The sequence below is a fragment of the Eretmochelys imbricata genome, chromosome 16 (assembly GCF_965152235.1).
Source record: "Eretmochelys imbricata isolate rEreImb1 chromosome 16, rEreImb1.hap1, whole genome shotgun sequence".
Lineage (NCBI taxonomy): Eukaryota > Metazoa > Chordata > Testudines > Cheloniidae > Eretmochelys > Eretmochelys imbricata.
This window is the reverse complement of record NC_135587.1, coordinates 13,772,068-14,269,917: the sequence shown is the minus strand read 5'-3', so window position 1 is coordinate 14,269,917 and position 497,850 is coordinate 13,772,068. Positions and strand designations below refer to the sequence as shown.

General features: G+C 51.5%; 18 protein-coding genes, 1 long non-coding RNA gene and 2 other non-coding genes across 38 annotated transcripts in view; 8 read left to right on the top strand and 13 right to left on the bottom strand.

The window, feature by feature from the left end:
* Positions 1–15,972: 15,972 nt before the first annotated feature.
* Positions 15,973–27,047, top strand: CERCAM (cerebral endothelial cell adhesion molecule). The gene is made up of 12 exons (XM_077835976.1): positions 15,973–16,001; positions 16,799–16,909; positions 17,978–18,095; positions 18,679–18,813; positions 19,610–19,814; positions 20,218–20,337; positions 20,946–21,022; positions 22,555–22,661; positions 23,455–23,587; positions 24,029–24,156; positions 24,515–24,718; positions 26,810–27,047. The coding sequence occupies exons 1-12, from the start codon at positions 15,973–15,975 to the stop codon at positions 27,045–27,047; spliced, it is 1,605 nt and encodes a 534-aa protein (XP_077692102.1).
* Positions 27,048–38,038: 10,991 nt separating this feature from the next.
* Positions 38,039–51,629, top strand: CFAP157 (cilia and flagella associated protein 157). Its single transcript, XM_077835553.1, has 9 exons — positions 38,039–38,184; positions 43,689–43,960; positions 45,015–45,168; positions 45,450–45,717; positions 46,044–46,174; positions 48,139–48,289; positions 50,166–50,353; positions 51,056–51,221; positions 51,522–51,629. The coding sequence occupies exons 1-9, from the start codon at positions 38,039–38,041 to the stop codon at positions 51,627–51,629; spliced, it is 1,584 nt and encodes a 527-aa protein (XP_077691679.1).
* Positions 51,630–51,864: 235 nt separating this feature from the next.
* On the bottom strand, positions 51,865–61,005 carry PTRH1 (peptidyl-tRNA hydrolase 1 homolog). Its single transcript, XM_077835956.1, has 5 exons — positions 60,847–61,005; positions 55,706–55,925; positions 54,628–54,727; positions 53,281–53,326; positions 51,865–52,601 (listed from the first exon to the last, which is right to left on the bottom strand). The coding sequence occupies exons 1-5, from the start codon at positions 60,940–60,942 to the stop codon at positions 52,389–52,391; spliced, it is 675 nt and encodes a 224-aa protein (XP_077692082.1). The 5' UTR covers positions 60,943–61,005; the 3' UTR covers positions 51,865–52,388.
* A 2,364-nt stretch (positions 61,006–63,369) lies between these two features.
* Positions 63,370–71,910, top strand: TTC16 (tetratricopeptide repeat domain 16). Its single transcript, XM_077836250.1, has 12 exons — positions 63,370–63,574; positions 64,230–64,408; positions 65,542–65,632; positions 65,937–66,080; positions 66,617–66,717; positions 66,810–66,939; positions 67,988–68,202; positions 68,375–68,616; positions 69,730–69,871; positions 69,994–70,159; positions 70,990–71,213; positions 71,600–71,910. Exons 1-12 carry the CDS (start codon positions 63,452–63,454, stop codon positions 71,787–71,789), a joined length of 1,947 nt encoding a protein of 648 aa, XP_077692376.1. The 5' UTR covers positions 63,370–63,451; the 3' UTR covers positions 71,790–71,910.
* A 1,174-nt stretch (positions 71,911–73,084) lies between these two features.
* On the bottom strand, positions 73,085–79,437 carry TOR2A (torsin family 2 member A). Its single transcript, XM_077836088.1, has 5 exons — positions 79,208–79,437; positions 77,600–77,865; positions 76,288–76,463; positions 75,822–75,949; positions 73,085–74,972 (listed from the first exon to the last, which is right to left on the bottom strand). Exons 1-5 carry the CDS (start codon positions 79,341–79,343, stop codon positions 74,728–74,730), a joined length of 951 nt encoding a protein of 316 aa, XP_077692214.1. The 5' UTR covers positions 79,344–79,437; the 3' UTR covers positions 73,085–74,727.
* A 3,426-nt stretch (positions 79,438–82,863) lies between these two features.
* Positions 82,864–136,991, bottom strand: SH2D3C (SH2 domain containing 3C). Of its 2 annotated transcripts, XM_077836095.1 has the most exons (12): positions 136,931–136,991; positions 131,402–132,068; positions 119,361–119,400; positions 97,125–97,253; positions 94,266–94,714; positions 92,955–93,079; positions 90,882–91,447; positions 89,484–89,599; positions 88,633–88,804; positions 87,551–87,662; positions 85,935–86,141; positions 82,864–84,099 (listed from the first exon to the last, which is right to left on the bottom strand). In XM_077836095.1, exons 1-12 carry the CDS (start codon positions 136,968–136,970, stop codon positions 83,924–83,926), a joined length of 2,799 nt encoding a protein of 932 aa, XP_077692221.1. In that variant the 5' UTR covers positions 136,971–136,991; the 3' UTR covers positions 82,864–83,923. The 2 variants fall into 2 exon arrangements, with proteins under 2 accessions (XP_077692221.1, XP_077692222.1); XM_077836096.1 differs by lacking the exons at positions 119,361–119,400; positions 131,402–132,068; positions 136,931–136,991 and adding an exon at positions 111,622–111,702.
* A 9,378-nt stretch (positions 136,992–146,369) lies between these two features.
* LOC144276320 (U5 spliceosomal RNA) lies at positions 146,370–146,485 on the top strand. Its single transcript, XR_013348224.1, has one exon. It is a non-coding gene; the product is annotated as a U5 spliceosomal RNA (small nuclear RNA).
* A 3,722-nt stretch (positions 146,486–150,207) lies between these two features.
* Positions 150,208–160,635, top strand: CDK9 (cyclin dependent kinase 9). The gene is made up of 7 exons (XM_077835973.1): positions 150,208–150,364; positions 152,240–152,321; positions 153,157–153,247; positions 155,087–155,253; positions 156,137–156,308; positions 156,692–156,840; positions 159,408–160,635. The coding sequence occupies exons 1-7, from the start codon at positions 150,273–150,275 to the stop codon at positions 159,771–159,773; spliced, it is 1,119 nt and encodes a 372-aa protein (XP_077692099.1). The 5' UTR covers positions 150,208–150,272; the 3' UTR covers positions 159,774–160,635.
* A 2,601-nt stretch (positions 160,636–163,236) lies between these two features.
* FPGS (folylpolyglutamate synthase) lies at positions 163,237–181,590 on the top strand. Of its 2 annotated transcripts, XM_077835981.1 has the most exons (16): positions 163,344–163,367; positions 164,575–164,871; positions 167,451–167,579; positions 167,814–167,867; positions 168,187–168,251; positions 168,367–168,481; positions 169,056–169,133; positions 169,878–169,939; positions 170,392–170,494; positions 170,842–170,919; positions 171,445–171,592; positions 173,106–173,207; positions 174,667–174,817; positions 175,300–175,375; positions 176,333–176,399; positions 177,013–181,590. In XM_077835981.1, the coding sequence occupies exons 2-16, from the start codon at positions 164,866–164,868 to the stop codon at positions 177,447–177,449; spliced, it is 1,671 nt and encodes a 556-aa protein (XP_077692107.1). In that variant the 5' UTR covers positions 163,344–163,367; positions 164,575–164,865; the 3' UTR covers positions 177,450–181,590. The 2 variants fall into 2 exon arrangements, with proteins under 2 accessions (XP_077692106.1, XP_077692107.1); XM_077835980.1 differs by lacking the exon at positions 164,575–164,871 and having other exon boundaries at positions 163,237–163,367.
* Positions 181,591–183,825: 2,235 nt separating this feature from the next.
* On the bottom strand, positions 183,826–238,638 carry ENG (endoglin). Of its 2 annotated transcripts, none has more exons than XM_077836111.1 (15): positions 238,099–238,638; positions 221,017–221,165; positions 210,543–210,680; positions 205,239–205,395; positions 204,266–204,431; positions 203,109–203,247; positions 201,956–202,130; positions 200,938–201,080; positions 200,494–200,634; positions 197,070–197,108; positions 194,879–194,992; positions 191,194–191,448; positions 190,359–190,419; positions 186,751–186,846; positions 183,826–185,993 (listed from the first exon to the last, which is right to left on the bottom strand). In XM_077836111.1, the coding sequence occupies exons 1-15, from the start codon at positions 238,154–238,156 to the stop codon at positions 185,875–185,877; spliced, it is 1,950 nt and encodes a 649-aa protein (XP_077692237.1). In that variant the 5' UTR covers positions 238,157–238,638; the 3' UTR covers positions 183,826–185,874. The 2 variants fall into 2 exon arrangements, with proteins under 2 accessions (XP_077692237.1, XP_077692238.1); XM_077836112.1 differs by lacking the exon at positions 183,826–185,993 and adding an exon at positions 186,021–186,172.
* TRNAR-UCU (transfer RNA arginine (anticodon UCU)) lies at positions 223,027–223,119 on the bottom strand. The gene is made up of 2 exons: positions 223,083–223,119; positions 223,027–223,062 (listed from the first exon to the last, which is right to left on the bottom strand). It is a non-coding gene; the product is annotated as a tRNA-Arg (tRNA).
* A 12,117-nt stretch (positions 238,639–250,755) lies between the features above and the next one.
* On the bottom strand, positions 250,756–292,227 carry AK1 (adenylate kinase 1). 4 transcript variants are annotated; one of them, XM_077835965.1, is made up of 15 exons: positions 292,144–292,227; positions 287,549–287,836; positions 286,703–286,889; positions 286,187–286,348; positions 285,046–285,218; positions 283,073–283,186; positions 281,936–282,127; positions 281,426–281,516; positions 278,809–278,888; positions 264,762–264,804; positions 259,862–259,897; positions 258,506–258,669; positions 257,768–257,884; positions 251,629–251,820; positions 250,756–251,053 (listed from the first exon to the last, which is right to left on the bottom strand). In XM_077835965.1, exons 3-15 carry the CDS (start codon positions 286,884–286,886, stop codon positions 250,985–250,987), a joined length of 1,617 nt encoding a protein of 538 aa, XP_077692091.1. In that variant the 5' UTR covers positions 286,887–286,889; positions 287,549–287,836; positions 292,144–292,227; the 3' UTR covers positions 250,756–250,984. The 4 variants fall into 4 exon arrangements, with proteins under 4 accessions (XP_077692091.1, XP_077692090.1, XP_077692092.1 ...); XM_077835964.1 differs by lacking the exon at positions 287,549–287,836 and having other exon boundaries at positions 292,144–292,226; XM_077835966.1 differs by lacking the exons at positions 281,426–281,516; positions 281,936–282,127; positions 283,073–283,186; ... (3 more) ...; positions 287,549–287,836; positions 292,144–292,227 and adding an exon at positions 279,122–279,396 and having other exon boundaries at positions 278,809–278,877.
* Positions 292,228–298,947: 6,720 nt separating this feature from the next.
* On the bottom strand, positions 298,948–315,556 carry ST6GALNAC6 (ST6 N-acetylgalactosaminide alpha-2,6-sialyltransferase 6). Its single transcript, XM_077835907.1, has 6 exons — positions 315,426–315,556; positions 309,621–309,685; positions 302,808–302,987; positions 301,361–301,758; positions 300,071–300,178; positions 298,948–299,968 (listed from the first exon to the last, which is right to left on the bottom strand). Exons 2-6 carry the CDS (start codon positions 309,633–309,635, stop codon positions 299,779–299,781), a joined length of 891 nt encoding a protein of 296 aa, XP_077692033.1. The 5' UTR covers positions 309,636–309,685; positions 315,426–315,556; the 3' UTR covers positions 298,948–299,778.
* A 7,477-nt stretch (positions 315,557–323,033) lies between these two features.
* ST6GALNAC4 (ST6 N-acetylgalactosaminide alpha-2,6-sialyltransferase 4) lies at positions 323,034–334,210 on the bottom strand. 3 transcript variants are annotated; one of them, XM_077836289.1, is made up of 8 exons: positions 334,017–334,210; positions 333,573–333,678; positions 332,693–332,755; positions 329,455–329,628; positions 328,203–328,615; positions 326,796–326,903; positions 325,691–325,876; positions 323,034–325,088 (listed from the first exon to the last, which is right to left on the bottom strand). In XM_077836289.1, exons 2-8 carry the CDS (start codon positions 333,600–333,602, stop codon positions 325,046–325,048), a joined length of 1,017 nt encoding a protein of 338 aa, XP_077692415.1. In that variant the 5' UTR covers positions 333,603–333,678; positions 334,017–334,210; the 3' UTR covers positions 323,034–325,045. The 3 variants fall into 3 exon arrangements, with proteins under 3 accessions (XP_077692415.1, XP_077692414.1, XP_077692416.1); XM_077836288.1 differs by having other exon boundaries at positions 333,573–333,647; XM_077836290.1 differs by lacking the exons at positions 333,573–333,678; positions 334,017–334,210 and adding an exon at positions 332,944–333,030.
* Positions 334,211–336,161: 1,951 nt separating this feature from the next.
* On the top strand, positions 336,162–340,897 carry LOC144276176 (uncharacterized). The gene is made up of 3 exons (XR_013348193.1): positions 336,162–336,289; positions 339,012–339,140; positions 339,514–340,897. It is a non-coding gene; the product is annotated as an uncharacterized LOC144276176 (long non-coding RNA).
* A 98-nt stretch (positions 340,898–340,995) lies between these two features.
* PIP5KL1 (phosphatidylinositol-4-phosphate 5-kinase like 1) lies at positions 340,996–356,736 on the bottom strand. 4 transcript variants are annotated; one of them, XM_077836091.1, is made up of 11 exons: positions 356,723–356,736; positions 352,918–353,054; positions 350,859–351,053; positions 349,513–349,563; positions 348,940–349,094; positions 347,284–347,408; positions 346,699–346,733; positions 346,528–346,583; positions 345,755–345,867; positions 343,313–343,475; positions 340,996–342,551 (listed from the first exon to the last, which is right to left on the bottom strand). In XM_077836091.1, exons 2-11 carry the CDS (start codon positions 353,032–353,034, stop codon positions 342,131–342,133), a joined length of 1,431 nt encoding a protein of 476 aa, XP_077692217.1. In that variant the 5' UTR covers positions 353,035–353,054; positions 356,723–356,736; the 3' UTR covers positions 340,996–342,130. The 4 variants fall into 4 exon arrangements, with proteins under 4 accessions (XP_077692217.1, XP_077692216.1, XP_077692215.1 ...); XM_077836090.1 differs by lacking the exon at positions 356,723–356,736 and adding an exon at positions 354,319–354,349; XM_077836089.1 differs by lacking the exon at positions 356,723–356,736 and having other exon boundaries at positions 352,918–353,401.
* Positions 356,737–360,877: 4,141 nt separating this feature from the next.
* Positions 360,878–367,139, bottom strand: DPM2 (dolichyl-phosphate mannosyltransferase subunit 2, regulatory). Of its 3 annotated transcripts, none has more exons than XM_077836050.1 (4): positions 367,044–367,139; positions 363,995–364,084; positions 362,469–362,571; positions 360,878–362,173 (listed from the first exon to the last, which is right to left on the bottom strand). In XM_077836050.1, exons 1-4 carry the CDS (start codon positions 367,044–367,046, stop codon positions 362,115–362,117), a joined length of 255 nt encoding a protein of 84 aa, XP_077692176.1. In that variant the 5' UTR covers positions 367,047–367,139; the 3' UTR covers positions 360,878–362,114. The 3 variants fall into 3 exon arrangements, with proteins under 3 accessions (XP_077692176.1, XP_077692177.1, XP_077692178.1); XM_077836051.1 differs by lacking the exon at positions 367,044–367,139 and adding an exon at positions 366,034–366,218; XM_077836052.1 differs by lacking the exon at positions 367,044–367,139 and adding an exon at positions 365,359–365,375.
* Positions 367,140–379,780: 12,641 nt separating this feature from the next.
* EEIG1 (estrogen-induced osteoclastogenesis regulator 1) lies at positions 379,781–425,369 on the bottom strand. 2 transcript variants are annotated; one of them, XM_077835827.1, is made up of 12 exons: positions 425,224–425,369; positions 423,633–424,323; positions 398,041–398,161; positions 397,650–397,679; positions 392,817–392,933; positions 392,202–392,248; positions 389,819–389,973; positions 388,176–388,280; positions 387,658–387,847; positions 387,338–387,459; positions 386,019–386,088; positions 379,781–384,879 (listed from the first exon to the last, which is right to left on the bottom strand). In XM_077835827.1, exons 2-12 carry the CDS (start codon positions 423,776–423,778, stop codon positions 384,834–384,836), a joined length of 1,149 nt encoding a protein of 382 aa, XP_077691953.1. In that variant the 5' UTR covers positions 423,779–424,323; positions 425,224–425,369; the 3' UTR covers positions 379,781–384,833. The 2 variants fall into 2 exon arrangements, with proteins under 2 accessions (XP_077691953.1, XP_077691954.1); XM_077835828.1 differs by having other exon boundaries at positions 423,633–424,390; positions 425,224–425,266.
* Positions 425,370–430,615: 5,246 nt separating this feature from the next.
* On the bottom strand, positions 430,616–439,525 carry NAIF1 (nuclear apoptosis inducing factor 1). Of its 3 annotated transcripts, none has more exons than XR_013348203.1 (3): positions 438,496–439,525; positions 435,658–436,199; positions 430,616–430,698 (listed from the first exon to the last, which is right to left on the bottom strand). XR_013348203.1 is itself a non-coding variant. In XM_077836146.1 (2 exons), the coding sequence occupies exons 1-2, from the start codon at positions 439,004–439,006 to the stop codon at positions 435,727–435,729; spliced, it is 984 nt and encodes a 327-aa protein (XP_077692272.1). In that variant the 5' UTR covers positions 439,007–439,525; the 3' UTR covers positions 433,819–435,726. The 3 variants fall into 3 exon arrangements, 1 of the variants encoding a protein (XP_077692272.1); XR_013348202.1 differs by lacking the exon at positions 430,616–430,698 and adding an exon at positions 433,819–434,459; XM_077836146.1 differs by lacking the exon at positions 430,616–430,698 and having other exon boundaries at positions 433,819–436,199.
* A 658-nt stretch (positions 439,526–440,183) lies between these two features.
* SLC25A25 (solute carrier family 25 member 25) lies at positions 440,184–475,269 on the top strand. 2 transcript variants are annotated; one of them, XM_077835991.1, is made up of 10 exons: positions 440,184–440,435; positions 466,716–466,842; positions 466,949–467,036; positions 468,150–468,261; positions 469,522–469,680; positions 470,480–470,632; positions 471,090–471,197; positions 471,476–471,643; positions 472,092–472,242; positions 472,714–475,269. In XM_077835991.1, exons 1-10 carry the CDS (start codon positions 440,190–440,192, stop codon positions 472,896–472,898), a joined length of 1,497 nt encoding a protein of 498 aa, XP_077692117.1. In that variant the 5' UTR covers positions 440,184–440,189; the 3' UTR covers positions 472,899–475,269. The 2 variants fall into 2 exon arrangements, with proteins under 2 accessions (XP_077692117.1, XP_077692119.1); XM_077835993.1 differs by lacking the exon at positions 440,184–440,435 and adding an exon at positions 455,280–455,492.
* A 17,657-nt stretch (positions 475,270–492,926) lies between these two features.
* LOC144276066 (alpha-1-acid glycoprotein 1-like) overlaps positions 492,927–497,850 on the bottom strand; it is a 6,613-nt gene continuing 1,689 nt past the window's right edge. The window contains exons 2-6 of the mRNA XM_077835905.1: positions 497,271–497,413; positions 496,542–496,615; positions 495,843–495,944; positions 494,954–495,054; positions 492,927–492,956 (exon numbers count right to left, since the gene is read on the bottom strand). Coding sequence (XP_077692031.1) covers positions 492,927–492,956; positions 494,954–495,054; positions 495,843–495,944; positions 496,542–496,615; positions 497,271–497,413 — 450 coding nt within the window. The remainder of the gene's footprint in view (positions 492,957–494,953; positions 495,055–495,842; positions 495,945–496,541; positions 496,616–497,270; positions 497,414–497,850) is intronic.

The window sequence follows — 497,850 nt, the reverse complement described above, 5'->3', positions numbered from 1 at the left end:
CTACAGCATTGTTTGCATGTGCATGTCTGCCGTGGAACATCGACATACGGCTGGGGGCATTGGGCGTGGCTGTGGAAATGTGTCTGGCAACTGAGTACAAATGTCTCAGGTGACTTTCAATGAGGGCTCACAATGGCACAATCCTCCTAGCTAACTACAGCTGCAGTCGGCATAGTTCCTCCCTCCCCTGTCAGACAGAACACTACTTACTGTCCTTCTAGAGCATCAGTCAGTCAATCTCAGTCATGCAGATCTCTGGGGAGATGGTGGAAAATGCAGGTTATGGGGACCCTAAGGATTTAATTGCACTTGTAATTGGGGCCTTTCCATCAGGCCCTAGTGGAGGGAAGCGGAATACACCTAAAAATATCCTGATTACAGCGTGGCACCATTATTCTTTCATGCCCAGGAGAATAGGCTAATGAAGGACAGAACAAAATAAATGCACAAGGCAACAACTCCCGGCGAAAGGGGATGGATTTAGCAGAAAACTGGAACGAAAACCCAGTTCTGGGACTCCTAGCTGGCGCTAGGTTTTTTAATCTGTGAAACAGCTGGGTATGGGAGAAAACAGCTGGAATGGACACAGATTTCTCAGGAGTTATTAGATGGAGTCACAGTGGAGCTTGTGTGTGCCCTTCTCCGCACACTGCCTTTGGAGAGAGAGGCCTTTGTGCGACCCTCTTTTCTGTCCATATCACCACCCTCCATTAGGAATGGTGAAGAGTGGTCCAGATCAGAATGATGTCCTTGGCTGATTGAGGTTCTTGGCTGATTGATCCAGCCCCATAGCTGAGCTGAGCCCCCTCTTCATGGTCTGGTGAAGAAGGTCCAGTGTGCGGATGCCTTTGGAGCTTACCCAGGGTGCTTTTCCTGCATTACAGATGGCTGCATGGACAGGGATGGTGGGGAGGGCTGTGTTTCCCTTTCCAATGGTCTAGCTTTGTGGCTCTCCCATGTAATGGATTTAATTGTCTTCTTACCAAGGACACGTAGCCAAGCCGTTGTTACGTCACAACGAGGTGGGCCGGATGAAGAGTATTGCACATTGGTGGTTCAAATCTAGCCCGGGTGACTCTGACAATCTGGTGGCCTGCTGGATGCAATGTGTTTGGTGGGTCTCAGCCCAATCTCCAGCTTCTCACATCACACAATCTCCCCACCGTCGTTGGCCACTAATTGGCAACATTCTGTTGTCAGCCCTCCTGGCAGCAGGCATATGCGACTGTATGGGTAGGTCTGGACTGCAAGTGAAGGTGTGATGGCCGCACATGTGCTAGCTAAGCTGGCTAGGAGAGTAACGACAGCAGCGAAGACATGGTGGCGTGGGCTTCCGAGTCAGCTAGCAATCTGAGTGCATACCCAAGCTCCCTGGTCAGCTTGCGCTGGGGCAGGTAGCCGAGTACAAGCCCATGCCACCGTGTCTTCACTACTCTTGTCACTCTGAGTATCAGGGTGGCCTGCCCCTTTAAGGGCCAGGAGGCCTTGGGCCAGCCCACCTGTTCAATTAACCCCACCTGTGCTGTAATTTGCTGCCTCCCAGCCAGAGGGGGTGGTCTAGTGGGGTCAGGTGATAGGCCGAGGAACACCTGGGCCTCATAAATAGGGCTGAGGGTGCAGTCAGAGAGAGAGAGGTGCTATAGGAAGCAGGTTGGGGTCATGCAGGAAGCAGCGTCTGCAGGCAGGTTTCGGGGGGAAGCTGCTAGAGTCCTGTGGGAGAGGAGGCCGCGGGAACCTGCTTGGAAAAAGGGCTTCCAGGCAGAGCACGCTCTGGGAGGCAGTGCTCTGCTGAAAGAGCAGCGAACTTGGCAGGGCTTGGCAGTAGGGGTGAAAAGCCGTGGACTCCGGGGAGTGATCAAGTGTGAGAGGGACTGCCGAGAAAGCAGACTGGGAGCCAGTGCTCCATAGCCAAGCAAAGAAAGGCCGGAGCTGGTAAGGCAGACAGATGAGGAGCCCAAGAGGAGACAAATCTTCTGTTTGTTGTGGCTCTTAACTGGACAGTTGCTCCCTGGGTTGGGGATATATTTGCTCAGTGATGAGGCTGGAGTGTCCAGCTACATTTCCTAACATTGATCTTGTGCAGGGGAGGTGGGGACCCACCTCAGAAGAAACTGAGGTAGGAAGCACCTGCAGTGCCATCTTTGACCAGAAGAGGGTGTGATGGGGCAGCCCAGTCCAGTGGCACTGTGCTAGCTAGATTAAAGCTTAGTGGTGCTACAATCCTATGCTTCTTGTGTAGCTATAACCTTTGTTTGTAAGGATCAGTGTAAACTTCCAGCCCTGCCTGCATAAGGATAACCTTGTTGGCAGAAAAGCCGAGGAATGGATCCATAGATGAGGCACGCTGGCAGGACAGTGTGTGGGTGGGGCAACTTGCACCAGTGCAGAAAAAGACCATCAGGCTCCAGGGGCTAGAACTCAAGGCCCTGTCATCAGCACCACAGTCAGGATAAATAGTGGTAGAATCAAGAGGAGAGTCCTACAGAGTGACTCCCAGCCGTGTTCATGCCTGGGCTTGTAGTCACGGCACTACCAGGATCTAGCCCATTGCCCCGTAAAGAATCTTAGGGTTCCTTGGGGTAAAAGATGCCATGTGCTGTCAATTCTATTCCGTTCTAACAGAACAATCTCCTCCTCCTGATCTCATAGACTACCTCTGAGAATAGCTGGATTTCCTGTGATGTCTGGGCACCAGGCCAGATGAAATGGTGAGTCAGCGAGAGGTTCAGAGAAGAAGGGATGTTAGTTTCAGAAGGTTGTGTGATCCTCGGCTCTCTGGTCTTGTACCCTAGATCTTCTGCCAGCAAACTGACCCTTGTCCTGAAACTTTGTTTCCAGTGGCTTTAAGTGCAGGAGCTTTTAGCTGTGTTCTTCGACATCACCCAATATAAGAACCTGTGACTTCTTATCTGGAGAGAAACACGGCAAAAGTCCTCCAATGACAAAGTGTGTTCTGGGGGAGGAGATGTAGTATGTGTAGAGTGTGCAAGTAGACTGTGTGATACAGATGAATGATGGGCTATTTTTATGGCCAATGTGTGTACATGAACAGGGATGGATTTAGGGGCAGGTGACCACCTGGAGTGCTGGGCTTGGGGGGGCACTGGGCTCGGGGTGCTGTTTTTGTTGCTAGCGACAAAAGGGAAAATAGAATGTTTGAAGTAAAATGTTTCAGGTACCCCATATGTGGATTCAGTTTTCACTAACCTCCTAGAATGTTCCGGACCTTTGTAGAATTTTGTGGAACCTTCCAGACTTTCTGAGAACGGCATTTTCCTCAAACCTCCTAGAATGTTGTCAGCCATGCCCTCGCAGGTATGGAAGGGGTGGGGTGTTGCCAGTCAGTCAGTGAGAGATAAGAATGAACTGAAGTGAAGTGAGAGCCCAGCTGCGATGCTGTGAAGTTTATATATATTGTGTGATATTCAAAAGTGTGTGTGTGTGGGGGTGGGGTGGGGGGCTGAAGATGCTCCTCACCTGGGGTGCCATTTGGTCTTGGGCCCGCCCTGTACATGGGTGGTCTGTATGGTGTGAGTGAGCTCTGTATGCACAGGTGGTTATTTGCATATGTATGTCTATGCATGGGGGACGTATGCAGAAGCTATGAATGGGTATGTCCAGTTTAAGGTGACCAGATGTCCCGATTTTGTAGGGACAGTCCTGATTTTTTGGGTCTTTTTCTCATATAGGCTCCTATTTACCCCCCCAACCCCCCCCCACGTCCCGATTTTTCACATTTGCTGTCTGGTCACCCTAGCTCCGGTTGCACCGGGGAGGTGTGTGATATAACTCTGTATATGGAGGAAGTTTACATACCTGTACATATGAGGTATGGGTGTGATATGTCTGTGTGGAGGGGGGAGACGTCAGTCTGTACGCATGACAAACCTGCTTCACAATCTGGCATGCTAGGCCCCGTCTTCTGCTGACAAGTTGAAGACTAGAATAGCAGAATTATTGCAGGGTTCTAGGGCTAGAGTTCGAGGGGCAATTTTGGTCTGCATTAAAGTGCTTTAGCACAGTGTACGGGAATAACAAGCATGCTGCCTGTCCGGATGGAGGTGCTTTGGCTGTTGTGTGGGGAAGCTGAGATGGTGCCTTCCGCTCTACAGCTGTCTGACACCAGTGCTTTGACTGCAGGACTCTCCTGCATGAAAATGCACTCCCCCATCTGGAAAGAAACCCAGTGGTTTGCCTGCTGCTGCCCTGTGATGGGAACTGAGAAGGCTCTGATGATATGAAGAAAAGAAACCGCGATTAGGAGCTGATTTTTGTCTGAGAAGTAGAAGCTTGTGTGTGTGCGTGTGTGTACACGTGTTCAGTGAGTATAGCTCACATTGTAATGCTCCTTTCTGCTCTGGATCAGATGGGTAGAAGAAAGCACCTGACCAATCTGCATTAAAAGGCGATAAATGTGTCTTTCGGAGCAGGTAACAGACTAAGACACAATCAGCCCCAGCTGCCTGCTTTTCTCTAGGTAATAGGGTGATGTATTTCTGTCTGGGGGGGGGGGAAGGGGGGAATGCTTTGACCTTCAAAAGCAGCTTGAATTTTTTTCTCTCTCCATCCTTAACTCCCTTCTCAGGCCAGATGTCCTACTAGACAAAGAGGGCTGGGGGCTGCTCCCTCTGGTGCCTGTCAATACTATTCCTGTGTCAGCCACCAGAGCGGCTAGAGAGCCTGGGCATGAGGACACTGAGGGACGGGAATGACTCTGCTGCACTGCCAGGCCCCACTGGCCGAGGATTGAAGACCTGGCTTGAGTCCTGGATTCTGGCTCCCCTACCCTGCGGGACTGTGCTGTGCCGCCTTCCAGAGGCTGTGACCCTGGTTCTCCACTGCTTTGCTCCTTGTGTTGTCACTTATGCCTGTCAAAGTGAGTGTGATATGCTACCAGCTCAGAATCTTCCACTTGCTTTGCCTGGGTTTAAGTGATCGCACAAGGTTCAGGGCCAAGGAGAACCCGCTCAGTAGGCTTAGATCAAGGTAACAGAATGCCAATTGCAAAGGTACAAACACAGCTGGGGAGGGGTCTAGCGGTGATGGCACAAAATCAACTCCTGGGTTCTATTTTCAGCTCTGCAAACCTTGTTGTGTGACCTTGGCTAAGTCACAGCACCGCTCTGTGCCTCGGTTTTCCCCGTCTGTAAAATGGGGATGATGCGCGCTTTCCTCAGGTGTGGTTGCGAGGCTTATAAAGGTTGTTTAGAGGCTACAATGGAAAGTGCAATAGAAGGGCAAAAAGTGTTTATTAATTGATGATTAGAATGATGCCAATCAAAGCAAACCCTCTGGCGTATCTAGTGGCATGCAGATCATCTCTGCAATAAAAATAACCCCTAGATTTCCATGAAGGACCCAGTTCTGAGTTCCTTGAATGCCCCGAATCCCCATTGGAGCCAAAACAATGCAGGATCTGGCTCAAAAGGCTGCAGATTAGAGCTACTGAGGAAAAGATACTTTTCCTGGTGAATATTTTTAGGGTGTTTTTTTGGACGGGGGGAGGTTAAGGGAGGAACCCCCAACCCAATTTTTTTGTTTTCAGCAACCAAATATAGAAAATTTTCAAGCTTTCCAAACCAAACAAGTTTTGCTTTTCAGTGTTTCAACAAAAGCCTGAAAAATGGAAATCTGGAAATGGCCAAAATTTCCATTTAATCAAAATGCCGTTTTGTGTAAATTTTTTTTTTTTAAAAGTTGTGATGGACAATTTCTGGCCAGCCCTGCTGCAGCACAAGGGCTGATGAAACCTTTTCAACTTGCCTTGTAGGGTTCATTTCCCAAATACAGCGCTCAGTGCCCACCAGCCATATGTGAGATGCACATCTTGAGTACCACTCACTCTTCGTGGGTCCGCAATCCTGGATCCAATCCCATGGGCACTATGAATTCCTTGCCACCAATCTGCTGATGCCAGTGCCCAGGGCGAGAATCAGCCAAAGCTGTTTCAGTAACAAGGATTAGTTTTCAGGACTGTTTAGTCACTGGAGCTGATTCCATGTGGGTCCTGGCAGAGGGCAGTTTCTGCCAGTTTGGTGCTGCTGTGAGAGAAATTGACAACTTGGCTGGGCCTCGGCTGGTGTGGGCAGGCGGTTTGGGAGACATGTTAGGGCTGATCTTGTGTGTGACCTTGAAATGTCCTAATCAAGTGATGGATGAAGTGGGAACTTGGCCTATGGAAATAGAGCGAGATGCAGAGAGGAGATGGGAAGGAGGCCAGTGACGGCAGAGAGGGATGATGGAGGAACTGGGGTACTGATGTGAGGGCAGGTATATGGGATCTGTAAGTGTAAAACCTTGAGCGCCTTTCAACAGACGCTCTCAGCTCTGCTCTGCGGTCCCTGGTGGGACATGGGGATGGGAAGAGATGGAGTGACTGGCTCCTGGGATTGATCGTATGACTGGCTCTCTATCATGTCCCGGATGTGTCACATCCACACATATCCCTAGCGCCTCAAACTCTAAACCTGGGGCACTGTCGCCATCTACAGGCTGCAACTGGTAGTGCGCATACGTGATTGTACACTTGGAGAAAGGCCAGGTGGGTCAGTGCACTACCAATTAAGTTTGTCTAACACTTCCCATTGCAAGATTTGATTGCTTATAACGTTGCCAAAATTTAACTGTCCAGGTGTCTGCATCAGGCTTTTTTAAATGGCTCAGCTATTTCCAAGGATGAGGTTGGAGAAAAATACGGTGGTTGCCCACGTTAAAAATTCTGGCAACTTATTATTTGAACAGCTCTAGTACTGCAATGCTTTGGAGCAGGGACTTGACATTTGGCAGAGTGGTGGTGTCGGGGAGGTGCCTCTGCCATCCACATGGAAATCTGCCAGAACTTGGCCAAGTTTTAAGCCTTTGAAAAACTGCAGTTCAGACATTCAGTAGAGATTTAAATCTTAGCAGCAAAAATCACTGAAGATTTCATCCTCACTGAACACGCTCAGTCTCTCTCAGCTCCTAGGGCTGCCCAGGCTTCACACATGTGATCCCGGCAGAGCACCTGAGCATTCACGCATGGAGACTGAATTAAGGCTGCCCAGACAACCTTATTTCTGACGTTTCCTGACTTCTGAGTGCTTGACTTTGCAGCCTTCATAATGTTCTTTTACCAGTGTTTTGTGTATGTGTGTTACATAGAATCAAGACAAATCTGACCCAAAATGTAGATTAAATTTTTTTAAATGGAGACTTTACAGAACCTGAGATCAATAGAAAAAAGTGTCTATTTAAATAAAATGGGATATGAAAAATAATAATAAATGAAAAATAACAATCGTGCTCCTATAGTGCATAATGTGTTAAAAGTTCTGTACAGGCATTAACTGATTAGACCCCTTCCCCTACTCTCTGTGTTTGGCTTGTCTATTTAGATAGTAAGCTCATCGGGGAAGGAACATCTACTGTGTTTACATAAAAAAAAGAAAAGGAGTACTTGTGGCACCTTAGAGACGAACCAATTTATTTGAGCATGAGCTTTCGTGAGCTACAGCTCACTGCTTCAGATGCATTCGATGAAGTGAGCTGTAGCTCACGAAAGCTCATGCTCAAATAAATTGGTTCGTCTCTAAGGTGCCACAGGTCCTCCTTTTTCTTTTTGCGAATACAGACTAACACGGCTGCTACTCTGAAACCTGTGTTTACATAGTGCCTAGTGCATCGGGGCCCACTCTTGGTTGGCCCTTAGGCTCTACTGTAATAAATATGTGTAGTAATCCTCACAGCAGCTGTGCCAGATACCTCTGGTAAGTGTTATGGTCTCTTCTGTGCAGATAAAAATTTAAAGCATGGGAGGTCACAGGGCGAGCTAGTAGCAGACACTATTAGGAGTTGGGAATTCCTGATGCCTAGCCCTGTGCTCCCATTTCACCATACGCTGGTCCCTTGTACTAGTGCCTGGGGCAGGGGCGGGAGCAGAAAGTGGGGCAGACTGGCAGTGAAAGTAAAACTGACCAATAGGTGCAAGCAGCAGGCTCAGTGACAGCTGACTTCGATTTGGACAATTCTTTCCATAGGAGGCATCTCTTGTTTTGTTGGTCATAACCCCTGTTTTTAGTGTATATTGTTATCTCAACAATGTCCCCTTCAGGGAATTTCAAGATGGCTTCTATTACCTTGCATGAAGATAGAATCAGAGTCCTAAGGTGCCTTTCGGCATGGAAAAGGTTTTTTTGTTACCTGATAGGCTGTCTTCCTGCTATAGGCAGTCTGGGCTAGAACAGAACGTAATACAGTAGTCACTGGAAGTGTGTGCGTCTGTCCAAATTTCATCCACTGTGTTTGCTTTCAACAAAAAATTTGGAATGTTTTCAATAAGAATCATGGGGTCAAACATTGTACCGGTGCCCTGGGCTGCTGGACAAGGTGCGGGAGTGGGAGTCCTGTGTTCTTTCCAAGCCCTGCCCATTGCTGTGTGACCTTGCCGTAGTTTCCTTATCTGTAAAATGGGGTACTGATCCTTCCTTTGTAAAAGAGTTTGGCATCTCTGCTGAAAAGCTAATAGCTAGTGTCAGTGCTGGGCAGAGAGAGGGCTGGGGTTTCTCGAGGGCTGCCTCAAGTGGACAGTTATAGCGCTCAAAAAGTGTGCTGATGTCAGACAAGGAGAGGACCCCGCTAGTTAGGGACTGCACTATGGCTGTTTCTGGTGACTTTATTGCTGATGAAGTCTGCACTGTTAGGCAGGGTGAAGATTCTCTCACCCTTGCCCTGTACACCTTAATGCCATCCTGTCGGATTTCCCAGGCAGGTGGTTCTATGGCACATCATTGTTCTTGATTAGCTGCCAAATTGATTATTCCATCCTTTCTCTCTGCATGCCCCCCACTTTCTGCAAGAAAACCCAAACTTCTTTGGAGAATTCTGTGGGCAGTAGTGACACCTGCTGGTGGAAGAGGGAAAAGGGCAGAGACCGTGTCCTTTTGCTAAGGAAGTGACTGTAATTCTGCTTGGCAGATGGGACATTAGGTGGGGAGGGCTCTGAGGCAATAGAGCAAGTGGGGGAGGCAGTGTGTTTAAAGATTAGATTGGCCAGTTATTTTGCTGTGAGAATTTGTGTGTGTGTGTGTGTAGGTATATTCTCACAGCAAAATGACTGACCAAGTATTTTATCAACTTCATTTGATTAATAACAGAACAAATACATCCAGATTGGTTAATAACTTAGACTGATTAATAATTAAATCCCACAGTATTTTAATATCATGTGCTGCAAAGAGCCGCAGGAGACACATTCAAGAGCCACTTGTGGCTCACGAGCTGCAGTCTGAGTATCTCTGACCTAGGCCCTTCAAACCTCTGACTACTCTCTGGTTTAAAGCAGACTCATTGCTTTCTATGCAGAGGGCTCTTGGCTGTACCCAACAGCTGCCTTATCCTGGCATGACATGAGACCCCACCTGCTCCAAATGACCTAAGAAAACCTGCAGGCGAGGAGAGCTTCTTGGCTTAACTCAACAATTATGCCCTGAACCATTTCATAATCTCTGCCATGCCTGAGGCCCCTGCTGACCTGAATTGTAGAGAACAGGCCAAGTTCACCCCATGCTTGACCCAGTCAGTGGAGTTGCCCCAGGGATGAATTTGGTATCTGCCTGTCAACTGAATTGTCTCCTTAGACTGACCTCACACTTGGTAAGGCAACTCATATGTTTTCATGTATTTATACCTGCACCTGTATTTTCCACTCCATGCATCTGAGGAAGTGGGTTCTAGCCCATGAAAGCTTATGCCCAAATAAATTTGTTAGTCTTTAAGGTGCCACAAGGACTCCTCGTTTTTGCTGATACAGGCTACCACGGCTACCACTCTGAAATGTCTACTGTGTGCCTCTTGAATGAGAGCTAAACTCATTTACCACTAGATGGCAGCAGATTGCTGATGGAAAAAGAAATGGTCCCCGGGAAGGATTTCATGGGTGTAAATACACCACGAAACTGCTGCTGATCAAGGTGCAGAGCATCAGGCTTAGAGAACGACTCGGCAGTTCAGAAACTGGTGTGCTCAAAGCCTTCTGTGCTAGATCATCAAGGAGATGGATCCCTTGGACACAGCCCTCTGTCTTCTCTCATTTCCCCAGATCACTCCAAACTAGACGTGTCCGCGACAGGTGCGTCTCTATGAGATTGGAGATGAGCTGGGGTGTTTTGTGCTGAAGTCTGGCAATGGTCCCATGGTCACCAGGAGGCATAAATTGGCAGTGGTCCTAAAAGTCACTCTGAGCACAGCACAGATGTTGTAATTCTCCCCTCATGTACCACTAGACCCTCTTCAGTCCCACACCTGCCAACATTTGCAAGATAGAAAGAGGAGGCAGAACCCATCCACCTCCAAACTCCAATGATAGACACTGAACTAGGGGACAATTAATAATAACGTAATAATTAATACTTAATTTGCCTATAGCATCTTCCACATGTGGCCCTTAAAGGGCTCTGCAAACATTGTGAACTCAGACTCTCAATCCTCCTGTGAGGCCTGTAATTATTAATCTCCAGTTACAGACAGGGAAACTGAGGCACAAAGCTGAATTAATTTGTCCAAGTTTATACTGTGCATCAGTGGGGATAGAGCTCAGGTTAACTGATTTGGAGTCCTGTCATTTCACTAACCCAAGGAGTGGCTCAGCCTGTTATACTGTGGGGCCAGATTTTTGAAGAACCTTATTCCAGAAAAAAAGGATAGGGAATCTAACTCCTTGTTTAAAAACCAACCAACCAAACAAAAAAACCAACTAGCGATTGTATTTGCCTCCATGGAGCAGTGAACTTAGCAGGCTGATTTCATGCTGTCAAGCTGTACTTTCTGTTTGTTCCAAATGTATTGTGCGTTCATTTCATGCTCCCAGATTATAGAACTTCCTTTGGGTCTCTGAGTTGCTGGCTGGGGTCTGGAACTTCCAGAATACTCTCTCTTGCTACAGAGAGTTTGGTTATTTATCAGAGTTCTTGATCCTCCTGTTCCTAGGGAGGACTGGGGTAGGTTTGTAGGAGGAACAGCGCTCTCTACTCTGGTGCTCTCTGAATAAACTATCCAGCCCTTCTCTAAATGCTCACCAGTCCAACACACATCAGCCAGGATATAGAATTGAAGCCTGCTGTGTAGAGAAGAGAGAGGCAGAGGCTGTTTCTATGTGTGACTGACTGGAAGAGTGTGTGGTATGTCCCTCTGTTGTGGCTGATGCACTAGAAGATAACAGTTTACTACTGCTACCAGCCAACTGAATTGCTTCTTTAGCTTAAGTGGTAGAGGTTGGTGGGGCAGTGCTGAAAGTCCCACGTGCAGACATTATGGTGACCAGATAGCAAGTGTGAAAAATCGGGACACCTTTTCCGCCCTGGGGTTGGGGTATAGCTTTGTATATAAGACAAAGTCCCTAATATCGGGCCATCCGGTCACCCTCGCAGACACTGCTGATGACCCATGCTGGGGGTGGAGGTTTTATATGCTGTCTTTCATACTCCGAGGTAATACTTAGCCTTGATGTAAATGTGGTTTTCTTTAATGCTTGAGGAATGTCAGGATTTCCTGAAAGGCACAAATGTTATTTCCTCACACCCCTTCTCTGTTTTTTCTTCCAGGTTCTGTGTCTTGCTGGCTTGACTGTTTGTCATGAGATTTTCCTCCCCTTCCCCATTGGTTTCTGTTTATCCCCCTTCAGATGTCCCAGAAGGTCAAACACAGCTGTCTGGGCAGGTTTTGCAGCAGCTGTGATGAGCAAGGATGGAAGGCATCCGCCTAATCTTTCTGGATAGCTGGTTCCCTCAAACCCCACGTGATCAGTAGGGCAGGTATGGTAGAGGTAACTACTTTTGGGCTGCAGTATGACACTGGGGATGGTCTCTAGGTAGAACTAACTGAATTGTTAGGAAAAGTTATTTATTTGGCAGATTTAGCTCCTTTTCCAGCTTGCAAATGGTCTGGGGGCAGACCACGTTACTTATAGATCTGTTTGTCATATAAAAGTGTTTGCCACATACATTAAAGCCAGTGGATCATTGGCCAAGTATGCACCACAAACATCCCTTTGAGTTGTGTGATTGGGCATCAGAGTCATGTGGGGTAATTTCTGTTCTATGATTGGATGAACCGTTTGGCCCCCAAACGAATTTTGTTTTTGTCATGAATTGAAGTCAATATTATTTTGCAATTAATCGGCTCTTGGCAATGGGCCTGGAATTTGCTCTCTGCAAACGCTGGTTCTGTGAATGAAGTGTGGCTTGCATGGATGCTTGAGGGAAAAGGGGACACTTGATTCAGTCGCATTCACACAGTGTGGTTCTGGATTCTCAGAAGCAGATGTGACTCATTGCTCCTGCTACTTGCCCAGCTCTCAGGAGGCAAGAGGGGTGTTTGCGTTGGCCGCTGTTGCTAGAGAAAGATGCAAGTCTGCTGCATCTGCAACACCAGACTAAAGGGAAGAAAAGGCACATTCCACCGCCCCAGCTTTCTGTGAAATCTGGGCTTTCTTGCAGGCAAAACTTCTGGAGTCACAAGAGTCATAGCTGTGAGAGAAGAAAAGTCAGATGCCAGCCAGCCCACCCTCAGCTAACCAAGTATTGTGCCCTAAGGGGCATTTTCAAAATGTCTTGACTGGTCTAGTTTTTAAAATGCCAAGGTCATAATTTTCCTACTAAAGCTGCCCCTGCTCCCAGGGGGTGAAGCCTGGTACTCGAGGGGTCAAAGCCTGGTGCTCCATGGGCCCCTTTATGCCGATTTGCAGGACTAAAGGGACTGTGAGGGCCCTACCCTGGGGATCCACCCAAGGCAGGGGAGTCCCCAGCAGGGAAAGGGTCGGGGAGCCAGCCCTCGCTCACATCCCAGCACAGGGGGCATAGTGGGGTGCTCTTGGGAAGAGAGCGGGGTGGTCTGTGCATTGGAGTCGTGCTCCCTGGCTACGACTCGGGGGCCCTATGTCAGTATCAACACAGTCAGCCAGCCCTTGCTGGAGATCTGAACTGATACAGGAGGCCCAGCTGGAGGCCCAGCTGGAGCACGAAGCGCCAGCACACGGGTGCACGCCCAGAGCAAGGGGGGTGGGGTGGAGCACGCCCAGAGCAAGGGGGGGGGCAATTCTGGAGATGAGCTGGGTGGCACCAGGATTTGATCTGCAGGGCAGAGCCCCAGAGCTACCAGGCACCGTCCCTTCCCCACTGTGGGCATCCCCCTCTCCCCTCCCCGCCCTCCCGTCGCTGATTCCCAGCCCGGCCCCTCTCTCCCCCCGCCCCCTTCTCCGCCCCGCTCCCAGCCCCGCTCCCCTGCCGCTCCCCACTGTTGCAGCCGCTGCCTCCGGACATGCGCCCCCACGCTGCTCTGCTGCGCTGCGCCCTGCTCCTGCTGCTGAGGGGCTGCCCCGGGCTGGAGGGGGAAGGGGGGAGCCCAGCCGGGCAGCAGCAGGAGCTGCCCACCGTGGTGATCGCCATCCTGGCCCGCAACTCGGAGCACTCGCTGCCCCATTACCTGGGGGCCTTGGAGCGCCTGGACTACCCCAAGGAGCGCATCTCTATCTGGTAAGGGCTGCTCGGCTCAGGGGGCGCCGGGCCTCCCCGGGGAGGGCAAGATTCCGGGGGTGCCCCCCCAGACCCTAAAGGGGTTAGTGCCAGGGCGAGGAAGGGCAGCCTGGTGCTGCAGGGGGCAGCCGGGACAGGGGGTGGAGGGGGATATGCCTGTGCAGGATGGGTGCCATCTCGTGGCTGTCCCCTTAGTCAAGGGCACTGCCAGACGGGGGAACCCCTCCCTCCCCGACGTAAAGGGACGCTGGGCAGTGGGGCAGGACACTCTTCCATACTACCCGAGGGGGATGTTCTCCCCCTGCGCTTGGAGGTTAAAAGCCCCCTCACCCTCCTGTGCATACTGTGAGATACGGGTGTCTGGAGCTGGGCACCGCATCCCATCTGCTCGCACTGCCCCTCGCAGCCCCGCAGACGTGTCTGACAGCCTCTCACATGAGCTTGTCGGAACTATTAGCTCCGGAGTCTAATCATGGTAAAGAGCATCTTTACCATATGTGCACGTCTGTTGGCAGCGGACATGCCCTGCTAGAGATCCAGATGAGGAGTCTGCTAGCCAGCAATCCAGGCTGCAGCGGGAGCTGGGCGAGACGTCTCTCCTTACCTTTTTCCATCTCCGAGACTTACGGTTTTCCCTGTGGTTTGACTCCGTGTGTTTGGAATTCCCAGCACAGAATAACAGAGGGGGTGAGAGGAGACTCCAGTCCCGGCCTCTCCCAGTAGGAGGAGCTGCAAAGTGGGTGCAAGCACATTGGTCCTGGGGGAGCTGAGGTCACCCTTTACAAGTCACTGCCTTGTGCTCGGATCTCGATGAATGGGGTCTCCGTCCTTGTGCAGTGTCAGACACTGGGTGGGGGTGGAGGGGAGTGTTGTCCTTTAGCTGTGATCGGGACCATGGGGGCAAAGACTCCTCTCTGCCTGGCGTTGCTGGCAGGGCCTGAGGCTGGCATTTCCAAAAAGCTTTTTTTTTTTTTTTTTAAATTTCTCACTGTTTCACTTGCACCAGAAAGTATGTGAGAGGAAAGGCTAGAGGAGAGCAGCATGGGTGAGAAGAGCGGGACGGGGATGATGAGTAATTGGCTGGTCTGCTCCGCTCTGCCCTGCCCTGCTGACTTACATTACGTCTATGCCCTGCCTGTCCAGCCCCAACCTGTGCTAGGCCGCGATACATGACATTCGTCGCTTTCCCCCATCTCGGTTGGAACAGGCCTCCCCACTGAATCCAGGCCACGTCCTAGGGGTGTTGTCGTGAGCATGGCACTAAGGCGGGGCTGAAAACAAAGCTGGGAAAGGCGGCCGTAGGCAGTGTGTGCATCCCCCAGCCCTGCACAGAGCAACGGGAAAAAGTAAAGGAGGAGAACGGCTAATTACAAGTTGGGAAGAGCCTGGTCTGAAGACAGATGAGCCTTTGTGTTTGGTGGCTGCCCTGGCCCAGGCAGGGCAGTGTGTGTGCCTCTTTAGTGCTAGTCAGGGAGTCTGCAGTTTGGAAGGAATTATCCCTTCACGTTCCCTTTCCCAATAGCAGAGTGCTTAAAATTACATGTTAATTCTCCAGAAGATTCCCGCTTGCCGTCTTGGCTGGTGCCAGCATACCCGGGAGGTATTTATAGCGCAGCAGCCAGTGTTTGTGCCAGGGTTGCTCGTGTGTCTCCTTTTAAAGGGATCACCGTGGCTCCAGGGTGAAAGCAGAGTTCACAAGGGGGTTTAAGCTCGTCTATGCCTGGCCTGGGCTAAATTTATTCCTGAGGCCCATACAGTTACACCGGTGATGAATTTGACCCATCTGGTCCATATTAGAAAACTGGTAAATCAATCTATTGCCTTGCGCTTACAGAGGTGGCAAAATTCCCGTTTGACAGGTGGGGAGACTGAGGCACGCAGAGAGTAAATGACTTGTCTGCAGAGCTGGGATTAGAACCCAGGAGTTCTGATCCTTACCTCCCTGCACTAGCCATTAGACAACACTCCATGCAGAAACAGGGTGTTTTTGGACAAGTGGCTCTGGTATATTTATGACAAAGGAAAGCAGGAAACCAGTTTCACATTCAAAATTCCTTTGCAGAGCATTGTTGGCATGCTGTTAGGCGGAGCCCTGCCCCTTAATATTCCGCAGTCCCAGTCAGTCTCATGTTGCCGCTGCCCATGAATACAGGTGGTGATCCTAGCCAGTTCCATGGAATTCTCCCACTCAGCTGAGAGCCCTTTGGGAAGAACCTGCTTTTCTATGGATAAGAACATCCAAGCTGGGAATGGGTGATGGGATGGACCACTTGATGATTCCCTGTTCTGTTCATTCCCTTTGGGGCACCTGACATTGGCCACTGTCAGCAGACAGGATAATGAGCTAGATGGACCTTTGATCTGACCCAGTCTGGCCGTTCTTATGTTCTTATCCACGTATATCAGATGAAATTTAAAAATTGGATTTAAACCCTCATGCTGCAGGGCATGAATCAACTACACTCTGATGGGGTTAGGAAGAAACTTCCCCTGCAGGTAGGTTATTCCATAATTGTCCACCATGGGCTTTCCTGCACCTTCTCCTGAAGCATCTAGCACTTGCCACTGTTGGAAACAGGACTTTGGATTGCATAGACCAATGGTTCTCAGCCTTTCTAGACTACTGTACCCCTGAAGCTCAAGCCCCGCTGCCTGGGGCTGAAGCCTGAGCCCCCCTGTCCAGGGCTGAAGCATGTAACTTCACTTCACAGGGCCCCCTGTGGCATGGGGCCCCAAGAAATTGCCATGCTTGCCACCCCCTAATACCGGCCCTGCACTTGTGACTCCCCCTGAGGCTCATGACCCCCAGGTTGAGAACACCAATCTAGATGAGTTGACATCCCCCCTGAAAGACCTCTGCATACCCACAAGGGTGCATATACCCCTGATTGAGAACCACTGAGATAGACCATTGGTCTGATCCAGTCTGGTAGCTCCTATGCACTGTCAGAGGCTTCTTCCCCAGTTCTGCCTGTGAGGCCAGCCCTGTGCTTGAGACCCTCAACTTCTTCATTCATGCACCCTGTGCCCCTCTGGGGTCATGAGTCTTCTCAACTCCCTGGCATCCTTGTTTGTACAGTAGCTCTCCGCTGATGTCCAGATATGTGGGCTTTGGAGGTCGGGAGGCATTTGGGGAGCGGGATCTCCCTGAGAGCTGCTACTGTGGTTTCCATTTCAGTTTCATAGGATTGTGTTGCTGGGTTTGGGGCTGGAGACTGGAAGGCACGTGCTGAAGGAAACGGGGCTGGGAGAAGGGGGAGAGCTAATGTCTCCTCTGCGTTCTGATTTTTCAGGTGTGCAACGGACCACAATATCGACAACACGACCAAGATCCTGTGGGAATGGCTTACGGCCATGGAAAAACACTATCACTACATTGAGTGGAAGTCAGTGGAGGAGCCCAGGTAAGGTGTATGATCACCTGAGGCCTTGCTGTAGCAATGCGTCCTACCAGAGAGTGTTTTGTCCATTTCATGTATAGGGAAACCTAGGCACAAAGGGGCTGAGTGATTTGCCCAAGGCTACAAGAGAGTTAGTTGGAGATGGAACAGAACCAGAAGTTTCTGGCTCCTGTCCCTGCACTCAGCCTGCCAGACCTCACCATTGCATTTTTCTTACATGCAGCTTTGTGGTTTGCCGCTCTGAATTTGGGGCATAAAAGTATTTGCGTGGAAGTGGGTCTAGCATCCTCTTCTAACCTGTGGTGATTCTGATCCAGTTTAGGACAGGATGCCTGGATATTCTCCTCCAGGTGGAATGGGGATGGCTTTCTCCCAGCATCTTCACTGCTGTCAGCCCTTTGGTGGCACCCTGAAGAAGGCGTCTGAGGTTACCTACCCATTTTCATTGTGGTGGTCTGCCTACTGTGTGGCAGGTCGGCTGCTGTCTGTGCCCATCCTGTTCTGATCCACCCAAACCTGCCATGCCCAGTTCAGTTCTCTCCAGTCTTGTCCTGCTCTTGCCTGTCTGGAGCTGACTGCACAGAGAGATCCTCCAGGAGCGAGAGGCCCCCATGCACAGATGGAGCGAGAGGCCCTGCGCACAGATGGGAGACAGGGAGAGTCTGTTTCCATACAGTCTCCTCGCTGGGAATGTGTGTGCCGGGGTAGCTGACTGTGGCCTGACCCAATCCTGAGCCTGCGTTAGTGAATCAGTTTCATGTTTCTTCCCTCCCAGCATGGGGCTGTTCAGGCATTACTGATCCGCACCACACGTGCTTGGGCTGCTTGTGGGATGAACAGGCTGGACAGACATAGGGCGGTGCAAGCTGAATGGCTCCTCACTGAGGGATCCCTCCCCCTGCTGTCCCAGTGGGACTCCATGCTAAGCAAACCCAGTCAAGATGAGCCCTTAGTCAGGACTGAGCTGATCCTGCCCTGTCCAAGCTACTCAGCTGTCAGGCATGCAGGACCAGTGAGTTTGTAAGTTCACAGCCAAGGGCAGGTTATTAACTCTTTGTTTGCCTGATGCAGCTCTTACCCCGATGAACTTGGCCCCAAGCACTGGACAGACGAACGCTATGAACATGTCATGAAGCTCAAGCAGGAAGCTCTGAGCTTTGCGCGGGCCGAGGGGGCTGATTATCTCCTGGTAAGAGAACTCTAACTGGGCCTGCTTCCCTCCTTTAGCACAGGAAGGGTTTCAGCCCTCCCGCAAGGCCCAACCTCGGGGAACATGACCAGCTTTCAGATGCACTGAAAGCGGAGACGGGAAAGTTCCGTTGCGTCACTCTGCCCACCCACAGGGGCCCAGAGCAGGATAGTTCCTTGTGGCAGATTCTCCGGGGGTGTATGCAGCCTACTCTGAAATGACCCCACTGTGGAAACCTGTCATCTTCCTAATTTAAGCTTTATGGCCCTGGTTCCTCTCTGTTTTGTGGTGGATGCTCCAGGGCCATCGCCCACAGGTAACGTCCAGGGCTGTCTGAGAGAGCTCCCTGCTAGGAAAGTATCCTCCAAGGGTTTCTCGCCCTGGCTGAGTGGCTGGAGATTGAGAGGGCAGGAGAACCCTGGCGCTTCCCAGAGTGGCATGGAGCCGTGCCTGCCCCGGGCTGGCCGTTGCTGGGCAGGCGTTCTCCCTACTAGCTCACCTACTTAGACGTGTTGTGATGAGCAGCGGCAGCCTCGCATCAAGCGTGTTGCTCCCGCTGAGCGGGCTGTGTTTCCACCACTAGCTCACCGATACAGACAGCATCCTGACCAACAATCAGACCCTGACGTTCCTGATCTCGCAGAACAAGTCGGTGATCGCCCCCATGCTGGACTCCCAGACATATTACTCCAACTTCTGGTGTGGGATAACCCCTCAGGTAAGCTGCCTGGGGTGGGCAGGGGGAATCCCCTGTGCTGGAGGATGTCCTGTTTGCTGTCACTCAGCCTGGGTGCTGCTGCCAAGCAGTGGGATGTGTTACCCTTGTTCTGCAGTTCCTGATGGACCTGGGGTGGGTATGGGAAAACTCCCTTAATCACAGCCAGAAAACATCTCCAGCCCAGGGGCCTAACTGTAAGGTTCCTGTATGAGGAACCTTCCTTGAAGCATGACCTCTTCCCTTCTGTGCACCCCTGCAAACCCAGAGTCGCTCCTAAGGTCTCGTAGCTAAGTCACCCAGTCAGTTTGGGCTGCAGCTTCCTCCGAGAAATTCCACTGGTGCCTTCCCGGCCGTGTGCCAACCTGCCCATCACCCTTCCTTCATGTGAGCTCTGCTGTCTCCTAAAACCCGAGTGGGCTCTAATGTCGCCCCCTCTCTGCTGTATGCGGACTGGGCTCTGCTGCAAGCCCCGTTTAAGACTTGGGAGGAAACCTAGAAGCCCCACCTGTCTGCGTTCAGCCGGACATGTGTGATCTGCTGGGTGCTGGGATTCGCCAGGGAGGAAAATATCCCCCCCACTGTCTCTCCTTGGGGCAGAGGCTGGATGATGAGGATGGAGGGAAACTCTGAAGTGTCTGAGAGTGGCATGGAGCCCGGCCGGCTGCTGTCAGGGCATGGCTGTGAGGGAGCTCTCCATGCTGGAGCCCTGCCTGCTCGTGGTGGGTGGGGGAGATGCGCTGCTTTGGCTCCTCCTGGTTCCGGTCAGTGGGAATTACCTCACCCCTGTATTTCCCAGGGTTACTACCGCAGGACGGCAGACTATTTCCCCACCAAGAACCGCCAGCTCATGGGCTGCTTCGCCGTCCCCATGGTGTACGCCACCTTCCTGCTTGATCTGCGAAGAGAGGGGACCTCCGAGCTCGCCTTCCACCCGCCCCACCCCAACTACACCTGGCCCTTTGACGACATCATCGTCTTCGCCTACTCCTGCCAAGCCGCGGGTGAGGGCCAGAGGGAAGGGGCAGAGTGGGAGAGGGACGCATGGAGTGAGCTGTACTCAGTCCCCCAGAAAGGAGCTCCTCAAGGCATCCCGTGTCTGGGGATCGAGGCCAGAGGACTGTGAAATCTGAATCCATCCCCACGTAGATGTGGAACTGAAGGACGTAAAAGAGCAATGCATTTCCTGAGGAGCTGTCTCTTGCCCCGTGCTGGCCCTAAACAGCCCCTTTGCCCAAGGCAGGGTGGCAGGTGGAGGGGGGAGCTGGTTGGCACATTAGGAAGAGCTGAGGGCTTGTGCTTTGGGATGGAACAACACGGGGAAGGCTGGTGTGCAGAGCTCTCAGCGAAGGGGTTGGGAGCAGGGGCTGGCAGCCTGGGGTTACTCTGGCTGCCGCTGCCTTGCAGGAGTCCAGATCTACGTATGTAACCAGGAGCGCTTTGGTTACATCAATGTCCCGGTGAAGTCCCATCAGACGCTAGAGGACGAACACATCAACTTCGTGCACCTCATCCTGGAAGCCATGGGTAAGGGCTCAGCCCCAGCCGCCGGCAGTGGGGGAATGACAGGGAGCTTCAGGCTGGGGTCCTAGCCCTGGGGTGCAGATCAGCAGATGCAGCTCCCCTGAAGTCAGTGGAGTTTCACCCGCTGACACTATTTGTCTGAGGAGTTGACAGACAAAGCGTAAGCGTTTCCGGTCCCTCTTTGGCAAATGCCCTTAGCTGACGTGAGGGAAGTATGCTGGGTCTCGGGTCGGGGTCCGCGCCATAAGGGGGCTCGCTGGCTTTCTTGCTGGGAGTCACAGCAGCAAAGCCTAAGGATTGAACGGGCCATGGAAAGGGGAAGACCCCAGCTCAGCCATGAGGTGCTGTGGCAGGGTGTGTGTGGGGAGGCAGCCTGTACCATTCTGGCGGGCTCAGAGCACTTGAGCCTTCTGAGCTGTCAGTGTGGGCTGGGGCTGGCCTATCATCCTGAAGCAAATCCTGGGGATGGGGAGGAAGCTCCCAGCCCACACGCCCAGCTGTATTCGGTGAGGCAGTGACGCAGCTGAGGGTGTTTGCTTCTGTCTAGGCCCTTGGAGTGAGGGCTGTGGGCACAGTGACTCCATCTTAGCCAAGTGCTCTGTCTCTTGCAGTGGACGGCCCCCCGATGTACCCCTCTGAGCACGTTTCCCTCAGCCCCAAGCACCTCGGTAAAATGGGCTTTGATGAGGTGAGCACCTGGCCGGAAGTGAGAGCATGTTTCCCCTCCCTGCCCAACACAGCTTCCTCATGGCACCTATTGTCCCTCCACCTCCCCACCCTCTGGAGCCTGCTCCTGCTGGGCTGGCCAGCGGAGACGCTGCAGAGTGAGGTGAAATCCCCCCACTTGGCTAAGCAGGCTGCCTGCATAACCCCTGCTGCGTGAAGGACACTCTTCAACCTATATCCCTTGTCTGGTAGCCTGTGGCTGCACCATTTAAACCCCCATGCTGGGACACCAGGGAACAGCACTTTGGGGCCCAGTGCAGAGCTGGCTCATGGGAGAGGATGGCTGGCTGGAGAGGGAGGTCTGGCAGGAGCCGTGTCTCATGAGCAGAGACTCCCCTGAGCTCCCATCTTGGGGAAAGATTCTGCTATTGCTTCGAAGAGGAGAGAGCTGCTAGGGCCCTTCCTTCATCACACTCATTGCCATGGAGCAGAGCTTGTTCCCCTCCGTGTGCCCAGCTGGGATAGAGCTTTGTCAGTCCTCTGTGTCCCAGGGTATCCCATTCCCTTCAGGCACAATGGCCTGCCCACTGCTGGATGGAGGAACCCCATATAGACTGTGTCCCCTTCTCTTGGCAGCTCTCCTTGGTGAGCGTGAGACCCTGCCCCTTTCCTGAGTCTCTAGCCCGATCTTTCCCAGGCTGGAATCATAAGACTGGAAGGGAACTCGAGAGGTCATCTAGTCTAGTCCCCTGCACTCATGGCAGGACTAAGTATTGTCTAGACCATCCCTGACAGGTGTGTGTCTAACCTGCTCTTAAAAGTCTCCAGTGATGGAGGTTCCACAACCTCCCTACGCAATTTATTCCAGTGCTTAACCACCCTGACAGTTAGGAAGTTTTTCCCTAATGTCCAACCTAACCCACCCTTGTTGCAATTTAAATCCATTGATTCTTATCCTATACTCAGAGGTTAAGGAGAACGATTTTTCTCCCTTCTTCTTGTAACAACCTTTTATGTACTTGAAAACTGTTACCATGTCCCCTCTGTCTTCTCTTCTCCAGACTAAACAAACCCAATTTTTTTCAATCTTCCCTCATAGCTCATGTTTTCTAGACCTTTAATCATTTTTGTTGCTCTTCTCTGGACTTTCTCTGCTTTGTCCACATCTTTCCTGAAATGTGGCACCCAGAACTGGACACAATACTCTAGCTGGGGCCTAATCAGCGCAGAGTAGGTGGAAGAATTACTTCTCATGTCTTGCTTTCAACACTCCTGCTAATACATTGCAGAAGGATGTTTGCTTTTTTTGCAACAGCGTTACACTGACTCATATTTAGCTTGTCTACTATGATCCCCAGATCCCTTTCTGCAGTACTCCTTCCTAAGCAGTCATTTCCCATTTTGTATGTGTGCAACTGGTTTTTCTTGCTGAGTGGAGTACTTTGAATTTGTTCTTATTGAATTTCATCCCATTGACTTCAGACCATTTCTCCAGTTTGTCCAAATCATTCTGAATTTTAATCCTGTCCCCTTTAATATTTGATTCTTCTTTAGATTTTCCTGATTAACCTGATGCGGAGGCCAGACCGGCGCCAGCGGATGCTGAGTTCTCTGTATGAGCTGGAGATAGACCCCCTGGTGGTGGATGCTGTGGATGGGAGGTGAGTGCTCTGTGCTCTTTACCGTGCTTTGCAACAGCTCAGGTGGGATGCCAGTACCTCATGGGGGATGGCGGGGGAATGGGTTTTGGATGCTGGGCGCAGGCAGGTTTCTTGCTGCTGAAGCTCAGTGCTCTTGCTGCTGCTTTGGGTTGGGGTCGGGGATGCGTTATGACACCGCACATCGAACGGGGAGGGGAAATTCTGCTTGTTGGTGGTGGAGAGACGGAACCACACTGTGTATTCTCAGCTGGATTGTCTCCTGAGCAAGGGAATCAAAAGGCAGATGTCAGGCATGGTAAGAAGAGTCAGCAGCCAAAGTTACACATGAGCCCCTGGCTGTCAGTGTCACACAAGCTCAGCCTGCCATCTTCTCACAGCTCAGCCCACCAAATCCTCTGCATCCTCCGCACCTTGCCAGAGGTAGCCGGGCTGGAGAGCCCCACCTCCACCAGGTGTAGCCAGGCCCCTCCTATGAGGTGCTTATGGGGTGGGGAGGGCTCACCTTCACTGTTGGGACTAGGGACTCCCCTGTTGGAGGAAGTGTCAGTGGCCCAAGGCAGGGAATAACCTGCCCCAGATTGGAACTAGCCCATCTTGGTGGGAGAGCTCCCGTCAGGGGGGTGGTGCTGGGAAGTGGAAGTGACTAGATCTGACTGGTGCAGAATAGTGGGAGTTAGAGATGGGGAGGATCTATCATGCCCACCTCATCTATCCCCCTGGCTAGTGCAGGATTGTTCCCTACAGCCTGTTCTCCAGTGCAGCACTTCTCTAACCACAGCCTCTCACCCTCCAGTGCCCTGAACAGCAGTGACATTAAGATCCTGGGTGTGGATCTGCTCCCAGGATATTATGACCCGTTCTCTGGCAGGACGCTCACCAAGGGGGAGGTTGGTTGCTTCCTCAGCCATTATTACATCTGGAAAGAGGTAAAGACCTGAGGCAAAGGAAGAAAATAAACGGGAAGGGGGAGATTACACTAACACCGAGGGGGCCCGTGGCACTGGGCATTGTTCAGAGTGAGAGACAGACCCTGCCCCAAAGAGCTTACAGTCTAAACGGACAAAGCAGGGAAGGGAAACAACTTGCCCAAGGTCACCATTGTTGGAGCTGGGACTCTCCTGAGTCCCTGTCCAGTGCCCTACCTGCTGGAGCACGTCGAGCAACCTTCCTGGCTGGCACGGTGCCCTTGGCAGCAGCCCCTGGATGGGGGTGTCTCCCCTGCCCCACTCCTCTGTTCTGTGAGGCCGTTCTTCACAACAAACCCCGGTCCAGACTTAGTTTCCAGACTGGTGCCGCTATCCTGGGGAAGGGGGTCCAGGAGGGAGCAGTAGGGCCTCTAACAACAGCCACTCGGACTCTCCCCGCAGATCGTGGCACGGGGGCTGGAGAAGTCGGTGGTGTTTGAGGATGACGTGCGCTTCGAGGCCTATTTCAAGGTGCGGCTGACGCGGCTGATGGAGGAGCTGGAGTGGGCACAGCTGGACTGGGACCTGATGTACGTTGGACTAGCCCACAGTGAGGGGCAGGGGAGGGGGAAGGGACGGGGCTGGCCCCATCCCGAGCTTGCCTTCCGGTGCTGTCACTGGTTGAATCCTGCCTTGGTCTGGGGGCCCCTCCCCTGCTTCCCCATGGGTTAGTGCCCTCTGACGCTGGCTACTGTTTTCAGATAGCGAAAGCCCCGAGCACCGTTGTTTTCCGCCCCAATGGCTGATTGGAGCCAGTCGCCTGGAGACAAGTCTCTATCCCATTCCCAGCCCCTCGAGCCATCCAGTCCCCTGCAGCGTGTCTGCTGCCTGGGATTGCTGCGGGCCTGGCTCCTTCCCTTAGCTGATGGGCTGCTTTTGCCTTCGCAGCTACCTGGGCAGGAAGCAGGTGAACTCGGAGGACGAGGAGCCGGTGGAGGACGTGCGGAACCTGGTGGTGGCTGAATATTCCTACTGGACCCTGGCCTACATCATCTCCCAGCGCGGGGCCCAGAAGCTGATCGCGGCCGAACCCCTGTCCAAAATGCTGCCGGTGGATGAGTTCCTGCCCATCATGTATGACAGGCACCCAAAGTAAGGATAGGCTCCGGCTGCTGCTCCATCCCGGGGTGGGACTGGCACAGTGCTGGCTGAGAAGGGGCAGAGCCCAGTGCTGGGGGTCTCCAGTCCATGCACAACCCCTCTCCCTCCCCCCTGCCCCCAGGAAGGGGTTTTGGTTCTGTTTTCCTACCCAGTCAGGTGTGACACCCGTTTGCTAGTCTGGCTTGCAGCCCAGACTCCGTTAGCAGCTTGGCCGTGTAAGTGAAGAAACAAGCGTGTGTGTCTCCACCCCCGCCCCCCCAGCGTTATTTGTGTGCTGAAATAAAACATCTTGTTACCATGAGCTCATTCCCCTCAGCCGTCCCTGCGCTCTGGTCTGTGGAAAACGGTCGTCAGTGAGCTGTGGGGGAGGGGAGTGCAGCGCTGAGAGAACAGAGTCGTTGCTGGCCGAGCAAGGGCTGGTGTGAAATGCGTTTGGAGGATTTCAGCTCCATTTCTAGTGGATCAGCCACATCCCCATGTCTGACCATCATGGCTGAGCTCCTCCCCCCCACTGCCCCTTCCTGACTGACTGGGCCATGGAGACTCAGCTCCCCCTGACATCCATGGATCATCCCCCGCAGGTCAGGGCTGAGGCCAGCCTAGGGGCCACTTGCTCTACCGCTGCCCGTGTTCCATGGTAGGCAGAGGGCTCCAGGGCTCTTGACCCGACGCTGTTCAGCAGCAGTGAAATCCCACATGGAGTGTGAGGCGGGAGAACAAAGATCACTGAAAACCCTGAGAGTGCAGTTTTCACAGCCAAGGAGTCTGTTCATGCATGTCTGAGGGCGTACGTGGATGCTCATCTGGGGATCACAGAGCCCCTTTGCACAGACACCAGGCTCTAAATACAGCATGTGGACAAGGTCACTGACTCCCCGCTCTGCACTGTGTCCCCCGTTCATCCCCACGTAACGTGCAGCCCCACGGATACTCGGCCATAACCCCCCCGCCCTCCCAGACGTCTCCCAGCCACTCCAGGATGGCCATGTGGCTTGCATCCTCTGCAGCTGTCTTAGGTGCTCTCAGATTCCAGGCAGACTGTTGCAATGGCTGGGAATCCTGGTTTCCCAATGCTGACTTCCTGCCCCTCCTGCAGACCTCTGGTGGGGGGCTGGGGGAAGAAGTGTGGGGGGATGGAAAGGGTTGAGAGAGAGATGGAAAAACAGAGGGATTAAAAGAGTAAAGGAAGGGGTGGAGGAGGAAGGTGGACAGACTAAAGCCCTGGGTGTGAACCAGGAACCATTCCAAGACCCAGGCTAGCTAGAATAACATCAGCACAGGCTGGCTGGCTCTGGGCCAGCCCGTGGCCTAACTGGGACCGGTGGAGCGCCCTGCTCTGCCGGAGACCCCAGTTCGATCTGAGTGGCACAAGGCAGGGCTTGGGCGAGCAGTGAAGGTGGATGTGACAGGAATTGTCCCCGGGTGTAGCGGGGGGCACCATGGATCAGTTCAGAGTGACCCTAAGGGCTGTCAGGAACCGTGTGCTGGGATTCAGGATGTTGAGCGGGGGGGGGGGTGGGGAGGTGCTGGGAGCCTCCCAAGTAGAGAGGAGGTATCAGCCCTACAAGGAGGCTGCTGGCTGCCGTGGCCCAGTGTCCCATTCCTGCCCCTCTTGGAGTCCTGCAGACCTGGCAGCCTGCAGGGTGAGCTCATCGCGGGATTCCTTGTTTGCTGTAGTTCAACGAGGAGCCTGGGAACAGCCTAGCTCTGCCATGGATGTTGAGGAACATGTTTCTAGGCAGCCGGCCCAAGCCAAACAAAGTGCGTTGGCTGCCGTTTGAGTTGCTCCAGCAGGGCCGGGGGATGGGTGGCCGCCTCTCACCTGCAGACTCTCGCTGAACTAGGAGCCTGCCTGGAGTTCTTGGCTCCCATGGCCTGCAGGAAATGCTCTGGATGATCCATCCAGGTGCTGTGTCCCACCTCTTTGGTGTCCGAGGCCCAGGAACACAGCGTTAGAGGGGATGGGGCTCCAGGCTGCGGGCACACCCTGGCATCCCCCTAGGGGTGCAGATTTTGTTCTCCACCCCCATTTGCGTTCCTTCCTACCCAGCGTCACTGATTTTTCCACTCTCCCTTTTCTAGCAAGGATTACAAGCAGCATTTTGCTAACCGGGACCTGCTGGTGTATTCGGTGCACCCCCTGCTGGTTTACCCCACTCACTACACTGGGGACTCCAAGTGGCTCAGCGACACGGAGACGTCCACCATCTGGGATGACGACTCCAAGAAGACGGACTGGAGCGGCTCTCAGAAAACACTGAAGGGTTCCCGAAGCAACGCTGGCCATTCCTTCCGCTCGACCTCCCGGGATGAGCTCTAGCATCGGGCTGGTAAGCCAGGCCCGGGAACAGCTGCAGAACACGTGTGTAAACCTCCAGATTCACGTGTTTGTGCAGATGGAAGTTGGCTGCCAGGAAATGCTGCCCTGCAAACACGTCTGAAATCTCCCTTTCAGCTTCAGTGTCCAATAGCAACTTTCCCCTTCCCTACCTTCTTTCCCTGCTGATCTCAAAGCACCTGGTGGACACCCGGGAATTAGTGTCCCAATCCCCTTCCTCTGGGATAGGTCAGTATCATCTTACAAATGAGGAAACCAAAGCACTGAACTGGATTTGCCCACAACTGGGCAGTAAGTCAGTGGCAGGTGAACAGAACCCAGCATTCCTGACTCCCAGGCTGTGCTTTGATTACAAGACTTCAGCTTGTTTGAGCTGTCATTGGGGGAGTAGCTGTGATGTCCCACTGCTCCCCTCAGTACCAGGTGCTCTCCTGAGATGGTATGCAGGAGTATCCAGGAGGCTAATGCCCATCCTTCCCCAGGGTTCTGATATGTGACCAGCTGCGATGTTGGGTATGAATTAGCAAGACGCTGCCTATTCTACATCCCAAGGGTTGAGGACTTGGGATGGGAGATACAAAGCTGAACCGTGGAAGGTCATGTCAGAACAAGCTGTGTCCATTTGGGAGGCAGTGTTGTCTACTGGCTAGCAGAGGGGACTGTGGGTCTGGATTCCTGGGTTCTATTCCTGACTGCCACTGATTTTCTGCGTGACTGTGGGCAAGTCACTTTACCGCTATGTGTAAGATGGGGGTGAAGTTCCTCTACTTCCCAGAGTGGGGGAGAGGCCACGTTTAGCTATTGTTTGTAAAGTGCTTTGAACTCCTCGGGCGGAGGTGGCAGGGGGAGAATATATTGCTCCTGTCACCCCAAAGGTTCCCTTCACATTCACTGCTCAATCTGCTTCCTGCTAGCTAGGGAGGCTGGGTGCGTGGTTTATTTCACAGGGCTTGCACTGTAATTGGAAAATGAGACAGTGCATGATGCCAGACAGCAGAGCAGCCCTATGCTTTGTCTGCCCCAAACCTAGCCCAGCAATTGTTAATCCTCATCAGCATTTCCATGACAAAGTCCCACTGTCTGGCATTTTTAGTGCTAGCAGGAAAATGATCTCTGGGCAGGAGTCTAGAATTGAAGGCCTCAGGCTGGGAGCAAATGAACTGGGCAAGGTTTGAAAACAAAAATAACTGTGCCTTATTTCCGTGGTAAGCCCTTGGTGGGTCAGGCGGACGGTCTGGGATTTAGCGTGCCAGCATGTATCCTCTTCTCCCCCTGCTCTGCTCTGAGCCAACTGGCACCCTCCTCCCCAGAGGTGGCTGCACAGAGTTGGGGCTGGCAGGCGCCACAGAAATGGAAGAGATTATTTTTCACACTGACTTGTTAGGTGACCCTGGCTGAATCTTAAATCAGCCAAACAGAGCAGGAACTTCAGAGTAACTGCTGAGACTCCAGCCTGAATGTGCTGCGTTGGGCTGCTACATCTGGGGAGGGTTGGGTCCCAAAGAGCGGGCAACTTTCCTCCTTTGCTCTCTGGTTCTCATGTTGGTTTAAGCTGGCTGGAGACGGTGAGTGTGTGTTGGGGATTCTGAGCTGGATCCAGCCCCGCACACTGAAGTCCCCTCTCCATCCTCAGACCACATGCTGCAGGCGTAACAACAGGGCAAACTTCCCTGATGCAGATCCCCACCACTGAACCTCAGTCCCGACCACGAGGGACCCTTTTTGGGGGCAGAGTAGAACCTGGCGGTCTGCATGGCCCATTCGCACCTTGTCCCTTTTGTTGGCTGTCTCCACTGAGATGCACAGCAATACAGCCAGGCCCTCTTGCAAACAATAGTGGGACAATCTTCCAGTGGGACACAGGGAAACTCAGTGCCCAGGAGGGGGGCATTTGGGGCAGCAAACAGTTTAGTTTTGCAGGCTGGCATCACATCCGCACAGGGAGCCTAGCTCCTCACAGTGGCACAGCAACCAACCCCTGCTTGCACCAGTAACACTGGCCTCTCACTTCCTTTTCCAGGGGTGCTTCCCATTCCTCAAGTGTGACAAAGGAGGAACACCGTGGGCTGCTCTGCCCACCTGCAGATTTGACTGGTTCCTGACTGAGAGATGCAGCTGTGTTTGCTTGACCAAAGGGGGGTGTTTAACCTGGGCCTGTAATCTTCGCTCACTGAAATAGACTGTATGCAGGGGTTGCACCAAGGACCATGCTTGACTATCTGGACACCTCTGCTAGGTGGTGGAGCTTTTGGTCTAGTCCTTTGCAACCTACTACTTCTCCTTCCCCACCTCTGGTGGTGCCTCTCCCTGAAAGGACAGAAGCGTTTGGAAATGTACAAGACTCGGTAACCTTCCAGAGAGTTTCTTGCTCAGTATTTTCAGGCTGAGCTCATTCCTGTAGGGATGCAGGAGCCCACTCAGCTGAGATCTGCCAGGCCATAGGGCCCAGGGTGTGTGTTGATTCTTTTGTAATACTTGTTTGGATTATTTGATCAGCTCATCCTTCTAATCCAATGGAATCAAAATTCTTTCTCTTCTTCACCCAAAGTTGGAGCCGATGACCACCCTGTGTGCCTTGGTGAAAAGGGGATGGGATCTAGACATGAGGTGACGGGTGCCTAAGAAATGCCCCAGACAGACTTCCAGAGCTGTAGGGGGAGAATCCAGTACAGGGCAGAAGTAATGCAAAAATCCCCCCCAGCTGCCTGCAGATTAGGGTTCTCTCTGCATTATGCCAGGCTGTCTGCTGGGTTTTCCCTCCCATGTAGTATGGTTTAACTGAAATAAGCAAGCCATCAGGAGGATTAAACTGGACTCTATTTAAGACAACTCACCCATATTTTGTCACTATCTTCTTGTTCTCTATAGCCCCCTCTAGTGTTCTCGAGTATGTGTTGCATTTGTTTGCTCCTGCTCTGGGCCACTAGCATGTGTACAATAGTCTGCAATGCCCAGATCGCCTCCTTTCCTCCATGTGCAATGCACTGACAGTGCCCAGAGATCACCTCTGAATGCCACATGGGAAGGGGAATAAGCTACACCAGTATAGGACACCTTTACCCGTTATATTGGTACCTGGCATAGAAAAATCACACCCTTAACTGACTAGTTATAGTGGCCCCAAATCCATGTGTGAACTGGGCCGCAGTGGGAGCACCCTCTGCGGGGTGGACTCAGTGTGGGATCCAGGATCTATGAGATACGGTCTGGGATGTCACTGTATGAGAAACCTGTAGCACACACAACACTAAAGCTCAAGATTTGAGTGGAAGAGCACCCTGGGTGTGGGCTCTCCGTGTCTGGAGGAAGGGTGCTGCCTGCCTTCCGCTCTGTGAATCTACCCCGTGCGTTGGAGCGTCCATCGCTGATTATTGCTAGAAAATGAAGCCTGGCTTTGTGTCTCAAACAGGTGCCTGAAAGGCAGGCACTGCCTAGCTCTGCCACTGGCCAGGTGACCTTGGGCAGATCACTCACAGGACATGAGCACAAACAGCACAAATAAATGAATGGAAGCCAAAGAAGTCCGATTACCACTGATCACACACACTTCCAATCCATAATGACAACTGATTACTAGGGTAGGAGTCCTTGGTGCTATCAATGCAACACATGTGACAGGTGTTGCCATTAGTGATGAAGCTTGAAATGAAGCTGTGCTACAAACCACCTTTCTTCAAAGAGGGGGACATGAGCAAACCACTGCAGTGTGGTCAGGATATAGCCTCTCTGTGGAGCTCCAAGGAAAGACATTTCACTATAAGAGGATTTTAACACTGGCTGCAATAAGATTGGGCCTTACATACCATCTGACTGCTACAGTGACCACTACGGAAAGGATAGTTCAGGCCAGTACCTGTCAAGGAATCTAAAGACTCTGGAGTGACCAGTTTGCCACAGGGCAAGTATGGAGATTTCACACTAAGCCTCCTTCCATTGCTTGGTGAATTAGAGGCTGCTTAGAAGTTTCTTTGCCACTTCTGTGGAGGAAGAGACATGAAGGTGCATGTTGACTGTTCCCCATGAATGTGTATAAATCTAGGCTAAGAAAAATATTAAGTCTTACCAGAGCACAGGAGGAATGTTTAAGATTAAATTCTTCCTTAGTCCGCCTCAATGCCTGCAAGCATGAATCTGATGTTGAGAAATAAAGATTCTACATAAGAGGGACTGTCCACGTCCCTTTCTCTAACTGCTACATCCCCTCCACACATACCTCTTACAAGATACCTCTAGAACTCCCAAACGAAGCCCTAGAGACAAAATGTCACATCAACTGTAGTTCCATTTGTGCTCCCCACCGAAAGCAGCAGAATGGTGTCACCATCCAAAGATCTGAGAAGAAAATGAAGGGTTTAGTTCAAGCCACACTAGCTCTGGGCCCACTGGAAAATGAAACCCTTTGATAGCAGAAGTAAAGGTTTCCCCCCTGCCACCAAGCACCAGTACAGAACTGCACAACAGAATTTAACACTAAGGGCCGATCTTTAGAATGGTCACTGTTCATGGACCAATTACCCTTTAAACAAAGAAACCCCAAAAGAAATAAACACTAGATGTGGAACTACTATAAGATGACATTGTGCAATATGTTGCACTTGTCTGTGCCTCACTGTCCTCAGCTGTTGAATGAGGGACGTGAGCCTTCCCTCCTCCAGCACTGGGCGGAGTAATTAGTTTAATGTCTGTCAAGGGCTTTGAAGATACCCAGGGAGGAGGGAGTTCTGCCTGCCCCAGTGATGTGTACCCTAGAACTTATTCTGTGCCTTCCGGATGGTTGAATCTTAGTTTTAGCTGCACAGGGAGGGATTCTCACATGTTGGCTTGTGAAGACCTTGTGGAATGTGCATGTTGGCTTGTGAAGATCTGTGTGGAATGTCCTTCTCCGTGCATCACTGTCAGGGAGTGGAGACCATGCTGGCCTGCCCCATGCTGACCATGCTGTTACAGAGCCGGGGCCTGGCTCATCCCCGCCTTCCCCTGTGTAGTCACTGAAATGGGAGCAGATTGGGTGTAAAACTCCCCTTCTAACTAGAAAAGGAGTACTTGTGGCACCTTAGAGACTAAATTTATTTGAGCATAAGCTTTCGTGAGCTACAGCTCACTTCATCGGAAGTGAGCTGTAGCTCACGAAAGCTTATGCTCAAATAAATTGGTTAGTCTCTAAGATGCCACAAGTCCTCCTTTTCTTTTTGCGAATACAGACTAACATGGCTGCTAGTCTAAAACCTTCTAACTAGGTGACATTTCACAGCTGCTTTGCACAGGTGTGAATGACCCCGGGTGCAAGATGCAGAGGGTAAGACTCTTGGCTTCAGAAGAGCTGTTCTAAGTGACCCTGCAGCCTGAGCATTCCTGTACAGAAACCAATCTCTCCCCCGGTAACTGGGGAAGATCTGCTTCTAGCCATTAGAAATGAGCCCAGACTTACCTCCGTTTATAGAAGCCTAGAACCTGCCTTCTCGGTAGACTGGCAAAGCAGGTCAGTGGAGTAAGAAAATGCACCCCCTGCCCAAATGGAGTGTCTCTGTCAAATCATCTCCTTCCTTCCCAGTTAGATCTTTGAAGTGATATTCCTACCCCTCCACTCTCATTATATACTTGGCACCAGAGTTCCTCTAGTCACTTTAATCTACCACCTGCTGACCCTGCCACATTTGACTAGCACCCGCTTTGTTGCCCAGAAAACGAGAGAAGAATTTAATGCCAGGCCTTTGGGTTACATCAAATGGCCCATAAAGTTTCTTGTTCAGTGATGCAAAACTATTTGTTCTTACTCACTTTGGACTGTGCCAGGGCCCAGAGCAATCACAGGGTGCAACCTAACTGGTCTCCATGTGGCCTTCAGTAAGGGCACAAGAAGTTATGGACCAAACGCACCATGCCTAGAACTGTCACTCTGCTTGTATCAAGTCAGATGCGTTTAATTGTAGGTGTCAAAGTCCTTTACGAAGGTGAATTAGTATCATTGTACCCATCTCACAGATGGGAAGATCAAGGCATAGCCCAGGTGCCCCTGAGCCACTGGCAGACTTGGTGTCCTGCTGCCCAGTTCCATACACAAGGGCACAAGGTTCTGAAGATTCAGAGCAGGCTGCACACCGGGGACAGGAGGATGGTGAAGAAATTTGGCATCATGTGACCTCCTGAAGAAAAAAGGGGAACATCCATGTACCAGCAACGCAGATACAGGTAAGTAACCGTTTTCATGTTCTCTCCACAGGTACTAATGCAGAGAGTGGACCAGATACGTCTGAAGGAAGGGAGCAGAACGAGACTCCGCCGATTGGAAGGCATGAGATGCACTCTCCTAGGGTTGGGGGTTCCATGACCACCGCTCCCAAGAGAAGGAGGTGGGTGGTGGTGGTCGGGGACTCTCTCCTCAGGGGGACTGAGTCATCTATCTGCCGCCCTGACTGGGAAAACCGAGAAGTCTGCTGCTTGCCAGGAGCTAAGATTTGTGATGTGATGGAGAAACTGCCAAGACTCATCAAGCCCTCGGATCGCTACCCTTTCCTGCTTCTCCATGTGGGCACCAATGATACTGCCAAGAATGACCTTGAGCGGATCACTGCAGACTACGTTGCTCTGGGAAGAAGGATAAAGGAGTTTGAGGTGCAAGTGGTGTTGTCGTCCATCCTCCCCGTGGAAGGAAAAGGCCTGGGTAGAGACCATCGAATCATGGACGTCAACGAATGGCTACGCAGGTGGTGTCGGAGAGAAGGCTTTGGATTCTTTGACCATGGGATGGTGTTCCAAGAAGGAGGAGTGCTAGGCAGAGATGGGCTCCACCTAACGAAGAGAGGGAAGAGCATCTTCGCAAGCAGGCTGGCTAACCTAGTGAGGAGGGCTTTAAACTAGGTTCACTGGGGGAAGGAGACCAAAGCCCTGAGGTAAGTGGGAAGTGGGATACCGGGAGGAAGCACGAACAGGAGCACATAAGAGGGGAGGGCTCCTGCCTCATACTGAGAAAGAGGGGTGATCAGCGGGTTATCTCAAGTGCCTATACACAAATGCACGAAGCCTGGGAAACAAGCAGGGAGAACTGGAAGTCCTGGCACAGTCAAGGAATTATGATGTGATTGGAATAACAGAGACTTGGTGGGATAACTCACATGACTGGAATACTATCATGGATGGATATAAGCTGTTCAGGAAGGACAGGCAGGGCAGAAAAGGTTGGGGAGTAGCACTGTATGTAAGAAAGCAGTTTGACTGCTCAGAGCCCAAGTATGAAACTGCAGAAAAACCTGAGAGTCTCTGGATTAAGTTTAGAAGTGTGAGCAACAAGGGTGATGTCGTGGTGGGAGTCTACTATAGACCACTGGACCAGGGGGATGAGGTGGCCGAGGCTTTCTTCCGGCAACTCGCAGAAGTTACTAGATCACATGCCCTGGTTCTCATGGGAGACTTCAATCACCCTGATATCTGCTGGGAGAGCAATACAGCGGTGCACAGACGATCCAGGAAGTTTTTGGAAAGTGTAGGGGACAATTTCCTGGTGCAAGTGCTGGAGGAACCAACTAGGGGCAGAGCTCTTCTTGACCTGCTTCTCATAAACCAGGAAGAATTAGTAGGGGAAGAAAAGTGGATGGGAACCTGGGAGGCAGTGACCATGAGATGGTCGAGTTCAGGATCCTGACACAAGGAAGAAAGGAAAGCAGCAGAATACAGACCCTGGACTTCAGAAAAGCAGACTTTGACTCTCTCAGGGAATTGATGGGCAAGATCCCCTGGGAGAACAACATGAGGGGGAAAGGAGTCCAGGAGAGCTGGCTGTATTTTAAAGAATCCTTATTGAGGTTACAGGGACAAACCATCCCGATGTGTAGAAAGAATAATAAATATGGCAGGCGACCAGCTTGGCTTAACAGTGAAATCTTTGCTGATCTTAAACACAAAAAAGAAGCTTACAAGAAGTGGAAGATTGGACAAATGCCAGGGATGAGTATAAAAATATTGCTCGGGTATGCAGGAGTGAAATCAGGAAGGCCAAATTACACCTGGAGTTGCAGCTAGCAAGAGATGTTAAGAGTAACAAGAAGGGTTTCTTCAGGTATGTTAGCAACAAGAAGAAAGTCAAGGAAAGTGTGGGCCCCTTACTGAATGAGGGAGGCAACCTAGTGACAGAGGATGTGGAAAAAGCTAATGTACGCAATGCTTTTTTTGCCTCTGTCTTCACGAACAAGGTCAGCTCCCAGACTACTGCACTGGGCAGCACAGCATGGGGAGGAGGGGACCAGCCCTCTGTGGAGAAAGAAGCGGTTCGGGACTATTTAGAAAAGCTGGACGTGCACAAGTTCATGGGGCCGGATGCGTTGCATCCGAGAGTGCTAAAGGAGTTGGCGGATGTGATTGCAGAGCCATGGCCATTATCTTTGAAAACTCATGGCGATTGGGGGAAGTCCCGGACGACTGGAAAAAAGCTAATGTAGTGCCCATCTTTAAAAAAGGGAAGAAGGAGGATCCTGGGAACTACAGGCCAGTCAGCCTCACCTCAGTCCCTGGAAAAATCATGGAGCAGGTCCTCAAGGAATCCATTCTGAAGCACTTAGAGGAGAGGAAAGTGATCAGGAACAGTCATCATGGATTCACCAAGGGCAAGTCAGGCTTGACTAATCTACTTGCCTTCTATGACGAGATAACTGGCTCTGTGGATGAAGGGAAAGCAGTGGATGTGTTGTTCCTTGACTTTAGCAAAGCTTTTGACACGGTCTCCCACAGTATTCTTGCCAGCAAGTTAAAGAAGTATGGGCTGGATGAACGGACTATAAGGTGGATAGAAAGTTGGCTAGATTGTCGGGCTCAACGGGTAGTGATCAATGGCTCCATGTCTAGTTGGCATCCGGTATCAAGTGGAGTGCCCCAAGGGTCGGTCCTGGGGCCAGTTTTGTTCAATATCTTCATAAATGATCTGGAGGATGGTGTGGATTGCACCCTCAGCAAGTTTGCAGATGACACTAAACTGGGAGGAGAGGTAGATACGCTGGAGGGTAGGGATAGGATACAGAGGGACCTAGACAAATTGGAGGATTGGGCCAAAAGAAATCTGATGAGGTTCAACAAGGACAAGTGCAGAGTCCTGCACGTAGGATGGAAGAATCCCATGCACCGCTACAGACTAGGGACCGAATGGCTCGGCAGCAGTTCTGCAGAAAAGGACCTAGGGGTTACAGTGGACGAGAAGCTGGATATGAGTCAACAGTGTGCCCTTGTTGCCAAGAAGGCCAATGGCATTTGGGATGTATAAGTAGGGCCATTGCCAGCAGATCGAGGGACGTGATCGTTCCCCTCTATTCAACACTGGTGAGGCCTCATTTGGAGTACTGTGTCCAGTTTTGGGCCCCATACTACAAGAAGGATGTGGAAAAATTGGAAAGAGCCCAGTGGAGGCAACAAAAATGATTAGGGGACTGGAACACATGACTTATGAGGAGAGGCTGAGGGAACTGGGGATGTTTAGTCTGCGGAAGAGAAGAATGAGGGGGGATTTGATAGCTGCTTTCAACTACCTGAAAGGGGGTTCCAAAGAGGATGGACCTAGACTGTTCTCAGTGGTAGCTGATGACAGAACAAGGAGTGATGGTCTCAAGTTGCAGTGGGGGAGGTTTAGGTTGGATATTAGGAAAAACTTTTTCACTAGGAGGGTGGTGAAATACTGGAATGCGTTACCTAGGGAGGTGGTGGAATCTCCTTCCTTAGAAGTTTTTAAGGTCAGGCTTGACAAAGCCCTGGCTGGGATGATTTAATTGGGGATCAGTCCTGCTTTGAGCAGGGGGTTGGATTAGATGACCTCCTGAGGTCCCTTCCAACCCTGATATTCTATGATTCTATGATACTTTAGTGGCCAAATCATGCTAGATTTTGTATAGGGAACAAATCCTTGGCTATATCCCAAGGCATCCATGCCTGTGTGACTTCTCTAAGCAGCCCCTGTCTATCTTAGCTATTTATATGAAGCTGGAACATCTGAGCACCTCCTAGTCCTTTTAATGTATTTATCTTCATGTGCCCCCTGTGAAGTAGGGCAGGGCTATTATCCCTCAATTGCAGGGAGGGAACTGAGGCCAAGAGACACTAAGTGCCTTGCCCATGGTCACATGGGGAACGTGTGGCAGAGCAGGGATTTAAACCCACATCATCTAAGACTTTGACTGGAGCCTTAACCACTGCACCAGCCTTCCTCTGTCCCACCTTTTTACATCCATAGCAGTGGTATTTCCCTTGGCGTGTATAACCAAAGTCCCAGCTGCTGCTTTAAACCAAGCTGAGCAGGGGACGGTGTCTTCACTGCAGCTCCGCACTATTCTAATCTAGCGCAAAGGGTAACATTCATGATGGGGGTGGGGGGCTTTTGCATGCTCATTCCCATGTTAAAGGGGTTTCACCAGGGGGGAAGATGTTGGAGGGGGGAATGTCAGAGACTGGGGGATCCAGGGAGCAACCCACAGGGGGCACTTTAAGAGCTCTTTGATTTTTAAGGAGGGTCAGAGGGTGCACAGTACAGGGAACGCCCTTGCGGGGGGAATGGAGGGCAGCAAAGTCTGGGAGCGCAGACCAGGGGTCCCCAGTTTGGGGGGGGGCCCAGCCCAGGAATCCCCAGTTTGGGGGTGGCCCAGGCCAGGGGACCCCGCTGGATGGAGGGCCCAGGCCAGGGGTCCCCAGTTTGGGGGTGGCCCAGCTCAGGGGACTCCGCTGGATGGAGGGCCCAGGCCAGGAATCCCCAGTTTGGGGGTGCCCCAGCCCAGGGGACCCCGCCGGGCGAAGGGCACAGCCCAGGGATCCCCAGGCGGGCGGCCCTGCGGGGTCCCGCGGGGGGGGGGGGGGCTAGAGGCTGTCCCCCCCCTCCCTCGCGGGCGCCTGGCCCTTTAAGCCCCGCGCCCCCGTTGCTATGTACAGCGCGTTGCCCCGGCGACGCGGGGTCCCGCGAGGCTCTTCCAGCGGCCGCCGGGCTCCCCCCGCTGCCCGCCGCGGCCATGGCCCCCAAGAAGAAGGGCGGCGGCAAGAAGGAAGACGCGGGCAAGGAGCCGAGGCCGGAGGGGAAGGCGGAGCAGCCCCTGGCCGAGCACAGCCGGGAGTTCTACCTGCTCCAGATCCGGGACCTGGAGGAGCGCCTGGCCCGGTGCGGGGTCCCCTCCCGCGGGGGGCTGGGCTGGGCTCCAGAGGGGCTCACGTGGGCAGCCGGGCCCGGGCGAGCTGCGGGGTCCCCGCCCCGGGGTCTGCGCCCACCGGCGGGGCCAAATGCCGCTGCCCGCGGGGCGGCCCCCCGGCCGGCAGCCCCTCCTCGCAGCCTCCTCAAGTGATCGTCGGTGCCCTTTCAGGGCGGGGCCCCTGTTCCTCGCCGCATACCCCGGGGGGGACCCGGTCGGCAGCCCCAGCAAAGCCCAGCTCTGTTCCGGTTGAACAGCTGCCCGTGGCCCTCCCCGGAGACGGCCGCGTTTCCGTGCGGGGTGGAGGGTGCCCGTATACAGAGCTGCCCCTGTCCCTCCCCGGAGACGGCCGCGTTTCCGTGCGGGGTGGAGGGTGCCCGTATAGGGAGCTGCCCCTGTCCCTCCCCAGAGACGGCCGCGTTTCCGTGCGGGGTGAAGGGTGCCCGTATACGGAGCTGCCCCTGTCCCTCCCCGGAGACGGCCGCGTTTCCGTGCGGGGTGGAGGGTGCCCGTATAGGGAGCTGCCCCTGTCCCTCCCCAGAGACGGCCGCGTTTCCGTGCGGGGTGAAGGGTGCCCGTATACGGAGCTGCCCCGTCCCTCCCCGGAGACGGCCGCGTTTCCGTGCGGGGTGGAGGGTGCCCATATACGGAGCTGCCCCTGTCCCTCCCCGGAGACGGCCGCGTTTCCGTGCGGGGTGAAGGGTGCCTGTATACGGAGCTGCCCATGTCCCTCCCCGGAGACGGCCGCGTTTCCGTGCGGGGTGAAGGGTGCCCGTATACGGAGCTGCCCGTGTCCCTCCCCGGAGACGGCCACGTTTCCGTGTGGGGTGAAGGGTGCCCGTATACGGAGCTGCCCCTGTCCCTCCCCGGAGACGGCCGCGTTTCCGTGCGGGGTGAAGGGTGCCCATATACGGAGCTGCCCCTGTCCCTCCCCGGAGACGGCCGCGTTTCCGTGCGGGGTGAAGGGTGCCCGTATACGGAGCTGCCCGTGTCCCTCCCCGGAGACGGCCGCGTTTCCGTGCGGGGTGGAGGGTGCCCATATACGGAGCTGCCCCTGTCCCTCCCCGGAGACGGCCGCGTTTCCGTGCGGGGTGAAGGGTGCCCGTATACGGAGCTGCCCCTGTCCCTCCCCAGAGACGGCCGCGTTTCCGTGCGGGGTGAAGGGTGCCCGTATACGGAGCTGCCCCTGTCCCTCCCCGGAGACGGCCGCGTTTCCGTGCGGGGTGGAGGGTGCCCGTATACGGAGCTGCCCCTCTCCCTCCCCAGAGACGGCCGCGTTTCAGTGCGGGGTGAAGGGTGCCCGTATACGGAGCTGCCCGTGTCCCTCCCCGGAGACGGCCGCGTTTCCGTGCGGGGTGGAGGGTGCCCATATACGGAGCTGCCCCTGTCCCTCCCCGGAGACGGCCGCGTTTCCGTGCGGGGTGAAGGGTGCCCGTATACGGAGCTGCCCCTGTCCCTCCCCAGAGACGGCCGCGTTTCCGTGCGGGGTGAAGGGTGCCCGTATACGGAGCTGCCCCTGTCCCTCCCCGGAGACGGCCGCGTTTCCGTGCGGGGTGGAGGGTGCCCGTATACGGAGCTGCCCCTCTCCCTCCCCAGAGACGGCCGCGTTTCAGTGCGGGGTGAAGGGTGCCCGTATACGGAGCTGCCCCTCTCCCTCCCCGGAGACGGCCGCGTTTCTGTGCGGGGTGAAGGGTGCCCGTATAGGGAGCTGCCCCTGTCCCTCCCCAGAGACGGCCGCGTTTCCGTGCGGGGTGGAGGGTGCCCGTATACGGAGCTGCCCCTCTCCCTCCCCGGAGACGGCCGCGTTTCCGTGCGGGGTGAAGGGTGCCCATATACGGAGCTGCCCCTGTCCCTCCCCAGAGACGGCCGCGTTTCCGTGCGGGGTGAAGGGTGCCCATATACGGAGCTGCCCCTGTCCCTCCCCGGAGACGGCCGCGTTTCCGTGCGGGGTGGAGGGTGCCCGTATACGGAGCTGCCCCTGTCCCTCCCCGGAGACGGCCGCGTTTCCGTGCGGGGTGAAGGGTGCCCGTATAGGGAGCTGCCCCTGTCCCTCCCCAGAGACGGCCGCGTTTCCGTGTGGGGTGAAGGGTGCCCGTACACGGAGCTGCCCCTGTCCCTCCCCGGAGACGGCCGCGTTTCCGTGCGGGGTGAAGGGTGCCCATATACGGAGCTGCCCCTCTCCCTCCCCGGAGACGGCCGCGTTTCCGTGTGGGGTGAAGGGTGCCCGTATACGGAGCTGCCCGTGTCCCTCCCCGGAGACGGCCGCGTTTCCGTGTGGGGTGAAGGGTGCCCGTATACGGAGCTGCCCGTGTCCCTCCCCGGAGACGGCCGCGTTTCCGTGTGGGGTGAAGGGTGCCCGTATACGGAGCTGCCCCTGTCCCTCCCCGGAGACGGCCGCGTTTCCGTGCGGGGTGGAGGGTGCCCGTATACGGAGCTGCCCGTGTCCCTCCCCGGAGACGGCCGCGTTTCCGTGCGGGGTGGAGGGTGCCCGTATACGGAGCTGCCCCTGTCCCTCCCCGGAGACGGACGCGTTTCCATGCGGGGTGAAGGGTGCCCGTATACGGAGCTGCCCGTGTCCCTCCCCGGAGACGGCCGCGTTTCCGTGCGGGGTGGAGGGTGCCCGTATACGGAGCTGCCCCTGTCCCTCCCCGGAGACGGACGCGTTTCCATGCGGGGTGAAGGGTGCCCGTATACGGAGCTGCCCGTGTCCCTCCCCGGAGACGGCCGCGTTTCCGTGCGGGGTGAAGGATGCCCGTATACGGAGCTGCCCGTGTCCCTCCCCGGAGACGGCCGCGTTTCCGTGTGGGGTGAAGGGTGCCCGTATAGGGAGCTGCCCCTGTCCCTCCCCGGAGACGGCCGTGTTTCCGTGTGGGGTGAAGGGTGCCCGTATACGGAGCTGCCCCTGTCCCTCCCCGGAGACGGCCGCGTTTCCGTGTGGGGTGAAGGGTGCCCATATAGGGAGCTGCCCCTGTCCCTCCCCGGAGACGGCCGTGTTTCCGTGCGGGGTGAAGGGTGCCCGTATAGGGAGCTGCCCCTCTCCCTCCCCAGAGACGGCCGCGTTTCCGTGCGGGGTGGAGGGTGCCCGTATACGGAGCTGCCCGTGCCCCTCCCCAGAGACGGCCGCGTTTCCGTGTGGGGTGAAGGGTGCCCGTATACGGAGCTGCCCGTGTCCCTCCCCAGAGACGGCCGCGTTTCCATGTGGGGTGAAGGGTGCCCGTATACGGAGCTGCCCGTGCCCCTCCCCGGAGACGGCCGCGTTTCCGTGCGGGGTGAAGGGTGCCCGTAGACGGAGCTGCCCCTGTCCCTCCCCGGAGACGGCCGCGTTTCCGTGCGGGGTGGAGGGTGCCCGTATACGGAGCTGCCCCTGTCCCTCCCCGGAGACGGCCGCGTTTCCGTGCGGGGTGAAGGGTGCCCGTACACGGAGCTGCCCCTCTCCCTCCCTGGAGACGGCCGCGTTTCCGTGCGGGGTGGAGGGTGCCCGTATACGGAGCTGCCCCTCTCCCTCCCCGGAGACGGCCGCGTTTCCGTGTGGGGTGAAGGGTGCCCGTATACGGAGCTGCCCGTGTCCCTCCCCGGAGACGGCCGCGTTTCCGTGTGGGGTGAAGGGTGCCCGTATACGGAGCTGCCCCTGTCCCTCCCCGGAGACGGCCGCGTTTCCATGCGGGGTGAAGGGTGCCCGTATACGGAGCTGCCCGTGTCCCTCCCCGGAGACGGCCGCGTTTCCGTGTGGGGTGAAGGGTGCCCGTATAGGGAGCTGCCCCTGTCCCTCCCCGGAGACGGCCGCGTTTCCGTGCGGGGTGAAGGGTGCCCATATACGGAGCTGCCCCTGTCCCTCCCCGGAGACGGCCGCGTTTCCGTGCGGGGTGAAGGGTGCCCATATACGGAGCTGCCCCTGTCCCTCCCCGGAGACGGCCGCGTTTCAGTGCGGGGTGAAGGGTGCCTGTATACGGAGCTGCCCCTGTCCCTCCCCGGAGACGGCCGCGTTTCAGTGCGGGGTGAAGGGTGCCTGTATACGGAGCTGCCCGTGCCCCTCCCTGGAGATGGCCGCGTTTCCATGCGGGGTGAAACGATTCTTGTAAATACGGCTTGCAACATGCTCTGGGGCCAGGTGTTTCAGGAGTGTAGGTTTTACGATGATTGCTATCGAGGTTCATGATAGCTCTTTACCACAGATGCTGCAGAAGCCAGTTATAGTGAGGGTGAGGTGAAGCCCTGGGTCAAAGGTGCAGCTTCTCTTTCTTCTGCTCCCAGACACTTTGGATTGAGCCCATGGGCCAAATTCAGTCCTTGTGTAAGCAGGTGCAGCTCCCACAGAAATCAAGGCACCTTACCTGGTTGCAGCAGGACTCACTTTGGCCACCTGTGTTGGAATTAGAATGGCAGGGCTGGGCAGAGAGATCTGTCCACTTCCATTCTGGTGTCCACCTCTCATCTCCTTCCCATCCTGGGACAGGGCTGGGGGGTCCCCAGCTGCTGGATGGGAGTGCAGGGGAATGGACCATGAGTAGGGCCCTACCAAATTCATGACCATGAAAAATGCATCTCGGACCGTGGAATATGGTCTCTCCCGCATGAAATCTGGTCTTTTGTGTGCTTTTACCCTATACTATACAGATTTCACAGGGGAGACCAGCGTTTCTCAAATTGGGGGTCCTGATCCAAAAGGGAATTGCAGGGTGGTCACAAGGTTATTTTGCGGGGGGGTCACAGTATTGCTACCCTTACGTCTGCACTGCCTTCAGATCTGGGTGGCTGGATAGCGGTGACTGTTGGCCAGCCACCCAGCGCTGAAGGCAGTGCCCTGCCAGCAGCAGCATAGAAGGAAGGGTGGCGATACGAGACCAGACCACCCTTCCTTCTGCGCTGCTGCCTTCGGAGCTGGGCAGCTGGAGAGCGGCGGCTGCTGACTGAGGGCCCAGCTCTGCAGGCAGCAGCACAGAAGGAAGGGTGGCAACACCAGACCAGGCCACGCTTACATCTGCGCTGCTGCTGGCGGCTGCTCTGCGTTCACAGCTGGGCTCCCAGCCAGCAGCCACCGCTCTCCAGCTGCCCAGCTCTGAAGGCAGGGCCGCCGCCAGGAGCAGCGCAGAAGTAAGGGTAGCAGTACCGCAACCCCCCCTACAATCACTTTGTGACCCCTCCCCACAACTCCTTTTCGGTCAGGGCCCCTACAATTACAACACCGTGAAATTTCAGATTTAAATACCTGAAAACATGAAATTTCTGATTTTTAAAATCCTGTGACCATGAAAGTGACCAAAATGGACCGTGAATTTGGTAGGGCCATAGCCATGAATAGTCCCCCTCTCCAGTCTCACTGCAATCAGCTGTGAGCTGTGCTCCCGTGCATGCCCTGGGCCTGTGCCCAGGCAATGGGAGAGACTGGACCAACTTATAAATAGGTGAGGGGCAGGGAATCAGCCCATCCTGGAGACTGCTGTCTGACTGTCTGTTCGGCGCTGCTTCCCCCTGGCAGGTACCAGCGGAAATGGGACGAGCTGCAGGTGAACGAGACCCTCTTCAGGGTGGAGTACGATCAGATGGCCAATGACAACAAAGAGATCGTGGCCTTTCTCAAGAAGACCCTGAACCAGCGGGTTGATGAGATCGCTGAAGTCAATGACCAGCTGCTCAGCCTGCAGCAGGCCAAAGAATCCGAGAAGGACGCCTTCGAGGCCCAGCTGGCCCAGGTTCGACACGAGTTTCAGGAGACCAAGGACCAGCTCACTTCGGAGAACATGCTGCTAAGTAATGTGCCCTGGCTCAGACTGGACCCTTCCTTTTCCCCCTTGCCCCATGGTCCCTTTTCCTGGGGCAGGGGGCTGCTGGTGCCGCCATGCAGGGACAGAGCCTGGAATTCTGAGGGTTGAACAGTTCCTGCCTGGGGCTGTGGCCACGGGCTGGTGGGAGAACGGTCAGTGGAAATATTCTGGCTGGAGTGGGTGGGAATTTGTACCTCCACCCCCAGACATTTTTTTTGATGAAAAGTTTTTTTTGTTTTCAACAGAACACTCTATTATTACACTTCTAGTAATAATAAAAAGGGTTTGCAAAATGGTTTTTTGGCCCAAAGCTGCTGAAAACCAAAACAGTGTTGGGCCTTTGGCAGAAGGTTTTTGAGTTTTCTGATGAAAAATCTTAAATTTTCATTTAGTCAAATACCTGATTTTCCGCAGAAGAGTTTCAGTAGAAAATTTCTGACCAGCCCTAATTCCAGCTGCGTGTGGGGGAGGACACATGGGGGTGTGGAGACAGAGGTGGTATATACATAGGGTGACCAGATGTCCCGTTTTTAAAGGGACAGTCCTGGTTTTTGGGACTTTTTCTTATATAGGCACCTATTACCCCCCACCCCCATCCCGTTTTTTCACAGTTGCTATCTGGTAACTATGTGTACACATTTGAGCCTCCCTCTCTTTCCACCACAATGTGGGTTGTGGAAGGCTCCTTTCTAGTGCTGGAGGCTGCTGTCTATTGCTGGTCCCCATAGCAGGTACAGCCTGGGCAGCCTCAGGGCAAGCTTTCCCCATATGCTGGCCCTGTATTATTGATATTACAGCAGCACCATTGTGCTAGGTGCTGTACAAATGTACTAAAGAAACAGTCTTGGCCGCATAGAGTTTGTGATCAGGGTGGTTAAGAAGATGCAGAACAGGTGTGTGGTGTGAAGAGCAGTTGGGGAGAATCTCACAGTGGGGTTTGCCAGCTTGTCGAAGCACTTTGCCCTCCTCCCGACCCCCCATGGCTAAGCATGGAAGCCCCCAATGGTCCTTCTGGGGTCCTAAGTGATCTGTTTTGGCAGGTGGGAAGCTGGCTGCGCTGGAGGAGTTCAGGATCCAGAAGGAGGATCTCATGGGCAAGTTTGCAGCCCTAGAGGAGCAGCTGAAGAAACAAGAGGAAAATCACAAGGAGTATATCTATAACCTGGAGAGGAAAGCTGTGCTGGACAAAGACAGGTCAGTGCCAGACAGAGACTGACTGTGTGTCATTCCCCACTGGAGTCTGAAGGTGGGAGTGTGGTCTCATGGTTAGTGCCAAGTGTGGGACTTGGAAGCCTTGGTTTCACTTCCTGGCTTTGCCACTGACTTGCTGTGGGACCTTGGACAGGAGCTAATCCTTTGGACTGGGGTCCGATTTGCCGGGGCTAAGGCGTTTGCAGCTGCAGTGGGCCCTGCCCCAGGAGTGATGACCTTCTCTGTGTGTCCTGTGTGCGTACGCACACGCCCAACTCCTGCAGGCTGAAGAAGGAGATGATGCAGCGTGTTAATGTGGTGGCAGCCGAGTTCCGCAAGGTCTCCAACAGCCAGATGGCCGAGACCACCAAGCGCACCATCCGCGAGAATGTCGCCATCAACGTCCAGCTGGCCAAGATGTCTGATCGCAGCTATGACCTCATCCAGGAGAATGACATGCTGAAGGAGGCCCAGGCTGAGATGCAGAAGCAGCTGGGGATGCTGGAGCACAATGAGAAGCAGATGACCAAGAAAAGCCTCAGCAACCAGAAGGTCAGAGCTCAACCAATGCACAGAGGGATGCGGGGTGCTGAAGCCAGGCTCTGGTCCTGTTACTGCTCCAGCTTGTCTGCCCCTAGGGACCATGTGGTGGCTTTCAGGGGCCTGGTCTCCCCATTCCCTGACAGCACTATTGCCCTAGAGTTTGCTCAGACCCCATGTAAGTGCATGTGGCTCATCATCTTGGCAGTGGGCGTGAGCAACTTGCAGCCTGAGTGTGGGTGGCAGTGAGGGGGATAGGGAGCCTGGGCTGAGGCTGGTGCCTGAGACATCCCTCTTGTCTCCTGATCCCGAAGCTGTGTCCCTGCTGCTCATTTCAGATGATTTGGATGCTCACAAATAAATGCAAAGAGCAGCAGGTGCTGGTGGATGAGTACAGGCAGCAGAAGGAGGCCATGCAGCAGCTGAAGGCAGCCCATGAGATGCTGCAGAAGGAGAACCAGGCACTAAGGTACGTAGAGCAGAGTGGAGGCGACAGCAAGCCGTCACGGTCCCAGCGGCAGATCTCATTCCCGTGCTGCAGCCGGGTCTTGTTGCAAGGCCATGTAGAGGCAAAGGAGAGTCCTTGTGCTGTGATCCCATCACATTTCCCAGGCTAAGTGTGGCCAGGCCAGGTTGAATGGGAGACCTTCAAGGAAAACCCAGGTATTACAGGAACTGGGGTCAGTGGTTCAGAAAATGGCGCACTGCCTCTGGAACGGCAAGCTCAGTGTGGTGCTGTACTGCTAACTCTTCCATGAGACGCACAATGCAGAGCCTGACTCCAGCGGGCGGGGGCTGGAAGTTCAGTTCCACCGGAAAATCCAACATTTCAAAACCCCTTTTTGTTCTGAAAAAAAAATTTGAAATTTGTAACAAAGCAAAAATTCCAATCGGTGTCTACTTGGCGCTGTGAACATATTTCATTCTGATAATGTTGAATCATTTTGCTTCAATAAGGTCAAACATTTCAGTTTTGACTTTCTCATTTTGATTCACTGAATTTAAACTTTAATATTATGTTAAAATATTAGTGTTTAGTATTAGGCATTTAACACAGTATAGAATTGAGTAGATAGTTAACATTTTAGTATGTCTAAATGAAATGAATCAAAATGAGGAAGCCAAAAGGAAACGTTTTGCTTTTTCAAAATGAAATAGGAAAGTCAATGGGATTCATCTGGACTTTTTCCCATTGAAAATGTTGAAATCGACACATTTTGATTTTGACGAAAGTGCTTTTTTCCATGGAGAATTGTGCTGTGGGAAATGTTTTGACCAGGTCTAGTCCTGACCCCTTGTGCCCATTAACCCCACAGAGTGGGAACTTGGAAGAGTTGCGGTGTTAACCCAGGTGTCCTGACTCAATGCCCTCTGCGATTGCAATTTGACCTGGGAGTCTTCACTTCTTGACTTAAACTGCCATGCAGTGTTGTGCTGTGTTTTTAAATAATTGCCACTTTCCACCCTAGAGGTGGCTGCATTTAAGAGCTGAGGGAAGTGGTCCCTGTGTAGCCATTCACTGGCTTCACAGGGCCCTTGTGACATTTCACTAAGCAGTGTCTAACAGCACTTGGAGCTCTTTGGGTGGGAGGGACTAGGAAAGGACCGAGTATTATTGGATTATGCGTCCCCTGACTGTGTCTGTGTCACCTCAACCTGCTCAACCCTCTGACAGACTCAGCAAGGCTCTGTCACGGCCCCCCACGAGAGCTGCTGCGCCTGGTGCTACATACCGGTTCCCCAAAGGCCTGACCCGGAGCCATGTTGACTGATGCTCTGTCAGTGCCTGGTCTCTGAGCGCATCCTGCCCAACAAGGGCCACTCTGCTCAGCCAGCTGCTGCCTGGTGCTTGTCCAGGACATTCAGGAACCCCACATGGGGTGGGAGTTACCATGGGGAAGGGGAGGCTGGTGTTCCCAGGCACCTTCTGTGGGTGTAACTCTTGGAAAGTAAACTCTCTAGGAGACCTCACTTCCACAGATGTGCAGAGGGGGCTTAGCCCACCTCAGCCCCCCTGCGGACCTGACTTAGACACACAACTCCATGGAGACCAGATTTAGACCCACCTCCTGTGCTCACATATCTCCCTGGTCGGCTGACTTAGACAGGCAGGCAGGCGGACAGAGACATATACATACTTCTCCCTGGGATCTTGGCTTGGATGAATAGACAGACACATGCACACATCTCCCTGTGGACCTGACTTGGACAGACAGACAAACGACACATATATGCCTGGGGACCTGACTTGGATGAACAGACAGACAGACCTCCCTGGGGAACCTGATTTAGACAAGTGCATGCGAACACACACCCAGTTGTCTGGGGCCTGCTGGAGGTGATGCACGCTTCCCTGCACTCCAAGCACCCTGAGGTGAAGTGGCTGTTTGCTACCTCACCCCTGGCTGTTCTTGTCTGGCTCCCTCCCTGCAGACAAGAGCTGAAGGAGCTGAAGGAGGAGGTGAGGAGGAAGATGGATGAAGGGCAGAGTCAGGCCAAGCTCCTAAAGGAAGAGCAGAAGCTCAGGAGGAATGCAGAGAGGATCCTGAACCAGGCTGTCCAAGCCCTTAAGGACCTGCTGCAGGTGAGACTCACACAATTTCGGGGATTGGGGTGGACGTGTTCTGGTGGCTGCTTGGCATTAAACAGGCCAGAGCCCAGCATGTTTCTGAGATGGCGACATTTCCTTGGTTTGCTCCCAAAAGCTAGAACAGAACAGACGCATCAGTGGACATAAGCCACCACCAGGATCACAGAGGTCAAAGGTTAGGAAAGACTTGAGAACTAGAAAGGGAGCAATATTGTCTGCAGGAGCCTGGGAACCAAAACTCCTGGATTCTATTCCCACCTCTACCACAATGTTGCTGTGGGACACTGTGCAAGGCACATCGCTGCACCCTGCCTCAGTTTCCCCATGTGTGAAATGGAGATGATTATACTGACCTACCCCATGGGCAGCTGTGAGGCTTGGTCTGTTAGTGTGTAGAGGATCTCTGAGCTCTTTCCAAGGAGAGGCTGTGGAGAGCAAAGCGGTTCCATTAAGAACAGGGTAACACAGGTGCAGGCTGTGGGGCAGCAAACTGTTGGGAAACTCATGAGCTCTTGTAACATAAAAGAGGTTGCCCAAAATCCTGCTAAGAGTTAGAGGTCCCTGACTGAGAGCTCTTGAGCTGTATCCATTTATCTTGAGTACTTATGTATGGCCCCCATTAGTAGGATCTGGGTAGTATCCCCTCACAACACAGTGGAGCTGGGAATTGAACCCAGGCCTCTGGAGACCTAGGCTGGCCCCCTAACCACTGGACCATCTACTGCCCTTGTCCTTGGCTCTGTCCCTATCTTAAGAGGCTGGCTCCTGGGACAATGCCAGAGTCCTGCACTATCTGGGGTTTCACATCATAGTGCTGTGTTGACTTACCTGGAACTGATTTTGCATCAGGCAATGAGGATGTTGTGTCAATTAGAGAAGATTTGAAATTAATAGGAATGGATTTTGCATCCAATCCCGGGGATGCTGTGTCACTTAAGGTGGATGCTGTGATAGTTTGGGAGGGCACAATGGCCTCATGTTGGTGGTGTACCTCCAAGCAAACATTGTGCTGAGATGTCCTGGCACATGTGCCGTGCCTTGTAAGGGGTCTGCCCTGGCCTCACCCAGAGCCCTGGACTCTTTCAGATCAGAGCCACCAGCATCTTGCTCTGTACAAACACCCACCTTGGACCTTGGCACTATATCTTCTGTGGCAGCTGTTTCCGGCTCTTTATTTTGCACCAAACCAGAATGTGTCAGGGCTACATTGGCTTGACTCGCTGTAATTTCCCTTGTCTCCTATAGGGGGTGCTAGACGGTAGAGTCCAGTTGTTGGAGGGTAGTCATGGGGGAGGTTGGGTCCATGCTGCAGGCTGCTGGGGCAGACGCCCTAATCCAGCACATACATGGTGTTTATTGCATGTGGTACTAGAAATCCTCCCATCACGCCAAGTGCGGAGTCTCTTACTGAACCCCTGGCTGCATCTGAGTGAGGATCCGACGACATGTCCTGTGCTGGGGACGGGAAGCCTCCAGCTGTGGGGAGGTGGAGTCGGTGGGGAAGAGCCAAGAGATGCTGGGGTGCTGTTCCAGGGAACCCCACTAAAGTCTGGCTTCGAACTACAAGCAGCCCAACCCCCAGCAGCTCCAGCTCCCGACTGGCTGTCCCAGCAGAGTTCTGAACGGCCATGGGGCCTGAGCCTTTGTTAGATAGGCACCTCCCTCGCCTACGGGAGCTGCCGGGTTCTGGGTGCCCTCAGAATGCAGGAGCCAGGGCGATGGTAGTGGAGACTGAGCTGTGGGGCTTCCTCTGCCTACAGTGGGGGTCCAACCCCTGTGCTTTGAAGTCATGGGGGGAGGGGGGAGAGCAGGAGCTGCAGTGCCGGCTCCTCTCCCCTCGGTTCACCTCCCCCGCCTCATCGCCCTGCAGGACAGGCCGTCTGATGAGGAGGATGGCGACTTCGACATAATGTTCCAGCTGCGTCACCAGGAGATGCTGCGGAGCCTGCTGGGGCTGCTGAGGCGGGCGAGCACGGCTGGGCCCGCGCCTCAGGAGCAGGTCTTTGGGCCCCAGAAAATGGCCAAAAGGGAACATGGACTGGAGTCCACAGCAGAGAGGTGAGTAGGAAATGCAGGGAATAGCCCCACTCCCCATACAGCCCCTGCCCCAGCATCTCTTTGCACCCAAGAGAGGCAGGTCCCAGTTGGAGGCCAGGCCAGACACCCAGGGGCAAAGGGGAGAGAAATGGGGTTGTACCTATTATCTCTATAGCCCTGTGTGACATGTGGTTGCGTTTCTGCCTTCCAACTCTGTGCTGTCATAAAACCCTGCCTCCCTGCTCCTGTGATGTCACAACTCCCATCTCCCCCAACTTCTCCTAGAGCCCTCCAGGGGAAGCACGGCAGATGAGACCTTCATAGGTCACCTTTAGCTCATTCCCCACAGGCCTCCCACCAGCAAGCTGATGGCAGCGACCTCCCACCCACACCGACCTGCACTGGCTCCATCTTGCTCCCCTCGCTGATCCCTTGAGCGTGCAGTTCTCCACTCTGGTCTCTGATTGTCTGCTTGCTCCCCTGCACCTCCAAAGCTGGCTGATCCTCTCCAGTGACTGCTGTTCACAGTTGCCTCCAGAGCCTGTCCTGGCTAAGCCTGAGCTGGGGAGGCTCACCCTAAGAGGCACCCTACCCTTACTGTACTTCCCACCTTGAAGAGCCTGCAGTATCTTCCTGCCAATGCCATTCTAGTCTCTTCCTTCAGTGACCCCTGCCTCTCCCATGTCACGTGGTCTAACCCATCTCCTTTCTCCTCTGCTCCAGCCAGCTGCACCCAGCCCCGTGCCTCAAGATCTCTCCCATCATCTCGCACCACTTGCTGGCTCACCAGGGGCAGGGGGTGCCGCTCTTCCACAGCATGAGCAAGATGGGTCTGCTGTCCAAGACCACCCGCATCGGGACCGTCCGCACCTACACCAGTGCCACAGAGGTGAGGGGGGCTTGGGCCAACTGGGCATAGATGGCTGCAGGGCAGGGGTATCCTGGGAGGTTAAAAAGGGAGTCACACAGGGAGGGCTGGGCAGGCTCAGCAGAGAGGCTGAGGATTGAGGTGAGCACCAAGACTGACTCCCAGCCCCTTGTCCCTGCTCCTAATGGTTCCCTCCACGGACCCACAGGGTCAGGAAAGCTTAACCAAGCGCCATTGGCATTGGCCTGCCCTGCCCCGCCCCCATAGAGGGATGTAGTGACCGGTGTGGCAGTGTTTGAATCACTGCCAATTTCCCAACAGCCACGGATGACTTCCTGGTCGGAGGAGAAACCGGTGAAGCAGCAGCCGATTCTGCCCCTGCCAGAGATAGCGGCCAGACGCTCCTTGCAGGGCCTGCTGACCAAATAGGGAAATGGTGGGGGGGGAGTGAGTGAGCACCCCTTTCTGCCAGCCGATTGCTCCCTCCCCTGCCACCAGGACACCTGCACAAAGGAGAGGGACTGAACATAGATGGCAAAGTGTGTGCAGACTGGGTGTCTGGGTGTATTGTACAGTCTATGCAGAACTGCCCTATAAAACGTCTGGAGTTACTGAGATGTCTGGCTGGGAACCAAGGACAAACAAGGCAAAGCTGAGACTGGGCACAACCACCAAGTCCCAGACCTGTTCTGCAGGGGCAGGGACAAGGTGCTGCTGGGACTGAGTGGTCCCACGCTGGGCAAGGAGGCAGGAGCCCCTGAACATGACAAGCCTAGATGGGGTCTAGGGTGGAGCCTGGCTGGGGCTTGGAGTCTCTCTCGGGGTCCTCCTTACTCTCCACATTGCAGGGTGCTGAAGTGCCAGGCACGGGCACTTGGCCATGCGGAGCCAGGCCATCTACCGGGCTGCCTTTGCCAGCGCTAATGGGGTTGGGAGGAGAAGCCTGTCACCTGACATGGGGGGTGCAGGAATAGCACCTGCCTGGCAGTCCGCCACCTCCCCTACCAGTTTCATTGCCAGGAGCTTCCCTTGGCACCTACCCCCACACAGCACAACTTGTGGGGTCAGTGCTCTTTGCTTAGCTCCCCCAGCCCACCCTGGCAGCTGTGCCCAGAGGACCATGAAGGAGTCCAGGACCACTGCTTTCCGTCGGCACCATATTCATAAAAACTCCCCCAGCTCAAAGGGTTAATGAGGGGTCCTGTCCCCCTTGTTGCCAGAGGGCGTGCGGTCCTTGCCACTGCTCCTCTGCAGGATGTGTTCCAGCAGCAGGTCGGCCGCCTGCTCCAGGACGCGCTGCAGGACCTCGTGCTCAGCGCTGGTGAACCGGCCCAGCACGTAGTGATCCACCATGGCTTCCCCCACTGGCCGGCCGATGCCAACCCTGAGCCGCACCATGCACTGCAGGGAGAAAAGGGGATGCAGCATGTGCTGTGTGTCCTCTTCCCATCGCCACCTGTTCCTGGGGCCTGCATTCACCCGAGCTGGGATCTCGGTACAACATGGCAGTTGCTACAAAGTGCTAAACATGCTTGGCACGGCCTGGAGCCAAAGCAGATACTGGGGGCTCTGAGGTGGAGCTGGAGGGCAGGGGAGCCTTGAGACCCTGGTTAGCCAGGGACCAGTCAAAGGGGGAGCCTGTGGAGTGAAAGGGAATCCTAAGTGCCTCACTTGAGCCCCACACGGCAAGCTGAGCTTGTGTCCTGCTCTGTTCCTTTGTCTCCCTCTGCTGTAGCTGGGTTCGGGCTGGGCTCCAGCAAACATGAGCTTGGAAAGAGTTTCGTCCAACCAACGCAGTTAAGTTGGTGGGCTGAGCTCCCAGCCAGGCCATGTGGTTCCACTTTAGCTAATTGCTTCCACATCCTGGCTCATGGACGAGTCAGAAACAACTCACGTGTGAGAAGGGCTGGGCTGGGAGCAGGGGATGAAGGTCCAAGTCTGCTAACACAAACACAAGGGGAGGCTAAGGCCTTGGGGGTGGCTCATAGGGGGCTCTGGGGCTGGGGAGAGATGGTGCTTTACATATGCACTGCTAAGATGTGTGCAGGATAGAGCTCTTTACCCTGCAAGGCCGACTTACATCTGAGTGCAGGGAGCTGATACAGGAACGGACCCCGTTATGCCCCCTAAAGAAAGCAAGAGAAACCAGCTGTCAGAGAGTAGATGAGAACCTCAGAGGGATCATCCATGGGATTCACACTAAACTCTTCCCTCCTCTTTGCTCTGTACAAACAGGCCCCGTTATCCCCCTTTACAGAAGACCGAGGCACTGGGCTTGTTTACACAGAGAGTTCTACTGATTTAACGAGAGGTGTGACATTACCCCAATTTAGTTAAGCTGGCGCAAAGTCCATGCGGACACTTGGATTTCAGTGTAAGAGCAGCCTAGGACGGTTAAGCTTATTCAGGCTTAGACTAAAGCACAAGTCACTCAAAGCAACATCTGAGTATCCACACTGGGAAACTGATGCAAAGTTGTGCAGAGGAAGCCCCAGGCAGGCTTGCCTTGTCTTGCAGACTGCACCTGGAGTTCTGGGTGCTCAGCGCTTCTGAAAAATCAGACCCTAAGTGGCACGCCCATGGCCCGAGGGGCAATCCGCGTCAGAGAGGAGCTCATGATTCCCAGTTCTATACTCAGAGCAGGTCTCACTTACATGCAGCAGCCTCTGAGCTGGGCTAAACCCCCTGGGTGACCCACTGCCACGGGGTATTGCCAAAGAGGGTACTTGGCTAGGGATATGGCTGTGCAGATCCAGAATGTCCCGTGCCCTGCACTGAACTCCCCAGCCGGAGCTCTGGCACCCAGTGCTTTCAACTGCTGGAGAAGGGAGTACACACTGCACACGCTGCCTGCATTGGGCAGGCCTGAACACAGCCAGGTATGGACCATGTGGTAATAAGAGGAGAGACCCCAGGGAACAGTGTGTGGCTAATGTAACTGATTCAGAAAGGTCACTCTTCAGTCAAACGTCACTGTCACCACAAGCACAGGTCTAGGTTCTGTTCGGTCTCAAGTGTCGATCAAGCTAGGATACGTGTGATTCGGGGAGGTTGCCTAACAGGGCTCTGGGCAGTCACTGCTGTATTTTATTGCAGCAGCCTTGGCACCAGTTGTTTCCTGCACACCTAGTGCCAGAGCCCATTATTTGAGGCCATCCCAATTTATTGAAATATCTCTGGTTTAGCTGGTGCTTTGAACTGGAACCTGCAGGAGGTTGGGCAGACAGCAGAGTAAACCACTGTCAGGTAAAGCTTGTAAAGCGCTGCAGAAAGATTCTGCCACCAATCTGCTGCCATCTCTGCAGTCCTGGGGGTGGGGGAGATGGGAAAGTCACAGCCCCAAAGGCCCATTTTAAAAAGCACACAGTAAGATGCAGCTCAAGCAAATCTTTCAAGGTCATTTTCCACAGGGGCTTTCCCTTCGTACCTTGCGCTGCCTCCCAACTTTATCGCCATCTTCCCCAGCGGCTTCTCCAGGTCGTCGTGAACGAGGTAAATGTCTTCTACCCCGAGGTTGTAAGTTTCAGCTTGAGAAAGAAACAACGCACAAGAAGTGAGGAAAAATTAAATCCATCTCTCACCATCCCACAGCCTCGGGGACTTAAAGAAGGACACTGCAGGCAACAGTGATAAAAAATGACAGGGGACGTGGAGGGCAGGAAGTGCATAGCAGGGCGAAGAGAACTTCTAACCTCAGGAATGCACTATCAGCCATGCTGGCAAACTAGCTGCACACGCTGTCACTGGAGCTGCCTGATGTCTGCACCACGTGATACTGCTCTGCACCGCTACTGTCTTTTGGCCAAAAGTACTTTACAGTCCACACCCCTGAAACACAGCGGGCTGGACGGTCGTAGCCAACTAGCTTGCTGCAGGCTATGCAACAGTGTGAGGAGCGGAACTCATAGCCCAGCATGCCAGGGAAAAGCCTGACTGTTCTGAAAACTGCCCTGGGATTTCTGATGTCTGTGCAGAGCCCTCAGGACCTTGGTTCCGAACCTTGCCATCTGTTTTTTCCTAGAGATGCCAAAATGGCAAACTGCATGGAACTCAGTTAATCTTCTCCATCTCCCAAGGGTGGTGTGAAAAATTAGTAATGGGTTTAGGAGATTGTGTGTGTGTGTGCACCGCCCTCTACTGGACAGAACTGGCTATGGTTAACTGTGTGTCATAAGCCCTATACTGGAAATGGATATTCTCCTTTAGCTCAAGTGATAGGTTCTTGAGCTTGGTCTACTTTTACTGTCTTTCTGCCTGAATGGCCATGGAACAACCAGGAAGTCCTAAGAGTTGTTACATCGTTGGCTCCATAGAAAAGAAAAAGGAGACTGACCCTGGCAGGAGTGGGCCCTGTAGTTCCAGGGCAGGTATTTCAGACTTGTTGCTTACAGCCCTGAGTGGTCCCCTCTGGCTAAGAAGATGAAAGGTGAAGCACAAGGGTCCCTGGAAGGCTATAGTTGTGTGCATTCCTCAGCTGGCTATTGGAGGTGTTCGGAGTCACTCACCAGCGCTTGCTACACTGAGTCCATTGATGTTCATGAGCCGCCGAGGTTTCATCAGCACCAGCTCTGCTTCCTCCACATTGGTGATGGTCACATCTGCGCAGCAGCGTCTGTCTGCTTTCCACTGGTCAGCGATGTTCAACTTCTGGGCCAGCTGATTGAGCACCGCCATGCCCACGTTATGACGGGTTCCTCGCAGCCCATAATTCCCTAGCCCTGCCACCTGCAAAGAGGACCAGCAACAGGTGTTACCAGGACACTCTCTATATCAGCATCCAACCAAACGGAGTCACTAGAGTCAGCCCTTGTGGTGTAGTGAGGATCAAATTTTCCCTCCCTGCAGCCGGGCTCCTTTCACCACCCCGGCAAGAAATTCACCCAGCAAAACCAGCTGCTTCCCTTCAGAAGCAGCAAGACAATCACCATGTCCATTGTTGATTACTGTAGGGCCAGACTCTGTAGCTACAAGGGCCTGTCCCTCTCTTGTTAAACAGAATTGAGATGGGCTGAGATTGAGTAAGATGCTCAAATGAGCTTAGCAACCTAGGTGATCCCTGTCCCCCCACTCATTCCAGCTGTACCTCCCATCTCCAGGAATGAGAAGCCATAGGGTGACTAAGAGCCGTATCTGTCCTGCGATTTCTTATCCCTACGTGAGCAAAGAGCATAATCCAAAGACGGTGAGTTCCATCTGTGAAATCACAGTACACTGACATGGCATCATAAGGTCATTTACAAGGAGAAATGGGAACATTTATTGTATGACTCTAGTGCCTAGGGGCCCTAGGGAAGGACCAAGATCCCATTGTGCTAGGTGCTGTGCAAACATAAAACAAAAAGTCCCTATCCCAAAGAGTTCACAATCTAAGTATAAAACAAACAGATGAGGGTCGAATACAAGAAAACAATGAGATGATATCAAGTATTTTTTAGGCATCAAGGAAAAGGAAAGATTTAAGGATGGATTTGAATGTGGATAATGAGGTAGCTTTGTGGATGTTTATGGGGAGTGTCTCCTAAACATGTGGCACAGCACAGGAGAAAGCGGGAAATAGGCTGGCACCAGGGGCTGATCAGAGGTGGGAGTCAATGTCTCCACAGTGAAAGAGAGAGGGTAGGTAGGGTGGGGATAGGCCATGAAGGGCCTTGAAAGTGAAGAGAAGCAGCTTATGTTTGAAGAGAGAGAGAGAACGGGAAGTTTCAAAGAAAGAGGTGATGTAGTCAAAGTGACAGACTAAGAAAATGATCTTTGCAGCAGCATTCTGAACAGTTATGAGTGGGGCAAGACTGCATTTGTCAAAGCCAGACAGAAGGATATTGCAGTAATTGAAATGCAATGATGAAAGCCTGGACAACAGTTTTATGTGTGTGGATGGATAGGAAAGGCTATGCCTGAGAGATGTTATGCAGAAAGAATTGGCAAGACTTAGACAGCCTGGATGTGAGGACTGAGAGGTCAGAGTCAAAGATGGCACCAGAGTTATGGACCTAAGTGACGGTCAGGATGGTGGTGGTGTCCACAGTGATCAAGAAAGGAGGTAGCGGGGAGGGCTTGTGGGGAAAGATTCAGAACTCTGTTTAGCCGTGTTGAGCTTGAGCTAGATATCCACCAGATGTCAGGGTCAGGCTGAGATTTTAGTTTGGACAGAAGAAGACGGGTCTGGAGTAGAAAAGTAGATATGGGAGTCCTCAGCATAGAGATGTAGCTGAATTTGTGTTCACAGATGAGATTACGCAGAGATGAGAAGCGGACCAAGGACACCCACAGAAAGAGTGATCGTTGAGGAAGATCCTCCAAAGGACATGCTGAAGGAGTAATTATAGATCTAGAGGAGAACCAGGAGAGGATGGAGTCAGACAAGCCAAGGGAGGAGAAGATTCCAACATCCTGGCTGACAGGCAGATGACAGGTCAATGAGGTTGTAGTACTGGTTCTGAGCTTTGGCTTTTGACACGGTCTCCCACAGTATTCTTGCCAGCAAGTTAAAGAAGTATGGGCTGGATGAATGGACTATAAGGTGGATAGAAAGTTAGCTAGATTGTCGGGCTCAATGGGTAGTGATCAATGGCTCCATGTCTAGTTGGCTGCCGGTATCAAGTGGAGTGCCCCAAGGGTCAGTCCTGGGGCTGGTTTTGTTCAATATCTTCGTAAATGATCTGGAGGATGGTATGGATTGCACCCTCAGCAAGTTTGCAGATGACACTAAACTGGGAGGAGAGGTAGATACGCTGGAGGGTAGGGATAGGATACAGAGGGACCTAGACAAATTAGAGGATTGGGCCAAAAGAAATCTGATGAGGTTCAACAAGGACAAGTGCGGAGTCCTGCACTTAGGACGGAAGAATCCCATGCACCGCTACAGACTAGGGACCGAATGGCTCGGCAGCAGTTCTGCAGAAAAGGACCTAGACGTTACAGTGGACGAGAAGGTGGATATGAGTCAACAGTGTGCTGTTGCTGCCAAGAAGACCAATGGCATTTTGGGCTATATAAGTAGGGGCATTGCCAGCAGATCGAGGGACGTGATCGTTCCCCTCTATTCGACATTGGTGAGGCCTCATCTGGAGTACTGTGTCCAGTTTTGGGCCCCACACTACAAAAAGGATGTGAAAAATTGGAAAACGTCCAGTGGAGGGCAACAAAAATTATTAGGGGACTGGAACACATGACTTATGAGGAGAGGCTGAGGGAACTGGGATTGTTTAGTCTGCGGAAGAGAAGAATGAAGGGGGATTTGATAGCTGCTTTCAACTACCTGAAAGGGGGTTCCAAAGAGGATGGACCTAGACTGTTCTCAGCGGTACCAGATGACAGAACAAGGAGTAATGGTCTCAATTGCAGTGGGGGAGGTCTAGGTTGGATATTAGGAAAAACTTTTTCACTAGGAGGGTGGTGAAACACTGGAATGTGTTACCTAGGGAGGTGGTGGAATCTCCTTCCTTAGAAGTTTTTAAGGTCAGGCTTGACAAAGCCCTGGTTGGGATGATTTAGTCGGGTATTGGTCCTGCTTTGAGGAGGGGGTTGGACTAGATGACCTCCTGAGGTCCCTTCTAACCCTGATATTCTATGATTCTATGATTAAAGACTTTGGTGAGAGTAGTTGCAGTGGAGTGCAAGGTACAGAAGCTGGATCGGAGAGGGTCTGGGATGGGAGGAACTCCAGACAGTGATTGTAAACAGCACATTCAATGCGCTGAGAGATGAAAGAAGGGGTGGTAGTTGGAGGAACAAGTATGGTGCACTTCCATACAATATGACATTGGATAGTGACACTATCACATTTGACTATGAAACATTTGCAAAGGTTAATGCAGTTGTGAAAGGGAGAGGTATAAAGATTACCAGGAGATATAGATGGAAGTGTGGGGTAGCAGGCCTGAGTCTTGTTTGTTTTCTGTTCATTATTAGTTTATTAGAACACTGGTTGTGAATCTATCATCCATGGAACGCTTTGTGGTGGGCAGCAAAATGAATTATTTTGGGAACCAAGTAGCGTGTGTGTTGTGGGATAGCTGGGAGGGAACATAAAAATTGACAAAGCAGATCAGACCTGTGGTCCCTCTTGATCAGTATAGTGCTGCTTATACGGCTCATACCCCATACTTCATAATACGACATCAAGGTCTTTGTAATAGTGAGCAACTAGAAAATAACCCCATCATGGGGGAAATCTCTTCTTAACCTGTCAAACATTGGCTTTGGCCTTGAATTGTCACTCCCCTTGCATATTTTATCTTATCCACTGTCACTGTGAATGTTCTCATTAGCCACGTAAGCGTCAAAGGGAGGAAGGTTCAAGAGATGGGATTGCTCCTATGAAGCATGTAGTCTACAGCAGGGGTAGGCAACCTATGGCACATGTGCCAAAGGCAGCACGCGAGCTGATTTTCAGTGGCACTCACACTGTCCGGGTCGTGACCACTGGTCCGGGGGACTCTGTATTTTAATTTAATTTTAAATGAAGCTTCTTAAACATTTTAAAAACCTTAATTACTTTACATACAACAATAGTTTAGTTATATATTATAGACTTATAGAAAGAGACCTTCTAAAAACGTTAAAATGTATTACTGGCCCGCGGAACCTTAAATTAGAGTGAATGAATGAAGACTTGGCACACCACTTCTGAAAGGTTGCTGACCCCTGGTCTACAAAGTCACAAAGAGGCTGGAGAACTTATGACTGGATTATGCTATTTGTTAACTTCTATTTTGTTCCACTCAAATACAGTTCTGAATCATGGTTTTAAAATTAAAGGTGTGTGTCTATATGCAAACAGATGCAGTGAGTTGGCACATGGGGTCACACATCTAGCATGCATGTGAAACTGCTGTCTGCAAATCGGTACAATCTTGGGACCTGTGAACTGACGCTTTTCCCCTCTTCCTCCCCCCAAGCACAGACCCTACTGGGTGCTTTGCGACACTTCAGATCTGAGTGTACTTTCTCCATTTCAACACGGAACAGTATGTGGAACAGAAAACCAGCCTTCCAGCAAGCAGCCAGCATGCCCATGGGCTAGTGATGCCCAGAGCTATTGCTCCTGCAGGTTGGGGAACTTAAGGGGCTGGTCTGATCCATGGGTCGTGCTGACATCCTCCACACAGTAGCTCCCAAGCAGGGATCTGGGGCCCCTTGGGGGGCTGCGAGCTGGTTTCAGGGGGTCCGCCGAGCATGGCTGGCATTAGACTCGCTAGGGCACAGGGCAGAAAGCTGAATCCCCACCATGCAGAACTGCAGCCTGAGGCCTGACAACTTCATTTCACGGTGCCCTTTGTGGCGTGGGCCCCCGGGCAACTGCCCTGCTTCCTACCCCTTAATGCCAGGCATAGATTTTACATGGAGAAAAGCAATCGTCCTGGCACGGGTGGGCTGTGGCGTGTTTATAGCGGGGGTCTCAGAAAGAAGGCGGCTGCGGACCCCGGCTCCAGCAGAGCCAGGACAGCGCTGAGCCCAGGCAGGGTGGTACCCAAGGGCTCAGCTCCCAGGGGGCCTACGTCTCGTCGCCCTGGCGCCCCCAGCTCCCCCACTGGCCCTGCCGCCTTCTCTCGACCCCATCGCCCCGTGACCGGGAAGTGATTCCCTCCTCCCGCGCCGTCTCTCCCCCTGTGCCCCGGAAGTGTTCCCTCCGCCCACTCTCTACCAGGACCCGCTTCCCGACGGCGCGCGGATCGGCCTCGCAGTGGCTCATGGTGCGGCTCAGTAACCTCCCGAGGCGCTTGGGTGACGGCCGCAGCATCCCCCTCTTTCCCCAGCTGAGCGGCCGCCGCCTCGGCGCCGCCGAGACCTCAGGGCACAAGAACCCCTGAGGAGCAGCCGCTCTGCTTCTTAAGCGTCACGCCCACGGCGACCAATCACAAAGGCCGCACCCTACCACGTGGCAGTGCCATCTTGTTTGCGGGCAGAAGGGATTCACACCACGTGGTTTGGTGGGTGAGACCATTTTGATTATGGTGCAGGAAGGGCATAGGCCACGTGGTCTGCAGACGTGGCCATCTTTCTTGTGGGCGGAAGTGTTCAGCCACTGTAAGCCGGCTGCCCTTGGTTTCCTTTATGAGGGACCCTTTCGTTTAATCTTTGTTGGTCCCTTTATCCGAGTGGAAGAGCTGGTGACTTATGTAACGCAACAAGGGTCTTCAACTGCTTGCTTGTTGGCAGAGCTACCAGGCACAGGATTCATGCCTGCAGGCTGCATCAAAGCTGGCAGGTCAGACCAACCCTCCTCGACCTGTCTGTCACATGATGTAATCAGCTTTAATACATTTATAGCGGATGAAGGCCCTGTATCATAATATCAATCACTCTGCATGGCACTAGTACTGGACAAGGATGCTTCAGAAAAGTCTCCCTCAGTTGACATTTGGGCAAGAAAAAAAGTTCCATCACTACTATGGGATGAACATCACGTTGTAATGATCCACAGGATGGGATTCCCCGTCTCAAATTATTTTACCCATTTGGATCATAGATGTAAATGGCAGCTTTAAACCCAGGTCCACACAGCTGTTGAACATACAGAGGTAGTATGGAGCTGGAATCTAGGCGTCAGGACTGCTGGGTTCTATTGTTTTGGTAACATTCCTTTGTGTTTTGGTTTCTGTAACATGGGGTTAATCCAGATGTAAAGGAGTAAAATGAGGCTTAATTCCCATTACTATTTTTTTTTAATTGAACCTCCCTTCTTTTCAACCAAGCATCTCAAAATACTCCACATACATTTAAGAAATTAACTCCCAAACCTACTGTTGTAGGAAATTATTCTCCTGCTTCAGCTGGTAAAATGAGGCACAGAGAGATTAAATGACTTGTCCAAGGTCACACCAAAAGTCTGTAGCAAAACCAGGACTAGAACCTAGGAATCTCAGTTGTATGCCATAACCACATCTGCAACCCATTTTGAGATCCTTGGATGGAAGGTGCTAGAGAAACACAAAGTATTATTAGAGGATAAAAATCCTTGAACTCTGATCAGTATGTTACTAACAAAGCTACCCTGGAAATCCCTTATTGCTATGTACTATTACCACTGGTAACAGCTGCTCTGGTGATAGCAATGGAGGAAAATGATAGTGATAACAGGTTTCTGTAGACATAGAACTAGTCTAAATGGCCCATCAGCTGCCATCTATTTATCTAAGGTACTTATACAGCCACCATTACAATAGTTCCACAGTTGGTGGAAGCATTAGTGTAGACAAGATTCAGAGTTGGCAACTCTTGTGATTTTATTGTGCTATGATTTGTGGTGTTTATCTTAAAGCCCCAAGTGCCAGACTCAGGTTATTACCTGAAAAAAGAAAAGGAGTACTTGTGGCACCTTAGAGACTAACCAATTTATTTGAGCATAAGCTTTCGTGAGCTACATCCGGTTGCATCCGATGAAGTGAGCTGTAGCTCACGAAAGCTTATGCTCAAATAAATTGGTTAGTCTCTAAGGTGCCACAAGTACTCCTTTTCTTTTTGCGAATACAGACTAACACGGCTGTTACTCTGAAACCTGTTATTACTTGAGAATTTCATTGAAAAAGGAGTAACTTTATAGCCCTCAGGGTTGGGGAGAAAAGCTTGAAAACTCGACCTCTAAATGTCCCCAAACCAGAAGGCAAGTGCAAAGAATCCCAAATATATTAGTGTTAAAATCTCCTAATTTTTAAACCAGTTTCATAATTTGGGGCCTGTCTTGTGATTTTTCAATGTTTGCATTGGCAATGGAACCAGACTCCTGACGGCGATCAGTATGTTTAACACCATGTCCTCTAGTCCGGCTCAGAATCCCACGGGGTAGAGTAGGGTGACCAGACAGTAGGTGTGAAAAATCAGGACACTTTTTTCTGGGGGGGTGGGGATGTTTACAATTCCATATCTAAGACAAAGCCCCTAATAATGGGATGACTGGTCACCCTAGGGTAGAGAACATGGGTGACTGCAAAAGTCTGGCCTGCTCCAGACACCAGTGGAGCAGCTCTGGTGGAAAACCAGTGCCCTGCCCACACGCCCATGGCGAGTCAGCGGCAGACCTGGGAATGGAACCCAGGCGTCCTGACCCCGATCAGACAAGCCCACCTGCTCAGGGGTAGGTTCGTGCCCCTTCCTACCTAGCTGGCTGCAGTTCGATGGGACACCAGGATTTTGCCCATCACCCAGGTTAATGACCTCGGCATGGGAGGGGCTGTTGCGAGCCCTGCCCCTCCCTCCCAGGCCGGGCTCACAGGGGCCCATGCGAGCGCAGCTGGGATCCTGCCCTGGCCATGGAACCTTCTCACTCCGGTCCCGCCCCCAGCTGCCTGGATACCGCCTGCCTAGCAACGAGGGACGCAGCCGCTGGGATGGCGAGGGCGGTGGCACCGCAGGAGGAGCCGGGGCAGAGCAAAGTGAGCACCGCTGCCTGCGCAGGGGGGCAGAGGGCACAGAGCTGGGGGGGCAGAGGGCGCTGAGAGGGGTGGGGGCACAGGGCACAGAGCTGGGGGGCAGAGGGAGCTGAGGGGGACACAGGGCTCAGAGCTGGGGGGGTAGAGGGAGCTGAGGGGGTGGGGGCACAGGGCACAGAGCTGGGGGGGCAGAGGGAGCTGGGAAGGGTGGGGACACAGGGCTCAGAGCTGGGGGGGCAGAGGGAGCTGAGGGGGTGGGGGCACAGGGCACAGAGCTGGGGGGGCAGAGGGAGCTGAGTGGGTGGGGGCACAGGGCACAGAGCTGGGGGGGCAGAGGGAGCTGGGAGGGGTGGGGGCAGAGGGCACAGAGCTGGGATGGCAGAGGGAACAGAGGGGTGGGGGCAGAGGGGGAAGAGGGCGACTGACACAGAGCGGGTGGGCAGAGAGCACAGAGCAGTGGGGGCAGAGGGAGCTGGGAGAGGGGGTGTGGAGAGTGCCAGGTGCAGAGCTGGGGTGGGATCAGAGAGAGCTGAGACAGGTCAGATGTAACCAGGGGTCAGAGGTCACCGGGGACTAGAGCTGTGGGGTGGTGGCCAAGGGCAGAGACCCCAGGAGGGGGGCGGGGAGGAAGAGTGACCATCAGCCTCTCTCCCTGCAGGTGCGACTGGAGATGAAGACAGAGACTAAAGGGCTGTTCCTGACTGCTGTGTCCAAAGAGGATCTCCGGGAGAGATCCCTGCGACAGATCTTTGGGTCCAGCCAGACTCTGCGAGACATCAAGGACCCCAGCGGAGTGAAGTCCCCGACAGCGATTGTGCAGAAAAAGATACAGGAGCAGTGAGTGCCCAGCAAACACTTCATACATTTTCACTGTTACAAACACCTGGTTTCTTGTCCACGTCCTGCAAGGAGGCTGGGAACCAAACTTTTAAAAAACCTTACTTAGTACTGGTTCGAGGAATGACAGTCCTGGGGTACTGGTGTCTGATTTATCCACAGAACAGGTACAGCATGGGCTGCAGTTTCCCCTGCCCAGCCACTGTGCCCTAAGCCTGCTCTGGTGGGTTCCCTTCTATGGGCAAGAGGGAGGTCAGGCTGCACAGCCTGCTTGGTCCTTGATCTCTCTGTTGAGATTGCCAGCCAGGACCCAATAAGAGCATACTGTGATGGTGTAACCTGTCCTCTAGGAACTGAACTGAGACCTAGTAACTTAAGCTGGGAATTTTCACCAGAAATGGCTGCCATGCTAGGTAATTTTCTAAAAGTGAGGGCAGATTATCTGCAGTTGAACTGCCATCTGGAAGACTGTCTGATGTTTCACTGTGCTGACTGCCCCTTGATTTCCTCACATCAGAACAGGCAGAACAGAGACACTCACCCATAGCCCATTTTAGGATAAAACCTAGGAAAATCATAGGTCCTCTAACCTCCATGACAGACTCTATAAATATGGTGAGGCCACCAAACAACTGTCAGGTGGCTTCAGTGACTACCAAGCTGAGGAGCATATGACCGAGTGACCTAGAGATGATAGCATCTTTATCCCATTACTAGTGTCTACTGGTAGTCCCCAGTTCCTGCATTTCAGAATCTGTTCTCCCTAAGCATATGAGCAGTGGGGTCACCAGAGTCTGCTGCAGAATCAATAGGTGGGCAGTGCTGGTCAATTAGCAGAGCTGTGGTCCTGCAAGTTCCCCTTTTTGATCTTGAGAAGGCTCAGAACACTGGCTAGTGTGCTTGTAGAGACAGTTGTCCTCTTTTCTACTACCTTCCACCCAAAGCTCTCCATATGCTTAACGAATAATGAATTAAGCCTCGTAACACCCTTGCAGATACAATTATTATCTCCAGTTTACAGGTAGGGAAACTGAGTCAGCGCTCCCATGGGTCTGTGACTGTCACAAAGGCTGTGCTGCAGGGAGGGGAAATGTACTTCTGCATTAGCTCATAATGCTGTCTTCTCATCACAGCTGTCAGAGAGGGAAGGTGTTCTTCTCCCAAGGCGAGTGGGAGAAAGCTGTCATTTGTTATTCCAAAGCCATTAACCTGAACCCCCAACAGGTAAGAGGAACGTGATTAGGCAAGGGGGAATGCAGAACAGGCATAGTTAGGTGAAGTTACAAGCCCACCTTGCATGGCATGGGGATATGGAGTCCTTCAGCGGGAAGGACAAAGCCTGTAATGTTCTTGCGTTTCCAAGATTATCAAATGAAGAATGTCATTGGCATATATTAAAATCTGTCTGGGCGGGATTGCAGTGATGAGTCTCAAAGGGTTAGTTTCAATGTGTCCAGATAAAGGATAAACAGGATAAGGAAGAAAGTTATCCTCCAGGACTGAGGAATGTCTGTGGGTGCATTTGCAGGTGGAGTTCTATGTACAGAAGGCAGAAGCCTTTCTCAAGCTCTGTGATTTCCAGTCTGCTGTGCTGAACCTCAGAAAGGCGTATTCCTTGTCCTCTGCAAAGGAAGAATATGTAGAGCGCATGGCCTTCATTCTTTACCTGCAGGTGAAGGGTACAGAATAGCCCCTACCAGCTGGCACCAGCCTTCCCTATCCCCGCCACGTGCCTTTCCTTGATCTTTCACTATCAGCATTAGCATACTGGGTCTAGTGTCTGACCTCTGATCTTGAGGGAAACCTGAAGATGCTACTTGAAGTGGAAGTCAACATGATCTTGGATTTCCAAGAGAGAGTCCTTTGTGCATACTTATATTTGGGGATAGGGGATTCTCTCCAATCCTTCCTCTCTGAAAGGTTTCATGTTTCTACTGTTCATATTCATGCCTAGTCTGCTGGGGCCTCCTCTCCACATGCTAATTTATTTGCAGCACAGGAAGAGCCAAAAGTCCCATTTGGGGTTCATGCATGCTCAGTGCTTTCCAGCTAGGAGGGAATGGTATTTAGTGCAGCTGCATCTCCTCTTCCGTTCCTGGATTAGTTGGAGAGAGAGAGAGAGGATGCTCTGTCTCTCTCGTTAACCTGGAGCAATGGGCAGGTGGCCTGAGTCTGACTGATTCTGTGCTGTGGGATTTGAATCCGCAGGGCCAGTCTCTGTTTGACCAAGAGGTCTATGGGGATGCTTTAGAGTCCTTCACTCGAGCCTCAGAACTGCAGCCTGACAACTCAGTCTATCGCAGGAGGAGGTAAACTGGGATAGGGAATGTCTTTATCCTAGCCTTTCTAACAACTGTATTCTCCATTGGTACTTTATGATGCCCTTTCTTTTTCTTTCTAGCATTTCCTGTCTTGCTGCCCTGAACAGATACCATGACTGTTTTCGGCTCGTCAATGAAGAGCTAGATCAGGACTCAAAGAACCCAGATCTGTACATCCTGAGAGCCAAGCTGAATGAGCACTTCAGTCGGGTAGGGGCACCTACTCTGCCCAGGGTGTGCTGGCTGCAGGGAATTTTCACAGAACAGTCATTCCTGTCCCAATGTGGCCTATAGCTACCGTTCTCAATCTGCCGGACAATGGGTCAAAACTTCCAGCTCCAGGATTAACCCTTTGCTGGGTGAATTGATAGTTACCTAAGTAATGGGAAGCAACAGCATACGTGCAAGGCTGGATATGGAATTGCTTCCTAAGGACAGAGAAGAGCTAAGTTGCTCTGTGGTTAATCAGTTAGCATAAAGCATCAAATTGGTTTCAAGAGACATGATTCTAAACCTTTCCAGCTGCTCTCACTCCTTTTGAGAAACTGATGGTTTCTATCGCTTCTAGGTAACAGCCTCCTGGGCTGTGGGATTCCGCACCTCTGGGGCAGGGCTCTTACCTTCCCCTCCTGTTTGGCCATGGAATCCTACACCATTTCAGAGCCTTCTCCCTCCTTGGTCTATAGAAAGCAGGCAGAGAGATGGAAGCAGAGCCTCACTCTGTGGGTAGTGTACTTTTCTTTGATGGGAGATCACACGTTTCTTGGCTCAGCAGAAGTGTGGTGCCCTCAACCCTGAGGAGATCAGAGATAGTAACTGGAGATCTTATTTCTGTTTTGTATTTCCTGTTAGAAACGGGACTCCTCTTGCCCTGCACCTGCAGGAACAACTGGTGCCCTTGGTTAGAAATCAGGGTCTGAATGACAGGATTCTGGAGAATCCATTGAGCCACCTGTTTTCCTGTTTTATCAGCTGCTCAAAGCGGTGTGGCAAATGCATAGACAGAATGAGACAGATCAGAGAAACTGCCTCTTGCCCAGTGTGACCTAGTGGACAAGCACCAGATTGGGAGCCAGGAGATTTGGGTTTCTAGTGTTGGCTCTGCCATTGATGCAGTGTGTGGCCTTGGGCAAATCTGTGTCTCAAATTCCCTGTCTGCAAAATGGGGATAATGATCCTGAGTTCCCCTTTGTAAAGTGTTCGGTAACAGAGGGAGGAGAGTGCAAGTTCTTAGTATTCTCCTAACCTCTGTTCCCAGGCTATCTTGTGTTACCAGGACATCCAGGAGGCCATTGCGCTGGAGCCGCAGCACAAAGAAGCTCAGGTTCAAATGCGGAGGCTGCTGAAACGAGCACAGAAAGCCAAGAACCAGGCTATGAATAAGGCCTTGAAGGGAAACTTGAAGGATGCCCTGCTCAAAATCACCTTTGCCATAGAGAACAGCCCCTTTGATGCAGGATACTTAATCTTCAGGTAGAGACCCCATTGTATCCAGTCCTTACTGAGGTGGCTCTCTGTGACCCACTAAGGGGAGTGGGAGTCCGCACTAGTGAGTGCGTGCTGGCTCCAGGGTCTGAACGCCCCTATCATTTTAATTGCTCCTTAACCAGTGGGCTCTAATCCTGTCTCCCTCCCTTCATGGCAGAGGGACTCTACACAGAAGGCTCAAAGACTTCAACTCAGCCATTGATGATTACATCAAGGCCACAGAGCTCTGTGAAGAAAAGGGAGCTGTGGCCATGGAGGCACAACGGCAGCTCCTGCTCACGTACAACGACTTTGCAGTGCACTGCTATACTCAGGGCTTCTTCGAAGAGGCGCTGCTGCTCCTCAACAAAGCCCTGAAAGGGGAGAAGAACGAGAAGGGACTCTATGTCAACAGAGGAGGTAGCAAGGCTCTTCCTGGGTGGTGATGGAGTTTGCGTGAGAGTATCCCATTGGGTAGCCTCTCTCTCTGACACAGCTTAGCTGTTTAACTCTTACATATGTTTAGAAACAACCAGAAATGTTCCTTGGGATAAGGGAGTGCATGAGTGAGTGTGCTGACAGTGGTGGAACCATGTGGTTGTGTATGTACGGGTGCACACGTGAGGGGGGAGATACAATGCCTAGAGCTACCCTGCCCAGGATGCAATCATGTTGGATTTCATAAGTAAAGCATAGTCAGTGCTCAAATGGGAGACCTTGAAGGGTGCTGCAGGTGGCATTCTTTCCTCCCATTCTCCGTACCAGGGAGGCAGTGGAGTCTGAGTAAGGGACTGGAAGCTAGATCTCTGGGCTTCTATCTCTAATTCTGTAACTGATTCATTCCGGGATGCACAGTCAGTTGCTTAACTTCTCTGCACCCTGGTTTCCTCCTCTTTTAAACGTAACTAATACCTATTGCATGGGGGGTTGTGAAGATTAATTAGTCAATGCTTGCAAAGCCCTTTGAAAATGGAAAGTGCTGCATAACTACTAACTGTTAATGATTATTACGGACTCATTCCCCATCTGTGCTACTGGAAGCACCTTCTTTGGTTGCGCCCTCACATTCCCATCTCATCCAATTTATCACCAGGAAAGATCCCACGGAACTTTTTGCAACAGTCGAGGTTGTCACCTTGTTAATTCCAAACTGGAAACTACATTCTGCCTCCCTAAAATCCCACTATAGTGTGCTGATTGCTACATGGTGTTTCTAAGCACTGTTGAACTGCTGTTGCATTCCACCCTACAGGTGGCTGCATTTCAGTGAATAATATCTAGCTCTCCTACAGCACTGTTCCTCCAGTTGCTTCCGTGTGTCTACGCTTTGTACAGAGCTTTTGGAGCCTTTGGGATGGGAGGCACTGTAGAGACATGTTATTGTTGCATTTTATATATGCTTGGAGATATCTAGAGAGAGTAAACAGGCTGCGCATCAATTACTGGACTTTGAGTGTCTTGGGATGTTATAGCTGCTACAAATACTGACCTCAGCTTGCTGTTTGCTAAAGTAATCTGTGTACTCCACTTCAGACTGCCTCTTCCGGCTGGGAGAGCTCACCTTTGCCTTGGCGGATTATCAGCAGGCGCTGGAATTGAGTCCGATGGACTTTAGTTTGCGAAGACGCGTTGGTATGTTGCTGGATGAACTAGGATTGCAGGAGCACAAGCAGGGGTATGTTGGAATGGCTCACTGCCACCTTACATCCAGTTGACAGAGTTCTTATCCCCCTAGCTCATGCTGCCTAGAGAGTCTGCACACCTGACTCTTCTGTTTCCCTGTATCTTTTTTCCCAGAAAGTACCAGCAGGCAGTATACTGTTTCTCTGGTGCTATCGAGAGCAACCCTCGCCTGCCGCACTATTACCTGCACCGGGCCAAGAGCCGCCTGTTCCTGCAGGATGTGATGAGTGCTAAGGAGGATGTGATCATAACTCTGTTGCTGGACCCTGAAAATGAGGCGGTACCTCACTGACACCACTCCCTGTGCCAGACACTGACCAAGTAGTGAAAATCTGTGACACCCTATTCATCTGGGCCCGTAGTCCTTGTGCCGTATCCTGGACACACACACTTAGACTGCAAGCTCCTTAGAGCAGAGAGAGTCTTTGTTCTGTGTCTGAATAGTGCCTTGCCCAGTGGGGTCCTGGTCCAGGACCAAGGTTCCCCCTCACACTACGGTAATACAGATAATAATGATTAGGGCTTGGGGGTTGCAGCATTTATTTGCTAAAATTAAAAACCTAAGGAGGCTTTTTTTCTGCTGCCTATAAACCAAGAACTTGTTTCTTGTGTTTTCAAGCTGCTCATGATGCATCTGGCTTCAGAGCATGCAACCCCCTGTGACTAGGAGCGATCAGGAGACGAGACCAGGGCTTGAGTGGAAAAATAAAACCCCACATCCACCTACCATGCTAGCTAAACAAAGTACTACGTGCCCTTGAGTATAAACTAGTCCTTCATTTCCCAGGAATTGCATTCTCCCCCACCCTCTCTGAAAGGTTTTGATGGATTAAATATTTCTTTAAATTTAAAACCAGAATCCCTACACTAGCAAGATTTCATTTGGATTAAAAAAAAATTAACGCTGAGGCTTATGCCTCAAGGCTGTAATACGCTGGTCTAATTCTGGTGGTTGGATTTGGGGTAGGGTGGCTATTGGCCTGGGCAATGTAGGTTAAACTAGATGATCTGATTGTCCCTTCTGGCCATAAATGCTAGAATATATTTTTAATGTAACTTATGCAAGTGTTTGGCTGCTCTAATGGGAACTGCACAGCTTAATCCTTGCAACCCTATCTGATGATGGAAGGAGGAAGAACTCTTTCCTTCAGCACACATCTGGCCATTCAACTGATCTCATTCCCTCAGCAGGTCCTACCTGTTGTAACCAGCCTCTTTCCAGGACAGCCCATCCAGGATATTATAAGCAGCAAGATTGCGGAGGTTGCCAAAACAATCTTGGAAAGAAAGCTTCAAGCCTGCCCCTACTCCAACAGCCCAGCTAAACTCCAATGGTACGGAGTAGGCACTGGGGACAGGTCTGCTAAAGTTGTTTTGAAGATCTAATAATTGCTGATTACAAAATACAAATCTTTTAAGCCTGATCACTTCCTGGATCTAGAAGTACTGTATCGTTATTCTTGGGTTATGTAGGACAACCGGAACCCAAGTCAACCACAAAATCTGCAAGGATTTCAATGGGAGCAGGAGTGACAGATTTATTCCAGATAGTTTTTTGTCCTTTTGTGATCCTAAAAGGACAGTAGCTTGCCATCTTTCTATAGACTGTGAATCTTGTCACAAGGACTAGATCACATGCTCTCTGAGGGGATCTGTTCATGCATCACTTTGCAGAGCAGCTGCAGAAAGTAAGGTCTCTGCCTTTCATGTGCCCCTACAGGCCACCCGGAGCTATAGAGGATGAACCAAAGAAACCAGGTGCTCAGAGGGAAGAGCCCGAGAGAGCCCTGAAGGATTCAGAGAGCATCATCAGCCCTTGTGCCACGGAACAAGAACTGTACAAGCAGATAGCTATCTCCAGAAGGAGAGTGAATAAAGTAAGTGAAGCTGTCGTGGAGGAGAAAAAGTGAGAAGGCAGGAAAAGTCAGAGTACAAAAACCGTTCCAGCTTCATGTTAGAGACAGCACCTGAGCTGCCTGGGTTACAGACACCAAGCTGTTTTTCAATGGAAAGTAGGTGCATTTAGACTCCTGTCCTGCTATCTCAGCTCTAATAAATATATTGCTTCTCTCACTTCACTTCCTCTGTAGCCCCCTCCTGTTTCTCATCTTTATTTTTTTTTTGGTATCTGCACAGACCTCCTTTCCTCCTGCAAGGTGTGGACCCAGCCATTGTCCAGGTAGCCTAGGAGCTGTCTTCCCAAAGCAGGAAAGCCAGCTCTGCCAAGAATTTTAGGCTATTTTCCAGGAAGTCACTATATTTACAGGCTTTGCTGTACTGCAAGCTACTGCCACAGAAGGGTGCTGAATTAACAAGAAACTTGTAATACTGCTGCTTTAGAGGTGAACGTCTAAGGGGGCTAGTGTTAAGTTACCTACATAGTGATAAGATTTGGACAGGAAAGCAGACTAGCTGTGAACCATCTCTGTGCACTGCATTAATCTGCATGCAGGCTGAGCAGGAACAATGCTTTGATTAGGATAAACTCTTAAACCAGGTGTGTTAATCTAATGCTAGTCACGCTGGGTGGCTGACATACATATGCCATGTATTGAAAGTTTTGTGAAGTTATACCTGTCCCGTCTACCCCAAACTCTCACCTCAATTGCTCTGACTTGGGTGGAAAGGAGAGTGCTAAACCTGGTTTCCAAAACAACAAAAAGGTTTCAGTTTCAATTAGTGTTAAAACAAGTGAGGAAGTTGACCATGAGAACTTGAGGGAAAAAAACAACCATAGCAACTGGGTCTCCCCCTTCAGATGAAAATGTCACTGCTAACTCTCTGGTTGTAGGATGAAGTGGAAGATAACATTTGTTCTGCTCTAATATCTCTGTTGCAGTTTTAATGGTCTCCTGAGCAACTCCTTGGGTTTTTAAACAAAGGGACATACATGGCAGAGAAAACAGATGCCAGTGCTCTCTTGGTGTTTAACTTTGACAGAGAGCAGCTGAGACGTCACCATTCCCTACTCCAGCTACCCCCACTGAGGATGCATGGTACTTCTTATAGTTGAGTATGGCCCTTTCACTGGTCTTTTACACCAGAGGAAGACCACTGCTTTTGTTTTCCATCATTAGACAGTAGATATTTCTCCATGTCACTACTTGAGTTCGTTTTGTCAGGTCAGGCAGCTGTTCCAATGCATTATGCAGGCTCATAGATAACTGGGAGTTTAGAAAGGAGGTAAGTGACTGCTTCTCATGCATGTTTTTTCAACAGATTTATTTTAAATTAAAAACAATGAACATTTTGGAAAAGGCAGAATGTTTGACTGTAAATCTGTATCTTGGTCCAGCTGTATCCTGGGCAGGATCTGAACAGAGTGTAATAGCGCCGGCTCCTTCTCAACCAGAGTGCAGGTTGCTCTAGTGCTGTACTGAAGAGACCTTCTTGCGGCAACTGGCATGAGAGTTCCTGGAGCACTTTCTGCCTAGCCCCAAATCTGTTTGCTCAGATAGAGCTTACACGGTTTCCTCTTACTGTATGCTGGGTAGCCAGCTGCTACGTGGTGAAAGGGCAGAGTGCTGTGCTGGTCTGTGATAGCAGAGCTTGGGGAAGTAGATTCCTATAAATTATTTCCTACCCCCAGCAGCATTTAATTGTGATACAGTAAGCTGCATCTGAGGCACTGAATTGGAATGGAAACTGGCTCTGCCAGGGACAACAGGTTCCCAGCAGTGTCCTATCAGAACGACAACCTCTAATATATAATATGCAAGAGGTTCAGCAGTTCAACACAACTCAGATGAGACACACTCATCCCAGCAATGTAATACAGCACAAGACTAATACCTGGTACTTAAAACCATTAGTTAATGTCTAGTCTCCCTGCGAGGTAGGAATCGCTATTTTTGTATCTGGAAAGACTGATATGGGTGGCTCCCAATTCTTCCCTGGCAAGATGCAAATAATTGCCACTGACTCAAAGGGAGCGACCTGGTATTCTGTGATGGAAGAAATGTCCAGGAAGGTTAAGGGCCTGGCTCAAGGTCACACCCCAAGTCGTGGGGAGAGCTGGTAACAGAAATCACACATCCTTTTCTCCCTTATGCTAATGCACTCAGGGATACTGCAGTTGGAATCTTACCTACTAGCTCCTATTCACAGTGAAAGAAAACCTGAGAAAAGTTTGGCTCTTAACATTTACCCCAGAGATTTAAGAGGAGACTCTGGTCCATCTGTTTAGAATGTTCACAGGGCAGTATGGCAGGCTCTAGGACATCGGGGCCTTCATACTGAGATTCACATTAAAATACATGTTTAAAAATGCCATTAAAAAAGCACTAGAGGGTGAGACTCCCTTGTCAGCAGCCCAGGGAAGATCATTTATTGGAGCTAGGCCAGAGAATCTTGACTGCTCAGTTCTTGACAGCTGCCCAGAGAGTAACAGGGAAGATCTGCTCAGCTCCAGCGATCAAAGGGAGGTGGCAGTAGCCAAGAACCCTTCCCAGCCACTGGGATACATCCCAGCCTCTTCCCCTTCGAACTCCACTTACACATCACAGTAGTATTCTTGGCTGTTCTGTGTTCACCCTCCCCCAGGGCAAAGAACAGACTGATAAAGTGCTTAGAATCAGGTCAGTTTGCCCTTTGTTCCCAGGATTGCATCTGGCAGTCTTAGGGCTGAAGGGCAGTGGGACTAGCATGGAGGCAGCACTTGTTCTATCAGAGTTCCACACTCTCTTGCTCTTGATGGTCATCCCTGTTTTAATGGGCACAGCAGCTTTAAGAACGCTTAAATTCTGCTCCTCTGAATCTGAGCAAGTACATGGGTAAACTTATCCTCCAAGGGCTGCTTACCAGCTCCTCAACCGTGCACTGCTTTGGAGAAAGATTCCTCCTCTCAGGTTAGGAGAAGAAGGTGACGCGAGAGGCTACCGTTTTGCAGCCTGTCGACGAGAACGCTCTCTCCTCCTCTGGGAAGTAGGGGATGCTGTCAGCAACTGCCTGAATGATGTCCTGTCGTACCGTTAAGCCTTGCTGGATGAGTTCATTCACCACACACTGCTTCACGTGGTGTTGCTTCAGTGGGAGAAAGGGCACAAGGAGATCAATGAGGTGCTCCTCGATGATTCCAGACTTCCAAAACCCATCTGCAGGAGAAAAAGGGGAGGCAAAGAGTTTTACCTTCAGAGTCTCTCTCAATTCTTTGGAATTCAACCCTGTTAGCATAGGAGATGCCCCCACCCTCTAGGAGGAATCAGATGTCAAAGCCAGCACCACCAGAGCTGGTTTCCAAGAAGTCATAGTCAGAGCCCTGTGTGGATACAAACATTTGGATTTGCATCCAATCCAGGAGCCACAAAGATAGTCAACAATACAACCGCAGTTGGAAATGCAGATATCTGTGGATATAAAGTGGATATCCACAGATTTGCCGGGCTCTAGTCATAGCACCTAGAAGAGACAACAGATCTGCTTCTGCTCCAGATTCAACTGAGGGAGCTGGGTCCATCTGTTGTCCACTAAGTAATCAAATCCAGTGGTCTCCAAGCACATGGTTCCTAACAGCTGTACTGATACTTCAGACCCACCAACGTATGTTAGGCCCAATCCCAAGAATTGCTGAGCATGGAAATAAAGGAAATCTCTACATACTCAGTACCTCTCAGGATCAGGCCCTTAATAATTAGCTTCTTACTGGGCCCCACTACCCTATCTGCCTACTATTCAGTCGTGGGTGCCCCTTCTCCCAATGGAGCTCTTTTAAGCATGGTAATGTTTCTGTAGGCTTGAACAGCAGAACCCTCCTATCATCTGCCGAAGCAATTCATCCAGGTCCTAACTCCACCTCAGGCTTCTCCCTGAAAACTGGTAATAGCTTGACACATATCTGTAAAACACTGTATAAATATCATTGGCTTATGTGAAATAGGGTATGGCTCCCACGGCTGGTGAACATGCTCGCTGAAAAGCATTTCCCAGTTGATGGAAAGACTTACTATTGGGATTTTCAAACACAGCTTCTGAAACTGCAGATTCCAGATCTTGCAGGCTGATCTCTTCCCGGTCCTTGCGGGCATACCAGAGGTCCAGCGTCATTTGATTAATTTGCTCACCTCCTCCGTTGCTGAGCAAGACCAAGACAAGAAATTACCAGAAAGTTATCCCATGACATCAGTACTGTACTGCAGGGGCAGTGCCTCATTCTGCAGTGAGTATGGAAGCAGTCTTAGTTGGCCTATGAAGACTGCTACAGAGGTTGCCAGATAGCGGAAAAGGCAAAGCACTATGAGACCACGTACCTTTGCAGACTAAAATGAATTCAGATCTCATGGATCTGACAGAAAATACCTGCTCTGGGTGATTAAAATAGGGAGGAACTTACTAACATTTGCCCAAATTAGTAGCATTGCATTAGAATTATCCCCAACCCAGTTATACTTGCCGCAGAGGGAGCTCTCTTACCTTATGAAAATGAAGATAGCTTTTCTGTAGTTGGTTCCATACACAACCCAGGAGGGTCCAAGGAATGGTATAATCACATCGATCAGACCTGGGTGCATCTTATCCATTTCATCAAAGAGAAACACTGATCGGCCACAGTTTGTCAAATTCCCCTGGATCCAACTCTTCAGATTTTCCTGGAAAACCAAACCAAACCAGTTAGGACCACAAACTTGTTCGAAGAGCTTGAGCTACCAAAGAGCTAAGCTTACATGAAAACTCAGCCTGGGCTAATAATGCCAGAAATAGCAACCTCCAAAAGCTGTTGTTCCTTAGAACAGCACTTGTGATGCTCTGTCTGGAAAGAAGGATTAACTTTGTACAGTGCAAGACTGACTTCCATTTGTGAAGGTTCCCTGGTAAACTGTTTTGCTCTTAATTCAACATGGTGAATTTTGCCTAATTTAATATAGTCTTACTAATACAAATCCATATAAAGAAGAATATGGAGTGGATCAAAGGGAAATTCAAGAGCTCCACAAGTTTAATAGTCAGACCCCAGAAATTATTGAACATGTACTCTCTCTCCCTTCACTCTGTGCTGAGACCAGCCATTAGTATGGACGCTTAGGAAGATATACTTTACCCAAATTGAGTTCTCGTGTAAGCATGTGAGACTCTTCTGGTGGCAGTTGCACATGCTTACACCACAAAGGCTACAGCTGGTCCAATATTTATACCATTCCATATTTTAATGTACAAACTTTCTGGTGAAATGTGTTAGTCTTCACTGAAGCGCTTTTTCCAACAGAGGATTTTAACTCAAGTTTCTTTCTTCTGAGGAAGCAAGAGAGCTATGCATTTTTCTCCAAATACAGTGTAATGAAAACCCAAAATGCCATTAGTTCTCCTGCTCCATTCAGTATTTGTCAGCTAACCTTCTTGCATAATTCCTTTTGATTCTGGGCAATGCCTAGGTTAATGGGAGTACAATCAAGTAGTTAGAGCAGAGGGCTGGTAATCAGGAGACTGGGTTGTATGGCCACTTCTTCCACTGACTTGCTGTGTAACCTTGGGCAAGTCACTTGCCCTAGCTATATCTTAGTTTTCCCATCTGCATAGCTGAGATAATATCCCATAGGCTTAATTAGTGTTTGGAAAGCACCAGAACAGTTTCAGATAAGAGGTGCTATAACAAGTGCTTCTATTGCACTTTCCAGTATGTGCTGGAAGGTGGGAGAAGAGTTTCAATACTTATCCAATGGCTGACTAGATAATCATAAGAGGAAATCAGTCTTGTAGTTTAGCTTTCAGAGGCAGCCTCCATTCTTACCTTGTACTGCTTGATCTGTTCAGCGTGGGGAAAGTGCACTATTGGGGAGAACTGATGGACATATGGACTGCGCAGCCCATCTCGGAACAAGTAGCGGACCAGCATGGAGCTCACGAAGGTTTTCCCTGTGCCAGTCCAACCATGGAAGGACATCACCAGAGGTTTGACAGGATCATGATTTTGTAAAAACTCCCTCACTCCTTTCACCACCAGTTGCCTCACCAGGTGCTGCCCAACCAGGTTCAGGGCCAAGTCACACTCCAGACCTGGAATGAATCCAAACCAAGATTTAGAATGTGTTGGGGTTAAGAGATGGATGTTATTTGGGCTGTTGTTTGAAGCCATCTCTGCCCTCTCCCCTCAGACGCTGGGTTGGGGGATATTTCTTCCTTTGGGATAACTTCAGTTGGCTCAGGGCCTGTCTATGCTTAAAAGTATACTTCTTTTACTTTACCAGTATAGTAAAAATAGCGTGGATGCATTTTTATCGGCATAAAAGTGCTCAGGGAACTGAAAAGCTATACTGGCATTAAGGCACTTTAATAGCAGTGTAATTGCATTCACACTACAGCTTTTACTGGTATAACTAGTTTAAGCAAAAAGTTACATACATACTGATAAAAGTTTTAAGTGTAGGTAGGTCAGGCCTCACAATGGGAGTAATGGGATGCAGTTAAGAAGGAAATACTATGATGAATTTCAGGGGATATGGGGTGGAGGAAAGGTCCGTTTCCAGAGGGAAGCTCCATTACTTTAGACATTTGAACTAAGAGTGAACAGAAACACTGAACAGACGGGAAGGGACTGTCCAGGGAGCAGGGTCGCTATTCAATGCCTGGTGCAGAAAACGGGCTTCGGATCAGGCTCTAGTCAACACAAAACGGTAACTCTTCCTGAACATCCTATGGCGGCAGCCCTGAAGGAACTGGTTTTAGTGTTTCAGAGTAACAGCCGTGTTAGTCTGTATTCGCAAAAAGAAAAGGAGTACTTGTGGCACCTTAGAGACTAACCAATTTATTTGAGCATGAGCTTTCGTGAGCTACAGCTCACTTCATCAGATGCATCTGATGAAGTGAGCTGTAGCTCACGAAAGCTCATGCTCAAATAAATTGGTTAGTCTCTAAGGTGCCACAAGTACTCCTTTTCTTTTTGGTTTCAGTGTGGGACTCAGAGAAGGGGCATCCTTCCACCTCCTCTCCAAGGATGCTCTCAAAAGGCGCAGCCCTTCCCAACCATCCACTAGCCACATCTGGCCCCCCCTCGCCCCTGAGATCTCGCCCTCTGCACCTGTGCTGGGGGCCGGCGGACCTGGTGTCTCCCCAGGGTGCGAGTCACCCCGTAACGGGGGCGCACGGGGCAGCAACCAAATGCACGTTACTCTTCGTACCCGCTCCTTAAATAGACAGCACCGGGGGGCGGCGGGGGGGGCACCCCAGGGGAGCCAACACCCCGCCCCGGGAGGAACCATCCTCCCCTGGCCCCTCCAAGGGTGGCCCCTCAGTCCGGGATGACCCGCTCCACAGCTCCCCCGGTCCACCCCCTTCCCTAGCTGCTCAGGAGCCCCCCCAGAGACCCCCCCGCCGCCCGAGTCCCGGCCCCCCCGCTCACCGCGCACGTCGGGCCGGAAGTCGCACTCGCAGGCGCCCGAGAAGCTGCAGCGCAGGGAGCGCAGGTCCCAGGGGGTGGCCGAGCCCGCGGCCCCCAGCAGCAGCAGGAACCGCAGCGGCCCGGAGCCGCCCCCCATCCCCGCCGCGCGCCGCCTCGCGGCCCGGACCACAGCTCCCAGGCTGCCCCGCGCGGGGCCCGGCTCCCGGCAGGGCGGGAAGCAACGGCCAGAGCCGCGGCTGCCTCAGCGCTCGGGGGCGGAGGAGCCAAAGCGGGCGGGGGAGGAGCCAAAGCGGGCGGGGTGGGGCCTAAATGCGGGGGGCGGGGCTGTGCCCGGGGTCCTCGGGGTATAGGGCCCAGGGGGGAGATTCCTCCTGTGGGGCTGCGCGGTGCGCAGCCGGTTTTAGTGCAGTGGGTCTCAAACTTCGTATTGGCGAGCCGTGTCCCGCAGCAAGTGTGACCCCCCCCCCTTATCAGTTGCAAACAGGGGGAGGGTTAACTGAACAGGGGCTCGGGCTGACAGACAGCTCGTGACACCCACCTAGTAACCTTGCGATCCCCGGAGGGGTCGTGACGCCCAGTTTGGGAGCCCCTGGTTTCGCGTCTGTCATCCACGCTGCATCCCAAAGGCTCTGCACAGCTACTGCCTCAGCCTGAGCATCTTCAATTCCCACTGGCTTCCCGGGGGGGGGGTCACAGGTGCGTCTAAAGTGGAAACAGCAACCGAGGGAGAGCATTGCAGCAGGGCGGGTTGGTACCAGATCTGGGCATTTCTGGGATCATCCTGATTTTGGAGTCGTCCAAATGTCTCAGGCCTGGATCATGGGGTCTCAAAATAACTAGGAGCCCAGGTTACCTTGTTGTCCCCTTTAGTCAGTGTTGGGATGCATGTGTTTGCCCCACCAGACAAACTTGCATTTGTGGGAATCCTAAGCCAAGGGTGAGGAGAGAGGTTTTCATCTGAGATTTGAAATGAGATGGAGCACCGATGAGGGGGCGAGCTAGAGGGAAGCTTCTCCACATGGTAGGAGCGGGACAGGGGGAACCAGCAGCTGCTGCACTCATGGATGGGTGCAGCTAACAGCGTCTTCCAAGGCATGCATTCTGCATGGCTCAATCGAGGATCTCACTTCAACGCTTGACTGGTGATTAGTACACAGGTACGTTTTCTATTTTGGGATATGGGAGTGCTTCTGGGCACTTTCACACCCTCATTTTGCCCTGTACAGCTGGGGGCCTTGGCATTGCAAACAGGCTCCTTTTAACAAAAAAGCATTTGAAGCAGCACCCTCTGGGGCCTGTCCATCCCCCTGCCTCCCAGCACTGAAGAGAGGAGATTGCTGGAAAGGATCGCTGAGCATGCCCCTCTTGACTTAGGACCGAGCACAGTAACTCCTCAGCGTGTGCAAGCCTGTTGGTTTGGGGCATGAGAGCGCTCTAGGGACCTGAGCTCAGGCGGATGGCTGGCAGTGTCAGGCTGTTGCCTTTTTAGCAGCCAGCTTTTACTGGTAAATTACCCCCTTGCCCTGCTTCCCCCTCCCCCCCCAAGATACTTTGACAGTTGTTTGCAGTGTTGTTGTAGCCATGTTGGTCCCAGGGTATGTCTACACTAGAGACCTTACAGCGGCTCAGCAGTACTTGTTCACACCCCTGAGCGATATCAGTTTTGCCGACATAAGTGGTAATGTGGACATGAGAGAGACAAGGTAGGTGATGTAAAAGATCCTATTACCTCACCTGAGCGCTGTGCACACAAGCATGTATGTTGGTTTAACTTATGTTGCTCAGGGTGGTAGTTTATTCACATCGCTGAGTGACATAAATTATACCAACATAGGTTGTAGTGGTAAGTTATGCAACTCTAAAAGCACCACCAGGTGGCGCCTTCTCACTAAATCCAACACCAATTTTTTCCAGAAGGTGCAGCACATATTGTTACTTGGCTTCCTCCTCTCCCTGCACAGCCTCATGGATCTTCTTCTATTCCTTTCGCAATCACAGCAGCAGCATTCCAGCAGCAGCCACAGCAATTCCAATGGGATCAACAGAATTCCCCAAACCCTAGGTTTTGAGTGGTTTATTTTTAAGTTGGCTTTGGAGCCCATAATCCAACCATCTGCCAGAACACGCTGTTCTGGTCACCAGAATTACAGCAAAGCAAAAAAATGTACAATCCAATCAGGAGTTCTAATGACCAAGAGAAATTCTGGAGAGGTTTTTACCCTGCAGTGGGCTGAAAATGCCAGACCCAGAGGATAGCTGAGTGATAACCAGCAATCATCATTTATGAATGGATGGGTAGATGGCTTGTTCTGGTGTAAAGCAAAGAAGATGAAAAGGTGGAGAGATTTTTAGAGCTAGGTGCTGATGACACCCTCTCTCTATTTCACCAGACACCCTCAGGTGTCTGTTACATACTACATGTTGCATTCAAGACTGAGTGGGTTAGTCCTAGCCCTACAGACTGGGCTACTGTTTGATAATGTTGTGAAGAGCCCTTAGTGGACCTCAGACTCTGGGGACCATCTGATTTTGAACATAAGCGATGAGTCGTCCCCACTAGGCAACAAACACATTATCAGAAGAAGCCCGCTGATCTTTTGAAGGTATGTGAATGCACTGTCCTCAGAAGGACCTCTGCTGTGCCTAGGGTACATCGCAGATCATTTCCCCCATGGTCTTTGAAAGGCATGTGAAAGGCTTCCCAAACAGCTCTGCAGCCTTTAAGGATGCTCAAGGAGTAGCACTTCACAGTCATCCAATAGCCAGGTATGGCCATGAGTACAGAAAGCCCCTAGTCTGAACTGTGGTAGTACCAGCTTTAGGAGGCAATCAGACAAGAGTACCTGACAGCAGGCTTGAAACAAGACCTGAATTAATTTGATGAAATTTGAGACTATCTTTGTAGAAGTACAGAAGCACTGCTCCACTGGTATAGAGCATGGCAGAGAGAGGGAGAGGGAGCACATGTGGGACTTTTGCAAGTCTGGCCTGAAACATCTAACCCTTGATCTTGGTGCTCCTCCTGCTGGGAAAGGATTAAGTGGGCTCTGCTGACTCAGTGTTGCAGGTGGCTCATTGCCCCATTTGGATAAGGGAGGTGGGAGTGACCCTTTGGGGAGAAAGGATCAAGGGAGTGGGCTGAACAGTTCTGAAGGAGGAACCCTAGGAGCAGCTAAGTGCAGTGAGAAGGCTTAACGTGAACTCTGTTTCGCATTGGGGTGAGGTTTTGACTCTACATAGTATGTAGACATTTTAGGTTGCAAGCAGACTCTTTACAACCAGGGCTTAAGAACTGGTTTATCATTTTCCCTCTATAGTTGGCTTGTCTGTTAGGACTGCATTAACCAAATTAGGACTTAATGGATCAACTTAACTCCACTGAGTCAACTGGAGTTACACCAGGAGGGAACAGCAGGAACAAGGTCAGCTTCACTACGTTCCTGCCTCCAGCAGGTGAGATTACTATTACTTGATATGTCCTCAAGCTATTCCCACTGCAACTGTTCTATTTGTATGCCGCAGGTGCATTAAATTTCTAAAGTAATGCCAACAAAAGAAGAAACACCATCATTGTTTGGGGCACAATAGACACCACTGACACTTGGGCATCAGTACAAATGCACCTTGAATGGTAAGAGCTTGTGTCACTATAGAAAAGTATTTTAAAATGTCCTCCAAAGACATGAGTCCATTGAGGAAGAGCATAAAAGTTTATTGTATGTAAGAACCAAAAACAACAACAAAGCCCCCCCACCTGATATATGTACATTTATTTACAAGACAAAATGACGTGAGCATAATTATTTACAAGAACGCCCTCACAAGTCTGTACATCAAGAAGTAAATGTGAAATTTATTTACAGTCAGAATTAAGAGGCCTCAGACAAGACAGAGAAAAGATAAAATATCTGAGGCCAACAGGCTGTACGAGTGGGGGCGGCATTGGGTGATCATAGCAACTGGACCCCACGTGGCTGAGAACCAGCAAAGCTGAATGAAGAACACAACGGTAATGAGATACCTTGTGCAAGGCCAGAGGAGGTGGATTTCTGGCTTCACAGGCATCTTTGTGTAGATCAGCTGGGATGCACATACTGGCCTAAACTACAGCTTAGAATCAGCAGGAGGTCCTATGGCTGGGAGTGATCAGCGCTCTCCTTCCTCCACAAACGTGCAGCTCAAAACATTTGCATCAGGACTGCCCACGGAATTTCGATAGGATGTTAGTGGGGAGGGTCCGTTAGTGAGATTCCACTATTGATTTGTATTGGTGGTCGAGGAGGGGAGGTCACTGCTTTGGGTGGAAATTAAAATGCAGCCTCCTGTCGTTTGCATGTGTGGAGCATGGATGGACCTATATCATAATAGCTGTTCTGGGACCCCTCCCTCTTCCCCACCAGTCTGGGCATGCTGAAACTTTTCAGGAGGTTTCTCTTCTCCAGAGAGCTACAGCTGTACCCATCCCAATGCCGCGATTTCAATCCTGGTTAGTTCTTTCCTTTGCAGATGTTAAATGCCAACTTTCTTCCTCACGCCCTCCATCCATGCCTGGCTGGCTCCCCTTCTGGGTCTGTGGTACCCACAGCTGCCTAGCCCCCATGGCTGCATGAGGAGGAGTGGGCTGGCTTGCAGACTGGGGACCTGGTTACTTGGCCTCTTGAAGGACTGATTGGTGCCACCCTCCCCCTGTGAGTTTAACTCCGAGTCCCACGTTGGTTACAGTTCACTGAACCGCACAGAGGGCTCCAGCTTGTGGGACAGTGCAGTGAGGACCTTGTCGAATTTCTCATAGCGTTCCCGCTGGCTGCTCTCAGCACCGCGGCTGCCCCAAAGGAGACGCATCTGGAACTCAGTGCTGAAGATCTCAAGGAGCTCAGCCTTGCCCTGGAATCCTGCAAAGGATACAAGACCCAAGAGCGTCAGAGAGAAGCCAGCCCACCAGGGGACAAGCTCATCACATGCATGCTCTGAACCACCCTAGCCTAAATGGAGCAGCAGGAAGCAGCAGGGATTCCTCTGCCCTTCCAGCTGTCCTGGAGAAGCAAACTGGCCTGGGGCCATGAGATCAAGAGAGCACATGGTAAAACAGGTTATTCCAGGAGCAGGGTTGGGAGGCTCATGGTTCAGCCACACAATGCCTGTCTCTAGCCTGGAGAGAGATTGGCCGAAACATGGACCTTCTTACTAATAGTCCTGCAATAAAGTACAAGTTACCCCACATCCAGTCCAAGGCCTTAATGATGCTCTGTTCAAAGTCCCTTCAAACACAATGGGCCAGATTCTGCCCTGACTTGGAACTAGGGTGACCAGATATGCCGATTTTATAGGGACAGTACTGATATTGGGGGCTTTTTCTTATGCAGGTGCCTATTGCCCCCTACCCTGATTTTTCACACTTTCTATCTGGTCACCCTACTTGCAACTCATGATTGCTGGGAACTGCTATGTAACCCAGCTTTGGAGAATCTAGAGGGAAGCAGTGGGGGTGTGATGGGTGTGTACCCCATGGAGGCAATTAAAAAAGTTAATGTGGCTTGGAGAGGCCAATTATGCTATCTGGTTGCACCTGGAGGGTGGGCCAGGCGTATCTGATGATGAAGCCCAGCTGGGCGGTACAACAAAGACAGGAAGTCTGCAGCAGAAGGTACTGTAGGAAGAGAGAGTGAAGAACTCTACAGTCACTCTCTGGGACCAGAAAGTGTGGGAGAGTCAAGGAGGAACCCAGGGGCAGAGTTGGCCCTGGGATCTTTTCCTGAGTAGAGAAGTCTAGCAGGAAGCCAGGAGTTACACAGAACGGCCACTGGGGATGGAGCAGGCTCTGGTGGTGAGTAGCCCTGAAGATAGGGCAGAATATGGACTTCTAAGGAGAGAGCCCAGGGAGGTGTTATACTGAGGTGCAGAGAAGGATGAAATGTCAAGCCCAGGGACAGCAGAAGTGGGTTTCCATTTGTCCTTCGTTTGAGATTTTGTTAGGGGATTCCAGTGGGAGTCCTGTATGGTCTGGCCCTGAGAGAAGGGTAAACCTGGAGAGGCTGTGGGAAAGGCCAGCTGATAGGATACAGTAGGAAAGGAGGCAGCAGCTAGGAGTCTGACAGAACAGACCTTGGCTGCTGGTTATAGAGTCTCTTGGACTGGAACCCAGACTAGAGGGAGGGCCTGGATTCCCTACCAGCCTCTGGGGAAGGTGGTGTGAGGCCCATTAGATGGGGATAAGGACAATGGAGAGCCCTAAGAGAAGGGCATGGGACTGAAGAGCTTTTGTCAGGATGCTGGACTGTTGTTGAACTTTCTGTTATGCTGGATGGGGAGAAACTGTCCAGAGCTCTAAGTTGGGAGAAGAGGTGGATCACTGCAGGTGGTGCTGATGAGAACTTTCTATGCCAGACCCAGCCACGTGCTCCAGTGGGGAGTCCCCTTTTCCACAGGGGTAAATGCTGCACAAGACCATCCAGCTGGCTGCCGAGCTGAAAAGCACCCTGGGGTGCTTATTTACTGCCAGTGGCATGGTATCCCCTGATTCCATCCCCCCTTCCGTACAGGAGAACGGCCCCAGTTCTGACAGCGGGGCACCCTCTGTGGTGTGGAACCAGCTCCACGGGGATGGGAAGAGGAAGATCTAGTGTTGTATGGACCTTCCCCTTGCCAGTGGGGTATCTAGTGCAGCCTGGAGGGGCTTTTTAGCCCAAAGTGAGTTGGATATCACAGATCAGACTCAGTGCTTCCTTACCCTGAAGCTTCACCTCTGCGTTGGTATGGTACAGTCCCCCATGATGCGCCACCATCCGCGCTGCTTCCAGATGGGCCATGACAACCTCCACACCATTGTCTGTGTTTTCCCAGGGCTCAGGGCTGTCCAGGAGTGCGGCATCCCGCTCCAGGAGTGTAATAAGGGGCACGATATGAGGGAAGGTGGTGTTGGTCAGTGGAGGGCCTTCTGTGAAAGAGCAAGAACACACCCACACCCTGAATTCCCTGGCTACTGCCTGATGTTTCAAGAGCCAAAGGGACCACTTCATACGCTCACCCTCAAAGTTTGTCATGGTGAGAGGTGCAAGACTGAGAGCCATGTGGACCGATGCCCTCTAGATAGCTACAGAACAGGTACAGTCTGGGCAAGATTCCCCCAAACAGGCACTTCCCAACATGCCCCAGTCCTTACCCCACAGAGGAGGGAGACCCTCCCGGGAGCAAGAGGGCACTCCAGTCCTTGGCCTCTCACTACCAACAAGGGGGTCAGTTAGTACCAATGTGGACACCTCTCCTCTACAGACAGGTCTGGGCCAGTCAACTCATTTCACCTAGGTCACTAAATAGCCATCAGATGATCAGTCCACTACAAGCCCTGCCCTGGACATGAACTAGGGACCTAGAGGGGAACGCTCCAATCCCATCTGGTCCAGATTGTCAGGAGGGTAGAGTCAGATTCCCAAGCACTCAGCACTTGGGATCAGATTTTCCAAGAGAGCTCAGTATCCAACGCTGCTCTGAGCCCTTCGGAAAATTTGTCACTGTTTCCTTCTTAATGTCACCCTGTCTCCTTATGGTGGAACACACAGCTGCTTACTCAAGTCACCTGGGACTGGCTCTAGGAAGCAATGTTTATGCCCAGCCACTGCTTTTGTTTGTTTTGAATGGGGCTATTTGGAAAGCGAAGAGGCAGGACTGGTTGGAAGGGGGTGGCAGGCATTCCAGAGCACACGGGCTGTGGACAACTGAACAGCTGGACTCCATTAGCTTGGGGTTGCAGCTTCTGCAGGGTCTTGCACCTTCTGCATCCCAGCAGCAGTGTACAAACGCTGACCGTAACGCCCTTGGCGTTGCTAGGAGTGGGGAAGCTCATGGGGGAGGAAGGATGGACAGATCATAGGCAGCAATCCCACCCCAGCAGCCCCAGTGCGGTTTGGTGGCCCATAACTTCAGAGGCCTTGGGAGGAGCTGCTGCTGCCATAGGGTGCAGTTAGGCTCCGAGGGGAGGGGTAGAGCCACCAGGGACTGGAATGGGGAAGAGGGGGCAAGGGGAGGGTTGAGTGGGGTAGGAGTGACGTTTTGGGTGACTGGCAGAGAGGCCATGATTTTGGAGGCTGCCCCTTTCCAGGGGGCTCTCGCTATGGAAATACCCATCACGATGATGAAGAGTCTGGCAGGAAGCCAGGGGGAGGTAACTGGACACGTCCGTTTCCCCTCACTCATTCAGTGGGATGATATGGGAAAATGGGACGGGGCCAGCCCATCCACAGTTCCATGGATGGAGGGGGAGAATCGTATGGACCTTTGCAAGGGAGCTGCAGAGCAGAGCAAAGGGGAAAGAGAAATGCCAGGCGAACGACTCTTCCTCCCCGTTACCTTTTCCTTCATTCAGGCCCTTCAGGAAGGGCTTTAGCTTCTTCTCATAGAGGATGGCCCCCTCGGTGTGTCGCTGGCGCAGTGCCATCCAGGTCTGCTCTAGCCGCGAGATCTGGAAGCAGCAGAAAGGAGGGGTCTGATCATGGGACCGTCAGCAGCAGGCTCTCAGCTCTACAGGGACTGTCCCACCAACGCACTGGGATTCTGGCGCTCATGAGGGACCAGCAGCATCAGCTAGAGCTGGGGACAGGCTAATCGTGGGTGGATATGCCAAAGCACCTCAGACCTGATCTGCAGCCCCCCTGCTGTTCCAATCCAAGGACACCTCGCTCCTAACCTGCAACACTTCCTGCTGTGCCAATCTAGGATCCCCCGCAGCTTTGCCTATAAACCTCAGCCCCAACTTGCAGCCTCCCCTGCCGGTCCCCTCTGCGGGCTCCCTTGGTTGCGCCAGCTCTCTGGGCATCTCTAAGCTTGACCGTGCTGCAGTGGTGAGAAACTTGAGAGCTCATCAAAAGAATTTTTGCTTTGCTGGTATTTTTTTCCTTCCTGCGTGGCTGGTGATGGACAGCGAGAGATGGGGAGGGCAGGGAGCAGCTCCAGCTCCTTTGTACTAGGGGAAAGTGAGTTCCCAGCTGGGCTTGATTTAAAGTTGAATTCTAATCTCCTTTCATCTTCTGAAGGGAGCAGCTTGGACTGTGAGATGCTGGGGCCTTAAAGCAGTGACTGTATCCTATTGGCCGGCGACTTCATTTCCTCCAAATAATACAGCCCAGCAAAGAATACCAAATCATGGCCGTATGGGACCGGGCCATTTTTTGGGGGTGGGGATGTTCCCATCCTCGCCATTTCCCTATAGCTCTTTTCTGCTCTGCTTCGAGCATTGTTCTGAGTTACACCCAGGTTGAACTGGACCCCGTGACCCCACAATATTCTCTCTCCGCTCTCCCCCCCACCCCAACGTGCTGGCGTTTGGGGCTCCAAGAGCCTGAAGGATGCAGTGTGGTGTGTGTGATTTGAGGAGAGGGGTGGGAGAAGGGGCCCCGCTGAGCCGAGCACTCGCCAGAGAGGGGTTTTGGTACCTGGGTCATTTCCAGCGCATTCATCACAGCGGCAAAACTGAACATGTTCCCCAGGGTGCTTTTCAGCTCGGCAGCCAGCTGGATGGTCTTGTGCAGCAGGGCTGCCCGCTCTTCCATGCTGCCTGTGCAGCCCAGGATGTCCACCGCGATCATTACGGACATGGTGTGGAACCTGACGTGGGAGGAGACAGAGAGGCTGAGATGTCAGATGAGGAAGTCAGCAAGGACCATGCAGGAAGCACAGGCAAGGGAGTTAGGAGGTGGTGAGGGGGTATGGAGCCTCTTGGCCACTGGTTCAAATCTGACCCAAGTGAAGAGTGCCCAGAAGATGTCCCCATCATGATGGCTCTGTGATTCCCCATGTGCAATGCCCTGGCTGCCTCGGTCCAGGGGGACACAACTGGAGGCCTCATCGGCCGGCTCAGCAGAGAGGCTGAGGACTGAATGGTGCCATGGAGCCTGGGCTCCCCCTAGAGGTGGCCCATCAAGGTCAGTTTTGAGGCCCAGCGGGAGGCCAGCACTGGGTGTGGTGCTTGCTCTGCCGCCGCCTGGAGTGCGGGGCTAAACTGAGGATTTCAGTTTCCGGGGCTATTGCTCTGGGGCCTGTCGCTGTCGTTTCAATAACCCCCCAAAAGCAGATTCGGGGCAGAGCAGTGTACGGCGAGGGAAGCTGCATTCGGAACCACAGGCCAAACTTTCCAAATCTGGCGCCAACAGCTAGTCTCCAAGATCCAGAGCGAGACACCTAACCGAGTGGGGCTGAGCCCCACGGCTCTTCTGGAGTCAGGCTGGGCTGCCTGGGACAGGAGCCAAGCCCCACAGGCCCCCTGCCCCCTTGCTTCCCAGCCTACCGTTCCAGGAGGTCGAGCCGAAGTTGATGGCCGTGGGGCAGGGTGAGCAGCTCCATGCCCGAGCTCACTCCCATGAGCCTCTGCATCTCCTTGGTAACACCCAGTATCCTAGCAACCTGCAACGAAGAGGGGAAAGCAGCTGAAGCTCCTCTAATTGAGGGGAGGGGGCTTGGCTAGGTGCAGCGAAAGTTTTTGCTCTGGACAGGCTCCATTGTGTGGCAGCCACAAGCTTAGGTCTTCCCCCTGCCTCACCACACACCAGCCTCAGCGTGGGCGGGGCTGGCATAGCTCAGCCAAAGAAGCACCGATGCTGGGGACTCCCTAAGCTGCTGCCAGCGCGGGGTTGACACACACAGGGCACACCAAGAGATGGACGGTACTGGATGTGTGTGTGAAGGTACTAAACACTGTGAGCAAATGGAGATGCACCCATTTATCCCAAGGGATGAGTTTGGCCCTAAAGCCCAAGATCCCCTGGTGTCAAGAACCAGCGTCCAGACCCTAGATGGAAACAAACTCTGAAAGGCAAATGGCATGGACGGGGCAGGCAGGTGGCAGGTGTTTGAGGACACAGCCTCAGCAGTGTCCTTGGCAGGGGATGGCTAGTATGGAGCCTCTTGAGGCACTGGTCTGAGAGTCAGGAGATCTGGCTTCTAGTCTTGGCTCTGCCAATGACCGCCTGGCTTTGGGCAAGACACTTCTCCTCCCTGGTCCCCCGATAATCCTGCCCTACCTTGTGCACAGGGTCCCGTGAGGAATGTAATGGCTTTGAGAATGGACAGTGCTCTTTGATTACAACCCAGCCCTAGGAAGCTGGCTCCCATCCAGCCCAGGGGTGCTGGTGACCAGGGTGGGCCCAGCTGATCCCCAGTACGTGCCCTGTATGAAATGAGGTGGATTGTCTCAGTCCAATTCCGGGTGCACAAGTCCTCACCTCGCAATAAGCTCTCACATAATTGGCATTGATTGTCCCCTTGTCAGCTGTCTCAGAGAGGCCGAGGACTGAGTGGGACCAGGAGAGACTCAACTCCCCTCATGCCTCTAGAGCACTGGTAATACTAATTTGCCCTCACAATACCCTGTGAGGTCAGCCATACACCTGCATTTTTCATATTGGGGAAACTGAGGCAAGGAGCACTGAAGTGACTTGCCTCAGGTTACACAGAGTCACTGGTGGATCTGGGATTAAAACTCAAAGCTGGTCACTCCCAGCTCTGTGCTCAGTCCACCAGACCCCACTCATCTGCTCAGCTGCCACAAGATCGGTCCCTTTGAGATGCTAAATTCTTTAGTTAAATGTCAGCTCTTCCAACAAGCCCAGCAAGGGTGGGGTTAGTTCAAAGCAGCAGGTCATGGGAATGACATCGCCCTCCCCACCCTCCAAATCTCCAGTCATACCAGGCAGTCCACTTTGGTGATGTGTCTGGCAAGAGCCTTGGCATCCACCTCTGCCAGGAGCTCCTTCACCTTCTTAAGCACGGCCATTTCCAGAGGCTTGTTTTCCAGAGGGATCAGCAGGGACTGGAATGCCACGGGGTTGAAAGACGAGCCCATCTCCACAGTGGGTGAGACAAAGCCCACAATGTCCTGCTCCCCTTTCATCCTCTGCCCTGCCTCACTGGAGCTGTTCTCTGCAGTCACCCTCTGAGCCCCCTCCACCTTCAACCTCTCCACATAGCTCTTAGTGGGGAGCAGCTTGGTGTCAGGAGTTGGCCTCTCCTGGCCGACAGGGGAGGTGGGGTGGAGCTGGCAGTAATGCCCTGTGTCCGGGTCACTATAGCTGTTAACGGAGGGGGAAGGAGAGGCCCTGGAGTACCCATAGCAGGGAGTGGAGTGGGTGCTATCAGCCAGGTCTGTCAGGGGTTTGTTTCCTGGACACAGCTGTGGCTCGCTGGATCTTCTTATGACTGGAGAGGCTGGGGGTATGCCACCAGCTTGACCCCCTTGGGGCTTTAGCCGTGTCACTGCAGAGGGAAGAGGAGACCCAGTTACTGTAGATCAGAGGAGAGACATGCATCCCAGGCACACCCATAAACACGCATGCTGCATGCCAAACCGAGAGATGCAAGAGACCCAGCTCTCAGATAGAACACACAATCTGGATCGGGACCTATGAAGTTACAATATCTTTGCCATGATCATAAGAACTTCTAGCCAGTCAGAGGGCAGGACTTTGAGCCCATGTTATATTTGAGGTTGCCAAGGACTGGCAGAAATTAGAGTAGTTTCTAACAGTTGTACAACTCTAGGGTTTAGTCCCCCACTCTCATTCCAGACTAGCTGATTCTTTTTAAATGGTGGTGTGTGTGTGTGGGGGGGGGGTTAGGAAAGATTGAGGCCCTTGTTTTCTGTGTACTATTCCTTTAAGTTTCTAAGATCTGCCTCTGTGCAAAGACAGCAGCCATTGTGTTCGAGTGGCTGCAGCCTGTTACATAGGAGATTCTTACACTATGTTCTCTCTGACTGGACTTTCATTCTCTCTCAATGTTTTCCCTTAATCTGAAGAGGGGTTATTATAGATAGTTGGTGTTTCATTAGCAATATGTGATGCAGCAGGCAGTAGAGTTGTAGGAAAGAGATCTGTCGTGGGGTGACAGGCCTTTTGGAGGGAATTGGGGGCAGTTTACCTGGGACTAAAGCTGGTGAGCCAGCCTTAGGGCTAATTGTTGCCCAGGGGCTAACTGATCATCCAGCTGGCTGGTTAGTGCTTATCTGATAGGTAAGTACCTGACTTTAATAAAAAGGTCAGCAGAACTCAGCTGGAGAGGAATCAGTATGGTGATCAGTTGGGGACAGAGAGCTTTTGGAGAGAGGAGATCCCAACAATGCACAAGGGGAGTGCTTCCTAGACCAGTTATGGGAAGGACTGTTGAGAACTGAACCCCAGTGCCAGGTAGGAGAGATGGGAAAAAGTCCTGATGATAGCAGTACCCTGAGCTCCAGAGTGGAGGACTGAGGGTTATTTATGTAAAGAGAACTTGAAGGACTGGTGAGAACAGTACCCCAGCTTCCAGGAAACATTTTTATCTAGGGAAGATCCAGAGACTGCAAGAAAGGGCACCCCAACAACAGAGCTAGGAGTGGCATCTGAGACCCAAATTGGAAGTTTATTTGGGACATGTTTTCTGTTGATTAGTCATTCTTTGATACAAGATTGTTTTGGACTTATTGCCTCAGTTTCCACACCTTGAGTTTGTATCTGTAGTGTGGCACCTGGCCACTAGGGCTGAGGAAGGGGTGAATCCTGACTCATTGACAAGATCCGTACTAAGCATGTAGAGGCCAGCGTTATGTGCCACAGGGCCAGTGTCTGTCTAGCAGCAGCCCGGCCCAGTTGGCATACCTGAGCCTCTGGTGTCACCCCATGCTAAATCCCTGCCCTCTTTCCCCAATTCCTCTCTCCATACTATGGATAATGCACATCTGAGTCTCTGTGTATGACTGCTTTCCAGGGGGCTGAGGGATTCCTACCAGTGCTGTAGGCCGGAGACAGTGGGCTCTCGGAGATGGGAGACATTGGGGAATGGAGATCTTGGATTTGGTCCACGCTGACTGCGCAATTCCGGATGACGTCTCGGTGATGCGGTAAGGATACGCTGGGGGTGGGGTAAAAATAGGTCAAGTCACTGATTCCTCTAAAACACACGGCTCCTGTAGATGCTCCAGGGTAGATGCCAAGGGACAAATTCACAGTGTAAATGCGTGCAACTGTATGAAAGTCAGTGAACTTGTGTCCGTTTGCGCCGGCAGTGAATTTGGTCCCCAGGCTTCAAGGGTGGCTGGAGTAGTATACCCACACCCCAGGAGAGGGCACCTATGACTTGATTTTCAGGAGAGCTCAGCTCCCATTTACACACCAGCACAAGTAGCCAGACTTTCAGAAGTATGTGGGTGGGGAAGCTCTGCTGAAAAGTCCAGTCTGTGGGGATGGGTTTTTCAAGAGTGCTGAGCACATGCGGCTCTAGCTGAAGTCAATGGGAGCTGCAGCTGTTCAGCACCTCTGGAAACCAGGCCTTGATTCTCTAGGAAATGCTCAGGACACTTCAGTATTTGAAGGATCGTAGTCAGCTAATTCAGGCCTAGCGCTTAGGTTTTGTAGGCCCAAAGTAAGAAGAGAAATGTTTGCGCAATTGGTGTATTAACTGTCTGTGACAGCAGTTTGTTTGGATTTAAACATTCTCCTCTCCCTAGCCTGTCCCCACCCTCCCCATAGAGGGCTGGTAACCCAAACCCCATACCATGGGGACAGTGCAGGAGAAATTGACTCGTTTTGGTGTCAGTGCCTAAGCTGAACAGATGGCAGAAATGGGCAGTGAAGAGTAAGTGAGAGTTTGACAATTCTTTCCATTTCCCATCTCTGGCATGCTCGGCAAGGCCGGGGTATTTTTTTTTTTTTAAGATCCAATAAAATGAAATTGGAGGAATGTATAACCCTATCAAGCTGATCGGGTGTCTTGTACATGCTTGCTGCAGCTTTAACTGATCTGACTCACTGGTGACGCCAAGGGGTGTTATTGCAAAGTGCTCTGTGGCTCTTAGTGAGGAATGCAGCTGGTTGCTGATTGTTGCTGGTGTGTTGTCCAGTGAGTTGCGGGCTGGGGACTAAGAGTCGAGATTCCTGGGTTCTAGTCTGAGCTCTGCCATTGATTTGCTGTGTGATCGGTGGCTAGTCATTTCCCCTCTTGGTGCCAGTCTCCACAAATGGAGATAATCCCAGGGATGTGGTGAGATGCCAAGGCCCTCTGAGACCCTTACTGTTCTGCCTTTCACTTATCTCATTACCTGGTTGGGCACCCCTCGCCCCTGGTGATCTTGTCGGCCGTTAATCCGTCTGTCATGGTAATGCTCCGCCTCTTTATGTGCCCCCCTTTCTGGCTGGCAGGGCTGTGGGGCCCGCTGTGCTTCCCATTGGCTAGTCCGTAGCTGGCTTCCAGGTAGCGCAGCGGAAAGGTGCGGTTGATGGGGCAGTAGATGATAGCGCCGCTCTGCTCGGAGACCGCTTTGCGGTTCCCCACGTAGAAGCGCACCAGGGCGGGCACGTTGTCGAAGCTCTCCTGCTCGAACAGGTACTGGATGTGTGTGCGGCCGTTGCTGGACTTCACCATCACCTTGTTGATCTTGAAGTGCAGCGGCTCATTCCTCCAGCGGCACGTCAGCACGTAGTCCCCAAGGCTGGTGAGCGAGTCACGGATCAGGAAGTCCCCGTTCCTCTGGACCAGGCTCTCCGACACCTGGGGGCGTAAGGTGGAGACTATCAGACCTCCCCTGCTCTGGGTGGGGCCAGCCCTGGGGTCAGCAGGGCCTTGTACCAAGTGAGATATTGGGTAGGCACCACCACAAGCAACTTTCCAGAACTTGGGTGGGGGACCGGTGTCAGCCAGGGAGAGGGATCCAGGGACTTGGGGAGGAGGGCGGGGCGGGGGGAGTGGCAGGTGGTGTTTGGATCATGAAATAAATTCATCCTGGAGGGAATGGAGAAGACTTAGGTGCATGGTGAGAAAGAGGGAGATGGCACTAGCCTAGGCCCAACCCTGGGTCCCAATTCTCCCCTGCCCTGCACCTTATACAGTTATTTACACCAGTGCAGAGTTGGTGTGAAGTGCTGTAGCTCCGACTGGGTCGCGTTTTGCACCATGTTGCACTGGGGTAGGTGATTCCACCAGGTGTACGGCAGTGGTGAATTAGGCCCCTGATCCAGGCCTCTCACATGGCTGCACGGAGCTTGGGGAGCTCTGCTAACTTCCTTCTCAAAATGTTCCTTGTCACATGAGCTGGAATCTCTGTCCCATCCCCTGAAACTTTGGGGTGGGAAGAGACCCTCCAGGACACAGAAATGGGGCCAGATTCGTGGTGGGTCCTAAGATGGGACCTACGCCCCAGTTTTAGGCTCCGCTGAGATCCACAAAACTCACTGAAACCTGTAGGAGCCTAAACTCCCTCAGTGCCTACGTTTTCAGGGTAAAAGTTCCCTTGGCACCTGGTTTCTGCCTCTGGACATGTGCACTGCTGCCTCCCTCTAGACCTCTAGACACCCATCTGCCCCCTAAGTCCAGAGGGAATCCCAAACCAGTGGAAGACAGGCATCTGTCTGCCTAAGTTGTGTGCAGGGCCCGATCCAGTAGGTGGCCTCTCGGCATGCCTACTGAATCAGGTTCCATTCAAAATCTGTCCAGATGAGGGGATGGGGGTGGTGCCTACCTTCTAATTTTTAGTCCAGTGGTTCGATCACTCACCTGAGTGGTTCAATTTCTCCCCTGCCACCTAGGTGAGAGGGAGGCAGGTTCTGAACAGGGGTCTCCCCCCTCTCAGGCAATCACTCTAACAGTGAGCTAGTGGATATTCTGATGTGGGGCACTCTCAGTATCTCCTGTTGAAGCTGTTCCATGGGGGATAAATAATGAAGAGTGATCAGAGCAGGGGGGCTGGACCCCATCACCCTAACCACTGGGCTGCAGAGTCACTCACTCTCTCTCTCGCCTAATGACCGTTCTACTGTGGATAATGACTGAAACAGTCTTTGGGCCAGAGAGAGGCTGCCTATAGCCCAGGCACGGACCTGGGAGGTGGGAGACCCAAGGGCTAATCTCCCTGCTCCAATCACTCTTTGCTCTAGGCTAAAAGTTATAAGGTGGGTGGTGGCTCCTCCTCCTCCAGCCATTTGCGTGTGGAGCAAGGAAGGCACCTAATTCATTCCTGCAAGAAACCACTTAGGTGCTGAAGCCATCCGGCTCCAGGCGATGGGTTCCCATTCGTGGATCACCAGCATGGATAGGTGCTCCCTGCAGTCCCGATCTCCGACAGAGGGGCGGGGCTTAGCACACAGCCCTCTGGTTGGGATCTCCCATTGGCAAGCTCAGATGACTCCCTGCCTAGCATGCTGGCTTTTATGGATGGCCTCGTAAGGTGTCCCTCCCCTTGTTACTGCATAGGGAGCCTAGGCGCCAAACTTGTGGATCACAGGGTCTTTTCTGTAATTTTTTTTTCTAGGCGCCTAAAAGTTATGCCAATGCTGAGTGTTGCAACACCCACATCCCTTTGTGCCCACCCCAGAACAGAGCAGGATTGTCTTGTAGGGCACCTGTGCGGTTGTTCTAACTTGAGTTCCTCCTCCAAGCATTTATCTCCCCGCCTGCCCCAAGCTGGATCTAAAGACTATAGGGGAGGGGCAGGGAAAGGGAAAGAGGCTGGTTCCATGTCCGCTCGAGTGAGTAGAGAGACAGGAGCTGAGGGGACACTTAAAGGGGGTGGGGGTATTTGTATCATCCGGGTTCAAGGGAACTGCTTGTGCCCCCCAAGTGCTGCTCAGAATGGTCCCATGACCACATGGCCAGGCAGTGTTCCCTGCAGCACAGATCCACAGAGGCAATGCAGACTGGCCAGTGACCCTTTCCCAGTGGAGTGGGAAGGCTGCCTGAAGGGGAAATCAAGCCATGAGGTGTCCCAGTGCAGGGGGCAAGAGTGTCCTGCCCTCTCCTTCCAGTCCTGCTAGCAGAGTGGCAGACTGGGCACGGTGTTGAATTCAAAGCCCCCCTGCAAAGATGGGCCTTAGGGTGTCTCTTGCTGCACTTGAGGCCAGCCTGGATTCTCCAGGGCAGGCAGCCAAGGCTAGGGGCTTCCAGCAGCAGCTCAGTTCCCCCTCACCTCTCGGGGGATGCGCCCATGGTACCACACATGGCTGCGCAGGTCCGTGCTGCTCAGTTTCAGCTCCTCCTCCAGCTCCTTATGAAGCTTCTCCGGCGAAGAGTCAAGGATGTACTTCTCCTTGGAGAACTGGAAAGAGCACAAGTGCACATCAGCCACCACTCTGTTCCTTTAGACATGCCAGGAGCCCAGAGAACACAACCAGCACCCAAGGAGTTGCCCTTGGCCTGAGGAGAGGGCCTATCCTAGACACACAAGACACCCCAAGGAGATACAAGCCCCACCAGCTGTAGAAGGATCCCCTCAAATACAGAGCTGCCACCACACAGCAGAGATCCACCAACACCGAGTTACAGATAGCAGCAGCGTAAGGATGGTTTGGATGGCCTGTCACCAACAGAGGATCGGGGCTTGTGGTAGGGGAAGAGGGATGATGCGTAAAGAGAACTGTCAGCTAACATGAGCTGCAAAATGATCCCGTCACCGGGTGCACAGGGAGGTGCATGGATGTGCTGTCTGTAGTGGATCCCAAGATGACAGCTGGTTTCACGAGAAGGCTCTTGTGAGGAGCCCTTCAATCTGCACATCCCCTGGGGCCGGCTGTGCTGCTTCGCTGCTTTTCTTCCTGGATTGATTGCATGTGTGTTTTGTTCACACGCGCTTTGGGGAGGAGAGATGTATTGATGCCCCCGTTCCTCCACTCTGGCAGCATATGCTTCTCTGAATCAAAGCACCTGCAACTCCCCTGCAGTGAATGAGCGATCCCACTGGACACAGCCTCCTCTCTGCCCTCCCTACTCTGCCACCAAACTGTATGACATCACTGGGTTATTTCTGTCTGTCAGAGTCCCAGCAGGCCAGGAGCTAATGACACCAGTGCAACTGAAGGCAGAGCTGCTGGAGGAAGAAAAGTCAGAGCTAGCAATCCTGCCTGCAGCAAGCTGCAGGTGACTACGGCACAGTCCTCAATGCCTGTTGAATCAGGCTGTGTGTACAGTGCGCTCCCTCTGTTTCCAGTGCATCATCACTGCAGGATCCCCTCACAATGCAATTCTATACCCTACGCCTGAACTGGGCTACTGCACTCACTCCTACAATATTTGCCAGCTCAGTCATGGCTGATCGGGTGAATGAGCCTTTATTTCTAAGGGGGGGGCTGGGAATTTGATCCGCCAGAAGGTTTTGGACCGGGTCAAACCCTTACTCTTCTGGCTTGTTCAGTACTAATTTTTCTGGGCTGCACACATGGGAGACGTGCACACTTACTATCTCCGCACCCCTGGCACTCGCATGTTGCCATGAACAATATGGAGATGGCTACGTAAGACAGCTGTCGAGAGGCAAGAGGGATGGCTTTGATTTTTTTCTCGTCCGTGGGATAACAACCAAAATGGTACAAAGCTTCCCCCTGTTTCTAACAGGGTGACATCTCCTCGCAATATGTCGGTCATGCTTACAGTTAATGTGGCTGCACAGGGCTATTGTGCCCTGAGATATTTATGTAGCAGAATTCACTTCCCATTCTTCATAGTGCTCTGTCTATCTGTATTGCTGTTGCAGAAGTAAGTATTCAGTGTTATCTATCTGGCCGTCTTCACCATAGTATCTGAGCTCTTCACACATTAATGGATGTTGTCCCTGGGAAATAAAGCGGCTGTCGCAGGGTGACACTGGTCCTTTCAGAAGGGAGAGGCCAGCTCACCTGTGACTGATAAGCCAATCCCCAACTGGGCTTAAGAGGATGTCTGGCTGGGACCTAGAGGGGAGGAGAGAGATCTGGAGAGTCCCCCAGCTGCCTGTGAGCACAAAGTGAAAGGGGCAGGTGAGATCTACCTAAGCATGTCAGGAAAGGGGCTAGCCTGCCGACCTTCCTGAGCTGGAGAGCCAATGAGGGGTGGCTGAAAAGGGCTGATTTGCTGGCTGGTGTTTGGGTCAAAGTCAAGAGACGGTGATTTTCATGTGGATGGGCTAGAGAGTGGAGCTCTGGAACAAGGGCAGAAAGGGACTGGGAGGGAACCAAGTGCTGCTGGGTGACCTGGAAGTGAGATCCCTAGGAATGGAAAAATCTCACTACCTTTGTATGTTTTACTGTGGGAAGTGAGAGAACAGTTTTACCATAGCAGTTCTGTGGACTATTGTACATCTACATCAATTATGCCCAAAGATGGGACTTTGTATTGGACAGCGGGAGACTGTGCTCCTTTTTATGGTTGGACCATGGGGAAACTGAGGCAGGCGCATGACTTTGGAGGGTGCCCTGGGGTGGGGTTGCCTTGTCACAGAGGTATTATCCCCATGTATAGATGGGGAATCAAGGCACAGAGCAGCTGTGTAAGGCCCTTGGCTTTTTGTTTTGATTTTGTAAAATACTTCCTGGAGCTTTCTCAGTGTTTATTCCAAAACTTAAATTGAGTGAAAATTGATTTTAAAAAAAAAAAGGGGGGGGGGGCGCATGCCTCGTGCTCACGAGTTAGCAGGAGAGTGCTCCCTTTTGCTGCAGCAGTTGGGAGGTCTGGGCTGCTGGGAGCTGGCTCTTTGCCCATCTAGCTCCCCCCCCCCCCCTTCACAGCAGCTGTGGGAACTTTGCAAGGGGGAAGCTTGGTCCTGGCTTACCCAAAATTCAGGTGAAAATTGGTAAATCCCCAATACTGATTTTCCCACCTCCACCAAAAGCTGGGAACTTTTCAGAGAAAAATGGGTAAATACTAAAAATGCAGGGCCTCACAGATGTGTGGCTTGGGCCAAGTCACTTCAAGTGTCTGGGTCGGAACCAGGACTTCAAGGCAGGTCTTTGGCGGACCATCCTTCTTCCCTGGTTGGAGCAGCTTATCTTGTAATTTATACTGGAAAGTAGTTTGACTGCCACCAAGATGCTAGGTTGCAACCAGCTTTCCATTATAAAAGCACTGCCTGTTACTGGGTCGAGTCTGCCCTGTTCCCCCAGCCATCCCCCTACTCCCCACGCTGTGTGTAGATTGTAGTTTCTGCAGGCTCATGTGTAGGATAGTATTAGAACCTTTCTCTAGATGTAAACAGATGCTTTTTCCTTGCAAAGCTATTCAGCATTTCAGCTGTCCCCCACCCCCCATGCACACAACTGCGAGGTTGGAATAATCAGCATATTTGGATGATACCTCCCAGCGGGAGGCCAGAGAAGTGAGCGGCATTGTGGTCAGGATTTGAAATGCAGGCAGGGGTTGAGTCTGGACCAGGGCAACTAAAATTTAAAAAAGCCACTTTGTCTGATTTGTAATCAGTGCACTGTTGGGGAAAGCTCACCCTGTGGTTAAGGATGGATCATGTAGGAGTAACACAAGAGACCCATCCACCAAAGGGTTAACTCCACTCTGTTAGCCTGCTAGTATCATGAATAATAATGACAGATTTAAAGGAAATCTTTTGCATAAAAATGAGCTTTTTACTAACACTCATGCACCTGAGCCTAAAACATCCAATCCTCCCCTCCCCCGCCCCCTAGAGAGACAAGGGAATGATGTAATGTCTCAGATCAGCTGAAGCTGGGACTCAGGCCCAAGACCACCCTCCTCAGACTCCGCGTCCCGGAGAGATGACAGGATTCCCAGAGGATGCCCAGTCACAAACGCACAGTGGAGCTCCACAGCCGGACATGCACTCACGTACAAAAGCCCAGACCTCGGAGCCTGTTTCCTGCAAGGGACAGGCTAGGCTCTCCAATAAACCAGCGCAGCATCTCAAAGGAGCCACTCTGGATTTACACCTGTGCAGCTGCAGTGCCACGGGGCCCTCCCATTGCATTATTTCGCACAACACACACTCATGCAGGCTTCTCTTGGATAGAAAGAATCCTGGAGCACCACTTAATACAGGCATGACCCACAGTCCTGCAGCTTCGTGTTAGTCCCACGTTCTGGGCCAGTGCTGAACTATTGGTGCCAAAGGCTTTGGCAGTAACACACGTTAGCACTGCCTTCCAAAGAAGGGTGCTGATCTAGTGCAGTGGGGCCTGGGCGTTACAACTCCTGGGTTCCATTCTCATATTACCGCGTCAGGCAAATCATGCCTCCTCAGTTTCCTCATCTGTAATGCAGATACAAGCATCTCACTATTAAAGTTTCCTTTGCTTAATTTCCACCTTTTCCTCCTCTTTATTATACCTACTGGCCCATATTCCCAGGTACAATGATGCAAGTGCACTGCAATCCAGGGTGTAACTGACAGCAAAGTTTGGCTCACTCCATCGGTTAGAGGTTTGAAGCCCCTTGTCACCCGTTTTGATTATGTGATGCTAATTGCTAATACACCGAATAACTGTGATCGCCACATCCATTTATGGCTAGGCTCGCGCGTTCCTACTCTGCCAGAATTCCCATTAAAACTAATAGGGATTTGGAATAATTGTGGTTCTATTCCCCCCCATGTCTCTGATCTGGATACAAGGTAGAAGGGCTGCCCTGCCCCAGCACCGGCAGAGTTCACTGAGGCCTTTAGTGGCTGAAGTTGGAAGTAAACCACTAGCCATGGTCCAGCTGGCAGGATATTAAAGGGTCACACACGCACATCCACAGGCAAGTGCTTCAGACATGCACTTGCATGACAGCTGGCCTTGGATCGTTAGAACGTTGCCTCCATGCCCAACACCTTCCTGTCTGCTCCCCTTCCACTCTTCCTGTTGCCACAGGTCTATGTGCTCTCCAGACCTTCTCTGCGGTTAGCTCCTTTATCCGTTTCTGCCCCTGTTCTTTTACATCTGTCACCACCTACCCTCTCCTTTCTTAGCAGGACGCTAGAGAGCGTGGCTCTGTCTCAGCTCTCCAACCACCTCTCTGGTGGGCTGTTCTCACTCTGGCCAGAGCCTGGAAGCCACATTACAGTGAGTGAGGCTTCTCTTCTGCTCATGGAGCTTTCTCCTGCCTCACTATCCTGGACCACAGGGAAGCCTTTGTCACCATCGAGGACTCCTTCTCCTGAGTCCCTATCAAGTGCTCTCTGGTCATGGATCTGCTCCTGCCTATTAAACTCTTCCACTGGTGGAGATCCCTTCTCTGCAGAGTCCCAGAAGGTTCGTTTCCTCCTCCTGCTCTCTACCACCTCAATCCTTTTTCTGTTTTTAACCTGAACCATTTCTACCCTGATGATACTTGGCTCTCCATCTCTTGACACTTTTAATGATTCCTCCCCATCACTCTTGACCAAGTAAACTTGTGGTTTCCTCCCAGCTTCCTTCAGCTAATTGTCTAAAGCAGATTATTCTGTCTTGGGCAATCAGACCTCCCATGTGCCTTCCACCTAGGCATCATCCTAAACCACAAGCTTTCCATCCGCAAATCTGCCTGTCATCACCTCCCAGGCATTCCCTGCGTGTACAGTATGCCACCTCTGCTGAAGTCCCGAGCCAAGCTTTTATCTCCTCTTACAACCCCATTCTCTATGGCTTGAGGTAGCTGGGGAAAGTACGCAGACGCATGATTATACCCTCCTATCCTCTGGTCTGCTGGCACCATGTTCATTTGTCCTGGAACCGGAAAACTGCCCTTCTGTTTTTAACTCCTCCCTGGACTTGCCCTAGCTAACCCACAGACCTTCCCCCTCCGTGCTCAACAGAAACTTGCTTTCTTTCTGTCCCCACGCCCACCTCTGCATGCACTAGGTGCTTGTGGTGCAACCGCCTTCTGCTCTGCAGCCATGGCCTTCTGGAACAGCTGCCTTCTCTCTCGCTCCATCCAGCCTTCCTCCTGTTTTAAAGTCTCTCTTCTCCCTTTCCTCTCTCTGACATTTTATTTGAACTCTCTGGACTCAAACAACAGTTACCAAGTATTTTGGGGATCCTAGATACAGCCTAAGACCAGAAGGGGCCAACTCCAGATCTGTCACCAGCAGGTGAAACGCCATTGATTTCAAGGGATCTGGACTGCTCACAGCAGCTCCACATTCAGCTCTATGCTGTGTGCTCTGTGAAGCTGTACTGGACTGCCCAGTGGCATACTAGGCAGAGAGGGGGTTGGCTACCTTGCTCCTGACATATCCCGGAATCCTTTGCACTGGCTGCATTGGCATGGGCTCCAACCAGATCCCACACACCAGACCCTTTCTTCTTTCACCTGCTGGTGGCTCTTGCGAACCTGCAGCAGAGTGCTGGGGTGAGCCCTGCACTCTTCTGGAGCCCTTGAGCCCTGGCACCCTATGTCTCTACCACTGGACTGGAGCGCTGGGTGTGAATTCCTCTGACGGCACTGGGGCCCAGTCCTGTGAGGTTCAGAGCACTCAGAACTCCCACTGACTTGAGGGGGAGCAGCAGGTTTCCTGCAAGCTCCTGCCCTCAAGTCCTTAAACACACAGGCAAACCCATTCAACCCAGCTGAACTTTCTTAACAACCAATGGTAGCCAGGGGATGCAGCCAAAGTCCAGCTCCCTCCCAGGGGGCCTAGGCCTGAGCAGATACTGTTGCCATGACAACCCCATCCTCTGACACGGAGAAGCCCGCATCTCTCCCTGTGAGTGGCGGCAGCAGCTTGTTCACGGCAGCTCCCTCCCCTGCAGCAAAAGCTCCCAATAAAACACCTCCCAAACTAGCCTCTAGGGCTGAAGGGGAAGCAGGGAGCGGAAGGATGTAGCCTGCAGGGCCCACCTGGCAGTACATGATCCACACAGAGGGGGTGGAGCGGTGGGGGTTTGGGGTGGGACTCCCCACAGTGGGGGGATCCTATTGAAGTCACTAGTGCTTGAGAGTGCGAGGGCTTGGGGGGGTGGGGATGGAATTGGTGATTCTGCCATATCCATCCCCTCTTTTCTCTGCTGATGCAGCTGCTCTCAGAGCTGCCCAAAGTGGGGGAAAACAGCTCTCCTGCTTTAGTTTCCCCCCCTTTCCCAGGGGTACCTTGGAAAATAACAGGGAGATGTATTGAGAAGTGGGGGCAATCCAGATGGGGGTGGGGTATATGGGAGTGATCCCAGCTCAGCATGCACAGAGGAACAAGAGGGCTGAGGGTCAGAAAGTGCCCGCAAGAGCTTTTTCAAAGCTGTTTGCTGCCTAGAATTAGTCATTGCATCATTTAGCTGGGAGACTGGCCCTTCCCTCTCCCCATTAGCTTGCTCCAGAGATCTCTCTCCAGCCCCCTCAGGCACACACCTCATTCTCGCCAGAGAGACTCTAGGAGGATCTTTAACCTTTGCCACTAATCTAAATAGACAATCAATAGACTGTGGGCACGTGCAGCCAAGCCCCCAAGATCCCATCACAACTCCATCCATGCACTGAAAGCTTCCCCCCTACCCTCCCTCCTGGGAATACAGCGGGTCCTGCACCGCAGTATGTTAAGCTTCTAGAGTCAGCTCATCCCATATAGAGTGGGAGCATGGAATCTCACTTCTCCGTGCATCAGTTCCCCCTACAGCCATCTCCCCGTCAACCCCTTCATGTGCCCCACCCGCCGCTACCACAATATCAATGTTCAATAGCAATCATCTGGAAATAGTCTATTTTTTTAAAAAGCAAGGAATAAATGAGAGGAGTAAGTCTGGTCTATTTCAGTCTGTTTTATAAGAAACTGGCCTTAGTCAGCCTGAAGACCTCCAATGTTACGCCCGCAATAAACAGATTAGTCTTGGACTTGTTTCCCCCCCTCCCCCCCGATTAGTGACGGTTCCAGCCAATATCGTACATCTGGGCTTTCCCCAAATCCTCACCATCCACATAGGCAAATATGCAGGATAACAAAACCAAACAAGCCCAGCCAAGCAGCACCCACTGTCCCCAAGACTGGATTTGGCCAGGGGCCAGGACAGCATTAGTGCTGATGGCCAGGTGCTAAACTAGCAGAAAAAGGGGATTGTGTTGAATGAGCAGGAGACTCTTGCGTTACGGATGGGGGGGGGGGATGTTTGTGAGCACAGAGCACCCTGAGCTACCCTGCTGATTGGATGGAGAGATCCTCACCATTGCAGGGGCTCTGCCATGCTTTCCAGCCCTGTGCTGTGCACTGTTTATTCCCTAGCTGTCCCTGGATGGCCTTGCCTACACTAGAGTGTGCTGCATTAGCCACCACTTAGTCCCCTTCGCACGCCTGTGACGCACTGCACATTCACATGCAGGCGTGCTAGCAGTGTACCATGTGCATTAGACATGCTTGGAATAAGGCTGCGTGGTCCTCCAGTGTGCAGTGCCAGCAAGGACGGGGATTGCTGGTGTGAGAGCATCGTTGATGCATGCAGCCCTCCTTCTCCCACAGTGCACCTGTCGCTGCTTAAATTGCTTGTCTGGTCTGCCTTCTGCACAGGGGTCATGTGTGCCAGAAGCCATGTGCACAACCAGCCCTGTCCACGCCGTGGAGTTACGCGCCATTATCCCAGCAATCAACTCCTTCAGCAGCAATCAGCTTGATTCCGCTTCAGTCACTAGCGCGTCTCAGAGGAGGCCTTCCCATGAGCATGCTGCCAGCTGGCCAGGAGCCGACAAGCAGGCGCTGGCAAGATGAGATCCAAGGCCAGCTGAATGCTGTCATAGGAACACTCTGGTGTGTAACTGGGCATTCTGGTTGACTAGCTGAGAAGGGCATCACCCAGAGCAGTTAGCAATGCCAAGAGATCAAGAGAGTTACGGTCCAGCACAAGGACCAGGACAATAACAGAACATCTGGTGCAGGGTAGAGATCATGCCTGTTCCATAAGTAGCTGGACCAGGTGCTTGGCACTTGCTCTTCTATGCCACACAGTATGCTACCAGAGAGCATGGAGACAGCTCACAGCACAGTGGGGAGGAAAGGGGTGGTGAAACGGTCACGCCAGAAGAACTAGACAATACTAGGAGCTGCTACAGACATTACCAGGATCTGCTCAGGGAGTCCAACACAGCAGCCATGCTGGCCCAGCAGGAGAAGAGAACCTTCTGCCCAAGCTATATGGGAGCTGAGACAGTCTTCCAAGTTCCTGGGAATGCTGCCATTACTGCTTGGAAGAAGGCAGGGGGGTCCTCCTCTCCCTGCTTCCCTACCCCCCGTCCCTGTGCAGCACAGCACCAAATGCCATCAGCCAGATGGGCGGGTTAGTTCCCCAGGGTTGGCATCCCCCTGCAGTAGTAGATCAGCTTCCAGCCGGGGTGAGAATGCCCTGGCTGAGCCATGCCATTCGGCTGGACTAGAAGGGACAGAGAGAGGCTGAGAATCAGAGAATTTTATTGAAAAAAATTATATGGGGTCCCTATAGCTAAGACATTTACACTCCATTTTCTCTTTCTACCCTAGGCCAGACATGGCAATAAGAGACACGTTTCTCTTACCCACCTACAGTCCCATTTTTTTTCTTTCTACCTAATGCACAAAAGACAGTCCTGGGCTTATTTTCTATGTACAACTAGTACAGGCCATGAGAGTTAGCTTACGCCACATATCCTCCTGCTGTCAGGCACAAGATACCTTTTATCAGTCTAGCAGAGAGAATTAATCTTAGCCCTTATTTCCCCCTCACCCCCAGATCCTCGGCAATGGTGTCTGAAAATGCAAATCAGTTGCAGGAGTAATGCATGTTTCCATCAAATCCCACAGAACTTTTTAGCCTCTCCATCCAGGGAGTGGTTCCTTTGATATGATCCATGTGAGTAACCCCAATTTCTTCATGAACTCAAGAATTGCCTGACAGTCCCTTGCTGGGACCCTCTGCACAGGGATGCTGTCAACTCCATCTCTTCTTTTTCTTTGTAGCACCTGCTACAGATGTGGGGCTGGAGGACGCGATCCATGGTGGAACAGCTAAGAAGCCCAAGGACCAGGAAAAGCAAGGAAAACTAATACTTGGGACACGTAGAGGGACCTGAGAAGGGTCTTGGAGTGAATGATGGAAGGAGGTAAAAATGACGCCCGCTTTTAAGAGACTGGACAGGTCCAGGCAGATGTGGAATGAGAGGGGAAGGAGACCTGAGACCAGGCAATTCTAATGAGAGCTTTTCAAGGACTCAGGCATCACACTGAACCTAATAACTGGCCCTGGCACCTGCCAGATACAGGTTAATAGTGCTCTTTGGAGCACCTCCTACTCTCCAGCTCCTTCATAGCCCTCACTCCAGGTACTGAACCCCTCTGCCACAGTCACCTAAGAGGACTAGAATCCCCAGTTAGATGGGCAAGATGCACCTGTAAAATATTCAGTTACCATTGTTCGTGTAACTGTGTTACTCTGCTTTGCCATTGCAGCTGGCCTGAATTTTTGTTGGTGTATAATAAAGCAGAATCTGGGGAAAGTCTGTGTAATGAGCACAATCAATCATGCTGGTCTTTAATACCAAAAACAACAACAGTTCACTCCTCCATTCTCTCTAGGAACGCAGCCACGCATCCCGAAAGAGCACCCACTGGTACGGAACACGCCACCCCGTATGTTTAGTAACATAGGTCACTGAACACATCACTCAAGTACACCACTCTCTGCACTGCCTCAGACTCCAGTTCAAGGTCGCTGTCCTGATATTCAAAGCCCTCTTTTGGAATTGCTCATAGCTACACAACAAGTCAGCTCTCTCCATGACCATGACCTCTCACAGCAGCTGCGTTCCATTGGAACAATGAGACATGACTGTGGGATGTGTGTGTGTGGTGGGGGGACTCTGAAATGTTAGGGGGAATAGCAGTTAGTACAATAGCAGATAGTCCTAGAGCTGTGGGGCAAAGCTGAAGCCAAGACAGCACGGCTATGGCGGAGATGTTGCAGTGTTGGTACTTAGGTTGGGCGCTATGCTACTGGTTCAGTCTCTAGTGTAGACCCAGCCAGGGCGTGCGTATGCACATCCATCTATCTAGATATTAGTTATCTCCCTCCAAGGCTGCAGCTGCATCCCTTTGCCGAGCTGTCATTGGTCAGAAATGATGTCATTGCTTCCAGTGCTGGGTGGCGGTGCATTGCTATTGGTGGAGGGGCAGAGATGCTGTTGTCAGCTGGAAAGGCTCCAGTCATTCATGTGGAGTTCAGTGCATGTTCACTCTGTGGGCTTGGACACATAGATGGAGATAAAGATCTGGCAGAGCCAGGTGAGCGCTTGGGGCTCACTTTTAACCCTGCATTGCTGGGACATAACACCACATTCCCTGCAGTGTCCCAGCAAGAGAGACAGTAGCTGGTTTAACTCATGCAGTGCTGGGTCAGAGTGGCTAAAGCACCTTTCTTTAACCCATGCACTGATGAGCCAGAGCTGTATGTCCTGTGGATGTTCCTTCCAGATTCCTCAGCAAAGGTCTGGAACAATCAGAAGAGAAGCTGTCCCCAGAAAATCCTGCCCAGGTTTTACGCTGAGACCAGTGCTTGCAGTGACACGGCTTTTGGGATTTAGACTGGTCTCTGCCTACACTCACGCAGTGCAGACAGGATCACTGAAGCTCAGAGGGCTATACCTCCCAGTTCTGGAGAGTCCTCACGATTTAAGGAGCTCCAAGTTACCTGGGACATAAGCCGTGGACTTGTGATATGGTGCCTACCCCACACAGCTGATGAAAGGACTAAAGTGGACCGGAGAGTCCACACAATTAACCCACCTGGTTGCACCTGGAGGGTTGGCCAGGCCTAATGAATGATGAAACCTAGCTGGGGAGGGACTAGGTGATGCTATAAAGAGAGGAAGTGTAGCGTATAATGGAGGGGGTGCAGGGAGGAACTCTGCAACTAACCTTTTGGTACTAGGGAGGGACCAGACCTATAAGAAAAAGCTCCTGGAGGATGAGAAGAAAGGCTTGGTAGGAATACATCCAGGGAGGCAGTATCAGAGAGTCTGTTGGAATGACCCTTCACTGCCTTCCTAGGGCCCTGGACTGGAGCCTAGTGTGGAGGGTGGGCCTGCATTCCACTGCCAGCCCCTGGTAAGGTGGTACAAAGCCCAAGAAAAGGGGTGTATAACCTACTGGGCTCAGACTCAAGGGTGGCAGACCAGGCAGAGGGATTGGACGCTGGTTTGTTACTCTGTTACCCTGGAAGGGGTGAGACTACATGTGACTCAGCGGGAGGGCTGAATCCTGAGAAGTAGACCACTACAGGGCCAGACTGGCTGTTAACAGGGGCTGCTACAGCCGAAGATACTGCTACACTGTGCCCAGCCAGGAGGGGGCGTGCCAGCGGTAAGTCATCCCTTCCACAAAGTGGTGTTTTTAAACCCATACTGTACTAGATTACTCTCCTCTGAATTTCCAGTCAAATGCAGCTGGACCCTTCCAATGCTCTGTTCAACTCCTGTCATTTGCCAGACACCTGCTGTACGCTTGGTGTGATAGGAAACAGATACTGAAGGGACCTGCTTCTCCATTGCTTGCTACTGCCCCAGTACAGGTAGCCTTTCACACCTGCTCTGCACAAGTGTAAGTGGTGACACCAGGTGTAAGGTGGCAAGAACCAGGCCCTTGCTCCTTGACCCCAGCTGTCCTTTAGCTGAAATCAGGCCCAGCCAATGCTGTAGCACAGCCCGAGCAGGTGAACTTCAAACCACAGACGGTTTTTTGGGGTAAGTCTGGAGCTGACGTTGGGTGGGTTCTCGCCAGAAGGCTTTCTGGAAGAAGCGTATGTTTTTTAAGAAAGGATTTAAATGCACCCTTGCACACAGTGAGCTGCAGGGGAGAGGGCCAGTGGTGGTAGTGGAGCACTGGTAGAAGCAACCTCTGTGTCTGATTTGGGTGTCTTAGGTTGTGGATTGTATCTGCTCACCCGCCAACCTCAACACAGCACATTGACGACACTGCTGTAACTACAGGTCAACTTTGCTCTTCCTACGTTGCTGTCTGTCCATGGTCTCCTGGTCAGACAGGTGTAAAGGTCCCGGTTGGGTCGGGCAGCAAGTCCTTCAGAAAGGAAGTGACAAAGGCAGGGGCCAAAGAGGCTTTTCTTATGAGGCTGAGACTCCATGTTGCTTTTTTGGGCTGCGTGAAAAATATTCACTGCAAAAGCCTAGAAACTGGGGGTTCTGTGCTCAGTTTAGATTGTATTCGGCTAATGCAGTTTGGTGAAAGCCCGGGGGAAGGGGGAGGACGGTAAAGGGGAAAGGTTGCTTGAAAACAGGACCAAGTGTGGAGTATTCCTCAGTAGTGTTTGTAGTCCAGCTGAGGTCAGGGCCCTGTTTGTGCTAGGTGCTGTACATGCACCTAGTGGGAGACTGCCCCTGCTCCAGAGAGTTCATAATCCAGTCTAACTAGACAAGGCAAAGGGGAGGGGGGAGAAAGGAGGGATGATTATTCCAATCTTACAGCTGTTGTCAACCCACAATGAAAAACTGCCAAAAACCTGGACCCTTGCTATTGCGAAGGGATTTTGGTTTTTGAGTCCCAACCAGACGGATTCAATTTTCATTAAATTGTGTTTAAAAAGCCCCTGTCAGACAAAAGGGAGCATCCCTCCACCCGTCCCGGCAGTCTCCCTCCAGGCTTTCTCAGGGCTCTGGAGCCCTCCAACACCAACCCCGCTGCCAGTGCGGGTACCCAGCAAGTGGCACACGCATGTTATTAGGACCTGGCTACTTTCCCTGCTGCATCCCTGTGGCAGGCAGCTGCTGCTGAGCCTGCAAAGCAGACTGGCTGTGTCTGAAAGCAGGGGGAATCCTCACTGCTCCCCCAGCCGGGGTGTGGGCAGCACATACAAGGCGGCAACTGCAGCAGGAGAGGGGGCTAGATTTAGCTCCCAGGCTCCAGCCTGACTTTGTTGTGCCAGGTGAGCCTTTGCAGCCCCCTCTGCCCTTCTTGATTGCTCCTCAGGGCTCTGCAGAGCAAGTGGCTGCAACCGGGTTAGCACTAGCCTGACTCAGTCGCTCTCCAGAGCCAAGTATGGCCAACAAGGGCTGAAGCCAGGGGCAGATCTGGGTCCGGGGGCATCTCCAGTTGGGAACGGACCTAGCTGGCACCCTGCTGCTGACACACGGCTGGGGAGGAGGGGGCAGAGTTGACCACCAAGCCCCAAGAGCTATGTTCCCCAAAGCAGCAGCCTAGCAAGGTTCAGCCAGGTAGTGGGGGGTAACTCTGACCCACTTTCCCTCACCTTGCAGTGGACAGCAGCTCAGTGCCCCTCCCCATATCCCTGCTTGCACCTGCATCTTCTTCCCATGCTGCCAAGTCCAGCCCCGGGGGCTGCCTCTGCCCCCCTAGCCCTGAGTCATGGGATGCTCCTTGCCACCTTTGCCCCCCCGGGCACCCCAGAGACCCAGCCAAACATGGGGGTGATTTGCCTCCCAAACCTCCAGTCAAAGTGCTCCCTGCACACCTGTGCTACCTCTCCTGCTCAATGAGTCAGAGCCGGGGAGGGGGACCCCCCTTCACCCACCCCAGGAGCAGTCCCCAGTCTGGAGTGGCTGGTGGAATTGACCTCTGCCCCCTAGCATGCTAGGGTCTGCACCAGGGGGTGCCCGTCTCCATCACCATGCCCCGTGGCCGTGCCCGGCCCCGTGCCCCACAGCAGCCAGCCGGTGCCCCCCGTGGCCGTGCCCGGCCCCGTGCCCCACAGCAGCCAGCCGGTGCCCCCCGTGGCCGTGCCCGGCCCCGTGCCCCACAGCAGCCAGCCCCTCACCTGCACTTGCATGAAGGATCCCCGGTAGAAGCAGCAGGCGGCCGCCGACAGGGCGCTCCAGAGGCTGCACCGCTCGGTCATGGCGCCTCCCCGGGGCCCGGCGCTGCAGCCAGGACCGGCCCCTCGCTGCACCTGCCGCTCCCGGCTCCCTCCTGCCGCCGCTGCCGCGGCCGGGCTTCAATTTCAGCCGCTTCCCGGATTACCTCATCCCTTGTCAGGCTGGGGGCGGGCTCGGGCTAGGCCCCGCCCCCGGCCCCGCCCCCACCCAGCCCGGAGCCCGCGGGGAGCGTGGCACGGCGGGGCCCTGGCCCTGCCAACCCCGGCTGGGAATCCTCGCCCGCCCCACGGGGAGCCTGCCAGCCCCCCCACTACAGGGGTGGGGGGGTGCCCCCTGGGGGGGGCAGGCAGGCAGGCTCCAGGGGTGGGGGGGTGCCCCATGGCAGGGGCAGGCAGGCAGGCAGGCTTCAGGGGTGGCGGGGTGCCCTGCCACCCCCAGACCCTGCCAGCCCCCCCCCCTGCCATTTTGACAGCCTGCCAGCCCATCCCTGCCTCCAGGCATCTTCCCACCCGGCTAGCCCACCCCGATCTCCTAGCCAAACACATTGCAGGGCATCTTTGACTCCCCACAGGGCACCTCATCCTGATCTGCCAGCCCCACTATTACAGCCAGGAGGCCCAGCTGCCCCATGCAGGATATTCTCCCACACTGGCTGTGCTAACAAGCCTTCAAGAAGCGGGTGGTTCACAGGGGACAAGCTCTGAGAAGGGAGCCAGCTTTAATTGGCACCAGCTCTGTTTTCTCACATTTACACTCTCTAATCAAAGGAGTAACTAAACCCAGGGGGAAGGAAGGGGACTCGGGTTCACGCCTCGTTTAACTCCCCCCAGCCCAAGCACCCCGGCACCCAGGCCCATTCAGGCTTCCCTGCATTCCAAAGGCCCTGCCCCCACCCAGCACAATCCTCTTCAATTCAACAAACTCCACTGGGGGGTCAAGGGAGTTGCCTGCGACCAAAGTGAAACTGTCCAGCCAATCTCTGGCCACAGCAAGGGCTCACAGTGATAATAGGCCTGTGTGCTGGGGGCCAAGTTCATCCCTGGTGTCATGCCAGTGGCCTCCATGGAGTAACATCAGAAATGCTTTCAGCCTCCAGGGTCCATTTGGTACCATTGTTTTTTCTCCCCTAGCCCCATAGACCAGGCCTAGCCCTGCACTTTCTTTTGACAGGTTTCAGAGTAACAGCCGTGTTAGTCTGTATTCGCAAAAAGAAAAGGAGGACTTGTGGCACCTTAGAGACTAACCAATTTACTTGAGCATAAGCTTTCGTGAGCTACAGTATGCATCCGATGAAGTGAGCTGTATTGGTTAGTCTCTAAGGTGCCACAAGTCCTCCTTTTCTTTTTGCACTTTCTTTTGGTTCTCTCCAAACTAGGCTGACCTTTGTTTTTCCCTTCACTCTTTACTGGGAGGTTTCTTAGCTTTGTCCGGAGAAAAGTGGCCCTGGCCCTGGGAGAGGCGCACATCCCAGCCAGCAGGAAGCCACCACTCTGCACAGCTGCCATCAGTGTCAGCTGCCCTGTATTGAGTCCTGCCTGCTTGGTTATCCAAGGGAAATCGAATCTTAGGTTGCAAGGCCACTCACAAGGGATGGAAGGAATTCTCTGCCCATCCCATAACCCAGCAGGTGGGGCATCCTAGGAGGTTCTCCACTTTCTCCTGAGTGATTATGTTTTGGCCGCTGCCAGTATTAGACTAGATGGACCAGAGGAGGATTAGAGGCCCAGATTGATCAAAACTTTGGGGGTGAAACAAGGCAGGTGTGTGGGAGGGGATGGGGGAGAAGGATGAGCCTGCAAGCTACTTACGAACGTTTGAAGCGCCAAATACTGCAGGGAGATATAGTAATACTCACCCATGCAATTGCCAACCATACCCCCATCCCCAAAGGCCCAGGAAGCATATGCACCTGGGCAACCGTGGTGCAGAAGTGCTTGGTATTTAACAGTAGGCGTTAATTGCTGCCTTGAAGGAGCTAGGTAACTGCTAACACACAAAGGTATTTCTGCTGCAGTTAACATACGAACAGTACATTTTCTGATGTAATTAATTCAAACAAGTCCCTCACATCCTGAGGAAAGGACAAAGCAAATGCTCCTGAAGAGAGACACTTCTCCAGAGTGGCAGTTCCACACAGAACCATGCATGGAAAGATCAGAAAGGAAACACAAATACAATATGGGACCTGTGGCTGACTCGGTCATAGGGGCTTTGTTCTGTGACATTTCAAGGGTCAGTGCTTTTATCCCAGTGCTGCCGCCTCCTCTCCGGGACTCCTGTAAGGTAGGGAAGCTTTATCATCCCATTTCTCAGAAGAGAAACTGAGGCACAGAGGCTCAGTGATTTGCCTGAGGTAAGACAGGAAGTCCATGGTGGAGCAGAGAATTGAATCTGGGTCTTCCGCATCCCAGGCCAGTGCCCTACCCACCGGGCTGTCCTTCCTCCCCAGCATGGGACATGGCATGTCCATATTGTGCACCTTTCACGTAAGAGGTAATTGGGGCAGGAAGTGCAGCACAGGGCAGAGTCCTGGAATCCTAGGGGCTACGAGTGAATGGTTGGCCATGGTGATCCAGGTCTCAGCAGACTGGAGTATAGCGCACAATGCAGTGTGCTTGTGAAAATGCCATTGATGGTGGAGTGCTGTGTGTGTGTGTGTTTGAAATCTGCCACGTGAATCTGGAGTTGAATTCCCTTCTTGCCTTTGTTTGATAATGGAGACAGTGACACACACGCATTCCCATAGGCATCTCCAGCCCTTCACTGCTGGAAGGGGAGAGCACAGGCTCCTCTTTCATCCTGAATGAGATCGAGGGACAGAACAGATGGTGGTTTACAGGGAGATGCTGAACTGAAAGAATCTGATTGTGATTCGTCTTCCTGAAAAGCCTGTTCCTTCTTGAAGGATTTTGTTGCTTTCCTTAGACAGAGCTGGAGCTTTGGCAGGACTCAGCTCCTCTCTGGAGAAGCAGCGCTGGTTGATACAGCACTGAGCTCCTATGCTGATGAGTACATAGGCTATGTACCCAATCTCCCATCTCTTATCTGCCTGCCTTTCTAGGGCCAGACCTGATCTGTGCCACAATGCAGCTCTCTGAAGAGCCTGGGATTGCATACAGAGTGAAATTTGGATTGTCCTGCAATTCTGGCCTTTATCACTCACTCTTTTCACAATAGCAGCCATTCCCCAGGGCCTTGGGGGGCCTGTCTCTTCCCCAGGATGGGAAGGGGAGTAGTCAGGGCTCAAACTGGGCCAGATCAGGATAGCAGCACTTTGCACATGTGTTCATGACTACACAGGGTGTAAGCAATGGAGATTTGGGCCCAGCCTGTCCAATGAGATGCCAGTCACCCCGTGTTCCACTGGTCCCCTGCTGTCCGGCATTTACAGTAGCTCAGGTGGTGTGTGGTTTTCTACTTGACTGTCATCTCTGTGCTGCCGCGCACAGGAGCGCATCAGCCAGTGGCAGCAGCTGCTCCCACAGCAGAACGAAACTGTGAATGAGAGCAAACGGGGCCAGTAAATAGCACTCAGCTCCCTCGGGGACGCGGGCACGCTCACTTCTGTTTGCTCACGGCTCCCCAAGGGACACTGCCCAGCCTGCCTTCTCTTTCACTTCAGCCACCTGGGCTCTAAATAGATTCACTAAGCAGACCTGGGTTCTGGGCTGCAGTCTATGTGCTCCATCCTTGCTCTGCTTGGCTGCAGGGGGGACCTGTTGGGGCTTCATTTCCCAGTCCAGATGCTCTTCATGGTGCTGGTGAATGGCTGTGAGAACAGCTCTGGTGGTAGCAGGAGCAAACCCACTGGGGGTTAAGAGCTGATGAAAAGTCCTCCCTAGCCAGGTCTTGTAGTCCATGAGTGCCAAGCTTGGTTGATTCTCTTAGGAACTCTAGGCCTTGCTAGCACTGAACTGTGTGTAAGCAGGGAGGTGTGCGTGCTCTCTTCTCTGCCTCTTTCTCTCTATCTTTCTTTGCTTGGTTGCTGCAGAACAGCTGGGCTGGTTAATTCTATTTGCTTATCACTTTACTTGCACCACATACAGAAATGAGTCAATGGCTGAGAATCGGAGTTGTACCAATGCAGATTCCCAACAGGCCAGTGCTGCTACCCTGTTCCCAATCATACCTCTTTCTGAGAGAGGCTGGAGCTGGGGGAACTGGGAGCTCTCCCACAACTACTGCAGTGCCACCATTCCCTACAGCGACTCCTGCTGGGGACCCAGATTAGCTGGCAGTCCTAGTGCACCATTGCTTGCAGTGACACCTGCAGGGAGAAGCTGGGACTGAAGGATCTGATCTGGTCAGAGGAGGTGGGGGAGTGATGATGGGGAAACAGGAGAGCAAGCAAAAGGTGGTCAGTGTGTCTGGGTTCCGTGGAGCCTGCACTGGAGGCAGACCAATGTCCCTCACTGGTGGAGAAGACACGGCTGTGCAGTTAGGTTTATTACAGTCATTTGGACTGGCAACGCCTTTAACCTCTAACAGCTAGGAAGGGGAATCTCCTCTGCAGAAAGGAATCCCCCTCTGCCTGGAACTGATGCTGCTCTCTTGCTTGAATGAGAGAACACCAGTTGTCCCAGCTGGTAACACGCCAGCCAGGAGCACGCATTATACCTGGATATGGGCAGCACGAGCTCCTGAAAGGGACCAAGCACTCGCTGCCATCAGGGGGGCGCTGACTCCCAGGAGTGGGGGGAAGAGTATTGCAGGCAGAAAGGACTAATGGCAGCAGCAAATGCTTCCCACCTGGGGTTAGTGAAATTCCCATTGTGGAACTCAAGGCTGCTGGGTGCGTGGCTGAGGATCAGGCAATCTGGGCGTGCAACTGACTTTCATCTAGCTGAGAAGGTTCCGGGCACAGGGAGCTTGTCTTATTTGCCTGTAAAGCACCATTTACACCTAGGCCACTGTATGAATAACCACATCAGACGGGTCTCTTTGGTTAAATGCACCAAAAAAAGGTGACAGGTGTGAGGGGAAAGTCACCCCTGTGTGAGGCCCAGCACAAAGCCTTTGCATCACTTTTGTCCCACTTAAGGCCTCAAGCTAGGGTTTAAATGGGGGCATAGGCCTCAACCTAGCCCTCTGTCTGGGGTGGACACACCCTGGTGAGGATGTAAGGTGCACAGTAGCAAGTTACCAGTCTGTGCATGTAAATTTCCACAATGGCTCTGTCTGTGTGTAGCTGACTCCACCAGTTCCTATCACCACAGCTGTTAGGAGATGTCCATGCATGGAGCTGGGGGCGACATACCTACGCTGGCTCTCTGTGACCTCGCACACTAACCATTCAAAGCCAATTGCGGTCGGCCCAGTGCCAGACAAAATACAAACCAGCCCCGTTCAACGCCACACCAAGAACAACTGACCCAAATGATGAACAAGCTCAATCCGGACAGGAACCCTGGCAGCTGGGGGTTCTGTTGGCTCACCAAGCTGAAAGCCCTCCATAGCTTATACCCATCTCTCTCTCTCTCTTTTAGTTAGTTCACGATTTATAAAATGCTCCCATTGCCAAGGCTCTGGATGCACGAACAAATAGAACAAGAACAACAATATTGAACGTCAGCTAAAGCAAATCCCTTCATTGCCACTTCCTCCTCCCCCACCGCCCTTCCATCATCCCCACACTCGGGACAATGCCTGTGTGAACAGAGGAGCCTCACCCTGATGCTGAACAAACATGGACGCTAACATGAGCAGCCAATTCTAGAGCCAAGGACTTCCTGCTTCTGGCCGTGTAGATGTCTAACCTGGGGGCTGTTAGTGGTCTCGACTGCCCTAATGGCATGCAGCCACCCTGCCTTTCCCACATTTCTAGCTGGGAGTGGGGTCTCGCTATGGAGAAAGACAAGAACAACTGCCTTCAAAAATTGTTCAGTGCTGGTGAAAGAACCATCAGTCCAGAACCTATGACCTGGAGTCTTCCCCTTCGTGATGAACAATGGTAATGCTACCGTCCCCCCTCGCTGCCTCCGCCTGACTGGGGGGGGACCACCTCTAAGAGCAGGCGCGTAACTCAGACTCCATCACCTCGGCCTCGCCACCTCGTGCCACTGTCAAGACTTTCAAGAGCAGCTCCTGACTTTGGAGGGGTGGCCAGTTGGGTGCCAAGGGGCCTGATTCTTAGAGAAACTCCACTACGGTGTCTCCAGCTGGGCACCCAAAATCACTAGCCAGTTTGGAACTCTGGGCCTGTGGCTGGGAACATGACCCACTGGGAACCGGCCTGAGACACCAGCTCATATAACATAGCCCATCAAACAGACAGCGGCGGGGGGCAACTTCATTCACTACTGAGCTGGGTTGGATTTGAACTGCTGGTGTAGAGATGAAACTCTCTGTCCCATGGAAAAACTCTGCATCCCCTGAGCCAGGCATTTCCACCCCTGCCTCTTCAAATAACTCCACAGGAAGTCTGCTGAAAGAGGCTCGCTCTTCCATAAAGCCAGCCATCTCCCAAGTGAATTCCTGGCACTATGCAAAGAGCCCTCAGGAATGTGACTAGTTTGCTGGAGGATAAGCAGGGTCTTTGCAGAGGATTTGGAAAGATTTGCACCAACTTTCATGTGACAGCTCCAGAGTGGCTAAATGCTGCTTTTCCCCTATTAAGGCTGAGTGAGGAGATGGCACCTGCCTCGGCCCACACTGGCTGTGTCCCCAAGAGAGCGGACACCCCTCCCATTGCCCAGAGCATGAAACGAAGGCAGCTTCCACTCTGAGGGCTGCTTGTGAGGAGGGAGGGGATGCCCTCCACTGTCTCCCTTTGGTGCGCCCACCTACCAACCTCAAAGGCCTCGTGTGGCAGCAAGGTTAATTCTCACATCAGAGATTGGTCTGAACCAAAGCATTGGATCCAGGCCTGGGGTGCATTTGAGGGTATGTTCACACTGTAACCAGAGGGGGGATTGCAGACCTACCTGAGCTAGCTTTAATCTAGCTAGGGTGGGTACCCACCACAGTGAAGCTGCAGCAGTATGAGCCTCAGCATGGCCTGTACAAAGCCAACCCGGGCCCCTGGATACTTACTCGGGCAGCTAGTCCACGCTAAATGCTGCTGCAGCTTCACTGCTGCTGGTAGCCGAGTGAGCCTGGGTACGTCTACACATGCTGCAATCGTGCTGCCCAGCCCTACTCCATCTGTGAACGGGCTGAACGTGGGTCGGGAACAGGGGTGACCTGCAGCTCTGGATTCACGTGCAATGGCTTAGGCTCTTCTCTATCCATGAAAAGGCCTGCTGGCAGCTGCAGGGTGCTTATCACCAGGCTCCAAAAGGGAGCAGCAGGAAGCTCCCACTGGGGAAACGCAGCCCTACATAGATGAGGAGGATGGAGGAGCATAAATAGCAAATGAGGTTCCCAAGCCCTGCATGCAATGAGACAGCATCCACAGGCTGGTACCTCAGCATCTCTCGCTCTCGGATATTAATGCACCTACTGGAGCAAATGGAACAGGAGAAACAACCAACTTCCTGCAGCTCTGATGGATTTCGACAGAACGTAAAGATGCTCCACTCTAGGGGCTCTTGAGAGCAGGCTGTGCGCTCCGCCCTGCTGCTGGATCTGAAATGCGGATGCAGCTGATCTTTAAAGGAGAAGCAGGGCTTATAAGCATCCACACTCGCACGGTCAGGACAGCCGTGAAAAGACACCCAGTAGAAAGGGGAGGGTTTCTTACCTTAACATATTCACTGCAGGATTCTGGGCCATCGGCGGGACTAGAAGAAACGAAAAGGAGTTAATGACTATCAGAGAGTGACAGCAGTCAAACATGGTCAGTATGCCCCCAGGCAAGTTCTTTGGTCACCCAGTGACAGACCATCCTCAGGGCTTAGGGTGAGCCCAAGACATTCTTCCCAACTCATCCCCAGTCAGACCACTTCCTTGGCAATGCTCCAGCAGCAGCTATCTGCCTGAGCAGCCTAAAGCATGGTTACAGGGTAATCCCAGCTGGGACTTCCCTCAAGGATGGCTACTTATAGAAGGCGAACAGAGGGAGGGTTCGTTATATGGTACATGCTATAGACTGGTGGGGCAGTAAGGACAACAGAAAGTCCTAACGGTTGCACTAGAGGGGCTGCACGCATGTGTATTCCCTCAGTTTCCTGTAACACTGAAGACCAACAGAGCTGTTCCTGCCAGAGGCCATGTACTGCCTGAAGGAGGAGGGGGAAGCCCTGGGTCACTCAAGGCTACAGGGCTTTTCCCAGTTCGGGGAATGACCTGATGTGGACAGGCACCAGAAGTCCTTGTTAAACAGCTAAGAAAACCAACGTGTTTTTCATGTGAAGTTCCTAGAGCCCTGGCATCCCCTCCCCCCTGCCCCATCCCTGAGCTCCTGGCGTGGGGCTTAGCATCCCTAATGCAACTGGAGAAGAATGAGGTCTTTCTTGCAGGATCTCTCCTCAAATCGGCTTGGGCAGCGTGAGCCGGGCCAGGCTTCGTACGTTGTCTGGGCTCAGTGGGGTCTCTGGAGTTCATGGCAGTTGAGCCAGAACCTTGGGGAGGTGATGCTATTGGGTGGAATCCTTCCAGACCCATAAGGGCTAGGACTGAGGGGGAGAGGAGCAGGCAGACCAGGTGTGGGGGCTCTCTGTGTTTCCTGGGTGGGGGGGGGGATGTTCTTGTAATCACTGATCCCCCCTCCTTAGCTGGAGGGGGATGCTCATTACTGATTTTCCCGTTATTCAGGCCTGGATTTCCATCCTGTTCTGGGAACAGGGAGTCACTGGGACACAGACTCACACCAGTGTTTCCTGTGCACCTTCCTGCCCTGCTTGGGCCCCAGCTGCTTCCAGCTGGAGCACAGGGGAGCTCTGAAGGGCGGAAAGGGGTGGGATGGCAGGCCCAGAATAACTTGCAGGATCAGGGGTCAGGAGCCAGACAGACAGTGGTACCTCCACCCACCCTGGGAAGGTTGGTCAGGAAACGGCCCCCCTCCCTCTTTCTACACCGTGCCCTGCAAGGATTCAGCCCCACAAGCCAATATGCTTTCTCGGCTACAGCCTCCTGTTTCTGTTTGGCCTGACGGGACTGCTGACAGGAGAGGGGCGCAGAGATGGGTATTCATGGGCTCTGTGATGAGCATACAGCAAGGGCTAGATCCTGCTCCCCTTGACATCAGTGGTACAGGATCAGGCTCTGTGCTGGCTAGAGAGATGGGAGGGAAGGAGTATCCTATCTGTAACTGGACCCTTGACCAAAGAGTCACCCTGGGAGGGAGTGTTAATCAGCGAGCAGGATGGGCACTGAGCCCTGCTGGCTAACACCCCATAATTAACACTTCTTTACTTGCCCCCATGTCATCCTGCGGAACTTAAACATTCACTGAAGTTCCTTGCCCTTACGGCTGCAAAAAGAAACCATTCTGGCTGTGACTCAGTGCCCTTCTGTCTGGGCGAGGTTGCAATTGGAGAAAAGCACCAGCCCCTCCAACACATGAGGAAGTTACCCCATTGAATCTTAAACCTCTGCACCCAAAACCTCCACATTGGTAACGATGTAACTGCAGCATGTGGGAATCCGTCATTCTTGCGTAACGGAGATTTACATCACCCCCTACTAACGGGCGTCCCTCGATGGAGTGTACCATTGCTGCTGTTTAACAGCTCCTGGCAACAGCCTACAAACTGAGGCTCAGTGGAGCAGAACGCTTTGTCCAAGTGAAACTGCAGGGGTAGTGTAGGGGCACGGAATACGCTGACCTGAGCGGGAGTTTGGCCAGGACATTGGAGTTAGCACCCCAATTCTTACCAGCAGCAGCAGGGGCTTATCACCGTAAAAAAATAAAATAAAATCAGAACTTCAGTTTAGTTTCTTACCCAAAAGACGGCACCTCCAGCAACTCCTAACATCATGCTGGAGCACTGGGTAGGTAACAAAGAACACCCCCAACCCCACTCTTCTGGGGGTCTCTTTAGAGGTCTCCCATCCAAGTCCTGAGCTATTGCAACTGGCCTTAGCTTGTCAGAACTGCCAGGGTCACAGCACAAGGTAACACAGCTGCAAGGCATGGGACATGCCATATAAACTCTCTGGCTTGGCCTACGCTGAAAACTTATCAGTGTAGCTATGGTGGTTGGGGCATGAAAACGCACCCTCCTGACCAATGTAGCTGTGCTGACAGACACATGCTTCTGTGGATGTCGCTAACGGTGTTTGCGGAGGTGGTGGTCCTATATCTGCAGAAAAACTCCTCCCGCATCTCTAGGAGCGCAGCCATAGCCTGGGACTCCCAGCTGCTTCCAGTTTAATTTTCCTCTGCAAATCACTGTCAGGCGCCAACTAGCGATCAATTGGGAAACAGCCGTTTATTAAGAATCCCAGCTGGTCAAGGGCAGCAGCCTGACAGATCTGAAGTGTGCGGCTGGGAGTTACCTTGGAAGGTGGCTACGTGGCCCCCAGGGCATACCGATCTGCTGCTCTACCACTGTCAGTGGTTCTGAGTATGATCCTTGTTGCTTAGAAGTTCTGGGAACAGACAGACTTGGTTTTAGCTGCCCAAGTGGCAGGTGCAAGGCACGGCAAGACCAGTTATCGGAGGTCTAAGGGAGGAGAACAACTAGTTAAGGGCACAGTCCATGCATGACCCTGCATCTTGACATGATTCATACAGGCAAAGACCATGCATGGGGCCACACTGCTGTTAGTCTGTAAACTGCAGCTCCAGATCCCCTCCCACCTCCAGCAAACTAAGGAGTGATCTGAAAGGCCAGAGTGTTTAATCCCAATCAGACTCACTGAGCCGGGCACGGGGGGGTGGGTAGGCATTTTAATCTTTAAAAAAGAAATGGTGACGCTCTTTGCACCATGGCTGCAGGAGAAGTCGGCTCCCCCTCTTCCTGCAGTCGGGACCAGTAACCAGGAGAAGCACCGGGGCATTCCATATTGAAACCTCGCAGTTTAATTTATAAAGAGTAGCATCTTCTGAGTGTCAGAACAATAACTAGACCTGGAAAAATCATGGGTGACGTCCTGCATTCGGCATCCACAGTGCCAGAGCCTCCCTCTGGGACACCGGGCTCCTTAAATGTATGTGCGGACAGAAAGCAAACCCAGACACGCGTGCTGTAGAGACCCACCCCTGCAATCGGCTGGGAAGTGCCCATTGTAGAAGCTGGCTTTCCAAGCAGAGAGCAAGGGGCCAGTTCTAGCCCCTGCCCCTCTGTGCTGCTTGAAAGGTGTACAAGGGGTTGTGCAAGGGCTGGGAAGAATTCTTTGGGTGAAAGAGCAGCCCACGGCCCTACATGGCCTCCCCGCACAGGGCCCACCAGAGCAGATGGGCGCACCTGGCATGAAACGTAGCAGGGTTCCGGGCTGCGATGCTGCCCGCAGGAGCCTGCCGTAAGTTAGAGCAGCCCCAGAACCTGGCATTTTAGCTCCTGCAGCAGCCTAGAATCTAGAGCAGGGGCGGGCAAAGTTTTTGGCCCGAGGGCCGCATCTGGGTACGGGAATTGTATGGCGGGCCATGACTGCTCACAAAATTGGGAGTTGGAGGGCAGGAGGGCTTCAACTGGGGGTGTGGGCTCTAGGGTGGGGCTGGGGATGAGGGGTTGGGGGTGCAGGAGGGTGCGCCGGGCTGGGACTGAAGGGTTCAGAGGGTGGGAGGGGGATCATGGCTGGGGCACGAAGAGAGGTTCAGGGGGGCAGGCTCCGGCCACGCTTGCCTCAAACAGCTCCCAGAAACAGCAGCATGTCCCCCCTCCGGCTCCTATAAGGAGGTGAAGCCAGGCAGCTTTGTGCACTGCCCTGTCCGCAGGTGCTGCCCCTGCAGCTCCCACAGGCTGTGATTCCTGGCCAATGGGAGCTGCAGGGGCAGCACTTGGGGCAGGGGCAGCGTGCAGAGCCCCCTGGCTGCCCCTTTGTGTAGGAGCCGGAAGGGGGGACATGCCCCTGCTTACAGGAACCGAGTGGAGTGGGGCAAGAACTTGACTCCGCTCCCCGGCTGGAGTGCCAGAGCAGGGCAAGCCCCAGACCTCACTTCCAGTCTGGAGGGCCAGATGTGGCCCCTGGGCTGTAGTTTGCCCATCTCTGATCTAGAGGGCGCTTAATGCTATCTTCCCCCGCCCCCGCCCCCCTGGGCTGTTTTCTCACAGGCTGAGAAATGCTTCCTCCCCTTACACCACTACAAACCGCATGTGTAGTGGGGCCATCCTGATCCAGCAAAGCATGTGCTTAACTTTAAGCATGTGAGTAACCCCAGTGAAATCAGTCATAAACTTAAATTCAAGCAAGCCCTAAGCACTTTCCAGTCACCGGAGCGGTATCCTCACAGGCCAGTGGCAAACAGAGCCTGTCATAGCAGACAAACTGCCCATCTCCTGGAGCTGAGAGTGGGAGGAGAACAAGCAGGATTTTTGCTATTCGTTTGCTATTCAGCTCTCACACACACACCCATACCAAGGGGGAACCCTTAAAATCAATGGAGTCACATGGTGAGGGGGGGGTGTCAGGCCCCATATGTTACATTGCTTTATAAACTTTTAATGGTGTAAATGCTTGGGTGTTCCATTTTCCACATGCCGTAGGAGCATTTGTGGCATGTGGAGTGACAGCAGGGAATTGCTGGGACTTTGTCTATGCTGCACCTTTCATTTTGCAGGGAGTCTGCCTCTCTGCAGTGGCTATTTTGTGAGGCAGAGATGACGCAGACTGTTAGAGACAAGACACGCATGTTGCACTCTCTCAGGGAGACTTTAGTTTTGTGTTTGTTCCTGTATTATTTTCCCTAATCCCTTCAGGCTAAAAGCAAAGGTTTGTTCTTTGTATGTGCGAAACATAATATCCAGTCTCCTATGTGCTACCCCAACACTACTACCTCTAATTAATAAGCTAATCAGAGTCCCTGACCCCAATGGGAGGTAGATGAGGATTATTACCCTCTTTTACAGATGGGAGAATGAGTCTTAGAAGTGAAATGACTTGCCCAAAGCCACAGAGAGTCTGGGGCAGAGCCTGTATTAGCCTGCTGGAGTTCCTGGCTCCCCGTCCTGTGCTCATTCCACTAGACCACGCTGCTTTGCAGCAGTTGTGGCATATACTTAGGGCCAGGTACCTGCTATTCTGTACTGCAGCTGTTAGGAGACAATGGATGTTCTCCCAGGAATCTCTGCAGCCTGTGAGAGCCAGGCATGGCATCTATTTTATGCACCAGGGACCATTGGAAGGGGCCTGGCATGGAATCTAATTACACCTCATCCATATGTTTATCTCCTGGCTCTAGATGACCACAAAGACTGAATTTCATTCATGTTAAACATTAGGCTGAATATCGGCAACAAACCTTCCTGACAGGGAGATCTACTGGACTGGGGACCCATCTCCCAGGGGGTGTGAAGGAAGCCCTGGTGCTTGGAACAAAGCTAGACTGTACAAAGCATGAGTTGGTGCTCAATAGGATCCCATACTGCACCGACCCCTGGGCCACAGGATCTCCCTGACAGGCCTGTTCCAAAGCCCATGCCCGTGACTGAGCGAGGGTTTCCCTACTGATCCCGCAGCAGCACCCTAGCAGGTTGTGGGGGATTAGCGCCATCCACCCAGCTTGCCACAGTGAGCTAGAGCAAACCTCAGTTCACCGGCTGGTTTCTCTCAGAAGCTGGAGCAGGAGCAAGCCATGGATAATGCTCCTGGAAGAAGAGACAGTTGCAAGCAGGAGAGGATGTTTCCCGTCTTGCTGCCAGATTATTTTCCAGGTGATTACAGGATGTCAGGGCAAAGATGGGCCTGGGCTGGTGGGGTTCCTAAAAATCTGCTCCCTCCCTACACCAGCTGCAAGCTGGCCTCCAGAGGCACCGGGTCAGAGAGAGACCGGCTGGGGTTTGGGAATCTGTGAGAAAAAACAAAGGGAGGGGGAAGGGAGACTCCAGGCAGGAAATTGGGAGCATGAGAGCAGCTGGGAAGTGGAATTTAGGAGGGTCTTGCAAGCTCCTCCAGTGCTCTGCAAAGCCATCAGGGTCTGTGGCTAATGAACTGCAACACTCACATCCCAGCATCCAGTGCCAGAGAGCCCCGACTTCCACTCGGCGCTGGGGAAGAACGAAATGGCTATAAATAACCCCTTCTCCTAACTGTAAGCAGATGCAGAGCCTGCGCCTTGGCCCTGGGAGAGGCAGAGGGACGCTAGCGGCCGCAATATGCAGGGAGCTGTGCGACTGAATGGCCGGAGCATTCTGGAATGAGACTCAAACATTCTTGAAGCCCGTCACAGCGCCTGGGAGAAATTCCAGCACTCCCTTTGGAATGAGTCCCTGCTGCCCGGGAGCCCCTTCCGACTGGCCTGAGATGCCTCGCGGGGGGAGGGGCAGGCTCAAAGGCACTGCCCCAATGCTGGCAGGGATGCCAGGGAGTGGAAGGCTAGGGCATGTTGGGTTCAGCCCCTCAGCATGTCGCCGTTGGTTTTGAAATTGATTCATATTTACTTCCAACGGCTCCTGCTGCAGCTCCTGGCTTTTCACCATGTCCAGGTGCTCCAGCTCCAAGCCGCTCCTTGCCTCACCTGCATTTCACAGCCAAGGAGTATTCTTAACGTTGTGTGTTCCTCTTCCGCTCTGCGGCATGCTCCAATGGACAGGGCACTGGACTGGAACACTGGGGACTCTCTGCTGCTGGCCGGCTGGGTGACCTTGGCCAAGTCACTTTACTATTGAGTGCCTCAGTTTCCCCATCTATAAAATAGGAATAACGCGCGTTGCCTCCTTTATAATGCACTTTAAGATCCATTGATGAAAAGTGCCATGTATTTGTACCAGGGATTTTGCATTGCAGTACAGCTTCTGCAGGGGGCTAGCTAACTGTGTGCTATCACTTTCCTCTGGGGAGCAGTTTTCACTAGTCCTGTGCATATCCATTGTTCTCAGAAAAGTCAAGTCCATTTCTTCCAGGGACCTCCTTTTTTGCTGCTTGTCAATTACACCATGAATAATTCGGTCTCGGATTCATTCATCTGGTCACAGTTCACATTCAGGGTGGCGTTACGTGTGTCTGTAACACACCAGTCAATGGTCTCGCCTGGCAGCTGGTTTCTTGTAAAGAAAACATGCTCGCCCCAGTCACATTCATGCCTGGATCAGTCTTCTGGAAATTTCTGAAAGGCTTTGCCGAGCAGTTTGCAGTCCCCTTCGTGCTCCCAGAGGAATGGACTGTGGCTCTCCAATGCCACAGGTAGCAGCCCGGAGTATTTCACCCTCTGATTCCTCTTTCGGCACCACTTGCTCCAAGAAGAAGGTGGACTCACTCCCCCAGTTCAGGAAGCTGCTGCATTTGCTCCATTCTTGTGGATGCTTCAGCTTCCCACAGCATACTAAAGAAGGGCCCACAAGCATGCTGGGGAGAGGCTGAACTTTTCTGGCCCCACTCACCCGACAATGGTCAGAGTTCCAAAGATTAAAAGCCCATGACAGGATCCACTGATGCTGGTGGCTACTGTTACAGGACATGCGCCTGAGGATTATCCCTGGGAAGAGAGAGAGTGTGTGTGGGGGGGTGTATGTGCGCGAGCGAGCGCTGGTCTATATTTCTTTAGGTGGATTATTCCCCAGATGGCGTCCTGCCCCTGGTGCAAGAGTGAAGAGTGGAGATGATCTATGTAGGATGGAGGATATTCCTGATCAGCAGCCTTCCTGGGCTTCTCTCCAGTGGGAATGCTTCAAGGTGAGCTCCAGAACCCAGCATAAATCAGTGTATTGGGAGCAGAGATGGATCCGAAATAGGGAGCTGCCCCATGTCACGTGGGTGCTTCACGGTGACACTCGGGAAGCAGGACCTTTGGACATATGGGCTTAGAGGAGAGCATCACTACTCCTAGCTACGGAACTACAGGAGGACCTGTCTGGAAACTTCTTTCCACTTGGCACACCTGCTGAAAGCACCAACCTTTCTTCTCTGATCTGATCACTGGTTACACAAGAATGATGGTCGCAGCCTAATGCTTGGTGAACATTTGTCCACATCACAGAATCATGCCACAGTTTGACACCACTCCTGAGGGGACCCGGATCGGAACAGCAGGGGCTGCTGCAGGGCAGAATGGAGGTGCATTGGCAGAGCAGTGCGTGGCCCCAGAGTGGAACAGCAGGTCAAGATCAGGGTCCAGTGCTAAAGCTAGGTGTGATCGCACCTTCATGAACCAGGGATGGGGCAGTTTTAAGCTCTAGTGCAGTGCTGTGGGTAGGTAGCAGGTACGTCCCTTCCTGCACTGTCCACCGTTGCTCATATCCTGAAGCTTAGATGCTGCAGTGAGCTCAGATCAGTGCATGAAATCATGGTATGGTGCAATACTCAGGCACCACGGGGTGAGTTACAGCTGGACAGTTCACCTTCCAGCTGAACTCCTAGTTAGAATCAGGCAGGGCAGGGGAAAGGTGCCCAGGACAGGGACAGCCAGTCACAGCCACGTATCCCTGGCCTCCTCTCCCCTTCAATGGGGAAGTGAGACATTCCAGAACGACAGGCTGGTCTAGGAGGATGGGGAGAGAGCTCCGGCTGCAGTTGTCTATGGAACACCTTCCTCTCCCTCCTCAGCCCGGGCCCAGCTCCAGCACGGCACCGGTGGCCTTGGGGATAGCACCGGGCTTTGTGCGCTCCTGGGAGTCCGCTGTTTCCATGACTGGTACTGACCAGCCCTGCACATGCCCAACTCCGGAGAGAGCGAGACGCTTCCGCCTGCCCATCATCCTGCTCTCCCGTATTCCTCACACTGACAGCAACCCAGGGAGCCCAGCACCGTCCGCCTGTCACACTGGCTCACCCCTCTCCCTGCCCTGGCAATGGGGGCTAGTGGCATGATCCTGCTCCTGTTTAAGTTAAAGGGAATTTTGCCTTTAATGTCAAAGGGAACCGCCTGGGCCCCTGGCTGGCCATGTCAGGGACTAGTGCTGGGGAACTTTCCCTTCCGCCCGCTCTAATCCATTCCTAGCCCAAATCACCAGGCTAGTAGCCCCCTTCCCTGCTCCACTCCCAGCTGTGCAGGCCCTGCCCTGCCTCCTTGGCTGGGCTGGGCCAGGGCCGCAGCAAACCCTGGCAGGCGAAGGGAGGGGGCTGCAGCCGGAGAGGTCTTAAGTTCCCCTTTCTGGCTGGCCGCCGAGGAAGTGCGTGGGTGGGGGGGGTTCTGCAGGGCAACCCCCACCCCACTCAGATCCACACGGGGCTTTGCCAAGCGCCCAAGCCCAGGGCAGGGCGCAGAGAGCCGGGCAGGGGTTGGGGCCAGGGTGACCTCACCCCAGCCCGGCCCCCCAGGGGCTGCCCTCCTGCCTGCGCTTTGTCCCCCGACGTGTCTGCGCTTCCCACGAGCGACCCTCCTGCCCCGTGGGGTGGGGACAGGCAGAGCCCCCGCAGTAGACCGGGGCCCCCCTCAGGACGGATCCCCCCGGCGGGGGAGCTTTGCGCACCCCCTCCGCCGCCCCTGCCCACGGGACACGCTCACCTGCCGTGGCCCAGCCCGTGGGGCCTCCTGCCCACCTCGGTCATCGGTGCCGGCTGCCTGCGCTCCGAGCCCCCCGCACGCACCCGGCCAGCCGGAGAGCAAGTTTGAGCGCTGCCCCCTGCGAGCGCTGAACTTGGGGAGGGCTGAGCCCGGCCAGGCCCGCCCCTCCGCCCAGCTGCCTCTGGCCCTGCCTCCCTCCCCTCGCCGAGGCCCGGCTCCCACAGCTGGGAGAAATTCCTCTCCGTTCCCAGGCTCCTGGCAGGCACAGCAGCCCCTTCCCTACCGCAAACCGCCTGAGCAAACAAACCCCAGAGCCCTGGGAACCGACCGGCCCCCGCGGTGGGGGGCAGGCAGGGGCCTGGGCTAAGCTCCCTGGGAATCAGGAGTGACTCCGCTGGTGCCACGCTGGTGTAAAACCGGGACAACAGAATCAGGCCTGGCTCAAGCAATGGGCTGGAGAAGGAGCTGGTGTAAACTAGTGCCTCTCCACTGACTTGACACCAGGGAGCCTCCAGATACCCCCGGGGCAGGCGGGCGGCAGGGCAAACCCCTCAGCTTGGGAGCTCAGACCCCTCTGAACAAGCAAACCCAGTGGCAGGGAGAGGGCGTCCGAGGTAGATACAAGCAATGGGGCTGAATCCCCTAAACCAAGGGCAGTGCCCCTCGTGTGACGCCCACCCAGGCCTCCCTCGCACCCGAATCCGGTGGCCTCTTGCTCTGCCGTAGACACGGCAACGCTGAGCGGTGGCACTGAGAGGGTGGCATTGGCTAAGGCGATGGATCCTGCGCAGCACTGGGCCGGGTGGTGTTCTCCCCTGCACGCTGTGCCCTGCCTGGGCTGCAGGGAGTTGGGGGACGGGGGAGCAGCCAGAGCCCAGCAAGGCAAGAGAGCCCAGTTCCCAGGGAGAAGGGTTCTGGCTCACACACGTAGGCTGTGGTGCATGCATATGTGTTCACGGGTGTGTGCGTGTGTGTGTTCACGAGCGTGTGCGTGTGTGTTCACGGACATGTGTAGTGGGATCAGCTGGCCTCAGTGCAGCCAGCCCTCGAAGTGGAGAAGACAAGGCATAGGGAGCGCCCATGAGGTCACCTCCTTTGGCTGAGTTAAAGGTGCAGGAGGCTTCCCAGGCAGGGGCTGAAATCGGGGAGGGCAGGGGGTTGCTGTCCTTTGGGGCCCAGGCTGACAAGATCCTGCAGTCCTCACACAAGCATGGCGGGGGCCAGCCAGTGTCAGCTGTAACTCCCAGCAGCCGCCCACCTGGCCCCGCTCATCCCCTCCCCACATTCCCAGCCCATTCCCAAGCAGAGCCCTCCTTTACAGATTCCACATGGGCTCCGAGTCAGTGGTGGAGCCGAAAGGCACTCGGGTGAGGCCCAGGGGCAGCGCTGTCCTCTGGGAGTCACGGGCAGCTGGAGTCTGAGAAACCCCTCAGCGGCTGCACTTTCATGTCCCCCCCCAGCTGGTGACACTTCCCTCCCAGGAGGAGATGGAGGGGGAGAGAGAAAGGAAGGATAAGGAAAGAGATCAGGAATGAAGTTCTCCAAATCCCACTCTGCTCCCACATACAGCGCCCCCAACTCCTGATGTATTTCTCTAGTGGATGAAAGCCACGACTTGAAACTAAACTGAGAACAAGGCAATGCAAAGGCTGGACTAAACCAGGCTGCCTGAACCGTTTCCGTCCCGACCGGAAGCAGGAAAGACCAGAAATCCCACGGGAAGCTTGTTCTCATGAAGCCGCCAACCCCAGGCTGCAGATGCGAAAGGTTGTAATAAGCAGCCACACTTTCCCCGGTGTTTGTGTAAGGGATTGTTGCCTAGAGGCTAGCACCCAGCACCGGCTCGCTTCGTGACCTGGGGCAAGTCACTTTGCCTCTTTGTGGCTCAGTTTCCCTTGTTGGTAAAATGAAGATAATAGCCCCCTGCCCTCAGGGATGTGTGAAAGGTGGAGGTTGGGAAATAGCATGCCCCGGCTGACAGGTGCTGGGGTGGGCAGAATACACCATCATTATTACCTCTGGAGAAAATCCATCACTAGATACAAAGGGAGTTGACCCGAGGGGATGCCTTGGAGGGGCTCGATCCTGCAAGGTGCTGAGCACTCTGGCCCTGATCCAGCTGAGCACTTCACCATGCACTCAATTTTGAGCATGTGCTTAGTCCAGGACCATTCAGGTGCTTAAATGCTTTGCTGGGTTGGGGCCAGAGTCGTCCGCACCCTGCAGGCTTGAGCCCTCATTCAGCAGCAGAGCAAGGGGGCACTGGAGTAGCTGAGCACGCTCATGCTGTGGCTTACCTCCCTTGCTGGATCTCCCAGGAGGCAGGTGGCAATTCCTCCTTTGCTGCTTCTTGTCCTTCCCACAAGACAGGCTCTTGCAACCGCTCTGCTTTGGTACAACCAGCGCTAGGAGCTCGGAAAGGCTCCTGGCGTGGGCTGGCAGTGTGTCTCTCTCCCACGCCCCCAGGTGCTTGCCCAGGCGGAGGGTTGTTCCCTGAGGCATCAGATCTCACCCTGGGCTCTGTTGTGATTGACTCACCCAGGCTGGGGCTGTTAGTCGATGGCAAAGTCCCCGAGAAAGCATCTGCTGTTGGGGCAGGGTCAGCGGGAGCCACTGACTCTGGGATGGGGGGTGGGGACGTGCCAGGAGCTCTGCCACCTGTGGTCCCTCTGTCATGGGAGCTTTGGGAGCTCTTGGTCTGTTTCCCCGCCCCTCTGGGGGTGGTCCTGGGCATCGTCCCCATGTGGCTGTACATGTCGCAGGACCTGGCGTAGGGGGATGGGCTCTTGGGCATGGTGTTCAAGTCATCCTGAGTGCTTTCCAGGGTGTCCTCCAGCAAGCTGTTGGCATGCAGGGTCCCCGCCCGCAGGCTCTCTGTGGGGCTGGAGGAGGCGGACACTCGCCGAAGGGTGAAGGCTCGAGGGATGTTGCTCAGGCTCCCGAAGCCTTTGAACTTAAAGAACTCTGGAAAAGAAAAGGAAACGTGAGCTGGGATTACTCCCGGGGACGAGGCGGGTGGCAGGGTCTGGGCCGGCTCTTGGTATGGGGCTGAGATGGTGATGACGGCAGTCTCTGCAGTGGGGTTGTGCCCTCTGATGTGGGTGTAGCTCAATGGAGTTGCACCCTGAGAGAGAAGAGTCAGACCCAGCCAGCCTGACACCCCTCTGGCCTGCACCTTGGGGTGTCAGTGAGGTAGCATGGCCTAATGGCTAGGTCGCTGGGCTGGGGCTCAGGAGAACTCAGCTCAGTTTCTGAGCCTGCCACTTCTTTGCTGAGTGGCCTTGGGCTAATCACGTCATCGCCTTGTGCCTCCCTTTCTCCATCAGTGAAATGAAAGAAATTCCCAACCAGCCACAGGAATGTGAACAGGGCACCTGGCAGCCCTGCTCTCGCTTCCAGCCTCAGCAAAACACTGACAGCTGCAGGGGAAGAGGCTGCATTTGTCTGGCTGCTGAACAAACTGATGACATGCCCTCCCCACCCTCCTGGCCCCATCCCTGTTCTTTGCCAGAGGCTTTGGTCCCTTTGCTTCAAGACAAAAGGCAGGAAACAAGCCAGGAGAGATGCTATCAATAAATAGAGTGCCCAGGAGCCACCTTTTGGAAATCTCCATTAGCCTGGTTAGAACAGCCTCTCATGCCCGCTGGCAGAACCCGGTTCTTTTTAGTCCTCCCCTGGTTGCCTTTCTCAGCGAGGTTTCTTCTGCGCCTGCCCTCCCCCCCCCCCCCCCCCGTGGGAACAGTTGTGGGTCCCAGGGCTGCTCTGCACCATTGTGGTTTTGCGTGTGCTCGGCACAGTGTGTAATAATCCAGAACTGCTCAGCTCGGAGCCTGTGCACATTAGTTAAACTGGAGTCCGTGCAGGGGGATGCAGCCTGTGAGTGGACGCATCTTCTGTGGGGGGGGCTGGACCAGCTCCAGCAGGGACATCATGGGTGTCAATTGCAGAGTGCTGGCACTCGCTCCCCCCCCAAATTCCATAGGGCCCCAATCCTGCCCTCACTGACATTGGGGCAGCACCCCCCCCCCCATCAGTGGCACAACACCTGTGTAACTGGGGGTGGGATTGGGGCCCTACTAAGGGCCTGATTCTCCTCTGCCTTGTCCCCTGTGTCATTGGTATGCCCATACTCAGAAGGTGCCTGTGATCAGGTATACCAACCCCACACTGGCCACCACTACCATCTGTGAACTCCCGTTTAGGGCCAGAGCCCAATGAGCCCCCTCTGCTGGACGAGAGCCTTAGCCCAATTATGGGATGAATGATTTGTAATTCCCTTGTTTCTGTTCATTGGCTGCCCTGGACAGGGAGAGATTTTAAAGTGACCTGGCCAGAGGGCCAAGGCAAAGGAAGAGGGAGACTACCACAGTGTTGGAGCGACCGTCGGCAGGAGGTGCCCGACAGGGAGTGAGCTGCTACACCACGCTTGGCCACGAGGAGGCACTAGTGGTGAGTCAACCCCGCCATGGTGTCAAATGTAACAGCTCCAATCTGGTAGCATTTTACACCCATTTTGCATTCCAGTCACCCTGCAGCTAAGAGACTCTGTCAGTCGGAGAGTGATGCAGCCTTGTGATGTGCTCAGCTTCCAAACAGAACAGCACCACATTTCTCCAAGATCTAGCTGCCTATACGTTCAGCCAGCCAGAACCTGAAAAGCTCTCTGTAATACCCGGTGACTCCTGATGATATAATACCCCTGGGTATGTAGGTATGTGGCAGCAGGAGTCCATGAGTGTGTATATATTTCCGAAGGGTGGAGGGGAGTGTATGTGTGACTGTCTTTGGTACATGGTGCACCATGATTGCATATATCAGCGCGAGTGAGACAGTGTAGCTGTGTGCCTGTGATATAGGGTGACCAGACAGCAAATGTGAAAAATTTGGGACAGGGGGTGCGGGGTAATAGAAGCCTATATAAGAAAAAGACCCAAAAATCGGGACTGTCCCTATAAGTTCGGGACATCTGGTCACCCCAGTGTGATAGCATGTGCGTATGTCAGTGTGTGGGGGACCCTGTGCTTGTGCGTATGTCTGTGTGTGTATGATGATGAGTGTATGTTAATGTGGGTGGGAACATATGACTGTGAGTGTGTATGTGTGGGGCCGGGTTGCTTTGTGGATGAGATCATGTGACCATGAGTGTGTATGTGGGTACGTGTGGGGCTGTGTTCCTGTGTGGATGAGACCATGTGACCATGAGTGTGCATGTGGGTACGTGTGCGGCTGGGATCCTGTGTGGATGGGACCATGTGACCATGCGTGTGTATGTTGGTACATGTGGGGCCGGGTTGCTGTGTGGGTGCCCATGTCTATGAGAGTTTTCCTCCGAACTAGTTCAGGGCCCCTTTGCACACCAGAGCTAGCAGATCAGCCTGCGTTCAGCGAGAAGCGTGTACTGCGGGAAGGATATCATCTACCCACTTCCTAAGCTAAGCGAGCGAGCAACGAGACCCTCTAGATCACTGTTTTCATCTCCCAGCTGCCACCTGCTACTGCTGAGTGCAGAGCGTTAACCGAAGTCATATTTGTAACCCTCACAGGATGGGTTTGCGTTTCACACCCCAGCCCTTTTCCCCCAGCTCTGCTCTGTACGGTAGCACAGCCCAGGGTCAGACAATCACCCCCCCCATTTCTCCTTGTGCATCCCACAAATGAGGGCGGAACACAATCTCGCCGATGTACCCCCAGTGCCAGGGTTTTGCTCTTCCTGTGGCATTACTGTCTCTGCATGCCACACGCATGGTTCAGGGAGCAGGTAACTGGTCAGCCCGCTGGGATTGCTGTTTCCCTTCTAGGAGGCTGCAGCGCTGTCCCAGTGCAGAATAGCTTCACTGTACATAGCTGTTACAGGGTTTGGGGCCAGGACACAAGGCAGGAATCACTGGGTGAAAGTCTCTGGCCCGGTTTAGCAGGAAATCAGACTACCTGATGGTTCTTTCTGTCCTCAGAGTCTATGGAGCCCTGGCTGTAGCATTATTAATGCAAAGCTTTGTCCTTCTCTACGGGATCTCAGAGCATTTGGCAAACAAGACTTGCAAAAACCCAGCAGGAAAACTCAGGTACAAAGAGAGGAAGTGATGTGCCCAAGGTCAGGCAGTAAATTAGTGGCACAACTGCGAGTGACACCAGTTGTCCTGACTCCCAGGCTTGAATTTCACTCCTAGATCAAGCCACCTACAATCTTAGTCCATTTCAGAGAAGGGGCTAGCATATGAGGAGAAGGGATTTAACTCACTTTTCTGGTTTATTTGCATTATGGTAGCAGTTAGAGGCCCTCACTGAAATTCTGCTGGGGCTGGACAAACACTTAGTGGGATGGTCCCTGCCCTGACACCGTCCAATCTGAACAGACAAAAATTGGGACACTGAAGCACAGAGAGAAAGGGGAAGGCTGCAAGTCAAAGGGAGCAGGGCAGCTAACTGTCATTTTTGCCTTTGGAATCTCCCCCTAAGTGACTTGCCAAGGCTCATACAGGAAGCCTGTAGCAGAGCTGAGAATGGAACCTAGATCTCCTGAGTCCCAGTGCAATACCTGAACCTCCAGACCATACTCCTCCTCTGTCGGCAGGGGTGGGGGCCCTATTGATGGTAATCGATGGATTTGTTGACAGGGGCCATCCAAAAACCGCTGTACCCCAGGATGGTCGAGTGGTAAATGCAGCTCTGCCACAGACATCACGTCATGCCACTGTGCCTCAGTTTCCCTCGTCTCTAAATCAGGGATAATCCTGACTTGACGAGGGTGCTGTGAGGCTGGATTAGTACATGTTTGCAAAGCACTGAGTGATCCTGTGGGGGAAGGACGATTCTATGCAAAGCCTCAGAGTGGGCACCAAGCGTTCGGAAATGGGGAAAATGCAAATTTAAATTCTAGCATCATCATCTCAGGCCAACTTACATGTGGGGGAGGCTTGCTGGGAAGGAAGTGTGTGAGGGGGCAGCAAATGAAATTATGCCGGGGTAGCTACCTTTCAGGGCTTTGGGGAAAACCCCAGGTCTTTGGGAAAGAAGAGAATTCAACCCACAGCTGCTGCTGATTAGTTTCCTCTGAGACCATCTCCAAAGAGTTTATTAGCCCTGTGCACACATAGGGTGAGATCCTGGCCCCAGTGAAGTCGGTGGGAAAACTCCCATTGTAATGGGGCCAGGATTTCAGCCATAGCCTTGTCCCACTGGAGTCAGTCTGGATTCGCTCCCTTGTTCCACACTGTCCCACATGCTGCCCCCTGTGTTCGATGTGCTCCGTCCAGGTGCAGGATTAAGGGTGGTTCAGGAGCCCCCATGGCGCTCAGGGCGGCGGGCGGGGGGAGGAGAGACACCTGTCCTGTACTTTTCTCCGCACCCAATTTCACACTGGATTAAACTAAACTGGTCCCAGCTCACCAGTTCAGTTCAGTTCACTTCAGTTAGGGGCTGATCAACTGGATTATTTTGTACACCTCAATCTGCGAGAGGTGGGACGAGACACCCGCTCGGCCCCATCAAAGCAAATCCAGCCCCGTCCCGATCAGCCCAACCGAGAGCAAAACAAAATTGGCTTGTGGTCTGAAAGGCCCGCGGGAACCTGGCAGCCACGAACCCACTGACTACATGGGCAGTTTGCGTCCGCCACTGTCGTGAGCAGCCCCTGGGCCAGCTCCCACAGGACCGATGCACAGCCCCACGGCGGCTGCTGAGACACGCACGCACACGGGCTCACCACATGCAGCAATCTCCCCGCACAGCCCCTCCGTTCTGCCTCACCCTGCTTTAAAGCTCTGGCTGCCAGGCTCAGACAGGCACATGCACAAGAGACCGGCGACGCGCTCCCCGGAGCAACTTACTGAATTTTTTGAAGGCCCCTCTCTTCGGGCTCTCTGCCATTTTCAGCTTCTGATGGAGCCACCAAAATGAACCAGGTCTAAGTTTATAACTTTCCCTAAGCCCTCCCCTCCCCTCCCTTCCTCTTCCCCCGCCCCCTCTTTCTCTTTCACTCAGCATTTCCTCTATCTTTAAAAAATACCATCACCTACTTCACAGCCCCTACCCCCTCCCGCTGCTGTCACCACAGGGGGATAATGCCCCCTGTTGTCACCAGCTGCCCTGCCTTCCATGGCTGGATTCGAACGATCTGTATTTTGTTGGCACCTGATCAGGACTAGGGCCCCATATAAACACATAGGAAGACAGGGTCCAGGCCCCACGATCTAATGGTAATATCTGCTCTTGCATTGGCCAGGAATCAAAGCAGGGTCTTCCAGGCTTAGGTGATTCCATGATAACCTTCTCCCTGTCCCCCACCTGGGCTTTTTAACCCCAACCCTACGCTATGCTGCAAAGTGAGATCCCCTGCCCTCGAGGATCCAGCTAGCTGGATTGCAGGCTGCTGCGCAGGTAGTGAGATCGTAGAATCTCAGGGTTGGAAGGGACCTCAGGAGCTCATCTAGTCCAACCCCCCTGCTCAAAGCAGGACCAATCCCCAATTTTTGCCCCAGATCCCTAAATGGCCCCCTCAAGGATTGAACTCACAGCCCTGGGTTTAGCAGGCTAATGCTCAAACCACTGAGCTATCCCTCCCACCTAAATCCTCCCTACCCCCGATTGCTCTGTCCACCAGGGCACAAGAGGGGTTTCTGTGGAGAGAATGTATTGTCTAGCTAGTGACACTGGACAATGGGCAATCCTGACAGCTCCTTTTAGGGCCTGATCCATTCCCACTGTGCTTGACCCTGCACAGTGGAGGGTTGCTGCTTGGGAGGAGATTGTTGTTGGCTGGGCAGAGGAGGTGGTTCTCAGCTCGTGTTGACATTTGTCAGGTTGATATGACCCTTCTGAGCCCAGGGATTAAGCCATCTGGCCCTGTCATTGTGGTCTGAGTTGCGAAACAAGACGGGGTGACAATGCTGGTAATGACAGTGTAATAAAAATGCACATTCTCAGTGGGTCCCTAAATGCTTTTACAGCTTTACTTACTGATTGCACCTTGCAAACAATGGGACCAGCTCCCTGCTTCTTTACACTGGAGTACATCTGGAGTGACTGGGTACCCATATTGACTGGGTACATGTCACCTCAGGACGGGAGGCAGAGATAAAGTTTCTTGACACCTTAAATGACTGCTTCTTGGAGCAGCTGGTCCTGGAACCCACCAGGGGAGAGGCAATTCTTGATTTAGTCCTAAGTGGAGCACAGGATCTGGCCAAGAGGTGAATATACCTGGACCGCTTGGTAATAGTGACCATAATATAATTAAATTTAATATCCCTGTGGCAGGAAAAACACCACAGCAGCCCAACACTGTCGCATTTAATTTCAGAAAGGGGAACGATACAAAAATAAGGAGGTTAGTGAAACAGAAATTAAAGGGCACAGCGCCAAAAGTGAAATCTCTGTAAACTGCATGGAAACTTAAAGGCACTGTAATAGAGGCTCAACTTAAATGTATACCCCAAAGTAAAAAACATAGTAAGAGAATTCAAAAAGAGCCACTGTGGCTAAACAACAAAGTAAAAGAAGCAGTGAGAGGCAAAAAGTGGAAGTTAAATCATAGTGAGGAAAATACAAAGGAGCATAAACATTGGCAAATGAAGTGTAGAAATACAATTAGGAAGGCCAAAAAAGAATCTGAGGAACGAACAGTAAGCCAAAGACTCAAAAAGTAAAAGCAACATTTTTTGTAAGAACAACAGAAGCAGGAAGCCTGCTAAACAACCAGTGGGGCCACTGGACGATTGAGGTGCTAAAGGAGCACCCAAGGACAAAAAGGCCATTGCAGAGAAACTAAATGAATTCTTTGCATCGGTCTTCACAGCTGAGGATGTGAGGGAGATTCCCAAACCTGAGCCATTCTTTTTAGGTGACAGATCTGAGGAACTGTTCCAGATTGAGGTATCATTAGAGGAGGTTTTGGAACAAATTGATAAATTAAACAGTAATAAGTCACCAGGACCAGATGGTATTCACCCAAGAGTTCTGAAGGAACTCAAATGTGAAATTGCAGAACTACTAACTGTAGTCTGTAACCTAGCATTTAAATCAGCTTCTGTACCAGGTGACTGGAGGATAGCTAATGTGAAGCCAATTTTTAAAAAGGGCTTCAGAGATGATCCCAGCAATTACAGGACTATAAGCCTGACTTTGGTACCGGGCAAACAGGTTGAAACTATAATAAAGAACAATATTGTCAGCCATATAGATGAACATAATTTGTTGAGGAAGAGTCAACATGGTTTTAGTAAAGGGAAATCATGCTTCACCAATCTACTAGAATTTTTTGAGGGGGTCAACAAGCATGTGGACAAAGGGGATCCAGTGGATATAGTGTATTTAGATTTTCAGAAAGCCTTTGACAAGGTCCCTCACCAAAGGTTCTTATGCAAAGTAAGCTGCCATAGGATAAGAGGGAAGGTGCTCTCATGGATTGGTAACGGGTTAAAAGATAGGAAACAAAGGATAGGTATAAATGGTCAGTTTTCAGAATGGAGAGAGGTAAATAGTGGTATCTGTCAGGGGTCTGTTCTGGGACCAGTGCTATTCAACATATTCATAAATGATCTGGAAAAAGAGATAAACAGTGATGTGGCAAAATTTGCAGATGATACAAAATTACTAAAGATAGTTAGACCCAGGCAGACTGCGAAGAGCTACAAAAGGATCTCTCAAAACTGGGTGACTGGGCAACAAAATGGCAGATGAAATTTTATGTTGATAAATGCAAAGTAATGCACATTGGAAAGTATAATCCCAACTATACATATAAAATGATAGGGTCTAAATTAGCTGTTACCACTCAAGAAGGAGATCTTGGAGTCATTGTGGATAGTTCTCTGAAAACATCTACTCAATGTGCAGCGGCAGTCAAAAAAGTGAACAGAATGCTGAGAATAATTAAGAAAGGGATAGATAATAGGACAGAAAATATCATGTTGCCTCTATATAAATCCATGGTTCGCCTACATCTTGAATACTATGTGTAGCTGTGGTCACCCCATCTCAAAAAAGATATATTAGAACTGGAAAAGGTTCAGAAAAGGGCAACAAAAATTATTAGGGGTATGGAATGGCTTCTGTATGAGGAGAGATTAATAAGACTGGGACTTTTCAGCTTGGAAAAGAGACAGCTAAGGGGAGATATGATAGAAGTCTATAAACTCGTGACTGGTGTAGAGAAAGTAGATAACAAAGTTTTGTTTACTACTTCTCAAAACACAAGGACTAGGGGGTCACCAAATGAAATTAATAGGCAGCAGGTTTAAAACAAATAAAAGGAAGTATTTCTTCCCACAATGCACAGTCAACCTGTGGAACTCCTTGCCAGAGGATGTGGTGAAGGCCAAGACCATAACAGGGTTCAAAAGAGAACTAAATAAATTAATGGAGGATCAGTCTCTCAATGGCTACTAGCCAGGATGGGCAGGAATGGTGTTCCTAGCCTCTGTTTGCCAGAAGCTGGGAATGAGCGACAGGGGATGGATCACTTGATGACTCCCTGTTCTGTTCATTCCCCCTGGGGCACCTGACACTGGCCACTGTCAGAAGACAGGATACTGGGCTAGATGGACCCTTGGTCTGACCCAGTAGGGCCATTCTTATTTTCTTATGGCTCCTCTGACTGCCATGGATTTTGATCAGTGTTCGTGAGATTGGAGTTTAGGCCTATGTATAGGAATCAATCTGCCCAACCTGAAACACAGCCACCACTGCGATGAAATGTGACGGCTGTTTAATTCTACACAATGATTTTTGATAAGACGTGAAGAAGAATCCTGGAGGGTGGAAGGAATAATAATAGTAATAGGAATCATAATGAATAATAATAAATCAATTAATTCTTTTTATTGAATAATAAATACATTGTACTTATATATAGCACTTATATATAGCACTTATATAGCACTTATATAGCACCTTTCATCCAAGATCTCGAAGCACTTTACTGAGGTGGGTGAGTAGCATTATCTCTGTTTTACATGCACGGGGAGTCCATGGCGTGCTGAAGGGCACACAGAGATTCAGTGTCAGGGTTGGGAACAGCACCTGGGTCTCGACCGGACTCCTCTGCTCTAACTACTAGACAACAATGCCTTTCTTTTGCTAAAACGAGGTTTACAGAACTCATCATAGAATCATAGAATCATAGAATATCAGGATTGGAAGGGATCTCAGGAGGTCATCTAGTCCAACCCTCTGCTCAAAGCAGGACCGATCCCCAATTAAATCATCCCCGCCAGGGCTTTGTCAAGCCTGACCTTAAAAACTTCTAAGGAAGGAGATTCATCTCCAGTGCAGCCCACTGACACATTTCCTGTGCTGTGCAAATTGGGATTTTACCCTCTTTTTACCCTTGGGACAGGTGTCGTGTGTGAGATACCCACAAAAGGGGCAATCGGTTAATCAGCAACAACTACATCAAATGGACAGTCTAAACATAGATGCTGAATGGTATTTTTTAGTTGCATCCTCTGAAGCATTAGACATTGGCCATTGTTAGAGGCAGGAAACTGGGCCGGATGGATCAAAGGTCTGAAGGGATAAAGCCGATTCTGTGTCACTATGAGTAGAAAGGAATGAGCATCAGCGAAAAGCCCCCTCACTGTGCGTGCATGCACACAGAGAGACACACTCATGCACGCCCAGATCCCATGCAAAGAGCCACATTCTACCCACCCAGACGCCCACAGTGGAGTGGCTTGCACGGGTATAACTGAAGGCCAGTATTTAGCCCATTCAGTGGAACCAGATGGTGAATCTGATCTCGCTTCGTTGGTTCATTCAGTGAGTTCCTATAATAGAAATAGGTGTGAACCATTGAGCCCAATTATGGTCCCAGGAGATGCTGTCTCACAGCCGGATCTCTGTGTATCCAAATGGAATCAAGTTTTACATGAGTGGCCAGCTCAGCAGAGATCAAAAACGGGGCTCCCTGGGCGGCAGCGAAGGGTGGCCAGTGGCAAGGTTGGTTATGCAGGAATCGGTCCAACAGGACTGTAATTGGAGGAGCGTTTTGCGCCATCTCCGAGGGCCAGACGAGGGGGCTGTGTGCCCCACAGCTGGGGCGGCTCATCCTTTCTGTGCAGTTTAAACAGCATCCGGCTGCAGCAACAGCAGCGCTGGGTGGAAAGAGAGCGTGGCCTTCCAGCATGCCGAGTGCTTTACACCCATCCCAATGGCAGCAGTTGCCCTGGAAAGACTCATCTGGACAGTGAGGCTCTGCATGGGGGAAAGGGAGACCAGCCCCTTCTGGTCCAAAGGTCCAAGCTGGTGGGATTAGGCGCCTGCTCGCTGCAAACCCGGCCCGGGTAGCGTAGGTCAGAGCCAGGCTCAACACCAGAGCATTTCTGGGCCTGGGGAATGGGGGAAGCTTTGTACCGGGCGCGATGGCAGGGCAGAGTGGGGACGCAAACTCCTCTGGACGTTAGGGCCACAGAATTATTCACAGGACACCCTGGTCAGAGACTGTAGGGAAAAGGTCAGTGTCTGGGAACCAGCCTCCAGGTTTTCTTTGGCAGCTGGGGCCCCTCTTGTGCTGTGGGTGAGGAGAACACTTTGGGGCGGGGTGGGGAAAGGTGTGTTAATGCAGCTGCGGACAAGACAGGTACCTAGACGGGGCCTGTGGGAGGATGGTGCTGAAAAGACAGGGCCCATGTGGTGGATGGAGGGGCTGTGGGTGGGTGGGGTGTACAGGAGGGCTAGGAGGCAGGGGAAGAGGGTGGGGGTGGTGTATGGGAGGGGGCTGGTGTGGTGTTTGGAGCACTAGGGCGCTGGTGTAGCCCGTGAGAGGGCTGGGCAGAGGGAGCCACCCTGCGGCTCCCCCCACCCCTTTCGGTAGCACGGTGTTGTGGCAGACGGGCAGAGTTGCCGTTGCCCGAGAGCGCTCGCTCGTTATTGAGCACGCCAAGAGGTGGGCGTCACCGGCGCAGGGTTTGTTCCACCCTGGACACCACAGTCGCTCTGTCCTGATGGCTGCACTTGCTCCCTGAGACACTGAACGTCATCCGCCTGCTCCCCTTCCCCTTGCTGGGAAAGTGGCCTGTGCGCTCCTTGCCTCTCAGAGCCCGGCCTGGCCTGCGCACACAGCTGCCGAGCAGCAGCTGGGCTGGCCGGGCTTGAAAGGGCGTGTAACCCGATCGGCATTTCCCACGCTGGGCCCGAGCCTGGCAGGGCTAAACCCACAGGCCAAACGCTGGGGAATGTGTTACTGAGACCGGAGGACAAAGCAGCTGTTGTGGGCTAGGATATCTGCCAAGCCGACCTGTTAGAGAGCAGAGTGTTGCACCCAGGAAGGGGGCTGGCTGGGCTGGGCAGAGCTATTGCTGGTCATACCAGGGCTTTCACCACAGCAGACAAGTTGCAGTAGTTCACTGCTACCTGTGGGACACCTGGTGTGTGGAAGATGCTTCCATCACACTAGGTTCTAGGCTGAATCTGGGGAGGCCCTGGAGCTCTGTGGGATTCTTTTATTGGACTTGGATTAGATTGTCCTCCTCACCTGCCAACCCTTCAGGGTCCAAAATACTGCTATGTGCTGGGCGAAACCTGGGTATGGGCTGAATTAAAGCCTCATTAAGAGTGATGGGTGTGAACAAACCCCTTCAATTAACATAACTATAAGGATAATTAGTCACAGTCCCTCACCAAAGAGAAAAGGGTTACATGAACCCACCCAGGAGATTTGGACTGTGTGGCCAGAGCGGGTTTTGCTGCAGAGTATTGTTTTGCATCAGGGGATGGGAGGGGGAATGGGAGGAAAAGGTGAACCCAGAACCAGAGAGAGACAGAGACAGCCTGAAGAAGCAGCAGAAGCCTGTGAGCATGGTTTGACCCTGAGATAAAACGTCTACACATACATCCAGGGCCGGCCCCAGGCCCCAGTGTTCCAAGCAGGTGCGTGGGGTGGCAGGCAGAAAGGGGCAGTGGTGTTTCCGCCGCGGCGGCAATCAGACGGCAGCTTCTCTCTTCTGCCGTCCGCCGCGGCAATTCGGCAGTGACAGTTTTTTTTTTCACGGCTTGGGGCAGCCAAAACGGTAGAGCCGGCCCTGCCTACAGCACTTTTGCCTTTGGTTCCTCCTGCATTCGGAGCAGCAGGACTTTGTTTATTCTTGTAAATAAGCAGGATTGCGTCAAAGCAAAGCCAGACTCCAGAAGCAATTTCTGTTCCCAGCTTGGGCATCCCCTGGGCGCCAAACTTGGACGAGCAAAAAGAGGCAACTATATGTAGTAAATGACAACAAGACTTTGCCGTTCTCCACCGCCTTTGATCGGAGGCTGTCTGTGTGATTTACAAAACCAGGAATTCATTCTTGCTATGCTCCTCTCGAGAGAGCTAATAAATGGCTAAACTGGGGCACAGAGAGGATAAGTGACTTACCCAAGGCCATGCAGGGAATTTGTGGCAGGATTGGGACTTGAACCCAGAGCGCCTGAGTCTCAAATCAATGCTTTGAACACAAGGCTCTCCATGCCACTTCCTGCGTACACAGTTTTGGTGTCATGGTATGAAAGTCTTGGCGTATGTGGTACTTTCAAACAGCCTCTTGCCCAGGACTCAGACTGCAATCTGTATATGTCACAGCTCTGGGGGGCATAAATCAGGTGAGGTGAGTAAAAGAGGAGGTAGTACAGTGCTTTCCATTTGCAGGGCGATCGATGGCCTCTCAGTCTGTGGCACCTAAACCTACAACGCTGCTGAAAGCACCAGGACAATGAAAGGGAGGTCGTTCGGCTGAGTGCCGCGCAGCCCAAGGGCAGATTGGATTTTGATGGGCAATATCCACGTTTGTCAACCAATCCTCTCCACCTCCCTGACCTGAACGTTTGCACTTGGCGGCTTGGGGACCCGTTGTGCCCTACATGCGATGACCCATGGTTGGGTCAGAAAGCAAAGCAAAGTGCAAGGGGGCAGTTGTCATTGTTCGCTGCAGGTCTCCTGAGCTGCAAATGAGCAGGTGCTCGCGGGGCCCTCTGGGATCAGGGTGGCAGGGTGTCCTGCTCCTCAGCCTTGATCCCGAGCCCGCGGGTTAGATCTGGGCTCACACCTGCCTCTGTGGCTGTGAAGGATCCTGTGCCAACCAGTCTGGTTCTTCTGGGCCAGGTGCATGTCGGAGCACCAATGGCAGGGGGGGTCACAGAACTCCTACCTGCACTGCTTGTACCTGGGCTGGATCTACTGCCTGGTTAAACAGATAACATCAGAGCCCAGGCCCTGGCAACCTGGCACTTCTCCCCAGCGCGACATTAGCACAAGGTGCTTCCATTTTCCTCTCTCTGTTTCTGGACGTGCATCTGAGGAGTCGCCTCCCCCACGAGCTGAGCTCACTCTCTGCTCCTGTTTATTGTGGCTTTTCCTGCCCAAGTCCCCAGAGGCAATGAAAGAAATCCACTCACCGGCCCCTGGCAGGAAAATGATACAACAGGATGGAGAGCGGACGGCTCACTCCTGCATCTCAATGTAACACCCACGCCTGCTCTTCTCCTGGCGTTGATTACATTAAATGAGGGGGGCCCAACATGCTCCCGAGCCAGGAGAGCAGATGATTCACTGGCAGCGGCTCGAGTGTGTATGCCAGGGGAGTTGGCACACCGTGTTCCCGATGTGAGCGCTCTCCCCACGGGGTATTGTTCATAAACAAGCAGCCTTATCAGCCGGCCAGGCTTAGGAGAGTGACTTGTTGCTCTGTGTCTGCAAAGTTCTTTGTCTCTACAGAGATATGGGAAGCCCAGATATTGCTGGGACGGTTCTGGGGAGTGAACTGCCAAGCCAAACAACAAGCCTGGGTCACAATGGGATGTCAGTCACTGGTGTCCTTTGCAGGACTCTCTCTGATGTATCCGTACACTGTCCCTCTCCCGCTCCCAGTTCACTCACAGATCTCAAAGGACCCAGCAAAGGCAGGGCAGCGTTCTTCTCCCCATCTGACAGTGAGGGGAAGCTGAGGCACTCAGAAGGCCTGCATTTGCAAGAGTAGCTGCTACTTTTGGGTTGGGAGGGGCCTTGATTTTTGGATGACCAGCGTTAAGATAAGTTAGGGTTGATTTTAAGAGGAGTCGAGCACCCAGGGCTTCCACTGGCATCACCTGGAGCTGTGGTTGCTCAGCACCTCCAAAACCCAGGCTCCAGGCACACAAAGCCAGAGGCCACTTTTGAAAATTTCCCCCTAAGTTACATTACGGCTCAGTGGCCGAGCCACTATAGAACAGGAGTCTGGACGCTCAGGCCTCTGGTCTTCCCACTAGCCCACACTTCCTAAATAACATGAATGATTTCACCACCTCACACCTTGAAGATGAGATTGGATTTTGCACCAGATCGCATAAATCTTTCTCCTTTTACTAAAGATTTCCGTGGAGAGGATCCACTGCAGAATCTGCAAATCATCCCGCAAGTAGGAGTCAGCCTGGTGGGCAGAGGAGCGGGAGGGCTTTTGCACATGCAAAGAGTATTTCTGCTCAGCATAGCAATGTGAAATCTTTGTTTATTGCAGGAACATTTCTCCCCGGCTGGGAGAGCAAGGACCATGGAGTCCTAAGAACAAGGTCACATCTCATCCATCCCCTGGGCCAGTGCAGGACTGTTCCCCACAATGTGTATTGCACATGTTGTGCTTTGACAGGAAGAGAAGACTGGAGAAGCTATTCTGCAGGGTATGTGAACTGACCTGGGTGGGGAGTTTCCTCAAGGAAGGTGTAAAGTTATTTTATTCCTTAGCGCTGTCAAGAGGCTCATCAGGCCTGCTGATTATCTCACTCGCCTTTCCTAATGCCTGGGTCACTCGGGAGGCTGGATGGATCTGGTGGAGAGCTGTAACGAACCCTACAAATTACCTGCTCCCCTGCAGGGACAGTGCCCATGGTGCAACTGGGTAAAGTTGATCCAAAAATTGGGTTTGTTTAGTTTGGAAAAGAGAAGACTGAGGGGGGACATGATAACAGTTTTCAAGTACATAAAAGGTTGTTACAAGAAGAAGGGAGAAAAATTGTTCTTCTTAACCTCTGAGGATAGGACAAAAAGCAATGGGCTTAAATTGCAGCAAGGGAAGTTTAGGTTGGAAATTAGGAAAAACTTCCTAACTGTCAGGGTGGTTAAGAACTGGAATAAATTGCCTAGGGCGGTTGTGGAATATCCATCCCTGGAGATTTTTAAGAGCAGGTTAGACACACACCTGTCAGGGATGGTCTAGATAATGCTTAGTCCTGCCATGAGTGCAGGGGACTGAACTAGATGACCTCTCAAGATCCCTTCCAGTCCTATGATTCTATGAAAGCCATGCTGCCTTGCTAGTGGGCTGAGGGAACTGCAGACTTCCCTCCATCCCTAATACAAATCACTCCACTGTTATTCAGCTTGCCTGGTGAAAGATGGGCAGCACCTGACTTGGAAATTAGTATATATCAGCAGATGGTGTCCAGAATTAAAAGGAACCACTCAAGCAGGCAAACTGCATCACAGGACACAGCCTGCTCAAGGGTCAGGCAAGCACAGAGCCTGTCTCCCTGAGGAAAGGCCAGTGATGGAGGGCTGGGAAGAGGCAATGGGAAATATTGGGGGCTGATAGAATCCACTCAGAATTCTCCTTGGAATTATTTATTCAGGGACTTCTGCTTGGGGTTGGGAGGAGAGGGGATCAGCCACCTTCATTTCTGGTCTTGGGAAAAACTAACCTCCTCCCATAACAACGGCTCCCAGAAGCACTGACAGACAAACCTCCAGACCAGCTCGGAACTCATCCCCCAGACCTTCTGTGTGCCTGGTACTAATGGACATTAGCATCGCCTGTGTTGGTAGAGCCTGGTAGAGAGTTTGGTGCACTGGGGCCAGTGCTGCTACCTAGAGATGGAGATACCCTTTGTATTGCCCTGAATAGGGACTAAAATTGTTTCCCCTTCAGCTCATGCCACCCCTAGAGGGCAGGAAATGAGCGCGCTGCCCCATCTGTGAGCGACCTAGCCTACTGGCACCGAAACACAAAGCCGTCAAAACTGTCAGGGACAGATCTTCAGATGGTGTAACTGACAAAGGTCCATGAAGTCAACAGAGCAATGCCTCTTTATACCCACTGAGGACCTGGCCCCAGATGTACGCAGGAATGCATTTGACCCAGCCTCCAATGGATCAGAGAACAGATATGGGGCCCAGCGTCTAAGGGATCAGACAGCAGCTAGGGGATGTGTTGGATGCAGTATGCGAGGGCTCAAAGAGTAGCCAGGACGCCACAGCATGTCAGTCAGGGCAAAATGCAAACATTCTGTGAAAACTGATCAGTGTGTTTTGCTCTCTCTCAGGGGCCATGCAAATCGTCCCTTGTTGCTGGTTCTCCTGCATCCCAGCCTGTAAGTGAATACTGTGTATCACTGTCAGTGGGACCGGCTTTTGACACTGGTTCTCTAGGCTCCCCTTTTAATCTTAATCATACAGCTGAGGCTCTGAGAGGATAAATGACTTACCTAAGGCCACACCAGCAGACAGTGGCAAAGTCAGGCCTGCCTCCCAATTGCCCGTCCTAACCACTCCAATGATCTAGTCTCTCTCCTTTCCCAACGACGGGATTAGTGGCGCCCCACTGTACTATCAGATGTCTCTGCTCTCTCAGCAGGCCCATTTCTGTTGCCTGAAATCTTGGCTTGACTTTATCTCAGGACTCCTGAGAGTGCTAAATCTCTCCCTCTCTGCCTCTGCCTGGCTACTAATACCGTCAGCTTGTCTCAAAGCCCCCCCTGCTGGCATTCTGCACTCATATCCATCTGCAGACAACTGCATCTGAGAATGCTGCTGAATTGTGAATAATTGTTGCATCAGGCAGATATGATAGGAAGTGTGGGTTGGGGTGGGGGGATAAAGCCCCAGTGATGGAAAGGTGCTGAGAAGATAGACAATGTGCATCTGATTCATATGCATGAAGAGAGAGTGTGTGTAGGGGGTGGGGGAATGAAAGACAGGGGGTCGTGAGGTTATTACATGGGCGGTCGCAAGCTGTCAGCCCCCACCCGAGACCCTGCTTTGCATCCACCATTTCTAATGGTGTTAAATATATTTAAAAGTGTTTTTAATTTATAAGGGGGGGTCGGACTCAGAGGTTTGCTATGTGAAAGGGGTCACCAGTACAAAAGTTTGAGAATAACTGTGCTAGGTTGATGTAGAAATACTCCACAACGCTCTAGAGGTAGATGGGAGTTTGTTTTAAGCACTTGGCCAATGTAGACACATGGGGAGATGAAGCTGAGGTTGTGTAAGGACACACAGAGATGACCTGAAGACACAGACTGAGGAATGACATACGTGATATGTGCATGTTTTGACGTGATATGGTACCAGCATGTCCAGAAGCAATGTGATGTCACAGAGGTGCCACAGAAGAAAATTCAGAGGGGATATGATGACAGAGGGCTATGACAAGACAGTACTGTACTGATGCTGCCTGATGCTGTAATGTTACAGTGGGTTGACACGAGCCAAGTGTGATAATGCAGGGATGCCATGCAATGATGCAATGTCTCAGCTGGGTGACAGGGCATGGTGCAGTGATGCAGTGTGATGATGTCATCTCTCAGCTGGGTGACATGGAGCAGTGATGCAATGTGATGACGTCATCTCTCAGCTGGCTGACATTGGGCATGGAGAGGGGATGCAGTGTGATGATGTCATCTCTCAGCTGGGTGACATGGAGCAGTGATGCAATGTGATGATGTCATCTCTCAGCTGGGTGACACAGGGCATGGAGCAGTGATGCAGGGTGATGACGTCATCTCTCAGCTGGGTGACACAGGGCATGGAGCAGTGATGCAGGGTGATGACGTCATCTCTCAGCTGGGTGACACAGGGCATGGTGCAGTGATGCAGGGTGATGCCGTCATCTCTCAGCTGGGTGACATGGGGAGGAAGAGCAGGGTGGGCGCACTGGGTTCACAGGCACTGCACGGGGCTCCCCGCTGGGGAAGACCTGGGGGACCCTTGGCGGGGCGGCCCCCGGAGAAGAGGCGCGGGGCCTCCGAAATCAAACGTGACTTTTCCCCGCCGTTCCAGAACTGCAACTCCCAGGCGCCACCGCGGCGCAGGAAGGGGCGGGGCATGGCTGGCGAGACCGGAAGCTCCCGGGATCTCGCGTCACCAAACGCGCCGTCGCTGGGGGCGACAGAGGAGCCGCGAGGGTGGGACGGTGGCCGTTTGGCGCCGTTGGGCTCGGGGGCCCCGCCATGGCGAAGCAGTACGACACGGTGGACTGTCCCTTCTGCGACGAGGTGTCCAAGTACGAGAAGCTGGCGAAGATTGGGCAGGGCACGTTCGGGTGAGAGCCGGACCCTCCCCAGCCTCCCGGGTCTGCCCCCGCACGGGGTTAGAGGGGCCCAGCCACCCCCCCGCCTACCCTGGGGTCTGCGGGCCGAGCCCCCCAGCGCCCCGGATACCCTCCTTCCTGCCACCCCGGGATCTGAGAGAGAGAGACACAGATACTCTCCCCCGCCCGGTGCCCCGGGATCTGTGAGAGACTCCCTCCCTCCCTCCCCCCCCCCGGTGCCCCGGGATCTGTGAGAGACTCCCCCCCTCCCTCCCCCCCCCCCCGGTGCCCCGGGATCTGTGAGAGACTCCCCCCCCCCCCGGTGCCCCGGGATCTGTGAGAGACTCCCCCCCCCCCCGGTGCCCCGGGATCTGTGAGAGACTCCCCCCCCCCCCCCCCGGTGCCCCGGGATCTGTGAGAGACTCCCCCCCCCCCCCGGTGCCCCGGGATCTGTGAGAGACTCCCCCCCCCCCCCCCGGTGCCCCGGGATCTGTGAGAGACTCCCCCCCCCCCGGTGCCCCGGGATCTGTGAGAGACTCCCTCCCCCCCCCCCGGTGCCCCGGGATCTGTGAGAGACTCCCTCCCCCCCCCCCGGTGCCCCGGGATCTGTGAGAGACTCCCTCCCCCCCCCCCGGTGCCCCGGGATCTGTGAGAGACTCCCTCCCCCCCCCCCGGTGCCCCGGGATCTGTGAGAGACTCCCCCCCTCCCTCCCCCCGCCCGGTGCCCCGGGATCTGTGAGAGACTCCCCCCCTCCCTCCCCCCGCCCGGTGCCCCGGGATCTGTGAGAGACTCCCCCCCTCCCTCCCCCCGCCCGGTGCCCCGGGATCTGTGAGAGACTCCCCCCCTCCCTCCCCCCGCCCGGTGCCCCGGGATCTGTGAGAGACTCCCCCCCTCCCTCCCCCCGCCCGGTGCCCCGGGATCTGTGAGAGACTCCCCCCCCCTCCCCCCCCCGGTGCCCCGGGATCTGTGAGAGACTCCCCCCCCCCCCCCGGTGCCCCGGGATCTGTGAGAGACTTCCCCCCCCCCCCCGGTGCCCCGGGATCTGTGAGAGACTTCCCCCCCCCCCCCCCGGTGCCCCGGGATCTGTGAGAGACTCCCCCCCCCCCCCCGGTGCCCCGGGATCTGTGAGAGACTCCCCCCCCCCCCCGGTGCCCCGGGATCTGTGAGAGACTCCCCCCCCCCGGTGCCCCGGGATCGGTGAGAGACTCCCCCCCCCCCCCCGGTGCCCCGGGATCGGTGAGAGACTCCCTCCCCCCCCCCCGGTGCCCCGGGATCGGTGAGAGACTCCCTCCCCCCCCCCCGGTGCCCCGGGATCGGTGAGAGACTCCCTCCCCCCCCCCCGGTGCCCCGGGATCGGTGAGAGACTCCCTCCCCCCCCCCCGGTGCCCCGGGATCGGTGAGAGACTCCCCCCCTCCCTCCCCCCGCCCGGTGCCCCGGGATCTGTGAGAGACTCCCCCCCTCCCTCCCCCCGCCCGGTGCCCCGGGATCTGTGAGAGACTCCCCCCCTCCCTCCCCCCCCCCGGTGCCCCGGGATCTGTGAGAGACTCTTTCCTGAATGCCTCCACATCTGAGATTCCTCCTGTACCCTTCCCGCCACCTCTTGGAATCTGTGAGGCCTGCCTCCAAAACTCTCCTGGGGATCTGTGAGAGCCCTACCCCATTGCCATTCTCTCACATACCCTGGAATCTGAGAGCCTGCTCTCTGCAGGAGATCGTGGCCTTTCTTGGCATGAAGGGGGAGGACCTGGGTGAGGCAGAGGGTCAGCACAGAGCTGCCTGTGTGAAAGTGTAGAAATGTCTTGTTTGGTCTTGCCTGGCTGTGCCTGCTCTACTTGGCCACTTCAACTCCTCCAGGAATGCTCATGTATTTCCGTCCTCTCTGCAGGGAAGTGTTCAAAGCAAAACATCGACAGACTGGCAAGAAGGTGGCTCTGAAGAAAGTGTTGATGGAAAATGAGAAGGAGGGGGTAAGATAGATGGGCATGTGCCTATACTGTGTATGGTGTGGGAGGATGGGAGTTTGAGAGCTGGGCATATGTCTTTAGTAGACAAAGACAGAATCTTTGTCTGGGATGTGACAAGGAAATTCATTGTGTGTGTAACTTTGCAGGACCTTCTGCAGTAAAAACCAGTATGGAAATGGATAAAGTAATATACAAGACTGAAAGTGGTGTGCTTCCCTATGTATCAGGAAAGTGATTTGGTTAAAAAACCTCTTTCCATATTGCCTTTTTGTGTGTCTGAGTCACATCTCTGTTGATTCAAATAAGGTTTTACTTCTGTTAACATGGTAGTGTTGATACACTGAAGAGATGGGGAGCTGAATTCTAGTCAGGATCACACATGAACAAAATGTGTCCATATTCCGATGACAAACATCTGTATTGCTGGTGACCTCATAAGAAGCAAAACCAGACTGGATTCTCTTCCACATCTCACTTGGGTTTTTTTAGTAGTTGGTGCTACACCCTAAGGGCCTGATCCTGTGTGGGGTTCAGGACACTCAACTTCTACTTAAGTTACTAGGTGCTAAGAGTTGTAAACTGAGCAGACTGGAACTGGAAGTCACAGTGAATAAAACTGGAACTCCACAATGTTGGTTTTAGCCTCTGTTCTGACTCTAGCTGCACTTTGTCCTGCACTTTTTTAAGTCTGCTTGAATACATCTCCTCTTCGAGATTTCTGCCATAATTTTCTCTCTTCCCTCCTCCGCTGCTCCCCCGCCTTACCCGCAACCTGCTTTAGACTAGATTGGGATATTCTCTTGCAGTTCTGACTTGTGGCTCTCTATCTCCTTGTTAGTTCCCCATCACAGCCCTACGTGAGATCAAAATCCTTCAGCTGCTCAAGCATGAGAATGTGGTGAACCTCATAGAAATCTGCAGGACCAAAGGTAGCATGTTTTAGTTCCCTCTTTTTGTTTTGTTCACTAACATCAGTTGATCTCCAGTGTACCCTTTATTTTTCTTTCAGTGAGATGCACTTGCCCAATACAAAATAGCCTGGTTTGTCCAAAGATTTTGTTGGATGCCTGTCTCCTTTGGATAACAGTGGCCTGCTGAATGCCCTTGGGCAGGTCACTGCCCCTCCCTGTGCCTCAGTTTTCCCATCTGTAAAACTGGGATAAATGATACTGACCTGCTTTGTGAAGTGCTTTGAGGTCTTTGGATGAAAAGAGCTACATGGTGGTGGTGTGTTATATGAGCGTTAACACTTCAGTTAGCATAGCTCTGACTGTGTCACAGCTCGACTAGAAGATGCCTTTGTAAGCTTCTTCGAAATACTTTGTTGCTACAGTTGAAGGCGTGTGTGTGAGATTATAAAACTCATGTTTCTGGGGTTTTTTAACAACAACAACAACAACAACAAAACACTGGAGAGAAACTTGACATACAAGTTTCTCATCCTGAAAGTGGTTGGTTTTTTACATTTGTCCTTTCTTTAAAAAACCGAACAAATCAAAAACCCCAATAGTGCTAATATCCCATTAATAGCGGGAGCGCTCCCTCTTCTTGTTTAAAAACATTGTTTAACACAGGCTGGCTCTTTTTATAAACTTTGTATTCATGACATGCTCTGCAGCTGATTTGCTCAGAGCTCCCCTACTGTGGCTGGTAACTGTAAGCACTTTGGTCAATGGATTCAAAGGCTTTCTGGTTCCATGGTGCAGTCACTTGAATGCCTGGTTGTCCTCCCACTGCATTGCAAGTTTTGTCTCTTTGGGGCATTGAGTGTGCCTCCTCTGTGTTTATATAGTGCTAACATCTGCGCTCCTGGAAGCAAATAATATAATCTGAGGCTGCATAAAACCTTCTGTTGTGTATTACAGCATTTGAGAAATAGAAGATTCCTTGGTTTTGCTCAGTCTTCGGTTGTTCATCCTCCTGGGCTTCATTTTGGATCCCCCACCTCCCCCCAGTATATTAAATCTTAAAAAACATAAGAATGTGACTGGAAGGGTCTTTCTGGGTCATCAAGTACAGTCCTCTGCTATGAGCAGGCAGCCCTGTCTCATAATCTTACTCGTAAACTTATCAAGCTCCATCTTAAAGCCAGATGGGTGTCTTGCCCTCACTACTATTGTTGAGAGGCTGTTCCAGAACCTCATTCCTCTGATGGTTATAGACCTTCTAATCTCCAGACCAAGTTTACCTGTGGCCAGTTTATTTCCATTTGTTCTTGTACAACATTGTCCTTTAACTTCAGTAGCTCTTCTCCCTCCTTGGTGTATTTCTAGAGAGCAGTCATTCCCTCTCAGTCTTCACTTTGCTAGGTTAAACTTTCCCTCTCAGAAGACAGGTCACCCTAGGAGCTCACCACTCTGAAATGTGCCGTATGTAATGTACACATGCCGTGATCTTCACTGCTGTAACCCTCCTCCTCCATTCTCCCTATTTCTCCTTTGGATAGCCTTATGGGTATCTAGATGCTGAGGTTCTTGGTGGCCAGGGATGTCCCCATTTCTCTGTATAGCTATGGCTGTGTAATTGAAGACTCTGGGGCTACGCGGTGAAAGGGGGCAGGCGAGGTGGAAGTTGTGTGTTCACCCTGACGCTCGATTGTGACCTTAACATAGAGTTATGTCATGTTTTCTATTTCTTAGTCATGTGGCAAAGGCTGGTCAGCATCCGGTGCTAGAATTTGACACAGAGAAAGCTAGCCATCAGCGTGGGGGAGAGAACTGTTTGGGTTGATAGACCTCCTTAACAACCACACATCGCTTCTCTCGTAGCCTCCCCATACAATCGCTGCAAGGGCAGCATCTATCTGGTGTTCGATTTCTGTGAGCACGATCTCGCAGGCCTCCTCAGCAACGCCCATGTGAAGTTCACGCTGTCTGAGATCAAGAAAGTGATGCAGATGTTGCTGAATGGACTTTACTACATCCACAGGAATAAGGTAAAGGGCGGGATCTGTATTCCCTTGCTGCATGGCTTGAGGGCTGAGATTGCAGTGGCCTTGTGTGTGCCCTTCTGAGATACAGGCATGTGAGCACAGGCCAGTGTCTCTAGCCGGGCTGCTAGTTCTGCACACTCACACTCTGGGATGTGTGTGCTTTTCAGGGTGGCTTAGCATGGAATCAGTAACGATTATTCTCAGTCTCAGGGTTTGATGCTGGGAAGCTTTTTTATAGGCCGGGGGAGTGGGAAGTGTTAGCAGAGCCAGTGATGGCCAAGTAAAAACTAAGGATGTATTTTCAAAGGGTGAGAAGGATGCTCTGGAGGATCCTTATGAAGTCCTCCCAACCCACCATGGTGTTTGTAACACTGCAGAATAGAGCATCCAAAGAAGTGATACACCTGAAAACCAAATTTAAGCATGACCTGTGTTCTAAGTTCAGTAGCTAATGCATAGTTGTGCTGTGATTGCTAACATGAGGGCCCAGGACTGACTGGGCCATGTCATCTGCACTCACCCTGGCTCTCCCAGGGCAGGGGTGAGGCACATTAGCTGCTGTGGGGATGCTTGTCATACTACCGCCTGTGCTCTGTCTGTCCTGTGGGAGACCGAGGGTTATGGTTGCAGTACCTCTCACCAGTTCTAGATCCTCAGCTGTAACTTTCCCCTCCAGCCAACTCCATGCTCAGTGAGATGCTCCCAATGGGTTTATTTTCTGTTGTGTTCATCCATGTTCAATCCTAGCCTTTCCAGTGTTTCTTTTCCAGGGTCGGAATTCCCCATTCACCTTCCTGGTGGTGGGGATCTTTGTGATGAAGATAGAGCTGGATCCAGCGGAAGATGACTTAATGGCTTAACCTTTCAATTTCCCTCCTTTGTGCAGATCTTGCACCGGGATATGAAAGCTGCAAATGTACTGATCACCCGAGATGGGGTCCTGAAACTGGCAGACTTTGGTTTGGCTCGAGCCTTCAGCCTGGCAAAAAACAGTCAGCCCAACCGCTACACCAACCGGGTGGTGACTCTGTGGTATCGGCCTCCGGAGCTTCTCTTAGGTAGGTGGGAGGCTTGGCTAGAGGAGAAATTGCACGGGGAATTCTCCCATCTTCTGTTTGAAGAAAAGGAGTACTTGTGGCACCTTAAGACGAACAAATTTATTTGAGCATAAGCTTTCGTGAACTACAGCTCGCTTCATCGGATGCATTCCCGATGAAGTGAGCTGTAGCTCACGAAAGCTTAAATTTGTTAGTCTCTAAGGTGCCACAAGTACTCCTTTTCTTTTTGCGAATATAGACTAACATGGCTGCTACTCTGAAACCCATCTTCTGTTTGTTTTCTCTTTCCCCTGTCCCCTTTACTATTTTGTTCTCTCAGTCTGGTGCATGCAAAGCTCTTAATATTAGAGTCTAAGTGGTTAATCTAGTGCTGCTGTCTTTAGGGGAACGGGACTATGGCCCCCCCATTGATCTCTGGGGTGCAGGCTGCATCATGGCAGAGATGTGGACTCGCAGCCCCATCATGCAGGGGAACACGGAACAACACCAGCTCACTCTCATCAGCCAGCTCTGTGGATCCATCACTCCAGAGGTAGGGGCCCCAAAGCACGGGAATGCAGCACCTGTGGGGAAACTGCAATGAAACTGAATGGGCATGGGTTTAGAAACCTGGAACCCTGCAATCTAATCCTGCCTCTGAGACTGACCTGCTGGGTGACCTTAAGCAAGTAATAGATCTATCGGCTGCATTTAAAGGGGGCATCCTTACATCTCAAGAGTGGTGAGAGCTGTGCTCAAGGGCTGCGTTGCTCCATGAAGAGATCAAACATGTTTACTGTATCCAGAATGATACACTGCCCTGTTCTAGCACCTCTACCAAAGATAAACAGTGAATTTAGCCTCTCCCCATGTGAGGTGAGTATCACCCCCTGGGATGGGATGGACCCCCGGGATGTCACTTGGGGTGCTGGGATGCCTCTGAGTCAGAGTATTCTGCCAGCCTTGGCACCCTTTTACCTGGTCTTACTGGGCTGGGCTTCCCAGCCTTTTTCAGCCAAGCGCACAGGCAGGGCCGCACCCAGCTGCGCAGAGAGACAGAGATCTGCTCTGAGAAGGCTCAGCTTAAGGGGCTTGCCACAGCATCCTGACGTCCACCCCCCCCCCCCCTTGGAGTACAGACCCAAAATTACATGAAATTTGCCTCTTCCCTCAAGGTGGAGGAGGGTATGCACAACTTCTTGCCCCCCAGTTAGAAATCACATCAACTGGGTTGTATTATAAACCAGAAATAAAGGTATTAACTGTAACAGGTGTATTTTAAGTAGCTAAGGAGGTAGCAGACAGAACAAGGCAGATTACTAAGAAAATAAAACAGCGTGCAAATTAAGCTTAATGCACTAAAGAAACTGGGTACATGTAAATTCTCACCCTAAATGTGGTTCTAATAATCTTCTTCACAGACCAGACACCCTTCCAGCCTGGGTCCAGTTCTTTTCCCCTCAGTTCAGTCTTAGTTGTTTCTAGCAGTCATCTTGGGTGGGGTAGCAGGGGAGAACTGATGACCTGGAGTACCTCACTCCCCACCATTAAATAGGATTTACATAAGGTGGGAATCCTTTGTTTCCTAGTTTGACCCCTCTTCCCTTACAGTGGAAAGTTACAAGAAGTCCCAGGTAATGTTTTAGTATCAGGTGACAAGACCACCTGACCCTGTAGGGCCCCTGTAGCCATTCTTCAGAGGCTGACTCACGGGAAGACTAAGCTCTTTTACAGTCCATTGTCTCTTGCTGATGGGCCTGTTGTACCTGAAGTGTTAGCAGTGGGCATCACCCGAAGTAACAGTTGAAATACAGATACATAGTCAATATTCCTAATTTCAGATACAGAAATGACACATGCATACAAATTGGATAACCACTTTCAGTAAATCATAACCTTTCCAATGGTATCACATGAGCCATCTTGCATAAAGTATATCTCAGTTATGTCATATTCATATCAAGCATATTTTCCTAAAGAATATGGAATGACACGTCACACCCCCATTTTACAGCTGGGGAAATTGAGGCACGGAGCTGAAGTTATTTGCTCAGAGTTTCTCAACAAGTCAGTGAGAGAACTGAGAATTGAACCCAGGTCTCTCAGTTTCCAGTCCTGCGCTTTAGCCACAAGATAATCCTCAACCGCTATCCCATTAGAGAGTTGGTAATAGGCTATTACTTACTATTACAGCGAGGGGGGGGTGCTTTTCATTTCTAGGTTGTGGGTCTGAATCTGTCTGATACGTGGCACCAAACCCATTGGTAAACTTGCCACCATCTTGCGGCTATTGAGAGGTCTGTGTGAAATGAATTTGGTGCCAGCCTTGTTGCTAGTTGACCATTCTTTCTCCGACCACCACCATTTTTGGCTCTAGTTTTTTCAGAAGAGAGGCAAATGTCTTGAATTAGTCATTGCGTCTGAACGCCTAGCGATGGTCCCTTCAAGTCAGGATTGTGGCACAGTGAGGCATGATAGATAGACTTACGCTGCTGCTGCCTGATTATACCTGTGCTATGGATAAATAGGAGGCTGATCTCCAGGTCTGTCAGGCTGTAACCTTCACTGGTATAGATGAATGTATTACCCCTTTAAAATAAACAAAAGCTTGCCATGTTCCACGCAGAGCTGGACTGTTGGGGAGGGGGTGCATTTGCAAAGGGCTCTGGGCTCCGCTGGGATGAAAGGTGCTGTATAAATTTAAGTTATTCAGTTGGCTTTTTCTTTTGTGTATTCTCATAATTGTCTAGCCCATGTTACTGTGCAGCTGCTGTCTGATGTCTAAGAGAATTAGAGTATCAAAGAGCAGCTTAAACGTACACTGCTAGATTTTTCCCGCTGATTCCCCCCACCCGTGTATCTCCAAGTGCAATATCTGCCTTACGGGTTTGTACTGCTGCTCGTCTCTGTAGCAATTGTATGCATTCCACTTTCGACTGCAACAGTAAAATCCCTAATGGATGTCATGGGGCCCTAGAGGGTGTGTAGTGAAAGAACTGGTTTGTTTGTTTCTCCACTACAGCTGAATGCATGTGGGGTTTAATTAGGGCACTAACATCAGGCTCTAAAACGGTTTAGCTGTCTTCTCTCTAAGGCTGATCTCCCTTATGCTCCCTCTAGGTTTGGCCAAATGTGGATAAGTATGAGCTGTACCAGAAACTGGACCTGCCCAAGGGCCAAAAGCGCAAGGTTAAAGATCGCCTGAAAGCCTATGTCAAAGACCCATACGCTCTGGATCTTATAGACAAACTGCTCGTTCTGGATCCTGCCCAAAGAATAGACAGTGACGATGCATTGAATCATGACTTCTTCTGGTCGGACCCGATGCCCTCTGATCTCAAGAACATGCTCTCCACCCACAATCAATCAATGTTTGAGTACCTGGCTCCACCCAGGAGAAGAGGTGGACACATGCCGCAGCAGCCAGCTAATCAGGGCAGGAATCCAGCTGCAACCAATCAGACAGAGTTTGACAGAGTGTTTTGACTGGTGGGGGCCCGGAAAAGTGAGTAGGGAGCAGGCTGAGTTTTCTTTGAAATACCCTTACGTTCTTCAGTCTCTTGTAGCAGCAGCTCTGATGGAAAGGAGCTGCAGGGCCTGGTCTGAGATATTGGGCTGGACGAACTGTCTGGAACAATTGTGGGCATAAAGGAAGGGGGCTGTCCCTAGATGTCCTTGGGAGCTGTTTCCAAGGGCCTGGGATCATCTCTCAGCCTATCTGGCCCAGAGTTTCTGCCTCAGCCCCCAGAAATAGCATCTCTTTACCAGTAGCTGGATCTAATGGGTCATTTCTGTTGGGGAGCCACTGTTGGAGAAGATTTTGTCACTGCCCAAGCTTTACAGCACTGGAGAACATGACTGGGTGACTCAGTAATTGAACTGCTGCTGCAGCTGGCAGGATAGATCGGCTCACTTTGGGAACTGCCTCTGATCTCTTCTGAATTGCTCATGTGTGGCTACAGTTCCCCATGTGGTCCTTCCTTCTGCAGGGAGCTTCCCTTGTTGTGTGTAGGGTGGGGGTCGCATTGCTGAGTGCCACTGAGCTCTTTGTGCGTGTCTTCCTTGTGTGGAGCCAGTGGGATTGGTACAGACAAAACACCTCCAAATTCAAGAACTAGCTCACACCATGTTCAAGACTAGCAAGTCCTTCTGGTTCAGACAGGGTCAGAGCCTATGAGAAACAAAGGGTCGCAGCGACTAATCAGGAGGAAGCAGGGGTGCTCATTACTGTTGCTCTGACCAGGAGGATCCGTCTGAGTCGTTGCTTTCAACACAAGTTCATCATGCTTTGTGTTCAACCTACTGCCACTTTTGGTTGTAAACTGCAATTAAAATTCCCTTTCTTAGACCCCTGGTCTGCTGTGTATTCCTCTGACTGACTCACTAACCAGTGCGGCAACAGCACCAGTTCAGACGTGAAGGGAGCTGGACACATTCTGCTCGTAGTCTGAAGGTGGATGTGACTGGAGGATGGCAGGGGTCTGTCCAACTCCCCAGGGTGCTGACCATAGTGACAGAGCAGCAATGCCCAATGAGCTATTACTACTGCGAAACCTGGCCCAGCTAGACACCTGGCTATATTCTTACAAGCATTCCTGTGTCTGTTGCTTTATCTGGCTTTGCTTACATGGGTCTAGATTAAGAGCAGTAACTCTCCAAGTGAACAGAGCAAATGCACTGCACATTCAATGCACTTAACTTCGGCAACGTGTATCCCGTAAATACCTTTTCCTGCCAACAGAGCTTATTAAACCTGATATGCACCTAATAGAAACTCTCTATGGAGATCTTAATGGATTCCTGTGCGGAAAGGAAATTCTCTCTTTCCTTGGGCTGCAGCAGCTCTTGTGAATTTGTTTGAGAGGGTGCAGCAGTGGTGCTGGCAAACCAGAGTAAACCCTGAGCCTTTGAAATGAGAGAAATGTGTGCAGAATGCAGCTGGTGATAACCTTTGTCCTTCAACTAGGCTAGTAGCAACACCCGCCAGCAGCCAGTGTGAGGTCTGTAAACAGCAGGCAGCAGAGATCAAACTTGCTTCAGAGCAGAAAGTAAGGATGATAAAGGACATGTATAAGGTAAATCTCTTCTCTGGGATGGGGTTCGGAAACAATGGGAAGTTGTGGGAAGCTTTTGGTGCTAAAGGGCCATGAATTAAATTAGCTGCAGGTGATACATTGGCCTGGTGCCCTATGCCAGTTGTTGTGAAGAAACAATCATATGTCCTGTTTTTAAATGATTTCTCTCCCCTGTGTGAATTTTTTCAAAAATAGGGAAAATGGAGCTGCAGCTCTTCAATGTGCTCTATGAGCAAGTAGGTAACGGTTCACATACCTGTAATGCAGTTGGTGATGTCCCCCTTAGCGGCTAGGATGGAGCTGTCAGCTGTAATGCTGAACAGTGTTAACAAGTTAGCTCCTGCATCAAGACCTGAGCAAGAACAAAATCTGGCTGAACTGCTGAATCCTTTCTCTCCAGAGCAGTGTTGGAATCTTAGAAGATGGCCACTTTAGAGTAATGATTCCTACCCGTTCCCTGCATTTTTTCCACTGAGGCACTTTGGGGCAGGGGGACTGTCTTTGTTATGTGTTTGAACAGTGCCTAGCACAGTGGGACCCTGCTCCGTGACGTGGGGGTCCTAGGTGCTACCACGATACAGGCAGTAGATGATAATCCTGAACGGGAACAAATGGCTCCTATACTAAAAACTGGTCTTTGCTACAGTTGTAATCTCTGGCTGAATCTCCACACTTAGCAACAGCCGTGCAAACTGTAGGAGAGAGACTGGCTGAATGTGGTGGAGCTGCCCCTACGCTCGAAGAATTGAGATGGTAATTTAATTTTGTTTTAAATTTGGGGCTGTGCTACTAACTTCACTGCTAAAGCTATAAATGCAGTTAAGAGTTGGGAATGGTGAGCGGGAGGTAGAGCTGGCTGCACCTCCAGCTGTTGGTTAATGGAGGTTTTAATGGAGGTTTTCGTTGGAATGTGCCAACTATGGCGTATCTGGCTTGGGGTGTGTTTAAAGCTTGCTATTAAATTATCGTTTCGGTCCTTGCCAAAATCCTTTTTTAAAAGACCTCCGCATGTGTCTAGTTAAACGGGATGGAATGACAGCTTGCCCATGTATTTGCAACATGAGGCGAAAACAGTGCACGAAAAGTGGAGCATCTGCTGTGTATTTTTGTGGGGGTGGGTTAGGCCCCTGAAATACCCTGGCTGTAGTTGGCCGTTTCCTTCAGAGGGGTGTGTTGTGTTTTCATAGGTAGGCACCGCCATAACATTCCATTTTGTAATAAAAACCGCTTTATTGAACTAGCAGGATTGCTTGGACTTTGCGCTGCCCCTCTGTGCCGGCTGACCTTGAAAGCCGCAACGCGCAGGGTGCCCCCTGTGTAGTGGCGGGTTTTCCTTGCCATGTGCCCTGGAAGGCTTTAGATACTAAGCAGCGAATGTGCAGACGCGGTTTTATCTGGGGATGTTCCCCTGTAGACACTATGGGAACATGGGGCCTCTCCAAGGCGGGACCTGACCTGTCTTCTCTAATGCGGCTATTGGGGGGTGGGGGTGGGACAGCCCTTTAGGAGGGAGGGAATTGATCATTGTGTGTAGCACTTGGGAAAGTGCTGTGTGTGTAAGGGGGAGGGGGGGAGGCTGCTGCATCGCTATGAGATCAGCATTGTGTCCCCTCCCCCCCTTTGCTGTAGGGGACATGGTAGCCCTAATGAGTAAATGGGAGACCGCGTTGCCCTTTAAGAGAATGCGGTGCCCCTCACAATGATGGCGGCCGTCGCCCTGCCCGGGCTCTTCTCCCGCCCTGTAGTGCCCCTCACAAAGATGGCGGGGCTCACGCTGCCGCGCCTGCGCGCTGGCGGTGGCTCGCGGGGCGGGCGCACCCCCCCAGGGAAGTGGGAGGGGTGGGGAGCTGCGCCCGTCGGTGGCGGCGGCGGCCGCCTGTCAGCGGGAGGCGGGATGGGCTTTCGCGGGCTCCGCGCGCTGCACTCCGCGCTGCGGCTGGTGGCGGCCGGCGGCGCGCGCTGCTTCAGCACCCGGCCGGCCCGCGTGCCCAGGATGGAGTACCAGGTACCGGCGTGGGGCCGGCCCGGTTACATCAGCCGGGACACGTGGGGCCCGGCGGGGGGGCAGGGCAGCGCTGCATGGTCCATGGGCGCGTGTCTTTAGCTGGGGATGGGGTGGGGGCGGAGGGGAGGCTGGTGTGGGCACATCGCGGTTTATATGCAGGGTTTCTGGGGGGGGGGGGCTTGAGGGTTTTGGGGGGGGCATCTGGCACACGTGGAGGCGGGGTGCTGTGCTGGGGGTCGGTGCTGATTATAAATGGCTGTTGACGCTGTCTGGGGGACTTGGCCCTCGGCACCGTTCGGATGCAGGGCAGCCCCTCCGGCCAAAACCTCAGTGGGTGACCCCCGACCCCTCGCCCCTTCTGGTTTTTATTTTCGGGGATGTGCCTCATACTGACATTGCGTAGGGCTCGATGGGCTTAAAATGCATTACAGGGTGACTGGGGTCGGGCTCTCTTCCTCATAGGTCCTAATAGCCCAGCTTGCCTAATGGTTTCTACTTACAACTCCCTGTCTTCCGTCTTTCGTAACTTTCTTCCCATTGATTGAACTCAGGGGAAAGACTCCCTTGATTTCAGTGGGCTTTCAGCAACAGGCACCATACTTCAAACAAAGGTCAGGAAGTACGTGGGGGAAAATCATTCAGCCAACTTTGGATTTGTGGGGGAAACCTCTGAATAAATGAAAGGTTTCAGAGTAGCACCCCTGTGAGTCTGTATTTGCAAAAAGAAAAGGAGGACTTGTGGCACCTTAGAGACTAACCCATTTATTTGAGCATAAGTTTTCGTGAGCTACAGCTCACTTCATCGGATGCATTCCCGATGAAGTGAGCTGTAGCTCACGAAAACTTATGCTCAAATAAATGAGTTAGTCTCTAAGGTGCCACAAGTTCTCCTTTCATTTTTGTGAATAAATGAAATCACCCTTATCCCATCAACTTGGGTTGGATTGTCATGCAAGCATCCACCGTCTTTGTCCAAGGCAGCGCTGAGGTCCACTTGCTTACCATCTTCTTTGCTGCAATCCATCCATTGCATCCTCAGCATCTCTTTCCTATCACCCTCTTCTGCTCTGCTGCTTTCACCAGGTGCCCTTCCTTCATCCTCTGCCTGCATCCAAACCAGTACAGCTGTACTTCCTGCATTTTGTCAAATTAAATGAAATCACTTCTGTACAAATAACAATATCACTTTTTTTTCTCATCACAACAGCTTACATTGGAATCTTAACATCGAAAATGGTTGGCACTGGTTGATTGGACTTCAGTTTGGGGGGGAAAAACTGATTTGTCAACTATCACTTAGTTACATTTGAAAACTGCATCCTGAGAATGTCCTGTAGAAAAGGTCTCTACATCGGAGCGCTCTTCTATGTGAGCTGCAGAGCTGTATGTGCGTGTTCCCTTCAAACGAAGGGGCTTTGAATATATGGAAATCAGGGACTGTTAATAGATGCTGGATGGTCTTAGAGGAGTGAAATGCGTGAAGCACAGCTAAAGCAACATGAAGGTAGCTGAATTGGAATCAGAATGTCCGATGACGCAAACAATCATGTTCCAAAGCACCATTAACGTGGCTGGCTGCACCCGGCTAATGTCTTCGCTCGCTTTTTCTGGCGCTTGCTGTGTTGCTTACTCGGCTCCTCCTGTAAAGTCAGAAGGGTCTGGGACGTAGCCATGTTCAACATTCATGTGGAAACTGTGATTTCTACCCTTAGAACCAACTTTGACTGGGCAGCTCCATCATGAACATAATGTGGAGGGGTCTTTGTGTCTAATTAAATGATGTTTGGGCAGGAAGTGAGTCAGGATCACATGGGATTCACAGCCTTAACACCTGGCTGAGTTCTGAGTCGTGTCAGGTTTGGGTGTCCCGATGTCAGTAGTCACCAGTAATAGTGATGAAGGATGGAGGTGGGTTTCGGTCCCTGGGGCAGGGACAGTCTCTTCATTAAGTGTTTGTACTGCACCTAGCACAGCAGGGCCTGGTCTATGACGGGAGTCCTGGGTATTGTGATAGTGCCTAATAATAATCTGCATGAGCTACCGTGTGCCTGGGTCTAGCTGGGAAGTTCTTGGGGTCACCACAGGTCGTGGGCTGGCTTCCGGTCCCAGTTGGAGAAGGGGAGCAGTGCATGATGTGGGGAGAGCAGGAGTTCTGGTGCAGTGTGGGGAAGACCTGATTCCGTCTGGCTCAGCTGAGAGAAGGCAAGAAGCGGATGGTGCGTTTGGTGTCTTTGCTCCCTGGGAGATACACTATCCCACCCAGTATAAATAGCCACATGTATCTGGAGGAGCATGGCTAGTGCTTTTTATAGAGGTGAATTGTGGGGAGTAGATCTGGTTACCGTCCAGCCCCTGCCAGAGCTGCACATCTACCCCCAGAGATAATTTAAGAAACCCCAATAAATTGCTACTCTGCACAAGGCATACTGGAACTAAAGCCAACCCTGGGAAATGTATTAATCAGCATTTAAAGAGGCTATTCTGGGCCTTGGAAAACCAGGACCTTAAAACACTCTGACTCAGACAGTGCTGTGATCAAAGCGAGTGAGATTATATAGCCCTTAAATGCTCTGCTCCAGATACTATTGCTGTGGTCCCATGGTTGGGGCACAGGACTGGAAGTCAGGAACCCTGGGTACTGATTCTGCCATGATGAGGCACTCTTTGTGCCTCAGTTTCCCTTCTCACACTGACTGTCTTGTCTGTTTAGACTGTAAACTCTTTGGTGCAGAGGGTCTCTCCCATGCATGTTTGGCATGCCTAGCACAATGGGACCCCAGTCTCTGTTGGGCTTTCTAGGCACGACTGCAATACAATTAATGTTAGTAATGGCAATGGGTGAAAATATATTGCCCTTAAAGTGTTCTGGTGCAGACTGTGAGCGGATTGTACTGCCCTTGGACCCACCCAACGCACCCTGGGGCTCTGTTACACCAGTGCTCCAGCTTGCGTTCCTGGGGCTCATCTCGTGATCGGGTTATGCTCTGTCCCCACTCTCCGTGCCTTGGACATAGTTATCAGAGCTGATTTTGCGCACCTTCCCCCTCTCTTGCCTCCTCTGGCAGCTGCCTGTCATGTTTTCTGAATTACTGCTGAGACGCTTCCTCTGTGGGGATCGCTCATCTGGGGTGTTGCTTGTGCCCCTTATTTTTGTGGTCCTTCATCTTGTGTATTTTTAAAGAGTTATCAGTCGTGTCTCTTCCCCTGGCCCCCGAGTCTGGTCTGAGCAGACAGGGCAGGGAGATGCATTGCCAATCACCTAGCTAGTGGGGAAAACTCTAAAGGCCACTGGATTTCAGTTCCCTCTGCTCTAAGCACTGTAACTGGCACTGTGTAATTGCAGTCCCATAACGATAGCGGGGCAAGACAAGCTAGCTGTGTGCAAGTCCTACTGTTCTGAATGCAGCCCATGCATCCAAGGGCCACTGTGGAGCAGACGGAGCTAGTGGCTGGTTCTGGCCTGGCCACTATGTTTTACCCTCCAGCGTGTGAGTAAACAGTGGTGCAGCGTATTGCCTGGAGTGATGCATCCCCTCTGGGCCCTGAGCTCAGCCTTTGTTTGCTCTGGCTGGAAGCGAAAGCTGGGGTTGGTGTGCTCTGATCAGCGCTCACCTGGCAGGGAGAGGAGGGAGATCCTACTGCTCCCCTTTGTCACGCTTCAGCATTGCTCTTGGTGCAGGGCAGACGAGGTTCTTGGCACAGGAGGTGACTGATGAGCCCTTCACCTGGGAGGGCCCTGGTGTGGAGATGGGCTGGGTGGGTGGCACTGGGGTTGGAGGTGGCTATCTTCCCACCTGTGATGAGGGCTCTGACGGCGGGGAAGCCTGGTCGGTAACGTCGCCCTCCCCCAGAAGAGCAAAGACTGGCAGCTGTGTGTTGGGAGCCAGTGATGGGTGGGAGCAGTGTGGGCTTGAGCTGCCTGGCAGCCCCTGAGCTTAGTATGTAGGTCCAGGGGCTCCTCTGTGGGTGAGCAGGAGACCCCCTTCCAGCACGCACAGGGGGCTGGAGCATTGGCTCTTGGCCACCATCCCCTCCTACGAGCGGAGAGCTGATCTGTGCCTCATCTTGTGAGTCTCATTCCAGGATGCCATCCGGACCCTGAACACCCTCCAGACCAACGCCAGTTACCTGGACCAGGTGAAGCGGGAGAGAGGAGACCCCCAGGTGCAGCTGGAGGCCATGAAAGGCTTCTTGGAGCGAAGTGGGTTAAAGGTGAGAGCTGTCATGTCCCCTTCCCTGGCTGAGCAGAGCCCTCTCAGTGCCGCTCTGTGGCGAGGGATGGCTGGAGGGCGGGGTGGGGCGGATGAGCATCCCAGGCTGTACTGGCCTCTCTGCTCGGTGGGACTGGCTGTGAGCCCTCCCACTATGTTGGCACAGTGCCCGGGCCGGGGGGGTCTCCCCAGCCCTGACCCCCTTCTCATGGGTTTGTTAACCTCTGTCTTTCAGGTCGAAGACCTGGATCAACTGAACATTATCCACGTAACTGGGACAAAGGGCAAGGTAAGCGGGGGCATTGGGGTGGGGTTGCATGGGTCACTGCTGGGGGGTGGGGGGTGGAACGGGGCACGTTGGGGTGAGGGGATTCTGTGGGGCGCAGGGCGAGGGGGAAACGATGGGCCAGCACGCAGCAGGATAGGGTGAGAGGGGAAATAACTCGGCCGTGTGATGGGTCATGGGACGCTCAGGGTGTGGGTATTGGAGGTTTAGGACTGCGGCACTGGTACAGTGGGGATGAGGGGGACTCCAGGGGGCTCCCTTTTGCTGGGGGCTGCTGAGGAGGGCTGGCTCCATGGTTAATGCTGCCGACTTCTTCTTCCAGGGCTCGACGTGTGCCTTCACGGAGCGCATCCTCCGCAACTATGGCCTGAAGACGGGCTTCTACAGGTGGGCGCCCCGGTGGCTCCTGGGGGACGGATTCAGGGTGCTGAGTGGCACCCCAGGGAGGGTGGAATGGGGGAGCTGTCCCGGGTGCTGACAGTCTGTTCTCCCATCACCCCAGCTCTCCCCACCTGGTCCAGGTGCGTGAGAGGATCCGCATCGACGGGCAGCCGATCAGCAAGGAGCTCTTCAGCAAGTACTTCTGGCAGGTGTATAACCGGCTGGAGGAGACCAAGGTGTGTGTGGTGGGAGCTCTGGGAGGGGGCTGCTGCTGCCCCGGGTGGGTATAAGCGACTGCTGTCTCCTGGAGCCTGTACGAGGCACTGGAATACCCATTCCTCGGCAGGAGTGTGCCCCGCGACCAGGCCAGTAAGTTCCCATGCTAGGGGAGTCACCCCTTTTGGTACAGTAGCAGAGTCTATGCTCCTGGGTCCAGAGGGGGCCCAGGCAAAGTCAGACCGCAGCCCCCAGGCTGGCTCCTTGTAGGGATTGGGTGTGGGGGGTTATCTAGTGCTTACAGCAGAGGACCTTTAGGTGTCCTTGGGAAGTCAGTTTCCCCGCTCTGTGCCTCAGTTCCCCAGCTGCGTGGCGAAGTTGACTCTTCATGTAAATCTCTCAGATGAGCTGGGCCCTGGACGTGCCGTGTCTCTGCTCCTGCCCTGGGGGCTGGGCCGGAGGCCGGCAGCGCTGGGAGAAGGGTCAGTCCCTTGCTGGTCTTGTGGCAGGAGTGTGCTTGTGGCTGTGGCTTAGCAAAGGGGCTGGGGTAGAGGTGCTGCCCTGCAGTCCCTGAGATAACGGTCTGTCCTGCAGGACCCCGGCCACACCAGCATGCCCGCCTACTTCCGCTTCCTCACCATCATGGCCTTCCACGTCTTCCTGCAGGAGAAGGTATGGCACTCCCTCCCCTCCGGGCGGATGGCTAAGTTCCTGCCAGTGCCCCATGGTGCCAAGTGGCTGCAGCCCTGATAGGCTGTAGTGGGAGCTGTGGGTGGTGAGGGTCTGGCCACCGGAGCCCGGGGCCCTGTCACTCCCTGGCCCCAGTCTCACCCAGCCATCTGCTGCTGGGATGGGGCCAGGGGCCTTTGTCTCTCCCACCCTTCCTCTCCCATGTTTTTTTCCTCCTTTCCTGGTTCCGTTCCCAGGGATGCCGAGTAGGAGAGTCCTGGGATCTGCACAGCTGTAGTTGCCCCCTGGGACCGCCTGTGTGTGTGACTGTTGCCCCCTAGTGGCTGCAGCCCACAGGGTAAAAGCTGTAATACTGCTGAGAGAGAGTGGAGCTTCTCCTCTAGCCTCCAGGGCAGAGGCCTGTGCGTGTGTAGCTAAAAGTCCTGGGTTCATGCTCTCTTACGTGCATGTCTTTCTGCTGCAGTCTGGCATGTGGGCAGCTCTCTGGGTAGCTGTGAGTTCCTGGGACATTTCTCTGAGAGTCTGGATCGGAGCCTGTCCCTGCCTCGTGTGTTTGGGCCAGGGTCCCATGTGTCTGAAGGGCTGCTGTGAGTAGAGCATGCCCTGCGTAAGGGTGCTGAGCCCTCTGTCCCTGCTCAGGGCTGTGCCATGGGGCTGTTCTGTCTCCTGCGTGTTGGGCACGGATGCCACAGGTGGTCCCTTAGCACACTCTGGTCTCCCCTCCAGGTGGATCTGGCTGTGGTGGAAGTTGGCATTGGGGGTGCCTACGACTGCACCAACATCATCAGGTAGGAGCAGGCTGGGCCTGGCACTGGGACCAGGTGCCCGCCTCCTTATTGCCTCCGGGTGAAACTCGCATGCGGAAGCCACCAGCTCTCCCCAGAGCAGGGACAGCCTGGGCAGGGGCTGGTGAGTCAATGGGCCTCAACCCAGCTGGGCCCGGTAGGGGAGTTCGGTCAGTTCTTGACCCCTCTGCTGACAAAGGGGCCCAGTCCTGGTGGCTGTGATGGGGACTCCTGGCCAGGGAAGCCATTGACCGTCCTTGAGGTGATAAGAGCTTCCAGCCATGTTGGGCTCGCTGTGAGCCGTAGCCCGGGAGGTGAAAGGCTCTGTGCCGATCTGGTGAGCCAGCCAGTGCCCTGAGTTCTGGGGCCTCCTGGGTGCTGGCTGCAGAGCTGGGGAGAGGAGCCCGCCCTTCGGGAGTCCTGGCGCTGGGCTTTCACCTTCTCTCTGTCTACAGGAAGCCGATCGTGTGCGGGGTCTCCTCTCTGGGGATCGACCACACCAGCATCCTGGGGGACACCATTGAGAAGATCGCCTGGCAGAAAGGGGGCATCTTCAAGGTAGAGACCATGGGGGTCTGTGGGGAGAGGGGGTCTCTGACAGCCTTGAGCGGGCTGGTCCTGGTTCAGCAGGACCAATTCTGCCCACATCTGGGAAGTGAAACTCCCCTGGTGCAGGAGGCTGGTCCCAAGCCAGAGGGCACAGGGCAGCCTGGAGGGGTGGGGGCCCATCTGAGGGGCAAGCTCTGAATCTGAGTGAGGGGTCCTAGCTCACCCCTGGGTGTCCAGGTCTGCCCCAGACCAGCAGCCTGTCACTAGAGTCCAGGTGTCTGCATGGGGATGGGGGGGCCTCGGCATTGGGTGGCAGGCTGGGTGGCTGCCCGTGACGACATCTGCTTTGCTTTCAGCCTGGTGTGCCGGCGTTCACAGTGCCCCAGCCTGAGCGGCCCCTGGAGGTGCTGAGGGTGCGAGCCAGGGAGAGCTCGGTGAGTTCTTGTTATATACATGCTTCCCTTGCCCCCTCCTGCTGCTGTCCCTGGGTCGGGGAGATGACTCTCCCTGCTGCACCCACGCCCGGTGCAGGGGCTGGGATGTCAGATGGCTCCTGCCCCCGTGGATGGTGCTGGCCAGAGGCCTGGGGTCCCAAGCCCCTCTCTCCTCCCCAGGCAGGGTTGGGTTCCTGTGGCCCCTCCTCACTCTGGATCCTTTGCAGGGTGGCCCCGGGCCTGTGATCCCAGGGGTGCCCCCGTTTCTCCTGTGCAGCAGCTGAGTGTGGGTGCTGCTGGTGCCGGCGCCCCTCGGGGTCCATCCCTGGAGAGGCAGGGCCAGATGGAAACGTGACGACCCATGAATACGAGCTCCAGGGCCCGGGGGTGGGGTTGCCTCAGTCGCTGCTGCCTGGTCTGTAGCTCTGCAGAACCCATCGGGGGCTCTCGGTCAGCTGGTGGAGCTGCCCCGTGGAGGTGGGTGAGCTGGGCAGGGCTCACCCTCTGCCCCCTCTCTCTGTGCAGTGCCCGCTTTACCTGTGCCCTGACTTGGGAGCCTTCGAAGAGGACGATCAGGCACTTCAGCTGGGGCTGGCGGGCGAGCACCAGCGATGCAATGCTACTCTGGCCCTGCAGCTCTCACGGGCCTGGCTGCAGCAGCAGGGGTATCAGGGTAAGGAGCACGGCCCCGGCACGGGGGAGCTTGTGCGTCTGGGAAGGGGGGAGCTTGTTAGGGGGCTGGGGCCGCCCCTCCTTGCGCTGAACGGCACATTCCAGCCCTTGCTTCTAGTTCCTTGGTTGGGGCGTCTCTCCAAGGAGATTCTGGGAAAGTCCTGATTGGGTTGCACTTCAGTGCGTGTGCTCGCAGGGCTCCAGGCGGGCCGCTCTTATGCAGCATGTGACCATCCAGCCTGGTGCTGCTCTTTTCACAAGTGCCCTGTGTGTGTCGAGGGTGAGGAGCTCTGGCTGGGACTTTATGGGAGACTGGGAGGGAGGGCTCTCTGCACCCAGCAAATACGAACCAGCAAGTTACCAGCGTCCTGGGGGCTAAGCTAAGGGGAGCCCTGCTGGCGAGGGGTGTAGGATACTTGGGATAGTTTTTATTTTATTTAAATTATAAGTTTTTCTTTTTAAAAATAAACCTGTTTAAAATGAAATGTGAATTTAATACAAAATATGTTAAGGTCTTTAAACCCTTTAAAAACATTTCAATTCAAAATCAGTGTAGAAGAGCCTCTATAAAGATTTAGAGTTCAAGGCTGCTTTTCTATGCAAAGAAAGAACCAGGGGAAAAACATCTAACTTTGGAGGACAAGTGTTATCAATGTGATAGGTTGCGTAATGTGTTAAGGGCTGGATCCTGTGGGGGGGTCCAGGGGCTATGCTGCTGGGTGCATGAGACTGGCAAAGTCATCACAGGTGTTGGGACCCAGCCTCTGAGTTCAGGAGACCCCATCGTGTAGCTCATCAGGACCTCTAGTGACCCCCCTGGAAGGTCTCAGGCCCCTATTTTATAGCGTCTCCTGACCTGAGCTCTGATTGGCTCAGTTTTCAAATTATGAGTATTTAGGACTCCACCCACCCTGGAAACACTCTCTACCTCACGAAAAAACACTGCAATTTGTCTATCCAAAACATCAAAGGTGGTTTTGTTTAAAACTAAATGTGATGTGCTGTTTTGTGTGTAGTGCAATTCCAGGTACTGTCCTAATGCAGCTTGACACAAATCATGAGCAAAGTGCTAATTATCTAGTATAGAAGCAATGCAGCAGACACCATTTTCTAACATACTAAAAATATGCAATTAACAAGAATCTGAAGCTACATAATTGCTTAAGTAAATGTGTATAGTTAGCGTATACTCTCCTGGGGAGCAAAAAGAGCTACCACATGTAATGTGAAAGTTCCTTGATGCTTGTATCAACCCACGAGGATGCACCTGTCTCTAGAAAAGAACCGAAGTGCAAATGGAACCCTTGATGAAAATCCACGATTTGAACTGAGGTTTTCCACTCGGTGATTTCAATCACCTTGATTTAAATCAATCCACCCTCGTTTCTATGGAACGTACCCCCGGGATGGCTCTACCAGGCTGACTGGAGTCCAATCGTGTGTGAGGAGAGGGGGCTACAGGCGGCCATGTGGGGCTGTTAGAATGGTGATTCAGCCCGCCTTCCATCTTTCAGGTACTGGGGAGCTGAAGGACTTGCAGCCAAGTGCGGAGCTACTAGGCAAGAGACCTGTGCCCCTGGCACCTGCCTTCAGGCCCAGCGGCTCCATGGTGCAGGGTAAGGACGTGGGTGTCGTCCCCTCCACCCCCCCACTGCTGCTCCGGTGCCCCCTGCCTGTCCTGTGCATTTCCTGGGTGCTCTGTGGTGGGTCCCTGGCTAGTGCCTGACCTTGGCTTTGGCTAACTGGGATCAGGCCGGAGCTGCCGCTCGTTGGAGATAACGAAGCGCTGAGGGCCGTAACCGCCAAGGCCCCGGACTCTGCCCCCAGCCCACCCCGGGCATTGACATTTTGAACTTGCTGCCCTTTAGCTCTTCCTGTTCCTCAGTTTTAACCCTTAGGAGCTTGGTGCTTCCTGGGCTGCCAGCAAGTGCTGAGGGCAATTGTACATCACCAGCCTCCAGCACCAACCCGACCTCCCCCTGCCTCCCGTGCTGGGTATTTCCCGGCCTGTTTGTTGGCTAAGGGTCATTGTCTCTCTGCCACCTGGCCTAGGAGGCTGCCTGCTGCTCTGCCCCTTGCTGCAGAGTGAGGGGTCTTCTCTCTGCTCCGCTATTACCCCCCATACTGTGCCCCATTGTGGGGTCCCTGGGCAGTGCAAAGCAGTCACTAGCTGGGCATATTACAGTAGCCTCAATATATAATGGGTTTATCCATGCAACCAAAAGCAGAGCAGGGCTGTTACCCCTGTTTTACCGACGGGGCACAGGGAGACCAAGTGACTGGCCCAAAGTCACACAGGAGTTTGTGGCAGAGCAGGGAATTGAGATCAGGTCTCCCAAGTCCCAGGCTGGCCCCTCACCACTGCACCATCCTACCTCCCCAGAAGCACTGGGCCGGCCCACACCATGACCCTAGCCGCTGGCCTGAGGGCAGGAGCCCAGGAGGGTTGGGCTGGGTGGGGTCTCTGCAATCAGTACCTGCCCCATTGGGAGTTAGCACGCTATGAGGTGGGCAGGCCATGGGCGTAACGAGTCACTGTCGGGCTCCTTGCCTCCGCGGCACAGGGCCGGTGCCCCCACAGCCAGCAATAGAACGGGTGAGGCTGGCTGCCGTGGCCGCCTTGGGGGGTTAGGGAGCAGGCTGGGCTGGCACAGTGCAGGGCTTGGGGGAGCTTGGTACCAGAATAAGGGGAAGGGGGGATCTGTTGGTGGTGTTGGGGTCTCCCCAGTGAAATGCCCCTGGAAGGTTTTATGGCGGAATGGCTCTGGGTGGGATGAACATACCTATGCACAGGCCCCAGAGTGGATGGGTCACAGTGCTGTCAGCAGGGCCCCATGCCAGTCCCCAGCCTTCTAACAAGCCAGGCCTGCTTTATGACACCAGCGCCCCCCGGTCTCTGATCCCTTTGTCCCCACTCCCCTCGTGCTGCCATAACTTAGCTGGGTCGCGCCTGCCAGGGAGCTGGTAACTTGGCTTGAACAACGGGGGCGGGTGTGCGGGGTTGTGGCTGGTGTAGGGGGCTGCGAGTCCCTGCTGCGTGGGCCTGGCACCTCATAGCCCCCTCTCCCCTCCCAGGTTTACGGGACACGGAGTGGCTGGGCCGCACCCAGGTGCTGCAGCACGGGCCGGTGACGTGGTACGTCGACGGGGCGCACACCACCAGCAGCGTGCAGGCCTGCGTGCGCTGGTTCCGCCAGGCAGCCCTCAACGAGGAGAAGCCTGTGGAGTAAGGAGGCACTGGGATGGGGAGAGGGATCCGTCGCTCTGCTGTCACAGACTTTGCCTGAGCCCCACCCAGGGCGGCTGGAGGGAGCAGGCTTATGTGGGGATTTCCCAGTGAAGTGCCTGTTGGGTTGAGAATGAGGCTCCTGTGGCCCATTGCGGCGGAGAGCCTGCCCATCAGCCATGCCAAGGGTGCGAGCAGCACCTGCCTTTCCCTGCTGGAGGGGGGCGGGCCCCAGCCCAGCAGGGTATGTTTGGAGGTGGTAGGCCGGGAAGGGGAGGAGGGCTGAGGTTTTTCTCAGCAACCTGCATGGTCCCAGGACACCAGGGCGGATGGGGAAGGGACCCTGGTGGGACAGGCCTTGGGTTGGGGTTGCTGGACTTCCTGGGCCTTGTGAGGTGGCAGCTGCTAGCACAGCCAGCTCCGAAGTGGGGCTGGGAGCAAGAGCCCCCAAGCTGACCAGGCTGGTCCCTTCTCATCTGCAGCGGCTCCGAGGTCCGGGTGCTTCTCTTCAACGCCACGGGGGACCGGGACACAGCTGCTTTGCTCAAGTTGCTGCTGGTGAGACTGTCGGTGCCTTGGGGCCCTGCCTGATACAAGCTGGTGGGTGGGGGGCTGGTGCCGGGCAGGTGGGTTGGTAAGGGCAGAAAATGGGCTGGCAGCAGATGGGCCTCCTGGCCCATGTGGGGGGAGCAGATCAAATGGATTTGAATTGAGGGAGGGTGGTTACAGATGGTGCATGCGGGTATCTGAGGCTGCCAGCATCCAGCTCAGGCTGGGGGCCTGGACTCCTGGGTTCTGTTCCCAGCTCTGTCCCAACCCTTGGCTAAGTCGTTTCCCTCTGTTCCTCGTTCTCCCCTTTTGTGCCATGGGGTAATGCTGGCCTCGGGCAGGAGCTGGCAGATGGATCTGAAGTGCCAGGTGGATTCAGAGCCGTGGGGCCTGGCCCAGGTGGGGCCCGTAGTGGTGTCTGACCTGCACCTGCCTGGTTGTTCAGGGCCTGCTTTGACACATCCCACAGGGTGCCACCAGGTGGTGCTAGTGCCCCGCTCTTGTCCCCCAGCCATGCCCCTTAGAGTCCGGTCCACCTCTGTCTCCTGTAACAGCCCGGACTCTCGGGGTCTTCCAGCCTCCCTGCGCAGTGGCCGGGAGCGATCCCGGGATAGAGTCTTGGGGTCTGGATTTGCCCCCGTTAGTGGCAGAAGTGAAAATAGAAGGGGAAGGGACAGTTTCCAGTGACTGACTGACTGGCTGCTTTGCCCAGTAGCCTCTGCAGGAATAGAACCCAGGCGTCCTGGCTACCCTCTAGACCAGATGCACCCCTGTTGGCTTGTAATGGTTCCAGCAGGAATAATGACGGATGCTGAGCCAGTAGCCGAGGTCCTTCCTGTAAGGAGCTGAATCCCCTGCTCATCCTCCTCCCCTCCATCCACCCCAATGTGGGCCGCCCAAGGCTGCAGCACCAACCCCCTATGCTGGCATGGCCATTGTGCTGATGCTGTGTCTCTTGTGCCCCAGCCTTGCCAGTTTGACTACGCCGTCTTCTGCCCCAACTTCACGGAGGTGTCTGCGGTGGGGAACGCAGGTCAGTACCCAGGGAGGGGAGCTCCATTGGGAGTCTGCTCATGAACTTGCCCTAGAGCAGGCATGCCCTGACTGGCTTGGATTCTGCCCTGCCCGTCCTGTTGGGGGATGTCTGTGCCGGGAATATTCCTGCCCCAGGGGCACGGGTTGGCTCAATGGTGGGGGTGGGAGCAAGTTGCCCCTGGAAACCTCCTCGCTGGAATTTTCTGCAGGGGCTCGGGATCTCTTGCAGAGTCTTGGGCCCTGTCTGCAGCGCTGGTCAGATAGCTTTGATCAGGGTTCTTGGGGAGACACGTGCTGCTTCCGCAGGCTGTGGGGCTTGGCAGGCTCCCCCATGTACCAGCGTGTTGGGCTGGGCCAGCCCACCTGCCAATCTCACGGCCCCACAAAGCCAGGGCTGGCTCCACAGCACTGCTCTGTCGGCCCATGCCAGGAGTCCCGTCTTGTCTGTGACCCTCCTGCTCTGCAGGGTTGGATTTGACAGCTGGTGGGGTGCAGTGGCCTGGTGTCCCCCCAGGGCCTGGCTGTCTGGAGGCAGAGAGGCCATTAAAACAGGCAGGGTGGGAGTATCCCAAGGCTGCTCTGATGCCAGCTCATTCTTCTCCCCTTTGCAGACCAACAGAACTTCAACGTCACCTTGGAGAACATGCTGACCCGCTGCCTGGAGAACCAGAAGAAGTGGAACCAGCTGATGGAGGAGAAGGTGGGGCAGGACCTCTGGCTGTCTCCCCACATGCAGGTGGAGGGCGTGGGCAGCCTGCTGAAGCCAGACCCCTTGCGCAGCCCCCTGCTCTTCGTGCCCTCCTCCGAGCGCGCTCTCAACTCCAACTCGCTGGTGTTCCCCTGCATCTCTCACGCCCTGCAGTGGATCACCCAGGGCAGGGACCCGCACTTCCAGGCGCCCGCCACCAAGGGGCTCCACCTGCACCCCGTGGCAGGCAGCGGGGCCGTCTTGCTCAAGGAAGCGGCCGCCATCCGTGTGCTGGTCACGGGAAGCCTGCATCTGGTGGGCGGAGTCTTGAAGCTGCTCGACCAATCGCTCTCGCAGTAGCGGGCGCCCGTGGGGGGGGCCTCCGTGCTGCTTTTTGAGGTTTACTTGAAACGGCTCAGGGGCTGGGCACCGCTCGTGCTGCTGGGGTTCTTGTGCTGAGCCCTTTGCAGCAGCTGGACCTACCCCCTAGGACTGGGAGTGGGGCAGCCAGGGTCCACGTCCCGGCACCGGGATCTTGTGCGGAGCCCCTCGCGGCGGTGACACCCGCACCCTGGCACCAGGACTCACATTCAACCTCACCCCCACCTCCCTGGAGCAGGATCCGCTCGTTAGTGCCAGGATTTGGTCACTGCACTCATGCTGGTGTCCCTATTGCCTGGGCTAGGGAGCCTGGGGTGAGACCCCAGCAGCTGATCTCTGCCCGCAGGGACTGGCTGCACCATACGTTTACTTGATGTTCTGTGGCACTGTCCTTCCCGGAAGCTCACTGTCCCTGGCCTAGCCAAGCAGACAGGTGGGGAGCTCTTACGTGGGCCGGAGTGGAATTCCTGGTCTCTGCCCTTCTGCTGCCTTCTCCCTACCCAAGCCTCTGGGCCCCACGGGGGGCTGAGGAGGGCAGTGTTCGTCTGCCAGGGTGAGGCTTTCCCCTGCCAGGCATTCAGAGGGAGGCGTGCGCATCGGGCAGACCCAAGCTGAGCATCAGCCTCCCTTGGCTGGTGCGTTGACTTCCCTGGGAGCTGCTCCAGCCACCCTGCAGAACGAGAGTCTCTCCCCCACCGCCTGGTGCCTTTGTCTCTGCCCTGGTGTCTGTTCGGTTGAGCCGCCCAACCCGAGCGGTGTGCGATCCAGGGATGGGTTTGAGTCTCGCTGCTTCAGACTGTTCTGGCTCCTCTGGGACTGGGCTTGCCCTGGGTGAATGCAGCCAGGTCCTGCCACCTGTGTGTAGAATCGGCTCCGGAAGCTCTGGCTGGGTGCTCGTCAGAGGCCGTTAGTGCTGAGGTGTGTCTGGATTGGGATCCGGTTGGAACTGCCTGTGATCGAAGGCCAGGAGTGCGGTGGGAGCTGTGGGCCAGGCACAGGGCTCCAAGTCGTGCTCACTCCCACCCGTTGGTGCTGCCGGGCATGTTCACACAGCCCGTGGGGTGAGATCCATGCACTGTAGTGCCAAGGAGTCTCTCACAGTGGTCTTGGTGCCCCATTATGTGAGCTTCTCCCAGGCCAACAATGGGGCAATGGGGTCCATATGCACTAGTTCCAGTGTTGTGTAGGCAGGTCATCCCTGAGTGCAGAGGGGCCTAGTGCAGGATTTGTCCCTGTCTTTCCCTCCCGTCTCCTCCCAGTGCAGAGATCTGTGCACTGGTGCTGAGACTCCTGCCTCTCTCCAGTGCTGGGCAGTGGGATGTGAGGGCTCTCTGCATGCCGTTTGCAAAGTGGGTGATCCCCCCCAGACTCGGGTGGGCCAGGCGGCAGGCCGGGCTCGCTCTCTGCTGGACGGTAACTATGAATGACTGGTGGGCAGGGCATGTGGGTCTGGGGGTCGGGAAGCCCTAGTAGCTGAGGAGCCTGGCTGCTTTCTGGACCTTATGCAGTTCTCTATTTGTGCTGGTGGCTGGCCTGCTACCCGGGTCGCTTTAGGATGACAACTTCACCGCCCGGCAGTGTCCAGGCAAACGGGTGCTGGGAATCGGCCTGATCTCTCAGGGACCCTTGTTGAGCAGGGACTTCAGGAAGCATCTGTCCGCAGGAGCGGAGTCCCTCTGGCGCAAGAGTTGTGGAAACTGGCTCCAAGCCCCAAGGCCACGAGCCGCCTGGTGTCGTCACAGCTCAGCCAGCGTCTCTTGCTGCCCTCTGGGGGCGTGCTCCATGCAGAAACCCGCTGAAAGCTGCACCAGGCCAGGCAGCGAGCTAGCTGTCCCTGCTCGAAGAAACAGCCAGGCTGGGGCAAGCATGTTACCGGAGATCGGTCCTTGAAAGCCACTTGTGAGCAGGGCGGCCTTTGGGGTGGGGGGACGAGATGTTCTTGCGAAGGTCTTGGTTGCACTGGGTGCACTACATGGCCTGTCTGTGCTCACTGGAGTGCCCAGATGCATGGCACGGTCAGTATGTGCCAGGCTCTGCTGACACGAGTACCCAGCTGTGCCAGGCCAGCCATGACCTGATTCAGTGACTAATAGCCACCTGTCTGCTGTATCCCTGTATCCAGATTTGTTGCCCCAGTGCGAGGGCATTGGCTGGACCCACTCCGGACATCGGCCAGGCTGTGGGCTTGGGTTTTGAACCCCATCCTCAAACGCATGCAGTGCCGGGGTGCTTGGGCAGACAGTGTGAGGTCTGGGCCATCTAGCCCCTGAGCATGGATCTGTGGAGCTGTGTTTGATCACAGCAAGTCCAGCCTGGTGCTGCTGGGCAGCTGAGCGTGTCTCCCCCTTCTGCAGGCTCCTGCCTGGCTGGTCCCTGTGCTGAGTGGGGCGGCTAATGGGGCTGGTGCGTGTCGAGGGTCGGTACCAGCCCTGTTATGGCTGATCGTACGTTGGGGCGTGTGCGCACACTGAGCATGTGGGGCTATTTGCTGCCGCGGGGCCTGTGCAAAATCCTGCTACTGGTCTCTAGGAACGCCGTGGGTTGCTGGGGGGACTAGGTGGCCCAGTGCATTGTGGCCCGGTCCTAGCCGTGTGTGTCTCCGCCCGAGGGCTGGGGAGCTCTGAACGATGCTGTGCCAGATCAGTGCCATTCCCAGCATGGGCGGCTCGAGTAAGGGGGCACTGCCAGGCTGCACCAGGCCCTGGGGCTTGTCACGCTGAAGGAAACTCCTCCCTGGCCTTGCAATGCACTGCCCTACCTGCTCCCCTTGCTGGCTGTGCCATGCAGCCGCCTCACTAGCTATTCCCAGTGCGCTGCTGCACGGACCCTGCTGGGTGCTCTGCTGCATTCGCCCTGGGAGACGGGCCCAGCCCTTCGCACGCTGGCAAGTGTCTCTCCTCCCCTCCCCCTTTACTGCCACAGTGCCTGTTTCTGAGTACGCTGACGGCAGCCTGGGGCCTGACCCAGCCATGTCTCGGGGCGTGTGTCTGATGCCCTAACCCCTCCCCAGTGGGGGGCGGGAGGAGGGTTCAGGGGTTGACTTGGGTAAATCTCAAACTGCGAAAAGCTTGGGGCCCAGCATGTCCCCCTCTCAGCAAACCCAGCCCATGGCCTCTGGCCCAGCCACTCCACGTGCGGGTCTGGGTGACGGAATAATGCTGCCTGATCCACGGACCTCCTTGCGGAACCTCCCGTGCAGCAGACCAGTGACCCACGCGGCCTGCTGCAGCCTGCCCCTCTCCCGGGGGCTGGGTTACTACACTGGCCCTGGCAGCGGAGATGGGGGGAGAAGCCGGCTGGGCCCCTCTGCACTGCCACAGAGCTGTGCTTTGGCATGCTGGTGCCTGCAGGTCCTGCTGTGATACAGAGGATTGTTGGAGCCAGGCCGCTGGCTCCGGAGCGTCGCCTGTCCCTTAGTCAGGGGCCGTGCATAAGCCATGAGCGAAGCAGCTGGTCTCCCCAGGTGGGAGATGGGGCCGAGCTGCCTACGTTTGCCTTGGCTGGAATATCTGCTAGCTGGTTAGTGTTCCCCTATGTTGTCCTAACCAGGGATGGGTCGCACCCCCCCTCCTTTAAAGATCTTTGCAGAACTAGCCTGAAGGGAGCTGGGGGGGGGGTGTCTGCACAGCCGTGGGAGGTGTAACTGCAGCGTGGGTAGACGGACCTGTGCTACTTTTGATCCAGCTAACACAAATACCAATAGCAAGGAGGCTGCGGCAGCATGGGCTAGCCACTCAAGTGAGTCCCTAGGCTCCTGGGCAGGCTTGTGCAGGTCATGCTGCTCTCGCTAGCCAGCTCCGTGTTGGGGTCTACACCAGCTGCCATCACACCTCCGATTGCAGCCTGGACATTCTGGGTTCAAGCATGAAGGAAGGTTGGAAGTTGCTCCCCGTGGCCAGCCTCAGATGATGTTGAAAGGCTGAATGGTACTGAGTCTCCAATAATTTAACGAGCAATAGGGTTTTTATTAAATCTTCTGCAACTTAAAAAAGAGTATTGATTCAATTTCCAGATTGCTGCCTGGGAGATTAGGGTTTGAAAGTGAAGCCATGGTGCTGCTGTTACATGAGAGTCTGCTCCATTGACCTGTTGATGGAAATAAATGTCCTGCTCATCGTGGCGTTGTACAGTGTCATCTCCTTCCTGGGCGCGTAGGGTGCCTGGGGGGGATGAGGCTGGGAGCTGTGTTGCCAGGCAGCATTGGAGTTCTTTGTGAAGCCCCTTACCTAGCCTAATCCCCTTGGCCCTGGTGTGGGCTGGAAAATGACCCTCACTCTGCCAGTGGGGAAACTGAGGCAGGCTAAGGGCCTGCTCCTGAAAGAGCAGCATTCCCCCTGGCTGCTCATTTCAAAGGGCTCTTCACCTTCCAGGTGTGGGCCTCACTTGGGTTGCAGGGGCTAGGGCGCGCCCCACTGCTCTGCTGAGCTCCGAACGGGCGAGCGGTAGTTAATGTTTAGATGATGAAATTCTGTGTGTCTGAGCCCTAGGTGGGCTGCACCTGCTGGTTACTCTAGCTCTGCCCTGCCGATCGGCACTGGAATCTGGTGCTAAGCCGGCCACCAGCCTGGCCCAGAGGCAACAGCTGGATTGCACCCAGCTCTGGATTTTTAAACCTTGCTTGCTGCTCCACTTTCTCAGGGGGGAGGTTTCCATGACCAGGGCACCGGCCTTGGGGGCTTTACCTGGGAGGCTGCCGGCTGCTCTGATGCCCATTGCAGGCTGGTGTGTGCGGTAAGGGGCATGGGGCAGGTTCCAGCCTAACTCAATACAGTGCAAAGGGAAGGGGCCAGGCCCGGGCTGGTATGGAGTGAAATGATGGAACGGGAACAGCTGCAGAGTGAGAGGACTCCCCGGCCCCAGCCTGGGGCCAGCGGGGCTGCTGGCAGTGTTATTGCATTCACCGCGGGGGCCTGGGGCCTGGCCCGGGGCCTGGCCTGGGCTGCCCGGGTGGAGTCGTGGGCAGGGCTGAAGCTGCTGAGAGCACCATGGCTTTTGGCTGTTAATAAATCTTGGCTGGGTCCCCCTCCACGTACCCAGGGCCCCGGCCATCCGTGCACAGGTGGAGGGCTTTCCTGGAGGGCTTAGACAAGCTGTGTTCATCCCTAGAGCCCGACCACCCCATTCTGCATGTGGTCCCCCCTTCCCCAGGGCCTGCTGCACGGAGCGATGGTGGAGCTGGTGAACACGGGGCTGGCCTGGGTGCCGCTGCTCAAGGACCCAGCTAATATGTACAGGGGTGGTGTCAAATCTGCTGGGCAAGCCGACTGCAGCTCCCGGGGGGCGGACGGAGGGACACAGCTGCTGACGGGGCTGCTGACACTAGCCAGGCACCAGTGTCGGGGGAATTAGGCCCGGCTCACGTGACACTTCCTCTCACCGTGGCCAGCCTGGCTGGTCCCTTCCATGCAGCCTGGGTAAAAGCAGGCGGCCCGCGCAGGGAGCTGCTTTTCCTGCTTCACTTTGCACCCCAGGGAAGGCAGCTCAGGGTAGGAACTGGGGTGCTGGGCTGGCTTTGGCCAAGGCAGGGCCTGGGCTCGCTCAGCTCGGGCTGGCGCCAGGAGGCTTAGCTGAGCTGTGGGCAGGAGCAGGGCTAACCCAAGGCCTTTGGGAGCCGGGGCAGCCTGGAGCATCTGACATCAGCGGTGCTACCTGCAGGAGCAGCATCTCCCCCGTCGCCAGCCGAGGCAGCCCCCAGCCCGGGGCTCAAAACAAGAGCTGGCTTTGGCTCAGCCCTTCCCCCACCCATCTGGGGCAGCTTGGCCCTTTCTGCCCCTCAGCTCTGCAGGCTGGGATGTGGCTTTTCCCTTGGCTATCCCTACCCGCAGGCTGGGATCTCTAGGCCAGAATAGACCTGGGGCTGCGGGATAGGATGTCTCCATCTGCCACTGGCTGTTCCTCCAGGGTGGGGGGATGCCCGCCTGGGGCCACGTTCCCCACCCCCTCCCCTGCTGCTGTACCGCAACTGTTTGTCAGCCCATGGCCGCTGGTGCCGGGGTGAGCCCGGCAGGCCGTGCGGGAGCCAGGAAGGAGCTCGCCCCTCGGGCCGTGCTCTGCCGCTTCGGCAGCAGGGTGCTGCTCTGGGTTTCCGGTTGTCGAAGTGGGGCCGGCCAGGGCCCTGGGGGCAGCGCTGGCCGGCCGCTTGCACAGCTGCATGTGCACAATGCACTGGAAACCCAAACACAGGGAGGTCACGTGGGGTCTTGGCAGTTGCTGGCTCGCCCGCGCCCCCCCAGGCCAGCTTGCAGGTGGTTTGTGGCTGGGCCGGGATAAACAAGGAAAAGCTGGAAAGGGGGACGTGCTGTTTGGTGCCTTTCCGGGAGCAGGCTGGGCAGGGCCAGGAATCCTCTCCACAGGCTCCAGTCAACCCACTTTTATTGATACGTTATCATGGTTACACGGGGTCAATACAAATATTTACAGACCAGAGGCACAACCCCGGGGCTGGGGAGGGAGGGAGGGCAAGGCCCAGCTGGTGGGCGCCATTCAGACTGGTCTGAGCCTGGGGGCATCAAACCTGGTCTGTGGTTTGGTGGAGCCAGGCCCTTGGCTGAGAGCCCGCGACTCCCAGCCAGCTGCGCTACGGCTCGGGGAGTCCACGTGTGACTTTAATTACACTCAGTCCCCCAAGGGCCAGGCGTTCAGCCTGGGGGGCCAGAAACAGGCCAGCGAGCTGCCAGAGCAGGTGTCTCCCGGTGGGTTACGTTTAGTAAAGGGCGGTATCAGTCAGGGTCAAGCCCCTGGGGGCACCGGGGGGGGGGGGGGGCGGGCGGTGTTTAAAGTGTGTGTGTGGTGGGGGGGCTCTGCAGGACCCGACCCCACCTGTCGCCCCAGGGCAGAGGCATGGCGCCCGCCAGTCAGAAAACGCTCCCCCTGTGGCTTCGCCACGCAGGCCCCCCTGTTCCTGCAGCTGTGCCTCGCGCCTCGCCCTGGGCTGTGCCTGGCGCACACGTAAATACCCGCTCGGTCAGGCTGAAGGCAGCTCGGCTCCCAGTTCTAACCCCCCCCCAAAAGGAAAGGTACATAGTTGCTAGTAACTGACACGCCGCCTCGGCACCGCGGCTGTGTGACTGCAGGGCTAGAGGGTTATGTACAGCAAGGAACGCTGGGTGTGCCACGGCCCGAAAGGGCCACGACGGCCGGGCCCCGAGCTCTGCCCTCCCTGCCCGTCACAGTCATGGGGGAGCCGAATCCCAGCTTCCTATTTGCTGTGCGGGTGCGCACGCCTTTCCAGCAACCCCAGGGCATGGGGGAGGAATCCTTCCCTGCTGCCTGCCCAGATCTGTAGGAGTCGGTCCCTGACAAGGAACCGGACTGGGGTGGAACGAATCCCTCCAGCAGGAAAACCCCGTCTGGCCTGGGAGCCTCCCCTTGCCTGGCCGGAGTGCGGTCACACAGCTGCTGCCTGAGCACCCAGGTTCCACGAGGGAACCTGCTGATTTCAGCTGCCTCACCTGCGCCTCAGTGGGCCTGGGAGACCGGCAGCGCCTTGACCGCGTTTGGCAACCGCTGCAGTCGGAGTGGGTCTAAGCAGCGGGCTCTGGAGCCCACTGGCTGCCAGGCTGAGGCCCGGGGCAAAGGGCTGGGCTCATGCTGACTTAAGCTCTGCCGTGAGCGGCAGGGCGTTCGAGTGGCCGCTTCTGCTCATGGGCTGTATCCCAGCAGACGGGCTGCGTGGGAGGCGACGGTGATTCTTCAGCTGGAGGGATTGGCAGGGAGCAGGGGCCTTTCCCCTCTAGTCTGGGAAGTGGGCAGCAGCAGCACCAGCCGAGCCCACTCCTTGACTGGGGGACCCCGGCGAGGGGAGTTCAGGCCTTACGCCCCCGTCAGGCTTTGGCCCCTCTCCTGGGGCAGCCTGCAAAGGGGGCAGGACAGGGGGGATCCAGCGGGGCCATCTCTGCATTAGGGAATGGACAGATGCCCCCAGCCCCTCTCAGGCTGGCTACTGAACAGCTGCAGGAGAGAGTTAGAGGGATTTTGGGCACTCCGGCTCCTGGGCAGAGAACGACTGGCCTCGGAGTGAAAGGCTCCCTGGGCCATCCGCTCTCCCGACGTGCTGGCTGCTCGTCCTCATGCTCACGCTCCCAGCCTGTGGCTGGCATGGGCCTGGCCTGGTCTCCCAGTCCTCAGCATGCTGCTGGTACCTTCCTTTGTTCAGTTCTGGCTGTGGAGAGCTGGTGGGCGTGTTGCTCCCGGAGTGCGTGAAAAGTGAGGGTGTGGTTGCTCCTCTCCGCTGTGCCTGTCCAGCAGAGCAGGCTACGAGGGACGGGCCCCACTGGCTTCTCCCCCACAGCTGTCCCTGGGTCGGGGAGCTCAGCTGCCTGCGGCTCCGATGAGGTCCATGGGCGGGAGCTCCCAGACAGCCCCTCTCTCCCCGAGGGGTGGGGGTGTCCGGGTGGCCTGCTGCCTAGGCCATGCTGCTGCTGGAGCAGGGGGTGCTCTGGGTGCTGCCGACGCTGTGACTGGGGCTGCTGCTCTCGGAGGCTGGGGCGTTGGTGGGGACCGGCTGCATTTTGGCCATGGGGCCTGGAGGATGTTACATGTCAGAAAAAATGGAAAACATTAGGCAGGCGCCAGGGGGTTGCTCACAGCCAATCAGGTGATGACGAGGGAACACAGAGCATGTGGTGGCTCAATCTTCCCTGGCCCAATCACGGCCCTGTCAGTGCTGAGATAAGCCAATTGTCCCTGTGTTTACACTGGCGCTGGAAGGAAAAGGCGAGAGATAAACCAATCAGCTGGTCCGGGCTGGGCCTGGCCAGCCTATTCAGGAGGGAGCTAAGGCGATAGGCTGCAGGGTTTTGTTGTCCTTGCTCTATTGATACTGGCATATTATGCAGATAAGCTTCCAGGCAAACCGGGAACAACTGCTCCGGCCCTTGGGAACAGGAGCAAGGCTCCCTGAGCAGCACCGGGCCTTCTGACAGCAACCATCATCCTCGCTCCCAGCTGGAGGCCTCAGGAAAAGGGACGGGTGGACTGTTCCAACAGGACAGCATTTTCCCTGGGTCGCTGTGGGGTGGAGCTGCGGGGCAGATGCACCGGCTGGGGATCCGGCCCGAAGGCTGCGTCACACCCTGGAGCCTGGACCAGCCCAACAGCTGATCAGCACCTGCCAGCCGCGGATTCCCCCACCATCCCCCGCAGCACTCCAAGGAGAGACCCAGCTCCTGCTGAGCAGACCGAGCGCACCCCAAGGCCATGGCACTGGGCACCATGCGGGGGGAGGGGGGCAGAGGGAGGGAGACTGGGGCAGAGACGAGGCAGAGCAGCTGATACTCACGGGTATGGGAGTAAATGCACCAGAGCGCGGCGGTGAGGAGCGTGCCGATTAAGAAGGCTGCGAAGGTGATCCCCACGACTGCTTCTATCCCTAGGCCTGGAGCCACACAGGAGACAAGGCAAGAGGAGCATTGAAAGCAATCAGCATATTTCCCCAGACATGAGCCCCCCATTGCTCTTCTATAGCCCAGAGCCCCCCGCCTCCAGGCTCCAGCTGGGTTAACACACTGTGAAGCCTTCTCTCTGCCCATAGTAAGGACTCTCCACTGAAACCCATCCACTGCTGATGGGCCAGCAAGAGACGCCCCTGCCTCCTGCCCCAGAGCCTCCCTTTTCCACGCAGGTACCTGGCCAGCTCAGGAAATAGCCAAGGTGAAACCGTGGTGGGAACTGAACTACGGAGCAGAGCGACGAGCCGGGCAGGGGTTTGTCCCTGTGCGGGGGATCTGGCTGGAAGGACGTGACTGCTAGGTTTGTAAGGGCTCCGCGCCCCTAGCAGGGTAGGATCGGCAGCTCACAGGCTGTGCAATGGTCTGACAGCAGGAGCGTGCCAGTCCCACCAGGCATGGAGGAGTGAGGGCAGGACCAAAGCTTGCCAGTGACTTGAAATTAACCAGTTAAAAGGAGACAGAAAGCAAAGCATATGGCTTTTAAGTGACCTTATCCCCCAACCCCTCTGCATCAGTCTGACTCTGCCCCTCTCCCGCACGGAGGGAGGGGAGCTTTAGAAATTGTCAGAGGCAGGTTTCTCTGCAAGCAGCAGGCTCACAGCTTCTCTCCTGCTGCACTGACCATGCGCTTTGGGCCATGCAGTCCTGCAAACTGCTGCATGCTTTATACGTTCGTTCCTGTACACGCACAGAGCACCACCTTGGTGCAGCATTGAAAAGCAGCCACCTCTAGGCATGGGTGTGATAGCTGCTTGGCAGCACACAGGAACACTACACTGATGGTGGATTTTCTGCAGGCGGGTTAACAAGGAATGCCTGGCAGCTGAAACTACATGGAGGATTCCAGATGAGGCTGAATGTTGTGAAACTAAACATTCGGCGTGGCGGGGGGAGGAGCGCACCCCTTGGGATCTTTCATGGGCACAGGTATTCAGGACTTCAGTGCTACATCTCCAAAGATAGCAAACCCCACGGCCACCACGGGCTCAATATGGACTCAGAGAAGATTCACACCACCACAGCCTGCAGTACCTAGTCAAGGAATGATCAAGCCTTTGCTCTGATTTATTTATACTGGGCTTGCTACGGTCTCCCAGTTCCTTGCAAGCCCCACCTTGCTCAGGTGGCTGGGTGGAGGCCGACGGCCTGGAAGAGGTAGACACTGGTTTGGTCTGCTGATGGTTCCTGGACTCCTCTCAGTCACTGGTTCCACCCCCCCTAGAGGGAGCAGCTCTCCTCTGCTGAGCCCAGCAGCTCCTCTCTGTGTCTGTCTCCGGGCCGCGGCACTCATGAAACCGCCCGGGGATGTGAGACGTGTGTGTTTGAGAGTGTGATGTGCGGCGCGAATTCCAGTCGGGACTAGCGCGTGTCAAAAGCCTTTCCTTGCTTTGTTGTGCTGCCGTCCTGGGGGAGCTGAGCAAACAGAGGCAGGAAGAGGGGACCAAGGTGGGAGGAAAGCAGGAAATCATCCATTCTTGGATGGGGCTGAAGATTCATTCCTGCTTGGAAAGGATTCAGCTGGGCAGGAAGACAGGCCACGCTCCCTCGCATGGAGTGAATGCAAGAATAACTGCTCTGGGAGACATCAGCAGGACGCCTCCCTCGCGGCTGCTCAGGGGGTTCAGCCGGGGGAGACTGGCAGGCAAGGAAACCACTTCTCGGTAGACACCAGGGGCTGAAGTCACCCGTCCATTATCATCCCCAAGTCTGTGTCTTTCGGGAGCACCTGCCCCGTGCCAGGTGCTGTTCGCACGCAGGCACAGCTCCTGCCCCAGCGAGCTCACCACACCTCTGCCCTCGCACAAAGCTCTGTGCAGCATCGCCAACCCCAAAGCTTCAGAAATCCTGAGCCAGCCCCCCCACCCCCCAAAATCAGGACATCTTAAAAATAACACATTCTGGGGGCTTGACTTTGCCTGCTAGGTTTTGAGATGTAAGGGGTCATGCTGTCTAGCTTTTCTCTGCAGCCACCAGAGCCAGAAACGTCCTGGGTTGTAATGAAAGCCGAGCCTGTCACCTCCATCCTATGACTCCAGGAGCTGGAGCTTGAAGACAAACACTAACCATCTCATGACGTGCATTAAAATGGCAAGGCTTGGCCACACTGTATTTGTCTATCAGAGATCAACTCCTCCAAAGAGCTTCTCCCACACAGAGATTCTGATTTCCAGGATTTTGTGGGGAGGATAAAAATGATGTGGTTGATACTAAATGCAAACACCAAACTGGACCAATAATGCATCTACATCCATGCAGCAGCCTTTGTTCAGAATGACCCAAAGGCACGTTACAAATGCTAGCTTTAGGAATCACTGCACACATCAGTGAAATGCAGCTACCTCTGGGGTTTAACAGCAACACAGGAAGGCTACACAAGAGTTTGGGACAGGAAGTAAAGGATACTGCATCCAATTGCCACCAGGCTCTTTTGACTGAGTCCTCGCCAAGTTGGGCTGTTTCCTATCACACCAAGACAAGTTTACTTGGGCTCTGGCTCACCTCAGAACTTCGCTTCCCTTCCCCACCCCCTGCAGCCTGTTATCCTCCGCAGACAACTGGTGCACAGTCACTGTACACAACTTCCTGTAGGTCAGCGCCTGGCCCAGCCGCAACCCCTAACCCCTCTCCGGGGAGACCAGCTGACACACTGCACGGCTCTGTCACAACAGCCACAGCGGGAATGCAGATCAAGAAGAAACGAGGGGAAGAAAAGCAGAAGGAAGCTGCCAGGAATTTGATAAGCGCGCCAGCGGGACGGCGCCGTGGAAAAGCCTGTGTTGAGTCTTGGGCTCAGTGCCAGCCTGGCCCCTCTCCCCCCAGCCCCCCACCAGGATGAAGGCATCTCACTTGCTGAGGCCTGCGCAAGCCACCCACCCTGAGATGGCCAGTTCTCAGGATGGCTCCCGCCAGCCTCTGGCCCGTGGAGTTCCTCGCACGGAAGCCTCGTCCATATCTCACCCGCTAGCAAGGCAGCTCATCCCAGCCTGCCAGGTCTCACAGTCATTCAAGGGCCTCCCCTTTTGGTGAGGAACATACTGAGCCCTGGTCCTGCTATCCCCTCCTGGGCATTGCTTCCCAGTTACAAGGCGTCCCATCAGCCATCACTCCTTTCCCCACTCAGCCCATTTCTATAGGTGCAACCACGTTTCTCTTTGAACTGGTATTTCTCTCCCGTCTAGTCACCCTGGTCCCCATTAAACCAGCTCCCATTCTCCAGCCGAGGGAGGGCGCTAATCCTGCCAGAAGATCCTCACCAGACTGAAACTCGGCAAGGACTATGGGACACTCTCTGCTCCCACCCGTCTGCCTGCACCTCGCACCAGGGACAATCTAACGGCAGTGCAGGCTGGGCTCCGTGCTGATCCACCCTCACTGGGTAGCTCGGCTCCAGCTCTCAGCTCTGACCCGACGTGACGTGACAAGGAGATTGTGAACTCACTGGAAGGTGGAGGTCTGGTGTCCTGCAGCGTCACCTCTAATTTTCTCTCGATGGTGCTGTCCTGTGATTTTGAGAAGAAAACCAAGAGGGTTAAGATGAGCTGCGCACATCTCTGCCCCGCCCAGCGAGAGAGCCCTGAGTACCCCACGGATCCCCCAGCAGCCGGTCACAATGGATGAGCACCTGGCGACACCCTGGGAAGAGACCCCTGGCCTTGTGGCTAAGGTGCAGGCCAGGGAGGCAGGAGACCTTGATTCTATCCCTGCCTCTGCCACAGGACCAGTGCCCAGGTGACCGGGGGGCAGGGGTTCATTCCCCTCCTTGTGGCTCAGTTTCTCCCACTGTAAATGGGGATACTGATCCCCAGGACTGGTGTGAAGCCTGATTCGTTCCTGTTTCTAACGTACATTGGGGCTCTTGGACAGTAGGTGCACTACGTGCCCCTGGCCGCAGCTCCACTGCTCTTGGGAACAGGGAGGCGACGTCACACCTGGCTTGTGCCCCGTGCGAAGGCTGTGGCAGTGGGGCTAGTCTGGGCCCTGCGATCCAGTGCAAATCCCTCTCAGCTCGGCAGGGCGGTGCAGCGAGAGCTAGGCCCCATTAACCTCCACCCAGCCTTATGTGTGTGTCGTCTGGTCTCGGGCTGCACATCACCAGCCAGCCAGCGGGACACGAGAATGGAATCCCTCGAACCTCCCATCGGTGCCTCCCTGCCCCCCTGCTAGGGCAGTGGGAACAGCCCCCTCGCTCGACAGATGGGCAAAGGGTCCTGGGCCAGGGTCATGCCACCAGGCCTCCTGGGGGTGCCCACGAAGGAGACGGCCCCCACACTCACGTTGAAAGGCAAGGTCACTCTGCACGACAGGATGGCGCAAGGAGGAAAGGGCCCTCCCCCAGCCAGGCTGTAGACAAAGCTGAACCGATGGAGTTCCCGGCCCAGAGTGGCTTCTGTTGGCTTGAGGACGGTCACTGCTTGGCCGAGCGCCGTGACAGGCTGGATCAGGAGCTGCTGAGGCTCCTCGCCAGCAGCCTGCAGAGAGCACTCCTCCACCTTCAGGCGAGTCTGGGCAATCTCTGCCCGAAACGAGACCTGCAGGGGGCAGCAGGAGAAGGAGAGTTCAGTTAGCTGGTCTCGGAGGTTGCATCTCAGCTCTGTATCTGGGCTGGCAGGGAAGGAAGCCAAAGGATCCACCCATGTACAGGCTGAGGACTGGAGGGGGCAAGCCAGCCCCGACTCCCAGTCTCCAGTTGATGTGGCTTCCTCATGGGTGAGTACAACCCGGCTGGGTGCTTCTCTGAGGCGTGGGCCCTGGACGCAATGAAGCTCTGTCCACACTGGGATCAGAACTGGGCTACTCCAACCCTGTCTACACACCGCTGGTGTGGCACAGTTCTAGCAGGGTTTCTGTCACCAGCCCAGGCAGGAATCCTCCGCTCCACGCCGCCTGACCCACTGGAACACAACTGTCTAGCCCATCCAACGGTATCTGAGCCATACTATACCCCGAGGCAGGTTGATTCTCACCCACTCTTTACAGGATGACCCTCTCTCTAATTTCTCTTTGCTTTTCATTTGGCCATGTGAATGTGGGTTATCGCTCTCGACTCCCCTGCGGAGTCACTTCCCGCGGTGTGATGGTGCGGCAACAGAGTAACAGGCCTGCGCAGGCAGTTGGAAGGGACAGTAGCACAGAAGGAAGGGATTGGCAGGATGGCAGAAGCAGAATAAACCTTCATTGCCCCCAAGCGCTGTCAAAGGCATGGGCGTTAGGGGATCTGCCAAATAATGCTGCGTGTACCAGGAAAAGCAGAGAGAGCGGGAGGTGGGCCAGCTGCTGGAGATCTTAGCCACCACCATGCCATGGACACCAGCCCTTGGGTACCTACCTCCCAAAGAATCTACAGAGGCTACCTTCTCCCCACGGCACCAGGGTTACTCTAGCTCAGCCCAGGTGCTCAAGGGGAAGGCTGTGGTCTGGCTGCAGGCCAGTGAGAGAGGGGAAGATGCTGCTGAGTTGGGGGAGCTCCACGCTCGGTGACCACAGGACAGGTGAACCCCCACAGTGGGGAGCTTTCCTCAGGGTAAGATACTTTGCTTTCATGATATAAGCATCACCCCTGGGGATTAAAGCTTTGTTGATTGCACACGTTTCTTGCCTGCCGAGTTAGTCCACTGCCTTATACTTGGGTTTCTAACATGGCTTCAGACCATTGTAATTCCCTGTCCTCTCTGGTCTGGGCCAATGTACCAGAACCCACACTGCAACTGCAGTGTTTAATGCACAGCTGTAGCTGGCTTGGCTCTGATCCCCCTGTACAGACAGCGCCGGGTTGTAAGGGCCGGATCCAACAACTGTCGTTGTTCCCTGGGCTTTGGGTCAGGCTGATGACAGCCACATGGCCGGCAGAGTTTGCACAGAATGGGTTTGCGGACAACCCTTCATCTGACTGATAAACGGTCAGGAAATCTAGAGTCCTAATTCCTGAGCCCGAAGAGTTTGAGCAGGAAGCTATGACCACATGAAGAGGCTGGAGCCACCTTGTTTGGGAAAAATGATTAGCCCTGATAGACGCTGACCCCTAAACCTGATTTGTGGATGGAGGGGGAGAGGGAGGGGACAGCCCGAACCATCTGGAATCAAAGATCCAGTTCCCTGCCAATTGTCTGACATGCACTGTGTATCCTGGCACAAAGAGAACAGAGGAGAGGAAAACGAGTTATTTACCTTCCCCCAGCCGGAAGGCCCCAGTGAGCTATCAGCACCCGTCACCAATGATCAAATGCTTACAGACGGGATGTGGGAATAAGAGAGACACCAAGCCAAATGGCTCTGTTTCCGGCCGGCAGAGCCTTCTGACGAGATCTAGGTTGCTAAGTGATATGTTATCATCTTTACGCGAAAAAACGTTCCACTAAAACCCAGGCCTGAGTCATCAGAGACCTGATTATCATCGAAGGGTAGTGTAGGACTGGAAGGGCGCTCGAGAGGTCATCGATTCTAGTCCCGTCCCCTGCACTCACCCTTTACCCCTCTGTACCCGCCTAACTGGGGCAATGTATATACCCATGGGCATAGTATGACTGGGGTCATTCTGGGGCACAGTCTGCCTCCAGCTAACACAGCGACGCTCGCTCCCTGGGGGAATGCCTCCACCGTAAGCCAAGGTGCGACTGCGGTTTGTGCAGCCATCCCCCCGCGAGCACCGCTGAAAACAGCAGCGTAGATGCAGCGCCGTGGGCTTCAGCCCGGTCTGTGCAAACGCACCAGGGTTCGTACGCGTGTTGCTCGCCTGCGCTGAAGCCTGTGCTGCCATGTCTACACGGCTGCTTTGAGCTGGGCCAGCACGGGTCTGCCTGCACGGCTCTCCCCTCCTGCACTGAAGTGCGGGTGACTGGAGCGGGTTGTCACACATTCTCTCGTGTCTGGAGGAAGCTGGTTGCAGGAGCAGCCTCGGTCAGACTGAAGCCTGTACACAGGGAGTGAGGCTGGGTGGAGGGCGGAGGTGGCGTTGGCATGGAGCGGGAGTTTGGGCCAGGTCAGCCGGGCCCAGGAACAGGTCCATGGTCACATGCCGTCCTTGGCAATTAGCTCTCCCCCGGAATTCTCTTCCTAGGAGCGGCTCTCCCCTTCCCGTAGCTACGACTTGTGTGAGCAGCAAAGGCAGGGGGGTGCAGCTGGCTCCATGCAAACTCCTTCCCACGCCAGCTCTACCGACTCCCCTCAACCCTGAGCTGCAGCCTGATCCCCGTCCCCTCCCTGGGGCTATTCCTGTCCTAGCCCCGTCCCAGGGCGCTGGCTCAGCTACCCGCTGCCTGGCCCATTTGCACGGTCTCTTACACACAGGTTGTTGCTTTTGCCCATCTGCACCTTTGATCTTTTGATGCCAAGCCCTGCGGAACATAGTGCAGACATGTATCAGGAAGAGCCCCCCCCCGCAGCTTTCTCTGCCATGACTCGCACACTTCCTGCTCCTACCAATTGTATCGCTGCCCCTGATTGAGCTAATTACCTCAGCAGACCAACCATTGCCCCCACAGGGCAACGGTCCCCACCAGACCTGGTTCACTGGTTCCAGTCATGCCTGTAATTGTCTCCGTGAGGCATTTAGCTAAGGGACACCTGTCCCAGCCCCACACATCTATCAGCTGTGTCTATCTAACACTTGGTTTTAAGCCCATACAGTGAGTGCTGGCCTGGGCCTCTCTCAGCCAAAGCCTGCCAAGCCGGGGGATTCATTCAAGCAGGTGCATAAATGACTTCTAGTCACAGAGCCCAACTGGGATTTCATCCCAGCTTTCCAGGGGTAAAGAGGCTCCTGCACTAACTCCCCATTCCCAAGGCATCACTCACTCTACAGCCACAGCAGGGAACAAACACACCAAGGTGCAGGGACGGGCTAAGCAAAGCCACTCTCCAAGTGGCCTGGAGCCTTCTAGCTGCTCACCCGGTCTCATGAACTCAGCCCAGCCAAGCCTGGCACCAGCCGGGCCCAGCAAAGATGGGAGAGATGCCCAATACCTGGACATAAGCAGCTTTGTTGACTTCCAGCACGGTGGTAGAAGGCCACTTGAAGTCCTGGGTCCGGTAAAGCTGCAACTGGAGCTCCTGCGGCAGTTTGCACTCCAACGGCACCTACGTGGGAAGGAGACAGGGCTGAGCTCCAGGCTGCTGTCGCTCTGACAGGGCTTCCACAGGGCACTGGGCGCCCACTGTGCATCACTGCAGAAATCTAAGCTCTCGGAGCCAGCCCTTAGGCCTTGCACTGATGGGTGCCTTAGGAATACCTCAGAAAAGGGACGATTATTTCAGCGACAACGGATATACCTCCCCCCACTCCGGTGCTTTTTCCTGATGCAGCATCCCAGAGGGCTACAGCCTTAATGCTCCCCTCCTCCCGCCCCCGAACAGTCCTGCCAACAACTCGGACATCTGGCTCCTAGTCTCACCTTTGACCTCTCTCTGGCTATTCAAGAGTGCGTGTCTGTGTAGGGCAGTTTGTTCAGAACTTATTGTGTACTTGGTTCATTATAACCAGGCGGAAACCTGCTCCACGGTCAGAGGTGTGGAAGCAGAGAAGTGAGGGTGGAATTGCCATTGCCCCAAGGGCCTGGGCAGGTCTGTTCCCGATGGCGTATTCCTCCCTGCTTTGTCCTGGCCAGTGACTCAAGGCATGGGGCTCCCGGAACCTGCATGAGACAGTTCCTACCTCTCCTCGCTTCACTTGCTCCAGGTCCCGCAGTCTGAGGAACCCTTGGGCAGGGCCAGTCTGGGGAGCTGGGGCGAGTGGCAACCAGCTACAGGTTTCCAGATTGCCGGCTCCTGAGCCAGTGTGACAATTTGGGGGTCCTGTCTGCTTTCATGAACGGCAGAAGGCCCGTATGTGTGCGGATCCCCATGAGCTAGCGGGGTGGTGTCATGTCTCTGCCAGGCCAGAGACAACGGCGAGTGATCAAAATTCAACCATCCCCTAGCAAAGTTGAACACCTTGGGACCATGGGTTTGATCTAGCTGGGAGACGCCGTTGCCTCCTCTTGTCTGAAGGGAGGGGGTTTGAGAGGAATGGAAGTTACCGGGAAGAGAACAAAAGAAGCAGGAGCCTCTAAAGGGACTCACAGGGGGAATGGAGAGCGACTGGAGGAGACATTTTGCATCAGATTAAGATGAGGGATGGGAGGCTGCGGCAGGGGTGGGATAGGCAAAGGGTGGCAGCCCTGGCCTGCCAGAACACAGGTGATCTCCCAGGGCCCACAGGAGCAGGCTGAGCTAGAGAGGGACATGGCATTTAGGGTGTTTTATTGTTTTGTATGCGCCGGTGAATTGCATGATTCAATACAAACAGCATGCCAATGTTAGACTGGCAGAGTGTGCGCGTGTCGACCGTGTCACAACTGCAGGCCCCCCAAAGCTTCACACCTTTAGGGGGAAGTTCTGCAAGAGGGGTGTGTTTAATTACTGGGGTCAGGGCCGTATCCAGAGTGGGTAGGCAGCTGGACAATGGGTTCCAGCCCTCAGAGGGGGCTGCCAGACAGAGGGTCTGTGGTCTGAGAGCGAGCCTAGGGACCCCGAGAATGGGGCAGTGGCAGGACTCCATTTGGGGTCCATGGGCTTGAAGCATTGGGGATCCAGAACAGCAGTGGCTCGGATTCCCCTCGCAGCAGTCCTGACGAGTGGCTGGAAGGGGGCACTCACTGGGATCTGTGACACCAGTCAGTCCCCAGGATGGTAGAAATCCTGTACTTATCTCTACTGCCTCCGGAATGGAGGGATGCTCTCTGCTGCACCACGAGAACTCGGCCGTCTCAGTCACTTAGGGTGACCAGACAGCAACTGTGAAAAAACGGGAAGGGGTGCGGGTGGGGGGGTAATAGGTGCCTATATAAAAAAAAAGTCCCAAAAAACGGGACTGTCCCTATAAAACCGGGACTTCTGGTCACCCTAAAGTCACTTCTAGCTGCATCGTGAGCAAATGGCAAACGCTTTCGCTTCCCCTCCGACGGGTTTTGTTGTCAATCCCCTACCAGGGCGGGAGGAAGGAAGACTGTTCCCTAATCACCGGGATTTCTCTGGCGCAGTGGGGAGGAGCAAAGCGTGACTGAAAGAGAGAAGGAAAGAATCCTCTCGAATCACAGCCTGGGACTCCTGCTGTCCAGGAGTTGTCCTCTCGGAAACAGCTTGGAGCCTTGGAGATTAAACAACAAACTCCTCTTACCTCGACTTTCTCCAGAGATGAAGCCAGTGTCAGGATCAGCTGGGAACACAAAGAGAATGGAAAGAACGTGAGACGCTGGTGAATGGCTCACAGAACTGATGCAGCAGACAGTGCTCTGGCACCTGGTTCCCGAAGCGCCGCGCGTGGCATCTTTCAGAGGTGGGAGCCAATCATTTGGGGGGTAGAAAAGGGTTAAAAGTGCAGAAGACAGTGTGGTTTCTGGCCACTGAGTTCACTGTGCCACTTGGCATGCTTGGACTTGCAGTCTCCGCACGCCACCTCTGTATTAAAGACAAAACCGGCAGCTGCGGCCTACTTGTCTGCAAGTTCGGGTGTTGCGATTGCAAGGTATTGAGCAGCCTCAACCTCCAGCAAAGCTAATAGGGGGGTTGAGGATTCTCAGCACCCCACCGAATCAGGCCCTCGCGACTGGCTCTCGGCTGGGCTAGGGTCGGGCACCCCTGCCTGCTGGAGCCACAGGCAGCTGGAGATACGCAGATGAAGCTCAGTCCTTTACTGGCATTGCCTAGGAGTGGCGTGAAACACAGGGACAGTTCTGGAAGCGACAGAGTCCATTTTAGTTGCTTAGCGCAAGGGTTCGCAAAACCCTTTTTTGTGCTGAGGCCCCCCCGCCCCTCCCGCATGCAATAAAAACGCCACAGCCCCCCTGTGCCACAGCAACTGCTTTGCTGCATGTAAAATCCAGGGCCGGCGCTAGGGGACAGCAAGCTGGGCACCTGACGGGGCCCCACGCCACAGGGGCCCCCGCAAAGCTACATTGCTCAGGCTTCGGTTTCAGCCCCAGGCGGCAGGGCTTGGGCTTTCTGCCCTGGGCCCCAGCGAGTCCGATTCTGGCCCTGCGTGGCGGACCCCCTGAAACCTGCTTGCGGCCACCCCTAGCGGGGCCCTGGATCCCTGGTTGAGAACCACTGGCTTAACGGATGTAATGGACATTGGTACTGGGTACCTGCCCCGAATAGCCTTTCATTACCAGAACCTGCTATTGATGCTAACCATGGAATCATAGGACTGGAAGGGATCTCGAGAGGTCACCTAGTCCAGTCCCCTGCACTCATGGCAGGACTAAGTATTGTCTAGACCATCCCTGACAGATGTGTGTCTAACCTGCTCTTAAAAATCTCCAGTGATGGAGATTCCACAACCTCCCTAGGCAATTTATTCCAGTGCCTAACCACCCTGACCGTTAGGAATTTTTTCCTAATGTCCAACCTAAACCGCCCTTGCTGCAGTTTAAGCCCATTGCTTTTTGTCCTGTCCTCAGAGGTTAAGGAGAACAGTTGTTCTCAATCCGCCTTGTAACAACCTTTTACGTACTTTGAAAACTGTTACCATGTCTCCTCTCTGTCTTCTCTTTTCCAGACTAAACAAACCAATTTTTTTTCAATCTTCCCTCATAGCTCATGTTTTCTAGACCTTTAATCATTTTTGTTCCTCTTCTCTGGAGTCTCTCCAATTTGTCCATATCTTTCCTGAAATGTGGCACCCAGAACTGTACACAATAGTCCACTTGAGGCCTAATCAGAGCAGAGTAGAGCGGAAGACTTACTTCTCTTGTGTCTTGCTTACAACTCTTCTGCTAATACATCCCAGAATGATGTTCGCTTTTTTTGCAACAGCGTCACATTGTTGACTGATATTTAGCATGTGGTCCACTACGACCCCCAGATCCCTTTCCCCAGTATTCCTTCCTAGGCAGTTATTTCCCATTTTGTATGTGTGCAATTGATTGTTCCTTTCTAAGTGGAGTACTTTGTATTTCTCCTTATTGAATTTCATCCTATTTACTTCAGACCATTTCTCCAGTTTGTCCAGATCCATTTGAATTTTAATCCTGTCCTCCAAAGCACTGGCAACCCCTCCCAGCTTGGTATCGTCCGCAAACAAGTGTACTCTGTATGTCATTATCTAAATCGATACTCCATGGATACTAATGGATACTCCATGGCAATTCCAAATGGCATTAAGGATTTGCCTTCTTTTCTTAAGGGCCTCACACCTTCCTCAGGACAACATCAGCCCCTTGGCCTTCCTTATACACTTTTGTTAATCAACAGGACAATTTGGACCCATTTCTTTAAAGCAAGGTTCTAGTGCAAAAAGCAACTAGGCAAAAAAGGCACCTTCTTACTTAGCCAATTTGCTCCCAGCATGGAGAGACTCATATCTGCTTATTCTAGTGACAACGATACACTTTCACTGCTTTTTTTCCCCTCTCTCAGCCCTGCAGACCCATACAGCTCTGAGAGAGGGAGCTGGAGGCTATTCGTGCATCGGCAACAGAATGCTTTACCAAGTTGCAGTCAGACTGCAGGGTTGGCAGGCAGATAAAAACAATGGCTTTTTGCTAGGAAACGGAGCACATCTTATAGAGAAATGAAGTGAGAGCCGGCTCCTGTGAGTGAGTGTTTGTGGTTTGCAGGCAGAGTCCTTTGGGAGGAAGCTTTCCAGGGCAAGAGACACGTATGCATATACGTCACTATATAAATAAAAAAGCCATGGTCTTTAGCTGTCTAAAGGTGATCAGCAGGGATCACTTGCCAAGAGTGACAGCTCATGTAGGTTTCATTCCAGGAAGGCAATTTGTTTATTTCATGCAACTTGCCCAAATGTCACTTCCGTTAGCAAAGCCAGAGCAGACAGCCAAGGGCTGTTTAGCAGGTAACATTTCCACCGAGTCCCTTGTTTTGACCAAATCTGATTTTTCCACAATTACTAGGAGCCAAAAGCAGCACCCTTGGGTTGGGGTGGGGAAGTGGCAAGGTGCAAACCCATGAACCGTCTAACAGCATGGATGCTGAAATGGAGAAATCTGAACTGGCATGCAGAACACCAGCATGTCGCTCGAGATGTCTTGACTACATCCTGCTACCTGGCTGGCCCTCGCAGGATTATTAAGACTTAGCCTGATATTCAAAAGTGCTGAGTGCCCACGGCTACAGTGACTGACGTTAGAGTTATTGGTGATCAGCTGCTCTGAACATCAGGCCACCAGTGCATTAGAAAAGGGGGCTGGAATTAAGTGAAATACTTGCTAGAAGGCCAGTGGCTAAGAGCCCGAGTCCGCTCCCACTGATGGCAATGGCCAAACACCCATTCAGTGGAGGCAGAAATGAGTTCTAACAGTCCCATGCTGTGAAATACACTAGGAGTTTCCTTGATGCCTGAAGGTGACAAAGTCTCAGTGAAATACACCTGAAATCTCTGCCCAAGCTAGGACGGCAGATCAATACCCTGGCGATTCTGTACAGCAGGAATCTCTGCAGCAGGGGGAGGGAGGCAATATCTCTGAGCAACAAACCAGGAATCAGTGTGCTGGGGGGTGCGGGTGGGGGCAGACTGTAACACCAAGCCGTTCACGGGGATAAGAACGTAGACGTTAGCACCATGTTGGACTATCACTGACCTTATTCTTGGCTTGGCTTCCCCTCTCCAGTTCGGTGTGGCAGTCCCCCAAATACCTTTTCAGCACAAAGTGAGTTTTGTTTTGTTCGGCTCTGCAATGGGGGTCTTGCAATGTGATATCCGTGACGTGGACATTTAAACCCTAAGAGAAAGATACCAATGTATCCATCACCTGTTACAGGCAGAATCCCAGATTCCCCCCGGCGCCCCCTGCTTGGGGAAAACGTGTGGTTGATCCCTCTGTTGCTTCTCTCCCCCGTCCATAGGGGCAGAGTAAGGCAGAACCCTCTGACCCCCAGCGTCCAAATGTCGGAGACAGGAAGAAACCAAGAGCCCAGCTCTGCAAGACACCGAGAACCCTTCTCCCGGGTCCCAGTTCTCTTCCCACAGTTCTGTCCGGAGCATGTGATTTCTCAAGCCTGCGCGCTCCAGCTTAGTCACCCACCTGTAAGGTCGTCTTCAGCATGACTATCTCAATGGAGTCGTCCATGCACTTCCACGGTCGGGACAGACTGAAAAATGCTTGAACAATATTGACGGTCTCAGGGTGTTGTGCAGCTGTTGGTGGTGGAGTCTTCACTTCTGGTTCTATAGAAATCAACATCAGGACAGCATTGGGCAGGGGCTGGAACAGCTCAGTTCCTTCGGCAGCCCAGAGAGAGGCTATTGGTATCTACAAGGATGAACTCACTGGGATGACATCTTTGCAAACTCAAGAGTAACCCTCACAATGCAGGTGATGATAGAACCCAGGGGGTCTGATCTAGTGCTGGGGAAAGGTGCCAGACTGAGCTCTGGAAAGGGAAAGTAGGGCACAGGCAGAAGCAGGACCAGCTTCCCATATGCTGCCCCACCACTGGGCCTTAGCCCTGAGCTGGAGAGAGCCATCTCTGGAGGGCAGGGGGCTCAGTCCCCATGGCCCAGCCAATCCTGGGCACTTCTCTTGAGGCTGCCAATAAGGGGAACAATTTGTGCGAATTCTGATGTAGACACTTGCTCGCTGGGATCTGGATTGAGGTCACCAAGCAGCCAGCAGATGACAACAGCGCTTAGCGAGTACTGACCTGGCTGGAGCTGAGCCTGTGACCACGGGGGTGGGAGGCTCGGCAGCCCATTCCCAACCTCTTGAACCACGGGGCAGTTTTGCCCGCGGGGCCGTTAGGGAATGTCTACACTGCCATGTAAACACCCACGGCTGGCCCATGTCAGCTGACTTGGGCTCGCGCTACAGGGCTGTTTCATGGCGGCATAGACCCCGCAATAGGTCCCAGGGCCTGGGCTCCAGCCTGAGCGCGAAGGTCTACACCGCCATTAAACCGCCCTGTAGCCCAAGCCCTGAGAGCCTGAGTCAGCTGACACAGGCCAGCCATGGGCGTTTAACTGCAGTGTAGACCTACCTTTAGAGCCCGGCTGACAACTGAGTCGAGTGACTGGGCACCAGGCAGCATCTAGTGTAGACTCACCACATCTGTGCAGCTCAAGGGTCACGTGGGTAGCAGACGGGATGTCTGTATATGAAGCTATGTCATCAAATCCTCTCTCGCGGGCCAAGCTAATCAGGCCCTGCTCATTGTCAGGGAGGACATTCTCATCCAATGCCTTGGAGGGGAATATTGTGATCCAGTATTTCCCAGACGCCTGTGGAAGAAGAAGAGGGAGGAGAGAGAATAGGAGGGCGGGAGATGGAGAAGTCAGGAACTGATGTGCTGGAGCGGGGTGGTGGCGGCTAGCAAGCTTGTCTGTGACCCACGAGCAATCACAGACCTGGCGGAAGCTGGCGGGGGTGCTAGCCATTTTTCAGTCAGGTTCAATGAGGGCACAACCGAGTGCATCCTCTGCAGCCTAAGGACGAAGCCTGCAGGAGCCCAGGTGTTGCGCGTGGTGAAGTGGCATGGCCCCCAGGACGTCATGAAGCCCCTTTGGCGAAACTAAAGCAGGGCCCCAGCTCCCCCCACTGCCCAGATGAGAGTCACTAGGACAAGCCAGTCTGTTCTGGTGCCGGGATGCCATCAGGACCCAGGCAAGCTGCAGGAGCCGGGCTGGTCCTTGGCAAGAGACGGCTGTGGAGCACTCCAGCACGGCCGGCAAGAAATAGCAGCGGGGAGTCAATAGGTGGCGCGAATGGTTGAAATAGATCAAAACAGGAGGGGGCGCTCTCACCGCACCAGCCAGAGCTGGGGAGCCGTAGGGGAGCGCTGCCTGCCCAACCCAGGGAGAAGAGGGGAAGCTGTGTTCCCCCTCCCCCCCCGCCTCCTTTTTACTTTAACTTCTGTGCTGCTGACAGGTACCACCTTTCGTCTGAGTGCCGGCCAGAGGTCCTGGCCACTTGCAGCCTTTCAACATCCCAGGATGCTTTTCACAGAGTAGGGCTGGTAAGCCCGTTGTCCTGGCCAGATTCTTACTCAGTGACAGTCTGCTTCCCTAAACTCCTCCTGCTGTTTCCGTTGGACACAGAACTCTTCACTGCCCATCCTGGATTGCTCTGCAGCATGGCTGGGTTTTATAAAACAACTGCTGTGTTCCACCCCAGAGGTGGCTGCTTTTCAGGTGAACATTTTGAGCTGAAAGGCATTACAGAAATATGAGCTCCCTGTCAGCATTTCCCTCCTGCCTTACCATGATGCTCACGGTGCGTTGCGTATCAATGTTCCAGGTCACGTTGGGTTGGCTTTGGAGGATCAGCAGTATTTTCAGATCCTGCAGCAGCTTTGCTTCGGGGCAGACCACATTCACCTTCACCTCCACGGGCTGAGAGCTACAATGCAAACCCCAGAATAAACTGATGGGCTCATGAACCAACATGGCCTCCCACTGTGGTTAGTCCACTTTCTCGGCCACAGCTGGGCCCCCTGGACAAAGACCTCCCACGGTAGGCCTCTTCTGCTAACAAGCTCTCCGCAGCTTCAGGGCCTCTTTTGCCAACAACAAAATACGCCACGTGGTCTCTCTCTCTCTGTCCCTCACACACACATGGGCCTAGCCAGAGAGGAACATGCCATCACTGGAGACTGGATAGAGTGTGTGGGTTTCAAGACCCTCCACACCTTTCCCAGCCCCACAGACCTCCCACCCCACTGACCTCCCAGTCTTCCTAGCCAAGTCCCCACTTAACTGGGAGCTGTCCCCCTCCATCAAAGAGGGAGATACCACACACTGCTCTACCCCCTGGCCTGGGCCCTCACAAGGTGCCATCCCCTTCCAGAGCGCACCCTGCCCCAGCCCTCACTCTCCCCAGCCCCTCACCCCCACAGCAAGGGCGGGAGCCTGGTCATCACTCTTACCACTACTGGGCTCTTGCCAACAGGCAAAGAAAACCACAACCCTCCTCCAAATCACCCCTATCCGCCCTCTTCCTTCCCCTGACCCCCGACACCTGCAGCTCTGTCCCCAGAGCTCACAGATCCGAATCCTTCCTTAAGCCTTGCCGCCCGCCCTCCAAACAACTTCTCCCCAGACCAAGCCTCGAGACGTACTCTCGGCCCCATTGCTGGGACCCAGCCAGCATGTGTGTGTTGGGGGGAGGGGCTCCCTTCCTAAGTGAAGCCCCACTGCATACACCCCCTGGCAGCGCAGTGAGCTTAGCTACCCTGCACTGCGGCTCTCGGCCCAACTGCCGGGGCTGCCTCTTTAAGAGGCGCCCCCTTTCCTTCCCTCCCCCGGCTAGGGAAGAACCTGCAGCCAGCCTCAGGTGTATTCTGATGGGGAGGCCCGGGGTGGAGAAGGCTCCGACCCCTCCCTTCGCGAGGTGACGGGGTTGGAAGCACACCGATTACCTGGTCTCCTCTGGGCCCTGCTGCACGTGCAAGATGTGAGCCTCCTTCCCCTTCTTCGCAGTGGGGCTGGTGCAGCCTTTAACCTCTTGGACTAAGAACTCGGTCTGTAGGTACCGCCGGGCACTGAACCCAGACTGCACGATGCAGTCCTCTGGACTGCTAGCATCTGGGGGAGAGAAGAAAAATCAACCATATTCTCCAGCGTGGGGACCTCTGCTGAGCTGCAGTGACCTCCCGCCCCAACCTCACAGGGGCCTGGTCTCCAGGCCAGTGTATGGGACGGAGCGGGGATGTCTGACGTGGGCTCCCATGCCCCTCACTGCTACTTTGCAACACACTGAGCCCTGGTAGAAATGGACACAGCTCCTGCTGACTCCCGTGAGAGGTGCAACCTCTTACTCCATGGCTCGATGTGGCCCATTGCTTCCTGCGTTCCACAAGAGTCAGAGCGGCTGGTTTTAGACACACACGGCGCTGAGATTCTCAGCGGTACCATTTGGTATCAAGGAGTCTTGTCCAGAGAATCCCCTTCCTCCCTTATCAACTCAGCCTCTGCTTGACTAGCTCCAAACCAGCAGCACTCAACACGAACCGCTGCTTGCAAGGGAGTGCATGCTGCTGAGATGCCAGCTGGCATGGACAGGCCACTGCTCTGAGGAAGTCCACAGCACTAACAAAAAAACAAACCTGCCATATCCTTAGTGAGCCTTCAATGGAAGTCTAAGCCTGAGTCGGGAAATGTCTTTCGCCAGCGTGGCTTTTCACAGTAAAAACGGCTTGTTTCTTTTAACAGCCTCAGCGACGGCCCGCCAAGGAGGTCGGGAGCCACGTGCTGCCCTGAAACCTGCCCCTGCTTTGATCGTGTGAGAGTGAACCAGAGCAACAGCTGGGTACTGTGGAGCCTCCAAGGGGTGACAGCACATCACCGCACAGTGGATGCCAGCTCCCAGCCCCAAGCACGTCCAGGACCCACCTTCGCCCACTCGGAAGTGGATGTGGTTGGGGTTTTCCAGCTTGGTGAAGGACGTGATGCCCTCATAGTGTTCTTTCACTCGTTGCACAAGCAGCTCATCACTGATATGCTCGAAGGCGCTTGACACGTTGCGTATGACGCCACTGACCATGTTATTCTGAAAAAAACAAAGCCAGCAATAGAATGGACACGACCGCCCCGACGGGTGCCCTGCTGGGGCGAAACCAGAGGCCCACATCCCACCAAATATCAGGCTAGCCCCAAACGCCCCATTGGGTCCAGGGGACCCGAGAGCACTCCCGTCTCTGGGAATCGGGCCCAAGGGTGACCAAGCAACCAGATACCAAGACCCCGCAACTTCCCTGGCCGCTCTGGCAAAGGGCAGGCACACATGTAGGCAACGCCCTGCCCCGGCTGCCCAGCCGGCCCGGCCCGGCCCAGCTCTCACGGGGATGATTAGAGCCCTGCGGGAGGGGTCTCTCCTCAGACACCGAATCCCAGCCAGGTACCACATCGGCAGCCTGGCTGCGCTTGGGTTCTGGCGGCCCCCCAGGAAGGCTGAATCAGCTGGCATGGCGTTGGGATTTTCCAGGAACATTCAGCGGAGCCGGCATCCAGCCTGTCTGAGCCCCTAGGTCACCTTTGCTGGGTGAGCACATGCCAGGGAAGAGAGCCAGGAAGCTGGGCTGGCCCTTCACTTCCCCCAGGGCAGCGCGTGGGGGGATCAGTGGAGGGGCCGCTGGCAGGAGTGGTGCCATGTTCGATCTGATAGCCCTTTGCACCCTGCCCCTGCCTCCGCCATTGTCAGCCCGGGTTATTATTAGACACAAATAGGAAGGAGGTGTAGTTTGCTAACAAAGCTCCCAGCCCCAGCCAAGCTCACTGGAGCCAAATCCCATCCCTGACCTTCCTCCAAACAGGCAGAGGAAACGGGAGCTTTTTCAAGTTCTGTGCGTCACTCGCTGCTCAGACTGGCCCTCTGCTCAGATCCAGGGCCAGAGGGGAAAGCCAGCCAGGGCCAAGCACAGGGCCTGAGCCAAAGGGAGGGGTGCGCTGCAGGAGGCAGGGGGATACAGGCCAGCTGGGGGGAGGGGTGCGCTGAGGGAGGCAGGGGGATACAGGCCAGCTGGGGGGAGGGGCAGTCTGGGGGAGGGGCGCGCTGCGGGAGGCAGGGGGATACAGGCCAGCTGCAGGGAGGGACGCGCTGCGGGAGGCAGGGGGATACAGGCCAGCTGGGGGGAGGGGCAGTCTGGGGGAGGGGCGCGCTGCGGGAGGCAGGGGGATACAGGCCAGCTGCAGGGAGGGACGCGCTGCGGGAGGCAGGGGGATACAGGCCAGCTGGGGGGAGGGGCAGTCTGGGGGAGGGGCGCGCTGCGGGAGGCAGGGGGATACAGGCCAGCTGGGGGGGAGGGGCAGTCTGGGGGAGGGGCGCGCTGCGGGAGGCAGGGAGCTGCTGGGTGGGACTCTGGGGAGCTAATGCTCCCCCCCCGCCCTCCAAAGGGAGGGTGGCGATGATCTCTCATTTTCTGGGGGAGCCAGCCGCTCCCTGGATGCTGCCAACTCATCTCTGACAGGCCAAGCTTATTCCTGGGGCTCAGCCCCATGCTTTGGATGAGTCCCAGCTTGCCTTGGGAGTGGCCCAGACTGCCCCAGGTGCTGGAGTTTTGAAACCGTTTGCAGCCGGAGGCTCTCCCCGGCTCCCTGTCAGGTTCTCCTGCACCCAGAGGCAGAGCGCTGTGCTGGGGCCCCAATGCAGAAGCACAGTACAGAAGGGATGGGTAGCTCCTCCCATCCCATCCCATCCCTGCTCCTCTCCACTGCCCACGGACCCCTCACAAGGGGGGGGCTCTTTGCAGGCTTTGCTCACCTATTGACAGCGCACTTCCTGTCTCAGACGCCAGAGGGAGACAGAGAGACGCGGTATAGCGCCCGGGAGCTCCCTACGGGGAGACCCAGGAGGAGAGAAGGGCCAGGGACCTCCCAAGCAGCAGGCCAAGCTCTGGTTTAGGCTGGCGGGAGGATGAACCCAGGTGTTCCCTTCCTCATCAGCTATTTCTCATGCAGCCCTTTGAAGTTCACACACCCCACGGCTTCTGCGCGGCTGCCTGACTCTGTGGGGCTGTGCTGGCCTGGCTCCCAGGAGGAGGCAGGGGCCCAAGGGCCCCGCAGTGGGCAATGCTAACAGGAAGGCAGCCGCAGAAAGGGGCTGGATGGGGGGATGAGGGGGCCCTGGCAGCCAGGGCTTCCCGAGGAGCAGGATGGGGGAAGCCCCCCAGAGAGTAGCAGGGAGGCATGGGCTGCTTTGACCTGGAGGTTGGGCCCACTAACCACAAACCAGGAGACGATGGGAGCCTTAGCAAAGCATCCACATGCCCTCTGCAGCGAGCACCGGGCCAGGGCTCCCCCAAGCGCCCTCCTGGCCCGTGAGCCAATGCTGCGTTGCCAACATTTCCACAAGGGGGGGTCCCCCTTGGCTGTGCAGAAGCCTGTGTGCCGCTGGGGAGGCATGTGCTGCACTGGGGATCACTGCGGGCTGGGGAAGCTAGGCATGTGTCTTCACATTAAACCAGCGTTGAAGAGGGATCTTCTAGTAAGCGGTGTGGCCCAGTGCTGGGCATATAGCGTTGAGTCCTAGAGGAAGGGGGCCCAGGGCCTGCTACTGGCTGCACAGGGCTCAGGAGTTGGCTGCTAGAGGTAAGTGGTTCAGGGCCCACTGCTGGTTGTATGGGGCTCACGGGCCCCCTTCCCACTTGCTGGGTGCATGGGGCTTTGGTCTCCCCCTCACTGGGAAATGGAGGTCAGGGCCCTCTCTTTCCCTCCCCTGTGGGGTGTATTGGGGTCAGATCCTCACCTCTGCTGGACAGGAGGAAAAATCGGGACCTTTTCAAGTCAGCCTTTATTAACCCTAAAATCCTCCCTGACTTCTGAAGCCACCTCTGGTGCCAAGTACAAACCGTGCCATGACTATTCATAAACAGCCTGGACACGCCCCCCCCTGCCCGTGGCACCCGCACCCCCCCCCCCGCCTAACTGCCAGTGCTGACCTTCGCGAGTCCTTTCTTCACCTCCTGTCCTAGCTCTGCATTCCTTCCAGTCCCCGGCCCCAGCCCCATGCCCACCCCCACCGGCTCCTGGAGCCCTTGCAGCTGCTCTGCGTGAGGAGGAGAAGGGGGATGAGGGGTGCAGGACTTGGCTTCTCAGCTAGGGAGGCAGTGCACGTTTCCGATGGGGGGTCACACGCCCTCTCCAGCCCCTGCTGTTTGTTATCAACACTAATGGGTCCTGGGGGGCTTGGTTTGGAATTTGGAGGATTTCTTCCAGCTGTGGCAGCGGCCAGCAGCTAACTGGCCAAGAACTCCCCCTTCCATGGGGCCCGTTGCTCAACCCAGCCAGAGGAGCTGAGCGGCTCTCCCAGATGCCGCCATCTGTTTGCTTCCCATTCTCACAAGAAAAAACACAGACAGACAAAGGCAAACAACAGGACACAGGAGCCAGAAAGCCTGAACGAGAGACCAAGACAGAAACAAGACAGAGACGTTTCCTTCTCCCCTTCTTTCATGCGCTCCTCCCCACCCTCCTATCCAGGGCACTCTTCTGTGTTGTTTTAATAACTTGTCCCTCCCTATAAGGGACTTCTTGTCCCCAGCTGGCGTCTCTCCCTGGGCAAGGAGAGTTGGTGTGGAGTTAGTCAGGGACACAACCTGCCAAATTCCCAAGGGAAGCAAAGCCAGATATTGGGGGGTTAGGGAGTCAAGGCACCAGCCTGTGTTAGTGACAACAACATTTATGCTGTTGACTCTTACCATGGAGTGCGGTAGTATTGTCTAGTGAGTAGATCCAGAACTCCTGGGTTCTATTCAGAGCTGGCTCTTCAGATTGTCCAATAAGCAGCTCTGTCTAGCTATGGTGCTTATATGTCACTCATCACCATTTTACCCGAGTGCCTCACAATCTCTAATTTAGCCTCACAACACCCCTAGGAGGCAGGCCAGGGCTGCTCTCCCCAGTTTACACAGGGGGAACTGAGGCATTGAGAGACTCAGTGACTTGCCCAAGGTCACACGAGAAGTCGATGGCAGAGTTAGGACCTGACATCAGGTCTGCTGAGTCCCAGGCTAGCCCACTAACCACTGGGCCACGCTTCCAAATGTCTGGCCCTACCAGGCCACAGTCATGCACACAAACAGATTCTGAGGATTTTGCTGTCCTGGCTAGCTGGCAGAACCAGCCCCACTCCTGCCTCTGCCACTGACATGTCTAAGGATCACGGAACTGCTCTGTGCACAATTTCCCTACATGTAAAATGGGGGACTGATAATCTCTTCTTGAGTGGGGCAGCCTTCTCACCCCTGTAGGGAGCCCAAAGGGTCCCCATTTTTCATAGATTTACATCCCTGTCCCTGGAGGCCCTGTACTGTGTCCACCATCCTTTCAGCCAAGGAGGACTGGAGCGGCAGCATATTCTAGGGCATAGGACACTGGACTGGGGATAAGGAGATCGGAGTCTTATTCCCAGCTGTGACACTGAGCTGCTGGGTAACCTTGGGCAAGTCACTTTCCCTCTCATCCTCTATATTCAGACTGCCAGTTCTTCAGGGCAAGGAGTGTCCCTCGCTCTGCATATGTACAGTGCCTAGCACAATGGGGCCCTGAGCTCAGCTGGGGCCTCAGGGTGCTGCAGTGATACCTGAAAACAATAATGAAGGTGGACAATGCTGCTCTTTAATCACGGAGGGCCAGACCTCAGAGATGTGATGGGCTCCACCTCCCTCACCATGGGCTGCCCTTCCTCGGACTCCCTTCTGACCTGGGGACAAGACCTATGAAGGAGGCTCCCACCCAGCAATACACAGTGCTACCCCAAGGCTGTCCCATTTGCTAGTATGAGGTAGCGTTCCAGCTGCTCAGACCCTTCTCAAGCAAATTCCTGGTGAGTGAAATTCTCCAGGCGCGCTCTGAGCCCAGAGCCTGACATGTATTTGTGGGGAAAGTCTGAACTCAATCTGACTGGCCCTCGTGAGCTGAGTGTGGAAGCCGTGATGACTCCTTCCTCTGATGTTCTGCTCAGACGTTCCATGTTCGGCTCAGCCAGCAATGGCTGGATCAGATTTTACTCAGATGGTCTCAAAACACTCACCATGAGGCAAGACTCAGCCTGGAGAACATCCACCCCAAAGAATTAGTTTGAGAAAGTTCTGAACAAGCCAATGGGAGCCGGGACACATCTTTTGTTCTTTCTGACGGTCATGTGTGTTTAGGAGTTCCGCTCAATGCTGCTAATGTGTTTCAAGGTACAATACTCACCGAGACAAAGGTCGGGTGCAGATCCGCCGAATGAACTGTCACCCTACAGGACTTGTCACAGATGATCACAAACAGCACCTTTCGCTCAGGTGGGGTGGTCCTTCCTGCTGAGGACACACTCAACTGGAAGTGCCCCATCTGCAGGAGAGAATGGGGATAATGTCATTCATGCTTACTGAGGATAGGTGCTCTCGGGACAGTGCCCCATCCGCAGTGAAGTGCAGAGAAGGCCGGCTGAGCAGGTTGGGCAGGCAGGGAGGGGGAGAGGAGGAACCCTCACTTCCACATCTACATGGGCCAGCCACACAGGGCAGCCAAAGGCTTTTCAGCCTGGGCTACTTGTGCTGCAGATTAAGCTAAAGCCAAACACAGCAAGAAACAAATTGAAAGTCACCATGAGAGTGAGCGACCCGCTTGGTACCATTCTGCCCGTGGGTTGGGCACTCCATGCCAGCTGCCCCTGGACCCAGGCAGGGAGATGCCGCTACATGGACAGGGAGGGAAGGGGTCAGCTCTGTCCTCTGGGGTCGGTGGAGGAGAGAAGAAAACCCTGACTATGCTCAGCTGATGCGTGTATGACCCAGTCCCTGTGCCTCTATGTTCCATCTTGAACTGGACCCTGCTGGGGACTGGTGAGGACAATTACACCTGGTCTATACCCGCCCCCCCCTTCCCCTCGGCCCCCAGAGCAGACACACTGTTATATGCAATGCCCCCACACTCCCCATTCACCCGGTTGTGCAAAGAGTCCAATCTCCTTCTAGTATTAGTGTCAGGAGAACCCTATCAGGACTTGGAGCTCTCGTTCATGTCAGAAGTAACTGAGAAGATAATGCAACCCCAGCATGGCTTGTTAAGAACAGGACCGAGGCGGAAAGACCTACCCAAACTCCACAACCTCTCTGTTCGGGCCACCACAGCTAGAAGGTAGCTGAGAGGCAGCCAGGGAGTGGACTGAAGAGTGTTGATGTCCTGGGAGAAGGAGAGCCTACTTGAGTTAGGGTCAGCACAGGGAAGATCAGGACCCAGATTCTCAAGTCCCAAGGGCCAGGAGTCAAGTCCTTGTCCAGTGCAGGGGGGAAAGCATGAGTTTGACTGGCGAGCCACGAGAGAAAGGTCATCTCGCTGCTGCTCCTCCGAGAGGCGGGGCTGGAATGTGCTTCCCTGATGGTTTGGGTTAGTTTCAGTGGACGCGCTGGTTGTTGTCAACAGCACACACACACGTGCAGCGGCCCGGGGAAACCACCGCCCCACCCTAGCTGGTGCATCCTGTGGAGCTCAGACAATGCGGCTGCACCTGCAGCCACCGGGGGCTCCCTGTCACAGGCCCTGCCGAGGCTGGCGTGCTGTTTACGGCCACGCAGTGCGCGGCACAGAAGCTGCTCCGTGCCGCTGAAAACAGGAGCCTGCCGGGGAGTCTCATGGGCTCCTGCAGCTGTTTCAGGTTCTGTGCAGCCCCTCCCCACAATTTAACTGGAAACCTCCCTCCATCACCCCCTAACTCGCTCTACAAACGCCCTCCCACTGCCGAGCCATTGCCTCAGCTCCCCCTACATCCAGCCTGGCAAAGGAAGCCTTGGGCACCGCAGCCAGGAGAGCCCTTCCCCCGGCTTGGCTGGGGGGGGGGTGCCCCAAGTTTGTTTCAACCAGTCCCAGTGCCCAGGAAGTTCCAAACTTTGCCCAACCAAGAGCCACCACAGCAGCTTGCCACAGCAAGCAGGAATGGAGCAGAGCAGACTGCAGTCCTCCCCCGACCTCCGCCACCAGCCCTCGGGCCTGGTGGCCCACAGAGAACCCAGCTCTCCTCTGCTCAGATTCAGGGGACGCCCCGCATGCTCCAGGGCTGCATTTCCACATGAACACTTAAGGCAATGGCAAGGTGTGCTGCAGGCTGCTAGGCATGCTTCGGCCACCCTTGAGGTACACAGAGCACTCCTGCCCACACAGCTGTACACACAGAGCTCAGGGGCCAGCTAGTTCTGCCAGCCTTTTGGTTTCAAGACAGTCCGGGGGGGGGGGCCCTCAGACATTGAAACTTGGGGCATTAATCTGTACCAATCTGGGGTGCCTAGAGTTAGTCTCCTAAATCTGGCTTCAGGTTCCAAACTGCAGGGACCAAGTTTGAACACTGCCCCCTAAACCGTTACCCCACAATACCAAGGACGGGATGGAAAACTCCGAGGAGTTAACCACAGTAATGGATGGACGAATTAACAGAGAGACCCTCCAGCAGCACCTAAGCCTTCTCCCAGCACCATCCAAGGGCCATCCGCATGGCATTGCACGCGCTGCTGAATCCCGCTTCCTGCCAGAGCCTGGCTTTTCCCTAGAGGTCACCCAGGCTGACCCTGCTCGGAGGAGCCGGTGGCGGTTGGGCTACGGGCTCTGTGATATCGGCAGAGCTTCGCACATAGGGTGGCCAACACTGTAATTCAAAAGTACGGGACTGTTTTCTTAGCACCCCTAGCGGGGAGTGGCCTGTGCCCACGGGGCCGGGGTGGGGTGCCCAACACCACAGGGGTGGGGGTACTAATCACATGGCAGTAGAGGAAACCTTCCACTCCCTGCAGCAGTCAGGCAGTCTGGGCTGCCTGGACCCGATTCTGGAAGCGAACAGGGCAGCACAGAAAGGCGGGGAGTGGAGAGATTCACCCGTGAGTACTGACCCCCGCTGGACAGGGCCCCCTGCTGACCCCAGCTTTCCCTGTTCAGGCTCTGTCTGGCAGAGCAAGTGGACGGGGCCGCAGGCCTTGGAGATGCACTGAAGGGCCAGGGCGAGGAAGGGGCTCTGCCTGGCAGAGGGGTCAGTACTGCTGGGGTGTGGCCTCCCTGCTCGCAGAGTCTCTGCCCATGTCCCCAGCAGAGGAGCGTAACTTCTGGCCGGGGGCTGCTGCAGACTTGGGGGGCGAGGCAGGCAGGGAGTCTGGGCCTAGCAACCAAGCCCCTGCCCAGAGCCCTGTCCACTTCCCCCACCGGACAGAGCCCCCTACTAATTCCAGCCTTTCAGTGTGGCCCCCCCTCCCCGATAACCTTATTGTGCCCTCCTCAGGGGGCCGTGCGCCAGAGTTTGGGAACCTCTGTGCTATAGGTACATTGGTTCAGTAAATCATGGGACTGGCTCTGCATTATGACATTGGCTCATGTTACAAACTCTGTATCATTGGACGGTAAGGGAATAATCAAACTGGCTTTGCATAATGAGAATATTTGTAATATGTTGCGAGACGGGATACAAGGTGCCCTGCACTGATTTAGTATAGGACAGGGCAATTTTCTATTTCAATATTGGGACCTCCCTTGCAATACGGGACTGTTGGCAACGCTATTCCCGCACACACACACGCCCAGATGATCTTATCAGGAGCTACTGGAAATTAACTGCCAAAAAGTCTACCACCAGCCTCGTAAGAATAACTCAATCCTATTACAAGTCCAGCCCCTATGTGACAGCACGAGGTGTCCTGTAAATATGACTGTGTGGGTGGCCACAGGACCCCAGCCGGTCTGTCCCCTTGGCCTTGTGATGGGGAGGGCCTTGGTTCTATTTTTACCACCTGTTTTTTCCAGGGGCCATTGTTTCTCTCCTCCAGAGTGGCGGGAGGTTTTATTTTACCCCAGTGCTGCCTTTTTCATGGGGATCTGCTTATAGAAACCAGCTTCCAGTAATTCTTCTATATGTGGAGCCTAGACTTTCTCCTCAGCCCCCTCCTCTCAGTCGGGGCTTGGTGCCAACTACCTTGAATGGCACGACTGTGACATCAATGGCTGGCTCCCCCCATCTCCTCTTTACATAAACAGTTTGTGTGTGGGGGGGGGCAAGTCCATGCTATTTATTTACATGATACAACACACTGCCCCACAACCAGGTCTCCCACCATCTCCTCCCCCCTCGTCTGTGCCTTGGCAGCCAGGCGATGGAAGCTGGGCTGGATCCACCAAGCAGAGAGAGGAGACACTGGCTGCGTCCACCCAAACACTGCGCTGAGGCCCAGCTGTCGCTGTCCCTGATTCACGGCATCTCCTGTGGGGAGGAGCCCAGTGTGGCTCCAGAGTCAAACTACTTCACTGTGGGAGGCACACAGCCCAGCTGTTGGTTCAGGCTCCTCTCTTGGAATAGGAGAGTCCAGTGGTTATGTGCTAGCCTGAGACTTTGGAGAAGGGCTTCAAATCCCTGCTTGGGCAAATCACTTAGCCTGTGCCTCCATTCCCCGACTGCAAAACGGGGATAACAACCCAGCCATGCTGCCCATGGGTTTGGGAGGATAAATACATCAAAGACGGCAAGATGCTCAGACAGTGCAATGATGGGGCCAGATGAATCCCTGATATAGATCCTTAGATAGCCTAGAAGCCAGCTTAGCGGAATGGCAAGAAGGGAAACATTTCATGGGTGGGTGAGGTTCTGTGGTCTGCAACATGCAGGAGGTCAGACTAGATGATCATGCTGGTCCCTTCTGGCCTTAAAGTCGATGTGTCTATCAGACTTGAATCCCTGTGGCCCAAAGTACCATCCCAATGATCAATGCAGCTGCTGAAACAGATACTACATGACACTGCTGTACTGCCTAGCCCCCTGAAGATCCCCCTTCAATGCATCACCCACACAGGCCAGTAAGAGTGGTGTTACCCTACACACAGGCTAAGAGGGTCAGAGCCTCAGCTCGTATAAATCAGCATCACTCTATTGAAGAGTAAGCTATCCTGATTTAAACCATTTGAGGATCCTAATCTGGATCACTTTCATGACTGCAAAAAGAAAAGGAGTACTTGTGGCACCTTAGAGACTAACCAATTTATTTGAGCATGAGCTTTCGTGAGCTACAGCTCACTTCATCGGATGCATACCGTGGAAACTGCAGCAGACTTTACACAAACACAGAGATCACAATGACTGCATGGTTGAAGCCAGGGCTTAAAGACAGCCTGGGTGGTGACATTAGTCAGCCCAGGCTGTGTGTGTTAGTTTGGGATCCTAGCCTGTAGAGCTGATGCTTGCTTATGTGTATATAAAAATGTGTTGAAAATGTAAGTAGGCCCAAAAATCTGTTTCCTAAGAATAGACATGACAATAGCCAAGCGAGGCCTGGTACAACGTGAGTAGTCAAGTGAGACAATTCTGAGGGAAGTCAGAGATAAGTTCGGGCATAACCCAGGTCATGTTGTTTTGGTCCTCACTGGTTTTTACAAGTGTTTTAAATAAAATGTTAATGTTTTGGGAAATGTTATCTATATTGACAGTTATTGGTATGGAATTTACACAGATGTCAATTCAAATGATGCTTAATGTTAAATAGCCAATAAGGAAGTAGAAAATATTTAATTATGGTAGTAGAAATACAGATAAGGTAAAAGGTAGATTTAATGTTAATTAGTGATGGGGTGTTATTATAATTGATTATACAAAGGGTAGCAGGCTAATTTTAGCTTAGGCACATCTATCCACCATCAAGGTGCTGTTAGAGAAATGATTATACCCAGTCTCCTCATTTAGGGACCACTCACCTCTAAATGTGGCTTTCCTCTTAGCATGTGAGTATCAGTGCAGTGTCTGGTTATGGTGCCAGGCCTGATTGTTAAATAGATATTTGATAATAAATAACTTTTTTAATTCTATCACGCATGTTATTCACAGTCCGCCACAAAATTAAATGAGCTGTAACAGTGCTGGAGGCTCAAAACTTAAAGAATTCAGTTTGGTTTTCGTCCTTAAATGACTAATGCGGAACACACAAACCCTAAGGTCACAGGGTCCAGGCGAACCACAAGTGCTGCCTGCATCCAGGAGCCTGTGGCCAAAAGCATCACTGTATTCACACCCTACACACTAGTGTAATAATCTTTGTATAAAATATGCCTTGTGGGGTATCATCTAAAAACTAATAAAATGCTGGTCAATAATATCCTGGTGAAATGTATATAGCAACGTTATATGTACAGTTATGAATTCCCCTGTTATGAGCATATGTTCAGAGCCAGACAGCCCTGCTGAGGGTACAGCTGTTAAACCAGTCTATCCTAAACAAAGAAATGTGCGTTTACCTCACGTTACATATAAGTAGTAAACAGGGTCCTCAGGTCAGCAGGGGGAGGAGAGGGGAGGAAGCAGAACAATTTTAATTTCAGCAAACACAAGTGGGGGAAAAAAGAGGATGGAGCCTCCTTCCCCGCCATACTCCATGGTGCCTTCCTCACTGCATGATAAACTTCCCTTTGAGGCGTAACCTTCAGAGGAATCCATTGCAAAGGTTCACTGGGCTATCCAAGAAAGGGGCAGAGAACCCCAGCTTGTCTCTTTCACCCAAGAAGACAAAGGCAGCAGCACCTTTGGGCCTTGGAGAGAGATCCTGACTGTGGATAGGGTCAGTCACCAGCTTGCTGAAAGCCTGGGGTGAGAATAGCCATCTTGAGCAAAGTCTGGAACCAAAACTTGCTAGATTAAGTTTTAGACTTTTAAGTATGTTTTTGCTGGTAACCGTCTCTAATTGTATCTCTTATACTTGAATGCACTTAAAATCCTATAGTCTTTTGTTAATAACTGTATTTTATTTTTAATCTAAACCCATCCAGTGCTGTGTTTAAACTGAACTGTCTGGTAACTCCAGTGAAAGTAACATCTAAACCCATCCAGTACTGTGTTTAAACTGAACTGTCTAGTAACTCCAGTGAAAGTAACAAACTATTGAATCTTGACTCCTTAAAGGGGAAGCAAACCATAACATCTCTCTGAACTGCCCAGGAGAGAGCTGGACATTGCAGAACAGATGTTTTGGGAAAAATCTGGGACTGGGAGTGTGTTGGGGGGTCCCCCTGCAAGTAGTAATGAAGGCTGGTGGAAGCCAAAGTGTGGCTTAGGGGCTGTAGACCAGCTGCTGGGGTCAGAGTGTTGAACTAGTCCTGTCTAGCACACAGACACTTCAGGGTGTGACCTACATGCTGGTAGGCGGGCTGTGAGCAGCCCAAGTTGGGAGCTACAACAGCAAAGCACTGTGAGGCACCCAGGGTTACAGGGAAGGTGATGAGACAACCCCTCACTGGGCTGGACTGCACCCCAGAATGTGACAGAGCCTCCATACAGAATTTCCTATAGATTCAGTACAGCTGGGTTCAGTCTTTTCTCTACTAGGGGGACAGGCCCTAAGGGCTGCTCGTCGAATAAAACCACCTTGGCTGGCACATTGTGTTCACACCAGCTTCCCCGCTGCACTGTTTGATTCTTTGCAGTGCCCAAAGCCCAAACGGCCTCTGGACCGCAAAATAATAACTGACCAGATCCTCAGCTGGTGTCAATCGACATGGCTCCATTGGCTTTAGCGGAGGATCTGGCTCAGCATCCACAAACGGGTGATGAGACCTTTAGAAAGCAGAAAGAAACCCAGCAGCCTTCCTCTGGCTGGATACAATAAAGACTGTAAATATCACACCCAGTCCTTGGACACAGAGTTCAAGAGGAAACAGAAAAGTCTTGCGCACAACCCTTCCGTTGCCACTTTGCATTTGGTTGCTATTAAGCTGGGTGCTTTTTGTTCTCTGCACGCTGCACCTTGGAATTTTCAAGCTCCGTCGGAATGCGGAGACAGCAGCCGTTGTTATCGTTACTGTTTATTATTTGTATTGCTGTAGCGCCGAGCAGTCCGAGTCACGGACCAGGACCCCACTGCGCGGAATCACACACCGCGCTCTTTCTCTCTGAGAGACTTCACTTTTGGCCTTCCTTGCTATTATTTCTTAATCGAACAGCCATGCGCTCTGTTCTTTGGCCACGCAGAACAGTTATATTTTAATAATATTTAGTGAAACTAGTTGGGACAAAAGGAAAAAGCAACAGATTATTTAGAGAGCACTATTAGCACGAACAGCCCTTTCTCAACACACGAAGAAATAGGGTACTCTACCCCAAGGGAAATGACAGCCTAATTCAGACAAAGTCAAGACAAATGACACATGAGTAGGTGCAGAAGCGGGAACAGATGAGGTGACACTGCTGAAGAGAATTAGTTCTGGGTAGGAATTCAGGAGAAAAGCGAGTATGAAGGAAGGATCAGAAAGACAAGGTTGCTTAGGGAAACTCCAAATATCTTTTAAACATCCAGGGATCTCGTCCTATAGAGCCTGAGAGATTTCACTGTCACCACAATTCTGGAAACTCTTTCATTTCCTACAAACAACAGACTGTCCCTTACAGCCTCCCCCCGAGAAAGCAGAACTAGGTAATCCTCAGCAGAGCCACTGGGGATATTACGAAGACTGATTCCACTACGTCTGCTGTTTTCTACCAAATCTAAATGTTCATTTAAAATGACCCTCTGGCTGGACTGATTTTAGGGACCTCCTGCTTCAAAGCACAGACAGGCACGGCTTGAGCTAATGGACCGATTCCGTTAGCTGGGGACGTAGCAGGCAAATAGCCACTGAGGATCAGCTGGGGGGAAGACGCAACACATTTTGTCAGTGTGCCACGTGCTTAACCCCCTCTCTCCCCCCCAGGCAGAAATATCCCTTTTGTCACGAAGAGCCAGTAGAGCGTGAACTGACAGCCTGTTGCCCTGTCACCCAAGCTTTGGAAAAAGGTGGCCTCCTCACAAAAGGTCTGTAGTTAAAAAAGGTTACATCAGCTCTCCGTGAGTGAGGGAGCATTGTCCAATGACTGGAACAAGTGAGGGGATGTACTCTGCAAGCATCTAAAAAGGTTCTTGTCTCAGGGAAAACGACCGGCCAGCCAGAGCAGCCTCAGCCATGCTGGCCCGTGTGGCCCCAGCCGCGCCAGCTGGATTGGCCCCAAGCCACACTGGCAGGACCTGCCCCAGCCGCACTGGCCAGCCAGAGCAACCCCAGCCCCTCTCCCTTTAATCAGTTAACCGTTTAAATGAAGTATTTTTTAATAGTTTGAACTGTTAACTTTTTAAATGGTATTTAAATCCTCACCTCGCACCAGTCATTCTTAGCGCTGCGCCTAGCAGGGAACCAAGTTCAGGCTGCCAGCCTGGTAGCACAGAGCCTGACTTCCCAGCTTACTGGTCCCTATACATAAAGGATCCTTTCCCAAACAGCCATACCAGACCTCTGTGCTGGGGCCGATTTTCCCCAGGTCCAGGGCCATTAGCATAGGCGTAGTTTGACAGGTTAACCAGTCTATATTTAGTGTGTGTGTGTGGGGCGGGGTGGCTCCAGTCAGGCCAACGGGGCTGCATGGGGAGGGAGGGGGGAATTCTGTGCCTGCACAGGGGCGCCATTTCAGATTTTTTGGGGGAGGGGGGCCACTTTAACCATGATTCGAGGGGCTACCTACGCAACTGAAAACTCCTGATGCATCCATTAACCTTTTTCACAGACGCATCATATTGATGGTTCATAGTCATCCTGTGATCAACCAATACACTCAGTTCTTTCTCCTCCACTGTCACTTCCTACTGATAAGTCCCTGGCTCATAGCAAAAATTCTTGTTATTAGTCTCTAAATGCGTGACCTTGCGCTTTGCACTATTAAATATTATCTCATTTCTATTACTCCAGTTTACAAGGTCATCCAGATCTTGTATGGCATTCCAGTCCTCCTCGGTATTGGCAAGACCTCACAACTTTGTGTCATCTGCAAATTTTATTCGCACACTCCCACTTTTTGTGCCAAAGTCGGTAATAAAAATGTTAAATAAGGTTGGTCCCAAGACCGATCCCTGAGGAATTCCGCTAGTAACCTCCCTCTAGCCTGACAGTTCACCTTTCAGTGTGACCTACTGTAGTCTTCCCTTTAACCAGTTCCTTATCCACCTCTCAGTTCTCATATTAATCCCCAATTTAATTCTCCAATTTAGCTAATAATTTCTCATGTGAAACTGTATCAAATGCCTTACTGACATCCAGGTAGATTAGATCTACTGCATTTCCTTTGTCTAAAAGATCAGAAAGTATCAAGGGGGAGCCGTGTTACCCTGTATCCACAAAAACAACAAGGAGTCCGGTGGCACCTTAAAGACTAACAGATTTATTTGGGCATAAGCTTTTGTGCGTAAAAAACCATCATCCCAAAGAAAGATACTAGTCACTTTGTTACCATCTCTTGAATACAACAATTGTAGAAAAATCTACAATTACCATTCTGTTATTTAGGCTACTTACTTGTTGCAGTTCACCAAGCTTGGAACAGATCAGTTAACTTTAGAAAACATCCTAACAGCCCTTTCTTATCTTAATCACCTGTTAATCTCTGTTTAGAAACAAAATTCTGACTCCCTGCTTCAGGGGGCAAGCAGCAGTATCTCTCCTGTCTCCTCTACAGAACTCCTTATATTACACTCTCAGGCTGCCTGCCTGAGGCTTGCAGTTTGGGGGGGGCAACGCCCTCCCTTGCCCTCCCCCCAAACTCCGCCTATGAAGCCGTATGCCCCAGGCAGTGAAAGCACCTGGTCTGTCTGCTGACAGGGAGCAGACATTGTGTCACTGCGTCTCTCCCCCACCCTCCAAGCCCCCAATTACTGACCTTCTCCATTTTCACTTGGAGAACGTGGACTTCCTGGGGTCTCCCCACGGTGCTGCGGCTCACACAGCCACTCACAGTCTTGCCTGTTGTGTAAGACACCTTGTCCTTCATGATCTGCTGAAGGGTGCAAACATCAGCGCTCATGGGATCTAGAGGGGAAACAACTCAATGTCAGTCATCTCGCTGCAGTGCTGAGGGACAGAACAGTTACAGTGAGAAGGGGGGCTCAAGAGGGCAAGGAGCACAGGAGGATGGGAGAAGAGAGAAGGGCCTGGGACATCAGGAGGGGAGCAGGAGCACAGAGTGGCCAGGGAAGAGAAGGGGTCAGGGATGCGGGGGGGGGGGGGGGTTGGGGGGGGAGCCCAGGAGAGGATACAGATCAAAGGGCAACTGAAGCCTTATCTAAGAAGCCTGAGTGGTAGGAGGGGAGAAGGCTGTGCTGCATTGTCCTTATTGGAACAAGAGGTCCCTGGGAGCCCATTTCCTGCTCAGGACAGCAAGAAGGGGCTCCAGGTTGGGGGCATAGGAAGGAGGTGCAGCAGGAGCTGAGAAGGGACTTGGGGGCAGAATGTGTCTGAGCACAGGGGTTTGGGATGCACTGAGGAAGCAACATCTGGCAGTTATTAGATGCTGCCGGTAGGATAAGGGTTAGGGGTTTGCGGGGGGGCACTTTCAGCTCTAGTTTCCAAGGGTTTACAATGTCAAGCTTAAAAATTTGCTTTGGCAGAACACTTAGCCCTGAAGGGATTGTTCTAGAGGCCGTAAATACAGGAAGGAAGCAAGGAAGGACAGAAGGACGGAATATCTTGAACCGTTCCTAGTTTACTGAAAAGAACATTTCCTCAATCAGCTGTAACTGCTCTTTAAAAAAGTAACCAAACAGGATTCTTCCTAGTGTTTTGGCTAAGAGGCGGGGGAAGCACCAGCTTACCATGAATACACCCTCTCTCTGGAGAACGCGTCCTGTCTTTGCAGCTGTATGGACTTGATCAGGGAGGGCTTTTTTATCTGTAACTACGACCTTTACCACGTATTTGCAAGCCACTCTCCATCCATGGTGGAGTGTCACTGACTTTCATCAGGTTCTGTCAGGGCCAACTCTGAGACTAGCTCCAGGGAAAAGCAGCAGCAAAATCATTCAGACACTAAAACTATGCTGATCGAGAGGAAAGTCCAAATTAAGGCTATGCTCCCTCCTTTCGCTCTATGCCCTGGGTAACGACGGACATCACAGGTCATTCCTGGGCATCGACCCCTGGATTGCCCAGCACTAAAATGTGAATTGTACCACCTGAGCTGAAGGAGTAACTCAGTTAACTGGTACCTGTAGTACAGTCATATCCACTGTAAGCCAGCCACAGAGCGGGGATGGATTTAATAAGTTTATTAAGATGATGTTAAAATAAAAAGAAAACGGTACAGAGTTTAAGCATAGAAATTTCTGGTTATCAGGGAATAAGGTACAGATTATCAAGGGGTGCAAAGTTCGGTTTAGGATCTGGTGGTGTAAGGAATACATAATCTGCAATATCCCCGTAATACACTGAATAGTTTTCAGAGTACCAGCCATGTTAGTCTGTATCAGCAAAAAGGACAGGAGGACTTGTGGCACCTTAGAGACTAACAAATTTATTTGAGCATAAGCTTTCATGGGCTACAGCGTATCAGGGGGTAGCCATGTTAGTCTGTATCCACAAAACAACAAGGAGTCTGGTGGCACCTTAAAGACTAACAGATTTATTTGGGCATAAGCTTTCGTGCATCTGAAGAAGTGGTGTTTTACCCACGAAAGCTTATGCCCAAATAAATCTGTTAGTCTTTAAGGTGCCCCCAGACTCCTTGTTTTTTTAGGGGAAACAGAGATGAAGTGATTTGCCCAAGGTCACCCAGCAGGTCTGTGGCAGAGTCAGGAACAAAGCCCAGGTCTCCTGAGTCACAGCCCAATGCCTTATCCTAGAACCATAGAGTTAGAAGGGAGCACAAGGGTCATCTAATCTAACCCCCAAAATATGACTCTGGTGGGATTCAAACCCACAACCTTTGAATGACTTAATCTGTCACTATGCTAGAAGTCCAATGCACTATCCATTGTGCCACAGAGCCTACATAGCATGCACCCTGGCTGAGATCCTCTGAGCAGTGTCCACTGACACCTTAGATGCCTTTGAGGGACAATGGGCACTGTCCTGGGCTCTCTGTTCAGCATCCCCCTTTGGTTCCCTGATTTTCAATCTCTGACCTCATTCCTGCTCCTATTTTTAAATTTGTTTCCCTACATACTCACTTATGGCCTGGGGTTAGCGGTTCTTCCCTCTTAGCTATGGTGGGGGGCTTTAGTTTGGGGGGGCCTTTCCCAGATCCGCAAATAGCACACGACACTGCCTACTCAGCCACAAGCCTTCCACCTTCAAACACCCCTGTGCTTCGGGGGTTGAAATCCTGAACCTTATTCAAAGTGAAATTTTCAGACCCATCCACACAAAACTGACCATGAATCAATTGTGAGCTCTCAGCACGCCAGAGCACAGAGAAATCCGTGACTCACACTTCAGGACATGAACGGTCAATTTCCATGGAGGTCTGGAATTCCAGCCCGGTGCCCTCCCACCAAAACACACAGCATTTCGCAACAGGCCAAGTGCTCTATGTTGGGTCTTTTTAAAAATTCCTCTGAAGTGTCACATATTGGCCGCTGCCCAAGGCAGGAGATTGAACGTAATAAAGCTCTTATCCGGTATGGAAAATGCTATGTCCCTGCTGCAACCAACACTTGACAGAATCAGGCTATACCTTTCACAAACAATTGAGGACAAGAAGTCGTCCCCGTCCCACCACGCCATGCCACGTACACCCCCTGGTCTGCAGCAGGGTAAGTGGAAATCGGAAAGATCAGAAGCTGTTATTTACATCATCTAAAAACCAGGGCATGCAACATTTTACTGAGGGGACAATAATACTGTGCCATTCAAAAAAACAAAATAGAAAATCTAAGTTACTGGAATGCACGTGGAATCCTCATTGTAAGGGGCAAGTTAGATACCTGATCCTGCAAGCAGATTTTACTTACTCCCGCTGACTGCAATGCAGCTGATTGGGGAATTGTCCCATTGAAGGCAATGGGACTTCTGAAGCCGAAAGGTGCTACTCGGTGTGAGTAACGCTATCAGAATATGCCCCCCTGGCTCTGTTTGGCAGAAGCTGAGACTAGAACTGGCCAAACCTCAGGAAAATAAAAACACAACAATGTTGAGGAAAATAAACATAAATAAAATAAAAAGAAAAGGAGTACTTGTGGCACCTTAGAGACTAACCAATTTATTTGAGCATGAGCTTTCGTGAGCTCACGAAAGCTCATGCTCAAATAAATTGGTTAGTCTCTAAGGTGCCACAAGTACTCCTTTTCTTTTTGCGAATACAGACTAACACGGCTGTTACTCTGAAATAAATAAAATACATATTTTTTGTGTGGCTATTTTGCACTGACCTTGGAAAAATTTCATCCTGCTAGAGCTGAGACCCGGAGAACTGGGTGAGGACATGGCGAGACACCTCATCTCACACAGACCACCAGAGCTGGATTCAGACCAGCAATGGCCTAGGGGTATTCGGTTCCATATCCCGCAGGAACAAGTCCCCAGCTCATGACACTTTATGACTGAGCCCTTGCTGCTGCTGAAGGGCAGGCATTGCCCCTGCTCTGGATGAAGGGGAAGCAGGGAATTACAGTAGGAGCTGGCTAGTTTCCCCTTTCTGCCTCCTGAGGGTCTCACTGATATTAAGAAGGTGAGGTGCAGGCGGGGAGAGAAGAGGCTCCGTGGCTACAGCACGTCGAGAATGACGGTCAGGTTGACAACTCTCTGTCCACCTGTGTGAATGGCCAAGGCAGGGAGGGACAGGAGCTGCCAGTGCTATGGTGGTGAGACCCCTTTCCTACAGGTAATCAATGAAGACAAGGCAAAGGAAGAAAATATACTAATTAAATTGTGTGTGTGTGTGCGTGCGTGAGAGATGGACAGACAGACCGATGGCTTTCACTGGAGGGATCAGAATTGTTCAGTTGTGTGTCAGAGGCCCTATACAGCTAACAGCTAATGGAGATTCTACTTTGGCACACAGGCCTGGACTATCCGTGCAAGATCTGATGTCCCAGCTGCTTCTGTTAAGTTCCTAGTGGCCCTAGCATTCAGCACTGCAACAGCTGTGAAGCCTTAGGTGCCTATAGATGTTTTACAACACATCCTAAGGTAACAAAGGATTCACTAGGGTGGTGGTAGTGAACTGTGACACACCATGAGCCCTTCCTTAAAGGGAGCTCAATATCCTTTGACAAACCTCCTGAGTCCGATACACAGAGGGTGGGAGAATGAGCCTGAAGCAGAGGGGGTGAATCAGGGTCCAGCAGCTGGGCCTGGCTGCCCCCTCAGGGTAATGTTTTCCTTGGAGATGGCCAGCCACTGAAAGGATTTCCATCACTTCCCTCTGGGGACTGACGCTTACCAGTGGCTCCAGACAACTGCATGCAAGCAGAGGCGTCTGGAGGCAGCGGAGCTGGGCCGGATGCTAGGCCCGGATTGTCCAGACGCCCTGACGTTGAAGGGGGAGAAGGGTGGATGACTGGACGATGCTATCTACAGCTCCAGTGAGTGACAGGAAATGGAAAGCCCAAGGAATGGGAATGGAAATTTACACAAAAGTGTCAGCAGTGCTGAATGAAAGGAGGATGGAGAGCAGGAGAAGGGGAGATGGAGGAGGAGAACGTGTGGTGGGGGGGAGGAAGGCGCAGGGAAGATGCAAGGTCAGGGTGCTGGTCTTATGCAAATGACAATCCCTTAATTTGCATATCTGATGAACACACATTCCCTTTTACAGAAAGAACAGAAGTGTCCCATTTCCCAGAATTCAAGCCCGCAGCAGGGAATGAGCTGTAGGAACATAGGGCCGGCCGTGCTCCGCCCTGGCTGGTGCCCGGGAAACTCCGGCTGAGCCGAGACTCGACTCTGCCCCGGTTGTTCCCTGTCCTAGGCTGGGTGGGGACCAAGGTTGGGGTGCTGACACCTGCTGCTTGCCCTGGAGAGGGAGGGGGACCTGGCTGCTCCCAGCTGTCTGCTAAGAGCTGCTATGGCTGGGTTGCTGTGGCCGCTCCTAGCCCCTAATTTCCTGCTGGGGGGCTTCGGGCTGCTGCTCCTGGGGATGGGACAGAAGCCTTTGGCCCAGGCTGCCATTCTCTGGCTTGCAGTATGGGGGCTCTCAGCAGCTCCCTCGCTGGCTGGGCTGGGGACGGGAGCCCTGGCCGCAGCTCCTGGCAGGAGGGTAGCTCTGGGCTCTTGGGTAGCATCCTTGGCTCTAACCAAGAGATCCCAACTACAGCAGCCCTAAGCCCAGAGATGCAGTCTTGAGCATCCACTCAGGGGACTGAAGCACTTAGGCTGGATCACTGCAGGGAGCTGCTGAACCCAGGGGCCTCCCCATCCCAGCCCCCAGGGATCCTGGACTGGCCACAGTAGGAGAGAAGTGTATTGGGAAGCCCTAGGCTGACATCTGCAAAGCCACCGAGGGATTTGCACTCTCAGATCCCACTAAAGCCAACCTCCATCTCAGCCACTTCCCCAAGGCCCCAGGCTGGGACATGTCAGACACAGTCAGGCTGTGGGGGAATGGGGGAGAGGAGTTGGTCTCAATGCAATGAATGCAGCAAGCAACACTCCGGCTACTATGCCAGCCGGAGGCCCCCACTCCTGTGGTCTAGTCCCTCAGAATGTTAGTAATAGTAGTGAGCCCTGTGACAGCAGTTCACAGCTTCCCCCATTAGCCACCAAGGGGCATACTTTGTGCTCACCATCCCTTCCCTTCAGAGCTTCCCTGAAGCTGCAAGGTCAAGGTGGGTCCCCACTGCTCTGCCCTTCCCCCAGCCTTTGGTTTTTTGAGTGGCCCTCAGCACTGGCACCTGCCCCGGCTTCTGGTCAGAGCTCCCCCAAATCAACAGAAACATGACACTGATGGGATCTACTGGGTAACACTCCATGGCAGCGATACTCAGACCTCAGAGGTTCAGGAGCCAAATTAGCGACCAACAGTACCCAAAAGAGCACAAGTCGTGTGAGTTCATAGTTTCATTTAGTACATTTCATTTAGTAAATATGACAGGACTAGTCATATTTAAACCGTATGACAGGAAAATGTTTACAGACGCTCCCTGTGTTACGCAAACCTGACGTACGCAAATCCGCACTTATGGAAAAAGTTCCATAAACTAGAAATAGGAGCGTTGCGGGTTTTTTGCGTAATGGTCGGAGATACGTTTCCAACTTACGCAAAATTTGTGTTACGCAAGGCGTTCCAGTCAAGTTCAAGTTCAAGTCGGAGGGCGTCACGTATGTGCATATATATAATTCTCGCAGCAAATAATTTAATAACAGTGTAAGTTGATAACTTAATTGGTTAATAACATAGTAAAAGGATCCTGATTGGTTAATAACTTAGACTGGTTAATAATTAAATCCCACAGTGTTTTAATATCATGTGCTGCAAAAAGCCGCAGGAGACACATTCAAGAGCCACTTGTGGCACGTGAGCAGCAGTCTGAGTTTCGCTGCTCTAGGGTCTGTGTTGTGGCCAGGAGCTCAGATGAGATGACCATAATGGTCCCTTCTGGCCTTAGGATCCTTTCTTGATCCTTTCATTGCTTGTTCACAGCGGCTTGTTAATTTCACCCTGCTGTTGGGCAGAGCTATCTGTCTTTAGACTCGGACACCTAGTCCTGCTTCCCTTTACGCTCTGTTCCCGTTCGGACAGCTTGCTTCATGCGCATCCGAACTAGGAAATATCCTAGGTAAATCCATGCACACACTTTCAAATGACAGCTTACGTGCTGCCGAAACTGGTGGCTTCACCCCTGCCGTCCCGCAACACCACACCACACCCACGCGTCGAAGAAATCTTCCTCTGGTAAAGATTTTTCAAGCCCTGCTAATGAGCTCGGCCAGTGTCAAAACCCAGTTTCCTGCACCCAGTCTGCAGAAGATGCGACTGCAACTGTGACTCACGCAGAATGACAGCTGAAAAGATGGGGGTGGGGAGAAGAGAAGTCAAACAAGGAGAAGGCAAATTGCAAAGCCGCCCTTGCACTAGGGTCACAGACCAGGCCTCGTCCAGGACGCTGCGTCCACTGCCCACCTATTGTCCTGCACTTCCTCGACACACCAACTAGACCAGCCATGCAGTCAGCAGCATCAGGAGGAAGATAAACAGAGGCTTATCTGGGTTTCACAGGCAGCCCACTCTTCCCTTCCAGCCCTACCCCAAGCAGCCAGTCGAGGGTAATTCAGCCAGGACTAGACACCGGACTCCTGCGGCTGCTCAGAACACTGCAGACAGGCCCCATCTGTGTAGAGCCTCACGGCCCTCGCACTGAGGGACTAGCACACAAAGGGGAAAGATTAGATCTCCGCGGCCCCCGGGAGCTGCTCGGAGACTGTTTCCAAGGAGAACGGCACCGATCACTTATGTAAGAGGGAGATTACCCAGCCGTCTGGCCTGGCTGTGAAGCCGCCCACCTACAGAGTGAGAGCTGGGCCACGCCGGCTGGGAGGAGCCAGCCACCCGGCGTCCTAGGCTGGCACAGCCAGCAGGGGAGACCTTTCACCTGGCGAGGCAGGAAAAGACAGGCCAAGGCTTCCCTCTGCCTCATCAGCTCTGAGCCCCCACTCACCAAAACATTGCCCAGCACACAAACCAGTCCATCAAATTCCCCATGTCACTCAGCGCCCCCACCCCCATTGCTACATCACGCTCCACGCCTGCGCCCAGCAACTCATTAGTATTAACTGGCGCCGTCCAGTGAAACACCTTCCCCCTACAATCCATCAGACCCTCCCTTCGGCGCCAACAGGGCACCCACTCCCTGCCCCCTTCCGTTCCATATATCACCCAACCCCCACTTGTGCTCCAGACCCCAGTTATATGCTACCAGAGACCCCCATCACCTAATGCCCTCACACATCAGACACCTCTGTCTCACTTAACCCTCCTCCTGCTCCCTCGGGCTGTGTACATTCGCATGTCCCCAGTTCATAGCACTGTTCCTGCCCTGGCCACCACCTCCCTCTTGCTGTGCTCCAGCTCCTTTATCAAGGGGCCTTCAGCACAGTGCTCCCGAGGCGGGACTCCTCCCCTGCCCCCAGATCATAGGGGGCCAGGAGTCCACCGTTCTCTCCACTGTCCCACCCTCTCATGGCATGCAGATGCTAAGCCGAGAAGGGGAAACCTCATCTCTTGTAGGCGCTGCCAGAACAGGATTCATCATCCCGCAAGCAAGGCGTAAGGGCCTCTCCCTGCAGAGGGCTCAGGGCTGGCAGCGTTACACTCAGGCTCGGCAGCTCCCCATGCCCGCTCCGCATAAACACGGCTGGCTCCTCACCTCCCTGCCAGGCCCCACTGGTATTCCGTCAGGGGGGAAAGCAGCCTGGCTCCAGCATTATGTAATGATCAGATAACATCGCTCAGCTGGGCCCAGCCTGCAGGGCCCCGGGGGCATCAGATAACAGAGGCTTTATTTTTGTACAAAAAAATCTTGTTCCAACTCCTTCCCTCCCATCCCCCCGCCCACCCCAGCGCAGAGGAGACCAGGGAGTTGGAAAGGCCCTGAGCGTCACCCTGTCTGCCCAGAGCATGGGCCTGGAGGGGGTGGGGTGGGGGAAGTCCTGTTTTCTGCAAGCAGATCAAGGAGACGCTAACCAAACAAGTGCAGAACAATGGAACAGACCCTGGGGTGCAGTGGCATGGAGGAAACCATATGTATAGGTGGGGGTGAGGGGGTGGGAAAGAATTCCCATACAGATACAGTGTAAGACCCTCAGTCCAGGGAGAACTGAATAGATCCAGGGATTGATAATGGGATTTGGAGCCTTTCACATCTAGGTTGATGGTTTTGAGAGGGGACTAACTGTCATGGCCAAGAAAAGCATCTTGGCTTGGCACACATGGAACGAGCTGGTGGGTCTCAATCCAGGAGCCCTGGCACAAGACCCTTCATGTCACAAAACCCAACACCCCTTTTGGTTCTAACCAGCCCCTTGTTGGCTGTCTCAGCAGAGAGGGCATCAGCTCACCATTACAGGGCAGTGCCTGACAGGGGGCGGAGATGGGGGAGAAGGCTTCTCTGCTACTGCCATGGCAGGACCTTTCCTGGGGATGAGCCCAGAGCATCAGCCTCTAGGGCTTTCAGCAGCACTAAATCATTTAAAGACTGAATACGCACACAGAGCCCTGGCCCCACTCACTCAGACCTAGTGCGAATCACACCTGCGCTGGGCTGATACACCAGACACTGGGGAAGATTCTGGAGTTGTTGCTATTTCTGGCCTTTTAAGGGTTGGGAACTTTAGCAGTTTGCTCAGTGGGATCACTGGGAGTCCATTTGCATTTATTATTTACTTGTTTCCAAATCGGGCGCTTTCCCTTCTATGCCTTGGCCACTGTCCTCACCTGTTCAGCCCAACAGGGGGATTTTGTAAGGCTAAACCTAAGGCCAGGAGACTTGATCCTGGGAGGATATACAGGTTTGTCAATTCTGCAGTGACACTAACAGCTGCTGTAATCGATTCTCATTTACAGGCTGAGAAAAACACAGCGAGTGAATGACTGGTGAAAAGCCAATGGGATTCAGAACTCTTAGCTTTAATAACTGATGGGGCTGTTAGTAACTCAGAGAAGACATTCATTTAAAGTGTTTTTACACTGACTGTGTCAGCACTTAGCATCCTTCACTCCCCATGATTTAGTTAGCCAGAGTCGCTTGGGTCCTTCTGCTTTTCAGAGCTGATTTGTTACCGCTCCATCTTCCTGGACTGGCTGAGGAGGTGACGTGAACTCGTTCGAGGTCATACAGTGGCTCTGTGGGTTTAGAATGAGAATCCAGGGCTCTTTGCGGTGACCAATGGACCACACAGACCAACCTGCCACCTCTGCCAGTAGGAAATTCCACTGGGGATGTGACATCTGAAAGCTTCAAGGAGCAGATATTCAGCAGCAAGCTGGGCTAGTCAGCTCCAGGACGGACCCCCATGAAATCTGCAGCTTAGGCTGTGTGCTCACTCATCAACCCAGGAAGGTATTTTACTAGGTTAACTAACCACAGCCACTGCATGCTGCAGTGATGGAAATCCACAGGTCAATGGAGTAGGTGAGAGCTGTCTCGGACCATTTCCCTCTCCCATCGTGGCTAGAGAAACTATTCCCCCTAGGTGAGGGAAAATTGATTTCCCAGGAACCAGCCTGTTTCCGGGACTAAGCAAAGGGAATAACCCCTTTTCTTTTTGAGCCTTTCTACATCATTTCTGCTTGTCTGTTCCACCTTCTACACAATAACTGGGAGATCGCCGAGGTGCCTCGGGGTCACGGAGCCTCTTTATGGGCCTGGGATTTAAGGGAGACAATGCAGATTTTTGCCGCTGGAAATCCAGCGCTAGTTCAGAACTACAACATGGATGATCACTGTCTCATAGACACCTCTCTCCTGGCCCCGCGTGTGAGGGAAGTGAGGCAGGATCTGCTGCCAAGCCTTTGTCCCATTGCCATGAACGGGATTCTGGTGATTCACTGTGGCTCATGCTGTCCAGGCTCCTGGTCCTGTGTTGTCACTGTTAAGTACAGCAGAGCCTTTCCCTGACCTCTTCTACACAGTCTGCAGGATGACATGAGGGCAGTGTAATCTGCCCCAGCTGCCATGCCAGGCAGAGCCAGGTAAACCCAGGCATATGAGGACCCTGAGGACAAACCCCCAGTTCCACTAAAAGCAGCACAAACGTTACCCAGCTCGCTTTTTGATGTCACTGGTGATGATGGATACAGTAATAGCTGGGTGAGCTCAGCACACCGGGACACAATCATATGATTCAGATCCTTTCTCTGAGCTGGAAAACAATGCCAGTAAATGGCCAGCAACACAATGGGATGCCAATTCAGAGCAGAGTGTGCAAACAGTGGTGGGTGTGATGCGCACATAGGACGGGTGAAGGCAGGGGTGGGGTTTAGGGAAGGGAGGTCTGGCTGAAAGGGGATGCAGCTGACTGGTGTGGCCAGGGTGAAGGGACTCAGGCTTTGGATCCCGATCATCCATTCACATAGCGCCTTTCACCCCATAGCACTTTACCAGCTCACAAACAAACGATACACGGCTCACTCCAACAGTCCCTGAAACACAGCCCCTTCTGGGGTGGGACATGGCAGCTGCTTCACAGCAGATACCAGCGCTCGACTGCAGTTTGGGACACAAAGCGAAAAATGCCTTTTTCAATGGAAAACGCAGATGGACTGTTCGGAAGGCAGAACATTAAAACCCACCCTGGAATTCAATCTGGGATCAGCAAGGGTTGTCAGGGGGCTACAGGTACCTGAGTGCTGTCTCCTAGTGCTTCTCAAGCTATCCGATGTGGGGGACCTGCAATTTTTTTTTCCAATGTGCGCGCAGACCGGTAGCTGATGGCTCGCGGACCGGCACCGGTCCACGGACCACCACTTTGAGTAGCACTGCCCTAGGCCACAATTGTGGTGCTGGCCAAGGGAAGAGTGACACCTACTGCACCACCGACACCCACAGGGGAGCTCTGACTGGTCTCTCCGCTAAGCACTCACTCAGTCCAACACTGCTGAGCTCGGGCCGGACGGCAGGAGTGCAGCACAAGGGGCTACAGAGACGGCTAGATGGCAGCTGGGGAGCGTAGCTTTTCCCCCACTTGTTTGGGCAGCTTTTGAGTTTTTCCATAACTAGGGCTTTTCACGTGTTTTCTCTACTTTGGAACTGCAAACCAGAGTGAGGGACAGGGAATCACGGGGGGAGACAGATTTTCGTTCTGCAGCTCTACTTAATGTCACTGGTTCAGGCAACTGAGCCTGTATCCCCCGCCACGGTCCCTCGAGGGCACCCACTTAAGGTTTCCGGCTCCCAGCCGTCACCTCTCTTGGGCACAGCTCCGGGCCTTGCACTGTGACGTCCGCAGCAAGCCAGGCTGCCGAAAGACAAGTGCCTGCAGTTTGCTTCCTGTCCGAGGGCTCTGGCCAGCACCTTGCCTGCTGTTACAAGTTACCACTCAGCTCTTTCTGAGCCAGCCCAGCACCTTTATTCTTAAGGTAAAAGCAGTACAGAGAAAACGTGTAAAAAAACCAAAGTTCCTATACATGTGCTAACAGTTGACCTGAGGTCACCTGCAGCCTTAGGGGGCCCTAACAAGCCAAAGTCTTTCCCACTCTTCTGCAAGGGCTGGGGCCCTTGGACAGAAGGTCCGGTCCGTTTGCTGGATCAGAAAGAAGACCTGAGCCTGTGCGAACCCAGCTCTTTATCCAAATGGCCTTGCTTTGTGGGATGGTGTCTGGAATCAGTCTCTGCTCTCTGGAGATGTTATAACCTGCGTGATTTGCCGTCATCATCTCCCACGGTTTGTGGTTCCTGGAGAAGCTGGGGGAGCCCCCCTCACGGGAGTTCAGTAAAATCCTTAGCTCACGGTGATACACAAACTTAATATAATACAGGCCCCAAAGACATTGCACAGGATGGCATCACCTGTCACACGGCGCCTGGCAGCTCCTACCCGGTTTGTAGATGATAAGGGCAGGAGAGGACATTGGATCATCCTGTGTGATCCCCCCGCCCACCATAAGCAGGGAATGCTCAGCTGGTCTCCTTCCTGGGCTGTGGCTGGGCAGTGCCACGCGTAGCAATGCCCAGCTCACCTCTACCTGCATACAGCGAAAGAGCTTCTCATCCCCGGGTGATTCTGTCACTCAGAGGGGTTGGTGTCAGACTCCTCATGCTTTCCAGGAGCAACGGGAAACACACACTGGCCTGCGGCTAATCCAAGAGCAGCCACTGAGCCAGCATGCCCATCCCCACCTGTCATTCAGCACAGGCCCAAAGGAGGCCCACAGGGAGGACAGCAGCTGCCACGTGGAACATCAATGGTAGCGTGAAAGGGACGATCCTCAGGGTGCCACCAAAGAGGACGAGGACCCGCTAGGGTTTTACTGAAGACATACTGAGCCAAATTTCCCCCGGGTGTAAACCCAGAGAAGGCATAGGGTTCCACCAGGGATAGACTTGGCCCAATGAGGCTGTCTAGCCACAGTCCAGTCCCATTTGAACCAGATTATCCAGCCACATGGGAGTTCTCCATGAGAAGTCACTTTAACTAGATCCCCTCGCACTGTTGAGCTCAGTGCCATGATTAGCACAGTCCTTCCCCACCTGCAGGGATCACACAAGCTCTCGGGACGTACCTTCCCTTAGTGACTCATGATCACAGGCGCAGCTTCTCCCATTTTCTAGGAGCTGCCCTGTCACCACACTTCCATGATTGCTGTTCTGCAGATGAGTGTGCGCCCCGGGTCCTGAGATTCCACACTGCTCTCCCAGCCCCACTCATTACAGTGCTGCCAAAGCTTATGGTTTTATCACAAGTCCTGGGATATTTGGTTGGGCTTCTTAAAGCTCCAGCTTCTGGAGTCATGTGATTAGGTGAAAATCCCAGCTGTAATTTTTTAAAAGGTTGGTTCCACAGAAAAGCTTGAAAATGTGACTCAAATGCAGCCCGAAAGCTCAGAAACAAAAAGCAAATCCCCCTGCTCAAGACATTTACACATTTTCTAATAGCTTGTGATTTTTAACCCATTCTGATGCTTGCTGGGTCTTGATGCATGATTTCTGAATGCAAGAGTGGGTTAAGCTGAGTCAGGGAAATTCCACCCTCATCCCTAGCCCCTGCTGAGTGGGAATCCTGCAGTTCGCCCAGTGGTGATCTCTCCTGAGCTGACCAAACTGCAGAAGATCCCCCTGAAAATGCTTCCATGCCTGCCAGTCCCTCTGGTTCTGTGGGCCAGGGTCCTGGGGCATACACATTTAAAAACCATCTGTACGCACTGTTAGCCAACGCAAGCCTGTATTCACACCCTACACACCACTGGAATAGTCTTGTACAAAATATGCCTTGGGAGGTATCATTCGAAAACTAGTAAGCCACTGGTCAATAATATCAACAACATACATAGCAACCTTATGTGTAAAGTTCTGACATCCCCCTGTGTGATGTTGAAGACACATGTTCAAACCTGCACAGCCCTGACTAGGTGGAACTGGTCAAGCAGGCCTGGCTTAAACAAAGGGGTGTGTGTTTACCTCAGTTTACATATAAGCTGTAAACAGAGTCCCTTCAGACAGTGAGAGAGGGGAGAAAGACCACAGAGAAAATCTGCATTTCAGAAAAGAAACAGCATAACACCTCTTTCCTCCACCAGATGCCCTGTCTCCTTGCTCCCAGCTAGAAAGAACCTTAACTAGGGGGCACGCTCAGGAAAATGCTTTTCAAAGGGTGACAGGACAACAAAAGCAAGAGGCAAAACACCTCCGGGTCTCCCTCCCTGCCCACCTCTCTCTAAGACAAGAGACGTTGGGCTTTGGGAGTAGATCCTGACCTGAGAGTTCGGTCAACAATGCTACTGGAAAGCTGTCGCAAGAATTTCACCTTGAACCACGTTCTAGTTTGTTACGTTTAGTACTAGGAAGCTTTTTGATCTTTATTTCTCTTGTAAGTGTTTCTGACTTTAATGCCTTATACTTGCACTCACTTAACACCTAGCTCCTTGTACTTCAGCAAACTTGTCTGACTCGCTAATCAAACCTAATCCAGTGTTGTGACCTGCATGGGTAACTCCTCTGAAGGCAGCAAGCTGCCGTGTGCTGATCTCCTTAGGGGGGCAAGGGACCGAATACATCTGGACTGTCCGGGAGGGGGCTAGACAGTGAAGAACACACGCCTTGGGGAGACGATTCGGGACTGGGCGTGTGTTGGGGTCACCCCACAGGCAGTACTCAAGGCTGCTAGAAGCCAGAGTGTGGCTGATGTGCCGCTGACAGGCTGCTGGGGTCACAGCTGCTGGACCAGGGCTGTGGATCTACACAGATACTCAGGATGTCAGGAGCCCAGCTTGGGAACTACAGCAGCAAAGTACTGTGAGGCACCCCAGGTTGCAGGTAGGGGTGACACAGCCCCTCACTGGTCTGGATTGCACCCTGGAATGTCATGACCATATTATCTCCACACCCACGATCCCCCTGGAAACCTGATTTTGGTTTAGAACCGATCTCCACGGCCAAGCCTGCCATGTTGTGGGACTGGGGTATAGCACAGTGCTGGCCTGGCTGTATGCATGAGATCACAGAGTGTTATAAACCAGCGTGGAATCAATGATGATTTTCACAGCCTGTCCCTACTACAAAGCTACCCTGCGCCTTGCTAGATATCCAGGTAGTCCGACCCTTCAGCAAAGCCACAGCTCCATCTCTGCTATCTGCTCTTCCAGTCTCATTCTCCAAGGGAGCTAACAACTTGTGCTCTCTCCCTGTAGCTCGTTTAGTTTCTTTGGTGTGTATTTCTGTTCATTAACTCACAACATTTGTCCCTTTCAAATCCTTGCTCATCCTGAATTGTTCTTTCCCCTCCTACTGTTGCTTTACTCTTTGGCCTCGACACTTGCAAGATTTTATGAGGGTGAATAAACGCAGCTGGGGGATTTCCCAAGCATCTCACTTCTCCAGAGGAGGTTACTTTAGAGAGAGGATTTATCCCGATCCACGGAATTTGGCCAAATTCCCAATTTCTTTACAGTCTCAGTTTTCAAAGGCTTGTACGTTATTTTCATTTCCCCTTTTCCCTCTCCCCTCCCTGCGCTGCCTGGGACCTTTACAATCCAAAGCGAGACAAACAAGCTGGGGTTTGCACTTTTCTAACATTTGTTTCGAGTTTTCTCTTTCCTATTCCCAGCAACGCTTCAAGCGATTTCCTCTGCAAAACTCCAGCTCTCAGCATTCTGGCTGCAGCCGCAGGAGTTTGATTTGACTGAGTAATCAAAAGATGTTTTACACCAAACACAACAGGCCGGATCAGCCTCTCTCCCAAGCCATCCCACTGGGGCATGCGCTGATTCACGCCAGCTGAGGATCCGGCCCCCTGCGTCTCCCAGCACTAAACGCTTATGTCAATCACCCCCAGCCCAACACTGGAATGGGAGAGGGGCCCTAAGCAGCACAGCGGTTTGTTGCCTTGCATAGCCCAGGAATCTCCTAACAGCCATTCAACTGGCCTTGCACAGTGTTTGTCTGGTCCCATACTGTGTCCTAGAACTGAGATTTATCTGGTGGGTCACTGGGACGCCGCAAACCACCCCCCATCCCAGGCCCAGGGGACAGGTTTTCCTTCCCTCCTTTAGCGATTTTTTCTGTAATTTGCTTTCATACTTGCTAACTATGGCCCGGATCCAACTTCCATGGACGTCGAGAGACGGGCTCTCATTGATTTCAGTGAGTTTTGGATGAGGCCCAGGGAGTCCGGTTCTGAGCTGCAGATTGCCCTTGGCTCCCACTAAAGCCAATGGCGCTGAGGGCACTACCGGAAGCACTCAGCACTTTGCAGGATCTGGCTCTAACAGCAGCAGGCTATAGACCTCAGGCTGCAGTCTCGGGCCCTGTGTGCAAGCACCCGCCCCCCGGGATAGTTCACAAATAAGTCACTCTCCACTCGGCCACAGGGAGCGCAGTGCGGAAAGTCCAGGCCTAGGGATAGCAGAGGAGGTGCTGGGTGAGCTTTCCCGGGCTGACCAAGGGAGTGACTGGCTGAGATGCAGCTAACCGGAGAGCTAGGTAAGAGTCAGCCAGCGATGTGGGGTCCCTGGGTTGCGGGGAAAAGGGAAAGCAAAGCTGGGTTTTGCTCTCACCATCGGCTTTTCACAGTGCCTGCGAGGGGCAATGGAGACGCTTGTGGAGTGCAAGTTCCCGGTGCAAGAGCAGGACTCTGGCTGTGTTTGCTGGGGACAGGGTGGCACACGGCCTGGGGTCTAGCCCACCAGCGCATGTGAAAGTGCAGCATGAAAAATGGAGCACTTGGCTCAGCTGGATTCAGGTCTAGTGTAAAGATCCAGCTGCGAGAAGGATGGGGCTAAGGCACAGCAGGAGAATACAGAATTAAACCAACCCCATCAGCCAACCGCCCCGCACCCAGAGCTGCCCGCCCAGTGCGCAGGCAAGGAGGAGTCACTCACTTGTGCGTATCGGTGTGCAAGAGAGCAGCAGCGCTGCTAGGAACAGCCCAGCCTCCATGGGGTGGGAATGCCGACTCCCTGCTCTGCCTCTCTTCTCTGCCTCCCGGCACTTCTTAGCCTGTGTCCAGAGGCAGGGGCCTCGCACCAGGAACCCCCGAGGGGCTGCACTGTTTCGCTACAGGACCGCGGAGACAAAGCCGGAGGGAGGGGAAGCGTCTCCACTCCAGCCTTGGGGAGTTTCAGAGCTCGTGGCGATGCAGAAGTGGAGGAAGCAGCAGAACCGGAGCCGGCCGTCGTGGGCTGGCGAGACGGCTGCCACTTGCTGCGCCCAGGCTGCTCTGCAGCGTGGAGGTGCTGTGTGGGACTCACAATGCCTGAATGGGCAGCACTGACTCAATCCAGCCCTGATGACGCGGCGCGGCAGGAAATTAACTCCCTTTAGAGGAGGGTCTGCCAAGCGATCGCCTGCCAAAGGAAGAGAGGAAATGCCGTTTTCAGAGGCCTGGAGCCTCTGCTGGAGGTCATGCTCTGACAGCACGACGGGAGCTGTGGCTCAAGGCTGAAGGAGAGCAAGGGAGGGCGCCTTGCACTTTCGGTTCCCTCTGCAAGGAGGAGTGCAGCCGAGAAGGGGTTCCCAGCACATCTGGAGCTCCTGGAAGTGGCTCTGCTTCCTGGCCTCCATGTGGGTCTGCATTTTCTTTTCTCCTGCCCTCAGCCAACCCGATAACTGATACTATCCCCTGGCCTGGCTTCATCCCCAGGAACAACTGTACGGGCCACACTGGGGAGTGATTTCTGGCTTCCCAGCCAGATTCTGCATGGAGACAGATAGTTGGGTTTGTGAGCATGCCTCAGTGCGACTGCAGCATGTGTGTGGACACCGCCCTGTTTTCAAGTCCCAGCCACTGAATCCTTCCTTTAGGATTCCTGAGAGGGAGTGTGGTCTAATGATCAGTACCCAGGCCTGGGATTCTATTCCCAGCTCTGCCACTGACCTGCTGGGTAACCCTGGGCAAGTCACATCACTGCTCTGTGCCTCGGTTTCCCCTGTCAAATGAGGCTGCTAGTCTCTTCCCGCCTCTGAGGGGTGGTGAATCTAGAGTGCTTTGGATGGAAGGGGACAGAGACGGACAAAGCATCTTTCTGCGGGGGCTCCCAGTGTCATTTCAGGGGGTACGACGGGAGTTTGACGGGCTGTCTGAGGCCAAACGGGGAGTTCCCATGCCCAAGCTCAACAACATGGGGCACAGTGTCTATGCGCTGGAGAACACAGACACTGCAGCCTCTCCCAGGGCATTCTCAGAGCCTGGCTAGCACAAGGACCTACGAGGGGGAGAGGAAACTTTTCAGGCAAAGCACAGTAGAAGAAACTTTTCTCTAGGTTAGCAGCAGACCCTCCCCCCCCCATTCCCCCCCCCACAACACAGCCTGACAGGACTACGTGTTCTCACTGGCATCCGGCTGATGGCGCCACTCGATGGGTAGTGCTGAAGAAGTCAAAGGGCTGCTCCATGCTACAGTAGCAGCTGAGGCAGAGGACCTGTTGCAACCTGGCTCCAATTGTAGTGCCGATGGGCTCTTAGAAACATAGAATCAGAGAACATTAGGGTTGGAAGAGACCTCAGGAGGTATCTAGTCCAACCCCTGCTCAAAGCAGGACCAATCCCCAACTAAATCATCCCAGCCAGGGCTTTGTCAAGCCAGGCCTTAAAAACCTCTAAGGATGGAGATTCCACCACCTCTCTAGGTAATCCCTTCCAGTGCTTCACCACCCTCCTAGTGAAATAGTGTTTCCTAATATCCAACCTAAACCTCCCGCACTGCATTACTCCTTGTTCCGTCATCTGCCATCACTGTGGTCTGTCCCTTAGCTGTGGTCTGTCACTGGACATGGCCAAGGCTTTAGCCTGGCTAGGGAATACAGCTGAGGTCCTAGGTAGGCTACAGCATGGAACTGCCTTTCACCCCGCTCAGGGGACAAGCATGTTGTTACAGGCCATAATTGATGCCCAGGCAGGGTCTTAGTCCCACGGCCATATGTGAGAGCAAGAGTGACTTGTTAAAGGCTCACTAAGGACACTGCTAAAGAGCTATTGTTGATATAACAATGGGACTTCATGACCTCAGAAGCCAAGGTCCCATAGTAGCTGGGGGAGGGAATCTCCCTGTTTCTGGTGGGCTTCATTCCCCTATCAGGCCATCCCATCAGATCCTTCAAAAAAAAAAGTGTTGTTTTTCCCCCCAGCCATTAGAACGTACCAAAGGAGAAGAATGTTTGTAATTGCTCACTGGAAGGCTCTGGATGAGCCCCCAGGATAGGTCCCCCGGGCTGGGAGGGGTTGGCAAGGTAACGAATCCCATCTGAAGCAGAGAGATTCACCCCCACCCCACTTGACCCTGGCCCCCAACTCCAATAAGTCCCAGCATAAGCAGGCTAAAGGAACACGTCTATGTGAAAGGGTGGATAGCACCACGGAAGGGCCGAAGGGCTCACAACAGTGGAGCACCAGGGATGTCCTGGGTGAGAGGAGGAGGCTGGGACTTTGCCAGGTTGGGTCTTCACAAGGCAGGCCAGGCTCTGTTTAGATCTCAGCTCGTGACATGCTGCTCTCACAGTCCGTGATCACCCCCTGCTGCGTCACCCTCCCACAGCCCTGCAGCAGCTTCTCAGCAACTCCTCTGCCCTTCTGGGCCGCCAGCTCGGCCCTGACAGGTGGTGCCACCATCTTCGGTCATCCCTCTGCTCCTGAACCCACCACGCCACATGCCCTCTTCCCCCAGTGGGCCTGGAGACTCCTGTCGGCAGCTTTTCTGAGGCATTCCCGGCTCCCTCGCCAACTCACTGGCCTTCCACCTCTAAGCGGGCAGGGGACATGGGGGCCCTTTTCCCAAGCAGGCATCCAGAGCCCACACTTGGCCCCTCACACTGGCTCGGAGACCTGGGCAGGCACCAGAAAGGTGAGCTGTAGAACTGGGATCTGGATTTCAAACACCCCAAGGAAACTGGAGGCATGTTTGGCTCTGGGGAGGAAGGCCCACAGTTCCCAAAAGTGATTTCGGGTGCCCAATGGGGAATGCCTGCAAAAGGGCCTGACCCTCCGAGGATGGATGTTCAGCACTTTCGGACCCTCAGGTCCCACTGGGGTGCCTCGTGCTGGGCTTCCAAAAGTCACCCGTCGCTTTTGGAAATGTAGGCTAGGGTGTCCGGTTTGGGTGCGTTTCTTGATTTCAAGCCCCTAGATGCCAGTTGAAGCATCCAAGGGTAGGATCTGACATCCCAGGCTTGGAAAGTGGCTGGGGATGCCTTGGGATAAACAGCTAGCCAGGGGATCAAAGGCCGGAGCATCAGCAGCTGTTTAATGGCACATAAAATATTGGTGTAACTTGTGGGCGGAGAACGGGAGTCTCGAGGACTCAAAAAACAGAGTGACTGGCTTGGACACAGGCCTGAAACCAGAGTGAGGAGCCAGCCAGAAAGCTAATAGATCTAGCAGAGGAATGGGCCCAGCTGGCGTAAATCAATATAGAACTAATACAGTCAACAAGCCACCCACGGAGAGCGAGACGGCAAAATACATGCTGGAGTTGGGATCCAATGGGTGGGAGGTGGTGATTCCCTCGGCCTCTTTCGATGCCCCTCCCCTCCGCTTGGAACACCATCCTCTTCCATCCAGACCCTCCCTTAAAACACAGTCCTTCTGCGGCGCCTGTCCACAAGGATTCCTCCAGCGGACGCCCGCACCGCTTCCAGTTGGGCCCTACATCCGGCGCGTTACGTGTCTGGTTTGGACTCGGAGTGTGACTCTCTCCACGCTGCACAGCCCTGAGTGTGCTGAGAGCGCTTTCTCAATAGACTCCTTCCCCAGTGGCTATTCACTTCGGGAGGATCAAAGTCTCAACAGAGACACGCACGGAACGGTGCAGCTCCTAGACGCAGCTACATTCCCCCCTCCCTGCTGTCTTTGGCCTTGTCTAGATTAGATCGACAGATCGATTTGTCCTTCTGGTGTGTGTGCATGGGGGGGGGAATGCCCTTGCCTGCACACACAAATTTGTTATGATCAATTTTTCCGTGGTGAGTCCACAGCTCATGTTACCCTGATTACAGGTTGGGATGGACGTCAATCAGAGCAAGCTCCTTGATTGCAGAATAGACAACAGGACAGAGCTGCCTTCAGAATGGGGGACACGGATCCCCATATGCCAGGGCCTGGCTGATGGAACTGACACACCGCAGTCTGTGACCTCCTTTTGTCCACCATTAACATCTTCTTTGTACGCTTCGATTCGGCTTTGGCTTTTCCAGCGGGTGATTCCTCCCCTGGAGATGCTGGGGAGCAGAGGGTGCTCGCCACCTTGCTGAGCTGGGCCTGTCGCTCTGAGAACTGTGATCCCAAAGTAATTGGGGATTCTGCTGAGCCACATCAATTTCTAGAGCACCCATCAACCAGCACAACAGAGCTCAGGAAGCCGGACTGCAGAAGCTTCGGAGTATGTAGCTGTGGTGAAACTTACACGGGAGGGAGGAAACTCCTGCGCTCTTCGCTGCCCTGCCATTTTTATGGCTGGGGACAATTTTTAATTTTTGCTTTTCTATTTATGTTCGCTGGTGGGGGCAGTCCAGCTCCCTGCTGCCTGGGAGAAGCTCCCTCTCCTGGGTCTGTCTGCATGCATTTTCGCTTCCATGGCCCTTTGACACCATCTCTCTCCCCTGCCCATCTGAACAGCAGCCACTGGCTCGGCAGCCACAGACCTCTGCCCCATGTCAGAGCACAGTAACAAAGATCAGCCTCTTCCCAGCACGCCTGTCTCATACTGCCACTGTCCAATAGCCGGAGACTCTAGCCATCGATTGTTATCACAGTAACAGAGCATGCCACAATCTTTAATGTTTTTATCCTCACAACACCGATAGGGGTCAGGGCAGTGCTGGTATCCCCAGTTTACAGATGGGGAAACTGAGGCACAGAGCGACTAAGTGACTTGCCCAAAGTCACACAAGAAGTCCATAGGACAGCAAGGAATTTATCACACATGTCCTGAGTCCCAGGCTAGTCCCCATACTGCTGAGCCACTCTTCCTCTCCTCTTATAAAGTTTTGGCCCCTGGAGACAGAAGACTCAGTTCTCCTCTCACACCACTTTTATTCCAGTTTACCTCTGACTATACTGGAGTTACTCTTGAGTTACGCAGTGTATGAGAGTAGAACTGTGCCCAGAACATATAGATGTAAGCCTACCCCGCTCTGTTCCTTCCCCTGTTTGATGTGAAAATCATTCTGGACATTCACCTTCTTACTCACTATTGTACAGATGTGCTGATGACATTCGTAGAAGTGGACTCATTTTAATATGGTTTTAAATGGCAGTGTAGGTAGCAGTTGTGTGTCTCCACATGAAATTCTGCTTTCATATAAACAATTGGGGCTCTGCGGCGTGAAGGTTTGAGAAAGGGAAAAGGCCCCCAAATTTTCACTGTACAAGCGATACAAAAATGGCATTGTGTCACCCCCAGGACACATCATATAGACACACACAGGATACACCACACTGAGTGACACAGCACACAAGTATCTAAACAGGATGATCCATTACACACAGACAGGCATCAATATGATATCCCATCACACACACAGTGCACTATACTAGTGCACACGCATAAGAGTGCATCAGGCATTGGCAAGAGGAGCGCGTTGGCCTAGGCTCTGCAACTGGATGTCAAGGCCTGGTTCTCCCTTGCCTTGCTCCTTGCAGGTCATTGACAGCTGCCCAAAGCCTGGATAAAACACTGATTTGCAGAGTTCAAGGGAATCAGGCCCTCCCGTATCCCAGCCCCAGATTTCCAAGTGTAGTCAGATGTCCTCATGCGTCATTTGTGCGCTTGTCACTGAACGGTCTCACAGGGTTGTCCTGGTAAATCTCTGAATTTCTATGAGTTTGTACATTTTAACCATTTCTTCGAGATCTGGTCATTCCAGGCACTCCCTACCAATGGCACTTGTGTTTGCAGAGATCATTTCCAACAGCAAGGCCAAACTCATTTCTTTTCTTGTATCACACAGAGAACTTTATAGCTAAAATTAAGGTTTTTTCTTTTTAAAAAAAATTACTAATGGAAATGGTTTCATTAAATCTCACTCTCAGTCCCCACCATGCACCCAATATGCTGATCGATTTTGAAAATAACGAGGAGTCCGGTGGCCCCTTAAAGACTAACAGATTTATTTAAGCATAAGCTTTCGTGGGTAATCTGAAGAAGTGGGGTTTTTACCCACGAAAGCTTATGCTTAAATAAATCTGTTAGTCTTTAAGGGGCCACCGGACTCCTTGCTGTTTTTGTGGATACAGACTAACACGGCTCCCCCTCTGATACTTGTCACCATGCAAGGCTCTAATTTTGAAAATGTGATCTTTAGCGTTTTCCATGGGGTCCATCCCCGGCAAAGAAAAAGCGAGTTTATTTGTTTAAATAAAATCAAAGTGGGCTGAGACGTTTCTATGGAGAAGATCCAAAGCTAGGATACTTCATGCTAACAGAACAGTTTGGAAGGGATATAAACCAAACGCAAACTATTAGGGATTAGGCGGAGACCTTCCCGGAGTCAGATTATCCTATATCTATCTGCCTGCTGCACGGTTTCCTGCATCTTCCTCCAACACACCTGGCGCTGGGCACTGCCAGAGATAGGTTGCTGGACGAGATGGAGCCAGTCTGGTAACCCCGGTATTCCTGATTCCCCGGCTACGTTAGTAGGTGACACGGGCACCCAGTGTTAAGTGTAAAAAGAAAAGGAGTCCTTGTGGCACCTTAGAGACTAACCAATTTATTTGAGCATGAGCTTTCGTGAGCTACCTGTTCCCCTCCGTGCCTGCTCCACGGGGGATAGCTGCCCGCTGTGCTTTTAGATGAAGTGCTGGAGAGCCCAACCATAGCACAGGTGGGCACTTGCCTCCAACCCAGGGTCCATTGTTTTCAACCTGGAACTATCCCTCAAGTCTACCTTGAGAGAAACCAGAGGGCTGTCTCCTGTGAGAGCACACTGCCACCTCCTGGACAGCTCCGGAAAAGCAGCGGCAACGGGCACCGCTACAAAGCCTTTGGTAAAAGCCTTGCTTAAAGCCAGGTACAGTAGCAGGGAGCTGGTGGAGATTTACAAAGACACAGGAGTACACCGCTCTGCATGCCGCGAGGGGAACACATACCTGTCTTCTGGCAGCTGGGGACACTCCAGTCAGTTTTCACAAACCCTTCTCAGGGGGTTGCCTGGCTAAAAGTCCTGATTAGGCCTTGACAGAGCCACTTGTTTAGCAAACATTTCCTGCTCTGACCTGAGCATGATTCTGACTCAGCCACAGACCAGGAGGCCTTGGGCACGTCCTTGCACTTCTCTGGGCCTCAGTTTCTCCAGCTGTACAATGGGGACAATACCTGTCTCACGTGGGGTCTGGGAGATGTGGCTCTAGACAGCTGTGAATGGATGCTGTGCTATGTGAGTGCAGAAGCTCCAGGGCTTATTTGGGGGAAGCGCGGGAGGAGGCGGCCTGAGTGTTACTGAACATCTGACCTGGCTGGGGTTTGCAAAAGGAGCAATAGGTAGACTTACCAACATGGGCAATGGAGGAAGGGCGAGCAGAGTCAGGGAGGGCCCATGGAACTGGTGCTGGAGGAGAGTGGAAGGCTTGAGTCAATGGGGCAGGAAATCAATGGGAGTTAGGCACCAAGGTGATTTAATGGGAGTCAGGCACCTAGGCACTTTGAAAATCCCACAAGGTCCCTATCTGTTTAGGTGCCTGAATACCTTTAAAAGTCTGGCCCGAAGAGAAGAGAAGAAGAGAGCCCTGCGTCTCAGGTAGCTCCCCCTGTGCACACGGAATGCTGGGGACAGGAGCAGTACGACCTTGGTACTAAGGGTTAGGGTTAGGGTTGGGTCAGTGCTTCTCTGACTAAGGAACCCTGAGTCCTCCCTTCCGGGTTCTCTGAGCACCCCAGAGGCAGGTAAAGCCGATGAGAGCTATGTTCACTCCCCAGCCTTGGCAATAATTAAGCCTTAAGTGTTTGCGTTCAGTAGACAGAGCCCTGGTCCTTTCCCCTCTCTAGCCCAATGCTCCAGCTCTCTCTCGCTGACCTCTCAATATGCAGAGGCCCCATATCAACAATTTCCTGGATACATTTTGCTTTTGTTTTCCAGCAACTCTCTAGGCACTGCAGTTCCCGACTGCGATATTGTTTGGGCTTTTCAGAGTCTTCTCCTTCCTCCTCACTCCGCTCTGCTGCCAGGTTAGGGGAAGGACAAACAACCCCTGGCCAGGGACGGATGGAGAGTTCATTGAAAGAAATCAAAGGGCGTCTCCTCTTCCAGGCTGCCTCTGGCTCCTAGCTCAGTCCAGCCCCCAGAGAGAGAACCCAGCCTCCTTCCCTTGGGGCAGGGGGTTAACACTTTCAGTGCCAGCTCCTGCAAGGTATCACCCGTCCCATCTACAGGAACAGTCAGCACTTCACAAACATGAATTGATTAGTCCCACCGCTTTCCATGAGGTAGGTCAGCATTATCCCCATTTTACACATTTGGGAAGCTGAGGCACAGGACGGTGAAGTGATCCAAGGCCACAAAGGGCACCAGTACCTGAGCCAGGACTAGAATTCAGGATTTCCTGGTCCCCGTTCCATGCTCAGATCACTAGGCCATGCTGCCGTGGGAAGAAGACGGTGGAGCTCAGGGGTGGGAAAAGTAGCATAAACCTCCTGGGCCTGGTTCTCTCCACATGAACACCTGCTATCTCTACTATGCAATGGGAAGGAGGGGAGAAGCAGGCCCTTGTCCAGTTAGACCTATGGATATATAGATGGCTAGCCCCCCAGGGCTTCTGCCCCATTGGTACCAGAATGTCATGCAACGTCCTTCGGAAAGCCAAGGAGAGCTGCACACAAGTCTGCAGCAAGGCTCAGGTAGCTCACCTGTCACCTCTACCTTCCCCCAGACACTAGCCACTGGTCATGTGCTCATCCCCATACTGCTAGCTGACTGCCCATCTGCACGTGGTCCGAGCTCCAGCCCTGGTCACTCACCGGGTTGCTGGGGTTGGCTCCCAGCACTGGACCCGTGTGCGCATACAGTGTGAATCCAAGCAGAGTTCAGTCCTGGCTCTGTGGTTCAGGCAACGCTCGGAGTGCAGATTCTCTTCTTGCAGCCCCTTCTGAGAGTGGAGATCCCACAGTGCAACTGCCTAGGCCTTGAGACTAGGGCCGCCTTTCCCAAACTCCTCAACTGCGTCAGCACACCCTTCCCCAGAGCTCTTGCCTGCAGGCACGCTGGCAAACGTTTTACTGCTTCAGGGACACAGGCAGGTGAAGCACATAACACACTGGCTTTGCAAAAGGGATTTCTGAACCAATTAGCCAGCAGGGGAGAGACACAAACCCAAGCAAAATACAAAGCACCGGCATGCAAAGCCCTGCCTCAGTTTCCTCACCACTCGAGAATTCTTTGGCCTTTGGCTTCCAGGTCCCCTCCTCTGGGCCACACTTCTCCAGCTCATGGCTTCTCCTCCAAGCCTTGGCCTCTCTCTCTGACAGCTTCCTTCAGCCTTGGCTGGTCCCACAATCAAATGTCTCCTCTCCCTCCAAAAGCCTGATCCCATTGTTCCTCTCTCCTGCCCCAAGTTTCCTGTATCTCTGTGACCCACCCAGGCCCCGCGTTTCTAAAGGGCTGTATAGACACATCTCTGTTCCCTCTCCTGGGCCAGTTCCATTCCTTCAGCCCCTAGCCCTCTGCAGAGAAGTTGAGAAAACTAGGTTTTTCTAGGAGGCAGTGACTCCTCTGCTCTGCCTGGGCAAGATCTAGCCAGGTGCTGATAGTCATTAATGACCAACCAGTTCATAAACAGACACCCAGCGCCACCCTCTGCCCCTTAGCATGAGGAGCGTGAGGGGACAGTACAGTCGTTGACAGCCCTAACAGACAGTTCATAAACTCAACTTCATAAGTTATACACTGGAAATTCCCCCAGTCATCACAATCCTCCGCTCCATTGGCCACCTGACACACACACACACACACACACCCCCAGCTGCTGCAGGAGGTGATGCCTTTGATGGAATGTACCCCTGACGGGACGGGCGACATCCTTCCTGACTGACATTCCAGACGCATGCTGTGTCTGACTGATGCTTCTCAACAGCAGCCAGACTGGGCTTATTTGCTTGTCGCGGACCCACCGGTTGTTCCTGTTTGTGACCCAGACTCCAAGCTCTTGTATAACACGTCTAACATCTGAGTATGTTTTGCTGCTCATTTCCTTCCTCATCACCGTCTCAGCAACTTCTGTGCCTTCCAGACAATCTCTTTTCTCCCGACCTTGGATCTGTCCGGACCCTTGCTGGCTGATTGACGGCAACGTGATCTTCCCCTTTCTAGAAAGAACCTGATCCAAAGCCCTTTGAAGTCAAAGATCCCTGCTGACTTCAGTGGCCATTGGATCCGGCTCACAAAGGCCTCCTACTGATTCTTGTCCTTTGGAGGGTGGAGAAGTTCATGACCGTTGCTTCTCTGAGCATTTTGTGCACTGGCCCAGTGCACACCTATTCAAGCCCACTGACCCTGGAGTAGCAACCCATGAGCCATGGGTACAGCAGTGCCAATGGGGCATGAAGCAGGACGAACTTGGCCCAGGAGGGTCCCCAAGCAATGGATCTGTTTGGTGCATTGGTTTGTCAACTGGGAGTCAAAATCACTTTCTGTCTTTTGGCCTTTCAAGTGTCCCTGGCTGAAAACACAGAGGCCACCAGGACTTCACCTTCACTCAGCATCTCTCACACCACACAGCCCTTCATAAAATCTCTGCCTCCTAAATACACTGATATTAATGGCACATTGTCCTGAGAGTGATAACTTGGTTCTCCTGGCCACCTTAGCTTGCCCGCATTGGAGAAGATGCCTCGCCCCATTGTAGAGAGGAAGGATGAGCTTGCAGGTAGGGCCCCGGCAACATAAAGGGGTGTAAGCTGCAGTTACACCCACTTTAAGGCTCCTTCTTGCTGCCCGAGCAGCGACAAGGGGTCTCTGTGTACGTGGGAATCAGATGTTTGGCTGGAGTTTGGCCAGGATACCAGGGGCCAATACCCCACTGGTGAAAAGTGCCACATGCCACAAGGGCACAGGACTGCAGGTTTCCATGGCAACTTGAAGATGGCACCACTCACTGTCCAGGACCCCCTAACATTATGCTGAGGGCCTTGCCTTGTGGAGGAGAACTATGGTACATTCCCATGTCCTGGGCTTTCCTCGGAGGTCTCCCATCCCAGTGGGGACAGGCCCTGCCCTGGCGAGAGCAGACAGGATCTGAGCCAGGGGTGTGAATTAGGACAGCGATGCAGTCCTCCCCGCAACTCCCTAGACACAGTTGGTATTGAATGGAGCGTGGTGAAAGTCAAATAAAGGCACAGCTCACACTGAGAAGCACTTTTCTGCCACGCTCTTTAATAACAATATGTCAGTGTACATTTGGGCAGCAGGGGCAACATGCCGCCTTTAAGACTCGGGGTGGGGGTGGAGTTGTTGCTTTTCATTCATAAATACTTTTGTTTGTAACCATTGTAAAAAAAATGAGGAAGAGAAGAGCTGCCACCAATGAGTGTGTGGGAGACAATGTGTGTGTGTGGAGAGGTGTGAAACGTGAGTGTGTGCGGGACACGGGAGCCATAAAAAGCACAGTAAGACAGCGACCAAATGAGGCACAGTGTTCACATCACAGCCTTTTGGGGTAGCCCCTAGGCTCAGGCAGGGCCCCTGGCCTTTGGTAACTCACCCAAAGCGCTAGACAGTCCTGGGAGAGTTGGGAAAAAGCAAGCGGAGAGGGGTTTCAGCAGAGATGCACTCCAGCCTCGAACGCCTTCCCTGGAGACAGAGCTACACAGAGGTACAGGGCAGCTGGACTCCAGGCTCCTGGAGAGACTATTCCCTCATGTTCTAAAGCAGCGGAAGATACCACCCCCCCCAAACCCCGGGCTCTCTGCTGCTAATGCTGGGCTACTCTGCTGGCAGATGCTGGCTCTGTGCAGGCAGCATCACAGTGGGGAATGGAGCTCATCCCTGACCCCACCTGAGAACTCACACCCCCTGCCGGAGCCCCCACCCCCTCCCACATCCCAGCCCACTGCTTCAGCCTACAAATGGATTTTATACACCCCCTGGGGTAATCTGTTCCTGCCCCAGGGCATCCCCTGCTTGGTGACTGCTCTCTCCCTGTGCTCACATCATGCAAGGAGAGTGGATGGCGTGGGGGGCGGGGGGGGGGGCGCTCAGCAATGGTGACACTAGTTGGTGTCTGGCTCTACAGGCACAAAGGGATTTTGCCCAGCCCTGGCTCAAATGGGGTTTTCTCTGCATTTGATTCAAATTCCCTCTGTGCCAGGCAGATTTTAAGACTCTCAACTGCATCCTCTGCTCAAAAGAGGGAGCAAGTTGCCTGCACTGTCAGAGAATCCTCCCCCTCCATGCAGGAGCAGATTCCCCTCTCCTCCTGCTGATGCCATGGAGTGGGATAAACAGGCCACTTCCTGCCTTTAATCAACCTCAGGGCGCAGTGGGGGGGGGGGGGGGGAGAATATCTGGAAAGAAAAACTCACTTCCTGTTACAGAAGAAAAAGATAAAGCCTGGACTCATTAAAGTGAATTTTACTGTGGCGAGAAGGGAAGGAGTCAAACACAATGTCCTTGAAATTTCCTCCACAGGGCTGTGTCCATGAAAACAGGATAAAGCCACTTCCGCTGTCTCTGCCATGGAGCTCAAATGGGGGCGGGGGGAATACTCGGGCTCTGGGGGTGGGAAAAGTGTGATGTTCTCTCGGGGTGGGAAGGGGTTAGAGGTGGGGGGGTCCCTTTTGTGCTTTACTTCAGGGCATCCAGATGAGTGCAGACCTGTATGAACACGTCATCCACAGAGCCTTCTGCATTCAGCTGTAGGGGCAAAGGAGGAGAGCCAGTCAGGACAGGGCCATAGAGAAGCCCCTAGACTACATCCTGCATTGTGCAGCACCGCACAGGCCTGGGACAGCCCAGCTCCCAGATCTCCATGCTAGCCAGAGGATCTACTCCTGGCAGGTGCAATGCCCTCAGAATCCATTCCACAGCGCCTGAGGCCTGTCTGGCTCTGGGGGGCACCGGGCCTGAGGCCTGTCTGCTCCGGGTTGCCAGGCCCAAGGCCTGGTTGGAAAGCCCTCTCTGCTGCTTCTCTTCCCTCCTCAGAGCCCCATCCCTCATTAGTTCTCCTCCCCTGCTTGTTGATCCATAGTAGCAGGGCATGCTGACAGCCAACCTTGAATGTGGCTTGCTCTGGGATTTCCTCAGATCAGAGGCATCTGAGGGTGCATTCTGCCCCTTTAACTGCTGGGAAGCCCCAGACCATCTGAGACACAAGGACGGCAAGTGGCTCAGACCTGCCAAAACCCACAATGGACTCTGCAGAGTCTCAGCAGATGGGAAAGGGCCAGTTCCACCCCCACCCATCCCCAGTTGGCTTGTGGCCAACGTACCTTCCGGATGATCCCTCTTTTCTCGTAGAATGCGATGACCGGCTCAGTGGCCTTGTAGTAAGTGTCCAGGCGCTTCTTGATCGTCTCCTCATTGTCATCCACCCGCCCGCTGGTCTCACCCCGTTTCAACAAACGCTTGACCATGGTGTCCTTCCCTGCATCCACGTAGAGCAGCAGTGTTGGGGGGGCGATCTGTTGGGGAGGAGAACCAGGGAAACGTCCTTACCTATACAGACAGGCTTTGGCTTTACCAAGTTCATAGTTTCCTCCACTAGCCCTGCAGCATGATGACCCGAGGGGTGGGGGAGACTGTGCCCCGTGCCGTCACTGAATCACCCTGACATGGAGGGAGGGAAGGGAGAGCTGGGTCTGGAGCAGTCACCCTTTAGGGTGACCAGGTGTCTGGTTTTCAACAGGAACACCTGGTCAAAAAGGGATCCTGGAGGCTCCGCTCAGCACCGCTGACCAAGCCGTTCACTGTCCAGTTGTCAGCACCAAGCAGTGGGGCTGGCAGGCTCCCTTCTAGCCTCCATGCTGCATGGCTCCCAGAAAGCAGCCGGCATTTCCCCCCTCCATCTCCTATGTGTAGGGGCACCCAGGGGGCTCCCCATCCTGCCCCCGCCCCAAGTGCTGTCCCCACAGCTCCCACTGGCCGGGAACCAAGGCCAGTGGGAGCTGCAGGGGTGGTGCCTGCGGACAGGGCAGCATGCAGAGCTGCCTGTCCATGCCTCCGCTTAGGAGCCCGGAGGGGCGACATGCTGCTGCTTCTGGGAGCTGCTTGAGGTAAGAGCCACCAGGAGCCTGCATCCCTGAACCCCACAATGTCCCAACCCCCTACCCCAGCCCTGATCCATCTCCAACCCTCCAAACCCCTCGGTCCCAGCCCAGAGGACCCTCCAAACCCCAAATCCCCATCCCCACCACAGAGCCTGCAACCCCAGCCAAAGCCCTCACTCCCTTCACCGCACCCCAACCCCCTGTCCCAGCCCTGATCCCTCTCCCGTCCTCTGAACCCCTCATCCCTGACCCCACCCCAGAGCTCACACCCCCAGCCGGAGCACTCACCCCCTCCCACATTCCAGACCACTGCTTCAGCCTGGAGCCCCCTCCCGCACTCTGATCTACTAATTTCTGGCCCCACCCCAGAGCCCGCACCCCCAGCCGGAGCCCTCACCCCCTCCTGCACCTCAGCCCCCTGAGCCAGCCCAGTGAAAATGAGCGAGTGAGTGAGGGGGGCAGAGCGAGCAACAGAGGGAGGGGGGATGGAGTGAGCAGGGGCAGGGCCTCTGGGAAGGGGCGTTGACTTCCGTCGAATTGTGGAAGTCAACGAATGGCTACGCAGGTGGTGTCGGAGAGAAGGCTTTGGATTCTTTGACCATGGGATGGTGTTCCAAGAAGGAGGAGTGCTAGGCAGAGATGGGCTCCACCTAATGAAGAGAGGGAAGAGCATCTTCGCAAGCAGGCTGGCTAACCTAGTGAGGAGGGCTTTAAACTAGGTTCACCGGGGGAAGGAGACCAAAGCCCTGAGGTAAGTGGGGAAGTGGGATACCGGGAGGAAGCACGAGCAGGAGCGTGCGAGAGAGCGGGGTCCTGCCTCATACTGAGAAAGAGGGACAATCAGCGACTTATCTCAAGTGCCTATACACAAATGCACGAAGCCTGGGAAACAAGCAGGGAGAACTGGGAGTCCTGGCACAGTCAAGGAATTATGATGTGATTGGAATAACAGAGACTTGGTGGGATAACTCACATGACTGGAGTACTGTCATGAATGGATATAAACTGTTCAGGAAGGACAGGCAGGGCAGAAAAGGTGGGGGAGTTGCATTGTATGTAAGGGAGCAGTTTGACTGCTCAGAGCTCAAGTATGAAACTGCAGAAAAACCTGAGAGTCTCTGGATTAAGTTTAGAAGTGTGAGCAACAAGGGTGATGTCGTGGTGAGAGTCTGCTATAGACCACGAGGCTTTCTTCCGGCAACTCACGGAAGTTACTAGATCGCAGGCCCCGGTTCTCATGGGAGACTTCAATCACCCTGATATCTGCTGGGAGAGCAATACAGTGGTGCACAGACAATCCAGGAAGTGTAGGGGACAATTTCCTGGTGCAAGTGCTGGAGGAACCAACTAGGGGCAGAGCTCTTCTTGACCTGCTTTTCACAAACCAGGAAGAATTAGTAGGGGACGCTAAAGTGGATGGGAACCTGGGAGGCAGTGACCATGAGATGGTCGAGTTCAGGATCCTGACACAGGGAAGAAAGGAGAGCAGCAGAATACGGACCCTGGACTTCAGAAAAGCAGACTTTGAGTCCCTCAGGGAACTGACAGGCAGGATCCCGTGGGAGAATAACATGAGGGGGAAAGGAGTCCAGGAGAACTGGCTGTATTTTAAAGAATCCTTACTGAGGTTACAGGGACAAACCATCCCGATGTGTAGAAAGAATAGTAAATATGGCAGGTGACCAGCTTGGCTTAACAGTGAAATCCTTGCTGATCTTGAACACAAAAAAGAAGCTTACAAGAAGTGGAAGATTGGACAAATGACCAGGGAAGAGTATAAAAATATTGTTCGGGGATGCAGGAGTGAAATCAGGAAGGCCAAATCACACTTGGAGTTGCAGCTAGCAAGAGATGTTAAGAGTAACAAGAAGGGTTTCTTCAGGTATGTTAGCAACAAGAAGAAAGTCAAGGAAAGTGTGGGCCCCTTACTGAATGAGGGAGGCAACCTAGTGACAGAGGATGTGGAAAAAGCTAATGTACTCAGTGCTTTTTTTGCCTCTGTCTTCATGAACAAGGTCAGCTCCCAGACTACTGCACTGGGCAGCACAGCATGGGGAGGAGGTGACCAGCCCTCTGTGGAGAAAGAAGTGGTTCGGGACTATTTAGAAAAGCTGGACGAGCACAAGTCCATGGGGCCGGATGCGCTGCATCCGAGAGCGCTAAAGGAGTTGGCGGATGTGATTGCAGAGCCATTGGACATTATCTTTGAAAACTCATGGCGATCGGGGGAAGTCCCGGACGATTGGAAAAAGGCTAATGTAGTGCCCATCTTTAAAAAAAGGGAAGAAGGAGGATCCTGGGAACTACAAGCCAGTCAGCCTCACCTCAGTCCCTGGAAAAAGAGGTTTCAGAGTAACAGCCGTGTTAGTCTGTATTCGCAAAAAGAAAAGGAGTCCTTGTGGCACCTTAGAGACTAACCAATTTATTTGAGCATGAGCTTTCGTGAGCTACAGCTCACTTCATCAGATGCATACCGTGGAAACTGCAGCAGACTTTATATATACACAGAGAATATGAAACAATACCTCCTCCCACCCCACTGTGGGGTGGGAGGAGGTATTGTTTCATATTCTCTGTGTATATATAAAGTCTGCTGCAGTTTCCACGGTATGCATCTGATGAAGTGAGCTGTAGCTCACGAAAGCTCATGCTCAAATAAATTGGTTAGTCTCTAAGGTGCCACAAGGACTCCTTTTCTTTTTGGAAAAAGAGGGACTTTTTCCCTCTTGGAAATGGAGCAGGTCCTCAAGGAATCAATTCTGAAGCACTTAGAAGAGAGGAAAGTGATCAGGAACAGTCAGCATGGATTCACAAAGGGCAAGTCATGCCTGACTATTCTAATTGCGTTCTATGACGAGATAACTGGCTCGGTGGATGAGGGGAAAGCTGTGGACGTGTTGTTCCTTGACTTTAGCAAAGCTTTTGACACGGTCTCCCACAGTATTCTTGCCAGCAAGTTAAAGAACTATGGGCTGGATGAATGGACTATAAGGTGGATAGAAAGTTGGCTAGATTATCGGGCTCAACGGGTAGTGATCAATGGCTCCATGTCTAGTTGGCATCCAGGATCAAGTGGAGTGCCCCAAGGATCGGTCCTGGGGCTGGTTTTGTTCAATAACTTCATAAATGATCTGGAGGATGGTGTGGATTGCACCCTCAGCAAGTTTGCAGATGACACTAAACTGGGGGGAGAGGTAGATACGCTGCAGGGTAGGGATAGGATACAGAGGGACCGAGACAAATTAGGGGATTGGGCCAAAATGGATGAGGTTCAACAAGGACAAGTGCAGAGTCCTGCACTTAGGACGGAAGAATCCCATGCTACAGACTAGGGACCGAATGGCTCGGCAGCAGTTCTGCAGAAAAGGACCTAGGGGTTACAGTGGACGAGAAGCTGGATATGAGTCAACAGTGTGCCCTTGTTGCCAAGAAGGCCAATGGCATTTGGGATGTATAAGTAGGGGCATTGCCAGCAGATCGAGGGACGTGATCGTTCCCCTCTATTCGACACTGGTAAGGCCTCATCTGGAGTACTGTGTCCAGTTTTGGGCCCCACAGTACAAGAAGGATGTGGAAAAATTGGAAAGAGTCCAGCGAAGGGCAACAAAAATTATTAGGGGACTGGAACACATGAGTTATGAGGAGAGGCTGAGGGAACTGGGATTGTTTAGTCTGCAGAAGAGAAAAACGAGGGGGGATTTGATAGCTGCTTTCAACTACCTGAAAGGGGGTTCCAAAGAGGATGGATTTAGACTATTCTCAGTGGTAGCTGATGACAGAACAAGGAGTAATGGTCTCAAGTTGCAGTGGGGGAGGTTTAGGTTGGATATTAGGAAAAACTTTTTCACTAGGAGGGTGATGAAACACTGGAATGAGTTACCTAGGGAGGTGGTGGAATCTCCTTCCTTAGAAGTTTTTAAGGTCAGGCTTGACAAAGCCCTGACTGGGATGATTTAGTCGGGTATTGGTCCTGCTTTGAGCAGGGGGTTGGACTAGATGACCTCCTGAGGTCCCTTCCAACCCTGATATTCTATGATTCTATGACAGGGGCCGGGGCAAGGGTGTTCGGTTTTGTGCGAGTAAAAAGTTGGCAACCCTATCACCCCACCACTCTGACCCCGTGCAGACGAGGGTCAGGACTGTTACCCCAGTGTGCACCAACATACATGCCCTCACACCAACCATCCCATGGCAATCAGGTTGGGGGTAACTTGGATTTTCCGGGCGCTGGGTGACCCTCTAATAGCTGGCTCTGTCTTTGCTCTGGAGCACGCTACTGCATATGTGCCAGGGGCACATTGAGCCTCCGTTTGCTTGTTACTTTGCACATGTTCATTAGCCCAGGCCATTTACCACCCCGACTTGTAGGTTCATCCCAGGCCACAGCCTGCTAAAAAGGATCCTTCCTCTTCAATTGTTTTTTCCAGCTGTTTCTATAGAGCAACCATTGCGCCACCTTGTGCCAGTCCCACGTATTACAGCCAGGGATCACTCCAACGCAGGTACCTTCCTCTCTCACAAGTTTTCTCCCCAGCCTCTCCAGGCCTGCACTAGCAGGGTTACAGTTTCCCTGGAGCAGACAGTAAAACCTGCTCCTAGGCAACACACGGAACAGCCTTCCTGCTCTAACCCCATTAACAATACCATCATATACAACCTTGCACTCCAGACACCTTCAGGGTGTTTAAGGGGCTCACTGCAGCCACCTCTCGGGTGGAGCATGACAGTTATTTACCAGCATGCAGCAACCCTACCTCAGCAGTTCAGGATGGGAAGGAAAGACGAATCTGACACTCAGTTGAACATGACTGGGTAACTGGGGGAGGCAGAACGTAATTACTCAAGTTGAGCTGGGACAAAACCTGTTCTACAGAAAATAGCAGTGATCCAGACCTTGGCTCGACATCACAACCTAAAGATGGTGCCTCCAGCAGCAGAGCTTCTCCTGGCGCCATGTGGGGCTTTGGTTCAACTCCCCCCGAAGAGATGGTCTGCCCCAATGAATCAACCCCACCACTTCCCCATTTCTAGGGTCGCCTTATCCAGCCATCGGGCAACCCCACCACGCTGAGTTTGTGACAAAACTACCACAGGTGTGGGTGTGATGTCCAGTGTTTGGGGGCACGGGGTGAGAAGACACGGCTGGCACTGCTGTCTACACTCGCTGTTTGTGTCTCTCCCCTGGGGAGCGTATCCCTTTTCTGCCCCACTGAACAGCTGCCCAGCCCCTGCTCTGCTCTCTAGGGTGGCTCTGGTTCTGCTTGACAAGCTTTTAGTGCAAATGGTAGCACACTCAGTCAGGATTGTGCCAAGTGGATGGCCCTCCCAACGGCATTGGAGCCTCTGCCACCCCCTTCCTCACCTTCTTCTCAAACTCCACACCTTGCTTCACCTCTCGGGGGTAGCCGTCAATCAGGAATCCCTTGGAGACATCTGCCTTGGCCACCATGGCGTCTCGCAGCATATCAAGCACCGTGTCCTGAGGGGAGGGGAAACGTAGGTGTTTTAGGTCACAGTTAGGGACAGTGCTTTCAGTTCCAGCTAGCTGGCAGCTTTGCAGAGTCTCCCGCAGTCGCTGGGCTCCCCTTCCCTATGGGCAGCCCTACCTCTTAGTGAAAAGCCACAGGAGCATCAATGTTTGTCCTCGATCACACCAACAGACAGATCCTTTTGCAGGATCCAGGGACCATATGCAGCTCCTGTCTCACCAGAGGAGGCACAGCAAGCAGCGGCTGCTCACTGTGGTCTCTGGGCACCAACACCCACAGACATGGAGCTTGTCCTCCCCCATTTTATGCCCTAACTTGCTCCCCTCCCCAGCTGCCAGAGCACTTTCTCCCTGCTGCTGCCAGGAGCGACCAGACTCCTGGGAAGCCAGGTCCATAAGCCATCCCCTAAGAGCTGGGAAAGAGGTGCCCCAACAGTGGCCCTTCCATGCACCTGCCTCAGCTCCCCACAATGCACTGCAGCCAGGAAAGCAGGTGGCCTGAGATGGCCTCCGCATCAGGTTCTCACACGCCAGCATGGGTAGCTGGAAATGTGCCAGGATGTAACGCTTTGAGATCCACTTCCTTCCACTGCAAAAATGGCCCAGACTCACCAGGGGCACCAGCTCTCCCTTCTCCATGATGGCAGAGAGCTTCTTGCCTCTCTCTGAGCCAGAGTTGACCTCTGCTCTCAGGAGGTCTCCAGTGGACAGGTGGGTGTAGCCATACTTCTGGACAATCTTCTCACATTGGGTCCCTTTCCCTGAGCCGGGCCCACCTGCAATTCACACAAGGACAAGGCCCAGATTCAAAACACAGAAGGGGGAGGATGGGAAAAGAGCTTGGGTGCTTCCGAGGCAAAAATCCCACCTAGCAACAGCCCTGTTTCATCCTCCTCTTTGTTCTTACTTACTAGGAGCCTTTGCACACAATGGGGACCTTAGGTAAGGAGTTCAGGGCTCCTGCTGGGCTCCGAGCCCTCTGCCCCAGGCAGCACAACCAGCTCTGGGGAGATTATTATGATCTCATCAACAGGTCAGCGTGAAGCAAAACAGGCAGCAGCTGAACCCCAAAGCCAGGAAGCTCCTGTCTTTGTGTCTCTATCGCTAGTGACAAAAGGTGGGCGGCGGGGAGAGAAACAGAGATACCTGCAGAACTGCCTCCACAGGACATGGATCTACATTTCCCCCACAAAGCGCCCGTGTGTCTTTGAAAGCAGCTGCCCAGGATGTCACCCGAAATCTGTGGCTCAGCTGCCACTTCAAACCTAGCCCAAGCTGGGACTTTGCTTGGTGGCCTACATGAATAAAAGGGGCCGGGGGGGGGGGGGTCACTGTGTGTCCGATGCATCGGATAGTCTCAGCAGAGAGAAGCAAAGGACTGAATGGGCCCTGGAGACTGTGCCCCCACTCATGCCTCCAGAGGTGGCTCCTCCAGGTGAGGTGGAGGAAGGCAGGTTGTGGAAGCTCTCCCCTATGCTGTACCTGATCTGGGGGTAATTAGAGGCCTTCAGGGCACCCTCCCCAACAACACCGAAAGCAAAGGTGGCAAGCGACCACAGGCCCTCTATTCCGTCTCGGTGCCACAGCAGGGCGCTCTCTATTGCCCACTCCCATGTATTCTGTCCAGTCTGGTTTTGGATGATAGCCACGACTTCCCTTTGGAGGCCAGGGCAAACATTTGCAGACATGGCTAGTGATTTTTAGAGCGCAACTTAGGACACCTTAAAGGCACCTGATGACCCGAAAGCTCCGAGCACCTGCCTGCTGAAAATCAGACCCCTTTACAGGATCTCAGGTTGGCCCCCTGAAATCCCAGGTCTCTTTGAAAACTTCAGCTTAAAATTTGAAGGACAGGGTCCCATGTCACAGCCCCATGAGCTCAGTGGATGTGGCTTTAGGTAACCGAGCCAGGACTGAAAGCGCCGCTCACGACTCCTCAGCTTTTCACTGAGCCCATCGCTGACTTACCCACCACGAAGATGATTTTGCTGTTCTTCAGTTTTTCTGTGGGAGAAGGAAAAGCAGAGAAGAGGATTAGTCCGAGAGCGAGTGAGCGATCGCAGGAAGGAAACCTCCCCCGAGCCGGGACAAATCCCTCTCGACCACTTCCCCAGGGGATCTGCCTGGAGGAGGGAACTTGGCAACCAGCCCCAGTTCCCCGGGGATAAATGGGAGCAGAACACGGTCAGCAGTGGGCCGTTCGGTGGCTTCATGGCAGGCGATATGGGGACATTGCCCCCCCAGGGTACCTTTGCCAGCCTTTTCCGCTGAGGCAGCCAGGCAGGAGCACTCTGTCCCCATCTCTCTGACTCGCTGGCTCCTGCTCTCCTCTGTTCCCCCCCTTCTTGCCAAGCAGTTTCTGCTCAGCACATTTTGATGCCTGAGCCAGCGGCTGGCCTCCCTTCAGGGCTGGGCCAGGCTGGAGCCTTGTGGTCAGGGAGACGGTTGCTAGGATATGGCAGGAGCCAAGCCTCAGCCACATCACAGAAGCCAGTGGGCAAAGATTCTGATCTCAGTCAATCTGGAGTGACCCCATGGGGGGATGGTGTAAATGGGCTCAGACAGCAGCTCTTGGCGGTACCTCTCACGGAACAGCCTTATACCGTGGAACCCGACAGCCATGAGCCCCCACAACATGGCGCCCACACCAATGCCACCCAGGACCCATCCTCTAGCACTGAGCTGTAGCTTTTGATGTATATATAAGGATAGGGGAGAAAGTGGTAGGACATCCCAGGTTCCCCAGGCACACAAGGCAGGGCACTGGGTGGCATCCATCTTCCTTCTGACCGGGAGGATGGCTTCCTCTTGGCCTCTGCCCCACCGCCTCAGATGCCTCCAGAGAGAGGACCAAATTCATCCCTGGTGTAACTCAGCTGGCTTCACTGGAGCTACACCAGGGAGGGATTTGGCCCACTGTAAGTAAGCTCAAAATCCGAGGGACCCCAGTGAGACAAGGAGACTAAGGAATCAAACAGCGAGTCAGGGCCTCAGCCCTTTGAGAAAGGCATGGGCCATGGGACGAAACAGGCGGGTGCTTCCTTCTAGGGAGGGGAGAAGCTCCTTCAGCCTGTGGCGATTGACATCTCCCCCTTTAGCGCCCGCACCATTACAAAACCTAAGGGTGATTCACCTCTCTCCTGGGACACGTTCCCTCCCCAGAGGCTCACGTCCGTGGCCTGGCAGGTGCTTCACAAACTCTGACCCCTCGCAGACATCACTGTCTCCCATCTGCCCCAGCCAATACCTCCACAAGCTCTGCTGAGCCAGCCACTCCAATTCCAGATCTTCCACCTGCTCCAGTCTCCCCATCACAGCCTCTGTGCCCACCTCTTGCACAAGCCCATCATCTCTGATATTCCCACCCGCCATGGTATGTCCACCCGCGGACATGCCCACTATTTCCGACACGCATTCCCCTTTTCCTTGCCCACCCTCTCTGGCCATTAAACTCTCTGTGTGAAATCCTGCTGCCAGTTACACCAATATAAAGCTGGAGTAACTGCACAGGTGTACATACAGTCAGGGGCTGTGAAGCACCACTTAAAGTGTGTGTGTGGGGGGAACAGATTTACGCCACACCCCTGCCTAGCCCTCTCTTCCCTTCTCAGGTGCCCCCTGCACCAGCAGCCTGACCCTCCCACCCCCCGGCTCATGAGCCCCTACACCCACCCCCTCCATATTTGAATGTGTGGTGTTGTGGTGGGTGGGAGCTTCAGTGTCACTCTGGTTTGGCCTGGCCAAAAAGTGGTCAGGCCGATGGCCTAGACGACTCCCCCAGCCTATGCACAGAGTTACTCTAGCTTTACACCAGCGTGACTGAGAGCAGAATCTGGCCCCCATGCCACGCACAAAAGCAAATATTACGCTGGATTAGCACCAGGAGGGCCGGCTCACTTGCATTTGGCCACAGCTATAAATCCCCACCCAGGAAAGAATCTCCTCCAAAAAGCCAGAGTGACAAGAGAGATGCAACCATTGACCCTCTCAGAAAAGTTGCAACCTCAGTGTCCCAGCTGCCCCCCTCCCCCAATTCACATTGGGCCAACATCCCAGCTCCACAACTGAGAGGGTCCCTCAGCGTCACAATCATTCTGGGAGTGGGCAATTTAATTCGAAGTCACCATTAATTCCAGTGCCTGGAGCTGATAGGGAGCTCCTCTCCCCAGGTACAGTACGCTGGAACATTTTCAAAGCTGGGTGAATGGTCCTGTCTCAAGTGTCGCAAGGACAAGGCAGAAGTGCTAAAAATAAAGGAAGGTGTTCTCAGAGCCGGCTGTGGCTTGGAGTCTGCAGCTCCCAGCAATAAGAGGTCTTCTGATTGCAGCCTTCTAAAATTACACCTCCGAGCAGACGGGGAACAGGGTGGCCTTTGGCAGTTAAGATGCTTTCTGATCACGTTGGCAGATGAGATCTGACTGTGCCAAGGAGCTCATGCAGGGAAAGGCAGAGCCATGGTTGCAAGCACTGTCTGAGACACTGCGGGACTGCATGTGGTTGGCTCACTATAAAAGCAATTTTCCCTCTCTTGGTATTTACACCTCCTCATCAATTGTTGGGAGTGGACCACATACACCCTGACTAAATTGGCCTTGAACACTGGTTCTCCACTTGCAAGGTAGAACTCCTTTCTCTTCATGTGCCAATATATATTTATGCCCATTTCTGTAATTTTTATTCCATGCATTTTACCCACGAAAGCTTATGCCCTAATAAATCTGTTAGTCTTTAAGGTGCCACAGGACTCCTCATTGTTTTTGTCTGAGACACTGGGGATGTTCTTCAGGAATTGGAGCAAAACTGGGAATGGAGAAAAGGCTGTTTGATGGTTAGGGCACTGCACAGGGAGCCAGGGGATGGGGTTCAATTCCTGGCTCTGTCACAGATTTGCACTATGGATAACATTTGCAAAAATGCTCAAGTGACTTAGAAACTTAAGTCCCACATTTTCAAAGGCTCTGTCTACACTTCAAATCCTACAGCAGAGACACTCACTACAGTTATGGGCAGGGTTCTCCCACTGGTGTAGCTAATCTGCCTCCCTGAGAGGCGGTAGCTAGGTGGACGGAGGGCATTCTTTCTAGCAATGTCTACATTGGGGTGAGGTCAGTATAGCTGCATCTCTCAGGGGGGTGGATTTTTCACATCCTCAAGAGACATAGCTATGCTGATGTAAGTTCCCAGCGTAGACCAGCCCAAAGTGGTTTCCACACATAGCAGCCTCAAGTCTCACTGAAAGCCAACGCTTTTGAAAATGGGACTTGAGTATATTTGAAAATTGTTATCCCTTACTCCCTTTGTGCCACAGTTCCCACCTATCAAACAGGGATAATACTTCACCACCCACTAGGGAGGCTGTAAGGATATATTCAGAGCACATGGCAATGGGAGCCAAAGACAGAGGTGTACAGACAGGGGATTGGCTCTCGGTTGTATAGCCTGTCACTGGCTCAGGTTGGTAGTAACGAAGTCGTCACAGAATCATAGAAGATTAGGGTTGGAAGAGACCTCAGGAGGTCATCTAGTCCAACCCCCTGCTCAAAGCAGGACCAACCCCAACTAAATCAACCCAGCCAGGGCTTTGTCAAGCCGGGCCTTAAAAACCAATAAGGATGAAGATTCCACCACCTTCCTGGGTGACCCATTCCAGTGCTTCACCACCCTCCTAGTGAAATAGTTTTTCCTAATATCCAACCTAGACCTCCCCCACTGCAACTTGAGACCATTGCTCCTTGTTCTGTCATCTGCCACCACTGAGAACAGCCTAGCTCCATCCTCTTTGGAACACCCCCTTCAGGTAGTTGAAGGCTGCTACCAAATCCCCCCTCACTCTTCTCTTCTGCAGACTAACAATCCCATTTCCCTCAGCCTCTCCTCATATATCATGTGCTCCAGCCCCCTAGTCATTTCCGTTGCCCTCCACTGGACTCTTTCCAATATGTCCACATCCTTTCTGTAGTGGGGGGCCCAAAACTGGATGCAATATTCCAGATGTGGACTCATCAGTGCTGAATAGAGGGGAATAATCACTTCCCTGATCATCTGATGGCTCTTCTCCGGTCTGGGAGAAACAAGCTGAATGGTTCTCAGTCCAGTTGCTAGTGAACAAGTGCCAGCCTCACAAAAACCACCCTCATAACCAGTACTAATCGGCAACCTTGGCAGTAGTGATGCCAGGGACTGACTGAGGGCCATGGAGGCTGAACTCCCCTCTCGGCCCTAGAAACAGTCCCTGCAGGCCAGTGCTGAGGTCTCACGGCAGGACAGGGTGGGGACACCAGGGACGTTCTGCTGCTGCCAGGGCCGTGTCCCTTAGTCACTAGGGCTGTTATTCTGTGTTTACAGAGCAGAGAGCAACCCACTGCCTCCAGGCTAGAGCTGGTGAAGACCCAGGTGAAACCCAAAGAGGAGAGAGGGAGAGGGGGAACACCCTGACAGCTGCAAGCCCTAATACTGGGGTCAAGTGCAAGGACCGCGCATGGATGCTGCCAGCCAGGACCAATTGTCCAAGGGAGGTGCCTTAGTTCTTTCCAGCTCCTGATCCTTGCAGCATGCATGAGCCTTGCATTTCCGCTGTTCTGGGCTGGCAGGGAGATGAGTGGAAAAGAGGAAGAGAACCAAGGAAGGACACAAGGTTTCTAAAAGGGGATAACGCAACAACAGAACCTGAGCCTGGTTAGCAGAGATGGCCCTGAGCCAGAACTCTGGATCCAACATCCCTCCCCTCCCCCAGCCATACCCTGGATCTGCACTTGGGGGCTCAGGCCCGTTGCTATGGGCTTAGACAACTGGATGTAGCCTTAGTAAGATGGAGACAGATGGGTGGAGAGAAGGAGCCATGCCCAAGCCAGGGAAAGGGAGCTCTCACCTGTTGCCATCCTGAGAAGATCTGGACAAAGAAGCTCTTCAGTCTGAAAGGAAACAGAACTCCTGGTTAGACAGTGCAGGAAGGCCTGGGGGGTCAGCTATGGGCTTTAGGAAGGGGCTGGTTTGGCCTTCAGAAACAGCCCCAGTCCCTTTCCTCCTGAGGTTAAGTAGTCCTTAATGCTTCCCAGGGCCCATGCTCCCCCTTAGCTCACTGGGTTTCAATCTCTTCCCACCTCTCAAATACATTTCCTAGAAAATGGAAGGTGATTCCCACTGTTTGCTCAGCTGCCAGTATCTTGGAGCAGAGGAACACGCCAGCTCCCCTGCACACACATGGCTACCCACACACGAATGGCACAGGCCCACAAACACAGCACCCTAGTAACTGCTCCCTTGTTCTGTTCTAGAGAGTGACTGACAGGGCTGGGGACAGAGGTGCAGGTTCCTGAGGCTCCCGGGCTGGTTGGCAATCAGGCACCTACTTACTGGAAGCTGGTGCATTTGAAGACATGTCCGAAGACTTCAGAGGAGGAGGCCCCAACCTCCCCTGCAGCTCAGAAGGCTCTCAGCCTATAGCCCGTTCTAGCATAGCGGTTCTGAACCAGCAATCCCATTACCTGATGGACACGCACACTTCAGAGCCTTCCTCTAGCTGCTTTCTGCTACCCGGTCTGATCCAGAGAACAGCAGTCCCCCGGCCACCTGGGAGTGCCTCAGTGCCTATGGCACGTCACTGTGACAACCAGCCCTTCCTGCCTCCTCTTCCACCCAGGGAGGGAGAGAAAAAGCAAGAGAGAAAACACAGGAGACAAAACCCACCCGAGACAGGAACTGTGAGATAGATTCTGAGCAGCGAGAAATCAGAGAGCCAGAGATGGGCACGGGGACAGACCCCGTCAGTCAGACCTGGTCACCAGCCCGGCTGATCCAGTCCTGCCTGTCACAGCAGCAGCACTTGGTGTCGGAGCCTGGCGGCTGCCTTTGCATGTTTCATAAGCGTTGCTTCGGTGACAGCAGGAGCTCAGGGGATGAAGAAGCATCCTACAGAACCTGTTCCAGCCTCGTGACCCAGGGCTTAGTGCACCGCCCCAGCAGGCAAGAGGCCTGGGTTTGAGCCAACTGGATCACCAGCACACCCCGCTCCTTGGAGGGCAGGTGGAGAGCCTTGCTTTGGCCACTGGGGGGTGCTCCCACCCCCCCTTGTTCCTGCTCCCTCTTCTCCAGCCCCATTTCCTCGCCCCCCATGGGATGCAGGGCCACCCTCCGCCAGGCGGTCAGGTCTCTTCTCCTGGGCACTGCACTCTGGTCTGGTGCTCTGGTGAAGATTTGGCATAACTAGCAGTCAGTGCTTAGACTCTGCTATGGGCCCAGCTGGGAGCCCTGAGCCATGTCTCCAGGGCAGCAGGCAGATTCCACTGTGCAGCGTTTGCCTGAGGGACTAGCTGCTCTCAAGCTGAGTTTGGGGGTGGAAACTAAGAGGGTGACAGGTGCTTTGACTCGCTGGGGTGAAGTGGGGAAAACTGGGGCATCTGGAATAGCTTGGGGCGGAGGGGATACGAAGTGCGAGTTTAGCCTTCTTCTTCCTTACACAGATTAAAGGAAGAGCATTGGACATTCCCCCCCGGAGTCTCCAAAGTCTCCCGGGGCTGGAGCGCTCCAAGCCAGTGGCATGCAAGGGGAGCTCTTGGAGGAAGAGCTTTAGATAAAGCCTAGCCACAGAGTTTGATTAATGAATGATGAACTCCTCTCCCTGGCACAGTGTCATTGCACTCAACCCAATGGGGTCACAACGGCACAGGAGGGCTTGTGGGTGCAAGTGCATGTACGTAGACCTTCCCTGCTGGGTTCTCTACGTACTCATCCCAGAGGGTTTGCTATGAGGCAAGAACCAAGTTGACAGTAATATTGCATCTCCGTGGGCCTGCTGGTTACAGGGTAGGAATCAAGAGGGGCAGAAAAGCAGGGTAACAGGACCCCTTTAAAATTTACTACTGTGACATTGTAGAGGGAGTTCGGGGTGACATCCCCTTAGCCCTGAGTACTGGACACACATGATTGTGGGGGCAGCTGAGGGCTGCATTATTCAGTACGTTTCCCCACCAGGAGAGAGACCCCAAATTCCCTTCCAATGCTCAGCTGTACGTCTGCCTTGACACGATCAGTCCCATTTGGGGCTGTCTTGCATCCCCTCCCCTCACTTTGTGACCACAGGTTTTGTTGATCCCAAAAGTCAGCTGCATCCTCAAGACGACAAAGTCATGCTGCTGAGGTCCATAGCAAGCCTCACCCAGCCCTGCCCGGCTAGGGTGGGGCAGTGGCTCGGGGCTCCAGCAGAAATGGAGAGACCTGGTTGCCTTCACGGAGCCCCAGAAGCTGGAACATGCAGATGTTTCTCATGCACCTTTATCTAACTCAGCCCTCCCTTCCCCACAAGTAGCCAGCCATGATTCCAGGCCCCCCCGCCCCCATTCCCTTGATATCTTCAGCAACTGACAGTGCACATCCTCCTTGCTGACTCCCTAGGGGGGAGGGCAGTTTACCTCGATTCACAGACTCCAAGGTCAGAAGGGACCCTTGTGGTCATCTAGGCTGACCTCCTGTGTAACACAGGCCAGAGAACTTCCCCCAAATAATTCCTAGTGCGGATCCTTTAGCAAAACAGACAGTCTCGATTTTAAAATTGCCGGTAATGGAGAATCCAACAGGACCCTTGGTAAATTGTTCCCCATCCTCCAGGGCTCACAGAGAATCCTGGCAGTCTAGAAAGGGACCTCAGGAGGCTTAAGTGCCTGTTCGGGTATTAGACCCCAAACCAGAAAGAGTCACCATCACCGAGAGTGCCAGCAGACCCATCCAGCCCCTGTTCAAACCTCCCTGACAAGCAGGGAGAACTTGGGTCACTTTTCTCCAGCCTAGAATGGCCAGTCCAAAGGGTTCATAAATCAGGAGTCAGGTCCCCCAAAAAGACGATTTCCTTCAAAGTCATGAGACTTTTTAAAATCATAAGTGTTGGGGTCTTTTTGTCTTTTGGTTACTGAGCCATTGGGCGGCATTTGGATTCATGTTCTCAAGCTTTTCTCTTCAGTCAAGCTGGAAACTGGCTTTTTAAACAAACAAACAAAAACTGAGATTCTCATCTAATCACATGACTCCAAGACCTGGGGCTTTAAGAAAAACACCAAGTATCCTGTGATAAAATTGCCAGAGCTGGCATCGCTGCGTTCACCTAGAAACAGAGCCAACTGGTGTATGCGTGAGTGAGCCCGGCACCGCACCCCTGTGATAGGAACCCCCTCGAGGGATGCTCTCTCTCACACAGACCTTGCACGCTTCAGACCTCACTTCCAGAATTCACAGCTTCCCTTTCCCAGAGATCAGAGAGGAAGTCATATGACCCAGCCTCCACTGTGCCCCCTGCACAGCCTGATCAAGGCTCCACCCTTACAGAGCACCTGAGTAGAGCTGACTTTACTCCACTGAGGGGCCAAGCTAACCCCTGGGTGCCACATCAGGAATGATCTTGGCCTGACAGCTTTACGATGCAGCCACCTTAGGTTGGAAACATAATGCTTACATCGGACACCTGTTGTTACCTGCCCCTGCGCTGCTCAGTGACCAGATCTCATCAGCTCTCAGCTTCCTTTGTTGCAGGAAGTTAACACATCTGATTGACAGTCCACCCAAATAAGCAAATTCTTAAAGGTACAGGGCCCAAATTCCACCCTGAGTTAAACTGGTGGGGGCCGGTAGGATTCCTACACATTGGTCACTGCATGGCCCTATTTCCTTGCAGCAATGTTGAATTAATGTGTGTTGAATGGAGAGTGAGTAAATGCAATACAGGTATGTAAACACTAGGGGGAGCATGGGGAAGAGAAGCATTCGCGGGGAGGGAACTGGAGAGAAGGCCGATGCATTTGGAGTGAGGGTGGAGTTGCTCCCATTTTCACCCCCTGACTGTGGGTCTACCCTGGGGGTTATTGAACTGGTGTTATTATGCCGATGCAGCTGCACCAGAGGGGACGCCCCGCGCGAGTGGAACAAGTGCAGCTTACCCTGGGTGTCGGTGTAAATCCCCTTTGACACCAGGGCAACTACATTGGTGCAAACCGCGCTTCCCCCTGATGCAGACAGGGCCTTACTCCAGTCTGTAGTGTGCAGGAACAGGGCAGTGTCCCTTTGGATAGTTCGCAAGCCCTCTAGTGGTGGATGTTGTATGTTTTCAGAAGCAGCCAGCGCAGCAGGATGTGTGCCGTTTGGCATGTTTGGGGACAGGACTAACCAGCCCTCTGCCTCCCCTGTTGTGTATGAAGAGCAAAGACACAACCCTGGACTCCCCCTGCACACAGAACAGCCCATCCTCCCCACCCATCTCCCACACACAGCAGCCAACTTGCTGAACCTCCTGGGCACACTCCCGCAGCTGCCCAGCCCCCACAGAGAGCCATTCCTCTTCCCTCACCCAACTACAGGAGTCCCCCAGCCTCGGACATAGTGGCCCACCCCCATTGGTCCCCGGTGCACAGAACTGCAGCTCTCACCCTTCAGTAAGATGGGATCCAGGTGCTCGGAGAAGGGTTCTGGGTTCCTCATCAGCCTTGTGTTTTCACTTATTCCTGCCACTAGGGGGCATCCCAGGGCCCAATCCCCTCCTGCTCACCTGTGTTTGTCGCCTACGGGCAGCAAACCTGCTTGGCACGTCAGGGCCACCCTCATGCCCAGCAATGTAGGGAAAGCCTGAAAAGGCCTTGCGCATTAGGGAGCACATGAAAAACAGCTTGGGTAGCCCATCCCTAAAATAGATCCATGCCCTTCCAGAGCTAACGCCTCCTCCCCTGGGCAGGCCCAGCCTCAGTGGGGAAGAACAGAGGTCAGGTTACAGCCCCCAGCCCATGCCTAAAAAGGGCAGGTGCCCTTCAGCTTCAGCCTGCTCTGGGGTTCTAAGTATGGCCCAGGCATAAATCCTGCAGAGGTCACGTCCACACTGTGCCAGGGTGGGGTCGGCCCCAAGGAGCAGCCAGCTAGAATCACAGTCTTTCCCCCATGAGCAGTCAGTCAGAGGAAGGCAAAGGTGGCAGCAACCCAAAGAAGGGTGGAAATAGCGGCCCCTCAGCTCCCCTGGCGCGTTGAACAGCTCCACAGGGACTAGCCTCTGCCCTCCAGCTTGCATCTCAGCCCCATGAAGCCCTTGGGGGCTGCCCTGTGACCAGAGGGGCCCAAAGTGAGAGGTCAGTGAGGCCTTGGGCCTCATCCAGCCCTAAGGGGCAATTCCTCTGGAGCTACATCTGCTCATGCCAAGGCTGAACATGGGCCCACGAGGGCACCGGGAGGAAGTCGATGGGGGAGGCTAAGGAGACAGTTCTGTTTTCAGTGGGTGGGGAGGAATCTAGGAGTCCATGGAGGCTGGAGAAAAGAGCTCCAGCTGGGGTTGCAGGGCAATATTTGGGGGAGGAGAGGCGCTTCCAAACACTGGTGGCTCCAGGGCAGGTTTAATCCTAAAATGCCCCGACAAGCAACCTTTTGGCTCAGATCAGTGTCATGCCCAACATAGCCCTTTGGGTGCCTGGCAGCATCTGTGCTCCTTCAGCTCAGCAGGCTGCAATGGCAGGGTAGCCAGCCCCCTGTCTGACACCCCTAGACTCTCCGCTCCATCAGCCAGGCCTCGCTCAGCCCCGAGAAGGGAGGCTCTGAGCACAGAGCTGTGGTTTGACCTCTCCATCTGAGCAAAATGGGCCCGTAGCCCCCTCAGCCCCTCTCCCTCCCCGGTTCCCTCCCACACCAGAGAGCAGCGCAAGGGGGCAGCACGTTAGAGGTGGGGTTTCCAGTGCTGTCAGCTCACCTCTCCTAGGGGCAAGAACCACTTGCTGTGACGTCCCAGCACTGCCGCAGCCACGCCCCCCACCCTCCCCTGTTCCTTAGAGCCACGGGCCTGCCCCCGCTCCCACTGAAGCCAAAGCAAAAGCTCCCATTGGCTTTCAGGAGCTGCAAGACCAGGCCTGCTGGCCTTCAATGGGGCCCTGCAGCCTTTGCATCTCAGGCCATGCCGCTGAGCGCCAGAGACAATGCCATGCCGCGGTTAGAGCCGGGGCCTGGGAGTCAAGAGAGCTGGGTTCTGTGCCTGGCTCTGCTATGGACAGGCTGGGCCGGTCACGCTCCATCTACCTGCCTCTGCTTCCCCACCCACGGCCTGTCTTCCCGGGGAGTATCCCTGTTCATTAGGCGTTACCTCAGGTCCCTGACCAGGCAGGCTGGTTTCACATGCTGTGCAGGGCCAGGGTGAGCAGGGACATTAACCTAGAGAGCAGGCGACCGAGGGCTCCTGCTGCCCTGAAGCCGAGAGTGCTCATCAGAGTCGGCAGCTGTGCCAGCTCAGATCCCATCTGTTTCCCTGTATCCGGCAAGTGGGAGCCCCGTGTGCCTCACCCTCTCTGGGCTGGGGTGTTCTGGTGGTGGGTCAGGGTCTGTTTGCTAGGTGGGGCCCTGTAACTAGGGCACTTGGGAGAGTTGCCCTCCCTCCTCTCCCATGCATGCCGGGCCTTTCCACCTCCCCTGGGGTCCTGCTGCTCCCCAGTTTGAGTCTGGGCCACCGGGCGACTCCCCCATGTGGGAATGGCCCTCGGAGCAGCGCCGACACTGTCAGAGCTGGAGTGCATCTATGGGACCGATCCTTGGAGGGGCTGAGTGCCCCATTGGAGCCGACGAGTGGAAAGGGAGGTGATGGCCCCACAGGATCAATGCGATCAAGCCAGCGACTCTAATAATGGAGCCCACAGAGTGGAGACGGCATCCCCCCATGGGTATCAGCAATTGCAGGGGGCGGTAGGCTGCCGTTACCTCACTCTACTGACTGTGCCATAGGAGAAAGGCCAGTGGATAGCCCCCCTCCTCTCCCAACACTCACCACACGGCTCTCACGCTGCTCCATTCTGCCCATGCCACCAAAGGCTCCATCAACCAATCCCCAGACCAGGTACCACAGTGATGGGCACGGTACAAAACCAACACCCCTAGGCAGATAAGACTGGGCAGAGGGAGAATCGTTTGAGAACCACCTTTAGGAACACAGAACTGGAAGGGACCTCTTGGGTCACTGAGTCCAGTGCTTTGTTGTCACAGGCAACCCCGTCAGAGACTCCTGTTCAAAAACGGATCAATCTCCGTCTTCAGACTAGCTAGGGCTTGTCAGAGGCCATGTGGTCCCAGCCTGCAGACGCTGCAGGATCATTCATACAGAGTCACACATTCACTGTAAGCTCAGAGCCTGTCTCTTCCCATGTGTTTGTACAGCACCAAGCACGGCGTGGCCTTGCTCCTGACTGGTCTGGGTGCAGCCATACTACCAATGACTAGCTCCACTATTTTTCCATTTTGAAAAGCCACCGTAGTTCTCAGGAATGGTGCTGCATGGTTAGCCCTGCAGCCAGGAGCCCTTGAGGTACCTGCCGGTTAGAGTGATGTTTGGATGCATGGACTCTATCTTGATACTCTGATTCCCTGCCAGCTGATTGTCTGGCATCCAACATGTATTGGTAGCAGAGAAGCCAGGGGAATGCTCTGTCTGGGCTCTGCAATCCCTGGCTCAGAACATGCTGTGACCCTGAGCCCCATATTCTTCATAGAGATGTTGTTATAATATGATTATGGCGTAACTATGAGGTGTTTTATACAAGGTGGGTCATGGGAGATGTCATCGGAAAGGTTATGCTTGGCTGAATATGATTCTCCTATTTGTATGCATGCGGCATTCTGGTATCTGAAGTTAGGAATATGGTCTATGCCTCTATTAAAAAATGTGTTTACACCTGGGGAATGCCCACTGGACAGAATGCAATCAGTCTAGATGGCTGGCTGGGAAGGGCCATTAGGGAAAACAACAGGTCTTAGAAGATGCTAATCTTCCTCTGGGGAGCCTTCTTGGGGAGTTTTCCTGAGGACGCTACAAACAGCCTCCGAGTTATGTGACCCTACAGGGACATGTGACCAAGTCACCTGGTACTGGACTTCATCTTGGAATACCAGTGTTTTTTCCACTGAAAGGCGTGGGAACTAAGTCTGGAGACAAAGGATTCCCGCCATATACAAAAGCTATTTAAGGCACGGGAGTGACATCACCAGGGTTCTTCTCTGACTCCCAAAGGAGACTGCTGGAAACACCTGAGGAACAAGGACTGGAACTGGGGAGAAGGGCTGAACCCAGGCTAGACGGGTTTCAAGCCTGTGAAAGGTATACCTGGCGTTTTAAGCTGCAAACAAGTGCAGTTTGCCCTCAGGAATCTCTGCAAACTGCCTAAATTAACAATTAGGGTGAGAATTTGCTACTCATATCCAATCTCTTTAGTATATTAAGCTTAGATTGTGTTTTTGTTTATTTGCTGGGTAATCTGCTTTGATCTGTTTGCTATCCTTTGAAATCATTTAAAATCTATCTTTTGTAGTTAATAAACTTGTTTTTGTTTTGTCTAAAACCAGTGTGTGGACATTATAACTTGGGGCAGAAAACATATCTCTCTCCACATTGAGGGAGGGGGTGAATTTTATGAGCTTACAGTGTACAGTTCCCTGTGCAGTGCAAGACAGTATAACTTTGGGTTTACGTTCTAGAGGAGGGTGCAAGCCTTGGGAACGGGGAGGTACCTTAGCTGAGCCTTCCTATGCAGAGCTGATCCCAGCATCTGTGTGCAGCTGCAGCTGGGTGTGTCCCCACCTATGTGTATGCTGATTTAAAGAACAAGCTTGGAGAGCTTAGCAACTTGTCACACCAGCACAGTGTGAGAGGGAGCCCAGGCTGGTGGGTCATGGGGACTCAGTGATACCCCAGTTTCAGGTGGCACCCCGGGGGAACTCGTCACACATGCATCATCTCCCAAGCCCAAATGAATACACCTCTCCCTGTAGATTGCCATCCTTATTACCTAAACACGTTGACAGTTGCTGGTGACTGCCCCATGCGATTCAACACCTCCAGGTAACCTGCCCTGACCCCACAGCCATCTGACTGGTGGGAAGAAATTAAAAAGCAACTCCAAATGTCTCTAGGTGGCAATGAACCTGGCTCTGGGCCTCCACAGAACAATATCCACTTCCACACTCCTCCTCCACCTGACTGCAAAGCACAAGGCCCTGTCCGTCGGGAAGCTGCGGCTCTTTCCAAGATAACCCCAGTGAAACCCAGCTGGGAACTGGGAACCATAGGTGCTGGAACCGGGGGTGCAGTAGCTGTAAGTGGTTTCTATCAAATGCAGGGTTTACAGTTCCATTCAGTGGCTCTCAGCACCCCCCTATACAAACTGTCCGAGCACCCCTGCTGGGAATTCTGTGCAAAGGAAGACTGGGAAGTGCTAGCAGGGGAGCGGGGTCCTGCCAGCCACTCTCTCTCCACGTGATGGCAGGGTGCGTGGCTGGGGAGTCCTCTTCCAATCACCAGTGAGCAAATTCAGGGCCTAGGACAGCAAGGGGCTCTTAGTATAGTGCAGGGAGACTGCAAACTTCCCAACTTCTCACTGATCCTGACCTGCAACCCTACCCAGCTAGTCCCGTCCTGAGCCCCTCGCCTTGCCCAACTTGGCCAATGCACCTCAGTCCGGAGCTGCAGCGTCATCTATCCTGGAGCCCCTCTCCCACCACAGCCCGGCCAACACCCCACAATCCCAAGCTGGAATCCCCAACCCCCTCATTCCAACCCAGAGCCCCACAGAGCTCCACCAAGACTCCTCTGTTCTGACTGTAACACCCCCTGCTCTGGGCTTCCCACAGCTCAGTCAATACAACAGCCTTCAAACCTGCTACACCCACGACTGTTCCACTCTTGGACCCCTCCTGTGTCCAGACTGGTGAGATGCCCAGAGAGCGGAAGGGGAGCCGACAGCCACTAAACCGAGCAGACAACACACACAGGGAGCAGCAAAGCCACCCGCTACCACAGGCCGACACTCACAAGGCACAGCCAATACTGCCCGCATGCACTGACTCCTGCAGGCATGCAGAGAGCTCAGCCACGCTGCACCACCTACACAAAGGACACGCCAGAAGCTCGGCCCAAAGTCACAAGCAGGTACCAGGAATAATAGACTTTGCATTGCTCCTGCAGAGTCCAGCTGCGCAAATCAAGGCACCCTTGGCAATCTTAATTAAGCCTCCCAACTTGCCTGGGTGTGGGGGAAGGTAGGTATTGTCATCCAGATGGGGAAACTGAGCCACAGGAGTCACATGACCTGCCCAAGGTCATTGTGCGGCCAGGGCAGAGCTGGGATCAGAAGCCAGAAGTCCTCACTTCCAGACTGGAGCTTTCACCACAGTCACAGGCGAACCCAGACGCACACCCAGTGCACGTGTGCAGAGCAGCCAGCAAAGGGATAAACATCAACTCGCCCAGGGAGCGCTGGGAATCTGGACTGCCCGTGACAAACAGCTACGGACAGAGTCTGCCAGGGCCAGCAGCCACCCCGAGCTGCCTCATAAGCCAAATAACCGTCCCGCCACCCCTCTGTCTGGCTCCTGGGGCAGGAGAGCAGATGGGAAACAAAACAAGACTCTGAGCAGCAGCCGGGAGGGGTCCAAAGCAACCCTCCCCTTCAACAAAACCCAGCAAAACCCTGTTCCCCTGCCCTCCTGCGCAGGCCCTGGGGGCTTTGCGTACTGACCTCTCAGTGCTGGGATGCAGAAGTGCAAGGGGGCAGAGAGCAACCAGGTCCGGTTCTGTGCAGCCAGCTGCCCTGCATGTCCTCCCTGGCTATTTTTACTCTACATATAACACTGTCATTCGCACTGCATGCCGGGAGGGAGATTTCTCACAGCCTCTGAGCTGAGCCAGCAGAGAGACACCTGACTCCCAGGGATGTGATCTGCATAGCAATGATTTAGGGGAGAAGGGGGGAGTGCATGGTGCAGACAAAGAGCCCAGTGAGAGCGAGAGCACAGAGGAGCTGGCTGGAGGTGCTGGAGTTACAGCAGGGAGAATGGGGCCAGGCTCAGCTCAGGTCTTGGGGCCCAATCCTGCTCCCATTGAAGTCAACAGGCAGGGCCAGAATTTGGCCCGTCATCCAGGGTGAGTCCCCTGAAGCCTGTAGGGCTATTGCAGTGTTGCAGCTCTGTGACTGAGGCCAGAAGGGGGCCCAGCACGTTTGCACCCACAAAGGAGGCTGAAGTGCCGTTTCCTGACCCCTTCCCAGCCCTGTTTGGAGTGCAGGGGGCAGGTATGGTAGCCCTGGGGCGAGGTTCTGCACTGATCCCCAGATCAGATGTGGCATGAGCAGCAGCAGGGCAAGCTTTCCACACATGCAGCCCTGCAAATGTGCCCTGGGGGGACCCCCCTCTAGGGCTCAAGGGGGAACTGTTCCATGTGCTGGTCGGCTCCGGGGGAGGTCAGCTTTTGTGATGTGGCGAGTGGGGACTCACCCCGGGGAACTGTCTGGAAATCCCCCCCAACCCCCCGCACCTCCCCAGGAAGTACCATCCTGGGGGGAGAAGGGGGGGGGCAGACCAAACCGCTCCATGCTCAGGCTAAGCGGGAGAGCTCATTATTTCACCAAGTGGGGCATTTTTTGCAGGTGTGGCTAAAATACTCCGGCTACAACAGCCTCTTCCTGCCATCTGCCAGGCACCCAGAGAGCACAGCACAGCTCCATCCGGGGACGTGCTGCTGCTCAGACAACAGCCACTCTGGACCATAAGGGGGTCTCCTAGCTCAGACCTATCTGTTCGTCTGATGGAAGGTGAAAATAGCTCTTCCTGTCCCCTCCCCTCCAGAACTGCACCCAAACAAGGGACAGTGCTTTGGGGGAGCTAACCCCTGCACTGCTGGGCCCTGCTGCAGCACCAGGGCAAGCAACCCCACAAAGACCTTGCCTGCTGCATGGGGGCAGCAGAACCAGACGGGGGAGCCATCCAGTGTACCAGGCAGCGCAGCTGTTAAAATGCTGCTGTAGGATCTTCTTCGTCTTACTCCCTTTTGCTTGTGTGTCCAGGTGGAAGAAGGAAGCATGAAGAAGAAGGAAGCAGGACACTGGGCTTCCATTCCCAGCTCTGCCCACTGCCTTGTTGTGTGGCCTCAGGCAAGTCACTTCCCCGTGCCTCAGTTTCCCCTTGGGATAGTAGTTAGGGGAGTTACGAGGCTCAAGTCCCTAGTGTATATAGAATACTATGAAAAAGGCCACTCAGCACCTTGAGTTATTACTCCTGAATTATTCACTGTTTATTTACTTCTGTTGTGTGTATTCACTTACTCTGAATGCCAAGAAGTGATGCCGAGCAGTGACAGCATAACAGTTACTGAGCCTGTGCCTTAATACAGCCCCTCGCCTCGGAGGCATCAGAACAGCCGGGTGCCAGCTCTGGGCCCCATTGTGCTAGGTGCTGTACAGACACATGGCAAGAGACAGTCCCTGCCTCTAGTAGCTTGCAATCTTGTGTGAGGCAAGCCTGAAGGAACCACCCCGGTGGGCAGGAAGAAGAGGGAGGAGGTGGTTTATAATCCCAGGCTGGTCTTTCAAGCAATGACAGCGTTTGGATGCGGAGCCATTAGAAACCATTTCCTCTGGGCAGGCTCCAAAGTGGAAGCTGCACAACTGAGGGCTAGCCCGTCCCACAGCGGCCCCAAGACAAGGGCCCCATGGAATTAATTCCCCTGCCCCAGCTAAACCAGCCCAGCCTGACGACGCTGCACCTCTGTCTCCCAGACAATCCAGTGATGGCTCAGGCCAGCTGCTCTGCCTCCCGCCTGACACCCACCCACACACGCCCCTCCTTGCTGGTGGCTGGGGGCAATTCACCAGCTGGGATCAGGAACTAGGCCCCTGACACTCAGCTGGGCTTGCAGTCAACACAGCAGCAGGGCCCAGGGTGGATGAGCCAGAGACGGGCAGAGGCCAGGGCTGGCTTTAACTGACTCTCTCTGGGACCACAGGTCGGGGGGATTGTCTGCTGCCTTGGGGCTGTCATGGGGGAGGCTTCCCTGCCCCCACCTGGACTGTTTTTGGTGGGGGAGGCTTGTCCAGCCTGCCCCAGGCGTTTGCCGCAGGGCTAGTCTCCTCAGGAAAAGGAGGTTGCAGGCCAGGGTGGGTTTAGGGCAGAGTGAACACAGCATAGCGCTGCTCCATCTCCTCCACACCCACTCAGCCAAACAGGGCCCCCAGGTTGGCATGATGCAGGTGATCTGGAATCAGCAGGGGGTGAAAAAGCAGCCATCCTGCCCACTCCCCCGGGCCCCGCTGCGCTGATGAGAGCCAGGATCCTTCTGGAGCAGACCCAGGTGCAACAGCATCAGCTGCCCGGCTCAGCACAGCTGACGCCGTGTGAGGGATGGGCTAGCCCCCCTATGCATGCACAGTGCCTAAAGTGGTCTGAAAAAAGTGAGTGAGGGGGTCTCACAATCAGGGAGCTGCAGCCGTGGTAAGACAGGGTTTAAAGTGCGGCCCACAGCAGCCCAGCTCAATGTTAAATGTTCCCTTTGTCAAACTGCAGTCCCTTCCAAGCTCCCCAAGCACCACATGCCTGCAGCTGCTTACTCGCCCCACAGCTCTCCCGGTAGCCAGTCTCCTCTCCCATCTCCTAGAAAGCTCACGCACCATAACACACACAGACCCACATCAGGGCTCCCGCCCCTTCCATCCCTCCACCAGGGAGTTGCTTAGAATTGTCAGGCGTACTCGGCCCATCCATCTGGGGCTCACCATCCATCGCCGCTTCTCTTCCCTGGGATCCCGTCCAGCAGCACCCCTTCCCCATTCTCTATCCCCCTACGCTCCCTTTCCCTCCTCTACCTGCTCCACTCTCTCCTCCCCTGGCGTTCTCCGGGTGCTCACCGCCCACCCTGCATTCTCTGTTCCCTGCTCTGTGCTGCGGCTGTTCCTGACCTCAGCCCACTGGCTGCTGATGGCTCCAGCATGTGGACTCTGCAGTATGTTTCCACAGGCCCACGGGAGCGTCCCTGGTTCCTGTTTTTGACCCTTCAAGAGGAAGTTTTGTTAATTTCCAATCCCGGGCCTGGAAATTCCAATGGCATCTCCCTTAGGCTCCTAGCTGGGGCCTGGGGAGCGTCACTGCGGCCTTACCTGTCCTTCCTCATCTTCCTCCTGAGGATGTTCTCTGTCTGCACCATAAGGCGAGTCTAACAGAGCCAACTGCGGAGACCCTAAGCCAGAGAGATAAACAGTCACCAGGAAGCCATGTCAAATACCCCGAGGGTTCAGGGGGTGGGGGTGAGGGGGTGACAGGGGGACACAGGGGGAGTGCTAGCAATGGGACGGGTTTGAAGTCTTGTCAGATCAGCATCCGTAAGTGCAGTTGTCTATCAGAGCCATAACTAACCCTCTGTACCTTAGGAAACCCCCATCCCATCCCTGGCTCCTTCCACCCACTACACACGCATTTCCATGTTCCTCTCAGGGTCATCGGAGCCAGCTGTGCCAATCTGTTCCAGGATCAGACTGCTGCTGCAGGGACCCAGGGACCTCTGAGCTCTGGCACCCTCTTAGGATTGCTTTGCAAAAGGCTACACTGCACAGTGAGTGGGAGATTTGAAGGGCTGATCAATAGGGCCCTGCAGAGCAACAGTGGCTGCCTGCCGCAGATATTAAAGGCGTGGGTGGGGATGAGCTCAATGTCGCTGTGAGATTAGCCCAGGGTCCGTGCATAGTGTGTGTGTGTGGGCACATGGGCATCGTCAGCAAGCTAGAACAGTGGGAATGATGGTGGAAGAATCAGAGAGGAGCTGGAAGCCCCTGCAGGGTAGATGCCTGGGGGGGGAGGGGGGGTGCCACATTAATAGATCCTTTCCAAACTGTCCAGGAGGAGGCAGAGATGCACAGACTATGTACTGCAGACAGCATGGCCCAGTGGGCAGCACACCAGCCTGGGCGTCAAGAGCTCTGAGGTCTATTCTGGACTGCCATTGGCTTGCAATGTGACCTTGGGCAAGTCACATGATGCCTCCGTGCCTCAGTCTCCCTATTGAGGTAGTATGGCTTACCCCATGTTCTAAGGTGCTTTGCACTTGGCAGTAGTGTCTCCTGGGTAGCTACAGGAAGTGGGGTCTTTGGGGAGATTTTCAGACTCTAGGGGAACAGCTGTGTGTTTGGTTAGTGGGTTGGATGGCGGGGGGCACTGTGAATGAGAGAGTCTGCCAGCCTTGGGGCTGCCCTAGCCTGTGCTATGAGCTGCCTGGACCCCAGCAGCCTATGCAGAGAGGAGGCACAAGCTGCTTCCCTCCATCCCTCCACTGGCACTTGTGCGGGTGCAATGCCCTCCATGCCAGCCTCATGCAAAAATCACCCTGGGGTTCTGTGTTGCCTGGTGCAGAGATGGGCTCATCCCTGCTGGTTTGTTCCTGCCAGACACCAAGGTGAGGTCAGGAGCTCGGAATGAGCCTGGGGACGGGGTATTCGGGTTCCTGTTTCCCACAGGATGAGGCATGTCTTGGAATGGGTTAAAAGCATCCCGGGGATCTCTGCTGCTTTAGGCGACTCTTCCCCATTGTCTCTGGAAATGGACTCCCCTTCCGGCTCCCAGCGGAGACGCCCCGAAAGCAGAGGGCAGCGAAATCTGCAGAGCCCTCGCCTGGCGTGGTGATATGCCCCAGAGAACGGTGGGGGAGGCTTCCACAAGGATGGAGCCTGCCCCAAGATGAGAATGTCACCCCGGTGACCCGGCCCCGCTCGGCCATGGTGGACAGTGCGGTGGGGGCTTCCGAGGGCAGATGGTCTCTGCCAGTCACTGTTCCTCCAGCGGGTAGATAGACACTCCCTTCTCTTCCCTCGTACTGCACGCAGGGACCAGAACAACGACACTGCCCTTCTCACCTGGGAATATCAAAGCACTTTGCACCAAGGGGGAGGCTTACAAACGACACTGAGGTGCCCACGTCTCATTGATTTTCAATGGCGGTTGGGTGCTCAAGGTATCTTTGTGCCTTTAAAAAAAACCTTCTCATTAATGAGCCCTCGCAGTCCCTGGTGGGCTGGGTCTGTATTATTCTCACCATTGTACAGACTGGGGAAAGCAGAGAGGTGAGGGGAACTGCCCAGTGTCACACAAAGTTGATGGCAGGGCCAGGTACAGAGTCAGCCCTCTCGTCTCCCACGTCCTGGCTCTAACCATTAGGCTGCGCTGATTCCCTAGGGACTAGAGGGTTTTGGGGATCACCCGGACAGCTGGATGCCCTGAGCTCAGCTGAGTGCTGCTCCCTGGCCCGTGCAGAAGTCAGCGGTCAAGTCTCCCACCCACCTCTCTCATGATGCCACTGGGCGAACCCCAGACAAATCAGCAACACAAGCCGGACTGCAGAGCACCAGCGAGGCAGGGAGACAGGTGGGGCAGGGGGAGGAGCGCACCAGCTTTGTGGGGCTCACGCAATCCAAGGGCTGGAGCTGCCTCCAAGTTGCAGGGACTCCCGTGAAGGGAACAAAGACTCTGGGGTGCATCACTGCCGGAGCACCTCCGTCGCCTCCCCCGCTAGCTATGCCATGGCTCTTGCACAAGCAGGAGGGGATGGGAGACCCCAGATTTACTTCAGATTCCGAAAGCCGGCCGTAAGGGGCTCGCCCTGTGCAGAGCAGGCCGGGGGGGTCCCATCTGGACATGGAGTTACAACTCCCAGGGGTCTGTTGCCCGGAAGCAGCCCAGTTTCCTTGGCCAGTTGTCCTGAGTGCACCTAAGGGGCTGTGCTCTCACCTGCTGTATCGATGCCATGCGGGAAGAGCCGCTCCTGAACCATGGCGCTGATGTCACCAAATACATCGTCCTCCTCTCTGTCTGCGTCAAACTGAAAGAGGGAAGACCGAGACAGCCATCAGCCAGGTTCTGGGGGTGGGGGAGGGGTGTGGTGGGGGAAGGGAGACCAGGAACTCCACTCCACGCTGGGGTTCAGGACTCCCCCACAGTGAATCCCACCTGCATCTCAGAAGAACGAGACCTCAGGGCCATAGTGCACATTAGGCAGGTCAGTGCCAGGGTCCTGGACCAGGCCACCTGTGAGCATGTCCCATGCTTACCCTTTGTGATCAGTACCAGAGACCTGGACCCAGTATGTGTCAGGACTCTAAATCAAGCTGGTAACCAGGACATCAAGACCCAGGGCTTGGATCTGTGCAAGTGTTGGTATCTGGGACTACTAACTAGACCAGCTTCAGTGGGAAAGGCTGTGTCCCAATCCAGGCGCAGGCTGCCCCAACGGAGCCTTACCCGGACGATGATGCTCTTTTCCTGATAATATTTCACAATCAGCGAGATGTTCTGCTTGAAGGTCTCCACCCTCCGGTCAATGGCGTGGGCATTATCGTCCGGCCGGCCCTGCTCCTGCGCCCGTTTCTCCAGACGCTGCCGGAGACATTGGTTGGAGCAGGCCAAGAAAACCACCAGGTCTGGGGAGCCGATCTGCCAGTGAGAGAGACAAGCACTCAGAGGCAATACAGTGGTGATCCCTTCCCTACAGGGGGCTCTGGGGAGTCCTTGATAGGCCTGACAGGGGCTCTGAGGATTTCAGGGCTCCTTGGGAGCTGAGACCCCATCAGCAAAGGACTCTAATGGCTGCCAGCCCCTCCACATCAACACGCCCCCCTTCCACAGAGGAGCTGCAGGTCTCCAATGAGTCCTGCCATCCCACAGAGGGGTCTGAAGAGCCCCGTGGCATCCCTGAATCAGTGTGGCCCTGTCCCTCAGGGACTAGAAGGGTCCAGGCATTCCCAGGACCCTTGGGCTGAAGTGAGTCGATCATGATCCCATCTGGGACCCTGAGCGCAGATGTTACTCCTCCCTCTGTAGGGCTGGCCGGGCTCCCATCGTCCTCCAGCAGTGCGGGAATAACAGCGGGCGCCTGACATGCCCTCGGAGAGGAGCGGCACTACCGTGGCAGCTCCAGGGCACCCAGGCTGGCACCCAGGGCAGGTGTGTGTCTTAGGAGAGGAGGGGGAAACTGAGCCATGCACCTGCCTTTGGCCAGCAAAGGGTCACCGCGAGCAACGGTCTTTGTCCTCTGTGTAGTTGGGTTTTGCCAAGCCGTGCCCTGTGTCCTCAGAGAGCAGAGCCTGGAGCTGGGGCACACGTCCTGAGGCCGGGGGGGGAGGGGGCAGCACGGAGGGGCTCGGCCAACATGCAATAACCAGAGAAAGGAAAGGACAAAGCAGCATGTCCAAGGAATATAGTGCCAGGTGAGGGGATGCTCTTCGGAGAGGCCCGGGGCACAGGGTGCCAGGAGAGGGACACACCTTCAGAGAACACCCCAGGGAGCTGGTGCCTGATGAGGGCACAGGGAAAGGGGCAGCCCAGGATGGACAGCAAAGGCTTGTAAAGTCCCTTTGTTTTTCCACAGCTGCACCTCACCTGCTCCTCGAAGGTGAAGGCCTGTCCTATCTCCCGGGGGAACCCATCCACCACGAAGCCTTTGGCGTCTTGCTGCTTAATGAACTGCTGCTTCAGCTCCTCAATGGTAGTTTCCTGCAAGGCAAAGAGACCTCTCGAGGGGCTCGTAATGGGGGATGGAGACTGAGCCTCTCACCTACAGGCCACTGGGCTGAACCCAGCCCGGCTCAGAAGGAACCCAAAAGTCATTCCCAGTTGGTGGCTGCCAGATGGCCTATGGGACATGAGTTTGGTGGGTCTCAGTCCGGTTCCTGATGGAACAGTGTTGAGAGCACAAAACCCACCATTGTAATTGACACTAATTGTCCCCTTGTTGGCAGGCTCAGCAGAGACACCTGACTGGGCTATGGTTCCGTAACTCCCTGTGACGCTGTATGGAATTTGGGGGGCACGTTAGGATATTATGAACACCAATATTGTAAAATTGCAATGAGTTGTGCCAGATATGCCATGTCAAGTATCTGCAAAAATGTTATAATTTGGCAAGTATGATAATCTTGTTTGTATCACCTTTGTATTAGGAGTTATAGATATGTATGTATGTCTGTATTTAAAACTTGTGCCATGCTTCTGGGCCTGCTTGATGGTTCACCAAGGAACATCAACCGTACAGTGAACCCATTGAAAGGTTCAAGGGCTACACCTTATGACTCAGCAAGGGCATGTCTGTGGACAGAACTCTAAGGCTTCCAGGCCATGTGCTGGGCAGCTTGTATTTGGAACAAAGGAAGCACAGGCCACATGGCAAAAGACTATAAAAGGCAGCTGCATCTTCTCCATTTTGTCTTCAGTCCTGCTTCTTGTCTTCAGTCCTGCTTCTTACCTCTGGAGTAACCTTCCTACAAACGAAGCTCTGAACAAAGGACTGAATGACCCATCCAAGCTGTGGATGTGTTCCAGAGGGACTTTCAAGCCAGCAAACTCACCAATACTGCGAGGAACCTGATGGATTTTGAAGTCTTTGTACGTATGTGACTGTTTTACCATTTAACATCTCTCTCCTTATTCTTTCTTTTTTCTTTATAATAAACCTTTAGTTTTAGACACCAAAGGATTGGCTGGCAGCGTGGTATTTTGGGTAAGATCCAAACCTATACTGACCTGGTAACGTGGCTGTGACATTTTGTATATGTGAGCAGAGTTTTTTAAATAACTTCTCATTGTACTGGACCTAGGTGTTGACTGGGAGCCAAAGAATGGGAATGCAATAAAGGGGGTTGTGTGATTTCTTTTTTGCTTCTTGATAACCAGTGGGAGAGATCAGAAGCAGTTTGTGACTGGTTAGGGAGTTTGACTTCAGTGTTACCGCCCAGGCTTGGGAGTATCTGCTCTCCCTTTGCAGCCTGCCCTGACCTTGGCATTTCCAGTGAGGCTGCCCTAGGCATCACGGGTCACACTCCCCTCTTGACCTTAGAGAGAAGCAGCCTGGCTGGGTAGCATGGGAAGCTTGCACAGCTGCTAGCCCGTGGATAGCTCAATACTTGGGCCCCCAGGGCTGACCTGCTACCACCTTTCCTGAGGATATATCCAAACAAGACCCAACAGAGACACTGGGTGGCCGAAACAGGCTACTGTTTTGCTATCTTGTGGACATCACCAAGGGTGCTATTACCAGCTCCGGATCGATGGGAGACAGGACTCCCCACCATGAAAGTGTTGTGTCCCAGGTCCCAGCACTGGGAGCAGCCACTGACATGAACTCAGCAAAAGTGGGAGGGCAGAGCATGGAAAATATTTCCCTGGTGCCTCTCCAAGCAGGCTGTGGGGCCATGAAACATCTGCCCCAAGCCGGCAGGGTCCTGTTGACCAGACAGAGGCTGCCAGAAGAGGCCTCAGGACCATGAGTGCAGAAGGCAGGGAGTCTGTTGCGGGCTGGATGGATGCCCCCTCAGGCTGCGTTGAAGGAGTGATAGAAAGCTCTGGCCGTGACTCACTGGTGGGGCCAGTTCCCCATTGGCGATTATCTTGGCGATCAGCTCCCACTTCCTGTCGCTGGTGGCATGGTGGATCAGCTGGTTGCGCAGGATCTCACCCACCAAGATGCAGACGAAGCCGAAGTGGGAGGCCATCTTGGTGCTCTGAGTGCCCTTCCCACTGCCAGGGCCCCCTGCCAAGCAAGAGAGGGTCAAAGAGGCATCCATGCCTGAGCATCCCCAAGCCTTGGCCAAGAGGCTCTTTCCTTGCCCTGCCAAGGTTCTCCCCAAGGGGTACATGTGTGCAAGTAAGTTACCTACTAGCAGCTCAGGAAAAGCTCAAGTGGTAATTGCTGTGTTCTTCGAGCAAGAGAACACGGGTTCTACTCCTGGTTCCCCAGATACTCATGGGATTTATCAAGCACCTGTTTCTGTTGTCTGCAGCATGCGCATTCAACACAGAGGTGCCAGGGTCAATTCCCCAATATGGGATTAACCAGCTTTGGGTTTCTTCACTGAACTGATGAAGGAGCCTCTGATAAGGCAGCTGAGTTCCCACCATTGAATACTAAGGCCTGGTTCTTCTCTCACCTACTCTAGTGTAAATCAGGAGGAAACCAGTGGAGTTTCACTGATGTAAGTGTGGGGACAAGCTGGCTGCAGACATTAAAGGGGTAAGAGGCCATTTCCCCCAAAATAGCTATGCTAGCAACAACATATATAATGGAGACAACAACCAAACGCCCTCCAAACTCATCAGGAATGGTGGGGAAACAGAGGAAAAGAAGCCATCCTTAGGGGAATAATGATCCTTCTCCAGCGCCTCCCATTCCAGGATCTCAAAGTGTTTAACACATATTTATGAATGAATCCTTTCCAGCCCCCAGCAAAGCAGCACAGCATTATGCCCATTTTACAGATGTGGAAACTGAGGCTTGCAAATTGTCCTCTTCCTTAGTATGTGGCTGTCTAATAGGGAAACCGCTGGAGATTACAGGATGTTTCTTCATTTGTCTCTCATCTCTATCTCCCCATCCTTCCTCTGCCTCTCTTCTCCCCTCCCTCTCGCTCTCCCATGCTCACTTATTCTTCCGCCTCTCCCCAGAGGGATTACCCAAACTGCACAGCTCATCCCACAGCTGCAGGAAAGCAAGTTTCTCACCAATCACAAAGATGATTTTGGGGCGGGGTCTACTGGGGTTGAAGACGTCATACTCCTGGATCAGTCCAGTGGACTCTGTCATGTCTGAGTCACTCTCGATGGAGAACTGGCTCTGGATGGGCGGCAGGCACCCATACCGGCGGTATGGCCCTGCAAGGGGGTCTGTAGGAGAAAGCAGGGGCAATGCATCAGCTGCAGTGGACTGCACACGGCCCACTCAGGTGGTTGCAGTGCTGATACACTGAGGAGCTGACCTGAGTGGCACATAGGGATATAGGTGTGAACACATGGATGAGCCTGCTAAGGTATGCATGCAGCTGAGCAACAGGTATGTGTCCGGGCATGTGCAGGTGCACACAAGCCTGTGCCAACCCATGGGCAGACGTGCTCACGCATGTGCACTGGGATCTGTGTGCATTTGCACGTACTCAGGCCCCCGAGAAAGTTTGCCCACGAGCAGTCCTGCCCCTGATCCCCCCTCACTCTGAACAGACACCAGTTCAAGATACAGCTCACCTGTCCAGAAAATGGGTTTCTTCCCTTGCCCGCCATTGATGGGGGGTAAGGTCCGGCGCTCCTGGCCAATGAAAGTGTCCCATTGCACCTTCTCGGGACCACCCAGCTCCCGGACCTTCTGCAAGCAACGCTCCAGGTAGTCAATGGGGTCCTCAGGGTGGTAATACATCAAGCCTGTTAGCATGCTCTGGGAAGGAAGCAGACACAGGTCAGACAAGGTGGGGTGAGAGACAGCAGGGAAAAGAGAGGGAGAATTGCGGGGTGAGATTCTGCAGAGCAGGGGCAGCAATGAAATCTGTGGAGTGCCGGAATCACCTCTGCCTGTTCTTGTTGGAGAGCTTCATGGTTCTGGTGTACTAGGAGGAAGGATGGAGATGAGGGAGGCGCTTGTCCCTCCAGGAGCCTAGCAGGACACCATAGCCCAAGTCCTGGCACGTGTTTATGCTCAGAGACTCACGCTTTCATTACACTGGTGGGTGCCGTGGTTTTACTGTGCTTGACATCTGCATATGCTGCAGTCCAAGGAGACAGTGAGCAAGGCCTGGCTGTGCTCAGGGGTGAGGGGCCACCTTCCTCTGAAGCCTTTGGTAGTGATGGCTGCAAATACCTGACACTGGGCTCGCTGGACCATAGGGCTGATCCAGCCTGTCACACAGAGCTAGTGATACTGGCCCACCCTGAGGAAAGGTGCTATCACAGCTCAGCGTCCAGGCCCCTCTCTCCAGCACTGGTACACCACGTTCCCTCTGCTTGCTGGCAGCCAGCACCGTGTAGCCTCCACTGTTACAGCACCTGCTCTCGCAAAGCACGGTCGTGCGGGGCCCGCTGAACTGAGCCATGACTCACCTGCCATATTCTCCATGCTAGCGCACAGCCTCCGAGCACAGAGACATGACTGTATCGCCTCCACCGCCAGCCCAGAGACACAGCTCCAGCACGTTGGCTGTGGGTCAGATTCTGCCACTCACGCCATGGAAGGAACTCAGGAGAACAGTGGAATAAGATTCTACTTGGTGTGAGTGACGGTGGTGGAATCCAGCCCTAGTTTATCAGTGCTTAGCGGAGCAGGGATCCTTAAAGCACTCTGCAAATATTCACTAACAAATCCTCTTATCAGCCTGCTGAGGCAGGTACCTACAGAGAGAAGCATAGAGAAGTGACCTGGCTTGCCTAAGGAGGCAAAGGGCCAATAGAAGAGGTAGGGAAGAGAACCCAGGTGTCTGGATTCCCCTGCTCCAACCCCTCAGCTCACCTGTGTCTCTCTCAGTGTGTGGTATCAAGGGCTGCTAGCCCTGCAACACCACTGCATGACGTTCCCGGGGGTAACCAAGGAGCAAGAATGAGAGACAAGTGCCGTCTCTGAGCCACATGACCACAGGGTCTCCTACAGCCCTGTGGCCCAACGGCAGCAAAGTCCAGGGGGACTATTGTGCAGGTGGGAAGATCACCTGCTTTGATTCCCACTGGGGCTGGCGCTGCTGGCAATGTTGCTCACTTGTTATATTAATGAGTGACAGCTCGCTCATTTCCACATCAGTGTTTGCTAACAGCCATGATGAGAAGCCGCAAGCGCCTCAAACCACTCGAAGCAGCTAAGAACAAAATGTGGGGCGGGGGCGGGGAGCACGAACGCTCCAGCCCAGCCACGGGAACAAACAGCCTGTGTTGGGGGGAGAGGGGTGCACCTGGTAGGATCAAAGGCAACTGCAGGGGATATGAGTGCCATGGCTCCTTTCAAAGCAGCTGCTTCAAAGCACCGTTGCATGAGAGAGCATAGGCCTGGGAGCGGTGAGTGCTCCAGGCTGGGAGACAGAGATTTGCATGTTGCTATGGACCCCGTCCGGAAGTGTCTTCTGCCATTGGAGAATAATAAATCCTTAGCTCTTGTCTTCAGGCAATCGCCAAGAGCTCGGCAAAGATTTTAGAGTCGCAAATGTTAGGGCCAGAGAGATCATTAATCACCCAGTCTGACTTCCCTCCTGTAGGAGCCAGGCCAGAGAAGCTCAGCCAGTTACCCCTTTATTGTGCCCAATAACCAAAGCACATCTTCCAGGAAGGTGTCCAGTCTTGTCTTGAAAACCTCACCAGACGGAGAACCCACCACTGGCCTGGTAGGTTGTTCCTATGGTTAATCACCCTCACTGTTAACATAATGGTGCCTTATTTCTCCTCTAGATTTGTCTGGCTTCAGCCTCCAGCCACCCGCTCTGGAGGCTCTCTGTGCATTCAAGGGCCCGTTAGGGCCTGGGATTTTCCCTCTGGAAGTCCCTATACGCTGGGAGCCAGGCTCAGAGAGGGGAAGGGACTCACCCAAGGCCATGGAGCATCAATGATAGAGCCGGAAAGGGCACTCGGGGGCTCCTGCACGGGAGCTCCAGGGTCAGGAGACCCCCGCCCCTTCACGCCCTTGCACTGAGAGCCATGTTTGTGGGGGGCGGCGGGGGTGCTGCACTCGTACATGGCTTGGACTGAATGTTTTTCTACAGGGTCACTCTTGCTGGTAAAAAGGGAGAGAGGGGAGAGGGCACACGGTGAGAGAGAGAACAGGGAAGGGGCCCAGGGATATGAGGGGAGAAGGGACTAGGGGTGCTGCTGGAGGGCATGGTATATGAGGGGAGGGGAGTAGTATGAGGCTGTTGGAGGCCTTGAGGTATGAAGGGAGGTGGAGGGGAGGGATGTAGATGGACGGTGGCAGGGGACAGGGGCTGTGAGGGGAGGTATAGGAGAGGGTGGCAGGGGACAGGGGGTGTGAGAGCAGGTGGAGGGGAGGGATGTAGATGGATGGTGGCAGGGGACAGGGGGTGTGAGGGGAAGGGGCAGAGGAAAGGGGTTGTGAGGGGAGGTGGAGGGGAGGGTGGCGGACAGAGGTAGGAGGGGAGGGATAGCTGGAGGGTGGCAGGAGACGGGGTGTGTGAGGGGAGGTGGAGGGGACGGTGGCAGTCAGGGGACAGGGGTATAAGGGGAGGGATAGCGGGAGGGTGGCAGGGGACGGTGTGTGTGAGGGGAGCTGGAGGGGAGGGTGGCAGGCAGGGGACAAGGGTATGAGGGGAGGGATAGCAGGAGGGTGGCAGGGGATGGGGGTTTGAGGGAAGGTGGAGGGGAGGGTGGTAGGCAGGGGACAGGTTTATGAGGGGAGGGATAGCGGGAGGGTGGCAGGGGACGAGGTGTGTGAGGGGAGGGATAGCAGGAGGGTGGCAGGGGATGGGGGGTATGAGGGGAGGGATAGCAGGAGGGTGGCAGGAGACAGGGGAGGGGGTATAAGGGGAGGGATAGCGGGAGGGTGACAGGGGACGGGGTGTGTGAGGGGAGGTGGAGGGGAGGGTGGCAGGCAGGGGACAGGGGTATGAGGGGAGGGATAGCAGGAGGGTGGCAGGGGATGGGGGTGTGAGGGGAGGGATAGCAGGAGGGTGGCAGGGGACGGGGGGTGTGAGGGGAGGGATAGCAGGAGGGTGGCAGGAGACGGGGGTGTGAGGGGAGGGGAGGGTGGCAGGCAGGGGACAGGGGTATGAGGGGAGGGATAGCGGGAGGGTGGCAGGGGACAGGGGTATGAGGGGAGGGATAGCAGGAGGGTGGCAGGGGATGGGGGTGTGAGGGGAGGGATAGCAGGAGGGTGGCAGGGGACAGGGGTATGAGGGGAGGGATAGCAGGAGGGTGGCAGGCAGGGGACAGGGGTGTGAGGGGAGGGATAGCAGGAGGGTGGCAGGGGACAGGGGTATGAGGGGAGGGATAGCAGGAGGGTGGCAGGCAGGGGACAGGGGTGTGAGGGGAAGGATAGCGGGAGGGTGGCAGGGGACAGGGGTATGAGGGGAGGGATAGCAGGAGGGTGGCAGGGGACGGGGGGTGTGAGGGGAGGGATAGCAGGAGGGTGGCAGGAGACGGGGGTGTGAGGGGAGGGTGGCAGGCAGGGGACAGGGGTATGAGGGGAGGGATAGCGGGAGGGTGGCAGGGGACGGGGGGTGTGAGGGGAGGGATAGCAGGAGGGTGGCAGGGGACGGGGGGTGTGAGGGGAGGGATAGCAGGAGGGTGGCAGGGGACGGGGGGTGTGAGGGGAGGGATAGCAGGAGGGTGGCAGGGGACGGGGGGTGTGAGGGGAGGGATAGCAGGAGGGTGGCAGGGTATGGGGGTGTGAGGGGAGGGATAGCAGGAGGGTGGCAGGCAGGGGACAGGGGTGTGAGGGGAGGGATAGCAGGAGGGTGACAGGGGACGGGGGGTGTGAGGGGAGGGATAGCAGGAGGGTGGCAGGGTATGGGGGTGTGAGGGGAGGGATAGCAGGAGGGTGGCAGGGGACGGGGGGTGTGAGGGGAGGGATAGCAGGAGGGTGGCAGGGGACGGGGGGTGTGAGGGGAGGGATAGCAGGAGGGTGGCAGGGGACGGGGGGTGTGAGGGGAGGGATAGCAGGAGGGTGGCAGGGGACGGGGGGTGTGAGGGGAGGGATAGCAGGAGGGTGGCAGGGGACGGGGGGTGTGAGGGGAGGGATAGCAGGAGGGTGACAGGGGACGGGGGGTGTGAGGGGAGGGATAGCAGGAGGGTGGCAGGGGACGGGGGGTGTGAGGGGAGGGATAGCAGGAGGGTGGCAGGAGACGGGGGTGTGAGGGGAGGGTGGCAGGCAGGGCACAGGGGTATGAGGGGAGGGATAGCAGGAGGGTGGCAGGGGACGGGGGGTGTGAGGGGAGGGATAGCAGGAGGGTGGCAGGGGACGGGGGGTGTGAGAGGAGGGATAGCAGGAGGGTGGCAGGGGACGGGGGGTGTGAGGGGAGGGATAGCAGGAGGGTGGCAGGAGACGGGGGTGTGAGGGGAGGGTGGCAGGCAGGGCACAGGGGTATGAGGGGAGGGATAGCGGGAGGGTGGCAGGGGACAGGGGGTGTGAGGGGAGGGATAGCAGGAGGGTGGCAGGAGACGGGGGTGTGAGGGGAGGGTGGCAGGCAGGGCACAGGGGTATGAGGGGAGGGATAGCAGGAGGGTGGCAGGGGACGGGGGGTGTGAGGGGAGGGATAGCAGGAGGGTGGCAGGGGACGGGGGGTGTGAGAGGAGGGATAGCAGGAGGGTGGCAGGGGACGGGGGGTGTGAGGGGAGGGATAGCAGGAGGGTGGCAGGAGACGGGGGTGTGAGGGGAGGGTGGCAGGCAGGGCACAGGGGTATGAGGGGAGGGATAGCGGGAGGGTGGCAGGGGTACCGTGTGAGGGCTGGTGAAGGGGAGGGCAAGGCAGGGGCACGGGGTATACGGGAGGGGTACACGGGGCATGGAGCTGGGGAGGGGAGGGGTTACCGGGGCTGGAGTCTGGGGTACCCGGGGCTCTCTGCGCAGAGAGGGCTGGAGCTGCCCCCGGGACCGGGAGAGCCTGGGACCCCCGTCCCCTCCCTGGGATCTCCCAGCGCAGAGCGGGGCGCAGCCCCCCAGCTCCCAGGGCCCGTCCCCTGCCCCCGGCGCCCCCGCCCCTCACCTCGAAGAGCTGCGGGATCGCTCCCCGCTGGAGATAGTCCTTCGCCTCCGCCGTGGTCATGCTGCAGCCCGCAGCGCCGGCCCGGCTCCTCCCGCGGGCTGGGGCAGGAGGAGCCGCGTCCTCCCTCCTCCCCTGCGCCTGAGGCTGTGACAGGCGCCCCCTCCCCTCCTGGGCACCGGGCTGCAGCGAGGGTCTTGGGGGAGCGGGGCTGGGAGCTGCAGGCTGTGGGGCCGGAGCTCTAGGATCTGGGGGGTGGCGGCCCGGGGTTGGGGGCTGTGGCTGCAGGCTCAGGGAGGGGAGGGAGCTGTCTCTCTGGAGGGACTGGGGGGGCTACAGGTTGTGGGTCCAGGGCTGCAGGATCGGAGTTGCGGGGGGGGGGGGGGAAGATGCAGGTTGTGGGTCTGGGCCTGCAGGATCTGGGGGCAGGGGGATATGCAGGCTGTGGGGCTGGGGGCTGCAGGCTGGTGGATCCAGGGCTGCTGCTGGGGGGAGTGGGAGAGAAGGGAGGGACAGGTGCAGGCTGTGGGTCCAGGGCTGCTGCTCGGGGGAGTGGGAGAGAAGGGAGGGACAGGTGCAGGCTGTGGGTCCAGGGCTGGGGGCTGCAGTTCTCAGCAGGGCACATGGGAAGTTAGCCACACTTTGCACACACACCCCCCCCGGCCATGGGAGGGCAACAGCCCCGGTGTGGGGATGGGAAGGGCCAGGGGGAGAGGAGAGCAAGCCCAGCCCCCCACCCGAAACTCGGAGAGCAGGGCCATGTCCTCACTGCAGGCCTAGGGCAGACATGAGGGGACGAACACGGGACCTGCCATGAAGCCACTAGAAATGAGGCACTGGTTCGAGCAGCTGAGAAGGCGAGTCTGGCAGACACGCGGGTGCTCCTGACAGCCGCCGAGAACCAACCGCAATAGAGCCAGAAGCTGCCTTCCACCCTCCCGCTGCCCTCACAGGGCTGGATGAAAATCACCTGGCCTCTCGCCAGGGTCTTCTGGCTGCCATCATCCGATCAGCTCTCCAGTGGGCTGTGGAGTTCAGGAGAAAAGGACCTTGACTTTCTAGGTGAAAACACAAGCAGACACCACCACCCCCCTTGTCTCTTGACTGGAGGGGTCCCTTTTCAGGCCTTTTTCCTGCACCATAAGGAAGCAAAGTCAGGTCTATTTCGGTTTAGCTTTGCGGCGGCAGCCCTGATCCTGCCCTAGGGCCAGCACCAGCATCACTATCTCCCAGCCTGAAGCCGCACAAAAAGGACCCCAAAATAGCCACAAATACACAGGACTTATTATGTATAATGAGGAAGTATCTAGAGGCCTCAGGCCAGGATCAGGCCCCACCTCACTATGCTGCACCCATACACCACCAGGATGGCCCCTTCCCAGACAACGTGTGGTCTGAGTAATCAGTCTAGTGTCACTTTACCTGTGGGACCCTTGGGACTTGAAATCCTGATGCTGGACTAGTCAAATTAGGAAGGTGTGTATATAGCAACTATGGCTTAGCTTTACAATTTAACTGCTTATTTTGGAGGGAGGAGTGTCTTGTTTTGTTCAGATTTTGCCAGGGCCCCGGCTTTTTCTCTCTCTATTTATCTGATGCCCATCACGCATATATCTGGACAACTCCCCCCATCAATAGATGTATCCTCCCAACGCACCTGAATGACACCGAAGGAGTATGAGCCCCATGGCAAACTCACAAGGAGATTAAGGGCTTTCCCCTATAAGACCTTTCTTCCTTCCACTCTACCCACTGTCCTAGCAGACCCAGAGCGGACACTGCGGTTGGGAACCTCCCACCACTGCACACTGTGCTGGACGCTGCTTTTCAGCAGCATTCACACTGGAGACCTCGAGAGGACGACCTGGGAAAGAAGCTCGCTGTACTGTAGAGCCAGCTCTGGCACTGCTGGGGGGAAGTTCACAGTGCTGGCTGGCGAGAGGGCACAAAACACTTTAATGAACCAGGTCCGTTCCACTATTACCAGCAGCTGTCACGAGGCAGGGCAGCCTCTCTGAGGCCTTGGAATGATACAAGATCCAAATTCACAGAAACATGGTGGCTAAGATCATAGTAATATTTATTCCCCTACAAATCATTACAAAACATTCACTCCTTGCTGGCTTGACAGACAATCCCAGATACAGGGGGTCACTCGGAAGCAGTACCACAAGTCAAGGCTACCAAATGTGTTATGTTGACACTTCACGGCAGCTCATGAGGATCTGGGCCTCCGTGCTGAGTGAGAGGACCTGCAGTCAGAGAGGGCCTTCCCCTGAGCTAAGGATCTGGCACAGAGCGACCTTTCTCCTTTAGCCTGCGCCTTCTTGTACTTTGAACCTCTTAAAGGGGCTCTGGCAGGCTCAACAACTAACACTTTGACATTGGTATAATCTAACGAGGCTATAATAAACCTTTGCACACCATGTACGTGAGGATCTCACACAGTGAATTAAGCCGCACAATGCCCCGGTGAGCTATATTACAATCATGACTCCCGATGGGAAACTGAGGCACAGGGAGGCTGCACTGCAATTCAGCTGCAGCTTCAAGAACAGAATCCAGGAGTCCTGTCAGGCTGCGTCTGAACATAAGCCAACTGGATTCTTAGTACCCTGTTTGGTTTTTTAAATCCATAACTCCACTGCTGAAAAATTGATGAAAAAAAAAAAAAGCGAGTAGTCACGATCTGTGGATCTACAAGCAAAACATCACCTTCCTCTGGCTGCCTGCACAGCACCAGGAGCGAATGAACAAATGCTTTTCCCAGTGCTGCTGGGACCCCATCCCTGCAGCTCCTGTACAAAAGAAGGATGTTGCGGTCAGATAAGGTGCCCCAGAGGTGAATGCTGCTGCTAAATCAAGAGGCAGCGTTGACATTCATTCAAAACACTAGAAAATGTCCCTGCTTGCCAGCTGGGAGAGGATGGAGCTGGGAGCGGAAGAAATTGCATTGCCAAGTTCTTCCACAGCCCAAGCAATGGGGGGAGGGGAAAAAAAGCAAACTTCAGCACCCCATTCAGTTGCATTGCTAGTTACTTTTATAGCAAACGTCTCACATGAAATGGTACAACCACATGCTGTTATGTTACCATCCAGGTGTTTACATCACGCTTTCTATTAAGGTTCCATTTATAGTTTATAACGGGTTAATAAATGATTAACAGATGTTCTCATAAATGGCTAATCCACGGTTATTAGAGAGCCTAATGGCTTGCTTATAACGAGGGTTCATTACCATATATATGCCTTCTACCGATGTGTTTCTAATTCATGCTACTCATGTATGTAACAGGCTTCTAACATCTATTCATCATGTATTAACCTTTTATAAATGCAACCTTATATTCAAGAGTGACTGATTTTTATAGGAGCTACCCGGACGAGCGACTTGACAGTTCTGTTCAAAGGATCATTCACAGAGTGGTTTAAGCGGATCAGCTGTTTACAGAAGCCCAGAAGAGTAGCAGCAGAGAGAAAAGCATACCAAAAGGGGATCAACCCTAGTTCCTTTACTGCATTCTACAGAACCCTATCGGGTTTTGCAGAATTTGCCAGGTCAGTACAAGATGTACAACTGGGCTTTCCAAAGGGTCTGAAACACATTAGGGGAGCAAGGCATCTAACAGCATTAGATCCCTTTGAAGGCATGGCCTGGTACACAGGGGTGCTGAGCACCCATGACTCCCAGATGTAGATGGGGGTCAGACTGGCAAGCCAACATCAATGGAGCTGCAGGTACCAAGCACCCAGCTGGGTTTGCCTCCCAGCCTCCTTATCTCACCCTGCTTCTTGTGCAATTTTAAAATATATTCACCTATTTTAGGAAACCAATACAAATACAAGGACCAGGAAAAAAAAAACCCCACTCCCCCCCAAAAACATCTCAACAGTGTTGCTTTGAACACCCGACAGGTCCTGGCTATGGTGGGAAAGTAGCAGCTCCACAGCCTTCCCAGAAGGGTAGCCAGGACTTCTCCACTGGCTGGGGAGTCTTTTCCAAAGCTGCATCCTCCAGGGTGGCAGTGATGTTCAGAATAGGTGTTCACAGCCGGTGCCACATTGCTGGGCACACTTTGCTTCCTGTGTCCTGAATATCAGGGGTCACACGACGCTCAGTCACACGGGTGTAAATCCAGAGCATCTCCACTGACTGTAGTAACCAAGAGCATGTTTGTTCGTATCAGCGGATATGGATTTGGCTGATCTTCTGCAGGGTGGGGGGAGAAATGGCATGTCCCCCAAGGGACATTTGTAAGTTTCAAGGTCCCCTTCCCACCTCCTTGCCATCACACTCCTGCATGTGTTCCCCTCCCAAAGTGCAGGGGGAGAGTCACCTCTTGCAATATCAGCCATGGTCAAGATGACTGCACAAGGGTCATTCCCACCTGTGGGTGTCAGAGTAAGCAGGAGATCTGCTCCCAGCTCACACAGCCACGATACAATTCCACTCCAGGGGTGCATGGACAATGTCTCTGCTGCACGGAGGCGTGCACCCATTCAACCCCCCGCGGTGGAGCACAGAGCTGATGGTTTTTCCTCCAGCACGTTTATCAGTCACACCCTTGTTTTCAAAGAAAACACTGCTGTATTCTACAGGCACAGGGCTGGATTCTGACCTCATTTTCTCTGGTTCAGCTTGAGCAGGCTGGCTGCTGATTCACACTGGTCGGCATGGGATCCAAGTCTGCCCCTGCGCTGTAACCAGTTCACAATCATGTTACTCCAGGGTCCAATCCTGCAGCCCTGCCCCAGACAAAAGTCCCACTAGTTGCAGGGGGGAGTTTTGCCTGAGTGAAGATCTGGCCCACCGTGATTTGGGCTGTTACTATAAAAGACTGCAGTATTTTTATTTTTTTATTTTTATTTTTTTTAACTTGGAGATTTTCAGCAGCTATTGCTGAGGACCAGGAAAGGACAAAATCCAACCTGGTGGGTGACTAGAAAGCATCTGATGGCCCCACGCTGAAGTGCACTTTTCATGGAGCCCCTGAATTGCTGGGGAAGGCAGAGAGTGGAAGAGACCATGAGAAATGGGAGAGGTGGGATGGGGATGTGAGAGCAGGAGAGAATGGGAGTAAACACAAGGGGTCCAAATCTATTAATCTAAATCCACGACTCTGTATTGTCTGCACTTTGTGCTGTCATTTAAGAGCAGGTTAGACAAACACCTTTCAGGGATGGTTCAGATAATACTTAGTCCTGCCATGAGTGCAGGGGACTGGGCTAGATGACCTCTTGAGGTCCCTTCCAGCCCTGAGATTCCCCCCAGAACAGAGTAACACCAAACCAAAACAGGAGCACTTCACACCCACTCTACCCTGAGGAAACAGGCATCAAGCCTAAGGCTGCATCTACACTAAGAACAGAACCATGTCTGACTGACACCCACCCACGGTCCCCTCAGCTGTGCGTGTACACGGAAGAAGCCATGTTCAGCAAGCACAGAGCGGAGACCCCTGCCATGCAGTCGTGGTCAGTGCTTGCTGTCCAGTCTCAGTGCCTTGATTTAAGGAACTCTCAGTAACCTGAGGCATAACAGACCCAGCGGCAGGGATCAGAGGCAGCCAGGCAGAACAGCGATCACAGACAGAACTAGGGAGGCAGCTGAAAAGTGCCTGGCTCCTTGTAAGTCAATTCCCTCCAGCCCTGGGTTGAGATGCTGAGGGTACAACTTCCATATCCACAGTACTGCTGCCCTCTCTCTTACCACATGGCCACTTGCTCTCCCTGGGCAGATGTATCACTGGCAAGTGGAGAGACGCAAGAGGGGTGGGTGGGTGGGTGGGAGGGGAAGCACCAATGGCACCAGAAGCAGCAGCAGGAAAGCACATTCAAGAGGAACGGCCCTGAAAATGGTATGGAGAAGCCGTGCAAACAGTGAGCCTAGCAAATGGCACTGCCTCTTGGCCACCAGCAGGGAGCGCCATTGCCTCACGCTGAGAAAGGGCCAGGCAGTGAGCGCACCAGCAGCCCCAAGGTCTCTGCAGCAAGGACAGGAGAGCAGGACGTGCAGCCATGCAGCTGGGGGGGGGGTCGGGGGAGGGGGTCACTGCTGTGTCCTGGCTAGGACTGGAGGAGGCACTGCAGCCCATGTGGACAGAGCTTGGGGTGTGGGGGGGAGGTGAATAAACCACAGCCCCAGGCCCCCCAGCCCACTGGGGGCAGCCAGCGTGGCCAAGTGCCACCAAATCTGGCTGTCACAAGCACTGTTCCCTCTAAGCTGTGCGCACGCACACAGGTCCGAAACCCCAGGCACACGGCGAAACACCGCGCGCACAGAAATTTGCACAGAAGAAATTTTTTGCGCACACAGCCTGTCAAAAATTAGAGGGAACATTGGTCACAAGTGGGGTTAAAGGAGGGCAGTCACCAGCTGCCAGCCAGCGGAAGGGGAGCTAGGACAGCAACCGCCCTGGCACGCGGCTCTCAGACTGGGCTTTGTCCAGGGCAGCTGGTGATGCCAAAACAAGGAACCTCTCCAGCCCCTGCCCAGTGCCCTCTACAGCTGGGGAAAAAGAAGCCCTTTTGAGACGGATACCCCCTTGTCCCCTAACACACCTCCTAATGACTGTCACACACACACACCCCTTACTGCCTCCCAGTGACTGTGACACCCTCCATACCTCCCAGCAACTGTGACCTACACACCCCTCAATACCTCCCAGCGAATAACACACATACACACAGCACCCTCAATGTCTCCCAATGACGGTGACACCTCCCCTTCCCCCCCAACACCCCTCCCAGTGACCGTGACGCTCCCCAATACAACACCCCTCCCACACCCCACAGGGCATCCCTGTCTTAAGCAGCCACACAAGGGATCAGCCACAGGCAGCAGGGCAGAGAGTTCTCAGGGGAGAGTGGGCTCTGTCCTTGTCCCGTATGGGGGTCAGTGCTTGGACAGCCTGTTTAAAGATGTCTCATGCCCCCTCCCTAGCCATGCCTCAGACCCACCTGAGAAGTCTACCCCCTTGAGGCTGGTCTCTATGTAGGCCTCACTGGAAACCTTGGGGACGCAGGTGGTAGTTTTCCAAGGCAGAGGCTGCCTGGGGCAGGGTTGCACTGTACTGAAGATACAGCCTCCCGGGTTCTCAGTATCAGGCTGAGCCTAGCGGAGCTGAGAGGGTTACAGTCCTCCCATCTCGGAAATATGTTCTCCCGAAGCCAAGAGAGGTGAGACCAGAGACGCCACCCAGAGCGCTAAGAAGGGGTCAGCCGTTCCATCTGGGCAGCCAGTGATTATTTCCCACTCACTCTTGGGCCCCTGAGCTGATCGCTGATGGGGGAGCGAGGTGACCTCAAAGCAGGGAGCCAGCGATGTGCACTAGGTGTGTGTGTGGGCGGGAGCACCATGAACCCAGCAGTGCTCCGCGGGTAGCAACACTCCCTGGGCCTTGGGACTGCAAGTCGGGTCACAGGCACCATCGCAGTCCCTTCCTCCCCTCACCCAGTCCTTCTGGCCCTGGACAGTGAACCGGGGCAGCTTGTGGTGTGGGGCCTCCTCCCTCAGAGCCCAGCCTGGCTCACAGGGTTAATCCAAGAGATGTTTTCCCTTCCAGGTGAAGTTATCCCACGACTAGCACCAGTTGCTGGGCTGGGCACTCAAATGGCTCCATGTCTCCTCGGGGAGCCCTAGTCCCAGGCCGGGTGGGAGAAGGTGATGTTGTAGAGGCTGGCCCAGCTGGCAAAGACCTTTTTCTCCGTGATGAAGCGGTGGTGGTTGCCCTTACGGCTGCGCTCATTGTGGATGTAGGTAGTGCATTCGTCCGGGCCCTTGGGCTCGTAGTAGTGATATGCCATCTTGCCGGGCTGAGGTCTCCTGCTGCGGAGGACAGAGTTACAGGGTGAGCCGCTGGGGCGCTGCCGGCCGATGGCCGAGCGCTGGGATCCCGGGAGGGGCACCTGGTGGGGGTTGGGTTCTTACCTGCAGTAGTTAGGGGGGACCATCCCGTAAACATGCACCTTGTCACACAGCTCCACGGCAATCACCATGGTGAACCAGCCTGTGCTCAGCCACGACCGGGACTTCTCCCTGAGAAACGGGGAATGGCAGGGAGCCGGCAGAAGGAGAGGGAGAAAGAAAAAGAACAAGAGATGGACAGAGCAGGAAGAAGAGGAGGAGGAAGGGGATGCCAGGGGAAGAGTGATGAAGGAAAGGAGTGTAGGATGGTGGGGGGAGGAGGACAGAGTGACCAGTTAGGAGAAGGTGGGAGGACATTGAATTATATTGATGCCAAGTTCTTGAGTCTCCCATTTACCCCCCCATCCCCACCCCATTTCTGTTCTCCTGAGGCTCCCTACCACCCAAGCATGCTGGCTTCCCCTTCCCAGCTAGGGACCAGGATGTACTGCCAGGCAGGCAAGTGACTCCAGAGGGCAGTATGGCCTCTTTTCATGGGTGTGCATTGCGAGACAGCCCAGGTCAGTGGCACTGCAGCAGGGGCAGACAAATAGGATGGGCTGGCCAGCGAGGCTGGGGCTCCAGTCACCAGGCATGCGAATGGTACGCCTGAGGGAATTCTGCACCACTGCGCAACGCAGAATTTTGCAGAAATTAACGTTGTGCATGCAGAATTTCCTTCCCCCGCCACCCCCCCAGAAACGGGATGCAGTGCTGCTGGCTGCCACTAGGGGCCACTAGACCCACCAGAGCCCAGCTTGCACACAGAAGACACTGCGGCAGGAGTGTGGGGGGTGTGAGGCAAAGCAGGGCAGGAGGGAGCTAGAGGGTTCCAGCAAGCATGGGATGGACCATCAGGCTGTTTCTCCCTATGGATCCCTGGGCTTGGGGGGTGGGAGTGGGTGTCTGGGCTGAGGGGGCCATGGCTGGGCTTGTGTGTGTGTAGGGGGTATCTGGGCAAGGGGGGGGCCCGCAGCCGGGCTCTGGGGGGGAGGGGTTGTGGGTGTCTGACCCCCTGGCTGGACATGCGTGGGGGGGCGCAGAAGTGGGCAGAGAAACAGGAACTAGGTTGTCATAGGAGTTGCTTTAACTCTCTGCTCCTGGGGGAATTTGTGTGTGGCTCTGTATCGTTACAGACATACTTGCTGGCAGGTATTTTGAACTGAATTACCAAAATAATCAAAGCGGGCGTGATTATGTAGTGTTCTTCTGACTAATAAAATGCGCAGAATTTTAAAATACTGTGTGCAGGATCCAGAATTTGTTGGCACCGAATGCCCCCAGGAGTGGAATGGGAACGGGGCTCCAAGGTACCTGTCCTTCCCGGTCTCTCCCCGGAACAAGTCGTCGAACTGCTTCATGCGCACGGGGGAGACCACGTAGGCCGACATGCTGGGGAAGGACATGCTGACGCGCTGGAGGATCTTGAGCAGGCTCTTCTGCATCTTGCTGGGCGGACCCCAGAAGATGAGGATGGTCTCCGGGGTCTTGTTGACGAACTCCTGGGGCCCCTTCAGCACCCTGTAGATGCTGGAGTGAGCCACCACCCGGACCGTGGTCTTGTTGCCCACGTCTGCCTCGTAGCCGGTGGTGGGGGCGTCGTTCATGCGGATGGTGCACTCCGATTGGTCAATCTCTGAGCCCAGTTTGCTCCCAAGCAGGTGGCTGGAGCTGGTGATGATCACACACTGGTGGCAGTGGGAATTCAGGGTCTGGGGAAGAAACCATCATTAGCAAGGACCCTGTGGCCAACTAAGACCTCCCCACCTCCACGACCCTGTGCACCTTCCCTGCTTAGAACGCCCAGGCGATGGAGAGAACAGAACCGAGACCCTCCTCCTCCAGAGACACTGGCCCCTGCCACTTGAGCTATCGGGGGTTCTCTCTGAGGTGACAGGAAATAGGGTTGTTTTTCGGATGCGGCACTGGGCTGGGACTCAGGAGATCTGGGGTCAATTCTTGGCTCTGTCAGACTCCCTGGGTGACCCTGGGCGGTCACCATCTCTCCGTGCCTCAGTTCCCAGTCTGTGAAATGAAGCCAGGAACGCTTCCTTTGTCAATTCAGACTGGAAGCTTTTTGGGGTAGCAAGTGTCTCTAAGTGGATGCACAGCACCTAGCACAACGGGATCCAGGTCGGAGAGCATTACAGTCACTCTAACAGCAATACCGGAGCTCTGGGTCACAGTTCTGGCTCCATGCGGCAGAGGGCAGTGCTCCACACTCACTGGCTAGTTCCCTACCATGCTGCCCTTTGATAAGCACCTTCTGTCCGAGGATCCCAACCTGCTTACCAGACATTCCCTAATGAACCCTCTGACGATGCCTGGGAATTACTGCCCCCATTTCACATATGGGCAAACCAGGGCACAGAGGGCCAAAGTGACTTGCCAAGGGCCGGTTAGTGAGCTGGAAGCAGAGTCCAGAAGACCTGATTCCTGGCTCTAAGCAATGGGTGGCGCCTCCATAATAGAAACACAAAGGTCCATTCTCCAACTGAGCTGCTGCAAATTGTGTCATGTCGCCTCCGCTCCACCCCTCCCACTGGGCAGGGTGCAGCCGTACGGAGGCCAGAAAAGCAGCGGCCCTTCACGCTCCTAATGCACCAGCCTGCGATCGCGTGGCTCCTCCCAGTGATTTATAACCCAGCCCTTCCTGCCCGGTGTAAACCGCTTGCTGGGCTCACCCCCGAGACCTGGGACCCAGTCTGCGACGTGACCGCAGAGAGCGCCCCGGGCTCACCTGCGGTGGGCTGCGACCTACCTTGTTCCCATAGACAGGGAGGTATCCACTTTTCAACCCCCATTTCTTGAGGTTGGGGGGATGGGGGGATTTCCCCCGCAGGGCAGTGTAGTGAAAAACTTCGTTCCCACTGTTCGAGCTGTAGATGATCAGCAGCATGATCAAAGCAAAGAGGACCACGAGGATTGCTGTGCGCTGGCCCTGGAGTGGGAAAAGGAGAGCCTGGGACTGAGACAGTGCTGCGTCTCCAAGTGCCCCGCCTTTCTGAAGGAGCCTGGGAAAGGGCAGCCGAGGGGACCGGCAAAGCTTCTGCAATGGTCTCCGATAAATGACTGAGAGACTACAGGCCTAACCCTCATGAACCTCATTCGTGCCCCCTTCTCCCTTACCCCGTGCCAGGAGCAGCAGCTGGGCAGGATTCCAGCCTACAGCTCCCACGAGCCTCAGATTTCAGGTGCCCAACTTAAAATACCCTGGGCGTGATTTTTGGAAGCACTGAGCCCCTCTGACCGTCAGGCCGCAGGTCTCCCACACTGTCCCCCACCCCGTCCCTCAAATCAGCGGTACCTGGAAAACGTGGCTCTCCATCCCTGGGGAGAAGGGGCATCTCCCAGCGGTCTCTAGCACCCCCGCTGTCTGTGACACCAGAGATCCCTGCAGCTAACACCACAGCAAAGGGCTCCAGAAGCACAAACACCCCCATGTTCTTTGACAGGCAGCCATGGCCAATTCCCCCCTCCCCAAGCTCTGCTGTGACACACAGACGGATGTCAAGGGAGAGTTTGGCAATGGGCAGCTTCTTAAAGGAATATACGTCCAGCTTTAATGAGACATTACCCCAAGCCCAGAAGCACCGGGAAGCCAGAGGCTGCTTTAAGCACTGTATCATTATCTATCATGGCCAGCAATTGGTCAAGCTTTTTGCCTCCACATGCTGGCTTTGTTTGGGATGTGGCAGCAAAGAGACCAGGAATGAAAGGGTTAACTATGCGTGTTGCAGGGTGATGGTGGGGGGGACGGGGACAGGAGGGGCGCAGGCCTGCAAGGGGTGGAATTAAGGCGGGGACAGGAGGCACCAGCAGCCGCAAGTGGAGCAATGAGCACGTGGGGGCAGAGGAGAGGCCTGGGCTGTGGCTTGTCCTGGGTTAAATGGGAAGATCCCAGCAGGGAGGCCAGCTAATGAGACAGCTGTGCAAAGAGACGGGCCCTGCAGCTTCCAGTCTGCCTCTGCAGCAGTGTGCTGGCCCCATTACAGCAGGCCCAGTCGCATCAGAGCTTTCATTACAAACTCCATGGAAAGGGCGGGGACCTTATTCTGAAGGTATTTATCACAGTGTGCGGACGGGATCCCGTCCCATGCCTTAAAATAAACCACATCTCACAGAGCCAGACAGAGATAGAGGGAATCTGGCTGATTTTGAGTTTATGAGATTATCCTGCCCCCAAATTAGAAGGGAGAGACACTCGTGCCTTCCTATAACCACCACCTCGCTTTACCCTGGTCTACTCAACCTAGCCCCTGGTGTAGACACAGCTCGGTCGATGGAGAAATGTTTCCTCTGACCTAACTACCACCACCCAGGGAGGTGGAGTTCCTACAGTGACAGAAAAACCCCTCGGCTGCTGTAGGGTTATGCCGCGGTAGCCCAGCTAGTGTAAACAAGCCCTTACACAGTGCCTGTCACTGGGGGACTTCAAAGCCCCTTTCAGAAGTGGCCAAAAGTTACCATTTTACACAGGAAAAAACTCATATTATGCAAGTCAATGGCAGAGCTGGGCACAGAACCCAGCAGTCCTGATTCCCAGATCTGGGTGCTAACCACTAGTCAATGCCACCCGAGGCAGAGGGGCCAAGAGTCAGTGCTTGTAAAGGGATTTTCCTGCAGAACGCTGCCAGGACCTCCTACCATTTATTATTGTAGTGTGGCTACTGCCCCTCTCTTTCAGCTTCATTACCACTTCTTTTTCCTACTCTCATTTTCTAGTCTCCTGCCTTGCCTCCTCCTTTTCTATTTGTAATTCAGGCCTTACTTTCCTACCTTTGGGGTTACTAGTTTCTTTGGCCATTTTATATAATTGCATTTGTTTTCCTTAGTTGGATACTTGGGCGGGAGGGTGTCAGGGAGCACAGTCAGCCTGATGCACTGTTGTTGGCCTAATGTTTCTACAGACATTGGTTCTTCTGCATGTTTTTTCTCCAATATTCTGTGTAGGAGTGAATTCTTCTCAATCATCTCATCATTCTCTGGTGCTCTCTCATTTGTCTGTCATCCATCTGCCACCTCTCATTGCATGGTTCGAATACCAACTCAGGGACAGAGACTATCTTTTTGTTACACGCGAGTCAAACACCTACCACAACGAGGCCCTGCTCTCCGATTGGGGCCCCTAGCCATGACCTTAAGCCAAATAATTTCTGCATGGATGGACCCAATTGCAAGACAGGGATCTTCGCTGTTAGTTTGGTCCACGCAGGAGTAAAATCTTGTTGAATTGGACGCGTAGACGTTAGCTGTGCTTATGAAATCTAATGCAAGTAGAAATGTTGGTTTTTCTTTTAAATTCAAAGAAAACAAGTGGATTTAAAAAAACAATTCAACATGCTCCCCCCAGAACCATGAGCACAGACAACATTATGCCAGTGCCCAGAGTTGAAACAAAAGTGAAATAGACCAGGCTGGCTTCCCCATCCAAGTTCTGTGAAAGGTAAAAAAAAAAAAGTGAAGCAGCAGCTTAAACGGACACAAGTAAGCTTTTCAAAGTTCCGGGTTATATTATTAGCAAAAGAGGAAAGGACACCGGTTTTCAAAGGCAGCATATGGCCCTGCCTCCTCCCCCCGAGTTACACGCTGCGGGGCAGGATGTGGTACTATGAAGTGTTCAATATTGGACGAACTCTGCTCCCAGTGGTAATTCCCACTGGCTTCCATGGCAGCCGTTAGGCCAGCGTTGAACACTTCTGAATATCCCTTCGTTATGCTGAGCGTCTCTTTGACCTGTTGTTCTCTCACATATTTCTCTAATACCTGCTGATCACCGGGGCTACTTGCGTTGAATCTCGGCTTCCCCCCTCCCAGCCTTAGATTCAGCTGCAGAGGGGGAAGGGGGGCACTTTGGCTCAGATACGTGCCCATCTGTCCCCTGGGCAGATTACCCGGCCTGCAGATCACACCAAACTCATTTATTTCACCTGTTCTATTTGTCAGTGTTTCTTGGGCCCTCTCCCCACAGTGCCTCCTTCCTCATGCGAGCTGGGCACCCTGTGTAGTTACTGGGTTCCTCCTTGTGCCAGATTTGTGGGAACTGCCTGGATATGTGGCTGCTTTGTATTCTAGGCCTCACATTTGGTTGCTACTGTACAGTGCTTAGAGGTGCCTTGTGAACAAATTACTTCGATAATCCATAGAAGTCATTAACCACAGCACACTGCCCCAATCTCTGTGCACCGGTGACTTCTCTTCTTTGGCCTCCTTTTTGTTGACACTAAAATCTGGCTTGTTGATTTAACCGGAAGTCAGCCAAGAAAAAGAGAGTGAATTCCTTGATACGTCAGGAGGGGATGAGACGAGACAGCTGCTGTGCAGCTGGTCGGTGAGTACTAAGTTCAAACCCAATGTTCTTTCTCTGGCATCACTTGGCTGATTTCACCTATTTTTTAAAAACTAAGTAAAATGATTTAGAACCACCAGGATACACCAGAATGTGCAAAAGCTCCCTGGGTAGCAGCCTGATCCTATTTCCTCTACCCTTGTCCTCGCCTCTCCCAGTCTCTCCTTCAGGACCTGATCCAAAGCCCACTGCCACTGAAGTCAATGGAAAGAGTTTTTAGATCAGATCCCGTTTGACACACTCACTTCAGGACAGGGCCCGATGACACCTAGCACAGCAGGGCCTCTTGGGCACTACAGAAAAATACAAATAATAAACAACAACTACAGGCCTGACTCAGCCAAAATTTCCCATGAAGCAGACAGGAGCATTGCCTGTGCAAGGACTGAATACAGGCACTGAGATACCCAAGTGATGAGGGCTGGCTGGAAAGAAGGGGAGAGAGATGGAATAAAAACCCTGAATAGCACCTTCATAATTTGGCCTGGAATAAGACCCTGGGGAAAGTTTAATCTAGTTCTTATCTAGATTTTCTCTTCCTCTCTTAGGCTCACTAAAGCGCTGAAGAAGTGGTTTTTTTACCCACAAAAGCTTATGCCCAAATAAATCTGTTAGTCTTTAAGGTGCCACTAGACTCCTTGTTGTTTTTGTGGATACAGACTAACACAGCTACCCCCTGATACTTAAAACATTATTGTTCACACTCACAACAACCTCACAGCCACGATTCAGCATCAGTCACCACTAGATCATGTGTCAGAAACACCTGTCACACAAAACATCAGTGCTCAGCATGGAGGAAAGAGAACAATTGTTTGTGTGTGTGTGTGGGGGGGGAAAACAGACAACTCATCCTCCAGTCCTTTAGATCCTGGATTACATTATGGCAGCAAGTCATACAATCCCCTGTTGGAATAGGAGGCCTGATCTTTAGGCAAAAGTCCCCTGCAGGAGCAGGCCCCAGAGGTGCCTTCCTTGACTGGAAACTAACAAGGGCTAATAGGCTATGGAGCAGCACAGGGACCCAATAGCCCAGCCGGCTATCAACAACCTGCCAGCTGCCTTCTGCTCCAGGAACCTCAGATGGATCTTAGCCAAGATTGCGTTTTCTCCTCCCTTGTACTTAATTTGTTTTCAGGGAGACTGAACGTCAGGGCAAACACTCCTGGGTGAGGTTTATTCACTTCCCTGCCCTCTTTCCAGTGAAAGCTGAGCTGGATTTCATGGTGCATTTGAAAACAGGGCAGCCCAGTAACCTGGAGCTGGCAGCTAATGAAATCCAGCTCCCACAACAGGGCAGATGCAGGTTACCTGGCTACTATTTCACCATGACTTCAGGGTACAAAGATTTGATATGAATGCTGCTACTTGGTGCACCTGCTCTGAGCAGTTGAGAATGCACAGATCTCCTGGAGAGGAAAACCACTCAGACATCTTTCCTGCATGGCCTCATCTGCACAGCACGTCTCAAACATGAGTGAGTCAGTCCTCATATCAGGCTTGAGAACAGAATCAGTGACATTAGCCCTGTTTTCCAAATGGGTAAACTGAGGCACTGAGCTCTTTCGTATAGGGGCTGAGTCTATGTGCAGCACCCAGCACAACTGGGGCGTTGATCCCAACTGGGGCTTCTGAGGGCTACTGTAATTAGCGTTAAGTAACTGAATAATAAGAGGTTACGGCCAATCTTTTCAAAGGTGGCCACTGGGTTTGGGTGTCCAACCTGAGTCACCGTGGGCCTGAGTTGTAGAAGGGTGGAGCACCTGCAGCTCCGGCCGAAGTCAAGGGGAGCTGTGGGCGCTCATCAGCACTGAGCAAAGGACCCTGCATGTCTCGAGGTGGAGCTGGGCACCCAAAGCCAGAGGCTGTTTTTGTAGATGTTGCCTCCAGTGACTGCCCAAGCTCATGGCTGGGATTAAAACCCAAGAGCCCTATTCTCCCACTGCAGGATACAAGGCCCCACTGGGCATCAGGGAGAGTTTCTCCTACCCCATAGCGACAGGGCTGCCTGGGGCCCAGAGCAGTTTTCAGACTGCTATCACTAGTGGGCAGAATACAGGAAAACAGACGCAGATGAACATACACGGTCCTGATGGAGCGGAGGGCGAGGCTGGCTGGGTGGGAGAGAGTCATCCCTCATGTCAAAGGAGTTCCACCAGAGCTGGGGCTGGCCAGCAGACTTACTAGTGTGGGGAGTGGGGGAAGGGGAGACGGGGGGAGTGGGGAGGGTAACAATGCCCGGAGCAGTCAAGGAGCGGAGGGCAGGGCAGTGGCGGAGTAAGAGATGAACGCTGCAAGGCTTGGAGAGAAAGGTCAGAGCTGGGGAACCTAAAACCAGGCAAACTCCGCTAATTCCCAGTTTAGTCACAAATCTAAGGCTCTGGCCAGGCTCCCCGAGACCCAGAGATTTTTAGTAAGCCCCAGAGGCTCTTGCTGTCTCAAGTAAGAGTCCTCCCCACAAAGCTCTAGCAAGAGCTTCAGGGTCCCCTCACATCTCCCATGAGATTCCCCTGTGCCTCATGGGAACCTGGGCTGATGCACAAATTCTGCTGGAAACCAGGCAGAGTCCCCCAGTTCTGCCCTGACTTGAGGTAAAGTCTGGAGGTTTCTCTTGAGACTGGGTCTGTTCAGATGCCCCCTGGGCCTCTGACCATGGGCTGGGATCCTCTCCCCTGGAGTCTGGTCCTCTGGTGAGATTTCTGCTACCTCCTGCTTCCATCAAGGCTGGAATGAACCACCCAGCGTTGCTGCAGCTCCCTCTTTCAAGAGCCTGGAGGACAGGACAGGAGGTCTTGGCTCAGTCAGGGCTGGCTTTCCCCAGTCCCGAGCGACAGGCTTGGCCGACCAGCCTGAGGAGCAAGGAACACCTACCTCTGGCTCCCTCTGTGACCTGGGGCTAGGTGGGTTTATTGGGGTTGTTTTTAAATCACGTACAGCCACAGGGTCTAGACGTCACGCTCCGAGGGTGAAGCACAGCGATTATGTACAGAGCTGCCCTGAACCCAGAGCACAAGCTGCCGCTGCTGCCCAGAAAAGAAACCAAAGCCAGTGAAAAATCACATTAACCTCCAACACTATGCCAGGATGGTCAGCGAACCAGCTCTGGTAGATGGCCGAGCAGAACGAGCTCCAAAGGGGAGGATGAAGCCCATGACACCCTCCGAGGGCCCGGAAGATGGACGCACGGGACCAGGACAGGAGGGCTGCTTCGTGGGGAGGACTTACCGTGTTGTTACTCATGTCTCTCTGCCAACCTTAGTGTGGAGCCTTCATCAGCATAACTCAAGTCCCTGCACAGAAACACAGAGGCATGGTCACTCTCTAAACTATCTGCCCCCTTCCTCGAATACAAGTCCATGGCTACCAATCTCCACCCCATCGTGCTCTGACCCGCATGACAGCACAGCCCAAACAGGTCAGGCTGGGCTGGGCTGGGCGCACCTACAGGGCCGAACACACCACGTTGCTGCGTTGTGCTCTCCTGGCCTGACCCAAAGCCCGGCGAAATCACTGCGAGTCTTTCCATTGACTGCAAAGAGCTTTGCATCAGGCCCTCTGGCACCATGCTGCCTTCCCAGATGTGCCCATCTGCCCTGCCGCAGATCACAGCTCAGAGCCGTCTCTCAACAGCTCAATTTTGGATGTCACTATTTCCCCCCAGCCCCCTTATTTTGGTCTTTCATTGCCCTCAAGCTGGGCTCTGCACCTAAATGGCCCTTTTCATGCACATTGCTCCCAGGCTGTCTTCTCCTTCTGCTCCATCTCCCAAGCACAGCCAGGTCCAAAGTTGAAGTACAGAGTCCTCTGACCCTAGTGTGGGTCTCCCACTCTCCCCACCTGCTGGGAAGCAGCCCCTCCTCCTACACCCTTTAATTAAAGCAGGGGAGGTGCAGGGGAACCATGCCACAGGGTGAAAGCTCAGTCACTTTTCTAACGCGTAAGTCAGCCATGTGTTTAGTGCTCCTCAGACAGAGAGACGCCGTCAGCCCAGAACGGCTGCTGGTCACAGAGAGATCTCCCAGGAGGAAGAAAAGCAAGCGATGGTTTGTAAACTGGATTAGCCATACCTAAAATCAGCTTACATAATGGGTCATTACAGTGAAGCACAGCAGGGGTCTGGGATCTAGGACTCCTGGGTTCTATCCCTGGTCCTGACACTTTGCGCAAGTCACTGGATCTCCTGGGCCCCAGTGGCCCCATCTGTAAACTGGGGAAAACAATAATATCTGCCAAAAGATGGGGGGAAGGGTTGAGAGACTTAATTTCATTATCAGAAGGGTAGCCATGTTAGTCTGGATCTGTAAAAGCAGAACAGTCCTGTGACACCTGACAGACGAACAGACGTATTGGAGCATAAGCTTTCGTGGGTGAATCCCCCCTTCGTCACATGCAGCTGAATCTTCAGATTCCCCCACAAAAGCTCATGCTCCAATACGTCTGTTAGTCTATAAGGTGCCACAGGAGAATTTGCCGCTTTCACTTAATTTAATTAGTTAATGTTTGTAAAGGGCTTTGCAGTCCCCTTAGATGGAAGGCCCAAGAGATGGGTCAAATATTCCTCTGCTTAGTGAGCCGGCACGGATCTTCCGAACCGCAGGGGTTATGAGTCAGCTGCAACTCTCCTTCCTCAGCTTGTGCTGGAGAAGTGAGCTCAAGATCAAAACCAGTGTTTGTATAGCAAGGTCTTGTGCGAGGACAGCTTTGCAAACTCATCAGTCTCCCCATCACAGGCTCATTCCCTGGCAGGGAGGTGGAGGGAGAGGTCTCCTAAAGCAGCCTTCGGCATAAGCATGCCTCCCACCCCCTGGCTTATTACAGTGTGAACCTGCAGGCTGGTTAAGCTTTAGGAGGAGATTATTTTCCTGCCCAAAAAGCTCAGTAAAATCCATTCAAACAAATACCTGATCAAGGGCCATAAATCTGCTGGGGGACAATGTTTACCCATGATCACATCAACCCAACCTCTCTAAGGGGATTGCAGGCTCCAAAGATACAAAATCCCATTAAAACGAACACCTGGGAATGGAGCAAAGGCAGCCGGCCACCTCTCCGAGGGCTCCCACAGGGTTTTACGTGGGTGGAGGGGAAGGGCTGGCTGGGTCAGGGAGAGAGGGAGCTTTTCACAGCCACCTCCCCAGCCTGAATCCAGCCTAGGCTGATGGTGATTTCAAGTTGGTGCCATTTGATGGCTCTTTGGTGGCCTGTATTAAATGAAGGTGCTAGGTTAGGATGTTTCAATCCCAGCTCTGACACAGCCCACGTGACACTGGGTGAGTCAGTCGGTTTCCCTGTGCCTCAGCTCCCTGATCTGTAACTGGGAGGAGGTAACTGCCCCAAACAGGGGTGCCGTGAGGACAAATACATGAACAACTGTGTGGCCCTCAGGCGCTCTGGTAATGGGGGCCACGCATGTACAATGGACAGACAGTTTGGTCTGTCTCAGCCCAGTCCTTGGTGGACAGGTACCTGCATCACTAACTCCATCCCCACATCTGGCACTCCACAGCTCCCTTTGCTGGCAGGCTCAGCCCGGAGGCTGGGGGGTGAATGGGCCAGGAGGAATGAGCTCCCCTCTCTCCACTAGCAGGGGTCCCCTCCAGCTCAGAAGAGAGGGGTCGGGGAAGGGATCACTGCTGATGTACCTCAGTCTGGGAGAAGGGTCTTTGATCTATCGTCCCCGCTACCTGCCAACGGGCCAAAGTCCTGGAAAAACCCAATCTGCAGAGGGCAGCTCAGTCTCCATGGCCCAGTCTGACAGGGACCTCTTTGCTGAGACCAGCTACAGATGGGGATGCCTGTGCAATAGGAACTGGGCTGAGAACCACCTAACTCATTTCACAGAGGCGCTCCCAGCTCAAGCCAGCACCTCTATGAACAAAGAAGCACTAAAGAGTATATTTGTCTCCCTCCCACGCTAACATGTGTACCTGGACACATACAAGAGCTCTCATTCTCGCTCTGCAGGGATCTACCATTCCACAGCTGCTCCATACCAAGCACAGATCTAACCAATTGTTTTTTAAGTCCTCATTAGTGAGTCACTGCAATTTCCCCTCTTCGGTACTTACCATGATTGGAAAAATCCTCGTTCCTCGCTGCCTTGGGAAGGCTGGGAAATAACACACACACACGCATGCACAAAGGGGAGTTAATCTCACACAGCCTGGGAGCCCTGACCGCAGAGGTGACCCAAGGGGGCCTGAGGCCCAAGGGCAGGATGTATTTAGCAGACCGACATCACCCGTATGCCCATGGGTTTTCCTTGTAACTCTTTCCTGTGCAGTCATTGCTGGGGAAAGGAGCCAGAGGGACAGCCTGGCAAATGCAATCTGATGGCCTTTGGGCCAGGATCAAAGGGATCACCTAGGAGGCCAAAGGCAGCTCTGCACACCTCTAAACCAACCAGTCTCAGTGTGTGTGGCATGGGTGACAGTGGGATGGATAGGGGAAAGGACAGCAGAGAGGAGCCCATACAGATGATTTAGTTGGGGATTGGTCCTGCTTTGAGCAGGGGGTTGGACTAGATGACCTCCTGAGCTCCCTTCCAACCCTGATCTTCTATGATTCTATGTCAGCCAGCACTGAACCGGGGCTGCCCCTACACTGGTCCCCTGGAAAGAAAAGTGCATGGGGTGGAAAAGGTTAGGTTGACCCAGGGCCAGCCTTAGAAATAGTGTCCTGGATGAACTTATATTTTGGCGCCCCTGCTGCCTCCCCAGCCCTTACCCCTGGCCCTTCTTGCCTTCCCAGCCGTTCCCTGCATCGCCCCTGCCCCCGAGCTCCCTCCCACGGCCTCGCACCCCAGGCCCACCTGCTCCTTGCCTGTTGACCACAGTGTCCATCCTGGGCCCTGCCTGCTGTCTGGGCTGGGTCCAGGGCGTTTGCAAGTGCAGTGGGTGGCAGGGGAAGAGCCAAACAACTCGCAGAGTGAGGAGACGGGACTAGGAGCTGGGCTGGGAAACGAGGTGGGGCAGCGAGCAGGGAGCCTTTGACTGGGAGCAGGGTGCTCCTGTCACGCTGGACCACACCCCGCTGGCAGCAACAGGGAGCCCGAGCCCCTTGACCATGGAGCCCCCCTGACCACAGTGCCTTGGACAGTCGCCCACCCCTAAGGCCGGCGCTGGTTGGCACCCACGCAGGAGTGAACCACAATGCTGCCGTCAGCGCTCCCCAAGAGCTGCCAGCCCTGCTCAGCACCAGAAGAGGGTGCATCGGAGAATGGGGCCTGGTCAGACTCTGTGTGCACCGGTAGTGCTTTGAGACTGGCAAAGCTCATGCTCCCCAAAGCTTCCCAGACCCCCAACGTAGGCATAATGCCACCTGCATCTATCATCTGGATGTCTCCACTCCTTGCTCCTCCTCCTGGCTCTCCTACCCATCCTGGAGTCCACAATATCCCCCCTCGGCTGGTGTGGGAAGCCGTCCGTTCTCAATGAGTACAATTCATCCTCCTTAACACTCAGCCTCCCAACTACACCAACTCCGTTTGCTCCTTCATCACTCGCCTCTTCTGGCCTCACCTGAATAGCTGAGGGGAGGGGAAGATAATGTTTTGTGTGTGGGAAAGGAAAAAGCAAAGGCGGATAACGTTTTGTGTGGGTGGGGGGAGGATGGAGACAGAGGGAGAGAAGCAGGGAATCATCACTTGGGCTGGAAAGTGACTCTGGGAGGTTATTACCGCCCCTGTTCTCTGCATGGTGGCAGGACCAAATACCCTCTCCCTAGCTGGCCCCCGACAGGTGGGTGGCTTAGTCTGAGCCTTGAATTTCCCCAGAGTAGGTGATGGCACAAGGGCCGCTAAAAAGAGAGAGAGGGAGGGAAGGAGAGCAAACAGCCAGGGGAAGGAAGATGCACAAATGCTCAGGGCTCCCCCAAAGGCAGTGATTCAGCACCCCCCTAGCCCACCCAGCAGCACAGAGCTCCGAACACACCAAGCGCTAGGAGTCTGAGCCAAAGCCCAGTGAAGTCAGTGGGCTAACCCCCCACCCCTTCTCTGCTTGCCTCTGGGTTGCACTATCATGTCCTGTCTAGTTCACGATGCCCTATTTGCCCGGCAGCTGCAGAGTCCTCCCCACTAGGAGTTCACCCACAAATCCCTAGTGATCAGGACATCCAGGCTGCTGAAGTGCAAACCTCGAGGACGGGTCCCAGATCAGAGAGGGAGGCCTTGGTGAAGTTTCCCTTTTCCTTACCTGGGCGAGACCTTTCATATGAGGGAATTCGAGAGCCTGGCTTGGGGGGGGGGGGGGGGGGATGTCTCTCCCCCCTCCCCTTCCAAGGGACTGAGAGCGGGCCCCAGCTCGGACGGGCAGGCTGCCCTTCCGTCTTGAGGCTCGCTCTGTCACATCTTTGCCCCCGCCAGGGCCCTGCCCCAAGGGGAGGGCTGATCCGATCTGCCGTCTGCAACCTCCTAGAGTGAAAAACCCAACCAGCTGCCCCTTTCTGCCTGGGGAAATCAGAGTGAAACGAGCGTCACTGCTAATCCGCCGGTATTACAGAAATACTCTTATCCGGCTAAACTGGGGCAGCGCACGACGCCCCTGCCCCCGGAGAGCCGGAATAAACCCCACCTTCCCGCTCTGGTCCGCCACTCGCACCTGGGGCCTGAGCCCGCCTCGGGCAGAGCCCTGCGCACCCGTGCAAATCACGATCACACGCCCGAGCGTGTCACCAGCGCCCGGGGCAGGCCCCGGGCATCCAGCACCACCCGGCACAGAACCCACGCGGCCCCCAGGCAGCACCCACGCCGCTGTGCCCCCGGAGCCGGTCCCTGGGGCGAGGGCCTGCCTGCGGGAGACACCCAGCCCCGTTCACCCTCCGTGGGGCGGTCTGGACGCACCCCTGAGCCCCTAACCCCAGCAGAGGCGGCCCACCCCGGGGTGCATCTGCAGCAGGACGAAGGGCCTCTCCCCTCCCCAGGCCAGCCCCTCTGCTGCCTGCCCGGTAACTTCCCGGCCGAGGGGCGCCTGCACCCCGCTCCCCGCCCGCGGTGCCGGGGCTCCGCCAAGGGCACGAGGATGCGCCGCTTACCTCGCTCCCCTGCGAGCTCCGCCAGCCCCGGGCACACGGGGGAGCCCCCCGCTCTCCTAGCCCGGGACCAGCCGCCCCGCGGCAGGAGCGCCCGGGAGCTGGGAGCGCGGCGCCTGCAGCCCCCCGCGGCCACCTGCTCCCTGCCCGGGTCCTAGCGCGCGCCCGCTTCCCTCGTCAGCCCCATTCGCGCGGCGTGGGAAAGGGCGCCCCCCATCGGCTGCCGGGAGCGCGCGTGCGCTGCGGTCTCTGCCCTTGCTGGGGGAAAGGCGCGGGCAGGTCCTGGTCTGGAGATGCAGCCGGCGTAATAATACTTGGCCTGGCGACACATCCTGCCCTCGGGGGATCTCAAAGCGCGGGGCCAAACCCTGCCCTCCGTGCTCGGACTTCCCACGGAGGCCAAGCGGAGTTCTGACTGGCTAAGGACCGCAGGGTTTGCCTCAGTAGGAGACGCTTCATAGCGCCCATTTTGCGGCGGGGGAAACTGAGGCATAGAGCAGTTAAGTGACTCGTCTAGGTCTTACGGCCAATCAGTGACTGAGCTGGGAATAGACCCCAAGAGTCCTGGGCACCCCCGTGCCTGGCTGTAACCATTAGACTACACTTCTTCCTCACAAATAATAGTACTAATATGGAGGAATGGAGAAGGGTATTTCCTGGGGCTGGGAAGCTATTGTGTATGCAGCACCAGGGCACAGAGTCTCGGGGGCAGGTGGGAGTCTGGTCCTATGAATACATCCCTGTCTAGCCAGAGGCAGGAGCAATGGCTCCCAGGGTGGTAGGTGGCTCTGAAGGCCTCTGTCTTCATTGGTGTTTTACGCTGTCAAGAGGTTATTTTACAGGCTCTGTCATAGGGACTGGAACTAGAGGTGCAGGGGGTGCTGCAGCACCCCCTGGCTTGAAGGGGTTTCCATTATATCCAGGGTTTACAGTTTGGTTCAATAGCTCTCAGCACCCCCACTGTAAAAATTGTTCCAGCACCCCTGGGCTCTGTTTGTGCAGAGCCAGCTGCCAGCACCTGCACAGAAAGTTACTGCCCAGGTAAAGCGGGTCAGCTCTGGACATGAGTCCGCCTCCCAAAGAAGCATGGTCCTACCTGTGAGCCGGGTTGTACTGTAAAACCAAGGAAACAGGCATAAGAAGTGGGCCTAGCTGTGGAATCTGGATCCCACTTCTGATCCGCCTCCCCCCATCCCAACACGTAGCGTGGGAGCCACTTTGCCTGGGGATCCCTAGGCTGGTTTCAGGATAAATAAGGCGGGTGACGTTCATCCTGCCTGTCTGGTCTCTGCCCCAGCGAAGCACAGCGCAGACCTGCGCCCGCCTGGTATGAAATGGCCCCATGTGGCAGTCGGGCTCCTTAACCCCATGTGTGTATGTTCGCCTTGGTTACCGCCTGTGCGAGCACAGTTGCCATGGCAGCCCTGCACACCAGTGCATGCTCATATGGGCGGTGCACTGGAGAGGTGAAGATGTCGAAATGAACCTGTCCAGCTGGGAAAGCCCTGCCCTGCATGTCGTCTCCCCCCACCCCCTTGGACCGGCTACTCTGCCCCTCCAGTACACTGCGTGGAGTTGGGGGGCATGAGGCCGAGATGAAAGCTGCCAATAGCTGCATAGCCAAGGCTGGCTGGCTGGCCACAGACTAACCCCCAGTGACACAAGGCCCACAATGCGCACAAACCACATATTGGCACTTCGCTCTCTCGAGAACACAAGCAACCCTGTGGCTGGAGGGCTGGGAAATCCCGCTGTGTAGCACTAATCCTCCTCCAGCCCAACACAGAGTCTCAGGGAGAGCTGGGCACACCCAGGCCACTCAGATCCATTTCCACTAGCAACTCCGCTATTGGGCTGCTGCTAGGGCTGGCCTCCCACCCCTCCACCACTGAGCCAGCCCAGTGGGGCTGAAGTCTCAAATGAAACAAAACTTTGCACTTACTGGCTGGCATCAGGTAACTTCAGCCAAAGCCAACCAATAAGTAAAACCCTATTTACTGAGCAATGCCATCATGTGGCTGCTGGGAAATAGGCAGGCAGAAGTCCGTTGTGTTCACAGGGGGAGGAGGGGGCTATTTTTAATTGCGGAGTGTTCCCAGAGCAAGAGGCTTGTAGCTTCCACAGGGACCCATTTGACTGTAGCAGCTTCCTCACTGACAGCATGGAATCTGGGTCCTTTAACCCCTTGGCACCTGCCAGATCACAGGCATTCCTCTGCCTCCAAGAATAAACAGCAGCTCTTTGCTAGGGAGCTGTGTATTCCCCACTGTTACACCCCTATTGGTGACACTACTGTGTAAAGACCATTTAGTTAAACAAGGGAGTGTTGCCAAGTGGTTAGAACAGGGAGATGGGCATTGGTACCTTCTGTCTCTTGCTCTGACATGATTTGCTGGGTGAGCTCCGTCAAGCTGTTTGCATAAAATGAGGCACATCGAAATTCAGGGCTTGCTCCTGGTGCCTATATGGGAACTGAGTTCTTTTGAAAAAGAGATCGTTCTTAGTAGTAGTGATTATTTGTGTCTAAAGGCCCCAGCTGAAAGCAGGGTTCTGTTGTGCTAGCTGTGTCACACCGTGAGAGGCTGTCCCTCCCACACAGACCATACACTGTGTGAGGCTGGTCCTCTCCCACAGACCTTACAGCCTACTAGACAAGATGGACACAGGAGACGATGTGACTTGCCCAAGGTCATGCAGCTGGTTGGTGGCAGAGCTGGAACTAGAATCGAGGTCTCCCGAGTCCCAGTCCACTGCCCTATCCACTGAACAACACAGTCTCCCACTAGCACCAGTGCTGCCTCTTCCCCACCCTTTGTCTTATGTATTTAGACTGTAAGCTCTTTGGGGCAGGGGCTGTCTCTCGCTCTGTGTATGTACCGTGCCCAGCACCAGGAGGCTCAGCTGCAACTTCTCGGGGCTACTGGAATATAAACGACTGTCGTTTCTTTCAGTTTTTCTCTTCTTCATTCCTCAGGGTAGAGTGTATTCTCAGAGCAGGTTCATTGGTTTCAGCAGGGCTACTCAGAAAATAAACAGCTGGTCAGCCAGTAAAAGCAGCAGAATCAGGCCCTCTGTGAGCTAATTAAGAGCCTGCTCTCAAAGCAGTCAGTTGACTATGAGTGTGAGAGCTACTTGGGATTTTTAAGATGTTCATTGTTCCTCTGGATAGATTGGAAATTCCGTCCCCCAAAAGAAGGAAGTCCGCACACAAAGTGCTGACTAATGCTGAGTCAGCAACCAATGCTTGACATCTATAGGAGAAGAAAAGGAGGACTTGTGGCACCTTAGAGACGAATACATTTATCTGAGCATAAGCTTTCGTGAGCTACAGCTCACTTCATCGGATGAGGAAGAGTCTGTATGATTGGCATTGCTCCAGGCAGCCTGCTCTTCCTGTATAAGTTCAGCAGCCTCTGCCAGAGAAGAGGAGCAGGGAAGAGTGTGATGGGAACAGGGGGCTCTGCCTCCCTCAGTGATGTCTTTTTCTATTTAAACCAAGGTCCAGGAGAGCAAGCGGGCAGCGTGACATATTGTGTGACACATGATCAGCCTGTGATTTGGTGTTTCCAGCCAAAGGAGCAGCCCCTAGAGCTAAGGTGACTTGGCAACGTCAGTAGAGGACAAACTAATGGGACTGATAGAGGGGGCATTCAACTTGCACATGTACTGACCCCCTGGACGTGTCAGCAGGGACTGAGTGATCTAAAAGCATGACCTCCGCTGTTTGAATTAAAGGACGTAAGAATGGCCATACTGGCTCAGACCAAAGGTCCATCCAACCCAGTATCCTGTCTACTGACAGTGGCCAATGCCAGATGCCCCAGAGGGAGTGAACCTAACAGGTAATGATCTAGTGATCTCTCTCCTGCCATCCATCTCCACCCTCTGACAAAGAGAGACTAGGGACACCATTCCTTGCCCATCCTGGCTAATAGCCATTAATGGACTTAACCTCCATGAATTTGTCCAGTTCTCTTTTAAACCCTGTTATAGTCCTAGCCTTCACAACCTCCTCAGGCAAGGAGTTCCACAGGTTGACTGTGCGCTGAGTGAAGAAGAACATCCTTCTATTTGTTTTAAACCTGCTGCCTATTAATTTCATTTGGTGGCCCCTAGTTCTTATATTATGGGAACAAGTAAATAACTTTTCCTTATTCACTTTCTCCACACCACTCATGATTTTATATACCTCTATCATATCCCCCCTTAGTCTCTTCTTTTCCAAGCTGAAAAGTCCGAGCCTCTTTAATCTCTCCTCATATTGGACCTGTTCCAAACCCCTAATCATTTTAGTTGCCCTTTTCTGAACCTTTTCTAATGCCAGTATATCTTTTTTGAGATGAGGGGACCACATCTGTACACAGTATTCAAGATGTGGGCGTACAATGGATTTATATAAGGGCAATAAGATATTCTCCGTCTTATTCTCTATCCCTTTTTTAATGATTAACATCCCGTCTACTTTTTTGACTGCCGCTGCGCACCTCGTGGACGTCTTTAGAGAACTATCCACAATGATTCCAAGATCTCTTTCCTGATTAGTTGTAGCTAAATTAGCCTCCATCATATTGTATGTATAGTTGGAGTTATTTTTTCCAACGTGCATTACTTTACATTTATCCACATTAAATTTCATTTCCATTTTGTTGCCCAATCACTTAGTTTTGTGAGACCTTTTTGAAGTTCTTCACAGTCTGCTTTGGTCTTGACTATCTTGAGCAGTTTAGTATCATCTGCAAACTTTTCCACCTCACTGTTTACCCCTTTCTCCAGATCATTTATGAATAGGTTGAATAGGATTGGTCCTAGGACTGACCCTGGGAGAATACCACTACTTACCCCTCTCCATTCTGAAAATTTACCATTTATTGCTATCCTTTGTTCCCTGTCTTTTAATCAGGTCTCAATCCATGAAAGGATCTTCCCTCATACCCCATGACAACTTAATTTACATATGAGCCTTTGGTGAGGGACCTTGTCAAAGGCTTTCTGGAAATCTAAGTACACAATGTCCACTGGCTCCCCCTTGTCCACATGTTTGTTGACCCCTCCTCAAAGAACTCTAATAGATTAGTAAGACATGATCTCCCTTTACAGAAACCATGTTGACTTTTGTGCAACAATTTATGTTCTTCTAGGTGTCTGACAATTTTATTCTTTACTATTGTTTCAACTAATTTGCCTGGTATTGACGTTAGACTTACCGGCCTGTAATTGCCAGGATCACCTCTAGAGCCCTTCTTAAATATTGGCGTTACATTAGCTATCTTCCAGTCACTGGGTACAGAAGCTGATTTAAAGGACAGGTTACAAACCATAGTTAATAGTTCCTGAATTTCAAATTTGAGTTCTTTCAGAACTCTTGGGTGAATGCCATCTGGTCCCACTGACTTGTTACTGTTAAGTTTCTCAATTAATTCCAAAACCTCCTCTAGTGACACTTCAATCTGTGACAATTACTCAGATTTGTCACCTACAAAAGACGGCTCAGGTTTGGGAATCTCCCTAACATTCTCAGCCATGAAGACTGAAACAAAGAATTAATTTAGTTTCTCTGCGATGACTTTATCATCTTTAAGCGTTCCTTTTGTATCTCGATCATCCAAGGGCCCCACTGGTTGTTTAGCAGTCTTCCTGCTTCTGATGTAGTTAAAAAACATTTTGGTATTACCTTTTGAGTTTTTGGCTAGCTGTTCTTCAAACTCCTTTTTGGCTTTTCTTATTACATTTTTACATTTAATTTGGCAGTGTTTATGCTCCTTTCTATTCACCTCACTAGGATTTGACTTCCACTTTTTAAAAAATGCCTTTCTATCTCTCACTGCTTCTTTTACATGGTTGTTAAGCCATGGTGGCTCTTTTTTAGTTCTTTTACTGTGTTTTTTAATTTGGGGTATACATTTAAGTTGAGCCTATTATGGTGCCTTTGAAAAGCGTCCATGCAGCTTGCAGGGATTTCACTCTAGACACTGTACCTTTTAATTTCTGTTTAACTAACCTCCTCATTTTTGCGTAGTTCCCCTTTCTGAAATTAAATGCCACAGTGTTGGGCTGTTGAGGTGTTTTACCCACCACAGGAATGTTAATTATTATACTATGATCACTATTTCCAAGCCGTCCTGTTATAGTTAGCTCTTGGACCAGATCCTGCGCTCCACTCATGAGAGTTGCCTCTCCCCTTGTGGGTTCCTGTACCAGCTGCTCCAAGAAGCAGTCATTTAAAGTATTGAGAAATTTTATCTCTGCATTTTGTCCTGAGGTGACATGTACCCAGTCAATATGGGGAGCATTTCTGAGAATGCCACCATAGAGGTCCTGGATTTCAGTCTCTTTCCTAGCAGCCTAAATTTGGCCTCCAGGACGTCTCTCCTACCCTTCCCTATGTCACTGGTACCTACATGTACCACGATCACCGGCTCCTCCCCAGCACTACACGTAAGTCTATCTAGATGTCTTGAGAGATCCGCAACCTTCGCACCAGGCAGGCAAGTCACCATATGATTCTCCCGGTCATCACAAACCCAGCTATCTATGTTTCTAATGATTGAGTCTCCCATTACTAACACCTGCCCTTTCCTACTGACTGGAGTTCCCTCCCCCGGAAAGGTAACCTCAGTGTGAGAGGATATCCCAACATCATCTGAAAGGAGGGTCCCAACTATGGGAAGGTTTCCCTCTGCTCTCCTTCTCTGGGCCTTTCATCCTCCTTAACAGCGCAGGGGCTGTCTGACCGGAGGTGGGACAAATCTACAGTGTCCCGGAAAGCCTCATCAACATACCTCTCTGCCTCCCTTAGCTCCTCCAGTTCCACAATCCTGGCCTCCAAAGCACGGTCTCCGAGGGCCAGGTGCAGTTTGCACCGAATGCACACATACGCCACCCGCCCACAGGGCAGATAATCATAAATGCTACACCAACTGCAATAAAGAGGATAGCCCCCAATCTGCTGCTGGGCTTCTGCCTGCATTTTCTCCTACAGCTACCTAGGTTAAAGATAGGGTTTTTGTTTAAATCAAGAAGTTTTGATTACAGTTTAGTTTAAAGGTTTTAAAAAATAGCAAGTGTACCTCGCCCCCTTCCCAACTCCCTCTCGAAACTCCCTGTTAGCGGCCCCTGGTCGCAAAGCTCCCTGGTCGCTTGCTCACTGCTTTATAAAGCCCTGACCTCCTTGATAGCCCTGCCCCCTGCCTACGGCTCCGCCAATGAACAGAGGCTTCTAGATTTCAAACCTTGTTTAGAAGCTCACTGCTTCCATCTGCCGGCCACAGCACTCGGACCCATTAACCCTGCAGCAGCAGCAGACTCAAATCTCTTATGTGGCATAGCCACTAGGGGACAAAACCCATGCTACAGAAGGTGGATTACACAGGCCGTGTGCCGGGGGATTATGGGAACTGCATATAACAGTTGACAGCTGAGGAGAAATGGTGAGAGCAGCATGTGCAAAGAACAGGGCTCTTACCCCATGCCCATGCCTTGAATCCTGGAGAACAGAATTTACAGCAATTAAAAATGCTCTGGCAGGATGGCTATAGGAGCTTTGTCTGAGCAAGGACTCCAGGATTGAGTCCAGCTGGATAAATTCACCCAGTTTGCACAAACAATGAATGATCACAGAATTAAAAATAGTTTTATTAAGTAGGTTTGCTTTGGTATCAATCCAAGGGCACTTGGTAACAAAGGCAGCACACGAACTCAAAGGGTACATGCCAGAACACTGGAAGGAAATGTTTCTTCCTGACACGGTGGAGCTGCTGACAGAAGTTGTGTCGTCCAGCCTGAACCCCAAAGCGACCACACTCTGCTCCAGTTCAAGAAACATCTTATGCTGAGAGTCTTTTCCAAACCAATTCATCTAAGAAGCGGTTTCAAACAGTCACAGCACAGCGCGCTGCACAAAGATGGGCTTTCCACACGGGCTGCCACTAACTGCTGTGTGGCCCGAGTGAGATGAACATTACAGGCGATCTCCAAAACTTCATTCACAGCGGTCGCAGTTTAAACCCTTTAACAAGGATTTTAAATAGCTGCAACTATAATTATGTATGTGTGCACACTGTATTTGAAGACAATGTAAAACTAGGCTCCCCCTACCATTTAAATTAGATACAGCATCTTTTTCAGCCATTTTTCATTTGCAGACCCCAACAAAATTTTGACTGGAGGTGCAGACCCCTTTGGAAATCTTAGACACGGTCTGCAGACCCCCAGGAATCCGGGGACCACAGGTTGAGAACCTCTCTTCTATGATAATGACCATCTTTCGCAGACCCCTTAGACATGGTCTGCGGACCCCAGGTTGAAAACCACTGTTCTAGGGTGGTGAAGAGTGCTGCTGAACAGTTAAGTGTTCCACTCCAGAAGTAGCTGAATTTCCAGAAGGCGATGAGGTGGCTCCTGTAGCTATTCAGACTTTGCAAAAGCACTTTGGGATCCTTCACGGTTAAAAGTGCTACAGCAATGTAAGGTGTATCATTCAGGATCTTGAACCAGAACTGACCCCATTTTTCTGGCAAAAAGCTGTCACCCTTACTGCGGTCAGGGCAGCGTCTAGAACACATCATGGCATGTCTGGAATGCAGGGCCTGTAGTGCAGGGTAACAGGAGCTGCAGGGCAGATACACACTACTTTGAAAGGTGTGATGCGTGGGAGTGGAGCCCACAGTCAGGTGCCCCAAGTAGGTCAAAATTCCCCATGCTGGGACAGACACAACAAGACAAGATATTTGGACAGGCGCTATGGACTGCTAGCCCAGGAGGGAGTGTCCTTTTCCTTGCTGAACAGCAATACCTCAGCACAAACACTGCTGCCAGGATGGATCACTTGATCATTCCCTCTGGAGCACCTGGCATTGGCCACTGCTGGAAGACAGGATACCGGGCTAGATGCTTTGGTCTTATCCAGTATGGCTGTCCTTATGTCTACACCTCACTGAATGGTAGGCCGGTTGGCGACAGGGGATCTCTTTTCCCTGCACTGCACATCCAGCTCAGCATGCCCACTGGAGGACAGGTGTCTCGCCTCCATTAGGCCAAGTCACAGCAAGAGATGCTTTTGGAACATTCCACTCCTCTCACTCTTTGGGGGTCCTGGGTCTTCGGTCAGTTTAGAGTCCCCACATTTCCTGCCACTTTGCTCTGTGTGGGAGCAATTCACGAGGCCTGTGCATGGCTCCACAACCAACAGGAAGAAGTACTATTGGGATAACTGTAATGCCTACAGGCTCCAGCTAAGATCAGGGCCCCATTGTGCTCATAAGAGCCAATCTCTGCCCCAAGGAGCTTACAATCAAAACGAACAAGACAGACAAAGGAGAGGAACAAATACAACGTACAAGCAGAAGACTGGGAACTGAGACAGAGAGATTAAGGGCCTGAGCCCATTGGAGTAATGGGAGTCTTTCCATTGATGTCAACAGGCTTTGGATCAGGTCCTAGGTAACTTGTCCAAGGTCACACAGGGAATCTGTGGCAGAGCTTGGATTTGAGTCCAAGTCCCCTGAGTCTCAGTCTAGTGCCTTGACTACAAGACTATCCGTCTTCTCTCTGGTCACCCACCTAATCCTCCTCTTTGAGGGTTTAAGTGGAAGGAGATGAGGAGTTTCACCCCAAGAGGCACTGGCTTAAACCTCAGAGCGATTCCACTTTTCTAAGATCTGCAGCCCGCTGGAACATAAGTACAGAAATGTTTAATACTGGATTAAATTTTCATTGTGGTTCAAAGATTAAAAACTTTCCATAGACAGTCCTAGGGTCAGAGCTGGGAATGCTGGGGGGGAGGGGGCTGCAGAGACATCAGGGATTGCTTGCAGCAATGGAGGGGCTGAGACCCTGAGTGCTCTGAATGATCCCCTAGGTTTTCTCTGCCTCCTTCCAGCTGAGTGCCTGGGAAGGATTGTGCAAGACCTAAGATCAGACCTACAGAGACACTATGACCTGCAGATCTATGCTCCAGTACAAGTGGCAGGGACCCTGCAGAGGGTGGGCATGTGTTAGATCTAAGATGTGCCTTTATTGCTCCATTCAACATGCTGATTAGAGCAGCTTCGGTAAGGGAGCCCTTCCAATGCACCACACCTCCCAGGATGCTCTGCCTCTCATCAAGTCTGTGATTGTGCAGCTCCTCTTCATGCACTGACCCCCCCAGTGCAACTCCTCCAGACAGCACCCCATGCCACGCTGCAGGATTCCCATCGGGCTACAGCCTATCGTACCAACAGAATGAAAGGTTTCTCCCCAGGAGCAGCACGTGGGCTGGACGCCCCTACCTGCCCACCCATGAGGGGTGATGGAAGACAATGTTCTTTCTCTTTGCCCAGTGGGAGAAGACAGTCTTCTCAGTGATGAAGCGGTGGCCACCCCGGGGGGCTTTCTCATGGGCGAGGTACATCCTGCACTCATCCAGCTTGCCCTTTTCGAAGTAGTGGTAAGGCACTCTGGGATGGTTCTTCTCCCTGCCAACCAGAGCAGACAAGAGGTAGTGCAGCGGGGCACTGGCCAAGATGGCAGACTCCTGCTTCCAGAGCAGGGATGGAGCCAACACGAGAGAGCCACCAGCCTAATAACCCCAGAGATGTCCATTCAGTGTCAGGGATCTCTGGGCACAGAGCAAGAGTCCCAGCCATCAACCCCCCTGCTAGGAGTTCAGCATGTAACACCCACCCCCCAAACCTCCGCACTAGGCTGGACAAAGCACAAGCAAATCTACCAAAGGGACCCATCCTGCCCCACGAGATGAGGAGGGGGGAGCTGAATGAATGAAGAACTTCCTCCTGTGTTACAGACCCGCCCCTGCTGAAATCCTCATCCTCCCCTTCATTGCCCTGGGCCTCCAGTCCCACCACATGCTCCCTCCATCATCTTACTGCAACCCAGCTCTGCAGACTCCAGCAGGTGTGGGCATCACACACAGATCAGAGCCATGTCACCTCCGCAGCTAGGGCCCCCAGCCCCCTGTTCCTTTCAGGGGTCCTGTTTCAAACTGCCTCCTTGCTTATAAAAACACCTCGTGAACTCGCCCCCAGCTCAGACTCCAGTTCTCTCTGTTCTGTCCCCTTCCTTCTCTGATCTCACCACTGTTGGCGCGAGGACCTTCTCCTCTGCAACTCCTGCTGCTTGGAGCAGCCTCCCTGTATCTGTCCACTTCATATATTTTCTGCATTGTCTGCGCCCCCTAATACACCCCTCCCTGTGCTGTTTGTTACTGAACTTGGCTAAGTCTCTGGGGACAGAGTTTGTATGGAAGATGTATTGTATTGCATGTGGAATGGTTGTGCTGCCTTGTGTTGAGTTAGCTGACGAACAGACGTGCTGTGTGGCAAAAGCCCCACGAAGTCTCCCACCCTCTTCCCCTCCCTCTCCCCATGGCCGTACCTGCAGTAGCTATCGCTGACCATGCCGAAGACAAAGATCTGTTCACACAGCTCCATTGCCAGGATCATGGTGAACCAGCCAGTGCTCAGGAAGGAGCCAGACTTCATCCTACAAATCACACAGCAACAGAGTTGGAGGGGACAGGCTGCCATAAGCAGCATGGCAGAGAGAGAAATGGACACAAACTGTGGGAGGGAAACCTGCACTCATCTCCTAGACCAAGAGTGGACAGTAAGGCACATCCTGCCCTGGCTGAGGGACATCTACTGGGTGTGACTAGGGCCTTTGGAGCAGTTTCTGTATGAGGATAGGAAGAGCAAACAGAAGAGCAGGACAAGCAAAATGCGGCGGGGAGGAAGATGGGCTCTTTGGCTACCGGGGAGGGGGAGGAAATGCCAGCAATACAGGATGCACGTGTGTTTGGAAGCTCTCTCTTTCCGCCTCCTCCCACTCCAGTCTCCTGGCATGTCGTGCCCCTTGAAGTGAGTGTCGGGTTGGTGAACAAAGCTTCACTGACAGCTCTGGAGACGGACGCCCCCTGTTTATCCACACAGGGTATGGGACAGGCAGAAGCGGGGCGAGTGTTCTCAGCCTGCTCCTCCAATGGCCTCATCCCTGGCACGATGGGTCAGAGGGGAGTTCAGTCTCCACGGCCCAGTCAGTCAGTTCTTGGCCCATCTGCTGACCAGGGGGACTATCAATGCCAAAGGCGATGGAGATTTGTGTGCTGTGGACACCCGGCCACTAGGAACGAAATGGAACCCTCCACTCATCTACCAAGCAGAGGACAAATGACTGCTAGTCACTGCTAACCTGCCCAGGATTTGAACTGAAGTGCTGACTGCCCATAAATGCATGATGTAACAGACGTGTTACATACTGTTCTATAGCAATGAATTCTTACGCTACAACTCTTCCTGGGATGAAGGTGACTCCATAACTTTCTAACATCCACAAATAGCCCATTGCAATTTACACGGTGACTGCCTGCTAAATCCATTCATGTGCAGCGCACTGACACTCCTAAGATACCTTGCAGGTCCACTCACCACTGAGGGACAAACAGCATTTGTGGGAGGGGAGTAAACTGTCCCACTCATGTCAGTGGGTTGGTAACTCTGAAACCCAACATTTACAATTAGAGAGTGGAAAACTGGCTAATTGACTTAGGAGCACAGATCCCATTGGGATTTGTGCTCCAAAGTCCTATAGGTGCTTTCGAAAATCCCACCCTAAAATGGCAACACTGTTAACTATTTCACTGTTGATTGGTTTACCAGAAGCATCCAGTTACAGTAGACCTTGGGGTGGAAAGCTCTACTCTCTATACCCAGGAGGTGCCTGTGGCAGGGAGGCCCTGGGACATTACAGGCAGGGAGGAAGGAAGCGAGCGAGGCGCCTACTCACCTGTTCTTCCCCGTCTCGTCCTGGAAGACCTTGTCACAGTAAGCCATCATCCTCTCGGTTAGCGTGTACATCTGCAGGCTGGGATACATCTCCTTCACCTCCTGGAGACTCCTGTAGGTGAACCCCACCTTCTCCCGGCTCATCATTCTCACAGGCCCCCAGACGATGTAGATGGTCTCCCGGGACTGCTTGAAGAAGTACGACTGGTTCCTCAGGAGCAAAGGGATACTGGTGTGCGAGACGACCCTGAGGGTGCTCTTCGCCCCCACGTCCTCTTCGTAGCCACGGGTGGGGGCCTGGTTCATGCGCAGGACGCACTCCATTTGGTCAATCTCCTTCCCCAGCCGCGAGCCCAGCATCTGACCCGAGCTGGATACCACGGCACACTGGCGGCACTGAGCTCTGACCAACGGCTGCAGCAAGACGCACCGTTAGCAATGGAGAGGGACAGGAAAGACCCAGGGCTTGCAAGGGGAGGGGATCGCAGTATGTTTGCATTCCAGGCAGCAAGTCCATATCACCTTTTCATCACCTGCACTGGCTTCCTGTCTGTCTATGAATCCAATTCAGAACTGCCCTCCCTCCAGGGCCCCCTTCCACCACTTCCTCCATGGTGCTGCTCTGAGCTGCCCTCCCTGCAATTCCCTATTGCTGGCACAGGGTGGTGTCGCTCTCAAGCTGAATCTACACAGGGGCCAGAGCCATGTTACCGGAGTGAGCTTTAAAACACCACCTAGAACTGGTTTCTCCTGACTCCCTTTAACTATCCCCTGGTGCCTCCCTGGAGTCTGAAAGCAGCATGCTTTAACTGAGGCCCCCCCACAGGGTAGTGTTTTCGATTACTCCAGATGTCGGATGTGCTTTGAACCTGGTCCAGGACATGGACAGCAGAGACTCAACAGCCTCCGGATGATGTGAGTGAGCCAAGGGGCTTTGTTACACCAGCAGAAGGCCACAGTAGCCCCATGGCTAACACTTTGCACTGCTGAGGCATCTTTCACACCTTAGGAGCCTCAAACACTGTGCAAACTTTAATCAATAAGCCTCAACTCTCATGGGAAGTAGGTACATTGTCAACTTCATTAGTGATGGAGAAACTGAGGCAATGCTGGGTGAAGTGACTCGCCCAAGGGCACACAGTGACTCTGCGAATGGAAACCAGGAGTCCCAACTCCCAGTCTCATGTGCTAACCACTACCTCACATTCTCTGCGTCTTGGGAGAGTCCATTCGCAGCTGGAACTTTAACCCACCTTTCCATCAGGAACACGACTGTATCCCTCGAAGCTGAGGGCTCCAGACACCGTCACCAAGGGAGGTTTATGTTCCTCCAGCCGCTGATAGCTGAGCCAACACAGCTGCGGGCAGAGCAGGATGTAGAGCACAGTACAAGCAGACAGAATCACCAGAGTTAAGAACAGACGGACCTGCAACGCATTGAGAAGGGAAGCTCAAGATTCGCTGCTGAGAACCCAGCACATGGCAACAACAGGGATGACTGCATTTTAGTGACCAGGGATCTCTCATTGTGGTAGGGCTATGGTGAACCGAACGCTGCAGGCATCCTGGAAAACAAAACAAGGACTGTAGTTCTTCCTTCTTCCCTATAGTGGGATGGGACTCCCCTCCTCTGCGGATGGGAAGGGCAGGGTGTTGCAGTAGAGCTCGACACCTGTTTGTGATTTCCAGGTTGAGAGACCATGATACAGTGTAATTAAAGACCCTTGCTGTTCTAAATTAAATACTCTGAGGGGTCCACAATGGGAACAAGGGCTAGGAGGGGAAGGAAATGGAGTCAGCTGTGATCGGATCAGGCAATGCTCAGGGGAAAGCAAGTGAGAAGGACCAGGATAGATGCTGGCAGGGCGACGGGGGGGTTCTTCACCTGGTCCTGCGACAACATCTCCCCCTGCTGAAAAGCCACGCGATGCCTTCCACCCAAAGAGCTTCCCCCGTGTTTTCAACCTCACAGCACTCCCACAAGGTGACATTGCCCCTGCTTTCCAGCTAAGGGAAGGCTGAAGGGCAGGGAGATTAAGCGCCCTGCCTGAGGTCACACAGCAGGCTCATGGCAAAGAGCCCAGACTCCTAACCCCTGCTCTGGCCACCAGAAAACAGGTCCTTTCACAAAACGTCTGCCTACGAAATCCAGGAAGCATTGGTGCCAGTGCAGCAATCTACACCTGAGGAGGGGACAGGGAAACAGGGGCTTGCAGCTGTGACCATCACCAGCACACACTGCTCCCCTTCGCGCGTCCCTGTGCAAAGCTACTACCTGCTACCGCCATCCTGTAATTCTCTCCTCCTCTCAGAACAGAGCTCACCCTGGTTAGTTTCATTGCACAACGGCCCCCAAGACACCAAGCGTCACTCGGCCTTTTTAGTGCTTGATCGCAAACCAGGAGCAGGGCTGCACTCTTTGATTGACAGTGATTACCGGTCAATATGAAACCTTCAGTCACGCATCAAAACTGGGGAGTGCTTGGCAAGATTGTTCTGTTTCAGAATGACTCACTTCCTTTCTAGTAAAAACAGGCTGCACAGCTGACAAATGGCGAGCCTTAAAAAGCTCTGAGGGCCACGTGCTGCTCTGTGCCTGTCTGGACTGTAATGTCAGCTTCTGTCATGACTATGGATTGCTTGAACCTCAGGGAGGAGCAGATCAGTGTCAAGCATACCAGGAACCACGCAGAGCTCCACGTACAATGGGGGTGCTACCTAAGCGATCATGGCTGACTTGGCTCTAGCTAAAGCATGAGGCCAACCACCAGCATAACCTGGCCCCATGTTGCCCATCTCAGCAGAGGCCAAGGAGCAAAAGTGGCCCTGGGGACTGAACTGTGCTATCCCCCTCTCCATGTGTGACAGCAATGCTCGCATTGCCACTGTCCATGCTGAGGACATCTGCCCCTGGGCTGTCAGTCTGGGACCTCTTACAAACACTAACATGGGGGGGGCATAGCCTTAATGGGGGGTCATAAACAGGAAGCAAGAAACTTGTTCTGGGCTCTTTGCTTTAGCCAGACACATGCTGACCCAGCACATCCCCACATGCGTGCTGAACACCAGGGAGGTGGGGGGGCAAAGCTTGGGGCCTCTCTCAGCCCGAGGATGCAAGAGGAAGGAAGGACAGCGACAGATAGAGAGATGCCAGAACAGCATTGTGATGAGTGTCCTGAATGTCCCAGTCGTGCCCATGATGGGCACTGGCCACACGCCACTCAGACAAAATCCCTGCTCCCCTGAGCTCACAAGCGAGGAAGCTAAGGCATGAGCCCTATACATTGACAAAGCACGGTGGGTGGGAAGCTGCACTCACACACGGTCATAGCAATAACATCAGGGGCGGAACAGACTGACTAGTTCCCCATGGCCCAACCCACCCTGCCCAGAGGGGAAGCGTTTCCCCAACATGGTCTGGAGGGTTTAGCTCAGTGATCCCCAACGCGGTGCCCGCAGGGACATTTTTGTGTGCCTGCCGGACACCCCGCCACCGGAGTGGCGCCGCCGAAGAACCGCCCGCCAAAACGCTGCCGAGAAGCGGGTGCCATTTCTTGGAGGCATTTCAGCAGTGACGCTTCTTGCCGCTGCCGCTTCCCGGCAGCATTTCGGCGGCCAGTTCTGTAACCCTTTCTGTCCTTCCTTATACTTGGTATCACTTAAACCTCTCTCCTTTTATTAATAAACTCACGTTGCTTTTATTATAAACCAGCTCAGTGCTTTGACTGAAACAGAGCGCTAGCCCCAGGTATGCTAAGAAGGTGCTGGGTACTGTCTGATTGAAGGAGCAGCGAACTCCGTAAGGTTTTGTGGGTGCTACAGTCAGAGGGGCTAAGCACTGCAGACAGACCTCTCTGAGGAACTCGAGAACTGGGGTTCACTGGTTGCTGCCCGCTAGGGAAGGTCTGGACTGGCAGAGTCCTGGAAAGTTTGCTGGTGAGACAGATAAGCTGGCATGTCGAGGAGCTGTCACACAGCTTAGCAGCAGCAAAGTTCTCACTGGCTGAGGCTGAGAGGGTCACACAGTGGCTCACAGCTCTGGGGACCCCAGCAGGTTGTCACGGATGTACTCCCCATTCTCCCACAAAGTGACATTGTAAAGGTGCCTTTTAATAAAGCCCCTTTAAGCCACAGGGCGCCCCGTATAGTCTCCTGTTCTCTGCAGTTAGAGGATATTTATCAGGACTCTACCGGGGGCACAAGGACTCTAGAACCAGCCTACTGAGCAGGAAATGGTGTACGTTTCCATATGGCGACCACATACATGTCCACGAGTTGTCCTTGAGGGTTCTCCATCAATTGGAACATAGATACCATCCTCATGTCCGTTAAGGACATGATACCCAATGCCCTTTAGCATTTCTGCCTCTGCCGCCTTTTCCTTGGCTCTGTAATGCCAGCCCATTTTGCTACCATCACTACGGTCCTAAATTCAGGGGTTTGGAAGAGGGGTTTAAGAGCATCACTGCTTCTTGGGATCTGGTTACTTACAAGTGTCTTCAGCTTCAGTGTCTTATCTGCCACAGGTTTGACTTGGGATTCAGGAACTGTGCCCTGCAAAACACAGACAGGTTAGCCTGTTGGCAACAAAATAAACATTTAGCAAAGAAAACAAAAAGCAAAGTCATTGATATTAAACTAGACAAACTTCTGACCAGAGTCAGTCCAAAAGGGGTACATTAAGGAGTATGTGCATGAGACCATATATGGTACCCCGGAGATTTGGTCTTGAGAACCATCACCTTGAACACCCCATTCATTTTAAAGTCTTGTTAAAAACCACTCTCCTTCCTTGTGAAACCCTCTGTCAACTTGCTCCAGCCAACTACACTTTCCTTGTAACTCTCTGATCTCCCAGCCCTGCCACTTGTATAGCTCAGGCCTCCACAGAATCGCCTTGCTGTTGGCGTGAAGCCTTATCTTCTGCAGCACCTGCCATCTGGAATATCTCTCTCACTTCAGATCTCACCAGCCAGGCTAACAAACAACAATATACTGCACTTGTACAGGACCTGCTCATCGGAGGATTCCCTTACTCCTCAATGTGTTTTATACACTCTGTGGGTGTTGCACACTCAGTAATGTCTTTAACAATTACTAAGCCTCACAACACCCTTGTGAGAAAACACAGGGGCCACTCTGTCCACCACTGAAATGCAGCCACCTCTGGGGTGGAACACAGCTGTTTAACAGAGCACAATATCGCTACACTAGAGCTTAGGATAGGAATATTTATCAAACATGCATAGCCTCCTACGGACCATTGTGCCAGCCAGTTGTCTGGGCCACGTTCACAGTTCTTTCCCTCACTCACTGCGTGGCTTCGCATCAGCCTTGTGCCTCAGTTTCCCTGAGAATTACAGTGACTCACCTGCCTTGTGGGGGTGGAACGAGGCTTCATTCGTCAAGGCCTGCCGGGTACTTTGAGATCCTCAGCTGGAAGGGCCTGGGGGGGAAATGCCAGGCTGTCATTTCGTCTGGCCAAGAGATGGAGAGGATCAAAGCTTCCGTTCTGCGGCCAGGGCCCCCTCGCCCTGAGCCCAGATGCTGCGGGCTCCCTCCTGAGCAGTGCCAGGCTGCAGGACACCCAATCCAGACCAACCCGACAACAGCATCACGAGAAGGGACCCAGGGAGGGCGAGTAGGCCCGAGACGACACCTCGGTGTCACCTCGCCCAACACTTCTGCAGGGGTCTCTTTGCCGCAGGCCCACGGAGACGGGGTGTCCCTGCCGCCAGCCCCCCGCCCCCCCAAAGGCAGCAGAGCTGTGCCGCCCACTCCCCACCCACGCCCCAGGGGGGTGCCCCGGCCTTACCCCAGCCCCAGGGCAGCAGAGCTGCGCCAGCCCCGCCCGCGCCCTGTCAGTGGGGCCCCGCCTATGGGGTGGCGGCGCCAGGGCGGTTCCGGCGGGTCCCGGTCAGCCGCTTCCCGGCTCCCATCGCTCCCGCCCGGGCCCTGGATCCCGGGCAGGGCCTCAGCGCCAGCCCCGCGGCAGCCTCGCCCCGGGGCCCGGCCTCACGCCCCGCCCCCCCGCTCCGATACCGCCCCCCGGTACCTCCCCCCGCCCCCAACACTTCGATACCCCTCCGCCCCCCCTCCCCCAACTCTCCCCCCCTACTGCCCCCCCGATACCTTCCCCGCCCCCAAAACTCCCCCTACCGCCCCACCGCCCCCAACACTCGGATGCCTCCCCCCGACCCCGATGCCGTCCCCGATACCCCTCCGCCCCCCCCACCCAACACTCTCCCCCACGGCCCCCCCGATACCAGCCCTCCGATACCTCCCCCCGCCCCCAACACTCCCCCTACCGCCCCACCGCTCCCAACACTCCGATACCTCCCCCCGCCCCCGATACCGCCCCACCGCCCCCAACACTCCGATACCCCTCCACCACCCCTCCCCCAACACTCCCCCCTACTGCCCCCCCGATACCTCCCCCCGCCTCCGATACCAGCCCTCCGATACCTCCCCCCGCCCCAACTCTCAGATACCCCACTACCGCCCCCCGCCCCCAACACTCCGATACCCCCCCACCGCACCAACACTCCCCCCTGCCGCCCCCCCGACCCCAACACTCCGATACCCCCCCACCGCCCCAACACTCCCCCCTGCCGCCCCCCCGACCCCAACACTCTGATACCTCCCCCCCTGACCCAGACACCAACACTCCCCCCTGCCTCCCCGTACCACCCCGGACACCAGCCCTCTGATACCTTCCCCCCTCTACCAACCCCTCTGATACTCCCCCCTCAACTACCAAACACTTCTTCGGTACTGAGCCCCTCCCCAAACTTCCTCCCCCCACACACCACCCCTTCCTCCCATACCTCTCCCCAGATACCACCCCCCCGAACACCAACCCCTCATCTGATACCATCCCCCCAATACTATCCCCCTCCTCTGATACCTCTGCCCGGATGCTACCCCGCCCCATACCAACCCTCTCATCCGATACAATCCCCAATACCAACCCCCAGTACCATCCCCCTCCTCCAATACCTCTCCTGCCAATACCACCCCCCTTGCCAACCCCCTCATCTGCTACTGTCTCCCCAATACCAACGCCCCAGTACCATCCTTCTCCTCCAATACCTCTCCCCTGCTTCTATCCCTGATATCACCCCCTCAATACCAACCCCCTCATCTGATACCATCCCCCTGATACCAATCCCCAATATCAACCTGCTCCTCTGATGCCTCCCCCCAACACCAACCTCCCGATACCAGCCCCCAGACACTGACCCCCCAGTATCAACCTCTTCCTCCCATCCATTACCAACCTCTGATACCATCTCCCTGATGTAAACCCCCAATATCGTCCACCTGATACCAACCCTCTCCTCCCATACCTCTCTCCTAAAACCAATCCCCCGATACCAACCTCCTCCTCCGACACCTCCCCCAACACCAACCCCGATACCACCCTGTTACCAACCCCCTCCTCCAATACCTCTTCCCCAATACCAACCCCCTCCACACCAACATCAATTCCATCCCCCCTCAATACCAACCCCCCCAATGGGATCGATACGCCCCCCAATATTGTCTCCTTCTGATCCCAACCCCCCCACTGGCTTTGATACCCCCCTCCTCCGATACCAATCCTCCCTGATATTGTCCCCCTGAGACCTACCCCTCTGATGCCAACCCCACCACGAACATTGATACCTCTCCCCCAATTTCAACCTCCCCTCTTGTATTGATCCCCCCTTTGAGACCAATACCCCACTGGTATCAGTGCCCCACATACCAGTCCCCCCGATATTCCCTTTGGTGTCAACCCTCCCGCTCCCACTGGCCACCTCCAAAGCTACACCCCATCTTTGACCACTCTCTTCTCCTCCTCCTCCAGTACCAGCTTCTCTTCCCTAGTATCCTACCAAACTCCTCTCCTGTGGCACTGAATGCCATCCCACCAGTCCCTGCCACTTGCAAAGTACCTTACCCTCCTCTCCTTCTCCCCACATTAGCCTTCCCCAGCAAGCCAAACCTGACAGTACCACTGCACAAACAAAACGGAAACTGACTTCATTAATTTCCATTGGCCATACTGAGAAATTCAGAAAGTAAAGAAAGAGGAACAAACGGGTAAGTGAACTGTGTATTTAATATACTTTCAGTTTAAATACGATCAAAGGAACTGCCACTCCAGATCAGACCAGCAGCCCATCTAATCTGGTATTCAGTACAACAGTGCTCAGAAGTATCAGACAAAGGTGCAAGATATGCCATAAAGGACAGTTATGCCAAGAAGGGATGTTTCTTCATAATCTCCATCAGTGAGTGGTTTATGCCCTGATGCATGCGGCCTTAGAAATTTTGCCTCCTGTGTAGCAAAACTAGGCTTTGAGGGATTCGATTTTTACCAGTAAATGTCAATAAATGTCAGTTTCAACCCCCCCCACACACACACTGAAAACATATTTCCATCAATGATGATCAAAAATTTTCAGACAGTCAAAGTAGCAAAAATGCTGCTTGAGAACTTATTACAGTTTGATTTAAGGATCTATACTTTGTATATTTTTGCCATGTGATGTTGACAATTTGGGTTTTAATGCTTTGACTTTTTGAATCTCAACATCCACTGTCATTAGATAATCACTGTCCCACAACTGTGAAGATTTAAATCAATATAATTTAAAAAAGTGCTTAAAAATAAACATTGATATTATCCAGCAAATTTATAAAAAAATAAAAATTGAATTCTGCCAAGCCTAAAAGTAACTCTGGATTATCCATATCAATGTCTCGGCATTAACTTCAGCAGGCTACACTGATGGACACCAGCTGAAGCGCTGTGCCTGTTTGCATCGCAAAAATATTCTTTCAGCCATGCAGCACCCTGTGCCTTGGCAGGGAGTGTGTCTGTGTAGGAGTTTATACACACGATTATGATTCCTGGGCTAAATCCTGAAGCCTTTTTACTCACTTGCTATGACTTTCATTGAGGGTTTTACCCAAGTAAGGCTGGAGGGATTGGGACCACTCCCAATAAATTGGTTAATGACTCTGTCAATTTAGCTCACAGAAGCCATCAGCTGGAGTGACACACTTAGACAATGGAAGCTCCAGATCCTGCTGCTCCAGTAAATCCCTTTCCCTGGTTCACACAAATGAGTTGGGGGCTTGAGATCTTTATTGGATAGTTTTCTCCTGCACTATTTGCATAGCCATATGCAGAGGCCTTTTCAGAGTGGGTCGCACCCAGTATCAGCATGCCGCAGCCCTGCCAATGCAGCATGTAGCTGAGACTATTCTCTGTAAAGGCTGAATGGGCGGGGGTGGGGAGAGAAATTAACATCTACTTGGTCAATGCTTGGGCAGCCCTGTCAGCCTTCATCTGTGTGACTGCAGCCTGGGTTACTGGGAGCTGTTGAGAAAGGATTTGTGAATATCGGGAGCATTCAGCCTCGCTTGGCCCAGAGGCACAGCCAGAGGGGATTAAAAGCCGGGAGTTATTGTTCCCTTGTGGAACCAGATAACAGTATTATGCTTCTCTGTCAAAATGGGTTTAAAAATGCTCTGGGCCCATTGGAATTAGAGGTGGGAAAGCCCCGTTAGGTCCTCTAGTCTGGTCCCACAGGACCAGAAGAATTGTACCCTGGTGCATTTTCTAATAAAACTTGTTTTTCTCTAGTGCTTTCCATGCAAGGACCTCACAATGCTGCATAAACATTCATAGGCCAAATTCACCACTGGCCCAGTGACATTAGCCTCACTCTGTATCTGTGAAGTAGGTGAGTTATTATTGTCCCCATATTGCAGATGGGGAAACTGAGGCCCAGAAAGGCAAAATGATTTGTCCAAGGTGCACAGGAAAGTTTGCAGTAGGTCTGTCGCAGTTCAGTCCTGGGCTGTAACCACAAGACATCTTCCCTCTTGCTAGCTTGTCTGAGATGTCCCCACAAGATGGTCCACTGACTCCTGCTGGATTTGGGGCATGTAAGAAGATAAGATTGAGCCCCAACCAGCTAATTTCATTAATTTAAATCATTTTTGAAATGCAGTCACTCTCTGGAGGGGATTCTTAGTAGATTTTTAAGGTCGCTTGAAAGCCAGTTCAGCTTCCTTTTTCTTTCTAGACAGAAATAGGCACACTGTGGTGGAAGATTTGACTTTGCCATGGTTCCTTGCTTAGTCATCTGCAGTAGCCCGGAGCAGTTATGAGAAGACAGAGTGTCTGATTTGTTTGTTTGTTTGTTCCTTTTCCTCCCTGAGTTGCCTTCAGAATTTGCAATGTGAAGAACAGTTCAGGAAACACAGAGAAGATGACACAGCTCATCTGCACTTAATGGATTCATCATCAGATCAAATGAGGATCTCAAACCACACCCACACGCACACACCCACACCTATCCTCTTTCCATTGCCTAAAATCATCACTTAAGGGAAAAGGATAGTACTTTGCACTCAGGCCAGTTCTATACAAAGTTGTACCTATAAAACTAGAGGTGTGATTTGATATCACTTTGGTAAAACTGGTGTAACTTTGTCCCGCTTATATTAGTTTAAACCTGGTTTATAGCAGTTTAGCTTGTGCCACAGGCTATAAACTGGATTATGCCCCTTATAAAGTGCTACAAACCAGATGCGGTATAAGTGTGTCCAAATACAAAGATGCATCGGAATTATAAGCTCTTTGGGGAAGGGACCATCTTTTTATTCTGTTTGTACAGCACCTGGCACAGCGGCGTCCTGGTTCATGAGGACTCCTAGGTGTTACCCATAATACAAATAAAGTGATTCAAGTTCAACTGATGTAACTTCTGTGTGTAGACAAGCTCTTATGTCACGCCTTTAATCCCAGGAGCTGAATGCGTTTTGCTGCCATTCATGAATGAAGCCTCACCCCACCCACGGGAAAGCCGATGAATCTGTTTATCCCCATGCGGTAGATGGTGAAACTGAGGCACAGCAAGATGTGATTTAGCCCAAGGTCAGTGCCAGGGAGAGAATCCAGGAGTCCTGACGCTCAGCGCCATGCTAGACTGCGCTGCCCCTTCCCCTACCTTGTCTCTTTCATGCAGTTGCTCTTTGGACTTTTTTTTTTTTTGGCTTGTGTCAGGTGTCAATGTTCAAATAGGGAATTGCTCTGCTGGACAAGACCAGGAAGCTGCATCCTCTTGGGTGACCGCAGGAAGGAATCCCTGCTTTAAAATTATTTATTTTCATTAAGAGCTCCCCACCCCCTGCTATTTATTCTTTTCCTTTTCACTGACCCCCCAACAAGTCTCTGGTTGGGCTCTGAGGTCTCTGAGGCCAAAGCTTTGTGGGGGATTTTTTTTAAACAACCATGTTTTCCCCTGCAGATTGGGCAATCCCAGTGGTTTTTTCCCTCAATCGGCATTGCCAACACCAGGTTTGACAGCTGCTGGATGGGATTTCTGATTCCTGCTGTGAGGCTACAGGGAGTCCAAATGTCAACACACAAACAGCAGCTAGGCCCCGGTTCATGCGTGACCATCACAACAACTGCACTGACTCAACGGGGCGTTCACAGGAAGCCAAGCCGGAGAGTCACGACTCAAGGAGCATTCTCAGGGCCCCAAACTTGGGGTAACGCTAGACAGCCTCCTGACTTCCCTATACCCAGACAAGCTAACACAAGGAGAGCGCAGCTTTGCTGTGACGCCTGGCTCGTAATCACCCACAGCCCAGCTTTAGAGATAGTCAGGGAGCGTAGCCCTCAATCAAAACCAATCCAGCACTAGGACAGTGGCTTCGGAGAGCAGGGAGGTTAGGTTTTCAGGAGCTAGCCCTAGATCACAGACAGTCCACCGCGGGGATAGCTCAGGGCATAGGACTGATGGGGCTAGGATGAGGATGCAGGTTCTGGCTACCCTCTGTGCTACTTCAGTGCACAAACTGGAACTGGCTGCTGAGTCTGTCATTAGCTTCCCAGCATGCTTCTGGTTCAGCAGGTGCCTTTTGAACCCCAGACTGGTGCCCGTGGAGATTGGGTTTTGCTCCAGCGGCCCTTAGTAGGGTTCATATGGGATCGAAATGGCACCAGCAGTCGGAGGAGATCAGACCGTCCCTTTCCGTCCATCCACATCTCCTGTCCCATCGTCATCCCAAGAGAGGATCCGGGGACCATGAATGGATTTTGGTGGGGCTATTTCACCACTCAAGATACAAACCGGCTATGACGTTGCACCCCATAATGCTTTATAGAAATATGCTTATGAGTGTAAATATGACATAACTGGAATATGTTTTATGCTAGATATGCCATGTAACATATCTTTGCAAAGGTTATGTTCTACTGCATGTATTCATCCTATTCGTATGCATGTATCATTTTTATATCTGAAGTTATGAGTGTTGGCTCTATGCTTGTATTTGAAGTGTTTGCTGTAGAAAGAATCTAAGGCAGATTTGGTCAACATAGTGTGAAGGGGTTATTCAAGTAATTGGGAGTACTTGGCTAACAATGGATCTTGATAGATGCCAGTCCACATCTGAGCTTTCCTGGGAACGTTTGGGCTAACATACGGGCAATGGCGACGGCCTGTAGAGAACTGAGTCATGCATGGACATGTGAAATGCCCATGTGACTCCAAAACTCCATCTTGTAGCTATGATTCTACACGGGGAGAGAAGGGTTTCCACGCACAAGAGAGAGACTATATAAGCCCCTGGAATCCCCTCCATTTTGTCTTCAGCTGGCTCAAGAGATAGCCTCTCCACCCCAAAGAGATGCCTGAAAGAAACTGGAACAAAGGACAGTAACTACAGGGGTGTGACAGGTTTCAGAGTAGCAGCCGCATTAGTCTGTATTCGCAAAAAGAAAAGGAGTACCTGTGGCACCTTAGAGACTAACACATTTATTTGAGCATAAATACAGCTGTAGCTCACGAAAGCTTATGGTCAAATAAATGTGTTAGTCTCTAAGGTGCCACAAGTCCTCCTTTTCTTTTTACAGGGGTGTGAGTGATTGCTGGACCCTGACTAGGAGGGACTCTTGTCTGTAAAAGAAGCTTATTGGAACATCTCTGAGGGTGAGATTTACCTGCATTTAGTTTCTTACTGTAGTAGGCTTAGACTTGCAAGTTTTTGTTTTATTTTGCTTGGTCATTTACTTTGTTCTGTCTGTCATTACTTGGAACCACTTAAATCCTACTTTTTATATTTAATAAAATCACTTTTTACTTATTAATTAACCCAGAGCAAGTATTAATTCCTGGGGAAGCAAACAGCTGTGCATATCTCCCTATCAGTGTTAGAGGGTCAACAGTTTATGAGTTTACCCTGTATAAGCTTTATACAGAGTAAAACGGATTTATTTGGGGTTTGGATCCCATTGGGAGCTGGGGGTCTGGGTGTTGGAGACAGGAGCACTTCTTAAGTTGTTTTCAGTTAAGCCTGCAGCTTTTGGAGGACGTGGTTCAGACCTGGGTCTGTGTTCGTAGCAGGCTAGCGTGTCTGGCACAACCAGGCAAGGTACTGAAGTCCCAAGCTGCCAGGGAAAACGGGCTCAGACGTGGTCCCAGGACATCAGGTGGCAGGCCCAAGGGGGTTTCTGTGATCCAACCTGGCACACCCAGAGACACCCCACGCGGGAGCAATGCAAACTGGCAGCTGGTTCACAGATTCCCCATTTACTGGGTTCCTTGGACACTTGCAGCACCGACATTGAACCCCATCCCCACAGCACGCTGCAGGACAGCTGCTGCCCACAGGGTCACAGCCCCTCCGACTCTTCAGTTCTGATGCCAGAAACCGGCTCTCAGGATGCTGGGACTGGTCCTTCCGCAGCATTCCAGTAACACAGCGGCAATGCTGCCTTGAGGCTGCCCCCTGGTGGTGCAGGAGATCAGCAGTAGGCAGCTTGCAGCACTGTCTGTGGGCCTGTAACTCTCCCAGCGTGAGAGTGGGGCTGTCTGGGAAGCTGCCATCAGTTTCAGCTCCAGTGCAGGGCCCCACTCATACAGTGTGTGATTCCACCCACTGGCAGAGGCGCCTGGCATAATCTGAGGGGCTGACGGTGGAGAAGGTCTGTCCCCGGTACCGGATGCATTTCCACAGGTGCTCGAGCCTCTTGGGGAAGCTGTATACGGTGAACAGGTCAATGATGCCCATGAAGTAGCGGAGCTCCGGGCCATCAAGCAAGTGCAGAGGGCTCCTGCATCTGGGCAGCAAGCGTCGGTTCTGGGCCAGGATGTAGGCCAGATCATGGTCAGGCTTGGCGCTGCTTTGGAAGCTGACATCCTGCACCCCAGAGTTCAGCTCACGCAGTTGGTAGAGGTCGACTTCTCCTACCATCTCAGACACCACAATGTCAGACTCTTCATCCATGATCCCTGACATGGAGGTGAGCAGGGAGCTCTCGGGATTGCTCAAGGACCTGTAGCAGGGAAAGGCCAGGACAGGGAATGGGTGAGATCTTGGGGACACCCCAGATCAAAGTGATAGGAACCAGCAGCTGGTCTGCAGCTTCCCCATTGACTTGGTTCCTTGGAGGCTCACAGGCTCCTAAGGTTCAGTCATCTACGGTCATGGATTGTGGGCCTGATTCTCAGTTACACTAAAGCCTTTTATGCCACTTGGCAGGGGAAAGGGTCCCTGAGACCCTCCCCCAGAGAAGAGGGCAGCATACAGCTAGGGTAAGGGCTCTGTGCTAGGCTGCTCCCAGCCCCAGGTGCAGGAGATATGTCAGGAGCAGGCCAGGGGCAGAGCATGGAAGGGAAGGGCATGGCCAGAGATTATAGCTGTTCTCTGCTTCCTAGGGCTCCTAAGCACCTGAGGGAAAGAGAGTGAAAGGTAGAGCAGCTCTGAGGCTGCTGAGACTGACACCAGGGACTTAACATCCCCTTTGCCTCATCCTCCAGTTTGGCCACAAAGGAGGAATACTGTGACTGAGAATCAGGGCCTGCGACACTGAGTCCAACTACGTTCCTGTGGGGTCTCTGCTCTCCCGGGGATGCTGGGCTTCAGGCACTCTGCAGGCTCACCCCAAGCAGCGTGGTAGCTGGGGGCAGAGCCTGTCGTGTCTGCTGCTTGCCCCCAAGCAGCCAGAGCTGCAGGAGGAGCAGAGGGCTGGCTGTGAAAGTGGCAACGCGCTCCCCCTCTGTGCTGAGCGTTCTCTGCAGGAGGCTGATCACTCACTTGGTGGTCCTGAAGATGATGTCTGCAAAGGACAGGTTCTGGCCCTTTTCGTCTGCATGCAGGGCCTGAAATGCCACCAGCAGGCTGTAATCCAGCACGTTCAGCTCCTTCAGGAACTGCGTGTCCACCTGCATCTGGCATAGGAGCCAGGAGCGCTGCTGACCTGCAAGAGAGAGTGGAGAGGCTGATAGACATGAGTGAGAGCCCCAGCCAGGGAGGGGAAGGTCTGAGCAGGGATGGGAGATAAGCAAGGACAGTTAGCCTGGGAGTGGGAGGGGCAGTGTTCTGCAGGGGACCAAGCAGATGGGGCCTTGGGCAGGGTGACAGACAGTTCTGATGTAGCAGGATCAGGAGTAGAAGAAGCTGCAGCTGGAGGAGAAACAGCTGCTTGTGGAGGAGAGATGAGTGCAACTGGAGGCCAGGCAGCAGAAGTGAGTCAGTGGAAGGAGACACACAGAGCGGAGAGAGAAATCAAGTGACAGCAAAGATCACAGAGCGATCACAAGAGAATGAGTGAGGGCAGAGGGGAGGGCAGTGCAGAGGGAGAGGATGGCTGCTAGTTCGGGGAGTACTGAATGGGAGGGTTACTGGGGTCCCCAGCTTGTAGCTGGCTTGGGACCCAGACTCCATACTGCACACAGCCACCTGCCTGCTGGCCATGGAGCAGCAGGGCTAGATACAGGCCACTCACAGGCTTTGCAGGAGCCCAGAGGCCCAAGCGTCTGCCTGATGAGCTAAAGCAGCGGCTCAGAGCAAGCAGAGGCACATGCAGCCAAGTGCTTGGACAGGCTCCACCTCACTGTGCTCCGGGACTGTCTGTCTCATGTGGTTCCATCAGCATGAAACTTAGCTGGCAAGCTGAAGAAAGAGGTGGTTGGTGCAGATATGGTCGGGGGGGGACACGTGATCACCCAGAGCCAATGAGCTGAGCCTTGGAGGAGACAAATAAATAGAAGGTCCTTCATGCTGACTTCAGGGAAATCACTGCCCAGTCTCTGTGCCTCAGTTTCCCCACCCCTCATGATTCTGACCCTCCTCTGCAGATTGCTTGGAGCTCTAGGGACATGAGCCAAGGATCATTATCATCATCAGCATGGTGATGAATGGGCTAAGCAGAACACCACCATTTCCATCCAGCCTCTCTGCACCAATCTACAACCCTACAGGGTGGACACACAGGCACATCCTGACCAATAGGAGAAGGGGGTAGAAACCCTATGGGAGACCCTGACCCTCGCTGGGGGGGAGCGGCAGCTGCATGGCAAACCAGGAGCAGCAGGGAGGCTGAATGCAGCAGAAGGTGTCGGGGAATCATGGGAAGAACCAGCTGGGGCAGGAGCCAGGGAACCACATGTGCAACCAAGGTCAGGTCTGCGCAGAAGCTGTGGAGAAGCAATGGAGCTTGGGAACGTGGGCAGAGAGGTTCCAAGGAGACACACCACTAGCTGATCCTGGCCTGGAAACCCACCTCCAGCAGAAACGGAGCTGGAGAGGCACCAGGCAGAGGAGCCCTGACCCTCTATTGAACTACTCCCCACCCCCACAGGCCCACATACAAACCACTTTTGGTTGACCTTAAATTGCAAGATTTCAAGCCACTTTCCCCTTTTGCTAGTCCTAGTAAAATACCCCTTCCTTTAGCCCAGTGTCTGACTTGTCAGTGACCCATGAGGGCTAGCACCTAGCATCTAAAGTGTCTTCGGAGCCTGCCTCCAAGTCACAGTACACCTGGTGTGCTCCTAGTGCCTTTGGGGTTTGCTGGGCCACAGCCCTAACAATTACCCCATCATCACGGGGTAGCAGGACATCTGCCATCTTGGCTGACACCTGGGGATGGAACCAGGAACTGCAGCCGTAACCCCCAAGACTCTATAGCTTGAGCTAAACAGCCAGGATCCGAGGGGCAGTTATGGTCATTCTGACAGGAGGTTCCATCCACTTCCCAGCGAGTCGGCATCCATGTCATAAAACCAGCTCACACCACCAATTGACTTCCCACGCTGGCGGCCTCAGCAGTGAGGCCAGGAGTGAACAGGGACACAGACTGAATTACTGGCTTCTCCCTAGAGGTGGCTGCCTTCAGCTCAGGTGTGAGGCACTTTGGCAAGGTGGCTGCGGGAGGGGATATCGGACCTTTTTGGTGAATAGAGCACTTAGGCCTGCGGATACATGGATCCTGCATCTTTCTCCAGTACTAAGCTGGGTCATTCTCTTTCCTCTCTCTCTCTCTTTCTCCCATCAACCTATGATTAATTCACAACCTTCCGGATTGGGACCTATGTAATGAGGAGGTTTAGCTAAGCGGGGTGTGGTAGATGGATAGAGACAGAGGCTGGATGGTGGGTGGATTGAATGGCAGACGGCTGGACAGTATGAAGTGGGTGGGTGTCCCAGCGGGTCGCCCTGCCTCCCCGGGCCTTCCTTGGCCAGGGAAGTACTCACCCAGGTGGATGGAATTTCCTTCGAAGTTGAGATCCTTCAGCACCACAATGACTTGGCTGCCCCCAGGGGCGGGCTCCGTCCAGCGATTCACCTGACACCCTTTAATGTCGTACCTGCACATGGCAATTAGGATAGGTGATTCCTGAACCCCTGTTTAACCCTTTCTGCACCACACCCTAGGCATGACATACAAGAGAGCCCATCGCAGCCGTGGGTCGGAAAGGGGAGGAAAGTATCTCATTGGGCTGCACCATCTGAGAGTGCAAAGGTAGGGTGACCAGATGTCCCGAATTTATAGGGACAGTCCTGATATTTGAGTCTTTTTCTTATATAGAAGCCTATTACCCCCCACCCCCGTCCCAATTTTTCACACTTGCTGTCTGATCACCCTATGCAAAGGGGTTATGCCCATGGACTTTGAAAAGGGTTCAGTGCTCAGTAATTTTTCCATGAAATATTCATGCTCATCAGTAGGTTCATATCCCTTGCAGTCTGCAGCCGCTAGAGGGTGACATGATCACCCATGTTTTATCAGGGTTGCTTGTGCGATATCAGAGTTTGTAAACTCACAGCTGCAGCTATTAGAGGGCAAAGGAACAACACACATGGGAGCAGGTCTGACATTCCCTTTGCTAGTGGGCAGTGGTGACACACACGTTGCAGAGGGGCAGACAGCCACAAAGGCAGGACATTATTCCAGAGAGGAGAGGACCGTACAAATCCCTCTGATTCCAGAGCCATGACCCCTCTAACCGCATGGGCCTGTAACTCACCGTTCAAGGATTCTCTCGTCGGGATAGAACACGCTCTGCATGATGATGAAGTATTTCTAGAGGAGAGAGAAGAAGAGACATGATGGAAACCGGCACAGAGATGGAGTTGGCTGTGCCAAAGATGGGGCTGGTGGCACGTGACACGGACTCCGACAGGCAGATGGAACCTACCTTCTTCTCCTGAGCCACGATGATGCTGTGAACCCCTGGAAGGGAGGAGACAAGGGGAAAGTTCAGAGAACACAGACCACAATTGGCAGTCTGGCCCGCTGGCGGCTCTGACACCCCCATTAACCAGCAGGGACACTGAGTACCGTGTCCAGGGTACAAGGGCCTTGCAACCTGGGTTTCAAAAATCTTAAACATGGTTGCAGCCAAACAGGCTGTACCCAGGTATGGCTAGCAAGGAGGAGGACAGGCCAGACTGGTTGAGAGCAGGGCTTAGAGCCACCTGCTATAGACAAGGTCCCTTCTCAGGCTGGAACCCAGTGGTTCTCGATACACTGCCCAGCAAAAGCCTGTTAGATCCTCACTTGGCAGCCTTGACTTCTGGTCCCCTGAATAGTGACTTGGCTCAAGCAGAATCACAGGGGATAGGCGAAGCGAGGTTCCCCCTCAGAAGGTCCTAGGCCATGTCTCCCAGGTGCCATGTCCCACCATCTCCTCTCTGTTAGGTACTGTCCCAAGCCGGACTGTTCTCCCTGGTGTTTATGGAGCCTCAGTCTTTCCCCGCAGCATGTCGGAGGTGGTTCTTACCCAGAAACTTGACGAGGAGGGAGTGGGGGTATCTCTCAAGGTGCTGGATGTACTTGGGCAGGTTGGAGAGGAGGAACCGGATCTCTCTCTTACTCTGAGTCTTCAGGAAGAAGCATTTGTTGTTCCTACAGCACGAGGAGGCTGAGAGTTACCCCCGGGCTGTTGATGGGGATAGGGGGAAGCGAGAGTCCTCATGTCCTGATCAGACCCAGGACACACTCAGCTCCCCAGGTATGTTCCTATATGCCCAACATCTGCACACTGTGTGTCCACCCCTCCCCCCACAGCAGCAATAACCGACCATTTGGAGTTTTGCCATGAAGACACACATGTGACCCGTCTCCCTTCTTATCATCGCCAGGACACTGCAAAGGCGTCCTGACTGCTGCTATGAGGAATTGCCCCTTGCTAGAGAATATCCGACACGAACGGTTCTGATCAGCACCCCCAATACTTTATCCTTACCCACACACTGTCCCATACCCAGAGACTGGACAGAAACAACACACCGGGACATACGCTGTCCAAAAATACAGGTAGCCTCCCAGTCACACACGGAAACCACCGCAGAGCAGGGGACAAAACACAAGCGTGATCTCCCACCTAATAAATGGGTAGCCTCCCCTCTCCAAACCCATGCAACTACCCACACTGTCCATGGTCTGACATATCCACCAGGTCAGGCCAAAATGCAACACACACTTACCCACCCTAACATATTGGGTACCTACGCAAATCTAACAAAACACAGATCCATCCTCTCTCCCTCCCGCTACAGCCAAGCGCACACAGCATCACACACCCATTGCATCTGCACACACAAGCCATCTGCACACACAAGCCACATACAATGCCCTATATCAGGGGTTCTCAAACTTCATTGTGCCATGACCCCCTTCATGACCAAGGAAGCGGGGAGACCTGAGCCTGCCCGAGCCCCACTGTCCTGGCTGGGGAGATCAAAGTCCAAGCCTTGCTGTCCTGGATGTAGGGGGGCAAAGACGAATCCCAAGGGCTTCAGCCCCAGGCAGGGGACCTGTAACTCTGAGCCCCTCCACTAAGGGCTGAAGTCCTCATGCTTTGGCCCCAAGTGGTGGGCCTTGGGCTTGGGCCCCAATCCCCAGAAAATCTAACGCCAGCCTCGGCAACCCCATTAAAACGGGATTGCGACCCACTTTGGGGTCCCAACCCTCTGGCCTACATTAGATCAGAGGCAGCATATTCGTGCTGGTTGTTACATGGGTCAGCTGCTGGGTGCTCTCTGATCACGACAGATCTTTCTAGTCAGTAGTAAGTTATCTTCTTGATTGCTGGTTCACTTAGGCAGTTAGTTCTGAAAGGCACAGTACAAATAGATCTTAGGCCAAATTCTGCCTTCAGACGTTCACCTGCCTTCCTGTGGATATCAGTAGGTGTTAGGCGGGAGTACCTGAGGTTAAATTGGCTGTCATTGATCACCTAGAGGAGTGGTTTTCAACCTGGGGTCCGCAGATCCCTGGGGGTCCGCAGACTATGTCTAAGATTTCCAAAGGGGTCTGCAGCTCCATTCAAAATTTTGTATGGGTCCGCAAATGAAAAAAGGCTGAAAACCACTGACCTAGACCATTGAGCTCTCAGAGAGCGCAGACCTCTCTCTGCACCCATGGGAAGACTCACGTCAGGAAGAAGTCGGCCTTGCTCTTGGAGTTGCTGATGAACTGCAGGTAGGAGCTCCCGGAAGACAGGGACAGCTGGTATTCCTTCTCCGATATGCCCAGCAAGTGCCTGAAGTAAGCAAAGGCTGGGCCACCATACGTACGCATCTCAAAGCCCTGCAGCAACCCGGGAGGAGCAAGAGGTGAGACCAGGTTCTACTGTACCATGCTACCTGGCACGCATGCCAGGCTGCCAAGTGCTTTCACCCCACCTCCCCCAGTCAGCTGGAGAGGCAGGGGAACAACTGCTACCGGCTGGCCCACAGGGAGCTGGGAATAGCAACAGCATCTCGGTCCTCCCTCAAAGCAACAGAACGCAGACACGGCTACTGTTGGACTAGAGAGTCAGCACAGGTGACTGGTGGAGGTTGTATGGACCCTGGGGATAGCTGTATGGTTAGGGTGTGCGGCTACAGCTAGGGGTTGGGGGGTGGCTCAGGGATCCTGCGACAGGTCCGTGTTAGTGAACTGGGCCTGGTGTACCAAAGCCTCTGGCCGGGGCCTGTGCTTTTTCCCTGCTGTGGTGAGTTCCTACCTCATGGGCCTGCTTCAGCACGGCCTTGCAGTCTGTGTCACTCAGGGCATCCTGGCAAGGAGAGAGAGACAGAGAGTGAGTGCACTGCAAGGGGACTTCTCCCCATTCACGTTCGCTGCTTCGCCGACCTTCCCAATGGGCCTTCCGGAAAGCAAATACGAAATGATCTGGGGGGTGGGAGGGGGAAGGGAAATCGGCCTGGGAGTGTGGGGACTGCAAGAAACATGATGGCAACTAGAGGCAGTACACCGGCCTCTGGGCTCACCCCAGCCCCAGGCCTGCCCCATCTCTCCCCATCTCTTTCCCCTGCTCTGCCCCAGTGCTGTGGATGGAACTGATGCGGGACAGTTATTCCTGTCTTTTTGAACCCTTCTCCTCACTGCTAGCCAGCTGTCACCATCCTGCCACAGGAGGTCAGGATTTCCTCAGCAGGGATAGGCCACCCCCATCTACCCACCTCATGTTTCTCTGGTTCCCATCATTGCAGGATCTCAGCCCCCTGGCACAGACTTCTCCATTTGCTAAGGGGAACGCTTCTTGCAGCCCCTGGTCTAGCAGGTCTCTTATTATTATTCAGGCCTTTCAGTAAAGGCCTTTTGTCCTCTGGCTCTCTCTATGAAGCTGTGCCCGCCCTGTTAGCCCCCATGTAGGGCCGGAGTCCCGTCTCAGTCACTCTGGTCTGAATATGCAGGGAAGTTCATGGAGTACCACCAAGAGGCTGGCTCACTCCACATAATGTCCAGTGAGTCCTGGGGGGGTCACAGGAATGCTGGGATGGGGGCCAACCCTGGGCTTGAGTTGGTGTGCTCATGACACAGATCACTAGCTACCCCCATCCCTGGGGGCAAGGGGCGGGGAGTCCCCTACAGAGCAGCCTGTTCTCCCTCCAGCAGGAGAGGGGCCCCTTTGTTCTTGTCAGTCAGGAGTTTGCTCTGATCACCTGTGCAGAGCTGCGCTGGGCTGCTAGCCAGGCAGTGCGTTTGAGCGACCAGTTTGGCTGGGCCGGCCAGGGCCGAATTTCACATCAGTTCGTCAGCGTTCTCCAAAGAGGGAGCACAGCCTAGTTCTTAGAGTAGGGGGCTGCCTGGCTGCATCGCCCTAGGACCTGGGCCCGGCCCTTCCCCTCTCAGTGTCAGGGGGATGCAAAGCACTTGGGGCTCCTTGACTGCGGGGAGACAGGAGGGAGGAGAATGGGATCATGACGGGAGCGCTTAGGAGGCTGCACACCATTGCTACAGCAGCACACCCACTGGTAGCCCCGTGCTGGGGGAGAAGGCCGTGTAGGAGTCTCATCGTATGGTCGGGCAGCTGGGGAGGCGAATGAGCCTGTCCCGGGAGGTACTCACCGCAGGCGGGTTGTCAATGGCCTCTTGGATGGCGGCCCTGAGCCCCACCTTCAACATGCAGGTCAGGTCATAAAACTCGTGCTCCCCGTTGATCTCAAAGAGGCCCAGGAGCTTCCACTTCTGGCGGAGCTTCCAAAGGAACCTGCGCTTCAGCGTGAGAGACCTCCGGCCCCTCGTGCTTTCCGGGGCATCCGTCTGCAGGGGACAAGGCCCCATCGAGGAGTCAGAGGAGAGAGCAGGGCTCCATCCAGAGACAGAAAGCCCCGGAGTCCCTGGGCAGAGAAGAACCAACCTGTTCCCAGCAGACAGTGAGGGGCATAGGACCTGAGCTTGAGGAGGTTTGAGGGAAGATGGATGACTGGCAAAGTAGGGGGAGTTCAGAGAGGAACAACAGCAAGGACCAGGGGGCTGAAGGGGAGTAAACTCCCTCTGGTCCTTGAGTGAGATCCCAGACCCACTGACATCAATGCCAAAGTTCCCATGGACTTCAAGCAGGCCAGGATTTTGCCCTGGAGAACATTTGAACTCCTGGTGAAAGAGCCAAACACCTAGTCCTCACGGAGACAGGAACAGTGTGCACGCAAGAGTCAGAGCCAGGCAGGCCAGACAGAATGGTGGTTATCGCGCTGCTGAAAGGCACTAGTGGCTGCCACCAGTGGGGGCTGTAATCCAGGGACAATCACACACCTCAGTAAAACCGATGGGGGCGCCAAGCACTCTCTGTCAGACTCCCTAGAAGGAGCACTTAACCCTTGTATGTAGGGAAAACAGCTACAGCCAAGAGAGGCTACTGCCCAAGACACTGAGTCACATGGCCAGGTCTGAGTTAGCCCAGTAGCATAACAGGGGTTTCCCTGATTGCGCACACAGGAACTAGGATATCAGTTTGCAGCTTGAGTGGGAACAGCTAATGTAGACCCCATCATTTTGTACATATAGTTGTATTAGCAGATATTAACTTTTTATCATTTTTGTATGTTAATCTCTCATAATTCTTTTATATGCTAACCATAAGCCTTTTTATTTTGTGTATCTATATATTTATTGTCCTATATATATTGAAACTAAAAAGTTCTTTGTCCTTTAATTGAACCTAATGGGCAAAGAACATGAGAATGGCCAGACTGGGTCAGACCAATGGTCCATTTAGCCCAGTGTCCTGTCTTCTGACCGTGGTCAATGCCAGGTGCTTCAGGGGGAATGAACGGAACAGGTCATCATCAAGTGATCCATCCACTGGGACAATGAACTCAATGATGAAATGCGTATAATCTTTTACCCTGATCTTATTAATATAGGCCAGATGTCCCAGGAAGAGACACACCCACCCACCCACAACCAACTACTACAAAGTTTCTACAGAAGGATGTTATAAACAAAATGAGGTGACTGATACGGGATACTTGTTATGACAGATGGGCTCTGTAATGGATGAAATAATGCACCACTGAAAGGTGTTTTTAAATCATTTAAGCACTGTCAGTAGTCACAGCTGTTAGTAATAATGACTGGATTAGAGATTCTTTTTTGCTCATCAGTCAGGTAAACTGAGGATGACATTCCAAGAAATTCCATTAGTAATGAGGAAAACAGAACATATGGTAAAAATAATTATGAGAAAATATTTTCCCCTCCAAAAAAGGAGTTTCTTTGTCTCACACACTATAAAAGGACATAGGTTTGGGGTGTTAGATAGGGAACAAACACTGTCGGCATTCCTCCAGTACAGAGGAGGGGACTCAGCTACTTTCTCTTCACCGTCTACAGGGGGGTGGCAAAGCATCTGTTCCTTCTGTATAGAGCTGTATCAATCTCTGATTGATAATCTCGATTAAATCAATTCCGTATGAGCCTGTCATCTGACAATCGCAAATCGCTATTCAATTCAAACACCCAACGTTGGGATTATGTTTTCCAAAGTGCATTACTTTGCACTTATCAACACTGCACCTTCCCTCCCGTCTGTCGTCACATGCCATCTCCCAGTCACCACTGCAGGTCACCAGTCAGCTCTCTGTAGACTAGTTTGAGAACGCCTATAAAATACAATATGACTCACCATGGCTTCTCTCTGAATGTCAGGCCTCAGCTCTACAGTGAACGCTACCTGCTGATGCTGCTGGCACAAAGGTTTCCTACCAACGAACCCCAGTCCGTAACCCACGGGGCACACCATCCATGCTGGCGGGAACCAGCCTGTGCAAAGCAAGAGCACAGGGTGCAATGATTGGTCAGTGCAGCAACCAGACAAAGCACAGTTAGATGGAGCATGCATGCATGAAGTGGGGAGTGCAACATGAAAAACCAGCTGCCTTAGTGCCGGGAGCATGAAGCAGTGTGCGGAGCAACAGCTGAACCCAGGTAAAAAGACAGATCACTGCTTGGGGCAGAGCAGTGGCAGGAAGATGGGCTTGAGTGAGCTCTGACTGGCCTGCTGGATGGGATCAGCAGTGAAGTGGGACCAAACAGGGCGAGTCTAGACTCCAAAGGGAGTTAGGTGCTGGGTGGGTCCCAGACTGACTGACATCGAGAGACTTTACCTAATGGAGCACAGGAGTCGAAAAGCTAGAATCCACGGACTTGCGGAAGCCTTGGCACTAATGCAGTCAACAGTTCGAGACGGTCCGATTTTAGGAAGGCAAATTTGGGGAAATTACAGAGCTATAGGGCCTGCTCTCATTGAAACAGGGTGAGAGCCGCTGCTGGCTTCAATGTATCACTGTGACCATCTTCTTAACGACTTCCCAGAGCTCCTCTCAGGATGAGGCTCCATGGACCCCTTCTGGGGGAGGACACAAGGGCTATTCCAGAACGGCTCCCCATGGGGACCCTATTCTGCAGTCCGTCCCTGTGTTCTGGAATGACTCGTGCGCTTTGTGAGCATGATCACCGTTCCGGAATAGAATGTCCACACACGGAGCCATTCTGGAATCGCTGTGGCAGAATAGCTTATTCCACAACAGTTGTTCTGGTCAGTTTCTCTATGCAGACAAGCCCTTTGGTCTCAGAACATCCTAGTTTAGACTCTCCTCATGATGATGATGCCTATTCATCTGCATTCCAGTAGTGGCCCAGGCACCCCAGCAGAGACCAGGACGCTGGGGTGCTAGGCGCTGTACAACGAGCTGGTCCCTGCCCCAAGAGCTCTGAAGAAGTCACCGGGTGCTGGGGGAGACAGGGGGAAAGGCAGACCCGGTAGCAGCGCTCCCAGCAGGAAATGAGCCTGATCCCCGGGCTCCCCGTCCTGCTGGGGGAGGACAGCCCAGCCCAGGGACAGCTTGCTGCCGGTTTGGGGGGCAGGGTGGGCAGCGGCCCGCCCCTTCCCAACCCCGGGAGCGGGGGTCTCATGGCATTCAGCCGGGGGTCCGGGGCAAGGGCAGGGGGCGCCGGCTGTGAGCGCAGGGCCCCGCTGGGCTCTGCCCCGGAGTGAGGGGGGTGGCGTGGCCCTGTTAGCACCTACCTCTGCGGGCGTCCTCTGCAACCGCGGGCCCCGCCGCGCCCCACATCACTGCCCGCCCGCGCCAGCCCGCAGCCGCCTCCCCGAGCCCCCGGGCTGCTGCTGCATCGCTCCTGTCCCTAGCAGGCGCCCTCCGGCTCCCGGCGGCGGAGGCTGGCGGCCCCGGAGCCCCTGCCGCAGCGGCGGCGGCTGCCCAAGGGCTGCCCGCTGCAGAGCGGAGCGGGTGACATCAGCCTGCCGGCAGCTGGCCCCGTTGGCAGCAATGCCGCGGCGGGCGGGGGAAAGGCAGAGGAGACCGCGGCCCGCGCTCCCCCGGCGGGGGTGGGTCTTGGCCCTGCCAGAGGGTGCAGGGTTAACAGCTGCCAACGTGTAGCCGTCCTCAGCACGTGCCGCCTTCCAAGGCTTCATCCCCACCCATCCCTGCAGAGCAGGTAGCTGGAGCCCCGTTTGGGGGAAACTGAGGCAGAGAACAGGGCAGTCACTTGCCCAGGGTCACCCGAGGAGTCATTGTCGGAGTCCTGCTTTGAGCACAAGAGACCTAGGTTCCAATTCTGCCCTCAGACCATTAGACCAGAGGCCTTCAAGCCCTGAGCTCTGCACCTGCCCACACAAGGTATTCACCTGGCATTCAGGGGCAGCACCCTGCAAGTTTTCCATGAAGAAACAGGGGGCGTCTCGAGCCCTTATGGCTGCAAGGAAAATCTTCCAAAGGTGATGGGCGTGTAGCGGACACAGTTCTGTCTGCCTGAGTCTGCAGCCAGCCTGGGACAACAGCTCTAGGAGGGAGGTGAACAGCCTGGACGCAGCAGTAAGTATTAAGTCAAATTACCACACGGTCAGAGCCAGGTTTTCATGTAACATGGGTGACCAGCTGCCTGGGGCAACCACTGCAAGTGTGCGAGCAACGCAGGTCCCGTGCTGCTGAACCCTGGGCAGGCTGCAGCACCCAAGAGATTTTTTTTTCTCCCCCTGAATGACAAGTTTAGTGACCCCATTAGGGCCATATCCTCTCCCCTACCAGCATTGGGCCAGCCGCCCCTCATCATTCTCCTGATTGCTTGTATTATTATTGATGGGAGATCTGCTGTGGATTGAGGGGTGTAAATGGACCTGCCTTTGCAGGCTCAGTCCTGGCCCAGCATTTGAAATCAATTGCCCTGAGTTTCAGAAGTACTGAGAACCCTGGAGTTCCCACCGACATCGAGGGGGACTGCAGGTGCTCAGCATCTCTGAAAGTCAGGCCCAGAATGACACTGACTCCTCGGCACTGGGCCAGAGCTCCCAGAGCAGCGATTGGCATGGGGCAGAATAAAGCAACCAGGATAGTCCTGATGGAGGCTGGAACTCTGTCCTCGCCTCACCCTGTGGGGAAGACAGGCCTTCAGATAACCCCCATTGCCTGTATTGCACTTTCCAGCCCAGGAGCAAGGAACCATTTCACACCTTTGCACTGGGGGGAGCTGAAGCCCAAAGGGGGGAAGTGACTTGCCTGAAGTCATCCAGTGAGTTGGTGCCAGAGCAGAGAATAGAAGCCAGATCCCGACTCCCAGCTCTGTGCTCTGATCCCAAGAACAGCCCTTTCCAGATCCATGTGGGGGAGGCAGGAGGGACTCTAACCAAGTGCAGAAGCCCGAAGGCCAGGGGCGGGACCCTGCGATGCCCTGCAGGATCCTGCCAAGAATCCCAGGCAGCACACCTGGAGCAGAACACATACCGTATTCACCCTAATAGCCCCTTTCTTCCAGGCTGGCAGATACCTTTGTACTGTATGAATAAGAATAGCATCTGCAGCAACATGGGCCAGGACACAGCTCCATGGGCTCTGGCCCCTTATGCGTTGGGACGAAGCGGGTGTAAGGGGTGCATTCCCTGCAGTAAGATGCATTGTGGAGGGAATGATGCTATCCACTGACTCCCCTGCTCAGGGCAGATCTATGTGACATACAGCCAGGACACCATGACCTCCCTCAGCCGTTACCACAGGTCAGCTCCAAACAGTGGGAAATCGGGGGGAAAACAAGCAGAGAGGAGACAAGGCCCTGGTGGGCAGCACCACAAAAAGGGCACTGTGGGAGCCAGCCAGGCAGCTGCCTCAGCCCGGCTTTGTCAGCACATTTCAGTGACAGCCCGTGTCTTCCTGTGTGTGGCAAGGAGCCAGGAATCCGGGCAAAACCACAGCCCTTTCCAAGAAGCAGCTTAGCTGAGACATGGGCCCTAGGGCCTCTAGTGTGGGGTGGGGAAAGGACTTGAGGCCTCACTCCTGGATGGTACTCGCCCTTCCTGGGATTTACTCCTGGCCATCCCCTGACAGAGTGTCAGGGGAGCCCTGTCCCCTAACTCTCATGGGAGAAGCTCCCACCATCCTCCTGCCTTCGCCCTTGAAGCAAGTGCAGGTTCCGCAACCAACCTGTCCCCTTTGGGGTTTTCCTCCCGGCTTCTCCAGTTTAATGGTTCAGTTTCCTTCCTTTCCCTTTGGTCTTTAGGAGGAAGAGGCCGGGGTTGCTTCTTTTGTTGGCATCTTTCCAGGAGTGAGACAGGACTTTCCACCCCTTGCACGGGACTCCCTCCCTTGCTCTGGGGGGGCCACTGACGGAGCTGTTGTAATAATTGGGGTGTAGCAAGCCTCCCTCAATTGTGAGCTCAGCTGGCAGGCAGTGGGTGAAAGGTCACACACATCTGACAATCATCTAGAACAATAAGTGCTGACAGAGAAAGGTACAAAAGGGCCACAAAGACTGGCTTAATCTGCTGACACCAACCGAGGTCTGTTAAGATTGTGACTGGTAAACTAGAGGAGAATGGAATCGGAGATTAATGGACCAAAACTGGCATGTCGGATATTATGTCTAACTGGTGGTCACCCATCGCCCCCCTTTGGGATCCTTTAAAGAGATTTTGGGGGGACTGAATAGGGGGATTCCCTCAAGCAAAAGTCAATAGAGCTCTGCTTTGCTCTAGAGACTCTGCCTTCGTTGGTGAGCCTTGAGCATTGGGACCTCCAGCCTAGCGCACTGTGAGGCTGCCTGGACCAATGAAGACCCCTGCCTGATAGAGCAGGATCTCGTGTGTAGCTTCCCTTTCTTTGAGTATTCCCTTCCATTGCCGCTATCTTCCTCCTGTCCTCATTCTCGGCTTTTCACCTGATCCTGGAATCTGCCAGCCCAAAGCATCTGTCCGTGACTGACTAACTACCGTGTATCCTGAGAACGTCAACAAAAAGCTGCATTTCCCCATGCTTGCTATCCTTTCTCCCCTCCATTTCTGGATCTTGGCTGTCAAAAGCAGAAAAAGTAACCATCATTAACAGGGGCCAACTCAACATTGAGCAACAGAACTAACCCTTTCTTCCCCGTTAAGAAAGATTGCTTGAAAAAATAAGAGACTAAGCAATCTTCTTATGTGGCCTCTCCATTACTGCAAGTGTGCAACCAACGTAGCCCAGTCAATATGATCTTCGGCTAATCTCTTGATGGATGAATAGTCCTTTTAATCCATCCAGGATACCACATTATCCATCCAATATCTTCTTTTTCTGTCTCATGTTCTTCTGCCATCAACTTTCCCTTCAAGTGCCTGTAAACATGCATCGCCCACGGAACCCCATAAAATGTGCCCTGCAAATCAAATCTTTCTTTTCGTAAAATCTCTAACTCGGGTTTGCTGAGTTCCAATCATCTCCAGTACCTTTTTGTTGGTTACATGGTCTAGCCATGAGATTTTCAGAATTCTTCTGACCCATTATTTGGAGGATTGTAGTTTATCATCAATTGTTTGAATGTCCGGATTTCACAGCTGTAATTTAACACAGACCAAATGTAAGCTTTTAAGAGTCGGAATTTAGTCTTCGGATTTATGTCCCTTCTCACCAGATGTTTATTGCTCCACAATGTCTCTTCCGCTCTTGCTAGTTTGGTGCTGACATCCCATCTTCCATCTTCAGTAATGATCCTTCCAAAGTAGCAATCATTTCTCATTTGCTGTACAGTAATACCATTTCAGCGATACCCTCTCTGAAAAAGAGACTTTGGTAAGTTTGGATTGTTTGTTTTGCAGAACCCCTCCTTTAGTCCCAGAAGATGATATTAAACTGAGCAGCTGGGCCAGAGCCTAGCAGGAAGGGTGAGAAAGCCGAGGGTAAGCAAGAAAGCAACGGGCAACAAGGAATCCAGAATCTCATCTTCTGTTCAACACATGCTGCACATGGAGAGCATATAGCTGGGAGAGAGCGCAGTGGGCTTGCTCAATAGACATGGGAGTTCATTTCTTCTGCCACTCTTCTAAAGCAATAAGGGTGTTAACATTGTTATGACTAAAGCTCAACTGACTGGCCCTGGTGAGCTGTTTCAGGCTTTGCTCCAAAGGCATCTGCAACGCCCAGGGTAGCTGGTGGCCCCAAGCATGGCAGGGCTCCTTCCTGCTTGAGGAAAGAGCAGACACCTCATCCATGGTGAGTCTTCGTCCCTGCAGCTTCTAGAACATCTCAGGAGGTAAAAACTGCCTTCCCTTTTGGCGAGAGACAGAGGTTTCTCTTTTAAACACATTGTGCCAGAGTAACCTGCGAAGACCCTGGCAGAAGCACTCGAGGGGGAGCAGAAGGCAGCAGGCTCCTGGGAGAAGAGCGGGGAATCGGCTACATTTCACACTAAACTGGACCACCCGCTGGCCATCTCTGGCTCTGGGCCCTGTGCTCCACCAGGACAGGCTGCCTCCCGCAGTCCCTCCCCCTCCTTACCAGACCCATTGGACAGCTGAACCATTCTCTTGACAGACAGGCCATCCTGCCACTGCCACCCACACACACACTCTCATTTCAGACTCCACACTGGGTTCATACTTGCCCTTATCTGTGAGCCTCTCCCGTGAAAATGCTTGGGAGAGTGAGTCCCTGGACTTGTTCCAGTGACGCAAGCAGAATCCTGGGGATTATTCCAGCGACACCCCAGGGTAGCTGGGGTTAGAAGATACAGGGAGTAGAAGCTGGAAGCAGCAGATTCCTGAAGGTGGGCGGGAAGAAATGGAGCAGCAGCAGCTCCAGGGCGGGCAGGCTAGGAAAGATGCCTGGAGTTGCTAAGAGATGAGGCTTTTGCTTCCTTTTTTCCCCAAAGCATCCAGGGGTGGAGTAACCTCATACTCATGGGAGCTGCTGCCGTTTCTCCTCTTTCCAAGCACTGAAGAAAGCAGACTGAGAAGTGCACCGGGAGAGCTCTTGAGTGGGAAGCAAGAGAGCTGGAGCAATAGGTAGTATAGAAAGGAAACGGAGGGATTTAGGACTAGCCCAACCCCCACCACCTCTGACACAGGGCGCATTCTGCCCAGGGAAGATATCAGTCCCAGCAGACTGGCCCGCTGCGGGGAAAGCATTGGCAGCAGAGCGGGTACACAGTGCAGCGAGGGTGCCTTTGCCTAAGGGCTCTAAATAGAAAAGTCTGGCTGGAATCTTGCCGTTCTCACCCTATAGCCCAACTCCCGTGGCAAAGCTCCAGAGCAGCAGCTGCAAGTGGGGCTGCAGGAGAGGTGAAAGAGCCACCCCTTGGCTTCCCAGAGCAGAAGGGCTGACGCACATGGGAAGCTAGGAGCGATCTTCTATCAAACCTGAATATTCTAGAGCCTCCAGCGCAGAGCACGTGGGCAGCCCCGGTCTTTGCTGAGAGCAGCCTTCTGCACTGTCCCTGTCCACCGGGGAGCAGGTAAAGCGGAGCCACTAAAAATCATTGTTATACCACAGGGGACTTTCACAGTACCTCAGAGCCCCCTCCTTTTGCACAGTTCAATGGAGTCACAGCAGTATGTGCAAACCAGTCCTGTCTAAGGCAAGTTAGTGAGCTGGTTCACAACCCTTTGGGTTTGGCAACTGGCAGACGTTCTCCTTGGAGTTCTGTGCCCTGAGCCCCACTCTATTATTTAACTATTTGTCTCATAAGATGCTGTTACCAAGTTTGCTTCTTGGCTGGTTAATTCTTTGACAGGCTCTGGCATGGTGCTGCAGAAAGGCTCCCTGGAGTTGTCCTAGCATCTGCGCCTGTCAACAGGCCCCTCAGAGGCAGAGGAAATGGCCCCAGGCAGTTCTTACCACTGCTGCTGGAACAAGAACCCAGCTCTGAGAGCATTCCAGTGCTGACATCTCAAGAGTGTTAGCAGACTGGTCAGGAAAATCAGAGATGCCATGAAGCATCTGAACCCCTGAACCCGAGCCTTGGTTATTGTATCTCTGCACTTTAACTGACCAACCCATGATTTATTCTAGAGAAACTACAAATCTGCACCCTCATCCTCCATTCCCAACATGCCACCCCTTGGCATCATGCCTGATCACCCTGCTCCAGAGGGGTCTCCATGTCACGTTCCCAGCTCTCTAGCATGCAGCAGATCATGGTATAACACAGGACTCAACAGCAGAATGAGGACAGGAACAAGAACCGGTCACATCCCAGCAAGGCTTTCATAGAAGCTGCACAGTGCTCCTAAGGTTACATGCAGGCTGCATTTTCTGATTCATTGATCCGGTGGCTCCACTTCCCCGACCCTGCACCCCTCTGGGGCAGTGGAAGATCACAGACAGAGATACCGCATAATATTTATTGAGACTCCAGTTCTTCACATTCAAACAGAGCTGCCAGAACTCTACCTGCAGGGTTTGAAGCAAGTCAGCGTGCTAAGGCTTGAAAACACCCTGCTGTTTCAGCCCTGCCTGGCTCAGAAAAAGCACGGCTTCCGGCAGCTTGCATGCTCTTCCCCCTCACAGGCCTATGCCAACCATGAACGTGGAAAGTTGTTCATAAGTATAAAGCAGAGCCAGTGGCTTCACTGGACCAGTATTAATACCACATTTATCAGGACAGTATCTGAGCCCCTCTCCCCTTCTTCCTCAGTTGCTGTTCAGCAGAGCAGAACTTTCTTCTCCATCCCCATTCAATGCACGCACCCTGCGGAGAATAGAACAGCATGGAGAACAGTGATGCACCTTGTGCACAACAAGAGAGGACCTCACCTCTCCATTACCTCCTCTGCACAGTGGGCCGGGAAGGAGGCTATAAAGCTTGTGGCTTCCCTGTAACATGCCATGCATGGTGGAGAGGCCACCTTTCTCCTGACTAAGACAGGACAGACAGCCTGTGTGTGCATAAGAGCAGGTGGACTGGGGTGGAATGTGACCTCTCGGCAATAACTCTATTTGCACAAGATGCTGATGGTTCACCACTCCTCCAGTAGGTAAGTGGGGCGGGGGATCTCTCCCCTACCTGCCCTTTGAGCTTTAGAGAGGAGCACTTTTTTATCCATGATCTTGTTTTTTCACATACTGGATCCACTATAAAAAACCTAAAGTAGCCAGTTAAAAAATGAAAGAAACAAACCAAGTAAAGGAGGTGTCTGCAGCAGAGAGGAGGAAAGTCTCTGAAGTCTGAGCCTTTCACTCACTAGCACTGCCTGGTGCCAGAACAGCAACACCTTAGTACAGGATTACGGTCCTTGCACTGTGTGAGTCCAAAGCCATCAGCATGCCAGGATTATCCCAACCTAGGTACAGGTTCAGTAGGGCTGCTGTTCTGGTCCCTCACTAGAGGAGTCCTGTGGGTCAGACAGTTTCATTTCCCTTTGGGCAGTAAATTGTAAACTATAGCTAGATACAAGTCTCAGGGTAGGGGTCATGGAAAGAGGGCTCAGCAAAGTCCAACGTCCATTCAAGCATGTGACAGAGTCTTAGAGTGGAGTGTCCTCTTGTTTCTGCACGTGGAAGTCTTGTCCCTGTTGACGCACTCCAGGCCAGGCACCTTCTGTCTGCCTCTCCCATCCTGCTGTCTTCAGTCTGATTTCTTTGCAGGTTTTCTGTTCTTCCACATCACAATCATTACAAAAACCCCTAACACAGGAAAGAGAGAGAGACTGAGTAAAACATAACCGCCGCCAGCTGCTGTGGCTTTTTAAACACGCTGCTACAAAAAATGGAACCTCATCACAGAAGGAGAGAGAGGCAATTCCACTGTGCAGAAGCTCACATTCAATTCCACTGTGCAGAGTCACAGACAGGGCACTGCTGTGTGGAAGCTCACACCACATGAGCCTTAGATACTGGCAGTTCACTGCTGTCAGCAATCAGATGAAACATTAGTGACCAACTTTTAAAGAGATCAGAATAAGACAGAAATGTGACTCACCTACAAACAGCACCAGAAGGAGCCCTGCGATCACAGGAATGGTAACCGAATACTCCCTGGGCAAGAAGAACTTATGAATCCCGTGATCGCTGTCAATGAAGGGCTGCAGGAAACAAAAGTGAAGGGCACAACTAAGCTGGGCAATACAAAGACAACTCTCCAGCACCCGGAGCTTTATGGTTGCAATACTGGGACAGTTAACCTCAAGAGCCACAATTACCCCTAGGCTTGAAAATTAAACCCAAGTAACGAGATAACATGCCTGTTCAATAACCTAGACTAGCGTGCAGTAGGTACTTTAGCTACTGCTGTAGACAGAGAATGTAATAAGCGAAGGGCAGCTGAACAAGTGGAATATATCCATGGTACTGTAGTAAGCATGTGACACCAGGGATGTCAGAAGTGCTGCTGTCTAATGGCTTGAGCATAGGAGCAAAAAACTCAGGGGTTCTAATTCAGATTTCCTCACTGCCTGGGACTGAATAAATCACTTATCCCCAGGAGAGTCTCAGCTTCCCTCTCTTGGAAAGTCACAGTACTATTTACTCCACTTCACAGAGGTGTTGCAGGTGTAGTTAAATGCTGCAGAACACTTTGCACCTATACCCATTGCTACCAGATAACCCTTATACAGCATAGGTATGTAAAAGGTTAATCAGTAAGCACTAGACTTACCAGTTAACTAACCTTAACTGTTAACCTCAGCGGCCCTGCACCAGGCCGACCAGCGCCCAGCCACGGCTGGACCACACCCACTGGAGCTACCTTGGATAACGGTTAACCGGTTAAACAATATAATTTTAATCGTTTAACCGGTTAACTTTCTTAACCAATATTTATACCCCTAATACAGCACTCTAACGTTCAGAGAGTGTACAAACAATACAGGGTTTGTAACAGCAAAACAAACTTTTGAATTCAGAGGGGGAACCCAAAAATGTTCAGATCTTGGACTGGAAGCTGCCAGGGATTTAGATGCCAATCCAAAGCTTTAACAAACCTCGAGTCTAAAAACTGGCCCGGAAAGCTCAAAAAAAACAAAAAAAAAGCTTCTTTATATGATTTCCCATACGTCCTGCTTCGTACTGGGCTGGAGATCCCACATGAATGGACTCTTGTATTTCAGTTCTGCCACTTCCCATGAGAACCAGGAAACAGATGGGGCGTGGAAGTGAAAAATAATGGGAGAACAACCCTTTTTTGAAAATCCCAGAACTATTTTGGGGTTGAGTTTTGGGTGAAGGTTCAAATGTGTGGAACTTTATCCAAACCAGTGCATCTACCCAACAAGGCACACTGCTACGGATAACCCTATAGTTATCCTTTGTGGTTGACCTTTGGGTGAAGGTTCAAATGATCAAGGTTTTAAATGGCAGACTGGGCAAGAAGGAGTTTTTAGTAATTGCTTTTCAGCTTGCACATACTTAGACAAACAGAGTAACACCTCTAAAGAAAGTCTAAACAAACAAACACAACAGTGAAGCCATTGAGACTGGAGTAACCAGAGTGTGTGTGGGGATCCGTACCAGTATAATAATCCAGATGGTGTAGTAAACAAAAAGAAGGAGGCTAAAGGCTACCAAGCCAAATCCAACCAGTTGGTCCATTGCTGTGGCCTGGAATATAAGAGAGTAAAAAGTCAAAACAATTCAGATCCTCCAACTGAATTACAGTCAGTATAAATGGCACAATGACATTTAAAGTACAAGTGTATATTACAGCCCCTAGTATGGTGGAGACCTGGTCCGTAACGTTGACCTGAATTTCATGGGTTAGTTGTCATGGCTCGCCACTGATGGCATCTGACCAAAAGATTTATAGGTTCTTGTCCAATTCAGACTACGGGGTCCAAGAACTCAGAGAGTTCTATACTAGGAGAGGACTTTTGGGGTGCTTGGCAAAAACACTTACACTGAGGACAATACCAAATGATAAAAACTTTATTGAGATTAACAAAAGAATAATAAATGCTATAAAATTTAAGACTGCAAAACAGTAAAAGAATTCCAAAACTCCTGGTGGTAACATTCCTATTATAAGTACCTTAACTTAACATACTCACACCCTTCCTCGAGGACCCGATAATAGGAGGTGAAGGACCAGCCTTACTCCTGGCATGTCCAATAACACGATGATGCTGGCTTCCCCAAAAGTTAGGAATGTTGAGTAGTTATACTACACTACACAAGCTGAACTGAAAGCGTGATAGAACATAGACTGATAGATTGATAAAAGGATAGTCTATAGAATATAGAAGGACAAAGAAAGGAAAGAGCTAAAAGCCCCCTATGATATCCTTACAAGGTATTTTATAGGATCCTGATGCTATGCAATTCAGGCCCAACCTACTATACCCAAATCTTATTTCTGTACCCTAAGAAATTTACAGGTACTCTTATCCTATAGGTTAGTGGATTATGACACTTACTCTCTACATATTATCTCACTCCAAAAACTGCCAATCTAGGCTCTCTTGGCAACTTCCAGGTTTGTGGTATACCCTGTGGTTACCAACCGGTTGCAGACGCCGGATAAATCCATTCAGTGTTGTGAGTAGTTCCTCCCTTTGGTTCCCCAAAGCTCAGGGACCATTCCTATCTGTGCCAAAAGTTGCCAGTTTTTATGATGACTTACTCTTAACTGATTATACTTTTAGCTATTTAGTGGATCTTACCGGATACAGGCTGGTAGGCTTCTTGCATTTCAGCAAAACTTATTCTATGTATAATTATTAGGAAACACATTTCATAGGAATTAATACTGATAAAATATAAGAATGAAATGGATTAATTCAGAAAGAGAAACATATTATTTGATATGGCTGGCTGGATTAGGAGGATATAATAGCTAGCAAAATAATCCTATGGGCTACAATAACTAGCACTCCTACCTGCGATGGTAGTACAAATAAATAAAAATGCAGTTATATGTATCCTTTCTAGGTTGCAGCTCCTGGCCATGAAGATACACCACTGTAGTTTTGGAACAAAAGCCAAAAAAGGAAAAATACTTGGCAAAAATATTGCCATAAATGCCTCAGTAATAAAACCCATCCCCTCTTGCTCTGAAATAGTGACAGGTTTCTTATCATGCTTCTGTGAGATGCTCATCAACTTGTGGTTCACTCAGTCCCTTGTAACTGAAGCAGTTACTCTTACTCAGAGCCTGCAGCAATGTCCCCTGTGCTATGATCCTAGAAATCTCAAGCTGAGCAGATCAGTAAGTAGATGGGAGATCTTCTAGGAAAACCCAGGAAGCTGTCAGAAGTGGTGGTGGTGATTCACTGCAGTCAGCGCAGACTTTGATCCAGAAGGGTGTTAAGAGGCACAGTGCTACTGGGGTGTCTTTTTTTTTTTTTTTTTTAATGATATGGAAAACCAAGGTCGAGCACATGAGATTATTAATGAGCCCAAGTCACTTTCTGAAAGACCAGGGATGTGAACTTCCCTATCCTGGTCAAATTCTAATTCACATAATTACAACCTGGCTACCCAATCAACTCCTGAGTTCAATTTATTTTGATAATCTTAACACCTTGCATTTCATGAATGCTCAAATTCCTCACCTCAACACAACATTAACACAGCTTCATTGTGAGGCCAATATAATCATATGAGTCAAGCTCCACCATGTTCACCTATGAAACTCCTAAGGTGTTGATCTTCATCGCTGAAAGGCAGCCACCTCTGGGGTGGAACAGGGACGCCATTCTGCATGACTAAACTATGCTTTTAAAGACAAGTGAAGGGGGAATCCCTCAACCAGGAGCAACTGGGTGGGTGGGGTGGGGTGGGGATTGGATCCACGGTGGGGAAACAGAAGGTCATTAATGGGGTTGGAACCTGGCCTGGACACTTAGGCTAACCCTGCGTGGGGGGGCCTCTGGACCTCCAGCGCCAGGGTCCTGGGGTTTATATCATCCCATGAGAGCTGCAGCTCCAGCAGCACAGCACCGCCTAGCAATGGGGAAAGCCCCAAAGGGGAATTAACCCTCCACTCCAAACTCATGCCTGCCTACGCCATCTGACCAGGGAGATTAACCCCTTCACATCCCTCCCCCCCACACATCCGATCAGTGGGATTAACCCCTTCGCTCCTCCTCCCCCCTCCCATCTGACCAGGGGGATTAACCCCTTCGCTCCTCGCTCCTCCTCCCCCCTCCCATCTGACCAGGGGGATTAACCCCTTCGCTCCTCCTCCCCCCTCCCATCTGACCAGGGGGATTAACCCCTTCGCTCCTCCTCCCCCCCCCCATCTGACCAGGGGGATTAACCCCTTCGCTCCTCCTCCCCCCCCATCTGACCAGGGGGATTAACCCCTTCGCTCCTCCTCCCCCCCATCTGACCAGGGGGATTAACCCCTTCGCTCCTCCTCCCCCCTCCCATCTGACCAGGGGGATTAACCCCTTCGCTCCTCCTCCCCCCTCCCATCTGACCAGGGGGATTAACCCCTTCGCTCCTCCTCCCCCCCCATCTGACCAGGGGGATTAACCCCTTCAAGTCCTTCCCCCCGTGCCCGCCTGAAGGGAAACCACCCCACACCAATTTCCTCCCCCAAGGGGCTGCCGGGACCCACCATGGTCCCCGCCGAGCGCCGCCGCAGACTCCGCCGCAGCCCGCTCACCAGGCTCAGACACTTCCGGGGGCACCAGGCCAATCACCAATCGGCATTTTGGCCCCGCAGCATCACTGGAGTTGTCCTGGCACAATTGCATCATGGGGGATGTAGGCTCTACGTGGCCCTTCCCCCGGGGCATCATGGGCGATGCAGCCTCTAAGTGACTACTTCCCCCCAGGGCATCATGGGAGATGTAGGCTCTACGTGGCTCCGTCCCCCCAGTCTACGATGGGGGATGTAGGCTGCGCTGCAGGCCTGTCTCCTGCCAAGCTTCTGGGGACTGTGGTGTGGGTGGGGTGTGTGACTGTAACAGACCTAGGCATCATTCACCCTGTGACAGCAATCCGTGTAAACCCCTACTTCCTTTGAAATGGGGAACTGAAAGGGGGCATGGGCTGCTCAAAGTGGGCCCCAACTTTCCTTTTTGTAAAACCAAGATTTTATCAAACGTAAAGCCAACGCTGTGCTTCCAGCAGGGGTTTTCTTTTCAATGCCAAGAGCCCACCAAACAAACCTTCCTCTGCAGCCTTCCTACGACCAAAGAGTAGAACTAACTGTAAATAAAAGCCAACGTTAGGCTGTCTCCAAGCAAGGAAGTGCACGAAGGAAAACAGACCAGAAAAACACACGTGCTGTTTAAAATTATTTCCGACAATCATGAGCTAGAAAATTCCTTCCCACCTCCCAGCAGGAGATTTTACAAAACCAACGTTCAGTTTAAAGAAAAGGAGTACTCGTTCAGTTTGTATCCCACAGGGAAAGGCTGCATCCAGCTCCACGTCTCAGTCTAGCTGGGTTTTAATCAATATGCCAGGAGGATCCCTCCTCTGGCCCCCTTCCGATCTCTTCCCTCAAATGGAAGGCTGGGTAGGTTTGCTCTGGTATTTCTCACCTAAGTTCCAGTGTGATCAGGTCCCGGACGTGTTCTCCACGTAGGATGGGACGATCAAACATTCTGCTTCTCAGCTGCTTCTGGTTCAATTTGGGGGACTCCTCCCAACAGACAGGATGCATAAAGGTGAGCCCCTGTAAGTGCCTGATGAAGGGTGGGACAAGCTTGATCAACCTAGCTGCAGTGATGCACCTGGGAAAGTTTCTTGAGCTCAGTGGTAAGCTGGCTCAGGAAGAACAGGGAAGAGGGCTGGAGGTCTCAGCCTTGTTCAGTCACAGTCACTCTTTCAGCGAGCCAGCAGACTTCACTGCCACAGGCTGCCTAGACGCAGAACATGTTTAATAGTCAGGTAAGGAAGAAGGCTGGTTGGTTGTGAACCAAACAGTAACATTCCTTTACCAAGCATGGCTGCAGCGCTTAGGCTAACGTTAAAGGGCCAACTAGAACAGGGACAGTAAGCAAGGCTAGACGGTTGTATAAAACACAGCAGGAGATTACATTTCCATTCGGGAGGTTCTTAAGTAAAGCCTGAATGATTTGTTGTACGGGGTAACATTTTCAAAAGCACCGAAGTGGCTTAGTAGCCAGCCAGTAGCCTAAGTCCCACTTTCAAAGGTGACAAGCACTTTTAGGAGAAAATCAGCGAGACTTTAGGCTAAGTCGCTTGGGTGCTTTTGAAATGTTTGCCCTAGATCTAGTCACAGACAACATGGGAAATATTCATGTGCGACTGGTGGGAAGCATGCAGAAAACTTCAGAAAGAATTTGTGCCCGTCAGAAATAGAATCATTCTGGAAAAATTCAGGATCTGCCCAGCCCAGCCCTTTGTGTTCTCTCTCTTAGGGACTCCAGCTCCAGGGATAAAACCACCTGCTACATTGGCTACAGAGAACACAACAATAATGAATTTAATTACAGCAACACTACGGACATCCTCACTGTTACTTATCACAGTAATGAGACTAAGTGCAAGAAGTGGAGGACTTCAACTTAAGAGTTTGTCTACACAGGGAAATTTACTGACATCATTATACCGTATAGTTATACCTTAAATAATTGGCACAGACGCTAAAGGATCCCAGAACTCAGAGGGAGAGGGCAACAGCGCAAGATTAGCAGGCTCCAACGGGAAGATTGCAAGCCCTGGGAAAGGATGGGCCCCCATTCCCTAGAAAGAGGACTGCAGCAAAACACGGTGTCACTTCTCCTGGGGGTAGAGCTGAGCTGTAGCTCTCCCCTAGTCACCCACCAAGCCTTTCCCCCAGCAGTGAATCAGACCTTTTAAATACTCCTACTACATGGGGAAACCTACCAGTGTCATTATACCAGTGTAAGTAGCCTCACAGTAGAGCCATGGTCACCGCAGACACTGACTGATTCCTGTGTGGAATTCAGCTGTTGATTCAGGGTGCCCCAGAAAACCAGCTCTGGCCTTTGGGGCCCAAGAAGCCCAAACTTGGGGTGGGGATGGCTGAGACCAGTTCATAGATATGGGAGAGGCATTGGGCCTCCAGTGAGAGGGGGAGGGTTACTCTGGGCTCCTCCTAGATGCCACTCCAGGCTGTATCGGGGGGGAGGTTGTCCTGCGGGTCTGGGCACCAGCTGCCTTCACACAGTAGTGCTAATGCTCGCTCTGCCTGTCTCCAGCCCTATCCAACAGCCTCTTGAAGACTCTGGCTCATTCCAGGTGCAGCTCCCTGCACTCTGCCTCTTATGCCTCGGGAGATTTTTTTTCCAGCAGAGCCCCTGCCCCAGTAGCTGCCAGCCTGAGGATGCGGGGCCTGGCTGCATCAGACTCCTCCTGTTTGCAGTGGCTGTAGCTGAGGCCCTTTACTGCATGTTCGGTAAGTAGATCTTTCAGCCCTCAACTTCTCCCACGTCCTGCAAAAAGCAGCAGCAAGGTGGGGCGGGGATGGGGAAGCACCTTTGCTTTGCCTCAAAAGTTCTGCTTTCATCCAGCCTGGTTGGAGATTCAGCTGTGGTGTCTAGTTACTACTGGGCAAGGAGCAGGAAACCATATGAAAAGTGGCCTGTGACAGACAGGTGACTTTGGAGAAGGTTTTCTATGTCACAGGAGGGCTGGATTCAGAGTAACAGCCGTGTTAGTCTGTATTCGCAAAAAGAAAAGGAGGACTTGTGGCACCTTAGGGACTAACCCATTTATTTGAGCATAAGCTTTCGTGAGCTACAGCTCACTTCATCGGACTGACTCTGGAGATTTCCCCCTGGAGAACTGGGCCTTAACCAAGCCAGATTAGTTGTGTGGTTCCTACTCAGCCCCAAGACAGAGGGCTTGTCTATGGGTGCAGCTGCGCCACCGTAGCGCTTAGTGAAGACGCTAGCTACACTGCGGGGAGAGCTCCTCCCATCAGCATAGGTCCCCACCTCGGTCGAGGGGAGAAGCCCTGCTGTTGACACACATCGGGGGTTCAGTCTGTATAACTACATCCCTCAGGGGTGTGGATTTTTCAGCAAGTGACGTTGTTGTACTGACATAGGTTTGTAGTGTAGACCGAGCCTCAGGCTAGGTCTATACTTAAAAGGTCCACATAGCTACATCGGTCAGGGGTGTGAAAAAGCCATCCCGGTCTGACAGAGCCCTGCCCACCTCCCTTCAGTGTAGACACCGCTACGTTGCTTTTGTCGACACGGCTACACTCACACAGTCGCTGCAGCCTCGAGGCATACCCTCAGGCAAAGCCCCATTCTAGCTGTGTAATGTTATGGGTGGGGGGATGAGGCAGAAGGGTGGGGAATCAAAAACGGTTTGAGGGACTGAGCTGGATTTTTGTCCCGACTGTGGCTGGTTACACAGATCGCCCGGCACTAGGGGGAGCAGCTGCCCAGGGAAGCCAGGCGCATTCCTGTATTCAGGGCTGGCCCTGGTCAGTTTTACACACACAGCCACCTCTGATCAAATGAAAGTGACAATGGAACTGACAGCGGCCCCACTAACAGGCCAGGTCCCATATTCTTGCTCCCCAAGAAACACCTGTCCACCCTACCCCCATACCTGCAGCAATCCTTGAGCTGCCTTTTACCCTCACCTAGATCCACCTGGAGGCTGAATAGAGGCTCTGCTCCAGGCAGAGCTGTACGCACTGAGCCCACATGATACTGCAAGAGGCTACTCACCGGACTTGGGCCAGGAGCCCTGCTTTTCCTCACTGTCCTTTCAGCAGCACCGAGGCCTGGATTCTGGCAAGGCAGGGGATGAGGGGGAGAGACCCAGCATTGTGCGAAGGAGTGTGGGATAAAGGAAAAAAAGGCGTTGAGTGAAAGAGAAAGGAAGAGACACCAAGAACATGACACAGGAGGAGGAAGAATGTTTAGAAACAGACTAAGGGCAAGCAATAAGGTAGGCCTATCTCAATCCTGGAATGGTAGGCAGAGCCTACCACAAGGGTGTCGACACAATCAGTGGCCTCCCATGGCAGTGAATCTCCCAGCTCAGGTGACAGACTCAGGGCTGATTCACACTGGAAGCCAACAATGGCATAGCTGCCTCCCTCAGTGGTGTGAGAAATCCAGCCCCCTGAGAGACAGAGCTACGCCCATCTAACTCCTGCTGCAGACAGTGCTGGGCTCTTCTGTTGACCTAGCTGCTGTCTCTCAGGGAGGTGGATTAACTACAGCGATGGGAGAACCCCTTCCATCAGCACAGATCACTTCTACAGCAGTGCAACTGTAGCATGTCAAGTGTAGACAAGCCCTAAGTCTGTGGACCCGAGGCCGTGAGCTGTGCAGATGTCCCCAAAAGGCCCCCCCCTCAGATGAAGGAGGGGCCCGAGAACCCAGCATGTAAAAGCAATTTCAGGGGCCAAAAAATGACCAGCGGGCAGGGACAGGGTCAAATCCAGAAGGGAATGCCCAGCAGAGCGCTCCACACCGTGCCCACTGCTCCAAGGAGTCAGTGGATGCCTCCTGGGGCTGAATGGGCACATGGATAAGGGTCAGGGAAAAGGCCCCAGAGAATGCCCCCACCTAGCTTCCTCCTCCTAGAGTGATTGATGGCTGCTTTGGGCGGGACCAGGAGAAGGGTGACAGGGTCGTTTCAGGATTTGACTGAGTAGGAGAGATGAACACAAGGGTTGTGGGGCCTGCAATCCTAGGGTTAGATGCTTCAGAATAGTCTGGGGCTGGGTCTGCGCCCAGCCCCACGTTTCATCAGCCCGTCCCTGCCAAAGGCTCCTGTGCCCTCCATCCCATGCGCGCTGCCAGAGGAATCCGGATCAGCCCGGAGGAGAGCCCTGGTGCAGACTCTACTACTGGTCTGGGGACTGGAAGAGGACCACACCCAGGAAGAGTCCAGCCAGGCACTGGAGCAAGCAGAGGCTGAGGAAAGTCTCCTGTTTCAGTGGATTGGGATGGTCTGGTGCTCCGATTAGGATGTCTGGGTTCCATTCACTCTGCGGCTTGGGCAAGTTATTTTGCCAGCTCTGTGCTTTAGTTTCTGCCTTGTAACCTGCTGATGCCGCAAACACAAGCAACCCTGTGTAGCAGTGAAATCACTGGGGCTATTTCAAAAAAAAAAAAGGAGTACTTGTGGCACCTTAGAGACTAATCAATTTATTTGAGCATGAGCTTTCATGAGCTACAGCTCACTTCATCAGATGCATACCGTGGAAACTGCAGCAGACTTTATATACACACAGAGAATATGAAACAATACCTCCTCCCACCCCACTGTCCTGCTGGTAATAGCTTATCTATTTCAGGTACCCAGCATAGGCAGAATCTGCCAGACTGGACCTTTGTGTCTTCAGACAGGCAAATTAGCTTTTGTTGAGGGGAGTATCAAGATGCACACGCCCAGGTGAGTGACCCAAGCAGAGGCCAGTGGTGATAGAAGGAAGTTATAAAATAGAAATCAAGGGGGTTAGTTGGTATGACAGAGCTGCTGGGAAAACAAAGGGCCTGAAGGAAATGTGGCCTAGTAGGCAGAGCACTGGACTGGCCTCGGAAGAGCTGGGTTCTGTTCCTGGCTCTGCCTCTGGCCTGCTGCGTGACCTCGGGTAAGTCACTTCACTGCTCTGTAACTCAGTTTCCCCAGCTGTCCAATAGGGATGGTACTGACCTCTTTTGTACAGTGCTGTGAGATCTACTGCTGAAGAGGTAGGTACTGTTGTTATTCTCCACTGCTTGCATCCCAGGAATTGTTCAAATCTGTGTGAAAAGGGTGCAACCCACAAGCACCCAGGAGAATGCAGACAACTGGTGCGGTGACTACACAGAAGTGACTACACCAGGTGCCAGGCAGGGGAGAAAAGGCCCATGGTATTTGCCAAGATGGATGAGCCACTGCAGGCATTGAAAATCCAAGACAGTGCACAGTTACAGACAGGGCACCGTGCCACGAAAGCCCCAATCAAGGAATTCAGCAAAAAAGGGGGGCCCCACCAGAGAACAGGTAGACGGGAGTAACCACCATCCTACATGGCCCCCAGAGGTTGATCTTCTAGCTGTGTAGGTGTGGTGGTCACTGGGGGGGGGAAAGGAAGTGACAGAGGTCAATATGGTCATTTTCCCCTTGTACTCCCTTGTCTGTCTGCCTCTAGCTGTCTTATGCTCTGGAGCAGGGACTGTCTGTCTTCTGTGTTTGCATCTAGCACAATGGGGGCATGGTCCATGGCTGGTACTCCTAGGTGCTACTGAAATACAAGTTATAGCAAACAAAGATGCAATACATCCCCACACGGTAATAGCCTTCAGATCGCCCTGGCGTTGAAGAGAATCATTTCGGATTCCCATTATCGGTCAGTACTAGAACCATCTGCCTCTGCAAGTGACGATGCAGGATGGAGAGGTAGGAAGGGATGCGTACACCTTCCTCTAGATTAGGTAGCACAGACCTCCTACCCTATCCCATGATTTGGGAGATGGGGATGAGTTTTCGTCCACTGAAGAGAGACACGCCCCAGGCCTGAACTCTCAGGGGACCTACGGGTTGTTTTGCTTAATCTCCCCCGGAAAGGCACATCAAAGTGGAAGAATCAGCCTCCCACTCTCCCGGATTAACTGTTGTTTCCCAACAAGCTGCAAACAGTAACAGGAGGAAGGCCCAAAGCTGGGTAACAGGTTGGAGAATGCAGAAGGCATTAATTACAGAAGAGCTAACAGACCCAAGGAATTATTCCAGGGATTTCCACAATTCTGAGAAGAACCAGAGAGGACTGAATCAGATGCGAAAAGCATCATCATTTCCAGATTGTTTGCTGACGTACAGCAATGTGCAAGAGGCAAGGAACCTTGAAGGTTAGGAATTACTCACTGCCACACAGGACTTCATTTCAATGCTACGCCAGGCCTTGCAAACTGGATATTCATTTAACGTGTTTGAAAAGCCTGAACAAAATATTTACTTCCAAAGGAAACCAGATTGTGCTGTTGGCTGGAACACACGATCACTCTGTGCACTGTTACATACAAGCCGAATATTTCATCCTGGGCTGTCTCCCATTAGGGCCATGAGTTTCTTAAATATAGAATAGTCTTGAAATGAAAACCCAGCTGGAGATATAGTTAGAGAGTTCCAAAAAAGCCCATGTTGAAACAGCAGATCAGCAGCTAGATAACATTCACTGAACTCTCTGTGGCCATGAAGGATGCATTTATATTTAACCCACAATCTAATTCTTTAACGTTGTTTGTTAACTCATTAAGTGACGTATGCAGAATCTGAGTTTACAGCCAATGCTGATTTAAGAGTTTGCTCTATTTAGCACAGAGGTGTGTTGAGATTTAATTCATCTCCCTGACTAAGTTATAATGAGTGATCAGACAGTACGTCACAAGTCTGTCTAGATTCTAGGACAAGTAACTTATCATTGGTAAGGTGCCATCAGCTTAGTGGATATGAACTGACTGCTTTTCAAACATCCTGCCAACTTGAGAAAAGAACTTCATTCAAATCCAGAAACCTCTCTTATTAACAGTGAACTCTGCTTCATTTTCTTCCGAAGTCTGTTTTATGACTTCAGAACAGCTCGTGGCCAGGAGACCAAATCCAGCAAGGACACTGGTTGGGCTATAACCCTGCTTATTTTATTTAGCCAAGGTGAGACATCTGCACCTCACAAAAAAGGAGGTGAGGGTGGAGGCAATTGACAATGGTTAGTGGGGTTTAAAGTAATGTTTGTAAAGGGCTTTGAGGATAAATCTCTACCTGTTGTTGCAAGAAAACAGATTAAATGCTCTTATGTGTAGATAAGAATCAAGGGAGCCACCTCCCTCCCTAAAAATGTTAAATGCTGAAAGCCCTTCCTTCCTGAAACTGGAAAGTCACAAATGCCATGGAATTTGGCTGGATTGCAATTTGGCTCAGAAGCCTTGAGGAAGGAATCTGAGTGGAAGTTAAGTTTGCACATTCCAGTTTCTAATTGGACTCCATTCCTGATTCCTTCTTGCCGGCTCTTGCTGCGCCTTAGGGCTTGTCTTGATGGTGGAAACTTCCTGGTGCAGCTAGAACAGAATAACTGTTCCTCGGTAGCTATTCTGGTATAACTGCCCCGGTGGATACTATTGCAAAATAAGTTATTTTATTCCAGACTAATTACTTCATTTTCAAATGGCTCTGCTCTGGAACAGTGGCTCCAGACCGGGCAGTTGTTCTGGAATAGCTAGAGCAGGTTATTCCACTATACCTGTGCCAGGTAGTTTCTCCCATGTAGGCAAGGAATATTCACAGCAGAACCAGGGCCTGGCTTCCTAAAAAGAAGCTAAAATGAAGGGAACTAGAAAAGACTTGCTTCTTGTGGTTTTTACCTCCCTCCAGATTGTGCCTCTGATTGATCAGGGGAAGCAGGGAACCCTGTCCCAAGAGATGGGCGTTTGTAAACACAGCAAAAAGAAGGAGAACAGGCTATTGGAGGCTGTGGAGCTGGAAGCCAGAAATGCCTCAGCTCGATAGTCAGCTCTGGCAGGCACAGTGAGCTACAAACAGCCTCTCAGTTAATCCCCCCGGCCCTGCGATGCAGAGCATACTCAGACTGAAAACACCTGCTGTACATCCATTTGCTTCATTCATAGATTTGAAAAGTCAACAAAGAGTAAGGGCTTGTCTACACTGGCACTTTACAGTGCTGCAACTTCCTCGCTCAGGAGTGTGAAAAAACCCCTCGTGGAGGTGGGTTTTTTAGAGCCGTGGCAGTGCTTTAACATTGCCGGTGTAGACGAGCCCTAAGGTACAGCAATCCTTCCGCAATGTCCCAGCAGCAAGAGAGGGGCAGGCTGGGACAGCGACAATAACACAGACCCAAGTCTGTGGCCAGCCTCCTAGGAGGAAGGTCAGCCTTGTGGTTAAGGCAAGGCACTTAGATATGCAATGCTGAGTGACGCGGCACCTAGAAAAAAAAAATCACAGGAATGCCTCTGCAATCCATAAAGCCTGAGCTCAGTGCCTAGGTGCCCTATACAATGAATGCGGGGAGAGGCACCCTTCTAGTCTGACCTCCTGTGTAGCACAGGCCATAGAGCTTCCATAAAATAACTCCTGGAACAGATCTTTTAGAAACAAATGCCCAGTCTGCATTTAATTACGGTCAGTGATTAGGAATCCACCATGACCCTTGATACATTTTCCAGTGGTTAATTACTCTGTTAAAAATTTACATCGTATTTCCAGTCTGAATTTGTCTAGCTTCAACTTCGAGCCATTGGATCGTGTTAGACCTTTCTCTACTAGATTGAAGAGCCTATTAAATAGTTGTTCCCCGTATAGGTTCTTCTAGACGGCAACCAAGTCATCCCTTAACCTTCTCTTTGTTAAGCTAAATAGGTCGAGCTACTTGAGTCTATCACTGTAAGGCAGGCTTTCTAATCCTTTCACCATTCTCCTGGCTCTTCTCTGAAATCTCTTGGATTTATCAACATCCTTGAATCATGGGCTCCAGAACTAGACATCGGATTCCAGCAGCAGTGCAGCAAATGGAGAAGTAAAAGAACCTCTACTCCTACCCGAGATTCCTCTTTATGGATCTCAGGATCCCATTAGCTCATTGGGCCAGAGTCAGAGAGAATGACAAAAGAGGGAAATAATCCTTCCTCTCCTCCACTCCTTAAATGTCTCGTCTATTTGGACTACCCTCCTTTGTGCAGACACTTAGGAAGTGTATGTGCATTGCTGCACTTTGCCCTACCCTGCTGTGCCTAGCACAATGGTATTCTTATCTTGAGGCCTCTATGTACTTCTGCACTACAAATAATCATGTGCTAAATTGAACAGGCACCTAAAACGCAAATCTACAGATTACAGGATCCATCAAAGGGGTGGGGATACATTAGTGCATGTTTGCACAGTGCTCTAGGGACTAGATTAAGAACACTGGTGCTGCTGTTGAAATGTGGGCAAATGCCTGACCTAGAAAGCAAATGGAGCAGAATTTGCCTTGCTCCCACCAAGTGCCGGTGGTGAATTTCCTTTTGTTAAACAGTTCTCAAAATGCAGCACTCAGGGTCTAAAAAAGGGCCAAGGCTTCTTCCAGCACTGGCCTTTATTTGCTTAGGGTTAACAGGTTGATCTGGTTTCAATTCCCATGAACACCTGGTCTTTGTGAGCCTTTTGACATCTTGAAACGGATTGACTGTGTGGATTAAAATCAGCTCATTCGGCCAACACTAAGTATTCTATGTAGCCAGAAGAATGCATCCTAAATCACATTAATGCAGTTTTCGCATGCAATCCCCCACTCCACAGGGTGGATAAAAAATGATTTTTTAAAAATATTTTATTTAAATTGGATTTTTAAATATTATTTAAATTATAATACTTAAAAAAACTAATTTAAAATGAATTTGAATGTAATACAAAATATATTAAGGCCTAAATTTATTATAATCTCTTTAAACATTTAAATAAAAAGTAAGTAGCCTGAATTCACGAGTCTATAAAAATTTTTTGAGTTCAAGGCCGCTTTTCTATGTAAAGAAAGAACGTAGGGAAAAACATTAACTTTGGAGGTCAAGTTTCATAGAGAATAGGTCATGTGCAGTATTAAGGGCTTGATCCTGGGTAGGTGAGGAGGGTGCTCAGGGGGTGCTCTACTGGTTGCAAGAGACTGGCAAAGTCATCACAGGCACTGGGTCCCAGCCGCTGACACCATGGTGTATCCCATAAGTCTCCCTGGGTGGTCTCATACCCCTATTTTATAGCTCCTCCCTACCTGAGCTCTGATTGGCTTAGTTCTCAAATTATGAATTTTTACGACTCCACTCAGTCACCATTTCCTAACATACTAAAAATGCCTAATTAATAAAAATCTGAAAATATGAAGCGACATAATTGCTTAAGTAAATGGATGTCGTTACAGTGTACTCTCCTGGGAAGCAAAAAGATGTACCAAATCAAGTGTAAAGGTTCCATGTAGCTATAAATCAACATATTTTAATGGTTATATCATCCAATGAGAATGCACCATTTTCTAGGAAATAACAGAAGTACAAATGGAAAAGTTGTTTAGAATCAGTGATTTAAATCGAGGCTTTCCACTTGGTGGTTTAAATCACCTTGATTTAAAATCAGTCCACCCCTGCCAGGAAGAAAGAGAAAAGAATGAGCTGTCTTGCATTGCTCCCAACCAGCCAGTTGAAAGGTATTAATAGTGCTAGAAGGGAGCCCACGGGGCAAGTGAGGAAGTATATGGGGTGGGATTTAAAAGATTTGGGCATTTGATAACAGAGAGAAACTTTTTGGGGGAGGATGAAGCAAAACCCAGGATGCCAAGTTTAACCAGTGTGCAGCTCCAAGCAGGTATCTTGGAAAGGGTGCAGGTTGAGTCTGTCTACAGGAAGGGTTCTCATTTCTCCCTGGCTGGCACTTCCCCTTCCATGTGCAATTTCACAACCACCCTGTAGTGGCGACAGCCATAACCTTCATGGAAGGGGAATACTGGGGCCAGGTCTATGCTACCAAGTTTTGTCAGTATAGCTGTGTCTGTCACTCTCCCCTCCCGCCAGCTGACATATGTACGCTGGCAAATCCAGGCGAGCACTTCCGTGGGCCCAGCTATTGTTGTCAGGGAGGTGGTGTTACCACGCAGCAGAAAAACTCCTTTTCTAGGTATAGGCAGCTTTACATGAGGTGGCTCTGCCCGTATAGCTGTATCACCAAAACCTGGGTAGCGTGTAGACTAGCCTAGCCCTCTGAAGCTGTTTAATAGATTCCCGGCTTCTCCACAGTTCAAATGAGGGACCAGAACCATGTGTTCAGCCAGATCGCTGCAGATGGCCAGCAGATGCTCCACGGACCAGTCTGGGAACCTCTGCCTTTTGTCTTTCCGGACAAAAGCAGTAGTCAATGCAGGCACACAGGGTGGATCTGGTCTGCCCAGGATCAAACACTATCTTTTCCTGTACTGGGCAAGATGGTGGTAATTGCATCAATGCAGACCAAACTCCCTTTCCATGTATTGCTCAGGCATTTCAGCTAGATCTACTTTGCATCTTTCTTGTATTCCTCTTTGAGACTGGAAACCCCCCACCCCCATTTCAGGGGATCCACTACACGTTGGGTGTGGGGCTTGTGCTATTTGCAACCCTCTTGATTTCCCTTCCGACCCACCTCCAGTAATTAAGTCAAGGGAGGGAGAGTCCTGCTAAATAAGCCCTTCATAGCTTAGCTGCTATCCCAGAATTCCTGGAGCGATTCCATGGGTCAATTATTTGTATTGCAGGGACATGTAGGAGCCCACTGTGCAAGGTACTGCATATACACAGCTTCACTTTCATCAGCAAGGAGATTAAGAAAACCCAAGATGCAACTGGGGGGGGAGGGATGGGGGAGAGAAACAAACCAAGGATCAATAAGTGAAGTACCAAAAAACCTTTATTTTCCCCAAAACCATAACAACATTTGACATTATAGTGATTTCCTCTTATATTTGTTATTTCTCTACATTAGGAACCAGATACAGAAAATACAGACACGATCTGCTGAATCAAAGATGGCACAGCATTCCATTAGAAAAGAAACAAAACTAGAGGAGCAAGATAACAATGGTGAAAAATACTCATTCCCTCCAGCCCATAAACTTTCCGAGAATCAACATCAAAATAGAGCCGTGGAAGTAGCTTCTTTCTCCACGCACTTCTGCTTTGTGAAAAAAGTTAGATTTTCTCTTCTTTAGATTTCAAAGTAAAAAAAAAAGTTAAATTCTCTTTCAAGCCATTTTGGAAATTTGCATAGACCCATTCCCTTTCCAAAAATATCTGTAATCTCTCTCGCTATAACATCTGAATATAAATCAAGTGCGCTTCTCTTCTGAAGATCACTGAGTTCAATTCACGTTCAAGAGAATAAAACATGATCTCCCCTTTCCCCCCCACATGAAAAAATATGGGCTTTAACAAACATTTTCTTATTCTCTCAAGGCAAGTAAGAGGATCAGCTGCACCTCCAGCTCAAACCTTCTTCCAAGTTCCTGTGATTTCCCAGGTTTTCTATGCTTACTCCTTCCCAGTGGGGTAGGAGCAACAGCTCCATGGAGCTGTGGAGGAGACTGGGTTAGGACTGCAAAGGAGGGCTGATGGAAAATGCAGCTTGGGGGGTGGGGACTGGGCTTTGCAGGATCAGCCCATTAGGTAGAGGTGGCGGCTTGTAAGTACCACAAACACTCGCTACCGGGCGCAGTGTTTGTGGGAACAGGCCCAGAGAGACCAGCCCTGTCTACAGGACTGAGTCACTGGAGCAGCAACTCCCTCAGCTTGGGATTGGGGGAGAGGAGAGGAGCAATGAATTAGTTAGCAGCTCCTGAGGTAAGGCAGCAAGGGAACAGGGTGGGGAAGATTTGCTCAGCTCCCTCTCCCCAGGAGGGGAGCCTCTCTCACCTGGGCACTCTAGTCTCAAGCGTACCTGGAGCGAGATTTCCCAGAGGGTGGTGAGTGCAGAGTCCAGCTGCACAACCATGACTTTAAAACAACAACGCAATAAAATAAAATCAATCCCTCCTATTAAATTTTAATGCAACAACTTTCTTCAGATCTCAGCCCAGTTTGAAACACTCTAAAAACCAAAACAAACACTTAAAAGGGCTAAACTTTCCTTCCAGAGGGTGATGGTGGGGGAGACACTAAGAAACTGACTGTCCTTAAATCATCAGGACAGCATGAAAGCTCCCATTTAAAGTGCCAGTCACAGAGAAACTGGAGGCATTAGGTCATCCTTTCCCCATTCCCATCCAGAGCAGAGCCGAACCAGTCTCCTTCCCTGACTCATTTGGGGGCTATGCCAAGTCATGACCTTTACATCTGCCCTTCCCAGATAATTCTTCAGTTTATAGTTTCTTTAAAAAAGTTAATAAAAAAAGAGAGGCTGAAGACCCACGCTTTGCGGTGGGCTTCCAAATAGAAAGGTCTTGAAATGTTAATCTGTTGTAATGGGGAGTGTGGAATCCAGTCCATTCCATCTTGGCCCTGGGGGCTGAGGGCAAGGGGGCAAGGAATCCAGCTCTGCTCCCCGGGGTCAGCCCAGCTTAACCATCCTGCTCTCCTGCACCAGAGACCAGGGCCTACGCCATTGATCAGGGATGCAAAATCTTGCCAGAGGGCCCTTCCCTTGCCTAGTTCACTTCTGGATCCCCTGAGAAGGGGACAATTGGGGGAGGAAAAGTTACCTCCCTTAGCCCCCCTGAAATAAAATACCAATGAAACAACGACAACACCACAATGCAGTCAAAGAACACCAGCCTGCTGGGTTTATAAAAATTCAATAAACTTCAAGGAAAAAAGACTTGGAAACTAACCAGTGGTTTAAGTTTGACAAACTCGCAAAATATTCTTCAGCATCCCAACTAGCAACAAATACCACAAATGCCATAAGGAAAAAAGTGCTTGCAAGATACAAAGCTTCCAGCCAGGCAGCAGGGCTGCTGTCCAGATGATTCCAATGCCTGCTCAGCCTCCCTCCGTGCTCCAAAGTACACATGCAGCACCAGGCTGCGGGACTGTTGGGCATCACTTGTGAGGAAGGATGCAAAGCTGGAATTTGGTGTGGTATGTGGAAAGACAACTCCTCCTCCCTCCCTCCCTGGCCCTGTTCTGAACAATCCAAGATTAGCTGTACTCACTTGTTCCAGATGACTAGGGCTGCTCTTAGTCAAAACAGGAGGGGTCTGAGCTAAAAGCTGCTAACAGACCAACATCTACAAACTCATCAACAACTGCCAGGAAACAAGACCAAGAGGCACAAAAACTGCCAAAAATTTAAACAGCAGAGCACTGAACTGCTGCAAAGCCAGACACAGCAATCTACAGAAAGGCCGCAGCTCTCCAACGTCTCGGGATCAGAGGTTAGGGTTGCTTGCCAGCCTGGTGACAGGGGAGGACATAGGTTTTGAAAGCTAACCTGCTCCTCCTGTTGTCTCCCTGGAAGGAGCTATTTCTCCCTTTGTCTCAAAGGGTGTTTTGTGACATGTCTAAGAGCAAACATCCCCTCCCAGACCAGTTACCTCTCTTGCCAGCTGGAGCCCAGAACAAAGGCTCTTGGTTCCTAGCCATTGCTGTAGTAACAAGCAAGATGGACACCGGAAGGAAGCAGCTAAGCTGACCTGGCTTTGGACTCATTCCTGGGTTACTCATCTCCTCCCAAATCCTTGAACTGCTGCTGGAAGGCGGAGGACATTTAGGAGTCGGTTTCCAGGAGTGCTGCATACCCACAGTTCACCCACCACTCCCACTGACTTCAGGGGGCTCCGCACCATAGAGCGCTTTTGCCCACAGGGAAAGCAGTGGGGAGCGCTGCTGGATGGGCGCTGTGCCAGGCAACCCAGCTTCTCTGGCAGCAGCTCTGGAGGGAGAGGCAAGTAACTAATTCTCCCCCTTCTCCAAACCTTTGGGATCCTCAACAGTGTAGAGCCAGCCCTACCTAAGCCAGCTGGGCATCTCACCAACCCGCTACCCAGTGCCAACCCGAGCGGAGAGGAGATGATGATTAAAATGTAGGCAAGAGTGAAAGGGCCTTGGCTATGGACAGACTTGGTCTAACCAGGAGCTCTTTCCCATGTTCAAACAGAAGGTTTGACGGGCCTAGGCCAAGATTCGTTAATTCCTTCTGAGGGGAAGGTAGGTGGCTGAGAGAAAAAGTGCCCACCCAAAATGCTGTCTGCACAGCTATAGTACAAATGGAGAGGGACTGGTGGGTCTGTCGCAGAAACAGCTAGAGCCAGCCTTGCTGTTCTGCTCACAGAATCCTCCCCATCCAAGCCACCAGTGCTAGTCAGACTAGAAATCCAGGCCCTTTCAGTCTTGCAATCGTCTGTGGAATTGCCTTTCCCAGCAGCTCATCTGTGTGTGTTTTAGTTACCCAGGGACACAACCGTTAGTCCTGAAAAAAGCTTGGCCATAATTAAGAATTTGAAAAACCAAAAAGATCAAAAATGACTTCTTCCTGCTAAATGGGACAGCGTGTGAGAGAAAAACAGGATGTCTGTGCACGCACATGTGTTGCCAGTGACCTGGAGTGTGCTGTTAGTCAAAGCGCATGGCTGCCGAGTGCTACTACGGGACAACAGCAAAAAACAACGAGCACCACACAGAAATAGCTTATAGGCTGAAAGCGCCTGTACAGAAAGGGCTGCGAACACAGCCTGCAGCCGACCCAAGGCAGAAGCCTGCCTAGATCCTCACCTGTAATTCAGCAGCCGGGAGAAATCTACAAGTGGGAGCTGAAAAAGGCTCACCTCTTCTCTGCCACATCGCACCAGGAAAAAAAGGGCAGTTAATGTTTCAGGCAACTGCAGAAACCAAATGAGAAAAAGCTCAACCGTGAAAAGATCAACCAAGACGACAGGTTTAAGCCTGTCCGACGCAGAGTTCACACCTCCGGAGCGGAGGAGAATGGCTGCTGTGGCTAGTGCAGCAGGAGGGCTCCACTCCACCAAAGTAGCGGAGATTTAGCCATTTCTTTCTGCATTAGTCAAAGCTGCTCCCCAGCATAGGAGGGGACTGACTTGACAATGGCTCCCTTCTCGCACAGCACGAAGGGCCAACCAGAAACCAGTTCCCTCACTGGCTCTGGTTGGGAAAGACAAACCGTTTAGCCACTCTTGCCATGATGGGAGAGATCATCACAACCAAATCACACCCCCTGTTCTGGGCACATATGGAATTTCTAAAGTGCTCCTGCTAATACCAACCGATGAAAACAGCCTCCCATGCCCAGCAGTGAAAGGCAGTACAGCAGTTAGTGAAGCTAACAAGCGATAGCATTTAACCTTTAACATTGACTTCCATCTCTGTCTGTTTCATTCGTTTTCTGAAATGCACTTTTGGGAAATGTTTCCTATGAGCAGATGATTGGGGGGTTTGGTTTTTTGGATTCGTTGCTCAGTAAAATGTTGCCATAGGAAGTGAAGTTTCCTTGCAATCCACAATGCAGAATCAGTGGAATCAAGTATCCTGCAAGTGGCCAGCTCATCGTTTCAACAAGGAACTGCTCTCATGGTTTGTCAGTTCTGGTTTTCCCCTTCAGTGGTTTGAAAAGTTCACAGTGGTACAACCCAAAGGTTTGCAGATACAGGAGTGAAGAAATCCCTAGTAAGGAAGCAATGCATGGAATGAGGGACTGGGGAAGGGAGGAACATCCTCCAACAAAGAGAAGACTTCCAGACAGACCCCTTGGATCTGCAGGGAATTCAAGGGTGTTTGGAAGCACAGGGATGAGTGGGGAGTTAATGCCAAGTCAGGAAAAGTGCATGTTCTGGAGTGGTATGGTCTCGGAGGAGTTCTGCAGTGCAAACATAAGGGGAGGGGTCTGGAGAAATCCCTTCTGGAATGTTGCATGTAGAGAGGTAAAGATTGGCATCCGTGTGGCAGAGGACGGGGTAGGGGGTCTGTTGCCAGCAGGTCTACCCTGTTCTTCACATTTAACGGGTTTCAATCACCACTGGCTCATAAATTCCAGATGAGACCCTGCAGGAGGAGGGGGAGAACAAGTTCTTGTATTTACACCTTTAGATTAATACAGAAGCATCTATGCAGAGCTCAGAATTCAAGAATTTTTTCCAAACAAAAAATATACTGAAAATAGCTAAACCAGCCTGCATAACAAAAGCGAGGCAGCCAAATGGCAATCAACACCCCAAAGCTGGAAAGAGAACTGACTGTCACACATTTTTCCTTCCTGCGAGGGACAGATGAAAGAGGCTAGGCAGAGGACATTTGGAAAGGCTCCAGAGGAGAAGCTGTCTATTGGAGCAGTGAAAGCCTTAGCACTCCAGGGCTCTAGTCACAGCTTTGCCACTGACTTGGTGTGTGACTTTGTATTAGACACTTCACCCCAAACTCCACTTATCCTGGAGCTTGGGAGGTTTAGTGAACGTAAATGGCTTTGAGATCCTGTGATAAAAGGCGCTATGGCAGCGCAAAGCATTATGGGAACACTATTTAATAGCATCTCTCCTCACAGAGAAACGAGCTCTGAATGGTTTCAGAGTAACAGCCGTGTTAGTCTGTATTTGCAAAAAGAAAAGGAGTACTCGTGGCACCTTAGAGACTAACCAATTTGAGCATAAGCTTTCGTGAGCTACAGCTCACTTCATCCCATGACATGAGCTGTAGCTCACGAAAGCTTATGCTCAAATAAATTGGTTAGTCTCTAAGGTGCCACAAGTACTCCTTTTCTTTTTGTGCTCTGAATGGACACAGGAAAGCATGCAGCTGAGAATGGAGAATGAATTAGGCTTTGCAGTTTTGCTACAATCCAGCAGGGGACAACAAAGTTGCCTGCCTTGACCAGGCTTTGAAAGCAGAGAAAGACAGACCAACCCTGGACTGTTCTGTACTTTTGCACACCTTCCCTCTGTCCCCATTCTAGCAGCCAAGATCAAATACCCTAGTCAAGCTTCTGCTGAGCTCTGAATACACACAAGCACAGCTGCATCCTGTGACTAAAGGGATCCCAAGAGTATTAATGTGGGAACAAAGCCATCATGTATCACACAATCTTCAGAAATCTCTACTGAGGTGAGGTGAAAGTCTCCTAAACACAAAGAACAAGCTTACCTATCTTTACCGAGCCCCAGTGTCCACCAACCTTTCAGGAGCCATACCTGTTTCCCAGCTGAATCCCACTCAGTGTAGTTGTGCCATCTCTGCTCACAAACAACCTCAGGTTACTGTCTGCGGATAGGAGAAGAGGAAGAAAAGACAGTAAAATCCACAGTCCTTCCTGACCATCCCCAGATGTCCCCTCCGGTCCATGTTACACAATGCTCAACGAGGGGAAAAAAAAATCCATTTTCTTTCCATTTCTGTGAGTGTGGGTGAGTTTACACTCTTGCTCTGATGGTTGTGAAGCTTTGTGGAACTCCCTCTCCTCGTTGCTTTAGGAAAGACCCCTGGGGCAAATCAGACTTTGGAAGAGTAAACTTTTAAAAACAAATTTTAATGAATACGGTTTTGATGGCTAGGTTGGGTTTTTATAAACTTCTAAACCGCGTCATGAATTAAGGAGTCCTTAATATGATTTTAAAAACTCAAACAAAGACAAAAACATTCCCCTGCATCATTTGCAATATCATTACACCACTATGGAGGTACGCTGTTCTGTCTAGTTTTCCCACAGAGAGTGAAGTGCAAATTCATTAATGAAGCACGATAACTCCTTTTTTATCATCCAAGCTGACAGAAACGCACACCGTGAACTGTGTGAGTAATGAACACCAAATTAGATTAAAGTTTTGAGTTCTAGTAAATCTAAGCTGTGGTTTGTATAATAGGTAAGAAAATTAGTTTAAAAAAAAACATTTATTTTAAAAGAGGACTATTTGAAATTTTCCCTAAACTGACCAATTTTTAAAAACATTGGTTTCAATTCCTTTAAAAAGATTGATAAGGCTTTTTTCCTCCTCTGCAGTATTCTTAAGGGTCTTCTGGTCAGGCCCGAGTGCCAGTATGTTTAAACCCCTCCTTCCCCTCTCTTTGCACACACCTACCCTGCTTCCGCTGCTGCTACTGGCAAACACCCTCTTGCACAGCATGGGAAAAAGCATGCCCAGGAGCTGCCCCCAGACCTATGCAGGAGGGTGATCCAACTGAGCAGCAGAGCAGAGAAACTGACTACACATGAAGTGCTGTCAAAAGTAAACATGGAAAAGAGAAGGACTGTTTGCCTCCAGCCTCAGGGCTGCAGTTACTTGTAACAGTAGCAGGTACATACTGTTTTCAGAAGGAAATGCAGTTTTCACATCAGTGGGGTCCCTTTAAGGTATCTGCCACTGAAACTTCAAGCAAGTACTAACAGCAAATTACAGGGGCGTGGGAGGCAATATCGGGTGATGCCAGAGCTGGGATTAGAGAGGTTGATGAATGTTGCTAAGGCTGGAAGAGGAGCAGCAAGTCTCCCATCTGCGTCTCGTATTAATCTCACCTTCAGTATTGCTGACGTCTGAGAAATCCTGACTCTGCATAATTTTCTCCACTATGTCGTCAGCATCAATCCTAGTATCAACCACCCACGTTGGGTGACTCTCCACTGAATCCTTTTTCCTTCTGGGAGGGGGAAAAAAAACAGATTCAGCCCCTAGGGTCACAGGCTGCAGTGATGTCTGTGTCCTTTAGCTATAGCCTCTTCCTTTCAGATTATAGCAACAGCAAATCTGAGGCCATAAAGGTAAAGGAAGAGTGAAGGATCCTTTGTTTCTAGGCCTTCCCCCATCCACAGAGATATCATCTTTACACTGTACCTACCGGGATGATCTATCCAAAAGGATGTTTGGTCTTGGGGGGCGAGGTGGCTTGTCTAGTTTGTGGTCCCGTTCTCCTTCAGGACACTCCACTGTCATACTGAGCCCCCCAGAGGCGCTGCTGCTGCTGGACGTATTCCGGCGGTGGGTCAAATCAGACATACTGGAGGAGCGAGAGTGCTCCGTACTATAACCTGTGGATAGAGACTCATTACAAACCAAACCTACCATCCCACAGCAACACAGTGCAAATAGCCAAGTCTCCAGTCAGGGCAGGGACATTTCACTGAGGAGGAGAGGAACCTTAGTCCACAAAGGCAGAGGATTACACAGATCAGATCAGATCTGCAGTCATCACAAAACTGGGAGTTCAGAAGGCAGGCTCAGGAGCAGCTGGAGGTTAGAGGCGTGGCTGTGAATCATTCTCAAAGGAGGAGAGTGCCACAGAAAAACAGATTTGGAGATCTGAAGACCTGCGTCTTCCTGGGCACGGATGCCAAAGTTCAGCAGGTCAACAATTACCGGAGATTTTGGACTGCTGGCTGGCATAGCTGGAGTTCCGTGAATGCCCTGAGTGGAATACTTCCTCTGGACTAGACAGATTCTGGTCTGGTTCCTCTGGAACACCTGTCAAACAACGGAGCACTCATTATCTCTCAGCCAGCCAGCTCACCACTTCCCACAGAAAGACTGGATGGGGACGTTGTTGCACTAGGGCCAGGGAAGGCTGGAAGGGTGCACACTTGTTGCTCTGCACTGACTTGCACGGAGCTAGAAGCTGCCAGGGACCATTGATGACAGAAGCAGTGAGAGGCTGTGTCAGTAGTCACCCATTCCAGTGGCTGATGGGGTGCCCAACTCTGGAGTTACCAGGGATCTCCAATCCCTCAAGCCCACGGAGATGACAGGTCACGTCTGAAGCTATTTCATAAGTAAAAGACAGCTTTGAAAAATATTAAGCCAGCTTGGTGCACGCCATGCAAGAGATCAGGTGCTATTTATAGGCTCTTCACTACTCAGACCAACAGCAGCCTGTGGAGTACGGCGAAGGCCATAATACAGGACTTTTCAAGTGAAGAGTGACAGAGGGTGGTACAGAAACCAAAAGGGGCAGGATTCTCAAAGCTCCAACACAGATGTGGGAGGATCCTCAACAGGTAGGGAAATGTACCGAGTTTGTGACAGGCTGACAAGAGCGAGATGGATTGCCAGTTAAGGCTCTGAATCCATCCTTCCCTCATATACACAGGTACAAGTCGGATGTGGGGTCTGAGTCAGATGATGGTAAAGCTCAGACTGGAACTCAGCCCAAGGGGGAGGCTAATGGAGGAAAGATGTAAGATATAAAACAAGGAAGGGGAAGGACTCCTTCCTGTTAGCTGCTTTTCTTACTACTATAACCCCCCGCTCTTCTACCCTCATAAGGGCGAGTTTCACCATCATTACATCACCTCTGAATGTGGCCTGAAGAGTCGGCGCCCCTCTGAATTTCCCGATTTCCCCATCTCCGCCTGCGTGTGAAAGGGCTGTAAGGAGCCTTTTTGGTCTCCTGGGTAAACACGTATGCCAGGTTTTATAAAGACCCTCATTTACCCTTTTCTCACCCACTGAGGTGAACTGGGTAGCTCCAGATTTTGGTGCACTATGTATCTGTCATGGTATATTTGGAGCCCAATCACTTTAAAGAGGGGAGCCAGGGGAGGCTGCAATGGCCTTGAAAAATGGAAGTCTAGGAACTCTGCTTCAGCAGGTGGAATGAGGCCATTAGATCTCAGACCCTGAAGCACTAAAAGCTACGCAGGAACTTTTCTAAACATCAGCCTAAGCAAACCTAAAAGCGGAGGGGTGAACAGTGTCACTGAATACAGGAGGAATCACAGTGATGGGCACCTTAGAGAGGACTGCAAGATAAAGCCATTGCAGGGACTGCCTGAATGTGTATCTCCTCTGTTAACAGAAATACACGTGCTACACTTTCATGTTCCCGCTGCTCAGCTACATTTAAGAGAGAGTCTTACAGGTTTCTTAGTTAGCGAAGACACTAGGACGGGTGAGGGAGAGCGTGCAATGCACAGATCCGTTAACCTTCCAAGCGCTGCAGTAAGCTTAATGGAATCCTGGAACAACAAAGTGCTGTATCAGTCTTGAGCACAGAGGGCCTGTACCTGGATTGAGAATGGTGGGTCTCGACTTGGCCGGGCGCACTGCTCCAAAAGTGGCTGAGCTGCTGATGCTACTGGTCGTCCCCTCGCCCTTACAGGTCAACTGCAGGGAGGAGTCCTGTCCCGGGATGGTGATAGATTTGGCTGTGGAAGGAGGCCTGCAATAGCCAAAAGACAGGACGTGACACAAATCACCCAAGCAGAACTGGCAGCTTGAGGAGGTGACCTACAAAGGGGGCCACTCCCTTCTTGCTTCTTTGTGGGGAAGGATGCAAGCCTGTAAGGAGTTCTGCAAGTAGGGAACACAGCAAAACCTTTGCTTTTCTGCTATTTTTTTACATTAGAAATTCAGGTCTTTGTCTAGTTTAGAAGACTACAGTGGCCAGAGAACTAGCAAAATTACTACTTGACAAGTGATTAAAAAAAAAAGTCTTTTGTCCTCTCAACTGGTCACTTAAAAAAAAAACAACTCAGACTATTTTATAGATTTTAAGGCCAAAAGGAACCATAAAATTCATTCAGTCCGACCTCTGGCATAACGGAAGCCAGAGAATTTCACTCAGTTATTCCTGGATTAAGTCCAATAACTTGTGACTGACTAAGGCATATCTTCCAAAAAGCATCTTGATTTGAAGAGATCCAGACATAGAGAATCCATCACTTCCCTTGATAAGTTTGTTCCAGTGGCTAATCACCCTCACTACTAAAAGTGTGAGCCTAATCTGAATTTGGCTTTAACTTCGAGCCACTGGTTCTTGTTATGCCTTTCTGAACTAGCCCTTCGGTAGTCAGCATTTTTTCCCTACAAGGTCACTTATACTCTATAATCAATTCAGCTCCACAATGTTTTAGATAAACTGAACAGATTGCACTTCTTTATTCTCTCACTGTAAGGGGTTTTTTTGGTTCTCCCATGTCCTCTCCAATTTTTCAACATCCTTTTTAAAACACAGGACACGTGAACTGTCCACTAAAATCTTTGGAATCCCCTCCCCCCATCAAAAAAGCGCATTTGGGAAAGGGGGTGAATCCTCTTAGTCTAGATACAGCTTATATCAGTAGAAAAGTGCTTTTACAGGTACAGTTTATACCAGTTCCCCTAACAAAATAAGCTATACCAGCAAATGTTTGCAAGCATAAATCCAACTACACTAGGGCTTTTGCCCATATAAATATGTTGTTAAAGTCACATCTGTAATGGACATTACTATAGAGGCAAAAGTTATGTGTAAATTCCAAGAAACATTCAGCAGAAGTAAAAAAATAGTTATTTTGTTGAACAGTCGCCAAGAGATGGACATATAGCCCAGTCAGGAGTTTTCAACATTATAGCGTAATATATTTGTTGTGGTTTTGATTCACTGTCTTCAGGCATTATCATGACGTCACTATGCAAATACTGCAAAACAATGTCAGGATCTCATACCACAATTATTTTGCGGCTCTCAGAGACCTTGTTTTCTATAGTGAAATCTCTCTCCAATGCCTCAAGATTGGTTACTACTGCTCACAAAATGACAGAACGGTACAGCTCATATCGAGAGCTGGGGTTTGTTGCTAACAGTCTCCAATGCCTAGCACGGGCGGAAAGGGTATCTTCAGTTAAGGTGTACAAACAGATCACAGCACAGACCTGGGACCACTTCCCATCACCACCTGCCTTAAAAAAAAAAAGTCCTTCAACAAAGCCGGTCGGGGAGGGGGGTGGACAGAAATCAAGACTACATTCTTGATATTTTTTAAGGTTAAAAAACAAATTTTTTAAAAAAAATTATGCTTCTTTTCTCCATCACAAAGCAGCAAAGAAGCCAAAATGGGAGCACACTTCGGAAAGTCTCTCACAGGTCTCCTTTCATGGCTCATCTCACCTGTTCATTTGTAGCTGTTACCATTAATCCCTTAATCCAGTCAGAATTTTTTTAAATGTAAGTAGTAGATACCACTAACTGGCAGTTCTAAGAAGTCAAAAAGTGACCTTGTACTTGTATAACACCTTCTATCTGTATATCTAAAAATGCTTTACAAACACCTCTGTAAGACAAATGTTTTCTCCACTTTACAGATGGGTAAACAAGCACAAAGAAAATACGTGAACTGCCTGTCACACAGAGTCTTTGGCAGAGCTGGGGATAGAATGCAGAAGTCCAGATTCCCAATTATAAGCTTTTTTTGTACTGTACTTTTGGGGAAGTTTACTGGTTTATAAAATTGCCTAGGTGATCTATGGAGAAGATGCACATGATCATGTTTGCACGTCACTGGGCTCTACCAGGGATCTAGGCCAGCTCAGGGTAGATAGCCCCACCCTTCAGGGAACAGCTTTGTGTCCAAAACCCCATCAAATGTAACAGGTTCCGTAGGAGTGGAAGACGATGCAGCAACTCACGTCTTGAAGCAGGGGTCCCCAGAGAGCAGGGACATTCCAATTGTGACCTATGGGAGATAGAAATGATACAGGTCATTAGGAACTGCCAGTTCCACCCAACTAGTCAGTGATCAATGGGGATATCAGCATTGGGTCCTGTGATACTGGGGGAGGGGGATCTAGGAATCAGGAGCCTGCACAGTACTTTGGATCAGCTGGACTGCCTTTCCATCCAGCACAAAAGTAAGATTGAGGGACACAGCGGAGCATTATTTTAAGCCACTAGTATCACTATATCCAAGATGTATCAGCACCTCCTGCTCAGAAAGATGTTGCTAATGGTGCACTCAAGACTTTCGGCCTGCTCATGTTTTATCCGCAGATACAGGATGTTATTGGAATGCTGTTGTTTAACTGCATATCTGTACATATCAGTGACTGCTCTCTATGGAAGTGAGAAACTGCTTGTCTGTCTCCAGTCTAGCTTTGGTAAGGTGCTTCTCTGCTAAAGATCCCTGCCCATGAGGACGCAAGTGGGAGGGCTGGGAACAAAATCCTGTACTACAAATTCAGGCGGGATTTCTGAAGAATGCACCAAACTCTAGGATCCCTCCCACGCGGACACTGACTATGCACCTTTAGGATGGAGTTATCCTGCCGGGTGTTCTTGGTATCATATCCTTCCAGCAAGCAGCATCGGACAGTGAATCCAGAGCCAGCAAATTCTGCCAGATTCAGATCAGCAAAACCCAGCTGTGGCCAAGAGAAAACAGGGAAAAAAAGCTCAATAAAGAGATTGTTCTGTGTGTGATGCACTAAGGAAGAGAATGTGTTTGTGGTACACGGCAGATGCCTATGCAGACCACTGTGTAGCTGTGGTTACATGTCAGCATCTACTCTAGTCACGATCGTAGGTGAATATTTCTGAGCTGCAGGAAGCCTGTGTATGGAGAAAGGAAACACAATGGTAGTTCTGGTGAGGACAGTGTTAACCAGCCTGCGGTTGTTGCATAACCAAGGACGTGGAAGGCACTGGGTCAATGATGTGGAAAAAACAGAATCACATACACAAACATAAGAAGGCACTCTTTGTACTAGGACATCCCAGAATGCACTGGAGCCTGCAAGCCAAGAGATGAAAGGATATTGTTGTAGATGAAACTGACACATTGTTTCTGAGAAACAAGAACCAGACCATCAGAAAAGCAAGCCAGAAGTCACTTTAATTGTAGATATCCAGTTATAATCCCTTTGGCAATGCAGTAAACCCCAGACACCCTCTGGTGTATGCCCTAGAGCTTAGCCATTTTGATGGGGTGCACCTGGAACAGCATTTCCCTCACACCCCTAGTAGTTAGCCAGCCAACAGAAAGTTTGAGAGACAGGAAGGAAAGGGAATGTTTCAGGAGATTTTTAATTAGTGTCTCTCTAAATCTTAGTTCTTTTAATAAACTAGAGAAGAAAAGGACACAGGTGAGTGAGAATGCAAAACAAACTACAAGCAGAGCAGATAGGAAGCAAAATCAGATACACGTTACAACATACAAGAACCTGAATCAAAAAGCAGCAGTCATGTTACTCTGCACTCCTAGTCCTTTAAAGATTTATGATGAACACTGACTCCCCTACCTAGACGATCAATCAAAGAAGCCAACAGGACTGTTCATGTTCTCTGCACTTTCTGGTGATAAGTTTTCTCCTTGACCCATTCAGCCTAATCAATCAGAACCAGCTGCCGTTTCTGCCCTTTCCCCGCGTTTGAGCAAGTTACCCAGCCCCACAGCGAGGGGAGAAAAGCTTGGCGCTCTTCAGTGGGTAGGCCCCACTCTCTCACAGGGAATGCAGGATAAGTTGTTACAACATACACTGCAATACAGGTCTGGTGTCATTGAGGTTCTCTTCGGAGGGAGCACAGACCTTAATTACAAAGAAAGCTATCTGGCAGCATTGAAGGTAACATTTTCTGATCTTGTGGGTTTTTTCTGAAACTGAAAACAGTTGAGTAGGGCTCAGTTTAGAATTCCCCTGTTTTTATCTGACTCTTACCTCTTGGCAAGCAAAAACTCCAACCTCCCATGCTGGCCAGCAGTTCAACACTCGAAAGGAACAATGCTATTCCTTCTGCTGTTTGAATCACAAGGATGACTCAAGTTCATCAGTATTTTTTCCCCTGACAATTTTTTAAACCAATGTTCCATTTGCAACCCAGGACAGGGCAGCAAAATTCAGGTCTGCCGTACTAGAATGTCTTGGATCAGTGAATTATGGGCCTGGGTCAGCACCATGCTAATGGCGTTTGGGATTTCATCCTGTCACTCTTGGAAGCTGACAGGGGATTATAGAGTGCCACTGTAAATCAGTTAATGGCTACTGTATGGATTTTGTATTTGAAACAGAGGAAGCCAAGTTCTAAACAGCTGGGATGTGCCTGCATAAGAATGAGCAAGGGACCAGAAGGGAGATTGGGACTTAACTGATGATCAAGAGACTAAGGAGAAGGCAAGAGGACTGTGACACTTCCTTTCTCCCCACCAACCCCTCCAAGGGGGCTGCAGGGGCAGAGAGAAAAGAGAAAGTGGGGTAAAGTGTATTCTCCCAGTGCTCTCACTACACGAGGCTACGAATCAACGCCCAGCTGAACAGGTAATAGTTTCAGGGCCGAGAGAACAACAAGGCTCCAATGCTAAGTAGCTCCAAGACCAAGGCCTTGTCTTTGCTAACACATGGCCAGCTCCTACCACCACTTCCTAGCGAATAACCTGGTAAAATCTTAGTGTGGACAAGGCAGGTGTAGTTTTGACACATGTCAGTAGGTTAGAGTAAACCCCAGGCTCCCTGCTGGTCAAAGTAAACACTAGGGGGGACCATAAGGTTGAGAGGAGCAGCTAGCAGTATTGTTTAAAATACTGATGTACCCCAGAATGGGGGATTTGGGCTCACAATCATGAATACACCAATAAGATACCATTACACAGCACCCTCCTCCAGGGGCGGACCAACCGCAACCCCCCTACCATCCAATGCACAAACCCCAGGCCCCCTCCCTCAGAAGACAGCTGACTGGTCCCCATGACTGCAGGGGTATAAACTGATGCAAAGCTTTACACAGCACACTGGGACCAGGAATTTTTTTTTCCAGGAAGCAGACTCCCAGTGCAGGGAGGTGTCTGCTGGAAGGCAGAAGCTGCAGGAGGAAGGATCCCTTAATGAAAGGATGTTCTCAGCTATAACCTTTCAGAGCAGTTTCCCTCATTTTTCCAGCCAGCTGACGGCATTTCCATCCGGTTCAGGGACAACAGGAGGGGGAGGGAAAAAAGAGTTTCCACTTCAACAGCACATCCTGCTGGCCCTGATCCGTAACAGCTCCGGTACCCACACCCTCCCACAGAGACATTAATATGTAGCCCAAAGGTCTATGGACACCCAACTTCTGCCCTGTGCACAAAGCCACTCGGAAGCATCAGCAAGTGAGTCTCAGTATCTCATAGTCACTTTGGCAGCATAACTGGGGTGGGGGGGGGAGGGGAATGGTGGCAAGGGTCTGGCGTCCTCGTTAGCAGCAGGAGCTCCCTGCGATATCTTCGTTGTTTGGGGCCACTCCTATCTCCTCACAGCTCAAGGAGATTTTGTTCCACTGAGCAAAGTTACGAGTTTGTAAAGAGATGAAAAGCCCTGAAGTTTAGGAAGGATGTTCATCTGCATGCAACCTGCTCACGCATAGAACGTGTGCGCCCACAACCCCCTTCTAATGCACCTCACAAGACCACTGCTTATCTTGGGGTAGGTTTTCACTGCAGAGTTAGCTTGGGTGATTGGCGTGTGGGTGAGCCTAGCCCCGCGGGAGCAGCCACATTGCAAAGCTCTAGCAGAGCTCCTGTGTTCAGTGGTGCTGCACTCACATCTGTACTGCTACAACTTCTGGGGCAGAGCCTATGGTTCTTGTGTGTTGTAGTAAGGTGCTCTGATTTTCCCAGTAAATTGCAGGAGGACTTGTTTGTCCTTCTGGGAAGGCTTTGGAGGATTATCAACACTTGAGTGGTTTACCTTACGCCCTCACTGCTAAGTGGGCAGGTTCTCAGCCCAAATAAAAACAGCACTTGGACTTTAGCTTGTGTCCTAGGGTGGGCCAGATACCCCAGAATTAAAGCACCACTAAACTCAGATCAGAGGGGTTTCTGTGTGCATGGGGGAGTGTTAGGGCAACACCCAAGTAAAAGCATGGGATAACTCTGAAATGACATACCCTCTGAGGCTCTTCCAACCCAACACCTCCAAGTGGTAGGGAAAAATTCAGGACATAGATTAACAAGGGAACAGACATGTATGTATTCAGTTAACCAGGTGTTGCATGCACGTCCCTCCCTCCAGCTGCGTGGCTCTCTTGCTGGGTAAGCAGCTCTATAGAATGGAAGAACAGCTTTTTAAAAAATGTGAAGTTAGTGAGTGAGAAACAGATGGTCAGCCCTGGAGATTGAGGTCATAATTAGCCACAGAACAGGAACAGCGTGGGCAGCAACAGCTTCTTCCACCCACAGGCCTGAATCCACATGTAAGGGTGAGAGCCTTGTTGAGCCTCCAAAGCGGATTCCATCCTTGGTCTCGGACCCTGCCAATAAAGGTGCCAATTGATGCAAACTGTGATGGGGCTTTATGTAACCAGAACACCTGCCCACGGGGCACAGACACTATCAGCTCATTTCACATAGGCCAAAGACGAGCCTTCACATGCAAGCAGCTGGCTTTGGGCCCCGTGCAGATTCGCAACTCTTAAACCAACCCAATCTCTTCTTCCTGCAGTAGGACCCAGTCTGAAGAGGGAAGAGACTCATAGCCCTTTGCCTCTATTGCAGCACATGGGGTGTCATGCATATCATGCCTGATAGAAGGAGAAAAGGAATGAGTCCCACAATAAAACCCCTCTGTTGATCAATCTGTTCATCCCTTCCAAGATGATAGTGCTCTCCATGAACATGCCTTGTTGCACTACGAGCTTCAAGCTAAGCTCCAGACTGCAGTTCTAAGAGTCAGCTAACACAGCTAGCTGCTGTCCAAGCTGGTTATTGCATTCTGGGGAACGCAGGGTAACAGAGTCTACATTCTCTGAGTTCGTGTTCATTAGGGATGACCCCGAGCGGCAGAGTTCACATCTGTCTCAGAACTTCCCCAAAGTTTAAAGGATGTGCGGGTCAGTGGTTTTGGTCAGTCCCATCTCTAGAATTCGCACGTTCAATGGGATCTGGATTCTGTCCCAGCAAGTCACAGTCCTGCCCTTTTAGGGGAAATAAATTAGTTTCATCCCCAACTACAACCAACGGCTCTTTCCTCAGGCTGCTTTACACAAAAACACAGCCCTGCTTCCTGAGAAATTCCACCGCTGGCCGTTTGTCAGAGCGCTGAAAGGCCAGAGGCACTGAGTGAACACAGGACAGCTCAGCATTCTAGTCCTTTTGCATGCTCTTTTGCTCTTACCTTTGAGTAGGTTTTTCCGCCCTTCAGTTCCTATAATGCGAAACAAGAAGAAAAACAGGAAAAGGAGCCATCAGCTTTACTGTGGGAACAAAGGGAAACTCATCATACTGTCAATGCTGGAAGAGGCCTCCAGGATTTCACCCCTCCCTGGCACCCAGGGTGCCACCTCCCTCGTCTCCCCTACAAACAACATTGCAGGAGGGTGGGGGTGGACGTGTGAGGGAAGGGCTCTGACTATTTCCATTCAACTAGCCCAAGCATAAAGCTTCTGATTACCATTCAATATCCATGCATCCTCTCACACCTCCAAGACAAGGCAGCCACGAAGCTATACCAATACATCCAGCTGCTGGGGATGCTCCCGCATCAGAGGTGGAGGCTGGGTACTCACCTTACGCACAGACACTCGGCAGATGCAGGGATCCAGGAGGCCAGTGGCAGGATTGGCACTCATTTTACACACAAAGGTGAATTTCTTCTTCCAGTGGACACAGTTCTCCTGCACCTCCTCTCTATGGAGGGAAAAACAAGAAAAAAGAAAAAGCAGCCTGAAAGGAAGGTACAAAGCAGATCAAGCCAATCCCAACTGCAAAACCTCTATTGTGAAGAGATGCCTGGTCTGCAAAGCTCCATCTGCATGACATTTCAATCAATGTCAGCCAGAAATCACATACAGTTCTGGTTATTTAGGTGCCAAAGACAATTCCCCTGAGCAGCAGACAGGGTCCAATCCAAATTGCACACTAGACTACACAGCTCCTCTACACTGAGCTTTAAACAGAATTTGGGGACAGTGTTTTAAGCATTTCCAGCTAAACCTGTTCAGTTGATTGGCTGTCCCTTGTGAATGGGGCTAAACTCTGTTAGAATCAAGTTTAAGAACTGGTTTCTAGACCATCCTGCTGGCTAGGCCAGTGCACGGCCCTGGACTCAAATTTAACCACATATCTTACAAGGCAAGCACACGACCTACACAGGGTTCTCTGCATGGCAACTCTGCTCTCACGCTGGGTTCCAGTGAACACAGCAGCCTTAGAGCAGGGATTCTCAAACCAGGGGTACACATACCCCTGGGGGTATACACAGGTCTTCCAAGGGGTACATCAACTCATCTAGATACTTGCCTAGTTTTACAACAAGCTACATAAAAAGCACTAGTGAAGTCAGCACAAACTAAAATTTCATAACAATGGCTTGTTTATACTGCTTTACACTCTATACACTGAAAGGTAAGTACAATATTTATAGTCCAATTGATTTTATAATTATATGGTAAAAATGAGAAAGTCAGTCATGTTTCAGTAGTAGTGTGGCTGTGACACTTTTGTATTTCTAGGTCTGATTTTGTAAGCAAGTAGTTTTTAAGGGAGCTGAAACTTGGGGGTACACAAGACAAATCAGACTCCTGAAAGGGGTACAGGAGTCTGGAAAAGTTGAGAGCCATTTAGAGGCCAGAGGCACTGCAAGCAGACCACCACCATACGCACAGAAAGCAGGGAAACAACAGACTGGGACCATGCCAGCTAAAGATCCTGTGCTCCTGGTTTGCACTGCAGCTGCAACAGAGGCTGGCCCCGTCCAAGAGAAAGATGGTGCTGGGGAGGGGAGAACCTGTACCCGGGAGAGTCTGGGAATGGGGGAAACCAGCCATCCAAGCCCTCTACCTAATCCAAGCACTGCAAGACATGGTAAAAGGTGTTTAAATCGAGTTACTGTAGCCTGAGCCACAGAAAGAAATGGAAGGGAGAGAAATGGAGGCAACAAGAGAATTGCCTCTATTTTAACTTACAGGGACTTCGGATTGAGATTCCTGCCTCTGCAAAGCCTGAAAGGAAGCAGGCGAGGGGAAGGGGAGGTTTGGAACAAATCCTCTTTTTGGGGGGTGGTGCGCGTGAGCACGGTGGTTGGGTTTGAATATCCGTGCAGAGAGGGCGCCTGGGGCTACGCGCGATGCTCACATTACCAACTGTCCCTCTGCACACCGGGAAGCCTGGCCTGATCTATTTCCAGCTCAGGCCTCCGCCTTGAGCCAATTAAATTCTCAGGGTATTTGGGGTGGGGGACAATGAATCTTTGACAAGGGATTTTGCCATTAGTAGGCACTCTTAATATAGGGATTATCTCCTCCCTCTCCTAGCACAGCGCAAGAGAGAAAGGAATGAGGGAACCAGATATACTCTGTACTTTAGTTATTAAAAGCAATCCCTGTCCCCAACCATAGCACCCAGGCATAATACAAGATAATGAGATCAGAGGTGTGAGGAAGAAATACCTTCAACACCAGCCTGAAAACCTCTCCAATACTGTTTCTATCTCCGGATTGCCTGGCCCACACTTCAAAGTGAAGTCAACAAGCCTCTCGTTCCTGTGGCTTGTATAAACGGGTTCAGGTGAATCCAGCAGCGAGCTAGAATAGGGTGGTTACTACTAGCTCAAAAATACTGAATCCTCCCTTATCATCCCCTTTTACAGATGGGAAAACAGACAGGCTGTGATTTTCTCAAAGTCACAGAGGGATCCTAGCGTCTTACGTAAGATTAGATCTCAGGAGTTCCTGGCTCCTACTCTGTGCTCAAACCACTGCTCCACGCCTTGGGACCAAAAGTGATACTGCTCTCGGAGGAGACTACAAGGTTTTTTTCCCCCACAATAAAGCATTCCTTAGCACCAGCCAAGTTGAGAGAACTGCTGTTTTTTTAAAAAAGGGAGAGGAGGGAAGAATGAGTCAAAGAACTTCAGATGTGATGCCATAAACCTGCTCTAATGGCAGGTAGCACACATGCTGAGAGCTCAGGAGGAAAATTCTCTGGACATGGGATCAGAAAGGAGTCCAGGCAGGCCAAAAATACACATAAAATGTCATACATGCTTCAGCGATCCAAGGCAGGCATTTGGGATTGGTAGAAGCCTTGGAAACATCAAGGCAAAGAGGCGCCCATGTTCAAAGCAGTGAATGAAAGGCCATGAGACAACTTGGGGAATTAAGATATAGAACAAAAGAAGAGAATCCTGTCTGCCTCAGGAGAGTCACATACAGAACTAGCACAGATGAGACAATCTGAGAAAAATGTCATACAATGTACCCTCACACTTCATCCAAGGAAGTCAAAGTGCTTTAAACATTAACTCTCATGCCCCACTGTTAAGTAGGTGGGCATTATCCCATTTTACAGATGGGAAAATTAAGCATCCTTGCATTCAAATTAAGTGCTTTACGGACAGTATGCAAAGCAATCATTTCACCCACCTGGAATTGGGGCAGACATTTTGCCGCAGCAACACTACAGGGTTTCCTCACTTCTTTTCAAAGGGCAGAATGTTAGGCAGCATGTAACTAACACAATTTGTGCAGAAGACAAAGCCTGAACTTGGGCCCTAAAAGCAGGTAAAAGGAGGAATGGATTTTCTTACTATTTAGGCTTAATGATTTCTTGGTACCAATAAATCTGTATCATGTAAGTAGTTGCACACGTAAAAGCTCACCAGCCCAAACATTTTGAATGACTACGCTTTCATGTGTCAGCATTCACAGATTTGTAAGGAGCCTCAGACATTTTCCTTTGGCAAGATTTGCTGTTGGAATGTACAGATTAGTTTTCTTACCTGTAATTTGTATTTGTCACATAGCAGTGGAATGATCAAGTCGAACCAACCCCATCACTAACGTTCGACCAGGAGATGCTGACATACAAGAAACACGTCTTGAGGGGACTTACGTCAAAAAGTGATGCCCGTACTGACTGGGCCACAAGGAATGTTGTGCAATACTAAATAGTTGTTAGCAGTATTATCTGTGTTGGGGATTGATCCAGCCATTGGCTGAAGTCATTCTATTTATTATGAACCCTATGTATTCTGTAGTTTCAAATGTTTTACACCTTGTGCTCAGTTCCCATCATTGAGTAGTGTAGAAGAGATTAGAAGGTTTTTGGTTTTGGAAAAAAGTGTTGTGTGTAATGGTGGAAAAGGCCAATGCTGACAGATGAGAAAGTCCTTAAAAATCATTACACAGGAGACAGTAAGGGGCACAGTGAATGGTTAAAGCTGACTTCTTCTAGGAAAAAAGAATAATTTTGAACAGCTCAGATAGGCTGGTGTTTGCTGAAGTGGCAGACCTTGTCTGCCCATTTCCTGGGATCAAGTTATCATTGGGCAGATAATTACAGGGGAGCATGTTTTAAAGGTGGCCTTGAATGAAGCCCAGAGTTTTGTATTTAGCTCTGGGACACTCCCAGGTGTACAATTAGAAAACATCACACACAAAAACCAGTGAGATGGCAGAAGTGTGGCCAGGAGATGAGGAGGGAGATGTCTCTCACAACCCTAATCACAGAGTCATGCAAAATTAAGAGCCTAAAACAGATGTGTCCAATTTTAAACCTTACTCTATACTTGAGGAGCCAGAAATAGATCAGACCAACGCCTGGACAAAGGTGTAGACTCACCACTGGGTCTTCAGAGGTTTTATATTAGTAACTGTCTATTGCAGTCTGCTCTGTTCTACATCCCCAGAAACCTGAGCCTTTGCCAGCTAAGCTCTGACCCTGAACAGAGTAAGTTTTATAAAAACTGTATATACTTAGCCTGGAAAGAGTAATTATACCATTCTCACAATGGAAACCTAACCAAGCCCATAGAATAAATGCCAGTTCTTTGCAGAATGTGTGGAAGACCTGAGTCTAAAGAAAGGGCTTCTTTAGGGACTTCAAATTCCCAACTTGTCCATTTAACATATCCCTGACTCCCTGGATGGTCAATGGGATAGACCTCTGCATCCTTTCAGCCAGTGGTCTACCCCACCGAGAGCCATAGTGCAATGTGACAAAGGGGTGCCACAATGCACTAGAGCACTATGTGGTTGGAAGGACAGACAGGGACATCCCATCAGCCTACCAGCACGTCAGGATATACAAGAAGGCAAGGTGATCATGAGACCTCAAAGGTTCTCTTTGGGCCAGATCTTGTACAGATTTGCCTACCTAGGGGCTTAGAGTTGGAAGGTGGAAAGCGTTTCAGATTCAGCAGTAGAGATAGTTACCAAGCATGATTTACTTGCACATCTGCCAAGCACAGAACAGCACTATTATAGCAAGCCACAAAACCAACCATGACTGCAAGATGGCTAAAAAGGACATTCAGAAAAGGCCGTGTGTGGAATAAATGCTGTCTTTGAATCAGTGAAGTTTCTTGTCCTGCATATGAGTAACAGCTAACCAGAAAAATACCTAAACTCCCAAACAGATCATAGACAGACTCTGGTCTCTCCAAAGCATGCCCAGCCACACATCCCAACATGCGCACCAATGGAGAAGAATTTTCACCCTGTCAGACCTTTGATTATTAAAGAAAAATTGAGTTTCACATTGACTTGAATCCTGAAGTAGTAACTACATTGCTAGTGAAAACAGTTGTCTTTGATTTTCCCCAATTATTATTCTGTGGTCTTTTTGGGAAGTGTTATATTATTTTCCTTGCACAAACACTTAAGAAAAAGATAGCTTTCTTATAACAGACATTTCAATAGTGCAACACGTTTTGCACTAAAGGGCGAGAAGCTTTACACTCAAAAGCAGAAATGGCAGATAGCCAACTATCACACTGTTATGTTACATACTGTGTGCCAGTATTTCCCCTATGAGTCGGGTTCCTTATTTAGCTCTCTCACCTTTCAAATTTAGGAGCAGAGCTTTATTATCCGTGATGCTCATAGTCATTAGCGTCCTCTTGCAACTGCTCCCAGTTTGAAACCCTTTCTAAGATGTGGATCTGTGTCAGCAACTCTGAGCAGCATTAATCCGCCTGCATGCCCACAGCAGATGGTACTCTGTGCCCTGTTTACTGGTTCACCACTTCATTCAGTTATTGCACTGCAAACATTACCCTTCCAGCCCCAAGTCAGATCAAGCTAGTGACACTGTTTTAAAGAGGTCAGCCAGCCAATTCCCGGCTTGGATTCCTATGATAAACGTGACGGATTGGTTGGAGCAGCCATTGTACCATTTGCCATCTTCCAGGTTTCTCCTCCCATCTCTCTTCCTCTGGAGTGAAGATGGTTGGTACAACAAGACCAAGAGAGCTAGGGCAAAGGCATTCCCCAGAGCTGAAAGGAAAAATTTTATGAGTTTCAGGAGCTATTCCTGGAGGCTGATGCCTACATTTAAATCCTTCACAATCTCACGAAGGCTAAAAGCGGAACCAGAAGACCCTGCTACAGACACCGTCAAAAGCTGTACTGTAGATGGGATCCAACTGCATCTCAGTAACCAGGCTAAAGCATGAGACAGTCCAGGGTTTTAATCTGTTTCAGGAATACTGTTAGGTCTCATTTATGCTCTAACATAGGACTACATAACTTGGTCAGGTGATCACTTTTGTTCCCTGACTCAGTTATAGCTGTAGTGTAACCCATTAGCAGCTCTGGAAAAAAAAATTTTAGGTGCTAACGAGGTCTCATGATGCTATGGTGTCTGCAATGGCTTAATGCACAGGCAGGCTATTGACTAGACATCCAAATTTACACCTGTCCCACAGCTATCAAACCCTAGACCTCATTACAAACTTAGTGAAAGTTTTGTAAAATAGATGTGACCCCAGATGATTTCACACTTATCTTGACTATTGAATTCTTTAAAAAGTGTCTCTGAACATGTAAAAGAAAGCCAGTGTCCTACATCTGGCCCTAGGTGGGTTGAGTGTTATGGTCCAAAGGGTGTCCAGACAGTGACAACAGGGGATGTCTTTACTACAGTGCAGCCATTACGAGAGGAAACCCTGCAGCTCTGACACTTGCTATCGGGTTTCTGTGCAAGGAAATGGCAAGAAGTCAGCAGCAAACAAGCTACACCATCAGTAGCTGGTGCACTAAGAGGCAGCCTCTGAGCAGGAAGCTGAGGTTGGCACTCCTTTGCCCACTGCAGAGCAGCCTGCACGCACCTGAATCAGCTGCAATGTACTCAGATCATGGTTCAGAGTAGCAGCAGTGTTAGTCTCTAAGGTGCCACAAGTCCTCCTTTTTCTTTTTGTGGATACAGACTAACAAATTTATTTGAGCATAAGCTTTTGTGAGCTACAGCTCACTTCATCGGCTATAGCTCACGAAAGCTTATGCTCAAATAAATCTGTTAATCTCTAAGGTGCCACAAGTACTCCTTTTCTTTTTTCAGTCCAGGGTGAGTTAGAACTATTTAAAAATGTACAAAAAAATCCCAACCACCTTGTTTGTCAGAAACTAAACTTGCTAGACCTGCTACTGTACCAAATGGAGAAAGTGGCCATTAGCATTCCAGAGTAATCAGACTCTCTCTCCATCCCAGACTCACTCACGTCCCAGCTTTTAAGTCCTCAGGTGTGTCCCTAAACTCACCAAAGGATTGAGAGGGAGGTAGGCACAGAGGTATTTCTTAGGGAACACCAATTAATACTGATTAGCCTGTCTTTCTCTTGCCCCATCCATTCTAAGATTTTAGGGAAAAGGTAGAAACAAGCCAATAAATGGTCTTCGCACGTGTTCCAAAACTGGGAATACCTGCGTAGGTGTTCAGCTCTCAGGAAGCAGGGCTAGCAGCTGGATTACACACTTTTGAAGAGCAGCCATGTACTACAGGAAGAAGAAAAGGAGTACTTGTGGCACCTTAGAGACTAACCAATTTATTTGAGCTCACAAAAGCTCATGCTCAAATAAATTGGTTAGTCTCTAAGGTGCCACAAGTACTCCTTTTCTTTTTGCGAATACAGATTAACACGGCTGTTACTCTGAAACCTACAGGAAGAAGGGATGCTGATGACTCAGTATGCAACAGTATTTGAGCACAGTGTTAGGAGGAGATACAAAGAGGTCCTCACCACCTGTGGCCATTAATGAGGACACAGCACTTCTTGGATGCATTCTGGGAGTTAACCCCAGCGATCTGACAAAGACTGGGTGGTTACATTCTGCCTTCTTACATTTCCTCATAGTTTCAGCTAAAGTTGTTACTCACACAGGTCACACCTTACACTACATAGTTTTTCGGTGTAAAATGGCCGCTGTGTTAAGCCCCAGACGCAGCTGCACAGCAGACCATGGCAGTGGTGAGTGAATAGATTCCTAGACACCGGTTGTACAGCACCAAGATTTTTCTTCTTATGTTGATTAAAAAGAAACAGCCCAAGCTGTACTGTATATCATTAGACCTGGGGTTCTCAAAACTTTTCAAAATCACTGGACTAGTGACTGCAGCCTCACATGGCCACCTCCCCAAACCTGATACCATCCTCTTCATACAGCAGCTATGGTAACACCAGGACAAGATTAATTTTAATTGAATAGCTGCACCCATCACATCGGTTTCTCATGCCGGACCCCAATTCTGCTGTTCTGTCTGTGCAGTTTGCTTCCTCTCCCTGCACGTAGGGCATTTATGCTTTTCAGTGCAGAACCTTCCAAGTGCATGTATTGAATTCTCACTGCTCTACCTCCAGATCACTTTGCCACATGCTTGTTTCCTGTGGATTTATTATGCCTCCAACTTCTGGATAAAATTCAATCAATTAAGTTTGTAGAGACAGACACTCATTAAACAGATTGATATCTGTGCAGCAAGCCATGGGACAGCCATATAAAGGACCTATGAGTGAAAACAAACATGTACACCTGGAGCAGTACAAGATGGCAGGAATTCCCTCCTTTCACTTGCACGTGTTTCTCAATTGGGAAGGAAACTGTTCTGGGGATCGTGGTTTGAAGAGGACTACTTTGTGGGGCCGTCTTCTTCCACGAGAATAGATATGTCCGTGTTTGGGAAGAGGAGATGAGTGAAAGAAAGCAAGTTGAGGCCAACAAATTTTTAAGTGCTTTGTGATAAAGTTTTGTTGAACTTTCCAGGAGTCTGAGAGATGCCACTGACTAGAGAAAAGAAAAGGAGTACTTGTGGCACCTTAGAGACTAACCAATTTATTTGAGCATGAGCTTTCGTGAGCTACAGCTCACTTCATCAGATGCATCTAGAGAAAAACACTGGATACATGATGTGGTAAGAAATCTAAGGTGATGAAGCCCAGAATACAGCAACGTGTACGTGTCTAAATGGTAAAAGCCATTTATATCCAGAGCTTGTCTTTCTTGAACAGAAAGGATACTAGCTACTCAATGACTCACACTGATATCATTCAGTTACGACCGAGCTTATGTCACTCATTAAAACAATAGCCAAACTAAATAGCTGAATGTCAGCTGTTCACATCTACATGCTTCTTTCCCTGAAAACCCCAGTATTCTCAGACTAACAAGAGCTGGCTGTTATGGGCTAGTTGTTAACAGATATGGTAGAAAAAGAATGGTTCAGAGACAGATGATGTAAATAAACCCTTGTTACTCAGAGAAGACTCAGTAAGCAAATGTTTATTGTTTGAGAAAAGCAGTATTTGGGTGTTCCATGAAAAAATGTTTCAAGTAAATAGTTCACTCATATGGGTCACCACATCCACCTACTCACAAAACTCACTCTCTCCTGAATTCCGAAACCCATTTACTCCTGCTGCATACATACATTAACTGCAGTCACATACGTACATTAACATGCCTACTCACATCCCCTAAAAACCCACCACTGTCCATTCAGTCATTCATATTAATGCCAGGCTACAAATGTCTTGTCTTTAAAGCAAATCACCCACAGACAACACAAATGCTAAACCTGATTGCTCAACAAGCTACAATAGCCCTTTTGGGATCAAGGCAAATTACACAGTATGACAAATACATTTTCAAAGTGCTTTACAAAAGTTACTTACTTAATTCTCCCCCATCCCTGGGATGGTTCTATTTCTTCTGCTGTTCAGTGGGATTTAAAAGGAAATTGAAGCAGAAAGCGAGCTTTGATTTACCGCAGTTTAAATAAGCAGAACAGTCTGGGTGATATTCATTTAACTGGAGAAGGGATGAATGCAGGAATAAGGTTTAGTGGAAGCTGAATACGAAAGGAGTTACCCAAGAGAACTGAAGTGACAGCTGAGAAAGTGAGATGGACAACAGTCATGATCAAACTTCTCTATGGAACCAGATGAAGCAAGTAGTGCCAGAGTTGGGAAAGGCAGGTGAAGGAAAAGAACTAGAGCAGAAACCAACAGAACCAGAGAGAAGGTGACAGAACATAGCACAATAAGAACAGACCGAGAAATCCCCTGGAAAGGTAATGAAGCACCTACTTCTGCCATTGCTCTGTGTAGGAAGGAGGTCCTTTGCTGCCTCAATTTTATTTAAATGAGGAAAGTCAATCTTAAGTATGACATTTTACTGAAAAATTACTACTCTCTAAAACGGTCATTAGTACTGAGGAAGGATAAATTGTTTCAAGTCAGGGGAGTGATATTTCTAATATGGGATTTGGGATTGCAGCTACACTTAATAGAAAAGCGAACTCCAGGGCATTCACCCCTAGTTACAAATGTATACGTACGGAGTTTCTAACTGTACGTTAGCACCTTATTTGGTGGAAAATAATTTAATTTTGCTTGTCCAAACTGAGAAAAAAATCCTACTGTCAGGAAGCCAAACTGAAAGGCATATTAACACAACCCTGCACCCCACACAAAACACCCCTTTCTTAAGTAAATGGCCTCCAGTACACTCCATAGGATATCGCACGGTCATTCTACAAGCTCCAAACACCCTTAACACACCCTGCAGTACATTCTCTGCCCCTGAAATCAGAGGTACAAACCGTAAGAAAATATCCTCAACTGCTCATAGCATCTAGGAACTAAAACTGCTGAAAGAAAATCAGCTTAGAACAGCGGTTGGCAAACTGTGGGTCGGGACCCCAAAGTGGGTGGTGACACTGTTTTAAAGGGGTCACCAGGGCTGGCTTGGACTTGCTGGGGTCTGGGGCCAAAGCCCGAGCCCCACTGCCCGGGGCCGAAGCCAAAGGATTTCAACCTTGGGCAACAGGGCTCAGGTTACAGGCCCCCTGCCTGGGACTGAATCCCTTAGGCTTTGGCTCCCCACCTGGGAAGACAGGTTTCAGTTGTGTCCCCCCCCCGGGGTCATGTAGTAATTTTTGTTGTCAGAAGGGGGTCGCGGTGCAATGCAGTTTGAGAACCCCTGGCTTAGAAGTGAAATATGCTAAGATGCCAGCACTTTCAATATGATGTTTGCTATAAGTCAAAAAACCTTACAGCCGATAGTTAAACCCTATAGAAAAAGGTGTTTATAGGCCTTCCTATAGGCACAAAACATCTATTAGGATTTAAGGGAAGAGACAGTAGAAAGAGATCTTAAGGATTCAGACAAATTCTCTAATTTGTCAAGGTCATTTGTAATGCTAATCCTGTTCTCCATAGTGCTTGCAACTCCTCTCAGGCTGGTGTCATGCACAAGTTTTATAAGCCTAGTCTCCACTCCAGTATCCAAGTCATTAATGAAAATATCAGATAACACAGGAAGGAAAGACAAAGGCTATGGGGGGAGGAGGGAGGGTAAAGACCGACATATAAAAGAAGAACCAAAGACCAACATGAAGTAAAAATGCAAACCCAAGGTCTTATTGCCACATCTACAGAAACAACGAGAACTGCTTTTGGCCAGAGGCCAGGAATACGTGCCAGAAGCAGAAATATCACAAGAATAGAAGAGTCAGTCAAACTGAGCTTACGCTGCAGTCCCAGAGAAGATATGACTAATGAGAGCTGCTGGGCGGGTGACACTCAGTTACTGAGATACAAGTCTATGAAAGATGTGTATCTTAAACACAGGTAAATACACCTTTTTGAATTCTGATCACCGTCTACTGAAACACTACCCCCTTCTCCCACTCCCATTGTTCTGATAGCTACTGCAACAGCTCCAACCAGCCTAAGAAGAATTTGCCTACTGTGCTCCCAAACCAAGTTACTACTCTCCTATAAGCAAATTCAGATGGACTATGCTGGTGAGAGCAAGGAATTAGGGTCTTTGCTGCACCGTTAACTCCAGTGACTGGCACACAGGTCAGATCATTCAGATTAGTTTAGCCTAGGTGGGCACAGCCACACGGCTAAGCCACACTTGATTTACTGTGTCCTCACTGGTGCTGCACATACCTGTGTGTTGCTAGGACTTCTGGGGAGCATATTCCATGTTCTTGTGTGCTGCGGTAAGCTGAACTGCTCTACACTACCTTCCTAGTGAACGGTGGTTAAATTGGTCTGTCCTTCTGGGCACATGGGGGGAACTGTGGGAAGGCGCTGGAGGACTATCTGCACTTGCGTGACTTAGCCTGTGTCCTCACTGAAAAGTTGGGGGGGGGGGGGTTACCAGCCTCAGTGAAAGGGGCACACAAGATCTAGCCTATACACTCACCAGGCCAGCTAACCAGAGTTTAAAGCACCAAACTTGGGTGAAAGGGTTTGGGGCATGGACAGAAGGGTTTGGGGCAACACCTAAGTAAAAGCCCAAATTATTCTGCAGCGAAGACACACTCTAGGGGTCAGAACTCCTGGATTCTCATCTCCCCTCTGTCACCGACTTATCTTTCGGTAAATCATGATCTAAGTAGGATAAGACCAGGGGAAAGGGTTTGAAGCTGTTCATCTGGGGCTCTATAACAGGGGTGACCAAACTGTGGCTTGCGAGCCACATGCAGCTCTTTTACCATTAAAGTGCAGCTCACGGAGCCTACCATGGGTCCCCTCCCCACATTCCCCACCCACTAGATGGCGGGAGTGGGGGAAGCTCAGGACCTGTTCCTTGCAGTGGGGTGGTGCGGTAGAGGCTTATGCCCAGTGGGGAGCGGGGGTCTCAGGGCTTAGGCCTTGTAGGGCACACCTGCCGGGGCTCCAGCAGGACCGAAGCCCCAACCCCTGGCTCCCAGCAGGTGTGACCCAGCTCTTGAACTTCTGAAGACTGTCGTATGTGGCTCAGACGGACAGTAAGTTTGGCTACCCCGGCTTTACAAGTTGACCCTGTATATGTGCTTAATATGGACAAAGTGGATTAAATCTCCGTTTTCAGAGCAGATCTTCTATTAGCAATTTTTTGCTAGTAGCAAAGAGGGGATCCAAAAATAAAGATGTGCTGATTTCCCAGTTCCGCAAGCTGTACAGATTATTTAGTAAGCATTAGCTATGAACAGCCTGGACAAAGTTTGTGGGATGAATAAAAAGTTTCATAAATACAGCGATCACTTGGAGATGCTCTAGGGGTCAGTTTCTTGCTGACTAAACTCAGTTCCTGCTGAAGAAACGCTGCAAGGGAGAGTCCAACAGGGAAAAAATCTGATCGTATTCCTATTACGCAGCATACAAGATGTTGCTGTTACGTCACCAGATATACAAGAAAAAGCTCTCTGTACATGAACAGAGCTCAGAAATTAAGAAAAACCAAGAAGCACACACAAAAAGGCCAAGCTCACCTCTGGTGTAATTCCACCAACACAATGGGTTTCAACAGCCACTGATTTGGCTCAAGTCTTTAATGCAGGACGTATCAGCATTATGAGCCTGAAATCAAACCCAGGGTTATTAAAAGCAGTCCGGAGGGAACACCCTGATATTCCTGGGCATGTTCCATCCTGAGTCACTCTCAAGTGGTGCCCAAGTGCACGGTCAGAGTCCACACCACAGTTCAAATGAGAACAGTCTCCAATCAGCAGCACCTTTCTACCCCATCCGCAGGACGCTTGTTCACACTGCACGCCAACACCCATTTACAGCCCTACAACAGTCACTGGTGTTCCTGGCTGGTATCAGATCTCAAGCTGCAGAAATCTATTTCTAGACTTAACACTTTTCTGAAGGTTTCCTAGTACCAGGTGATCTTCAGGCATCCTTATTAATGCTGCTAGCTGTGAGAGTTTATCCGCACAAAGGCTTCTCCTGTTCACTCATAGGGGAAGTCATTTGCAAGATGTAAAGGGTTCTAGGGCAGCAGGCTTGCACGGTGTCCTTGTCACTTCGGCATACTCAAACAGAAGCTACACACAGCAAGCATATTTAGCATCCCCTGCAGCTCACGCCAATAACAGTCTTATTCTGCACAATCTAGGAGGCAGGACGCTGTCGTTTCACAGGTATGGTTCTCAGGCCATACCCGGAACAACGACCAGGGTAGCCTCACATGAGCCACAGCTTAGGCAGAAACAGAAGGCTGGATTCTCAAGTTTGCTAAGACCACTTAGCGATGCCTACTTTGTTACAGCGCTTATGCCAGTGGCAGATGTTAGAATAGCCTCCTACTGCTCTAACTTCCACTGGGACCAAGTGACTGAGGATCAGGGACCCACCACCCTGCTCTGTCTCTGAGCTATGCTCAGATGTAGTAGAGAATCGGGGCCAGAATGTTCCTTGTTTAAAGTGGACTTGGGTATTATTTGTATTACTGTAGTGCCTAGGAAACTTAGTAATAGACCAAGACTTTTTCCCCCTGCTGTCCATGTAAACTTGACAACTCCACAAACACATAAGGCAGAACTGTCACTCCCAATGTTGCTGTCTTAGAGGCTGATCTGTGGAGAGAACAGCATAGACAAGGTGTATCGGGCACAGCTAGTCACTCACTCTTTGAATACAAGAGCAAGGGGACATTCAATGAAATTGGCTTTAGATTTGCAGCCTTCCAATAAGCAGAAATAGGTTTTCCACACAAATGTATAATTAGCCTGTGGAACCCACTACCACACAGGGTAGCACTGAGGTTGTGACTAAAGTAGTGTTGGATTGGACATTTACACACATGAAGCCACTCAATGTTACTGGAGTACGAATGAAAACATAAAAGCCCACATGCTTCAGGGCATAAACCAATCTGACTGATGGGGATTAGGAATAATCTTTGCCTACGGACAGGTGATTCCATAACTGTCTACAGTAAAGTTCTATTTCTTGCAACCTTCCTTTGAAGCATTTGGTAGAGGCCACTGCTGGAATCAGGATACCTGATCAAACTGGCCCCGGTCTGATCCGGTACATGCAATTTCTACATTCCTAAGCCTAGCTATTGCCTGTTTCTAGTACTGAGGGACACTAGGAATGACCCTGGAAAGATCAATGCACTACGAGCACCTTAAATTCTGCCCTTGAATTTAGCAGGACACAAAGATGGATCAGGAGAAGTACAAAGAAAACACAGGAGGAGGAGGACAGCAAGAAGACAGCCAGAATAAGGAGAAGAATGTCTGCAGGGATGAAGAAAAGACACCAAAGGGAAGCAGTGTGGATAAAAATAAAAATGTCTTTTGATTTCAGTCAGATTTTAAAAATTTAATTTAAACACTATTTTTTAAAAATAAACCTAGTTAAAATTATATTTGAAATTATGACAATTTATATTAAAAATTAATCTATTAAAATTCTTAAATTACTACATTAAAATGTTAATGTATTAAAATAATTTTAAGTTAAATAAAAAATATTCAAACAAATGAAACTTGGAACAGCAAACTTGTAAAGAATCAAACCACTGAACTGGTGGAAGTCACTGGTTAAGCATCAGCTACCACAGTTTGCTGAAGTGCTAAACCAGGTTTTGACAGCAGTAGACTTTTCTGCAGCTGCAGAAGAGGCTATTTTTCTTCATTTCAGTTTTTCAGCTAGTTTAGTTCAATGACTAGTTCATTCGAAGTTCAGAAATGGACTGGGAGCTGAAAGAGCAGGAAGTCTCATTTTCCCTCTTCCAATTTTTTGAAGAAAAATGAAGTCTGAGAAAATGAGATCTACTAGTTCTAAAATCTCAAAGAACACGGTCACCAGAACCAATCAGTTCAATTCACTAACTACAGATACTTCCTTTGTTTAATAAATCAGTTTTAAACACAAGACGTATTTTGATACATACTTTTTTCCCTTATGTACCCAGCACATTTTAGGTAGATTTATTTAACTAATAAAAACCATTGTGTGTGTGAATTTAATTGAATTCCAGTTTCCATCCAAATGCAGCTTGACACAAGTCACAAGTAAATTAAAAAAAAAAAAAGATTATCCAGTAAATAAGAAACCCATCATTCACCATTGTCTACCATAACACAAAGGATTAAAGTTAAGAATTGGAATACATGTATGTTAAGCTATAGAAACACTTAAATAAGTGTGTAAATAGTGAATTCTGATTAGCAAAAACTAACAACAAATTTAGTGCAAAGGCTCTATTTAGTTGCAAATCAACATTTTAATGGTTACCAAGTAATGAGAAGCAACAGCTCTAAGAAAATAACTGAAAAGTACAAATGCAAAACAAGACTAAAGTTGATTTAAATCCATCCATTCTGAAGTGAACCCACTGAAAATCCTGGACACCCGGCTCTTCCATTCTTCTGCCCACCCTCCAAGCCCAAAGACACAAACACCCTTTTTTGTTGTAATGTGGCTGTAGCCATTATCCAAGTCCTGGAAAGTTCAGCCCAAGTGCTAAAAAGCTAAGGGAAAAACAAGCTAGTTGAAAAGCAATTCTAGGCGGCTTGTCAAGCTTCATTTTAGCCTCTGAACCCTGTAGCAGTCTTACCCATAAAGTACACTCCAGCTACAGAACTGAAATGAGGGGGTGTGTCACACATCAAGCCTCTTCCTACTACAGTGCAAGTACACACCTAGGCATACACTAGAGAGAATCTTTCATCCCAGCATGTGGGCTAGGGGGGTCTCTACTGATTAAAGCAGAAATAGTCAGTCACTTATCAGATTCCCATTAGAGAAATACTACTGAAATATTTGTTTCAGAGTAACAGCTGTGTTAGTCTGTATTCGCAAAAAGAAAAGGAGTACTTGTGGCACCTTAGAGACTAACCAATTTATTTGAGCATGAGCTTTCGTGAGCTACAGCCTGAAAGCTCATGCTCAAATAAATTGGTTAGTCTCTAAGGTACCACAAGTACTCCTTTTCTTTTTGAAATATTTGTGTTGTGTTTCTTCTGTAGTTTTATTCTTAAAGTGAAAGTGATATGTTTAATCTTCGCACAACACAAACCCACTTCCACTCTATTTTGAGAGAGGACTTCCTGTTGATTAACAGCTACAGACAAGCTACCAACAATCCTAGCCTCTCTCTTAGGCTGCAGACTAGAGCCAGATTATTTTAGAGCAGGTCCAGTGTGCACCTACCCTCAGCACAGCCAACATCCTTTCAATTAGCTTCAGGGCCAGGAGATAAGGCCCAAGGCAGTCTCTGCTTCCTGGCACATGGAGGATCTGACTTCAGCCCCTTGCCTCTCAGCCCACTAGGGCAGTGGGAGTGTGATACAGAGGGAGGTGCTATGGTGGCAGGACCCTAACGCAGCTTTCCCTTCATCATCACCTCTCCCCATATGGACTGGTAGCTGGCAAGACAGACACAGGGCTGAGGTAGTCAGTCCCAGAGCTGCAATGGTCCCACAGACACTGAGGGCAAGGAATCACTCACTAATAAGACACTTTATCTCTGAGAAGCACAAAATGCAGGCAGCTGAGTTTCTAAAGGAGGGAAGGGCAAGAGAGGCAAAATGTTTCTTAATGTGGATCTTTACCAAAAGGGACCTCAAGTCTCCTTGTGCTTCCTTTTCATTCCCTCTCCTCACTTCCATATCCCATCTCATTTCCCTCATTTTTTCCTCAGCTCAGCCACATCAACACATCTAGAAGGGGTGACCCCACAAGAAGCATAGGAAAACAAAGACTTTCACGGAAATCAGCAAATTTAGCTCCAGCAGAACAATTCCTTGCTCATCAACAGGCTACAGATAAAGAACAACAACGTTGTTCCTCCTCTGAACACAAGTGCAACTGTTTGTCTAGTGGGAAGTGCCTTTCAAACCAAACCACTAAAATGAGATTCAAAGCCCAGCTGTATAGTACCGAAGACATTAACTCCTGACTCAGTGATAACAGTGATATACACTATGCCTTCCAGCAGGTGCACAGAGTAAGACATGGGCAAAGAGCAAAAGTCAGCAGGAAAAGAAAGGGAGTTTCTCTAAATCAGATGTCCTAGGGTGGGACAAGGCACTGACACCTCTCACAGTAACAGTTAAATTACTGGTCTGAGGTCCTAGGCCCATACCAAATAAAAACAGCATTACCAGATTAAGGGTCCAGGATAGACCCAATAAGATCATGGGCCAGTATGCGATGAGCCATCAAAGCTACAATTTTTATCCACCTCAAAGGAGCTTAAAAACCCAATTTTCCAATGCCATACAGCAATGCAGCCACAAGGAAGCACGCTGAATGAATCCTGTTAGATACAGGAGATTGTATATCCAGACATAGCCATCTTCATCCTCCCACAAACATGATCCTCTCCAGTCAAGCAGGCAGGGAGCCTGGATGCCTGAGGTGCTCCAAACACACATGCCAATGTTTAGACTTGCCGGGAAGGGAGAGTGGTTTCTGATTTCGAAGAGCAGAAGTGGGTGTTCTTTCCCAAAATACTCTGAAATAGCAGATGCAATTTCCTGCAATAAAATATAAGCCTCCCTGGTATATATCTAGAAACCGGTACTAGAACAGTTTGATGGGCAACTATTAGCCTCTTAAAATACCAACAGATGTGCCCCAAAACCACAGGGTCCCAAATTGCTCAAACAGATTACAACTCACAAAGAGGGATGAGCCAAAAGCTGGTTATTCCTTCCCCTCTATTTAGGAGGGTAGTTACAAACCTTCAGAGGATTTATCTCCCAGGCTCTGTGCCCCCCTCTCACCTCCTGCATTGGGCCTAAATCCACAATGGAATGGACAGAGGATACTGCAACTTTTTAAACAGGGCCACAGGTTCCCTCCCCCCTAGTGTAGAGCATTTATTCCTAGTGGCAAAAAGAAAAGGAGTTCTTGTGGCACCTTAGAGACTAACCAATTTATTTGAGCATGAGCTTTCGTGAGCTACAGCTCACTTCATCAGATGCATACCGTGGAAACTGCAGCAGACTTTATATATACACAGAGAATATGAAACAATACCTCCTCCCACCCCACTGTCCTGCTAATAAGCTATTACCAGCAGGACAGTGGGGTGGGAGGAGGTATTGTTTCATATTCTCTGTGTATATATAAAGTCTGCTGCAGTTTCCACGGTATGCATCTGATGAAGTGAGCTGTAGCTCACGAAAGCTCATGCTCAAATAAATTGGTTAGTCTCTAAGGTGCCACAAGAACTCCTTTTCTTTTTGCGAATACAGACTAACACGGCTGTTACTCTGAAACCTATTCCTAGTGGGCAATTTTTGAAATATGGGCTGCTCAAAGTCATATGGGAAAGGCTGTAAGTATTAGCTGGCAGAGCAACGGTTGGTGCAGGATCAGTGATCAGAAAAGGGGGGGGTAATGTGATCCCTGTCCCAACACGTCTACTGGAGCTTTCCACGGCATGTCAGTTACAGAGAATAAAGTCACACTCCATCTTCTGCCACAGAACCCTATTTCCGAGGCACTAGGCAGGACAGGAAGTCAGAGCTATGGCGTCTACAGGACTATCGTTAGATAACAGGATACAGCCCCCAGAGCAGGAAAGTTTTAACATTGTTTTGCAAAAGGTTAACAGAATTCTGCAACTGTGACCTACAACAGGAACAGACTGGCTCAGCATTAGGCAACAGCTCCGAATGAAGTTTCTCTAGGTCAGATGTCGCAGGTGTACGAGCCACAGGCATACAAACCACAGGCTAAGAAAGTATGAAGAAAATGTAATGTAAACACACAGCAGCTCCAAGGTAGCTTGGAGAACGGCACCACACCTGACTGTTTGCTGTTAGCTCACAACAGTTTGCCATTGTGTCTTACTCTATTTCTCCCTCCTGGTTTCTCCAGCACTGGTTTCCTCTGTCACTCCCATCTCACCTCTGTCAGTGAGAAAGACTTCTCTATAGATCTTGCTATCTGGATTTTCCCTACCTCATTGACTCCACTGGGTTTCAAACCTCAGATGAAGACAGTTGTTCTCTATTGTCTATACAACCTAGTTTCTCTCTATATTGTTTTCTAACTCTTAGAGCAGAGGCTCCCAAACTGTGGGGCCTTTGGGGTGTGTGTGTGTGGCAGAACCAGGGCCAGCCCCCACAGGGAGTGGGGAAGGCACGCCACCCAGCCCCTCCCCGCCCCCATCTCTGCTCCAGTCCCACCCACAGCCACATCCCCAGCTCTCTGCCCCATGGCTGGCCCTGTCCCCAACCCCACCAGCAGCCTCGCCCCCTGGCCTCGGCTCTGTTCCCAGCCAGAGCCGAGGCTGGGAGCAGGTCTTCATCTGGCCGTGGGCTCAGCTGCCGGCCCCCACTGCAGTCTGGCTGCGGCTCTGCTCCCGTCCCCAGCCTTGACCCCTGCCACAGCTCCACCCACAGCTGTCCTAAACTCCTATATCTGGTGATGTTGTTCGGTGGTATAAAGAGCTTTTTGTCTCTACGCAGGGAAGGCCTTTACTTCCAGCTATGCCTGCAGCAAGAGCCCTTCAGAAATGACCCTGCTGTATGCTCCTGCAGATGCTGGGATAAAGCAAGCTCTACTACACAAGCAGCTACCCCTACAACTAGAACCAAATTCTGCCCTCAGTTAGACCCCTGCACCTCAGAAATCAGTGGGATCTCAAGAGAATAACCTACAGCAGAATTTAGTCCCCATCCTTTCCCATCATTATAGACAATTATTTTGCTCATGCTGGCAGGGACTAACTATGGAAGGTGATTGTGTAATTCCCTAAACTTAATGTCTGACATACCTAGACTATGTGGAAACAGGTTTAAATCCCAGCAGGATTGAGACAGCCCTTCATCCACTGAAGAACTGTAAGCAATGTACCACATTTTGCTCTTTCAGACAAGACCTTGATAAAAAAAGTGTCTTGGCTACTCTGTGTGGACATGGAAGATCTCATGGCACATTTTATACAAGCAGAGGTTTCCCTGACGTTCTTGCCCAAACTTCAGCATCTCCCTCTGCTGTGTACTGTATTCCCTTTGACCCCAGAGACAGCTGCATTTCAGTGGTGCCATATAAGGATAGCTGTAAAGTGCTTCAAGTATACTTTGGGAGAAGGAGTTCTGATGGGGGGGACCTGCAATTTTTTCCCCCCCAACGTGCATGCAGACCAGCAGCCGATGGCTCACGGACCGGCACCGGTATACTTTGAGTAGCACTGATCTAAAGCAAAACACATTCTTCATCCAGAAGAGCAAAGAAAGTCACAGCAACACTGAGAGCCAGATCCTAACTCACATGGGACCATCAGTTGCACCAAGTGCATCTCCAAAGGCCAGCTACTTTGCCTTCATTTTCTCTGGGGTAAAGTTTGTGAACACTGCAGTCAGCAAAGGAAGTGGCCTCACATTCTTATAGCACTTAGCTGAAAGTCATAAGACTCCACATCAGCAACTTCCTCAGCCCAACCTACAGCACTGAAAAGCCTCCTAATGAGCCAGACCACCCTAACGGGGTCAGCTCTTCCCGGATCACAACTCCACCACTTCAGCTTGCCAATAAGCAGCTGTTAAGTTGTGGAAGAAAGAAAGTGGAAAAAAACTAGTTCCCTGGCCTAAGCTAGAGTTCAAGCGCTAGAGCAGTGGTCCCCAAACTTTTTAGGTCATATCCTACCTTACCCATAATGGGCTCTGATCATGCCCCACCCCTCAGAGCCGTGGGCAGGTGCTGTGGCCAGGAGCGGGGCCATGGCTGGAGCCCGGAGCAGAAGCTGGAGCCATGTCCGAAGCCGGGGCTGTGTCCAGCAGCAGAGCTGCAGATGGGCCAGAGCTGTGGCTGGAGCTGTGTCCAGAGCCAGGGGCTGAGGCTGGAGCAAAGCTGGGGCAGAGTAGGGCTAGGGGGCACTCCCTCCCCACCCCCCCATAGGGGTTGGCCTGGGCCCCACTACGCCCCCAAATGTTCCTTCATTCCCTGCTAGGGGGGCGTGCCCCACAGTTTGGGGACCACTTTGCTGGAGGCACAGAGGAAACCAAACTAATATGCTACACCAGCCAAAACTATGATCATCATCAACTGAACTTAACAGAACAGATAAATGGTTAAGTGCATGAGATTTTCCACCTCCACGGACGAATGGAAATGCCCTGAAATGGCTCAGTTCTTGCAGAACCCAGATAATTATGGACAAGCATTCCACCTCAAGAGTTATCAGCTGCAGATTCCCTAAAAGCTCAATCCTCTCCCTTATAATATTCAACACCAGTATGACGCTACTGGAGAGCCAGTGAAACCACATGGGCTAAAGTGTCAGCCATAGGTGGATGACACCTGGTACTGCAGCTCCTTTACATCAGAGGCAGACAGCACTGTCCCCCAGCTTTCTGAACGGATAGCCAACATCAGCACCTGGATAAGGGGCATTTGGCTATCACACAACTCAGACAATGCTGTGGTGATGTTGTCTGTATTTTGAATAACTCATTAGCCCTCAACTTCTCATGTCAGTGTGCAGCCTTCCTGTCCCTTTTGGGTTTCTTGGTGCTACTGGCTGATCATGTAGCCTCGGGGAGGTCCACTTCCACCTGCAAGTGGCTAGAAGATTGAGCTGATCCTATCGAAGAGAGAGTGGGCTGTGGTGATCTATGCATTTGAGATCTCTAGATTAGGCCATTGCAACACTGAAGATGGAAGGTACACACCCTGGAAAAGCTGGCGGGGGGAGAATGCAGCAGCTGACCTGCTTAGAAAGACCAGTGACCATGAATACATCATGTTGGTGCCCTGCTCTTCATTTCTATTTTGAATACTTGGGAGGCAGTCTGATACAATGGTGATAGGCGATTTTTAAATACCTTAATTAGAAGTATATACCTGAGAGGTATATTGGTAGAGCTGTGTGGGAAAACGTGCAGAGCACCTGTTTGCCCTACGCTTGGCTCTAAAAAACAGTGCTTTCATGAACACCAGGTTCTGTACTCCAACTAAACAGCACTCAACCAACACAGAACAATAGCCGGTCATTCTGCCAGAGCACTGTAAATGGACATTGATAAGATAAGTCTTATCCTCACAGGACTCTTCCAGGCTGTATTAGGAGAGGACTTGATTACGGGGGAAATGTGAAAAGGAATTTACAGCTTGCAAGTTCATACTGTAAGATCACCAAGGCCTAATGTGGACCGCCAAGCCAGCTCGTGTGCGTAAGAGGGCACACTTCTGAAAATGAGAACTCCAAACCAGCTGGAAGCGCTCACGGGACTTGGAGCTTTTCCAGGATATTCTGAATTCCTAAACGCGTTAAGTCACAATGCATTTTGGACTGTTTCCCCTCTTAGATAGGCTGGTTTGTTACTGGCTACAGTTTCAGTTAAAGGAGGGGGTTCCAGCCTCAGGGCGTTAACATTCTCTGGCTGGAATCTGCATGCCCCACAACCCGGAGAGGCCTCCATCCAACTCTACTGTATGGAACAGTAACATGTATATGCAGTTCAGGTTGGAACAAAGATATCCTGCTAGGATATGGGAATAAAGCTTCCTAACTTCTCCTTTACTCACAGTTTGGGTAATTAAACTGCTTGGTCATATCAATCTGACCCAGTTAATGCTACTGAGTGACTGATCATATATGCTTCCTCCCTGAACTCTCACCAAAACTTTCACCCTAGTGTCCATGGGTTTCTTAACTAAAAGTCCATGGCAAATACCAGGAGAGAGTCTCTGTTGCAGATCATGTTCCAAAAGAAGGAATTCTTCCACTGAAACCCCAAGAGGGCTCCTTCTACATCAAAGATTGACCTAATCTGGGAAATTTCCTTACAGGTTTTAAAATTGGTTCAGCTAAACCAATTTTAAAATCCATTATAAGTCTTCCCTATGGTACACAGGCTTCCTTACCCAGATGATGTTTCCACCTCTCTCCTTTTGGAAAAGTCATGGTTGGAGAGCAGTGGCAGCTGTTCTACTTGCCCAATCATGAAAAATTTCTGTAGAAGGGAGTACCTGACATTCTATTGCCAATGACAGTCAGCATTTAGAAATTGTTCGTGGGTGTGTACCACACCATAATCAACACAGCAAGAATCTCCGTTACACCAGATGGTTTGCCCCAGCAAGCACCTTGGATTCCAGTCTCTTTTGGAAATGTTCTGGAGCCAAAAAACCAATCACAGACTCTAGCTAAATTCTTAGTCACATACAAAACTTCCAATTCAACATGGATACAATCTCTCTTAATTCCCCCAGTCTTTCTCCAAATCTTTAGAATTTTAAAAGGGTCACAGTAAATGGAAAAGGCAGTAAACTAAGTAAAGGCAAGTCTGGGGATCCTCAGTACATGGTAACCCTGTTTCTGGAAATTCCTAGATCACCATTTCTTACCATTAGAGAGACTGTAAGAGACTAAGTCTTGGAATAGGTCAAATGAATTAATACCACTGAGCCTAGAAACTTTTCTAATAGGAACAGGTTTCCCACATGCTTTCAGTTAGACCAAAGACAGGCTAGCGGAAACAAGGCAAACCCAACATCCAGCTTCCCCTTTTGCTCATTTATTAGCAATCAAGCAGAGTCACAGTAACGTATGCATTTGGTTTAAATTACAGAGGATTTCTCTGCAGGCACCTGAACGTGCTGAGAAAACTCCTGAACCTCAAACAGCTTAAAAAACCACCCAAAATGCCAACCCACAAGGCTGGCAGTAGCACCAAACCTGCACTCCTGAAACCTGCTTTCTAGGACAACAGGAAGAAGCTTGAAACCCAGTCTGGGAGACCAAGTTCACCTGGAATAGTTTCCTAATGAATGAGCTGATCTAGGAAGTAAAGGGGTTAATTCCTTCCTGAGCTCACATACAGCTAAAATTCCTGAGATAAGCTACTTCTACCAAACCCAGGGATCTAACAGGGGAGAAAATTGCAAGGAAGAGTTATTTTGATAGACTTTTTCCTGGGAGGAACTCACTTAGGGTGTGCTTTTCCAGAGGTGCAGCAGCTCCCATGACCTGGAGTTAGGGTGCTCAGCACTTCTGCAAAATCAGGCCTTGGTGCTCTGCTGCAGGGTTGCTCAAACACACATATACATATTTGCAAGGCAGAAAAGGATTACAGTTGGCCAGTAAAAACCCTCTCTCCTAGAATGGAACAGCTCCCACCGTTCAGTATACAGTGCCATAAGAGCCTTTGGAGACCAAGCGGCACTAACAGTTACCTTTAAATAAGATTAATTACTCTTGGGTTAATATAAAAACAGATTCTGAAAACAACTGAAAGCTGTCCTAACCATACTGAGGCAGTAAGACAGCAAGTCCAGGGCTGCTTTGGAATTTGTGTTTGCATAGCAGGAGGTGATAATCAATGTGCATAGTTGGCAACAAAACAGATTTTGATTAGCAGTTTGTAGTGAGAGTGGGGACAAAGAGCCCCCAAGCAGGCAGAGAGAATCCAAGCCAACCCACAATGGGAAAGGGGCCTTATAAAAGAATTCTACAGAAGTGGTCCAAATGTTACAGATTACATTATTGCTGGAGTGTTTCGCTCCATTAAAAAGGTTACAGCAAACAGGAGGTTCAACAGCACTCATTCGAGAAGATAAACCATGGTTTTAAAACTAACAACATTAACTTCCAGGCAGCCCCTTTGCATGGCAATTTGCAATGCAAAGCAAGCTATTTCAACCCTTACCAAGGACAGTAATTCAGAAGCAAACGGGGAGAGAAAAGTTGAGCAGGGTTCACGCAAACAGTTTAGATGCAATTTTCTACTGAGTTAAGTTTCTCATTAGGCAAAAGTACTGTTTGGCTATTTCTTTCATATGTAGTGTGTGTAAGCTTTTTCTCTTTTTTGGGAGGGTGGGGGGAGACTTGTAATCCAAAGTTATCATCAGACCCCAATATCTTTCAGAAATGTCACCTCCAAATAGCTGAAGAATTCAATTCAGTTCTGGTCAGAGGCCACACACATAGAGCTGGCCAACAAAGACCAGACTCAGGGCTATGTCCCGATGGGAGAAGAGAAATTGCACGCACCAGGATTATTAAAATCACGTGGAAGAGGCAGGCAAGTGTTAGCAACATACTAAACAACTCAGTCCAACACAGTTTAACCAGGAAAGGAGAAGTCTGAGGGTGGTGAGAAGAGAGAATTACACAGAGCCTCTTACCTGGAAGACAAACTAGCAAAGTCCCCTCCATCCAGCAGCCTGATTTTGCAGAACAGAACACCATTCACAAAGGGAACAGCAGTCAGCTCCTCCAGGGTGAAACTGGTCTGAAATTTAAACTTCTTTTTCTTCATCAGGAAAGCCATGGGCAGGCTCAGTGAGAAAAGTCCAGGAACGCAGAACAACAAAATCAGAGTCAGAAAGGAGCTTCTCAAAATGCACACAGATAAACAGAGGAACAGGCAGCTATTTCAGGAGTGGAAGAAGGAGAGCGTAAATTTCAGTTCAATTGCAATGACGGCCCAGCTTTAAATGCACAATCCTCTTCTCTCTTTGGTGGTCGGATCTGGCTGTGGGATCATTGCCCTGGCAGGCTTCAGGTGAGGAGGAAGAGGACAGAGTAAACCTCTGGAACATCTCCAAGGAGGAAAAGGAGGGAGAAAAATTCAAGCTCCGGACCAGCAGGAGCTCCCCTGCCTGCAGTTCTCCTGTTTAGAGGCTGTGGTGCTCTGTGTCCATCAGGCCCCCTTCAGAAACCATCTCTGATAGGAAGTCATCCTGAACTAGTCTGTCTGAAGAAATACTAGGTCTGCAGACTGCACATTCAAGGCTTCTCGGTTTCAGTCTCCTCCCCTTGTGCGACTACTTTACACAGGTCTCTGCTGTCTGTTGCTACTGCTCCAACAGGTCTCTAATGTCAAGTAGGGAGGGAAACGAGTAAATTAGTCCCAGCCAGTCCTGGGCTCCTCCTCTGAAACCTGTTTAGGTGGATAAGATTCTGTTCAACCTCACTGCAATCTAAGGAGGAGGAATCCAGTTAGCCCGCTTCAGAGATCCCTTTCCCCCTTTTCTGCCTACTGCCCCTGGGTTGCTCTCTATTTTGGAAGAAGTGTTTAATACTCATCTGTTCTAGAACCATTTTTATCCATAAATCTCAAAGCACTGTACAAAGGAAGGCAAGTCTAACAGCTGACCTGATGAAAAACCGGGAAGAAATATTGGTGAAATGGGGGGGGGGGTAAGTCAGAGCTCTGCGGGAAGTTTCAGTATTTTGACCCTCTCCACACACACACGAAACTTGCAATTTTTCTTCTCCGTTTTTTCCAACTAGCGCGAATAATAAAGCGTGTCCCCCCCCCCGGGTCAGGGGCACCAGAGCGAGTCCTCACGTCAGCCAAGTTCATGCGGCCGGACCCATTTTCACCACGGTGCCCACTTCAACCCGCCGAAAGCCCAGGGACTAAACACGGCTGCAAGGGGAGCCTCCTGCAAGCGCCTTGTCTACACGAGGGGGTCGGGCCACGCTGGGGCTGGGCTTCTCTGATACATGCGATGAGCCGAGTCCGGTCTCTGCCCGCCTCCGCCTCCCCGCGCAACCAGCCCAGCCCGCTCCCGGCCGCCCACGGCGGCCTCGCCAGGGGCCACCGCGGCAGGAGCAGCCCGGACCCTGCCGCGGCCCCCGCCCGCCACGGCCCGGTTCGGGCTCCCGGCCCGGTTCCGCTCGGCCGCCCGCGCCTCTGCACCGTGAGCTGAGCGCCCCGCGGCATATGGACGGCGCGGCCACGGGACCCGCCACCGGCCCCGCTCTCACCTTCTGCCCGCGCCCCGCAGAGCCGCCGCCGCCGCCCGCCTGCACCACAACCCCGGCTAGCGCGCCTACGCCAAGTGCGCCCGCCACGCCAATGGCGTAGAGAGTGGCAGGCCCCCGCGGGCCCGCCAAGCTTCGAGAATACGAAAGCCCAGACAACATTCCCCCCCCCCAGCCCTTCCTTCTCACGGGGGCTGGGAGGGAGAGCGGCGCCATCGGATTGGGCAGAGGCAAAGGGACAAACTCCTAGCCCTGGGTTCGGATTGGCTGCTACAGCACGGTTAGGGGGAGGAAGGAAAGAGCTTAGGGGCTTAGTGATTGGAGGAGGTAACTGTCAATCTTCTTAAAAACCATCCCCTTTCGTCTTGATTCAGGTGAAAGAGAAAGGGGAGGGGGAAAAAGGAGACGAGAGGGAGAGGGAGAGGGGGGTGGGGAGAGAAAAAGAGGAAGAGGGGAAGAAAGGTAGAGGGAAATCTGACTGGCAGATAAAGGGTAGAAGAGAGGGGGCTGGAATCAGGAGAAGAGGGGGAGAAAAGTTAGATGGGGAATAAAAAGATCTAAAATGGAGAGCAAGTCAGGGAAACTGAGGGGGACAGGACCATGCAGGAAACGGACACGGCAGCACCACCACACCTTCAGTAATCATTAGGCAGGCTGCCCCCAAAATCGCGTGATGGGGTTAGGAAGCACAAGATTTTTAAAGCAATTAGACACTTGTGGGGCTTTGTTTGCGTTTTGGGGTTGGAGACTCGGGGGGTGCATTCGTGTCATGTTTTCTAGCTTTTCTCTGCAGCCACGAAGGCTAGAAAGTTACTTTTATTTCTAAATGAAAGCTGGGAGTCTCGCCTTATCACATGACTTCAGGAGATGGTGCCTAACTCCCACTGATTTCACCTAAATACTTGAGAGGACGTGGGCCTAGGTCTTTAAAGAAAACCATCAAATATCACGAGGCTTGTGATAACTTATTGGTGATGACAATAACACTTATACTTAGCCCTTCCATAGCACTCTACGTCTGCCCCGAGCCCTTAATTCACACAGCTCTCTGATCCCATTGATTACTATTGGCCTGGATTCAGGAAGGTCCTTCAGCACATTCCTAACTTCAAGCATGTAAATCATTTATATTACTATTTATTTATCTGTTTGTATTGTGGTAATGCCTAGGCGGTCCAGTCATGGCCCAAGTCCCAATTGTGCTAGGACCAGTACAAAGAGAACAAAAAGATGGTCCCGGTCCCAAAGGGCTTACAATCATCATTGGGACTTATGGACTTGATGTTAGGGATGTGCTTAAGGGCCTTCTAGAATCAGGAACATTACCCACATAGCAGCGATAGAGAAACTGAGGCCTAGAGAAGGGAGGTGACTTGCCCAGTGTCATACAGCAAGTCTGGCAGAGACAGGATGAAAACCCAGGAGTCCTGGCTCCCATTGCCAGTCTCCCATTGCTCCTATTAAACATCTAGAATCACTGCCTCTAATCACTAATGCTGACAATACCAAGAACTATTAAATTATTTCCCCTCCAGTATGAAATATTTTTTCAGTGACAGAAAAAGCACATGGAAACGTACTTGGACCCAGTGATATCTTCAGGTCTGATTAGGGTGAACACTTTGCCATGCTGATTCTTGCTCACACACACAGGGTTAAACTGATTGTCAAATTCAGGGTCAGGAATTAATTGTTTTCCTCCCGGCCTCTTGGCAGGCGCCTATGAGGTGAGCGTGATGGAGGTGGTTAACTTTTCAGCACAGCCTTGAGCAGGGGGGAACCTTTTTTAAGATTAAGGGGTTGTATCCCATACCCTGTAAATTGATGTCTTGTGCTTACAAGGGCAACCAGGCGTTGGTGGATATTAACTCTTTCCACCTCCTATTCCTTGATTTAATAGAAATGCCATGGTGAAGAGTCAAATCTGCTGGACATTTTAAATCTGCCAAGCTGTGAAAGGTGTGGAGGTCCTTGTAGAATTTTGGAAGTGTTTCAAGGTCACCTCTCCTTTTGCATGCTTTCTGTAAGATCCACTGTCAGAAGTATGGTGTATCCACTTTCATCGCTAGAGAAAGGATTAATCGTCCCTTTAGTAGGCCACTAGGGATATCTATTGTGATTCACTCATCAATAACTCCCCTAAGGACTTATCTCCTTTGTTTATAGCAACAGGGCTGGATGTTAAAATTTACAGAGATTTTAAGCCCTGCTGTTCTCACGCATATTTACTCTACAGCTTTGTCAGAAACATCTCTTGAAAACCTCAATGTTTGCTTTATAATTAATTGAATAATGTGCCTGACGTTGAAAATAAATTAACTTGGAAAAATGCCCAGAGAATTGCTGAACAGTCTGCAATATAACAACTGTAGTTGGATTCTCAGGGATATATGTCTCTCTAACAAAGGAAGTGTCATAAAACTGGGATTAAACTCTTGGGACACAGATTCTTTATTATTCTGAAACTCTCCATGTTGGTATTTCTGTATTTTTACTGCACATTTTTGTCTTGATAAATTAGAATCTTCAAAGGGCCAGTAATTAGGGAAGCATGATTTAGGGTGTACTGATGAGTAAAGATGTAATTAACTAGTGAGTTCCATGAAGATATCATAGGGATTATAATGAAAGTGTATAGCATCTCCAAGTCCTTAGCTCTTTAGACTCAAGCAGGTGCAAAATCCTGCTCCCCATGTTCCCAGAAGTCAGGAGCAGCATGGCTAGATCACCCCATGCTCAGCTCCACAGATAGCACATTACTTTCAGGGTGCAGGTCAAAATTGCTCACTTTGGATCAAATTTATATGTAGGGTAAACCCATATATATTAAGGGAGTGATCTCAGAGATTAAGCTGAACCAGATCTTCAGGTCTGTCTATGCTTTGTTCAGCTAAGGACCCGAGAAAGGGTGGGCCAGGGGTAAAGGTGACCTTTCCCTCCTCCCAGGCCTGAGGAAAGCCAGGGTTTGATTTGGTCCAACACACAAGATAGAGCAGCCTCCAGGCTGCCCAAAATTGTGTTTGTTTTTAACCACCCCATAGAGCATACTACGTTTTGGACACGATCCTCTTCCTGAGATACCTCTTATTCAGAGGGGAGGGGTTTGTATAGCTGGCTTTGGTATTTCTACACACCACTCCTTGATTTCATCACACTGAAGGAATCCCCAGCTGTTCAGGCTCTGGCCCATACTTTTTACGTCCCTGATTGCCTGGCTCCATCCTTTTTAAAAACCTGAGCTCCTCTTTCTTCCTCAAAAACGATTATATATCAGAGGAATTAGATTGGTTTTGTACAGAACCCTGGTTACACCTAATCCAGTGAACAGTATCTAGCTCTGATCCCTTTTGGAAAATATGATTGCTCTGAAGAATATGCTACATCAGCTTGTTCTGGTCAGACAGGAAGTTTGGAGGTGACCTAATGGACGTGTTCATAATTATGGAGGTGTATAATAGAGTGCACTGGGTAGCAGGATATAAAAGTGAGGAAATGGAGAGTGAATTCAAGCAGAACAAGTAGCTGTGAAGTTGCCAAGTAACGGCTACCAATGATTACAGGTACAGGCAGGAAATAATTTTAAGAGACAGAAATATATTTTGGGGGAGGGGGAGAAGAGGGAAAAGGATTGAGGGAGATAGTGAAAAAGCAAGGATAAAGTGAGGTGAGATAAATTTTAAGGGGGCTGGGCTGGGTGAAATGAGATTAGATAGATAGATATGGTCAGTAAAGTGTGCAAAGCATTTGGGGATCCATTTAGTCCTATTACTTAGACTGGGAGTCTCCAATCAGTATATCACCAAGCCTTGTAAAATAGATAGTTTCCTCCTCTGGAAAACACTTTCAGCCAAACACTGAAGACTTGGAAACCAAATTATATACAGTCATTGTTACAATATAAGCATAGTAATGGACCTGTTCCAGTACAGCTTATAACTACAGTTATAATAGTTTTAATGAGTTTTCCATGTTATCGTACAAAGAATATAACTGTTACCACTAAATTAATTTTGCTGTATAAATGTATTCTTCATACTGCTGCCAAATATTGATTATGCCTACAATGCACCTGCTTTAGGTAGCCATACCAGATACTGTGGGATAGGTACCTGCACTGCTTCTCCAATGCTTGCAGAGAGCTCCGTGTGGGACAGTAGTGACCCCACACTAGGATGGCTAGTGGGAATACACTGCATTGTTGCACCTTGCATCACCAGTGCAAGCTGCAACAGCATAGTGCAGAGGACGCCTCAGTGTCAAGTTACTGCAGAGAGATGCACCCCATTTATAGAGCTCAGGAGTTGGAGAGCTACTGGGAGTGGTGCAAAGGAAAATGTATGCCAAGCCTCATTAGGTAGGATTATCCTGTGTTACTGAGTTACTTTAAGCTTGTATCTTCTCAGCTTAACTTAATAGCAGACTGTGAGCTCCTCTTTGATCTGCTTGTATTTTTGATTAGCTCTGTATGTTAATAGTATTTATGATAATAAAGGGCCATGAATTGATTTCACGCTTACCTTACCAGCCAAGTTCATAAAAGCTACACACTGGGAATGCAGCTAAGCCTGAGTGGTATGCTCCTGGTTCGAAGGGACTTGGGACACTAGTTATGGGTAAAAGGGAGCATAACAATCTGGAATCAGTGTATTCCTTTCTCTGAGCCCATGGACAATCCCAAATCTCCAGCTGCCTGACATTTCTTATTTACTGGTCTCAATATCTTCCCTTAAGTGTCTTTGGTATGTTAAGTAGCTCATAGGAATCGCCTTTGTTTCTGGGATGCACATCAACAGAAAAGAATGGCCTTAGTTTTCTCCTTCTGACGTATTCCAACTTGTATCTGCCGTGCCTGAAGCCTTTGTCTTGTTTATAAAATACAGTCTTATGTTTATAGCACACTGCAATAGTGTGGGGCATTCACACTAGCTGTGGAGTTTTGCATCCATCCTACAGTTCCTGGCACTGCTCCTGGGAGTCTCACACAAGCAGGTGCATGACAACCATGGCACAAAACATCTATTTACACCTATTCACATTTTTATTTGTTCCAGGGGTGCTGCAAATGGTTCTGTCTTGCACAAGGAGCTGTGCATGTGCTGCAAGGGGTAGGAGCTATACCCATCACACTCACCTGCTGATGCTATCATAGCAGTCACCAGATCCCCTCTTCCTCTTCTTCTCTACCTTTCCTCCAGCCACTATCAGATCAACTCGGGGTCTGTCTGTCCACTGTCTGTTACGGAGAGCACTGCCACCTTTGGATGGTGCCTGAGAGGGCAAGGAGCTTGTGTTTTTAATTACTGTTATTCTTTTGATGATTTAATATGTGGTTGTATAGTTTTTCTCTCTTCTTTTGTTGATTGTGTACTTGTTTTGCTTCTCTAGTGGTTGTCTTCTCTTTTTTGTGTCCCTTTAGGATGCTGAGAAGGGGTGCCTCATGGCTGAGATGTGTGCTTTACAGCATCAGTTACAAGTACTCTGAAAAGAGCAAGAAATGTATATAAAAATACTCCAGGTGGAGATAGACAATGCTTAACTCCTAACTACTTAAGCCTTGGTCCTGTCTTTACCTTCTTTCTCATTTACCGCCTTTCTTTAACTGACCTGCCTCAGACCTGGTCTGCAGTCCCCTGGTATCCCAGCTAACATTAAGCCTTGCTATCTCGCTTATAATACATGGAGTTTAAGAAAATAACACTTTAGAAGCTAATCACCAGACATTGCTGTGAGGAAGAAGGCAACAGCCTTGTCTATTAAAAGGGAGCTCAGGGAAGAAAGAGATTTACCTGAGAGGGGAAAGCAACCCAGACCTTCCTGTCCTAACCCACATCCTGATCCTGATCCATATGGGCAGATCCTTATGCCCATATGGAGTCTCACTGATGTTAATGAAGTTCTGCACAGGCACGGGGTCTGCCTGTGTGGATCACCTTTCAGGACTGGGACTCAAGTGGCCATGTGTCTCAGAGGTTATAGGCGAGGGAAACCTTTACTGAACTTGTTTTATTGGCAGCCATAAAGTGCAATTGATCATTTATTTACCAGTCTCCTGCCAGTTATTTTCAAGAGTGTCATGCAAAAATGGAAGGGCCTGAAATACTTAGACTTTCATACCTAGCTCAACACAACAGGCCAAATTCAGCCTTGATCTCACTTCTTGTGCAGTTACATCACAGATTAATTTGGCCAAAATAGGCTTGACAGTAAAGCTTTAAAAAATATACTGCAGGGAAAAAAATTAGACAAAGATTCAAATCATGATCATTTTGAACCTTTCTTATCACTTTGCCAGTTAGTAGCTACCAAACCTATAAAGTAACTTACATGCACACCGGATATACAGGGGATACAGACATATCATGTGCTATGCTTATCAAAAACTTTGATTTCCATCCCTTTGCTTGTAAATGCATAACTGATCTGTCTTTATATCTTGTCTGTCCCTTTTATTCTGTAGTAAACTTGTTTACTAGAAATACTGTTCATTAGCAAGCACATCAAAAAAGGGAGTTCCAAATGTTCAAGTTCTTTGTCTGTTTTTGCTGGAAGGGTATGTTGTTTTGCATTCTCAGCCAACCTGTCTTTTGTTTGGACACAGGGCTTTTTTCCCCCCTCTGCTATGCTGCATTTCTTTTCAGCTTGTCAGTCAGCCTCAAAAAGGAGAGAGAGAATTGTGAGAGGAGCAAATAGAATCATAGGAGATAGAGATTGGGGAGACTTTTTAGATCAGTCTGGTATGTCTCCCTGCCAGTGCAACTGTAGGGCTTTCCAGCTGTAGGGTTTAAAACATATATATTAATAATTGATTGCTCATGGCTGAACTAAGATCTCAGTGGAATGCCTGGCCATGTTATCAGCTGCAGCAATTTCTCCATTCTGTTATATGGTGCCATCTGCAGGAGAGAATTGAAATGAATTCTGAGTGTACATCACCAGCCAGCTGAACACCTTTAAAACTATATATTTGCTCCAGGGGTAGACTGGCACACGTAAAGCAACCTGGCCAATCTGGAATGGCCTCTGATGGACCAGAGACCACTTCAAGGTTTATCTCCTAAACCTCCAACACTTGAAATGTGTGCTATATACCACTGACAAACCAGAATTCCCAGTAGTGTTTACTCTATAGCATTGTTTCCTAGCTTTGGTGATTTACGCTACAGATCCTCAAATCACATTTGTAGGATACTCTTTCACATCTGCTGTGTCCTGTTGGAGAAGAACACCCTTGCCTGGTACATTCCTGAATGGCTGTCCTCAGTCCAGGCAGCTTGCTACTGAACTCTCCAGTTCCAACGAAGAGCAGCAGGCTTGGGGCATAGATCAGCATCCTGGATACTTTGCTTCTTATTTTCTGTCCCATTTGGGCACTATTTTTGTGTTCAATCAGTATAACACCCTCTTCTCCCCTAAACCACAGTTGGGATACCTTCTTGTGATGTTTCCCTTTACTATCTAGTTTTCAGCCTGAGTGCACTATTTTTTTCTTTATTCCTCATAGGGCTCCACTGAACCAATCAATGATCAATGGTTGCGCTCTAGGCAGGCAGCTTGTACTATATTTAAAATATTGCTGCAGTTTTTTCATGAGTGAGAATTTATGTACACAATTTACATTTGAATGCTATTGATTTGTGTTAGCACAATATTTCTCCCTGACATACAAATTGGTGTTTCCAAGTGCCAGGCATTCAACTACCTGTAGTAACTATTTGCAGTAAGATGCATTACAGAAACCACTTCTTGGGCTGCAGTCATTGAAAAAGTTAATGTAAGTCAATTCTAAAGCCTTATAAATGCCAGCACTTTGTCCTTTATTATTCTAGGATGTTACACTGCATCCAGCTCATGGCAGATGAATACAATGTGATTTTCATGAGTCATCGTTGTCTGTCATAAACAGAAAGAAAAGGAATACTTGTGGCACCTTAGAGACTAACCAATTTATTTGAGCATGAGCTTTCGTGAGCTACAGCTCACTTCATCGGATGCAATGTAGCACCCGTGAGCTGTAGCTCACGAAAGCTCATGCTCAAATAAATTGGTTAGTCTCTAAGGTGCCACAAGTACTCCTTTTCTTTTTGCGAATACAGACTAACACGGCTGTTACTCTGAAACCTGTCATAAACAGAGTAGTAATCACTACTGCAAGACAAGATTGCAGAAAGTATTGATATTATTTGAGAAACAGAATGTGATCAAGCAGCTAAATACGATATCATGAAGCATGTGTCCAAGGGGACAGAGTTAAAGTTGCTGAAAGGAACGTGCAACCTTAACTTTGGTTTCAGAGTAGCAGCCGTGTTAGTCTGTATTCGCAAAAAAGAAAAGGAGTATTTGTGGCACCTTAGAGACTAACAAATTTATTTGAGCATAAGCTTTCATGAGCTACAGCTCACCTCACGAAAGCTTATGCTCAAATAAATTTGTTAGTCTCTAAGGTGCCACAAGTACTCCTTTTCTTTTTGCTTAACTTTGGTATTTCCCAACTTTTGAGTCCTTTTCTGCCTTGTGTCATATTTTTTTCCCTATGGAAAATACTGAGAGCGATTTACCAAAAAAAATCATTTTTATTAAAAATTCATATTGGTATTCATATTCACAAGTGACGTAAAACCAAACAGATATGATGCAGTGTCTGTTTTAAAAATAAACTGCAACTGAGTCATTGATTTGATTCCACAGGGTTTGAGAGAAACAAGCCAAGAAAATTGTACTGATGTGGTTAGATGGTGAACAAGGTGGGAAAGCCAGTGATGGTGCTTTTCTGACTCAGGAGCGGAAGACTGAATGAATGGGTGAAGGATCTTCCATGGGTCAAAGCTTTCAAAAAACACTGTTCATTATCCCTTCCTCCTCCTTCCAAGAGACAGTTGAACTACCAATAAAATAAAGGGTATTAAATATAGCAATATCCCACGTACTGGTCGGTTAAGGGCCCCATCAATATTTCCATCATAGAAAGATATATTCAGGGGTTTATAATTTAATTGTGCACATTCATTCCATCATGAATTTCAGCTCACTGCTTCTCAGCCCTACAGAGAGTTCAACAGCAAACTTAACTCAGCTTTATAAAGTTAAATTTTAACAGTAATATTTGGCAAGTATTAATCCGTAATTTTGACTCATTGGTTCTGCAAGTGGGGGGGGGGCAAGAGGAAGACATTAACAATAAAATTATTATTTTTTTAAACAAATCAATCATCTTCTACACATGTTGAGGTGAAGCTTTTCATCTGAAATAAAAAAAATTCATTTATGAAGTTGGTGCATATCTATAACAACCACATTCACACTATCAAGTCAACTGCCTAACTGCTCTTACTTAGTTCCGGGCCCCAAAAGCCAGAACAGCTCAAAAAGGAGGAAGGGTAGTAGGTGTGAAGGATCATTTTTTTCCCAATATAATCTTAAGAAAAAGGTTTGGGGCCAAATCCCATAGCCCTTAGGCAGTCAAAATGCCTGCTGAAGTCAACTGTATATTGACTAAAGACAACAGAATTTGTTTCTAATGCCTTAAAAATACAAAATAAATGACAAACTGTAAACAAAAACCAACCTCCCTCCCACACTGTTGAAATAGCAAGTAGTTGACAAACTCACACAAGCAAAGACTTTTAGATTTATGGCTCTGCTGAAAACTCCATATTTTCCCCACCTTGTTGTGGCAACATACTGTACAGATTTCAAACTATACTGCAGTACCTAGTCCACTGGTTTCATCTGTATGTAAACCTACCCGAATGAAATTCATATTTATTCATTCTCTTAAGTACTAAGAGACATTTAATACACATGTAAAAACACCTCTGCTAGGTTTGGATGAAATTCCCCACGGTGCAGAAGGCCAGCATGAGGTCTATGCACCACTGTTTTGAGAGCTAAAGTGGGACTTCCGTGGGATTTAGGTTGTCGACAGGCCTTGTGCAGGTCCTCTGTACAGGGCTGACCTTAGAGAGCAGCATCCACAAACCTCCAGCACAGAGATGTGGCTACACCACCTCAGGTACCATATTATTACTCTACAAATGTCCAGCAAGAGACTGGACTGCATTAGCTTCTCTGTACTATCTGGGCACCTTCAAAGATGAGCCATGCCTGCAAGACACTCCGTGTGTTAGAAGCCAGTTAAAGGCTGTATGTCTTGGGAAGAGGTGTCGTTTTTTTAAGATAGAAATAAAAATAATTGTCTTTTTAGAAATCTATATGGAAAAAATATTTTTCTTTAAAAAAAAAAAAAAAAAAACCAAATCCAACAACACTAACGTCCAAGTTTAATCACACATCCTGGCTGCCATCCTGGATGTTGAGTCCACAGAAGCAGATAGTGTAGGATTATCACAGAAAAAGATGCTGTCCAGGAACAGCTTTTGACCCCAGAGGACGGGAACTCAACCAATCCACAATGACAAGAGAAGATCTTGTCCCTCCTACCTCTGACCCAGTGTGTCCAACAGCAGCAAATGTAGCTCTTTTGAGAGAAGAGTCCAGTCGGTCCCTATTTCATTGGATGATGCCATCTTGTTGCCCATTCTGGGCCACATGGCTGGGGTCAGCAGTTACTGAAGGATTGGGTGTATTACTTTGCAGGAATCGACGGAAGTCCTTGATCATGGGGCGTAAGATCTGGATGAGGGCACTCAGAGCAGCCTGGGTCCCTTCCATAGCCTGCGCCTGACGCTCTTGTGCGCATGCCTGCACCTCCTGAGAGCGACGGATCATCTGCAGCAGGTCATTTTGCTGTTCCAAGTGCTGGGCGATCTCCTTCACATGTAGGTTGGTCACTCGCTGCTCCTGCAGGAGCTTGGCTGAATTTAGGGCAATTCGGCTCTTCAGCTCCTGGGGTTTCATGGATGCCTCAGCTTGATGTGCCATCATCTCCAAGGGTGCTTCAGCAGTAACAGTTGTGGGAGCCTCTGTCGTGCAGTACTCCACCACTCCATCCTCCAGACTATGGTAAGTTGTCTCTGCAGGAACTAGGCACAAATGAAAAGAGAAGTCAGAGGCTGCAGCTCTTTGGGTGAATGTCTACAGCAGGGGTTCTCAACCTTTTTCTTTGTGAGGCCCCCCCAATATGCTATAAAAACTCCATGGCCCCACCTGTGTCACAATAACAGGGTAGCAACAGGGCAACTGCCTGGGGCCCCAAGCCACAGGAGCCTCCACAAAACTACATTGCTCAGGCTTTGGCTTTCTGCCCAGGGCCCCGGTGAGTCTAATGCTGGCCCCACTTGGCAGCCCCCCGAAACCTGCCTGTGGCCTCCCAGGGGGCCTTGGACCCCTGGTTGAGAACCACTGGTCTATAGAACACCACTAACAAATGTAAGTGCCAGGGGTTTAGTGCAGGGGTGGGCAAACTACGGCTCGCAGGCCATGTCAGATTAAAACAGATTAAAACGTCTGTCCCTTTAGCTCCTGCTGGGGAGCAGGGTCTGGGGCTTGCCCTGATCCATGCTGCTCCCAGAAGCAAAGGCATGTCCCCACTCCACCTCCTACACGTAGGAGCAGCCAAACGGCTCCGCGTGCTGCCCCCGCCCCAAGCGCCGCCCCCACAGCTCCCATTGGCTGGGAACCGTGGCCAATGGGAGCTGCAGGGGCGGCGCCTGCGGACGGGGCAGCACGCAAAGCTGCCTGGCCGCGCTTCTGCGTAGGAGCTGAAGGAGGGACATGCTGCTGCTTCCAGGAGCTGCTTGAGGTAAGCACCGCCCAGAGCCTGCACCCGACCTCCTTCCGCACCCCAACCCTCTGCTCCAGCCGTGATCCCCCCTCGCGCCCTCTGAGCCCCTCGGTCCCAGCCTGGAGCACCCTCCTGCACCCCAAACCCTTCATCCCCAGCCCCACCCCAGAGCCGGAGCCCTCACTCTCCCCCGCACCCTAAACCCCTGCCCCAGCCCAGAGCCTCCTCCCACACCCTGAACTCCTCATTTCTGGCCCCACCCCAGAGCCTGCACCCCCAGCCAGAGCCCTCACCCCCTCCCACACCCCAACCTCAATTTCGTGAGCATTCATGGCCTGCCATACAATTTCCATACCCAGATGTGGCTCTCAGGCCAAAAAGTTTGCCCACCCCTGCTTTAGTGCCTGCCTAAGGAGAAAACAGAGAAGTATGTGCATGTAGAACACTAAAGAAGAAAGCTAGTCCTACAGAAGACTGATCTTTCCTGATCTGGATCTGTCCCCAGGCCTGTACAGTGCAGGGTCAAAAAGCGTAGGGAATACTACAGTATATACCTAGATACACCACTTCTCAACCCCCAGTTCAAGAGGAGCTGTCCAAGCGACATTAATAAATGGACACAAAGGACAAGTAAGAGATGAAATGGCATTGGTCAGAATGCCTTTGACTGCTCAAGTATCCATTAGAACATCTCCACAGACCCAGAAATAGGTTTCTAAAGACAGAAGGAATAGAAATGTACTTCCATCTTCCGTAACTCACAAGGGGGTGGGGGATGGAGGAAGCGCTGGGAATAGCCACAGAAGACAAATCTATTAATCTCAGCCGTTGCACGACAAAATAGGTTTCACTTATTCATCACAGTGTCAAAACAGCTAGGTGCTGCTGTTTCAACTAGCAGATCTCTGAACATCTAAACATCAAAAAAGCTCTGTATAAACTAGCTTAACAAATATATATAGCCAGAGGTCTCTGTAGTTTCCTATTTTGCTCCATCCTGACTGAACAGCATGAGGATCCATTCAATGGGAAGGAAAGCATAAGATAGATATCTGTGCAGATAACCATGTTCTGTGAGCTTTTATTCTGGTCTAGAAAGCTCAGTTTTCAAGTTCTTCCTTTCTCTACTAAGCCCCCTTAATCCATCTTTGCTCCCTTTTATAATTTGTTACCCCACTCATAAGCCTGAATCAGCTTTAACCACATACAACTATGCATAGCTACTAACCATCCTATGATACAGCCTTATAGTTATCCTCCAGAGGGAGGCTGGGGCAGCCTGTTTGTTGCAAAGGTGCATTGGGATGCCAAGTCCCCAAAAGGCTGTTTGGCTTCCTTGCTCTTAAGACTGACCTTGCTGTCAAACAGGGGTGGCTTTCAGTACCTGCATATCCTGTGCCTCTATAGCACCAGGGCTTATAGGGGTGCCATTTTCACTATATTGTAAAAGATGCCACGGTTTCATTTTGCTGCCCTTTTGAGGAATGGGGGCTGCTCCGCATGGGTAGCAGGGCCCCTTCTCACTATTCATGGGATAATTGCAGGGACCCCTGTATGGCCTTCTGATCCAGCACCTTCATCAGGGCAGCACTCACTCTGGGTCAGGGTGACAGTGGTGGTGGAGGCTGCGATGGGTATCTCAGCACCATCCCCGGCAGTGCAGTCCCCAGTAGGCAGACTGATGATGGTGGCTTCTCCCAGCAGGTTGCAGATGCGCTGTTGCATGGGGGTGAGTATGACAGGGGTGGCTGTGGCACCAGTAGGGTCCTCGCCATCCTGGCCCTCGCCAGCTCCATCCTGCCCTATACCACCTCCTTCCATAGCAGCCCGGACCTGCGCCACCTTGCGCCGCACCTCAGTCTTGAGGTCTGACCACTTCTTCTTGACCTCCGGCAGCTCGCGGCGGCAGGTGGCCACGGCGTTGACGCGGCGCAAGATGTCGTGCCAGGCGGCGGCCTTGGTGGCCAGCGGGACCCCTGCGTTGAAGTGGTTGATGAGCAGGTGCTTGCCCCGCTCCAGCTCCTCCACGATGATCTCCACCTCCCGCTCCGAGAAGTTCATCTTACGCTTCTTCGCTGGGGGGGGCAGGGGCGATGCCATTGCCATGGGGTCACGGGGCTGAGGGTGAGATGGGGCTGGGGGGAGCCACTCCTGCGGGGGAGATGGGAGCTCAGAAGGTCTGACAGGGGGTAGGGGGAGGGGGGCAAAGTGCCCTAGAGGGGGTTGGAAGGGCAGGAGGCCTGAGAGGAATGGGGGCTGGGGGCCTGACAGGGAGCTGGGGGCCCAAAAGGGCCCTAGAGGAGCCTGGAAGGGCAGGAGACCTTAGAGGACCGGGGGGGGGGACCAGAGAGGGGTGGAGGAGGGCTACTAGGGGCCCTGAGAGGGACGTGGGGCCTAACGGAGGCAAAGGAGGGGTGGGACCCAGGGGCCCCGAAGACCTAACAGAGTCTGGTGATCTATAGGGCCAGGAAAAATGGGGGGCCCCAAGGGGCCTCACGGGCCCTGGGGCGCTACCCCCTTCAATAGCGAAAGATACGCAAATTGCGTACCGCGGCCATCCAGCAGGCCCCGCTAAACGGCCTCCACCCTGCGGCAGTGGCGTAATGGCTTCCAGAATCAGCCCCTTTCCTGCCTCGGCCCATTGGTCCTCCTGCTTGCCTGTCAGACATGGGTCTCACCTCCCGCCGCCAGCGCCATAATCCTATTGGTCAAAGTTGCTGCTTGTCAGGAGTAGGCACCGCCTTCCCTCAGCACCATTCCAAGCTGCAGGCAGGCATGCTGCCTGTCAAAAGGTGTTCCCGCCTCCAGGGGCCGCCGCCATAGTGTATTGGGTGCCGTTCCTGCCAGTCATAGTTAAGTACCCTCTGTTCTACCAGACTATTGGATACATCCTCTGTCTGTCAAGATATAATACGGGCTCAGGCAGTCAGCGTCTCAGCCCATTGGGCCTGTTGTCACCTTACTCCACCTTCCGCCGCGGCTTTACCAATGGGAATCCTCCATCAATTTGAATACCTTCCCAAAGCCTCTGTATTCTGATTGGCTGAGGTGAAGGCGTGCGTGTGACGAAATGCAAACGCCCGTGATTTGATTGGCTCAGACGGTGGGGGTGCGTGGTGCGTCCGCAGTGCCGTCCTCGCGCCCCCTGCGACTATGCCTTTCCGAATGGCTACAAAAGGGTCACGTGGGCCATTAGCCTGGCGGCGCGAACCGGAAGCACGTTGTCACTTCCCTTCTGTGGGGGCGGGGGAGTCCCGCCATTTGCCGGCGTTTCGCGAGCCGCGGGAGGATGCCGGGTCCGCGGCGCTCTCTGGCGGTGAGCGGCGTGTTGTGCCCGTGCGGCTCCCCTCGGGCAGGAGCCGCGACCCCCGCCTCCGAGGCGGGCGGCCGGTCCCTGTGCGGGGGGCCCGAGCACCGGCGTCTTCACACCCTCTTCCAGAAGCTCGACGTGAACCGGGACGGCGCGCTCTGTGTGCACGACCTGGCGGTGGGGCTGGGGCAGCTGGGGCTGCACCGCACCGAGCGGGATCTGTGGGTGAGTGTGGGGGGCGGGCTGGGCTCGGGAGCTGCGGGGCCCCGGAGGGGAACGCACCAATGTTGGGCGGGGGGAGGGGCCGCCCCGGGGGAATGAAGGGCGAGGAGAGGGGTGACGGGGGGCGGGGCGGGGGGGGAGGACGACGTCGTACCCCATGGTGACGGAGTGGGGAAGTGTGGGGGAGGGAGCCTGCCCCATGGTGAGTGACTAGGGAAGGGCAGGGGCATTGCCTCACGCTGAGGGGGGCGGTCTAGGGAGTGACGGGGAAGGAGGGAGTGATGATTGCCTCACGCTGAGGGGGGCGGTCTAGGGAGTGACGGGGAAGGAGGGAGTGATGATTGCCTCACGCTGAGGGGGGCGGTCTAGGGAGTGACGGGGAAGGAGGGAGTGATGATTGCCTCACGCTGAGGGGGGCGGTCTGTTGAGGGTATGCGCTCAGGTGAGTGACCGAGGAAAAGGGATGATTGCATCATGCGGGCGGGTGTGGGGGGGGGGGAGCGTGCCCCTGGGTGACTGGGGAAGGGGGGGATTGCATCATGTGGAGGCGGTGCATGCCTTGGGTTGAGTGATGGGTGGGGGGGATTTGCATCATGCTAAAGGGGGAGGTTTGGGGGGATGTGCCCCCAAGTGCGTGACTGGGGAAGGGGGTGTGTGCATTGCATCACACTGAGGGGGGGGGAAGCTCTGGGTGTGTAAGTGGAGGAAGTAGACGGCAAAGGGGTTGGCACCTCACTGAAGGGGAGCTCTGGGTGGGTGGCCTGCACGGAGAGGGCAGTACCACACCTAAAGAACGCAAGGTCTTTGCGGAGAAGTTGCATTCTGAGGCAGAGCCTCGGCTAGTTTGGGGACTGCAGAGGGAGACAGTTGGGGTCTAATTGAAAACAGTCCATGTGTGTATTTGGGGGGGACTATAGGGACTGATGGATGCAGGGCCTAGAGATGAGTAGGGTTTGGGGTTGTGTGGGAGGCCCTCTGGCACATAAGATAGTGTGGGGTGCATACAGACGGTGGTGGTAATGCTCTTTTCACGCTCAAACCCTTTTGTTTCTAAGGGGACCCTTTCTCCATGGAGAGTACATCCTGGTCTGACTCTTGAGATTTTACATCCTTAGACAAATGGGGAAGTGTCTGGCTGTAATCCTGACAGAAAGTATTTTTCTAAAATAACTGGCTTACCTGTGTATCTACCCTGCAGCTGCCATTCAATGTCTGCCTACCCCATGCTGATGTGGGGGCACAGCTGTGGCATCTGGTGGATGTTCTAGATACACTGTTACTTGGGAGCAGTGCATGCTGATCCTGTTGTGGAGGTTGCTCCTCCATAAATGTGCCTCTCCAAGCAGCTTTGGTTTTGGGGAGTGGAACCTCCCTGCAAGGTTAGTCTTGGGAGAGAAGCCCCACAGTTGCATGGCAACACTTAAGCAATATTATCCAATTGTGCTCCTGCCTCTTAGGGATGGCTTCTAGGGAATGTAGGATTGTGTATATGTGAGGAGACACACCTGCACTGCTTTGCTAAGGAGGTTTTCTTGCTTTCTAAAGGCAGCCCCATTCACTCTTGACACTGAAACTACAGGAATCTATTTGTCTTACTGTCTGTGAATCTGAATATTTGTAAACTGAACAGAAATTAAGGTTGAAAACATCACTTCAGAAAAAATATTTTTTTTCTCAACATAAGTATTCAGAAATTCAATCAAGGAGGATCCACTTAGGAAACAATAATAAAGGCATTGTAAAGTATGGCTAGACTCAGATCAGGTCATCTGAACAGCCTTAATTCTGTTCCCTTGTTGATGTTAGCCTTCCTGATGTAAACTCTATACTTAGTTTGTAAAATTTTTACATTAAATAGTTTCCAAAGCACTAAATCAGTTTTTGTAATAACTTTAAGGAGTTTGCAGCTTATGACGGAGGGTATATTACATTCAGCAGAGCTGGTGTATTTGTATAGCTAACGTGGCATATATCAGATACATATTGCAGCACGTTGACTTTTACATGAGTCTCTGATATTGTGATATTTCACTCTCATGCATCCATCTGTTGTTCATGTAAAACCCATAACTGAGGATACTAGGCTTACAAGGTCTGGTCCTGTAGGTACTGTAGCTGTATCTGATTGTCGCTGGAAGCATTTACCTTTGTGGATCAGTGTAGAGTCCTTGTACTTATTAGTGCTTTTTAGTTTTAAGTGTCCTGCACTGTGTGTGTGTCCATGTCCCTAAAGAACCCAGACTTCCTGAATTAGCAGTCTATAAATATGATCGGGCAGTGTAAAATTTCTGAAAGAGTGAAAGAAATAGTCTGGTAAAATGTATTTAACTTTTGGAGTCTCTTATAAAATGAACACTTGTGTTCTTAAAGTCCTCATGATCCTCAAACTCTTGCTGCGCTCAGGGTAGCGTTATGGAGATTGTTTGGGTGAGTTTCATCCTTTCGTTCCTCTAGAATTAGACTTTCTAATGTTTGTGTATGAAAACAATATTCTCACGGGTGTTTTTTTTTTCCTAAGTGATATTTTCTTCAACATAACTTTTTGCCTGGGAATTACACTTTTTTGAAGTAAAGGGAAAGAATTCTTCAGTTACATGAAGATCTTGCCAGCTGCACAGATCCTGTGATGAAACTAACAAGCTGTGCAGGTATTTTGTTTTTGACTGTATCTGTGGGATTCTGTGTCTAATCCGTGATTCTCCGCACTGAGAAGCGTTTAGGTTCTGAAATCTAAGCTTAACATCAAACTATAAACCATCTGCATTTGCCCTCATAAAATGCCTGTCTAGCTGTTCTTCATGGGCACTGAGCTTCTTACTCTCTGGGAGAATTGTGTTGGTTCAAGCAACAGAACATTCTGTGCTCACATCTACATGCCTGGGCAGTTCAGCATGCAGGCCCTTTTCTTCCCTGGCAGCGTCGTTCTATCTGGCATCACGTTTTCTAAGGTGTGTGTATGTATGCATCTCACGTGAGATGAAAACCACCATATTGCAGGAAGCCCAGTGAGGAAATGCTCACAGGGGCAGGAATATATGCTTTTAATTGGGAAACAGGCTGTATGAACTCACTTTATCCAGCCTGTTCTTCAGTGAAGGCTCTTTCCTCTGTCAACACTATCCCTTCACTGGGCTCACTTTCTCTCTCTCCCTCTTCTCCTGTCATTGCCATGGTTATCCCTATTCACTTTTTCCCCCACTAAAGAGAGTAGCCAAGTCTCTTCTCTCTAAAGCTGGGGCTTTTGGACATTCAGAGTTTATAAAGCATATGCTAGGGTGTTGCACATTTCATAATTTATCCATTGGGGCAATATGTGCTTAATAAATGCATTAGCTAGGATGCAGAGTTTAAAATGTTGCAAAGCTTTGAGTATGTGAAAACAACCCTTCGGTAGGTCTGGTTGGAATATTTCTATCAAAATATAATTTTAATGAAAAATTGGATAAACTTCTGAGAGAAATGTTTCCTGTTTCCCAAATAGTTTATTAACTAGTCCCCCTCCTTTTCTCATTCTTAAAACTAGCCAGAAGCACCAGTATTAGTCAGGGTCAACTAATTTGGAGTCATGTTAAGGGACTATGTTAAGTGAAAATATTGTAATCCCCATGTCTCCAGACCCATTACCTGATGTCTCAAACTGCTCAAGAAAATTCTACTTGAGCACAAATTCACATTTGTGAAACTTCAGGTGGGTTAGCTGTGGTTCAGGCCTTGTCTGCACTATGGGGGGGGAGATCGATCTAAGTTAAGCAACTTCAGCTACTTGAATAATGTAGCTGAAGTCGATGTACTTGGATGGGGTCCACGCTACACTACGTCTCTGACGCTTGCGCTTCTCGTTCAGGTGGGGTACAGGAGTTGACGGGAGAGCAATCCGCAGTCGATTTAGCGGGTCTTCATTATCCCCTGTAAGTGTAGACAAGCACTCGGGCACCTAGCGTTCTTCTTTCCTACCATTTGTAATGAGTTGCAGGATTGGAGTACCACTTCAGTTTTTGTGGAGTGGGGGAGAGAATTACTCTTATGAAGAAAGGCTAGCTTCAACCTTAAATGTGGATTGGACTGATGTGTGTGTCTAATGTTAGTGAGTTTACAAACCCACTTGCCTTAATAAATGAGCTGGATTCTTGTAGTAACAACACTGATCTTTCAGAGTAGCAGCCGTGTATCTGCAAAAAGAAAAGGAGGACTTGTGGCACCTTAGAGACTAACAAATTTATTTGAGCACAAGCTTTCGTGAAGTGAGCTGTAGCTCATGAAAGCTTATGCTCAAATAAATTTTAGTCTCTAAGGTGCCATAAGTCCTCCTTTTCTTAACACTGATCTTGTGCTGAGTGTGTGCTGCAAACATTAAATCAGTGTAGGTTCCTGGGCAATACTCCAACTACCTCAGTTTTCTTTTGATGAAAACTTTCAGGTGTAGAAATTATTGTTGCTGCATAGTATTTTTGGTACAGAATAACTACTGCTTTCTATTTCAGAGGTGGCTGCATTTCAGTATATGGGGGATGGAGTTGCATTACTATGACATCTTTCTAGATCAAAGTTGCTATGTAAATAATGTGGCCTTATCCCTATGATTACTTTAAAACTATTCAGCCTATATTTCACCAAACCACTATCAATGACAGTATCACTAACCGTGTAGGATGATCAAAATACTGGTTTCAGTTACGTTCTGCTTTTCTAAATAATAGTTCATTCTCATTGGTTGGTATAAGACAAACCATATACTGTACTTACATCAAAAACTAAGATGTGAATTTAGCAACTAGATGTATATCTACACACACCTATATTTTCACTCACTCATGAAGGATCTCTGAGCTATTAACTGTATAGGGACCACTCCTCTATCACTTGATGGCAGCTACCTCTGGCATAAAGAGCCAGTCATTGTCTGAGCAACACTACAAAAGCTTTATAGGAGGGTAGGTGAAAAGTAACTTCTCCAATTGAACTACAGAGTGCTCAGATGGGAAACTAGTTTGACTTGCCTGGTTATTATTTTGGCTATTGCACTGGGGTTAAGCTCCCCATATTTAAAAAAAAAAAAAAACTCTCTATTTAAAAAGGCATGTTTTTATTGCTCATTCATTCATACTGCTAACAGTCATTTCTCCTACCAATCATAATCAATTGCAGGGCTGGAGTCTCCTTCCAAAAGTGCGCCTTTGCTGCTGAAATTAAAGCCAATTGAACTAGTGAACTGATGGGATTTGTTGGCCAGCCACTTACATGCAGAGTTTGAAGTAATAAATCAGCTTGGTCTGCAGTAGTCTCTTCTGCGATGGTGGAAAACCTCTTCACTTGGACTAAAGGATATTTAAGAAACTGAGTCAAGCACGGCTCCTTCTCTTCTCAGCCATGACCATCTGTTTGCCTCTGCTCTCTGTAACTATGATGTCCTCCTTGAGCCTGAGCTTTTTTTCTCTTCCCACATCTATATCAGCAAATCTGCCTCTCATCACCACAGTGGCATGTTCCCTTTGTGATACTGCTTTAGTTCCACCTGTGTTGAAATCTTCATCTATTTTCATCTCCACTTTTCTTGACTATGGCAACTCTCTTCTCTGATCTCGTCAAGTACCAGCTCTCCCGATTCAAGCATGTGAGTTCTGCTCACCTTCTCATGTGCACAAAGAAATGTGACTGAATTGCTCCAGCCACAAACTCCACTGGTTGCAGCTTGCTTCATGCTCCAGTTTAAAATTGTCTTTGTTTTATAACCCACCATGGACTTTTCCCCAAATGTTCTCAAATAACTTGTCTGTCTCTACTATTGTCTGTGTTAGTCTTTATCATTTGCCTTCTTGACTGTAGCTGCTACCATCTGGAGTAGTCACCTTTAATTTTCTGCCTAATCAGTCCTCCCTCTCCTTTCAGATCTTGTTACTAACTTTTAAATTTCTCTGTAATTGTTTAACCTTGCAAAATGTTTTGGGCTACAGTTTGTATTGATACCATAGAAAGCATGAGTATATTGTAAGTAATTTAGAGGTAGAGAAAGCAGGAAAAATTGTATTCTGTTCCAAGTAATAAAACAAAAAAACCCCACACAAATAAACAAAATCTGCCATCAGATGAAGATACCTGTAATAATAAATTTGGTGGGTCCAGTGAATGACAAAGGTCTGTTCAGTCATTCCACTGTTCAAACTGAAAGTATTAAGCATGGGATGATACCAGTAGGTGTTCTTTAACAGGCTACACTGTCTCTAAAATCCTGTGTATGTTTGATAAAATATATTTTACTATACATGTTATGAATCTTTCTGTGGCACTTATTACTCATGGGAGAATGCTGTGCCAAAAAGTTCTGTACACAATATTTTAAAATTTTGCATATTTTGTCAAAATAATACAATATAATCACACCTGTTTCAATTATTTTGGCAATTTATTTCAAAACACGTGTCTCTACTCCTGAGGGAAACTTTTTTGTTGTCTCTAACAATAGAGACAATAAAAAAGTTTCCCCCAGGAGTAGAGTGTTCAAGAACCCAGATTGTGTTATGCTTTTGTTGGGCACCTCAGTCTTGGTGTGTCACACATGCCAGCCAGGCACATCTTGAGGGGGGAAAATTTTGCCCCTCCAGTCTCTCACCCACACCCCCTCTCTCCCTGAGCCCAACCCAGCTTCTAATTTAATTAATTCTGTGCAAATTCTGCCTTCCATAGTGGGGCAGAATTTCCACAGGAGTAACTGAGTGAGTTTTGAGGCATGTGTAAACTATTCATTCAACATTAACTTGACTAAGGGTTTTGCAATATGCATGAATTCAAACAAATTACAAATTGTTTCCTTTTAAAATGGCGGACTATAGTCTTTTGCTTGTTTTGAGATATTTACCAACAGTTTACTAACCATCCTGGGGGAGTATTGTGGATGTTCTGTATCAGTTCTGAGAGCAGTTTTTCATGTCCATGAAATTGTTCTCAAGCCAAGCTTAGCTTAGTACCTTTGACAGAGGTGGGCAAATTATGGCCCGGGAGGCTAGTCCCTGGCCCCTCCCCTGCTGTTCTCCCTCCCACGCTGTCGCACGGGCAGTGGGGCTGCGAGCTCCTGCCGCTCTGAGCGGCAGGGTAAGGGGGTGGCGCATGCGTGCAACGGTGGGGGGGTTAGGTAGGGGGCAGGGGCTAGGCTGTTTGGGGGGCACAGCCTTCCCTATCTGGCCTTCCATAGAGTTTCGCACCCTGATGTGGCCCTCGGGCCAAAAAGTTTGCCCACCCCTGACTTTTGAGTATAACCTTCCTTGACCTGATAAATAAATAGGAATACATTAGACGATCGCTAGGGAGTGGAGTATCTCTTCTTGTGTTGGTGGGTGGCTTGGTGAAATCTCTGCTCTTTTCTCATGTACCAGGACATCATGGCACCAGTTCTGTAGGCAGGTGGGCTGGAGTTGTTCTAGCTGTAAAAGGTATTCAGAAGCTTTGTGGGGAGTAGATGAAATACAAAACTCATACCGTGTTCCTCAGTTTAGGACCAAAATGAACACTTGATAATCAGTCCAGAGTTCCTCACTGCCACAGCAAAACCTCCTTGCAGATGAGAAATGTGCTGATTGGCCTTGGGACAGGCAAATCTTCCAGTTTTGGGGTCATTCTATTAAAAGATTTGGCCAGTAGCCATGCAAGACAGGAACTGTGCTAGAGGGTTGGATTGTGAGAGTGCCTGTATCTGGGGAACTGCTTGGCATGTTCGCTGTCTGCCTAGGTCACTCTGCCCTGACCCACAGAGCCAATGAGAAATTCAGTTGGGATGTAATGGGGATCGTCAATACTTAGGGTTCACTTAATATTGGTGAAAAACTTGAGCTGCACTTCTTGAGCTCAGTGCTGGCCACCCACAGGTTCATCTTTGTTGCTAGAGGTATAAAATACTGCAACATATGGCAAGCTATGCATTGTTGCTGAGAGTAGCCGGGGGAGAACTTTTAAATGCATAGATAAGAATTCCCCACCCCTCCTTGCCTAGTTAAATAAGCAGAGCACTTGGCACTCCAAGCAACATATGCAATACCTGGTGTCTTATGCTGGGATATCAAGGGGGGTCAGATGTCCTGTCTTATTTGGACATGTGATCCTGGAACATTCTTTCAGTTAAATAGATTGCTTGGTAGTCTGCGCTTCCAGCAAACTGGAGAAGGCAGATGATGCTTATCAGGTGTCTTAAGCTGGAAGAAGCCTCTGCATTAGGTCCGGCCTGACCTTTGTGGGATGCAGAAGTAGCAATGACTCTTACATATGTGTGTGTGTTTTTTTTTAAAATGTAAATAGCATGAAGTGAGGGAATGTAATTTGTAGAGATGTATTCTGCGTGTTACTGAGATGTTTTATTCCTGGTGGATAAAGCACGTTCTGGCTTCTCTACCAAATGGGGCAACTGCAGAGACTTGCTGCAAGTACAACCTACAAAAGGAAGTGATAGATCACAAGCAGCTACAGAATCAAAAACACGTGGCCTTATTCTATAACCAATGGCAATGACCATGCCATGTGGGCATTGTTGGGTTTTTAGGACCTACTCCATGGAATAATGAATAATGGATGAGGAGAACTGGGCAAACTAGCCCCAATGTCTGCTTTTGGGAAACTGCCTCTCCTAGTCCTGGCTGCAAGTGAGGACTGATACAGGGAGTGGTGGTAGGAAACAAAATACTTATCAGAAATAAAGGTAGGCAAGAGCCCAAGATACAGGGCCACCCATTGGTACTCTTTCAATTAGGAAAAATAAATGAAAGTAAAAAGTCAAGAACCTGCCTAAAAGTAAAACAGACTCCTAAATGGTTGAAATAGCTCTAAAACCATTTCAGTAAGGAGAAGTAAGTAAGTAAGTTTCACAAAATGGTGAGAGTTGGAGATCCATGCTGCCTATTTAGTATATTATAGCATCCAGGGTCAGCCTCACATGTTGCAGGTTAATATTTTACTGATGTCACCATTCACTGATTGTGCAGTCTCACTACAGTTGATGTCCACTGGCATGAACACAGCTGGAAGTTTGGGAAGTGTAACATCTTTTTCCCCACATTGAAGCTCAGAAGTAGATAAGGTAACTGCAATCTACCCCCAGATCAGCAGGAATGTAAATGATGATGAAGTTTTTTCAAAGTTATCCATGAGCTAAAGCAAGTCACATGACCGCTTCTGACCACTATAGTGGGTTTCAGAAAAGGGTTCTGCAGTAGGAGCTCTAATCTGTTAGATTATGAGACACATGGGATGGCAGGATCCTTTTGTATCTGCATTGGACTAAATACATTTCCCTAAATGCTGCAGATTTTTAGGAAGATCAGGACCTGTGCATTATTGCACCTCAGGAGCTGTGGGGGAATAAGCTTGTGGCTCAGGACTAGAGGGAGAAAATAACTTGATAGCTATGTTCCTGGGATTTAACCCACTACAGTTTGTAACTGGGAGTAGTCTGGGGTTTTAAGTTATTTGTTACTGGAGCAGGGGAGAGAACACAATTTTAATCTTGCATTGTTTAGTCTGCCCAGTCTCCTATCCACACTCATACTCCTCACGTGATTTGTATGACCTTATTGAGTACTCACTGTTCAGTGACCCTGACGGGCTCTATGTACCAACCCCCCTCATCTGCATTCTTCATACCCTTGTGTTTGGCACAGGCTCCCAGTTGATGATTTGCAATTATTTATCACCTGGAATGATTCATTTGAAATTGTAAAAAGAATTTATACCACAGAGTACCTTTCTGTACCTTTCTTTACAGGTATGTAGCAAGGGGACCAGTGTAGCATTTACGACACTGTGCCTTATATCAGCTTAATGCATTACTACAGCTGACTGTTAGAAGGTGTTTTTTGTACCACCCAGTTTAATTGCCCAAGAAGTAATGGCCAGAATGTCTGGTTTTAACTGCCTGATACAAGAAGCACTGCAGGCTGCATTTCAGCTCTGTCTCTGAAAAGTTCACATATTCAATCCTGTTAATTTTGCCAACAATTTCAATTCTAAAAGGTTGAGGATGACAAACAGTGTAACTTCTCCTACGCTGAGACCCACAGGGCTAATGCAGTATCACAGGGTTGCTTATTTGCAGCCAGTGCTTGTCCTCAGCTGAGTGTTTCGAATGGAGCTTTGAAATAAGATGGGTCACTGTTCATTCCTGCAGGGTCACTTGGGGAACTGGAGATGGGGGCTACTGTGGCTTCTAGCTCCTGGTGACTGCAGGAGGATGAAAGATGCCATAACAAGCAATCCAGTCTGCAGCTCCCTTTTTTCCACCCCTCACATTCTTGCAATATTAGCTAGCTGGGTCAATGAGTTCTCACTGAAACATCCTGCAAACTTCCTCAGTGAGGAAGTTGTTTTAAAAAACAGCGTGAAAAGGCAAATTCTCTGAGACTGAAGTTAACTCTCTATGGTTGTGTGGGTGGAAAGGGAAGGTGATTCATCTGGCACCCATCTGTGTGGGAAACAATAGGTCAAAGGGTTTCAAACTTTCATAGTGTGGGCCCAGTCTTAATAAATGGCTTACAAGTCACCTCTTTTTCTCCACCCTCATCACTTTCTTGTTGCAGAACATTCCTGTGGCAACTACAGTGATCACTCCCATGGCAAAGTAATATTGAGGAAACTATTGTATTTTTAACTTTTGTGTCCTAATTTAAAAATAACCTAACCCTGCTCTTCCTTTCATCTTCCCCCTCCTGTCTGTACTCCTTTCTGTCCCCTGGGCAGAGTGCCTGGCTGCCTTGTTACCTTCTGCCCTGGACATTCCAGTCCCACTGGTGGCTCTGGTTCCTGAGGCTGCTCCTGTAGCAGTGACCCCCTAATAGAGGCAGCTAGGTTGGCTGCTTTTCATTTCCAGTTGCTTAAAGAGGCCCCTCCAGCTGCTTCTCTCCATGAGGAGCCTGGACTGCAGACCTATAGAAGCAGCTGGAAACAAGGAGCGCCAACATATGTCCAGGCCGCTTTCAGGGGACCATCAGCCTGGACTTCAGTTTGGGCATAGGTATAGCTAATGGGTAAACATGGACCTCTGGCCAGTCTTGTCTTCAGTATGTACTGCCATGGTCAGTTTCAGTATGTGGCTCTTAGTTCTCTTCTGAGATGCACACATCAGGTTGGTGTCAATATTTGTTGCATATCTGAGTGGATTATAGAGAGTGTCTGTCACTTTTTGGTGCCTTGGGTAGAGCGGTGCTTTTGCTGAAGTCCCCAGTGCTATATGCAAATATCTTGGTGCTAGCTGAACCCCCCTGTAAACATCCTGCCCTTAACTGGCTTTATTTTTGTAACACTAATATGAGGTTTTCTTCACTTGATATGAACAAAACTTTCTTCTGTTAAATATGGATTAGAAAAATCTACCTATGCATACAGCAGTCGATAGATTAGTACAGTGAAAGAATTCCAACAAGGCCTGATTTACTAAAAGGATGAAACCCAAAGGGGTTTGGCTAGATTTCTACCCCAGAGCAATAATGTCATCCCTTGCACAAGACCAGCAGTGTGCCTAGCTCTGCACTAACATAGGAAGATACAGTCCCTGCCAAGACTTTTACAGCCTATCTTCAGCAGGAAACAATGGAAATACTGGTGTTTAACTTTGTTGTCTGTATGAATGGGCCTTGCTGAACAGCATATCAGAACTAGAAGCCCACTGTCCTCACATCTTCTCTTGCAGGCTTAGACATTAACAGGAAGGTTGGTTTGCAAGAACTGTTACTCAGTTACTCCAGCCAGGTTTGTCCACCTTAAACACCCCCACCCCCCCCTGAATAGTTCATTGCTTGGGCTGAGAGAGCGTGAAGAACTTTGACCTAAAAGGAAAATTTAAGGAATTTAAAACTGGTCTGATATAGAATGATTCTTTCAATTTATGTTGTCATTGCTGTATTACTCTGTCAAGGAAACCTGCAGCTCAGATTTTTACAACGTCCAAGGCCTAAAGAGTGGTCTAACTTTTGTGGCAGTACGATGCTAATATTTTAAATGGCTGTATATAATCTCCCTGCTTTCTTTTAACTTGTGGAACAGTTATTGGGTACCTTTCCCAGCTGTGAGGAAGAGGTCTGTGTAAGCCTGAAGGCTCATCTCGTGCTCTCTCCTTCCCCTCTCCGCCCCCAAACAGAAGTTGGTTCACTAAAAGACGTTACATTATCCACCTTGTCTCTCTAAAGTCCTGGGACCATCATGGCTACAACCAGACTGCATAGTCAAGGCATTACCAAAAAAGTATTCTTCCTGCTCCCACTTTTTTCCTGTAGACTGTTCTGAGTAGATTAAATCCAAACCACAATTTTCTTGTGCCATTCTTTGACTGTGGTAGGTGTGTAGTTTGCCCAGCAAATTCATACTCTGTATCACTTCCTCCTTACTTCCTAACCTCTCTCTCCTGGTCTCCTTTAACGCAGAGCCAGTAAAAAAAAAAAAAAAAAATCACTTAGCAAGGGGATGCTGTGGAGTCACAAGGCCTGTACATTGCACTTGAGACTCGGCAGATATGCTTGTAATGTGAAGTCTCCTGTACACTTGGAGAAGACCAGCTTCAGACTTGAGCTTTTTTTCCACTTTGCTGCATGATCGTACATGACTTGAATTATTACATAAGTGATTAAGTCAACTTGTAATGTTCATAAATACATAGATGCATGCACATCCTTACAAGCTCATCTGCAAAATAGCTTGCCATTTCTTACCGCTTATAACTGCTTTGCAAACTTTTGCTGCTAGTTTCACACAGAGCATCTGCAGAATTGTATAACTTTCTGGGCTGTAAATGACTCTAGTCCTAATAAGGTAAAACGCTGAAGATAGATCACCACAAAGGAAAATCAACTATATACAATAAGCAACTTTCCCTCCTCCCTAGGAGGTTTCCAGGATTATTCTTCCCAAATCCATTCTTCCTTTGTCCGGCATTATCTTTGGCTATGCTAACAATTTTCCAGGATCCAGAGGATAACACTTTAATTTGCATTAAATAAAGAGCTGCAACAACTCATCTTTAATACAGCCAGGCCACTTAAATCAAGATGAAGCATAGCATGCTGGGACCTATAATCTGAGTCACATTCCCATATTAATACTTTTGTAGTGGCTTTCATCTGAAGATATCAGACCATTTTACAGTTCAGAATAGTAACCAGAAATCTCTCTTCCCAATCCCCTGCTGTATCCACTAGACCAGGGATAGTAAATAGGCGGACTGTGGGCCAAATCCAGACCACCACATGCTTTTGAACAGACCTCAACCTTTTTATTTTACTTTATTATAATCATTCTTGGTGTTTTGTTGTTTTTCTCTGGAATCTGGACCTTGACCAAAAAAAAAATAGACTATCCTCACACTAGACCATGCATCCTCTCATAGGACCATTTAAAGGCCACATCATAGAACTCTGGCTGAATTTGACTAGCAGGCTGCACTTTAACCCACATGTTAAAGCCTGTGGAAAGAGAAGTAGCCATGAAGGCTTAGTAAATATGTCATGGTATCCTAGTTAATGCCACATGCCTGAAAAGTAATGCAGCACCAAGTAGCTAGTGTACTACGGATGAGACTATTATAGTCTAGCTGCATGCCCCCCTTCCTTTAGAACAGTGGCTCTCAACCTCAGACACAAGAGTCTGATTTGTCTTGTGTACCCCAAGTTTTACTTCACTTAAAAACGTACAAAATTAGTCATAAAAATAAGTGTCACAGCACACTATTACTGAAATACTGCTTTCTTTCTCATTTTTACCATATTTGGAATATAAATATTTTATTTACCTTTCAGAGTATAGAATTACAGAGCAATAAAAACAAATCATTGTCTATGAAATCTTAGTTTGTGCTGACTTCGCTTTTTATGTAGCCTGTTGTAAAACTAGGCAAATCTAGATGACTTTATGTCCCCGTCCCCCCGGAAGACCTCTGACTACTTCCAGGGGTACACGTACCCCTGGTTGAGAACCGCTGCTTCACAGGTCAATTCAGTTGTGGCTAAGGACCACAGGTCTCTAAGCTTATAAAGAGCCGTCTGCTCTACTAACAAAGGATATAGATTCAGCCACAGCTGCTGAGTCATCATCAGGTATGTGTGATTCCTGTCCTCCTTTTCCGGTTTCTGTATGATAAAGTAACCACGTCAAGGTGGCGTGTGGTTTTTTTTTGTTTTGTTTTGTTTTTGTTTTTTGAATATAGTCCTCTCCAACCCTGTTGGTACCTGGCTAATCCAGCCTCATTCTGCGGGCCGCAGTCAGCACTTCTTTGCAGGACTATCTGGCTGCATGCAAAGAAATCGTCTGGTTGCGCACACGTCTATTGGGCTAAGATTGCTGGTTTGAATAATGCACACGTTAGTGTCGGGAGAGATGATTGGCTGGGCACTGCTGCAGTGAGAATGCAGGCTGGATACTCAGGGTTTCGGCTCACTTGATGCGCGTTAGATGAGCCAGGGAGAGCCTAGGTTAATTGGTAGCTTTGAGCAGCTTCCCAGAGTGAAAGGGTCCATTTTAGCTTTTATATTAAGCTCAGCATCTTGGCTTTTCTGTCCAGGCTTCCTCTAAAGCTCAATATCTTGGGTTCTCCGTGCCAGCGCTCTTGAGCTTTGTCTGTTGCCACCAGCTCTGAAGCTCTTGTACAGTGAACTGCTTATCAGGCCAGGCACGACAGCAGTAACAGCAATTTCAAAAGGCAGGAATCGGCGGCAGGAATAGTCTGTAAAGCAACCGAACCTCTGGAGTTGCCGGCTTGAATCTCTTTCTGGCTGCTGTGTGGAACGGATTCCCAGTTTGGAGGGCTTGGTATTGCAGTCACATCCTTGGCAGCAGGCATTCACTGATTGCAGGGTTTCTTTGACTGGGACTTTGACTGGAGTAGCAATGCTGCAGACCCTCTGGCGTTTTCTGTCCAACCTGTTTACCAGGGCCATGTGCCAAGGTCCTGCAGAAGGAAAAGAGAATGAGGCCAGAGAGACGACCCCAGGGGACCAGGGGCCAAACCTGTTGGGGAAGCCACAGGACAGAGGGGCTGATCCCACTGAAAGGAGACCAAGTATCTTACTGGTGGTTGGACCCGCAGAGCATTTTCCAAAGGTAACGGCACTTCTGAGGTTCCTGAATAGGGGCTGGCTTGCACTGGGTTGCACGTGCCTGGCCTACTGGAACAAAGGGTGTTGGGGGAGATGAGGGAGTGTGAAAATGGAGTTCCCTGAAGGGAGGGATGATGTGGGTGGTGGGAGGGGGGCTGGCAAGGAGGGAGAGTGATTCTGGGTGTGGGCTTGCTAGAAGTGTAAGTGTATGGCAGGAGAAAGGAGACGGGGAAGTGTCTATCGGGGAAGAGGTGTAATGAGCTGCCAGTAGTTCCTGCTTGCTTGCCCGCCCGCTCCCCCCCCTCCCCCCCAAATCACAAAATATTTTGAGGGCTGACCTCTCCAGGGAAACTGCTTTGGAAGCAAGATGAAATATTGGAGCCCAAAGGTTCCTTGGCAACTGAAAGAGGAGGCTTAGTTCGAGAAGGCAAGGAAAAGTAATATGGGCTAATAGTGGTGTTTATGTACCTCCACACCTGCACTGGGGACTGGTTAAGGGTTAAGAAATAGTCTAGTAATTTGGCGAGGTGGGGCGATGCCTCGGGAGATGCAAGAGAAACCAGGGTATTTTGAGCAAGCAAGAGCCTGACAGCATTAGCTAAATGGCGCACAGAGCTGGAGTCTGTCAGAGGCAGGAGGATTTACACCTTGGAAACGAAGAATAGTTTCCCAGGAGAGGATAGGGAAGGGACACTGGAACTGGAATGAAGACTGAAACTTCCGAGGAGGGGGAGAGTGGGCATGGGGGGGGCAAGTATAAATACAATAGATGCAAGGAATCTCCTTTTGTTCTCCATCTGGGGCAGCTAGACAAAGGCGGTTGAGCAGTATGTTAATATACAATAGCCTGGGATCATGTGACAGAATGGGCTGGGTCCGATTTTACTTGTAGAAGTTAATGTGGCGGTGGGGAGAGAAGAGCAATGATTACATACGGTTTGTTACAAAGGGAGTGGCTGGGGAAAAAGGGGGCAGCCAGGTACAATCTCTCCAAGTGATGGGAGCAGGGGAAGGGAAGAATGTTGAGACAGATTGGGGGGGCATCAGGGATAATGATAGGTGGCTTTCAAGGTCCAGTTTACCAGGCAGGGAACTAGGTATAGATGCTGTTGTAAAAGCTCTCCAGTTACAAGAACACGGGGTGAACAGGCTGGGATTATGTAGTGGAGGCGATTGTAATCTTTTCTGCCTTGGATTGAAGCAAGCAGGGCTGAATTTGTGGCTCTGGTTCCACTGGATGGGGACCGTCCCTGCTTGGGCCTGACTGAGAGAGCTGCAGGGACTTATTCCTCTTTGCTGGTTGTCCGGTGATGGGACCTGGGTACCCTTCTGAAAGGATGAATGGAGAGAAGATAGGAAGGGGATGGACAGAGAAGCCAATGATGAGTTAAAGCAGGCTGTCAGGGGAAGCCTGGAATGAGTGGGGTTAAAGATCTCTAGTGTATCTTCTAAGGGAATAATGGGTCCTCTGCCTATGAGAGGATCAGTCTGCCTCTCCAGATCAATGTACCCTTTTTGAGAGTGGGGGTGAAGCTGAGGTCTGTTTAATTCCTTCCCTGTCTGACACATTCCCATGACCTTGGGAGGCTGCTTCCTGACAGTGGGGAGAGAATTAACTCAATCTTGAAATCTGTGGGAGGGTGGGGATGGGGAGAGCCTAGCTCAGCACTAAGGGGCTTCTCATTTTCCTTTGCTGTCATGTAGGGGGAACTTTTGTCTGGTGGTTAGAGGCTGAGATATGGGAGGCAGAGGTGGGTTCTATTCCTAACTTTGCCACTGAATGTCTGTGACCTTGGGTGGGTCATCTAATTCCTCTGTGTTCCCTTTGTAAAAGTGCCTTGAGCTCCTCAGCTACTATATAAGTATGAAATATTTAGTATGCCTGAGAGCTAGATGCTGTGATGGCTTCATTTGTACGACCAAACCTGATGTTAAGAAGCAGATTCCATAGTCCAGTGTGAACTGCTTCTGTTTATCCCTGTGGTCCTTGCCTTACAGCTGGACAGGCTTTGCTGATTTGTTGGCTACATGGAGGTGCTTATTGAAGCATCAGGCTGTTTTTCACCCACATGTATGTAAAATGTTGATGGGCATGTGATGTGCTGGCATGCTTACCAGGTGTGCACAGCAAATTCCTGCCAATCACACCAGGAGCTGTCACTCTTGACCTGGTTGTCATGAGTGGAAGAGGTCAGCTCTCCTGGAGTTTAGTTACCTTCATGTGAAATATTTATCTTTTACTTCCCCCCCACCCTGTAGCCTTGGCTAGCTGCTATTGTTCTTTAGTTTGCTGTGGACTGTATTGAATTAACAAATGATTAACTGCCCTCTTCCCCCATTTTGTATCCCTGTCCACTCCTTGACGTTTGTGTCCTGTTAGGACTTTCTGTCCTGTACAATTAATTATATTCCACCTTCCAGGAGTGAAAATACAAAATCAAAAGAAATTACCAATCAGGACCTATTTATTCCTTTGCTGAGCGATAGTCAGACACAGTGGATCTCAGACTGGTCCGGGGACCAGCAGTGGTCCACCAAGCTGCTTGTGCCACAATGGAAAAACACATTAGCCTTCAAGCTGATATTTCCAGTGAGTTGTGGCCCAGTCCAGCACTTAGGGCTAGTCTACACTAGAAGCGCTACATAGGCGCAACTGTGCCAGAGCAGCTGTGCTGCTGTAGCGCGTCTAGTGAAGACGCCCTATGCCGCTGGGAGAGAACTCTCCTGTCAGCATAATTATTCTACCTCCAGAAGAGGCGGTAGTTATGTGTGGACGCCGCATAGGTCAGTGTAACTTGTATAGCTCGGGGGTGGCTTTTTCACACTCCTGAGCAACGTAAGTGGTAGTGTAGACCTACCCGTAGTATTTCCAGAGGCTTTTTTAACCTGTTAAATTAAAAACAAAACCCTCTGTCCTAGTGTAGCTGCCTCATGTCTCTGGGCAGATGTGTTTTTGTGTAAATTCAACCATGGTCTGATTAGTGGAGGGCGCTAAAATTGGAGGTGACACAAATGCACGGGAGATGGACATACCCTCAGGTTCTGTACTGCAATAAAAGACCTGCGGCAGGACTGCAGTTGGCCAGGTCAGCTGTCTTGGGCTTTGGGGCTAAAAATAGCAGTGTAGACATTTGGGTTGGAGCCTAGGCTCTGAAACCTGGCAAGTGGGGAGGGTCTCAGGGACCAGGCTCCGGGCCATGCCCGAACATCTACACTGCTATTTTTAACTCTGCAGCCTGAGCCCCGTGAGTCTGAGTTAATTGACCTGGCCTCAGAGACTCCCTGCTGCAGGGTTTTTATTGCTGTGTAGACATATTCTAAGTAATCAGGAAAGATTTGCACTAAAGGGACTTCAGATAGTTCAAGGGCTTGCTCCCTAATGCCAAGCTTCTGCCCAGGGAGAGGAAATAAATAGCATGGATATCAAATAGGGCTATGCCCACATGCTCAGGGTTTAGCTGATCGCCATATTTGGGGTCGGAAAGGAGTTTTCTCTCAGGGCAGACTGGCAGAGGCCCTGGGGGTTTTTCGCCTTCCTCTGCAGCGTGGGGCACGGGTCACTTACTGGAGGATTCTCTGCACCTTGAACTCTTTAGACCACAATTTGAGGACTTCAGTAGCTCAGACATAAGTTAGGGGTTTGTTACAGGAGTTGGTGGGTGAGATTCTGTGGCCTGCGTTGTGCAGGAGGTCAGACTAGACTATCATAATGGTCCCTTCTGACCTTAAAGTCTATGATTCTGATACGTTCATCTTGTCACCTTAATACTGTCCTATATCCTTTTCAGGTAATCAAGATCTTGTGTTTCACCTGGGAATGCTTGGGATGAGGCATTCACAAGCGCCTCTCTATCTTAAGAGGCGCACAAGAGGGGGAAGTCATGAGAATTGCTGGGATGAGGATACTCCTGCAAGTCACAACATTAATGAATGCAAACTTGGTCGTGCGTTCTTTTGTGGTGGTCTTCCAAAAAATATGTCCCCTGTACACAGGAATGCACAGACCAACAGTTAACATTCAAATAAGATGTTGCAACTGGTAACTGACAGGAGGATTTGTTTTATTATGCCAAGTGCTGTTTATGAATGATTTGAAAGTAAGCAAATTAAGGTCAGTCCTTTGTAGCCAAAGAAAGCTGGATCTAGGCAGTGCTTTTTCCAGGGCAGGGCTGGTCTCGGTGGGAGACAGCTGCGGGGAGTTCACTGCAAGAAAGGAGTAGGTATGGATCTGTCACATGACTGTTACCTCCCCGTCTCCTCCATCCTGCTATCTGGAAAGGAAATTGGTGGAAGGGATAGTTTACGTAGGAGTAAGACAAGGATACTTCAGAGTTTCACAGTGAAGCAGTAGTAGAGCCCGTTGGCCTGAGGTAGGTGTCTTGTGTAGCTTTCACTGTATTTCTAGAGTCCAAGTAGTTGAGTCATTGCAGCTCAGCCTCACATATTGCAGACGTATGGAGAGTGGGCTGGACAGTGGCACTGCCGAAGTTTCCAAAAGGCACTCGCTATCCTTGGCTTCATTGTTCAAAGGATGTAGAAATCAGTTCTCAGTACCACAGTAACCCAGGTCTCTGATGCTTTACAGAACAATTTGTTTTGATACTTCTAACCTTCCAGCTTCTCGAAATGGAATCTAGACACTTGATATCTGCACACACTCCTGCTTTGCATTCATCTCTGTAAATGCAGTTGCTGGTGTAAACTCAAGGTGCACTCCATCTCCTCCTCTTAGTTCATTGTGTGGTAACTAATATCTTGCTTAAAAATGGCTTTCTTGCCTGCCCTCCTCTTCTCTTGTCTACTTTGACGTAGGATGGTGGGCGTTTCTTCCCTGAAACGCACGGTTTTGTCCATTTGTCTCCCACTGCCAAGTGTAGGTGGATTTCATTGGGAAAAGCTGCATTGTGCTGTCATAGCAACTGTGGTGTCAAGCGGCTGTAACAAAGAATGACGTCTGGGAACCCAGGAAAGCGTGCGTGTATGGTGATGGTGGGGGCTTCTCAATCACTGTGTAGTGGAGTAGGTCTCAGATGGGAAAAGCCAGTTCAGTGGGCCTTGTAGGAGGCATTTGCCTTTGACTCTGTTGGGCTGACGATTGTAGCAAAGATTGGTCTTTGGGAAAGAGGGGTGCGCTATTGGCTTGTAAATCACACAAGCTTCTGCAGCTGATCTCTAAGAGGATCTGGATTTGGTGAGAGGATCCTGTTCTGTGTGCAGACAGACGTCAGAGGGGAGTAGGTTAAGCCTGATTAGGTAATAGGGAAATAAAGGGGCACAGTGGGGTGAGATGCTGGGGGAGGGGTTAAGAAAGCTGTAGTATGGCCAAGCTTTTGGGAGCTGAAGTTGGGAAGAATACTAAACGTTGCTTAATAGATCATGACTTGCTTTTGTAAATTCCTCACATTAAAGCCCCAGATTAAATAATCCCAGTCCATGTAACTGGTTTGCTACTCTATGATCATCTTGTAAAGACACATTTTAAAATTTCACCCTAATGAACAAAATTCTGTTGAAAGGTCTTAATTGATTTTTGGACACTAGGATGTGGGGGAGAGAATGTTTGAACTAGTTTTTAAATTGGTTCTGGCATATAGTTTGTGTGGCCAGAGCATAATCATTTGCAAACTATTGCTCTAGCAAGGTAAACTGTTTGCTAAACTGGTTTAAACTAGTCCAGCAAATGAGCTTCCTTTCCCGTAGAACAGACAGATCATAGTGCTTTGGAAAGCTGGAAATTGAATATTCTTGCTCTCATCTCTCATCTGGTAGCCTTTCTATGGCAGATTTTAGGGACAGGGACTCTAGTTTAACAGGGAGGTAAAGTCAACTGTGTTCTAATAATGCAGAGGATTATGGGAAGCAATTAATAGCCCTATAACTGATTACAGAACGCTCAGCCTGGTGTGTGGGTTTTTTTGTTGCTTTTTCTCTATCTGTATACAGCAATGCCAGGGAATATTTAGTGCCCACACACCAAAGTGCTAAGTGTTTAGAAGCCTGTAGTCATATCTGTGCTCAGTAAGGGGTCCTCACCGCACACCCCATTTGTCAGCCTGACCAACCCTATACTGGTCCATGCACCAGTGATGAAAGCATTAAGTGGCTTAATAATAGCTGGGAGAACCAGGAGAAAACACTGTGTCCACCCAGACCATTTTGTAGTGTAAGCTGTACCTGGACAAAATGTTTTTTTCATGTTTTTCCATCTATAATTAACCACTTACTATGTAAGTATGCGAGCGTACATTTACTGCTCCATAGATGGCTAGTTAGATTTTAATTTGTCTCAAAATTAGACACGGAAGTTTTCCAAGACTGAGTCTGAAGTGTATATTCCACCTTAGCCTGCTTTTGACTGGCTTCCTGCAAGTCTGTCACAGTGGCATACGTCTCTCACCCACTTTTTCTCTATGTCCCTCAGAACAGAGCTGCAGCATTGATCTGTTTGGGCATACAGGGAATACTCCCTCATGGCTGACATCACCCAAGCTCTAATTATTTCTCAAGATTGTTTATAACTAGAGAGCTAATTATCCTCTGTTATGCCACAGCCTTCTTTAAACATGGGACTTTTGGGGTCTTGTAGCTGGAGATCTTGAATGAGGGGTGAAGGCAGTGGGTGTATGGAGTATACTGTGTCCCACGCATCTTTTAGAGGAAGTAAGAAAATCATAGGAATATTGTTTGTGGAGTGAGGGGAAATCCAGTCCCTTCAATCCTAGCATTAGTGTCTGTGGCCTTTGGTCAATACCATAATTGGGATTGGATGACATTGTGCTGTGTGCTGGGAAGAGATGATTCCTGCCCCAAAGAGTCCAGTCTAATCTAAGCTTCTCCCTTCTCCAGTGAGCATTACAAATGGGGAAGGGAGAAGCTTCTCCTGGATTTCTTGCAGCTCTCCCTCTACACACTTAAGCATTTATTGCAGCCTCTCCCAGCCCCCCGTGCTTTGAGTGCTGCATGTGACTGTGCTGTCTGCATCTCGGTTTGGTTGAGGAGGGAGAAGGGATTAAGTGAGGGGGACAGAGAAGAGTTAACTCTGCTAAGAGTGTGACGTGGGCCTCTTGGGCTTTACAGAGAGCCTGGAGTTGAGTAATTGGAGGCAGCTCACATGCCTTGTCACAAAGCCAGTGTCTGGCTGGCTAGCTGGGAGGTATTGCACAAAAAAGGCTTCCCCTTTAAGCAGAAGGGCAGGGCTTGCTCAGCCAATGGCAGCTGAGCACGGACAGCTCATAGCCATGTGTCATGAGACTTGCCCGCATTTCCTTTCCCCCATGCACTGAAACTAGCTCCAGCAGGGGATCGCTCAGGTCACTTCCCATCCTTGTTTGGCTGTGTAGGTCAGCACCTAAGTTGCTGGTACAGAAACATGCTCTGCTTGTGTCTATATGTGCCAGTGTTTGGGGAGTCCCAGACGGAGTTCCAATACTTTGAGTCAAAGGGGCTCCCTGCCCAGCTCAAATCTATCTTCCGCCTGAGCCTCTTCATTCCTTCCCAGGAATTCTCTACCTACCGTCAGTGGAAACAGGTATGGCTTTGGGAGTAGGGTGGCAGAAAGGAGGGTGGGGATGCGGTGGGGAAAATGGTGTATCAAGATCTTCTGGACTAGATGGCTTGGCTAGTGGATGGGAAACAAGGTTGCTTGTGGCCTCTGCTGCTCATCCCTATAGCCAGAGGCATGGGCTGCCATCATCTTTTCCACTTCCCCTTTGCAGGGGCTGCTGGCAGCAAGCCATAGGGCAGTTGTCTTTCCTCCTAGGCTCCCTCCTTCCCTCCCCTTAAAGGGGAGTCAACTGTGTGTGTGTGTGTGGACAGGTGGGACATGGGAGCCAAATATCCTTTCCCCTTAAATGCTGTTTTAGGTATCTGCCCTTATATTTCATTCTTGCTGAATTTAGTAGTAAACCAGCCGATTAACTGCATGATATCCTAGGGAGTTCTGGGGGGAAGAGTTTCCTTTCTTAACATTGCCTTATCGGCTCTTAGACAATTGTAGTGCTAGCTCCTTCCTTTTTTGTGTACTAGCATCCAGCAGCATGTGCACCTACGTCTTGTGTCTACTCTGCAGTTTGAACCATGGGGGAGCTGAACCCATGTTGAGCACTGTTTAGCAGCAAGTGTAGACAAACACAAACCGTGTTCACCATGGCTTCAGCAACCATGTCTAAACCCTACATGGACGACTTAATCATTTAGGCAAGGCTAGAGCATCACCCACAAATGTTTCATGTAAAGCCCTCTGCTACAGAAGGGCAACTTACTAGATTCTACAGGGGTGGCCAACCTGTGGTTCCGGAGCCCCATGCGGCTCTTCAGAAGTTAATATGTGGCTCCTTGTCTAGGCACTGTCTCTGGGGCCAGAGCTACAGGTGCCAATTTTCCAATGTGCCGGGGGGTGCTCGCTGCTCAACCCCTGGCTCTTCCACAGGCCTTGCCCCCACTCCATCCTTTCCCGCCGCCTGCCATGCCCTCACTCCCCCTCCATACACAGCCTCCTGCACCCCACGAAACAGCTGATCGGGAGGTGTGGGGAGGGAGGGAGAGGTGCTGATCAGCTGGGCTGCCGGTGGTTGGGAGGTGCTGGGAGTGAGGGTGGGGGAGCTGAAGGGGGGGCTGCTGACGTATTACTGGGGCTCTTTGGCAATGTACATTGGTAAATTCTGGCTCCTCGGGCTCAGGTTGGCCAACCCTGTACTAGAATTATACACTCACCCTCTCGCCGCTCCACTGCAGTCCCTTCTGTTCCAGCACACACTGCTGCAGGTGCTAGCTGCTTGTCAGATGACTATGCTGTTAAGGGCACTGGTGGCTTCTTATGCTTCTCAGGAGGCTGCGTGCATGGCAGATTTGTGCATAAGAACTGAGGCGGGGCAGGGGAACAGCTGGAGAGGCACTTTATGCAGGTGATCATGGAAAAACACGAGCAGCTTAACAAATACCCAAAGTTGCAAAAGCACAGCTGTGCTAGTGTTGTATTCTGCTTACAGAATACAAAATAGATATCGCTGCAGTGATTCCTGTTCGCCTCTGAAGGCAAGGAGGCGGGTGTGGGTGCTCACCCATATCCCTGAAGAGGATGCTGAAGGTATAACGTGTACTCCCCTTGCTAGGTTGACCAGACAGCAAGTGTGAAAAATTGAGACACTTTTTTTTTGGAGGGGGGGTGGGGGGGAGAGAGGATAGTTGTGTATGTGTATAAGACAAAAGCCCTCAATATTGGGATGGTCCCGATAATACTGGGACATCTGGTCACCCTACTTCCTGCACAAGTAGGAAAGAATCCCAGCAATGCCCTTGATGCAAGCCCAGTGCTGTGACTTTAGAAACAGTTTGCATCCTTCATTGCTTAGTGAAGCTTGGAGTGATTAATTTAGCAAGCCTGATCAGGTAGAAGCTGCCTAACTATGATTGTTCCTGTTATCCCCATCTCCTCTGCGATAACTGTCAGGAAGTATCATAGGAAAGAGAGCCTTTCAGCTCTCCTAATTGTTTTATGGAGTCTGTGAATCTCACTGGCCATGAACTGGTCAGGGATTATCTGCTAGAGGGAAGCCTGGTCAGCTATTTGACACTGATCTGCTGACATGCCAGAGGTGTTTGTCTATCTTTAGCCTACAAATTGAATATGGGGCCCCATCTGTGTCTTTTACAGCTGTCATATGACTGTCTGCAGACTAGGAACACGGTGGGCATATCTCTAAGGTCACTGCGGTTCAGGTTTGCATTTTATTTTATTTCGGAGTAGCAGCCGTGTTAGTCTGTATCCACACAAAGAAAAGGAGTACTTGTTTTTTAGTCTCTAAGGTGCCACAAGTACTCCCTTTTTATTTTTTTAACACTCTCAGAAATGATAGCAATAATCCTGGGTTGCCCTGGGGCCAAAATTGACCAGTTAGGTGTTTGTCTGATTTTAACCTTAAATGTAGTGGCCAAGTGTGTATAGCTACATATGGGATTTAAAACTAAATGGGTGTATCTTGATTTAAAAGCATCTGAGCGGGGCTAGCTTCCATAGGTTTAAGAAATATTGGAATAAACTTGGCTTAACATGTTCCCTTTGAAATACTTTCATTGTGAACCTGCCTTACAAATTAATGAGTTAGGTTGGTAAGTACAAGACTCATTAAAGGGTCTGACATCTGGGAGTCCAGAACTGAGGTCTATTACAATAATAGCCATCCACTGTTTGCAGAGTGAATAACTAGCATCATAATCCAAAAGGGAGCTGAACGTGACTGGACTGAGTTACTTGGTGCTGGTTGCTGTTGGCTCTTGTAATCCTGTGCAAGGCAACTAGCAAATGTGGTGTGGAGCAGGAACCGATTGTCCTAAATTATTGCTCTGTGCAGATTGGCTTTCCCCCTGCCTGGTTAACAAGTAGCTATGTGCCCATGTGCAGGCCAGGCCATGTGCTGTTTCCTCATGCTGGAATTAGTCGAGGCGTGAGAGCTCTGTATGCCAAAGTTCCCTATCTTTTCCCAGTTGCTTGGGCTAGGTTCCCATCTTTAATGTAAGTGCTCTGTCCTGTCTGTGTCTCCGGCGACCTTGTGCAATTCAGGTCTACATAAGTGTATAGCTGCAGGGTGGCTAAACCAGTTCATGCTGGCATCCTAGGAGCTTTTATCACTAACACTGTCCATGAGAGATGGACTTCAGTTTGGCCACAGGCTCTTGCTGGCTGGGATTGGTTATTCCCAGTGTTGGTTTTCCTTTTCATGCACCGTGGGAAGGAAGAAAACTCTACTTTAACTAAAAGCTTGGTTTGGGAGGGGGAAAATCTGCCTGAGGTTCTATGATCCAAGCCTCCTGCAGTCCTAGTGCTTCTATTTGAATCTCAGACAGAGGCCTGAACAATTCTAATCTACGGCATAGGGGGCTGTATATTACTACAGGTCTGACACTTAACTAGCTAAATATCTGTTGCATAGGTATGAGTAATCCAGTCTGTATGCTGACTTGTGAAGATATGTGCCTGGAATCAATTTGTCCTTGCCTTCCTGCCCTTAATTTGCTGCACACATGATTGGCACAGTTCCATGCTGATCACTTCCTGGGTAAAGCGGAGCCCAGTTTGGAGGGGAACTTTTCTCGATGCTGCATGTGTGTCCTACTGTCTGTCTAGTTAACTGATTTGTGTTACGTGGGGGGGGTGGGTCTTAAAGAATAAGGATGGGGTAAACCTATCTGAATGAGCAAGGAACTGATTGTTTTGATGTCCCCAAAACAGAAAATTGTGAAAGCTGGAGACAAGGACCTGGATGGGCAGCTGGACTTCGAGGAGTTTGTTCACTATCTCCAAGATCATGAGAAGAAACTGAGGCTGGTCTTCAAGAGCTTGGATAAAAAGAATGATGGTGAGGCTCTTCCTAATAGTCCTAGACGATCACTGGCCTCCGCAGGCCAACCTGACAGCTTCTTCGGGTGAATGGTCTCTGGGCTCACTGGCTTCTATCTTTGCAGGCCGTATTGATGCCCAGGAGATCGTGCAGTCCCTCCGGGACCTGGGAGTCAAGATCTCCGAACAGCAGGCCGAGAAGATCCTCAAGAGGTGAGTGTTCAGCTGGCTCCTACTCCTCAGTTTGCACATACGAGAAGGAAATGTAAAGAATGACCTTATCTCCACTTTCCTCCCGGTATGCTCTCCCTCCTCGGACCTGTCCCTTCTCACTGCATTTTTTCAATCTTCTGTGTATTGAAAACTGTAGTGCACTATGGAAGCCGAAGAACAACCACCCATTTGGTCAGTAGGCTTGAATCAAAGGTGGGGGGAATAAAGAGCAAGAACATTGGTCAAATAGAATGAATAAGAATAGTGACTTGTGATGCTAGATCAGACCCCTGGGCCATAAAGATGGTATTCTGTCTCCAGCATGGCTACCATCTGATACTTCTGGGGAGGTGGGAATTACATCTATGCACAGTCCTCTTCTAGGTTCTGAGGCGTTCATAGAATGAATGGAGAAGAATGCTTGTAGTCCCTCACCCCCCGATCTTAGAGCCTTGCAGTTAAAGATCCTTCGCTAGCCTGTTGTGGAGAAGGGCATGCACTTGATCCTACCAGCATCCCGTGTGCCTCTACCCTGTCATCCACAGCTTGCTGCTCTGGAGAGGGACTGTTTACTTGCTATACTGAAATGCTTAGCACTATGCATGTGGCTCTAACACTGTAACAATCACTTATTTGTCCTGTTTTTCCTCTTTCCTTTGCCATCCTTCCCTCTGTCTGTTTGCCTGTCTGTCAGAATAAGGACAGGCCATTTCTGGGGTCCTGTCACCTAGTAAGTACCTGTGTAACTTTAGTCTCTGCCAGTTCCTTATCTTCTCTGCAGTGCCGGAGGGATTTTTTGTTTTGTGTTTTTTTTGTTTTGTTTTCTAACCAGGGTGGGAGGGGGCACAACAAATCCTTTGGTGTGGCTAGTGGGGAGGGAGAAAATGAGCCATATTCCCCGACTCTGTGTGGCTTGGGAGGAGAGGATTCCCTAGCAGCGTCTTGTACCTTTCAACCCTTGTAACACTTTCCAGTAGTTGCCCTGTGAAGGTTTTACTTTGGGGCGAGGGGAGGGGCCCTGAATAACCCAGGGGGAGGTGAGGAGGAGTTTCTCCCTCAGTGAGGCCATGCACCCATCTCCTGTTCATTTGCTTGTAATACACTTTTTTGCAGCATGGATAAAAATGGAACTATGACAATTGACTGGAACGAGTGGCGAGACTATCACCTGCTGCACCCAGTGGAGAACATTCCTGAGATCATCCTATACTGGAAGCACTCCACGGTAAAAGAAATAAAAATTCCTCCACCAAAGCAGGCCTGATCCTTCTCCAATTTCTTGATAAGAGTGACACTTTCCAGCAGCACTTACCAAGTCCCCATCATTCTCTTCTTGGTTCAGTAGCTGCCTTCTAGCTCTAGAAGCCTGGTCGCTTTCTGCTTCTCCGTTATCTTTTATATATATATATATATCCTTGGCATGGCTTCTGCAGTCCCTGACACAGGTGACAACTGGACCTTCTGAGGGAGGGAAAAGTGAGCAGGTTGACTTGGATCACAGCTCTGAGAGCTCAGACCAGTTCCTGCTAGTTCAGGACCTGCCAATACCAGAAATTAATACGACAGGCACCAGCCCTTCCTTGATATATTTATTCAGTGCTTTTTATAATTTGTAATGAGAGCAGACTGGCTGAGTGCCAGAAGGTTCAAAAAGCTTCAGATCTTTTTCCACGCCCCACTGCCCTTGGTTGGTCACTTCGATCATTAAAGTTAGGCATTCTGTATTGGGGCAGCCCAAAGGGTTGGCAAGTCCCTAGCCTCCTGAACTGGAGTCATTAAAATGTGAAGGGTCCCCATGTCCTATCAGATCATGAATGGTATGGAGGAAGTGTCCTTTACCTCTCCCATAACCCCTAGTTCTTGTGTTAGCTGATGAAATTAGTAGGCAGCAGATTTAAAACAAACAAAAGGAAATGCTACTGCATGCAACACACATGTGAAATTCGTTGCCATGGGATGCTGTGAAGGCCAAAAGTATAAGTGAGTTAAAAAAAGAATTAGATAAGTTCATGAAGGATAGGTCTGTCAATGGCTGTTAGCCAGGATGGTCAAGGACTCAATCCTGTACTCTGGGTGTCCTTAAACCTCCAAATGCCAGAAGCTGGGAGTGGATGACGGGGTGGATCTTTTGAAATTGGCCAATTTGTTCATTCCCTTTGCAGCATCTGGCACCAACCCCTGTCAGATATGATCAGACTGGACTGACCCAGTATGGCTATTCTTATGTGGTGGTGATTTGCATATTCTCTGGCACTGGCAGTTCCTTTATTATTTGTGGTCAAACACATCAGCTACGCTTTGCAAACAGACTGGGAATTTGAATATTAAGCTCATGTTCAGTGCTTTACAGCTATTTATTTAAGTATTCAAGCTATGGGAAGTTGTAAGTGACTGACTGCAGGACCTCTGAGGACGTGACAAGAAGCTACCTACCTAACTCTATCCTTCCAAGCACTTCTCAACACCTCTGTTCTTTCCTTTGCAGATCTTTGATGTGGGAGAGAATCTGACAGTCCCAGATGAGTTCACAGTGGAAGAGAGGCAGACGGGCATGTGGTGGAGACATCTGGTCGCGGGTGGAGGTGCAGGTGCAGTGTCCAGAACCTGCACGGCACCATTGGACCGGCTAAAAGTACTCATGCAGGTAGGGCAAAAACCAAGGACAACTTTGTTTTATCAAGGTGCACATGCTGCTTCCCTTAGGGCACTGGTCCAATTAAATGGATCCTAGCAGCAGACCTGAAACTGTCTGTCCAGACAAGTGACTGATTCTGGTTGGACTCAGTCTCATTACTTCCACATTGGAGTGTGGCAGCCTTTTGGTCTGTACCAAATATCATTTCTAGCTGTGTAAAAGCCATTCTTGACCTGTTAGTTGTCACAATGTTATGAAAACTTTAGGAGCTAAGCAGATGAGAGCGCCATCGCTGGTCCTAGCTAAACCATCTTGTACCTTACAGCCTTGGGAACTCTTAGTTCCATGGAACTGGTTCAAGAGGAGTCGCTGATTTGAGAACCGGCCCCTGGAAATGACTGAGTTGACTTGTAGGGCAGAGATAAATGTAATCAACGTTACGCAGCAGGGATTTGGACTTTGCTTAGGCATGCAGTCATTAGTGACTGTCCTTGTCTCTTAACTGAGAAGCCTCTTCTCCCTGTACCAGAGCTCATGGCTGGGGGGGTGTCTGTGCAAGAATGTTTCCCTCCCCTTCCTGCTGTGATGGGCTGGGGGCTCAGGTGGATTAATCAATTAACTGATCACAGACTTAAAACCCAAAAATGCCACCCCCCCCTTTTTTTTTTTAAAATAAATGTTGTCTGGGAAGGGTTAAAGCTTGCTAAATCTCTGGGTAGATAAGAAATGCCCTTTGTCCTTGGATTACAGGCAGCTGTGGCAATCAGGACTAGCACCAATCAGAATTCTCCCTCTTCCTCCCTGCCAGGTCCATGCCTCCCGCAGTAACAACATGTGCATCGTTGGTGGCTTTACCCATATGATCCGAGAGGGCGGGCCCAAGTCGCTGTGGCGGGGGAATGGCATCAATGTCCTGAAGATTGCGCCAGAGTCTGCCATCAAATTCATGGCTTATGAGCAGGTAAGGGAAAGGTCATATTGAAGCTTAGACCCAAGGCCATGTGGGAGCTGGAGGAGCCTTTTCATCCGAGTGATTGCCCAAAGTAGAGCCATGTAACGGATGGTAACCCCCCAGTCAGGATATAAATGTATGGTGCCTCTAGGAAGACTGAGGGCAGGCAGAGGGCATGAGCTCTATGCCCAGGCCTGGCAATCTCCTCTCTCCAGTGGTGGGAACAGTGCCTTTCACACCTCACCCCCTGGCAGAGCTGGAGAAATGGGCAGCATTAAGTCACAGAGAAGTGATGGAGTGCATGGCTGGAACAGAGTTGGTGTTCACACTTCCTTCTCCAGCTTGTGACAGACCCAGCAAGTGAAAAGGGAGGTAGCTTGTGGCCCATGCTGAGGAGGGAAGGTGTTATGTGGTCCAGCCAGTCAGAGAAGCCCCCCTCTATTATAATCTTTCTTTGTTTCTACAGATCAAGCGGTTCATTGGCACTGACCAGGAAATGCTGGGAATTCACGAGCGGCTAGTGGCTGGTTCTCTGGCAGGGGTCATTGCCCAGAGCAGCATCTACCCAATGGAGGTGAGGCTGGTGGCTGGCATCCTGCTCCATGACATGGGGGACGGGATGGGGAGTCATTAAATGGAGAAATTGAGGTGTGGTAATGTGAGCTGAATGCCACATTGTGAGGCTAATTGTGTTGGGTGTTAAAGGCAGTAACAGGGCTCTAGTAATGCATGAAATGGAGTTGCTGGCACTCCCTGTGGTGGTGTGCTCCCTTCATGAGATTACTGTGACCTGTTCCTGCTCCCAGTGTGGTTGTAGGCATTCACAGTGTGCGTGTTCTTGTGCTGTGTTAGGTTCTGAAGACCCGAATGGCCTTGCGGAAGACAGGACAGTATTCAGGCATGCTGGACTGCGCCAAGAACATCCTCTCCAAGGAGGGAATGGCTGCCTTCTACAAAGGCTACATCCCCAACATGCTAGGAATCATTCCATATGCTGGTATTGACCTGGCAGTCTATGAGGTATGGCGCCTGCCTGGCTTCTCTGGGGCTGGGACATCTCACTTTTGGGACAAGCAGGGAGATATGTAGTGCCTGTCGCTAATGTAGGAGTATAAAACCCTCCTGGTTAAATTCTGCACATGCCCCTCGAGATTAACACACATGGCCTAGGGGGAAAAAAGGTAATGCCAGCACAAGCCTTGTGGCAATCTATGGCCCTGCCCTTTGGATGAGGGAGTCGCTGCAGCAAAGCTGCTAACTAGTGTCTTTCACAGATGGTGGTGCAGTGGCAGCAGCAGCTGCTCAAGAAAATCTGACAAGCTAGGATCTTCTCTTCTGCAGTTATTTCTAGTTGACGTTGCATAGATCTCCACAAGCCTCCAATCCCAGCTTCTCTCCTCATGTGGGCCAGTCTCTTGATGCTCTACGCCCTGTCCTTCTCAGCTAACACCTGACTTATTTCTTCCAGACATTAAAAAATACCTGGTTACAACGCTATGCTGTGAACAGTGCTGACCCTGGAGTGTTTGTTCTCCTGGCTTGTGGCACCATCTCCAGCACCTGTGGGCAGCTGGCCAGTTATCCCCTGGCTCTCGTGAGAACACGCATGCAGGCTCAAGGTAAGAACTGTTCTGGAATTCCAGAGAGTCTGGACTGCCACTATGTTCGCATCAGTGGAGTTCTGGAAGGACTTGTAAAATTAAGGCATATTTTAATGTTTCTGTGCAGCTGAACTCTGGGATATCTGTTGGCCAAGGATCAAGAAGGATGTGAACTTTGTGCCATTCTTGGCACTGGGACCCAGAGCCCCTATAACAAAGCCATTTTTTCATTCTCTTTACCTGTGTGCTCTAGTCAGCCCATGAGCGTGTGTGGGAGTGGGTGTGTAAGTAAATGGCAGGCATATGTGGCATGGCCTCATTCTGCTGCCTAATCACACACTGTCATGTAACTATATGGCCAGTGTACCTCAAGAATCTGTCCTCATGTGAGTGCAATAAACAAATCTAACACATCCCTTTTGAGATGGGCATTTTCTTACAACATACCTTAATCCATGCTCTATTTATTTCTTGTGGTTTCTGTCGTAGCTTCAGTGGAGGGAGCTCCAGAGGTGACAATGAGGGGACTCTTCAAACACATTCTAAAGACAGAGGGAGCATTTGGCCTCTATCGGGGTCTGGCCCCGAACTTCATGAAGGTGATCCCAGCCGTAAGCATCAGCTATGTGGTTTATGAGAACTTGAAGATGACCCTGGGGGTGCAGTCACGGTGACCAGGAGACGACAAGGATTCTGAACTCTGAAATCTTGGGCTGTAATCCTGGGGTGTATAGCCATCTCTCATTCTGTGAATGTGTCGACACTAAGCTGACTAAGCAAAGCTGTGAAAACCCAGTTGTGTGTGAGTTGGGATGGAGAGGATTTGGTGTCCTCTGCCATCTTGCTACTCAAGAGCTCTGCTTAAACCATCAAGTGGTCCTTCAAGCATACAAGGGACCAATTGGGAGACTAGGGGATCAACTCCTTGTTGTGTCTAAAGCTGCAAGTTTGAGGTCAGTTTCCAGCAGCCTAGTAGAGTGGGGATCTTGCATGTAGGAACAGAGCTGCTGGCTTGGAGATTTGTAGCAGCTTTTGACATGCTGAAGGAGTTTCTTTTCCATTGTTTAGCCTCCTACCTGTTTAAAATTGTACAAACTTTGTGTTGGTGCTGCCACCACACAGACTTATTTATTAAGTTTACATGTATTTCTTTGGGTAGGAGACATTCGTGTTCTGCTTCCAAGACACTGACATGGAAATGTAACTTTTAAACTGTACCAGTTTTGAGGGCTGGTGAGCAGTAATTCCTCCGCTCAGGCTGAAGGTTACTTAGGCCAGCCTGGTGGCAAATTAGGATTATTTATTTTTATAGGGCAGATCAAGTCTCTCTCATAAACCTGCTAACAAGATGCACTTACTAACAGAAGCAGCAGACTAGCGCCTGCACACCTGCATTGCTGCATGCTAGATGGGTTTGTCATTCATGCCCAGCAGAGTTTTGGAAAGGGAAGGACTGTTGCCTTGATGCATGGCTTCACTGAATAACTGACTGCACTCTGCTGCTCTTGTCCATCTCTGTAGCTGGGCTCCTGGTACAGCATGGGAGAAGGCTCTTCAGCCTGCGTGGCACTCTGAACAAGGTTCTGCCTGGTGCCAAGGGGGGGTCGACTGACCCTTTCCAAACCCTGCAGCTAAGCTGCTATTTATCCCTCTTTAGATCTCTTTGTAGACTGGAGTTAGGGTTTGCATTTGAGGGACAGGGATTTCCCAGGCTAGGAGTAATTCTGTTGTGGGAAGGGATGTTAGCTGACATTGGGAGGAGGTCGGGTTCGTCAGGGGTTTGAAGACGACAGCTTGCGTTTTCTCCCAGAGGGCGCTTTTCGTAGGCGGAAGGGAAAGGAATGGCTTTAAAATTTCTCTGACTGTATTATGGACTACTTCAGTCTATAGGATCAGGCTTCTGGGGCCCAGGAGATCCTCATCCAACTTTTGATTTTGGGGCAAAATGGACCAGCGTCACATTCCACTGATGTCATACTGCTTAAATCATATTTATTTTGTATTTATTTGAACAGAGTTATGTCAAACTATTTTTATAGACTTGTTTAAACATTGTTACTATCCTTGTATTTCTCCTATTTAAAGTTGTGTAGTATTTTTCTTACCCATTTGCACCTTTACCATCACACAGCTCAGCAGCAGGGGAAGACACTGAGGTCACTAGTGCTCTCTTCCCCTAAAGCCTGAGCTGTTCTTTTTATATCTGGGGTGGTTATTGAAGGGCCTCAGTCAGTCAAGAGAAATTCCCTGTAGCAATAAGCCATAGAAGAGAGGGGAACTGATTAGCTAGAAAACAGTCCACTGTGACAAGGGACACGGAATGGTGTATTTTGAGGCTTGCCTTACTCTGGAATTGCCTCGCATGTGTGTGAGTGAGAGGATTTCCTGTGGATGGCTGTGGATCCTGTGGATGGCTCAAGCTGGGGAAATGGAAGATCTGTGTATGTTGATGTCTCAACGGCTAATTGAGAGAGGGTTGATTGGAATTTTTGTGGGGGAGGTAAAAAATCTCAGGGATTTAAAATAAAAAGACAAAAGTTGCCAGTTTTCAGAAACATGGAAGGAAACTTGCACTTGGACACAAGCTGCTGCAGTTCTGTTTGAGGGCGAGTGGGCAGGCCTGCTGCTGAGTCCCAGTGGTCCTCCCACACACAGGCACTAATGGAGAAGTTTGGGTGTGGGAGCGGGAAGGGCTTCATTAGGCACTCCTGACAGCTGCTCCTGGTGTGACAGGCTTTGGCGGTATGGAGAACCTTCAGTCCTTAGGTACTCTCCTTGCTGTCTGTTCTTGCCGGATGGAAATCTAACTTCGTACTTGGATTAGTGACATGATTTTTTTTTTCCACCTCCCCCTTCGAGACCAACTGTTAATTCTGCAGTGGCTCCTTCCTACCAGTGTGGCCTAATGGGAATATTCTGAATACAAAAATCAATGCAAAATGTGACTGTCTTTGTAGTTGTAACTGGAAGTTGTCAGAACACAAATCTAACCAATGAGATTCCTCACGGAGGGAACAGTCTGCTAATAAAGGTCTATCAAAGCTACCATGTACCTGCCTTTCTCTGAGTGTGCACCACAGGTGCTGTGCGACTGTCTGTGGGGCCAGTTTTTTTCCTAAAAACCCCTTTCCTTCACTGAGGGTAATTGACAGCAAGGCTGTCGGAGCAGAATTCCCTTTGAATGCTAAGTCAAGGGAACACCTGGGTATAACCAGAACTAAATGTTTACTGTGGCAATGAGAATGAGTCAGGCATATCCTATTAACAACCTATTGCCTGTGCAGTGGGCGCTGGTGAATCCCGGTTCTCATTATGTTCAAGAGCTGGATCTTTTTTCTGCATAGAGGATCTGTAGTTCATTTTATTTAGTCTGACTGCACCGTCAAGGTATCAGCACTCGGGTTTTAAAGGGCATTGTCCTGATGTGCTTTTTACAGTGTCCATTAACAATGAAGTGCTCTATGTGGCTCACTGGAAGACCATTCAAGTACAGTAGCTGGTGCAGAACATGGCCACCCACCTGCTTAGCAAAATTAACCATGGGGACCATTTTACACTAGCCCTCCAAGGACTGTGCTGGCTCCTTATGTACTTCCAGATGTTTGAGGAGTTTTATTCATTTGTAAAGCCTTAACAAGGTTGAATCCTAAGTATCTGAGAAACTGCCTTTTGGAGTTGAAATCAGCTGAGGCATTTGAGTTAGCATTCCTTAGATTGGATCCTCTAGTCTAAAGGCTAGTGGCAATTATCAGTGGAGAGGTTACTGAGTTAATGGCCTCCTGTTGAGCACTCAGCTAGACTCTGACCTTTGGGGCATGGTGCTAAGCCAGCCTGTCAGTCTGGTAGAGGTGTTTTTAATTGTGGGGCTGGCCCTGTACCTGGTCCCTGAGATCATGAGGGGCACATCTGAGAGATTAAAAACCTCTACAATTCCATTTTCATTAAAGGAACCACTAGTGACACCTATTCTCCCTCTCCCCTATTTAGAGAAATGAAGGAACAAAACTGATTGAAATTGCAGTGCTCACTAAATACCTACCACCCTAGAACTAGGAGGGATTAGCTCCGTGGAGAGGGGATTTACTTTCTACTCCACCTTTTCCTTGCATTTCTTATGATCTGTTTCATCCCAAAGAGGAGGAAAGTTAGTTTAGGGGTTTAAGCACTGGACTGGAACTAAGGCAAACTGAGTTCCATTCCTGGTTTTGTCACAGGTGAGCCAAGCCATGGTGAGTCACTTAATCTGTACATTTTAGTTGGCTCAGGAACAATAAAACTTCCCCACCTCACAGGGCTGTGACATTACATTAATGAACTGATGCGGGGTGCTCATGTAAGGCCACCCAGGCTTTCTCTGGGAAAGCCTGTAATAAAATGCTCTGCTATTTGATTGTCTCTGGTTTTGATATGCTGGAGTTAGTGGGAATTAGGCTGCTCATGACATCCCTCTTATTGAAACAATTCCATTTTTGAATGATGGAACCCCCACTGGTGTAGGCTCCTAGAGATCTGATATGGTCATCGTTTTTGCCTACCTAGTGGTCAGCCAGTTTCCCTTGCCCATTCTACTAGGACCTTGAAATGGGCAAACATCCTTTGGACCTGGGATTCTAATTCACATCTACAATTTTTAGAAAGGAATTTCCTCATAGGAACAGATAACTAATTCTGGTGGCCAAGTTTGTGACCAAGTAAGCTTCAATTTTATGCTTTGGCCTGCTGTACACTATCCAGCTGTTTGAAAGGAAAATAGAAATGAGGCTTTCCCCTGTGTATGACATTCGCTGTGCCTTCAAGCCCCCCACAGACAAGGTACCGTAACTTTTAGAGCAGTACAGGAGTGCCCTCTTCTGGTGATCACAACACTGCGTGGCATCAATGCCTTTCCACAGTGGAAATATTTTCCCATTTGGTGCTGTTGAACCATCAGTGTAAACTCAGCGCTTTGAGCCAGCAGTGAAGAAATGTCCAAGTTTCATGCTGGTTTGCAACCATGGTGTCAAGGTTCCTCCCCCACTCTGAACTCTAGGGTACAGATGTGGGGACTTGCATGAAAAACCTCCTAAGCTTATCTTTACCAGCTTAGGTCAAAACTTCCCCAAGGTACAAAATATTCCACCCGTTGTCCTTGGACTGGCCGCTACCACCACCAAACTAATACTGGTTACTGGGGAAGAGCTGTTTGGATGCATCTTTCCCCCCAAAATACTTCCCAAAACCTTGCACCCCACTTCCTGGACAAGGTTTGGTAAAAAGCCTCACCAATTTGCCTAGGTGACTACAGACCCAGACCCTTGGATCTTAAGAACAATGAACAATCCTCCCAACACTTGCACCCCCCACTTTCCTGGGAAATGTTGGATAAAAAGCCTCACCAATTTGCATAGGTGACCACAGACCCAAACCCTTGGATCTGAGAACAATGAAAAAGCATTCAGTTTCTTACAAGAAGACTTAATAAAAATAGAAGTAAATAGAAATAAAGAAATCCCCCCTGTAAAATCAGGATGGTAGATGTCTTACAGGGTAATTAGATTCAAAAACATAGAGAACCCCTCTAGGCAAAACCTTAAGTTATAAAAAAGATACACAGACAGAAATAGTTATTCTATTCAGCACAATTGTTTTCTCAGCCATTTAAAGAAATCATAATCTAACACATACCTAGCTAGATTACTTACTAAAAGTTCTAAGACTCCATTCCTGGTCTATCCCCGACAAAGACCAGCATATAGGCAGACACAGACCCTTTGTTTCTCTCTCTCCTCCCAGCTTTTGAAAGTATCTTGTCTCCTCATTGGTCATTTTGGTCAGGTGCCAGCGAGGTTACCTTTAGCTTCTTAACCCTTTACGGGTGAGAGGAGCTTTCCCCTGGCCAGGAGGGATTTCAAAGGGGTTTACCCTTCCCTTTCTATTTATGACACATGGTAACTGCCGTTTGTCCAGCATGTGGAAAGTTGGCCTATTAACTGTCTATTTGCAAATAACTAGGAAAATCAAAACTAGCTGTGATCTCTCTTCACTAACCCTGATCTATCTATCTAGTAGAGCAACTCCCCTGATGTTGCATCAACAATCCACAGCAGAAATAATTAGGAAAACTTTTATTTGCTGCAGAGGTTAAGTGGTCAGTTGCTGATGTCCAGCTCCGCTAGCTTCAGAGTTATCCTTGGACTGCATCTGGGGTCTCCTTGCCTGGGGAATCGTTTGTCTGGTTTCTTTCATTTGGCACAGCTCCTTCTGAGAAAAATATGCAGCGAATACAATTGATGTCAGTATGGCACCAACAAGAGAGAGTTCTCCAGAGCAACAGGATCACTTTTTTTTTCTTTGAGTTTTTGCTCAGCAATAAATTAGCCCCCAAAGGAACTGGGTCACCCTGTTGGGAGAAACTGGGCCTGTGTTAATTGTGTGCTTTACACATGGTTAACATGGTTACAGTAGCTGTAACCTCTCCTACGCCATTCCCTGGATTCTGCTGATCTGTGATCACAGAACTTTTTTCTTTTTCTGGGTGGGATTAGAACTGCAGCTAACAGTTCTTCTAAGTCTGTAATATAAAGTAGGAACTATATGTAACAACAGTAATGCTACTTTGTGACCTCTACATTAAGCATGCCCTAAAGTGAATATGGGGAAACAACTATATGAATTAAAAAGGGTGAAATCCTTTTTTTAGAAGCTCAAGGAATTAGGTAAAAAATTGTACTCTTAAAAGACGTATTGAAGTTAAATCCCCCGTCAACATATTTCTTTAACTATATTAATATTGACGCCCTAGATTGAAAATGTAACATTTTAAAACCTGTTATGCTTGTTACTACTTCTGCTCTGTTCACTTGCATTTCTTTCAGCCTGGCTAAGGAAAATCAAAGTCAGTCCTAGTTTTGGTATAGTCACTTTCACTTTTAATTTTTTAGGGCTGCAGAGGTTTTGGGTCTCAGACTCTGCAGGGGAATATTTCTTTCTTTATTTGAAAGCACCTGTGTTCATCAGAACTTTGAAAAAACAAGACTGATCTGCACTATTCCTATTGGTTTTTCTGAAACTTATGATTTTTACCAGAACTTAAATTTGGTCCAAATGTAGGGTTGTCCCTTTAAGTTTACAACAACCCATAATTAGCTTGTTGGGAACAAGTAGCTACCTCCACAGGTGATTACAAATTGGCTTACCGGGAGAGCTGGCTGCTCAAAGGGGAAAGAAGGAGCAAATCGAGACACAGGCTTCAGGTTGTCTGACTATTCTTTCTAGAATTCTGTTCAATTTAGTAGTGGCAACTGTTTCAAAGCTTTCCTTTCAGTAATTTGTTTCCCCTTGACCTTAATTGTCATATGAAAGTGTGGGAGATTCCCCATGAGAAATTCCTCTATTACTCTGGTGTGGAAGTACTCAAATTCTCTCTGGGACTAGGCTTTCTCTACTAACCTCTAAGTGGTGGGCTGCCTAATGAGACCACCTGAAGCTGGATTCAGGTACTAATTAGGAACAGACATTCCTGAAGAAGCAGAGGAGATGGCACCGGATCACATATGGTAAGAGTTATCCCTGCACCACCATTTTGTCTGGAAAAGAATGTATGCCTGCCAGGACTATAAAGTTACCTAGAGATCTTAGTAGTTTGTTTGGACATAAGCCTCTGAACCAGGTGTGTATATTAATTGGAACAGGGAAAGGGTCTGGCTCTACTGTCTTGAGCTATGTTCTTATTAAATCTTTCAAATTCCAGCACCCTTGGGCTATTTCTTGGGTGGGAGACCTCCTAGAAAACCCCAAACTTCTATAGGAAGTGGGGCTGGTTGTTCAGTGGGGACAGGGAGTGCTCTTCCTTTGGAATCAGTACTGAAGGAATGCTTTGGAATGGAAGTGGGGGCAGGAGGGTGGATGATGTGCTGTTGAAGAGTTTTGTCTTTCAGCTGACGCTTTCTGCCAGATCCAGACTGAGATCTGTAGCTTTAAATTCTGGTCTGAGTAAATTTTTCTGGCTAAATTAGCTCCTGTAGGGTCAGCTAGCTTTAGCATTCTTCATTTCCTGCTATGTCCTAAACCAGGGTTCTCAAATTTTTGGGGGCTCAGCACCCATTTGTAAATGTTTATGGCCTGTTGCGACCCAATAAATAACCTGGGGGTGGAGGCCCTGGGACCAAGCTATAACTAGGCATTATAGGACCCAGGGTGAGCAAGCACCCTGACTTTTTTTTTTTTTTTCTTTTTGGTTGTGTTCCCCCCGAACCCAGACAAGCTGGGTGGCCCGCTGAGGAGTTGGGTGGAGGTGGCGCTCCCTCCGAGCCCAGCCACGCGGGGCTGGCCTGACCAAGCCTCACTGACCCAAGCTGCCCCCGTAGCTTTGTACCTTGGGTGGCTGCCCCACTTGCCCCGCCCTGGTTGCGGCCCTGCCCTGGGGTGGTTTTGGTCAGATCCTGCCCTGGGGGGTCTCCTGCCTGGGCACTCACCCCACAGTGGCAGCTCCTGTGCTGTGGGGCTGGCTGGGCTCGGCTCTCCACTTCAGGTATCGCGACCTCTGGGCTTACAGTGCCACTTAAATTGGATCCCTCCCGCCCCCCTGACTGGATCATATTTGTGTGAGTGGGCTTGTGACCTGCCTCTTGGGGTTGCAGTGCCACTCACTCAAATTTGGCCTACCCAAATTCCTGGGCCAAACCTGAGTGGTGCTGGGACCCCAGAGATGGCAGTGCCTGGAGCAGGGAGGCGAGCCCAGCCAGCCCCATAGGACAGGAGCTGCCACATGACTCTCTAACATGTTCTGGTGATCCAATTTTAGGTTTCAACCCATGGGTTGAGAAACCCTGTTCTAAATTGTTGTGCGGTGTGGTGTTAGCAGTTGCCATGTTCCTCCCCACAGATGGCTCCATTTTAGTGATAAGTGAGTTGTTCCTTGAATGTGTGGCTTATAAATTACTCTGATATGAATGATACTATAGAAATGTAAGATATTATAGATAGTGGAAGGTTGCGTCTGTGGGTATATTCTTTTTGTATTTAAATCCTGTACTTAATTCCTGTTCTGAGGGGGGGAGGTGGTGGTTGGGTTTATGATCTTTACAAACTACGCATTTTTAGTGCATTGTTCTGTGAATATGTGTGTCCATCACATGAAGATTTGTTTTCTGGGAGTAAAACTTTCAGAAGCACCCAAGTCCCATTTTCAAAAGTGATTTAGACACTTAAGTGTCTAAATCCAATTGATTTTACAAGGACATTTAGGGTCTTAAGTGCCTAGGTCACTTTTGAAAATGGGACTTGAGTGCTTTTGAAATTTTCCCCTGGACTATACGTTGCGGTGATCTAAGGCTATTTATTCATTTTTTTATAAAACTCCTTGTAGCTGAGGCTGGCCCCTTTTCCCTCCTGGCTCCTGAGGGTTACAATATTGTTGCATCTGAAGAAGTGGGTTTTTTACCCACGAAAGCTTATGCCCAAATAAATCTGTTAGTCTTTAAGGTGCCACTGGACTCCTTGTTGTTTCTGTGGATACAGACTAACATGGCTACCCCTCTGAATATTGCTGTGTGGCACTGAAGATGGGGAGAGGATGTTTACTGATCCATAATGAGAACTTTACCTTCTGCCATGGTGCATAAATTATTTCCTCTTCACGAAGGCCCAGACATTTAGCGTGGTCTCTGAATTCCTCCAACTGGGTTTTACTCATGTTTTGGTTCCGGGCTGTTTTAAAAAGGGAGAAATTGCAGCATTAAATATTAGAGAGCAGTTTAGTAGGCGCTCGATGAATATAATTAGTTTAGGCATATAATTTCCACATTCCTTACCTATCCTCCCTGTTTCTTCATTTCCTCTGTTTGACACACTTAACCAGGTTGTCCTAGTAAGAGATTCTCTCTTCTCTCCATTCATGTCACTTTATCTGTACGGTGAGTGTTAACCCCCACAGGGTATGTATTTATAACACACTTGTAAAGTTGCACCTCTCTAGCGGCTGGTTCATATAGAGCAGCGGTGTCCAATATGTTCGCTACTATCCACATGTGGCAAATAGGCTATTGAATTGTGGCTAATGCATGTGGCTTTTTTATAATGTGGCGAATAAGAAAAATTCAAAACTACAAATGTGGCTAGCATTGAATTTCTATTGGACACCGCTGATATAGAGGATAACAGTATACTATTGCTACTAGCTAATGGTACTCCTTTAGCTTGTGTAGTAGAGGTCAGTGCTGTGGTGCAGAACATCTGAAGTCCAAATCATGCTGATGATGACTCTTGGTATGTATGGAAGGCTGTCATATGTTAATCAGTACATGCTACCTTCCTGATTAACAGGGCATACTGCTTAATACATAATTGCTTCAATGCACCAGAGCTGAGTGGTATATATTTACTGAAAAATTAGTCCTCTGATATTTTGTGCTAATAAAATGCATTTTCAATTAAGATGGTTTTATAGAAATCAGTTTTTCAAGGCACCTAATAATCCCTTCGCTAAAATGTGTGCTTCCCACATTTAGCCTAGAACTCTCTATCTGCAGCTCTTCTGTCACCGGTGCTCTACTTGCTGAGCAGTGAATCAGGAGAAGTGAACTTCCAAAGCTACTTAAACCCACCATCAGAGCCTCATTTGGGCTAATATGGCTGGAGAGCCTGAATGCAGCTCAGAGAGGCATGAATCTTACTGGCTTGGTGGGTGTAATCCCATTCTTGAAGGCTCAAGTGAGGGAGAGCGGGAAGGAGAACAATTCCCACTTCTCTCCTCAGCTTGGGCATCTGGCTCTCCCACTCCAGCGTGGCTGGTGTAGTGGGGGATCTGTCTGTTGTGAAATACTTTAACTGCTGCCCATTCTTCATGGTGCTGAGGGACGCAGAACCATAACAATGGGCACTTCAGCCTGCTTGCCATGTGACCCGACCCAGACCTACCAGCTGGGGAAGCCATATCCTCTGTGGTCCCTGGTGATTCCATTCCCCCTCCATGGAGGCAGGCAGGCAGCTCACCTGCCCCTTCCTACTACAGAGCTTTTATGAGGGGAAAGGCCAACACACACTCTCCCAGATTTCTGACAGCTTGGCTTAGTAAATGGCTGGACTGAATCCCAGCCATGTCCCGGGGCTGCATAGGCTCTGGGTGAGTTTTTCCCCTCAGCACTGCTTCTCCTTCTGAGGTGCCTCACTCCCCTGCCGGCTACAGAGAGAAGGCGAGGGGAGAAGGGCCTGTCCCTCCTGTTCCATTCCCCCCACCCTCCCCACCCAGTCAGGGTGCTTGGCCATCTCTGTGGGCACTAGATTGCGGTTTCCCTCTCCCAGCTCAGTCAGCCCCACTTCCTCAAGCAGGACTGAGAACACAGGCACCATCTCAGCAGCTGACTCTAGGCAGTGGTTCTTCAGCCTGTCCCTCCATCCCCCCGAACCACCTCAGCAGAAAAGGAGCCAGGCAGGACTGGAGAGGCTGGCTTCAGTGGCTAGTGACGCCCCCTCTGTTAGGGCAGCACAGAGTTTCCAACTCTCACGATATTTGGTATTTGTGTTTCTTGTGAATATTGCCCTTGTGGTGATTTGGCTGCCATCTTCCATTACTCTCAATGGGATGGAGGCCATAGGCTTCTCTCAGTCAAGATGGCTGCCATTCCCCTTTAGTTTCTGTATGTGGAATTGAGGCTACCTTGAGTCATGATTGTTACCATATCTTATTATTTTCACTGAGATTGAAGCCAGGCTGCACTCTAGGAAGATGGCCACTCTAAGGGCTCTAGGGTTGGGCAAGTGGGCAGGAGTTTGAAGGGGTTGGAGAGGGCCAAGAGGCAGCAAGAGACTGGGGGGTGTGGGAGGGACACAGGTGGGGGAGCCAGAAAGAGGGAAACAGAGAGAGGGGAGGTCAATATAAGGATGAGCATGGGACAGACGATGGAGACAGCATGAAGGGAGAATGTGGGTGGGACAGGAAGGGAAGTGGGAGGGGACGGAGAGGGATAGCATGGCATCACTTGGGATGAGAGGAGATAGGATTTGAGGTAAGTGGAGTCCACTTCTAAACAGCTTTGGGTGTACACAATGTGGTGGGAGAAAATGGCATCTTAGCTGCACATTTTTGCTCTAGGATTGGTACCCCAAATCAGTATTTGTAGCCCAAGAAAACCCACTGTACACTAAAGAGCCCCAGGCTGTGGGTTCCATCTGTTCACCCCGTGGGCTGACAGGACGTCTCCTAACGTAAACATTCTAGGTCGCTGGCACCCAGCAGAGGCCATCTTGTGCCAGCACTGCTGAGGAGCCCAGAACGTTCCGCAGTGCTCGGCTGATCCCTTCCCTTCCTGAACCCAGTCACAGTCAGCTAAGGAGCTCCCAAGTGACAGCCCCAGTGCTGGTCCAAGCACCACACTACGCTTGGGCATTGCTCTCTAATGCCCCGTATCCTTCACTTGTTCTCCAGTGTCACTTCTGTTCGTCATAAAGGCACCCGCTATAAGCGGCGGGTGGGACTGCCATTATTGTCTGTGCTTGTGCGTTCCCTGTGACCTGCTGAGGGATAGATATTACAGAAAGTGCTGGGGGTCCTTAGGCAGGTCTCTGACTGCTCTGGAGGGGTGAGGCACTCTGTGGAAAGTGCTGGGACTTTCTTCCTTATGTAGTGGCTTCTGAGCCGGAAGGAGTAAAGAGAAGTTGTACCTTGTGGAGTAGCAGAGTGATCTGGTTGGTGAGGGGGCTTTATAAGTTCCAGTATTGCCAAGCCCAAGTGTGGAAAAAATAATGAATTAGGCCACTTAAAATCATGAGATTGGCTTACAATCATGTGCTTTTACAAAACCAATACATTTTGAGTTTTTTATTGGCATTCTGGTTTTTGAACCTACAGGGTGCACTTGGGTCATATTTTCAAGCTTTTGTTTGTGACTACGATGGCTACAAACTTTTTTTTAAAATGGAGGCTCCAATTTTTATGTATTCCTGTAACTCCAGCAGCTGGGGCTCCAAGAAAACCACCAAATATCATGAGAGCTGGCAACACTGAAAATTCTGACGTAGTTTTATTATATGGGGGTGAAGCTTCTTCATATCCTCAGATCACAGTTTCAAGTTATATTATAATGGGTTTGCATACCATAAAGATACAATCCTGTGTAGTTCTTCTCCTTATGCATCTGGTATTGAATGAGGAAAATCTCTTTGGAACTGCTGTTCATAAGCTTCCCCATGGTGCGCTGGTTCTTGGCTTCGCGAAAACACAGTCAGGGGTTGGGAAGGGGAGCAGTAAGAATATATAATTTGACACAATTCTGTATAACAAGACCTGGTATAAACCTGCAAGAATTGCTAATACTGGACAGAGTTTATTGGTCTGATTGCAGATGAATACATGTTTTGCTACCATCTGCTCAGGGATCTGATCATGTGCAGAAAAGTCCTATCCTGGTGTACCTTCTTCTATAGGGCCCAGTCCAACTCCCAGCAGTCAGTGGGAGAAAATCTCCCATTGATTTCAATGCAAGGCCTTTAGTTATTTGGTCTTCTTTTAGATAATGACCTGGGATTTTAAGGAGCCAAAGATGCCTGGCCCTCATCCTAACATGTATGTATGCAGCTGGCTCATGATTCCTTGGTGTGTTCAGCCATAAATGGTTGTGCATGGCTCTCTGACTGCTATCTTATCTCTCTCAGAATGGTGCAAAGAACTGCCCCAATGAGGAGGGGATCATTCCAAGGGTGAATCTGTCCCTCAAGTTCTCAGTGGATTCGGTTACCTGATTCCTCCCTGTACTGAGGCTTCAAATGTGCAATGGAAAATGAGATGCACCCAAGAAACTAATTTATAAACTCCTGACCCCCTCCCCTGTCCACTTGCCCTCCTCTATGTTTAGATAATGATGCCTCTGTGTGCTCCGCTTGCCTCTTGTCATCAGATTCTTACCATACTTGATCAGTGTGGCATTATTGATAGAGACTTCAAGGTAAGTTGAGTTGCTTGAGAAACATTTGTCCCTGCTAAAAAGAGGGGGGGGGGGTGAACATGCTATAACTACAGAGGTGAGGGTAAAGATTCTACTGTCTTGAGACACTTGGAGGCAAATTCTACCATTAGAGTTGAGAGAGAGAGAGAGTGATTTTTAAGGTCAGAAAGCACCATTATTAGATCATCTAGCTTCTAGCCTTACCTCCTGTATAAGACAAGTCATAGAATTTCACCCAGTTTACCCCTGCATTGAGCCCAATAACTTGTTTGACAAAAGTATATATTTTAGATAGGTGTCCAATCTTGACATGAAGACATCAAGATATGAGGAGTCCACCACTTCCCTTAGTGTTTGTTCCAGTGGTTAATCACCCCCACTTTGTTTAAAAAGAAAAAAAGGGGGGGGGCTTATCACTAATTTGAATTTCCTGGCTTTGATGGCCAGCCACTGATGCTTGTTATGCCCTTCTCTGATAGATTAAAGATTCCTTTAGTGCCCAGTATTTTCTCCACAGGAAAATGCATCCGATGAAGTGAGCTGTAGCCCACGAAAGCTTATGCTCAAATAAATTGGTTAGTCTCTAAGGTGCCACAAGTCCTCCTGTTCTTTTTCCCCAGGAAGGTATTTATATAAACTGATGGGAGCTACATGCCTTCATATAGTGCCTAGTGTCTGTGTGTATTACACACACACTGGTGTATTGTGTGGTACATTGGTACACTTATACAAAGTATTTATACTGCAGGGCACTCAGGATATGCCCAGCTTCTTCCACCTGTTTCGCATATGCAAGACTGAGGGGAAGAGAGTTTAGTGCCAGACTGATGGCCTCTATCTATCCATAGGTCAGAGTGAGCACAAGCAACTGAGGAGGGCTGGGCAAACATGAAGAGGTCCTGCCAGGACCATGATAGAACCTGTTGCTTGGATAGGAGGGATTCAATCTACAGAGGCCAGGGACAGAGCGAGGCAGAGATGGGGCTGCAATGCCTGGCTCATGGTACAGCCCAATGCTGTTTTTACCGTGCATGAACATCCATGGTCTGGCAGATACAGCATAAGCAGGCAGCCTTTGTGTTGCAGGGGACAGTCTAGTACATTAATATGGATGCAGGGTACCTAGCGAGAGATTGATTAGGAGAACAAGAAAGAATCTAACCTGACTGCAAGGACCATGAAAGAGGTCAGAAAAACCAACGGAAAGAAAAAAAAACAAATACGAAACCAATAGATTCCAAGGCTATAAGGGACCATTGTGATCATCTAGTTTGACTTGCTGTGTAACACAGGCCATAGAACTTCCTCAAAATAATAATAAGATGGCAGGATAAATTAAACTTTTGTAGCGCTGTTAGTAGGAGGCTTAGTCAGACGTGAACTAGTGAGGGAGGAGAGAGAGACATACAGATCACTAGGAAAAAATTACATAGAGAAACTTTTAACAAACGTTCCCTTGTTCCCTCTTTGTTCAGGTGATGCTAATTTATGGTATAAAAATAAGATAGGTGAGCAGATGGACAAAGGGAAGAAAAGGAGGCATTGAAGAATGAACAGTCTTACACTGTGACATGCTGGTTGATGAGTAACTCCTGCTCCTGCTCAGTAGGGTTCACATCAAGATAACCATTATCTATCAGCACCATTTCCAGCAGGTGAAAGGGGAACTGAGAGGCACCAGCTATGTAGAACCATTTCCCCAGCAGCTGTGAAGATAAAGGAGGGGGCGGGGAGGTGGGGGAAGGAGAATAGAATAAGGGACTCTTATGGAGTTCCAAGAAGGAAAATGAATGACTTGTCTTTACATAAGCTTTCCTGAGCAACAGCTCACAAGTACTCCTTTTCTTTTTGCGAATACAGACTAACACTGCTCCTACTCTGAAACTTGTCTTTATAGTGACAAGTCTTGCTCTCATATTCTGCTGTAGTACTGCGTTTTGCCCCTGGCAAGTTCTCTCATTAAAACTAGCAAGAGTAGTCAAAAGAGAGAAAGAAACAGCATTCTTTAAGGTGGATAAAAATATTGAGTGTGTTGGTTTTTCTAAGGTAGCTTTTCAGGTTTTTTTTTTTTTCCCCCCTTTCATCCTTGTGTCACTTTTAAATGGTCAGTGAAGTCACATTGTGGGATTTGTTTTGCATTAAAACTTTAATTTATTTTGGAAACTTTTGGAGTTTGAAATTCTGATTCTGAAATATAATCCCAGGGGAATTTGGTGGGGGGGAAAAGAGAACGGGGCTATTACAAAATCCAATGGGACTGAAAATATTTATGAATAAGTCAAAACATATATGGATTCTTTCCCATTTTCCATCAGTTCTACTACCAGCTAATGACAGGTTTCAGAGTAGCAGCTGTGTTAGTCTGTATTTGCAAAAAGAAAAGGAGTACTTGTGGCACCTTAGAGACTAACAAATTTATTTGAGCATAAGCTTTCGTGAGCTACAGCTTAGGGTTATGGTCACGAAAACTTATGCTCAAATAAATTTACCAGCTAATATTCACTGTTTATATTGTGACATAATCTAGTACTTAAGTGCTTACAGTCGTGGGATATTTTGGTGACAAATGTACTTGAATTCAGTGTTTGCTACGTAGGGAAGTATTCTCCACGTTTTACGAATGGGGAAACCAAGGCATAGAAGATGCATAGATAGTTTGTTGCAGAGACAAAAAGAGAATCCAGGTTTCCTGATTCCTAATCCTGTACTTTAACCTTTTTATCTTGGGTTTTATATTTGAGAGAGTATTATATTGTGATGTAAACTTTGGGTGCTTCACCCTGTAACATAAGACCCAAATATCTTAGTGGATGGTCCCCACTGCCCAGTTCCTGCCTGGTCATTGCATGGAATTGGAGTGTAATCACCAGAAGAAGCAAGACCCTCTGCAAGGCTTTTCTTACCTTGGATGCTGTAGTGTTGTCTGGGATTTGTGGAAGCAGGAGTTCACAGTGCAGGCGCATAGCACTGAGGATATGTGCTAAGCTGAGAAACGTAACAATGCAGGCTAGTGCCATGGCGTCTCTTCAAGGGAGATGAGAGAGTGTGGGAGTAATCCCTCTGACTGAAACGTCTCAGTTTAGGAATCTGTGTATAGAGATTTCTATACAACTGTTCAACTGTCCAGTTGTGTCAGGGCAAATCTGCTAGGTGCATGTCTCCGAGACAGCCTGTGTAGCATTTGTGTGGAGATGAAGCAATGATGTGCCTTTCCAGGAAATCTCCCAGATAAAAGCTGCATCATTTGCACTGCAGTCTGAGCTTTAATTTGGCCTAAACACTGGCTTTGAGCTAATGCATGTGACATGCTACTTTAAGGTGGTTCTCTGAAAGATACCTGTGAGGGTCTTTGGTTCCACTGCAAAAAGGACTTTGATATCATACGTTGCAAAAGTGAGTGGGCCCAATTACGTGCACACAGGCTGAGATAGGTTGAACCCTGGCAGGGCTGGAACTGCAGTTCTGTGTCATTGTCCTCGCATGTGGCTGATTGGGATTTCCTCCAAAGGGCAGTGACTCAGCACCTGGTTTGCATTTTCTACCCCTTGCATATTCCATTCCTGCAGGGTTCTTTTCATCTGTAACCTTCCGGATCCTGCAGTCCTTCCTCACACTGCTCATGGATTTCAGTGGGAGTGAAACACACACATGTTGCAGGATGAGGCATTGGATTTTACCAGCCCAACCAGTTCAAAGATACAGTATGTAGAAATTAAAAACATTATTAATGGAGAGATTCTATAATGGCTCATCCCCCATTTTATCCCTTCTGTGAAATCCAGGGGGTCAGTCTGTAGTGGCTCTGGTGATGAGTGGTGCAGCGATGCAGTATAAACACAGGATGCATCTCTGGCTGTGCGTATTGGAAGGAATGTGTAATGAAATCAAAGCTCTGCAACAACCATTTTTGCAACTGGAAGTCTATTGGCTATTTGACACTGATTTCCCATCCTGCTGCTTCCCTTTCTTCCCATTGCTGAGTCGCTACCTGGATGTAGGGCAAGGTGAAACCTTCAAAGCAAAAGAGAACTCTGCTATCCGTAATGAAGTCCTGGTTAGAAGTTGTGGGGTTTGTCACCAGAAATTTCACAAAGTATTGAATTCTCAGTTCTCTGTGTGGTAGGGAAATATTCACTGGGAAACTGAGGCACACAGGGACTGACATTTACCGAAAGTCACACAGCAAGTCTGTAGAAGAGGCAGGAATAGTCATAGGCACCAGTCTCCTGATGTCTTGCCTGGTGCCTTAATATTTTATCTAGGGTTTTATATTTGAGAGATTTTTGTGATGTAAATTCTGGGTGCTGTGCACTCTGTACAACAGATATGAAGACATTAGTGAACTGTCTTCTCCGTACAGTTGTTGTCCAGCCTTTGCTTGGAACTGGGGTGTAACTGCCAGAAGAAGCATGACCCTACCTAGGGCTTTTCCTACCTTGAATGCTGTGGTGTTATCGGGTATTTGTGGAAGTAGTTTAAAATCCAAAGGTTGAGCAGTGAGGAGATGTGCTAAGCTGAGAACAACAGCAATGTAGACCATCATAGTGCCAGGGCTTCACATGAAGGGAGGTGGAATAAAATGCACTGGCTGAAGTTGCTCATCTGGGCACAGGAATCTATTTTATTCAACTCATCTCTATAAAAATCAGCCTGCCACTTTCGGGGGAGTAAATCTACTGTGCAAATATACATGTAATAAACTCGTGCCACATTGTATTTGATTAAGTAATGAGGCGTTTTTCTGCGAAATTTCCATGATTTTAAAAAAAGTATCTTTTGCATTGAATTCTGCACTTTAATGTGGCGTGAAATAGGCAGCTCTGAGCTTTTTCATGTTTGCAGATGAAACAAAACTCCATGTCATACTGCACTTTTCTGTTGAAAGTTCCTATCACTGACTCCAGGCTTTCAAACCTTATAATGATCCCCAAACATTAAAAAGAGATGAAATAATAAGGTTATAATACTTCAAAGAAAGGAAAATTCACAGTTAAAGTCACACAAGCAATCTTGACTGTGCCTTGGTAATGATTCCCTAAGGAACTGTGAGGGATGTTGGTTACATTGTGCTTAGACAGTGTGACTCCCCCAGCAAGTGTAGCTCATGTGTGTGCAGGCTGTGATGGGCATAGTCCAAATGGAACTCCAGTACTGTGTCATTGTCTTCAAAAGGGTGAGGTGTGAATTCTCATCAGAGCCCTGGAGCATGTGTCCTACGGAATTTTTTCATTTTCTCCTCACTGTGTGTTCCCTACCCTGCAGGGTGCCTTTCATCTTTAATGTACTCTGATCCTCCTGGCCTTTTGCGTGAGAAGGTTCCACTGAAGTTAATGAAACCTCTATGCATGGGAGACTGTGAGATCAGGCCCTAAAACAATATCAACATTTAGTTTTGAAGCTATAGTTTGTAAAATTTCAGAACAAGTTGAAAGGTTTCCTCTGCATCCATTGCTCAGTTCATCAATCAGTCAATCACACACAGTCTACTGAGGACTGTTGCACCAGCCAGAGTGATCACAGTTGATGGTGTTGCACCAGATATCGTGTAGTGACATTCCCAGATCTGGCTCATTCCTGTGAATTCATGAATCTCTGGGGCAGTCCCGTGATGGTGCTAGATAAGGTCAGGGGGTGCACCTCTTTGTGCATTGATGGCAGATTTAAGAGCACAGTGTGCTGGATTGTTTTTGGCTTTCCTGGCAACATGGCCAGAGACCATGCAACACTGATTTTGGATATAGTGAGTGAGTGGGTAGGGGTATTGTGACACCTCGTACTGAAGCAGGGCGGGAATCTTTTAAGTCAGCTGTGCCCTTCCCCAGCTTACCTCTTAGCTGATACCTGAGAGACAGGGATTTTAGGGCCTGTTCCAACTCTCACTGAAGTAAAATGGAATCTTTCCCTTGACTTCTAATGGGAGCTGGATCAGTTCCTTACTGGGAACTAACACTGCTGCTGTTCCTAGTTCCCATGTAGGGGAGCTAAGCTGTACAGCAGGGAAACCAAACAGGGGACAGGAGAGAAAAGACAAAAGGAAATTCTTTCTTTTTATCTGGGCTGCAATTTTGATTCATACCCAAGTCTCTTCCATCTCCTTTGCCTCTGTCACAGAAGAAAATGACAGCTTTCTCATGGCCCATTACTATGGCCCTGCTGGCTTGGTAGTGAACGGCCAATAACTCAGGATTTGTCCCTAAGTGTTATGATGCCACTCGGGGGGGAAAAAAAAGGGTGATGTTATCATTCAGCCATGTTACAGTTGTTTTATAGAAAATTTAAAGGTGTGCGCGTTTGTATATTATTTTGGGGCATAGTAAGTGCTGCTTGAAGGGGCAGATGTCAGTACAAGACCTTTACTGTAGGGGAAAAAAAAAGCTGGTATTTGTTTTTGCCATACTCAGATAGCAAACGTTTACTGTCAGTCAGATTTATCTTTATTTTTAAATCAACAAGAAAGAACAAAAGTAAAGTCTTCAGGAGAGAGCATAGTGTGTGGGTCTCCTTTGTGAAAGTCTGCACTAAGAGCTCAGAACAAATGGTTGCTGAGCTCTGCATGCGTGAAGAGTGCTTAGAAATGTAAAGGTGCAGAACACAGAAAATGAAAATGTCAGTAGTTTGTGCCAAAGAAACCACATGGTCAGATGCAACAAGGGGAGATCCTTCAGTGGCTAAACAGGTGGAAGAGAATTAACAACTGCTGATATCCAGTGTGGAGAGCAACGTTGCTGTGGAAATGTGTGTTACCCCAGTGATGGTTCTACCAGTTCAACTGAGTGCTTTTTGTCATCTTTCTTCTTCCATGGGACACAGATCCTACAGAGATGAACAAGAGTGAGAGTCAGTATCGCGTGTGTAAAATGTGCTCTTAGTAGTACAGGATTTTCTTAACAGCAAAACTAGCAGTATTTCTTGTGCATTTTCAAATTCCTCCTGCCTAACACACTAGAATCCCCAAAAGGCTAAAACAGTGTCAACTTCAGCAGCCTCTAGGGCAAGAAGTTGTGTCGCAGGAACGTTTCTCTCTATTTAAAGATTTACATTGCTTCAGCTAGGCTGTGGACTTGCTCATTGCTGCTTCGGGAATAAGAACAATATGCTTGCTCAGCAGCGAAGATTTTTGTCAAGCAAGCAAATTGAGGTGAATGTTAAAGGCGAAACCCCTTCGCTGGGAGAAGAGAGAGAGAAGCTGTTAAAATGCAGTATTCCTTGTGTGGGTTTGCATTGCCTATTGTTAGCTCATTAAGGGCTAGCAGCTGCCCCAGCCAGCTACTGGGGAGAGCTGGCTGCTCAGAGGGAAGGAAGAAGCATTTATTAAATGGGCCTGAGTATGTCTGGCCTTGATCATGGCGTGCTGGCTCAATGTTTTTGGAGGCCCTGGGTTTGGCAATCTCAGTTTTCACTATGGTGGTGTTTAAACCTGACAGGATTCCAAAAGACTTGAGAGGTTTAAGGAATGGACTGGTGAATGTGGAGTCTGGTGGCACTTCCCCAAGGAAGCCAAAGATTAGGCAGTTTGGAAGGGAAGGACTCTGATCTAACACCAGCCCAGTACATGGTCAGTACCTATTGGTTTTACAATAACTGTGAGGTTTATGTCTCTTTTGGGGAAGGGGTCTGGGCAGCTAAAGTTCTCTCTGTTTAATTCCTATCAAGGCATGGGGGTAGAGGGTTTGCTCCTGTATTCTTTCTGGTTTATATTATACTTGCTGTGAAGACGTTTGTGGCCACTAGGGAACGTCATGGTTGTCTCTATGGTGCACACTTGGCATTTCATGAGGACAGCTAGCTTAGACCCTCCTTCTAACCCGGAGCTACAGGAGAGTCTCCACTGGGGTTACCAGTATAAGTTCTACAGTACAGAGGTGGGCAAACTACGGCCCGTGGGCCCGTTCTGCCCGGCCCCTGAGCTCCTGGCCCGGGAGGCTTGCCCCCGGTCCCTCCTCCCCCGCAGCTTCTGCTCCTGATGCTGCTGGCGCAATGCTCTGGGAGGCGGGGCTGCAAGCTCCTGGGGCAGTGCAGCTGCAGAGCCCGGCCTGACCCGGTGCTCTGTGCTGCGTGGTGCGTGGCTTCCTGTCCTGGTGCAGCTGCGCCGCCAGCCAGCGGTGCTCCAGGCAGCGTGGTAAGGGGGCAGGGAGGGGGGTTGGATAGAGGACAGGGGCTGGGGGTGTGGATGGGGTCAGGCCGGTCAGAGGGCGGGGAATGGGGGCAGGAATTCCGGGGGCAGTCAGGGAGAAGGGGTGGTTGGATGGGGTGGGGGTCCCGGGGGGGCAGTCAGGCAGGAGAGGGGGTGTTGGATGGGGTGGTGGGGGGTCTGGGGGCAGTCGGGGGACAGAGAGCGGGGGGTGGGGGTGGATGGGGCAGGGGTCCTGGGGGAGCAGTCGTGGGCGAGAAGCAGGGGGGTTGTATAGGGGGTGGGGGGCCAGGCCACACCTGGCTGTTTGTGAAGACAGCACCTCCCCTAATCGGCCCTCCATACAATTTCTGAAACCTGATGTGGCCCTCAGGCCAGAAAGTTTGCCTGCCCACCCCTGCTATAGCAGATGGTTGAGCAGTTTTGATTCTATTAATTAAAGGGCAGTGGACGGCTCACTAGCCCATTCATTATATCATATCATCGTGGTGCAGTGCATACTCTTGAATATGTTACGTGTTGGGGTTTGCTTTGGGTTACTAAACTTCTTCTTTCTTTTTTTTAAGCCACTTTTCAGGGAGGAGGCTGGAGCATTTAATTTTGATCCCAATTTCAGTGTGATTCTGAAGCTCTAAAGATGGCTTGATAACTCTCATAGGAACCCCATGTTGATCTTTACCTTATCTAGAGAATAGAATGTTTCCTCTTCCTTCAATCCAAGGCATGCCACTTGAGTTTTGAATTCTTCCAGCTGCTCTGTGCTCATGTTTTGGGCCCGGGCTGTTTTGAAAGATGCAATACTAAATTGCAGAAAATCATTTGGCAGAGTTGGTTTTAGGAGGTATAGTAGCTGCATTGTACCTATGGTTTGTTTGAAGCTTTCACAGCAACAAAGAGTAGCACTCAGATCTCCTACTCAAAAGCATGTACCTCTCCCCCTTGAGCTAAGGGAGCTGCATCCCCTCTTTATTCTTCTTTGTTGGGACCCTCTATTTCCCCTATTATTATTATTATTGGGTGGGGGAGGGGATAGAAGAGATTTGTCTGGTCAGCCCATCTCCAGTGGGAGATGGAAAGAGTTATGGGGTGTCCCTAAAATCAAAACTGATTCCGAGGTTTTAATATTTACCCTCCTGGCCATAATCTTTTTATCCTAGGACCTAGATAATTGTTGTTAAGCATATACACGGTGCTTTAAAAGATCTAGAATCAGCCACAGTTCCTGCCCAGGCCAGACTAGGCAGCTACTTAATTTTCATGCTCTGTCCCTGCCTTTCTCTTTCTTGGGTCCTGCAGCTACTTTTCTAGGAGCAGAACAGAAGGAAGGATGCTCTTTCAGTTTAGGGCACTGGTCCTTGAGAGACCTGCATTCAGTTCCAGGCTCTTCTTGTGTGCCTTTGGGCAAGGTACTTAATTTACTCTGTGCCTCAGTTCCTTCCCTGTAAAATGGGGATGATTGAACAGCTCTACTTTGCAGGGGGTTTGTGAGATGCTGTCGTAACAGGGGCTACATAGAGCATCTCTGGCTATCTAGGTCCTTTTCTGGCGCGGGGATGTGCTTTACTTACCCGAGATCGATAACCCTTTGTGGGTCCCATCAATGTGGTATAGTGTCATAGTGTCTTCGGAGCGGCTCTTGATAAGTTGTGCTATGCCAGTTTCGTTTGGCCCTTCAGGAGAACAGGCACAAGGGGTGGTTAGAGTATTCGGTCCAAAATCTCAGGAGAAGTGTAATATAAACCTACAAGGACATTTGACTGTATTCTGTGATTTGGTGATACTGTGTATAGGTGTAAAAAAACTCATCTCATACGGACCTAGAAACCGGTGTTTAGATGTGGCTTGGCAGACCTATATCTCTGTGCTGACCCCTTCACGCCTGCAGGCTAAACCCTTTTGGAAACTAGTGTTAGCTGTAGCAGAATGATCAGCTTTGGCAGTTCTGTGTGTTTGTTGCATATGGAGGCCACTACTGGCTACAGAAATGACCTGATACAGACAAATCCTTCTATCACTGTAATGAGCATGTTGCAAAGAATTGCCCACGAGGGGAGGAAATTATTCCTTGCCAAGTGGGGGAAGCTGACCTCTGGATTCAGATTAGTTATGCAACTCTGCTGTGGGACCAGATAAATGTGTGGTAGAAATGAGAAAGTGAAATGTAGGACAAAAACCTTCCTACCTCTCCAACCACAACTCAATCCACCCTTCCCAATAGGATGCACTGGACATTTCTGCTTTTCTCCTTAGCATCTCTGGATTCTTACCGTGCAGGATCATTGTAAAATTGTCCCAGATGACTGAAATGTAACTGGAGTTGTCCACCACACACTTGTCCTTCCTAAAGGGGAAGAGATTAATCAGTGGACTAACCACAGAGGGTGATGCTCTATGGCTCTCTGGGTTAAATTCTGTTAGCCAATGTGAATTACATGCCTCTATCAAACACAGAACTGCACACAAACTTTCTGTATGTATATTACATTAGCACCCCCAGTCAACTGAGGGAAATCTGAAGGGATTGTCATGGTAGCTGAATCCACCCTTCTGTTCCAGAGTAGCACTTTGTGTGTATGAGAATAGGATTTGATGCAGGATTGACAGCCCTGGATTTTAATGGCCCTTGCCCAGATATAGAACACGTTCAATGCAGGCCAAAGGTGCTCCGTGAGACAATAGTGGAGCCTGCTGTCCAGGAGATCAGGGATGACTATGAATGAGAAGGCCTAAGAGGAAGAGATGGAGTTAGGGAAGGCTGCACGGTGGCTCCTGGTAGTGGTCTGGATAAGCATGGAATAGCCATATGCAACCTCAGCGTGAGTCAGGGATCTTCAAGCATAGGTAAGAGTCACACTGCAAGAAAGACTTTGCACATTGTTTCATTAATGGTAGTTCCTGGTAGCCTGGTCCTACTGAGGAAAATGTTTGTGTAAATATTTTCCCTGAGTAAGGGAGCATGTCACTGTCAGTAAGGTCTGTGTTGTAAATGCTCTTACAGTTTCATGACTTGAGTGACGGGGAAGTTGTCTTGATGGCTGCTAGGGTATATGAAGTAATAAGCATTCTTTATCAATTCCATCTCCTTTAGGGTGCGTGGGTGCTGAGAGGCCCCAACAATGTAGAACCATTTGCCCAGCAGCTGTGAAGATGAGGAGGGAAGAAAAAGAAACAAATTGTTAGGAGACCCTATAAGCCTCAGCATGTGTGTATGTGTAATTATTTATTTGGATTGTGTATTGGTCCCAGTCAGGATCAGGGCCCCTCTTGTACAAGTCACTGTACGGACACAGAGGAGAATGGTCTCTCTCCTGAACTTACAACTTAAATAGACCTATTTTTTTGTGGCAGTAAGTTTTATGGCAGATTGCCAGTTACCCCATGCTTTTCTCACAGCTGGTGGTGATAGCCTCTTCTTACCTGGTGGAACTAAAGCTTCCCTTGAAAGAGGATCAAGGTGCTGAAAAACCACAACAACCTTCTTACGCCATCAAAGCACTCTGTGCAATGCTCTAGCCTACGTATGTGACCCTAGGCCAGCACTATGCTACCCATTTGTCCCAAAGTCGTGGTGAGTAG

Coding starts and splice junctions, on each gene's coding strand:
- FPGS (XM_077835980.1), top strand. CDS start 163,257: ATGGGCTTTCGCGGGCTCCGCGCGCTGCACTCCGCGCTGCGGCTGGTG. Junction 163,368..167,450: donor TGCCCAGGATGGAGTACCAG/GTACCGGCGTGG, acceptor GTCTCATTCCAG/GATGCCATCCGGACCCTGAA. Junction 168,482..169,055: donor ACCGGCTGGAGGAGACCAAG/GTGTGTGTGGTG, acceptor TCTGTCCTGCAG/GACCCCGGCCACACCAGCAT.
- TOR2A (XM_077836088.1), bottom strand. CDS start 79,343: ATGGGGGGCGGCTCCGGGCCGCTGCGGTTCCTGCTGCTGCTGGGGGCC. Junction 77,866..79,207: donor CTTCCGGCCCGACGTGCGCG/GTGAGCGGGGGG, acceptor GATTCATTCCAG/GTCTGGAGTGTGACTTGGCC. Junction 76,464..77,599: donor AACAGATCAAGCAGTACAAG/GTAAGAATGGAG, acceptor TTGGTTTTCCAG/GAAAATCTGAAGAGTTGGAT.
- CERCAM (XM_077835976.1), top strand. CDS start 15,973: ATGGGGTTAGGAAGAAACTTCCCCTGCAG. Junction 16,910..17,977: donor AAGTCAGTGGAGGAGCCCAG/GTAAGGTGTATG, acceptor TGCCTGATGCAG/CTCTTACCCCGATGAACTTG. Junction 18,096..18,678: donor AGGGGGCTGATTATCTCCTG/GTAAGAGAACTC, acceptor TTCCACCACTAG/CTCACCGATACAGACAGCAT.
- ENG (XM_077836111.1), bottom strand. CDS start 238,156: ATGGAGGCTGGGCTGTTCCTAGCAGCGCTGCTGCTCTCTTGCACACCG. Junction 204,432..205,238: donor CCACTTCCGAGTGGGCGAAG/GTGGGTCCTGGA, acceptor TCTCTCCCCCAG/ATGCTAGCAGTCCAGAGGAC. Junction 194,993..197,069: donor CATCTCTGGAGAAAGTCGAG/GTAAGAGGAGTT, acceptor CTTCCCACGTAG/GTGCCGTTGGAGTGCAAACT.
- SLC25A25 (XM_077835991.1), top strand. CDS start 440,190: ATGCCGGGTCCGCGGCGCTCTCTGGCGGTGAGCGGCGTGTTGTGCCCG. Junction 469,681..470,479: donor GGCTAAAAGTACTCATGCAG/GTAGGGCAAAAA, acceptor CCTCCCTGCCAG/GTCCATGCCTCCCGCAGTAA. Junction 472,243..472,713: donor AACACGCATGCAGGCTCAAG/GTAAGAACTGTT, acceptor TTTCTGTCGTAG/CTTCAGTGGAGGGAGCTCCA.
- AK1 (XM_077835964.1), bottom strand. CDS start 292,203: ATGACCACGGCGGAGGCGAAGGACTATCTCCAGCGGGGAGCGATCCCG. Junction 282,128..283,072: donor CCTTCACCTTCGAGGAGCAG/GTGAGGTGCAGC, acceptor TCTCACTGGCAG/ATCGGCTCCCCAGACCTGGT. Junction 258,670..259,861: donor CAAAATCATCTTCGTGGTGG/GTAAGTCAGCGA, acceptor TGTGAATTGCAG/GTGGGCCCGGCTCAGGGAAA.
- PIP5KL1 (XM_077836089.1), bottom strand. CDS start 353,187: ATGCTCCCGGCACTAAGGCAGCTGGTTTTTCATGTTGCACTCCCCACT. Junction 349,564..350,858: donor CCATTGACAACCCGCCTGCG/GTGAGTACCTCC, acceptor TCTCCTTGCCAG/GATGCCCTGAGTGACACAGA. Junction 346,584..346,698: donor TCGTGGCTCAGGAGAAGAAG/GTAGGTTCCATC, acceptor TCTCTCCTCTAG/AAATACTTCATCATCATGCA.
- PTRH1 (XM_077835956.1), bottom strand. CDS start 60,942: ATGCTGCGGCCGTCACCCAAGCGCCTCGGGAGGTTACTGAGCCGCACC. Junction 55,926..60,846: donor CCGTCGGGAAGCGGGTCCTG/GTAGAGAGTGGG, acceptor TCCTCTTTGCAG/GTGGCAGGGCTAGGGAATTA. Junction 53,327..54,627: donor AAGTTGGGAGGCAGCGCAAG/GTACGAAGGGAA, acceptor TGCTTTCTTTAG/GGGGCATAACGGGGTCCGTT.
- EEIG1 (XM_077835827.1), bottom strand. CDS start 423,778: ATGGCTTTCCTGATGAAGAAAAAGAAGTTTAAATTTCAGACCAGTTTC. Junction 398,162..423,632: donor TTTGCTAGTTTGTCTTCCAG/GTAAGAGGCTCT, acceptor TTCCCTCCATAG/AGAGGAGGTGCAGGAGAACT. Junction 384,880..386,018: donor GGGATTCAGCTGGGAAACAG/GTATGGCTCCTG, acceptor CTCCTCCTGCAG/GGTCTCATCTGGAATTTATG.
- TTC16 (XM_077836250.1), top strand. CDS start 63,452: ATGGAACCTTCTCACTCCGGTCCCGCCCCCAGCTGCCTGGATACCGCC. Junction 68,617..69,729: donor ACTCTATGTCAACAGAGGAG/GTAGCAAGGCTC, acceptor ACTCCACTTCAG/ACTGCCTCTTCCGGCTGGGA. Junction 71,214..71,599: donor AGCCCAGCTAAACTCCAATG/GTACGGAGTAGG, acceptor GTGCCCCTACAG/GCCACCCGGAGCTATAGAGG.
- ST6GALNAC4 (XM_077836289.1), bottom strand. CDS start 333,602: ATGAAGCCTCGTTCCACCCCCACAAGGCAG. Junction 329,629..332,692: donor CACTGAAGCTGAAGACACTT/GTAAGTAACCAG, acceptor AATGCGTTGCAG/GTCCGTCTGTTCTTAACTCT. Junction 325,089..325,690: donor CACCCCTCATGGGTGGGCAG/GTAGGGGCGTCC, acceptor CTTATGTTCCAG/CGGGCTGCAGATCTTAGAAA.
- CDK9 (XM_077835973.1), top strand. CDS start 150,273: ATGGCGAAGCAGTACGACACGGTGGACTGTCCCTTCTGCGACGAGGTG. Junction 152,322..153,156: donor TGGAAAATGAGAAGGAGGGG/GTAAGATAGATG, acceptor TCTCCTTGTTAG/TTCCCCATCACAGCCCTACG. Junction 155,254..156,136: donor ACTACATCCACAGGAATAAG/GTAAAGGGCGGG, acceptor TCCTTTGTGCAG/ATCTTGCACCGGGATATGAA.
- ST6GALNAC6 (XM_077835907.1), bottom strand. Junction 301,759..302,807: donor TCCCTGTCTATGGGAACAAG/GTAGGTCGCAGC, acceptor TTTCTTCCCCAG/ACCCTGAATTCCCACTGCCA. Junction 300,179..301,360: donor GGAGAGACCGGGAAGGACAG/GTACCTTGGAGC, acceptor CCCGTTTCTCAG/GGAGAAGTCCCGGTCGTGGC.
- NAIF1 (XM_077836146.1), bottom strand. CDS start 439,006: ATGGCAATGGCATCGCCCCTGCCCCCCCCAGCGAAGAAGCGTAAGATG. Junction 436,200..438,495: donor CACTGTCACCCTGACCCAGA/GTGAGTGCTGCC, acceptor ATTTGTGCCTAG/TTCCTGCAGAGACAACTTAC.
- CFAP157 (XM_077835553.1), top strand. CDS start 38,039: ATGGCCCCCAAGAAGAAGGGCGGCGGCAAGAAGGAAGACGCGGGCAAG. Junction 43,961..45,014: donor TTCGGAGAACATGCTGCTAA/GTAATGTGCCCT, acceptor CTGTTTTGGCAG/GTGGGAAGCTGGCTGCGCTG. Junction 46,175..48,138: donor AAGGAGAACCAGGCACTAAG/GTACGTAGAGCA, acceptor CCCTCCCTGCAG/ACAAGAGCTGAAGGAGCTGA.
- DPM2 (XM_077836050.1), bottom strand. Junction 362,572..363,994: donor CCATCTGGATTATTATACTG/GTACGGATCCCC, acceptor TGTTTCCTGCAG/CCCTTCATTGACAGCGATCA. Junction 362,174..362,468: donor CCTTCTGGTGCTGTTTGTAG/GTGAGTCACATT, acceptor TTCCTGTGTTAG/GGGTTTTTGTAATGATTGTG.
- SH2D3C (XM_077836095.1), bottom strand. CDS start 136,970: ATGGCAGAGAGCCCGAAGAGAGGGGCCTTCAAAAAATTCA. Junction 93,080..94,265: donor GGCGAGGGGTGCCCAACCAG/GTAATGAGATAA, acceptor CCCCACCCCCAG/CGTATCCTTACCGCATCACC. Junction 89,600..90,881: donor TCACCAAAGTGGACTGCCTG/GTATGACTGGAG, acceptor TCTTCGTTGCAG/GTTGCTAGGATACTGGGTGT.